This window comes from Ips typographus, linkage group LG2 (assembly GCF_016097725.1).
Source record: "Ips typographus isolate SLU linkage group LG2, UJ_Ityp_2.0, whole genome shotgun sequence".
NCBI classification, from domain to species: Eukaryota; Metazoa; Arthropoda; class Insecta; order Coleoptera; family Curculionidae; genus Ips; species Ips typographus.
The window spans coordinates 22,097,061-22,590,557 of NC_138423.1; the positions used below are offsets into that span (position 1 = coordinate 22,097,061).

Consider the following 493,497-nt stretch of genomic DNA (forward strand, 5'->3'; position numbering starts at 1 on the left):
GATATTATAGAAAATAGCATAACAATTTACTATTATCTGTTTTTCTGACAATAACCTATGAACTTTTTAAAGCCTTGTCTATCTTTCAGTCTGAAATTTTTTAGACATTTACTCTATTTACAGCAAACTAATGGGTATTTTTTTATTAATAACAGTATAAATAAATAAGATAAAACAAAATATTTTTTTCTAAATTGTTCATACAAGGTAATATTTTGTGCATAGTAAAACGAGAAAGCTGCTAATTGTTGACTATCCTGTTCAGCAGTTCTTGTACGCTACGCATATGTCCATCAGAAAGAAGAACAGTATCGTCTGCATAGCGCAAGTTATTAATTGTCATCATTTACTGTGATATCTTGCAAATCGCATACTCTGGTGAATATTTCTTCAGATATTGAGTACAAGTGGCAAGATGTATTGTATTTCTATAGGATCAGCAGTCGTCATTTCTTGTACTTGCACTGTTGTCTTTTGGTAAAAGTAAAGATTTACTGTGTTGCTAGAAATTCAAGAAAAAAACTCTGGTATATTTTCCCACTTTGGCTGAAAAATTTATTATATTTTATTCAATATAGATTTTCTGCTTCTCAATGCTTTGCTTCATCAGAGCTACTTCAAAGCTGTGATGAGCTTCATTTTGCTTTGAAAGGTTGTATGCCTCCTTCAAATGGTATACGCCCATCATATTTGTTTTCTTGATTTTGGTGGTTTACTGTTTTTTGGTTTGCTTTTCTTCAGGTCAGTTTTGAGGTGCTTTTTCATTTATAAAAAAAATTAAACAAGTTTTTTTGGTTACTTAGGGCAGTGTGTTACGTGTTACGTACGAAATACAGTTTGCACTTAAGTGCTCTAACGTTTCCGCTTTTCTTTTGTGTATCAAAATAGATAAAACCAAATTATAAATTAATTTATGTCGTAAAGACGAAAACTCTCTCCGAACAAGTAGAAGTGATCGTATATACATTTAAGCTGCTCGGACCTTGTTCTGCTTCCGGAGGCCAGCCACTTCAGTTCCGATTTAATTAAAAAAGGAAAAAAGTACCTCGAAACATGTGCGCCCCCAAGGTCCCTGGTGATTTTCGTACTCACACATATCGAAGGTACCGACTTAAAAGTTCTTGACAGCGTGAAAAATGATCGTTCGTCAAGGAGTCTGTTATGCTGACCGGTCCGATTTGGGCACAGAAAAAAATAGAAACCGTTCTTACAGGTTGTTTAACAAATTAAAACCGAGCACGAAAGGTGAACAGTTTTGCCTTCAATACTGAAGCCATCATTTCACGTTCACCTTCGTATCGAGATGGTTTTGATGTGCTCGTCAACTTGAAATTGCCAAATCAAGAAGCGTATAATAAGTTTAAAACCCTTCCTATTGAATCCATTTAGATATGCTCAGATTGACCGGAATAAAAAGAGGACAACTGCATTGAAATACAGAATTAGTTTGCCTGATGTGCCACTCTGAGAAGTGCACTGAGCTGCACAATGAGCCTCTATGCGGTGGTATTCTGCTATTCTTGAATAGAGATATTAAAAACTAATATATTTGTATGATGCAAGTAAACTCGCACTGAGTTGACATAATGAGATTATCTCTAAAACTATAATCACGAAACGTTAAGAATAGTTTTAGTATTGAGTTACCGGAAACCTTACAAAACCGTGACATAAGCGTTTTAGGGTCAAACTAAAAAGTGGTGCTGAAAATATTCTGTCCCTGACCGTTACCAACATTGATTCAAATCCAGAATCTATGTATGTTTGGTCTGTGAAGACTTATTGAGATAATAAAAGGTATACTACTTAATCTGCATTTGTTTATTAGTTGGTCGACACGGTGTGCATCCAAGCAAAGAATCAAGTTCGAGGCGAAGCCATTAATAATACACGGTCGTAGCTATTACAACAACAATTAGCGATTGTTGAACTTCCTATAGCATTTATAACCCGGTATTTACCTTTCTATACCTACCGTGACTAGGACAACGCAAAGGGGTTATGGGAATAATTCTGATTGAAGTGGTTTAAATGTGCAGTTTTCAAATAGTTCATCCTGTATCTACAACTCAGAATCTTCTACCCTTTCTCAGATATTTAGTGAAAATCTAATCTCTAAGTAGTAGATCATTTCTCTAACCTTTGTACCATGAAGAAAAATATTTAACATTTCTTCAATATTTAACAGAGTGTAATGTAGTGTAGTGTAATTGATGTGGCCTACAAATTCACCCAACTTGACTCCATTAAATTCCTTTGTTAATTCCAAAAAAATCAGATTATTAATTGTATTTGACAAAATAGTAAACCGACTAAATATCTTGAAATAACTATAAATAAAAAAAACGATTGATTGAACAATGTGGATATTTACCTTGGCTTCTGCGATCACCAGACCTAAATCCTTTGGATTTTTTGTCGGTGAATTCCAGTGAAATTCGTGTTCTTTCCGTACTTTACAATCAGCATGCACGAAAGTTCCTGAACAGTTGACAATTTGACAAAATTTACTTTTTAGATATAAAAATTAACTTGATAATTTGACAAAATAGATAATTTTTATATTTTCTTGTGTCAATCTGCAGATTTGACTTGAAAACTTTATCAAGTTATTTTTCATGTTTTGACATTTAAAACTTGTCAATTTGATAGAATTTACTTTTTAGACATGAAAATTGATTCGGTAATTTGACCAAATAGAAAATTGACTTGAAAGCTGAATCAACAAATTTATTTTTCATATTTTTCTATGCAATATGTTTAATATGTTCTCCGTTCATATAAAAAACAATTTAATTGTTCTTTGTCCATCTGGAACTGCTTTTAAAGGTGATTTATTACATATAATTGTTTTTGGCAACTTTACAAATATAAATTTTTTGCTCTGAAAAGAACAAAAACGTAAACTTTAGACTATGTGTTAACATTTTGCAAAATATGAGGTTTATCTTCCATAAATATGGCGACACGCTATCTTTAAATTTGTAGGTCAAACTGTAAATATAGTCTACATATAAACAAAGTGGTCTTCTATTCTGTTCAATACTGTCACCCATGTTGCAGCTTTAAAACAACATGAATTTCAATTTGTTTTTTCTCACTTTTGTGTCTTTGGTTTCTGTTGCTTTATGTACATTTTATATGTTACCAAAACCAGCAGGTAAATTGGCCACATCAACAACATTAATGTAGAATTTTTAATTTGGTTTGGGCTAGGTAAACCAGGCAACTGTTGGACTCGCTACACTGGACCAATGAGAAATAGAGAAAAGAGAACACAAATAGAAAATGAATGTATAAGCGTAAGCTGCTATCGTTCAGTGGCTGAAATACAACTGTAAGTAAAACCAAAACTTATTACGATCTTTTTATATTTCTTAAAATTTCAGTTGTGGATATTTTATTGGAGGCGATAATAGAACCACAGAAGTTGACTATAGTAAACCGTATCCCGAATGTTGTCCAAAGCCATTAGGAAAGGTAGTGTCAGGAATTCTTTAAAAATATTACTATTCCTAAACCAAATTACAGTCAGTATAATATGACATATCTGTAATGATTTTCTAGTACCTTATAGAGCCCTAATTATGACAATCAACTACATCAGACCAATTCATCAAATCATCATCTAATTTAACTATTTTAATGCGTTTTTTTTGTGTAATTTTACCATGATTATATGACTTCTATTCAGTCTTAAAGTTTTCTAGTAAAAGTTGTTTTTATCATGAATTGAGCGTAGTTTCTATCCTAACAGATTACAAACCAAATCTTTGATTGCTACATATGCTTCTACATGACAGTAAAATATGCCATTAATTGCAGTTTTTGTTCTTTTAGTTAAATATCAAACTTGAATCATCATCAACATTCATTAATGTAAACTGTTTTTTAATGTAGTTCTTTTGCTGCTTAATCCATTAGCCAATTTCTTAGCACTTACTTATTATCAGACTATTATTGTGGATGGCTTTCAGTCAAATAACTAGTCATTTTACACTTTGCAAATTGCGGTAATGATCTACCATTAGCTGTAACTTTCCTTACGTGTCTTCGAGTGATTATTTCAACCCTGATAACTGAAATTTGTCCTAAAAGATCAACGTTTTACAGTTATTCGCTTAATAAATTTAATATTTTGTTGCATTTTTCCATAGTTAATAAAGTACCTATAGTCAATGGGATTCTCACAATTAAAACCAAAGCCATTAATTATACTATAGACATGGCATGGAATAAGATTATTAGTTTGTAATTTATATTATATTGGCATAATTAAATCGAGATAAACCAACGTTGGCACCGCACGCAAGGATTAGATCGTTATTAAATTGTTTATAGGTAGTATTATTGATAATAATGATATTAATCAATACGGGTCATGTTGTTTTATTGCAACATTATAGATAGGGAGTGTTGTTTGAGGAGAAGCTTTAGCCAAGTAGACAAATTGCACACAATTTTCTTGACATAAAAAAAAACGTATCCAATTAGTTAGGAACGTTTATTGGTTATCGTAGCTTTATGGGCATATTTTGATTTCTAATTTATGAATAAAACCTAGATTACAGTTAGTACTATTATACGGTTTTAGAACCTATTTTCATATACTTACATATCCTGTTTCAACTAAAAACAGTCTTAGCATTTACTTGAATTTATTAGATAAGTCTGAAAAACCTACGTGTTTAGTGTGTTTTCAATTTAATTATTGCTAATAAATGAATAATAAACGTTTAATTTAATTACCAGGATCTTATGCAGTAATGGTATGTTTCTTCGTGTATTATCGGTATAAGGGTAAAGAGTTTTCAATTTTTATTTTGCTGATAATTTATGACATTTAATAAAACTATAGATTTTTACACTTTTATCAGAAATAAAAAATATATTTAAAAGAGCGGATGTATGGCAACGTTGCAATCTTCTTCGAAATATGAGTTGTGTTCTCACTAGATCAGGCTGACTTAAAATTGACAATTATTGTCACTCAATTGACTCCATTGTGACTAGTGCAGTCAAGTGTACTTCGGTTTGTGATTTCGGATTCAAATCCAATAGGACATGATCCAAAGGTCACGTGATCTATGTGTGATTTTTGTAATTATGGTGTCATGTGATATTTAGATCAAAACGCGTTTGAATCCGAAATCATGGGTCAAACGAAACGAAAACAGAAATAACTGAACTTATCCACTCACAGTATTTGCGTAAATCACAGCACTGTTCGTAGTTTGTGTAATCACTATCTATGCCCACTGTGTTGAGATTTATGTAAATGCTGCACATATGACTTAATTCCTCTTTTACATTAAAGGTAAAAGTAGAACTAAACACATAAATGTAAACGTAAATAGATAACTTTAGTGATATCTATTTGTTCACAATTAAATGCTGCTTTCTCTGACAGATTCAAATTACTCATAATTTATTCATAACGTTGAGACAAAATTAACTGAAACTTTTTGTTTAAGTCTATTGTGAAAAGGGCATTACATTTTATTATGTACTTTAAGGTTTGGTTAGTTATGATTACTTTCAAATAAGTTAGGAAACTGTCAATAAACAGTTTGGCAGACTAACCTCAAGGATCTACAGGGTGGTCCAGTTTTAAGTGTCAATAATTCATCATTCGATAGCCAATCAAAAAATAAGTTGACTTGCATTATGTCATTTTTCTGAGAAACGTTTCCTAAGGAACATACAGTCCTCCAAATTTCAATTTCAAAAATCGTTTTATAGTGTAAAACTGAACAAGACAAGACTTGTGAGAGTCCAAATTTGTACTGAATAGTCTAAAAACTTGCTATTTACTACTAGGAATAGTCTTATAATTCGTTTTCTCAGACTGCCATCCTGGTCGAGTATCTGAAACTGGATTTCAAAAATTAAAAACAGTCCGAAATCCAGACAAAGATTGTATTGTGCATGAAACCCATTTTTTACTTCTAAAGATAATCTAAAAGTTGACTTTTAAAGCTAGAACTGACTTTACTAGGACTAAAGAGAGTCCAAAAGTCTACTTTCAGGACTTCAATTGGTGTACAACTCAATTTTCGGGACTGGAACAAGTCTAGAAGTAAATTAAATTTTCGGACTATTTCATTTCTAAAAATTAGTTCTCAAGATTAATATCGTAGCATTTGATACCAAAATTGTTTACTTTTATTACTGAAGAAACTTTGGAAATAGTCTTAAACTCGATTTTTCAGTCTTTAAAAGCACTAAGAACAGTCTGAATTTCTTAGAGATGCTACAATTTATTGCACCTATGATGAGTGTAGAAGTCAATTTAATACTGAAGAAGCTTGAAATAACATTTTCAAGACTATGGACAGCGTACAAACTGGCTTTTAGACCTGATAAGTCAAAAAATGTTTAGCAAAGAGGTCTAGAAGTCAATTTAATAGTGACAAAGCTTGGAATGCCATTTTAAGAGAATGAAGAATGTGAAAATTGTTTTTAAGTTTGCTGTGTCAATAACTTGGTAAAGATAGTCTTGAAACTAGATTTTCCAAGCTGAAAGCAGTTTTGAAACACTAAAAATAGTCCAGAATTCTGAGAAAATTAAAAGCAAGAAAAGTTAGTTTTCAAGACAATTTTCATGAATTTAAGGACAGATTGTCTTAGATAAGACAATTTCAATGTCTTATCTAAGACTATTTTCCTCTATCTAAGACTATTTTCAAAACTAAAATATTGAAATTTGTCTTAAAAATTAAAACTTACTTCAAATGCAAATTCTAAGCTTATGATATTACTTATCATTAGTTCATAGTCACTTTTTGGTGTTCAAGTCAATTTTTAAGGTTGAAATGTAAGAATTTGTAGTAAAAAATTCTAGAAAAAGTAGTTTTTTATGTCTACAAGTACAAATCAATTTTCAATATTAAAGTCTCTCAATTTGCATGAAAACTGGTTACAAACACAATTTTTAAGCTTCTGAAATCAATTTTTATCTTTTCTCAGTCAATTTTCAAAACTAAAGTCTTTCAGTTTGTCTGGAAACTATGAAAACTAGCTACAATTAAATTTTTTAAGCTTCTTAAGTGAATTTTCTGTTTCCAAGACAATTTTTAAGTTGGGTTGGGATAGATTTGGGTCTTTGAAAGTAATAATTGAATTATATCGTAAAAGAAGTTTCAAATCAGAATTTTATAAGAGATAATTTCTTTTTCATCGTAAACAATGAAATTAAAAAAAAACACGTAATTTTTGAAAAATATCTAGAGACGTAGAAGGCAAAAACATTATAACCATCTTCCTGTATCTAGGCTACTGGAGAATTTTGGCAAACGTCATTCATAATGAGTATCAATTTCATAATGAGTGTTCTAAATTTGATCAAAATTGCTCCAACGGTTTGACAGTTATGACAAAAAACCGATTTTTTAAACAGAAATTTGAAGGACTGTATTTTCCTTAGGAATCAGTTTTCAGGAAAATTACATAATGCATGTCAACTTATTTTTTAATTGGTTATGGATTGGTGAATTATTGACATTTAAAACTGGACCACCCTGTATACAGATCATCTCATTTGCTAGTTCGCTGTATAAGTAAAGTAAAATAAAATTTTAAATGGTGAACAAGGTCATTGTGGAGATGATCCTGAAACATTTTTTCTTGAAATTTTAATGGTTTTCTGGTTTTGGATTACTAAACGATGACAACGGTATTTCTCACATTATAATAATACCTACGAGATGGATCTTTTTCAGCATCGCTACCGATCACTGAAGGTAATTAATTGTGGTGAGGGTTGGGCACTAGGTCACCTTGATCTGCTTGCAAGGCAATATAGCCAGACTGCGAGGTTTCGATTTTGGTATTGTCACCATGGGAAAGATTTTTCTAACTTAGCGTGGTTAATGTCAAGACACTTTCTCTAATGTGTAATCCAACTTGCTGCATACAATCGGCTGGATTCGAAATTTGTTATCTCACAAATTAATTGCTCCCTTAATTAACTCGTTCCATAAAAAGTACCACGTCTACACAAAACGCGCGGTAAAGGTCAGATCAAAAAGGATTAATGCGTGCATTCGTATTCGTCTTATCGCTTAATTCCCCGAGATTTACAAGACACGTATAGCCAGATGGCTTAACGCGAAAAAAAACCAAGCCTACCGCCTATAACCTTAACCCAGAATCGAATCAAAATAATTTTCGTGTGACATGTGTATGTATACTTTTTAAAAGTTTGCCTTAAATCAGCTTTCAAGGTTTGTGCCTGCCTAGTTTTAGGCGCAGGTTGTTAATAAATCGTCTATGTATCGAATATTAGAGTCAATTCTTATTGTAATTTATCTGCGGAGGTCTAATTTAAATTATTAAATGCCTTTTAATATAATTCACTGCATTCGATTATCATGATTGTAGGTGTGGTCGAAAAATAATAGTCTCTTATAAGATCAAATATTTGATGATTTACAGATTAATGGTAATTAGTTGAAATCCAAGAAAAAAAGGGATTACTTTTAAACACGGTGTAACTCAAAAACGTCACTTTGACAGAAGTTTAACTAAACTGTGATTGATTGACACCACGACTGTAATGTTAACTCCATGTAGGGTTACCAAACCTATTTAACAATATTCATTTACCAAATTTTTACAAATACAGAATGTGCTGAATTTAGATGCAAAAAGTTAACAACATCATCAATCAAGAGTAATATTGGTTTGCTTTGGAAATTTCAAAATTCCTTCGCGAGCAGATTTTTAGTGTTTTTGAGATATTTAATTCAAAGTTTTTTCTCAAATAGAGTGAAACAGGACTGCCTTTTTGTCAAAATATTCAAGCAGAAATTTTCGTCATAATGGAATGTATTAAAGATAATATAATTATTAAGTGTAATTGATTATCTTAAAAAAGTGACAATAACGAAACGAGAGAGAGTAAACTTTGTCAAAGCCTTTTCTTTACTTAAACTATTATTAAAGTGATGATTACTCTTTTTTTGTAAAATAATTGATTACATCCAGCACATTCCATTATGACAAAAAAAATTTGCCTAAAAGACATCTTGTTACAGCATCTTATTATACAGGGTTTATCTTTGGAGATACAGGGTCGGTTAAATGGGGAACATTTTACAGAATTTTATGGCAAACTCATACCCGGTTTCCAAATCGGATTATCTTTGCCAGTTTTCTAAAAAAAAATAGAAAATGTGCAACACTGCATTTTAAAGATTGCCTTTCAGTTTCTAAAAGCCACGTCACTGGCAGTTTTGAAATGAATGAAAGCACATGTGTTAAATACTCTTCTATCTACTGATGATGGTATCTTATAGGCTCGAAAGATGTTCAGTATGCTTTTTTGTTGAAGCTAAATACATTTATTTGTGGAAAAGACAGTGTCCTTTTCAATTTGGTAAATAAATGAATGTCAAAAGTTAACAAAAGTGGTATCATAAAATAGTGTGAGGATGAGAAAAGATGAGAAGAAAAAAACCATTAGGCAACAACGTGTTTGTTAAGAGAGACGATCTCAACGTACCTATTTAAAACCTTTAGGTTGTCTACCCTATGTTACGTACACTGCAGACAAAAGATAGGAACTGCAGCAATATTTACTAAAAACCACATAAACACACATGATTTTGATATTATTTTTTTGCGGAAAATTTAATAACAAAGAAAACAATACAATAAACAGGTTATACGTGGCATCAGCCTTTTAAGTTGATGTATAACCTGATTTATCTTTACCTTGTCTGGCGTAACACGAATAAAAATAAAACAGATAAACATTTTATTTACAAAGTGTATCATTATTGTTTTTACAAAGACAGAAGTTTGTCTTTTTTTCTAGATAAAAAATGATTTTTTTTATTTAAAAAAAAAATGTCACAACATCTAAAAATCGGAAATACCTACGGAATGGCACAAAAGTATAACTATCCCTATATTCAAGACGCCCCCAGACAACTACAGGAGCATAACTCTGCTGAATACAAGCATGAAACTCTTTAACGGCATTTTGAAGGAAAGACTTGAAACACAAATAACAAACAGCGAAAAACAACAAGGCTTCAGACGAAACAGATCTACGACCGACGCCATATTAAGAAAAATTAAGAAAAATTAATCGAATTTAATAGACCAGCATATGTCTGCTTCATCGATTTGACCAAGGCATTTGATAGGGTTCGCCTCTCCGACATCATAAATATACTGATAGCGAAAGAAACGCCAGACATCATCGTAAGAGCAGTCCGCAGTCTCAATATGAACAACATAACTAAAGTAAAGGCAAGAGACACCTATACGGAAGAAATACCGACACCAGGAGGCATCAGACAAGGTGACAGCCTTAGCCCATTTCTGTTCAATCTCTTAATGGACAGAATTATTGAGGAAGTATCATCATTAAATATGGGACATAATAAAAGAATCAGCATGGTATGTTACGCCGATGATGCAGCTATTTTCGCAGAAACGGAGGACGATCTACAGAGACAACTACACAAATTCTGCCAGGCCAGCCAATCGATGAACATGACCGTATCTATGGAAAAAACGAAAAGCATAACCATTGCTAAAGATCCCGTAACATGTAAGCTGGTAGTTCAGAACAAAATCATCGAGCAAGTCTCACAATTCAAATATCTGGGTATGGATCTGTCGAGTTATCACGACCCAGTGAAGGACCTAAAAGCCAGATCAACAAAGCGTCTGTCATGTCGGGCTGCTTAAGGCAGATAATATGGGCGAACAAATACATGCGAAAGGATAGCGAGGTCAGAATCTATAAGACTTGTATCAGGCCAATCATGACATACGGAATAGAAACCAAAGAAGAAACCAACAAAACGAAAAGAATGCTTCGAGTAGCCGAAATGAAAACGCTCAGGACTGTAATGGGAAAAACAAGAATAGACCGAATTCGGAACACTGACATTAGGGAACAATGTGAGGTGCAAGACATCGTAAGATGGGGCAGACAAAGAAACTGCTACGCTCACGTGAGAAGAATGGAAGACGGAAGACTACCACGCATCGCACTTGAAGGGAAACCAATGGGGAAAAGAGCACCCGGAGGACCACCTAAGAGATGGAAGGACAGCTGGCAGTCCACCTGCCAGGAACTGATTCAGAGGAACCTGCAAAACTAACAGATCGCGAGATCTTAATATGAATAAGGAAAAAAAGAAGAAGCTGTCCGAATTCTATTTTATGGATTGTAGAAGCTGACTAGCAAAACCTCAACAATATACAATAAACGGGATTCAAATGTTGATTATCCGATCCGCTTCCTTGATTGGATTATATGTTTTACGAGATAAATGTAATCATTGAGTATGATTAAGACATCGGGCATTGATCAGATAAGTTTCTTGCTCATGAGGATAAGGATTTGGAGTAGCAACATCCCACATTCGTTTACCCCTATTAACACATTTTCACTGTTGATATTTACAACAAATTTTAGGTTTAAATGACGTTGTTCTCACTAACCAATCGTGACGACTAATTAGTAACGAAAGAGTTAAACGATCCGATAATTCTTTCATTTACGAGTGTTTATCCGGCTAGCGGACGATGATCTTGACTTTCGCCTGGTACTATTGCGACACACTGTACAGGTTCACGTTTTCAATTCAGTGAATCGTACGCTCGAGTATTTATCCAACTACCAAATGTAGTTGCATAACTATGAAATAACCAATGACACTTCAAATTCCTAATTGGTTTTCTGTGAACAGGTTCCTTTTACCCAAATTTCGATACCCCAAAAGAGCACCAACCAAAGTTAGTTAGTAGTTAAAGTTTCTCTTGAGTTTTGAGTGTTTCTTTGTTCAACAATAACACTCTGTCACCTTAGTGAGTTTTGGTGAAGGTTTGGAAGAAAGAACAAGTAATGTAATCATTCAATCATAAATCATAAATTACAATGCTAAATTTAATTTGCAAAGCAAAGAAATCTGCCATAATCAAGTAAACTTTCATCGGTGATGAAAGAGCACGCAAACATTCAAGTTCAACGTGCGCTTGACATTGCATCTGTCGCCTCGATTGTTTAAAGGAGAAATCGCCATTGCAGTTTTTTTCCAAAATGCATTTTTCATATTTTCTATTATTTTCCACACGTTGAATCACTATAATTACCGATCCGGCACACATGCAACCGTGTTAACCACGATTTATGGACGTTTGACGTAAATGACGCACATTGCTATTCAATTCGGCGCTTACGGCTTTCGCTCGTTAGACTTTTGAACTGATTTTACCGCTATGGACGTTGAAAGAAGAAGAAGAAGAAGAAGAACAAACTATGAAATTATGATTTACGCAAATCCTGCAGATGTGGACTTATTATTATAAATCTTCTTCATTATTTAAAATTTCGTCTAAACAATGTACATTTTTTAAAGTTGTGCGAGAATTGATTAGTTTAGTGTTTTCTTCATAAAGTGCGACTAGAGCCAACATTTCAGTTAGCAAGGGATATTAAATTCACAAATCAAATATATTTTAAACTACCAATTCCATATTGTTTTCCACCAACTACTAAATTGTAACGTATCATCCCTCTAAATCATAAATTTAAATTTATTACTGCAATTAAAGTACGAATAACCAAAAACTCAACAACATCTAGTTCAGATGCCCGTAAATTCCATTCTAAACGCTCTATTATTAACATTCAGTCCCTACATGCACATTAAAAGATTTGAAATAGCTTTACAAGCAGCAATCATTCGAAACAATTGTAGATATTTTATGGCACCGTTATTTGGGTTACATACGCACACCCATTACATTGGCGGATTTGAACTTTACTTGGACTAGTTTTGCGAGTATTTCGTTCATAAATTAACCGTGGCAAAATTAACATTACAAACTGGTAGTTGAACCATATGAAACACGAAAAAAACGCGTCGTAAACAGTCGCTCCGTTTTTGAAGCGACCGCCCGCAGTAGGCGGTAAAAGATCACGGACTAATTAATTATGATTTCAGGAAAATATGATCTAACAACGGTTGATTTATAATAATGCAAGCAATTAACCGTGTTAATGGGAAAATTCAGTGTTATACGCAAATTTACTAAAAAGATAAATTGCATGAATTTGTTAGCAACAATTATTTGACAGACGGATTTATGTTTGCAACTGGTGGAATCAAGGACCAGTTTAAATAAATGTTATTGGCTATAATTGTTGGTAAATATTTATTATAATTTTATTAGGAAATGTGTGTTTTACTAACGGTTATTCCTACTAATTCATAAATGTTCTTTGCCTATATCTCAAAAACGGTTGAAACATACAGAACTCATCTTTGGTTTTGTGCTCTATTTCTCTAGCTATTTTGACAGATAGGTCAAAATGACACTTATAATATGAACGTTTCTTTTCTGGATTTCCTACTTAAATAACGACCATGAGGCGTCACTGCTACTCACATTTTTCAAAAGTCATTGCTGTGCCAAGTTAAGTAATTATAACGTCTCAGTAAATTTGCTTTTCAAGTGACTTTGCCTAAAATAAGCAAACAACACTTAATTCCACATTGTTCATTGATGGAAAAATCGAAAACAATAACCTACTTAACATAACAGTACATCATACTCAATAACAGATTGTGATAAGATTTTTTTTATGTATTTAAAATGGTGACTCAAACAATATTGTTTACTACGAATTATAATTGTAAAACCAGTCGGGACAAACTGTAACAATAACAAATTATTAATAGGTCAAGTGTTTTTTAACTTAAAATTTGAAAAAACATGCTTTGTGCAAGGTAAATTGTAAATTAACTAATGATGGGTGTAAATTTACCGGTAAGGTAAAGTAAAATTAGAAAGAAAGTGAGTAAAATTCAGAGAATACCAATTTGACTAGTAAATTTGAATGAAATTTGCTTGAACGATATCATTTTCCTGTCATGGCTGTCATTAATTTGAAAAGTCTTAAATCTGAATCACCACACTTTTTTATGCCCCCCCTGTATAGTAGCGGCACTGTGAAACTTCCAGGGATGAGTTTAGGTTCTTTACGATCATTGTTGCCTCTTTAAAATTTTTCGTAACTTTTACTGTTTTTGAGTTTTTTAGCAAAAACTGAATCATCAGTTGAAATTGTGGTTTGAAATTTGAGCACCCTATAACTCGGTTATTTTTGGGAGTTCAGTGTGGTTCAACTTAAAATAACCGTTATGAGGCCTCTTTTCAGTGGAGTAAAAAATTATATCTTAAAAATTGCGTACAGGGTGACCAAATTAGTGAACCACCATACTTCTCTTGCACACCCTATATGCAGGAAAATTAAAACGGTCCTGAAAACTTTTTTGGGTTGATAAGGAGCATTTTTGGTATTTTAATTTTTTTTTGTAATTTTTATCGTTTTCGAGTTATTTAGGAAAAACTGGTTTGGTGTAGCAAATATTTAAATCAGTTGAAATTGTGCTCTAAAATTTGAACGCGGTTTAAAGAACAGTCAGTAACAAAATTGCCTGTACTTGGAGTAAGAAAATGACTGTTTTAAGCACATTTTTGAAATCCTCATTAAATTTCCAATAACCTGGAAAACACTACAAAATTTGGTACAGTCAGCTGTCAAAATTTGAAATGCCAGAAGTATCTCTATTTCATAAGTAATTTACTGGTAATTTGTAAAAAAAAATTCCTGCTAAAGTAAAATATTTAGGTACTTTACCAGTAATTTACCCATCTCTAAAAGTAACAGACAAATTCTAGTTTACTCAACCGCGAGCTCTACAGTTACGCAAACAGGAAATTAGAGAAAAAAAAACGGAAATTTGCCGCTTATTGAGTAAATCACATTCTAATTTGTTTCTTGTTAAAATCACATTGTGCTTTTTTTGTCAAGACAAAAAACCGGTTTTTTCAAGTTTGGTACTTGGCACTTAAAAATTGTTCTTGAACGCTGAAAAGAGTAATCAAACTGAGTGTTTTATATCAAAAATCAATACGTGCGTAACTACTAAATTAAACCAAGTATTATTTGTGCTTAACCTTTAAACAATTCATACTTGAAACTTCCTTATAGAATATCATAAATCCAGCTGTAGGTGATTGAAGTCTAATTAAGTGCTTACAGAGTAATTGGGATATTGGTGATATTTATAGCTGTTGTTGTAATTATCCTTGTCGATGACATTTCTCCTAACATTTGTGTGAGAAATGTTAGTAATTAATTTTTTTACCAAGAATATAGTTTTAGAATGACGTTAGTTATACGTAATTAACAATAATAATAATTAAGGGATAATGAATAAATTTACAGTTAATTTAAGTGTAGTACTGGATAATAATGAAACAAGTAAAGTTTTGTGTCTTTTGTCGTTTTCGAGATATATATACACACATACAGGGTGTTTCAATTTTAATTACAAAAATATCTCAGAATGTTGAACATCAAGATTCTTTACATAAACCTGTTTAAAAAAGTGTGTTGTTTTCATTCTTTGCAATTTTTAGAGTCATCTAAGACCAATTTGTAATTATAGAGTTCTAATTTTTAAAACTATGATTTTTATAGTATCATCTATACAGGTGAGAAAATTTCAAAACTATCTTTTGTAAATCAAAGATAAAAAAAAGAAACTATTGCAAAAAATCTCATAGAAGGCATCTGTCAGTCTGTAGTTATAATAGTTGGTAACAAAATATCAATCAGAATTTCGATGACCAATTGTCAAAGTTTTTCTTCTTTTTTGTCCAGAGAATTAAAAGGTTCTTTCTTCTTACCGTCGATTACTTATATGAGAAGAAGGTACGAAGAATTTTGAAGTTTCTATACCTGAAAATGTCATTCAATTTCTTGGTATTCCAGTTACACTATACCAGCCAACAATATTGGACTTCCTCATACTAAATTATCTATTACGTTAGTGTTTTAACAAGAAAGACAAACAATACCTACTTAATATAGGTCAATATTAAGCCCTGTTTTTGGAATTAGATGATTACAAGGTTGTTGTTAATCTGACATTTTTCTTCTACTAATCTTCGTTGATTACGTATTCCAAACACACGCACGTCAGGCCCAGCTTCACGTAAATCCCATGTAGCCTTGATCTACATTGTAGTGTTCTACAATTTAGTACTTAATTGTAAAATTAGGATAGTACGTACGCACGTACTTAAAATCACGCATACTGCGGTTTTTCTTCTTAATTATTTTTTTGTTTTATTACATGAGGTTCAGCTTTTGCATTAACCTTTAAAATTCCCCAAAGTCATTGTTCGATTTTTGGACAATAAAACTGTGCAAATAATGCAAAACGTTTAAGCCTGGCATTGAATCGGCAAAACAATGCTGATTTTTTTTTATTTTGAAAGTAACACGCCTCAACCGATTTAATGCACAAAAACTGATAGCAAATTTAGGTTAAGTACGCGCGTAAAACATGTTTATGTTAACGCATGAATTTTTACTATGTAGGTTACGTTTTTGACTTCCACGTCATCCTTCTGTTGTCTTGGACGTAAAGTGAAAATCACAAGGTGTGAACGACCGCTCCTAAACCGTTCAAAATGTATAACATATAATAGCTTCTTCATCGTTGTGGTTCTTGACTTTCGCCGACCGTGATTGCTAAACCTCCCTAAGGTGCGATTTTTACTCGAATCGGATGCAAATCGTTGCGTAATCGATTATTAATCATCGGGCGTAGATATTTGAAACGAAAGCACATAGTTGGTGTGTTTCAATTAGCGGTCATTTCCTTCAACTAAACCGGAAGGCCCCATCGTATTTACACAAGTTACATAAATGATCGCTGAGGTTATCTAAGAAATCAACTAGGATGTCAAATTATCTGTTTCCATGCACATAATCTAAAAATAAAAGAGCTTCAATATTCATTACCATTTAGAACACAATAGGATAAACAAACCACTTAAAATCCATAATAAATTGGTAATCTATGTGATCTACTTAATGAGTTATATCGATTATTGGCAACATGTTTTCTGTCTAGATTGAAAAGTAAGGCGCCTTTTCAATAAGATAACAAAAGCATAAGATTGAAAACTTTTGAGTTTCAAGTTAATTACTCTCAACAATGATGTAATTATTAAATTAGTACATTTTAGTGAATGTTGCAGATAATTAATAAACAATAAAAACGTATTAGGATATTAATTTAATGCACCACCTGATGTAAAAGTGTTTGACCCAATTAAACACTCCAACAATGAATAATTTGAAAGAAGATTTCCTCTTCCTATTAATTGAAAAGTAGTTTATATCTAATTTCCTAAATGGTTATTATTTTTAATTGTTGATATATGTTTCTGTTTGATAGTTTAGGTAATGTAGGAGAATTTGGAGTTTTGGAGTATAGATATTTTAGAAAAAATTTAAATTTATTAATATCCTGATTCCCATAGTCGATTAAATGACAATGACACAAGCCGGCAAATAACTTTGCAGAAAATTGACGTTTGAGTTTTCAATTTGACATTCCAAGAAGACATAACCATAAACAATTTTACGGTTATGTCTTGTTGAAATGTCAAGTTTGCAATTAGGCACTCCAATGAAATGTCAAAAACAGCTGATTGAAACTTTTGAAAGGGCAAACACGGTCATTAAAACACTTTCTTATGAATACTGGTAGAGATTTAGCTGAAATTTAGCGATTTTCTGAAGACTTTCAGTTGATATTCCATAAAATGCCTGCCAAATTCATAAGAAAGTGTGTTTTAATGTCCGTGTTTGCCCTTCCAAAAGTTTCAATCAGCTATTTTTGACATTTCATTGGAGTGCCTAATTATAATACAGAAAGTTGTAAATTTGACATTTTAACAATAATAGGTCTGTTCGCAGAAAAAATCACCAACTAGTAACCAGAGAAATAGATAAACGTCATAGTCACGTGACCATTCAACCAATGAAACTCGCCATTTACCGTTTCTGAGTTGGAAACCAGTCAGGGATTGCCTCTACCAACAGACCTAATAGTGTTTATGAAAATTTGTTCTTGAACGCAACGACAGTGATTTTGAAGGTTTAAGTTCAGACTGTGACTTTCTTTGTAGTGCATGCTATTAAACATTCGCAGTCTAAACTCAACTTAATTACTTATACTAACTTTTAATATAACTTAATTACATAATTTGCTATTTACCGCCATTTGAACCAAAAGTGTGATTTAGACTGTGACCTTTTCCATCTCTACTGTCACAGTCTGGACCACAATTAACTTAAACTTGGTTTAAAGAATAACCATGCAATATCCCCTAAAATATTTAAGAGAATTTAAATACAAAGTTTCGAAACTAAAATCACTGGCACTGATTAGGTCACGTGCTTTGAGTTGCGATTGTAAATTACACTGGCACTCAAACAGGAATGTAAAAATTATCTCAGATGTCAAATTTTATCTGTCAAAGTTGTAATTACAACAATTTTGATTTAAAAAATAGTTAAAACATTCACGTGACCCTAATGAATACAGTTTTATAGGTGAAAATTAACTGGGCATCGAATTAATACTGTTCAAATTGATAAAAAGAGAGAATTAGAAAGAGAATAGAAATTATTAGAGCAGCACGTGACACTGTTAAATGGGCAACCAAAGGCAGTCAGGTGACCCTGAGAAAATTTAATTTGAAACTATCAAAGTTGAAATGACAACAGTTTCAAAAAATTAATGTCTAAAAAATAGTTAAAACAGTTACGTGAATCTAATAAATACAGTTTGAACTTGAAAATTGCCTGCAACGTCAAATTGAAGCTGTCAAAATTCAAATGTTAAGAGGATAAAACGATTGATGTTATAAAATAGTTAACCTAAACTCAAGCTGTTAACAAATGATATTTAAATACCTCCTCATTTGACAATTGACAATTGTATACATATTAAATACAATGACTCATAATGTGCTATTAACTTATACAATATCTGTTAAAATATTTTTGACAAATTACAATTTTTTTTAGGATCATTTGACATTCTTGTTTCCAATTTTCTAAGCCACCCTATAAACCGGTTTAATTAAGTATGTCTCTAGTTGTATCTAGTATTTTTCTTTAAATCTTTCGTTTTGATATGTGATTTGCCCCACTATGTATATGTCTCACATAAGTTGAATGTCCTTTGCATAAAGCAGCGCATACAAAACGGTTCGCACTGTATGCTCGCGTATAAAGAAAGGCATTGGAAAGTATTTAGTTATAATGTACAGCAAGTATCACGTGACAGGCGAAAGTCAAGTACGACATGCCGTGGATTAGTTTCTAGCAGATCGATGATCGATATTAAATCAATTATCAGGATATGTCTGAGTGTATCAAGAATAGCGTAACTTACACATATTTCAATGGTGCAATTTTTTCGGAAATCAATACAAAAATAAAAAAAACTGATTGTTTTGAGCCAGCTTGTGTAAAAATTCCTTAAATCATTGTGACGTATAATTTCAGGTAAATAATTCCATTTGAGCATACACTTGGATTTATTGTTCCAACACCGTGTATACTTCCACATCTTTCCTATTGTTTAATAAAGTCAAGGTTAAAATTACCTTATCAACTAGGTTTATGATTACCGGTATTGGTTTCGAAAATTTCCTAATTATTTCAGTAAAATTAGGAGCTTAATTTGTAATCCTGTTGTTTACTGCTTTAGGTTAATTTGGCTCATAATATTAAGCTTTTACATGTTATTTTTGCTGTGAGGGTGCTATAAACAAAATTGATTATTAGTATTATTAGTATTAGTATATTCATAGTTGTAATTCTTAATTATTTATTATTGATTTGAGCTTTATAACGAATTCTATACGAATGCAGTTAAAACTGGTTTTTGTGTTAAACCGCAGTAATTACAACTTAAGATGGGAACAGGGTCAGTGTAACTTTCACTAATCAGTTTTCACTAACGGATTTTGTTTTAGTATTAATTTAATGTATTTCCTGTTTATTGATAAGAAATTGACCAGTATTTCAACAGGACGGAAGTATAGATTCCTGCATTTATATCAGTTGCAGTTTGCAAAACAAAATATAATGGTCAAAGCCAGTGTTAAAATCTTGTGAATATGTAAAAAGAGTACTTTTTATGTGTGGTTATTTGCTCTACTTAACAATTTGCCTGTAAATACACTTTATGAGGAAATGAACTAGAGTGAAAAAGTACTAAATACTTAACTCTCTGGTCAACTTTGAATGATTTTTACTTAAAAAAAAGTTTTGTTCAAACGATGGCCAGCACGACAGTACTCCAACGCATTATACCAAAATGGTTAGGTCTTAATTCAACGACCTCTTGGTCTTCTTGCTGGCCAGACATTGCACCAGTCGACTTTGTTATTTAGAAATATATAAAAAATATTTGGTGAATACTAAGCAATTTTTCAGTTTTTCATAATGAGTTAGCATATCTTGAACACACTGTATTTTATCAAACGTTCACCCTCTTTGATTTTTGTGTGGAGATAAAGAAATAAGTTAACAACCAAAGTAGCAACAATTTAATTGTGAGCTTGACTTTATACAGGGTGTCCCATAAGTAATAGTAAATAATTTAATAGCGGATTTAAGGGACCAAAATAATTCGATTTAGCACAACTTACCTCAGACGACGTCAAAGTTATTTTTTTAAAATGGTCTTTTTTTAATTATTCATGAATAACTTGGAATTTCTTGGTAAAATTAGATATTCGGGGGTTTTTGAAGATAGCAAATTTCGCTTTTTAATTCGCTTTGAAATCGACATAACTTTTTTCTGGTATAGCCAAGTGACAGCTGTAACCCGAATATCTGTTTTCCAATATCTTTTTACCAAAAAAGATATACCTAGTAAGTATTCCAAAAACAAACGGTTTTCGAGTTTTTTGCAATTAAAATATTGACCTCAATGCATTCATAAATTTTTTTTTTAAATTGGTTGAAATAACTTTCCATTATTGTTCCAAAATGTCTCAACAGCATTTTAAGTTGAAATTAATAAATTGCCAGATAATCAAATTTGGCTCCCTCGGAAACCCTCGAATACCTAATTTTAGCAAGAAACTCCCAGGAAAGCGCGTGTTAAGTGAAAAAATGCATTTTAAAATAATAACTTTGACCCTTTGTATTTCTGTTTATGTTGACTTTTTGTCTGAGATAAGTTGTGCTAAATCGATTTATTTTGACCCTATAAATACGTCATTAAATTAATTACCATTACTTATGGGACACCCTGTATAAATATTTTCAAACTATTTACCAAGCTGATTCACTCTGTAATATAAGGCGTCATTATGAATTGTAAGTATCACATCACTGGATTTTTAACTATTATTATGACATTCTTTTTGTGCTCTAAGGTTCAATCTATCGTATCGAAAACTTTTAAAGTGCTTTTTTTGCTCTTATTTCACCTAATTTAAGGTTTTTAGGTGTAAATGTGCCCTTTTCTTGTCATTGAAACCCTCATAAAGCAAAATAAAATATTTCCAAAATTGCACTTTTGACCAAAAATGTCTTTTTTTAAATTTTTGAATGGTTCTAACTTTTTTAGTTGAACTCCAATCAATTCTGCTAAATCGCCATTAGAAAAAGGATAAAAAATACTACAAAATTAACCAAAACTTCCCTCTCTAGCTCTTTATGTTACCGAGATACTGTATCTGAGAAAGAGACCCCTAATACCCCCCAATTCTTTAAATTTTTTTGAAAAATAAAAAATTTTAAAGTGTTTTTTTTTGTACTTATTTCATGTAATTTAAGGTTCTTTGGTATAAATATGCCTATTGCTGTGTATTGGAACCCTCATAAAGCAAAATAAAAACTTGCCAAATTTGCACTTTTGACCAAAAATTTAATTTTTTTAATTTTTGAAAGGTTCCACCTTTTTTATTTGAACTCCAATCAATTTTGCTAAATCGCCATTAGAAAAAGGATAGAAAATACTACAAAATTAACCAAAACTTCCCTCTCTAGCTCTTTATGTTACCGAGATACTGTATCTGAGAAAGAGACCCCTAATACCCCCCAATTCTTTAAATTTTTTTGAAAATTTTTTTTGTGCCAAATTTGCACTTTTGACCAAAAATTTAATTTTTTTAATTTTTGAAAGGTTCCACCTTTTTTATTTGAACTCCAATCAATTTTGCTAAATCGCCATTAGAAAAAGGATAAAAAATACTACAAAATTAACCAAAACTCGCCTTTCTAGCACTTCATGTTACCGAGATACTGTTTTTAAAAAATAGTAAAAAAACCCTGATAACCCCCATTTTTACAAGTTTTTTTGAAAAATTAAAAATTTTAAAGTGCCTGCAATAAAGGTAAAGTAATAAAGGGCCTTGGGTATATGGCTGTGCATTGGCAAATTTTGTTAAAATAAAATCCTAAAAAATAAAAACTGATGAATAATAGGCTGATTTCATTTGTTATTTATTGTTTTAGAGATCATCAGTTTATCAGTAATAAAATAATTGTCAAACCCATTTGATGTAACAAAAATGACAGTTTTAAGCACCCTTCTAAACATTTGGAACCCTTATTAAATTTCCTTTCCAATAACCTAAAAAAACTACAAAATTTGGCACAGTCAAGAAGAAAAACGGTGTCAAACCTTGAACAGTCAGAAACACAGTGGCTTAAAAAATTTACCTTATGGTCATGTCCGAGAAAACTGATGATTGAAATTTCTATATGAGGAAGTGGATTAAGCCTAAAATAATTCGTTACCGGTTAACTTGTTGAATTTGAACATATTTCTCAATATTTTCGAATTCAACAAGTTCAAGTTCAAGCACAATCTTCTTTCAGAACGTTGGACAAAATCATTGTTGCCACACTAGTTTTCAGTGGAATCTCTTAAATTCTAAGCAGGAAGGAAATAAATCAAAACCATCAACTTCACGAAATTATATGTAATTGACATTAAAATAAAAATAAATAGAAGGTAATAATAAATACGAACTTTATGTACAAAGTGGAGCACCTTAAAAAACTAACAGAAAAACAAACTTACAACATAAGAAAAAAACAATCACGCTGAATTAGTAACAGAAAAAAAACTTAATACTCGAAGAAACATATTGAGCCTGTTTTTACAACAAAACAGTACGATTCTAGTGAAAATACAGATGAATGCACAAAAAAAGAAAGGCGATAGTACACTACAAGCGTGGAATACTTTATGCCTAATTTAATACGTCTTGGAAAGCTTTCCCCAGCTGGTATAGAAAGTATACCGGCGTTATTCGGTCGCACAATATAATAGAATGTAGTGCAGCTACATAGTATTACATTCTCTGTTCTTGCTTGAATGACTGATTTTTAGGGGAGATTTGGCAAACCTGCAAAATCCCGTTCAAAAACTCACAAAACCGTGTCTAACTAACTGTATGAAGAATAAGTATACGAGTACAATGACCAACTTAATTGACTAACGTTCGCCTAATTAATAACGCTAGTGGTGAAAGCTGATAGAACCGACAACAATGCGCTTGAAGAGTCGAATGGTAAACGGTGGTCACTTTCTCCAACAAGTAAAAAATAGCACCTTTATTAATTAATTAAAACCAGTAGGCGCAAAACTTGGCAAAACCGAGAAGATGGTAAAAAGAACGGTTTAAAAGCACCCAACAAAACTGTAATTTTTCGATCATGACGGTAGCCGGTTTATGGGTCACCTCTTTCGATCTGATAAATTCATTGAACCGCTTCTCAAGGTCTGGTACCGGCGAGAAATGAATCACATCAGCATTAATTAAAAGTTGATTGACACACCCACCCACTTGGTTTTGTACATACAAAAAAAAAAGAAAATGATATAACCTTGTGGATGGTGCTAATTTTCCGAGCAACCTCTTAATCGATGCTATGACTCTCACCTTGAATTAAAAACGGAACATGAAACTGCGTAAGGTCGACATTACGTCTTGTATTACCCGTTGGCCTATGAATTTATGGTAGTCGTAAAAAGAAAATGTCAAGTTAAGTGCAATTATGCGTAAGATGACCTGCAACTAAGAGAGAAGGTTGTATGCGCTACAATGTCTTCACTAGAATCACAATTTAAGTCCTACTTATCATAAAATTAAACCTACAAACTCCTACAACCTACACACGTGCTTACAAAAACATTCGAAGCCAATCTGGGCGGCACAATGGTAACCTTCTTAGTCTTGCGCCACCCATTACCACACTTGAGCCTAAAAAATCAACAAATCACAACGCTTACTGCACCACAGTGGGCAAACTAGGCCTCTGCCTGCAAAATCCACGACTTCCATCCGGCCCTTTGGGCATCCTAACCACATTCTCGCCATTCTGGAAAGCGGAACTGTTGCTTCTGGATCGATTGGTCGAACTGTCCGACGATTGGCTGGCTGCCGACATTCTTCTGCTGTAGAAACTGTCGCTGCCAATGCTACAAGCGCTCATTCTTCTAGGCAGGAACAAGCTGGAGTCGCTAGAATCTCGGGAACTGTACGAGAGACGTCTAGGCATGTAAAGGAAGTTGGCTTCGGTTGAGGAGGCGGAGAGGCGGCGTTGTAGCCATGCTGCAGGTTCCATGTAACGCGATGGGAAATGGGCTGAGGAACCACGACGTATTTTACCTGAAAAAGAAAAGTTATTGTTATAACAAATGTGAAAATGTGTGTTAATAATTGTTTTTTTGTTATAAACTGGGTCAAAGTCTTGTATTACTTGAGTTACAGTGTAGATCTGATTGCGTATAACTTATCCATACATTAAAATTATTTGGAAAAGTCCTAATTTCAAGATATCTGCGGACAGAATCACTCGAAACCATCATAAACAACAGCAAATATTTTTAAAATCCAGTTCTCCAATAACCATCCAACTTCAAGATAATCAAGATTTGGTACCAATTTCAAATATTATGTTAATTCCAACTCGTTTTAGTTCCCAATTAGATAAATTTTACAAAACTGTTTTGTCAGGTTCTATTAGTTGTTTGTTGATAACAAAACGTATTAAAGACATAATTTTTGATGTAAAAATGGTGAAAAAATACATCAAACCACTCAAACGACCTAACGTTCATCCAAAAAATGTATAACCAAAAGTTGACAACTTAATTTAATTAACTAGGATTTTAAGCGTAATGTTTATGATAATTTCTGCTTCAGGATTCTTGTAAAATTGGTTAATTTGGCTTATAAACTTATTCTGAAATTAATCGCATACAAGAAACAATAGAAACTTAATATCTCTTTAAACATTAGCCAAGGATTATTTTTTGTTTTTTTAAGGGGACATTACAACATACATAAGTAAATAAATATTGGCGCTTAACGTGGAATTTCATATTTTTTTCGAAACAATTTGATATTTTTCTAGGGTTTTACGTATGTGTACACTGTCAGATTTATCAAGCAAACCTGTTACGGTCCTGGTTGTTTTTCATTTTCTTGTTCTATTTCCGAAAAATGACGCTTTTGACTTTCTTTATAACGCCTGTCACAGTATCTCTAAAGTAGACACAAAAATGTTGGTTCACCTTAGTATTTGGACCAAAATTGATCTTCATCAAAGGGATTGCAGTCCCCCATATGACATATACAGGGTTGATATTTTCCAATATATCCATTATGTTTAAATGATTTTAAGAAATAATCAAAAACATATCTCGATCTGGTTTTGGAGCTTAATATCACGTGATGGAAGTATTAAAGAAGTTGACTATTGTCACATGGAATTATGAAACGTCCTGATCGCTGTTACGTCCTTGTCGACATTGTTGGTTTTGTGTCATTGAAATGAACCGAGTGTGTTGTTCCAAACACTTATTTTTGCAGATAACACACACTCCAAGAGACAGATTAGCAAAAAGCAATTAATGAGTGTCTCGTTAAGAGTTACTGACGTCAAAAATGATTCTGCGAAACGAATATCTACCAAATTAGTAGCAAACATGATAAAGTCAGTCTATTTGTTTTCAAAATTTACAACATTTTGTTTGCCTAACCATGAAGATGTTGTGTATAAGTTATCAAGAACTATTTATAGTAGGTAAAAACTACAAACATTCAGTCAGACTTCATAATTTATAAATAGTTAGGTAATAAATTAATTTCTTTTGTACCAGTACCGTATGGTTTTATAGATCTAAATTAGATATTGATAAGATCGTACGTAACTGGTAAACGCATAAGGTCACCACAAACAGCTATTATGTCATAAATGACTGATAACAAAAATGTGGTACTTATTTAAAGTGTCAAAAAAACACGATAATTATTATAAAATGACTTTGTGCAAAAACAAGTAGGTTAATGGTTTTTTCAAAATCGTGCACATTCGGACTGAAATCTAAATTGTGCCCGACCTAAGGTCATGGAACATGATAGAGATTAGACGTTACTCGCTAAAATTGGTGAGGAGAAGTTCAAACGCAAGTGGAGAAATGTCTAGAAACGACCACGCAAGTAATTGTTTTCTTCGTTCCACTTCAGCGACAAAGGTGAACGTTCCCTATTAAGTTTACATGCACGTATCTGTAAAAGTGAGACAACGTGAAAAAGTATGATTGAATTATATCACGCTGTTAACCAGGTTGAGTTGTAATTGCCAACCACCTGTTCAGAGTACAGCTATTGAAGAATTTGTCACCCTTTGGTAACAGAAAGGTTATGACAATTTAGTTTAGAAAGTCCTTGTTTTACTCACTCAAGATTACTTTCCTGATCTAGTGCAGCAAAGTGATCAATAATCAATACTTGTTTTGTCAAGTTTTCTAAACTCTGCCTGCTACTTCTCTGAGAAGCGTCATAATAGTCTTGGTTGATTATAAATTTTTGTAAAATATTTCCTTACTATATACGTTTCCTCCACGAACATGCAAAAACTCAAAATATAGTTACTAAACTAATCCAGTAAAGTAAATTACTAAACTGAGACTTTGACCCATAAATGACACCACAAACATAATCTAGATAAAACTGATGAATCAGTCAAGATGATACATACCTCTGGGATCAAATTTTCTGATATCTTCAGCCTCAGACCCACTCTGACATGAGGAGCTAATATAGTCTGACTCAGAAACGAATCCTTTATTATTCTGAGTATTGGCAACGTTTTTCTTGTTATTGTTGGTCTTCTTCTTCCTCTCCGGATGTGGTACGTTGTTAAGCTCGTACACCTTCATAGGTTCCCCCAGGTCGTGTTGCATCTGGATAGCGTTTCTAGCAGATTCTGAGGCTACAAACTCTACCAGGGCGCAAACCACACCAGCTAGTGAAGGATTCTTGTTGATAAATTGCCTAACGTCAGCAGGGATTGGGTTTCCTGGTCTCAGGATTCGAATCAAGGCAATTTCACCACAATTCTTGAAGAGTTCAGCAACATTCTCTATTGTGGGTTTATCTATGGGCATGTGAACAGCTACCACAGTTCTCGAAGGGGTGGTTTCATCATACTTAGGCAAAGGTTCTAACCTTCTCAGTTTGGTTCCAGCTTCGTTGATCTCCAATTTGTTGGAACGTTTTAAAGCATAGGCAACCACTCTCCAATCTTTTGTTAAGTGTTTCACTCTTTTGAAACTGGAGATCAGTTTCAACGATACATAGCCCTCCTTGTTTCGTTTCACGTGTTTGAGGAGGAAAGCATCCTTGGTGATGTTAGCATCAGAGAAGTAAAACTCCACCTGTTGGCATATCTTATCAGCCATCTCGTCATTAGGAATAGTAAATGGAGGTTCGGTGACTTCAGGAGTAACTTCGCATCCAGAATCTTTGCCTCCACCAGCAGATCCGGTATCTGAGGCACTGTCAGACAAGTCAGCCATATGAGCCCCCTCATCTTCATTCTCAGGAACTTGAGTCTCCACCAGACTATTTTTTCTGTCATAAGACAAACTCACGTCACTGTCTATAGAGGAAATGGAGTCTCTAGGATCCAAAACCTTGGCTGGAAGAATTAGATCCCCCAAACTGTCCTGCTCCAACTCCCCTTGTTCCTGAAGGGTTACTTCTTGAATTGGGGCCGGCATTCTTACAATAAATGATTATTTAAAAATTAGTATCACAAAAACTATCACGTCCTTGAAAGGGGCTTGCTTGATTTTTTTTTGAGTCAGTCTTCTAGTAAGGCACTGATTAACGACAAAAACGCGATCTCGTGGTGCACGTGGTGATCGAGTTTTGCTACTGCCACAACGCGTCGTTGTTAGACCTAGCTAAAGCGTACTGAGCGGCTCGTCGTCGAGACCGTTTTTATAGATGCACCAGGTCGTTGCCCACACCACGTCGATACGGAGCGGTTTCGTAGCGCAGCCCGCGTCCTCCAGGTGAAAATTTTGCGGAAAATGGAGTCGGTGCGAACTTGGCTAAAGCGGCGATGCCGGTTTTTGGGTCAGGGTTTCAGGATGTTGTCGTAGGACAGGCGAGACCGGCCGGCAGGAATTTTAATCGGGGGATTTGTCTTTGATCGTTACTAGAACGTTTAGTTTTTTTTTTCTTATCAATGGTTTTGTTTCCGGACTTGATATTCCCGCCGCAAGTCCATTATACCGATTAAATTAGAACAAAAATTTGTATACAAAAAATTGTATACGCCAAATATCCATAACAACTCCTGCGGAAAGTATGTATGTACCAAAAACACATCATTATGTTTAAAATTTGATATTTAACGTGAATCATACAACACCGGTTACTTTTAGTAATCACTGAAATATTGACATCTCAATGCAAAACACTCTTTATTATAGATAGCAATATTATTCTATTTCACACATCCTGTATAGTTCCATAAAATAAGTTAATAAGTATTACCGAAAGTGCCTATTTTTAGTAGTTATTTACGTATCAAAGGTTGAAAGAAGAAAATTACGCACGCGGCCAAAATGTGAGTGACTTTATTACCAAGTACGATCCATTTCAGTTTACCGCACGTTGTCAACCTCGACCGGGCTTTTTTGTAACTTTACCGCCTGTTAAGTAAATGTTTCCGCCCTAAAAACCTAGAAGTAAACAAACTTTACAGAGCCATTTGTGTGCACAAATCTTTTAGGCTTCTTACCCCTGGTCACTTTAATATCTATCCAATTTGGTCCTAAAATGGTTAGTCAAACATGAAAAAGAGACAATCAAATTATTAGTATTTTACAAAACATGTCTAAAAAAATGTCGATGATTTTTGATATACCAATGTGATGATATTTCCAAATATTTGTCGTCAAATTAATTATAATATTTGTACTTGAAAATGAACCAAAATGTGAAGAAAATCACGAAAATTGTTAACTAGAGCTGTGAAATAGAAGTCTGCTATATATTTTCTTATTTAGAAAAAATAGTATTAAAAAACTGGACTGTTCAAAAAAGTTATTGACCAATGAACGCTAAAAGAAAGTCAACATAACCGAAATTAAAACATCAACGTCGTAAGCAAAAGTCAAAATAAAAGAGATTATTAAATACTACAGTGATGGGTAAATTTCTTACCAAAATTACAAATACTGTGCTTCTGGCAGTTAAAATTTTGACACCGCTTTTCTCCCTGACTGTACCAAATGTTGTAATATTTTTCAGATTATTGGATAGGCAATTTAATGAGGATTCCAAAAATCTGCTTAAAACAGCCATTTTCTCACTCCAAGTAGGTTTCCAGGTGATTTTGTCCCTGACTGTCCTTTCAAACTCTGTTTCTGGCAGTTCAAACTTTGACCCCGCTCTTGTACCAAATTTTGTAGGGTTTTAGTTTTCAGGTTATTAGATAGGAAATTTAATGAAGATTTAGTGATTACGTTACGGTGTAATCGGGGGTAAATCTAATCAAGAAACGCAAAGTTTCGAAAAATGTTGGTTTATGATTGAAATTTGAAAAATATCATTTTTTTGCACTCGTACTTTTTATTCCAAATGATGAAAACTTTGATTTTTTTACTGGTGGGATAGCAAAAAATAAATTTGTATAAACAATTTATAGTCTTATTAGTTATTATTGTACTTGCCTCAATAATATGCAAATAATACATTTACTCAAAAATACCAAATTTCCAGAGAGATCTAGCCAAACATGTTATATTGTTGGTTTTAAGTACATTTCTTAAAAATATCTGAATTGATATCAAAAAGACTTATTCGTGACCGTAAAACCACAAAACTTTAAAAATCAGTGTAATTTCTATAATATAGTTAAAAAATAACGGGAATAAACTTTCCGACTCAAAAACCTTCAAACCAATTAAAAGACCATTATGATGTGGTCCGTTAGTGATGATACTCTACAGCAGAAGTTGCCATTAAATAAATTGTACAAAGTATACGACCAGTTATAAATTTATTGCGGTTTTACCAATGTCATCTAATTAAATTAGATCCCGCAAAGGTACAGTTCAAACGCAGCTTTGTGTAACCGATAATGACCAGAAATGACAACGATATAATGAATTAGCTTGATGTAGCAATAATTTGTATTGACACATTCTGAGAATAAAAAAATAAGCAGAGATCATATTTTGGCAACAATGCAACAGATTTTTGATCAAAAAGAATCATACATAATTTTAGCACAACTTATAATTATATAATAATTATAAGTTGTGATAATAAAACCGGTTATAACAACTAAATGAATCAGGTTGAATAAAACAATAACACCGAAAAAAAATGAAACATTGACAAACTATTGCATCATTGTTTGACCTTAGACAAGGGCGACAAAATCTCAAAGTAACAATTATATGCCTTCGCCTCTATGTATATGAGGTTTATTTTTGAAAATTCTGACGTTAATTTCAAAACAATTGCATGTGATTCAACTTATATGAAGTTATACTTGTTATTTTTTGCGTCACTCAACAATAAATTCCACCTAATAAACATTTATCTTTATTACATTATTTCCCTTTAATTGATCATTACCTAAGAATTCGTATTTTAGGTAGACATTGTAATCTAGATGAATCATGAATTAGGTGTTATGTGGTGCGATTAATATATTCTAGGTAATCATCAATATCTGGATCAATTGAAAGCGCTTTATCGCATCAAAAACCCCAAGAAAACATGTTTGTTTGCACAACTTTAAATTTTCAGTGTATTTTGCACGATAAATTTGGGTAAATAACGAAATTAATCCTAATTGAAACTTTTGTGTTTAAGTCAATAAGCTTTCCGAGCAATTAAAAATTTCCGTAGATACTTTCATTGTCAAAGTATTATGTTTTGAAAGATTCAACAAAATTAAGCAAATAAGAAGTTTTCCATCGATCTTTGAAGAAACACAACACTGTACGAAAGTGGAAGGAGATGCTCAGAAAACTTGTTTCTTTGTGACGAATGATATTCGTGTAATAACTCAATTAATATTTATATCGATCTCCTGATTGATATAATGATATTCATGTTAAATTCCCACTGTTATGACATTATAAGTACCAGACCAAAGGCTATTAGCCAACATATGAGTAAAGTTCAAAACACCAGGTGAGTATATCAAACCTGCATTAAAACTGATAATGAAAGTGTTAATAAACACGTCCAATAATAGAAACTGTCGACGGCATTACCCAGCACTTGTAAAAGGTTTTAAACAATCAATCAAATTACATCAAAAAACCTAAAATGTGTTTATGGTTTCTAGATTCATAAGTGCCAACTCGACTTGTCTGACCTTCTCAAGTTTGGTACACTTAACAAAAAGTAGCCACTCGGTATTTTGCGTCTTATAAAGTAATAATTATCTTTTGGTACTTTGAATTACTTAATAAGTTGAAGTGTTTGTAATAAACAAATATGGGTCCTCCAAACCCGGTAAAATTTGAGACACTCTGTAATGATCAGAATGATCATTCTGCTGATGCAGAAGACAAACATCATCACCAGAAAAAGAACAAAGTCATCATAGAAAACTGGGTTCAAAGTGTCACAAATCTTACAGGGTGCCACAAATAACTGTGAATAACATAAATTGCTACATGCTGCGCCATCTAGCGGTGTAGCTAGGTATTATTAAAATAACTAACTTTCAGACTACAGAAGCCCTCATTGTCAGACTACAGACTGTCACAAGTATGTTTTTGTAAAACTAGCTTGTTTACCTTGTATTGAAATAAAAATGATTGGTTTTAGTGGATTTGGGAATTGAAAGAATACAACCATAACTCATCCTTCCTATTAACAAATACACATTTTATTAACTAATTATTCAACTGAGCACATCTAATGGTGACCAGCTGTAGATTTACCGTACTGCTGCTCCCACAATTTAGCAAACTCCTTTTTGCGCTGTTCCCTGCGAGCAAAATACTCTGGATACTGGGCTTTTTCCAAAGGATGCCAATAGTCCACCACCCAGTCAGGGGGTATAACTTCCCTTTTGTAAGCCACACCACCAGGTGAATGGGGAACTGCAATGCAAATATCACTAGTGTTGAGACTAGTTGTGGTGTGTAACACTTACATTTCTTAGGGTGCCAGTGTAGGTTTTTGAATAGTTCTTGTTCTCCTTGTTCAAGCAAGCTTTTAGCCAGCACCAGGTCTTTAATGTCTTTGTTTTGGTCGAACCGATCCCTCATTAAGACTGCCTGATATCTGAATACATCTCTAGAGGCAGATAAAAATAAATAACATATTAAGTTTGTTCAGGAGCTACCAAACATTTGGGTACAGAAAAGAAACTGCATTTATCAGTTTTAGGGAGTGTTTACCAAATGTTAAACTGATTTAAAATAAACATAGTTGTATTAAAACAATTCAATATAGTTTTTTTGTTATGTAATGGAAAGTGAAAATACTCAGTTACCTTTTGAAATACCATGCCTCTAAGTTTCTGACGGCCCTTTTGTACAGGCTTTGGACCTTTCGTGTGTGTGTTACTATCCCTGAAGGCAGGTTAGCCGCCATGGTGTTAATTTACCTTTTATGTTAATTGTTTTTGAAAATTAAATTTTTACATTTGGTGCAGGCAGACCTGTCAAAATCAGGCCGGAAACTGTCGTTTTCAAACCAGCTGTCACTGTCACTTCCATCTTTTAATGACTTCTTACAGTGTTGTCTAGTCAATTTTTGATAACAAACTTTTCGGAATTTAGGATAATTAGATAAATCTGATAATTCCATGCGCAGAGTAGTAAAACCAGAACTAGAAATTGAATGAATTCAAAATAGATATTATAACTTAAACCTAAGTCTTTATCTAGGCAATTAAAACAGATATCGATAGATTGGATTAAACCGCCCTCTACAAATGGTAATCAATTTTTCAATCTGGCAACTCTGTGTAGAGCAAGGAAGGATAGGCGCTCTTCGCTCTAAATTTTTTACTACAGCAAACTGCAAGTGCAGAAGTGATCAGAAAAGTGTTCAATTTCCTAACTAATTGCAGTTAATTTAACGTATTTTAGTGTAATCGTGCTTGCATTCGTTACCAGCAACATGACCGACAAGAAAGGTAAGAGAATACCCTCTTTGTTCGCCCTACTTTTTACCCCATTGTATTAAACAACAAAAAATCACTGTAATCCTTCTGGAAACTTCCAAAAAATCCGGCTGGAATCGTTCTTGATCTGTATCAGATAGGTGATCAGTGTCAATAAAATTTGCCAGCCGAAAATCTACACAAAAATTGCATAAGACCAAGCAGGATGTTTCCAATCAATACATTATAGGGTTGTCTCTCTCTAGACCAGGTAACCCACATGTCCTGCCTCATTCTGACCCAATGCATTTTACAATAGCCTTGTCCTGCATTGCCACCGCAAGGGACTTTATTAATGTTCTTGTTTAGGGCCGGATTATCAACAAAATATACTAGCAGCCTCTGGTTTTTATACGAGACACAAGGAGGACCTTTGGGGGCCAATAGGGGATGCCGGCGCAAAAACAGTACCTATTTCTTTTCATGTGTTTAATACAGTGGCTGATGCTTGTTGGTTATACCCGCTCAACGATTTACCTTCACTAGATTTTTTGGTTGGAAATTTTACTACAGCCCCACATTTGTTATCCCTCCTTTGGTATTTGTAACTGTTTTCCTATTAGTGAAAGGAACTAACCTTAAAGGGGCCACTTTAGCATTTTTTCCATAACTGGTCTCTATCATTTAACTAGGTAACTGGGTGATGCCTCTAATGGGTTTTGGGTCAAAAACAAAAGGGTGTAAACATTCTCTCTATAATTGTTGAAATTACTAAACTGGTTTTACCATTCTTTACCATTAGAAGTGTTTGAGTCCATGTAAAAGTTTTTTACAAAGGAAAAGCTTAACTTGACTTTGTTTAATATTAGTTGCTTGAGCAGTTTTTAAAATCTTCTTTGCCTGTTTTGAAATGTAAAGGCATTAGATACTCTGATATTATCTCCTGTTTACTTGTCCATGATTATTGGGCATAGATTGAAACTGGTAGAATTAAAAACATAAAAAATTTAATATAAAAAAATACCAAAGGTAAAAGTAACAAATACTTACTGCATTGAGTAGTTGTGTTGTTGATTTTTCTCTAATTAAACTGAACAAATGTGGGGTTTGTATAAAAATTACTTAACTTATTGTAGCTGAAGATGTATAAAAACTCTCAATGGTCCAATATTAGACATTTGTGGTCGATTTATTCACTGCATGATGATCATCAAAAAATATGTAACTAGGCTTTCTCAGCACTCAGTCACACTTAGCAACTTATCCATGTCATTCACGGTCACTTATTGGTCAGGAGTGAAAAGTTACATATTTTTTGTATAGTGTGTGGGTGTAGGGTGTCGATCAAGGTTCCACCCAGTGTTTGCTACAAACATGTTGGCTATACTGCTGAAGCACATCTACGTCGCTAATTTTACCGTAATCCGTAAGGTCTAATTGCCTAAATGTAACATACAGCTTTAGATTTATTTTCACAGTGGGAAAGTAGTAGATTTGGTGTTTTAAGTGTTACCTGAATAATAAAAAACTAAATCTGGATGTTACCTTACGTCCATGAAATGTACTTGAGTGATACCCCAAGGGCATTGCATGGAATTGAACTATATCTGCAACTTAAGTGCGGTCAGAAGGATTTTTCGTGTATTTATAATGTTTGACAGATATTTTATTAATATGTGAATAACCTAGTTTAAGTACATTTTTCACTAGTTATTAGTTATCCACTTTTGTGGTGTTTTGGTCACTCTAATTTAACTTCAAAACTAATGAAACACCAGAAATGTGAACAATTTGCATGCCAGTAGTTTTAGTGTAAAAAATAGGTTATTCATTTTTTTTTTTTCAATTTTTTTTCAGTCCCTTTTGTTCTGGTGTCTTTATTTCAATCTTTCCTAGCATATATTTTATTATAATTATTATCAAATAATTGCATGAAAACATTAAAAAAAAAACTGAAAGGTTAAAATTATGTCCTCATTATCCTGATTTGATGCATGCTTTCCGACTTGAGTTGTTTATTTTATTTTATTTTGCATGTTTCTAATAATAAAAAAGTTTAATTTGCTGTTCACTTGATTATGAAATTTATACATTAAACAGCTGAATTAAACTTTTCTTTGCATGAACAACAAAAATATAAGAGCAACATATTGTATTTCTCTAAAAAGTAAATGATATTATTTATTAAGTGAACTTTTTATAATAAGAGGATTTCTCAGAACAGTAGGATTTTAAATCTGAATGATGATGATCAAGAACAAAACATGTACTCAATTACATGCTTAATGTTGCTATAAATACACCTTTAATGTAGGCGACAGTAGTAGTAATTTATTATTCCTGTTGCTAGTGGCAAAATTACGTCATTTATGGGTAAAAGTAGTGATTAGGTTTCCTTTTTTCGAGTTTTAATAAAAGAGGAACCCTAATACAATCATAGGAACGTATCGGTTAGGTTTTACTCTTACACAACTATTTCTGGAAGGTTTGTTGCATTTTCTCATACCTTATCCATGCTTGCAGGTGAATTTTGTACATAATATGTAAATGGGGCACGTTTCAATTTACAGCTATTGGCGGTGCAGTGCCACCGCCCTCTTCTGGTCCGTCTTTCACGCCGCAACCGCCGCAGCAGGCTAATCCACAGGTTCCTACACCTCAGCCTTATGGCGGTAAGTTATGATTTAAATTCCATAATTTAATTTTCAACCAGTTTTGTTGTCATATTGTAAGTTAGTCCGATGTAAAAAGTAGTAGTGAGGCTTGTTTGCCTGAACTTTAAGCTGACAAACCCGAAACATTTGCTTATACCCTCGATAGAAGCTGGATAGACCAATATCTGTATGAAACAACGCTGTATTGAGATGAATTAGTTATTTAGGTTCACGGAAAAAAATTAGCTTTTAGGGCACAAGTAAAGAACATACTCCTTGACAATAGTTTTTATTCATTTAGTGATTTTTTGTTATATTAATTCCAGAACAGTTCCTAATTTTAATAGTAGATACCTTTAATTTGTAGTTTGCAATTTTTACGTTAATGTCGATTTTTCAGTGGGTGTGATTCTGTTTTCATTTATTTTTTATCTGTTATGAATCCTAACATGAATAAAATATGAGTATGAGTTGTAATATCTAACTGTCCTTTGGTAAAGTTCTGCTTCTTCACTGTACAGGTTTTAACTTAGGTTAGGTTAATTAAATTTATTTCCTTGAATATAAAAACCGCCTCTAGATCAGTTAAGGTTTTCTATTTATTGATGGTCAGTTATATGGTTTAGATTTTTAATTTATATATTTTTTGGGTAGTAATGCCTGGGATGCCTGGGTCGCCCTACGTGCTTCCAGGTCAAACTCAACTGTATCCTCAAGGACCACCACCAGCTTATGATCAAACATTGACTCATCCAGCTCTAGTTGGCCAACATGTAAGTTTTCTAAAATAGCGTAGCAGAAGTGTTTGTTTAAAATTGTTTAGTATTGCTGAAACGTTTAAATCAATATTAATGGAATTGAAAATACTCGAAATTATAAACATATTTAGAATTACTTTCATTGATTTTTAGATCTATCCGCCTGGAACAATGTACACAACCGGGTATCCGACTTACCTAGGTTATCCGACTTACGCTCCGATGCAGTATTACCCATCTCTGGGTGCTTATTCGTACGCAATGCAACCGTCGGCTCAACTGAGACCTACCATAATGATTCCGGTATGTTTGTTTAGTGAAGCATTTGTAACACCATCCCCTGACAAGCCGTTTCCCTTATCCCAAAAAATAGAATCCCCACCTGTTTCAGAACGGGTACGATGCTGGCGCCCGTTTCGATGGCCTGGCGCAACAGGTAATCCCACAACCGCCCCCGGGCGTGCCACCATCGGCCGCCCAGTTGGCCGCTATGGCCGGTCACCAGGTCGCGCTTGGCCAGAAGAAAAACACTTTTTTGGCGGGCGGCACGGAGGGCGGCTACACATTTTGGTAGTCGACTAGTCGATTTATCTAGATGAAAAGTTTTTAAGTTTAATGTTGTGCGCGCGGTGTTGCCGGCGCCGTTACTTTTCTCCGTTTTCGACAGTATTACGAGCTGGTACTTGGCACGACCGTGTTTGTTTTTTGTTTTGTTATACGTAACGGGTTGACAACTGTGTATAGTTCTATTCACAGTTGTCAACAGTTATCACACAGCTCTCTATATTTTACCTTTTGTTGCCGTCGATAAGGCAACGCTGTTTTTCTTATAAACGCGAATCTTTAGATTTTTTTTATACAAATGACGTGCCATATGCTTGCATTTTTTCGTAAGGTTTTAATCAACTTCTTTTACGGAAGTCTCGAAATTTGTACGGCGGTTTTTTTTTTTGTTTATATTCAACAAGGACTTGCGCATTTTGAAACTCGACATATCGATCGTATTTTTTATCGAAACACGTCGAATGTTTTGCGGTGCTGGTCCGATAATCGCGCAGTAAAATTTTATTGATTCGCCACCAGGTAGACTGGCTTATTATTACAGGTAGGGTGAAGATTTGAGGTTGTTACACATTGAAATAGTCAGTAGTTTTAACAGCCAATTATACTGATTAATGTAAATCTAAAACATTGTGGATTCACTAGCAAAATTCGGCTTTTGTGTCCATTCTGTAATAACAATCATTATTTGAAGTAACTTTTTTTGATCACCATGATTTGTGTTTGAATGTCGCATACTGACTAAAACGGAACAATTATGTGGACTTCAAGTCAAGCTGATAGGAAAGAAACACATCCTGACTAAATACCTAGTAACTTCATAGGTACATTTAAAACTAAAGGAAAAGTGATGTGCAGTTCTTCTGAATCAAAAAATGTTGCCAAGTTGGAAATCTCAATTCAATTCATTGCAAATTTAATCTGACAGTGCACACAAACCTATTAACTGACTCTGCCTACTTGCACCAACCAACCATAAGTCTTCTTTCTGTTTATTATTTTTTTACTCCTTTTAATAAGGCAGGCGAAATGCTGTTAAATTTTTCCCAAGCTTTAAGCTGGTTTTATAGATCGACACAACATAGCTTCTGGTCAACGTTATGGCTCTTTCACAATGGACGTTAACATAAGAAACACATAAACGCAAAGTTATTTTTTTCCAACTCTATTTACTTCAGCTTCTATTTATTTTTATTTTAGAATCTCTAAGGAAAAGTGGCATTTTCTTGTAAACAAATATGTAAGTTTCACATAGAAACATCTTTTGTTACGGCCATCTTGTCTTACAGATTACATCTAATCATAACATAAATGAAGTTCTAAAAATTTACTTTATGTTTATGTTTTAATTATCAATACACTACCAAATTGAATAACATTTGAAAAGAAGAAGAAGAAATCGATTTTGCCAAACGCTGGTAAATGTTAATCTATTCTTTGTTAGGTTTTATCAAGACCATAAGGACGCAAGAGCAATTCTTCTAACAGTTACTTAAGTTTGGTGCAAGTGGGCATTAATAAATTAAAAAATACAAAAATTAAAGTAAAAAAAAACAAAATTAAAGTTTTTATAAAAGTATTACAATTTAATCGATAGACAAACCGTTTAAATAGGGTAATTTCAGATACCGTCTGGTATTGCCACCAAATCAGATGACAGTTGGCGCTTTTAACAATCAAAAACTCTCTTATCTTGTAAATGAGATAGTTAAGTTCACTGTCAGTAACGTCATTTATGGCTTCCTTTTTTTTTATTGACTTATCATCGATTTACCACACATTTCGACAATCATAATCATACTTGTCAAACCTCAAATCTTCCCTTCACTGACTTTACCTAGCGGCGTTAAAATCGAATAGATTACAATCGTTAATATTAAAGAAAAACTGAAGTAATACTAGTAAATAATTAACGTTTTACCAGTTGACTTTTTTAGGAAAAAATCCGCGTTAATCAATCAGTAAGTAATTAACCTGCTGTGTGGTTAACGCGCCCTTAAACTCCAGCGCCTGCGTATAGCGGGCGCGTTACCTGTGGTTAGTTTATATTTATTTTTTGGATTGTTGATTTTTCGCGGTTGTTGAGGAGTTTAGCCTGTTTTTTTTTTTGTTAGGAACCATACTGGTGTTTGTGTTTACTCTATGTTTATTGCCTCACTTTCGTCGTTTACGCTCTCATATATATATTTTCTATTTTTTTGATATTAAAAGTATTTTGTGTTTTATCTTGAATCCAATGTGGTTTGTATTGTAGTTACTTGACTTAGTTTAATGTTGAAGTACCTGCATGGTTTTTTTGTGTAATGGAATGGTCAAAACTTTGCCTCATACATCAACAAATCTTATGAGATTATTGTGTAAGTTTAAGACAGTGGCGAGCGGTTTTTTAATTGTAATACTCCGGACTTTCTACGAAATTATAAATAATGTATTATTGCTGCAGTTTAAGGGAGATTTTGTTTTTGAGGTAAAGAACAAAGTAGACGTATAAATAAACTAGTGCAATAAATACTTTATATTATTGAATAATGAATGTTGAACGAACTTGTTACTTCGCTCAAAGTGCGAAATGTCCGATTTATCTCGTTAACTCAATCTTTTGACAACTATTTCATATTTCTAACTTGCCAGCTGATTTGTTGTTATATACCGATTGTAAAAGTGAGACAGATAACAAAATATAATAGCAATCCTTATTAATAAACCAGTGGTTTTATTCATCCAAGACTCAATAAGACGTTAAAAAGCTTCTTATAAACGTCAGCTGATGATTAAGGCAGATCGTAATCAGTTGTAGACTTAACAGATTTTTGTCAAACACTCTAAAGATTCAAGATCCACTTCTGCTCAATATTGTCTCATCAGCAACAAAAATTCTGTTTCTTACGAGTTCCAACATGTATTTATTTGCTAAATTTTACTTGCGCACCCTAAACAAAATTAACCATCTCTCCGTCAAACGGTTAGAAGTTCATCAGGATCATTTAAATTAACGAAAATGTGTCAGTTTTTAAAAAACAACTTTAAATTACAAATAGAATTGTTTATTGTTGTTTGTTTGTTGTTTTTACCTAATTTTTGATTTATGTACGAATACCAAACATTTTTTTTTTCGTTACTGAAATTACACGTTTTAAAACAATTCACTTTTGCTGTTGATGCCTTTCAAAAGTTTTAAGCTTTCGCATATTGTAGTTTCTCAAAAAGGCCCGAATTTAGCAAAACGTTAATCAGGCTCAAAATAGAAAATTATTTCATTTTTCGCAACTCTCAGGTGTAAAAAATATGTGTTTAAGGCAGGGATGTAAAATTTCCGGAAAATTAAATTTATGAAAATTTTTCTAGAAAATTTTCGGTAATTTTCCGGAAAAATTGGAAAATCTGAAAATTCAAAAATACTATTTATTTTTTACATTTTTGTACTATTAACTTGAAGGTATTTAGTCAGTTGAGGTTGATTTTGAAAATAAAAAAATTTACTTGAAATTTCTTGACAATTCTAGTTTTTAATTTTTCAAAAGTCACCCGGTCGTGGTACCATAAAAGTTGCATCCCATCGAGGTGCATTTGTGGTAAAAACTTCAAGATTTCTAACCTGAAACGTTCCTGAGATATTGAGCAAAAACTGCAAAAAACGAGAGTCAACTTTCTCGCCCTCTAGCGGCTAAACGGAGCAACTTAACTGTGCCCGCTTAACGTCACGTGATAGTCCCATTTTAGTTAGCCACAGCTCTCTTTTGTTCGGTGTGTTAATACAGAATACACGGTGTTTCAAATAAGCGAGTTAGGGATGATTTTCTGAAAAAGTGCACCAAAATTTCGCTTAAATTGGGAATTTCTGCTTTCGAGGAGGGTGGTCAAAGTAAGGCAAAAACAATTGAATATCGATACAAACATTTTACATCAAGTAGGCCTAAAATTTGACGTAGATTCCAAAAATTGTATAAAAAAACTTGTTGGTTTATTACTCTCAAATTTGGGACACCCTCTATACTGATGGATTATCTAGGAATAAAGTATATGCAAATATCTACAAGAATCATATTCATTCAATCACCCTGTAAACTACTCCATTGTATTGTCAATAACTCGGTTATTTTGACAATTATATACCAATTTGTAGCCTTTGAAATTATCTTTTACCTAAAACGTCGAATAACCGAGTTATCTACTGTTAAAACTGCGTTGTTTGTTGTAAAGTTTGATTTTGACAGTTTTTACTGTAACAGCCCATAACTCTGTTATTTTGACAGTTACAGGGTGGTTCAATATACCAATTTGGATTCCTTGAAATTGTCTTTTGATCACCCTGTATACCACATATAGTAGAAATGTCACGCTACCGAAAGATTGAAGCTTTTATACCCGGAATGTGTTGTCCAGAAGGGAGAACATATAGAACATCTGTTCAATTAAATCAGATTAGTATACTCCTGCATAAACTTAGAAATAATATTTTTTAAAAGTTCATATTCTTTTGAAAAGTGTTGAGGTTAGGTATACATAATTTTTCAGAAAGCTGCCGAAAAAAATTGGAAAATCTGAAAATTCAAAAGTAATTCGTTTTTTTGATTAATTAATTTAGATGTCTCATTAGAATGCATGATAAGTTTGCCAATAACAATGACAAGTTTGACAGTTGTTTTCTCTATGAATGAAAATTTTTATTTCAGCATAAAGTAATTATCCGATAAATTTTTAATAATGGAAATTTTCGGACTCGAAAATTACCGCTTTTACATCTCTGGTTTTAGGACAATTCAGGATAGTTAACCAATAACGAGTTTCAATCAAGGCAATTCAGGTTAGTAATAAAAAAAAACTTGCTCATAATAAACGTCATGTATAATTTAAACCCTTATTCTACTGCTGCAATATTTCTGATCAATTAACTTTTCTATAAAAAAATAATTAATTATAATAATAATGGAATTCTTGCAAATCATAGAAATTTCCTATCTATTTTCTTCAAACACATGGGGAAACTTATTTATTACTTCTGCGTCTTTTTCAATCTTTATCAAACGCACGTAAGCATTAAAATTACAATCTTTAGATTTGTTCAACTTAGATACTTTACATCCCTGGATGTGCTGATGGGTTTGTTTGATAGAACGAAATTTTTTCTTGCAAATTGAACAGTACATATGTGTTTTTTTATGTGCTCTTAACTCACGCTTATTATACATTGCTTTATCGCACCAGCTGCAAGTAAATACAGGATCTGACTTACCCTCTTGAATTTGCAGGAGGTTGGAACAATTAGAAGAGGATTTCATTTCGTCACTTAAAGGAGGGGTGGAAATCATCAAATGGTCATAAGGGGAAAGTTTCTCTTCTTTAAAATCCATTTTCACATCGCTTGTAGGTGATTTGAAGTCTCTGCCTAGGAAATAATTAGATGCAATGGAATCATCTATGGTGGGATCAACACTCATATCAGTTTGGCATCCCATATCAATATGGTTTTTACTAAGTGGTTCGTGAAATATATTATCTATGACTTCCTCAATACCTGCTTGTTTTGTTTTCATGCCCTTTGTTCCACGTTTTTTTTTTGTTGGCCGGCCCCTGCGCACAACTAGTTCAGCTTCAGTGGTAAAGTCAGTCTGACAACACTTGTCATCAACCTGAACTGTATTTTTTGATAACAGTATACCGTTAATCATACTTTCTGGCGTTTTCACAGTTTGTGAACAGTTGTCTTTGGTATTTTTAATAGACTGTGCTATCTGTTGCTTTAATACGACCAAGTTTTCAGTTTGGATACTTTTTTCACTACATTCTGTAGTCGTTTGAATTGTCTGAGATTGCGATTCAATATTGCAAGTTTGAGATTCTCCATCACACTGGACGGGATAACCATTGTATTCTGATAAGCCTTTTTGTTTCGACAATAACCATTCTAAGATATGTAAAGTTGTATCCATATTAGGAAGAGACAGTTTGTCGACAGAGAGGCTGTCATGTTTTTGTCTTTTCTCAGTAGGTGATGTTAATATTGTCTGGAACAAAAGCCAATTTAATATGAATAACTAAATTCATGATAGTTAAAATGATAGTTATTGCTGGTTATTGTTCAGGTTCAACAGATAGCATAACCAGTGAGTAGCCCAAATTTCATTAATGTAATTTGGCTAAAATTTGTTGTATTAGAGTGACTTAAAGTACCTACATTAATATATTCAGAAGAAAAACTTACCTTAAAGTTACTCTGATTTTGATGGCACTGAAGTCGAAAATAGTAAAAATGGGTGACATCTACCAAACAATTGAAGCAGACAGATAGAACATCTTGGTTTTGTTCAATCTGGAATAAAATGTAAATTATATTCCTCAAACAAGTTAACCAAGTTAAGTTCTGATTTTAATAATGTCAATGTTTGAATCATAAAGAAACTCTAAACAAAAAGATTATCATAGTTTGTACAATAGTCCACTTTTGACAACATTTTCTAATCCTTCAAAATTAGAAACATGTTATCAACCCATGTTCTAAGGCTAATAAATCTGATGCTCAAATAGCTATTATAAATTTAGGAAAATATAAAAATAACCTGATTTGACTGGTAACTTTCAAAAAGTTTTATGCCAGGAAACCCACTGATTTTAAGTTCTATAAATTCAGTTTCTATAAATTTTACATTTTTTCAGAACATTGACAGTTTTAACCAAAACCTACAGGGTACAGGTACTTTAGTTACTATTACAATTATTTTGTTAATTTGAATTTCTTGGCTTAAGTGGCCCTCACACAATCAGTATTACTGACAGTATTTCAAAATGCTGTTAATAATACTGAACTGATCGTTTTAGGTCACATTTTAACTGACGAAAAACATCAGTATTCAACTGATTCAACAAATTAAACTGTGTTTTTCACGGTGATTTTTTGCTTGTTGCATTTATAGATGTGCAGTAGATTAAAATGGCAAAATATGGTAACTCAATACTGACAGTGATACTGATTCTGTGAAGGTCGCATAAAAGCAGGAACTTATCAATTACAATATTAGTTGACTGTTGAGTTATTATGTTTGCTCCACACTTTGTTATCTTTCTTTCTGCAATATTTTGCAGCTACTGCAGTCCAGGTAATTTTCTTTGCATTTGCAACTACTGCTTATAATATAGCATAAGAAGTATTTCAAGATTCAGATTTAGATGGAGTGTAAAATTCAAGCAGCATTAATAAACATTAATGGATAAACCTGCAGAACAGTGGCTAGTTTATGTTTTCTTTTATGTATAATAAACTGCTCAGAAAAAAGATGGATTTACATTGAAAAAACACTGTAAATCAAAATAAATTCCTGGCTCTATCTACAAAAAAAGGGTCTTTTAAACTTTCTTATTCATTAATTTTGGCTAAGGCATTTTAGAGATAGAGTCCATTGAAAATTGCCAAAAATCTATCCATCTTTTCTGTGAGCAGTTTATAGTTTTATAGGCTTAAAACTATTAATAAAAATTGAAAAAAGAACAGAGACAGTTAAAAAAAATTAAAAAGAACAAAATAGTGAAGAAAAACAATTAGTTGTTAAGCAAGTTTAACTTGAATGGCAAACATGCTTTAGTGAAAAAAATGTTGATTTCATAAAAATAGTAAAATACAGATTAGTGGCTCATTGCAGGGAGACCAGCTTAAAATAGAAATTAATCCAACCCGTCCTTAAACTTGTGGATGCAATTGAGTGTAAATGACAACAGGATTAACATTTGTTCAGTATGAATAGTTTTTAGTTTAATTCTTTTGTACTTGATATATTGAATTTATTTTGATAGAGTGCCATGTAAATGTGTATCTTGAAGCTTCAACAGCTTAAAGTGTGTGACCCCCATTTGTGCTGCAGTACTTTAAGCCAACTTAAGTCACAGTCTGAACTAAGTTAACTTAAAGTACAGTGGTGCAAAATGATGGTAAGACATTTGTTGGTCAATTAAGACAGACATCATGTTTTTGATTGGTATATTTACTACAAATTGTGTATTGCGATTTTGTTTGATGGAGCAGGATACAAATACACTAATTGAAGTCATAATTTTAGTACCAAAATTCCTACCTGAATATTAACAGTTTCCTTGATCATTTTACGCAGACTGTTCCGTACATCACGTTGTTTTCCAGTGAACATACAAATCAAATGGTCGGGGGCTGAACACAGTCGGCAAATGTCCAGGCTTTCCTCAGACATTGTTGTTTATGTGTACTGGTTTTATGTTTACTGCTATTAGGTTTTAAGCTGTAAACTTTACTATTAAATTAAGTTGTTGCTAACTTACCATTAACTTCTTACTCTTTTATGTTGAATAAGGAATGAATCCATAAAAGTTTTCAATTCTTTATAAATGAAGGAGAGACTCAAAGAAAAAGCATTAGCCTCTTTTTTTCTTTCAACTCCATAGGCCGAAGATTAGAAATGAATGAAATAACCTCACTTTTTAATTTGACATTTGACGGTCACAAATGAACAGAATTGAGTGAGAACGTAGTCTTCTTTGCTTCTTTTACGTACTAATAAACCAAAATGTCTTTCATAGGCCGTATTTTATTTTTATTATAATTTATTTATTAATTTATTTTAATTACCGTTAAAATACGTTGAACCAAATTTTTGCAACCGAATGGTTTTCACGAAATAGAAACCTTGCGACGAACATTGACAAAAACCATTTTCAGTGGATCAGCTCTGGGATGATAAGAATTATAGTTATTGTTTTGTTAATTGTGTGAAAAATATGTTTTGTAAAAAGATAACGTTCATCTCACATTCATGAAAATTAAAACAAAAAAGCGCCTCCTGTCTTAGGCACTTTCAATTTCATAATAACTCCTGATAACTCCTTTTAAGAAAGGGTCACAAAATGGAAAACTGTAGATTATTTCTGTAGGATATTTCGCTTCCATTCCATTTTTTAAAGTAAAACATAATAAAACTTATACTGTTAATGAACACAACTTTATTATCACAATTTTTCAAAATAAATTATTAACTCAAAACTTACCAAACTAAATATAATAAATCAATTAAATAAAAACAGCACACCTACGAATGATAAATAATATAATTATACAGTCATTATTATAAAGACAGTGTTCCCAGTATCACACCATATTTAAATTGCAAGTTTGCTGGATTAGTTTATTAATTAAATCTTTAAAAAATGTTGTCATTGCCATCTATTGCCACTAGAGAGATCAGGACTATCCCTCAATAAAGAATAACAATATTTTCGCGGATTCTTAAATTGAAACCCCACACTAAATGGACCATTACTGACATTGACAGGTATTGTAAACACGCGCAATTGGTCCCTTAAACCTTTAACTGTGCACGTGTCTTCCATGGCGTTAATGTCGATGTCTTTCTTTGATGGCTGCGTAGTTTGCAGCATCTTTTCCGCCGATCTTGTATTTCCGGTAGAAACAATATTTGATAAGATGCTATGAATTAGTTTGTGTCCTTTGAGGTTATTTGGCAGAAGGTTAATGGTTGTATCGTTTTTAATACGCACTTTTGGTTTAATTACCGTTCTTTTGTCTTTGTATGAAATCAATGTCGGTATAGTTTCATTGTTAGTAATTTGTTCGGTTTTATGTTCTTTCGAAGTATTAAGAATGTTTGTAGAGGCGTCAATAGCTACTGTGTTACTGGTATTTCTAAGAGTGGATTCTGTTGTGTTGTTTTGCTTGGATTTTATAGCTTCATTGCTTGTGCATTGTGAAATTCTGAGGGGTTTTGATATTTGATGCTGCATCTCAGTTAGTGTTCCAGGATCTAATGGCTTTTCAGCAGGTTTACTTTCTTTAGGTTCGTGATCGCGTTTTGCTATTTTTGCAGCAATTTTATATTCTTCCTCTGTTTTTTCAGTACTTTTGTTATTACGTACAGCACTACACACATACGTTCCTTTCTTTTGCTTTTGTAATGTTATTGGAGACACTCTGCGTTCAATCGTCTTTGAAGATTTAAAATTTTCGGTTTGTTTCATTTTCTTACTAAACTCGCTGCTTACTTTTGGGTCATATAAATATTTGGTTAAGTCTAAATTGCGCTGCTGAAAATACTTATCTACTTGGTCGGTTAGCAGTAATACTGTAGGTTCCATATGCAGTTTCTCCACAGACGGAAGTGTTTTCAGTTCCGTTATTTCAGTACATTTCGTGTCTTTTTGAGGTGCTTCTTTAGAAGAACTGCTTCGATTATGGTTGAAGTCGACTAGTCTCTCGGGAATATTGAATCCTTTAAGGAACAGCAATGTGTTGCACTGCTTCTACAATGTAAAATGTTTAGCTCAAATGAGTTATACAATTAAAAACATGTATTTATGTAAATTGTAGTCGTTTATAATAGGATTGTGTGAGAAAGAAAAACTAAAAAAAAATGTCTCCCCCGTGACAGTGTTGAAACACTGCCGTGACCAGGATTCGAACCTGGGTTACTACGGCCACAACGTAGGGTCCTAACCACTAGACGATCACGGCTATTGGAGACTTATCCATCAGTTTAAAATACTTTTACATTTACTGATAATTTGTTATGCTCCAATTAGGCCAACGAGTTAAAGTGTAGACAACAAAAACACGCCCGGTTTTTGTGTCTATTGGGAATTTCCCATTGCTCCATGCATATTAAATTTAGACCTTAAGATATCAGAATTATGCCAATCTACTCTCTGATCCAGGAGTGACAGTGACGTTATATTGAAATTATGAAATTCACATGTCAGAGTAGAGACATGTCAGTTCTCAAGATTTTCTTTGATATTTTGTAGTTGTCTGCTTAAGCGTATTTTTAGGTTTAACGAGTGAAAAAAGTCACAGTCTTGTTTGTTATTAATTTGACATTAAAAAATGTGAACTTAAATAACTTAAAAAAATTATACAGGCACTAATAACTGCTGGATGGATCAGTCACAGAAAAGCCATAAATAAGAAAAACACAAATTTGGTAACTTACTGAAACTGAAAAAAATCTGCAGGGCATTTGATTTGAAAATAAACACAAGTGGGTATCTAATTTTATTGCAACAGAAAGTGACACTATTTTGAAAATATTTTTAACATTACCTTCAATTCTCTGTCGCGTTTCAAAGAATCTTCTTTGAACTGGAGCATTTTCTCCATTATTTTGCAACAGCGTTCACATATTTTCGTGGACACCAAGTCAGTCTCACTGATCTAGAGCGAAACAAAAAAAACGCATTTTTAGAAAGGGAATTAAAACAAGATTTTTTTTTCTAAGGGGATTTTTATCATGTCAAAGAACTAAAGACAATAGATAACATAACCCCCAAAATCGAAACTGATAGTACGCCCTCTTGCGGCCTCACACCTTTCGCCAAAATAGTGAGATACGGCCCTTTAGGAAATAATATGCATAACATAAATTGATCCTTTTTTCTTCTACATTGACAAATCTATTTGAAATAGAGATAAAAGTGCTTTCCAGCGGCAACATTTTTGGAATCAACACCTGTTTCTTCATCAAGGTCATACATCAGACATCAACAAATTCACTGTAATCTCACAGGATGACAACTCAAAATTCCTAAGGCGGTTTTCCACAAGAACGCTACCGCTTTTTTTTGTTCACTCCCTGTATATAAGAAAAACATGACCGTCTTACCTTCACCTCGGTTAAATCCAAGATAACCTGTTTCAAGTTCAACTGCGAAAGCTTTGGATCGAAAATGTTAAGCAATTTTTGGTTAGATCCTGGTTCGGGACACAATCTGCACACATTCTGAACAGATGCGGCTTCCATTTCTCAGAAATTAACTTAAAACTACCTAAAATTAAGTAAACGGCACCTGCCGTGTTGTTTTGTTTATTTACATTCCATGAAAATTTAAGTATTAACATACCGCCGATGCACACTCTATGAAGTAATTTGATAGTTTGTCACGTGACACCGATTCGTTTTTTAAATATGTTGATCAGATGACGCATTGTCGAATTAAATACGTCTTTGGATTTATCCCAAGCCGCTAAACAGGCAAGGCTGCAAATACAGTGCGCGGCACTTTGAAATTTGACAGCGTCACATCGTTTTGTCAATGAATTCAACTAGCAAGCAACCGGATTGGAACCAGACTGACTTGATCTTGATACAAGGCATTTACGAATATTCTACCGGTAGATACCTGTTTAACCTAGAGCGTTTGAAAATTGTTTTTGGTAACTACCATTGCCGTTCTGAAATTTTACCCATATACCGAATATATGTACCCGGTTTATGATTTATGGATCGAGAAGTTACGTCGGTAAATTAAGAAAAAAGTGACTTTTGACAGGTTTATGGAGTATCCAGCCACGATGACAGAAAACACACAGACGGTGAAGTGTGTGACTTTTGGCAGTTGGCGGACGGTAACACGTTTTTCAATGATGAGCAGTTATGAACATTCTGCATTTTTCTGAGTGCAAATCAATATGTGTAGCTTGTACAGATCATAATTTTTATTTTCCAAGTGGAATTTGTTGTGTTATCAATAAACTGTTGTGAAGGAATTAATATCCCTGTGTATCCTTAATCAGAAACAACTCAGCTGGCGATCAAGTTCGTTGAACCCTAGGTACACAACACGTGACAATTAGCACAGAAATCGAACCCTAGTTCAGCAAGACGCCACAATTGGTGCCGAAACCTAAGCTCTCCCAAGTCCTAAATATCATAAGAGACCAGAGACACACAAAATGATGATTAACGAGGATAATTCCGACAACACAAGCATGGTTGAGCCGCCAAATCGTATAATGCAACAACCACTGGACGTCAACAGAGTTTCCCTAAAACTCACCGCCTTTTGGACCTCCAAGCCAGCAGCATGGTTTGGTAGGGCTGAAGCGCAATTCCGTGCAGCCAACATCACCCGATCTATTACAAAATTTGACGCGGTTGTCAGCGTATTAGCAGAGGACCAATGCGACATTGTTTTAGACTTACTTACCAACACCCCTCAGGAAAACGACGATCCTTATCAACAGTTAAAGGAGAGGTTGCTCAAAGAAAACAGCCTAAGCGATACCAAACGTTTTAAGACACTGCTGAATGAAATGTCATTGGGTGACAGGAAACCCTCCACCTTACTTCGGGAAATGAGACTCCTAGCACCTGAAATGGATGAAACCTTCCTAAAAAATGTATGGATGGAGAGACTGCCTAGCCACATGAGGGGCATACTAAGTGCCACCAAAGGCAACTTAATGGAACTTGGGGTAACTGCCGACGCTATTGCTGAACACACCAGTTCGTCCTACCTTAATGAGGCCACTTTACGTCCGCCAGTCAAAGAACAAGGCCCCCAGGTAATTACAATGGAGGATTTCGATAAGCTGGTAAAAAGAATTGAGAAACTGGAGTCCACATCTAGGCGTAGACAGCATTCTCAAACTAGAGAGGAAAAGAAGTATCCCATGTGCAGATTCCATTACAAGTATGGTGAAAAAGCCCGTAAGTGCGAAGAACCTTGTAACTTTACCCCTGGGGTGAGTACCAATCAAAAAAACTAAATACGTTGTCAGATGTCACCTCGGATGCCAGAAACAAATCGGCATCTGACAACCAAACTATTAATAGGCTGTATATACATGATAAACGCAACAACTTGTCATTTCTTATTGATACAGGCGCAGACGTTTCTGTTATTCCAAAAACTTTTGTGTTTAACTACCAAAACTTAAAGCCTACTAATTTCACACTGTACACAGCAACCGGCACACCCATCCACACCTATGGAAAAAAGCCATTGTTTTTAAATTTAGGATTAAGGCGAGAATTTAAGTGGGATTTTTACATTTGCGACGTGACAAAGCCACTCCTGGGTGCAGATTTCCTCAGACATTATCAGTTGTTAGTTGATGTGGCCAACAATGAGCTAATTGACAACACAACTCACATCAGGTCCAGGATTAATCAGATCACAATAAATAAAGATGACCACTCTATTTCTTTATCATGTTTTGTAACTTCACAGGTCAGCACTACTTGGCAAGCAATTCTGCAGCGTTATCAAGAGAAAACCAACACCCCAGAAGCTAACATGCCAACTGTGACCGCAGAACATTTAATCGAGACGTTTCCTGCCATTGTACCAATCACAAGTCGCCCTAGACGATTACCTCCTGAAAAATACTTGTCAGCCAAAAAGGAATTTGAACAGATGGTCGCTGAAGGCATCTGTCAACCGTCCAAATCACCTTGGGCATCACCTTTACATCTTGCCCCTAAAAAGAATGGACAATGGAGGCCATGTGGTGACTACCGGAAACTTAATGCTGTAACTGTGCCAGACAGGTATCCTGTTCCAAACATGTTAGATTGTGTGTACATTCTTAATAAAGCTAATTTTTTTACTACATTGGACATCGTGCGAGCTTATAATCAGATTCCAGTTGCCAGTGAATCCATTCCAAAAACAGCAGTAACAACTCCATTTGGGCTATACGAATTTTTAAAGATGCCATTTGGGTTACGAAATGCCGGACAGACGTTCCAGAGATTCATCGACCAAGTGTTAAGGGGACTGGACTTCATTTTTGTGTACATCGATGACATTCTGATTGCTTCAGAGACCTTCGAACAACATCAGGAACATGTTTCACTCGTATTAAACAAACTAGCTGTTCATCACATAAACATTAACATTCAAAAGTGCCACTTTGGTAAAAAGGAAGTTGATTTTTTGGGTTTCAGAATCACAAATACCGGAATTTCACCACTTCCAGAGAAAACCATTGCCTTACGAGAATACAAGAAACCTACTAATATTCAAGAACTTCGACGTTTCTTAGGACTCATAAACTTTTATAGGCGACACATTCCTAATGCAGCTGAGCTACAAGCTCCTCTTCATGACGTTCTCCACAACAAGACAAAAAAGAACGATAAAACTCCGATAGATTGGACTAATAGTATGGAAAATGCTTTTCAAAGTTGCAAAGAAAGTCTGACTTCAACCGCAAGTTTAGCTTACCCAGACAATTCAGAATTAGCGTTAATTTGCGACGCATCAGAAACCAGTATTGGAGCTGTCTTACAGCAGAGTGATAAGCGACCCTTAGGATTTTTCTCAAAGAAACTCAGCGTTTCAGAAGTCAAATACAGCACATACGACCGCGAACTTCTCGCTATATATGCTGCTGTGATACACTTTAGAATCTACTTAGAGGGCAGAGAAGTAACTATCTATACTGATCATAAACCATTGATTTATGCTTTTCAGACAAAACATAGCAGTAACTCCAGAGAAACAACACGTCGTGCTAGACAGTTAGAGTTCATCAGTCAATTTACTACAACCATTAAGTACTTAAAAGGGGAAGAGAACGAAGCAGCAGACGCACTGTCTCGAGTCCAAGAAATTTCATATACAGCTTCTTTAAACTATGAAGAGATCGCAAAGGCACAGCTTGACGACGTAGAACTTAAACAATACCAACAGCAGCTTGACATGAAATTTGAAAACCTAAAATTTCCAGCGCTAAAACTTAGCCTAACTTGCGAAACATCCACTGGAAAATTTCGACCTTACGTACCGAAAGGATTTCGGAAACAAGTATTCGACTCAATCCATGGGTTGGCACATGCAGGCATCCGGGAAACACGCAGGTTAGTGACAGAAAAGTTTTTTTGGCCATCAATGAACAAGGACGTACATTTGTGGGCTAAAACATGTATATCTTGCCAAAGGTCAAAAGTACATAAACACACAAAAACTGAATTGTTAACAATACCCACACCTAAAGCTAGATTTTCATGTGTACACCTTGACATTGTTGGACCCTTACCAGTATGTGAAAGCTTTAGATACTGCATAACTTTAATTGACCGTTATTCACATTGGCCAGAAGTTATTCCTGTAGCAGACATTCGAACTGAGACAGTTGTTCGATCAATTTTTATGCATTGGATTTCCAGATTTGGTTCACCAGAGATTATCATAACTGACCGTGGAACTCAGTTCGAGAGTGCTTTATTTACCAGTTTTTATACTTTGTTGGGCATCAGAAGAGTTAGGACTACAGCTTACCACCCACAAAGCAATGGAAAAATAGAACGTTTCCATAGAACGTTAAAAACTGCCATCACAGCTCACAACAAACCGGATTGGTTATCAGCACTCCCTGCAGTACTCCTTGGATTAAGGACAGCCTTAAGGGATGACGCCAAATATTCCTCAGCCGAAATTTTGTATGGAGAAGGACTACGATTACCATCTGAGATGTTTTCACCGAATCAAAATTCACCACCTTTAAGCCTATTCATGCAAAACTTGAAGGAGAATTTGAGTTTTATGCAACCAGCTCCTACAAAATGGAACTCAAAACAAAAACCGTTTGTTAGCCCTGACCTAAAGACTGCGACCCACATTTTTCTGCGTGAAGATATGGTGCGTAGACCTCTATCAGCACCTTATACCGGACCACACGAAGTTATTGCACGGAATGACAAAACCATAGACATTCGCGTGAATGGACATGTGACCAAGGTTAGCCTAGACCGAGTCAAGCCAGCATACATCTTGCAAGAAGACCAAGCAGCGGCAGTTCGTCATGACCATGACTATACCTTCCACAATCAGAACATCTTGTCTAGCAAGAAAACCGTCCGTTTCCAGGACAACAGTGACGACGTCACTGGAGGGGGGGTATATGGAGTATCCAGCCACGATGACAGAAAACACACAGACGGTGAAGTGTGTGACTTTTGGCAGTTGGCGGACGGTAACACGTTTTTCAATGATGAGCAGTTATGAACATTCTGCATTTTTCTGAGTGCAAATCAATATGTGTAGCTTGTACAGATCATAATTTTTATTTTCCAAGTGGAATTTGTTGTGTTATCAATAAACTGTTGTGAAGGAATTAATATCCCTGTGTATCCTTAATCAGAAACAACTCAGCTGGCGATCAAGTTCGTTGAACCCTAGGTACACAACACGTGACAATTAGCACAGAAATCGAACCCTAGTTCAGCAAGACGCCACAGGTTTTTCCTTAAAATTTAGAATCATAACCTCAAAAATTAGTTTATGGTTGACAGTTTGGCGGTTTGTTCCACAGTTTAGCAAGCTTATGAGAGTGACCTGTTAAATTAAAATGGATTTTAGAATATGTTCTGTGTGTGAGATGGAGGAAGAGTATGCCGATATTGTGTCAAAGACATATCAGGAATAGGAATACCAATCGCGTTCTAAAATTCATTCGACCGTAATGAACCAGATCCTTAAAAGTTACACCGATTGTGGTGAACAGTGGAATTAGCAGGTAAAATTTTCGTAAATGCCTATAGAAACAGAGACCGGTAAATGTTTGGTCTGGGAACTATCGTTGTTGTTGTTTCTGGGTTTTTATGGCACTACCAGCTAGGGGTATTTTGCCAGCTCGTTACGAGAGAGGCTCAGATAGTCGGGTTAGAGCCCCAGATAGCTACAAAAAGTTTTAAAAAATCGCTCAAAGGCACGATCCGAGCAAAAGATATAGTCATTCCTCCTGGAAACTATAACCGTCACTGTCAAGCCCACGTGGTCTTCTCCTAGGTTTTCACCCTTTCCGCCTCTTGAAAGTGCTCCGCACAAGACAATTCCCCGTAGACTTTTAGGAATCGACGTTTCCACTTAGAGGCCCCACATTTCCACTCGACCGGCTGCGGAATTCGGTCATCAACTTCAAATTTCTCTGAACACCGTTTCAAGAAACGTGGTTTCCTAGTGGCAAAAAATGGCACTCACGAAACTGACGTGTGATACGTTTCAAGTTGAAAACTGAACTGAAACTATCGTTATTTCAGATCATTTGTTGGGTCTCAAATTTTCAGGTAGTAAAGAATTCTAAAACTGCATCTGTGAGTGTTTTCACTCTGTGTGTTTCAATACAAAATCATTTTACGAAGTTCTACAACTTAAAAACTAAAAGAACTGAGCCACAGTGTAGTATTGCTAAAGCTAAAAGGAAAGTTATGGCGTTCTCAGTACTGAGATAGAAGACAAAAGGGGTTATTTAAAAATAAGTTTGTAATATCTGCCTTTTGCAGCATCAACCTCTGCCTTTACCCATACTTTAATGCATTAAGTTTAATTACCGTGGTATTACCATTAAAATTGGTCCTTCAACCACTACAAACTTTTGCTAATGGTTTTATTAGTACACTCAACACTTTTTGTAAATTCTTTATTAGGGTAGAAAACTTGTATACATCTTTTACTTAATTATTAATAAGGCCATCGATAGTCAAAAAGTGACTCAAAGCAATTTACAAAAAATAAATAAAGTCCCATTTGTGTAAGAAGTTTATACACTGGTCAGTCAAATACTAAGAAAACGTTTGATCAGCACCTCTTTGATAAACAGCACAATTATTGTCATAATCTTAAAAACATTATAAACCGAAAAACTTAAATATTCTGAAAACTAAGACACTAAAATACTTCAAACTCAGATCGTAACTATAAACCAATCACGACACTCCAACTTACTTCAACTCCCAAATATTCTTAACTCTCAATTTGGAGCGCCGGGAAGACTTTGGCATTTTACCAATTTTTACCTTTATGAAAGGTCTTTTAGACCTTTTTCGAGTTTCCGCTTTGGAGACTCTACGAGAAGAGCTGGCGCTTGCTTCACTTTGACCTTCTGTCGAACAGCCAGCTTTAGGATCCGCCACATTTGGACTAGTTTTGCTACTAGACGCAGTAGGATTGCTGATAACAGGTAGTGGTCCCATACTAAGAGTGTAGTTTTGCAGTAGGGGTGTGGTTTGGATTGAAGCATTGCCCAGAGGATTAAAGATGGCGTTATTAATAGTTTGGCTAGGTTGAAGTGAGAGGCCGGCTCCTTGGAGAATCGCTGAATGATTGGGAAGAAATATTGACATGGTAGGAGTGGTGGTCATTAGTTGAATTGAAGAGACCGATAATTGAGAGGATTGTACAAAAGTTAAAGGGTAAGTGGTGTTCATTAGGGAAAGCTCCGCTTTAGGGGGTTTCTTAATTCGTTTCTCCACCAACTCTAGGTTATTCCATAAGCCTGATTTGTCTTTGATTTGATTCGTCTCAGATGAAATGTAGGTGACGTTGTAATTTCCATACGAAATTTTGACTGGAACTGAGTAAGATAATAAGTTACTTTTAAAATTTTTTAAGGTGCAAATTCCTTCGGCTTTGATTATAGGTGGATGATTTTCAATTTCAGTTTGAACTCCTGCTTCCAGCCTACATAATTTAGAAACCATACTGACAATACTTTTTACAACTTTTTGCTCAGGTGTTAACTCAGTCGGTGACGATTTCTCCAGTACTGAATCGTTACAAATTCCTATGATAGGTCTCACCACACTTGAAGATGTGGGAGCTACTAAAGTCACAGCATCTTTGCTTTTCACTTCAATAACGTCATTGCTACTCTCTGTAGCTGTTTCTTCGTCATCTTCGATAACAATAACTTTACTGGTTGACGGTTTTTCCAATCCGGGTATGAGATTGAAGTCGACGAATGTTTCTCTGTACCTCTTCCGTATGTTTAAATCTCGCTCAACTTTATCCAAATACACAATAGGTGCGGGATTTTCTAGAATTCTTTTCACTTCGCACTGTTGTACATGGTTGTTCTTCTTTTCTACCGACTTCAGTTTGATTTTGCAAAATTCGCACACTCTATGTCGACTATGGTGCTTTTTCAAAGATGCTACATTGTTCTGCGCAGTGTTGCAAATTTTGCATATCAAAATGCTGGGAAATTTAGCAAGACTCGTTGAGGGAGTGAGTCCTAGTGATTCTATAAACGCCGGTTTAGTGGTGTTAGTGGAAGAACTCGCAACACTGTCGTCATTTTTGGTAGGTCCAGGGTTTAATGACACCACGTGAGACACTTTCAGCATATCATCTCCAACGTCATCCCAATCTTTGAGGATGCTCTCTTTAATTTCATCCACTGCTGATAAGATTTTCACTTCTTTGGCAGCTTTAAAACGAACGGATGTTCTTTTTCGAGCTACCTGCCGTATTTTTAACGCACTTGGTTTGTAAATGTACTTGTACATGTCCAGTTTACGCGTCCTGAAGTAGGATTCCACTTCGTCCATTCCCAGCGAAACTGTTGGGGCAACATCCCTATGAAGACACTTTTTAGGCAGTTTAAATGTAGGGTTGTTCTTGTAAATGTCGATTATAGAAGGGTGTACTCCCTTGTTGTTTTTGCGACATTTGGCTCGATATGCCACTCTTCTGTTGATGTTGGACGTTTTGAGTAACATATCAAATAATTCGCTGCTGGTCGGTTGTGGAGGTGGAGGTTGTTCTTTCTTTTTAATGATGATTCGTGTGTTGGCTAGACGTAGGCCTTTGTCACTTAAATACAACTGGCATTTTTGCTGTAAAAATTGTTATTTATAAAACAATAAAGAAGTACTAATGTGGAGAGTGTACTACCTTTAAATCTTGGTCCTGTTTCATCGCAGTCTGTCGGATTTGTGATATTATTCGGGTGTTTTTGTAACATTTCTTACAGATTTTTTTTGAGATTATGTCTGATTCTGATATCTGAAAAATAAAATTTAGTTTAGTATTATCATAACTTGTACAGCAGTGGTATGTATCATGTGGATCAATTTTACGAGTGCAAAATATGAAACTTGTCAAGTTTCAAGCAAAAATAAAACTTGCCCACGTTTTTACGAAACTGTACGTTTCTTGATTAGATTTAAATTGTTTATTTCGCGGGCAGTATGACGTAGATAACTATAAGCGTTCCTATTGGATGTGGTAATTTCGACCGTTTATTTTGACGTCCCAATTGCGGTTAGGTTGACTTTTGTATTTGTTGGGTTAGGTTTAAAACTAGAGCATTGCTGTACTGTTTCAATGACGTTTGATAGAGAAGGATACGCCAGTTCAAAAAAACGCACATAACTTAGCGGCATGGCTGTGCGCAATAGGTGCTTTGCAACGTTGCCATCAAAAAAGAGTTCTCTTATGATATTGCACTGAAACTAAACTGTATTATTTTATCAAGCCATGTTTTTTGTTTTAAATCTGCTATATTATTTATATGGATATTATCATGGTTTAGTCAGGTCGCATTAAGTGGCAACAGGACAAACTAATGCTTCGTCCTTCCGTACAAGGCAATATTTTACCGTTTATTGGTCAATAACTTACTACGTCATACTAGCTGACTTTTTGAACAATGTTGGTAGTAAGAGCGTATGTTTTTTCAAAAATAAATAAAATACTTGTATTATTTTCTTGGTTGTTCTTCTCAAATGTAAAATACAGAAAATATGGGGGAGACCCTTATTTGTACTCTCATGCGATATTGATTCATTTACTTACATACCCACATGACTCACATGCAAACAAAATACAGAGAAGACTCAATCTTTTTCTGTATATCTACAAGCAGAGATTAACTGCATTTATTAAAAATGTTGTGATGGTTTCTATAAAACAAAAACACGTTTAACAAAAAGACTTTACTTAATTACTTATTTGGTACACTCAGTTTCGTTAATTATCATTTTACACAAGTTTTTCATTATCCCGCTTGTCTATTCTAATCACGTACTCTAAATTTTTCAATTTAAGGTCTCTTATTATTTCCATAACTGTTTTCCAAACTGATAAAGAAATGTTGAATTTTGACAACAATATTTGTCTCGAAATTATAAATGACATGTCTCGATGCACTTATTGAAATGGCACTCAAAATTTAGGTACTTTAGGTTTAGGCCAAAGATCCTGCCTGAGAACAGTATACCAACTTTCATCAGAACCTTATCACTCCAAAATGTTCACCAAGTATCATTGTGGATTTGAATTCATCAGAATTGAATTTCTTCTTCATCTTCATCTTCATTTCTTCGTCATCAATGCAAGAATTTCTATTCATTCCAGTTTTGTCTTGCGTCATTTCTGTTTCGATCGATATACACTGGTCCCAATCGCCTTGGCTGGATCTGAACCACAAAAGCCAATAAGCTCCAGTTCTATTCCGGACTGCCATGCAAGGGTTGAACATTTAAGTGCATCTACACCAAATGTTGACGGTTGGTCACATAATTTTATAAAAGAAACTTTTGTTTTGTGACCCAACTGTCAAAGTAAGTCACATTCGATTCGACATATATTTGGTTAGGTTGGCAATGGTTTTTCCTTATTGCCGTTGATTTCTTACATCGTATAGCACAAATATATGCAACAACCTTCTAAATTTAGTCAACAAAAAATTAAATCACCTCATCCAATCAAAAAAAAAATTTATTACATACATCGTTCTCATCATATATCACATCATTTCCTTGTTGAGAAAAAAACCATTAACAATAAGTATGAGAAGTCGAAGAAATTACCGTTATAAAAAAGGGTTTCTGTAATAAAAAATACAATCAGTGTATGAAGTTTTAACTGTAGTAACAACTAGTAGAGTTTCTGCTAAACAAAAAAAAAATTGTTTTCCTCCGAAGCAAATAATAATTACAACTAGAATAATATTATTATGTAGATATAAATTAATTGATCCAGATAATGTAGTAGTCAGTCGAGATCAATCGATGACGTCAGTAATAACACATACCTACACAGTATGATAAAGTCAGAAAGATGGCCGCTAAGAAATAAGATTGCGTTTATTAAAAAAAAATTAATAGTCTAACCTGCCACCTCTCTTGTATGTACTATAAATCGAAATAATAATCAGTAACAAAAAACCTTAAGTAACATGATACATAAGGAATGGTATTTATACAATTTACAAGTCAAAATGCTTAGAAAATAAACTATGATTTGGATTGGTCTCTTGATATCCAGACCATCTTCCAATAAGTTCTGTCCTACTCGCTGCTAGGCTACGAAACAGCTGGCAGCTCTGCAACTCACGACTTTTAAGACGATATCTTAAATATAGTTTGATTTTAGTAAGTTGATCATCACGTGACTAAAGCAACTTGGTGAGCTCAAACATTCTCTTTTTGGGACTAATGTCAAATGTCATGATAGCAAATAGTACTAGTAATCAGTCTCAGACATACGTGTGGGTGTTAATTTGTAGAAAATGCTTTGTCACGTTATGGTCAACTTTCGCGAATCGGACTGTATGTTAGTTGTATTCGAGTACTTAACGTTACAAACGCACAGTGCGTTAAGTGTTCTGTTTGTTTCAAACATTCTCGGTCACACTTCGAGAGTATTTCCCACTTTTTAACTGTAAAGTCCTCCGAATACACGAAATAAAAAAAAGCTACTACTCAATAATCAAACTACTTCCTAAGAAATTAGACTCGTGTAGAGTGAAACCACTCATCCTACATTGTAGGGTATAAAAATGACAGTAACAAAAAATTCTTCACTGTAACTCTCTGATACTTTTTACCCTAAAAACCGGCTTAGACTGGATAGAATTATCACTACTACATTGATGACTATAACTCACAGAAGTAACATCCTTTTTGTTACCTTTAGTTGGCGCTACCGACGAAACCACTGTTTGTTGGCCAGATTGATTCCCAACAGTTGGCGCCACTTCGCTAGCATTTGACTTCGCAACCACATGCAACGCTGTCTTTTTTACAACCGGGTATTGATTCGGTTTAGACGCTTCGCGTGTTATACTAATGGTAGAATTTTGATACAGTACGTTTGATGACTGATTATTCACGTTAACACCTGGGTTTGGTGTTTTTGCTTGATCTCTGCCAGTATTATAAAGAACCGGTACCAATCTAGTGTTGAAGGTCATTCTATTTGGCGCCATACTTCTAACCAGCTGCATATCCGAAGTAATTGTAGTGTTGCCTGAAAAACTTGCGGGCACTCGGTTTGGAATTACTGCGGAAGTTGTAACAGTACGGTTTGGAGGAGGTGTTGGTGCGACTCTAAATTGACTAGCTCCATTGATTTTTTTTTTGTTAATGGCATTATTGGGGGGCTTCTGTGATGGTGCATTCGGTCGCGCTTTAGATACCGTTGTAACCACTTGTTTGCCATTGCGATTCTGAAGAGCTGTGTTCAAAAACTTTCTTTCGAAGTCCTGAAATCCTAATACTGGCGTAGGCTGTGGTATACTACTCACGTAACTTTGCAGCAAAGGTGTTGCGGACGATAAATTTATCTGTGGAGTCGGTTTTGGTAAAGTGGCGATTGATGGTTGAATTGCTTTACTAACTTGACTGTTCAGAAGTGTTGGTGGCCGGGTTGTAGGGATGGTCTGTGCAAGGACTGAAACTTTTTCTTTGTTATTATCACGACACATTACAATTCTTATTTTACGCGAATATGCCACCGGTAAGGAATCTAAGTCACTGTTTTTCTTTGTCTTGTTATTTTTGTTAGGGTTGCAGTACTTGTATTGGATATGATAAGGACCTTTGGTGATATTGATCGGAATCTTAAACACCAACAATTGGTCTTTCAGACCTTTAAATACGCACCCGCCTGAAGCTGGATTTGTATTGATATTCAAGTTGAGGGGTAGATTAGTTTGAACCATTTTTTCAGTAAATGTTCTTCTAGCATTTGCCTTTTCCTTCGCCCAACGTATAACTTGTTTAAGAAACTGTTCATCATTGATACCTGTCATGTTATATGGGAGAGCACTATTCTTGATGTCGATATCAGGCCTGACAATGGAAACCGAACATGGTGAGATTTCCACTAAGCTTTGTGAAATTTCCTCTGAGCTTTGTGAGATTGCCACTGAACTTTGTGAGTTTGTCACTGAACTTTGTGAGATTGCCACCAAACTTGATGGGATTGCCACACTTAAATTCCTCTGTTCGTTTTCACTATCACGGTTTAACAAATCGACCATCACATTTACTACGTCAGACGTATCCTTAGAAGGAAGAGAAGGAAATCCTTCAAATGACTGAGAGTATTTACTTCTAATACTCGGATTTAAATGAATAGGTTCTAATCTAACAAATGGTTGAGAAGTCAGAATTCTTTTGACCTCGCATAAGTCTTTTAAGTGTAAGTCTTTGGTTGCGATACTTTTAAACGTTATTTTGCAAAACTGACAAACTCTGTGTTTGGAAAGATGCATTTTCAGTGCAAACGATGTGCTGTAAAAAGTTCTACAAACGTGACACTCCAGCAGCGTTTTGGATTTTACTGTTGTAATTTGTTTCAGATCATTACTTTCAAAATTATTGGACGAGTTCTTGCTTTCCTCTTCCGATGCAACTTTTGATACCTTAGAAGGACCAGGTTCACTGCCAGACGTAGACAGCTTTCTCTTAAGCATTGGAGTACACTTGTATTTTTCTTTCTCGTTTCTACTGATTTTAATCGGTGAGACTGTCCTCCTGGCCTCTGTACCTTCTTTATTAGCATCTGAACCTTGTTTCTGAACTGGCTTGTAGATAAACGAATTCATATTTAAACTGCGCTCTTTAAAATACTTTTTGACTTCATTTGCTGCTATTGATACGACAGGGGCCATATTTTGTTGTCCTAATGACTTGGATAGTTTCAATTCGGGATATTTCGTACAAAGTTGCTGAATAGATGGGTGTATTTGATTCTCAATTGCAGAAGATTCACTCTCAGTCGGTTCACTTTCTGGCTCGTCCTTCACTTCAACTTCCCCGTTGGGAACGGAAAATCCATTTTGAACCAGCAATATTTTACATATGGCCTGTAACAACCAGTAGATATTAAGTATTCCAAAGAGACGCTCTGTGGGTGACCTGTTTACCTTTAACGATTTATCCTGCTTCAGAGCGTCCTGACGGAATTGAAGCATTTTCAAAGTAATGTTGCAACAGCGTTGACATATTTTCTGTGACACCAAGTCACTTTTGGACACCTGAAACAAAACGAGCTGATCATGTAAAAGTTTCCACTAATATCGTCATTGTTAGTATAAGTTACAGATCAATTAAACAATACTAAATGAGTTGAAAAGTCTTTATTGCATTTCTAAATACAACAATACTTAACTTATACACTATTCAAATGCACACGACACTCAAACCACTTAAAGCACTGAAACCTCCTTAATAAAACTGCACGGTATTATTTATGGGTCGTCGTGTGTGATTGGAAACGCGTATTATTTGTTTTTGTTTTTAATTTTCATGTAAAGCACAAGTGAAACTTTGGATCAGTTTGTGTACAAAAACTATTGTATTTTGTAAATGTAACTTTATTTTTACATAAACACATCACAAATACGTAAACTGTACTTCTCTAGAAAATTCCTACAGCACCAAGAAAAATTATACAATTTTTCAGCAGTAGTTTATATTTGGCATCAAAAGCCTTCTTCAAGTCTAAAAACATGCCAATACATAATGGATTAGGAGGAGGTAGTAGACGCTAGAAATCGGATAAAATTAAATTAGCACACTATTTTTCAGGCTCAGATGCTCTACCATTGGCGAACAAAATATTGCAATTTTGTCCAATTAGCCGCAAGCTGAATCACATAATAACTTGCTAAGCATAATTAAAAATATATTTTTGTTTTCTACTAATCTCCAAAACACTGAATGTTTAATTTACAAAAAAGGATTACAAAAGGTGTAGAGGTATTACAGTAACTGAGATATAATGGAAGACCACCCTCTGTACGTCTGTCGTATGGAAAAATGTATCACTGACCATACAAAAGTAAAGATAAAGCAACGTTATAAATCACAATTTTTCCATTCTGTTGTTAGTCGGGCAAGTCGTATTTTTTATTTTAGAATTATGTGACACCAAAGCAAAAAAATAAATGTCACTTTTGACGTGTAGGCCAGTGTCAATTAGGTTGTAATATTGGTATGTACTAATGTCATGGATACTTTGAACTATTTTTTTAACAGTTTGTCTTTTCTAATTTATTGTTACACATACATATTCAAAGACACCCTATACTAACTTGTGATTTGACTGTGACAGGTGCAAGATGTCAAGGGCTTTCTTAAATAGAGTTGAGTAACGTACGTCTTAGAAAGTTTCTTTCGTTCCCAAACCGGATACTTTCCGGGAAGAAAATAAACCTTGCTGGGAAAGTTTCCACTTACCACCATTTGTTAATTGTCAATTCTCACGTTTTCCACTGGGAAGTCTAGTACAAAACTAGGAAGGTATAGTTATGCAATATGTTAAGGATGCAAAGGCAACATTGCGTGTTGTGTCCGTGAGGAGACAACATTATTGAATTGAATGACAACATTGACAGTTTGACATGACACCAAATGTCAATATCAAATACCTGGACAGTTTCGAAAGAAATACGAAAATTCCCAGATTTGCCCAAGTGTAGTTCAGACTGTGACTTTTTCAAGTCGTTCTGACACATTCTAAATTAAAATCAACCTAAACTCTGTTTAAAATACGAGGGATAAATACATAACTGTCATTTAAATTAATAATTGGCAACAAATGCGTATTTTCCAACCATTCCACTGTCAAACAATATTGTGTTTTCAAACCAATGAAACAACAAGAAATCCAACATAACAACTGGCAAGTTTCTGTCAAAAATGTATTGTATAAATAAATATGTTGTTTAATTTTAATAATAGTTTATTATAACTGCAATGCTTATAATATATAAAACAAAGCGAAAATATTTGGCAACATTGTACACATCTGTCAACCTTTCCAGGAAACGGGAATGGGGATAAAACCAGTTTATACCCATATTGGTTTAAATGGATGAAAAAACATAAAAAAAACAACAAAAATATGTCATATTTACCCTCTCTTAAGTAGATCTAGGTACAAGAGCACAAACTATTTAATCAATTCACAAATTTAAAAATAAATGTCGACAAAACTTAATTATTATGAGTTGTGTTCAGTTTATTCCTCGCCAGACCAAGCAGACAATAACAGAATCAAAATTTGACAATTGTTGTCACATGACACTCCATTGTGTACGATTACCGCAGTCACGTGATAACTGTCAGATATGTCATAAACGAATATGATATCCAAAATGACATGAAACTGACACATAACCAACAACGGTCGTGTTTACTTCAGTCACGTGACAGTGACATTTCATTTCACGCAGGTCTGACAACCGATCCAACCACGAATAACGAACGAACAAAAAGGAATAATATTAAAAGAAAGTGAGATTGCGCATAGTCTATTAATCAGTCCCAGTACATAAAAATGGCCGACTTACCTCGATGCCCGTAGTAACCAAAATCACGTCCTTAATGTTATTTTCCTCGGCAAACTTGTGATCGAACACGTTTAATAAAGGTCGATTTTCCCCTGTTTCTGGGCATAATCTGCACACGTTTTGTACGTCGGATGCCTCCATTTTTCACTTAAAAATTAGCCTAAACCGATCTAATAACGTGTACTAGCATATACCAAGCCAAAGAGGGAACACGGACGGAACGAAGGTTAGACGGATCCGACCGCCACCGCCGTGGCTGAACTACAACGTTGCCAACTGCTGTGGACATAAAAATAATTGAACTGGCGCAGTGACGCATAAATGTTGATTTTACTAGTTTACTGCGCTTCTGCAGTTTATTTTTAGGTTGGTCCCTGCGTTGGTCTGGTTTGGTTTTTAAAAACCCAGATTTGTATGTATACTGTATAGTGTCAATTGTAAAATTTAATGAGAGGGGTGTTAATGATAAGTCTGGTCTACATGTTCAAATCACACCTAGTTTGTGATTGGTCAAAAAAAGCAGCTTCTTGACCATTCACAAACAACAAACAGTGTTGTGACATACGCAAATACTTCACATGTGGATTTGCCTTAAGAGGATAAAATTCTTAAACCACTTAATTTAGTTATAAAGTTGCCTTGAAGATGAAATCTAGCTGCTTAGAACTTTTAATTGTCTACGTGCTAACGCTTTTATAGATTCTCAATGATTAGCTGCGTTAACGCGTATTTTTAAAGTCAACAGTTTAGGTATTGTTGCCAACACAAGCACCACAATTTTATAAAAAGTGTTCTTAAAGTGCTGATGAATTAATGGTGGATCCAACTGTCACTGTCTTTTAAGTCAACATAAATCTGTGATGAATACAACATAGCCTCAACTTTCCACCAAGCCTCAGAGCTGATTGATTTGTTGATTTCATGTTGGAAGTCAATTTTCACCAATGACAATGTAAGCTTTTTTGACGTTATGTATTAGCCTTTCCGGCATTTGTTATTGTTGGTTGGGTTTGTTGATTAAGGAAAATAGAAAAGGCATAAAATACTCAGCAAAGGTTCTTTAAATGTAAATCCCGTTTTTTAAGTCAACAAGAAAAATGTTGCCAACCAGCTCAACAGTTCCAACACAATCTCAACACTACTTCAACAAAACCATTCTCTGACGTCATTCATCACAACTTAATGTTGACTTTAAAAATACGCGTTTACTAATTAGTCTTAGTTTAAAAACCATCTCTATAATCTTGTAAAAGTAGATACAAATCTAAGTGCGGCAACACTGCCCATTCTAAAGGTTATTTCTTCCCCTACTTTTTCACATAAACCCACCGCCACATACTACTCGTGCTGCATATTTCGATTATTCGCTTAGCGGCGACGCGACGATCCGTTTTATTTTTACTTGTGATTGGTTCACTGACCTTTACTACCTGACCAAATTGCATTAACTCTATAATAAAGTTATAAACAAATGGCTACTTGTAAATGTAATGTTAGCAGAGTAAAACCATTATAAAATGTGATAGAAACTAAACAGCATTTTTAATCTTTCTAAATTTAAGCGCCACCTATGAACAATTGACACGAACCTTTTTAGATTGTACGTCAAATACAGAAACCTGTACACTGCTCTGAATATAAAAGATGGCGCTGTTTACAGTGACTTCTTTAGCGCTGTATACGTGTTTGTTACTTTGCCACTACATACTAGACGGCGCTTTATTAAGCGATTTTAATTTAATAAATATAATTAATAATTAATGTGAAACAAGGGGAAAACAGAACAAATCAAAACATCGATTTGTTATTGGCCGCATTCATAAGTACACATCGATTAGCAATCGACAGTTTTCTTATGAATGCACTGAAAAAAATCGATTGCCAATCGAAAAACCATTACTTATCGATTTCAAAATCCGATTTTTCGATTGCTAATCGATTTGTTATTATACAGGGTGAGTCAGGGTTAAACGGGCAAACCAATACCATGCCTATAGAGCATTAGATTTTAAGCCGAGATACCGAGGTATAGTAATATATATCGGCCGATGCACGTCATTGACGCTTAACGCGCGTCGTTGCCAGATGTTTAGTTTTTTCATTAAAACACGAACTTTACATACATTTTGTTTTTATTTACTTCCTACATAGAAGTTGACGCAGTTTTTTAACAGAGAATTTTGAATAACAATATTATTTAATATTGAGTTTTTTTTTGTCTCTCTCTGTAAGCAGTTTTTAGTTATCAACTACAAAAACAAAAACAGGAAACGGTCAACTAACAATCTGGCAACAACGCACACAACTCGTTAAACGTCGAGATCGAGAAGGTCACGTTTGTATCAGAATTGCGTTCAGTTAATAAGCGCGTGTTCGAAAGAGAGCGCTACAGGTCGCAACTAATCGCTAAGCAATACGAATGCATTTTCAAAACGTCAAACTAACTGATGACGTGCATCGCTCCCATTGCCCAGTGTACCGCCCCCTATACTAGAAAGCCTAAAATGTCACTTTTAATGGCGTCGTTAGCGGTACAACAAACAGAAAACTAGTTTAAACACTGTTCAATACAAGAAAATGTGTAAATCCTTGAAACTAGGTAAGCAAAACTGGTAAATGGTTCTTGTGTTATTACCAAGAACATTCATTCAAAATTATTTTTGTTGCTCTCACATTGAAGGATGCTTTAAAATGTAACTCACATACCTGTGCATGTAACAAGTACCTAATAAGTTTACTGTACTAGAAAGCACTTGTACCTTCCATTGAGTATAGTGTTGGAGTAAAATCATCCCACCTCAAAGTGTTGAACCACTGTTGAGTTAGATCGGGATTTTTGTAATGTAAAAAACTGCCACGGTTGGGCTTTTTCCTGAATTGCTGTTACAATGTGGCTTGGAAAACTTATGAACGGCAGCAAACAAAAATATCTTACGCAAATAACCTCAAGTTTTAATTTTAAACCGTAAAAATTTATCTAATTCTCAAAAAACTCAATTTCCACAATACAAACAAACGCAAACTGTCACCACTATTTCCGCCATATTGGAATTTTTGACAAGCACCTTCTAGGCTTTCTAGTATAGTAGGCGGTGCCCAGAGCCCTGGACCATATACAGGGTGATAAAGTTTCAGATTTTTTAAAGGTTTTATTACATAACTTCATTCATTCTTGACAAAGCAAAATTAATTTTTCTCTTTAGGATCTCCACAACTACAGAGTGTACACATTGTAGCGAAAATGTACAGGGTGATACTTTTTCAGAGGTCAATCCCCATTTTATCCTCTCAAACTTTTTTGTAGTCTTAATTTTGCTAATCTAATTCTTTCTTCAATTTAGAAACTTTTTTGTCTCTTTTGCATTTTTTTCGTATCTGTCGCCGTGTTCTTTATTTGCAAAAAGTATCTAGGAGTGCATGAAATTTCCCATAAAAGATGCATAAGAAATCGTATAAAAGAGTTACAATTACATTTCTATACACTGTAATTGTGGAGATCCTAAAGAGTGCGTAGGTAGAAAAATTAATCTTACTATGTCAAGAGTGAATGAAGTTATCTTATAAAACTGTTAAAAAAAATTAAAACTTTATCACCCTGTATCTCGGTAACAACGCATTTTCGGACACAATTTCTCACACTATATCAATGCGGCCATTATTGAGACTACCTATTTGAGAGTAAATTGCGGTTTATAAACACATTACAGCAGATTAACAGCTATACATGTTTTAAATAATGTTTCTGGTAATCACTGTAATTCGACGATGCTTCAATTTTGTTGTTAACGTTTCAGCCATTTTGAATTGAAGATATGTTGAAGACTTAAGCAAAGAATATAGCTATAAGAGACAGTTGAAAAGAATTGAGAAAGATGGACTTTCCTTACCAAAGTTAAGAGACAATCGACATATCGGCTTTGATCGTTGAATATCAGGAGTTTTATTGATTGATCATTCAGGATGTTGAAGAACCGTTACCATATCTCAGACCACTACAAATATTTGTTTTAAAACATCAGTTTACAGTTAATAAGGATTGATATTTTCCAATCGTTAAAAGGGGATGAACTTAAAACACTCAAAAGAAAGATTATAAATAATTAGTTTATATTTTACTTTGAAAATTAGAAGTAATTTTTGCAAGAGACAACCGGCAACATGTTTCCTACCAAAGGCAAACTGAGGTCAGCCAAAAACATCAAAGGAAGTACCTATGCCGGCTGTCCCTTCTTGTTAAATATAGCTATTCTTTAATTATACTGTCTGTAGTACATTTTATACATATCAGGCCAAACTTCTCACCTGTTCCAGGAAACTAAAATATGTGAAAACCATGTGATTGACAGAGCATGTATTGATAATTGCATGCGTGAGACAAAGACAGAAAACCTAACTAAAAAAAGTCTGTAAGGAAAGTTTTACCTGCGATGTTGTCACACGTTTCTCTAAATTCGTCGCCTAGATTACTTACTTGCAGTGTTAAGTCACATTCCTAATCATTTCCATTTATTTGATAATGTTTGTATTTACTATATCTTTAGTTCGTTTTTCTGTCTATGTACATTTATTTAAAAATTTACGAGCCACCAGGCCAACATAATTATATAACTAATCCAGTGGATGAATTCAGATAAGCTTCTGGCAAAATTGCCCCAGTTTTGCCTAGGCCCGTTGTAGTTTTACCACACCTGTGTATAAGAAATACAACGGTAGAATAAAACAAAAGTATAATACTGGTAGACTTTTTTTCATGACATATTGCAACATACAAACCTACCGTGGTTCGCCGCTTACATTTATATAAAACAGTCAACTTGAGTTTATATATCGAACTTTCAACATATAAGTCTAATAAAAACCATTCAACAGCTTTTTTTTTGTTTTGCGATTGGGCCTAATTTACAAACTCACTCATTTACATATACTTCTAGATTATTGCTTATAATATCTTCATTACTTACATAAAAACGAAAACAGGCATACATATATCTATAATGGGCTTTAAATATTCTAATAAGGAATAACACGTAAAAAAATCTCTTTTCAATCACAATTGAATTCTTTGATCTTTGTGATTTAGGGTAAAAAAGGATTTAAATGCATATAAATGCAATATGGGAGCTTCGGTATGAAAGTCTTCAAATTAAAAAAAAAACTTGAGGTGGTTAGTCCGTTATTTTAGCTGCCATGACACGAAAAAAAACTGTATAAAATTAAAAATTACATTATAATTAGGACATTAAAAATGCTTAGTAATGCTTATACGTGTTCGATGCTCAGTGGTTTGTTAGTTCAAGTTTATTGTTTAGGGTGCATCAAAAATGAGAAAACAAAAAAAAAATAAGAACATGCCTTGATAAATCTTTTGACTACAATAAATATGAAAAAAGTTTGTTGAAAAAAAAAATAGAAAAGGTTTACTATAACTGAATTTTGTCTAGTTTAATACAGGGTCCAAATCTGTTTTCTCAGGGTGTCCCAGATGTATACAGAACATTGTTTTACATTAAATATAGGAAGTTTACAACTGTCAGATGTCTCTTATTACTCATATTTAATTAATATTTACGACAATTTCTCGTGGCCACGTTTATTACAATGATATTTTTCCTGAGGTGCACAGCTTCTTGGGACACCCTGTATAATTAATCTTTTAACAAATTTCAGATCTAAAAATAAAATAGACAAGATTGAATTTTACACTTATTGGTTAATAACGACTAATTTGCTGTTTTATTTAAAATTTCAGTTCACCTGCAATATTAAACCAATTTGTGTAAAAAATATTTTAAATAAATAAAATAATTGTTAAATAACAAAAAACAACAGTAATATTTTTGGTCTAAAAAAAAAAGGAACAACAGTGAAAAAATTTAATTAATTTAAGGTGCTGGCCTGGCACTCCTTGTACTTGTTTAGGGCATTATTCCACAATTATCACTAACCGCAAGTGTTAATAAATTAAAAATGACTAGAATATGAAATAATAACAAATAGCTGCAGCAGCTAAAAATAAATTAACAAATAGAGTTCACATGGGGATGTCAGTATCACCTAAAAATTGCTAGCTCATGAATTATAAGGTAAGTAGGTAATCTATATGATTCTAACTTGACTGCTACTCCTTGTTTCAAATTTGTCCTGAAAATTAGATTAGTAACTTAAAGTCTAGAAAATCAGTACTAAGTAGTTAATAGTAGATTGGGAAATCTAATAGCTTAAGTGCTAAAAATACATTTGTTCAGCTGAATGACAGTTTAGGTAGTTAGGCCTTTGTAGATGACATATTATATAAATATGGTTTCATGACAAAAATTAGAAATGTGATCACTTAACAACAATAGTAGAAAGGTAACACAAACAGATTGTTTGCACTGAAGTTTTCCTTCAGTAATTATGGCATTAACTGACAATATTTCACCACAAATTACGACCCAAACTATGAGACAAGGAATAGCAGTTGTTACGGTCGCATCACAGCAAAAATGCAGGTTAAGTCGTAGTGGAGCGTTTTCGTTTAAAAACCAAAGCAAAAATACTTCTTAAGCGCCACCATTTGCTGTGTCTGCGCAATTTACGCTCGTTGTCCGGTGGCAATCCCATCCGTTGCCGCTCCTTGATGCGAATCTCGCGCACCAAAGTGTGGAATGCGTCGTCCACGTAGGTCCGCAGACAGGCCGATGTTTCGTAGAATGGGCAACCAAACTGACGTGCCAGAGATTTACCTAAATGAAGGAAAAAAGGGAACTAATTTTTGTAGATAAAGTTGTAAAAACATGTTAAGTATACAGATCAAAAAAATAACGACTCAAACTCTAAAAAAAGACACACAAAAGACTTGTGATACTCTTTGTGTTTAAATTCAATTGTTTAGAAAAATAGAAAATTAATCACCTTCCTCAGTAGAAACCTTGCGTTGCATGTGCAGATCGAATTTGTTGCCTATAAGAACAATAGGCGTATCCTCAGAAGCACGAACCTTCTGAATAAGTTTTCGGTATTCGGATGCTTCTTGGAAGCTGTGGCGATCAGTGACACTGTAGCAAATCATAAAACCTTCACCGCACCTCATGTATTGGTCTCGCATTGCTGTAAATTCCACCTAAAATAGATCATAATTTAACTAAAAAAAAAAAATAAGCTTTATGCAGTTTAAACTAAGTAGAAAATCAAACAAAAATACAATGACACATAATAGACAGATTGTTATGCCTTTCTATTTTAGTTTGATATTTTGCATATGTTGTTTTTTTGTTTATTAAATTATCCACAATATGAAAACAATCAATGACAATGAATGGAAATACTAATATAAATTTTTGCATGTTTTACTAATTCCAACTTTTGTAAAAACAATTACCTGTCCAGCAGTATCTAGAATATCCAATAGTGCAGGTTCTCCATCAATAACAGCCTGCTGTTGATAAGAGTCTTCTGCAAAAATAATTAAGCAGTAAATAACCCATAAAAACCAAAGTTTTAATTAGTCACATTTACTATAAAGCAACTGAGAATGTAACATTAATAAAACACATTATATGGTTTATAATTTTATTATTATAATTGACTAATACAGTGACAACTTACCTATGGTAGGATCATGGTAGTCCAAAAAACTGTGGCTGACAAATTGCAAGGTAACAGCTGAAAAAGTAATAAAACTGAATATTTTTTCCAATATTGACTCAAACTTTTGAATGAAAAAAGTGGAAGTTAAAACTGTTAGTTTTCTCACAGGTAAATAATTGATTTTTCAATCATTATTTTCCATGACAGGCAAGTTAAAAAACATTTCTACACAATTTTTATTTTTACAAAACAATAATATTTCAGTTTTTCAGTTTTTTACATCACAGGTTATAGTTAAATAGAAAAAAATAATACTCATATGAATAATATAAGTTTAGTTTTATGTTATTTTTTAATTTGGAATAAGTAAATTTTAATTATTGACTATGGTATTTTATAAAATGATTTAATCATGCCTGGAAAATCCTCACCTACTATGTTATCTATGGATGAGTTGTATTAGTTTGGCTGAAATCTTTCAACTGACAAATTTATTAAAGGTATTATATGGCTACAATAAATAGGCATAATAATTATATGTTTCAGTCATCTGTGTGCAAAACTTCACACATATAATTAATGGTTAGTTACCTGATTTTCCAACACCTCCATCTCCTAAAACTACAATCTTATACACTCGACTTCCAGTCCGAGACTTGGTCTGATTATTGACACTGCTCCCAGTGAGCCCCAATTTACTGTTGTCAATTGCCACATCAATATCAGTTTGATCTTTGGCGGAACGATTAGACTCCTGTCGAGACAACTTTCCCTTTTTCTTGTAATTAGTCTCACCAGCCATGGGGATGTGAAGTTGGTAAAGTTGGATTCCAAGCCGTTTAAGGTCAACAGCCTCAAACTCATAGAGGGGGAGAGGCCATTTATTTTTCGGTTTTTTCGATAAATGGTGCGAAATCGATACCGTTGCCTTTCACGTAATTAACATTATTCCAATAGTCACTTCCGACAGCCATCCCCCTAAAACACTTGACTTTGATTCAAAAATCCAATTATTTTTTTTCTTGTTTTTATTTTAACCCCACATCTGTCTGACTGTCTGTAATGTCACCACCTCCCCCTTACGAATGACAAATGACATTTATGTTTTATATCAGTTCAATGTTTCGTGTTGTACCATGTCTTACTCTTTCTATTACGAGGATTAGACTTAAAAACTGAGAGTGAGAGACAACAACTAAACTGACCAGAGTTGTTCTAGGGCATTGAAATAGAAGCCACTAACTGGATGGTATACACATATTTAAATTTTTAGTCAGTTTATCTTAATATCAGATCAATATTGTTAATGTAATAAGTGCTTTGTCTACTGTTAGTTCATTTTCAATACTCGGTTTATTATTGTACCTTCATAAAGCACCATTTTATGTGTAATTATTATACCTAAATAAATATGATATACAAAGAAGTGATTTACTCTTGAAAACGTTTCCCCCAAAGTTAAAAACTAAATACCTCACATTAAGCTGTGATTAAGACATATTTTAAGCTGTCATAATTTGACAGCTCCTATTTTGGTGACCATGACAGGTAGGAGGTTCGCTCAAAGGTCCAAATATGTTCTGTAATTATGACTTTCTTTTAATTAAACACAATTTTCATTCAAAAACTACAAATAAGCGACATATTTGATCGGAAACAGAGCGGTGCACGAAAACAAGTTTTATTAAAGAGGTCATCATTTAACCATTTTTCATTAAAAACATAACAAATAACCGAGATATTGGACGGTAAATAGAGCAATGCAAGTGAACAAGATGTCACAATTTGACAGCTCCTAACTTGGTTCCTGTGACAGTTAGGAGATTCGTTCCAACGTCAAATTGTAGCCCAAAACATCTGCTTTTTTTGTCAAGAAAGAGTATTTATGAAAAAACACTAATAACTGAGAAAACCGGCCTAGAACATGGTTCATACGAAACTTTAGTATATAGATTTTAAAAGTATAGTGCGTTCCTCATTAACTTAAACCATTGTTTTTGTACTAATAAATAATAGCGCCATCGATGGAGAAAGCCTGATAACCCTAGAACAATCATGTCTTCTAGATTTTTTCTGCAGATGGAGTTACATTACCTACATCTTTCTTCTGGTTTCGTTTTCGTTTCTTCAACATGATATAGTTATTAGCATTAAAATAATCATTCAATTAAATAAAACTCGTTAACTGCTTTCACATCATTTTAATAACATATAGAGAGCTTTTTACTACCGAACACCGAGTGTGATTTTGAAATATCTGAACATATCGCCATTTGTATTTACAGCACAAAAACACCGAAGTACAATATCACATCAATATTCGGTAAAACGTACAATCAATAACTTATTTCGTGATAATTCACTCGATCTCTTAATCTCTAAAGTATGTACAAAGATTTCAATGGCAGTCTTATATAACATCATTCACTTGCTTCATCTGTTTAACTAAATCCGCACAAACCAAGTCCATTTCGTCAGTGTCTTTCAAACTGGAATTACTAATCGTATTCGAGCCTCTGCTGAGTTTTGATTGGTTACCAATATAACCTTGACTCAGTCCCGATTTAAACAATCGAAGAAACCGCGTCTTGATTGAAGCACAAGAACGTTCTTCTTCCATTTGCACCGGCATCAACCGATCGTAGGCTTCTCGATCTAGAAGCGACTGGGACGTTTCAATCTTCGATGAAGAGAAACTAGTTTGACTAGTTTGTGGTGTGAGTCTCGTGGCTGGTTTCATCCACGGTGAACTAGAGGAATTTCTCGCATCGCCCGTCGGGGCTAGATGCAAGACTTCCCCTAAAAAATTCTCCGGGTACTTTTTGGTTGTGTTCATCCGCACTGGAGCTGCTATGTAGTTTCTTCTTCTGTTGCTTCTCGAGCAAAAGTTGTGGAATGTTTTCTGAAAAAAATCAGATGTTTAGATAAATTTTATAGTTGTGGAAATGTATCAAGTATAATATGGAGTATCACTCATAATTTAGTTTATTATTATTGCCAATAACGTGAAGTTAAATGGGTTCCTCTCTGTAAGTGTTCTGAATGTGCCACATGTGACAAAAAAAAATACGTTGTAATTTGAGAGTTGGTCACAAAAATATTAAGTATTTTTGATAAAGTGGTCACGTGACCAACTGTCGTTACAAAAGTTTGAAAATTACATTTAAATGAACGTTGTCAAAGCCAAAACCTTTGATTCATTTTGGCAATGTCGAAAAGCTTTTAATTCGTATGGTTGAAAAAAATAGGCCACTTTGACGAACTGAACTAGCTATGACGTTCAATGACAGGTTTATAGTCTCTTGACAACTGTCAAAACTCATTAAACAGTGCCGTGAAACTGTAGAATGTCAAATAGTTGCGTATCTTTGATGATCACGCAAGCTGTAAACGCAACTTACAGTGCAATTCCTCAAACAAACACCTCTACTTGACATTTTATACTTTCAGGGGACTGGTGAGTGATATTTGTCAGTTATGACAGCTGTCATCTGACGCAAGCAAAACACTAATGTGTTCCTTAACGTCCCAACTGTCAAATTTGGATCTGTGGTGCTGTAAACACAATTTTCAGTGCTATTCCTGAAACACTTCTATTTGACATTGTATACAGTGCGGTCAAAGGTGAGTAAGTTTTGACACTTATGACAGCTGTCACGTGACGCAAGCAAGACATTTAAGTTTTCTTTAACGTCCCAACTGTCAAATTTGGCACCATAAAGCTGTAAACAAAATTTACAGTGCTATTTCTCAAAGAAACTATTCTATACATTTCATATCATATCATTCTATACTTTCCAGTCAGAGGTGAGTGAATTTTGACAGTTATGACAGATGTCACGTGACGCAAGTGTTCCTTTTTTCTAGTATCCTAGAAATATATATTGTACAAGGTGATCCAGCGATAACTGAACAGAACCTTGTTTTTAGACTATTTTATATAAATGACAAACTTTTACCTAACTAAATTTACTGCAACAATACCTACGTAATACAAAATTTAAACTGACAGACGTTGCGTTACGAATTTACTTAAATTTCCCAACATTTGCGACATGTTGAAACTTTATTTCAATATGCAGAGTTGTCCTTTTATTTTAGGAAATTGTACGTTTTGATTGCATTTCATTTTACCGAATGGAAATAATGTCACCAAACAATAAAATGGAACTTGATAGATCTTTGTTTTTATGATTAACATTAAACAGTAGAAAGACTAATTTATTAGTGCTTCCAATAAAGTTTCTACCTTTCAAAATCAATAAAATGGACACGATACCTATACAAATTTCAGGAGAATATAATGGACACTTTTTTGCGTCTATACGGTTGATTTAATTGAAAGTGAATGTTGTAGTTGTATTATTGTCTACAATTCTGTATTTTTTTAATGTTCCAGTTAACTCAAAAAAACACTTAAAATTAGCAGTTTTAGCTTATGAATAACGACGCGCAAAACGCTAATTTTAAAACAGTTTTTAAGGATTAAATGCTTTAAAAGTACAGCATGGAAAAATATAGTTAACTGATTGCAGGAGGTCTACAACATAATTCTTCTTCTTCACATAACATTCAAGATTGATTCTTCTTCAATAATAAATCAGAGATTATATAATAGAAAATAAGGAATTTCAAAATGATATCCAACTGAAACTCTATTTTTAGCGAAAGGGCTTTTTTATACACTGTTGGAGGACATTTAGTAGATAAGAGTGGCAGTAAAACCAATAAGACAAGGACGTGCGTCGGTTTTTCTGTAGCTGTAATGTTTACCTTGGGAATCCATAAATATTTCTTTTGCCCATGTCAGGTTTATATTTCTGACACTTTAATGAAGATATATCTTTAACTTGGAACTTAATATATGCTTTCTGTCACTTTTCTATTTTTTGTAAAGATAATTAATTGATAACATTAATACTAAGTTATTTACAGTTTTCTTAAATTTTATCTAATGATCGTAAAATTGCCAACTATCTGAATGGTTTTTGAAACAGCAGCAAATTTAAAAAAAATTGTTTATGTGAATTGCAACACAAAAGCTGCATTATATGGGCCTAAAACTGATCTTCATTAATCAGCTTACCCCAGCTAATAACTCGCAGCACTGCATTACCTGTAATATTTCACGCAGTAAGAGAAATTCCGGGCATTCGTCCTAAAAATCACTTAGAAATAAATCACTTGTTACCGGGCGCTTTATTTATATGGCTCGAATGGATTCCCGGCAATATTTCTTGACAAATTGGACAGTTTTTATCATAAAAACCCAATTCGGATGCGTTGACGTAAAAATTTACGGAATATCGAGATTCGCAAACGATTTAATGTAAAAATTATCAACTTTCTTGGCGAGGATAGCACAAGTTATTACCTTGAATAAAAATTGAAGATTTCTTGGACGTATTAGTTAAAATGTCGTATCGAAGCCGCCAACATTATAAATACGTATGAAGTCTAAATATAGAAAAGAAGAAAACTTCGATTCGTTCATTTCCGGATGCACTCTAAGAACGGGAAAACAGGAAGCCAAATAGAAAACCTTATATCGCGATGAACGTTTTTATAAAAATCGACTCTTTTACGTCCTATATCCGAGGTTTTACTGCCTAAAGATGCAAAAAACTTTCGACAATTTGCAAGAAATATAGCCTTTTTCCCCGGTTGCGATGACGGGAATCACTTTGTTTTCGACTGGAAAAAGAGAATATGGGATTCCGGTCTTATTTGCCAAACAGGCTACTTTATTTAGGATATTGAAACAAGAACATTCATGATTGTTAGACAAAAAAAAGTTAAATTGAAAAAAGCGGCTAAATTGATGTAATTACCTGAGTTGTCTTTGTCCTAAAATACAACCATTAAGTGTAATGTGAAATGAAAATAAAGAATGGGGATTAATTAAAAAGTAGTAAAAACATTTTTTTTCCGTTTTCTGTTCAGAATAGTTTTTAATGAGCGAATGGAGCGCATGAAGATGGAAATTCCCAGACCTCGGCAACTTTTTTCCTAATTCTCTAAACACACAACTGAAAAATACGTCCCGAGCCATAGGAACTCTTCAAAACAGCCAAAATGAAGTAACTTAAAATAGTACAGATCAATTAATAAATTCTCGAAGTGTAAACGTTTAAATATTGTCACGAATAACATAAGTTGCACCATGTTCCGTTACCGAGTCTGGCCCCGGTCTCCCCCAGTGCACTGCCGAATCAGCGAGACCGGCAAATTGGGGTCATGAGACGAGTATTTAATCAGCGTCTCAAGCCATCGAAGATTACTGGTCTCTGGGTCGGTCTATCGAGCATCAGTCCGAACTTCCTAGTGCCCGGACGGCTCGATACCTTCTTGGAAATCCAGGCTGAACAGACTAGAGTCCTTACGCAACCCAGTGGTGACCGTCGGGACTCTTGACCCTTTCAGTACCTAAAGTAAGTCCTTTAGGGCGTGTCGGTCATAGGGGTTCCCTGCTCGTATCGAGCGGGTTTCGCTTGGCGACACTCCAAGGGGGGCTTGCTGTGCATAAAGTAAATCCTTCGGGCTTGTCGGACATAGGGGTTCCCTGCTCGTATCGAGCGGGTTCCGCTTGGCGGCACATCAGGAGGCCTTACGCACACTCACACACACACACACCCCCACGCACCCCCTCGTAGAGAGAGTCCCATGGGCGTCCCGCCTGTAGCGGTACTAGCGGCCCTCTTAATCTGGGAGTAAGATTTAGTTAGGCATCATCGTCAGTGTACAAATAAAGGAGACATACTTGAGCTACGTTTGTTGTTTCTCTTCCTGCGCTACCCCCAAAACGTGACAATATGATCAAAAAATTAAGTTTTTATTGAATTAGTTAAACTTGCCTTTTCTACAAACAAAATATGAGATATTTCTTAAACGGAATAGAATTATAAAAACACTTAACAACAGCGGAATTTAAATTAGCCATGAAATTTAAACAAATAATTCCTATCTCATTCCGCATTTTAATAATTAACTTTTCATCTTAAACTGTAAACAGAATAATTTTCGTAGAAAATTAATTCTTGGAACAAAATAACATTGTTCACCCGTTTGCAGTGGAAACTATTTAAGTTTTAATTCCTTATAGATTGGCAAATTATGTCGCTAACCTAAAAAACTAGTAAAACTACCAAAACGTGACAAGTACTATAATCTTAGAGCTTAACAACTTTTGCCAAGGAAAATTTAGTTGTCCATAACTGTGATCGTCAATAACATCGTTTCATAGGAGAAATCCATCAATTTTAGGCTGGAGTAGCAGAATTTCTGATCAAAGTTACTCTGACAAACAGAAATCTACGCTTCTCATTGTCAGAATTTCCAGTTCACGCCTATTAGCGAGATTAAAGTTTCCATCCCTCTGCCTCCATACACCTTTCCAGTCAACTAAGCATTTTCTGTCCAGAAACAATTAACTGTCTTATCCTGATCAGCCTTTTATATTTTTTCTATATTTTTTTCTAGTAAATTGGTTCGAAGTCTCATAAAACAATAAGTGCTTCTAAACTGTCTGTTCCCGAGTTCGTGGATGGAATTAATTATTCGGTATGCTGGTCATAAAAAGGCAAAAATGTAAGACAAGTCTGAAGGTTGTTATACGTCTGGATAGAGGTCAGAACTTCCAGAATTTAATAATGTAAGGAGAAATCTACCATTAAATTACTAGAAATTTTGATGTAGTTTTAAATTTAATTTTTAGGCGTTTTTCACTAATTTATAAGTATCTAAAGAAATATCGATTTTTCTTTCTATACTTTTCAGAACAAACAAATTATTTCCATATTCAATTTTATGTGTTAAGAAAAAGATGAAAAGTAATAAAACCAAAGCAATTTAAAACTTCTTTGTGTACTCTATTCCACATAATGTAGAGGTATAGTGTAATCTTCAGAAAGTCCAGTTTTAGTAACTGGCCAGTTGTGGTCGCGTTTACCCTGCTCTAAGTGGGTGTAAACCTACTCCACTGGGTGTAGAAAAGGAAGAAAGGCAAATGTGTGACAATAATGTTTTGCTGATTACAATTCTTCTACAATTGGATGTTAAGTGGTAAAATAAAAACTTTCTTTGCCGCTAACTAAACTAAATACATAAAATAACAATATTCGCTAAAAACATACCTTAAATGCATTTCTGTATTTGTTGGACATAATGTGATACAACAATGGATTAATACACGTAGACAAAAAGTACAGCACGCCACTGGAATAGACCAAGTACATATACATTGGAAAATAGGTGGATTGAGCTTCTTTAGGGGCATCCATCAGATATATTGCCAGAAGCCTTTGGGCGTGGAATGGGGCCCAACATATGAAGAAGGCAGCCACAACAGCAACTGAAATAAGTTGTTACATGTTTTAATATGTGTCAGAATGAGAATTTACATTTGATTAGTTCTACAAAGTGCTCTAAGAAAGTTTTCTTAAAAGGAAATATAATACAAGAGGGAATAAAAATCAATCATGAGTTGTTATGTAGTGCAACTGGATAATCAATTTTTTCTGCAATAACTTGATTACAAGTAAAGCAGGCATAAACTATTGATAACTTTGGTTTCATTATTATGCACATACATGTCAATATAACTGAAATAACCATATAATAGCATTTTATGATTGTACAAATGGATGAATCCAAATAGAAAACCATTATTATTAGCTCACTAATTTTCTAAACTATCGAATTCGTATCAAACAGTTTACCGAAACGTCAGTCTTGATATGAACAAAAAAATCACTAAATGTCCAAACAGATGTGTTGCTTCCAACCTCTAATGTGGAATTTAATTTTCCTCTCTACTGATTTTGTTTTGACTTGGTGTCAATCAACATCGGCTTTTTTTCTTCCTCTAACCTCCATCGCTTTTATGAAATATTTCATTCATGTACTCGGCGAGATTTTTCCGCAAAAAAATTGGTTAATAAAAGTGTCAAAATTTGATTCAGAATATAACAAAATCTGAAATTATAAAGTAATTTTACTGACCTAATCGTGGGTGATAATTAAAAAAAATAATTAAAACTACGTTTCAGTTAAGAACACCAAATGTCTGAAAATATTAGAAATTAAAGGTGCATCATATCTTATTAAATTATGTTAACTGGAAAACATTATTAAAGCAATATTGAGTAAGGAGTGTGGTTTCAAATAAAATGCTCTAAAAATGTATTAAAAATTAGAAGGTTCTTGAGAATACTTGACTTTAAACTCAGACTCTTAAAATTGATATTAAACGGTAATTTAATCAAGCTAAATTTACCCTTTATGGTGGTTTATTAGGTTTAAAAAAACAAAATAAAATATTGTATTAAAATTATAGAGCCAAATTATGTTTTCGACACTTCTGGAGATGACACTAAAGTCCTTTCTACTTAATTGTGTAAACTTCAAAAGTAATTTAACTACCAAGTTACCTTGAAAATTAAAACACAAAACGTCATTTTCAGAATAAATGTAATAATTTTTTCCTGGGCAGGAGCTGGAAAAAAACAATACCTTTTTAAAGGATGCCGCTGGCATAAAATGCTAAACAACTGAAGGTAATTTGATGCCAAAAGATACTCCATTTAAGCTGGAGTTTTATTAGCTTTTTCTGTCGCTGAAAGAGTATATTTGCCATAGCTGTTCTCGTCTAGGTGACGAAAAACCGCTAACCTCATTTTTAAGCGGAAGGAAACCCAATATTTTCTCTGCAAAGTCCAGGGAGCTTTTAATTTATAAAACAGGCAAAAGAGTGGAAGAAATAGCAATAAGTGACATGAATCCAGTTTCAGGTGATAATTTTGGCAATTTAAGGGTTACGGACCTGAAATTTAGAGGACATAGTAAATTCAACCTAAAAGCCAAGACAGTACTAGATATTTTTGAAAAAATCACTGTTTAAGTTAATATTAGAAATTCACTAAAAAGTTGACTAACTTCATCTTGAATGATGTCATGAAACTCAGTTTAGGTGATAATTTCTAAATTTAGGCAGTTACGGACCTAAAATTTGCGTTGTAGACTCAGAATTAAACTGACATTACAGGACGGTAACACACATTTTTCACAAAAATCCTAGACACAGCTATGACAGTAATAACAGGCAAAGAGTGGAAAAAATGCCATAAAAGTGACATGAAACCGTGTATTTATAAATTTAGTATTTTAAGGGTTACGGACCTGAAATTTACAGGATGGACAGTAAATTTAGCCAAAATGGTAATAGATATTTTTGAAAAAAAAATCACTCTTTTAGTGTCAATATTAGAAATTCACGACAAAATTGGACTGACTTGACATGAAACTCACTTTAGGTGATAATTTCCAAATTACTACAGGACCGTAATGTACATTTTTCACAACAAATCGTAAACAGAGTTTTGACAGCAACAACAGACAGGAAATTGGAGAAACCGTGCTGTTTAATTTCTTGAAAATTACATCTTAAATAAATAAGCAGAAAACAAATAAATTTATTTTAAGTTTATTGGGGTTAATCTTGTTTCCTTACTCTTTGCAATTTGCAACCCAATCTAGATAATTGTTTAGTTTCTCAAATTAGCTCTCGGGATTATCATTTTAATTTATTCTTTAGTGGCCACACCAGTTAAAAGATAGGATAAACTTAAACTGTAAAGCGTGGAATTTAATACCTACGTGTTCCTATATCGAGGATGAAGTTTAAATCGTCCGGAAAATCTTATTAAAACGCTGAGAAAGTTCAACTTTAGCGTCCTTGTACTAGTTTCTGTTAATTTGTTAGGTTAACCACTTTGTTGATGCAAAATTTGTACTAGTTTTAGATGGAAAGATTATAGAAACACTTTTAATTAATTTTGCTGAGGAAACTAATTTCCAATTAAAACAAACTCGCATGTTCAAAAAATGTGGTTTTCGTATAACTTTAATTGAAAAAAATTAACATTTCATTTAAATTGATTTTTACGTTAGATTACTTAATTTTGTTTTTCTTAATAAACATCTACCAATTACTGTAATTCATCATTTTTTGTTTGCTTCATAAGTTGATTTTTGCCAAAAAATCAGTTTAGGCCATCGTGACATTACTTTTTTTTATTATAATTCTTAAGTCACCTAAATGTGTTCCATAAAGAATTTCCAGATATTTTATTTTCAATTCAGTGTTAATTGAAAGAAACATGTCATTTTCCTTTTTTTGCTGAATAAATTTAAGGAAAAACTTATGTGAGCCTAAGAAATAAAATCGATTTTTCCAACAGAAAGTCGTTTGTTTCTCCCAAAGGTTTACGTAACCGGTCTCCGTAATCTCCCAAACTTAATCGAACGAAAGACTTAAATGAAGATTGAAATTTCCCAAACCTTTCGGCCGGAAAATTGCCAAAATATGAATATCTTAGCGTTATTATGCAAATTCTATCTTTGAGACCTAAACCCTGTGTAGAAGCCGGATTTGTTTCTTATATTTACACGTGGATATTATCAGCAGCTGTTGGATCAAATTGAGTATAAGAGGCTTAATGGTGTCTACGTGATGAAGAAAATGAGTTGAGGTTTGGGTGCTTTATAGTTTATCAAAAAATCAGGAATTGATTTGTTGAGCTTTTATGTGCTGGTATTTTTGACACAAATTTGCTGCAACTGTAGAAGAAGGTCTTTGAACTCAGGAAATCACAATTTTCGGACGAATTTAGGACCAAATTTAAATTCTAGAACTAATTTACATAGAAACCCATCTAACTGTCAGGATTTTAGCATAGAAAACTCGGCCAAGCGAATCTGAACTTATTACAACAGTCTGTCACAGTCCAAATTAACCGTAAAATACATTTTGTTGGCTAGGGCAATTTGGTCATTTTGTATCGACTGGTTGACTTTGATTATCGCTATTATTATTCATAGTTGAAATTTGCATAATCATAGGCCTGTTTTCCTACAACGTTGTCAGTTCAACTGGAAACTCAATAAATTGCTGCCTCGTGTCTATACCTTTAAATTAGGGAGTTTAACTTACTTAGAATATGCCAGACAGAGATCACTAATTCCCCTAAAATATGCTAAATTAAGACTGAAACCCGTGTAGAGTAAATTAGAAAAACTCAGAAATTAATCCAGTTTCTAACCAATAGACAACCAAGTCTCTAAAGCTTTGAATGAAAACAGTTCTAATGCATACTGTTTTGCCCGATGTTGTTGGGATTTGAATGCGAGATCATACAAATCCTATACACGTAAGTGGCTTTGAATAAACAGCAGGAGCTAAATTATTGAGGTATATAGAAACAAATACAGTTTGCATAAATTACATCGTAGCAGTAAGAGAAAGATAGAAAGTGCTTCTGATTTAATATAAAGGAAAGGATTTGAGCGAGGAAGTTGAAATGTTTCATTATCCTAATTGCTAAAGTAGGATTTAGTTCCGGCAAGACAGTTTGTTTTAACGTGGTTGTAACATGGATTAAACATTTTCCGAAAAGATGATAGAACACATGAATCACTTGAAAACGCTCTGAAAATGCTACGAAACATTCTAAAGAGAGAGATCCTTGTAAAGTTGTTTCAATGAGTTGAAAAAATAAACTTGCTGTGGTGGAAATGTTCTGGACTTTTCAAATAATTGTCAATCTTTAAGGGAAATCAGGAGAATTTGTTTAAAAAATTGTTTGTTTAGTTAAATAAAGTCTAAATCACTCAATAGTTTGAATGAATTGGAAAAAGTAGACACTTTTCGAAGATGACTTAGAAAAGCCTGGAATAGTCGACAGTCTTTGAAGATGACGTTTTCAACGTTTTGCAACTATAGAGCTAAACTGAAAATTTTACTTTCAGTTTAATTCAATGTTTTTATAGTAGATATACAAGGTAATAGGAGGAAAGCAAGTGTAGACATATTTTTTTGGAAGCTTTTAGTAAAAATGTTAAAGTCAGTGTCAGATTTCATGAAAACTACCTTACTGAACCATTTGCAGTCATTCTAGTCAATTTTTCATGTCAAAACAATAAAAAACAGTCATATTTCATGAAAATTCACTTACTGGACCATTTGCAGTCAACCTAGTCAATTTTCAAGGTTAAAGGTTGGAGACTTCCTAAAATCAATTTACGACAGCCATTTTCACTACAAATTAATACAGTACAATTCTGAATTTTTTCACAACTCTTTTCAAATCAAGGTAAAGGTGAAAAACATGATAAATACATATATTTTGTAAAATTTTTAATAATTCAAGTTTAATTTGGCAAAAACCATTTTTACAGCAGTTGGCAAGGTTCTCAAAATAAAATAAATTCAAGTAAATCAACGACATTGAACTAACATAAATTTTCAAAAATAACACCAATTAACTTTTATGCATAACTCACTTACGTATGACACACCTTTCTTTAAAATAATAAAATGTTAAGAAGTACGTTTTTCTTTATTTAAAAGGTTACTTTGTGACTCTGTAAAAGTGGATAAAATAAGGTCAAAAGTTTCTTACTATTAAAATACGTCCTAATGAATTTACAACCTAAGCATGAAAATATTCATAACTCGAATGAATATGATGAGAAATTTGTATTCTAAGAAGGCCATAAAAAATAATATAACAGCTGTTAGTAGTGGATGTTACAAACCGTTAACTAAAATATAAAAGTTGCTTAATAACACACGTTGTACTGAAAACTGTACAGTAATTAGTACGATAGTTTTGAAGTGAAAGTTGAAAATAAAAACCGTCCTCCTAATACTGTACTTAAAGCCAAAGTGTATTTCACTGTTATATAAGGAATCGATTTCTAGACAACTTAAATCACAGACATTATTGGTTTACTAAAAGCAAAGCCTGCATATAGGCAAACATCCAAACCCAGTTTCATTTTACTGTTTTTCTAAGCCAAACACACTCCTTTAATTATAGTACTGTAATTCTTGGACTAGTTGTTTGGTCTGCAAACTTCATAGTAAAACCAACGGAAGGTTTGTACTGTTTTTTTGCTTAAATTTCATATCAGGTTTGAAAATTGCCCCACTCATTAATGCAAGGTAATTTTCACCGAATGTGTTTATCAAATTAGACCGCATTCAGCTAATGAAAACAGCGGAAATATTTAGTCGAGAGCAAATTTTATTTAGTGTTGATTTGTTTAATGCAGTACTTATTGTTTTAAAGTTATTAAATGTTAATTGCACGCAACGGCTGAACTGGTCAAATCAATTCAATCGGTGCATAACAACATACATCGTGTTGACGTTATTTTATATAATTATTGAAAATCAAACAAAATGAGGATTTTCCTTTTTCAAACATTGTATTCCCTGACCAAATTTGCCTAAACTTAACCAATCATCTGTCATTCATAACACACTTTTAAACTTTTAGCACCCTAATAAATCTCATACAAAATGATCCACCCTACAGTGTGAAGCCAATCCTAGCATTTGCTTGTTAAACTGTTGATATTGCAGACATTAAGACAAAAAATACAAATACTTACTCAACATTTTGACTACTCTGTTCTGAGCCTGAGTATTTCTGATCCGTTTCTTTGCCATTTCTGAGTTATTCAAGTGCGTCGAGTATCTGAGTGCTGTGCAGTTGCTGCTGTGTTGCGTCAAAGACGGTCTTTTTGCTGTGGATTTTTTCAGTTGTCTTCCTATCAGAATGTAGAGGACTGTGATCAGAGTCATCGGTGCCACAAAAAATACCATAGTCGACACCTAAAATATTCATTGTTATTTGATTAAAAAAATGGGTTGGTGGTAATAGGTAGTTTAGTTTCAAGGGCAGTAAAATTTGGTAGTTGTCAACAGTAACGGGAGTAAAATGTACAATCTTTGGATTTTGTAGGGAATAAATCTGTCTACAGCAAGCACAACTATTGTAGTGTCAGGGAGGTAGTAAAATCAACTTTTACAGCCTCTATACCGCTTCTATGGCCGTTAATAAATGGATTTTGTTAGGATTTATAAGTAATGAACGTTCATCAGCTCTATTTTCTATATCGGAACGACTGGATTAAAAGAGGGGAAAATTTAATTTCTTCGGATACGATTATCAGATCCCTTCAGTAAAAAAGGAAAAAACGACATTAATTTCTCTGCTGAACGGTTTTTGGTTTTAATTAATTTTGAGCTTTCAAATTAGTTAAAAACCTGAATTTGAAATTAAGTTTGACTATATTCATTCTTCATATTTGCATTACATAAGGATTTTTCGATTACCTACCACGTAATGGTAATATAACTGACTTGGCGATGAGTTTTCCAGTTTTCCACCGTTCGCTTTAAAAAGTCGTCAGGAAAAAATTAGTGGTTCACAAAACGTTCCATAACTTGGTACGTAATATATTCCACAAATTGGGTTTAGTAAAGTTTAAAGACATAATAGGAAGTCCACAATATCCTTGAACTAGGAAATCTTGGTACGTAAGTTTTCCAACTAATAACTAAGTAAATCGTGAGTAACTGAAACTAATTTACCGTCACTCACACACCGTTTCCCACATTAATTTAACTGCGCACCTTTTTTAGGCTTATTGAGTAAATGTTTGCAAAGTTTCAGTCCCGTTTATTAGAAACGGTAAACAAAATATGCTTTTCCCATTAAAATAGGTGCATACGGTCTAGACCAAACAAATTACAACTTTCACGTTAACTCGAATTATTACGAACACTGCAACTACATGTCAGTTTTAATGATTTCGAGTGTTTGTTTATTTAATGTTTTTGTTAAATATCTCAGGATTAAGAATTACAAAAATTATGAAGAAATTACCACTTAATCTATTGCAATAAGGCTGCCTATGAATACTATGATAACTTTTGTATAGGTGTTTCAAAAGTAGAAAATAGTGATGGGTAAATTACCGTAAAATAAATATTTTACTTTTCCAGAAAAATTTGACCGGTAAATTACCAGTAAATTGCTGGTAAATTACAGTTCAAATTTTGACACCGCTTTTGTCACTGACTATACCAAATTTTGTAGTGTTTTTTCAGGTTATTGCATAGGAAATTTGATGGGGATTCCAAAAATGTGCCTAAAACAGTCAATTTTTACTCCAAGTGAGTTTTACAGGCGATTTTGTCGGTGACTGTTCTTTCAAACTGTATTTCTGTCAGTTTAAACTTTAACGCCGCTTTTCTCTCTGACTGTACCAAATTTTGTAGTGTTTTTTCAGGTTATTGCATAGGAAATTTAATGGGGATTCCAAAAATGTGCTTAAAACAGTCAATTTTTACTCCAAGTGAGTTTTACAGGCGATTTTGTCTGTGACTGTTCTTTCAAACTGTATTTCTGTCAGTTTAAACTTTAACACCGCTTTTTTATCTGACTGTACCAAATTTTGTACTAATTTTTTCAGGTTATTGAATAGGAAATTTAATGGGGATTCCAAAAATGTGCTTAAAACAGCAACTTTTCACTCCAAGTGAGTTTTAAAAGAGATTTTGTCTCTGACTGTTCTTTCAAAGTGTGTTTCTGTCATTTCAAACTTTGACACCGCTCTTTTCCCTGACTGTACCAAATTTTGTAGTCATTTTTTCAGGTTATTGGAAAGAAAATTTAATGAGAATTCCATAAAAGTGCTTAAAGGAGTAATTTTCGCACTCCCAGTGGGTTTTACAGGCGATTTTGTCTCTGACTGTTCTTTCAAACTGTGTTTCTGTCAGTTCAAACTTTGACACCGCTCTTTTCCCTGACTGTACCAAATTTTGTAGTCATTTTTTCAGGTTATTGGAAAGAAAATTTAATGAGAATTCCATAAAAGTGCTTAAAAGAGTAATTTTCGCACTCCCAGTGGGTTTTACAGGCAATTTTGTCTCTGACTGTTCAAATTTTGACACCGCTTTTCTTCCTGACTGTACCAAATTTTGTAATATTTTTCATGTTATTGTATAGGAAATGTAATGAGTATTCCAAAAATGTGCTTAAAACTGTAATTTTCTCCCTCCTTGTCGGTTTGATAAGTAATTGTGTTCCTGACTGTCAAACTGTGCTCAAAAGTTGCAAAAATCAGGGTTTAGAGAATTTTCTTGCAGTATTCGATACAAAACGTGTTTCTGAGATTTATGACAGTTGTTTTGACAGTGGTCACGTGACTGCCTAGCTAAATTATCCTCCAAAAACCACGTGATATCTGGAACTAATGTCAAAACTGTCAAAATTTGCCTAGAATTTGCAAGAATTACAGTTTAACATAGTTTTCGAAACAGGGACATGTTTCTGAGATTTATGACAGTTCTTTTCACGATTTTAAATTTACATTCGTGAGTAATGACTCATTACTTTATTTTTTTTATTCTAAAGTCATTCACACATACAAACGGTTTCCGAGATCTTATTATTGGTTCACCCGGTACAGTTTTAACCTGAAATTCTCTTTCTAAATCTAAAAATCACACTTTTTCATTAAACCACCTTCCTAGCAGGGCCAATTAAGTCAAAAAAGCTTGTCCTAGATTTCGAGAAAATTGATTTTACACAAAACCAGGTTTCCCGTTATTGGCACTCTTCAGGAATAGTTGTAAGAACGACAAAATCAACTAAAGAGTGAACATAACCTAATTTGATAAAAATTGACTAAAACGAGCGGAAACTACGTATAGAATTTCACACTTTTTGATGGTTGGTGACATGGTGTTAGGTTAGGTTAACCAGTAAAAGAAAACGGAGCTAAGTGTGTAAATTTGGCAGGCTAATTGGTTACATACTTAATTGGGACTGCACTTGCATTACTGCAGTAATATTAACAGCTCTAAGAACCTCCGAAAAGACTAAAATACAGTAATTTGAATCTATTTGCCATCGGACAGTTTACCTAAATAATAATGAAATCAGCGAACTAATTCGCAATTTACAAGAACTTGGAAAACTCTTTTAAGAAATATCGACGACAATCAGGAAATTAGATTCGCCAAAATGAACAATTTACATACCAATATTCTCTAATTTTGCTCTTTTTAAAGACATTTGCAGTGAATTTCTTTTACTTTGGTTATTTTTACTGGTTAATTATTGTAGGCCAAACTTAACTTTCTGTCGTTAGTAACAACTGACATATGACAATAATTGTCCAAAGTAACCACTCAGTTTATTACCAAATCCAACTAATTTGCTTTATGTACGAAAAAGAAATTTAATCTACACTTTGGTAACTTGCAGGTCTCTACGGATTTTTTTTTAAATAACCAATTTAGCCTATTTTGTCGAATTTATGTTGAAAAGCTTATTAGTTTCAACTTGGTCAGGTGTGTAGCTATTGTAAAAGCGATTGGACCATCATGATTAAGCAGAAAATTGTTTTGGATTTTTGGGGCAAAACCTGCACATTTGATGTGTCAAAATTGAATAAAACGCTTAATTAAAACATTTTCCAAGGTGTTTACATAATTTAAAGGCCGGTCGAAAATCTCAAAAGGACCAAACTTTGTCTTTAAAATAACAAAACTTACCTCAAACGCATGATCGAACATTTTATCGGACATTCCACACGAAGTCACAATTTGACCGACATTGTCCTCCACTTTGATACTGAACTGGATGGATTGTGGCACGGCCAAAGTCAAAGCAACTATCCAGATAATAATGATTATCCTTACACATCTGGACAACTTGGACATGGTGTGCGCCAAAAATGGATGACATATGGCCAGATACCTTTCCACAGTAAAGGCGGTGATTGTCAAAACCTGAAACAAATTGAAACTTTACACGAAGTGTCTCAGCAGTTTTGTTTGTATAGAGTTCATACTCATTTAATTTTGACCTGAAAGCACACTCACAAAGAAAAATATGTTATTATAGACAGTTCAACAACCGAAAGGAAAGAAATCCAAAGCGTCAAAGTTTCACACATGGGAAATTATAACATCCTTCGCAATTCGATATCGGTTAATTTGGAATATCAGAAAGTAGCAAATTCCAATTTTGAATCCTTTAAAAAAAAAGCGGATATCAAAGCCAGATTTGACGTGCTCCTGCTGTGCAAAATCAAGTTGTTTTTTTCCTGCTAACGTAAACACGAAAATGTGTAAAGAATTGCTTTGTGCGGATTTACTACCAACTGTTGTAGTTCCGGTAAGGGAAATTGGATTTTCGCAGTTTTAACCAAAAATACATCAAAGTGAAAACTCAATTTATAGAAAGTTTTTGAATGAGTTGTGCGGAAAGTTTTCAAGTATGCACACTAAACTGCTATAAGTTGTAATCAATCTTTTGATATAAAAAAAAACTTTTCCTGGTTCTCAATCTCTTTTGGAGCAAGTATAAGAGGCGATTATAAACTTGTACAGTTGGACGGTTTTACCTTTAGGGAACTTATTGTCTTCAAAGATTTAGGGAAAAGGTCGATCTGTTTAACCTTTGTTTGAAAGTAGGGCTGTAATTTAACCTGAAATATCTGTACCTATAACAAGAAAATGCTTTTACACAGAGAGTGTATCCCACATTTTTGCAAATGATTTGTGGGATCTCAGTTTTCTATGGATTGATGTAATACATTTTTAATATCGAGCCATCTTTGGTTTTTATTAAATTTGGTTTTGTCCAATAGGGAAGAAGATAAATTTTGAAACATCCTGTATATTATGTTTATCTAACCAAACAGCACCAATTTACACAACACGACAGTGAAAGGAAAAGCATTTGACCTTATAAACGCTTTAGGACCTAATAAATTTAATCAATACCAATGCTAGATTTTTATGTGTGTCATTAATTCGAAACATCCATAAAAACCAATTAATTCGGTCTGTATAATTACGAACTACTATTTATAGATAGAGAGATAATATTGTTGTCAAATTTTTTTTTGGAAAATTTGTTGTATACACGTGGCAGCAAACAAACTCTAAAAAACATTATTCTTTGATTCTGTTATACAAAACTGTCTACATCAATAAAAAAGATTTACTTTGCGGAAAATTTACAAAGTGGAAAAAGGTACAAATGTAGGTAATTTCTTATTAAGTCTTTTTAACAAAAACGTTACGAAAAAGTTAATTACTACTTCAATATAAAAACCTCGCTTTAAGGCAAATTTCCATATCTGTTTTCGTTTCATGTTTCCAATTAGCTGACCTAGATAAAATCAATCCAATTTTACATTGTAAACAAAAATATTACTAAATTTCCAATACTTGGAAAAATCCAAGTTGTTAGTTCTAAATATGTTCTTTTCAAAGTTTGATTTTTTGGTCTCTTAACTACTTTTTTTTCAAAAACAACCTGTTCACCATTTTTTTAGTTGTGTTGTGTCTGCCACAGTATAAATATTTATAAAAACCTTTGTGTGTCGTAAAAATAATTGAATCATTAATTACTAAACCAAACTTTTATATTTTGATTTGTCATCTATGTAAACAAAACACTTAGTTCTTGAATAATAATAATTAATGCGCTTTTATTATACGAGGTCGAAAATCCCCAGAGGGATATTAATCTAGCCTTGTTTTTTTTATAGGCAAAGAGCAATTAATAATACTTGAAACAGTGACACAATAAGCATGAAAATTTGTATAATGGAGTGTTTTTCAGGCCAGGGGAGCTTTATGGTTTTGGACTCACACACAAACCATTTGTTTGCCACTTTTTACGTCACCAAGATGAGGGTTTACGTCATTCTGTCTGGTTTTGTCTGCTGGCTTATATTAATTAATTTGACTGTTTATGAAATTTAGACAACTTTGTTAAAAGCAACATTCACAGTGAGGAAAAAGTCTCAAAAAAAAGTCATTATAGGGTCAAATTAATTTAAAAAGGTACTGTCTGCTTTGACAGCCCATAACTTTGGTTGTATGACAGCTACAGGGTGAGTTTTGGTTCCAGATTGTAGCTAAAATAATGTTTTATTTAACCACCCTGTAAAGCTTAATTACAAAATTATATAATTGTAGAAAGAGCGCCAGACGGCGAAACGTCAAAATAAAACCAAAACATACTTCAAAAAAACACTTTCTGCTTTGACAGCCCAAAACTTTGGTTGTCTGACAGCTACAGAGTGCATTTTTTTACCAAATTGTAGCCGAAACAATGCTTTATTTAACTACCCGGTACAGTTTTACCGGAAAAATTTGTAGTGACAGCGCCAGATTGGGAAATGTGAAACCAACTCAAACTTCACAAAGGTTTGCCTTAACTTTGGTCAGTCCGTAACTTTAGTTCTGAGACAGCTACAGGGTGGGTTTTTGTTCCAGATTGTAGCCAAAACAATGTTTTATTTAACCACCCTGTACAGCTTAACTACAAAAATTGGTAGAAAGAGCGCCAGACGGCGAAACGTTAAAGTGGAACCAAAACATATTTCAAAAAAACACTTTCTGCTTTGACAGCCCAAAACTTTGGTTGTCTGACAGCTACACAGTGCATTTTTTTACCAAATTTTAGCCGAAACAATGCTTTATTTAACTACCCTGTACAGTTTTACCGAAACAATTTGTTGTGACAGCGCCAGACTAGGAAACGTCAAAGTAAAGTCAAGCCAAATTTCAAAAGGCACTAGCTGCTTTGACTGCCTGTAACTTTAATTCTGTGACAGCTACAGGGTGGACTTTTTTACCAGATTGTAGTCAAAACAATGTTTTAGATTATAGAAAGGCATTTAAAGTAAAAAAGTAGATTCACTTCTCGAAAACTATTAATAGGAATAACATCACAATGAGAAGGTTTTAAGTTTAGTTTTCTATATAGCAACAAATATTTAACGTAATTGTAACATACTTTAGAAATAGTCCACAAAATTGTCAAAACTATTGGCTAACTGGATATTTCTGAATCCTGTTTTAATAAACGTCATAACTATGTTTGTTTATGTGTATGTAAATCCAAATACATTATCAAGAAGCAACCTGCAAATATAGTTCAAGTTCATGACATTCAAACATCCATTATATTATCCAAATCAGCACATAAATATTAAAAAATTCATAAATAAATAAGTTTAAATGCCATTTCTGATAAATAAGGAGAATTTTTAATCCATCAACAATTTTACAATTACAATTGTTGCATATTTTAGGTATTTGTTTTGCAACTGAAGTTGAATTTAGTATTTATTACTATTGGGAGGGTCTCATCGGCCATTTCCATTCAAAGTGACAAACATAGGAGTTGAATGTAATGATTACTGAAGATCGACCCTCAATTTTCAAGAAAACTTGTTTATAATAAAAACAAAAATAAAACAATCGATCTGTAATGTATGACAGGCAGAAAAAAATATGCTAAAACAAATTTTTGACAAGAACGTAAAAAAATTCTTCCAAAACACCGTCTGATTCCATCTGATTTAACTTAAGGCTATCTGTTATTGATCTAAATACTCTTGATTACCCAATGAAACGTGTGCAAAAAATTAAAATTGTTCCAGTTTAAGCAATAATATTGTTTTTGTTTTATTTAAAAAAACTTTGGATAATTCTTACATTTTGAACACAGCTAAATTCTAGAATTGATTAAGGCAGAAATACCTTCCTTTTTAATGATTTTTCGTGCCCTTTTTTTCGATAGGCCGCTTATCTTTACCATTATAAGAACGTTAGGTTCGTGGCGCGAATAAAAATAATATTATTATTTCTTCAGGCTTTTTTACGCTGTTGTGGAAAACCATATTTTTCTGTTCAGCTACTCGAACTTTAGTAGTGGTTTTAACTAAAAATTGTACTTCTCAGAAACGCTATTTTATATCATATTACAACATAAAAACAACTGTTTTCGGGGGAGCTTTTACTCGAATACCTGGCTTGAATAAGCGAGATGAAAGTGAGAACTTTATGTTTTCAAGGGGGAATAAAACCATAATTTTGATCTTAAACGCTACACTGCGAACAACGAATTAAGAACCATTTATTCACACAAAATGTATTCTACTTGAGGGTAGGTATATAAGATTCTGAAAGCCTTGTTTTGTCATCTAGAGGCTCTATGTGAGACTGTTGTAAACTCTACTAAAAAAATTAAACTTACAAATATACTTCTTGTAATAATATCCTCAAATTGTTAAGAGCTAGAAATGTGAAAAACCCTTTCAAATCGAGTCGTTGGTTACAAATTAATTTATAGGCTAAGTGTGGAATTTTATCCAATAGAGAAGAGCAAAAAGCTGTTTAATTTAGTCTTTCGAATTAACTTTAAGCAAATAAGTTAAAATTAAACTACTTACGTAAAAGTACTTAAAACTGAAATTACAGCAAAAAACCAAATAGTTAAAAAAACATTTTGAATTGCAAGTTCGACATTTGATGGTTTACAGTTTAGCAGTTGTCCTAAAAAAAGTGCCAATTTTGATTGAAAAAAACTATATTGTCTAAAACAATCTGAAAAATCTTTCTCCCACTATAATTTTATAATCAATAGATGTATAAATTGTTTGTTGCAACTGCTCAAAAAATCCAGAAATAATTTCAATTCATAAATATTTTCCTGTCTCTTCAAATATGGTAAATTTAATTGTTATTTACATCGTAAAAGGTAAATACAAATATTTTTAAACTAATTTTGTCTTTATTTTTTCTTCCTATACAATTCACAACAAAACGTTTTGCCTTTTCATTCTTGTACCTTTACACCCTTCTATCTTGCTTCTTTCTGCTTTTCTAAATATTATGTTAATTAAAGCACTTGTTTATCACAAACAAGCTTTTTAATTAAACTTGTTTGGAGGCTTTATTGTGTCCCCTTCTGGAAAATTGCACTGATTTTCCTCTTATACCTGTTTAATTACGTTGACGTGATATTTAGTACTTTTCTGTTTTTTAACCTCACTAATTATAGCTGATTTAATTGGTTTCTAAACCATCCTAAATAACTTAATGTAATCACGCCACAATCCAAACCTTACAATCATATGTCAGGGCTTAAAGGCTCGCAGAACTTTAGGGAGTTTAAAACTAAATCCAATTTAATTTACATTTTATTCAGGTTTTATACGAAACGCAGGAAACTCGTTTAGGTAAAGTTTTATAGCGAGTATATCCCTTACTAACTTTTTCAAAAAGTACACGTGAGGCCTTCAAAGAGGTTCTAGGGCCGCAAAAAAGCAGTTTAGGAAAAAACGACATTTTCTATAATGCCCTAGGGTGTAGTTTATATTTTGTGCGTGAAAGAGAAAACACTAAACTTGTCACTTATGGTTTAGGCAATTTATGTTGATGTCATTAAGGGTGAATTTTGCTCTTTTTTCTGTTAATTTTGTATGTGTATTGAATAGGATTTATTTAAAAATGTCACACAAATGTAATGGTTAAAAAAATCTTTCGTGCGTGAACCAGCGCGATAAAAGCACAACATTAAAATGTACCCTTTTACATATTTTTTTTCCATTATGAATACAACTGATTTTCACATTGTCAGGAATTGAGGAAAAATAAATTTCCGGGGCACACTATAAAGTTCCGGTCCACGCGTTCCACATCGTTTTATCGTTATTGTTCAAGGGGACTAAAGAAACGTTGTAATACCTCTCGTAAATATTTTATTTTTCCCACACACGAATTTTTTTTCAGATTAGCTACTAGAGCGAAAACCGGGGCAGTTTTATCCGTAAGTAAGAATATGTGAATAGATTTTTCTTTCACGTACGTTTCTAATAAGTTTAATGTTTAATACGCACCCATTTGATTCAAAAAGGTTCTGGATGATCTAAATTTTAGAGAAAAACGTTGTTTTCTTGGTTTTTGTGTTTTGTCGAGTTAAACAAAGTTTGTTCTGAGAGTGGGTGCAGAAAACAGGTGTGAGCTGAAAAAATCAGTTCTAAGAAAGTCTAGTTTTAAAAACAGCTTCATATTCTTATAATTTTCTCTGATTCTCTGTTCAAAATTAAGGTAAGTTTGTATTAGGTCATTTATTTAAAGATTGATTGAAATTGATACACTTGACCTATAAAAATATCCACGTTATTGAAGGTTTGAAGTAGTAGTTATCAAATTCAGTCAAAATTGTCTTTATTGTCAAATAAAGCTTATTTGCAACACTTTTTATAACTTTTATATGTCAATGGATAGAAAATCAATATTTGTGCTAAACCATTTAAAAAATTGCAATATATTTTTTAATATTGTTGGATTGAGTATTCTTGGTTTTTATGGTATTAATGTCAACACAAAAAGTGTCCGTTAGTCCGACCCTGCCATCAATTCAAAGGAATTCCAATTAAATTTTCCGACGTGTCCCTTTTTAAATTAAAAATCTTAAAAAATTAATAAAATAAAGAAGTGATACAAAAAGTTAACACAACAATGCAAAAGAATGTCCGGACCAATATTGAAAAAGTCAGGGTAGTATTTAAAATAATTAGGTTAGGTTAGGTAAGTTTCCTGGATCATTTCTCATACCAAAATTTCATTTAACTGACTGTAATTTGAATGTATTTTTAGTTAGTAGTTATCATAGTGGTACAAAAATAAAAATATATTTTTGTTTAGGTACTGTCAACGTTTCTACTTTTTTTTGAATAATCCTCAGACAAAATGCAAACACATTTAGACTAAAGCGATATTTTATACATATCCTCTCACATGGTAGTATTGATATCATTTCTTCCATCTTTTCCGATAAGCAAATAAGTCATCTGAAATATTTATGTACACTTTTACTGGTAATATGTTTCAAAACAAGCCCATAAATCAGTAAGAAAACAAGCAACCTTAAGCAAAAAACAAAAAAAAAATAGGTTAAGCATGCTGCGTACATCCTTAAATCTTAGTGTTTTTTATGTTGCTAAACCTTCAATTTTCCAGTTTTGCCCTAGTTTTTCCCTTATTTAATAACTAGCAACGTTTCTTGGAAAATACCGATTTTGATGGATTTTATGAGGTTTGAAAGCCCATTTTTATATCCTCTTCAATTGGAAGTGAAACTGTAAAACTCCATGTTGCAAACTTTTTACCTTGTAACACATTCAAAATACAATTTTTTTTTAATTGAGTAATATAAAGTTGTATCTGAATAAACAATTTTATATCCTTTATTAGGCGCAAATTCACAATTTAGATACCCTTTATAATAACTTTTATTTCATTTGTGTTTGTTTAAATAAAACTGGAACTGTTTCTCACCAATTAAACTTTCCTTTATTAATACTAAAATATACAAGACACTTTCATAAGTTTTCTGTATATTATATGTTAGGTTAAAACCTACACACCACTTTTTGAGTGGCATACATCCAAAGTTATGAGAAAATTTTTGCCATGCAATTTTCTCGTTTGAACGTGGACTGTGAAGTTATATTTTCGTTTATTAAATTTTTCGGTAGGGAAGCTTTAAACTTCAATCTTATAATAAGTAACTATAATATCTTATTATGTAAGACTGATAAAATTACAGTTGTACATCATAAATTTGTGTGTATAGTTCAATGAAAAACATCTGAATGCAATTTAATTAGTGAAATATTAAGCTATTTCCGAATAGAATTAACCCTTTACATGGATTTTTTGAAATTGTTAGATTATTAGAGCTATATTATAATAATATATTTTTTTTAACATTTTTGCAGCCATTGACTTTATATAGTCTAGCTGACTTTAATTAACTAGCACTTTTCCATTAAATTCAAAACGACTTTCTTGAAATTTGTAAGAAATTTGAGGAAGTAGAATATTCTAATCAACGCTAAAGGTAAGGTTTAATAAAACTGAATGAGTAATATTTAATATTCGATCTTAAAAGGGTTGTAAACATATTTGATTAAATTTCTAGTTAAATTAAAAACACCTTAATGAAATGAAATCTTAATAAGCTTGATGAAAATCAATCTGGATTTTTCTTAATACTCATTCACCCATTTGGTTGGTGTCGTAGCACCAATTTTTGTTTAAATAAATTGATTGGTACGTGAACCAGAAAGTGGGTGTACGGTAAAACGTTGGTAAGAAAAGAACTGAAAATCGACGTGACAAAAATGTCCAACTATTGCCCTATTTGTAGTTGAAACTTTAAAAGATGCTTTCAAGAAAATCGAACACGTAAACCAAATATTGTATTTATTATCCCAGTAATTTTTTAGGGTTTGCTTACCCTAAACAAAACATAAAACACTTCAACATTCAGTGCCATAAAAGATTATGAGTAGTTTCTCCTGTAAAAACATCATAAGACGAATTTAATAAAGACATATGTCAAATTATGTGAAATATAATTAGTGACATTTCTTGTTCTTCTCAAAAATCTGAATAATTAGTGAACAGGAAAGTTCATGGTTGATTAGTAGAAAAACTCACACACAGAAAATAATGTTATCTGTGTGTATAATGGATAATAACAATTTTTTCCATATTGAATCTAAATTCAATTATCAAGTTTCAAACACTGGCAAAATTCCAATTATTAAATTAGTTTTTTTATGAATTTGACGTCAATTTTCACGAATTTGATGTCAATTTCCAGTTTTCATGTAAATAATAAAGTTTCAAGCATTAAAACTTGTTGAAAAAATTAACTTGACTGGCAAAATTTCAATCACCAAATTAGCTTTCATGAATTTGATGTTAATAACAGATTTGTTTATCAATTTTCATGAATTTGTGGTTAATAGCAGTTTTAAGGAAATTTTCTTGAATTTGATGTTAATCAGTTCTCAAGTCAATTTTCATAATTTTGTCGTCAATTGCCAGTTTTCGAATCAATTTTTATTATTTTGGGGTCAGTTTCCAGTTTTTCAGTCAATTATCCAGATTCAAGCACTGAATTGACTGCCAAAACTTCAATTGGAGGTCAATATTATATTTTTTGACCAATTTTCAGGTTAATTATCAAGTTTAAAGCACTGAAATTTGTATCAAAATTTTGAAAATTGGCTTGATTGATACATCATACTGACAATGTAATATTTACAGAAACTGACATCAGTTACATCATTATGCAACACCTTAGCAAATATGACGCTAATTGTCAAAAAGTCTGATTGAATTTGTTTTTTAACAGTCAAATTGTGTGAGTAGAATTTGTGATTTGTATTGGTAATTGTTAACTTTCCCCATTTGTATGTATGTTCTCTATATTGTAATGAGGCCCAGACTCTGAAGCTCAATATGGTGAAACTCATAAAATCTCAATACTTATTATACAAATTGGATTTTTGGTGATTAAACATTTAATAAATTAAGAAAAAACAACACATTTAATAAATTTAAAAAAAGTTGGTCAATATTGATAGCCTAGATGACCACGTGAAAATTGTCAAAATAACTGTCATAAATGTCAGAAACACGCTTTATACCAAATACTTCAAAAAAACTTTAGAGCATGGTTTGACAGTTTTCACGTTCGTGAGTTGTCACGTGATTGTAGAACAGTATTTAGCTAAACGGTCACGTGACAATGTGACTAACATATTTTTTGCCCTTTTGAGGAAGAATGAATACCATTTCTTTCAATACCGAGAAGAATCACAAAAGAATCGTTTAGTCTAGGTTATGTTGGGTTGATGATTGTTGATTCAATTCAACTGAATATTGATAGGAAATCTTTTTCTTTTATTTAATCAGTGAACATAAAAAAGAAAAAATAGGGTAAACTTAGTCTGAATGAAATACGTTTTATAGAAGTAATCTGGGATTTCATTATCTTTTCGTTTATCAGGAACTGAATGAAACGAGATAATTGCTTTTTGGGCTAAATTATTAATGCGTGCTGAACAAACAAAAAATCATATGTGGAAATCCAAAGACCCTATGTTGAACTGATTCCCGCAAATGATTTACACTCTGAAATGGTTCTCCCAAAGTTCCCAACCAATTGAATTACTTTCGCATAGAATCATAGTCCATAAAACGTCGAAATGGGAACGCTGTAAACATAGCCGGACCGTAATTTTCATGAATTAGTTCATTGGGGGATGTCTGATAGAATTTTGGTTTCGAAACTGAGCGTGTTTCGAATAAATTACAACATCGCTGGTAAATTGGCGATTTGTTGGGTGCAACCGAGTAATTCCGATGCTCAGTAGACAAAATGCTTGTCTGAAACGTAGCAACTCGTTTAAATTTATATTGTAGAGTTAATTTACAAACAAAAATGTGGTAAACATATAAAATATGCTAAAACTTTAATCATTTAAGTTTTGCTAAACAGCCAAAATACTCTTTTGATGATATGATATGAAATGATATTCAATTAAATATTTTTTTGTATTGAAGTCTTCAATAACCATTTTTATAACATAATTACCATCATCAGGACATAAACAAAATACAAAGTTAAAAGGTTTTAAATGTAATAGAGTTCCATTTGGTTTTCTAACAAAACTATCACATCATCTCAACTTGATACTGGATAAAAGATAAAAATGATTTAAATGGTCACGTGTTTTGACAGTACAAATAGACACGTGACCTAACACAAAACAGTTATACAATAATGAGAACTTTTTGATCAGCTTTTTAAAGCTGTGTCCCTAAATTTTTTTTTCAAGGTACGTGTTCTGAAATCCTAATTTTGCACGCACAAAGTAAGTAAACAAAGCCATAAATCACTGAGTACCTTACTAATGAACCAATCAGTGACATGGATACTGCAGTAATTTATATTGAAAGGGCCTTAGATGAAAGGTAATAACGGCTTTTAGGTTAATAGATGTCCAAAATTTCTCTTTATCTTGCTGCAAAAATTTACTAAGAGGACATAATTTTTATGTATCGATTACTTAGACTAACTCATTTCTAAGAGGTTGCCAAGTTTAATGCGAAATGGAAGTTCCTGTTCTTCTTAACATTTGATCTTTTAATACCAACTTCTAGGACAATAGACGTCTAAAACTTTTATAGCATTAGATAGAATGCAGTTGGGGAGTTCAATACAATTTCCACTAGACTGAAGGGTTGTAAATAAATTAAGTGTCTTATAAAGTGCTAATATTTTTAGAACAACAGCAGAGAAGTACTTTGTAAAGTTGTTTGGACAATCACTTGGAAAGCTAATAAGACATTTTACGATCTAGTTCCGTTTTAGCTAAACTTTTCGTCGGATCAAGTTTAATACCAGAAAATTAGCTGACTGTATACAAAACTCAGAAATCTGTCCCACAACATAGTCGTGCTATTTCTTTTATCTCGTTCGGAAGTAATTTTGAAGTTTCCCTACTGTGTTTATGTAATTTAGTTGGCAAAGGAAGTGTCCTACTTTTCCCAGATCTTTATGGTTTCTGGTGTTTCTGACTTAAAATGATAAAAAAGAGAATGTTTGCAAATGACACATTTGATTTACCAAACTGGAATGTGGTCCCTTCCAACATGGAAAATATTACCTTAATAACACTAAAGCTGCAATTTAACTGTGAATGTTTGATGCCTATGTAAAATAACACCCAAAATTTAAATTAAAAAACATTGTACATTGTGTGCTAGAAGCAATTTTTCGGAAATGTGAAAAGTGGCAAACTTTTTTGCAAAATGTCTGAATATATTTTTGACAAAAAAAGTGACATAACTTACCGTGGCATTTGCTGACGTTTCAGCGCTAAATCCTTGCAAAAAACAAATTGTACTCCCAAAAATATAATTGTACGGACTCCATATTCGGTACATTTCTGGTGGTAATGCCGATATCAACAACAACAAATCCGACACGGCCAAACTGAACAAATAATAATTGGTCGCAGTGTGCATAATTTTATTTTTTGCAATCACTATACAAGTACTGATATTACCCACCACTCCCGTTATAAAAATCACCGTGTATACTAGCGTAAAAGGTATAACAATTTCAATTGGATACAAGTCATTTGTCACGGTGTTGTTGTTGGACACGTTTTGAAAATACAACTCGTAGGGTGTTGTACTTGACATTTTTTGGTACATTTTTTAATGGGCATGTCTTCAACGACTACAAGTGTTCATCCTGGTGGTTAGTGGTGTTGGAGATGGTTTGTGACGTTGTCTAGGTCCTGAGGTCATGGTTGACAAACGAAAATAATCTGTAACAAAATACATGACATATTATTCTGTCAGGAAGCATTGCAATAAACGAATTAAAAGTACTAAAAGTAATATTTTGTTGGTCTGTGTCTGAAAGTTTAAATTTTATAAATTGTACATTTTTTTTAATAGAAAAATTATAATTTGTACCCTCCCTAGAATCTTATTAGAGGCATCCAAACAATGTTTTATTAGGACCACGCTCAAATCACATGTCCTGCATAAATAAAAAAATAAAAATTAAAATAGAAATAGTCACGTGACCTCTCTACGTAAACTTCACAGTTGAAAACAATCAAGTGACTTACAATCGTAAAAATAGTCACGTGACCTTCAAAACAACCAGCCTTATTTACATGTGACTGCAAAATAGCTATTTAAACTTTAAGAAAAGTTACAAGAAAAACCACAAAAAAACCTTAAAGATTCTATTTGACCTTCGTAACTGAATTTGATAGTTGAAAACAATCACGTGGCCTTTTTTTTGGGCCCCCTTTTTTAATCGTAAAACTGGTAACGTGGTCTTAAGGATACTATTTTGACACTGAAAACACGTCACTTTCAGAAATACCTTTCAATGGCAAAAATCTTCACGTGATCTTTGAAATTCCATTCGACGTTTGAAAACAATCACGTGACCTTCAGAAATTCCTTTCAATTTTCGTAAAAATGGTCACGTGACCTTCGTAACACTCTTAGAGTCTAGACTAAGTTTTAATTTGACTGCACTCGATTTGAACCCAGTCAAATCACAACTTAATAAGTGAAGCTTAAGGTGATTTTAAAAGAGTATTCAAAAATGTAATAATATACAGGATGTTTCATTTAAAATAAGCATGTTCTAGAGGTGTACTTGATTTTTCTAAAAGTAAACTCATCACAAAAAAATATAGAAAACAAAAACATAAATAAAATATATGGTAGAGTTTATTTATTTAAATCTACAAGTGATTGATAGTTAATAAAAGTGTGCTTGGATTCTAAATGTTTATGGTAAATCCCATTAAGCTACGAATTAGTTTCAAGCTAATTTGATCCAGTTTAACACCAATTTTTTGACAATAAACCATTTCTACGAATCTGGAAAAAACTGATTATGGAAATTTAGTTCAATACTTATTAAAACAATTATTGTTGGTTCTAGATTTTTGTCATCATTCCTTCTTGTTTATTGACAGTTTTTACACTGCAAATTAAGTTATATATAAAACGAATTAAAATATACACCATATTAGTGAATCTGTTAATTAAAAAGCTCACACTAAAACTTGTTTTGCAATTTACACAAAAAAGTATATACATCAACGAGTACATCAATCTATATCTAAACCTTCTATGGAAGGATTTTATATAAGAATACTGGTTTTAACCAACTAATAATTTTTGCCTTGACAACTTCAATGCTTTCATTGTTAAGCATCAGCGCCATATCCATATCGACAACGTATAAAATGTATATTGAGTTTCTTGTGGCAAAAAATTGCTTCTTTGAATTCGCGACAGGAATATTCTTGACAGTCTCACTTTTCTCTCTATAATAATAAAAGCCGAGTTCGATTATATTAAACACATCAAACGTTGTTATACTAAAAAGCTTGAAATATGCGGAAATTGAAAGGAAAGTGGCCCACTGTTTTGAAAACCTATTTTGAATTTATATCTTTGTTCTTAGTTAGAGTTCAAGTTAGCTTGAAATTAGTTTGAATAGGAAATATGACTTTATTGACATCCAATGACAAAATAATATACATTATATTATCATTTTTTACTAATTTGAGAACGGGTAATTCAATGGTTATGTTAGTTTTCTTGTTACTGTTTCAGAGATTAAATTTTTCATTTAAATGTATGACGGGAAATTCGTCATTGGATTAATAAAAAAATTTGCTGAATATCTAGTTTGGAAGAGTTGCATTTTTTGGAAAATTAAACTCTTACAGTGTAAAAAAAAAATAGTATGTATTTAAATGCTACTTCCGCTTTTCTAAAACCCAGACAGTTTCCCTGGCAAAACGTTTTAAGCTTCAAGACAAATGGACGAGTTATTTAAATGCAAGTTTAGTTGCACTATTTCTTTTTATGTGTAGCTATCTCACTATGACATGCCATTATACAGCTCGAATTAAAATTATACAAAAAATATTGCAAGAACGACCTTTCAAAAAGGAATCTGCACAACTTACAATTATTTCTTCTGTATGGAAATTCTCTTGTTTACTGTCTAGACGTTTTTAACACGTGGCATTATTGTTTTTCTTAATGATGATAGAATAATGACAAGCTTCCAGCAGTAATTTGTCTTTTATAGGAATATTTTTACTAGGAATTATACGTGGGAAGAATTATCGGGGGTAATATCCCTAGTGCATTTAATTTTTCCGGAAAAATTCGGAAAAACGAGTTTCTAAGTAATTTGTTTTAACTCGTCTTCGGCTAGGATGATTTTTAAAACCACTCTCGCTCATGCTATTTGTTAAAACAAATTACTTAGAAACGAATATTCAAATTTTTCCACAGGAAAAATTAGATGCACGAGGGATATTTGGTAAGATTATTTCCTGAGTTAAATAAACATTTTATTTTAATGAAAACAATAAGAACAATAACTTTCAAGCTAGAAAGGGTAACACTATTCTTTATGTTGCTGTGAGGAGTGTGAAATTTTTTCGAATTTTTTTTCGGAAAAACTGCTGACAGCTAAGTGGACAGTTGTTAAGTGATTTTCCCACTTAAAATTTACATTTGTTATACTAATTCTTGATAGCGATTGGTCAAAATTGATAGGAAGAAAATAATCAAGGTAATACTTATTGATATGTGTTAATAACTAAAAAGTTGCTCACACTGCTGTTACATCTGTTTTTAAATAAAATTTAAATGCCCTGAGGTTTATGATTTTCTTAACCTCATAACAGAAAAATAACAGTAATTAATACGAACAGCTTAAACTAAAAATCAAACATCGGCTATATTAAACTTGTAAACACTTTTTGACATATGTAATTAGTGGAAGGCAGATGTGGTTTATGTTCTTACATAATAAATAAAATTCGAATTGGCGTGCATCTAAACATCTGGAATGTATTCTAATTTTAGTCGTTTTACAACTGAATTGATATTAATAATAATTATTATAAGATATTACATGGAAATATACCGTGGTTTGTATCATTGCAACATCAAAAAATATTTAGGAATTTTGTTTCTAGGGTTTTTTAAAGTTGAAGCATTCAGATATTTGATTGCCTTGTATTAAAAACATCAAAACTGATTGTTATTGACAATTGACATGGGACAACCTGTATAATAAAACTTCTTCTGGAACATATTAATGTTCACATTTTATTTACTCACACGTAACTTTACAAAACTAACATCGACCTACGGTAAAATAAAATTTTATCAAATGCTTGTCGAATAAAGTTTCAACGCTAAACGCCACGTGGACAGACTTGTAAAGAACTACGAATAAAAGTCAATTTTAAAATATCGTTTATAGTTCAATAAATGTCATTTCCTTTAAAAAAAATGCAACGTGTACTTGAGAAAGTTTAAAACTTCTTCTAGATAAGGGAACCAATTTCCAGTTGGTGTTTAATTGGTATAAACTACAATAATTATATGCATGATCGTGCCAATATTTTCTTTGATCAAAAATTTGCTTCCTAATATAACGTGTTTGTAAATTAGTATGCTACAAGTTTGTTCCAAGTTTATAACCCAGTTTCGTAAAACTTTTTTTGTGTATAACTTGGCAAGATTTTGATCTGGATTGGCGAAACTAAATAGGTTGAAACTTATAATAGTTTTAGAACAGTAATTGACATAGTTGATTAACAGTTGAAATTGAAACTTCTTACTTAAATAGATTGGATACTATATTTATAAGTGCTTTTTCTTGGCATAGCTTTAGGTATGTAAAAATGTTTAACAAATTTACGTGCAGGAAAATTAAATTTTAAAAATGTCGCACAGGGTGATTTTTATTAACAAAGTTTATTAAAATATAGTATAAAAACAATGGTTTTTGAAAACATGAATTAAGAAAAAACTTGATACAAAAGACATCGAAACGATAAGAAGAAAAGTGTCTGAACTCTTGCTTACAGAGTTAAAACAGAAATTTTGGAGCAAAATAAAAAAATTTAAAAATTTTTAATGAATTTTGACGAAATTAAATTTTTCCAATTTTTGACAGATTTAAAGTGCTTATTTTACCTAATTTAAGGTCCTGTGGTGTAAATATGCCTTTTGCTGTGCATTAGAACCCTTCTGGAGCAAAATGTAAAGTTTCCAAAATTTTTTTTGACAAAAAGCTGTTTAAACTGCTTATTTGACCTAATATTTGCAGTTGCAAGATTCACAAAATTGTATTTTGGAAATAGTTGCAGAGAAGTTTCATTCGAAACTAAACTAGAAAAGTATTATTATGTGCCTTATAATCTGCATACGGTTAAATTCTTATAGTAAAATTCTGCATATTTAAAGTTAACAAAGCGAAAACTGCTGTTTCGAACTGGTAGAATTTCAGTTAATTGTTCCCAGCTAAATCTAGGTGGGATTATATTGTTCCTGCAACTTTGAAAATGCGGTTTCCATACAGTTGATTAAAGCGACAGTACGAATTAGGAATTACGGATTTTAGCGACAATTAATTAACTTGTCACCCATTAATTTTATACTTCGAGCTTTTCCACAAAACAGCAACTTTCTGACTGTAAAATATAAGTCTGGTTAATTAGAATATAATATGCTTCAATGTCGATTATCGCCAAAATCTGGCTTGAAGCCAGAATCTAACAGATGGAATGTCCACAGAATATAGCTTTATTAAAATGGTTTTGAGGTCACTACAAGGAAAATAATCAAAATTAACTTTGAACTAACTGTTACTGTAAAATTAGGTCACAATTTAAATGGTTTTTTTAGTATTTAGGAAGGGTAGTAGAAAACTTGTTTTGGATGTTTCTTAACCAGTAGGTTTGGTTATACAACATACAAAAAACTTGAAATTTACCCTATAAATAAATAGTTCTTAACCCGTAAATAACCGCTTTATCTTAGGATTATTGTAATTACATGTTAAAACCTATTTCAAAGGGAAACATTTTATATTTTACGACGTGACTTTCTGGTCATTTTAAATGAGCAATTTGCCCGTAAACATCAATTAAGTTGTCGTAGTAATCAGCGTCAAATTAACGAACCTCATTAGAGCACAATTACACCACCCTGATTAATTAACAATTTTATAGCAAAAAAGCAAAAATCCACAACCGTATATTTATTTTTAAATATCTAGTCAAATTAAGTTTTCAATATTTCATAAACATCTGCGCTAATTGCTTAGCAATTACTCGGTCAAATATTTTAAAAAAACGCAAATTTAGCTCTCTTTTGCCATAATGTTTATTTCATAATGTGATCCAATGAGTTTCTGTTATTATACTCTACCAGTGCAATTTGCCATAACTCACCTTAATTGTCGTTTCTACCCCATCTAAAGGGGTGAGAAATGAAGTTATGAACGTTCAACTCGGAAAAACTCTCTCTCTAAATATTCGTAATTAACCTTTAAAGGCGATAAATTGCAAAAGTTTAGGAAAATTAAATGAACATAAAATAAGTTAGTAACTTAGTCTTTAGTTAGGTTAGGTCAGGAAGGTGAACAAACTTCACATTGTTGACATGTACTGTCACATGCAAAACTAAAAAATAATAAGATTCGAATTAAAGTAAAAATAATATAATATTTTACCATAACTGTTATAATGGCAATTAATACAAAAAAGCGAAAATGTATCTTAATGAAGATTTAACTCATACTAGTTATTAAAAGTAGAGAATATTATTTATCTGTGTAAAAATATTGTCTTCCACTTCTAACAGCAATATTAAAGCTAAAAGACAATGTAAATCTAATTATCTGTCAGAAATAATTAATATCAAATTTCAGCCAAAATTAAAACATTTTTTGTATTTGCTGCAGCAAATGAGGTGTGGATATGTGGAGTCAAAAATAAAATTTCATTTATTCCACTCATTGTATTCGATATTTTTTTTTACCATTACTCACAATGTGAAATAAAAGCTTAATCTCTAGTTCATCGATCATAAATAATGTAATATCAAACAGATTCCCAGTGGTATCTTTGTTGGTATACCTAATTACAGGTGTTTGTGGCAAACTAAATGTTTACATAAGGTCTTTTCATGCTGTCCTGATATTCCTGGTCGTTTACTGTCAGACATTTTGTATGCTGGTAATAGCAAGCATATACTTAACGAGCTTTTTATGATTTGTTATATGCAAAACAGGAGTTAAAAAACGAGCATAATAGTATACTTTGTTCACGATCACTGTTCATTATCTAACAAGTGAAAAAACGTTATTAACGTGGACCAAAAATATTATTAACCTAACCTACAACTTGACTGATTAAATTCTAACCTCTTGGAATTGTGGTTTCTAAAATGTTGTACAAGGGATTTAGGATACCAAATCTAAACACTGTTTAATTATTCCCTTTAACGTTTCCCCTAGTTCACATATTAGACCCGTTAATCCTTTTAATATACCCGCAACGATAGGGTTTATTTACATCCAAATTAAGTTTCTTTGTAACTGGCTGTTGTTGTAATCAGGCCATAAATACAAGATCACGCAAATTTTATGTCACATCAAATAAACAAATTGCTTGCAAATTAATATTGTAAAACTAGATAAACCTGGGGCAGAGTTCTCTGTAGAATTCAAATATGTAGTAGTTATGGACGACATCTGGTAACCTGAAACTATTTCTGTTGTATATCGATCAATGTTTTTCTTCGTGGGACACTCTGTATATTTTCTGAAAAGCAACTCTCGCCCCTATAACTTACACAGCTGAGTTAATATTTAATTGAGCCTTTTAAAAGTAAAATGGAAGCCGCTCCTAAATTCCTTTACCAATTTGTGCTTCCCTTAATTTATCCCTTTAATGAGCAATTTAAGTGTTACCCACACCTATATTTGCCGAACGTTTTCCACAATTCCAAACAAAGAGACTGAAATTAAACGTAGGTACATTCTGCAAATAAGATCTACGTGCTTTACAGCTTCGATTTCACGAAGTAATACACCAAGTAGAAGTTTATTAAATTAGTTATTGACATATTTAAGATTGTAAGTGTGGTTCCTAAAAGTGTTAATTAAATACCAAATTACCTGAAATGGTTACTGAATTATGTTTATTTTTGTTGTGGATTTGTGTGTTGAGAATTTTAAACTAACAGACTTTCTATCTGAAACACTTTTTGAATTTTAACCATAAAGGCGCTTTCAGAATGAAATTGAATTTAATATATTAAGCAGATGTTAGCAGATTCCTTAATTTTGTGAAGTTATCCCGTTATCATTAATTATCGATAAGCATCATTTGCGATGGTAAATTCTGGTTCTGTTGGACGTAGCTGACGTTAATAGGACTTTTCTGAAGTTTTTCCAGGCCAAAAATATAAGGATTCGATTAAATGGAAAATTACGACATAAAGTTCTCGTCGTAACTTCTAGATTAGTAATTTCGTTGAGTAAAGAAGCTCCTAATATTCAAATCCCTATAAGTCACTTTAAGGTGCCTGTTTGTTTAACTCATCCTTAATATGTCTTTTTTTCTGAAAACGCCTATTTCAGTTTTGATGCAAATTATGTACAATAAAAACATCTAACACCTTTAGTTTAAAAAAATATAAAAAATAAATTGGAAATTTGTAGAAATCTAGTAAGTAACTCTCAGAATTCCCATAAAGCGAAATAAAGTTGGAACTTTGCTCACACATAAAAAGTTGATTACAGTCTAAACTTATTATTAGTCAATAAAAAAAACTTCTTTTAAAATTTATGTCTGGTTAATTTTACGGTGATGCATTTCTAAGTAATAAATAATTTTTAAGAAATGATTTTTTGCACTAATTTAACTTAATAAAAGCTAATTAGGTTAAAAGTAATTCTTATTGAAGCACAACTGCTTGTGTATGTCTAATTAATTTTCGGAAGTACGTAGATGTAACTTGATTAAATTTTATGGGACAAAATACAAATAATGAGTTTTAAAAAGTTGTAAATGAATTTTTGCAAATCATTTCTTTAAAATAAACTATAAATCATCCTATTGTTATAAATAAACAATATTTACTTAAAAACCGCTTTGAAAAATTAAATTGCAATTTTCGGTTTTGTTGTAATCGTAACTACAAGAATTTTGTGTATTACGTTTTATTCCTCTCTTCTTTTGCTTTAATACTCATTCTTACTTAACGTTCCTATCTTTCTCATCAACTAAACCATTTTTTCAGCTTTCTTAGTTTTCCCACCTTCTTGCTCTCTATTTAACATCTTTTTTCCTATTTGACTGAAAGAATGGCATAATAATTAAATATTGTAGGTCTTGTTATTGTCTCTTTGACAGAATAGATATTATAATGACAGACAAACCAGTTTCCAGAGAGGTATTTTTGTTTTTCAATATGTCTTCAAGGAATGTACAGTGTTCTATAAATATTTTCCTCATGAAATCTGTCAGGAAAAAAACCTCAAGAATTAAGATTTTGTCCTCAAAATGTAGCAAAAGTCGTTAGAGTTCTTAAAGTACCAAATTATTTTCAAATTGCTAATACATTTTTTTTGTAACATCTTATATGTTCTTAAAAGACACTTTTCAGAAAATGAAACCCTTCGCATATAACTTGAATAAACCTTGACCTAAATTTTCACTAAAATTAGCAAAAAACCTAAAAACTTCGTGATTAACTAATTTCCTTTTTTCAACATTATTACTACAAAATTGCATTTTTTTCAATTGAAAAACACAACGTGTTTCTCTAATTAAACGCTGATTGGCAATTTTATCCAACTGTGTACATGTACTTTGATTGCAACTTGCCAAAAAAAACATCAAATGAAGGTTACGATTCCCTCATATTGGATTTTTGGCTATTGTTTACGTCTCGGACTTTAACCCTAAATTAATAACAAAAAGTTTGCAGACAAAACAAGTGTTTTGGGGCCTTATTAAAACCAGACGGAAAGTTGGGATTTTCGATAGTTTTTTTGTAATTTCAGTGCCACGTGTGTTAACTTTACTCATAGCCATCACGTTAGTCGTTTAGTTTGAGCTTTAATGTAAATAACGAATTCCTGGCAAATCCAGATTAAACCTTTAAATACAGTGAAGGGAGTTTACTTTCACAAAGTGCCCTATAATACGACCAAGAGAAATTAACTATTTTGTATAATTTAAATTGGTAGTAAGTGCAGTTTGGTTTCTAAGCCTATAATCCAAAACAAACTGTTGAATCAAAGTAAGTATTGTAAGAAGTTTTACACAGAAAAGTATAAAGCTTTGATTTTTGCGTGTAATGTCACAGAATTTTTTCACTGAATCAAATTACATATTTCAGAAAAATACCAATTTAAATGTCAACCAGATTTATGCAGTATTTTAGTTCTACTGTAAACTAATTAAGAATGAAGAATGATTTATCGTAAATGTTGTAGGGTTAGTAATGCTTTAAAACAGACCAAAACGCTAAATAGTATAGTATGTAATTTTGAAGAATCTCTAAATGCAAAAATGTTCCTTAAAATACTGTAAAATGAAGCTTTACTGTAAACTCTAGAGGTTTAGAAGATAATATTATATTTCCAATAATTTCTCTGTACGTTTTAAACAAACTACAGCAATCTTCAAATCATCTCGGCACTTAAATTAACTTAAGTGAACAAGTTTCAAGGAGCCAGATTAAATAAATAGTCTGCTTAGCGTGATCAATTCAATTTAGCCCTTTTGAAAGGTTAACAAACCCCTCCAGAGCTTTTATGCTCAACAAAACTCTGTAAAATATAATTGGCAAATAATTTTCCAAAGTTAATTTAAATGATGGAATTAAAACCCAACTATTGAGTTATTCATTTCGCTTGAAATTTAAATTGAATAATTCTGCGGTGGTGATGATAACTGAATGCGAATTGAAAATCTTGGAAACTCATTTCAGTCACGCAGTATCATAATCCACGTGTGTGTTTATGCTAATTTATGGCACGTTTAAAAATTATTCACTTCCGAGTTTCCTATGCAAAATTGGAAATTGTGCTCGAAGTTTCTGTGCTGTAAAGATAATGGAATTTTCATATGATTCACCGACAATGATGTATTATTCTATAGATTTTCTAGTTTAATATGTAGGCAATAGGAGAAGTTACGAAAACGTGCATTTTGCTGACTTTTCACTACGTTAATAACTTACAACTGACATTTAAAAATTGTATGCAAATAAATTGGACATTTATGGAGTTGCAAAAAGATAAGGGATAATACATTCCTTATGTGCTTTTTACTCTTCAATTGACTTCAACAAACGAATAATATAATATTATAATTTTCCCGGAAAGTCAAAGCAACGAAGTTAGTAAAGTTTAGGGAAGTTATTTAGGACATTGTAAAGCCAGATTTCCGGAATTAGCATATTTAATACTACCGGATTTCTAAGACCCATGTAGTCTGTAATTTTAGTCCATAAAATCGACAACCTTAATGCTGGGTTAACAGTAATTGTACGACAAATAGCTTCAAAATTTAAAAAAATTAATTCCTATGTTTGTTTATATTCGTTTGTTTCAAGAACTTAACTGATTGACCTTATAAGATTGAAAAGAAAAATTAATTAAATAAGTCAGGGATGTAAAATTTCCGAAAAATTAATTTTAAAGAAAAATTTTCATTAAAGAATGAAGTAATTTTTCGGTAAATTTCCAAAAATGGAAATTTTCCAACCTGAAAATGACTGATTTTACATTTCTGATTACAGTCAACTGCTCAAGTAAGCTTTTGTATACATATTTATCTAACACATGACAAGAAAGATATTTTAAATGTTTGAACTAAAATTTTATTTTGATATTAATTTATACTTCTCATGATATAAAATGATATTATTTTATAAATGCAGTTCCACGAAAAATCTTAAAGTATATTTCATGTTTAAGTTAAAAAAATAAATACAATTTTTTTAATTATTTCCAAAAATATATATAATTTAAACGTATATCTATTTTGCTGGAACGTAGTCAAGTTTCACTATAGAAACTTTGAAACAGGGAACACAAACACATGAAGCCCGCTCGTAATGGAAAAATAACTGGAAAAGCTGCATTCACTGATGGTAAACACAATTTTTCCTTAGGGTGATTTACCCTTTTTGAGTCTGTGGGGAGTAATAAATGTCAACAGTACGAAAAAATACTAGTTTTCTTCTTTTTTGTCTTAAACTTATTATAACCAAAGTTCAAACGCGTGTGTTCGATGTATACACCAAATTACTCTAATTTTATGCAATTTTGGTTAATAGTATTATAAGTTTAATTTGGAGTTGCCAGTAATCCCGGTTTTACATTAAAGCTTCAGCTATAACGAGTAAAGTGCTAAATAAGGAAAGTTAAAACACACGTGGCATACAAAACAATAAAAAAACTACCCAAAATTCCAGACTTTCCCTCTGATTTCAATTGTCGAAAACACGAGTGTGGTCTGCAAACTTTTTGATTTTAATTTAGGGTTAAAGTCCCTTACCATGGGATTATAAGCTTCGCTTTATGTTTGGCAAGTTGCAAAGTACATTTATGCAGTTCAATAAAATTTCCATTTAGAGTTTAATTTAATTAGAGGAAAACGCTGTGTCTTGTGAATAAACCAATCAAAAAAAAATCCTGTTTTGCTCTTCAATACAAAGAAGACACAACCTGTTTCTTTGGTTGTTAACCAACAAAACGTTGGGCATTGACCAACAAAAATGACATTAAAACACCAAGGACGTTTGGTCTGAACTACAGCAAATCCTTTAGCTCGTTTTCGAGTAATTAAAGTTGCGAAGAAAATAAACCAGAATGGTAATAATTACAAAATACGAGGAAAAAAATGGCTATTAGGAGCAAAGAAACGAAAATTATGATAATGTGAGCCGTTGTCGAGATGTACAAAATGTAAATGCGTTCATTTACGAGTAAAAGCTAGCGGACCTGTTGCGAGTTTTAATTACAATATTATGATAATTAAGCATGAGGATGATGGTTTTACAGGGTTATTGAAGTCTAGAAACGATCTAATATATACAGAAACTATAAAATAATATAAATAAACTGAATATGATTAAAACACTGAAGCCAAGGAAAATTGCTTTCTGGTCTCAAATTAGATTAAAAAATTACATTTTAGAAAACGTTTGACATAAAATATGGAATGTTTCCGAACCCGAGAGAAATACTTGTATGACATTCTACTGGAATTTATCAGAAAAACATTATAGATAATATGGAATTTCATCTCTTATGAAAAATATTTCAACAGTAAATTATGTATGTTTTAGCTTCAGGTTTTGAATTTAATGCCTCAAACATAATAAAGTTTCTGTTTTTCTTTGTGTATCGTTTGTTGAAACCCAAACAAAATCATGATTGTTCACTTGTTTTTCTAATTTTTTGGTGATGCGCAACAAATTTACTTCAATCAATTTAAAATGCTAATATAAAAGTGTTTGCTATTTTTGAAATTTTTTTTATAATTATCAATGCAGGAGTGCTCCTAAAAACTTTATAGGTTACAATGAATATAAATTATCTATTTTTAGGGTTCTTGCTACCATTCTCATTACTATTCGGTTAGCACAATAGTAATCTTTCTTGAAGTAATCATGTATTTAGTGTAATCAGCAACATGCAACTCTAACGACTAAAATGTATAGTTCGCCATTATAAAATAATGAATGTCACTTATCTGCATACAACTTTCTGGAACTAGTACGAATCGTATCATTAGTCAACCAAATCAAGCATGTTTTGCTTAAATTTAAAATGGCGTCATAGAGAGAATAGATAAATTTCATTTATAAAGAATTTTTTATTATGACTATTATCCTAATCAGTTCATTCAATGGGCAAACCAATTGGGGGAAAGATAGAAAAGAGTAAGAAACGTTGTGTGTGTTTTTCATGACGTAAACGCCATCTGCACTGGCTTGCTCTATAGAATTTCTTTTATTAGCCAACTTTCTGTTTCTTTTAATTCTACTCGGCTTACACGAATTGTATTTTAACTTCACTGAATTTATGGCAATTTCTATATGGGAACAGTGTAATACACCATGTTCCCCCAATATTCCATGCAGAATTGCCATTTCGTCCAACTCTCAAATATTATAGTCAGTAGTTACCTCAATATGCAAATTTTTACATTTTTCATTTTATATCTCGATTTAGAAACTTTGATCTGACAGTTCTGACATTTATTCTTAATAATAGTGCATTGATGATAAAATGATCGAACATCTTCGAAAACACAGTTTTTTTATTTTTTTTTTTAATCATTTTTGATCAATTAATGGTATAATTAAACTAAACCTTGAAAAACAACATAGCAAATTTGTAGATATTTTACTTGAGCTAATTTTTAGTTTTTAAGTTGGAAATTTCGAGCTAAATTCTCTCAAAAATTCAACCAGTCAGAAGATTTTAAGAATCACGTGAGTTTTGGGCCTTTTCTGCTGTAATATTTCACAATTTATACTAATTATTAGCAATTTAAGGTGTTTTGTAGGAAGGAAAGAGAAAAGTTTAGTTGTACTTTCAAAGGTTTCCTGCTTAGCCTCTAGCAACTCGTTAACAAATTTAATTAAACCAAGTGTTGAACAACTAATTTTCCACTCTGACACATAAAATATTTATATGAAACACCTAAAAAACTATTATAAGCAATAATTACTGTATTGTATCCAAAAAAATAAGCATCTTTGAACTTCAGACTGAATTTAACCATTTAAATGTATACAGTGTAACCTTGCTATTAAAAATGAAATTTAAAAATGTAGCTTTGTTACATAACAGTATTTTTATATGTGGAAATACGTAACAAACACATGGCTAGTTTTACTTTAAAAATATCGTAATTACAGCTATTAGGCCCAACTAACAATTACAGCAACAAACAGAAAAAATACGTCAATTTTGATGTGGGTAATTAGGAAATTTGGAAAAAAACTTCTAAATGCATGTTTAGCATAAATTACCTACCGTTTTAGGTAAACTGAATACAACTTAATTTAGGGTATTTGCATTGAAGTTGAGAGTGTTTATGCACAGTTATTTACATTACTAGGGCGGTATAAGCACTTTTATAGTCATGGGTAAAGAATTTACCGAGGAGGTCGTAAACCTGGTTAATAGTAATTTTCCATACCACACGAGTAAAGTATGATATCTTACTAGTTGTGAGTAATTTTACCACACTAGTGTGGTACAATTTTGCTCATTACTATGCTAGTCGTTGTTTAAATAATATTATAATTAAGCTTAGCTATAGTAGGGCTTAGAACAAAGAGTTGCGAGGGAATGTTAATTACATTTTACATTTATACCTATAAAAATAGGGTCACGTTATATGAAAATTTAGTACGTGTGTTCTTTCAGAGTGTAAGGGTACAAAATGGATTATAATTGTTGAAGGTGGTTTAAATTCATAACGAGTTTTATAGTCTAGAGTTGTATAAGAAGACAATAATAAAAATACTATTAAATTTTATTGTCACTTTTATGAACAGGGTGTCTCATTAACTGTAATAAATTCAAATTTTGATTGTAATCCTATTATAATTATAAAGTTGGTGAAACTGTCTCACACTCACACACCCTGTACAAAATAAATATCAATAACAGTTGACATGCCCAAAAATTGATACACCCTGTATTCCTGTAAAAACAAAATGGTTATGGTCTCAATTTGAGCTGAATATTTGAAAAATGGTAGAAAGGTTAGAGGATGTTTAAATTTTTCTACTTTTTCTCGCACTGCTATACAATTCATATATTTTTATTTTATATGGTATATTCTGTAAGTATTATTTAATTATAAGGTCTTTCTTATATGATTATTTGTAATATTTTCTCTCTTTGTTTTTTTCCATTTTTTTGTGTTTTTCTCTTTACATTATTATTACATCTCGTCTGTCTCATCACTAGTATCTGTCCCAATAATCTTTTATTTCAGTTCTGCAATTTTTTTGTATTATTAGGTCTCTTCTTCATAATTTTCTCTTTTTCAGTCTAGTCTGTTTTACAAATTAGTTCTTTTTTCAATAGATCTTATACCTATAATTCCATATAACAGTTTTCCTTCTTCATCTTCAGTCATAATTTTAATTTTCTCTATTCCTTTCACAGGATTTCTGCGAATAGTCAATTAGCAACCAATTGAACACACTAATCAAACAGGTCGGCAACACGTCTTTGATACTGATAATAACTCCATAAAGGTGAATTCAATATCTTGAATGCCGTTTTGCCTTTAATGGAATGTAATAAAATTTGAAATGTCCTTTTAAAGGGACTAAAACGAACCGGAAGCAAAAAAGAGAAAGTGGAAAATCGAATCAATATAATTTTCAAGCTCGAAAGACCCATTTAAGACTATATTTGTCAGATGATAAGGGCTGGACGTTCCTTGAAGCGTTAATTAGGGCATGTTAGTGTCAATTTGCTGAACTGTCAAGACTTAACAGGAAAAATATGATTGTGGCTGGTCTTTTCTAGGGTTAAATTAGAGTCAATTATACTTACACTTCCTAAAATTTTACAACAGTTTAGCTTATATTAGCAGCAAATTGCCAGGAATTAAGTTAATTTACGGATCGTTTGATATTAAAGTTTATTTGTAATGACCATGTTTCAAGGTGTTTTGATCCAATAGTTAAAAACTGAACGCATTAAGCACCTCACTAATTATACAGTTTTAGATCAAAACAAAAATGAATTTAGCATTTGCTGCTGCGAAATAAAAGGTAACGCATAATTGTCATAATTTATTGATTAACAATTCAAAATTTCCACGTTTTTGCATTTGCACTTGTAATGACGCAAACCAATGGTTCAGACAGATATTCGAGTCTAAATGGTGATTATGTAATTAAGTTAAGGCAAAGTTCTTTTGTTGATATAAACATAGATCTTACTTTCTTTTATTGAGGGTTAAATTTTAATGATTATTGTCTTTCCAAGTTTTGGCACAAAAAAACTAATTAAATATTAACAAAACTGGCATATCCGATATAAATTTTCACAAAAATAAATTCTTTGAAAAGTCAGTTTTGCATTATATGTGACAGTTTAGGAATAATTGAAACTTTGACCCTAAACTCCACTAGGAAATGTAGTTTAGTCGCATTAATTACCTACATTAATACACATTAGTTGGCATTAAACACATAAAACATATTTTTGCAAATAATTCGAAAACAATTATTGTACATACAAGCCAATTTAGTGAAATTTTAAGTTATATGTCACTAAATAATTAAAATCAGTAAACTTATGTTAATTTTAGTTATATTAAAAATATTTACTTTTAATTTAGATTCATAACCAATTAAATCCTATCATGTAAAGTTCAAATCAAGACAAATGGCAGCTACGTCATCATTTGCGTTTTTAGTAATGAATTCTCCCTGACTGTACCAAATTTTGTAGTGTTTTTTCAGGTTATTGAGTAGGAAATTGGGATTCTAAATATGTATATATGTTGATTTTTCAACAATTTCAACTTGTTCAACCAGTTTTTCCTAAATAACTCAAAAAGGGTGAAAGTTACAAAAAAAATGCAAGAGACCAAAAATGTTCCTAATAAACTGCTTAACCGAACACCGTCAGTTTGCAGGACTGTTTTTGCTTTCAGTATACAGGATGTGAAAGAAAAGTATGGTGGGTCACTATTTTTGTCACCCTATACGCAATTTTTAGGATACAACTTTTTACTCTACACCACTGGAAAGAGAAGCTCAAAACCGTTTTTTTAATTGGTTGATCCATCCTAAACTCTCAAAAATAACTGAGTTTGTTCAAATTTCAAACCACAATTTCAACTGATTTGACACTTTGTTGCATCAAACCAGTTTTTACTAAATAACTCAGAAAGGGTGAATGTTACGTTGTTATTTGAAAGAGAGCTAAAATTTTCGTAAAGAACTGGTAAGCCCATCCTTGGAAGTCTTTACTGGTCAAATTGGAATTTATTGGTAAAATTGGTAAATTTTCCTGTCACACTGAATTTTACTTTACCTTACCGGTAAATTTACGCCCATCATTAGTTTTTAGTCTGTTTATTTCATTAATTTTTAAACAAAAAACAATTTGACCTAAGCAGTCATTTGTATTAATTAATGTAAATACTTAATAATATTATGATCAATTTCATGAAATAATTGGGTCAAAACGTTTTAATTAAATTGTTGAAAACACAATTTAGGTTTTGGGCGTTTTTCTCAGCTGAATAATAAATGAACCTACTCAATAATGTTGGAAAAAATATTGACTGAAAACCACCAATTTCCTTCTCGAATCGCCGATAACTTTGAAAGAGCAAACCATTATTTGTTAAAACTTGATGCTCTGTTTACTGTAATAATTGAATCATTCCCAAACAAACCAAATTAGTTGGAAGGCCTTAAAATGATTAGTTTGGGTTTCCGCCCACTTTTTATCTCTATTAATAATACCCCCATAATATAATATTAGATGGACCAACAGAAACAACTTGTATACTTCACCAATACCATTTGAAATTTTGATTTTTTTTTAGCAAAAAGTAAACCAAGAAATTAAAATCAACTAAAGGAAAATAATCATAACTAAATAATGCTCTTGACAGATAACACAAATCTTCATTAATGACAATTGTCTGTTATGGTAATTTTTCCTTTGTAAATAACCAAAGGTTTGACAAAGATCTTCAAGGAACTACCCTTTACAAGCTTTTTAATGGGTTACAAAAACTTCTGTTTTTTATTGATTACTTTACTTTACTACTGATTTAGCAAAAGTTAAGTATTTTATAAAATATCTACAAACAAAACCAAACAAAAAACACTAAAGAATTATATGTTGTGTGATATAATCAAGATGGATTGCCTTTTATGAGTTCATCGTCTATTTGACCTACTAATCGTTTTAGGGCCAGTTATACCACTTTTTGCTAGGTTTTTTTCCCCTCTAAGGATTTATTCTCCACTTTCAGGCCGGCAACGCAATTAATCTTTAACGGTTGAGGTCCTGCTGAAAACAGCTTTTTCTAAATAAATTAACCTCCCTTCACACTTTTTGTAATGCTTAGTTAACTTATTCGAAAAAAATAAATATAAGAATGAAAATAAATGAAAATTATTTTGGAAGATTTCGATAAGAAGAATTACAGTAAAAACTACTGTTTTTTCCAACTTAAAAGGGGACAGGAAATAAATTAATAGCCGGAATTGAGTAAGTTTTATCTCCACTCACACTTATTGAAAATCTTTTCAAATAGCGTTGAATGGATATTTTGCCGGAAACTTCAACGATTTAATTTTATTTCATATTAATTTTTAAAACCTGGTTTTGACAGTTCATCTTTGACGTTGGATAATAATTTATGAATGAAGTGAAAGGAAGTTCATTAGAGTTTCTGTCATACACGTACTAAAAATGTTCGGTATGAATTAATTAGATTTTTACTTAAATAATTTGTGTGATTACAGTACAGTTTATAATAAAAACACTTGTATAATTGGCAGTAAAAATTGAATTTTGTTTTTCTAAATAAAAAAGGCCTAATTTAATTTTTTTGTTTATATTTTTACTAACCAAATGTTACAGGAACAATGCTACAGGTCAAACGTTAAAAATGTTGTTATTAAATTTGAACATTTTATTAAATATTTATGTTTTCAATCCGAAAAACTGTCTAATCATTGAATCGAAAGCTGCGATCTCAAAGGTTGATAAAGTTAATGGGTTTATTGATTTATTGCAAACGTTTTATAAAAATATATCAAAGTAAACGTAAATGTTTCGCTTTGTTTTGTAAAAATATGCAATATATGATTAAAATAAAGTATGTTGTATAGCAGTTAAAAAAGGACATATTTTTTTAAAACTATTTCAAAATTTACATTTAAAAATCCAACAACTCTTGATTTATTACATTTTTCAAGTTTATATTTGCTATAAAAACTAAAATTTTCCAGGATTTTATAGTAAAAGTGTTTGCGTTAACAGACGATCAATTTATTTAATTTTTCAACTAGTAATCTAAAAATAGTGAACACTTTCGAATTCCCTAGTATTTATCTATAGCCTGTCATCTATCACGTACGTATGTAATTTGTTTTTTTTGTATTGTCACTATGCATTTCAACAATCACTGTATTGTTTCGTAACCTTCCGCATATAGAACATCTAACACAGTCCTAAATACATAAATACGGAAATTTTTCTGGTTGAAAACAATAGATAAGACCATTTTTCGTATTGTGTGTGTTGTTATTAGTTAAATTATTACAGATAAAAATGTATTTAAAACTGTATTAAAAATAAATATGTTATTGAGTAGCAGGTACAAAAAGTTAATTACTATATACACAACATTCATTTTCAGGAAATATTAATCACTTTTATTATAAAACTAGTGTCTGCCAAACTTTTGTAAAAAAAAGTCATAAAAATAAGTGTAGTGTATAGCTGTGGACAAAATTAACGTCAATAAAACCCTTCCAAAGGACTTTTTCGTGTATTTGTTAATTTACACAAAGTTTTAACTGAAAATTGTTTGACAACCACCTTGTTAAAAAGGTAAACTAACCGTTATAAAATAGTAAGAAAAAAACACAAAACCCTGCAGGCTGGATAGCAAAACATTTTGATTAAATGTCATTCTTTATTCTAAATATCCCAAGAAAAAAGGTTTTCCAAATATTAAAGGTTTGGCAATAAAAACGTCGTTATTAAAATTGAGCATATAACATGAGCTTTTATATTATGGCTATATATTCGCATGTGACAGAACCAACGTAAAAAAAAAGTAGACAGGTTAAAATATGCAAAGTGTGCTGAAATAGATCTACAGATTTAATTATCAATAAAATTGATTTTAATGTACTTAATAATTGTTCGCATAAAATTTATTATATTCAGAAGTATTTTGTAATTTACTTAATGTGAGCAAGCAATTAAACTTGCTTGGAAAAAGTTAATTTAGTCAAAAAACGACAATAATTACTAGAAAGCATTTAATTTAAAATTTTGTGGAATTAATTGGCCTTTTCAAGTCAAACTAGCAAAAGTTTCTTGCATTTAACTGATATTCCACTTTATTACATTGAATGTACAGAGTGTCTCAAATTCGATGGTTTTACGGGATATCTCCAAAATTAGTTTCCAAAAATGTGACCTAATGGTAAAACGTTTAAAATGGGTCAACTTTTAAATAGGATATTTTTCCATAAGTTGTATATTTTTGGAAATAATTCATGAAAGATAAAAAATTTGAAAGACAGTGTTTGTCGAAAAGAATGAAACATATTTTGAAAGTTGATCACGAGACATATCCAGAGTTTCCGATAAAGTCATCATGTGACCAAGCTTACAGCTTTAGCTTATTATAGAGGGTGTCAACATTTAAGTCAAATTTGTGTTTTTTCAGAATATATTTTCAACTACTGTCACTGTTAATGCAGAATATTCTGGTTAAAAGGTTTTTGAAGTCAGAAATTCGAATTTTTTTCTAGATGGCGTTAACTGTAATATAATTTTTTCTAATCTAATCTAAATCTTTTGTTTTAGGCGCAGCTAACGTTTCGACTGACATAATTAAGCCATCCTCAAGACAGTTTCAGAGTACGAATCTGTGGTGTTAAAAGTGTTATACAAATATTACAAAACACACTAAAAATACCTTGATGGTAACAGAAAAAAACGAAACGTAGACTTAAATTCCGTCAAAATAATTATTTAACCCATTTAAATATAATTCTGTATTATTTTACTGCAAAATGAAGTTTGCATTGGATAGTCGATAAAAAAGTCCATACTATTATATATTTCTTTTGTACTGTTTTGACTAAAATCTATAACAAAAATAAAGACATTTCACAAAATCAAAAGAACTACTTTTCTAAAATATAAAGCAATTTGAAAGTACTCATGTGACTGAATGTTGAATTAGTCAAACGCATGGTTCAAGGATTTCCTACTTTATGGAATTTTCACGCAGCACTAAGCTGGTTAAGTCCTTTTCGACATCCAGAGACCCACATTCCCATAAACCACAGCTTACACACATCAGCTACAGTAATTCAGTTTCGTTGCTGACAGGATTCAGCTCTTTTTTTCGGTGCTAAAAGAGGCATGAAACTATCAACCAAGTTGGAGTCTGAATGGCCCGTTTTATTTACCTGAATCCCAATTTCAGGCCTATTCAAAGTTTCTCCATAAATCTCACTTAAAAAATGTTTTGCAAGCCGTGCGAAATAAACGGGTACCCAGTCATGTCTGACAACATTATTTGTTGGTTATAACGCGCAAAAAGGTTGTTTAATTTATTTGATAAGTTTCTTGTACAATTTAGACCTTTAGGGTGGTTGTATACAGAGTGATTAAAGTTCAAATTATAGGTATATGACGTAACATTTGTGATTAGATCATTAATTGATAAACCAAGACAGTATTATTGATCAACACTCACTTTCACAACATTGACAACTAATTAATCGAAGCTTTAGATGAAACAACGCCTACTCGCTTTGAAAATATTTAATATATTTACCTTGTATTAATTACTGTTTAACAGAAAGTGTTAATTACGCGAATAATGACAACAAAATTTGGATAATGAGCATCTGGGTGGTTTTTGATGCTGGTTTTACTTGATTCTACATCGTGGTAACAGGAATTTGAATAGATGTTTACGATTTATGCGGAATTAAATACTAAATTAATTGCTAAAATTTTGTAAAAAAAGCCGAATTTTACCTCTTTCCTATTAATATTTAGATATTAACTGGATATTGGCAAATCTTTGGCGTGATCGGCTGTACATGTTTCAGCTACTTTTTTCCAAACTTGGTCAAAACTTATTTTAGTAAATTTAAAGCACTTTCTTAATCTGTATTGAAAAAACTATAAAAATAGAAAAAATACAGTAAAACAGCATTGCAGTACAGGCTGAACATGTCATGTCTTTACATGAATTTGAATGTCCAAATTTGGAACAAAAATCTAAAATCAGAGATACTAAAAAAAGTAGATTGTGGTAGTTTAATTTTGAAACACCCTGTACAACTTTAAAATGAAGACAGTTTAAGAAATTACATATTTACATAAAATATTTAACTACGTTTTTACTTAAAAACAAGTAAATCAATTTACTCTAAAACATTGGAAAGTATTTACATAATTTTTTTGATAATGCTCTCATTTATACAGGGTGTTACTTTTAACGGTAGGTCAATGTAAAATTCTTAATGTGTTTTGTTTTTAAGATACAAAAGGCGTCAAAACGTTAAAAATTATTTTTTCATAAACTCAAATTTTTTCGTCGATTTAGTTAAAAGTTTTGTTCATGAAGGCTTAGTACTAACTAGAACTAGAATATTATTATGAGCTCCAGTGGCATTCTGGGAAACAGTTTTATTAATAATATATTTACAGGGTGTCAAAAAATTTACTTTCTCCTACTTTCAAACAAACACAATAGCCTGAAAGGCTTCATTAAAAGCTTTTTTTAATATTTCAAAATAAACTGGGGAGATAAACCAAAACTGTTAACTTACTAAACTATTTGTGGTAGAAAAACTACTTATTTTAGAACTAAGGTATATTTTTTGTAGTGAAATGACTGTAATATGTGTTGATATTAGTTCTAATACAGTAAGTATCTCAATGATAAACGTTTGTAATTACACCTTTTGAATTGAACGTAGAGCACTAGTTCTTTGACTGTTTTTCTGTACACTAATTCAAAAATTACCTACCTTTTTTTGTCCTGTTTTAAGCTACTTAATAGACTATCAGTTCATACAACACTGATTAACCACACTAACTAATTTTAGCTTCTTAATGAAGGGACGTATCCAAATCCATTAAAACAGTACCCTCGGAATCACCATCACAGTTCTTAAACCAACATGAATAAAAAACTTCCGGCAATTTAAAAGTTTACGCGCTTGATCGGGACGATTTTCCGGGCTTTTCACCGACGAAAACCAGAAAAGCGAATAAGCTCGTCGAGGTTTTCCTTTAGGGAAACTGGCGGTCGAAACGCGTCGATGGATTCGAAAATTTTCGTAGACCGTGTTGCTCGCGTTTCTGCGATGCTTTTTACAACAATACGATGTTTTTCGGTGTTGGTGACATTTCAGACACCCAGTTCCTACCAAAATACTGAATAATTACCTTTTTTTTCCAATTCACTCGGCCATTGGCATTCGTGAGAGTGCGACATTGACGCTTCGAACTTTGCAATATTTACCCATATAATGTATTACGTCAACCACACGATTTTTCTTCTGATAATGTATCAAATATGGATATTCTAGAAAAATAAATCACATTTTTTTAATCTAAAATATCCCCACTTAATTCAATTCTCTTATACCTAGTTTCAAGGAAAAAATAAATTTTGACAAATCCACACAATCTCCTCCTTTCGAATTTTGTCATTTATACAAGAAAGTTTAATTTGGTTTCCATTAAGTTTAATTCAGCATTCAGCTCGTGTTATTTGGTTTTAAAACTTCATTAAGAGTACATTTTATTAGTACATAGCATGAAACTCTTCACTTTTTAAGAGTTTTATGTTGTATTGTTGCAAAAATGTAATATTTTTCAAATTTCAACCAAAAATAAAACTTGATGACGTTTTTACGAAACTTAACGTTTTGTGATTAGATTCAAATTAATTATTTCGCGGGAAGTATGACGTAACTAAGTTTGAGCGTTTCTATTGGATGTAATTAATAATTGTCAACTTTTATTTTGACTTTTGACATGGTTTACTACGTTGACGTCTCAATTGTGATTAGGTTGATGTGGTACTTCAAAACTACAGATTTTTATTGTTTTATCAATTGTCAAAGTTTTGACTTTACTTTAACTAGACAGTCACGTGACAACTGCTAAGATAACGGTCATATATCTTAGAAACACGTTTTATATGAAATACTGCAAGAAAACTTTTTTTGACAGTTTGACAGTTTTGACATTTACTTTTAAGTTTTTTTTAGTAACAGTTGACACGTGATTTTAGAGCACGTCAAAATAAAATAACTGTCATTAATCTCAAAACAGGTGTCGTTTCGAAAACTGTGTTTAACTTTGACAAATTTTGAGAGTTTTGACATTAGTGACGGATATCACGTGGTTTTAAAAGATAATTCATCTAAGCAGTCACATGATTCACTTTGAGTAAGAAAATGACTTTCTGAAAATGAATTTAGAGTCCTTATAAAATTTCCTATTTAATAATCTGAAAAATCACTTTAAAATTTGGTATAGTAAGGGAGAAAAGCAATGTCAAATTTGAACTGCCAGAAATACAGGTTGAGAGACCAGTTAGGGACACTTGGAGTAAGAAAATGAATGTTTTAAGTACATTTTTATAATCCTCATTAAATAACCTATTCAACAACCTGAAAAAACAGTACAAAATTTAGTATAGTCACAGAGAAAATCGATATTAAGTGTGTACTGCCAGAAATACAGGTTGAGAGACCAGTTAGGGACACTTGGAGTAAGAAAATGACTGTTTTAAGTACATTTTTCGAATCCTCATTAAATAACATATTCAATAACCTGAAAAAACAGTACAAAATTAGTATAGTTAGAGAGAAAATCGATATTAAGTGTGTACTGCCAGAAATACAGGTTGAGAGACCAGTTAGGGACACTTGGAGTAAGAAAATGACTGTTTTAAGTACATTTTTCGAATCCTCATTAAATAACATATTCAATAACCTGAAAAAACAGTACAAAATTTAGTATAGTCACAGAGAAAAGCGGTGTCAAATATGATCTAAACTTAAATTTTTCAATACTTTTTTTTTCAGAATTAAAGTGACTATTGTCAAATTTTTTTGTTCTTTAATACTAATTTTCTTATTCAACTTTTTTTCGTGTTAAAAACATTGCATAACTATTAATTATTTAATACTAGATTAATGTAAAAATCTTCAGTTTAATGAGGCAAACGTCCCACAAATGATTATTGATCTTTCGGATCGTAAGACTAGTAATTGTCTTGAAAAATCTGGGTCATAAATAAAGATATTAAAGTGAATCAATTTGAAACCTTTCCCAGTAAAGTTTTATTACTGAGTCTTACTGAAAAAGTGTGAAAGTTTTTCGATTATTAAATTTCGCTGCTAAATGGGAGCGTTTTAATTTTTCAGATATGAACTGGATTTCTCTAATAAATTGCGAATGCAACTGCATTGAATTGCATAAACTAAAAAAAAAAATTAAAATGTAATTAATTTTAAAAACATTTAGCTAGAAAATATTAAAACTTTTGACACCATGTAAATTGTCCACGTGTTTTCATTGTACGTATATGAATATAATTTCTATATAATAGATACATTTAATTGATTTTTGGACGTAGTTACATTATTACACGTTATAATAGATACTGTTAACGTTATAAATAATAATAATTACTCTTATAATGCAGCTTTTGGTTGTATATAAAGACACGTGTTTGTATTAAAAGTTTGTGGATTTATAACTATGTATATTATAAAACTATGAGAATAGTAAGTAGTGTATTAATTGTACTAGCTATATACAACAAATACTAAACACTCATGTAAACTTATTAATTATAAACTAAGGATATTTTCTCCTAAAATCAATTACTGGCCTTATTGCACTTAGTGCTTCTCTGTGTATATATGGCACTTAATCGAGGTAAATTAACTGGTATAATTCACGTAATATACAGCAATTAATCATTTACATAAAACGTTTTTGACCAAACCGAATCCACTGACAGAAATTTATTATTATATTGTTTGGCTGTTTTTTGTCCATAATCATAATCAACAATTAACCTCCATTAAAGTTCATTTTATAAAAACTAGAGCAGAAATATCTAAATGCCGTTAATCTGTTAACAGTTTATATGACATCAACTGAAAATTACTCGTTAATAATAGGTGTTTATTGCAAATACGTAGGTTTGCGTTTTGACGTAGTGTATAAAAACCATGTCATCTATAGTGTTATCCCAATGTACTAATTTACGTAATAGTGAATGTTTGCTATGTTTTAGAAACGTCAATTTAATGATGAATTAAAAAAAAAACGAAATGTTTTTAAATGTTTTTGTATTAAATCAACAGAAGTTGATTTGAACAAAAAATAAAAAAATATTTAATCTGGTTTTAGGCTCTCATTAAATCGTACTTAACAACAAGCTTAACTAATAAGTGATATAAAAAATATCTTTAAACCTGATTTTGTCTAAAATTACGTAATGGATCAGAATGTGTCAACTACAAGGAAGTCAAGTCGTTTTGTAGAGAGACGTGTAGAATGACTAAACAAATGACATTTGTTCTAAAATCTAAACTATACATATTTGTTAAAATGATGTAGAACTGTATGGCTTTTGAGCATTTTTTAAACTTTTATATCTCCATAGAGTGGTAATTGACAGTTTGTAGCATTTTGACATATGAAACTAGCTCCAAAACAGCTTCGTCACATCTGTCAAAATGTCTTGTTTGTGGAGGCTCTAAAAAAATAATACTAAAACATTTTAAACATTTTAACTGATTGTAACATTTTAACAACAAACAAACATTTTAACTGATTGTAACATTTTCATAGCTTCGTGGAGGAGATTTTGACAGTTTATAAGTTTATGACAGATCGAATCACATTATGACTGTCCAATTTCTGTTAAGCATGTTTTGTAATTTTATAGCTTTATAGAGTGGTTTTTAACAGTTTCGACCATTGTGACAGATTTAATGATGTCCAAAATAAACGCGTCACCTGTCAGAACTTAACTTCTGAAACTGTAAAGTACATTAATGTAGTTGAACACTAATTTAAACATTTTTCAAGTGACTGCAAATTTTTCCAGTTGACACGTTTTGTAACGGATTAAATTTGGTCCAAAATATATTATATTTTGCTTGTCAGAGTTGTCAAAGTTGTATTCATATATCTATAAACAATCATTGAATATGATTTGTACTGCCTTTAAAGGAATATATTATAGTTTGATAGCTTCATGGAGTTTTATTTAACAGTTACCACCACACAACAGTACATTGAATAGTTGCACGTCAAAAAGTGCAAAAAACAGCTCATAAAGCTATAAAATGTATAATAATATGATTTACACTGATTGTACAAGTTTTGTAATTTTATAGCTTCATGGAGTGGTATTTGACAGTTTCCAAGTTACTTGCAGATTGAAATATGATCGACTGTTAAATTTATTTTTCTAAACCTGTATTTAAACAAATGGCTTTTACCTAATTTTGACGCTTTGATTTGTACAACTTAAGCTAAGTTGAGGTTTGAATGTGACAGATCATGTTCAAATTAACACAGTCTAAAGTAAATTTATCTAAGCTATCCTTAAGCTCCTTAATAATGTTGGGGAAGCGGACATTAAAAAAACATACAATTTTATTTTTTATAAAGTAATCTTTTTGATTAAAATTTTATACTTTCTTTTCTACTTTAATACAATATTTTTTTTTGATATTGTTCTTCGCGTTTATTAAATTCCAATTGCCCTCACCGAAAAGTAAATATTAACGCACTAAACGTAAACACACCAAAGAATTCAAAATACCACCTCCCACACATCGAATATGTGTATTAAAATCCAAAAGAACATATTCCACCTTTGAATTTAATAAAGTTCTTTCATACACAACAATATGAAAAACAGCCGCAGAAAAACCTGGATCAAAACAATAAACAAGCTCTTTTTAGGAAATAACCACAACACGTATATGTTAATAGAAATTGCGCGATATTTGAGGAAAACGGTACCTTTGATCAAAATGTAATGGTATTACAAAAGCTGGGCTAATCGGCTTTTAAGGGATTAGGTCGAACAACAGCCGAAAGGCAAATATGAAAGTAAACTTGAATGGAACGATTTATGGACAGATTATATTGTTGTAGAAGAATAAAATAAATAGGTCAAAATTTGGATTTAGTCTGAGGCCAGTCGTTAGTAACTTTATATGAATATTTGAATAACTTAACAAGAGTTAAATTAAAATTAGTCTCACAATTTTTAAGAGAAATGTTTGTGTTTGATTCTTTTTAAAATAACTAAAAAACTGGGACGTTTATATTTAAGGGTTGGTAACACTGTCCTATTTCTGTCTTGTAGAAAATTAATTTTGTTTTACCAAAACCAATACCAATCCAAACGTGTTGATAAATACTATAAATTAAGCAGTTGTAGTAATTTAGATTGAGTACTCGTTGTTCCGTGGTTTTGATAATTGCAGAAATCGCCTTTAGCTTCCTGGGATCTTTAAATATACAAATTACAGTGAATAATAATAAGTTCCAAAAAATTCAAAAAAATGCAACAATGATGAATCTTTAAACGTTAATTGACTTGATGATATGCTATTTTATGATTTTGAAAGAATTTGAGATAATCTATAGACAATCACATTCTGTTATTTTATATTATTTCAAAACATTACAAACACAGTTTTCACATGGAGATTTTTACGTTTTGTCATCTAAGAGTATAATTCTAATTCCGCATTTATAATCTTCTCAGATTTTACTTCCAAATATAGAGGGAGAGTGATGAAGTCAAAGATTACATTTTAGGGGAGCCTTAGGCGACCTTTCTGTCACCGAAAACAAACAACTGAAACAAGACTTTCCCAACGTTTGAAATCTTACTCAGTCTTCTGCTGTTTTTATTTTAAATTTTACTTTTAGTTATCGATTACTACTGGGTCTAATTGACCTTAAATCAACCAAAACAAACAATACAGGAGCTGTTAAAGTCAACATCCTTCACTTGGTGTATTACAAGCCGTAACCTTAAAATCGCAACCAGCAGCCAATTTAAAGTTCAGCATTTTCCAACTCTGGGTGTCCTTATATTTCTGTTTCGGACAGAACGATGTTGTTTTTCAATGGAAAACTGAGAAAGTCATAAAAAGGGGGCTGGATCCATTCAACGGCGGAGAATATTGCTTTTGTTATGAAAAGTACAGCGTTTCAGTTCGACTGTTTATATTATGTTGTCATGAGGGAAATCCAGCACTGTGCATTTGTAAGTGTGATGCCACATAAATTATTTATTAGTTATACAGAGTGTGAATGAGTTTCAAATGAAAAAAATTGGATATTAACTGTGGAGCACCAGTTATTCATTGAGCCACCACACACCCTGTATTTATTGTGTTTAAAGCACGATATTTTCCATTATGACCAGTAACCAAAATAAAATATACCGTAAAACTTTGTTTCAAATATTTCAAATAAACCTTTAACTTCGTCTAGACGATTAATGAAAAGATTGATTTTTTTTTCAATCAAACTGTAAGGCGTGTAAATATTGAACGGAGTTCGTATTATTTCAATGTTTGTATTTACAAAATTGTAATTTTTGTTAATTAGTCCCAAACAACGTTAACATACAAAATAAACAGTATAACATTGTTATTATCATTTGCATAGCTGAAAAACTTTTTTTTTTGATATTTCAGTCTTGAAAATTAATCGAAATATGAAATTAAATTGAAACAATGCAGCTATTATACACTGACCAGCAAGTTTACCCAATTTTTCTCTATTAGATTAGTATGTAACATTTTAGAAGTTGGATACTTATCTAGTATGAAAAGTGAAACTTTTCCATATAATCCAAATATACCAAACATACATCTATCCATAGAATTTTCTGCTTACATACACAACTTATTTTCCCAGGCTACAAAATGATAAATAGCTTCCGATAACTTTTTTAAAGCTTAATAAATCCCGAAATGTATAACGGACAACCCATTTTTCTACTGTATAGTACACTTTTACAGCTCTTTTATACACCTTACAACATTCCACAATAAACGTTATGATGGATAGTTCAATTGTTGCGTTTCTTTGACATCACTTAATTTTAGAGAGATAACTGTAATTAATGCCAAAATCATTTATGACGGATGTTGGCAAATCACTTTAAATTACAATAATCACACATAAATGAAATTTAGTGAACAATACATTCATTACACACGAGGCGCTTAAATTATCCCTCAATTTTAATTAAAGAGTATTAATGGAAATTGGACGCTGTCCATTGTAACACCGACACGTGTTTGTAATGTTTGTACTCTAAAATTACAAATCAAACCACTTTCAAGTATTTAAAACCACTTTATTATTCAGTAAAAAAGTACAAAATATCACTTTACTCTTTACGTTTCAAGAGTACTATAATCTGGCGGTGCCACATAGTATTGAATACATTCAAATTGAAGCAATGTGGTGTTGCCCATACAAATTATCATATGAACGATAAGGTAAGCGCAAAATAATATGTAAAAAACACTTATAAAACCAATTAGTCCTAGAATGGACCAGTGTAGCTGGTAGTCTTGGATGGTTCCCACTACTAAGTACATGTTAATGCCGATAATGAACAAACTGAGCAATATTGACATTATTTTGTTTCCCCTGAAAAAAAATGTTTATTTGATGATTATCATTAATTTTGTTGTAATTTTTTTTGAGACATATACTATAAAATTAGCAGGGAGCAGACCTCTTAAGGATGTAAAAATATTGAAATAGTACAAGAGAAAAACAAGAAATGTTTTTGAACGTAATCGTATTTTTTTATTTAGTTTAAAACAGCAGTTTGTTGCACCCTGTCGCTTTTGGCCTTGTAACTCCTTAAGGAGGCCAGTAAGGGCAAAAACATTGTAATACATTCTTGTAGAGGATGAAATCTACTACAACTTTTCTTAATTACACATTTTTGTAACTCCTCAAATGACAGAGCTGGTGCAACCTATCGCTTTTTGCCTAGCTACTCCTTAAAGAAAAAACTGAAACTTAAAATTCAATTTTGAAAGGTCACGTGACTTTTAAATGGCAAAATATTATTTGAAGGATTACGTAACCGTTTTTTAGTTTGAACTGGTGTTTTGAAAATCACGTGACTCTTTTTACAGTGAAAATGGTCATGTGATTGTTTTAAATGGCAAAATATTGATTAAGGGTCACGCAACCGTTTTTCGGTTTCAACTGCAATTTTGAAAATCACGTGACCATTTTTTAATTATCAAGTTTTATTTGAAAAATACTGTTTTTTAACATCAAAAAGGATCCTAAAGATCACGTGACGGTTTCTAAGTTTAAACTGGTGATTTTCAAAGACACGTGACTTCGTTTAAGGTAAAAAATGTCCCGTGACTATTTTTAAGGTTGAAATGTCATTCTTAATATAATGATGTTAAGTACGAATTTTTGCATGCACAAAAATAACAAAAACACGTCAGCATAAGAATATTCTAGTAAAACGTAAACTTATTTTCTCTATTACCTGAGGCAATTTTTACTATTTTTGTCCTTGTGCACTACATAGCCTTAATACTACAGAAGTAACTAAAAATGGGTTTACTTGATACAATAAACACTTTCAATACATAGAGACAATAATTTTGGTAATAAATCTGAGAGAAATAATGATGAATTTAGGATAATTTTAATCACATCGTCACATCGTCTCTATGAATAAATAAGATTATGATATACTTTTTGGTCAAGAAGGTTTAGATGTCATTATTTTGACCCCTGCATAAATTTTAATATCTAACAACATTAACATAAAAAAAACTTACATTCCGTTAACAAACTCCTTCATAATTTTAGGACTGCTGGTAAATGCTATTAATGGAAAACAAGCAAACGGTAACTGGATACTCATCAAGGCGTTTAGAACATCATTAAAGGAAGTTAATTGTTCAATGCTGGTGAAAAATGCCACACAAAAAGTTGGAATGATGGCGATGCTCCTGGTGAACAAAACCCTTTTCCATTTCGCCCAATGTAGGTTCAGGAATCCTTCCATTACAAACTGGCCGGAATAAGTACCTTCAATGTTTCCATTACTACTTTAGTGGTTTATTACGAGTGCTGTCATACCTGTCATTGTGGAGCTTTGACCCGCAGCTAGAAGGCCTACAGCCCAAATATACATAGCTGCCAAACCGTATGTACAGCCCAAAAAAATTCCACCGTTATACATGTCGGCGTCAACTAATTGACCTGCTTCCGGACCGGTACTTGGGAAAACGGAAGCATCAATCGTAGTGTTGTAATTAAGACAGGAATCGTGCTAAAACATGGGTAAAAGTTCCAGAAGACAAAATTCTGACAAGGTCTCAACCATGGCAAATGGCGGATACGTCAACGTTGGAATTTTTTGTTCGTCACCGCCAACTACTTTAGCTTCCTCTATACGGGTGTGGTAAATCCAAAACCGACCATAGAAAAACCATGTAACTGACAGAGAAACGTAGATAATTGCATGCGTGGGACAAAGACAGAAAACGAAAAAAATACCAAGTAGGCCATATTTTCAGTACGCTGTTGCCAAAATCCAATACCGTCGACAAAATGTATTGGATCACCGCCCGCTGTACAAGAAAGCCAAGAAGGTGCATGCCAAAAATTCCAATATGGCCGAAATAGTGGTTGACAGTTTGCGTTTGTTTGTATTGTGGAAATTGAGTTTTTCGATGATTAAATTAATTTTTAAGGTTTAAAATCAAGACTTAGGATTACAATAAGTACAATATGCTTTCTCATTCAGTAAACTTATTGCCTCTTACATACATAAGTATGTGAGTTACATTTTGAGGCATTTTGAGAGCAACAAAGGTTTACTCTGAAGAAACAGGACAGCTTTTAGAAGTTCCATTGGCACATTTACATTTTAAAAGAAAGGTCTTGGTAATAATATAAAACCCATTTTCCAGTTTTGCTTACCTAGCTTCAAGGATTTCCAAATTTTCTTTGATTGAGCAGTTTTCACATTAGTTTGTTGTACTTTCCAGGACAAAGGGTTCTAACCAAACTTGCTTTGGCTGGACTTTATTGGGTATAAAAAGCCATATCTATACATATCTGGATCAGGAATGAAGCGTTCTTTGATTTTTCACTCACAACTTCTAATCAACTACACGAAAAAATAAAAAAAAAACATATTTTCTACTGCATCTGCATAGGTTTGTGTACGAAACAAAAACCGCTAACGCCGCCATTAAAAGTGACATTCTAGGCTTTCTTGTACAGAGGGCGGTGATTGGATTGGTATTGGATTTTGGCAACAGCGTACTGAAAATATGGCCTACTTGGTAATTTTTCGTTTTTGGTCTTTGTCCCACGCATGCAATTATCTACGTTTCTCTGTCAGTTACACGGTTTTCCTATGGTCGGTTTTGGATTTACCACACCTGTATAGTAAAAACAATATGGTTCTTACCACTTCCTTGTTGGTTTTCGAATATAGTCCATGTGCAAACACAGCCAAAACAAAAATATTAATAACCAGACTAACAAAAATAGCCACACAACATTCGATAAAGTAGTAAAAATTGGCCTCTCGTACTTTTTCACTTCGAGTTCTGTCAATTTCTCTAGTTTTGACCAAGGCAGAGTGCAAATAAAAATTGTGGGGCATAATAATAGCACCTAGAAAAAGCACTTGGTTGGATTGTCAGTGCAGTGAAGTGACATTACCAATAATTCCCACTGCTTGCAGTAAAGCCCTGTAGTCGCATTTGGTGCACCAAGGGTAAAACAACCCTTTGACTACTTGCAAAGAGTCAGGTTGACTTGTGCCATATTCGAAACCGAAAGTGACAGTCATAATACTGATTAGCAACACAAAAAATGCTTCCAGTTTCCGTAATCCGTAATTGTCGATAAAAAGAAAGGTGAATGTGTCCAGGATGGTTATTAACACTCCACCCCATAATGGTACTCTAAATTAGATACATGGTATTTTTTAATTATATGACAGAAATGTTAACTATTTGACTTACGAACCTTCTATTTGATAGCAAATAAATTGCAATTGCAGTCCCTATAACTTCTTGCATGTCACTGCCAATTATGGCAATTTCCATCATAATCCACAACAGAATTCGTGGTGTTTTGTGATATTGTCTGTAACATAATTCCGCCAAATGATAACCAGTTACCACACCTAAAAATATGCAATTGCTGTAAAAAATGCATGATTTGTGGGTTTTGTGGATACCTAATCGAGCAGATAACCGTTGCATTAATAGTCCCAAAATGGTGGCCCATAACAGAATCCACAGTAATTTATATTCAACAATTGTACCACACTGTAGATCACTTTCGATATTACCTGGATCCAAAAAGGCAATAGACATTAGAAAGCCAGGACCGCAAAATGCCAATAATTTTTTGAAACTAAATCCAGTCTGAAATAAAGTTCAATTTGGTTTGCTACACAAATTTGTAATATTGTTGTCCCAAATTCAGCTACAATTTTTCTTCCGTTATTCCAATTTTGTTTGATTTTTAGTATAAAACTATGTTTAGTATTTCTGTTGTTAAAAACGAAAATTAGTAAGCTAGTGAGCGGTCAAACTAAATAAAGGCAAAACATCAACTAGGCCTATAATTTTTCCATTGAATCAAAATGATGATTTCGTGAAACGATATTTCCTAGTTTTAACCAATTTTTGTCGCAAATATATGGAAGATTATCTTGGAAACCTTCATAATACAATATTATAGCTACCCTTCTGATAAGCAACGCAATAATATCCCTTGTACTCTGTTAAAATAAATAATAATCCCTTGTGCTCTGTTAGTTAAGTTAGGTTAACTTAGCTAAGCAATTTAAATACTGATAAATTTTAACTCATTTGAACCCCTTTTCCATGTAGAATATTACAAAACAAGCTTTGAAACACTAAATGAACATAGAGAAAGGACTGTAAATTTAATTGGTGGTGTTAAAATTTAATATATGCTTTGAACTTTGACAGATTTGAATCATATAAGGTTTAAAGATTGCATTGAGTAAAAAGTAAAGTAATTTTTCACAAACTCACAAGCGTATATTACTATTTTAAAAGCCTAAGTAGGACTGTCTTGTTCAAAATCACATTTTACTTCAAGCAAAGAATATAAAGTTGAAATTATTTTTGAAGACCAAAGCGTAACATCCACTGTATGTACAGATTAACAAATGTCTTTAAAAGAAGAAAAAGTAAAAAAGTTACAGTATCCTTTTTAGTCAGTGGCAAAGAATTTAAAAAATATGTATTTTAAATTCTAGGCAATTACAATAATTTCAACACATTCTTCTCTTGAAAATGCGGGTTTTAAAACAACAACAAAACGATTTTGAAAAATGTGCTTCTTTGAAACTAATTGTAGAAGTACGGTACCGGTTTTTTTAATTGCAGACTAATTGACGAAAATACAACAAAAAGCACATTTGAACAGTATGTTAGTAATATTTTATTATACCCAGATTTAAATTGTTAGTTTAGAATATGGTACCTCTATACCTTAACTGGCACGTGACATAAGTATAAAGTTTTATTAAATTCATTGTACGAATCTGCGATAAAAAATGTAACTACATTAAGGAAAAATCTTTGTGCAATCAACTTAGTTATTGATAGAAAGAAATTACCTCTTCTGCATCTGGAATTACGATTACTTCGTCCTGAAAATACGTTTGTTCTCCTTCAGTTTGACTGGAGGAAACAGGTTGAGAATCATGCTCTTGTTGTGCTTGATCGTCATTACCACGTGACCTTCTGGTTAAAAATTGTACTTCAGAACTTCCGGAATTTGTGACGTATTGATGGTAGATGTCGTCGTTATCACCATTTTGATAACATTCCACTGGATTTTCCTAAGTGAATTATATGTTATTACAATCAGTTGTGTGACTTTTTTATCTCTTCTCTAACGACAAAAAAAACTAGTAATTTAAGTGTTAAAAATTTTTTTAGAGTCTCACAACACAAACAAGGTTATAAAGTTTAAAAGGTTTTTTTTAGTCTCTTTAACTCTTCATTGTTGAAAGTTATTTGGTAACACATTTCTACTGTCTTTGTAGAGAACATTATTACTAATCTAATTTTGACATTTCCACATCTGAATTTAAAGTAATTGGACTAATACTATACTAGGATTAATTTTATTTTAGTAAATGCAACATTGTAGTTCAGATTAAGGGTGGAACGGACATTTAGAAAATTGTAAGTTTTGATTTTTCAAAAACTCAGTTTTTTGGCTTTTAACCTAGCCAAGAGTATACTTTCATAGTTATGGGATAAGCTCCCATTTTAAATTAAAAATGAATTCTAATTTATATAACTGGCCCTTAAGAAAACACTTTTTTCTACACTCACCATCTTTAATCAACTATTCACAGAGTGTTCATTGTACTAAACCAAAAATGTAAATTGGCAGTTTCTTCTGCTGATTTTACTGGACCAAACTACACTATTATATTACTTTGCTTTGTTTCTGTAACTCAAGTCAGTCTGCTTACTGTGCTTTTAAAACTAAACAAAGTGCAATTCGCACACATTTGCACACTTCGCACAACAATCTGGCCACAGGATGAAATGAATCATCTTAGGTAATTCCCAGTTTAATAAAAGTTCAAACCTATAAAAGGTTGTGGGATTTTTTTTATCATATTACTCAGTATTGTTTAAGTATAACCGCAATGTTGATACAGATACTGACTCGATATCTTTTTTGTTCGTTTTCTTCTTATCTATATTGTGATTAGTAAAACAGTACAATTTTTATCAAAGAGACATTAAATTGGAAGTTTAAATTGAATTAAGATCGTTTTTCCTGTTAAGTCTAGCAAGTAAGGTCGTCCTAAGGGAATAATGACCTGGAGTATTGTTTTCACAGACTGAACTTAAAACAAAGACTATTTCATTAATAGGTGTGGATGTATTATCTTCCTAGACCAATAACGTTAATCTAGATTTGTTACTTTTTTATTTATTTAAAACACTTTAGATAATACATGACATATTAGGTTAGTTAAGCTATGCTCTTAGTAATAAAATATTAAAATATGAAAAGGATTATAATGTTAAATATTATGCATTTTTTTTGTGTATATTAAGTTTTTTGGTGAATTTACATACCTCGGATGGAATTAAATTTTGACTTTCCATAACTTGTTGTACTAAAAAAACAACAGTTTACACTTTTTGATTCACTATGTATAGTAAAACTATGAAGGTTTATTATTATTACTATTTGCTTTTAGTTACCCATCTGAGTATTAGTAAAAAATGAGCACTTTCCCCACTCTGAAATAAATACCAACTGAATCTCAATAAAATTGGGTTTTATTTGCAACCAGCTTCTAATCTTATCTTGCCAGCTAATACTTTGAATTATAAAATAAGGGATAGCATAATAAATGCATCGTTATCACCTATTTAAACGTATTTTATTAAATTTCGTCCTGTTTTTAGTCAATTATTCAACGCTTAGCAGTTGTTTGTATGAAAAAATAAAGAAAAATGTATATCAGTCAGTAGAGACAAGTAAACCTGTTCCTCTACTGAAAGGTTACTTCTTGCTCTTAATAGTAAATCGTTTAATATAAATTTGAAATTTGCAGAATGATTAAAGCTCATTATACAGGCTGTTCCTAAATATCATGTACAAACGAAAGAGGGTGATTCTTTGGCATATTTAATTGCTAAAGTTTCATATAAACATGGGTCCGCCAATGCTTCGTTTTCAAGATACAGGGTGTCAAAGTTTTTTCTAAAAAACTTTTTTTAATAATATCTCAGACAAAATAAAATCGAAATTTGTTAGTGTTTTGAACTATGATAAGATGTCAAGTTATCAGTAATTGTATGATATTTATGTCTTCCAGAAGAAACCAGGGTTGGGTGAACTTTACCATAAAGCTAATTTACTACATTTGACACTGACACTAATGACAGTTAAAGTCTGTGATTAAATGGTACCTGTAAATAGAAGTTGTTGAATTAGTAGAATTCAAAAACAATTATTCTGTCAAGTTTACTCTACTTAACTCTATAAAACGTATTACGTGCATATTTACTACAATTTTCTTGTCAAACTACAAGTTTTATTAAAATTACCAATTAATCTACAATTACAGGCAGATAATATTCCAAGCAAATTAGCAACTATTTCCATTACTCTTTATCTGCGATTTTCTTGTTAAATCCTTATCCAGCTGTGAATTATGGGCAGCTTAACTAACACCAAACTACTGTCTACGAGATTGCTTTCCATTTTCAGGAAAATTGGCGATTCGGGCAATATGCCAACCTTCAAAACTGAAACAATTTTTATAACTGGACAATATGAGTGCTACGATTCCAGAATTTTAGTAGAAAATTTGTACTCTTAAGCACAAATACGATAAAACCAAAAAATTATGATTTAAAAAAAAATCAATTTAACTTTTACAGACCAGACTACACTTGAAAAACTTAGGTCGTTATATGTGTACTATATTCAGTTTCAATAAAATACGAATCTAGGGGATCTGAGTTTTCAAGATAAAACCCATTAGGGCGACTTTGCCCGTGTTCTGTTTGGTAATTTAGAAAATATTTGCTCCAAATCTCCTAGTAATTTAATGGAGAACCACCACTAAGCGTTTATGGTAATTTTTTCGATTGTGTTACTGATTTTTCTCGGTGTAGGTGGTAAATGTATGGTTTACCTACGTGTAAGCCATGAATATCAGTTTTTCATTTCAACGTGTAAAAGAATTTTTAACAACAAAACCAGAATACACAACAATTTAACCAAACTGAAAACTTGCAGAATGCAGTATACCTGCAAATTACCATTACAGGAATAACAGGAAAATACAGTTATACAGTGGCCAAAACTATTGTTTTGCAAAGTTGTAAAATTTAATGCACGAATTATTCTGCTTTATTGTACCCCACGTTTATTGTACTTATATGGACACATTAAAACGTTGTGTCAATTTATTATTAGCTTTATTTATAATTTCTTTGTATATCAATCAAAATTAGATTTATTACTAGATTTTTTCTGGAAATAACCTTGGCGCGTTCTTATTAATCCCCATTTCCTGGGCAGTTCAATTAAGACCGGCTTGAAACGAAATTCTTGTCTCTTGATAAGTATAAAAAGATAAAGGCCCTTAATATCTAAGCTGCTGTTCCATAAATAGCCTTTTATTGCAAAATTTAGATTAAGTTACAGGGAAAAAAGTAATTTGGTAATATGGGTTTGGCTGCGTGACTAAAAATAGTTAAAAACAAGTTAGAAGTAAGTTTTAAAAGTGTTTTGTTTGTTATTTGTATAGTTGAAGTTGTGTGTATTTTATAACACTATAAGTTAAAAAAGATCTGCAATTATGTGGTTTGTAGTGTTATTGGTGCCATAATTTATAGGCCACCTAATTCACCTGACTTGAACATTACAGATTTTATTTTATGAAGAAAACAATGATGATTTTTAAATTAAATCAAAATATTATTATAGTCCCGAAAAATGGGCATTTTTCACATCTATATAAATATAACATTCTGTTTTATTTATTAAGTTACAATACCTACAACAGTTTTTCTGGTATTATTATTTAGTACACTCTGTATAGTTTTCCGCTCCTGTACCAATCTTTCTTCTAATTCAAAAAATATGCAACTTTTACATGTTTGCCATTTCTATGTAAATTTTACATCTTAATGTCCTAACATTTATTTTTACTTCAATCTTTTGATGAGACTGAAGTCTATAACTTAGATAATTTAATATTGCAATTTGGTCACGCTTTATAGCATTTATAGCATAAAATAAAGATAACAAATAATTAAAAATACACTACATTAAAAATGATAAATCAAAAAAGTATTAAACCACTTAATAAATGTTGAAAACATATTGATCACAGTTATTGAAATCTGACAACACTGACTATGCTGTATTTAGCAAATCAACTTGTAAATGAAACCCAAAGTTTTGCTATTACTCCCTCAAATTCCTGAAATTCGAATTACAACTTTAGTTAGAGGGAATTTAATTCGTACGAAGGTTTCCTGTCAACATGTTAGCCCCAGTTATGATGAATGATTAAATTCCTGTGTATGTTTGCAAATTCTTTGTCTGAATAATTTCTCCTAATGGGAATTACGTAGATAACATTTTCTAGTCAAAAAAGTAATGATACCCTTTGGAATATCGGTGCCATTTCTGTAAATTCCAATTAAACAAAAATATAAACATTACTAAGACCGGTATTGGTAAATTCATAACATGTTTAACTTTTATCGCATGTTATTAGAAGCGCAATATGTGTAAAATCCCACATCGTTTAACCATAACCATCTCTGATTTTTAGCAACAACCGGCTTGAAAATAAGCGTCAGTGTGGAATTTCTCGGTATAAATGTAATCTTCAAATCAAGAATAAAACTGGTTCGGGCAGTGGCTTCTTCATATACTAGTATCGTGGAAACAATGGGTTGTAAAAGTTCTTATTTAGTGCTTGTAACAGTTATTAGTGCAATTTCGATCAATGGTCAAGATTTTGAAGTGCCGGATGCCACTGTTGAAGTTTACACACCCAGAGGATTTAGGGTGTCGATTCCAGGTGAAAAAACAACTAAATAATTTAAACTAAAACTGAATTTTAACATTCTATTAAAATACGTGACTGTAGTGGTTAATCAGATTCAGTCAGCAAGGTTAACATAATTATTGTTGTTTTGGATGTAAGGAACTCGCTAAAAATGAACTAAACAGGGTTTTGTACGGCTTGCACTGTGTCTTTGAAATAATTTTTGTAGTAAATAACAGGGTTAACTATGAATAAATCAGAGACAATAGAATTCACAGTAGTTTTTTTGACTGAAATTGATACACAACCGTATTTTTAAGGCAGTTTCAACCACAATGACATCTTTGGGTTTTTGTTTTTTAGGTAATTAAAACTCATTGATAATTGTTAAAACCAGAATTAAAACTATTATTTAAATACTCCTATAAACGTTAAAATATTTTGAAGAATTGTTAAAATAACTTGATTTATTGTTTCTTAAAGTTGCTAACATTATTAAGGTTTATAGTAAATCCAATAATTGTGCAAGCAAAATATTTGGATCTAATTAGAAAACTATAATGACATTTTACTTTCTTTAAAGAACTGGGTGAAGAAAGTATTTGAAACTTTCTGAAAATGACCTTTCCGGACACCGCAGATATTAAAAACATGTTGTAACACATCAATTATCAACACATTTTAGTGAGAGAAGGATTTAGAACTTTGACATTGCCATGACCATGGTAAAATTAGAAAACTGTCATTTTAAGCCAATAGTGTCAAATTATAAAAGTGCAATCGTTATTTATGATACCACATGTGCAAACATTTCAGCACTGTTGGTAACTTGTGACTGCCCAAAAAAGAGCTTAAATCTTGCTCATAGACCGATTTCTACTTCCAAATACTTGATATTAATTTTCTCATTAGAGTTTTCTAAAATGATCTATGTAACAATAACTATTGCAGATCAGGAAGGAATTAAACTTTTTGCATTCCATGGCAAAATTAATGAGGAAATGAACGGCAGAGAAGCCGGAACATTTTCTAGGGACATTACAAAAGCCAAAAACGGTAGATGGACTTTTTACGACTCTCAGGTATATGAACTATACAAATTTTAATAACTAACCTATAGAATCAAACATTCTATCTATTATAAAGGCAAAATTAAATGTGGGAGATGTTTTATACTACTGGACTTATGTGGACTACTTTGATGGAACACGCAAACTTGGATACCCAAAAGATGATCAATTTTTTGAAGTTAAAGGTAAGAAAAAAATATCTCTCTAAATCTTCGTCTACATTTTTTCGTTATTTTTTAGAGTTACTACCAAAACCCGGTGTTAGACCACCAACACAGGTAGTAACAACCAGCACTACTACCACAACCACCACTACACCTCTACCTGATGTTATTAACAAAAATCCTTTCTTTTGCAAACCTTCAACCACCACTGTAAAAGGAACGCAACCTTGTAGAGGCAAACTGATATTTGATAGTGACTTTAAAAACTACTTAAATAATCGAGATAAATTGTGGACAGTGCAGAGAAAATTTGCGTCTGGACCAGTAAGTTTACATTTTTTTAATGAATGTTTTTGAGTCAATTGGGGACATTTTAGGATTATGAGTTTGTTATGTACGAAGACAACCCCCAGACTTTAAGCTTTCAGGATGGTCGACTAGTGGTTAAGCCAATTTTAACAGATTCCGTGTATGGAGAAGGATTCGTAGGTCGTCCTCTAAGTTCGATAAACTTAGGCGAAAAGTGAGTCCACATAGTGATTACTCTTGAAATTCAGATGACTTGTTATATTTTGGTAATTGTAGGTGTACAGGAAAGTCTAGCAGCGAATGTGAGCAAGAAGTCCTAGGATCTCAAATTCTGCCTCCAATTCTCTCAGCGCAATTAACAACAAAAGACAAATTTTCCTTTAAATATGGAAAAATTGAAGTAAGGGCCAAGTTACCAAAAGGAGACTGGTTGTATCCAGGTAAATTAAACAACAATCTAAAATAAAATAATTTACTACCAACTGTCAAATCAAATAATAATTATACAACTCAGGGATAGAATTAGCACTTAGTAAGGGTTGTCTAATGGATATTCCATATACTTAATTTATTTTGTTACTTTGAGACCGAAAAACCAATCTCGATCTTAAAATCGATCAATATTTACTTAGAGCTATTCCTGAATTCGGAAAAAGAAGATTACGGACCCGGATACGCATCTGGCCAAATCAGAATAGCATATCTAGCTGGAAACGCAAATGATAATAAACAATTAAAAGGCGGTCTCATCCTTGGATTTCGACCTGCTGCCAGAAACTACGCCCTCAAAACTATTGAAGATTACCAAGGAACTTGGACGGACAAATACCATAATTTCTCTATACTCTGGAAACCAGGTATAAGTTTGAAACAACAAGAATAACGACGTTAACACTGAAATGTGTGTTTTTTCCAGACAGAGTTTCAGTGAGTGTGGATAATGTGGTTTACGGCACGATTTTTCCACCTGAAGGAGGATTCTCCAGTCTAGCGAGTAATTTACAGTTGGAAAACAGCGATAAGTGGAAACAAGGAAGCAATTTTGCGCCTTTCGACAAAGAGGTATACACTAAATTGTTTTGTTGTTGGTAAATATTTGTTAAAAATATAATTATTTAGATGAACATTGTTGTTGGAGTTGGTGCCGGAGGTCATAATTTCGAAGACCGTTCTGATGGTTCAAAACCTTGGGTAAACAATCAAGTGAGAAGCCAGAAAAACTTTTACAAAGCTAGAAACACTTGGTTACCTACATGGGGAAACGACGCGAAATTGGAAGTCGAGTACGTGCGAGTGTGGGCTTTAGATGAATAGTTTACTCGTTTATTCCAGTGACTGATTTTTATGTTGAACGAATGTGTTATTATAAGTCTGCTTGTGTTGTAACCGTTTTAAATAAAGTGAGGAATACCAGAGACCGCGTATTTTAACTGTGAAACAATAAAAGTACTCGACGTAACATCAGTTTTGAGAAACCTAATGAAATACACCTTCTCACTGACAGGAGCCAATTACTAGCCAAGAACACAAAATTTTTGGGAGTGCAGAATTTCTAGATTGGTCTGATCACATAAATGTTCTGCTAGGCTGGTTAAACTCAATTTGCTATGGAATTCGAATTGCCTCCGGGTATCTGAACCTGGCGGCCCTTAAAATATTGTACTTTGCCAACTTTGAATCGATTATGAAGTATGCAATTGTTTTGGGGTAGAAATACTTCAATACAGAATGTATTTGTAATTCAAAAAAGGGCAATTAGATTAATGTTCAAAATGAAATACAAAGATTCATGTAGATCCATCTTTAAAAAAAAAAAATAATGACAGTTTATGCAATTTATATATATGAGTGTCTCATCTTTCTTAAAAAGAACCAAAACCTATTTAACATCAAAGTCAATCATACATACAACACAAGACAAAAAGATGTAAACTGTCCAAAACATAGATTAACACTCACTGAGAAGAATGCAAAATATATGTGTATTCGCCTATTTAACAACCTACCAGACAGGCTGAAAACATTGACGGACAAAAGTTTTAAAAAAGAAGTAAAAAATTTACTAATTGAATTAGAACCCTACACTATAGAGGATTATTTTGTTAAATAAAGATTGCTTATTCTCTGAAATCTGTATTTAGGAAAAAATCGCTGAAAATGTATATAAGTATCTTTAAGTACTAAAAAGATTAGTTCATAGTTTACCATGACGCATGTACATTGTACTCTATCCTAATCACAATTCGAAATAAATACTGTTATCATTATTATTATTTTACACGGAGGGCAATTCTAAGACAGTGTACTGATTCTATAGATTCTTAGAAAGAGTTTAAATAAAGGAAATTAAAAAACAAAAGATCCAAATTAAAACTTTTATACTGACCTATAACAAATTTGTAAGATATTTTAATATGAAATCAGAAAGTGTGACTTAACTAATCCTTATACATTTATAATAAAAAAAAACACCTAAAACATAAACTACTAATGATCACTTTCCGTGTCGACCTCAGGAGACAATTCGTCCGCTATGCCCACTTCATGGGCGTAGTTAACTCCTTCTAAATAATTGGAATGAAATTCTTGCGCCGCAACCTCGCTGCTAAATGTTGCTTTCAGCGTACGCCAATGCGGATCGTTTGAATCGGCCCACTCAACCGATTTCCAGGTACACTCCTTTCCTTTGATCTGTAAATCAAAATGTATTTTAAAAACAGTTCAATCATAATATTGGATTGGAGTTTTTCGGCATAAGTGGCGTGCAAATCAAAACTTACCTCCAAAACTGTGTTAACTCCAATGATAGTATTACTGACAATTTCTCCATTATCACTAATAATACAAATACGAGCTGTAAATAGTTCTGGATCGTAATAAACTTGCAAATCTCCCATGCAAACTTGTTGCCAGTTTCCTCCAATGTCCTCGCTTAAAGTGCAACGTTTAGTAAACATTACAGTCCTGAAAATCATTAATAATCTAATTTCCGTATTTTAAGTTAATAACAGAAGACAAACCGTTCATCATCGTCATCGTCTTCATCTTCATCATCTTCCTCTTCATCGTTATAATCTTCATTTTCACCATAATCGTCGTGACTGTCCTCGTCATTGACTTGAAGATTCTGAACTGAGGTGGGAACCAAGTCGCTTAATTGACTGCGGTTTGCTTGTATTTCGGCAGCCTAAATTTAAACAAATCAGAACTCTATAATGCTCAGAAATAATTTTACGCACTTTCAGCACAGTTTCATCGATGCATTTCTTAAACGCCTGCGCCAGTTCGGTATTCTTAAACTTCACTGCAAGTTGCTCTAATTTCGTTTCGTCTTCGCTGTAATTCATGCCGGCCCAAACCCAAGCCTTATCAGACGTGTTCATTGGTTGCAACTCCAAATCAGATGTGATTCGTTGATTCAAAACCACTTTGTGTACTTGTTCTCGTCTCAAAAGTAGTCTGAAACAAAATTCACAACAACATACACTTAAGAGCAAACAGATTAACTCACCTGTATGTTTTATTTTCTGGGTGGAATAATACTTTTAGCTCGCCGATTCCACGTTCTTTCCATTCTTTAGTTGAGCTGTCGTACCTAAATAACTTTGCTCTCTCGTTAAATACAACGCTTTCTTCTTCCTCGCCCGTACTGACTACAATCGCGTCTGGCAGAGGAACGATTGGTTCAAAGTGAGGATCGTGATCGGCACCTTCGACTTCTTCATTATCTGAACCTTCTTGGGTTTTGTTCAATTGTTCTTTAGTTTTTGATGGGGTTTTTTCTTTCTTCAACTGAAGAAACACGAAAATTTAGTTACAAGTTGGTTAAGTTTGTTGAAGGGAGAAAAAGTCACGCCATTAGTGAGCGTTCAGAAGTGTTGTTTAGGCCACAGGATTTTTACAAGGATTCTTTAAGTTTAGTAAAATTAGAAAAGTTTTGCATAATCTATTGTTCTAATACGTATTATTAATAATTAACAAAAATCTAAAGTATTAGTTTACTTATTATGCAATTTAATGCTGCCTCGGACATTTTAAGTATGACGTCATTAATCAGCTGTTGTCCATCACTTTTGTCACCACAAACTTTCGGTTAAAACTTACCTCCCAAGAGTGAGTTATGTGTGGTGCCCTGCTTGTGTGATATTAGTTATTTATACAGCAAGTTACTTAAACCATTTTTTATTAACGAAAAGAATAATTAGGCCCACAAGCGAAGTTCTTCGAGTGAATAAACCGGTTTAAGTCACGTGTTTTATTCAATATTTTGTTAAATTTCGACCGCGCCCCGTAGATGTGACATTAAATTGTTGTTTCTATATTATCAGGGTTTAGTTTTTCCTTCTCAATGGAAACCAAAATTCATAGAATAATGTTCTCACCCTAAATTAAACAATGATAAGTTTCTAACCATAGGAAAAAATTGGAAGAAATGAATATTATACTTAACTCATTTAATCATAAAAGCGTAAACATCTGTTTTGTAGGCATTTGACGGCAAAGTAAATCTTTTTGATTGCATTCTAGACAGACAAATTTCATGGGTTTCGATCAAGTTAAAAAAAAATACCTGAGAATGAGTTCAACACTGATTTTGTAAAAAATAGAAAATATATATTTTGAAAACAAGTTGACAGCTGTAAAGGTTTAGAAACAGGCTTCCTTTAGTAAACAAAGAAAACAACGTAGTTATGGCGCTCCCTAAGAAGCAGCTAGACATTTTTTTGGTCAACTTTTCTAGTTATGTCAACAATATTAGTCTGAAATACACCATATATTTTCTGTATTTGACTTATTTTCTGATACTTTGATATGTGTTTTGGTTTATTTACATTTATAATAGGTAGTCTATCCGATTAAACGTTGGTAACATCCGTCGCAAGCAAATTTTCCAATACCATCCAGAAAAACAGTGCTTAAATAGTTTATTAGCACATGTCACACGGATACAGTGACGTCACTGCCAATAACAGTGGTTTGTATTGTTCTATACCATCTTCTGGGAATGCATAAATATGCTTACAAGACAATTTTTTTATTTCCATTTAAATGGCAGTAAAAAAAACACTAATACCAAAAACTATTTAACCCTCAAGTTGTAAAAAATAATGGTATTGTCCACCACAGCAAATTTATTAAAACTTTTTGTTGTTAATAATCATTGTTAAATTACTTACACTTCCAAACACTGGGGCACCTGCTCCTAAGAACGCAAATGGAACTTCAGAATTAACTTTTGGAGTAAACGCAGTTTCAGTTTTTGACGCCTGATATTAAAATGTAACAAATCAGAACAATGCAAAAGTTACAAACAAAAATCATACCTGAGCTAAATTAGCGAAAGATAAATTCGAATCAGCTTTCAATACAACCTCGTCCTTGTCTTTTAAATTGGTTGTCGTAGATCCAAACGTTAAATTGGCATCGGTTACTTTAGGTCCAGCCTTATTTCCAAACACTCCTTGACCGAATATGTTGCCCGTATTAGCTGACGTACCGAAAATATTTAGTTGTGATGAAGCCCCAAACAGTGGAGTAGCCTAAAAAAAACAATATTATTAGTTGTATTGCTGGAAAGAATAAAGAAAACGTGAAATTACCGAAGCTTGAGGTTGGTTAGCGTTTAATCCTGGACTACTTCCAAAAAGGCTGTTATTTGAACTGATATTAGCTGCAGTGCCAAATATACTTCCTGTAGCAGGTGAAGCTTTGTTTAAAGAGAAGAGATTACCACTGCTGCTAAATAAGTTCTCTGCAAAAATAAAGTTTGGTACTAACTATTAACTACAAGTTGATATAACTTACTAGAAGAATCTGAGTCATTTCCGAAAATTGACATTGAGCCGAAGAAATTTGGAGTGGACCCATCTTTAGGGGTACTGAAAATGTTACCGGTCGAATCTCCGAAAATGCTAGGCGATGCACTACCGGAACTAGCAGATCCAGTGATTCTAAAGATATTATCGGATTTCTGGGTAAATAAGCTGAAAAAACGTTCAATTAAAACAAATGTACACAAACAAGGGCAGAAAGACCATTTCGGTCGATAGCCCATTTCGTAATGAAATAAAGATTGTTTATTATTATTATTATTATAAAAAGCGAACTTCCAGCGTTATTCCAGGTGAGCTACTAAGAAACAACATCCATTTACCAACTATTTCAAATTCAGATTTCAGGAAAAAAATTCTTAGGTGAAGTGATCTAGAAATAAGAAATGGATGTTTTTCCCTAAAAATTTAAGTGTGTCTACCAATAAATATGGTTTATCTAACTAACGGCTTTTTTCATTTCTCACATAAACAGAATCGACGTCCTTTTTTGATAGCTCACATGGTACAGTCAGTATTTTCAGGGACACTGTGTACGACACTTACCCAGATGATGATTTTTGTAAAGAACTTCCGACAGGTGTTACTGAAGTTGAGCTAACAGTAGACTCTTCTTTCTTATCATCTTTTTCGCCTTCAGCTTTAGGGGTTACGTTACCAGAGGTTGACGTAGACGATGCCTTACCGAAATTAAGCGAAAACAGATTAGCGGTCTTCTGATCAGTAGATTGTGGTGTTGCTTTTTCAGAGTTAAGTGAAAACAGATTAGTGGTCTTCTGATCAGTAGCTTGTGGTGTTGCTTTTTCAGAGTTAAGTGAAAACAGATTAGTGGTCTTCTGATCAGTAGATTGTGGTATAAATGAAGGTTTTTGTAGTAGTTGTCTCAATGATTCAGATTTTGGTGGCCGCATTCCAAATTGTTCTCCTACAATAAACTATGTTCAAAAAGTGTTCCTGCAATACCTAAACGAAAGTAATACCAGTTGGAGAGCCAAAACTGAACTGTGTGATTGGTGGGGTACCAAACACACTTTCTGCAGTAGAAGGAGTGCTGAAACTCAAAGTACTTGTGGGAGTGAAAAAGACAGATGTGTTGGCACTTGTTATGACTGGCTTTTCGTTTATTGAGCTTTTACCGAACAAATCTTTTAAATACTCGTCGTCTTTTTGACATTGTTCACAAACACAGTCCGGTTTTTGCCTACAAATTTCACGATTCATCAAATTCATTTGATACAAGATTTAAACACAAAACTCTCACCTGTACGCCATAAATTTAGGTGGTAACATAAGTTTAAGAGCTTCCTCTTCTTCTTCAGGTGTCACTTGTGTTTCAGATACAAATTCAACATCCGAATCCGACTCGGTTGTGCTTTCAACTAAAACAATTTTATTATTAACAATGTTTATTTTATACCGAAAACAGTGTTTACCCTTTCCAGGGGTTTCACCCTCAAGAGTGTCCAGTTTTGCCAAAGCATCATCTATGGTTTTCTTGAATTCTACAGCCACTTCGTTACTCTTAAATCGCAAACAAAATTGATCGCGCGATAATTCTCCTTCAGAAAAATCGGCCGCGTGGAACAGCCAAGTTTTCTCATCTTTAGACAAATATTCCACGTCTTTTGTGAGCCAATGATTCAAGCAAATTTTAAAGACTTGTTCGCGTCGCATTACCACTCTATGGTAAGTATAGTATTTTCAAATCCCCCTCCAACAACTATAAATGAATGAACTTACCGTAGTTTACCGGAAACGTTATCTTTGAGAATTTTTACATCCCCAATGCCACGTTCTTTCCATTCACCGCTAACAAAGCGAAACAGCTTAGCTCGATGGGTGTAGAGAACTTCTTCGTTCTCTTCTCCAGTTTTTACTTCAACTATATCGGGAAGAGGGACAACCGGTTTGAATTGCACGTTGGCTTCTTCCTCTTCTACGTAACTGGCTGTAATTTTTGAGATTTAAGATGACAACAAAATTGACATCTACACGTATGTATATCATTGGCATAATAAGTTTCACTCTTGAAAGTCTTGAATTTTTAGTGTGACGTACTTGTCTATTCAAGATGGAGTTTAGTGTAGTGTTATTGATCAGTGTCACAACTGTCAAGAGTGACAATAGAAGCAGGAGTAATTTCCAATGCTCAAACACAACGTAACATGCTATTTTACTACCAAGATACAATACCTTATAAGCCCAACAGAATGAAATGTTCAAATTGTGAGCTCAACCAATAAATTATTAATTATTGAGCGTCGAATAGAATTTATAATTTTGTGTTTTTTAGATAATTTTATAAACAGTGAATACTAGAAGAAATAGTTAAGTTAGGACAGATTTCCAAATTTTCACTTTCATATGATTTACAGAGTAGACAGTTTGGACTTGATCCTGTTTTTAAAATTTATACTTTTCACTCTCAGATGATCAAATTTTTGATAATTATAGCAAGTAACTATCTATTTTTATGACTACCATTTTTTTATATTACATATCTTTTATTCACAATAAAGTTTTTGGCCACAAAAACCAAGAAGACAATGATATAGATAAAATAATGACTCACCATCTGACTCGTCTCCTTGTCCGCTACTTATTCTGCGTGGACTTCGCGGTTTAAATTCAAACTCGGCTTTTTTAGGAGAACTGAACGAAGTTTGTTCTCCAGCCTGGGGGTTACTTTTTTCTTCTGCACCAGACGATGCGCTTTCCACTTTAGGTTTCCATGAAAATGCAGTTTTGGCGGCGTCAGTAGCTCCAAAACCGAAACTTGTCGCAGCTGGCGGTTGAGTGGTCGCAGGCATACCAAAGGAGAATTTCAGTCCAGGTGTTTCTAAATTAACCTGTTAAAAGAAATATATATTTTTATGAATATTATTCAAATAGTACAAAAATTTTATATAATTACAAGAGAAAGTTACAAATTATAGTTATAAAAAGCTAAAGTTAATACTTACTCCTTTAATGTTTGTAGAGTCCTTTTTAGGTATAGTATCATCTTTCGGTGTTTCGCAGCTTAAACAGTACAAACTAGTCGGCTCATTACGAACGTAACAGGCTTTGCAGTCCCACGAACCGGGTTTTGGTTTAAAACTATCACCAAACCCAGATAAAACTGAATTTGCATCCAATTTAGGAGCAGCAGGTGTAGCGCTAAATGTAAACTTAGATGTAGGCTGTTCTTGTTTGGTAGTTTGGGTGACCGGCATCCCAAAAGTAAAGGTTTGACCACCAGTATCCAAAGAAATGCCTTTCAATCCAGTTGATTGAGTTGTACTTTCAGCTCCATCTTTAGGAGTTTCGCAGGAAGTGCATTTGGTTTTGTCACCTGGATTAGAAACCAGACAAGTTTTGCACTCCCACGAGCCTGCAGCTGGTTTGAACTGATTTCCCCATCCACTTGAAACTGGAGTGATTGTCACTTCGGTTTTTGTGGAATCCGTGCTAGGTTTTGCCGTAAATGAAAATGTAGGTTCGGCTTTTTTCGGTGAGCTACCCACTTTAGGAGTGTCGCAAGCCATACAAGTGTTTGTCTTGCTGTCATTGTTGACGTAGCAATTTTTACATTCCCAACTACCCTTGGCGGGTTTGAATTTGTCCCCAAAACCTGTCTTTGGCTGAGCTTCGGCCTTATGGTGCTTGCCACTTATTTGATTACCTTCATCCAAAGAGGTTTGTAATTTCTGCAAAGTAGCCAAGAACCTGTTAGCAATTTCTTCGTTTTTGAATCGAGCTGTAAACATTTCCGCTTTAAGAACTCCTTCAGAATAGTCTTTCGCATGCCATACCACCGCTTTGGCATCTGCGCTATTTTTGTTGAATGGCATATTTTTCAACACTTGATGATTAAGACACACTTTGTGCACTTGTTCACGTCTCATTACTAAACGTATCGTATCTTCTTTGAGAATTTTGATATTTCCTAATCCCCGTTCCTTCCATTCGGGTTTTTCACCACTAGTATCCCATCTGAAGAGCTTGGACCGTTCTTCAAACAATACCTCAGCGTTTTCTTCTCCGGTTTTTACTTCCACCAAGTCCGGAAGCTTCTCAATAACTGGCTTGAATTCTTGCGTTGGAACATATTCATCCACGTCATCGTCATTGGATGTTTTCTGAGGGGTATTGCTTTTCGCAGCAGGTTGTGGCGTCAACTTTGGAGATTCAAACGTCAATGTAGAACCGGAAAACAGGTTTTTAGGGGGTTCAGAATGGGGTTTACTTCCGAACGTAAACGAAGCAAACGGGCTGACTTTCTCAGGTTCTTTCGCCGCCTCCTTAACCAGTTCAACTGGTTTTACTTCTTCTTTTGGCTTGAAAGTTGGGGTAGACATAAATTTGAATCCTCCTAAATTAGTTGGGGTAGATTGTGCTGTAGAAGATGTAGGGGGTTTAACTTCAATACTCGCGGTAGTTTTAACACTTTTAACAGTCTCATTGGTTTTAGATTCCTGAATTTTAGATTTAGCTAACTCAAAAGCTTCAGCAAACTTCCTAGCTTCTTCAGGTGTTTTAAATCTCACGCAAAACTTCTCCAAACTGAGCTGTTCATCAGCAAAGTCTTGAGCTGCCCAGATGTATGCTTTGTCGTTGTTGATCATTGGACTTAAAATCATATCTTTAGTTAAAAAGTGGTTGGCACAGATTTTATGCACTTGATCTCGTCTCATCAAGATACGTACTTTTCCAGTTTCAGGATTAAAAAGGATTTTTATATTGCCAATTCCTCTTTCCTTCCATTCCACAAGGCCGTTAGTTGTGACTAGTCGGAAAAGCTTGGCCCTTTGGCACAACAACTCTGTTTCCTTTTCTTCACCAGTTGTTACAGGAACCTCGTCAGGAAGGGGAATGATTGGTTGAAAGTCGGGCCTGGGGTCGTATTCATCCACAGATCCGCTGGATATATTACTTACATTGCTTCTAATTAAACTTGTATCAGTTTTCTGTGGTGTGGAAAATGTTTTATCCAACGTTTTCTCGATATGGATTCCCAAAGAAACGTTTGGAGATGCAGTTTGGGCAGATGAGACAATTGGACTTGATACGGAGCTGGAAATACTCTGACCACCACTGAAAGGTGATGGTTGATTTAAAATTGATGGAGTTGACGCTATCGTTGTGGTGACAGGCATTGGTATCTGATAATTATGTGGTCCTTGATTTGGCAATGCTTTAGGAATGGTTGCTCCTTTGATGTGTTGAGGTGGAATAGTCACAGACAAAATCGGTTGACTGGTGGTAGTTTTAAAGCTGGGAAGCGGATCAGACGAAGTAATCACCACATTGACAGGAGGAGCCCTTGACACTGGAGCAGTACTGCTACTTGTAGCACTAGCAGCACTGAAACCACCAGTTGATAAGCCTTGACCCAAAAGGCCACTCTGATTATAGCCACTGGAGCTGAATATGGATGTTTTAGGACTATCCTTAATGCTTATTGGTTGTGAAATGGAAGCAACCGCACTAGATCCTAAGCCAGCCTGACCAAAACTAGCATTGTTTGGTGGGAAAGTTTGAGGTTTTGGACTTTCCTTGGCAGGTGATTGAATACTCAGAGCCTGGGACGCTATCTGAGTTAATTGACTCAGATTCGGGTTCAAAGGCTGCGGCAGTCCAGTCAAATGGGACAACTGCTGTTGATCAGCCGGCGGCGGCAAAAATGGTAGACCTGGAAGTCCTGCTTGTAAGCCCAAAGGCAAGTGTGGATATGGTAATCCTGGGTACAGACCAGGATACAACCCTTGACCAGCGTAGGCAGCTAGATTGGCGACAGGCGGAGCTTGTGGAAGACGCGGATAATTCGGATACAAATTGTTGACCAATGAATTCATAGATGACAAGTTTTGGGTCTGATTATTGCTCATATTGGGGCCTAAGTTGTAGTCTAACGAGTTGTAATCCGGATCTAAATCGTACAGATCGTCGACGCTCAATTGTGTGTTTTTATTTTGATCTTTTTTGATCTCGTTCAGTTCTCTACGCATTTCCTGTACCATATCAGTGACACTTTGCAGCCGGTCATCGACGGAGTGAGTAAGATCGTCCACCATTTTTTTAACATCTTCAAAATTACCTGTAAAAGACTGAACTCGTTGTTCAGTCACGGAGGTTAAACTCTTAACGGCATCTTTAAAACCTCTAATTTCATCAGTGAGTGACTGTTGCAACTCAACCATCATTTTATTTTGCTCTACAATATTGCTCATTGCCATGTCTTTGGATGCCATCAGTTGACGAATTTGGGCGTCCAATCTTTCTGGACTGGGTCTGGCTTCGCGTTTTGATACATTGAACCGTAACGGTGTAGAATGTAATTGCAAAGTATCATTTTTCGCGGACGAGTCACGAACGTTAGCAAAACTAGCGTGATGAGTGTAGGAACTAAGATAATGTTCACCGACTGAGTCGTCCGAGACGTTTTCATCCGACATTCCGTCACATTCATTACGATTGGAACAGTCAGGATCAATCCTAGATAGAAGCCTTTCAGTCTTTTCTATTTCAGTACCTAATTGGGCATTTAATGGGTGATTTCGGTCTTGCGACGGTTCCCTTAAACGATCCAAAGTTAAATACAAACAATCACGTGCTCGAGACAACAAAATAATGTTTTGACTTCTCATTTCAGAAGTAACATTTTCCTTTCTTTGGTTTGTCTTTGAGTCGGCCATCGCTTTATAAATTTGCGACTGATAAAAGCTGGCGTAAGGATCCTTGAGGCCCTCAAATAAGGTCATAGCCTTTTCGTATTCCTCTTTTTTCATTAGCTGAACGCCTATAAACAACTTGCCTTTTTCAATATAAGTCAAAATCTCATCTAGATTAAGATCTTTGCCGCCTTTAAACTCAAACATCCTGTTACTTGGATAGATGACTGCGTGCTCATTTTTCAGTTTTTCTAACAAAGGCAAGGCGGTTTTCCAGTATAGTTCGGCCCTTGCGGAATTTGCTTCAATCTCGGTATGTTTAGTTAGTTTACCAACTCGATCTGCAAAGATTGTGGCTAAGTGTACCAAAAGCTTGACGTCAAGTCCATGATTGCCAACGCATCGAACCACCTAAGAGATTACTACATTAATACACACCACATGAGAATAAATTCAACTTGGCTAAAAAAGTATACAAAAGTACTTGAACTAACGACTTACCTCGATCCCTTTAATCAAAATAAGTCTAATTTCTCCCATGTTTAAGGTATATTCGTTTTTATACATTTTGTAGGCAGCACTTAAGAATTTAGCCTGGTTGAGTGTTCCTAAAGTGGCAGTAATTGAAACCGGCAAAACGGAAGGTCTAAAAGAGGAAAGAAACATACAGTGTTCCACGTTTTACCTCATAATAGTCGTAAAAAAAATTTTTTTTTGTTGTAATTAGAAGTAGGCTGAAAAATATTTTACACCTATTTTTCTTTAGAAAAAGATGCCAGTGAAAACCATAATTATTTGGTACATCTCTGACCTCATCTTATTTGGTGTAGCTGTCACATAGAAAGGGAGATGTGCGATATCTCTCTTTAGTTTATAGTGAGTTGGAGTTGAGAGACGGAATGCATGGACGATGGACGTATGTCTAATATCAATTTTAACCAAACGTCAACCGTCGAGAAAGACGAGACTGAAATTGTGATTTTTATATGTTTATTTAGTAGTTTTTAGTTTAAGTTATCTTCCGCTGGAAACAATTTCGTTTAAGCGTTGTGTTGTTCAATGGTGTTCAAACAATAGTAAGAGTTGTCCCAATAAAATATTTTTACGAAAAGAGTAACTTTAGAGTTTCATTTACGTTAAAAATTGAAATGTCTTTTACTCCGTCACAGGAGACCGCTGGATCATTTTAACTTTTTTTTTAAGCTATTTACAAAATTATTAACAAAGCAATATTAAAAAGAAAACGTCATAGCTCAGTTTAATGCATATATCTTAAAAAGTTTATATTTGGAAACTTAAATTCCACTATGGTTTATGACACCATTGAGAAACATCTCTGCAGTTATTCCTTTCAACAAAAATGTATTGAAGAAGGAAGTAAATTAAGCAAGTCAATAAATCCAAAATAAAATATTGGCGTTCCATTTCAGGCCAAACAGAAAATATCCAATTTAACAGGGTGAGTGTGTGTAATTAATAAAATCAAAAATATAATAGGGATACCATTTACCTAAACTCAATGTGCAAACACTGTAATTTTTAGTTATTGATTTTGCTCATTTAGTGAAGCCACTCAAGCCACTCATTTAGAAAAAAGAACACTTAACCACAAACAAAGTTTCAAGCAGTATTGAAACAACTTCAGTAATCCTTGTTTCTTCCACAAAGTGAAGAAAAATGTATAAGATACTTAGATGTGAAAATCTAAACGACGATAAATGTTAATTGCAGTGATTAAAGACACAAACTATATGACGTTAGGTGTTATTAATAATTTGAAAGAAGGTTGATTTAGTATAAGTATGTAATCACAAATTATAGTATTTAATTTAAATAACCAGTTAATACTAAATCTATAAAAACAATAAAACTCACCTGTTTTGATGAAAGTATGTCAAACTATGATCGGCATTTTGCGCTTTTGATTGTGCGCACAACGTGGCACAATAAATAAAGCTTTGCACATCCAAAATATTCAAAGTTTCTGCGGCGCAATTATTCAAATTCTTCACCGAATACTGCAAACCGTCAAACGATTTTAGCGTGAAATCAGCCAAATCTTGATAATTTTTTGCCAGCCAAATGTAATGGTGCAACGATCCCGGATACACCATTTGGGCGACCTGCATATGGCACTATGTAACATAAATCAGTAGGTTAAATAAAATCAAAACAAACCTCATTATAAGTAATCAATTCTCTGACATCGGGAAGCTTTAGGACGGGCTCTAGAGCTGATGAATTGAAAAAGCTTGTTACGGTTTTTAGTTGCTGATCACGCTTCACAAACAACTGAAACAATGACAATAGAACAAACGTAGTTGAAATGCTATAACGGAAAAACCTTTTTGAAAATCTGTTCGCGCCACATTCCAGTTGAATACTGGGATGCTTTTTCAATTACTATGTTTTTCCTATCCTTAGCCAGACCAAGTAAAACGTTACCTGCTTGCGATCGTCTGAAATCACCCAAAACATTTAAATAAACATACAAAAGGCTGGCTTAATGAGAATTACCGGAATGCTGCTTCTTTATGCCATCCAGCAACCAGTAACCGCCTATTTGCCGGCAAATTACTAAACCAAACACCTTGAGTGTCTGGTACTGGAAGATTGTAAGCAGTGAACAAAAGGGGTAAAACAAAATTATCCACCTAAAATCCACAATAACACTGTATACATATAAAAATGTGAAGTAATATAAACTTACCTCTTTGAAATTAATTAGGTCTTTTTTAGCTTGCTTAAATGCTAAAACACTGAAATGAAAATTCACTTGTCCTTCATAGTGATTCAGGAACTCTTTAAGCAAAATTTTATCAGGACAAGAATCCACATTTTGACTGGCTTTCAAAAATGATTGGTCAAAATTAAACACTGTGGTCACATAGTCAGTGGTGGTTTTCACATGTTCAGTATGCTCACTAAGAGATAACAAAGCCAGTTTTTCTAGAACTGACGTGGACAAAAACCAAAACTCCCAAGTAAGTTGAGTGGAAATACTAGCATCTTTTTGATACCTACACACCAAAGTAACACTTCAATTATAAAGAAACAACTTTACTTTTATACTACTAACCTAACTAACACCTCAGCAAAAATTTCATACCAAGAAATATTGTCATCAAACATATCCAATTTTTTCTGTTCAATATCAAAAGCATGCTTGTAGGCTTCTTTCACTTTGTTATTTTCCAACAAGTTTTTCAACAACCTAACCCTCAAATTAACATCTGTTGGCCTAAAAATGTATAACAAAACTTAAAGCAACAATTCTTGAAACCTATCTAGAAAAAATACCTATTTTCCAGTTCCTTGAGCAAAAATTCAGATACTTGATTTGGATCTTGCCCATTACTGGAAATGAGCTTCTCTTTCAAGCTTGTAACAATTGGATTTTTTGGATCTAAAGACTGAGCCAAATCACAAAAATATCTGGCTCCAGAACTGTCAATGTCTAAATCGTCTTGAGCAAGCAGATCACACACTAAAAATTATTTACTGATCAGAATTCTAGAAAGTTAAAATTTGGTCACAAATATAATAACTTTACTGTTTACTTTGTTTTAACAGACTTTAAAAAATGTGATAATTAATCTTGTTGGGCCATCTACCTTTCAAGACCAAGTTGTTCTGATTTGGATCCAGTTGTAAACTGGTTCTGTAAGCCTCAAGAGCAGATTGTTTCCTGCCCAGTTTTTCTAAAGCTTTCCCCAGCAGATTATGTCCTTCTGGCGACTTTGGTTTTACACTTAAATAGGAATTGACGTAGCGCACGGCGTGTTCATAATCTCCCACATTGAAGTAGAGCTTTGCAAAGGCATACCCTCTCAGGCATCTCTGAAAAGTTTAATTTTGTTGTTTGTACATTATTAAAAAAGAATTGTTGCAACAAATGCAATAGCCAAAAAAAAAAAAGGTGTAAAAGCAACCTTTAAAGTCTAACCTCTCCATAACCATAAATAAATAACTAAGAACTAAATACTTGTTGTTGTTGTTGTTGTGTTTGAAAAATGTGCAAGAATTACAACTGAAAGCTTACTTTTTTAATTTTATTATCAAATTGAGATAATGAAGACTAAAAGACAGGGAATAGTTCAAACCATTGTAATAATTAATAAACAGAATACTAGACAGAAAAAAAGCCAAAATCTTTTGTTGAAAACAGGAGCTTAGAAACCCAAACTTGAGCCCAAATCACCAATTATAATATGGGTTAGTAGGAATTGAAGATTAGATGAAAAATTGTTTTGTTTTGAGTTTGTTTGATGCTCTATGTAGACATTTATTTTAATCTATTTCTATGTATAAAATTCTCTATAAATATAAATAATACATACATAATTTTATCAAGAAATCCTTTACAGTGATTTCAACAATAAAAATATTTAGAAGACCAAAAATGTATATTTATGAAAAGGATAAAACTACCCACTTTTTTAATTTTGTCTATATTAGGTTCATTCACATATTTATTTGAACTGAACTCAACCTCAAATTGATAATATTTGATTAGTGTAGGTTAAAGCTCTTTTCCTGAAGTGGGAAATGGGAGAAAGTCAATTTGAAAACCCTCTAAATGAATACAATTTCAGATTAGTTTATAGTGTTCCAACTTTCAAAGAAGACAGTTTTCAATTTTATAAGATAAATAACCATTGAACCTGGCTACAAGGGTAAAGATTTAATTGTAATGCAATGGACACAATGGGGCAAGTTCTGAATGACAAACACTAATACAAAGTAACATCATGGAAAAACCTGATCTTACCCAAACTAAAACCTACTTACCTGGTTTTCTTTAAGAAGTACATTTAAGTAAATAAGTGAAACAAAAACAAAATTTAAAAATTAAATGATAGTCTATTTTGAGCTTTATCACATGTAAAGTTATTGCAGCAGTCTGTAATGTTTGGTATGTTATTGTATTGATAAGGCTTACAAAAGTCAATACATATCAAAGAGAGGGACAAATGTATTCTGCTTAATTCTAGACTGTCTCAAAAATCAAAAATAATTAATGAAACCACCTTGATACACAACAATTCATGGGGCTATTTACAATCAACCCAGCAACTGAACTATTAATAGGCAAGTGCAAATAATGCTCCTAAAATAGTACTTTGCATGTTTCCAAGTTAACAAAATCGTCATATCTAGCATTAACGTATTTAAAAGAGAATGTTCAAGATCATGAGAAATGCCGGCTCAACAGAAAAAACGTTACGCCGATAGGCCTTACCTCCGACTCGTTATTCAAAGATCTCAAGCTGCTATTCACGTGTTTGTCCACTTCTTGCCTGGTTCTAAACATTTTACCTTACGAAGGGATGTCTTAACAATTATTAAACAATCAAAAACATATATTTATGGACTAAATTCAGTTTAAAACACCACCAAACAAAATGCTTTCACATTCACAGAATGCTAAAGATGTCTTGGGCTTTGAAAATGACAAGACTTCAACGAGATATAGGGGAAAGAAATATGGCGCATTTAAAACACTGTTGCCACATTGAACAACCAAAACTCCAAAAAATAATTTAAAACATATTTCTTTTACTCATTTAAATTATAGTTGTTAAACTCAGCATTTGAAATAGCCTATAAACCTTTTAATCCTACGTTAGTTGGTGCATTGCATTTAAATTCATCCCTATTGAATTTTTTGCTTAATAAATAAAACATTGAAATTTCTTCAAAGTCGTAAACCAACCATCTGGCAATGTGGCTGTAATTCTCTGTCATACATGTCACCGCCTCTGCAGTTTGACGATAATTGATGAACTCAATAGTAACGTACTTAGACAAGACACACAACGTTATCTATTATCTGCTATTATAGGAAAATGTAAACAAAAGCACATACAAATTACAGATTTCCAAACTGTTTTTACAAATAACAGTACTATTTACAAGAGTGTTTTAGTTTATAAAAAATTATTTATCACGTTAAAAACATGAAAGCATTCTGTAAAAACCGCATTTTCGAAAAAGTACAAAAAGCTGGACGGGTTGGACACGAATATCGTTTGAGGCACTCAGACAGAACTCGGTCGCATTCGCACAACATAAGAGAGCAGGCTCCAAACGATTTGAATTCCGCCTGGTTCAGGGCTAAAAAATATTTTTTTTAAATTATATTTAAGTGCTTCGACAGAAACTTTTTTGTAATAACATCAGATAACATACCACAAATTGGCCGCTTTTTAACGCATTTCCAGTAGTACGGTACGAAATATTCCAAATACATTGGACAGTTGGCGACTTCATAACAGATATCATGCATTTTACAGCATCTGAAAACAATTTAATCTTCAGACGGTCCTTTCTCGAATTTTATTGGTAGAATCTGTCAGATTGCAGCAATAACACTCTTGGGAGATTTTGCATATGCTACTCACTTGTCTATTCCATCGACTGGATTACCAGAACCCAAAAAGCCGCAGTAACAACCGTAGCCTTTAAACATCATGGGATTACAATCAGTTGCACAGTTCAGCATATTATACAGCTGGAACACTCCTACAAATCAAAGATATTAGTTTAGACTTTAGTAAAACTCTAAATTAATGAAATATTAACAAATGCCATTCTGTACCTCTTTTAAGTCTGTCTTTTCGGTGTTCAGTGTGGTTCAAAAATTTGATGGCGGGCTGTAAAAACTTCTTTCCATATAACTTATTTCGACTTTTTAGTGAAAAGCCCTTCAAATAGTCCTTTTTATCACTAAATCGGCTACAGTAAACACAGAGTGAGAATTAAATCACCCTATAACTAAGACTACTGGTCATGTGATCTTACCTCATATTATGGGATTTGGAGCTTTCGCTGCTTTCCTCAGAAAGGTTTTGATTATGAAGTAGCGTATCTTGTCCATAGAAGATTGATTTGGAATTAATTAGTCGGTCTTTGTTTAATAAGTACAAAGCTAAAACAAAAAAAACAGAATTATTTTAGGACAAGCAGAAAAGTGACTAAAACTTGAAGATAGTAAAACATATCACTTACCAGCAAAACTGCCCAAAAATAACGCAAACATCAATATCATGCTACAGTTTCTGATTACAGTTTTCATGTGTATACTTAAGAAATTAAAAATTGTGTGTGGATTTAACAAAATTTCACTTTCGTAGGTCAATAATCAAGTTAAACATCGCATTTAAGTGCAGTATATTATTGCGGTCAAAATATAGCGAGTACCACACACGAAACTGTTATTATCCTGGGCCATATAAGTACTAATACATTAAAACAAAAATTTAATACGAACCCAAAATAAATTTATTACAGTCGCGATAAAGAAAAATTGCAAGTACATTTCCTTTTTCCATAACAGTTTGGTGATTCAACTTGATATATAAACTGTATTCTCTTAAAACCGGCCGACTTTAAACGATACAATAATGCGCTTCCTACACTGTGTGTAATTACTTTTCTTTAAAGACCGTGTAATAATTTCACTTTTTAATTATCTCATCATTTAATAGATACACCTCTATTGTTAGACTGATTTTGGATGAGATAGTGCTGGTTAACATAATATTTGAATACAGGATGTTTTGCAGTTAAAATGGTGTAATAAGAGCGACTTTCTCTAAAAATGTGTACAATGCAAATTGTGGTAATAAACTATTAGAAGTATTTTTGTTTTGCACATATAAAACTACAATCGACAAAAAGTCCTAATGACTAAACAATGACGTACTACTTTTCAGTTTTTCTGAAAAGTCGTGAAGGTTGAAAAAACAGAAATAAGAACAAGAAATACAACTGGTAATAAAACGTATATTCAATATAATAATATATAGTAAGAATAATAAAGTAAATAAAATATTATATGTCACATATACATAAAAATGACTTTTTATAGAGTATATTAACTTAGTAAATAATCTCTATACATAACTAAAACCTTAACTATTGACTTTGTAAGGCAATCAAATGAAGGCAACTTAAATCTCAAATCATCACATTTCTTAAAATTAAATAAATTCTCTATTCATGGTCCTCTTTAAAAATTTGAAGTTAAACGGTTTTGTAGTTAATTTTATTGATTTTCTTACAAAAACGAAAATAAGTGGTGATTTTAGAACAAAAAACTGCGATTATAACAAACATTTTGACTCCTTTTGAAGATTACAACATACCCTGCCCAGAAACCATTATAACTATAAAAACTCAATATTTTTTTTCAAAATGACTTCTGAAAAATAATTTTTCAATTCTTTACGCCTCTAGGACGATAATCAGATAATCTCCCAACCACAGCTAGATGTTTTTTGGACAATAAATGTCTGGTCAAACACCTTCTCAAGCGAGTGCTATACTTGCACCATTTACATTCAAACACTTTCAGTGCATCACTCTCAACGTGAGTTTTCAAGTGCACCCGTAAATTCCTCCGGTACTTTGTGGAAAAGTGGCAAATTTCACAAATATAGGAGTCTTTCTTTTTATGCTTATCTAAGTGAGCCACTAATAAATCTTTTTTATAGGTACTGTAATCACAGGAAAAACACTGAAATTTCGTTTCAGACACTTTGGACGATTGTCTGCCTTGCGTATTGTTGTGAACAAATTGAATATGTCTTTTAAGTGAACATTTCTGTTTAAAACTGGAACTACAGATGTCGCAAATAAATAGATCTGCACTTTCGGGATCTAAATGGACGTATTCGTGGCGTGTTAAATGACCTTTCTGTCTTGTTTTGTAGCTGCAATGAGCGCAACGATGCCAAACAAGTTGAGAGGGATCTTCGTGCAATGCAATGTGAATTTGTAGGTATGACTTAGAGGATGTTTCATAAGTGCAATATGTACAACGATGTTTCTCTTTTTCGTTGTTATTGCTAAAATTTTCAAGAATACTAGTAGAGTGAAGGATTGTTTTTATAATCTTGATACTCACTTATTATTGCTTCTCCGTTTATTTTTTTTGGAGTGCCGTTGATCGTTGAAGGATTTCAACCTATACATAGAATTGTTTGAAACAGAAAATAAGTTAAGCTAACGTAAAAAGAGTTAAAAATTGAATGGCGTTGATATAATGGGTTCTACAAATGATTCTAAATGACAAATCAATTTAAATTTAACTCTTAGAGGAAAATTGAAATGTTTATTCTTGATTATTTAAATGTTTACAGATCGTGATGTACCATTATCAAATTTAGGTCCAAAGGGGCACACTAGAGGCATTAAATACACAATTATTAATAGAGGATAATATGAGTTGGACAGGATCTATTGGATGGGATAAAATTGAATGTGACAAGCTCCAAAATGTACAATTTCTAATATAAACTATATGTTTGATAATTTTTTGTAATCTCTACTGGTAATCTGATATATTATGTTGTATTTAATTTAAATTTTACTGGTACTTACTGAACAGTTTTAAGTTCCTTCATGGAATCATTATCATAATAATCAGACCCAGTTACATCCACTTCACTATTAAAATCATAGTTGGAATTTTCTGATTCAGATTTGATACTAAAAAATCCAGGCAATTTTAAAATTTAGGTTGGTTATCAACAACCTTTACACACTTAAATTATTCCAATATAATTTTTTCTTGGACTTACTCAGACAAATTGTCTTCAACCTTAACAGGAGAAGCACCAAAGCAATCTTCTTCAACTTTAAACTCCATTACATCTACTTCATCCTGTATAATTTCTGGTTTTATACTGAAAATAATTATTATAATTTGACAGGAAGATGAGCTGTGTCTAGAAGTGTTTCTTCTATAGAATAAATACTTGAACCTTGTAGTTAAAGCTCAGAAGTTATTAAAATTTAAAAGAAATGGCACAACTTATTTATCAATAGAAAATTCCTAATCTATCAAAGAAACAAAACAGCATTTTTCTAATAAGAAAGTTCTTAATATAATTTCATTATTTATCATTTATTGCCAGTATAAACAATGTTCATTATAAACCTATACATATTACAAAATGGTCGAACAATGTGTTATACTTACTGGATGTTTGACTCATCAAATGTTGCCATAATTGAATTATTATTAAAATACCGCTCATCAATGTTATAATTTTTTACATCTGATTGACTATCATCCTCAAGTCCTCTCTTAATCCTGGAACTAAAGTTTTGTTCCAGTAAATTGGTCTGCATGCACTCATGCATGATCAAGTAAATTTTTTAATTTTCTGTATAAAAATAATTTTAAATACTTTCAAATTGAGTTCTAGAAGGGTCTACCAAATAGTTAGAGATGGTTATTGTTTAATAAGATTTATAGTTTAGTTATTACAAATTACCACCAAAATATAATAAACCCACTAGAACTGTAGATTTACTTATTTTAAACTTACATTTTCTCAGTTGTTTCCACAAATTCTACTTTTATAAAATCTTGCTTCCCACAAAAATCAGTTTGTTCAAAATGTTCAACAAATAAATCATCTGCATCTTCATCTGCCTCCTTTTTTATTTCCAAATTTGCACTAATCCCATTTGGTATCTCTTGAAAACAATTCCTGAAATGATGTTTATTAATAGCATATTTAAAGAAAGTTTAAGCCGAAAAATTGTTTTCATTGTATGAACTTACAATAAACATTTAGGTCCTTCTTGCTCAGGTTTTAATTTCACTGTAACATTGCTATGACCACTAATAATATGGTTCAAAAACATTTTTGGTCTAGCCCCTAGATTGGTATATAATTCAGTCTTGTGGTTAATATCATTAGGGCACTTAAGGACTATAAAAGTAATCTCCTAAAGGTAATATTTAATCTCTTCCTTGAATATTTACAAAACTTGTCAATTAAATAATAGAAATTATCAAAACTACTTATACCTTACAGTTTAAAATAATAGCAAATTCTACGTTACTTTTTCGTGTTTTCTATCTGCCACTTGGTCTTCATGGCAAATAAATTTTGATCAACTTTTAAGCTCTACAAATGGTTTAATAATAAACTAATAAATAAAAAATAACAAAAAAAAGTAAACATATCACTTTGTCACCCACAGGTCAATTGTCATGTTATTTTTTTCCATTGTTTTCACGTGCCTCCATTTACTAATTATTGTATGTTTATCACGTGGTAAAAAATCGGTTTAGACTGTAAAATCTGATGGTCACGTGATATCTGGTACGCACCAATCAAAGCACGCAAGTACGACATTTGCCGGTTGCCACTGTTGCCAAATTTACGAAATAAAAAAATATCAAATATCAAATTATCAAAATCGCAGTGCGCTTTGGCTTGGTAGTGAAGGTTGTTTTTGGGTCTGGTCTTGGGTCGGCTGCTCAAATTTCACATAAAAACGGCATAATCAAAGTTGGCGGTTGAAATCATAATTAATGGGCAACTAGTGTTTCTAGAATTCATCCTAATTACGTAATTATTCGTTTATTTTCTTTTTTGTCCCAATAAAAGAACGACGATGTACAACGTTGTGTCCAAAGCGGCCAGCGGAGCCCTAAAATTAGACGTTGGGGCGATGCTTAAGTCGTTTCCGGCCGTTTTTTTCGGTTCAGCAGAACAGGACCTATGCTGAACACGTTATTCCTGATAGGCTAAAGGTAAGATAGTACCTTTTGCATTTTTTAATGCATTCTTTGCATTTTAAGCATGTTGTAGTTTAAATTTAGCTGATTATTGTGTATTTTATCAACTGTGCAAGTTTGGAGATCAGTGAGTAATTTTAAAAGTAATTTATGAAAGTCCCTAACATTCCCCAGAGCAAGCATAATTGGTACTAAAAATGGATTCATAAAACTATTTTGAAATAAAACTAACTAGAAGTTATCTACAGAATTTATTGTTTTTTCAGCTTTAACAATTTTTATGAGTTACATTATTATAAATTATAATAATAATAATAATAATTAAGTTAATAGTTTTGTTGGGGTTATTGATTCTGAAGTCTGAACAGATGGTCAAAATTCAGAGATGGTTCAAATCAGTTTGAGAACAGTTCCTGAACAATTCAGAAATATGAAATGAAAAAAAGCTAATAAATTGTTTTGTTTTCCTGCAACTTAGAAAGCAAAGTTTAAGGGTTTATTAGTAGCACTTAAGTTGATTGAAATTATCCTTTTTTTACCTTAAAAAAGTCCTACATAATGGCTGGACCACATAATGGGTGTGATTAAAATTGTAGTCAGTTGTAAAAAACTTTTATTTTCACCCTTTTAGCTTGAAATTTGTAGAGTTCCAATCAACCATAAATTTTGATTTTTGAACTTAAAAACTTACCAGGAGGGTTAAAATTTGTCTGTTAAGCCAGTTTTCACTTATAAAGTGCAAATTTAGTGGTCAAATCATATACTTTGACTAGGGACAAAAAAGTGTGGTGGTGTAAAATTACACTAAAAGTATTCAAGACCCACAGCTAGAAAACCCAGAATTTAAATTAGACTACAAGGAACACTTATGAAGATTGTAAATCCATTTTGGTATGTCAGTATTGTCAGTAGAGATTGATGGATTACTCAAAATTTGAGTCATCCAGTATAACAGTCTTCAATGTCAACCATTTGAAAGTAATTAACAAGAGAGATGACATAAAGTACAGGGTGTCAAAGTAAACTTTATGTAAAAATTCAACATGACACAGTTATTTTTTCCAATCACTTATATTCCATGTGCCTAATTAACTTTTATTTTTAAGCCAGTTAAAATATCAGCAAGTCCTTTAGGTCAATGGCTCCAAATATTTTATTGTCAGGCCATAAATTTGTCATCATATCTTTTAACAGAAATCTGAGAAAAGTTATTATTATTCATATCACATTCATTATATGTCATGTTCATTTGCTTACACATAATTAGGTCTTCTGAAAAAGACACAGCAAATTATGTGCACAAATACAGAAAACGGCAACAAGCCTTCTAACAAAACTTGCAACCCATGATTTTATTTTGAAATGCCAGGTACTGTTGCCAAGATAAAAATAATTTGTTATACAATATAGGAGACATGTGCTTAAGCCATATGTTAATTTAAGTTCAATTTAAGCTATTGTAGAATATTTTTAAGCCATGACAAAATGACTGATGGTTTATTTTGTTTTACCAGGATATGCCCGACAATCCGAATCCTCGTTTCTTCGACATGGTTGAGTATTTCTTCCATAAAGCTTGCGTTCTGGTTGAGGACAAGCTGGTTGAAGATTTAGCTAAAGTTAAAGGGTCAAAACTAACATTAGAACAGAGGAAAGCTAAAGTTAGGGGAATTCTCACTCATATGGAGCATTGCGATCATATTATTGAAGTTGCCTTCCCAATCAAGAGGGATAATGGAGAATATGAAGTTATTAAAGGATACCGAGCCCAGCATAGCACTCACAGATTACCATGCAAAGGAGGTAAGTCCTCATTATTCTGTTTGCTAAGGTTTATTCTAGATAATTGGATTTTTTAAATTTCTTTGAATGGATTAGGCACTGGCCTTGAGGTTATTGCTAGGTTGTTATCATGGTGATTAATGTGAATCTGATTGGGCAATGTTAAGGCAGGTCTCTGTCGTCATGCACAGATGGGTATTAATTAATTTTTATGGTTTTCCTATTGAGAAAACCCTCAATTTTATTATCCCAATTAGCTGGATATAAATATAAAACAAATCTTATTTCCAGGGTAATGTCCTATGCTTGATCATTTTTTTTTCACTGGCCAAGTTGTTGCTAAGCAGATGTTTTTGATAAATGTACCATAAATTTGCAAACAAATTGATGATGCAGGTGTAATCTCTAAACCTAATAACTGTATAAACTTTAGTTATCATGTGCATCTGTAAATTTGGTATCAAGAAAAACTTATTTATAGTGCAAAGTTGCATTAGCGAAAATGTTTTTATTCACAAAACAAAAAGACAATACCTGTGAACGCATATCTGATAATTCTAATTTTAATCGAAAAACGACTATTAAACAGCATTGTAGTGCCATGTTTTATTAGCTTTGGTACAGTGTTACATATTATAGTTGATTAGGCTGACCTTGACATGTTTAACTCCTGCAAAATATTTAAAAAATGTAACAGCTGCACAGTTTCCAGAATAGCGGCAAGTTCCTGTTATGAACAAATTAATGTTAATTTGTGTGCAGTTTCATAAAAAAAACAGTCCATTTTTCAGTCAGAAGACTAAATTAGGATATAAAAATTTGATGTCAAAGTAGTAATGAAATTAGTAGTTATTTTGATATGATCTGAAAACAAACAGATATGAAATTTGCTAACTCCTGAACATTATTACTAGAAATGTAAAGTTTAAAATTGTGGTTGTGGATTAATATGCATGAATAAACATGTTTTTTTAGTGGAAAGAATACGTTATTAACGTGATGTATTTATTTTGTAATAATGTTGGTTTTTATTAAGTCTATAAACAGGTTGTGCCACTGTTTTCCAGTTTTCTGACTATACTTTAGCTTGGTTATTGTTGATACTGATTGTAGCCATACAAATTCAACTGTAAGATCAAATCAATTTGTAAAATATGTACTGAACGGTCAAAGTTAAAGTTTGATTTTATTGCTTTATTGTCAAGTTTTATATTATATTTTGTTTTTTGTTGCTATACTACCTCCAGGGTGTCAATAATCATCCTATTTTTATTTTATTTCCCCCATCATTATAAATAATCTTGAATTTTATGTAGAGTTACAGTAGACCCCAGTTTTGTAGTTTTTCTTGATATTCATGATATGGATAAAAGGTGAAAACACCAATTAAATAATTTGTCAAACATTTCTAAGTTATTAAACACACAGTACATAATTTTCAGTTAAGTAACATGTAAAAAGGAAACAAATGCAGTAACTTGACTCTTTGATAATACTTTTTGTAATTACATTCCAGTATTTTTGATAATTTGAATTTTTTGTGTTAATTTCAGGTATGCGTTTTTCTCCTGACGTAAACAAGGACGAAGTTAAAGCCCTGGCAGCTTTGATGACCTTCAAGTGCGCCTGCGTGGACGTACCATTCGGAGGTGGCAAAGCCGGTATTAAAATCGATCCCAAAAAATACTCCGAACACGAATTAGAAAAAATTACCCGAAGATTTACTTTGGAATTGGTTAAGAAAGGATTTATTGGTAAGTATTGATTTGATTTATCTGCAGGATTTATTGGCAGCAATCTGGGATTTTTTTATATACTTATAGGATGGGCTAATAAAAATTTAATCCTGGTCGATTTAAATTACTACTATGGTTTCAATTGTGCCTTGTTTATAGTTGTAAACGATTGAGAACAATCTGGCTTTGATATAGTAAATTAAGCTGCTTTAGATGGTTTAAGCTTATCAATGTGAACTTTTATGACCCTGCCATGTTATTTAATAAACAATAAATTGCGGTCACGTGCAAACTTTTTTTTATAGTAAAAGTGTCACAATGAAAATGCTGGTCGGTAAATTTACGTTTTTTTTCTTATACAACTATTTTAGTTTGCTTTAAGCATGGAAAATTTGTTCCAAAATTAACGGGGAGAAAATTTATTATTAGGAAAAGTGCATTTTAAGCACAAGTTTGAATTAAATAGCAATTGTCAAATGCATTTTTAAATCATCTTAAATAAGTAAACTTTATGACTTGTATTAAAAAATATTATGTTCTCAGGGCCTAGTATAGATGTCCCAGCTCCTGACATGGGAACTGGAGAAAGAGAAATGTCTTGGTTGGCTGACACTTACTCCAAAACGATTGGATACCGGGACATCAACAGTCATGCATGCGTGACTGGTAAACCCATCAACCAAGGTGGTATCCACGGTAGAGTTTCAGCCACCGGAAGAGGTACATATTTAAATTTTTGAAAGTTTTAACATAAATATTAATAAAACCATGAATATTTTTACTTAATTGTGTTTTATCTTTTCACAGGTGTTTTCCATGGAATTGAAAATTTCATCAATGAAGAGAGTTACATGCAAATGTGCGGTTTATCGACCGGCTGGAAAGGAAAAACGTTTATTGTCCAAGGCTTTGGTAATGTGGGTTTGCACACCATGAGATACTTGGATAGGGCTGGAGCCAAATGTATAGGCGTCATCGAGTACGACGGTTCGATTTATAATCCTAATGGAATCAATCCTAAGGTAAGTTCTGTTTCAACTTTGATTAAAAAACTGTAGTAAATAGGTTACAGAACATTTTACAATCAAATGTAAACAGAGTGAGTTTTCGTGAATGTGCATTTGAACTACTGAAAGAAGGAGTGAAATTTTTTGTATTGTTAGGTTTTGAAAATGGTCTACAGATATAAACAGAAAAGAACCGTCAATTTATTTATTAATACTTGCCTACTTTAGGATTTGGAAGAATGGAGAGTAAATAACGGAACAATCAACGGATTTCCGGGCGCCGAAAAATACGAAGAAAATCTCTTATACCATCCCGTAGACATTTTAGTGCCCGCCGCCACTGAAAAAGTAATTCATAAGGAAAACGCCCATTTAATCAAAGCAAAAGTGAGATTGCCCGTTAGTTTAGTACTGAAATTTCCACTAACATTTTTTCGTTTAGTTGATCGCTGAAGCGGCTAATGGACCAATCACTCCTGCCGCCGACAAGATCCTTATCAAAAACAACGTTTTAGTCATTCCGGACCTGTACGTTAACGCCGGTGGTGTAACCGTATCCTATTTTGAATGGTTGAAAAATATTAATCACGTTTCTTATGGAAGACTGACCTTTAAGTATGAAAAAGACTCCAACTACCATTTGTTCCGTAAGCATATTGCTTTCAATTTTGGTCTAATAGAAAATAATGTAAATTTCTATCTAGAATCGGTTCAAGAATCTCTAGAACGGAAGTTTGGCGATAATATTCCAATCACCCCTTCGCAGTCCTTTACAAAGAGGATAGCCGGTGCTTCTGAAAAAGATATTGTCCACTCTGGTCTCAACTTTACTATGGAAAGATCTGCAAAGGTAAGTGTTCAGTTTTTTAGGAGAAAGTTAAAATTTTAGTCAAGGCAATAAAACAAAAGTTAAATTTCCGTTTTAAAATCATAGTAAATTATGGTAATTATTGCTTTTGTGCTGCACGTGTTGTTTTTTAAGCTTTTTTACTGAAAGATTTGAAGTTTTAAACAATGATATTTCTTGTGTGTTGCTTCTTTAGCCATTTATGTTGTGTAGCTCTTGGAAAGTCCACATGCCCAAATCTCAGCACAGTGAGAAGTTTGTGATTGGTCAAAAAAAGCAGCTTTCAGCTGGCTGCTTTTCTTGACCCATCACAAATTATTTACACAAATACTGCACATGTGGACTTACAACTCTCAAGTATGTTAACCTATTTTCTGTCAGTATTTAAATAATTCGACATAATTTACACATAATAAGGAAATTAGGAGTGGAAAAACTTTAATTTCAGGCCATGCAAGCGACCACGCAGATGTACGGACTAGGACTGGACTTGAGGTCTGCAGCTTATATTAATTCGGTTCAAAAAATATTCCATACGACCAGCACCGCAGGTTTTGCGTATTAAGTTTGTAATTTGTTGCCTTTTTAGTGTTATTTACATATCCCCTTTATACAGGTTTTATTTCTAAAAAAAAGGTAATATTTAGAACTTATACGTTGCATTTTACTGACAGTAATTTTTATTATAGTAATCCGGATATTGTGTGAAGGGTTGAATGTTTTAAGCTTTACCTGAAATATTAATTTTATACCGAGTGGTTTTAAAGGAGCTGTGTTGATCGATTGTGGAAAAACTAGGTACAAATAAGAAAAATGTACTACAACGTTACGGTGTAACACCGTTTATGAGATCTATTTAATTTTACGATATTTTAATGTCAAAATTGGCATTTGAACTTAAAAACCAAGTGTGTAGGTTTGCAAACAGTGTGTTCCATTTAAGAATATCTTAGATAACCGACTCCTTATCAACTTTGATGGTTTGCCGAATAATCGGTTGATACACTTCCCAGAGGACCACCCTGTATAGAATTGATCTTATGCATTGAACTCTGTGAGGTAATTATAAGCATTAGCTGCCGTATTATTGCTACTAAGGATGATAGTCAAAAGTGACACAGAAACGTATATTATTTAATTAATATGCAGCAAATAAGAGGATCGTTTTGCTATAAGGAAGTCACTCTATTTTTTTTACTAATATCCATGACATATTACGGTATTTTCAAATGTTTATCAATTTACATTAAGTAGTGTATAAAACATTATCTGCACTACATATATTCTTATATCTACTTTGTATTAAGTGCTAATTACGAGGGTAGTCCCAGAAGTAACAACTTAACCAAAAAAAAACGCAAAAACTTAATTGATTTTTTTAAATTCAATTTATCCGATACCACCTACCCTCGTACATGTAGCTTAAAACCATTCATCCCCATTAAAGTAATTTACATTTAAATATTAATTAATGATACTAATTGTTGCTAAGCGTTGGATCATTGAAACATTCCTCATTTATACATTCCTCGGTAAACATTATAGTATTAAATCGAAACGGATATTTTAAACTCACATTGTCATGTTAAGTTTTAAACTAATTTGAACAATTTTTATAGGTATAAGATTAGTTAGATAAGTGTTATTCATTAATTATTATTATTCCATTGAAAGGTATACACACTAGATTTAATAAACTGCCGAAACACAATAAATTATTTACAGATTACTAAGTTTTATTGACAAATTCCGGAGAGTTGTTGATGGGTAATTAAAAAAGTTGAGAAAATAGGTTAATATTTTGAGCTAGTTTTTGGTTTGGTTTGTTGTGCTGTATGTTACTAATAAACACACACAAAAACATACATACACAAAATATTTAAGGTAAGTATGGATATATTTTCCTACATCTGTAAGGTTACATTATCCAAAAAAAATTTGGATATATTATATGGAAACACTGTAATTATTGCATGGTTTATTTTAGCTATTAGCGCTTTGCTGCTTTACGTGCTAATATTTATTTACAGGCAATTATGGGCACTTCTTCCATGTATGGAATGGGACTAGATTTGAGATCGGCCGCTTATATTAATTCCGTACAAAAGATTTTCACTACGACCACGAGTGCTGGCCTTACATTCTAAATTTTGGTAGATAATATGTCGTTTGCCGTATTGTTATCCTCAAGCTTGCCCATTTTTTTATTTTTTAAGATTAAGTTAGCAACATTGCAAACTGTTACTAATGACAGTTTGGAATTTCAGGCAATTACGCGGACGGCACAGCAGTATAATTTGGGCATTGATCTTCGATCGGCGGCATATATAAATTCTGTCGAGAAAATCTTCATTACTACCACCACAGCTGGATTAACTTTTTAATTAATTTTGCCAATTCACTGTTGCAACATTTACAATATTTATTAATAATTCTGTTTTAAGATATAACATTAGCTGGTAAGTACTTCACTTTATACAGTTTTACTATATTGACATGTTAAGATGATAAAGTTGCCTATTGTATTAATTTTATAGCGTAATGGTGGTTTTAATGTGAAGATTTTAGGTCTTTAAGGTTTAACCAATAAACACAAAACATACTGGAATGTACTTGTATTACTTATACAACACTAAAATAAAAACACAGCAACCATTTCTTAAGAATGCCATTTAAAAATGTGTTGTTCACTTTAGTTAAGATGATTTTTAATTATAGAATTGATGACACACGTTTATTTCTGTTTTTCTTTTATTAAAAAATTGCAGTTTCTGGTGACATCGATGTCTTTCCTAGGAACCCAATATTCGTAGAACTGCAACAGCAAAAAGGCCAAAGACACCACCAATAAATAAGGCCAAACTCCGCTATCTAAATGGCTAAAAAAAAGGAAAACAAATGCAGAAATCCAAACAGAACACTGTATTGATTATAAAAATATTGATAAACAGAAGTCTAATCTTCTGTTTAGAATAATTTTTTTCTTATAATTCGTTTGGTTTTAGTGCATCATAATCACAGTTACTTACTTATACAGCATTTGACGTAAAGTTTTTGGTGGTTCCCGAGATACTGACTTGTAAACCACTTCAGTTCTTTGGCAAATATCTTGCCAATTGTAATACTTTTCAATCCGTTTGTTGCATTTGTATGGACATACAAATTGATTGTTTTTTAGGTCGTTTATTGCGGTTACCAGTCCTGGAATTTTTTTTAGTAAGCCATTCATGTATTGGGTAAAAGAAAAATTATCAAAATAACAAACCTTCTAAAAGAGCTGGAACAGTAGGTTCAGTCAATATGATCAAGTCTGGTGGTAAAACCTCTGGAATACCTCCTACTTTGGTTGATACCACTTTAAGCCTACCATAGGAACAATAATCAAAAAAATAAATAAAACAAAGTAACTGGTTTAGTTTTATATTCAGGAAATTTTGAAACATAAAATTTAGTGAAAATCAGATTAAGGATGTTGTTGAAAAAATAATTGGGAGCAGTTTGCAGCATTCTTTTATACTTTTTCTGTTTCCATACAAATAGACAATATTTAATTTCTCAAAAGTTGGTTAAATTAATTTTCTTACCCACATGATGCAGCTTCCACTATTGCCATGCAGTAAGCTTCCGTCAAAGAAGTGTTCAGAAAAATGTCGCCTTTAATTAGAACACTGCGAACTTGAGCGTGTTCTAAGCCACCCAGCAGGACAACACGGTCTTGTAAGCCTTGCTTCTCTCTGATTTCTTCAAGAAGCCTTTAGTATTACAGTTTTAATGTAAGTATATTTAATCAATCCAAGTACAACTCATTAATCCAAATTCTCCAGTTAAATTGGACGGAATATTTTGTTGAATTTAAAAAAAATACAAACAATATTTGTAGATTTCTGCAGTTGTACTGGATAACAGTTTATGACGGTAACTAGTTAGATTCAAATTAATTAAACTACTTTTAGAAAACCAATTAAAAGAAACCTTACGATCTTTTGGGGCCATCACCAGCTATCAAAAATTGTACCTCCTCAAACTTTGAGCAAATATCACCTATAATTTGGGCAGTCAAGTCAAGTCCTTTTCTATAAACTAATCTAGACACCACTACAATGGTAACTGAAACATAAAATTGTTGTATATTATAAACTATCATTTTGAAGGCACAAATCAATTTTTGGGTACTTTGAAGCTGAAACTCAACTAAACAAGTGAAATGCTGATGCAAGTTAGTTATTGAGTTTTTACTATTTATTCTTCAAAAATTTTACCCAAAAACAAGCTTGAGCCCCATTAAATAGTGTAAACAAATATTTACTTTTAGATTTATCTCTTTGGCTTGGATCTGGAGTAAAAGAAAATGTATCAACTGCATTTGGTATAACAGACACCCTGCTATAAGCCACTTGCCCTCTTAAAACTGTATTCTCTTTCCCAGTATGGGACACACAAATGCAATGGTTGCAACTAGCCAATGATATCTGAAGCAACTTATTGGTTATCAAAGCACTAGCATCAGCAAACCCAAATAAACTATGGTCAGTAAAAACTGTCTGTAAATTTCCCTTTTTATTAAACAACAAATACAGGAAAACTATGTTATGTTTATATACCTTTAGTTTTAGTAAATTGCCAATTAACATTGTCTCATGGGCCAAAGCAGAAAAAGCTGAATGGGCATGAATAATTTCAATTTGTTCGCGTAAAAGGATGTATCTTATAAGGGCAATGTTGCAAATCATGGTAGGCAAGACGCATTGATTGTAGAATACCTTAATAGGCAGGTAGTACACTTTTAAACCATTTGTCATGTAGCGTACCCCTGTACGATTCCCATAGCTGTGTGTCATAACAATTACTTTATGCCCGTTAAGAAGTAGGCACTGTGATAAGTTATAAATGTGTTCCTCAACTCCGCCCACGTTTGGAAAGAAAAAATCAGAGACCATACTAGAGGTAAGTGGATATGAAAAATTAAGGATACAAGTTAATATTAACTGGAAAGGCTTACCAAATGTTGTGTTTTCGGTTAGTTGATAATTTAAGGCGTTTCATAATTTATGTAACTTACTAATCTAAATATTTACTAATCTAATCACAAACTAGTTTAATACATACTTTTGTATTTTATGATAATCGATAATCAAAACAAACTACATAACCTTAATAACCTAAAAAAAACTTTGGTTCTTGTAGGCTTCTTCTCTTCTTTTGCCAAGTTCCCACTTCCTGGCTCGAGAACAAAAAGCCGCGATTTGTCGGAGTGGGGGATTTAACTGTTTTATTCTTTAGCTGGCCCGTTCAAAGTCATACCAAATTTTCTAGTGTTCGTTCATTGGATAGGAAATTTAGTGAGGATTCCAAAAATGTGCTTAAAACTGTCATTTTTTCATTCCAAGTGTGTTTTACATGTCAGACCTAAAATTTAATGATTAAAGCTTGATTATCGATATTTATACAAAAGAACTTTAAAAAAATTCAAAATGGCGGACTGAGACGCCATTTTGTCTGTCATTTTACGCAACTACGTTAAATTCCTTTTAAAATGAGGTGCAACTTCGTTTTTTGACTAAAAAATCAAAATCGCCGCCATTTTGGATTGATCTAGGTTAGGGTTGATGGTACTCGTTTTCAAGGAATCCATTTCTGCAGTCAGTTTGTCTGTATATGTTACTCAGTTCGAGAAACTTAACTTTTCGTAAAAATCTGAATTTGGGGGAGAGTTACGCAAAAATTAATGTCATCACTGAATTCCTCATCAAGAGGTCATTTGCAATTTCCGCCATTTTGGATCGAAATTGCATAGGGTTGATGGTACTCGTTTTCGACTAATTCGGGGTCAAGGAATCCATTGCAACTGTCAGTTTCGTCGTTGTAGTATTTTTTATGCTTTTTCAAATGGCATAGGAACGAATTTCCTGCGAATTTATATAAAAGAGCTGCGATTTTTCAAAAAGTCAAAAAATAAAATTTTTGTCAAAAGTGCAATTTTAGCAAATTTTTATTTTGCTCCATAAGGGTTCCAATGCACAGCAAAGGGCATATTTATAACAAAGAACCTTAAATTAGGTAAAATAAGTACAAAAAAAAAACTTTAAAATTTTTTAGTTTTTAAAAAAATTGAAAGGACAGTTCTTAATTGTAAATGGCGTTTCAAGATAAGAGAAACGCCAATTACCTTCGATATCGGTCTTTTAGGTTGAGGTGTTTTCATTGTAAATTTGTATCATTTGCTTTATCATATAATAAAGTAGATAGATTATTATCCTTTAATTGAACACTAATTGAAACTTGAACGGCTTTTTCATTGCCTCAAAACATAAGCCAAAATGCAATATTTTGATGTCAACTGTCAGTGAGGATGACAATCAGAAGAATTATTTTGTTTACGTTCAAGATTAGCTGTAATTGGCCTGTAAGTAAGTAAGATTGCCTGTGATTGGTCTGTTTCATATCGCACAGTTGCGGAAAGTCTTGAATTCTGTATTCATTCAACCGTTGGCAATTGCCTACTTCGTTCTCTAAACTGTTAAGGAATGAACCAATATCCCTGTAGGAGTAGAAAAAAAATAAAACAATATTAGATAATATTTATTTTTAAATAAAGTGAATTCTACCTTTAAAACATGGGTTCATCATAAACGCAGAAAGTTACCTACGAAGGAAAAAATTCCTTCATTATCTCTAAATCAGAATCAAACCTACACGTTATGTACTTTTGTTCAAAATAAAAAGAACTGACTATAACAAACCATAATAATTAAAAAAAACTGCACTTTTAGTGATAATTCTTCAAAGTTGACAGCAAATTCCTGCGTATAACTAGCATTCTCTTATCATATATTACAGTAATTAATCAACAAATCACTTCTCGTTTCACATTCAACGTCCTACCAAACCTTATTCACATCCAAAAAGAAATATTAACTAAAAGACTACTAGTGAATTTACCAATATAATAAGCACTATAGAGTATGTTCTTCTAGTTTAATCTTGCTCGGGTTCAGCAGCAGGTGTAGCTTCACTTGCTGGTTCAGCAGCTTCTTGAACTTGAATTGGTTCGGGTTCTTGTGATTCTTGCACTGGCGGTAAAGCGGCGGCGCAATCTTCACCTGCGCTTTCTGTTGGAGCCTCAAAGTTTAATTGAGTACCGGGATCGTCGATTTCGTCACGCAATGGCGTTCCTCCACCTAAGTTTTTGAAAAGTTTTACAGTTTAAACCATAGATATGTTAAAAATTCCATACTAGTTTAGAAGCGGGTGTGACAGATATTTTTTGAAATGACGTCATTCTTATTATCAATGAAGTTATAATTACCGTCTTCTCCACCACTTGGAATAACTTCATTTCCAGGAGGTCCGTCTGGAGGACCTTCTTCACCGCCCCATCTGGAACGACTCTTTTTCTTCGCTCGTCCTCTGCGTGCGTCAAATTCTTCTCCCGGCGGACAATCCTCAAATGGTGGGGCTCCTGGTGGTCCGTCAAAGAACTCGGGAGGACCATCGAAGAAATCTGGTCGGCCACCTCGTCCACCGCGGAAACCACGGCCTCTACCGCGACCGAAAGGTTCTCCAAAAGAGCGCCCGCGAGGTCCGCCCCTGAAAAAGTCGGGCGGGCCGACATCAAAATCTGGATTGAAACCTGGTGGGCCGTCTCGAAATGGTGGTCCTGTAATAAAACGATTGTTTAATTTTTTTGTATGTCTTATTCATTATCGTTAAATTGAGTTTTTTAAACCCTTACAAAACCTTAAATCACTTTTTTTAACTGTAAGGCCGATGCTTATAATATAAAATACAGATTGAATTTAAAATACAAAACACAGGGATAGAGTATTAATATCTTACCTCCTCTACCTCGAGGTCCACCTCTATTATAGAATCCTCTACCGCGCATACGCATACCCCTATGTCCGAAATCGTCGCCCCTAATTGGCGGCCCGAAATCGTTGCGCATCGGAGCGCCGAAATCTCCAAACTCATCGGACATCGGAGGCCCAAATCCGTCGTCCATTAATGGCGGGCCAAAATCTTCGCGTGGATAAAAGTCTGGCCCGTCTCTGCCTCTCCCGCGGCCTTTACAAAAATTATTATGAGTAAATAATATTTGATTTTGCAGGAGAGTATACAGAGAACGTGTAGATGTATTATAATAAAATAGGCATTGAACCAAGGTTAGTTTTAACCACTTCAATTATTAAATATACTAATTTTACCATAAAATTACTTTACTATTCAACTCCAGCACCTTATCGTAATTAGAGATGGCCGAAGGCAATTTTCTCTACAAAAAAATTATCTACGGCAAAATTATCGCAAATTTTCGTCTAGTCTAGAAATTTTCAATATTTCTCCTTTATTTATTAATTATCCGGAAATATTCTCTTAAGTTTCTTTTATTTGTCGATGATAAACGAAATGCTTGCTTATTAACAAAATAAACTATTAAAAACGATTATTTCCCTCATTGTACTAGCAGCCAATAAAATTCAATGAACCTTTCTAGTTCGAGCAATGAGAGCCGTTATATACTGAATAAATCCCTAGTTGCTAAAATTTTACACTGAATAAACACCTCCTACCTTTTTCGAATACGTTTTTTTGAAGAACATTTGATATTAAACGAAACGGGATTTAGACACATAAAATTTAAGCTATTTTCTTCAATATTAACAATTAATAAATCACTATAACGTAGTTTCCATTAAAAAATTACATAAATTAAAATATTATGACGTCTGATTGTCAATCTGAAATGTAAACAAAAATATACATGGCTGAACGAAAATCTGTGGTCTGCTGGGGTGAGTTCAATATTATCATTAATTTCATCACGTTTAGTTTAGTATTTGTGTTCTAACTAAGGTGTTTTCTTGTTAATAAACTAAAATGTGAGCTTTCAGGAAATAATCTTGACATATACCCCTCGGCGTTCACGTTTTATTACGTAAAATGTGCATTGGTAGGTTTTTTGCAAAATTTTTCTTTTAGGCAAATGGTTTCGACTAAATAATTCTTTGGAAAAAATCCTTTGACCTGCGGTCTCAGGATTTTATCGTCGAATTATTTAGTCTCAATCATTTTCCAAGCAAAATTTGCAAAAAATCACCTATGCACAGTTTACCCGATAAAACTTGAACGTCTCGGGATATAACCTATGAAAAAAATTCTATTCCTTGAGAGTAGTAATCTAATTTTAAAATTCGAAAAAGTTTAGATTGGAAGACATCCTTATTGATCACTTCCACCAAAATTATAGCCATTATAGCCAAATAGGTAAAACATGCTTGCCTTAATTAAAAAATAAATAGAACAAATTTAATTACTAATTAAAATTAACCTGGTGCTGTGGAAGCAAGTTGGTAATTCACTTAAAACTTCATGCAGATTCCAAAAATGAAGTGAAAAGTATAGCTTTGCATTAAAGAAGTCAAATATCGGACATTTTCTTTTGTAACGCGCTGTATATTTCATTTTTTTTTGTCCTAAAGTTGCCTGCATAAAAATTCACAAGCAGCTTCTATTGGATTGTTTTCTCCAAATTTCATTCCCTGAATTTGAAATAAAATTGTTTAAACCTTTTGCTGTGCACTTATTAGCCTTTTCTTCTCCAAAAATAAATTTGATGTTTCTCCATCTCTAATCGTATTAATTACATAAGGAACAAGAACACACTGCTTCTGTCCAGCTGACCAGAGTTACAAAATTTACCAGAAGAAAGTTACTTGTGCATTTAATACGAATTATTTAATTCAATTCTCACCTCGTCCACGTCCTCGCCTTCCTCCCCTTGCAAATCTATCGGGCGGGCCGTCAAAATTTGGTGGACCATCGAATGGTGGTCCATATTCCGATCCAAAACCCAGTGGACCATCCATCATCAGGTCTGGTGGTGGTCTAAAGGCATCGTCGACGTACGGTGGTCCTATATTGATCGTTAAAACATCAGACGCAACAAATCCTCATTTATAACCGTAACAAACTTGTCTAAATAGTGTAACTATTAATAAAATCAAATAACAAGGCTTACCATCTCTGAATGGAGGTGCATCAGGTCCGAATCGCCCTTCAGAACCAAAACGATCATCCGGCCTAAATCCATCAGGGCCGTACGGACCAGAAATATCCCCTTCGAAGCCTGGAGGATTAAATGAGAACTGATCGTGTCCGTATCCTTGATTGCTTCCGAAACGATCGTCCATTATAGGCCTACATATATTACATTCAGCAATATTTTTAAAGGTATTGCAAACAATTTCTCACCCTTGGTCTCCATACATTTCCGCTGGTTCTCTACCGAATTCCCGAGCTATAGCTGGGTTCAAGTCCAACCCACTTTCCTGCACATGAACAGGTTGATCCACGTTCTGCGGTTCTTCCGGTTTTTCCGTACCTGGAGGACTGGGATTTGGTATATCTTCTGAACTTTGATCACCTTTTAATGCTTCTTCTATTAAGGGTAATAAAAATTTGCTAAACTAACTACAAACAAAAAAACAGCAAATATGTTTTACCTGATGCTCCAATTGGCGGTTCAAACGCTAAAGAGTCTTTGGAAGCATCTTCTTTTAAATCAGATGGTTTCATTAACGGCGGTATTGCCTGATCATCTTTTCCATCAAAACTGATTCCTAAAGAATTGCAAAAGTTAATTTATTCAAGTTTTTCCTCTCTTCTAATAAACAGAACATACCGGCCATTTCCTTCAACCGCTCATTCAACGATTTCTCCCGTTCTGATTTGTCTCTAGAATCGTCTCTTCTATCATCTCTCCGGCCATCTTTTCGCTCAAAATTGTCTCTTCCTGGCCGCCTATCAAAACGATCATCTCTACGATCAGGTTGCGGGCGTTCATCTCTACGATCTTGACCCCATCTAAATTTAGGTTAAAAATCACTAAACCAGTGGAATAAAACACTACTGAATATTAGTACACATTAAAGTATTCAGTTATTGCCAATGAACTTCATTAAAAATTAATAAAACATTGGAATTACTGTATTGAGCTACCATACCTATTGCCACGATCTCTGTCACCGCCTCGTCTATTGTCTCTCTCTCTATCGCGGCCTCCGCCACGTCCAAAATCTCTATCTCTGTCACGACGATCTCTGTCTCTACCCATTCGATCGTTTCTATCACGATCTCTGTATTGAAAATCAGAAATATAAGATTGCAATAGCAAGTAATTAACGGTTTTTTCTGTCCATATTAGCCAGTTTGACGGGTTTTAATAAAATAGTATTTTGTTAACCAAATCGTCATAAGTTCAATTATTTTTATTATATTTTCCACCGCTTGTCATAAGTTTAGACATCTGAGGTGTGTATGAGAAAAAAAAAATTGACGTGTCATTTTAGCAAAATAATTTTGCCAAAGTGCATTGATTTTTAAAGGTTCTCCCATCTTATTTTCTTATCGTCGTCGATTTTCTGTGGATACTTTTAAAATTTTCATACCTGTATACAGATAATTGATATTCACAAATGCAGATAACTAATTAAACCTTTCTAGACCCTGTTCTGTATAAAATACAGTGTTGTTTCCTAACTTTGCCTTCATAAGGATGAACCAACCCACTTTTCAAAGATTAGGTTTAACAAAATTTTTCTGTCCGGCATTTGTTTGACTTTTTAGTCATGTTTGTAAAATCCAATCCTGAACTTCAAAGCTTCTTCATAGAATTAACATAATCAAAAAATTATTTCACTCATTTAGAATACCGTAAAACTGAGATTTGCGGTATACCTAATTCAAGTTAAGTTACTGGATTTTGATGGTTGTTGTGTCATGACTTTATTTCTGTAGATATTATAGCAAAACATGACAAACTTCTCACCTGTCCCTGCTGCGGCTTCTCCTGCGTCCTCGCTCGTTACTTCTTTCCCTTCTATCCATCCCACGATCTCTTCTCCCTGGTGGGAAATTGTTATCAGGACCTCTATTGTCTCGCCCAAATAGCATGTTTCCATGTAACTGTTCTCCCATTAATAGACTTGGCGGTGGTTTGTTCATGTCATGGCCAACAACTATAAAAAATAAAATATGGAGTATAAGCACAGTTATACTTTAATTATTAATTTCTAAAGAACAATTACAGTGTTTGTCACGTTTGAAGCTATAAAAATCTTTTTACAACAGAATAATCGATAAAACATACTTGCATCTTCCATCTCGACGTCCATATTATCATCCATATGGTGAGGTGGCGGGTGTGACATGGACATTTGAGGCGGCATCGTTAATGGCGGACCGGCCAAGTTCATTAAAGACTCACGAATTTTTGAATCACCTCCTGGCGGCAAAGCGGGCTTGATTTCAGCTTGCTGCGGGGGCGGCATCGATGGCGGCATAAAACCGGGCGGACCTTTAACAGAATTAACAAAACGTAACTGCGGCGTCACACAGTAAAAAACTACAAACCTTGGAAAGGCGAATTAATTCCCAGACCTAAACTACTCATCATTGAAGGAGGCACATTGGGTGGCGGCCCCATATTGGGCGGAGGCACTCCGAGAGGTAGATTTGCCAAGTTGGGCACGTTCGGTATAACGCCTAAGAATCGGTTGTTCATTTGGAACGGATTTACTAGCGACATCATTGGTTGCATTAGACTGGTAGGCGGCAAAGGTGGTGGCTGACTCGTGTCGATCGTATTTGAATGATTTGATGCATCGCCAACTTTTAAGATAACAATTTTAATACAACGTTTTGTAGTGATAAGTAATAACTACCTGTAAGCATATAAACAGAAGGGTCTATTGGATTTTTGTTATTGAGGCTTTCCACTTTTTTTCTCATCCAATCGGGCATAGTGTCCTCGTCAATCGTACCTAAGGATTTTTTAAGTATATTCAATTCTCATACTCGTAATTCGTAGCAGTATTTAATTAATACAGTCACACAAGGTTACTAAGAAAAGGAAATGCATATCCACTTTGTGTGTATTTCAGTTGGTTGTTTTTTAAATATAATATCCACGCCTGCAGAATCCATAGTCAAACAAATAAAAAAAACTCACTTAAAACGTTTGTTACTCTATTAGCAAAGCCACTAGCACTTCAAATAATGTATAAATGTACAATCAAACCTTACCTCCGTCTTCCAAAGCGTCCAAATCCATATCCTCTTTCAGCTTATTATAAGGAATATAGGAAACTCCCAAATCACCTTCCCAGTAGTCCTTTAAATCTTTGCCTTTCACACCTTTTCCGGGTGCCCACGCCAACTGTAATAATAGTGAATCTTTTAAAACAACAGTTCAAAATTAAAACACAACTTGTCATTTACCGTGATGGCCCTTCCGTGTAAAACGTGATTTTTTAGTTTTGACAAACACCGGGCTGCGTCTTGTCTGCGATGCATCACGATAAAAGCGCAACCTCTCGGAATAATCAAATCGATGCTAACAATATCACCAAACTCGCCAAACGTGTTGGACAAGTCGTCTTGATGACACAGCTTGGATAAATGTCCAACCCAAAGAGTTGTACTGCAAACTAAACAGAAATGTAATTATGACTGTATAAGAGTGCTGTGGCAACATACCACTTAAATGCTTGTCTTTAATAACTGGTAATCCTCTCTTTTTGCGCTCACGATCTTTTTCGCTCTCCTTTTCTTTTTCCTTCTTGTCCTTGTCTTTTCTATCTTTAGATCTGGACCTGTGTCTCCTGCCACTAAAAAAATAATTAAAAATTTTAAGTTTGAAGATTGAAATTTAAGAATAAACTACTTCAATTTTCAATTTATTTAACTTCTTAAACTTACCGTGAACGTGACCTGGATCGTGATCTTGATCTTCTACGTCTATCCTTGTCTCGTCCTCGAGAACGTGACCTAGAGCGACTTCTTTTCCTTTTAGTATTAGTGTACCTATCATCTTCGGAATGAGAGTCGTCATGATCCAACGTAATTACCTAAAACGTGGAAAATCTCTCACTGCGTTTATTATTTTAAATGCAATTTTGATGAGTGAATGTTGTTTCTGGAGAGCTTAACGCGGCAGACACATTTTTTATATTATAATTGAAACATAAGAAATGTCATTCTGCTTGGTTCAAAAAAAAACTATGAATCTGCCGTGCGCATTGTCGAAATTTTAGAATATACAAAGCTGAGCCTGAAATGTATGCGCAACTACAAAATAATTCGCTTTACTTTTGGTTAAAAGATTTATGGTAAACGATGTACAATCATTTCAGGGACATCTTGTATAAAATGTGAAACTTGAGACTTTCATGCAAAATTAAATGATTGGAACTAGTGCAGCTGGACTAAAAAATGAAGTAGTCAAAAACAATGTAAAGCGTGCAATTGCATTTAAGCCAAGTGTCCATAAAAATAGTTTCTTACTTGACCTGTACAGTAAAAATTTAAACTATATTTAAGGTCTGAAGAAATCCATTTTTAAAGATAAACAAGCGTATATTCGATAACGGTACTTGTACACTCCTCGTGAGTAAATTGACAATTTTCAATTTACCTCAACTTCATTCCCGCTATTCTGGTTCCCGAATAAAGCATTATTATTGTGCTGTATATCGAAGTTTGCCCGTAATTGCTCGTCCGGCTGCGGAGGAATGAAATGCAAACCGCCGATCATTGTAGACGATTGGGTTACTTTAAAATCGCACTCCGCAGCGAATGGGAGATTCTATAAAGAACGAGATTGGGTTTTTTCACTCACACGACACTCAAAATTGCGTATTTTCAGTGCATTCAAGCAGTGGTCCAAGGAGTTCTTGACCACCGCTTAATGCTCTAATAATACGCGATTCGTTTTACGATAACTTTTGCACAACTTACAGGAACGGTTTGGGCCAGGTGCTTGTCAAACTCGTCTTCTTGAAGCTTCATCTCCTGTAGCTTTCTTATACGATCAGTTTCCAGTTCTTGGGGTGCTACCGCGCCCGCCAAAGTGCTTTGTAGAGTTTGCAATTGTCGGAGGACTTCTGGGTTAGTTAGTAGACTGAAAACAAATTATTAGCTTTATGTCACAATCCAAAACACCCTACAACAAAATGTGTTTAAAATACAGTTACACAGTTAAAATAATGCTTTTAGATTGTTCTTATTTTCAGAATATATACTTTATATTTCTTTTTGATAGTAGACATCTTATTGTCCAAATATTCTATGAAATAATGTTGAACTCAATTAGCTTTCTGCTTTTATTTTCAACTGCTGTTTAGCACCAATATGTAAAGATATTTATTACCTAGCCACGGGATCGGCCGAAGTAGAACCAGTTTGTGGAGGTCTGGGACTGGGATTGACTTCATCCTCGTCCTCTCCATAGTCGAAATCCAACAACTTTTTGTCGAAGTGAACTTCCGGTCTAGCCGCAATACCCTCGTTGCCTTTGGTAAGCAAACGTTGTAGTTGCTGGAGCTGCTGCAAAACTGGCTCGGTCAAATTCTGTAATAACAAAAAGTGGTTGTCATGGATGTGAATATATTGAAATAATTTTTGGTTGTTTTCCAGTATCTGAATAAGTTGTTCATGGTAATTGTTCGTCTAACCTTAAGTCATAAGTTACAAAACCTATTTGTTAAGAAGTATCTATACTGCGTAGGACATTAAAAGCTACTCAACTTTCACAAAACTTTCGTTCAACTACAGCGCCAATCTAAATTTCTGATGTATACAATATCAGAACATCTTTTGAAGTGCTCAGACTAACTTAGAAGACAGGTTTCCAATACTGAACTGAGTAACATCGCTTAGACTAATACAGTAATAAATGTTTACAACAAAATAACTAATCGAAAATAAAAAAATGTTATACAAGTAGTACCACCCTAATAGTATCAGTTTAATTGTTAAAAGTTTACAAAGTCTATTAAACTTTGCTACAATGCACGTATTTCAATTTTTGACATAGCTAAGACCAAAACAGTTTTGTCAAACTTGGAAGATATTATTTTATAGAGAAGTTAAAAACAGAGGTTGTTAATTTAGAAACAAAAATGAGATATCTCTGCTTTTGTGACAATATGCTCTTAAAGTGTTTAAAAAATCATAAGGACAAGCAGCTTCGGAAAGCTTACTTAGTGCAGATATTAAAAGAAAACAAACAAAAAGGATAATTTTGTCCATTGCATTAAAAATTACAATGTATTGTCATAATCAATAAATCATGACAATGTATACATTAAAAAAACTATTTACTTTAGAAAAGTGTGTTTACGTGATGTCCAAACCAATTGAGTTTTAGTTTTGCAATATTTTTTTTTGTTTTCCTTCTTACTTTGATAATATTGAAGGCTCTATTGTTAAACATTCTTAATTGTCATTGAGTCAATAAAAGTTAAAAATTTTGCTCTATATGTCTCTCAATGTAGAAGAAAAAAAACTAAGATAAGAAAATAAGAGACTAACAATGAATAAGACATTACTGATTGTTAGTTTCAGAATGTGCAGAACAAAAATGAATCGGGCTTTACAAGCTGAAATCATTTGAATTAAATTTCAAGAACAAAAATTAAATCCTGAGGTTGATGCTATAAGATTAATTTAAAGAGGTTTTTGAGATCTATTGTGACCGAGTTATATAGAGAGTAAATTCAGTACAATAAGAGGATAAAAAAGATAGAAAGAGGCATAGATCTCAAATCTCACTCCAATACAGTTGCTTAAGGCAGAAAAAAAAATTGTGAATCATGTGAATTTGTTACTTTGTATGCAATATTTAGTCAGTTGCACCGACCTATTTAGAACCACGTTAGACTTTGTTTTGACTGTGACATTTTCCTCATGATCTGTTACAGTCAAATTATAAATGAGTTTTTATCATCCTTGTGTTGCCACATATTCATAAAATCAGTACATCACATACATCTAAAATTTTCGGTGTTTAAGAGGTTGTATCAGTTAGAAAAAAATAGTTCATGCGGTTTTTAATTTAGAGAGCATTCTAACTTAACAAAATTACCAATTTTGAAAATATTGGTGACAGATCTTAAAACATTAAATTTGAAAACTGTTTTTGTTCTGGCTATAATCTTTTGAATGAGAAAATACTTAGAAAAATGTAATATTGATCAATTTAGTTAGAAAAGTTGTCAAAACTTGATGTTGCAATTGATTTCAAGTAAAACTGGCAACACTACTGTAATTAGAAATTGTACCAATTAAAAATTAATGTTTTAAATTGAATTTCAAAAATCCTTTTGAGTTTTCCAAAATAGCATTGTCTTATTATTTTTTTGTAACAAAGCTGGTAGTTTTGAATATGATAGTTTCAGTTCTTTATCGTATTTTTTATGCAGAACTGATTGGCAGAAGAGGAGTAAAAGACGAATTTTTTTAAAACTGCTTCTTGGTTAAAACCTTAATTTTTCTGCTTTTACCCATATTTACGAAAAATGGTAAAAGAAATTTCTATAATAAATTAAAAATGGTTTTCATTAAATTTTCTAAAACAGTTTCTCCTTTAACCGATCTTTTATATCTCAGAACAATCAAGATTCCCAGATTTGGAAGGTCAATTCAGTTAACAAGATTTGTGATTATTGAATAAAATTTGATAAACCTCTTGATCATCGTAATTGTGTCTTATGCGGCAGCTAAAAAGTAGTGTTGTATTGAAAACTTCCATGCGGCTACAATATTATCAAACCAAAATATTTTTCGAAATAATGAAAACTACTCAAATGCTTTTTGAGCCGCATTGATAAAGCTATCTAATCAAACCCATATGATTTTTTCTTCTCGTACTTACTTTCAAAGTTATATGGAGTGAATCAGTTTATATTATCTGGAGTTTGATAAACCAGCTTACTTGAAAAAAATATGCTAAAATAAAGATATAGGTATAGCCGTTTACGGACATTCCTATAACATATTTATCTTAAAAATTAAGCTGTTCTATCAAATGACAAGTTTAACAACAAAGCTTACACTTCTGCTAGTATAAACTGACTCAACCCATAGAAATTCATAAACAGCTAGAAAATAATGAAGTGTTCTAACCATAACCCTTCAATCTCTTATACCGTAGTTCATTAAGAATAACAGATCCAAGCTAATAGTAATAAAGAACACTGAAAAGTCTACAAGATATTTTAAAAAATCATTGAAGTACAAACACTAACATAAATATTACTATTGGCTTCATCTTTACAATTACAAGTTATAAACATTAATTAACAAATATTGGAAATTAACTTAGTCTTATTATTACATGAAAACTAAATTATAAGGTAATAAAAAGTACTGTTAACTTAACTATTTTCACTCATATCTCAAACAGAAAACGTAAAACAAAATTTAAAATGCTTAATGGTAAATCAAAATCTGCATTTCCCTCGATTTTCAATTACTATATCTTAGTCTATTCAACAGCTTATTTGGAACATAAAAACTTAAATGATAATTATTCACGTTCCTAAATGTATAGAGTAGCTTTTAAGTCCTCGCAGTTGTTGACCTATCTACCGATTAACCCAAACTAACCAAATTAGGGGCGGCAGCCTCGGAAGTTGTCGACTGGTTGACCTTGGTGGGTGTTCTTTGAAGTGCTGGCGAACCTACCATGAACAACTTATTTAGATACTGGCGTGCGCATCGCAATGTGCCAAATATGCGCAAGATTTCTCCGTTTCAAGTCATAATCGTAGATGCAAAAATATAATGCGACAAATAGTTCACAAATTAACCTCATATGTACATTAATGCTTTTTTTCAAATTATGTATCAAATATTGTGTTGTTTCAATCGGCCATTATTGTAGGTATGAAGTTAAGTTGTATTTATGCAGAACTCTAGCAACAAAGAACATATTAACTCAATTTGAAAGCTTAAAGTTGGTTACAATGTGGCTAGTTTCTGACAATCTAATATGACTTACCTTTTAGTTGAACCCCAGTCAAGGTCCGATGTTCCTGACATTTAATCTTACCTTCTTATTTTGACTGGGGTAGTATTGAGGATAAAATTGATGACAATACAAAATAAGCAATTGTTGTCTTCAAACACTTCATTTACTTTAAGCAATCAAATTCATCATAAAACATGCTTATTTTGTATTTAAACGTTGTAACGTAGATTTACTTCGGTTATTAATAAAAACTGGAAAATACTAAAACCTTTTCCCACTTTATATAAACACTGACTAAAATACTTGTCATTTAGAACTTGTAATCTGTATCAAATAGAATATGATATACTTTCATTCCCATTGTAAGATGAGCCACTATAATATCAAAACATTTTATTAAATTTTGAAACACATTTCACCTAACACTGCTTGTTATTTTAATTTGGTTAAATGCTAACAATATAACAGTGGTTTAAGTTGATGATTTAACTTCAAATGCCAAATAGACATAAATGTAAAACTTGATGAATAAATTCGTTAGATATCATAACAGCAAAGTAAATCCACATTGAAATCGCACTACATAAATAACATTGAATCCCAAATTGTTTTCAATAAATATAACAAATTCAGCATACACTTTAAACCATTTCCAAGATTGCATAAAATCAATAGTTAATTGTTTGTCTTGCTGCAAATGAAACAAACTACAAGCTGTTATTTTAACAACTTGTACTTATGGTGTCATGTTTAACCTCATTTTCCTAATTGAAAGTATGATAAATTGTCGCAGTATCAGAAAAAAAAGTCATTTAAAATTCTGAAAACCTTATTTCTCTTTTGGTATTGCTATAACTGATGTTTAGGAATAATTAATATTGAAATACACCTTAATGAAATATTGTTTTAACAAATTCGTTCAGCAGATGATTTCCGTAAATATGCGTTATTTTGAATGTCTCTTGTAATATGATTAATAATCATGCAGATATAATGTTCAGTAAACGATTAGCTTCTTAACCAATCATTGGCACATTGCACAGAAAAACCGTTCTGCCATTAACCACTATTTTACCAACCTTTCACAGCTTGTTGCTGCGCTCCATTCGACTGCATGGGCGTACTCTGTTGTTGGATTTGCTGATGAATTGGATTATTCGGATCGGCAAAATCAAAAAGGGGTTGTATCACTTCTGGAGCAAACACTTGATTCTTCTGCCACAAGTTCAACACTCGGATGATTTTACTCTGCAGAATTCAAATGAAATCAACCAGTGGAAAAATCACATACTAATTTTCAGTTTTAGCTTACATGAAACTGACAATTTGCAAGAAGTTTAAAATGATTATTCTTACCTTGTCTTCTGGTGGACATTTAAACAAATTTATGAAGGTCTGTTGCAGGTTCTTCGAAAATCTTGGTGCAAACACGTCCTTTTCAGCGCCAAATTGGTGTCTGGACTGTCTCACTATCGAATCTATCACGTACAGCCCGGGGACTTTGTATTCCGGCTTACATTTTAAGATAAACTTTTCTACACTTTGTACAACATGTTTGTAAAATTTGATGGCTTTAATGGCTCCCCTGGTGATGGCAGTCATTTTCGCCTTGGATATCGGCGGCTTCACATCGTAGAGCGCCGAGAGCTGAAACAAAAAAATTATTAAATGAATTCATAGGAAAATATTGCAATGTGAAAAATAATGATGTAATAAATATTTTAAAAAAACTTCAAAACTATTAGAATATCTATTATCTATACTATTTAGAATCCAATTATTATTTGAGAAAAAATCGTAAGAATTGGTGTAATAAGGTGTAATATGGCGGAACGCGTCATTTAAAAGTTATTTTTTGATTTTTGACACTTAAAAGTTAAATTATAATTTGGTTTAGCTGTTTTAGGGCAAATTATATTGGAATTAGACATCAAACACTGTTTCCAGTGAGATTTCATCTTGTAAGTGTTCATGTAATAATTCTTTCCTCTCCATAATGTGTTTTGGTCTCAGTTTTGATGCATATGATAACAAGTCAAGCAACCTGAAGAAAATCAAAATACAGTAAAATATTTTTTGACATGAATAAAAGTAGTTAGGTAATTAATAATTGGGTTTTAAGTCTGCAATAAAACAATTATTAGGGCAACTGTTTTCTGTTCAGAATTAGATGTTTAATCGAATTTCTTCAATTTGGCATAACTTTAATAAAAAAAAAAAAAACATAATGTTTGTTCTAACTATAAAAAAATGGTTGTATGAGCAATGGATGGTTCTAGATTCAGTTCCATTAGTTTAATTAACAAATAACCATCCCTAGTTTTAGACCCAATTTGGCACAGTTCAACTAAGAGGTCTTGTACCTATTAAAGGTAATTTTTACTATTACAGATAATTTTATCTAGATTCAGACTTTGAATATCATAAACTCAATATCTTAGAACTGAAAAATGTTAAAGTTAAGAAATTTGAGCTTCCATAAACAGATTTTGTGGAGTGAAAAAGTCATTTTATACTGATTTGAAATTTCTTACTTTTTACTGGGATCAACATTTAAGAACAACTCCATTCTAAGCTAGAAGCTAATCAGTGATTATGAAAATTATGTTAATAATATAAGTATTGTTGATGTAATAACGCTATGCTGGTTATGGACGAAACACCATTTTGATGTTTTACTTTGCAAGTCAAAGCTTTACTCTAGTAAAGCAGAATAAAAATGTTCTGTCAATACATATACTTTTGGAAATTCATCTAAGACCAATAATTCAAGACAGGACAAATTTAATTTGTCAAAGTTCAGTGGAGAATATGATTTTGTGACACTATATGCCACTGCACAATTTTTTTTGCCTTTGCTAAAGCTAGTTTAAATGACCAAAAAGAAGGCTTATAAAATGTAAAATATCACAGGTAAAACATAGCTGCAATGTCATGATACATAGCAAACTAGTCATGATGACAAATACAAAAAGTGCAGTAGCAGTTTGGAACTGATTAAAAATGTATTGTCTAGAATATTTACAAATCAACCAATTTTCATGTGGAAACAACAAATTCTATAGTAAAAAGGTAAATTCTCAGTATGTCTTATTTAGAATAAAATGTATAGAGAATTTCACTTCTCTGTTAAACTTGTTTCAACAATGCAAAACTGGTATTTCTGAATAGAGTAGACCACCCCCAGAGTGGTTTTAATATTAATAACTTGTCTCATATGCTTGTTTATAAAAAAATATAATTTTTGAAAAGTGACTGATATAATTTTATGATTATCTAAGATTATCTTAAAACCAGATTCTAAAAGCATTTTACTTATTTATTTTCTGACTTGGACTTGACACAACAAAAAAAGTGTTGCTTATCATAAAAATTAAACAGTGCTTACAAAGTTTAGAAAAATCGAAAAATCCTCAGATTAAGTTAAATGATAAAAAAAATCAAACAATGAACAATAAACTATGTTGTTGTAGAAAATAAAAAAAAAACAAAATAATTGCAATGACAGACACAAGTCATCAAGTAGTGCCTCAAATAATTTTTATATTTTTTTCCAAAGCAAAATCAATTAAAACAGGTGGAAAACAATGCTCTGCACTCTGAGCAAAGTCTTATGTTTGCACATTGTTAGGTTCCTTGTATAAAGAAAGAAACAAGATAGAAATCACTAGCAGTTTAATTTTTAAGCAGAATTGAAAAATTAAAACAAATTTTGATAACAAAAGAGTATAATCTACCTACATGTAAAAAATAGAAAAAACCTAGACTTTTCTTCAATTCATTCAATTTTCAATCACTAAAAACACTCTAAATGAGTACCTTGAAATTTGTCATTTACACAAACAAATAAGGGTGGGATCAGTCATTACTGGACCACAGTACCTACATAGCAAAAGTATAGTAAAGTAGAAGAAATTTAAACTACAGACCAAAAAAATTGTTACAGAATTTTAATTAGAATTTTATTTCTCCTGGTAGACTAGACTCCAAACATGATTTTATAATAAATACTTAATGAATGATATGTCTAGAACCTTCTGTGGTCCTGAGTTCACTAGTAAATGTACCATAAAAGGGCAAAAAGAAACATGGAAACATTTTAATGGCTTTGAATCTGTGAAAAGTTTTAAGGTAGTTTGAAAGTTTTTTTTAAAGCTGGATTAGCACACTAGCTCAAATTACAAATTAGGTAAGTACATATTTATAATAAATAAAAATTGGCAGAATTCCCACAAGCAGCACAACCAACAAAGACAGACAGACAGACAATAAATAAAAATAAATGTAGTAGAAGTGAGGTTTGAAGCAACTACTTTTAAACTGTGCAGGCCAGATTTGGCTGATATGGATTAGCTGAAGTTCCAAACTTTATTAAATTTAATTTAATCATGATGCAATGAGCCTTATATGAGTTTAATGAAAGCATAGTAATAAACTATTACATAATAGTGGGATAAACAATAAACAGAAAATACTAGAAAAAAAAATATGGTTAGGAAATCCTGGGTTTGGAAATAGTTAGTACTGGACACTCATTTGGTTATTTCAAGTTTTCATTCCAGTTAGTATAGTGAGGTGAAATGACAAGCGTTAATAGGAGATATGAAAAATGGTAAAAGGGGGTTTCCAAATGAAACTGAACCTGTGTGAAATGAAAACTCACCTCCGAATTAAAAGCTTTCACGGCCTCCATTTCCGAAATAATTGCTTTAAACTAAACTCACAAACCACTAAAACACTGCATCAATGCAAATAGGTATTATAAGGTAAAAAGTAATGCAAAATTAGTGATTTTAAAACGAAAATTCATAAAACTATGAAACACTTCTTCCACCGCACCGACGCCATTTTGCGGCTACGCAGAGAAAATCTCTCTCTAACTATTAATCAGAGAAGTATCCATTGGCCACAATTCAGAAAACGTCATAGTCACGTGAGCATACAACCAATGAAACTTGACATTGAGTTGGAAACCGGTCAGGGATTGCCTCTGCGAACAGACCTTACGATTGAACCTTTGAACCCTCTGAACCGATGTGAAGATAGGTCAACCAATTGACAAAGCGTTTTTTGTGCATTAACTAATGGTTAAGAAACTGTAATTTATTAAATTCTGAAGTGTATTCATTTATCTTTTTAAACTGTAGTGGTGTAATATTTCTGTATTTAAGTTAAGGAAAGAAAAAGGTAAAATCTTTAATGACAATTAATAATCAAAAAGAAGAGACCAAATTTACTTAAGGGAATAACCTCAATAGTGTCCCTGTCATTGCAGTGCGGTGTTGCGAAATCTACCTATAAAAAGGTTCATCTTTATCCTATTTTAATTTTAACATCTAATTCTGATAATTCAAACAAAACATGTGACAGTGAAATAAAATGTAAATTTATTAACTCTGGTCATCAGTATTTCCCTCAGCCATCTGTTCACGATACTGCTTTTGCAGTAACTGTAGCTTAAAAAAACTCTGATAGTCATGTTTTTGGGGAGCAGCAGCTGGTAAATAATGCCCACCTGGGTGTCTCACAACTTTAGGATCCTCAAAACATGTAGATAAAGCTTCACTCATTTCTACAATTTCAAATAATTGAGGACATAATCCAAGTTGATGTGTTATGGAATGTGTACCTGTAGGAATGATTTTATCAGTATCCCCAAATATGTGCATTGAAGGCAAAGTTATCTGATCTGAGTAGTACTTCAAATGTGGTAAACTTTGTGACTTAAATCCACCAGCCATTATAGCAAAGTTGAATTTAATGTGTTTGGTTACTAAATCAAGATATGTCTTTTATCAGAAAAAACACAAACTGTTTGTCTTACACTTACTTACATCCCCTTTGCTGTAAATCGCATAAGAGCCCCAAAAAACAAGCACCTTGTGAAAAACCTAAAACTCCATCAAAAGGACCATCCTTTTCAAATACATCTTCTATAAACTGAACAGACTCCTCAAAACCTATAGCAGGTCCTCCCTGGCGGATTCCTCTATAAGTTTTGTCATCACGATTAAAGAACCACCCATACTGTTCTACAAAATATAATTTATTAGAATCAATCAACTGGTTAAAATCCTATTGAAATACCTTCATCTTTTGACTGTCCAATGTCAGGGTCTTCCAAAACATTTACATCATCAACTAGAATAACTTTATGTGGAGCTGTAACATAGTTGAATTGTGCCCATTTGTGTACCATTTTTCGGAACGAGCCAGTTTTGGATTTAAACACTTCGGCATTTTGTCGGTAGCCGTGTAAACAGAGCACTTTTAATTTTGAGTTTATTGTTTCTGGAGTACAGCAATTTTGTTCCACAGTTTTCAACATAATGAAACTTTTGCCCTTCTCTGGTATTTGATTCACGCTTTTGTTTTGTAATACTAAAGTTAATCTATTCCAGTTCTACTGTAGAAGGTCAATTGAAGATTACAAAATTATGCAAACCTTTAAAAAGAGGTCTTTCTTTACTTGACCCTTGTTGATTTTTTTCTTTTTCCTTGAACTATTTGTGGTTATATTGATGTTGTTTTGTATTTCTTCTGTTAAATAAAGCCGTACTTTTTGTTAACTATTAATTATTAATTTTATCGCTATTTATTAGTTCTGCCTGCTGTAAGTAGTGTAAGGTGTAAGCAAACATGTTTTTTTAAATGTTCAAAATTTTAAAAATGTTTAAAAGTTTTAATTTTGTGTATTTCATTTGTAAAAGAAGAGAGGAAGAGGTTAAAAATGATAATGAATGACGTGTCCTGTGTCCTAACCCTACTTATTGTCTATAAACCTATAAACAATTTTTTAATTTTGCTCACCGATTTTAGAAGTCGGTTTATTACTTTTTAATTTACAAACAATACAAAAACTGCATTAAAATGTATAATATTGTTTTGGTTTTTACGTTCCTCTGTTTTTCTCACAGTGTTCTTTCACAAAGAGCTCCGCCAGGGGTAAATCCCCAACATTATCAATCTCAGGTAATGTTGAACATATGGGTCATTTAAGACTAATAATTTTAAATCACTAAAAAGGATCTCTGTTAAGTAGCAATGTTTTAGTTATATGTACTGTAAAGTAATAAATCTAGTGATATAAGAATTATCATAGTATTGTTTCAAAAGGGACTGATTAAAGTAATCAAGTTATAATCTCTATTTATTGCCAATTGGGTCAGTTGTGCTTATAGGATGTTCCCAGATTATCTTTATTATCTCATAGTTTAATCAAAATGTGTTCTAGTATCAACAACCACCTCAATATCAACAAGTGCCACAGCAGCAGTATCAACAACAACAAAACATACCACAACAGCAAGTTCCTGTGCAACAACAGGCACCTGCTCAACCTCAATATCAAAATCAGGTAAAATTTGTTTCAAAATAAATTTTGGGAAACATTAAAATTTTTAGTTTTTATTTATAAGTATTTTATTTCAATCACATTTTTATGGATTCCAAGAGAAACTCAATGTTTTTTAATTGTTACACTACTTAGGCATTCTCAGCATTAATTTAATATAAATTCTACCTAATCAGTCACATATTCAAGGGCAACTACACAAATACAATATTTTAGGTACCAGTACAACAGCAGTACCAACAAGCTCCAGTACAGCAACAGGTCCCTCAGCAACAGGTCCCTCAGCAACAACTCCCTGTTCAGCATCAAGTAATTCAGTTTTCTTTTAATTACTGGGGGTTTAGTGGTTTTTGCATGTTTCCTGGTATTGCATATTTCATTGTACCTTTTTTATATTAATGAAAAGTTTAGTAGCATTTTCAAGAATTTTAGTTTTTATGTGCTTTATAATATTCTGTTTGATATATGGGATACTAATAAAGAACTGAAGCTAGAATTCTAGCTTTAATTATTATAACATTAGATATTATTAGGTGGTGGTTAAGATAATAGTAGTTTTAGAAAGAAAAACTAAAAACTACTCAGTCTGTAGTTTGTTGTGTCATGTTACCTTTATTATCTTTATACCACTTATATTCTTTTATGGTTGGATAATTTCTTAAATTGCATTCTACTAGACTTGAAGAACTGCTTTATTTTACAATTTTAATAGTTTTTTTCTCATATTCAGAAATGTTTATTTTTTATAGCCTTCAGGACATAATCACGGTCATGATCATGGTCAACGTCAGTTATTCAACACAGGAAATATTGCGCATGAGAAAGAGTAAGTTGAACAGTAAAATTTAAATTTTTAAGCCAAAAATGAGAAGATTTATTATTAACATCTCAAAACTCAATGTATGCCAATTTTAGTCAAAACTTAAATATTTGTCTAGATGTTTTAGTAATATTCAGTAGCTTTTTTCCTGTTTAAAATAGTGTTTTTCTTAGAAGACAAAAACACTTGAGTGAATCTGATAAATTAATGTTTTTCTTGGATTAATCGTCTGTTGGAGTAATTATGTTCTATTTTATATTGTTGACACACTTTATTACATAATACCATGTATTTTTTTTTTCTAATGATAGGCATATCCAAGAACATTTAGAAGTGCCAATTGACACCAGCAAAATGACAGAACAAGAATTGCAATTCCATTATTTTAAAATGCACGACGCCGACAACAATAACAAACTTGACGGATGCGAACTGATCAAATCTTTGATTCACTGGCACGGTAAGTTTACCGCATATTTGTAACTAAATCTTTTTTCAATGTTACGCTTTATTTGATTTAATTATTGTCACATTACACATGCAACTCTTAATGTAGCACTGTGTCGTTTTGTCTGCTTTTTTCAATGTTTGTGAAGCGTTTTTCTCCCGCCGCAGAGCAAGGAAGCAAAGAGAAGCAGGGCGACATTGAAGAGAAAATTTTCAGAGACGACGAGTTAGTCAATCTCATCGATCCGATTTTGAACGTCGACGACGCGAATAAAGACGGATACATTGATTATCCAGAATTTATTAGGGCACAGCAGAAAGCGGCGGCTGCTGGTCAAAAACAGGGTCAACATTAAATATACTCATGGAAGACTCTAATCAAAGTGAGTTTGGGCATGCTTGGTGTAATTTTAACATGTAGAAGCTCATTAAAAAGTTCAAGGATACTAAAACCTATAAAAAACTGATATTTGCCTTAAAAAACAGAGTTTGTCATTGATTCTGTTAAAAAAAGCTTTTTTTAAATTAAGTGTTGTTGAAATCTTTATTGCATATTTTATCTTCAGTTTGTCATTTACAACTGGTTCACTCTGTATGTGTGGTGGCGGTAGATTATTTGCTTGAAAGTACTCACACACCTAACAGAATACTAAGACAGATTTTCCAGGCTTGACTATTAGTTTAACACATTCATTCAATAAAATTAAGACACATTTTTAACACATTAACAACTAACAAAATAATACTCAGTACTCGTAATTTTATCCGTCTTTTTTTAGCTGACGAAGGCAAAAACGAGGAAATAAAAATATGGTCAGATGAAGATCTACTTGGTATTGTGGACAGTTATTTATTGTTGCATGATATGAACGTTGACGGTCTTGTCACTTGGGTCGAATATGCTCGAAAAACTTAATTGGCGTGGAAAGGTTTTTTTCAATATTAACTTTGGCTAGTACTCAACCCTCTCTATTTTTTTGACAATTATTTTTCAGTTAATTTAAAGCTATGTTACAAGTGTTGTACCAAAATCTACTTATTAAGTTACTAGGAAGTTAATTATTTTGATGATAACAAACTGCTTAGTCTCAAAACGTTGGCATTGTAATATACAGTGGAACATATAAACCACGTTAAAAAGAAGTGGTTCAAAACGACCAATTTTTTTGTAAACAAATTGTGATTGATTGTCTTTTAATATTTTGTTTTAGTTTATTTCAATCGTTTTGTCAGTACATGAGCCTGATTTTACATATTATTCATCAAAATAAACCACTTTTGGGTATTTTATACTTGAACTATGGGAAAATTGGGCCAATAACCCGTCCTCTTATTAATGTTAAAATTATATAAGTTTTCAGTTAAGATATTTTAATTCTAATATTTTTAGTAATAACGGGGTTGTGATATATTTTGGGTTTTTCATTTATTCTGTAAATATTTGTACGATCATAAATTAAACAGCTTTTAGTATAATATTTTGTTTTTGTATGTTGCTTGCTATTTTGCTTTTTTTAAATTATTAAACAAATTTTTTTCTTTTTTTTTCTGACTGTTTTTTTTTAACCGTAATAATTGAGACTGAAGTGAGGAATTAATTTTGCTTATTTAAGCTTTTGTCATAACTGTCCAGTGTTGATTAGGTTTTAATATTGATTGGTCAGGAAATCGCAGCAAAAAAGATGACAAACAGTAACAGGTATAACTTGATATTTGTTAAATATTAGTTAACCAAGTGATTCTTTTAATTGATACCCACTTTTTAGTGGCAGATGCCAGAACACCTAATGAACGAACTATAGGGTTGTCGTATGAGGATCAGGCCTTAGCTGCAATGGTAGACGACTTTCTCAAGATTACTGACGTTAATAATGATGGATTTGTTGATTGGATTGAATTCAACCACGCGACTTTCAAATAGTTTTTAGAAACTATAACAGAAGAAGTAAAAGAAAATTTAAGTTACTAACAAACAAGTATGGGTAATCTCTCAAAGAAGGAATAACTTCACTCACAAAACTGTTTAATTGAAAAATTATATTTTTTTACAAAATTCGTGTTACAACAATACTATTAAATAAATAAAACAACTTATCATCTAAGTTTTCTTCTTGGGAACGAATCGGTCTAAAACATTATACGTTTTATTCTTTTTACTAGCAGTCTTAGGTTCCGGTAATATATCTTTAGTGGCTTTAATAAATTCCTGAAAAGACCAAATTGTTTAATTTCCAATAAATTAAATTGTCAAGTTTCTCACCTTTTTAGCATTTTCTTGCAAAATTTTCTTATTTCTCGCCAAATTGACTGAACCACCTTTCCCTTTAGCTTTATTCCTAGGTTCGTAGTTTATTTTAGGCGGTTTCAAATACTGCAATTAAATGTTTGATTGAAAAAAATAGCTCAAACTACAACACCAACTTACCAATAGGGATTTTTTAGCTTCAACTTTGTCTCTCAAAGTTGGTACATCCACTTCATTTATCATAGTTGGATCCAAAGTGATCAAGTCCGGTTGAACCTAGAAACACAATTTTAGAGAAAATTGAAGATAATGAACATTTCAAGTCTTACCTTTTCTAGTAAAGCCTTAACCTCAGACTCTTGCCTTTGTTTCTTAGTTTGGAACGGATTGGCTTCGTAAGTGTCAAAGTTGGGTTCTCCTGAACCGGGTACCAGTAAACTGGTAAATCCTCGGGCAGTTGACACTCCCAACACGTCCTCAAAGGGGCAGAAGGTGAAATTTCCTGTTAACAAAAAGTCAAAAGTCTATGAGTAAAGTAAAGTAATTGAATTAATAATCCAGCTATCGCCATCTCTGCTATGCAATGGCGTATACCCTAATTGTCCTGATTATTATAACTTTATGGCGTTTTTGATTGGCAAGTTTAGTGCAAAACTAGTGTATCTGTATCCTGCTCTATCAAATGTCATTGAAATAGTATGGCAATACACTGGTTTTGCACTGAACATGCCAATCGAAAACGCCATTAGTTGCACGTCATCAAGATGAAAATGGGCGGCGTTATCAATGTTATAAAAAACGAACAGAAATTGAAAAGAATATGATTTTACTTTCAAATAATGTGACATCTAATGTCAGAACCGTGTTTGTTTACATTTTGAATGGCATTTACATAAAGGTCTGTGATTTTACTGTTTTAAACTTTTGGGGTATTGGAAGTGAGGAACGCTTAGTTTAAGCGTGTTTAGGAGACCCTAAGTTGAGGGTTTTGAGAACTGATGTGTTTTACGCGGCATTTCTGGATAAACTTTGAGTAATAATGGAGACATGTTTATTTGCGTAGATTTTCAGGTAGAGGCTTAACAATTCAATGTTTTTTACCGGTTGAATAAGCTTACTCATGCTAGTAAATGGTAATACTTAGTTTTAGTACTGCAGACACATTTTTAGATCAAACTATAGATGTCAGCTTCGCACATAAATCTAATAGAATAAAGTTGTTTGGAGCTAGTATTCGACGGTTTTGGCATAACAGACAGCTACTTGTTTGTCCACCAGTAAACCGTTTAATGACCACAGGAACGCAAAATAGGATTACAAGTCACAACAAATTTCAAAATCGCTGATATTTACGTCAAACTTTGACACTTCGAGACGTATAACGATGAGATAATCGGTGATCGGAATAGCTCGATAGCAAGAAAATCGAAAAACAGACGACAACATTGCGCACTAGTGTCAACATATTTTAAGGCGCATAATTTAAATTTCTGTATCTATGCAATGTTATTGTCCAGTAAGTTCGGTTGGCAATAGAATCACCTGTGTTATGACGTGCAACTAAAGTTATAATGATCATTGTATAGTTGCCAGTTGCATTATTGTCTTGATCTGTATCAATCAACTTTTGAACTAAAGAAAACATATTTAAATGGTGCTTTAATCTAATCTCAAGTAGATGTGGTAATGTTTTGCAGAAACCTTTTAGAGACACTTTATATTTAAAAAAATAAATAAAATAGAGTATGAGAGATAATTTTAATGTATTACTATCAAATAACATGTTTAATTCTGACTTACCAATTGGATTATTGAAGCGATGTCTTAGATACGGTCTCTTGGCTGCTTGAGTGCAACAGTCCCTAGAAAAAAAATTATAAATTTTTATTCATTCATTGTATTTTGCAATAAAGAACATTTTTGAGACTTTATACTGCTGCTACTATTATATTTACCTGTATACTTCAACTACATTCCCAGAACCCACTGCAAGCATCTTTTTTTGTGAAAACGCCAAATTCGTAGCAGCATTAACTAGCTTGTACTCCTGCAAAGGACCTTCTAACTTTCTAATATCCCATATCTTCAATTCTCTATTTGTGGCTGCAGTTGCCATATACCTGGAAAAATATAATGTTATATAGATTGCTGAATTTCTGCAAAAAAACAAATAAAATTTACTTACATGCCAGATGGATCTACATGAAGGGCACTAATGGGTGCTTTATGACACAACATTTTGGCTAAAGGAGTTCTACAGTTAGGGCTCCACATTGATACAACTCCTTTAGCGTGGCCTAAACACAAACATGCATTCCATGGATTTTGAGTTAGTATACTCAATCGACCTAAATTGGTATTAAATTGTGCTACCATTTGGCCTATTGAGACATCTAACCAACTTAAATATCCTTCATCACTCTAAAATATCATATCAAAACAGTGAATTAAGAAAAAAAAAAGAAAAATACTTACACAAGATGCTAGTAAAAAATGAAATGGCAAAAATTCCAATCTTGTTACTTTGTTCAATCTCTTCACACAATGAAGCTCAATTCCTTGATTATCATAAATGTACACCCAATCTTTTTGAGCAACAGCAAACATGGTTTCCACATGCAAAAAACTAACATCATGAATACTTTCCATTACATTCACTTCACAATGTAATTTTTTGGTAACCCAATCGAAAGCTGCCACATGACCTTTTTTGCCACCTATAACTAGATGCCGGCCATTTTTTGTGTATTTTGACCTGAAATTTTAGTTTAGTTATAGTCAAAGAAGTGTAGTTAAAAGGAAAACCTGTAAGGTCCAAATTCAAGTTTTAACTCAAATGACTTGGCTGCAGCACTTATGTCCACACTTTCTGCTATTTGTTTTTGTGTGAATTGTGTGGTAGTTTCCCCAGCATCTGCCTCCAAAAATCCTGCCTCTTCTGTGAGTAAAACCTTAAAAAAAAACAAAATTCCAATAAAATCAAAAATAATTAACCTACATTAAACACTTACCTCACTTATAGCAGCAATTTCAGAAGCAAACTTAATTTTTTTCTCCTTCTCTTCCAACTTCTTTTTGTGTATTTTAGTTTCAATCTTTTTTAAATTTACACCTTCTCCTTTTGAGTGTTTTTCCAACCATTTTTTAGGGATTTGAAATTTCTTTTTACCTCCCTTTTTTGGTCGAAGTCCTGCACCTGTATCCAGGATATTTTCTGACTTTTTATGTACCCCATTTTTCGACTTGGAAACTCCTGTTTTCTTCTTATACTTTTGTTCTTTTGCATCTTCTCTTCGTCTGCCCCACTGTTTCAGTTTGTGTTCGCTCACATCAAATTCTATGACTGTGGATGAGTTTTCTGATTTGGTTTTAGCTGATTGTTGCTGGTCTTCTGTTTTAGAAAAGTAACGTTGCACCGGCTAAAATGTGTTGTTTTACAAGTTGTTTCCACTTTAAATTATTGCAGTTTAAGTTTACCTTTCCCATTTTTTAACAGTTGTTTTTCTCTAGTATCTTTAAATTTTTAAATTTAATTTGTTATTTAAAATAAATTAAAGTTTAGTAAAAGCATAGTGTGTTGTGGAACAAGAGACCCACAAAGCACATAACAAAAATTTAAAACCAAAACTTAATTTCTTTTTTAGGTTAGGGAGGCACATAAAAGTAACACGTTTTAAGTCTTCACTTAATTACATTCATATACTATTCAATTTTAAAAAAGAAGAAATATGATATTTTAATTTTTTTGGTTAGGGTTTACGTTTGTTTACAAAATTTTGCTGACAACAAGATAATTGTCAAAATCCTTAACCCAGAATCAAAAATTTATTTTTAAGTTTTAACAAGCAATAAAACTACTAAAGTCCCATAAAAATCAACGCTATGAAAGATTTACGTTTTGTTAGTATAGTTTGTATTTGTTTTAGTTTTTTTGCATTAAATCAATGCCACAATAAATACTCCAAAGATGCAAATAAAAGTAAGTTAAAGCCTTCTGATGAAGCAACCAAACCTGGAGAGGATCTGAGACCGATCACCCTGCGACATTTGGATCGACCATTTAGAATGGCTAAACTTAACTTACTGTGGTCCAAAGCTGTTTATGTAAGTTTGCTTCAAATGTCTGCAAACTAGCCAGTAAACATGTTGATTTCAGCGTTTAACAGATCCGAAACTCACTTCTTTATTTGGTGAGTTGAAGCTTCATGACAAAGAAGAAATAACCTGGAAGCACCTACGAGCTGAAGGAAAAGACAAGGATGGACTGAAAGAAGCTGAGTTGCGTGACAAATTCAAGACTATAATGACCAATTATGATCTGCTAGATCAAATTGATGATGTGAATGACAAGTTGAAAGTATCCCCTTTTAAGGTACTATACTATTCTTAAGATAAAATTGTGTTACTGGAAGGTAGTTGTGTTTTTAGGCCTTGAATAGTGCTTCAGACAAGCACATCAACAAGAGCCTGTTTAAGGATAAAAAACTTAATAAATTGTGGAATAAAGCTGAAATGGCTGGTTTTAGTAAAGATGAGTTGGCAGCTCTTCATGAAGAGTTTCAGCATCACCAAGACAAGATTGAGCAGTATTATTCTTTGTTATATAAAGTTAAAGGTGATCCAAATGAACAAGCTCAGGAGAGGGAACAAAGTATGCAATTTTATTTGAATGTTTTGTGTAAAGAAACTTGTGTGACCAAAGGAGTAAATTGTTAGAGAAGGCTTGGAAATGGTTGCTAGCTTGTTTTTTAAAGATGAAAATTTGATGAAAAAAAAACACTTTTTTAAATCTCAAACTTAATGTTTCAACAAATATTAATTGTCTCTGCAGAAAAAAAAGTACAGTGTAGGTTTGGTATAAGATTCTAATGATTCAAAAATAAGGGAGGGGTAGACTGCAGATATTTTTTTTGTACACCAAAATGCCTTTTTGCATACATGATACCTTGAAATGCCTTAAAAAATACCTCAAAATGCTTCTATTATTGCTCAAAATGCCTTAAAACTGCCTAAAACAGTCAGGTGAACTTCAAAATGCAGTTTAAACTTTAAAAAAATGGTAAATTAAATTTAGACATTTGTAAAAACTTAAATTGCATAATACACGTTACATGACGTTGAAAATGCAATTCTGTTGACATCTGTCAAAATTAGTGACGTGACCTTTAAAATGTGGTTTAAAATTTGGTAAATAAGATTTAGACTATTTTAGACTAGTTGTAAAAGCTGAAATTGCAAGAGACACATCACGTGACTGATTATGTCATTTTAGAGGTTGGAACACTGTCCAAGCCAACTGACACCTGTCACGTGACTTTAAAATATAATTTAAATGTTGATCATTTGGTAAATTAAATTTAGACAGTTGTAAAAGCTGAAATTTTAAAATACACGTTACGTTACGTTAATAATACAATTTTGAACTTGCATCACTGTAAAATCCAGTTGACGCCTGTCAAAAACAGTCACGTGACCTTAAAAATGTAGTTTAAATGTTGAAAAATTGGTAAATTTTTATAATAATTTGTAATGAATATTGTTTCAAGATTTTACCATAATAATTAATTACATTACACGTGTCTGTGCTGTTCTTTTCAATTTTCAGTCAATTTGGTTATATTAATACACTACATTACATTTTGAAATATACAGACAATGCCTCAAAATACTCTCAAATGCCTTATACATTCAGCGATCTACGCCTCGAAAATAAGTTACTAGGCTAATGTAAAAAGAAATTAATGAATATATTGCAATTGAGTAAATTAAAGCTGTACTTAAATAAACATATTATATTGTCTAGATGTTTGTGCTAAATAATCAAACTGTTTCAGATTCTTTAGACGAAACCTTAGACAAATATAACAAAATTGAGATTCTTGAGGAGAAAGAACCTAACAAAGACTATTTAGAAAAGGTAATTTTTCTAATAAAAATAATTCACTCTAAGCTTGATTTATTGTGCATTTTAGGTGAATCTTATTAGAGAACATCACAAAACTATTAAAGAAGGTTTTGACCATTTAGATAAACTATCATCATCTGGCCCTGCTAGTAAAGAATTCCTCGAACCTAAAGTACAAGGTACAGTCACAAAAATACCAGTTTAACGTATTACTACAAAAGGTTTGTACAATTTTAGGCTTGTGGAGAATCGCTTTGGAAAGCAATTTCACAAATTCAGAATTACAGTCTTTAAAGACTGAACTGTTCCATTATGAAAACAGGTAATTCAGTGTACTGCAATATCAAAATTTACTAACAATAATACATATGAAAATTGTAGACTGTTGAAGCTCCGTCATATGCAGATGGAGCACGCGTTAAACGAGGACAAGCACAGTAAAAAGCAGAAATTTTCTGGAGAGAAATCGCACGGACATAAATTGATGGAGGATAATATCAAAAAACAGGCGAGGAAAGTCGATAAAATCCATTTGGATATTGAAACAAAAATCATGCAAAGACATATTGAATTGTAAAGGTAAAGCTGATGAGCTTGTGAATCTCTTGTATTTTTTTTTTGTCTATGAAGAGAAATAAATGAAAGTAGAATTAGTTGGGGTTTAGTGCCAAAAGGATATTTGATGTGAAACTTAGTATCTCAAAGTGATTAATCTACTATTAATAATAACATTAACGATACAATGCATTTAGTTAAAAAAAAGTGTATTTTGGTGTTAAAACGTATAAAATAAAGCCTGTTTGAACTGGATTAATGTTGTTTTTTTTTACTTTCTTCAATAGAAATATAATGCATCAATAAACAATAACAGCTTTTCTAGAGGAGAGACGACTTAATTGACATTTGGTTAATTTTTAAATAGCCTTTGAACGTTTGACAGCCATCAGTCTTTTTGTTTACATTTATCTTGATAGAGACAGAGATTACAAATAGTTATTTGCGCAACTAGGGAGAGAAGTGCAACTTGTGCTCTCTCCGAACAATTTGAGGTTCAAGAAGCAGTTTACTCCAAAGTGGCGTATATAATTTTTTCAATAATCAATGTGATGTTTTATGAAAAAAAAAAGCAGCAGTTAAATGCTATGTTAATAATGTCGTTGGATACCTGGATGATTCAATTTGTCACTTTTAAAAGAGTAAAAATTACATTTTCATCCCTCAAATGAAGGAGAAAAATTGTATTTTCTATAGAGGAGAAGTAGAAAAAAACTGGTTTTATAATGTCGTTGTGTTAGTATCTGCTATAAAAAATCAAAAATAGGAGTTCAGCAACTATTAAATGAATTAAGTTACTACTTACGTGCAATTATCATAGCTAATATTGTCAGGACAGAATGAGAATTAGGATTCAGTTTTAAGTCAGGCATTCAGAATAAATATATTTTTGGAAAGAGCTGGAAACGTATTTTTTTATATCCTTTCCTATTCAATTTTTCTTCATCTGATCTATTTTTAGTAAGTGCATTAATATGGAGATCAAAGACAACAACAGTAATGTGCTATCTTGCATTTGTATTTCCCCCAACATAACTATAGTGCAGGTTAGAGTTGTTTTGGATTGGATTAAAAAGCGTATTTTTTGGGAAAACGGTCCTATCATTTCGAAAATATGTTCTTACATAATAAAATTAAAGCTATAGCTCTCCAAGAACTATTATAATCCATAGTGAATGGTGAAAAAGTCGGGTAAAACAGCTAAAACACCAAATTCACTTTTGAGGCTTGACCCACAAACCCTTTATAACAATCGCGACATTATCACCCCAAACATACGTGAGAGATAATAGAAATTTCATTTCCCTGGTCCACAATTAACATTTTGATTGTGGTCACAATTTCCGGCCTGTTTCGCGTCCTTTCGGGTCTTCTTCATGACCATCTCTCAACGGGTGCAGTCTCCGGCGCCGCCTCCACAGTTCAGTCGCGTCTCGGGCGGATGAGGTGGTGCGCGCGGCCGCATCCCCAGGACCCGGTGCACTACGAGGATGGCCTCGTTGGCCGCGATTTTCTTGTGCGTGCCCGTTTTGATTTTTGGCAATTTTCAACTCGTCGCCTCTAATCCGGACGCAAAAAGACTTTACGACGACTTGCTCAGCAACTATAACAAACTTGTGCGACCAGTTGTGAACACCTCCGACGTGCTTCGCGTGTGCATCAAGCTAAAGTTGTCTCAGCTGATTGATGTGGTAAGTTGTAATTTATGACCTAAATTTCCTGATACAATAGTATTTCCTATAGTAATGTTTATTTTTTTAATTTGTAAGGTTTCATTCATGATTTGTCTGTAAACTAGCCAGTTGAGTAGGGCGTGTTTTAGAGGTTAAAACCAAATTTTCATTTTGTAATCTGAAAAATCTTAACCTTCATCAATTTACATTAAAATGTCATGACTTTTATTCAATTGCATAAATTGGTGCAAATTATCAAAATTGCACTTTTTCACACTTAAATGCAACTCAATTCTCTCTGAGTACATTGTTATACATAAAGCACATAGGATTCCTTTGATGTTGAGTTCTGGGCGTTGTTCCAGGAATTTTTCCTTTGTAAAATCACATTTTTCCACCTTTTTGTTAACAGTGTTCTTTTAAAAAGTTAAAAAAGTGTAATTGTTAGCATGATAGACATTTATCCAAAGGGGACACAAGAAACAATAGGTTATAATAGTAAGGAGTGGGATGTTATTAATTTTAACAAAATGAAGACATATTATAAAACTCTTGACCTTCATCAATGTGAATATTACATACTGTGTGACTCGGTGTGAGACTAAATATTTTTCTAAAAACATCAAATAATGATAAACTAGCGATAATACTTTTTTACATTACTAGTGTTGTATGAGCAGTTTTAAAGTCACAAGTGAAAAATATTTTTTAGCTGTTTCAAGAGTGAACATCCTGTAGTATATTGTACAGCAAGGGTGGATAAGTTGTCCTTATCGCACAAGAATGAAAGTTTGCCCTAAAACGTAAGCCAAAATGCAATGTTTTGATGTCAACTGTCAATAAGGGTAACAATCAAAAAGATTTTCACAAAATTAGCTGCAATTGGTCTAATGTATATCTCACAATGAGGATTAGATTATGATTCTGACTTTTAAACTCTGTTGAGAAACAACAATAAACAAAGCAAGGAATTAACTGATATTCCTGTGGGAATATAAAAAAATCAATCAGAATTTTGATGAAAACCTGAAAAAGTAATCACGTGAACACAAAATAAAAATTTTTGAAATCTCTCTTCCTAACTAATCATCATCAATTATCTTTCATGTAACTTTTGGGCGTTTCAATTTTTTTATAAATTACAACTCGTCGACTCGAATCCTTCAATGCCAAATTTTGATTCACGAACCACCCCACGATAATCTACTAGATCCGGTAAAGGCTCAGAGGAATTGCAAAAAGTAAATCGAGGAAATGGGATTGTCCGGAAAATTCAGAACGGGCCGGTAAAAAGATTTCGGCCGAGTCCGATCCAATTAAGCGAATGAATCTCGGAGCAGGCTTTTTTTTCTTAATTATCGTAAACGCCTACTTTCTACAAACTTTTTGAGGAATTTTCCAGAATGTTCTTACCTCCCAGTATTTCAGGCTGATTGATTTTCTAATAAAAATTATTTCACTTGGTATCTATCAATCCCACGTCAGTTGCAAACCTTGCTTCTATTAATTAAACATTTTTAATACGTTAATGAAATTTCGTTTCACCGAGTCAGGTATAAGTGAAAATGACAAAACCAGATACTGTCTTAGACTAGGATATTATCAATATGCTACCAACGAATTCCTAGACTGATGCTGTAATTTAATTGAAATTTGGGACCGCAGGCTAATAATCCTGTGTTGAAATCTGGATTAATTTAATTTGTAAGTCTTATCAAGTACTTTTTGATTTACATGTTGGTTAGATGTTTTCTATCTAACACAACATCTAGGCTATAATATAATATAAAAAAGGAAAGAAATACAGTTAAACAGTTTTGTTTAATGGATTTTAAGATGTTTTTTATTTTCGTACATGTTTGCATATTACACTTTTTATTATACCATAAAGGTACGTTGCAAAATGCTTTCAACGAAAATGGATGATTTCATCATCAACAAAGTCTAGTACTCAACTAATCAATGGGTACATACCAAATACATCTATGACTAGTATTACTATACTCGATACTATACTAAAATTGAAACAAATTGGTATGACGTCACATTTGCCTCACTAGTCATTGCTGTGTTTCTGTGAAACTAATTTTTTGGAGGCATCTGACACTAAAATATTGGAAGATTTAAGACTCTTGTAAATTGGCATTTGCTAGGAGGTTTTCTTTCTTTCTTCTTGGGTCTGGATATTCCCAAAAATATTCTTGAAAACTTTAGGATACATGTAGAGGCCTCTGGAAATTGAGAGTTTTGCAGTGATAATTAGAGGCCTCCAATACTTGACAATTTTTTGGGAGGTTCTCAGTAGTATTTACTAGAGGCCTCTAGCATTTTTCAAAATGACGTTAGAGACCTCTATTTTAAGAGATTTAGTAGTACATTCTTAGAGGCGTATAACCATTGTTTTGAAAGGTTTTTGGGAGGCTTATGAGGTTTTGTTTTTCTCGTTCTTCTGAGATAATACAAGTAAACGAGTACGTACGTGTGAATTTACTTGATATTACTTCAAACCACGTGCCAGGAGGTTTAGTTTTAACTGCAGCAAACAAACTGTAATAACATAAAAGGGATACGAAAGAAAATCAGACACCAGTCATAAATTGTGCTGTACGACTGAAGGAGAAAGAATGAACGCAAATAGTTGGGGTGTATGGGTACCAAGGGAATTTCCATTTGTTGGAAAATAGCGTGTGTGGTTGGCATTAACTAAAACTTCCAGCTATAGAAATAAATTTTTGATGCAAGTGAAAGTGTTGGTATAAGTCCATATTTCCCATTGATACAAAGTGCAAAGTAAAAATACCCTAGTTTAATACTTTTTTTAAAGCATAAACTGGAAAAACTTACTGTTAATTTCATAAAACGTTCGTATTTAACTGAAATATTAGCAGAGCTAAATAATTTTTCAAGGTGGAAAACGGCAAGCCGTTTCCAAGTTTGGAACGTACCGTCCTTCGGTGTTTTTCCGTCTTTATTGCGGACGAGACAGCTTCTGAAGGAAATAAAATTAAAATCCCCGATCTCTTTGAAGGTTTATCGTTGTTTCACGGTCCAATTTTAAACACGACCGTGGCGTAGATGAAGATTTGATTTTCGCGAAATAAGAATTTACTGAGCGGAAAGATTTGCAATTGTAAACGAAACGCGTTGCATTGCACTTTGAGATTTTCCTCGCATCCAAACTCGTTTCGTTTAATTCGTCGTTTGCTTTTGTGTTTCAAACTTTACTTTAAATTTTCTGAAAAGCAAATAAACAGTTTAATAATTCAGCATACTGGCACCGGTAACTAAACCGACACTTTTCAAAAACAACTCCCCAGTAACATACAAGTTGAATCAAGCCAGTTTGCATGATGTGGCAGAAAACTTTAACTAGCCACAACGTGTACTTCACTACGTTTTAGTTTTATGGAAAGTTCTTCGAGTACTGCGAGAAATTTCCGTATACTGTATATATAACACTTTTCTCTTTGTAAAAGTTTAATCTTCATTTAATGAGCGACCGTAGTCAAGTCGTAGCTTAAGGATGCAAACAAGAGAGTACTTACCAGATTTGTTGTTGAAGGGGTAATTTTAGCTTGTTTGTAGTTTCCAAGTTGATCAGTTTATAAAGAAGTGAATGCAAATTTTATCGAGTAAAACATGTTGAGTTTTAATTGGGTTTTATAATGTTAATTAACCTAAGAGTTACCCATCAAAAAGTATCTATGAAAAATATGAAAAATTCTGAAAACGTGTAAAAGTATTACAACATGTATTCGGTTTATTGAAACAGAAAAAATGTCGTTAATAAGTGTTTGAGGTGACTTTATTTGAACTTTCTTTATTTATTGCAAATATCCAATATCTTTAATTTGGAATTAGTTTTAATGCAATTCTAGATGGTTTAAAACAAAATATTTTGACACTGCAATAAAGGAAAGAGACAGATGATCTGGATATTATTTTATCTCAAAGCAGATAGTATACTCTCATTTAATCTTTAATCTGTTTATTAATAATAGTTAAAACTTTTAAAGCTCAAAAGGACAAAACTGTTGATTTTCTATGGATAATTTTGAAACTTCACTGGATGTTTCTTTATGGTTACTGTTGGACTATAAACTTCTTAGACAAACTCCATCAATCATTCTGTAATTTATTTAAAAATTTATTAAGAACTTGTACAAACTACAAATACAAAAAGAAGCTTCTTAATTTTCCGCAAACGATCTCAAACTTCGTTCTAATTAAATCGATCAAAGGTGGTCACAGACTGAACGCCGGAAATTCCAATTAGCGTATTTTATACAGACTTAGTGATGAAACTTCCATCATAAACTGTTAAAAGAAACTTTGAAGTTGGTTCGAAACTTTCCTCCCTCTGTAAGTGGCGTCTCGTTTTTTTTTGCATAAAGTTTTGCATTTTAAATACAACGGTGTATAATCTGTTCACGACCTTTTTGGATCTATACCCTATCCATGGAATTTTGACATTTTGTCTCTGTCTAGTAGCAAAAAAACGTAATGGCGGCCATTTTGACTTTTTTTCATTTAAAATTTAAAAAATCACGTGACTTTTTTCATTATTTCCCAAGCATTTTAATTATCCAGGTGTTTTGTAGATCATGTGTCACGTTTTGCCAAATTTACGTTTTGTAACACTTTTCATACACTCTTTCATTTAATCGTGAATATCTATCTTATTTGACACGTAATGTATGGACTTTTATATGTCGATGGATAGCTAATGAAATGGGCTTTCCAACGATATGACTGGTTAGTTGATTTATTGGTTGGGCCGTTAGAAGGCGTCAAATTTGATGAATTTATTTTCCACTTTTTTAGTGCAGTGTTTCATGCAATCGTAAACAACTCGCTTATTTGGTCCACTCTATATAAACTTTTCTACGTCAATAGCTAATGAAATGGGATTTTAAAGATATGTCAACACTGGTTGATAGGTTGTTGATTTGGCCGCTAGAGGGCGTCAAACTTAACCAGTTTTTCTTTGAACCTTGAGAACCTACTGAAAACTGTTTTCAAACTTCTGGTGACATTTTTAAGGATCAGACTCCACCAATGCAAAAAAACTGTTTGGAAGATGACTTTTTTAAGGATCAGAAGACAGATTTGGAGTCACCTAATACCAATTTGGTGTTTCTGAGCGGCAAAATACAGCAGATAATGAAAAAACTTGATATTGACCATGCTTTTTCGTCTGGGACGTCATCCTAACTTTGTTTGAATTTTTTTGAAAATTGAATTTTCCTTGTTTATTTTATTTTAATTGGTTTGTCAAGAACAATATCGATATGCAATCCTGTCGCCGACAGCAACCAACAACGGAGAAGATAGAGAAGAGCGCAATCACGTGTAACGATGCATGTAAAGAGACCCGGATCCATCTTTATATTATGCAAGATTTCTTTGAGAAAATAGAAACGAGCAGCAGCGGAACAAGTAATTCGAATGTTATTATTAGCTTTACCCTTCAGAGATTTATCCTAGAACGTTTGGGTGTGAGAGAAACCATTTCGAAACTTTTCTGGTTTTGTTGATTTGAAAATATGTATGGAGGGTGGAAACGAAAGGGAAATAGTCGCATTTGCCTAATGCAAACGAAAGATTTACTAACCCTTGTTAAGGGGCGTTGAGGCGAGGGATTCGTTTATCCTAAAAAGGTTGTGTGTTTCTTTGGCTTCTAAAGAAATATCCCATCACGCATTCATGATAATTCAGGACGGGGATCAAACGGGCTTGAAATTTTACTGCCGCTTCTACCTGGTTTTAATAAAGCAAAACTTTGGTCATACCAAAATGAAAATAGATAATTAAATACTCTAGGAACTTTAGATCCTTTAAGGCTTTTATGTGTAACTAAGTTTAATGTCACCAGATGGTTTTGGAGAATTTAGCTTCCAGTTAAACAATAGCTATTTATGTAACCAGTTACGAAAAGATCGATTTTGTGTAACTAGTTACATAAAGTAAAACGTTTTGTCACTCTAATCAGTTTTGAAAAGTGTCACTTTATATGCCAAAATTAGAAAAAGTTTTTTTTTTAAATTGAGAATTTACTGACACGCCCCTGATTTTACGCGATATTTTATGTCCGTTTTATTTCCCCCCTTCTTGAGATTTGCAACCCGTCAGACTTGATTTGAGAAATGTTGCCCGGGACCTTGACGGATGAGTTTTGGGAGAAATGTCGATTCATCAAACTAACGCTGTTGTTATGAGAGCAGGAAGAGAGATCGTTTGTTACGTTTCTGGCGATGGCAAATGTTGATATTACGTCATAATTAATCTTTCATAATTTCAAAAAATGATTTTTATTTTGAATACTGTCTCATATCAGTAGATAAAATGAAGTGGCATTTATGTTTAGTTAAGTAATGATAGGTTCAAAAAAATATCGAAAATCTACAAGAAATTCAAATACAATGTGACTCAATTTTTCTTGTCAAATATTAACCAGAAGCTTAATAAAATATTAGTAGTGATTGTAATTTATTGACTATACAAAATGTTGTGTATTTTTTTAGGTTATTGGGTTTGGATTTTTGGAATTTAATAAAGATTCCAAAAAATGTGATTAAAACACTTTCTCACTCCAAGTGGAATTTATAAACGATTTTGTCCCTGACTGTGTTTCTGGCAGTTCAAACTTTGTCACCGCTTTTCTCCCTGGCAGTACCAAATTTTGTAGTGTTCGTTCATTGGGTAGGAAATTTAGTGAAGATTCCAAAAATGTGCTTAAAACTGTAATTTTTTCACTCCAATTGTGTTTTACATGTCAGACCTAAAATTTTATGATTAAAGCTTGATTATCGATATTTATACAAAAGAACCTTCAAAAAAATCAAAATGGCGGACTGAGACGCCATTTTGTCTGTTATTTTCCGCAACTACGTTAAATTCCTTTTAAAATGAGGTGCAACATGGTTTTTTGACTAAAAATTCAAAATGGCGGTCTGAGACGCCATTTTGTCTGTCATTTTACGCAACTACGTTAAATTCCTTTTAAAATGAGGTGCAACATCGTTTTTTGACTAAAAAATCAAAATGGCCGCCATTTTGGATTCATCTAGGTTAGGGTTGATGGTACTCGTTTTCGACTAATTCGGGGTCAAGGAATCCATTTTTCGGGTTATTGTATAAGAATTTTAATGAGGATTTCAAAAATGTGCTTAAAACTACTGTCACTTTTTCTAAGTGGACTTGACAAGCAATTTTGTCTGTCAAACTGTGCTCAAAAGTTGCAAAAATCAGAGTTTAGAAAAGTTTTCTGACAGTATTAGATGCAAAACGTGTTTCTCAAATGTATGGCAGTGGTCACGTGACTGCTTAGCTAAATTATTTTACAAAAACCACGTGACAATTGTGTCTAATGTCAAAACTGTCAAAGATTGCCTAGAATTTGCAAGAATTACAGTTTTCCTACAGTTTTCGAAGCAAGACGTGCTTCTGAGATTTATGGCAGTTATTTTGACAATTGTCAGTAAATTACTGGTAAATTACAAATTGTTTAAATATTAATATCTTTAAATTCGCGTCGTTTTTCTCATCTGAAAAACATTTTAATTGTGATATTTTAAACATGAGATAATAAAGAAAAAAGACAAAAAGGCTACTTGTTCATAGAAATATTCTAATATTGGAGCTCGTTTGGTACAAGTCATTTATTTTATTATTGATAAACCATAATCTCTAAAACAATAAATAAAACAGCTTTTTATTCATTTTTCAGGATTTTATTTTGATTGACTTAATGAAATTAATGAGAGCCGTGACAGGAAAATGATATCTTTCAAGCAAAATTCAATAAGAGCCATAAATTTACTGATAAATGTTGTACTGTAATATGAATGTTACATTTATTATCCATTGTCAAACGAATATTTGCAATCCAATATTGTTTCATTTGATTTGAAAAAAATATAGTATTCCAATAGTTCATAATCCAAATAGCTTTCCAAATTATTTTTGTATGGTTTATTCTGTTTACATTATTATTATGTACTGTATTATAAATGTTTCAAATTTGTAAAGTAATTATTTCGAAGCTCACATTAAATCTGATATTTATCCTATAAATAACTTTACTTCTATAAACATATACAGTGTTTCGGTTGCTGTACATTCAAATTATTTTCATATTGAATTGGTTCTAAACCTTTTGTCTCTATAAAGGAAAACTCAAACGTAATAAATATTTCTTTTTCTGACTGGATATCGAATATTCCACCCTTACAAGTATGTGACTGGTATGGTACATTTTCCAATGGGATTTTCTTCGTTGACCTTTTCAGTTTGTTCACTAGTGCATAAGAACACGAATCTTTTCCGTATATTTCTAAGGAAAACACTTCTTAAAAAATATCCTTCACTTTACGAACAGAATTTTGATTGAAGTGTGCATTGTTATTGCTTTTTTCATCTTTAACCCTCCTAACCACTGATATTTTTCTTTTGCTATTTTATTTTATGTGACAGTAATATATTCCAATTACATTCCTTTTCCAATGATCGGTTTTTGCCTAACGTGAGCCTCTTGAAGTTTTCCTGGTAAGTTCACGAGAGCCAGGCCATAAAAAGTCCCATAAATGTCTTTAGCTGTTTCGATTGATAATCGTTAAAAGTCATGTATGGCCTATACGGCCTACTGCCGAATGGAATATACGTTTTCCCCAGTAACAGGTTGCTTTACACTCCATTTCATTTATTTGACTGTTCAGGAAATTTGTAAATGGTTCAATAAAAGCCATTGAAGCTTTTAGGAAATTTATTTTAGCCGTTTTAACTCTGTATCTATATAAAAAAATTATAATAATATAAGGCACAATGTTATTGATGTTGTTAAGTTAAAAATATTGTAACATACTGGGTGATTCATAGACAATGCAGATATTGATTAAATAGAAGCCCTACTTTAGTTTGTTTAAAAATGTAGTCTCCATAAACAGTGTTGCCAAGTCAAAATCAAAAAAACGGTAAATCAACAAATAAACAATTTATTTGAAACTTTATTTTACATTATTATTATACAATGTGTGTTTTTTTATGATTTGTTTTTGTTTGTGTTTTTTTTTTGCAATTTGCTACATAAACTTCAAAAATACAAAAATACAATTTTGTTTATCACAGTTTTTGACAATAGTGACAGATATAACGAGGTTTTAGAGGATAATTCAGCTACACAGTCACGTGACTGCTAAATCTCAGAAACACCTTTCAAATCGTATACTGCGAGAAAACTTTTCTGAATCCTGTTTTTTGCAGTTTTTGACTACAGTTTGACAGTTTTGACGTTAGTGACAGTTGCTGCGTGGTTCTAGAACACTATATTTAGCTAGACGGTCACGTGACAATTGTCAAAATAACTGTCAAAAACATCAGAAACACGTTTTGCTTCGAAAACTGATTTAAACTGTGTTACACTTTAGTTCTTGCAAATTCTAGGCAAATTTTGACAGTTTTGACATAGATGACAGATATCACGTGATTTTAGCAGATAATTTAGCTAAATAGTCACGTGACTACTGTCAAAATAACTGTCAAATCTCAGAAACACGATTTATATCGAATACGGCAAGAAAACTTTTCTAAATATTGATTTTTGCATTTTTTGACTACAGTTTGGCAGTTTTGGCGTTAGTCACAGTTGCTGCGTGGTACTAGAACACTATTTAGCTAGACGGTCACGTGACAATTGTCAAAATAACTGAAATAAATCTCAAAAGCACGTCTTGCTTCGAAAACTCATTTAAATTGTAATTCTTGCAAATTCTAGTCAAATTTTGACAGTTTTGACATTAGTAACATTTATCACGTGGTTTTATAGGATAATTTAGCTAAACAGTCACGTGACTACTATTGAAATAACTGTCATAAATCTCAGAAACACGATTTACATCGAATACTGCAAGAATACTTTTCTAAACCCTGATTTTTGCATTTCTTGAATACCATTTGACAGTTTTGAATTTAGTGACAGTTCTTACGTGGTTCTAGAACATTATTTAGCTAGACTCTCACGTGACAATTGTCAAAATAACTGTCAAAAACATCAGAAACACGTTTTGCTTCGAAAACTGATTTAAACTGTGTTACACTTTAATTCTTGCAAATTCTAGGCAAATTTTGACAGTTTTGACATAGATGACAGATATCACGTGATTTTAGCAAATAATTTAGCTAAATAGTCACGTGACTACTGTCAAAATAACTGTCATAAATCTCAGAAACCAGCTTTATATCGAAAACTGCAAAAAACTTTTCGAAACCCTGATTTTTATACTTTTTGAACATCGTTTGACAGTTTTGACTTTAGTGACAATTGTCACGGGATTGTAGAACACTATTTAGCTAGACGGTCTTGTGACAATTGTCCAAATAACTGTCAAAAACAGCAGAAACACGTTTTGCTTTGAAAACTCATTTAAACTGTGTTACACTTTAATTCACGAAAATTCGAGGCAAATTTTGACAGTTTTGACGTTAGTGACAGATATCACGTTGTTTTAGAGTAGTGTATATAATTAGACTTTTTGTTGAAAAGGTTCCTTCCGAACCACATTATTCCTGAAATTATTTGTTTTTCTGTCATGTCAAGGAGTAAAGTAACCGGAGACGTATCCAGGCTGATATGACAGGTGGATTCCAAGCTAATTGAGCGTTTCCATCTTTTTTAAACATACTGTATATCAGAATCATCCATTTTGGCTATAAACATTCAAAATTAAGACCTTTTGAAATATACTTCAGAAACTTGGACGGAATTACTAACATAACCGAAACGCCTCAGAATTGCCTTCAGCTGTTGCCTCAGGAAACATTTATTAAAATAGAGCAAAACTTTAGTAAGTGCATTACTAAATTATAAAGCTCCCGTTATTTTAGTTTATTAGTTAAGTGAATTTTGCTGTTACTAATTATATGTAATACACAATGTGTTATTTAACCGGAATTGCTGTTAAACAGCTGTTGACAGCTGCCACCACAAAACTCCAACACCATCAGTTTTGCACACGATTTATATTCATAGTTGCGGCCACCAAAATAAACTAAATTCGCGTCAGCGCCACAATTTTATCGATTTGCAAATAAAAATGGCAGTGCTATCTGTTTAGTACAAAACGCCGGAAATCCCAGTTTTTCAGTTTACGTGTAATATACTCTGTAAGATCATATTGTGTTTCGTTGAAAAACCTTTCAGTTTTTCACGTCACGTAATCTCTGCGGACAAATAAAAGTTCCATTAGAGCGTCCACCGTCCATTAGGGCACCCGTATTAAAATCTCAATAAGACCCTTGAATGCTTAATGGATTGTGTATTTTTCATCACAGCAAGCTGTTTTTTTTTAAGATTAATAGATTTTGGATTTGCTGGTTTTTTCTAGTAAAAATAATGATTAGTACAGGTGATCAGTTCAGTTGTCAGTTGTCATTGAGTTAATTAGTTATACAGGATTGAAAAACCGTAATAAAAAATTTCGTCGTATACCGTCAATATTTTCAAAATGGTTATTTTATTAATTATCTGTATTCGTTTTTGAGGTATTTAGTTTTTTTTATGTGATTTGGTATTTTCAATACCTACAAGATATGTAATTTTAGCATAACAGAAAACTTGTTTGTATTGGTTTTTGTGTTTTGTCGTGTTAAACAAGGTTTGTTTTAAAAACATACACAAAAATAAAAATACGGGGTGGTCTAAAATTGACCTCAAAAAAAGATAAACTTTAAAAAGGTGCAAACAGTCAAGTTTTAAATTTTTTTCCTGTTTCCCGTCTAAAACTAGGGCAAGTCGGTATGATAAAAAATTAATACTTTTTGAAATAAACAAAAAAAAATGGATTTCTATGCTAACTGCATACGCGTTTTTTGCTATTTTAGTTTTGCTTGAATAACACCAGCGCATAATATGTTTGACATTTTAAAGAACGCAAATTTGACGTTACGATGACAAAAAATATTGGGTTTGGCGGTAAAAGAGTGGAGAAAAGTCAGTTGTATTTTAGTACAATGTATTTTCTTCTGTTCTGTTGTTAAATAAAGTGGTTATTATCGACCATCAAACCAAATTATGTCACCATGCCGTCAAATTTGCTTTGCACTGGGCGAATTGACGAATTTAACGACACTAATTGCTTTTCGCTCAGTTGTCGTTTTTATTTTCAAGGTGTTTCGATTCTATTTCAATTCCTATACGATCCTAAAACTTGGCGAATTTTAAGATGAAATGGGATTGAAACGCAATTGAAAACGGATTTATTTCTTCTTCTTCTTCTTATTCATATTTACGATCTCGCGATCTGTTAGTTTTGCAGGTTCCCCTGGATCAGTTCCTGGGAGGTGGACTGCCAGCTGTCCTTCCATCTCTTAGGTGGTCTTCCGGGTGCTCTTTTCCCTATTGGTCTCCCTTCAAGTCTTCCCTCTTCCATTCTTCTCATGTGAGCGTACCGATATATTTTTCTTTGTCTCCCCCATCTTACGATATTCATTCTTTTCATTTTGTTGGTTTCTTCTCTGGTTTCTATTCCGTATGTCATGATTGGCTTGATAAAAGTCTTATAGATCTTGACTTCGCTATCCTTTTGCATGTATTCGTTCGCCCATATTATCTGCCTTAAGCAGCCCGACATGGCAGACGCTTTGTTGATCTGGCTTTTAGGTCCTTCACTAGGTCGTGATAACTCGATAGATCCATACCCAGATATTTGAATTGTGAGACTTGCTCGATGATTTTGCCCTGAACTACCAGCTTACATGTTACGGGATCTTTAGCAAAGATTATTCTTTTCGTTTTTTCTATAGATATGGCAGAATTTGTGTAGTCTCTGTAGATTGTCCTCGTTTCGCGCAAAAATAGCTGTATCATCGGCATAGCATACCATGCTGATTCTTGTATTCTGTTCCATTCGGTATCCCATATTTAGTGATGATACTTCCTTTATAATTCTGTCCATTAAGAGATTGAACCATTGTCTGATGCCTCCTGGTATCGGTATCTCTTCCGTATAAGTGTCTCCTGCCTTTACTTTAGTCATGTTGTTCATATTGAGACTGCGGATTGCTCTTACGATGGTGTCTGGCTTTCTTTCGCTATCAGTGTGACTACAGATATCCTGCTGTTTGCTTAACACTGGCAATGGAGATTCTCAGCAAGCCGTTTGATTTTTTTTCTGAAACTGTTGAATCGAATTATTTTATTTGGAAATCTAATAGGCAGCTTAAATTGAGTATTCTAGTAAGAACAAGAGACCGAATAGGTCTCTTTTGATATAAGATGTGTCAGAATGAGTGATTCGACAAAGGGATATGCGAACGATGTGGGGCGACACAAGATAAACAAAATTGCGGAGCAAGAATAAAGGACACTTCAGCAAAGGCTATTGTGGGAATCGCCATCGTGTCTGGTTATTTGTCTGTGTCGTATGGAGAGGTTTGCTTCCTGAATATAATCAAGTTACCGTAATCGGTTGTTATTATTTAGGGTAAACGTGATTTATTTGTAATGTTGTATAGGCGTGACTAAACAATCGATAAATCAAACATTTTCGTTGTGTAGGCATTATCCGCGTGTAACACAACAAAGTTACATGTAATCCAGGCCTTGTAAGCTACCAAATTAACCCCAGGCAGATACAAGACCCCGTGCAGTTCTAGTCATTGCAGTCTAACACGTAACATGCAGGTGGTAGTATTTGGTAACCCAATTTAAACTGATAATCTCATATAGCTGGATTGCAACAATTTAACACTGAATACATAACACCTAAATATTCGTATATCATAATCAGATCTCTAGTACAAGGTAACTAATCTAAATCCTGAATATTTCACCCTCTGATGTGATTTTGTCAAAGTTGCCTGAAACTCAATCCTCTACTCGTTTAGTACCATTTTTTTTTAAGTAAAATAAACCAAACAATATAATCCGGTTACCACACATTTTACGACCTATATACACTTGTTTGTCGTGTTTTACAGCCCGATTGCATTCAAATCAGCCTTGTAAATTGTCGATTCGATCTATTTTGCTGCAAAATTGATAAGCATCAGTTCGTCCCGGAAACACTACATGATTCCGTTAGCCCGTCGAGGTTTTATCTCATATTAAGCCCCCTTCCCCTGCCTCCTAAAATCCATTATTAAATATTTAGGACGCGGAATTCGCGTACAGACAAAATGGCATTATGCAATATGAGCGAAATATGGAAATACCGCTCTGGGATCAAAAATTCAATCAAATCGAATCAGACCGATTATTGTATTGCAAACTATCGGTAAACTGCCAGCATTAGCATATTTTGTACAGCTGATACCAAGAACGACTGACTTTCCGTATGCAATTAGATAATTAGAAAACTTTTGTATTAGAAATATCAAATAGTGAATTAATTGTTTTAATTATGTTGATCTTGGTTTTCGTAATAAGATTATGGTTTTTAGTTGTTGCATTAGGAACATCTGTACGTAAAGAATACGCCCTGTTTTGGCAATGTTCTTCAGACGAATTTAATGAATAAAAAAAGTTTTAAAATACCGTTTTTTGTAGAATTTGAGCAAGGGATTCATTTTGACTCACAGTAATTTCTTTACCGATATACAGGGAAAAGAAAAACGTGCAGGAAATTTTTTGAATTTTAACCCAGTGCATTTGATAGCTGAGATAATTTTAGAAAATTCCTTTTTTTTTTTTAAACTCAAAAACTCGATTTTTCAGTCTTAAAGCACTCAAAACAGTCCAAATTTCTTAGAAATGCTCCAATTTGGAAGAAGCTTGAAATGACAGTTCCAGGACAAACTGGCTTTCGGGTCTGATAAGTCAAAAACTGTGTGAAGATTCTGAAGAACTTTAAAACTCGATTTTTCAGGCTGAAAGCATCTCAGATTTTTAAGAAATACTCGAATTTTGTGTCTAGAAGTCAATTTAAGACTGACAAAGCTTGAAATGGCATTTTTATGCCTATGGAAAATGTAAAAATTGTTTTTTAAGTCTGCTATTTCAAAAACTTGGTGAAGATACCCTTGAAACTTGTTTTTCCAAGCTGAAAGCAGTTCTAAGAAAATGAAAAGTAAAAAAACCTGAAAAGTTAGTCTTCAAGTAAATTTTCATGAATGTAATGTCAATATTCTGTATTTAAGACTATTTTCAAGACTAAATTATTGAAATGTGTTTCCAAATTATGGAAACTTACTTCAAATGCAAATTTTAAGCTTCTGATGTCACTTTTCATTGGTTCAAAGTCACTTTATGGTGTCCAAATCAATTTTCAAGGTTTAATAGTGTGAGTTTGTAGTCAAAAACTTTAGAGAAAGTAATTTTTCATGTCTACAAGTCAATTTTCAATATTAAAGTTTTTCAACTCATCTGAAAAAGTTAAGCCTGTTTTTAAGCCTCTCAAGTCAATTTTCACCGTTTTAAAGTAAATTTACTGAATTCTAACTTACTTCGAAACTAAATTCTTTCGATTTGTCTGGAAACTATGAAAACTGGCTACAAAACTATTTTTTAAGCTTCTTAGTTTGGGGTCTTTTACTCAATTATCTCGTAAAGGCAGTTTCAAATGAGAATCTTATACAAAATACTTATTTTTTCAAATTGAGCTTCTTGCTAAGTAAAAAAACTGTAACTTTTGAAAAATATCCAGGGACGTTGAGAATAAGGCAGAAAAAGTATACAGGGTTACCCAAAAATAAGTTTTTACAAATAGAAAGATTTATTGATTTTATTAAGAAAACCGCAGACAAAAGTATAAATTACTAAACTTTTTGCTTTTAGATTAATTTGTTCCAACCTGCTGCTCACTGTATAGAACTGGAATTCACATTTACGCCCTATTATTAACACAATACTCATCTATTATTCTACACTATTAGAATTCACTTAAGCTGTCTTTGGACACATTGTACTAAATAATTGAGGTCAATTATCTTCGTCAATGAGTTTGTATTGTACGCACTTTATTATGCTAAAACTTACATTAAAAATATTTACCTCTATACCTGAAATGATAACGAACTAAAAGGACCCATCATCCAATTTCAATGAGAAAGCTGTGGTCGACATATGAATGTAGTCTCTGAACGCATGCATGCACATTCTGAGTAATTATTAATCCCAACGAGAATTGTCCAGATGTGTTTAACTATTCCCCTATTGAAATTTTGCCGTGACCTTCTGATTGAAATTACGAGCTTAAATAAAGTGGTATTACTAGTTTTATTACTTAACTGACCCTACATTAGGTACAGAAATAAAAATTTCAAAGTAGCCATATTGTTCACTTTTTACGATTTTCGAAATTCTTACTTTAACAATCGCACTTGGCGCATCCATCAAATCAAGTTTATGTGTATTTTTAGCGTTTTGCTCGTTTTATATCGTGGGAAGATTACGTCAGATTATTTTTCGCGAATGTCCCGGATGCATTAAAGCAATAAACCGTAAATTATTTACGCCCTTCGTATTACACGGCCACCGTTTTTAGTACATATCCGGAGTCATCAAATCGGACGAATGGTCCCACTAAACCTGACCTGGATCCATTAAAATTCGAACGAACCTCCATAACCAGTCCCAGGTTGATGACTGTTTTTATAGTGTACTCGTACACTAAACACATAAACAAAACACTTTTTGCTATCAATTTTGTAAAAAAGTTTTATGTAGTTTTTATTGAAGGAAAAATATGGAAACATGTAAATACATATTTTCTTCAATTAGTTATTTCTTCTTGGTATGTTTCTGTTCTAGAGAAAATAGAAAGCAATTCGGTACTATGTGCCTACTGGAATGAGCTCTTATTATGAAAGTTACGGTCCTAAAAAACGCATTTCTATAGTGCTGTCCTATAAGGAAAAACATAATAAACCTTAGTAGGTTTAAGGCAAATTATTAGATACTTAACAGGTAAAAATGGAACAAATGTTTGCATTTCCAGTCTTTACTTACTAATGGCAAAAATTTAGTACCTGAACACTTCTCTTCGGAATTTTGTTCCCTGCTTTAAAGAATTAGGGCCCAGAAGTCACTGAACAGAGAGTACAATATTAATAAAGTCAAAGGAATAATAAATCTAGATGTTTTGAGTTTTTTCATTATACTCATTTTCATATATGAGTGATTCCAAAGTTGGGGCTTTTCTTTCACCTGCGAATAGGGCTTCAAAAACCAAGGTTCAAGGTTAAATACAATTTTTTCGAAATGTGAACAATAACGAAGATACAGGGTGTCAAAGTTTTACTGAAAAAACGAAAATAAAAAATAACTTTAACTTAATTTTAACTAACTGACAGGTTATTTCATATCAACACACATTAACAAAATTTTTTCTTAATTTTCTAACTTTTTTATCTTTTGAGAAATTTCAATTCGAAAATTGTGTCACTTTTTGTGAGTTTGCAGCGTTGTTGCCAGGTTTGAAGCCTTGTGAAGCTGTAATTTGCACTCCAATCTAGATTTTTTATATATCATTAGAAAGAGGATGAAAAATTTTACAAAATGCCGGTTGAGCGAATTTTCTAACTTTTTTAGTTTTTGAGAAATTTCAATTCGAAAATTGTGTCACTTTTTGTGAGTTTGCAGCGTTATTGCCAGGTTTGAAGCTGTAATTTGCACTCCAATCTAGATTTTTTATACATCATTAGAAAGAGGATAAAAAATGTTACAAAATGACGGTTGAGCGAATTTTCTAACTATTTTAGTTTTTGAGAAATTTTAATTCGAAAATTGTGTCACTTTTTGTGAGTTTGTCGCGTTGTTGCCAGGTTTGAAGCATTGTGAAGCTGTAATTTGCACTCCAATCTAGATTTTTTATATATCATTAGAAAGAGGATGAAAAATGTTACAAAATGACGGTTGAGCAAATTTTCTAACTTTTTTAGTTTTTGAGAAATATCAATTCGAAAATTGTGTCACTTTTTGTGAGTTTGCAGCGTTGTTGCCAGGTTTGAAGCCTTGTGAAGCTGTAATTTGCACTCCAATCTAGATTTTTTATATATCATTAGAAAGAGGATGAAAAATGTTACAAAATGACGGTTGAGCAAATTTTCTAACTTTTTTAGTTTTTGAGAAATATCAATTCGAAAATTGTGTCACTTTTTGTGAGTTTGCAGCGTTGTTGCCAGGTTTGAAGCCTTGTGAAGCTGCAATTTGCACTCCAATCTAGATTTTTTATATATCATTAGAAAGAGGATGAAAAATGTTACAAAATGACGGTTGAGCAAATTTTCTAACTTTTTTAGTTTTTGAGAAATTTTAATTCGAAAATTGTGTCACTTTTTGTGAGTTTGCAGCGTTGTTGCCAGGTTTGAAGCATTGTGAAGCTGTAATTTGCACTCCAATCTAGATTTTTATATATCAATAAAAAGAGGATAAAAAATGTTACAAAATGACGGTTGAGCAAATTTTCTAACTTTTTCAGTTTTTGAGAAATTTCAATTCGAAAATTGTGTCACTTTTTGTGAGTTTTCAGCGTTGTTGCCAGGTTTGAAGCTGTAATTTGCACTCCAATCTAGATTTTTTATACATCATTAGAAAGAGGATAAAAAATGTTACAAAATGACGGTTGAGCGAATTTTCTAACTTTTTTAGTTTTTGAGAAATTTCAATTCGAAAATTGTGTCACTTTTTGTGAGTTTGCAGCGTTGTTGCCAAGTTTGAAGCATTGTGAAGCTGTAATTTGCACTACAATCTAGATTTTTTATATATCAATAGAAAGAGGATAAAAAATGCTACAAAATGACGGTTAAGCAAATTTTCTAACTTTTTCAGTTTTTGAGAAATTTCAATTCGAAAATTGTGTCACTTTTTGTGAGTTTGCAGCGATGTTGCCAGGTTTGAAGCATTGTGGCGCTGTAATTTGTTCTCCAATCTAGATTATCTATATATCGTTGAAAAGATGATAAAAAATGCTATAAAATGTCGATAGTATACACCCTGTATCTTCGTTATTGTTCATATTTCAAAAAAGCTTCAAACGAAAAAAAACCCTATTTTTTGAAGCCCTATTCGCAGGTGAAAGGAAAGCCCCAATTTTGGAATCACCCTGTATAATGCGTTATAAGTTATTTCACAATGCCAATGACAAATTTGACAATCGTATCTTTGACTTTTCTATTTAGTCATGCAGTAATTTTTTGAAAAATTTCCAAGAATATTTTGACTCAAAAATTGATACATATTTTTGACAATACCTGGTACTCAAAAGTAATTTTTTTTACTGTTAAAAAAGTCAGAAGATAAAAACATTCCAACCTTTGTCTGCTAAAGTCGTGGAAATATTAAAAATGTTTAATAAACAAGCCCATTAAATGCCACTACAGAGTGGCCAAAAAACAATTTTTTAAGCTGGGTGTACTTTGAGACACATATTCTTAAATTGGAATTTTTACTGCACGTTATATACAGGGTGATTTAAAAACTTTAAATTTTCAATCCACAATCATTTCCACAATTTTTATGCTTAGTGGCACTGACTATAAAAATAGAGCAAATACCCATTTTTCCAAACTATCAATTGATATAATAAATGTAGTTATATTAAAACATAGTCACTCTGTAGATATCAAAATAACTGAGACACATGCTCACAAACGAAATTTTTTCCTGGTAACATAAATAGCTATTCTTCAACACCTTCGATGAAAAAAACTATTAAAAACGTCGAGAGCAATTGTTTCAAGTTATCAATACGACATTTCTGCGTAGATACGAAGACAGGCAAAGTTTAATGGCTCAATTCCGGGATGAATGACAGTAAACATCCCCCTTTCCCAGTGATTATACTCGAAACAAAATGACAAAACGGCCCTAAAGCAGAAGCGAGCGCGGGCTTTCAAAACGGTGGGAAATAATGAAATCTAATCTTCCATAATTTAGCAAATATAAGTGCTTAACCGCTTTGAAATGTAAAACCGAGTGGGTTTCAAGTCCCTGTATTAATATGGTGAATTGCCCAGGGCACAGGTTTGGAATGGGGATATTTTCTGCATATACCTCAGAATATTTAAGGTAGTTTTATCTTTTCGGATTATTATAGATTTTTGGCTGAAATTCTGTTTAAAAAGGTAGAGTTGGCTCCGTGTTCAGTAAGTAATTATTACGGTCGTTAAAAAAGTACGGGGTGATTAAGGGAGATACAGACAACTCATTAACGTGTAAATTATGAATTAAGGACATTCTGGTAAGCCTGCAGATAAGAATATGGCTTAATTATTATTATGGCGGTAATTTAATTTTTGGTTTTAATTTATAAGTGGGCAGCTGTTAAGAGGGTGAAATAACCAGGTTAACACAGTGCCACTGCGAAACATGAAAAATATCGGACAGTTGACAAGCTGAAAAAAATACTCATTATTCACTTCCTAACTGATTCTTAAGATAGTCAAATTTTTAATCAATTAAGTGCTTCATGTTTGGTTCAGACCCATTAAATGTCAATGAATCTCTACAAGCCATCCGAAGCTTTTCAAGTAAAAAGAATTCCCGTCTTTTGTCCTTAGGGACGCACACAGGAACAATACAGACCGATAATTCCACAATCAAACAAGCGCGAGACTGCGATATCTCCCATCTCTCAATTGCCCTTATACCAAGTTATCGATTTTGGACTGCATCCCGAGGTGTCACTTTTTGAGGGTCCTCGAACAGGAAACGAATTTTTAGTCTTCTGTTTGTCGAAGCCACCTTCTAACATAATCGATCACATATTTTCCCAACTTGGCAAAGTAAATGTTTAGTTACGTAGAGTTAATAAATAATAATAAAAAAAATTCATAAATTTGTAACTAAATTGAGAGGAATTATTATTCGCTAGCCCTTGTCAAGAAGAGCTTTAGTTTTGTGTAAAAAAATTATACCTTTAAATTACTTACTTGTATCATAATTCAACCCGATGAACTCATTGTCACACATCAAAAATCTTCAAAATAGTATCAAAAACAGAAAGAGTGACCATATAAAGGTAGCCTGAATTACAAAAATGTTCAAAATCCCATTTAAGCAGTTATGAAGGCAAAAATTGTAAAATACAAGTCACTCAACCAAAAAATGGTAATTTTTGATCTGGCATCCCTGTACAGGGTGGCCTAATTTGCTTGTTTTTAAAAGGAAATTGCCAGAACCATTAAGAAATTTAAAAATCAAAAAGGCGTTTGTTCTGGCAGTTACCATATAAAAACAAGCAAATTGGACCACCCTGTATAGGCAAAGTTGCACTAGTCAAAAAAACAGTCACGTGACCATAAAAAAGGTAGTTGTGAAAATTTGTTAAATCAAATTTGGACAGTGGTAAAAGTTTAAATTAAAAAATACATGTCACGTGATTTTGAAAATGCAATTTTTGAGCTGATAACACTGTAAAGGCATGGCGATATTAGTCAAAAATAGTCACGTGACCATAAGAATATAAATTAAACTGCAAATATGTGCAAAATTCGATTTTACAAGGCAAAAATTGTAGTAAGTATAGGTCACGTGACCAAAAATTCATTCACTACTGTTGTTTAACTACCAATAGTTCAGAAAATTAGAGACGACCAGTTCGAACCAGTTTATCAGTTTTCTAAAGTGATTTTACTGTTTCTGTTTTACTGTTTTTTTTTGTGCTTATTTAACCTTTGGTATATTTATGAACCTTTTTGTACATTGAAACCCTTTTGAAGGAAAAAAAATTTTAAAATTTTACAAAAAATGGCATTTTTCCAATTTTCGAAGGGTTCAAAGGTTTATTAACTATTTTAAGGTTCTTAGGAATAAATATGTCGTTTGCTGTCTTATGGGGCAAAATAAAAAGTTGCCAAAATCGCACTTTTGACCAAAAATGTAATTTTTCCAATTTTTCAAAGATTGTTGATTTTTTATTTGAACTTTTATCGATTTCCCTTGCCATTAGAAAAGGATATGTTATCGTATATCGTTTTATAGTTTAAAACTGAACATCCAAGACTTGTGAAAGTCCAAATTTGTACTGAATAGTCTAAAAACTTTTTTACTACTAGGAATGGTCTTATGATTCGCTTTTTCAGACTGCCATCCTGGTTGAGTGTCTGAAACTGGCATTCAAGAACTAAAAAAAGTCCGGAAATCAAGACAAAGTGTATTGTGCATGAAACTCATTTTTTACTACTAAAAATAATATAAAAGTTGACTTTTAATGCTAGAACTGACTTTACTAGGACTAAAGAGAGTCCAAAAGTATATTTTCAAGACTTTAATTGGTGTGCAACTCAATTTTCTTCAACTTTCAACAAGTCAAGAAGTAAATTAAATTTTCGGACTATTTTATATCTAAAACTTAGTTCTCAAGACTGTTATTGTAGCATTTGGTACCAAAATTTTTTACTTTTATTACTGAAGAAACATGACTTTTGGAAATAGTCTTAAACTCGATTTTTCAGTCTTAAAAAGCACTAAAAACAGTCTGAATTTCTTAGAGATGCTACAATTTATTGCACCTATGAGTGTAGAAGTCAATTTAATAGTGAAGAAGCTTGAAATAACATTTTTAAAACTATGGTCAGTGGACACACTGGCTTTTAGGCCTGATAAGTCAAAAACTTTGTAAAGATAGTCTTGAAACTCGATTTGAGGCACTGAAAACAGCCTTAAAACACTAAAAACGGTCTAGTTTATTAACAAAAACCCGAATTTTTAGCACTGAGGGGTCTAGAAGTCGATTTAATAGTGACAGAGCTTGAAATGCTATTTTAAGTCTATGAAGAATGTAAAAATTGTTTTTTAAGTTTGCTATGTCAATAACTTGGTGAAGATAGTCTTGAAACTCGATTTTCCAAGCTGAAAGCAGTTTTGAAGCACTAAAAATAGTCCAGAATTCGAAGAAAATGAAAAGCAAAGTAAAAAGCACGAAAAGTTCGTTTTCAAGACAATTTTCATGAATCTAATGTTAATGTCCTGCATCTAAGACTATTTTCAAGACTAAACTATTGAAACTTGTCTTAAAATTATGAAAACTTACTCCAAATGCAAATTTTAAGCTTCTGATGTCACTTTTCATTAGTTCAGTCACATTTTGGGGTTCAAGTCAATTTTTAAGGTTTAAATGTATGAATTTGTTGTAACAAATTCTTGAAAAAGTAGTTTTTATGTCTACGTCAATTTTCAGTATTAAAGTCTCTCGATTTACATGAAAACTGGTTACAAACACAATTTTTAAGCTTCTGTAATTTTTATCTTTTCTAATTCAATTTTCAAAACTAAAGTCTTTTAGTTTGTCTGGAAACTATGAAAACTGGCTACAATAATATTTTTTAAACTTCTTATGTGAATTTTCCGTTTCCAAGACAATTTTTAAGTTGGGTTGGGTTAGTTTTGGTTCTTTGACCGTAATAACGTGTAATAAAGTGCTTGTTCCAAATTTGATCAATATTGCTCCAACGGTCTGACAGTTATGACAAAAAAAAAACGATTTTTGAAACAGAAATTTGAAGGACTGTATTTTCCTTAGGAAGCACTTTTCAGGAAAATGAAATAATGAATGTCAACTTATTTTTTAATTGGCTATGGATTGGTGAATTATTGACATTTAAAACTGGACACCCCACATAAGACGCTCGATCTCGTACCAATTTCGAGATATTTGCACATAAAGTTGTCATTAGACATATTGCTGACAGGTGAACTTTTTTCCTATCTTTTACCGTTTCCGAGAAACCTGTATATTTTCATTAAAATTATAAATTAGCAAAGTTTATCATATTTCGTTTAAAATATTGATATTTTACTGACTTTTTACTAGCTTTGACACACCATTTGAAACTGCAAACAAATTGCCTGCCATATTTTAAGAAAATTTTAAAAAACATTGTATATCAGCAGGTCTGAACAACTCCATATAAATTAGATTAGTATCACAGCCTTAAAACAATTAATTACTGGTTGTAAAACTTAATTACTATCACATCAAAAGCCTTATAATTATTATTATAACATGGACCAATGGCAGCGCAGAAACTTCTTCCTTGATAATCCTTTTGACTGATAGCATCAAACGAAATTTCAATTTAATGATAAGACTGACGAGAAATTGGAGCCCTTCACAAAGCGCGCCATCCGGAATTTAAAAGATGTTGTCTAAGCTTTATCGGAATGAAGTGACGGTAAAATGGAAAAGAAAGTTGCATAATATTAAACCGACTGCATTACTTGAAATTGAAAATTTGAAAATAATTAAAGTGTGTTCAGTAAAAAAGAAATAAGTTGACAGCAACATAGGTTTTCAGTTTGGAAAGCAAAAACTAACGAAAACAAGAATGGTAGTGTGTTTTTAATCGTTTTCCATGCAGAGAAGCGATTCATAAATTTTAAAAGTGCATTGAAACTAGAATTTAGGTCAAAAGAATAAATCAAGGCTTTCCGACCACTGAACACGGCGAATTTTCCTATCAGGAATACAGGGTGAAACTGTCTTATGCGCTTATATTTTTTTACTCGATTTATTCTGGCGTTTATTAAATAGTTGATCGATTAACACTATATAGTCTAAACAGACTTATCAACTTAGATTCACTTCCAAATCCATTAAAAAAAACCCGGTTTTAATCTGGTACAAGTGTCACCCTGTAAAAAAGCATAATTTCTCTCCAGGATGAAAACAAATGAATCTAAGGGCCTGTTTACGATTTGTAACGAGTTGCTCGTGGATGGCGCTGTAAATCATTGACAGTTCCGTGCAAAGTGCGATCGACCCTAAAGTAAGCTGCACATTCGGAAGTTGTTTGCACCGACTCATTAATTGTGTGTTACAATGCGAAGTTGAATTCGAAATGCTTTTGTTTCAGCTCGGAAAAATGAAAAAACAAAATGGTCAAATTGAAAACTGAAAGCTTTCTATTTACAAAGTACTTAAAATGATTGTTTGATTTAAGGGTTAGGATGCTGAGGATTTTTGTTGAAAAAGTATTTTATAATTAAATTATGCAAAGCAAAAACAATGGGATTTTTTTAGTATAATTGTATTTTTACTTAGAAATTCATATTTGTTTGGTTATGTTGTCCCATGTACAAGTACAGGTGCCCCACAACATGTACAAGGTACCGACAGTCTGTTTTTAACACAAGAGAAAATTAATAAATATCACTTTTTAGGTATCCTCCGTATCTCAGATATATTTAAACTTTTTGAAAACGTTAAAACGGATTCTTATATTTTTCCACAGTGTTGTAGTCAGTTTTTTCTAGTCTAGTTTGTTTTTTTATTACGATACACACATATGTGTTTTTCTAATGGAAAACCCTGTACATTTTTATTTTTATTAGGCTTATTGTGGATTTTTCAAAAATATATATTTGTATGTAATTTTTGTTTCATACAAGAAAATGTTGTTTGATTTTCGCGCTTTTTTGGAAATACCACCTTACCTGCAAGTAAATTTTATAAAACAAAAATGTTTAATTATTCTAAATTCAGAGTAATTTTAAAGTTGTAACAGTTTAAGTTATAATTTTCTTATATTTTGATTTCGGGTGTTATTCATTACTCTATTTTGAAATAATTGTCTAAAAACTATTAGATTTTTACTCGGTTTACTGAACAAAACTAAAATTCATATTTAAAATTGAAAAAAAAGTGAAAATTTTAAATAAATTAATCAAAATACAAGCATTGTTTTTAAGTTTTAAATTCTACTAATATATATTTTTGAAGTCTACATTAAACGTAATGAAAATAAATACATAATATACTGGATATTCTATTAAAAATATAAATAAAATATGTACTCACAAATATTTAAAAATATTTATAAGAATCCATCCAAATATTTCAGATAACTCAAAATTAATTTTTCTTAATTCTATCTTAAAAACAAAAATAGTCATGAAAATTATGCTGACATCATTCTTAATATCTCGAAAAAGTAGCAAACTGTCGCGAAACCCGCAAACCTGTGATGACAAATTTGTTTTCAAAATTTGAATTCTACGTCAAATTCTAGGCCTATTTCATATACAAAATTTGGTTTGTTGCTCAAATTTAGGACACACTGTATACTAATAGATTATATAGAAATATTCAACTGTTTCCGTTCCAGCAGGCTTTTTTGATTGATTGAATTTTGCCCTTATTTTTCAATTTGTCAAATTATCGCAGATTTGATTTCTACAAGATTTTGGACAGTTTAAGAGGATTTGCCAAAATTCAGTCAATAAAAAAAGCTGCTGAAGTGGAAACACTTGAATATCGATATAGATATTTGACATCAAGTAGACCTAGATTTTGATATAGAATCCAAATATCGAATAAAAAATGTTATACTCATGTTTAACAAACTTCACAAAATATTGGTTTGTTACTCAAATTTGGGACACCCGGTATACTATTAGACTACCTAGAGATAAAACAGACACAACTTCTATAGGTTTTTGAGATAATTTAATAAAATATTACTTATAAATTATACAGGACTAGCATCTGAAATTTTGGGAATAGGTTGGTAAAAGTTGTAATTTTTTAAGTTGAACACCCGGTATTTTATAGAATTTTGGAATCGTTCCAATGAGTCTAAAAAATATTTGTTATAATAATGACTAATCTTACGTAGGCAGTTTTCATGAAAATGACGACTAAAAATAGAAATTTTCTTCATTTAGAAATTTGTAAATCTTTAAATACCGAGCAAAATGAGTTGCACATTCCTTTCTTAGTTTTTCAAAAAGCTATTTGAAAATACTAATTTAAAGTAGAATAAGTAATTTTTTTTAAATAATTTAAAATTAAGAAACTACCTAACTAAAATTTTCACTTTTTTTTTGCTCGAAGAAAATCAGAAAAGGAATTTTGACTTTGACTATCTTACTAAGATAGGTATGTGTAAGTCATTTTCCTCAAAGTTACATTTTACGGATACATTTTTTAAATTTTAGACCGACATTTTTTTGAAAATGGTGCACGCTAGATGTGTTATTCATTTAACAAATCTTTCCTATAAACAACAGAATTTCAAATGGATAACAAATAAATTTGTAAGCTTTCAAGGGAGTTTAAATGCATAGTAGTAGCAGAAAAGGTAAAACAGTGATTTTTTTTGTAAATCTGAAACAATTTTATATTATAATTTGCACTGAAACAACCAGATTTCCTTACTAATAAGGTAAACAAACAAAGCAAAATGCTACAATTTCAGTATATTAGAAGTACAGAAAAGCTTTTTGGCATCAAAATCTTAATGTTATATTAATGGCGTAAGTTTGGTATCATTACAGCAAATTTTGCTTACGATAGCATCTTCATTTATGCGTAAGTAAGGTTTTAACAGCATACAAACTAAGCTTAATACTTAGAAGTGCATCAAGATTGAGCTAGATAATCTGGATTAGAGTCGAACGTTTTAACTAGTTAATCGAGTTGGAAGTGTAAAGAAAATATAAGGGAGAGAGTAGCTAGTTTATGCAGATTTAATAATTAGTGACTGACAGACTGCCAGCCTCTGTTTACATTATTCGTTAGCGGATGAATAACATTAAAATGTATATTTGATACCCCGCATAGGTGGGATTAGGTACGTATACGTAATCTCTAAAGCGAAACCGCATACCGGAACTGTTCGTTATAAATTTCGAGCGTAAATCTCTGAGATTATAAAGACTATACGGAAACGCGATCCGCCGAACGAAACTTAAAACGGCCCATCAAAAATGCTCAGTTAATCAACTTCAGCCGCGACTAAAATCAAAAGTTTCCGCAAGACGAAACTTTGTACGCTAATACGGACGTCCGATAGTGTTAAAACACCTGAAGATAAAAGCTTTAAATGAAAATAAAGTACCAGGCAATTTAATGAAACTTGCACCATTGTATAGATAGTTTACACGGTGATGCATGCACGTATGTGCCCTGTTTGAAAATTGCATGCTGTATCGATTCGATGTTTAGCGAATATTAAATGGTCACGTTCACTTCTAAGTCGAGTGCTTTAGAAACCGACAGATACTTAACTCTGAATTGAATCGATTTAATTAGTACGAATAAAACAAATCACAAATATACACTCTAAACAGTATGAACCAACTGCTACTACAATGGTTTTTTGAAGTGGGGGCTTTATTCTTAAAACGTGTCGTCAAGACAAATTAATAAAAAATATGACAGAACTTGTCATTGTCACTTAGGTCAGTCACATCAATTTTTACACTCCAGATGTTTTTTAGGAAGCAATTTAACAATTTAAATCTTTAAACAAATATCGGTGTGTCATACACCTTCCAATTATGGTGAACGAGGAGAGCGAAAACTGTTACTGAAGTTATGCTTGATATTTATTAGTTTTAAATAGATAATAACACGCATTACCTATCCAGCAGTAAGAAAACCTTCTATTTTGACAGACTGAATGAATCATTACTCACGGGTTCAGTCCACCCGCGCGTACCACCGATATTATATAGTAAAAATCAAAGTAAAATGGAGTGACGTAAAAGTCTAATAGAAACATAAATGCTTTGAATGTAACGTTTGTGAACGTTTGCTTGTTTATTTGTCAAATTAAAAATAATCTTGATTTAATTTTTTATTACATCGTTACGTACATTTACTTTGATTTTTGGAATAGCTGTCAAATTGTCGACTATGGTCACGTTGACAGCAGATGATATTTTAATTCATGTGTCAACAATACCATAGAGAGTCGTAGAAAAAGTGTGTACTCGCATGTAATGGCTATTACTCATTTGATAACTTGCCCGAAAGTTCATCTTCGTGAGTAATAGCTATCATTACTTGCTTGTTGAATAATATACTATTATCTACTAACTTGATATTAATTCACAAAAGCTACCGAATAAGGGAGGTTATAAAAAACTTTGTAAAAAAATTATATTCTGTTTAAAAATTGTTTCTTTTCGTTGATTTGTTACAATGTGGAACTGGTTTTATTCAGTCGATAGATGTTAAAACTATTATTGGAAAAGTATTAACGTACGATGAATTTCAAAGAAACTTTGGGTTATTACTTGATTTCATGTTATCACGTCAGGTATAAGGTTGAAAACATTTTTTACTCCTAGACAGTCAATCTGTTGCTCATTTTCAGGTTGTTGATACGAAGTATGCACTTTTCAAGTAAAGCCTGCTAAGTTGATGCTAAAATCAGGTTTAGTACAAAAAAACATCATCAGTTGTTCCCACACAATATAAATAATGTAAAACGTAACCAATTTTGGCTTTCTTTTGATAAAAAAAAAGGAAATGGACGGTGGTGTAACAAATGATGGATACTCGCCTAACAACTTCAAGATAAATGGTAACCAGGAGCCTTACTTGAGGCAAACACGGCCTAGCATAAATCACTGTGTGCGTAATTTAAATAAATTATTAACGGGTGCCTGTTTTCATAATTACGCCACTTCTCTCACCTCTACATCTTATCACCAGAACATAAATCACGAAGGAATTTGGAATGAAAAGGGTGTGGGGAAATAAGATCGATGTCAAATTGGTTTATGCACTTTTGCTCTTTGATGATTTAGTTGTGACTGTTCTAGAATTATTATTTCAATGAATTTTTTGTTTGAATTGGCTAATGAAGGAATGTCAGATACCAGAGTGACCTAATCCGCTTGTCACGTTTCTGTGTTGTTTCAAAATCCATCAACATAAACAATTACTTTATGGAACAGCTATAAAGCAATTAGTGTAACCAGAATGGCGTGCGCGTTTTGCATATCCGCCTAGTTTCTAACCGCTCAGTTGCATGATTGACGGCCCACCTTCCGCCCTTACTTACAACCTATTAATAATATCCGACATTGTTTTTGAATTAATGTTTCATACATAATCTCCAGTGATAAAATGTATGGTTATGCCTAATCTTGCATACACAAATTCTATATCACTGAAAAATGCAGAATGCTTATAAGTTTTTACTTGCAATAAATTGAGTACATTTTTCTATAAGAATCAAATATAACAAACTTTCATTGACATTTGTACGAAGGCGTAGAAGGGCCACAGACGTTATTTTTCTTAAATTTTTACTTCAAACTCAGAAATTAACTAAATTCCGTCTTCAAACTCGGAATTTAGTTGCAATGTTGTCAAACTGACAAATTCTACTATTTTGGTTCGAAGAGTATTTTTGCAATGTTGACAAATTAACAAATTCTACTAATTAAGATCAAAGAGTGTTTGCAATGTTGCCAAACTGACTAATTTTACTAATTTGGGTTGAAGAGTATATGCAATGTTATCAAACTGACAAATTCTACAATTTTGGTTTGAAGAGTGTTTCCAATTTGTCCAAACTGACAAGTTCAACTAATTTCTTTGAAGTGTGTTTGCTTGCAATGTTTCCAAATTAACAAACTCTCCTAATTTAGATCGAAAACTGTTTGCAATGTTGCCTAACTGACTAAATTTGGTAATTTGGTTCAAAAGTGTCATTGCAATGTTATCAAACTAACAAATTCTACAATTTTGGTTCGAAGAGTGTTTGTAATGTAACCGAACTGACAAGTCCGGCTAATTTCTTTGAAGTGTGTTTGCAATGTAGCCAAAGTTAACAAATTTTTCTAATTTGCTTCGAAGAATGTTTGCAATGTTGCCAAACTGAAAAATTTTGTCTAATTTGGTTTGAAGAGCTTTTGCAATGTGACAATGTAAATTCTGAGTTGGAAGTCGGAATTTAACTAAATTCCGAGGAATTTAAGAATAAAAAATGTTTGTGGCTTTTCTACGCCTTCGTACATTTGGGTATAAACCAAAGTACTATTGCACTAGTTTGTAACCAACTAAAACCTTAAAATTGATTTCTGACACGATAATATTAAATTAACATTTAAAAAACGCATTACTCTCATAAAAGAGCAAATTAAGACCCTTCTAAAGTTTCAAAAGCAATAATTCCTACAAAAGTATTATTTTATGAAGGATAATTCCCTGATTAGGATGGCTGAATTCGTATTTATGACCCTATTAAAGTTTTATTGGTTTAGACCTTTTAAGTTTAATTATGAATTGTGCTGAAAAAAGTTACTAAAATACTGTATTTTGTGTTAATATTAAAATTTAAATTAGTTGATTTACCAATATCTCTTCCTGTTGATGCCAGGGTTGACGCGCAAGTGATATTTGACAGTTTGTCACGTGATACTGTTGCGTACAATAAATACTGGGTGTCTCACGACAAAAGACAACGATTGATGATCATAACCTAACTTAACCTATCGGTAGTTTTTCTTACTTAGGAAACGTTATTTGAAATCGGAAAGTCGATTATTAAAAAATACAATAATAAACAGGATGTTTTTTTTTTCACATCGATTGATATTGGAAAAAGTATAAATAGGAGAGTTTTGAAAATTTGGCAGAATACTGATGTGGGCATGCCCATACTAACTAAAATATTTTCAAGATGGTTGCACTTCCGTTTATACCGGAAGTCGATCACAACTTTCTTATTTTAAATAGAACACCCTATATATTATTACATATTTGGATTCCTCACAAAATTTTGACCAACTTTTGTGTACAATGCCCTATGCCTATCTCTAGCCGTTTTCGAAATATTTGATGTTTTTTCAAAAAAGTGACAGTTGCAACGCTCAACATATTTTTATACTCTGTCAAAACCGTATTTCATTTTGCAATGAAACTTTGGGTTATTGTAAATAAAGGATCATTTTATTAAACTGAGGGTGCGTAATGACTCATTTGTATACAGGGTCGTCAAAAAAAATCAAAAACTCGCCACTAAAAAAAATTAAAAATTTCAAGTTTTTTAAATAGAAACACACATTTTTTATGACGGAATTATTTTGAGCATTAAAAATTACTATACGTTTTAATTTACTTGCCTATACCTAAATCCAACCCATTTCGTTTTATTGAGAATAAACATTTTTTATTATTAAAACTCCAGATTTCTTGAAAATTTCTCTCTCTAATTACGTCTGAATTTATGTCTATTGAACATTCCATTTTTAGTGAATTTGGCCTCGTCGCTCTAAATAATATTATTCAAAAACAATTCTTCTCCATAGTGACTAGTCAGCAAAAACTCAATAAAAACCACTCTCTTTGGAAAGTCAAACTTTTTTAAGTGTTGCACTAATTTAAATGAAAAAGGGTGAAATTTATGTTTCTTCAGGATCTTCTGAATTGAGTTATTAGATATGCCTGATTCTACGGAAACTTGTCTTATTGACGAAGTTGGATTTGCAACAAAATAGCCCAAAATTTCAATTTCTACATTTGTATTATTAAGGATTGGTTTTGTTTTAATAGCTTTTCTCTTCACAGATCCCGCATTTTCAAAACTCTCCTATTTATACTTTTTCCAATATCAATCGATGTCTTTCGTCGTGGGACACCCTGTAGACACTTGTTTACAAATTATCCCTAGTTAACTTATACAAGTTGGCCAGGAGATTAACAATTAACAACACAGTAAAAGTTAATTATAATTTATTTGAATGAAAATTTAACAGCAAACTGTATATTGGTCAAAAGGATGAAGGAAACCACTATTGATTGACTCTCATTAGGTTAATAATTAAACAAACCGCAAAAACAAATAGCGGTGTGTCATACACTTTGCAATTATGCGCAACCAGGAAAGCGAAAACTGTCACTGCAGGAATAGGTATTTTTTTTGTGTTGGTATAGTCATACTTTGCCGACAGCACGATAAACGGTCCGACATGTTGCTAATGCCCATGTTTGCGGTTTGTCCTCTTTGTAGGTTAAATTATTTTGTGAGCGAATTTAGTAAATGTTAATGTACCCCGTCAAAATTTGATGAATGATGCTGCTAAAAAGGTAAATTATGTTAAACTCAGGTTGGTTCCTGTCCTTACATTAACAAATATTGTTTTGCTTGTTGGTCCAACTGAAACATTCAAAGTTTCGGTTCTAAACTAATTTCCAGTTTGTGTAACTATTTACAAAGAGTGGTATTGCCATCGACCAGAACTTGGAATTCAATTAGGCAACTTTCCGTTTTCTCCTAGAGTGCGTATATACACGTTCCAAATGTCTTTCGGAGCCATTTCACCGGAGAAAGAGGGATTGTGTCGAGTTCAAACGAAACGCTGCTCACAATCAGTCTTACGGACCAACCAGTAAAAATATTTCCTATTTTCTTGCCTTCGGCAACATCCGAATTCATTTTACCGATATAGATAAAATTGGCGTGCATCGTATGTCGGTCGAGAATTTATCGTGAAGAAAACGAATAAATTCTTTCCTCAGGCTTCGTCAATCGCTTTTAATATACTTAAAAGAACGTATACATTTTCATTATTGTTGATCGACGTGGTTATTGATCTGATTGTTTCAACCTTGTTTTATTCAGCTTTGATTCAGAATTCAGAGAGAAAAGCACCCGGCGGTAAATTTTTGAAGGCGGTTTGAAGCGGAACAACAAGAAATATACTTTAAATCATCAGGAAACAGATATACGAAAATGCAATAAGTCATTTAAATAAGATTTTTTATTAGGCCTCTTGAGGATGTAGAAATATTGAAAGAATACAAGAAAAAATAAACAAGATTCACATTTTAACTTTATTACATTGAAAGTGAAGTTATATAAGCCTATTTATAAAAAAAAACATTCTGATACACCCTGTCACTTTTTGCCATGTAACTCTTTATAGAGGCCCTTAAGGGAAAAAACATTTTAATACAATCTTGTAGAAGATGAAATTTCCTACCAACTTTGTTTAATTGCATTTTTTGGTAGCTTCTTAAATAACGGAGTTAGGTTCAGACGAAATAAAGTTACTTTAAAAAAGTGTGACCGTTTTAAATGTCCAAATATTATATGAAGAAAGTCCATGAAATTTAACCAGACTAGTAATTTAGCCACAGGACTTTGAAAGGGTTGATTTTACAAATCCATTTGAAAGCTGGTTTGAAATGTGTTTATTATAAAGCCTTTGTACAGAGTTATTATCAGTCAACCCATTTAAATCACAGTGGTAGTTAATTAAAGTCACATACAGGGTGGACAAGCTCAAACGATATTCTACCTTTGTGAGGGTTGAACTTTTTTAACTCTTACAGCTTTCAAGATATTTATCTCACACTAAGACCACCTTCTGCCTCAAATTGTTTCACATGTTTATAGAATCAATCAAATCAAAGTTTCGACAACATTTCAAGATACGAAAACTTAAATTTTAGTGATGCATCAAGTTAGTAGACTATTCTGGTTTTCTCCATTATTCTAGAAACTGTTCTCTACGAAGTGCGCGGTTATATCGTAAAGCAAACAAAAACTCGCTTCGCAAATAGTCGAAACTAATTTAAAGTATCTTCATTCCAGAAATGAACGGGAAATTAAAGTTCATCTACGAACAATGTGTTTATTTCGAAGTGAATAAACCGCCTCTAACAGGCTGAATCTATTGTTTCGATTTATGGAAGGAGTGTCAGTGTATTAACGCTGAGAGTGGGATATTTCTGATGTTCATACATGACTAGGTTTGCGATAAGCTAAATTTACCGGAAAGCGATAATACACGGTGGCAGCAGCTCAAATACCTGTTTAATTAAACATCGTCAGAGCTTACCTCAATTTATTTGCAAATTTATTTTAAATTATTAACCCTACACTACAGTATTAATTTGGCTTTTAAATATCCTGCTATTTTCTAAATAATATATTTTTTTGTTTCAGAATTTGAAAAACCAGATAATGACAACGAATCTATGGGTGGAGCAGGTAAGTTTATTTTCCTTAAAACATAAGACTTCTTCTCCTTTGTGTTTTGCCAATATCGACTTTTCAAATGAGTTTTTTATTATTAATACAATATAAAAAAAACCTTAATGAATTATCATGTAGACAATTCTCAATTTACATAACTTTTAGCTAGTGTAAATAGAGCAAACATTTTGCTCATTAAGTTTGGGATAGGCAAAGTCGCAAAATCTCATTAAAATTGTACGCACTGCTCATTTTCTCTGTCCCAGTTTCAATTAAAAATACAATCCTCACACGTTTGTTAAGTACGAACCATAATTGTTTGTACAGTTACCTCGCACTTAGTGCCTTTTGTAGTAAACTGCAAAAAGGGGCACATCCATTACACTCAATGTGTCTATTGAGCACGGTTCAATAATATTTTTGAATTTCAAATAAAAGTCGACAACGTGTTTATGTCAGTTACTTTACATAAAAGTAATAAATAACGTTGATATTTGGTACATTGTTGCAGGGTTCGGTTTAAAATAATATTACTTTTTGCGTTTGAAATGAAAAAAGTTTTGTTTCATGTTTATTTTAATAGTGACTCTTTGTCAGTAGTAACTTGGTCAATTTTTGTTATGAATCATTATTATTGTCAGTTGTTATGTTACATTAAGGGTTTTTGGTTTTTGGATCACACTTATTAAGATCACTGATCTAAGATTTTGAAAAATATTCCAAAATTTGATTGGTAACGTTCGAAACTGATTCAATCAGATGCTCTAATCTTATTAACTCTGCCTCCTTTGTAAGTGGATAATTTATTAATCAGCTGATATCATCTAGTCAAATACTCGAATTTTTAGTTATTGCCAAAGACCTCTAAATACTACTAAAAACTTTCTGAAGTTCCAGAGCTCTTTACACCTGTCTTAAACCTTCCCAGAGTTATTTTAAATTGTCAGATGCCTCTAGAACCATCTTGAAAGTGCCTAAGACTTGCTTGATTAAAATTGCCAAAATCCTCTAGGGCACAAGTGTCATGGACCTCTAAATGCTATTGAGAACCTTCTAAAAGTGCCAGAGGGATCTAAAACTGTCTTAAACCTTCCCAGAATTGTTTTAAAATGCCATATTCCTCTTAAACTATATTGAAAGTTTCATAGACCTCTAAATGCTATTGAGAACCTTATAAAAAGTGCCAGAGGCCTCTAAAATTATCTTATCTTCCCAGACATGTTTTAAATTGTTAGAGTCCTCTAGGACCGTTTTGCATGTGCCAATAACCTCTAAATGCTACTGAATACTTTATGAAAAGTTTCAGAATCTTTTACAACTGTCTTTAAACCTTTCCAGAGTTGTTTCAAATTGTCAGAGGCCTCTAGGACCATTTTGAAAGTTTTGTAGACCTCCAACTACTGTTCAGAATCTTCTAACCAGTTCCAGAGCCCTCTACCACTGTCGTAAACCTTTCCAGACTTGTTATAAATTATTAGAGTCCTCTAGGAGTGTTGTGATATACCAAAGGCCCCTAAATGCTACTGAAAAATTTCTGAACAGTTCCAGAGCTCTCTACAACTGTCTTAAACCTTCTCAGAGTTGTTTTAAATTGTCAGATGCCTCTAGAACCATTTTGAAAGTGCCTAAGACTTGCTTGATTAAAATTGCCAAAATCCTCTAGGGCACAAGTGTCATGGACCTCTAAATGCTACTGAAAACCTTCTAAAAAGTGCCAGATGCCTCTAAAACTGTCTTAAACCTTCCCAGAATTGTTTAAAAATGCCAGATTCCTCTAAAACTATATTGAAAGTTTCATAGACCTCTAAATGCTATTGAGAACCTTATAAAAAGTGCCAGAGACCTCTAAAATTATCTTAAATCTTCCCAGACTTGTTTTAAATTGTTAGAGTCCTCTAGAACCGTTTTGCATGTGCCAAATACCTCTAAATCCTACTGAATACTTTATGAAAAGTTCCAGAATCTTCTACAACTGTCTTTAAACCTTTCCAGAGTTGTTTCAAATTGTCAGAGGCCTCTGGGACCATTTTGAAAGTTTTGTAGACCTCCAAATGCTGTTCAGAATCCTTTAACCAGTTCCAGAGCCCTCTACCACTGTCTTAAACCTTTCCAGACTTCTTTTAAATTATTAGAGTCCTCTAGGAGTGTTGTGAATATACCAAAGCCCCTAAATGCTACTGAAAAATTTCTGAAAAGTTCCAGAGCTCTCTACAACTGTCTTAAACCTTCGCAGAGTTGTTTTAAATTGTCAGATGCCTCTAGAACCATTTTGAAAGTGCCTAAGACTTGCTTGATTAAAATTGCCAAAATCCTCTAGGGCACAAGTGTCATAGACCTCTAAATGCTACTGAAACCTTCTAAAAAGTACCAGAGGCCTCTAAAACTGTCTTAAACCTTCCCAGAACTTTTTTAAAATGCCAGAAAGTTTCATAAACCTCTAAATGCTATTGAGAACCTTCTAAAAGGTTCCTAACCTAACCTAACCTTCCCAGAGTTTTTTTAAGTTGTCAGAAGCCTCTGCAAGTGTTTTACACCTTCTAGAGTTGTTTAAATGTTGGTATATAAACATTGCTTGGGTGCTCATATAAAATATAATTTATGACAGACAGACAGACTGACACATGTCACTCAAGTTTTATTCATCTTTGTCGGGGGCATTGATTTCCAATGGTTCTCTCTCATGATCATTAAGTTCCTATACGTACAATTTTGAACTTTCTATACTATAAATTCCTCTTAGCCTGTGTCAAAATCCAAAATTATGTCTTTGAAGCCACAGATTAATATGAGTTCTGTTTAAGATTTGATAGAAATTAGACTAAAAATTCTCATGGAAACTAAAAACTGAACTGACAGATAAATGGGGCAAATTGAAAATGCATGCAGAAGAAGTTTACAAGCTTCTATACAAAAGTCCTAACATGCTTATAAAACAGCTTCCTTACTTGACAAAATGTAAAATCGATACTCATTAGCCTTGGAATGCGTCGTTTCATCTCCTGGTGTATTACAACGCCAGTCAGGATTACATCCCAACTTTTTTGGTTGCTGTGTTGTTTCTAACATGTCGCCGAACAAATTGAACTACACAACTCACAAGAAAACGTGCACTGAATATGGGATACCATAATTGAATACACGTATTCAACAATCTTATCTTTAGGTTTTCTATTTAAATTAAAGTGTCTATTCTAAGCTGAAATAATTGAATTTTATACAGACACAGTTGTTTACAGTATTCTTATTTTCAGTCCTGGTATGACTACAAACTACGATGGGAACCAAAAGAATATGGAGGTGTTCATATGCTCCATGTTCCTTCCGATCACATTTGGCGGCCGGACATCGTACTTTACAATAAGTAAGTAGTCCCAAACATTTATTTATTTGTAATTTTTAATAAATTTATTGTATTTCACCTTTAATAACCAGGCAGTGTGTTCATAATATTCTCTCGATGAGAAGATTTCTTTTATTTTCAGTCAGCTCTTCGTCGCTTTTCATGACGCAGCGAATATTACCATCTCACCCAATTGTAATGCGCTCTCTTAAGGTTTAATTCACGCTTAGCTATTCACTTAGCTCTTCTCGTCTTTGCGACAGGTATTTGAAATGCTGCGATATTGAATTGAGCTTAAATACAAAACGGAATATTTAGTCACGCTATGTGGAAATACACAGCTAAAAAAACTGACAAAAATGTCATTGTTAAATATCAATAAATATAAAGGTAAATTAGCTAAAAATAATAGCTATTTATGTAACCAGTTACGAAAAGTTTGATTTTGTGTAACGAATGAATGTTTGTAGGGCGAGCGCAGCGAGGTCCTACAATTTGAATGAGTTACATAATAAGACATTTTCAAAACGTGTTGCATACATATTTTTTTCTAATTTTGACCAAAAAGCTGTGAAAACTATCTTTTAAGTGATTTAACACAAATATTCACTTTCATAGCACCTTGTATAAACAGTGACAACGACATGTTATGATGGATGTCGCCCATATGTTTCTACGGAAATGCATAAAAACAGGGAGTGATGAAATGAACTTTTCATAACTAGTTACATAAAGTGATACTTTTCGTAACTAGTTACTAAAAGTAAAACGTTTTGTCACTCTAATCAGTTTTGAAAAGTGTCACTTTATATGCCAAAATTAGAAAAATTAAAAAAATGCTAAAATTTAACAGTGATTAAACACCACCTACCTTTTTCGAATACGTTTTTTTGAAGAACATTTGATATTAAACGAAACGGGATTTAGACACATATAAAATTTAAGCTATTTTCTTCAATATTAACAATTAATAAATCACTATAACGTAGTTTCCATTAAAAAATTACATAAATTAAAATATTATGACGTCTGATTGTCAATCTGAAATGTAAACAAAAATATACATGGCTGAACGAAAATCTGTCGTCTGCTGGGGTGAGTTCAATATTATCATTAATTTCATCACGTTTAGTTTAGTATTTGTGTTCTAACTAAGGTGTTTTCTTGTTAATAAACTAAAATGTGAGTTTTCAGGAAATAATCTTGACATATACCCCTCGACGTTCACGTTTTATCACGTAAAATGTGCATTGGTAGGTTTTTTGCAAAATTTTTCTTTTAGGCAAATGGTTTCGACTAAATAATTCTTTGGAAAAAATCCTTCGACCTGCGGTCTCAGGATTTTATCGTCGAATTATTTAGTCTCAATCATTTTCCAAGCAAAATTTTGCAAAAAATCACCTATGCACAGTTTACCCGACAAAACTTGAACGTCTCGGGATATAACCTATGATTAAACAGTTTTTTATCTTAGATAATTAAAAAAAAGTATACAAAAGATTGAAAATAAAATATAAATTTTTGTTTGGCCTTAACTGATGTTCAGTACTAATTCTGGGAAGAAACCAATTCGTTAGGTAACCTCTCATAAAACTCCCAACGTAAGAATGATGAATGGTTGTCAACTGGTAGACATTGATGCCTGAGGTTGATTAATTATCTTGGCGAAATATCAGATAAAGTTTCTATTTTGGCTTTTTCTGCTAAACAAGTTTCTATGGGTACCGTTATATGGGATCCCTTACTGGACAAAGAGGTCGTAATACTGGAATTTCGTTGAGTCATTGTGAATTAATTTTTTCCGGGAGAACTGTATATCTGAAAATTAATTGGTACAAAGGAATATCTTTATTGAACCCTCCAAATATTTTGCCGTATGCGACCGTTGAAAAATGCAGTAGGTCATTAGTGCATGCGAAAAGTGTATATTTTTCTGTAAAACAGCGGTTTTTGCGGTATGAATATTAAAAATTCCTGGGAAAGCAAGAGCCAAATATGATTTCGTATGCGAATTTTGAATAGGGCTTTTAATTTATGTATGGAGCCGCAATTTTGAAAGCCTTTCGTTGTCGTGTTACTGTTCTGTACCTATTATTTGCTATTTCCATTATGTCGTTTAAAGCGACGATTAGGTTGAGCTATTACTAGCGTCGTGAAAAAGCTACATTAGTCTTTAATGGCTAGTTAAGTGAATCATAATAGATTTTTCTAGTCACGTTTTTAATTTCGACGCACATTTACCTAGAAAAGTACAGTAGTTACACTAAAAAGAACACACCAATTATGTGTAACTTTTTTTAGTTTTTGCTAATTTTAAAACCTTAGAATTTTCATGCAGAATATAATTACATAACGACAAAATGTTTTTTTTATGGGAATATGTTGAGAAAACTTAAAATTGCAACATTTAGTTAAAAATAACAAATTTATTCGAGGCATACTACATGATTGGATGATATACATAAAATGGAAAAGAAGTTTAATATAATGATGCAATAAAGACGGCTACAACTTTCCATAATATGTATATAACAGAGAAAAGGTAAGTGTTGGTTTAGCCCTACGTTTTATGTCCAATAAAACCTTATTACCAATGCAATGCATAAAACTTCGTTTTATGTCATGTCTTATTCTAAACGGTATAGTAAAAGTTTATTTTAAAAATAACAAGTTGTGAATTTATGACTCGTGTAACTTATTCTGTTAGTAGTAAAATGGCGTATTCAAAAAGTACTGTTCTACTCAAGTTTTGACTTAAAACAGCTGTAAACTGGATAAGTATATCTCACACAAATTAAGTACATAAAACAAAACTTTGTTCAATGCAACTTTCTAAAAATTTATTAATCTTAAGGTTTTATTGCCGTTCTATGACAAACTTGATAGAAACTGTCTGAAACTGTCAAAAGTCGATGACAAAAATATAGACCACACCTGATAAACATGAAATCAAAATTTAAAATAAAACGACTTAACCTAACCTAATAAAAAAACACAATTTGAACTATTTTTTTTGTAATCTGCCCATTTTTTTGTTTTCCGAATATAAGAGAAGTTTTCTTAGATGGGTATAGTCAAATTTTCATATTTTGGCTGCTAAAATGAAAAAAAAAAACCTAAAATCACATATGTTCCGGGAATTTATTTCATCTTTTTTGTTTTGTCTTTGTTCTACTTTTTTATTTTTAATGGCGTCGTATTGCTTGTTGAAAAGTCCTTTGATTGTTTGTCACGTGACACCGGTTCGTGTTTTAAATATGTTGATCATATGACACATTGTCAAATTACGAACGTGCAGCCTTGAACTTAAACTTACTTATTTAAATTACATACTTTAATGACGTCAGTTTTTCCTCTCGCTCAGTTTACATGTAATAGGAAAGGAACGACATATGACGTATGACTGCCACTAGTCCTGGGACGGACTGTATTTTGGCAATCTTTTCTCGTAAACTTTTTATACAGGTGTGGTAAATCCAAAAGCGACCATAGGAAAACCGTGTAACGGACAGAGAAACGTAGGTAATTGCATGCGCGGGAGAAAGACAGAAAACGAAGGAAATATCAAGTAGGCCATATTTTTAGCGCGCTGTTGCCAAACGCGGTAAGTAAGTTTGTCGAGGGTATTGAATACTTACGGCGTTTGGCAACAGCGCGCTAAAAATATGGCCTACTTGATATTTTTTTCGTTTTCTGTCTTTCTCCCGCGTATGCAATTACCTACGTTTCTCTGTCCGTTACACGGTTTTCCTATGGTCGCTTTTGGATTTACCACATCTGTATACCTTTTTTTCGATTTTCTTCAGTTTCTTGTTGTTTTTGTCTACTTTAATTCTTTTTTTTAGTTTAAAAGTTTTCCTCGTACTGTCTTTTTTTTAACGTTTCTGTTATTGCTAGATATATACAAGCTTTCTCCTAATATTGTTTTGTACATTTTCTTGAAAATGTGCGTTTTTTGTATTACACTGTAAAAATTGTTCACATATAGCTGATATGCAAAATTTAAGAATTTTACAAAAAAAATAACAATCGTTTAGACACAGAAGATATGATCACAAATAAGAAAAAATATTAAGAATTTTTTTGTTTACCTTGCCTTTATCTTTTCTTGTTTTTATTAATATTTTTATTCCTTAGTTAATTTTATATACTGGTTTATTTTACTTCTTCTCTTTCTCTTAGTTTTCTAAATACGAGTAAAGTTTTTTTATGCAAACCTGGTAAAGTTTTTCACATTTTTGTTGCTAAAACGTAACCCTCTATTATGACGTTTATTTCATTTTCTCACTTCTTCCTTTCATATGGTTCATATAATTTTTGTCTTTGTTTTACTAACTGATGTTTTGTTATGTAGGTTTTGACATAATTTTTCATTTGTGTTATTCCGTATTTTATACTTTTTACTGTTTTCCTTATTTTCTGTGTCTAACGTTTGTTACTTTTATTGTAAAATTGCATTGGAAATATAACCCCTTGTTATGGTTTTCATCATTATTTTTTTACATTTAGCCTTTTCTTTGTTATTTAAAAATTAGTAATTTTTAATTTTAAGTCTTCTGTTTTTTCTTTGTATTAACCACTCTCTAACTAATAAAGTAGACGAGTTTGAAATTCTGTCATTTTCTTTTCGCACTTTATAATATTAATAAATAATCACTATGGCATTTACAGTATTTACACATACTCTATCCCAAGATAACAAATAAAGTTTTCGGAAAGATACAGACAATACAATTTTCTAATAATAATTTAACTTCAGTTGCAGTGGCCATAAATTTACGTACAAATAATTATCGAACAAAATGGTGGTTAGTTATAGTTTCAGCTTTACTTTATATGCATTAAAACTTTATAACCAATCTAATGCTGAAAATTCAAGTGTTAACGAAACGACTGAACAGGAAGTTTATGCATTTTGGACTAGGAATATGAATCAATTATAACTTAATAAAAGAAGTGCCATTTAATTAACAAGGAAATTTCTCCCTTGTGATAATCACATTAATCATGTAAGGGAATTTTCAGTTGTAAAGTTTCAGATAATTTTCGTTTGTATACTAAACCTGTCATTTACATATTATATGGCAATCTTGTATACGTAAGTGAAACAAAATCTTCCGTATCAAAGGTAATCCTAAAATCTTATCCTGGCACTAGATGCGGTTTATAGCATCATCAATTTTATGGATACAAAAGGTCCAGAGAAAACGTTAACTGCCAGATTTACTTCGCAATGAATATAGTAAGGTCTTTCAGACAATGTATCGAACTATTTCGCGAAACTGCTTCGATTTATTCGGTTGTAGAAAGTCGTTGGCAACGAAAGTAGCACGAGGGAAAAATTTTAAATTAGGTTTTAAATCAGGAAAAGTTGTTGATGTGCAGTTTGTGCCATCTTGCAACGAATCTTATAGTTTGCTGTGTAATGCCACCTGGACATAAATTAATCGGACAGTGTTTGTCCCACAGAGGACAAGGGTTAAGTGAAATAATAGTCACGTTGTTTTACGTCGCCTTTACGGTGTCTAATTAGTTCCCTGGTGGTAGTGGTAAATACTAGTTTATCCTGCTATTAACTATGGCTTCTATAGAGATAGATTATGCCAAAGCCAGAGTTCATACCGGTTCCCCATCGTGCTATGAATATAAATATCCGGCAAGAACTTAATGGACTTTCTCCACTTTTCCTATTTAACAGGCAAAAAACACAAAAAACCAATATCTTGGCAACTCCTTCGAGACGTAAAAGAAGATAAGGCCGCCCAGTATAAAAACTGGCCGCGACAAAGAACAGATAACCGTAAAAATGGTGGCTCATTCCCCAAATGTGACTTTCTTTGAGTAATTTGAATATATGGATAAGTGCCCATCTTTCTGTCACTTTACGCCCTTTCTCTAGATGCCGAGAGAAAATTTTTATGTACTTTCATGTCAGTTGACGGAGAAGAAGGTTTTTGGATGTGGGTTGTCATTAGGTTAATGCAATGAAACAGGATATTTGGGGTTATGGCCAAAAAGGGATGAATGGCATCTGTTTTATTTTTATGTCAATATTTTCCCATATACGAGGTATTTTATCATACAAGGGTCAACTTATACTACCAAATCAAATTCATTTTTTTTCAGCTGTACAGGGTGTTCAGATATGATTATAATACATTACATTACTATAATAAGATATTTCTATTGTGGTTGAAGTGTTTTTCTGTAGTACTGTATTGAAATTTATATCTCGAACCGTGGATAATCATTATTTTATTCAATTGCTTCAAAAAGAAACAGTAATGGTGGATTAGACCGACGCACAGCGGGTCATTGGGCAATTATTCTATGCTAATAATGACTTAGTATTAGTTATAGAAGATGTCCAGGAAGCACATGATCAAGAGTACTGTGACATTCTTTAAATTAAAAGATGACGATTTGACGTAAACATCATTGAGTAAAACTATCTGGTTCCGTTTCGGTTAAGTAGTCAAAAACCTTCCAAAATAGTCTATAAGCTTCCAAATGCTGCTAAAACAGCCTAGATGCTTTGAAAAACTCTTAGAACAGTCTACAAGCTTCCAAATACTCTTCAACTACTCTAGAAGCCCTCAAAAGGTTTCAAAATAGTCTAAAAGCTTCCGTATGTGTCTAGAGCGGTTTAAAGCTTCCAACAATTCCACAAAAATCGTTTGAGTTTCCAAATGCCTCTAAAGCAGTCCAAAACATTCAATATACTCTTCAAACTCTCAAAAAATCTTCCAAATGTTCCTCAAATAGTCTAAAAAGATTTCAAAACAGACTCTAGAAGTTTCCAAATGCTCTCGAATCAGCTAAGAAGCTTTCAAAACAGTCTAAAAACATCCATGTGATTCTAGAGCAGTTTGAAAACTTTGAACAGCTTCCAAATGCTCTTCATCTAGTCTAAAAGATTCTTATTTTCCTAAAGTAGTTTACAAGCTTCTAAAACGGTCTAAGAGTTTACAAATGCTTCTAAAGCAGTCCAAAACATGCTCTTCAACTATGCTAGAAGCTTTCAAAATATTCTAAAAACATCGGTATGATTCTAGAGTAGTTTAAAAACTTTCAACAGTTTCTAGAACCGTCTAAGATTTTCAAATGTTTCTAAAGCAGTTCAAAATCTTGAATTTGCTCTGCCAACTGTCCAAAAGTTGTTGAAATAATCTAAAAAGATTTCAAAACCTCCCAAGACAGTGTCTAGAAGTTTCCAAATTCTCTCTAATCAGCTAAGAAGCTTTCAAAACTTTGAACTGCTTCCAAATGCTCTTCAACTAGTCTAAAAGATTCTTATTCTCCTAGAGTAGTTTACAAGCTTCTAAAAATTTCTAGAAGAGTCAAAGAGTTTACAAATGCTTCTAAAGCAGTCCAAAACATGCTCTTCAACTATGTTAGAAGCTTTCAAAACATTCTAAAAACATCGGTATGATTCTAATGTAGTTTAAAAACTTTCAACAGCTTCTAGAACCGTCTAAGATTTTCAAATGTTTCTAAAGCAGTCCAAAATCTTGAGTATTCTCTACCAACTGTCCAAAAGTTTCTGAAATAGTCTAAAAAGATTTCAAAACCTCCCAAGACAGTGTCTAGAAGTTTCCAAATGCTCTCGAATGAGCTAAGAAGCTTTCAAAACTTTGAACTGCTTCCAAATGCTCTTCATCTAGTCTAAAAGATTCTTATTCTCCTAGAGTAGTTTACAAGCTTCTAAAAATTTCTAGAACGGTCTAAGAGTTTACAAATGCTTCTAAAGCAGTCCAAAACATGATCTTCAACTATGCTAGAAGCTTTCAAAACATTCTAAAACATCGGTATGATTCTAGAGCAGTTTAAAAACTTTCAACAGTTTCTAGAACCGTCTAAGATTTTCAAATGTTTCTAAAGCAGTCCAAAATCTTGAATTTGCTCTGGCAACTGTCCAAAAGTTGTTGAAATAATCTAAGAAGATTTAAAAATTTTCCAAGACAGTGTCTAGAAGTTTCCAAATGCTCTCGAATCAGCTAAGAAGCTTTCAAAACTTTGAACTGCTTCCAAATGCTCTTCATCTAGTCTAAAAGATTCTTATTCTCCTAGAGTAGTTTACAAGCTTCTAAAAATTGCTAGAACGGTCTAAGAGCTTACAAATGCTTCTAAAGCAGTCCAAAACATGATCTTCAACTATGCTAGAAGCTTTCAAAACATTCTAAAAACATCGGTATGATTCTAGAGCAGTTTAAAAACTTTCAACAGTTTCTAGAACCGTCTAAAATTTTCAAATGTTTCTAAAGCAGTCCAAAATCTTGAATTTGCTCTGGCAACTGTCCAAAACTTGTTGAAATAATCTAAAAAGATTTCAAAACCTCCCAAGACAGTGTCTAGAAGTTTCCAAATGCTCTCGAATCAGCTAAGAAGCTTTCAAAACTTTGAACTGCTTCCAAATGCTCTTCATCTAGTCTAAAAGATTCTTATTTTCCTAAAGTAGTTTACAAGCTTCTAAAAATTTCTAAAACGGTCTAAGAGTTTACAAATGCTTCTAAAGCAGTCCAAAACATCCTCTTCAACTATGCTAGAAGCTTTCAAAATATTCTAAAAACATCGGTATGATTCTAGAGCAGTTTAAAAACTTTCAACAGTTTCTAGAACCGTCTAAGATTTTCAAATGTTTCTAAAGCAGTTCAAAATCTTGAATTTGCTCTGGCAACTGTCCAAAACTTGTTGAAATAATCTAAAAAGATTTCAAAACCTCCCAAGACAGTGTCTAGAAGTTTCCAAATGCTCTCGAATCAGCTAAGAAGCTTTCAAAACTTTGAACTGCTTCCAAATGCTCTTCATCTAGTCTAAAAGATTCTTATTCTCCTAGAGTAGTTTACAAGCTTCTAAAAATTTCTAGAACGGTCTAAGAGTTTACAAAAGCAGTCCAAAACATGCTCTTCAACTATGTTAGAAGCTTTCAAAACATTCTAAAAACATCGGTATGATTCTAGAGTAGTTTAAAAACTTTCAACAGTTTCTAGAACCGTCTAAGATTTTCAAATGTTTCTAAAGCAGTTCAAAATCTTGAATTTGCTCTGCCAACTGTCCAAAAGTTGTTGAAATAATCTAAAAAGATTTCAAAACCTCCCAAGACAGTGTCTAGAAGTTTCCAAATGCTCTTGAAACAGCTAAAAAACACAGTCTAAAAGCTTGCAAATGCTGTTGAACTAGTCTAGAAGCTTTCAAAACAGTCTGAATATATCCGTATGATTCTAGAGATGTTTAAAAAAGTCTAAGGTTTTCAAATGCCTCTAAAGCAGTTTAAAACCTTTAATATGATCTTAAAACTGTCGAAAAACATTCCAGATGTTATTTAAGTAGTCTAAAAAGATTTTCAAAACACTTTAGAAACTCAAAAATGCTTCTAAAGCAGTCGAAAGCCTTCGAAAGCAATCTAGAAGCTTCTAAAGGGTTTTATAACAACCTAGAGGGTTTTTTTCAAGTCTAAAAAATTCTAGATCCGTATAAAAGTTTCCATATACCTGTAAAGCAGTCAAGAATGTTCAATATGCTCTTTAACCAGTTTCAAAAGATTCTAAAACACTATAGAAATTCCAAAATGCTTATTCAGCAGTTGAACGCTTTCAAAAGGAGTTTAATTATAGTTGTATATTATAACCTAAAAGAGTTATAAATAACAATTTCTTTAAATTTATTTTTCAAAAATTAAAATCTTCTCTAAAATCTCACTTTGCATTATGGTTGTTACTACAAGCTGTTGTGATTTGAGTGCAATCCACCATAAACTAATCTACAAGTTTTTAGCCCTAGAAGCGCTAATAGAACAAACAACAAATCACTTTGATTTCCGAAAATGCATAAATCGTAATTTACTTCATAGCGACTATCTCTCTAGGTAAAGTTTCGCTAAATATGTCGGGCAAGCAACACTTAACCTGGAAAGTTGGCAAACTTTTGCGATATATATAAGTTCTACGACAAAGTAAGGTGGAACATATAATCGATAGTGACATTACAGAATCCCCAGGCTTTAAATAGGTGTTACAAAACTTTAGCAGGGGCACTTTGGATAGAATTGGGTAAAGGCCGTGATTTTATTGGGGTTTGCTTTTCCTACTCTGCGAGATGGACGAACGTTTATTTAAAATGAAGTTTACACCAGAATTTACGATGAGGGTTTCGGAGATATAAAGCGATGGAGATGAATGTTTGTTAGGGTTGTTTTTTTTATTAAGAGTATAATATAAATTTAAAATTTTGGGAGGTCAGCACTATTCTGTTATACATTAACTTACAGTCCGATTAATTAGATAAAGACACTTTAACAGCAACAAAAATTTGTATTAACTAACTTTTTAGATAAAACAAGTAAAAAACTCTTTTTTTTAATAAACTGAAATTTAACAAATGACAAAATATATCGCGTTCGTTAACTAAATTTCCGCGAACAAACTTTTATTTAAAATCAGTCGTCAAGACAAATAAACTTTTTGAACGTGCATTTTTTGCACGTATTTTTCTTGTTCAGGATGACAGGCAGTTTTAACTAAATTATTTTTTTTCCGGCAGTCTAAAGTTGCTGATTATCGCTCAAAATGTCACGGATTTTAACGTACACGTGGGTGAAGAAAAATGCGAATTTGGAAAGGGATTGAGTTCACGTCAGATTTTATATAAGCATTGTGGTTTTAAACATTTTCTTCCTAATTGAGCCCACAAAAGGGTTCCTGCACCTCTTTAGTATAGAGAGTGAACTCTTTTGAGTGCGGCGCGAACAAACAACCTCAAAACAAAGGGAAAATCGCAGACGTTAATATTTCAAGAACAGCAAACATCCGTAAATTAATGGGGTCTTGGTAAATTGTGTGTTTTTGGTGTCAAGACAATATTTCTCATTTAGCAGATAAAAACGGATGAGTACGCTGGCGCATAAACAACTAAGCGGATGTTTCTTTCAAATAAATTTTATACTATAGTCGCTTTTATACTGGCTAATCTACCGATAATTTTAATTTATTCCTATAACGTTAGTGTGACAATAATGCTGAAAATTTAGTAGTACACCGAAGCCCTGAAGTATGGATTATACCGAAAGTAGATACAAATTTGCGTATTTTAAATGAAACACTTTTTATACTGTTTTTTCTGGAAAATTCTAGACCTATTTCATGTATAATGTAACATATACTTTCTGGATCCGTTTCGGAGATATTTACCATTTTTTGAAAAAAGTTTGACATTTCCAATTCTTAAAGCAATTGTAATTTTCGTATACCGGAAAATGTCTTTTACTTGGTTTTTGTATTTTGTCGTGTTAAACAGTGTTCGTTCGAAGAGTGGGTGCGAATACTGATCTGAAAAACGACTTTTAAAAAGTGCAAAAAGTCAAGTTTTTTAAATGGGAAAATGTTCTTACGCTTCTAAATTCTACTGAAAATCGTCTGAAAAGGGCCAAAGTCCTTTACAAGTGTCTTAAACATTCCCATAACTGTTTTAAAATGCCAGAGGCCTCTAGGACCATTTTAAATGTATCAGAGACCTCTAAATGCTACTGAGAACTTTCTAAAAAATGCCAGAGCCTACAAGTATTAAACCTTTCCATAACTGTTTTAAGTTATCAAAGGCCTCTATAACCATTTTGAAAGATCCATAGACCTCTAAATGGTATTGAAAGCCTTCTAAAAAGTGCCATGACCCTCTACAAGTGTTTTAAAATGTTCGATAACTGTTTTAAATTGATAGAGGCCTCTAGGAACATTTTCAAAGTTCCATAGACCTCTAAATGCTATTGAGAACCTTCTAAAAGGTGTCAGAACTCTGTACAAGTGTATTAAACCTTTCCATAACTGTTTTAAGTTATCAAAAGCCTCTATAACCATTTTGAAAGTTCCATAGACCTCTAAATGCTACTGAGGACTTTCTAAAAGGTGTCAGAAATCTCTACAAGTGTATTAAACCTTTCCATAACTGTTTTAAATTGATAGAGGCCTCTAAGACCATTTTCAAAGTTCCATAGACCTCTAAATGCTACTGAGGACCTTCTAAAAGGTGTCAGAACTCTCTACAAGTGTATTAAACCTTTCCATAACTGTTTTAAGTTATCAAAGGCCTCTATAACCATTTTGAAAGTTCCATAGACCTCTAAATGCTACTGAGGACTTTCTAAAAGGTGTCAGAAATCTCTACAAGTGTATTAAACCTTTCCATAACTGTTTTAAATTGATAGAGGCCTCTAGGATCATTTTCAAAGTTCCATAGACCTCTAAATGCTACTGAGGACCTTCTAAAAGGTGTCAGAACTCTCTACAAGTGTATTAAACCTTTCCATAACTGTTTTAAATTGATAGAGGCCTCTAGGACCATTTTCAAAGTTCCATAGACCTCTAAATGCTACTGAGGACCTTCTAAAAGGTGTCAGAACTCTCTACAAGTGTATTAAACATTTCCATAACTGTTTTAAATTGATAGAGGCCTCTAGGACCATTTTCAAAGTTCCATAGACCTCTAAATGCTACTGAGGACCTTCTAAAAGGTGTCAGAACTCTCTACAAGTGTATTAAACCTTTCCATAACTGTTTTAAATTGATAGAGGCCTCTAGGACCATTTTAAAAGTTCCATAGACCTCTAAATGCTACTGAGGACCTTCTAAAAGGTGTCAGAACTCTCTACAAGTGTATTAAACATTTCCATAACTGTTTTAAATTGATAGAGGCCTCTAGGACCATTTTCGAAGTTCCATAGACCTCTAAATGCTACTGAGGACCTTCTAAAAGGTGTCAGAACTCTCTACAAGTGTATTAAACATTTCCATAACTGTTTTAAATTGATAGAGGCCTCTAGGACCATTTTAAAGGTTCCATAGACCTCTAAATGCTACTGAGGACCTTCTAAAAGGTGTCAGAACTCTCTACAAGTGTATTAAACCTTTCCATAACTGTTTTAAATTGATAGAGGCCTCTAGGACCATTTTAAAAGTTCCATAGACCTCTAAATGCTACTGAGGACCTTCTAAAAGGTGTCAGAACTCTCTACAAGTGTATTAAACCTTTCCATAACTGTTTTAAATTGATAGAGGCCTCTAGGACCATTTTCAAAGTTCCATAGACCTCTAAATGCTACTGAGGACCTTCTAAAAGGTGTCAGAACTCTCTACAAGTGTATTAAACATTTCCATAACTGTTTTAAATTGATAGAGGCCTCTAGGACCATTTTCAAAGTTCCACAGACCTCTAAATGCTACTGAGGACCTTCTAAAAGGTGTCAGAACTCTCTACAAGTGTATTAAACATTTCCATAACTGTTTTAAATTGATAGAGGCATCTAGGACCATTTTCAAAGTTCCATAGACCTCTAAATGCTACTGAGGACCTTCTAAAAGGTGTCAGAACTCTCTACAAGTGTATTAAACCTTTCCATAACTGTTTTAAATTAATAGAGGCCTCTAGGACCATTTTCAAAGTTCCATAGACCTCTAAATGCTACTGAGGACCTTCTAAAAGGTGTCAGAACTCTCTACAAGTGTATTAAACCTTTCCATAACTGTTTTAAATTGATAGAGGCCTCTAGGACCATTTTCAAAGTTCCATAGACCTCTAAATGCTACTGAGGACCTTCTAAAAGGTGTCAGAACTCTCTACAAGTGTATTAAACCTTTCCATAACTGTTTTAAATTGATAGAGTCCTCTAGGACTATTTTGAAAATTCTATAGACCTCAAAATGATATTGAAAACCTTTGTAAAAGTGCCAGAGCCCTCTACAAGTGTTTTAAACCTGTTGAGAACCTTCTAAAAAGTGCTAGAGTCCTCTTCAAAATTGCCAGAGACCTCTAGGACCGTTTTAAAAGTTCCATAGACCTCTAAATGCTGAACTAAAAACTGTATTAAATTGTCAGAGGCCTATAAATGTTCTAAGTCTTCCGAGATTAAGTTTAAATTAACTTTAACTCCTACACAGTGCATCACAATGATAAATAAAGTAAGTGAACCAGGAGTAAAGATCTTTAATATAGATAGATAGATAGATAACAGCTTTTATTTAAAACAAATAATTACAGGGTTTATATTTATTTTTAAGCGACATATAGTGATCTTTCAACTTTTAATTTCGATTTGTTAATACATAATATAAATCTAGCTGTTCTTTACATTTTTGTATTTCTTGTGATGGGTAATAGTCCTTCTTGTTTCTTGAAGGGTAAAATTTTTGAGTGGGAAGTTTTTATAAAAATAATGTAAAAAGATATTTTTGAAATCACGCAATTTAGAGTTTACAGTTGTGGCATTAAAAGTAGACAGCCTGATTGTTATATTTTGAATGAGATGTTATAATTTGAATCTCTCACTCTCCTTACGCAGTTCGAGTTCGAAACAAATTCTTAAATATTTTGTACCACTTTTAAAAGTAAAGAATTATTTCCACCTGGTGCTTTTCCCATTTCGTCTCGAAAGCTCTCAAACTTTATCCGGCACTTTATGACGCCGCGCTTATAAGAGACGATCTCACAATTTTTCTCTAAAATATTTCGTTGATGCAGCATATGCTTTAGTTGGATTTCGTGGCTCTTTATAGTTTCATATGGAATCCACTTTTCCGGACAGGTGAAGCGCTGAATTAGTGACCTGAAATGCTTTGGGTAAATCAAAGATAAAAAATATCTGACTGAGCAATTAAAGCTGGAATATGCAGAGTAAGAGGCAATTTTACCCTCCGAGAACAAAGGTAAACAGTCGGAATACTACGTGACTTAGAAATTTGTTTATTTATGAGCCTGGTGGGAAAAGTTAATCGCCGTATTGATTAAACAGGCACGGATGATACGTTAAGCGAGATTTCATAAGGTTAATGGATTATTTTACACTTTGAAGTAAAGTTATTTAAAAAGGTAACAAAAAATCCAACCAAAGCTGTTTATTTCCCTGAAGGGCTATTAAGGAAATAGAGAGTCTTTTACAGTCCTTTGTGTTCAATGCCTTTATTAAATCAGATTTAGTACCTTTGAGATTGAGTTTACTTTGGGAAAGCTTGTTGTAAGTTGAGAGAAATTTTCATACCTGTGAAATACTATGTTACACTGTCAATACTCTTTTATTAATAGTTTAATAAAAACGAAATCAACTTTTGATATTTTTTGCTTGTCTGACATTACCCGGAGAAATTTCTCGTATGGGAAATTGAAAAAATCCAAATCGTTCTACGATTAAAAATTGGAATTTGTCCGATATTCGACATGTGTTCAAATAGTTGCCCCAAATTGCATCTGCCACGGAATTTTCTTCTATAGACACTTTCTTTTAGGAATAAAATGGAGAATTTACTAAAAAACGTACAATGCAATTAAAAACGTCTTTAATGAACCAAAACACATAATAAAATAAACACTTAACACAGGGTGCTATCGACGTAAAACACTTTTCCCCTCGCGTATTGCTTTGGAATGTGAATGTAAGACGGTTTGGGCATAATCTTTTTCGATCCTCTATTTATTCCGGAATTGTAGCTGTCAGCTTCCCTGACCTTAATCCTGAAGAAAATATGAAAATAAACTAGCTTTTGAATAATGTAAGTATAGCAGTACATTGCTCCAATTTCCAAATGTTTTGTTTGCTCAAAAAGTTTAATTTTGAGAGTTGCATTATATTAGTTTAATCGCTAAATAAAAACGAATTCTTACCACGTATCTCTGAGTTTATTCACACTGCTTATGTATTCTTTAAGTTTGTCAAGTTCCTTTTCGCATTTTGTTTCGATATCCTTCAAATATGATTTATTTAAGGATATAGTTAATTGTGATTGAGTTCTTCTAGGTTTCGAAGCGTTCATCCAGTTAATCTGTAATTTACATAACAACTAAAAATTGCCATAAGAAAAAACTGACAAAACCACATTAATGATGTTTCAAAAATACTATAAAGAATTGTATTATTATTAGTATTTTTAAATTACAAAAAAAATGTGCATTTTTGCCTTAATTTCACAAATTCTGTAATTGTTACAGTTTCCGTTTAAATAAACATGTCTAAGAATTATTAGATTGTTTTGAAAGCTCTGAATAATGTTCTAAACGGTCTAAATATGTTCTAAATGGTCTAAACAAACTGAAAAAGCTTCGGTTTAAATAAACATATCTAAAAATGAGTTAGGTTGTTCTAAAAGCTATGAATAATGTTCTAAAATGTATAAATATGTTATTAAAAGTCGAAAATAAACCCCAGATAAAAAGCATTTACTAAAATTAGTGTTGTTTAGTAAAATATTGGGATTAATCCTCAATCATTATTAAAAATATGTGTTTCTGTTTGGTTTTCTAAACATTCAACTTGGCAATACAGTTTATCATTCACTTGACTAGTTCAGAATATTGCTTATTCTTCCAACATCATTTAAATTCTTATCAGAAACACATATTTAGAGGATGCGTCTGCTAATGCATCCGCCATAGAAAAATATTCGTCTGAATGCCAAATTACCATTTTCAGAAAGCGATAAGGCAAACGTGCTGTGTATCTGTTATTAACGCTGTAATATTCTGTTTGCATATCGCACAGCTTAGAGAGGATTTTGCCCATCCCTTTCAGTTAGAAACTTTGCTATCGATTCGTTAAATCGGCACTTTCAAACTAGTTTTGCATACGTCATGTTTTTTTTTAAACGGATTAGGACTTTATTAACTCATTCAGTGGCAAAACTGAGGGGTATTAAACTGAAAAAGCGTTACTAAACATTGCAGGTGAAACCTTTTTTTTTGTCATAATTCATCCAGCAGAGCACATTTGTTTGTGTAGATTAGTTAGTTGCCACCTCAAAGTCCGCTCAAAAGCAAATTTAAAATCGAATTTCCGAACATTGAAAATGCTTATTTGTTCTATAAAGCACTCATCTTCGATAAAGGCGGTTTTCCAACGCTGACGCAAGATTTATCCTGCTAATTTGTTACGGAATTGCCTAGCGTTTGTTCAGGACGCACATCAAGTGGTACATTACGTTAATGGGGTATTAGTTATGAGAAGCACTCTTAGAAATTCCCCATCGATTTTCAGTTTTAATTGCAAAAACTTAACCAATTTATTATCAAAGTAATCAACTCAATTACTGTAGAGTCTTGCCGGCAATAAGTGACGGAAAAAACATAGTTATTAAACAAAATTTGAAGTCAACATGGATCAATATCTAATAATAATTCCTAAAAATGCATACCTCCGCATTTTCCATTGTTTGAACTGCGTCTTCACCGTATAATTCACCTTTTTGCCGTCTTAAGAGCGACTTCTCCAGAGATAGTTTTCTGCTAAGAATTTTCAATTCGAGTCTCATTTGATGCAATCTATCCTGGAGGTTTTTGTTTGTAGGATCATCTCCGCAAGCGTAGGGATTATTTGTTGAGTCCATCCTTTGAAGTACTCACAGAAATTTGGATTGAAACTTATCTAAATTGATGATTTGATGCAAGATGACGTTTTGCCTGACTGTTAAACATTAACAGGTAACAATAAAGGTAGTACCTAACAAATAAATCAGAATATAAGGTGATAAAATTTATCATAAAATCGTTTATCGAAAAATAGCTTATTTAATTGCAAAACTCATGGCCAAAATCAGTCTGATATATAAAAATGTTTACGTGTTACAAATTCTTTTAGTGTAATTCAAACATAATTTTATAAACAAACCATTTGTATTAAACTAAATTTGATTAACCAAATCTTGAAATTTTTGTGCAACTGTGCAAATACCGTTATCGTTCACTTTGATTAGGCTCTTTATCACCCCAGTTGACTAATTAGTATTCAGCAAATAATGAAATTGCTTCCAGGTCAGTGATGCCAGTGACCTAAAACGTAATAGCCGTTTTATACCGCTTGCTGTTAAGGTAATTAAAAAAGGAGCAAAAAGAAGTTTCATGGGTTTCAACGGGTTAATTTAACTTGATAATGTTTGTGCCTGCTGTCAAATACTAGATGCAAGAAAATGTTTGTTTAGTCTTAAAACAACTTTCATCTGAAGAGAAAAATTTCAGACTTTCCGAAATTTTATGTAAAATAAACACCTAACCAAACCTAACAGGCAAGAACTGTAGTCTACTTTGTTGGGGCTCCATTAATCTATCACTTGTCAATTAGCGAGGGTAAAAGGGCTTAGAGCGTAACCTTGGTAAAGTTTGCCGGAAAGTCCCGTGTCTCGTTTCGCTCGGTATAACTTATTTTCTCCGTTCCCTTTTATGTATAATCAGGCCTAAATATTGATCAAGCGCCCAAACAAGGTTTAGAGGACCGTTTTTAGCCGTTTCAACAATCTTCAGGTAACTTCAAATTCCTTTTGTTCCTGTTGTTTGGATTGTTATTTTAGTTAAACTTGTTTATTCTAGTGAATTAATGTTTACTTTAGGGTATCATAAAATTAAATTTTACGGCCGCCAATTTTGTAAGTAACGGTAGAAAATTTCTGGACACTTAATGTCATTAGGAGTCAGAAATATGGGTTGTCGGTGCTAGTATGACAAATTCTCGTGTGAGGTAAAGCCGATGTGATTTCCAAATTCTATTTTACGGCCGTTATTATTGACATTTACAACATTACAGAAAATATACAGGGTGCTACAAATTTGTGTTAAAGATATCCGAAAAACGAAATTTTAGAAATAATTTTGTATTTTTTTGTCGATTTATTTTAGGTTAGAATTTGAAAAATACTTTGATTGTTACTTAAATTATTGTAACAAAATTAACATTATTAAACGACAATTGATTTTTGGAATATTTAGAGTGATATAAAATCAATTTGTAAATATTGTCTTTTTGTCCAATTTGTATTTAGAAGCTTCTGAGATTGATTCTAGAAAGCTTTAGTAATTCCAATAGTTTTTCTAAAATTTAGCACAGTTTTAGAAGCTTCCAGTAACTTTTTGGAAGTTTTTAGCAATGCTTTGTGAAGATTTTCAAAATGATTCTAGAAGTCTTTGGTAGTTTTAGAAATATTTAGACTTCCTTACAGCTAAATAGCAATTTTAAAAGATGTTTTGGGGGTTTATGGAAAGTAATGTATTTCTTTCACGAAAATTGATTCTCTAGTTGCTGTTGACTGATTTTATAGTTGCCATTTTCACCCAGGTTTTCAATATCAAAATTTTTAAAAAAGTGTGTTTTTTTCATAAAAGTTATTTCTCTGGAATTTTACAAATTTTAAGTAATATCTCAAAAACCATAAAGACTGTAGACTTGTAATGCTATTTGTTTCATTTTATTATTTTAAAACTAAAAGTATTATTGAATATTTACGATAAACCTTTGTATACATACATGGAATATAAATTATATTATGCTGCTGGATTCCTACTTTGAGGTTTCTAAATTGAAAATTACAGCCGCACGTGCCTGCCGTGCTTTTCCCATTTTTTCGCGCAGAATGCATTGCGTAAACCCTAATGAAATTAAATACTTTCCATTAGTCCTGACCCTGTAGCTGCTGGGGATTGAAACAGCAACCTCTGGAATTGAAATTTAGGATTCCATTAGTGTCAATTACGCAATGTAAATATATTTTGTTAGGACCGGATTTCCTTTTGCAATGAAGATGGATTTTAATGATATCATGTTTACACAGTAAGGCCTGAAGGATTTTTTTCTCAGAATTTTTAATGTTCTAGTTTGTATTGTAATATTATGTTATCCAAGTTTGCTTCTGAATAAAGAATATGAAAAAATATTTAAAACTAATCCCAAACAAACATTACTGTATATTTCTGAATTTTAATGAATCTTCAATCTAGTTACGATTAATAACACATTTTGAGGTACTTCTTACTTCGTTATTGTGCATTTGACAGATCTTCCACTTATTAAACAATTTCCTAGAACTTCTGATTTTCTTTTAATACTCTCATCCTTAAAAGAAAACTCATTTTAACGGATCGCAGGATGGTAGAGGCGCCTGAAAATTTGAGGTAATTTATACTTGAGAACAAAATGAAAATTTCCAGTGAACAGTCAATAATCGAATAGGACTGAAACTTTTTCTTTTTCCTCGCGTTAATTTCACCCTGCTTTTGTTCCTCTCTCTGAATTATGTAAATGTGTTTTTTATGGTAGTTTGAAAAGTAATTAATCTTGAACTAACCATTTCACCGCCATTGTTCTAATACTATCCAACTCCCGCAAGACCTGCACCAGTCACGTCTTAAAACCTTTTATGACCCATTTAACAACCCCTGTATCGTATTTGCGAGATGTTTTAAACGACATTATCGACAAAGTCGTAAAATTTCCGCATAAAATCGCACTGAAATTATCATATCGAACAGGTATACGCATAATACTTTTATCGTCGCCGAAAACGACTTTATTATTCCAGAAAATAACCACTTAAAATTTGATTTAGATGGCAATTTGGCAACTAGATTCTGAATAAAAACATTTTAGAAATTTTTAAGACTTAGGAAATATTAATTTTATACTTAAAACCAATATGACATCAAATGAAATCTGTCAAAGTTCAAATTGAAAACTGTGTAAATGAGTATAAATAAACTGAACGGCACTTAAAAAGTTATGAATATGATTTTGACGGTTATTAAAGTAATGACAATATCAAACTAACCACCATATTTCAGAACTGTCAGAATCGCAACCATAAACGTATAAAATGATTCTAGTATACTTTGTACAGGGTTAATCAAATTTTTGGGTTTTTTTATAGATTTATCGTCACTTTGGGTTGGATTTTGACAGATATGACATGTAGCTGTCAATTTGTATCTTAAGTTGATCTGTGATTAATGTGGCAACTGTCAAAAATCATGGACATAGAGCTATAAATGTATAAAACATACTTGAAAACAATGCAAATTAGTTGAATGACGCTTTCTAGTTTCATGAATGAAGTTTTGACAGTTTTAAGTGAGATAATACATCAAATGACAATGTCAAACTAATAATCATACTTCAGACATGTCAAAATCACAACCAGAAACGTATAAAATTATTTTAATATACTTTCTATAAGGTAGGGTTAGGTTAGGTTAGGTTTGGACTCAGATTGATCCGTGATTAATGTGGCAACTGTCAGAAATCATAGTCATAGAGCTATAAATGTATAAAACATACTTGAAAGCAATGCAAACAAGAACAAATTAGCTTCATCATCATTACAGCAGCTTCATAAATGCAATTTTGACAGTTTTTAGTGAGAGGATGATTCTAATATAACTACTTTCTAGAGAGTTAATCAACTTTTTATAGTTTGGGCTGGATTTTAGATGTGATATGTAGCTGCCAATTATCACAAACGTGGCAACTGTCCAAATTCTGTTCATTTTGATTAAAACAGTCTGGTGACACTGATAAATACAATTTTAAATGTGAAAATGTTCCGGAACGTCATTATTAAAGTGAAAATGTATAAATAAAGTTTTAAACTTGAAATTTATTTGAGACGTCCAATTGAAGGTGTCAAAATTGAAATTGAAAAAAATTGAGTTTTCAAAATGTTTCGGAACAGCAAATTTCAAAATTCAAATTAAATAAAACACGTCACGTGACCTTCAAAAAATTAATTTGCAACTGTCAGTTTAAATTTGAAATTTTAACAGGATAAAAGAATTGATTTTAGAAAATAGCATTTATGTTACAATAATATTAATTATTATTTATTTGATGTTTTTACATTTTAAAATTACTATTGTTTTTTCTCACTATTGTCATGTGATTTGTATAATTTAGCTTGTTTTGGATTCATTTTATGGGTTTTCTATGACAATAAAGTTGACAAGACCTGGACAATACAAATTCAAATTAAATAAATAAACTTTTTATTGAATTCAAACGAAATCTGTAGCAAAAGAATTGTCTTTGATTCGTTTACGAAATCGACAAAAACTTTTTTTTTGTCCTTAATATATGTTCGGAACCACAAACGATAAGCAAAAAACTTTTGTATTTCAGCTCATGCTATAATATTATTGGTTTGATAGTTGTTGTCAATGATGCTGAAAGTTTTTTTTTTTTCAAGTTTATTACTGCATTTTGTTTGTCTTTGTAGACCAATCACTACTGCAAACAATTCTTTAGTGTGATTGATCGTTTCGGTTACGAAACTGGCCGACTTTTCAGTTCCAGTGAAATAAGCAATGAGGGCATCAACGAGAAATCGAATGCATTCAGGACAAATCTAATCAATTTATTTTCCTCGAAACCACTTGGGCCTTTTTCCTCAATTGGGCTATGTGGGATGTGGAGAAAACGCAAATACTGACATACTTTGTTTCAAGGGCATTGAATACAAAAATATTACACTATCCTATTGACTTATTTGTTTCCGGTTATACAATTGCATTTTTCAAACAATGCACAGAATTTCTGGTCTTCGAACTGCGACGTTTCCACTTCCAATTTCCGTGTAAATCGAACCACATTGCCCAGGGAATAATGATAAATCCCACAAGCGTCTGTAAAATAACATTTTAACCTTTATCGAATGTGCGACGGATAAAACTAGTTATCGTCACTGGCTCCTTCGAATCTGGGATAAGATGGAATTACAATGGATGTGAGTCATTCAATTCCCCCTCACTATCACCGATTTAAGTTTATCACTACTGGGCATGCTGAGGTTTTGTTTTCGTTGCTCTTTTTAGGAGACAATGTCTTTTAGTTCAACAGTTCTTAATTACCACTCAGTTAAACCAATTATTTTTAAAACAGTGTTATTAAAATGTTAATTCAATGCTATTATGTTACGTAGCTATCAACATTATTTGTGCGAATCAGCAGTCAGAATTGCATTATGAAAGAGAAAATAAAAAGGATGATAACCCGATTTAAGTCAGCTAGAAAAGGGATAATATACAATACATAATGGTAAATTGGACTCAGTTATGCTACATAAAACATATAATATTTTTGAAAAAATTATGTTTATTTCTTGTTGCATAATTGGGTCCAAATACTGATTTCTTTGACAAAGTTTTGATTAAAACAGTAAACCCACTCAAAACGAAGCAAATACGCTGTAAAAAATAATCTTGTATTAGCAGAAGTATACGGAAAATCAAAGTAAACTAACATGACGTCACAACCAAAAATATGACATGGTTGCTACAGTGTAAAAATAAGCGTTGACTGTGGATTTGGAATGTTATACATCATTACTCTTTGAGAATGAATTGCTGCTCCTTAATATAAGCATAAATACACGTCAATAGTAAAATCATCGAATAATCAGTTTGACAGAATAGTTATTTATTTATCAAGTGCGAAAAGTGGTACTTTTCCACACGAGACTCAACAGTACCCTACAAATCTATTTCGCATCGTTGGGGCAAGCAGTTAAAGACAGGAATAGTTATTTACCTAACTAGTGTGGAAAGTGCTTCTTTTTCCCACAAGACTGTAGTTAAAAGGCGGGAAAGACGCTTTCCGCATGTGTTAGGTACAATTTTCTACGAGTATCAATTTTCATTAAATTGCACGAAAATGTATAATGAAACTACTAAAATGAAAGTCCTGGTTTGGAAAGGTGATGAAAAGTATATTCTTAATTAAGAAATTAAATATGCAGTTAATATACAGGGTGATTCCAAAGTTGGGGCTTTCCTTTCACCTGCGAATAGGGCTTCAAAAAATAGGGTTTTTTTTCGTTTGAAGCTTTTTTGAAATATTAACAATAACGAAGATACAGGGTGTATACTATCGACATTTTATAGCATTTTCTATCATCTTTTCAACGATATATAGAAAATCCAGATTGGAGAACAAATTACAGCGTCACAAGGCTTCAAACCTGGCAACATCGCTGCAAACTCACAAAAAGTGACACAATTTTTGAATTGAAATATCTGAAAAACTGTAAAAGTTAAAAAATTATCTCAAACACCATTTTGAAGCATTATGCATCTTTTTTCCATTTGAGTGCAAATTACAGCGTCACAAGGGTTTGATCTCGGCAACAACTCTTTCAACTCACAAGAAGTGACACAATTTTTTAATTAAAATATCTCAAAAACTGAAAAAGCTAGACAGTTTCTTCAAACGCCATATTGTGGCATTTTCTATCTTCTTCCCAATGACATATAGAAAACGTAGATTGGAGTGAAAATTACAGCTTCACCAGGCTTCTAACCTAGCAATAACGCTACAAACTCACAAAAAGTGACACAATTTTCGAATTAAAATTTCTCAAAAACTGAAAAAGTTAGAAAATTTGCTCAACCGTCATTTTGTAACATTTTTTTATCCTCTTTCTATTGATATATAAAAAACCTAGATTGGAGTGCAAATTACAGCTTCACAAGGCTTCAAACTTGGCAACAACGCTGCAAACTCACAAAAAGTGACACAATTTTCGAATTGAAATTTCTCAAAAACTGAAAAAGTTAGAAAATTCGCTCAACCGAAATTTTGTAACATTTTTCATCCTCTTTCTAATGATATATAAAAAATCTAGATTGGAGTGCAAATTACAGCTTCACAAGGCTTCAAACCTGGCAACAACGCTGCAAACTCACAAAAAGTGACACAATTTTCGAATTGAAATTTCTCAAAAACTGAAAAAGTTAGAAAATTCGCTTAACCGACGTTTTGTAACATTTTTCATCCTCTTTCTAATGATATATAAAAAATCTAGATTGGAGTGCAAATTACAGCTTCACAATGCTTTAAACTTGGCAACAACGCTGCAAACTCACAAAAAGTGACACAATTTTCGAATTGAAATTTCTCAAAAACTGAAAAAGTTAGAAAATTCGCTCAACCGTCATTTGGTAACATTTTTCATCCTCTTTCTAATGATATATAAAAAATCTAGATTGGAGTGCAAATTACAGCTTCACAAGGCTTCAAACCTAACAATAACGCTACAAACTCACAAAAAGTGACACAATTTTCGAATTAAAATTTCTCAAAAACTGAAAAAGTTAGAAAATTCGCTCAACCGTCATTTTGTAATATTTTTCATCCTCTTTCTAATGATATATAAAAAATCTAGATTGGAGTGCAAATTACAGCTTCACAAGGCTTCAAACTTAGCAACAACGCTGCAAACTCACAGAAAGTGACACAATTTTCGAGTTGAAATATCTCAAAAATTAAAAAAGTTAGAAAATTAAAAAAAAAATTGTTAATGTGTGTTGATATGAAATAACCTGTCAGTTAGTTAAAATTAAGTTAAAGTTATTTTTTATTTTCATTTTTTCAGTAAAACTTTGACACCTTGTATCTTCGTTATTGTTCACATTTCGAAAAAATTGTATTTAACCTTGAACCTTGTTTTTTGAAGCCCTATTCGCAGGTGAAAGGAAAGCCCCAACTTTGGAATCACCCTGTATAATATGTAGTAATTAAATATAAATATGCAGTAAAATAATAATATTTTTTTTATTTAAAAGTATATTTTTGAAACATAAAATGATTGAGTAGTGTATTTTTAAATCAATTTTCTTCAGCATTAGAACAGTTAGTTTTTGGCCGATCTTAAAACTGTGCGTTTTTTTACAGCTTTATAATATAGATCCAATAGCAAACCACAACTGTGCGTAAAGAGGGTCATTACGTAACGAAAAACTATGCCTAATTAGCTAGTTACATTGAGGTTGTAGGCAAACAAATGAATTTACGAGAAAGTATGAGGCGAACGTGCGTGAAAAAAGTAATATAATCGAGATCAATAAGATAACAATTGATGGGTTAAACCCAGCTAGTACTGAAATGAAAAATGAATCTTTTTACAGTCATAACCAAAAAAAAAAACACAGCTTAGAGCAGTTCAATTCGATAATCAGATAGTTATTGAACTAAAAGCTATAGGCAGGCATTCAACAATTATATCTGCAATGAATTCTTTACTACAACTAATAACAAGAATATAACTCATAAATCGATTCATTAAAGTGGAATGAATCCAAAAAAGTAAAGTTTACCTCCAAATGATGGATGACGTGTCGGATGTGCGGGATTTATGTATTTACACCGCGTTTTGCTCGGTTACAATTGTCTGGCAACTGTGCAATCAACTATAAGAACGAACAACCTATTTTTCTTTGGGCACAACAAATTTGTTACCCTGGAAACTTCAATTAGAGCGTCACAAAATAAATTCCTTGTTAAAAAAAAGTGTATTGTTAGGTATAATTGGTGTCAGGGTAATAAATTTTAAGACATTTCAGCACAGAAAGATTATAACTGTGAGGGAACTAATTAAATTCCGTCAAATTAAAAAATGCGTCGTTTGATTAACGGCTTAATTAATTGTTTGCTGATGGAGACAGAACAAAGGGATAAAGGGAGGATCGAACAATTTACTCTCACGCAAAATACCCGAAAGTGTTATCGTTCGGCGCCCAAATTGTTTGAAAAACATAACAAACGGGAAGAAAAAAATAAACGCGCTCCAATCACAATTTCAGTTATTATTATTCAAATTTTGACCGAGAATGGCCCATCTATCAATTTCCAGAATGAATATGGCAATTTTCAAACACTTATATGACGAAGTACACATAAGTGGTGAAAACCGCAGTACTTATGTCTACGAATAGTAATAGAACATTACTGTCGTATTAAAGCATTTCCAAGACTATAAATTCTGTATTTAATGCATGACCATAATATCTATGGTGTGCTATAATGGCCGTCATTTACCGTTAAGTATCCATCGGTAAGTTTGAAACTGTGGAAATATAAATTTCTCTAGTTTCTTGAAAAATGCCTTTAAAACTTCTTAAACGGAAATATAATAGCGAATGAATGGCGTACTGCTATTGATAGTTTAAATTATAGAAATATATTGTGAGAGAAGAGACTATTTGTTAGCTGAGTCGTAAATTTTGCACTCCAAATTGTTCAACTTTACCGTATTAAACCGTTTTTAAGATCTTCATACAATAAAATATATCGTTATTCTTATTTGTTTACATAAGTATAAATAAAAATTGTTAGGAAAGTACTAACCAAACAATAAAAGCACAACATGCATTGACAAAGCAACAAAATTAGAATGGCAAAATAATTTGCATTGTATCGAATATGTAGGAAAAAATTATTTAAATAATTGTTATGTATGCTAAACTGTCAAACTAAGTTACAGGGCTTATTGTCTTCTACCAAAGAATTAAATGAAGAAAAATTAGAAGAATTAGAAAGTGTGCCAACTTTAGAGGATTTTATTTTTGCGTCAAAAATTGTATTGCACTAGACTAAAAGAGGAAGAATAAAGCGAAGAAAAAAAAGAGCCAAAATTAGTGGATTTAATTTTTTGCGCCAAAAATTGATTTTTAAAAGGTTAGTTAATGTTAGTCTTGAAAGAAGAAAAGATTTTTGCGAAAAAATTGTACTATTCTATACTAAAAGAAGAAGTGGAGAGAGCGAAGAAAAGAAGAAAATGCGGAGAAATACTTTATTAGTTGAAAATATAAAGTATTAAAAAAAGAAGGACGCCAAAATGTTATCATACTAGATTAGAAGAAAGTCATTGAAAACGGCGAAGAAAATACGAAAAAAATAGAGCATATAATTTTTGCCCTCAAAATTGTAGTCTACTAGATGAAAAGAAGAAGAATTGAAAGGAGAAATGGTAAGAGAAGTCTTAAAAATGAGTGGAAGTAATTTTTGCATCAAAGACTGAATTCTAAAAAGTTAAAAGGAGAAATGAAGAAAAAAGTTTTAATAATTTCCTATTTTTAATGGAAAAATAGCAACCTATTTGTAGTTGAAACCTATGTGACAAAAATCTCTTCTTGTGCTCATTCAAATTGCTCATCTCAACGACTTATTGAGCATTAAAAAACTGGTTTTTACATTTTACTTTGTTATAGAAATGTAAATCTGTAGTGACTGTAAAAAATTCGTAAAATTACACATAATTTACATGAGCTAACAACGATAGTTAAAAATCAAAATTAGACAGATTTGCATAAACTGATTATTTTGGTTTTGTGTTCAAAATCCTTAACAAACAAACTTTAACAACAAGTTTTAAACCAACTATGACAACTTGACTAAAAATGACATAATATGCCCTGCTTGGTAATTATTGTCTGCCTCAAAATGCATTACCAAAACGCAAATTCGATCGTTCTAAGATGATTACGTTAACGCTAAATTGCAATCCGAGCAAATGGAAGCATTATACGGCTTAACACTTATGAACATTTAGATCGAAATTAAATTCCGTTTGACAAAACCCATCTTGGGCTGCATGACGATATCTCGAGCTAAATGCAAATTTCTTGCGACCCATACGTCGTCCTTTATTAGAATCCAAACTGTTTAAAGGGAGTACGAGTTATTATTATGTTTTTGCTTGTGTTTTGTTACAGTTTCTTGATAGTATAACTCGTATCAAATTTAGTTCTAAATATCTAATATCTAATTCGTTTTAAAAAATAAAATTTGTTGTCACATTTTAAAGTTACCAAAAGTTCGGACCGCCTGCTTTAACGCAATACTGTGAATTTGTAACTTTCTGGTAAAGTTGGAGAAACTTCTCTCTCTAGTTTCTAGATGCGGTAATAATTAGTTTTTATAAATGTAGTGATGCAAGATATTGGATTTCGCAAGAAAGTTAAACCGTAACTCTAACAGGAAAGTTTCAAGAATTTTGTCTATCTGCACAGATACCGGGTAATAGAAAAGAAGCCAGTGGTTATTACTAGGAATGTAAATAATAGCTCTTTTTTCATTTAATTTAGAAAGTGAGATTTTCTAGGTGAAATCGTTTCAATAACACAGTAAAGTAAACTGGCACAAAAGATAAACACGGATTTATCATTGTGCTAGAATAGAGACGAAATTGCACGCCCAATTTCGTCAGGTAGCTACTAAATTCAGCTAAATGTCTTGAATCTTACATGCAAAACCCTACAAATGTTACGGGATTTGAACGTGTCAGGTTTACCGTCCAATTTTCAAGAAAGTGAATAAATCAGCTAGAATCAAGTTTATTTTGCCAATGACTTTCCATTAACTGAATAATTGAACCCACATTTAGTACTTTGTTATCCTTTATAGGTTGCTTGGAAATTGGTCCGTGTTTCCATCTGTTTTATTGCGGCCTTAATGGTCAGAATCACAGCAGGTCACCGAAGGGCTGTTCTTTGGACACTATTATGGAGCTATTAAGATGAAAGTAAAACAAGTTTGAAGCAATTCACATAGAACTATTAAAATACACATTGTTTTTGTCCGTTAAAAAAATGGCTAAGCAATTTAGTTCACATTGCTAAAAATTTTAATCATTGATGATTCTACATCAAAAAATAATGCCAGTTTGCTGTTATACAAAAATACAGATTTTTATTTTTTCATCATTTGTTTTTTTAAAGTTTTGTCACGTGGTTTTAAAGGATAATTTAGCCAAACAGTCACGTGACAACTGTCAAAATATCTCTCATAAATCTCAGAAAAACGTTTTTTATCAAATACCTAGTGAAAGACTTTTGAGCACAGTTTCACAGTTTTGTCATGTGATTTTAGAACACTATTTAGTTAGACGAACACGTTACAAATGTCAAAATAACTGTCATAAATTTCAAAACACGTTTCGTTTCGAAAACTGTACGAAGACTGCCTTAAACTTTAATTCTTGCAGATTCTAGGCAAATTTTGACAGTTTTGACATTAGTAAGATATCACGTGATTTTAGAGGATAATTTAGTTTTGCATTCACGTGACTCACTTAGGAGTAAGAAAATTACTGTTTTAAGCACATTTTTAGAACCCTCATTAAATATCCTATGCTATATTTTGAAGTGCTAAAAACACAGTTTAAAAAACAGTCAGGGCCAAAATCGTCTATAAAATCCACTTGGAGGAAGAAAATTACTGTTTTAAGTACATTTTTAGAATCCTCATTAAATATATATATATATATAAACCATCTTTATTTCCGAGGAAAAAGGCTATCGACCTACCGGTCTTTCTGCCAATGTTACAGAAACAAAACTTATGTACTAAATATTTGTTAAAAAAAAAGAAAAAAAAAAAAAATATAATGTTTTACAAAGAAAAGGTTAAAATTAATAGTTCGTTTTTTTAGGTAAAATGTTCCAACAGAGTATATTGAGGAAAGGCGTAGCGAGATTGTCTATTTGGTCTTGTGAGGGAGATGGGGTTTATAATTGTCCAGTTGTGGGGGTTGCCTTTCCATTTTGCCTCTAGTTTCGTTAATCGTTCTGTTATTTTTGTCATTTGTGTCCGTTCGTAGAGTAATTCGTTGGTTGGGTTATGTAGCGGGTTTTGAGGATGTCTAATCTTGGTTACTAGTCTAAGTGCAATTTGTTCTGTAGTTTGTATGTGTTTTTTTGTTTTGCTGGTCGCATTAACTCTTAGTATGTGTCCGTAGTCGAGTAGAGGTCTGCAAATAGATTTGTATATTTTAGTTGCAGTTTTTGTGCTTATACCTCTGCTCATTAAATATTCTATCCAATAATCTAAAAAACACACTAAAAAAATTTGCTACAGTTAGGGAGAAAAGTGGTGTTAAAGTTTGAATTGCCAGAAACAGTAGGAATAGACAGTCAGGGACAAAATCGCTTGTAAAACCCACTTGGAGAAAGAAAAAAAATTGTACTTAAGTAAATTTTTGGAATCCTCATTAAATTTCCTGTCCAATAACCTGAAAAAACACTACAAGATTTGGTACAGTCAGGAAAAAGAACCGTGTCAAAATTTGAACTGCCACAAACATAGTTTGAAAGGACAGTCAGGGACAAAATCGCCTGTAAAACCCACTTGGAGCAAAAAAATGACTGCTTTAAGCACATTTTTAGAATCCACATTAAATTTCCTATCCAGTAACATAAAAAAACACTACACAATTTGCTACAGTCAGGAAGAAGAGCTGTGTCAAAATTTGAACTGCCAGAAACACAGTTTGAAAGGATAGTCAAGTATAAAATCGCGTGTAAAACCCACTTGGAGTGAGAAAATGACTGTTTTAAGCACATTTTTAGAATCCACATTAAATTTTCTATTCAAGAACCTGGAAAAACAATAATTTGCAAAACCAGTAATTTATTGGTAATTTACCGGCCAAATTTTCCTTGTAAAGGCTAGTACCAGAAGAAAACAGACATACTGAAAACAAAAAACAAAGATGAGCGACCACATTTATTTGTGTTGTGTTATTTTAATTTATACGCTAAATTTTGGTTTAATTTTAACAAATATGTTGTTTATCACTATCAATACATAAAAAAAACAAAAAATGGCGGGTCTTTCGAAACCTTTATAAGGTATCTTTATCCAACCAATATTACCCAATTTGTTTTGAATATTACCTGTATAAACTGATGGCTTATCAGAAGTTATTAGTTCGATTTTTCCGGACTATTTTCCTTGATAAAAACAAAATTTATACGAATTTAAAAACAGCAATTTTAGGTTATTACGTAATATTTCTTTACTGTAGTTTGGATAAAATAAATCTGGTGTTTCCTAACCATATACCAAAAATAAACAGAACAAATTTTAAATGAAATTAACAGGCAGTGACTTATCGACATAATGAAGCGAATACTTGGTGAAATATACAATGCAGAAACAGATGAGTTTGGTACAAAATTCTAATAATTGATAAATTTGATATGTTTCAAAATCTAATTTAAATTTAATTCCATTGATAAAACTGTCACACATTAAAAGCGATATGTTAATTATCGGCTGTTGAAAGTGTCCAATTTATCACTAGTAAATTGTTTATTTTATTTATTAATTAATTAAAAGGAAAATTGTAATATTTGCACTAAGTAGAGCATCATACATTCCTGTTGATTTTTATTGATTGTTTTTCTACAGAAAATGGTTGTAAAGAATAACCTCAAAGTATTTTTTGGATGAGACATGCACCGTAAAAAACAAAGGATTCCCAAATTTATCTGACACGTTTTGGTGTCTAAAAGCTACTGTGTAAACAAAATAAACTTCTGGAAACAAAAACCACAATAAAAACAGAAAAAAATTCGGACAAAGAACCGCTTTGCTCTCGCGCAAATCTAGAGTTTCTCTTCTCAATTTCTAAAGGGGTTATCAAGATTTTCCACCGCCTCGTACAGTTTCCCAATTCAGATATATTTCCTTTCTGTTTAAGCGGAGGAGGAGAAACTGGCTTGCCTAGAAACACTTAATGTTATCTGAAAATTCCAGGAAATTGAGCTTTAAATTGTGCTCCCGCTAATTGCATACGTAATGTCGCGTTTCCCGGTTATGAAATCTGAGATTCGGAAAATTTATCAGACGCTATCATATGTTTGAAGAGTATCCGAGGTATAATATTGATTAAATTAAATTCAGGAAAAATGTCATGGTAAGTAAAAGTAAACTTAAAAACCAGTAAAAGTAAAAACCTTTAGTGACTATCCAAAAGTTACGTGTGTTTTGTTGGGAGGAGTTTAATCCTAATTTAGATCCGGTGAATGTGTTGGAATTGTTGAACGATTTGTTTTGTTAAATATTGTTCGATAGTGAAATTTGAACGTAATTACTTCCCAGAACGCTATTTTTGCGTGCGTTTATCATCCGACAGGAATACTAAAATCAAATAAATCAGAACGGGGAGGGAAAAAATCCGGAAAACGCGACTGAAATTTAGAATTTGAATAACGGGCGCTTGCATGTTCGAAAATTAATTGGAAGCACAAAAATGTGATAAAGTAGTAAAGGCTGACTATAATTTTTAAAACCCCCTCAACTTAATTACGACCGCTCGATTTGCTTTGCTAATCAAACTGTATACAAGTGGCTAAGCTGAAAATTTTTAGGTTGTACTCGAATTTTATTAATTTAAGGTTATTAGTCAAGTAATACTTAAAAATAATCATTTTTTTTACATTATTACCAGCAAAAAATCCAATAAAATATTAATATCAAACACGAAAAAGTCAGACTAGATTTAATGGAAATTTATGCTCTGATTGCTCTGTCTAGAAGAATCCAGACTTTTCTCTTATAAAAGAAAAAGGTTTGAAGTTTAAAGGCAAACTTTTATTAAGAAATCTTAAAAGGAAATTATATATCACATTTTTTTTATTAAAGAAACAAAAGAAATCATTTATTGGAAACTTCAAAATCATATTAGTTCTTAATAAAGAATTCTAGAAAAAACTAGTAATTCTGTGTCTGAAAATAGATCAGAGGTGTTTCTGATATGTGAAAAAAACTGTAATTTAAAGTATTATAGTTATTTACCTAACCCATGCGGAATGTGGTACTTTGTCGCAGGGTGGGAAAGCGCTTTTTGTAAGAAAGTTTAAAACACTTGTAGACAGCAACATTTAGAAATCTATGGAATAGTCCTAGTAGTCTCTGGCAATTTAAAATAATTGTACGAAGGTTTAACACTTGTAGGAGCCTCTGGCACTAACTTCATTTTCAAAATGGTTCTAAGGATATCTGGCACTTTTAAGAAGGTTGTGGTAGCATTTGGAGGTCTATGAATCCAAGTAGGAAAAATTATTATTATAACACATAATAGAATAATTATAATAGGTTATAATAATACGCAATGTGTTTTTGTGAATATGTAATTCGTTAAAAGTATGCTTTCTGTTCCATGTTTTACTATTTTTTGCAGTTTTCTTTCAATTGTTTTTCAACTTTTTTTAACACACCGAAAAGCTATTAGACACAAAATATGTATTTATTATGTTTTAATCATTAATCACTTTTTCCATACTTTGCGACATTATTTTTAATTATTGTAAACCTTTTCAGGATGTCCAAATTTTATTCCATTAATCAAGCCCTGCTTATCTTCAGCACTACGTAGACTACAGTCTGAATAATTAGTTAGGTTTACTGCACCGCTTAACCAGGCTTGAGAAAAATAACTGCAATCATTATTTGTGCCTCTGTAATAGTCTTGTTGAACTGAATCATCGGTCAAGTAAATAATTAAGTTAAAAAGTTCAACACAAAAACATGTTGCAACAAGGTATTTGTGCATATTTTTGAGAGAAATTGAACGTCGTGACTGCTCATAACTTTTCTCTAAACTGTCGAAAACTCAAAACAGAAAACATAACGTAATTTGCATGCCGTTTTGTGTGAAATATTTCCAGGAAATACGGGTGGAAGTTTGAGAAAACTGAGTTCCTAATTTTGTAACTTGGACGAAAATATCGCTGCCAATATTGTAAATTTGTAAACAAAAGTCGGGCAAACAACAGGACTCTTACAGTTTTTCTTTTTATTCCATAAAGTTAAGAAAATTGTTTTGAAAATTGCGAAATATTATTTTTTGTCATAAATTATTCTAGTGGCTCAGTCAAAACGCAAAATTCAATTTCCCTTTAGCCACCCTAATTAAAATTGATGAACTGATGATGGAAAGGGATGAGTTAATACGATCGAATAGGATATCAGGTTATCAAAGGGGAAATTTCCAAGCTTCGATCAGAAACAAATCTAAATCTCATAATATTCCGGGAATGTCCCACCCAAATAGTCATTAATTTAAGCCCTTAGGTTGGCCCAATTATATGAAGTCCTGGTTGAGGGATGTTTGCCCTTGATTGCGTTAGTTAGGGCCATAGAGCACCTAACAGTGCCGATTTTATTCCTACTGTCCTTCATGACAGTGTACCAGCTAATTTGTGATTTATTGTCAGTAAAACTAATTAGAGAACTCTTTTGTGGTATCACAGCACAAAAAAAAAATTTGAATCAGAAATATATTTACAGATTCTGTTGCATAACTTTAAAACAACTATTGCTTTATGTCTACAACACATTTAAAGTGGCCATTGAGATTACCTGATCTGTCTCCACTTGTGACTATTAATTTTTTAATGAGAATTCATGAAGGGATTCAGAATGAGAAAAGAGAGTAAAATATAACAAATCAGCCTGAACAATGACATTGAAAAAATTCCTATTAAATTATTTTAAGCTAAATATAGTGCTCTACACCATTTACACATGTAGTTTAGAAAATATCACTTGGATTTTAAAAATATAAGTTGGATTTCAGAATTTATAACTTGTATTTCATTATCGTAAATTTGGTTTTAGAAAACGTAAGTTGTATTTCAGAAAAGGTCACTTGTATTTTAGAACGCGTTATTTCAATTTCAGATTTTTTTGTGTTTCTATGTGGTTATTAGTTCATTGTTTTTTTTTAATATCACTTTAAGCAAAAAAACCCGTCCATCGGGAGTATTCATTTATATAAAATATACAGGGTGTCCCATAACTATATGACAATCTCTCAGGGGCATACAGGGGTCAAAATAATACGATTTGTTCATATAATTAATTTTTTTTAAAGTAACTCCTAAGGGAAATATCGAGCCCCAAAGAACTATATTTTATCGAAAGAGACCTTCTATTTGACATGAAAACCAGGTATCTCGTCTTCGAAAGGCTGGAACTAATTGGACCTAAGACACAATTTGCTTAAACTTTGACAGCTGTCATTATTTTTATCTGCAAACGTCATTAATGGATACTCTTAACATTTTTATCGAAAAATTGTACTCTTCTTTTATTTCAATAAAATAAACGGTTTTCGAAATAAATCGATTTTTCATAGAACTGCTTAAACCACAATGTTATTAAAAATATTCGTTAAACTATTTACTTTTTTTATTAACTTTTTTTGCTCCACTTACTACAAATGACCATGTCTAAAATCCAACTGCTCTTTTCTATACTACAAGTGACTAATCTGAAATACAAATTGCAATTTCGAAAATCAAAGTTAGTATTCTAAAATTGAAAGTACCTTTTCTGAAATACAAATGATATTTTTCAAATCCATCTTATGATTTCTAAAATTCAACTGACGCTTTCTAAACTACATGTGTAAATGGTGTAGTTTATAATTTTAAATTCTTGTACTAAAACAAAACTAAGATAAATTTCAAAAAATAACTTAATATTTAAGTAAATTAAATCACACTTTTACAAAAAATTATACAATTTAAAATATCTAAGTAACTTATTCTTAAGCATTATCAAACTGCAAAAAATTATGTTGCATTCTATTTGAAATTTTATTAAAGTCATAAACCTGTCTGGCTGTTGCTGACATTTTATTATTCTAGAAAAGTTGCATAAATGATTAATGGAGAAAGTAACTGTTTTAGCTTACCTAGTGGAGTTTCATGGAAAGTTTATTCCGAAACGTCAAAGGAGATGCGGTAACTCTCGTCTTGTTAATCTTTACTAAACTTTTGTTCTCCATTTTCCACTTTAATTATGCTAACAGTGCCGGATAAAGTTTTATTAAAAAAAAGCATTTCAAATACCTGACAACCAGAGAGCGGCTCACCGTCATCATCTTCACCGCACTTATCTCTCTTCACGCTTCAACCTCCAGTTAGCTACTTTTATCCCTCAGTTAAACTAAACCGGGAGGTTACAGTCTGCCACTTTTAGCGCTGACGGAAATTTCGAGGTCACCCTAGCGACGAAAGCGACAATTTATCATCAGGGATTGGTGGAATGGAAACCTCCAGCAATCTACAAATCCTCCTGTGAAATAGATGTGGAGTATTTTCCATTCGACGAGCAGACATGCGTCCTCAAGTTTGGCAGTTGGACGTATGATGGGTTTAAGGTAAGACTGCGGCGCCCTCTGTGTCGATATTACTTGGATGATGATGGTATTTTACCCGTTTCAGAAAATGTTACTTTATCCCATGACATTTTATACTTACTTTTGCAGTTTAATTGAAACTTGACCTGAATTATTAGAATGTGTACCATATAATGTAGCTCAAAGAACCAATAATGTAGTATAAATTTGACTAAAATTGTTCTGACACTACATTTTGACACTTTAGATGTAATAAGTACATACATTACCTAAAAATGTACTGGCTAATTAAGCATCATAATTTTGCTCTCTCATACTCAATTGATTTAACCAAAACTATAAAAAAAAATTGATACTGAATAAGCGTGAGGACATCATATTTATTACCGCCAATTAGCTTAACACCTACATAAAATAACAATAAACAGTAAATAAATGTCGTATTGCCACTCCATTTAATTTAAATTTTACTTGCCCGTACTAATTATTATAAATCACATGAACGTGCGTTCTAGTGAGTGCTCTAATTAGTTGCACTGGTTAATTTATATTAAAAAAAAACCTGGACAGTATTATATGTAAATATTATTATGATACGGGCGTGCAGTTGAAACAAAGCTTGATTTTACATTTTATAGAAACGAAATTATTACCATTTGTACCGCCAATCACGTGAATAAATATGTTGTGCTGTACTAGTATGAAAGCCTGTTTAATGGATTATTCTAGTTAAATTCTATTAGGTTTAAATTAGCTTTTCAAGTCGAATTCACTAAATTGAGTAGTGTAGAGACAGTAGATTAAATTAGATCAATGTTAGGCAATTTAGAGCTCAATGAAATGGTGCATTTCAGGTTGAAAAAAAAAAAAAAAGTATTTTATTTTTTTCCAGTTTTTTACCATATTTAATATCCGACGTTTCGGTTTTTTGAAATCATTGATTTGTCCTATGGGTGTTATATTCAATTTTGACATTTTTTAATCGTATTTTATGTTATGGTTTTATCTTAAAAATATGTTTCAACATTTTTCTGTTTTACGACGTAGAAATCCATAGTGTTATTCTTAAACCTTGATTTTTCTTTCTATTAAATTATTACGTCATATTTTGACAGTTGACATTTGGCTGTCAGTTACAGCTCTGCCTTTTGTTCAGTTCTAAACCTAAAATCTGTCAAATTCAATTAAATAGAGGCACAAAACAACGACACATACTTAAAAAAGTAACAAAATCAGTGTGGAGTTTGGTTGAATGCATTTTATACCTTCATCAGTTCATTTTTGGCATTTGGTTGTCAGTTTCAGCCTTAATTTTAGTCTATTTTTAATATATCAACCGTCAAAATCTTCTCCATAAAGCTGACAAACCACAACACACTCTTAAAATCCAGTAAAATCAATATGAACAGTATAAAAGGTATTTTATAGCTTTATGAGTGGAATTTTGACAGTTATGACATTTGGCCGTCAGTTAAAGTTCCGTCCTAAACCTGGAAACTGTCAAATTTGATCTTATGAAGATACAAAACAACGAAACATACTTGTCCGATACGAAACCTACCCGTCACATTGACAGCAGATTATATTTGTGTTGTTGGTGTGTTATTTTCTTTTGTGAATACTTACTTGATAGCTGGTCACGTGATACTTGATGCAGTTTTGAAAAAACACAGTCAACATTTGACAGTGTGTCACATGATCATTGTGTTTGCAAATGGCAACGATTTCACGTGCACTAGTGTCAAATTACCTGACGTACATTTGCTAAATGTTATTTTAAAGGTACTCCATGTAAAATAATTTTTTGTTATTTTAAGTTTACTTGAATTTTTTTCAAATTAATGCGGCATTCTTTGAGCTCTTCTTTGCTCTAATTTAATCTACTTGTGTGTTGGTGTAGCTTGAATATAGCACACCCTGTATATTTATCAAAGACAGAAAACATAGAATTCAAATTAACGAATTGAATTTCAAAATGATTTGATTTTACCATTTTTTTCAATATAAATCAATGTTGACACATTTTTGCTAGTTTCTCTATATCTACCTCTATTTCAAAAACGATGTAGGTATAATGTAAAATCGGTTTGTAGTAACAACGTTGCATATGAATTCTAGAGCTCGTTCTACGATGAAATAATCAAAATTTGTATGTATTTTTTGCAATTGAATTATTTATAGAATTTATAAAACAGACGTAAAACAGAAGTTAGTTTTTGTGATATTAAACCACTTTCAGCCATAATTCTGTATAATGCAGTTATGCGCAACCAAAAAAAATTACGTGGAAAAATCTCTTTGAAGAAAATATTCGAAAAAAATAGTTATCGAGCAATTGATTAGTTTCACGGTATTGCCCACGGGCAATTGAAATCGGATCAAGCATTGAAAACACAGTTACTTTTGGGGTCGAATGCAAATTGAATTTTTGTGTTTTTCCAGTTGAGTCACCGAACACTGACCAACTGAATTGATTTTGAAAGTTGATGCTAAAAATTCTATTAAAACTTTACAAACAAAAACGCGGTTTTACCAATAAATTCTTATGTTTTTTCCAGAATTTGAAAAATATTTGGCTATTATTTCGATTAGGGCCTTTTACTTCTCTTAATTTGAAAAAAAAAATTACTACATTTTGTTAAACTGAAATTAAACTAAAATCACATAAATTGCAGTTTTAGTCAACATTATCTTAGCAGTTCTTCCATTATGAAAGTTTTCCGTTAAAATAAATATTAACCTCATAAGTTTCCATTATAAGTACGTACTCAACCGAAACGTATTTCGGATCGTAGTTTCTAATGGAGGCAGAAAACAAAAACACATCAATTTGAACGAGTCATTCCTTTATTGCGGACATACTTCGGCTACCGCAGTATTTTCTAATATTCCGAGACTCTAAACCGGCAAACGTAAATTTCAATGGAAAGAAGTTTCGAGGAGTCCGTTCTACTCCGTACCGAAAGATTTGCGAACTAACTTCTTTAGTTTCGTTATAGAGAACGGGAGTTGTATGCGAATAAAGAAAAATTGCATAAAGTGAAGGGATGCACGGTAAAATAAGCAAACAGCACCTCTGTCTTTGATTTAGTACCGTGAAAAAGGTTTTTTAGATAATGTATGGTATTTTAGAGAGTTTTTTTATTAAGCACATTTGTTGAGTTTACCCATAAAATAAGATGTTGTTTGTTGATTTATAGGTAGAAGTTGTATTTATTTACGAGAAACACCACAATTATTTTAAGGAGAATCAGTCAAGGAATCAAAGTTACTTCTCTTGTTACCGTTCCAGATATTCCAATATTCTGTCCAAAGACTGCATACCAAGATCACTGGATTAACATCGAGTTTGTGGGGTTGATTTAGTTTAGTTTAGTCATTGCAAAAGAAGGTTTTCATTCTGGTTTTGTACTATTTAAAAGGTCTGAAACCTGTAATATCAAATTAAGCTGATTAATTTTGCTAGAAGTTTCACTCAGTCAAGTTTAGTTTTTAACCCCCAGATTTCGAAAATACTAACTGAAATGGCATTTCATTGCATTTCTGACTTTCCTTCATTTTCAAAAGAATTTATCACAGTTTGAGTGAAGTAAGAGATGTTTTTGGGAAAAACATAATACGTTCCTGGATTTTATGGTCACTTTACTGACTACACAGCAAATTTCAGGACCGTAACCACCAGATTTCAAAAATACTGACTGAAATTATTGTGTTTAATAGCATTCTAACTAACTGAAATTCTTTCATTTTTGATGGCAAAGGTCACAGTTTTTGTAAAGTAAGGTCCGTTTATAGAAAAAATACAGTACTTCTCTGAATTTTAGGGTCAATGTATTGGAAAAATAGCAAACTTCAGTGCCGTAACCCCCAGATTTTGAAAATACTGACTGAATTGACCTTTCATAGCATTTCTGACTTTCCTTTATTTTGAAAAGGATTTATCACAATTTGAAAAGTAAGAATTGTTTATGGAAAAAAAATTCTATACGTTCATGGATTTTATGGTCACTTTACTGACTACACAACAAATTTCAGGGCTGTAACCCTCAGATTTCGAAAATACTGACTGAAATTTTGTTTCGTGGCCTTCTAACTGACATTCATTCATTTCTAATGGTAATGATCACATTTTCAGTAAATTAAGGCTTGTTTATGAAACAATACAGTACGTCTCTGAATTTTAAGGCCAATTTACTGATTACACTGCAAATTTCAGTGCCGTAACCCCCAGATTTTGAAAATACTGACTGAAATGGCATTTCTGACTTTCCTTAATTTTCAAAAGAATTTATCACAATTTGAGTTAAGTAAGAGTTAACAATTCTATACGTCCCTGGATTTTATGGTCAATTAACTGGCTACACAGCAAATTTCAGGACCATAACCGTCAGATTTTGAAAATATTGACTGAAATTATATTTCATAGCATTCTAACTGACATTCTTTTATTTTTTATGGTAATGGTCACAGTTTTCGTAAAGTAAGGTCCGTTTATAGAAAAAATAGAGTACTTCTCTGGATTTTAGGGTCAATTTACTAGAAAAACAGCAAATTTCAGTGCCAAAACCCCCAGATTTTGAAAATGCTGACTGAAATGGCATTTCTGACTTTTCTTCATTTTCAAAAGATTTTATCACAATTTGAGTTAAGTAAAAGTTGTTTATGGAAATTCTATACGTCCCTGGATTTTATGGTCAATTGACTGGCTACACATCAAATTTCAGGACCATAACCGCCACATTTTGAAAATACTGACTGAAATTATGTTTCATAGCATTCTAACTGACATTCTTTTATTTTTGATGGTGATGGTCACAGTTTTCGTAAAGTAAGGTCCGTTTATAGAAAAAATAGAGTACTTCTCTGGATTTTAGGGTCAATTTACTAGAAAAACAGCAAATTTCCGTGCCGAAACCCCCAGATTTCGAAAGTACTGACTGAAATGGCTTTTCATTGAATTTCTAATCTAATAATTGAAAAATTCAGGCAAACACAGCACAATTTTTTTCAAATTTCAGTAAGATTTGATTACTTGATTGACTCTTTTCATCAGTTTATTCTGTCACCAAAATTACTTAGAAAACAGAACACAAAAATTGCAATTTACATTTTAGCTGTGACATATTTTTAGATATTCTTGGTTCGTAACTTGAAACATTTTCCTTTTGACACTTTGGATCAACTATAATATCATTATTGATTGGTTTTCAAGACTTATGAATAACCGCATAAATTATTGAGTGTGCTCGGTTAAATTAGGTTAATTCTACGGACGTGTTTTGATTGCATTACTAAAGTAAATAATGACCTAAAATCGGATTAGGTGAACTACATTTATTTAACGTCCGGCTAAGTCGTAGCCCGAGAAAACGTTCAGAATTCAAGACAGAATTTCAATAAACGCCAGTTCCTCTAAGGCCTCAAAGTCGAAACGTTATACGTGAAATCCAGGCAAGCATTACAACGGGTATAAAGTTCTGTCAGGAAAGTTTTATGAAATAAAACGATAAGACCATTAATCTCGCAATATAAACGCACGTTTTGCAGGCATTAAACCCATCGATATTAGTAAATAATAAACGGAAAAGCCAAGGAAAAGAATCGTTTCTAATAACGAACCTAAAACTTTTTATTTTTACTCTCTCCAACTCGAGCAGTAAACCTAGAAACCACAATGAAATTTTAATACAAAACATTCTTTTTATTTTAACTTTATTTCGCAAACTTTAGCAATAAATGTAGATCTTACATGTGAAGTTGAACTGACTGAATTAATTTCTTGAATTCAAAAATAAAGTAGCTATCGTACTGCAAATCTGTCTTTTTCTGAACTCGAACACATTACTGATTCAATTTAAAGGGTATTCAATTACGAGTGAAGGGAATGAAATTTTTAAAGTTTCCAAACTTGTGCCTTGAATTAATAATGATCGTTTGAGATAAGTTTAAGATCTGATTGGAGATATTTTTGCTAGTTACAAATAGAGTTCTATTAGACATGCTGGGTGTTTACTTCTGATTTTATATACATAGATGTGGCAATATGTAACCTAGTCGATTCCTCGTGGAAAGGTTTTATTGAACCCATCAACCGTTCAGCATTATTTCCAAATGGTATTCTTTCCAGCGCTGACGGTAACTATGAAGTGACGTTGATGACCAAGGCGACCGTCTACAACAGCGGTTTGGTAGTTTGGCAACCACCAGCCGTCTACAAGAGTTCTTGCGCCATTGACGTGGAATTTTTCCCTTATGACGTACAGACTTGCGTCCTAAAACTGGGCAGTTGGACATACGATGGGTTCAAGGTTCGGATATTTACCTACCACAGACTGGTGTATTTTGTTTATTAAATATTGAAACATGTCGTTGTCGTTATTTTAATGCTGTAATATCTAGCAAGTTGATTAATAATATAGGTTTACCCGTGGCTGAGCAAGTGGGACATGCCAGCGTTTCCAAACCGCATTCAATGCGTTAATTTAATTAACTCTAGCATGTTTCAACTCGCAACAAAATTTGTAAATTATTATACATACATAAAATTACTATATGTTTAGAACAGTTAATTAAGCTATTTACTCCCTGTATATACAGACTGTACACAATTTTGGAAAAGGTATAAAATTGCTGAAACTATCTCACCAAAAATATACCAAAAACAAACTGAATCAAGCCTTTATTTTTTCATTCATTGCATGTTTTTGTTTCCATGGCATGAAATGAATTAAGTTACATGTTAGCTGTAGTTTATTGTGTGTGGAGCTTCTAGGATGTTGATTTAGTGCATTGCCAACATTGCAACACTACTTTCTGCTAAATAAAGTAAACATCTGTGCTATTCGAAAGCCTGACAAAAATATTAATTATTAGTATAAACTTTCAAGAATGCTAGAGGATGTCAGAACAAATACATTTGTTGTGTACACATTTGTTCGAAATAGTTTTGTTTTTAAGCTGAAATGTTAGAGAAGAAAATGTCTAATTCTTCAGACATTTCTCTATTCATATCTTTTCTTCTCGGTAACGGAGCAAGATACTCTAATAATCCAAGAAACAAAACTGTCTTTAGTGGTTTTATTCTGAGAAAAAAGCAACTAAGTAATTAAGTAGTTTGTTATTTCAGTTTTTTACCCTAAAACTGAAAAAAATAACCAAATTACAATTTTTCAAAAAAAATACGGTTTTCTCGAAAACCTTTAGAGTTATAGATATTTTGTAAGAGACCAAATTACATCCACTTAGAACAGGGTAAACGAGACTGGTAGAGCGTTAGTTTCAAATTTAAGTGTTTTTTGGACACTGTGTGTATTTTCAATCATATTGCCGTTAGTACGAGGTGAAAAACGAACAAACATTTTGAGCTTTGTACAGTCTCTGAAACTCTAAAAATAGCGGGAATACACCCATTTAGAATCGGGTAAACGAGTTAACAACTCAAAGAACGTTAGTTTTAAATTTGACTGTTTTTCTTTTTTTGAACACACTGTATGTTCAACCAGTGTTACGGTTGTCAGCTTCTTACAGTCGCTCAAACTCTCAAAATCTTGATCAATTTCCAAAAAAAAGTTAAGAAAGTTGAAATTCTTGGGAACGGTTAGAGTTACGGACATTTTTTGAAGATAAAAAAAATGTTTGGAATGATATTTTGCATTTAATGGACTAGGTTTACATCCACTTAGAACCGGGTAAACGCGACCACGGTCACAACTGGCAGAACGTTAATTTCAAATTGGACTGTGTTTTTCTTGACACCCTGTATATGATAAACCGTGTTCCGGTTAGCACGATGTAAAAGAGCGATTTAAGATGATCATTTTGAGCATTATACAGTCGCTAAAACCCCAAAAATGACGAAGAAATAGAATTTTCATAATTTTGATGCAGTGTATAAAAATAGTCGAATATCTCGGAAACGGTTAAAGTTGCGGAAATTTTACAGGAGACTAGACATGTTCAAATGCAGCTGCTATATTCGGGAATTTAAAGAAACTTTCTTTTTGTAGTCAGAAGAACTGTATTACTTCAGCCTTTTATTTGACAGACATTTCTTTGATATCCTGCTTATCTGTACAGAATATTGTCCACTCATTTTTTATGTTTCCTACTTCTTTCTAAATTTGGTTATAAACTTTTGTTATAAACTATACTCACCTCCATTGAATCCTTCTGTATCTAGGAAAAAACTAGCAAATTAATACTAATTTTTTTAACTTGTTTTTATTTGACATTAATTTATCAATACACGTTTTCCTAGTAACAGTCCTCAAATACGTTGCCTTCAAGGCAAAATCATCAAAATCTTCAAAACAAATAAAGCGTTATTCAGCTCGAATAATTATTAATAAAAAACCCACTTCCAATGTGGTATAATTATTTATTATTGTATTAATGCATATTCCATAATCAATAATTTAAGTTTGCATTTAGATTGACATATTCTAATTAGTATTTATCGCATTTTTAAGTTTAATAAAATACAGTAATTTAGACTAATGTAGACTTAATTTTACTCCTTTTTCACAACATTTAAGTGGACCGAAATAAATTATAAAAATGGAGTAATTATTTGCAGAAAGTTTGATGGTTTGCTTTAACTATCCGCCCTTTGACATCAGCAGGAAAATCGTTGTTCCGGTCGGACATTCCCCCCAGATTCCCGTCGAAAACAGACGTTTCCCGGAATGTTTAGCCGAGATTTTGATGCCGACGAAAGGCAGAATATGTCCTCGTTGAATTATTTCAGTTTCCGTGCAAGTTATATATCGCAATGACAATAGAAACCTGAGAAAGAAATCTGTCAGAGACACATTTTTTTTTTGTTTAAACAAACGTAAAATATGTTTTTCTAGGAAAACTATTCACAGAATATCAAATTAATAAAGTTAAAATGATGTAAACATTAAACCTTGCTACCTAATTACTTTGTGCCTACAACAAAGACAAATGAGTAGCTAGTACAGAAATAAACCAGTTCAGTAAACGATCATTAATAAAGCGAATCAGTGGTACATAAACTCACACTGATTCAGTTTATACCTAATCCAGGATCAAACAAACAGCTTTCATCCATCCATTAGAATCGTTCCTCGAAACTGTCTTCATTATTACCGCAATGAATCGATAAATATTACAAACTTGGCTGGGACAAAATGGAGTGTTTAATGGACTTGGTAAGGAAACAATTCCACTCCGATGGAATTAAAACGACGCAACGCGATTAATTGTCTTGATTGTTAACATTAATATTCGAAGCGAAGAAGCTTTCCACTAACTAAATAAAAGTCAATATTAACTACACTAATTACTTATTCATTTTAATAGACACCTTTTCTAATTTTCAGGTATTTTTCCATTTTAATTGACACTGAACCAATTGATCTGTTGCAGTAACACAAAATATCTAATGAAATTCATAACTGAGGGGTATATGACACACACTTTATTGCTGATTTTGATTTTAGTTCAAATTATCATTAAATCCATTTTTGGAGCAAATCACGTAGACTAGACATCTCTTACTGAATCATTCTTTATCCAAATGTTGAAATAATTTTAGTAGCTATGACAATTTTTTATTGGTTTATTCAATCAAAGTTAACTTAGCCTAAATTAGAAATCTTCGCTGAAAAACCAAAATTGATAATATCAGGTAAACTCTTAGAACGCTTCTGCTTTTGTTCAATCTGTAGCTTTAATTCCATCATATTTTGTTTAATGTAGATGTTTATGTGCATGCCCTGATACTGTAAGATCACTCTTTATTAAAAAAACGCACTTTCCTCATCAAATATATTTTATACCTTTTCCATATGGGAGTTTAAAAATTGTAGCTGTAACGTCGCTTAAATGAATGGCTGTATATACAAGCAAAGCGTAATGAATCTTCCTAGTGTGCCAGTAAATTAGAACATAATGTAAATATAGTAGGTATTTAAAACCCTTAGTTAAATTTGTTAAAATTTAATAATCATTTAAACACTTAACCCTAAACTGATTAGTTTTGCGTTCCTGTGTATATAACATGTATATAATAGTAGGTATATTATTTACGTTGTAGTGGTTTTGTTATAATTTTGCATAAAACCCTCTCCTTTCATTTTATCTATATTTGACATCATTTACATAAAAGTTAAATAAAAGACACCCAACACAAGGATATTGTGATAGCAAAGGGTCAACCATCCACTCAAACTAATGTCTGAAAACATGTACGTGACCGCCTTTACAGCATAATCTATCCCATGTTCATCCCTTTTTTTGTATTGAAAGTTAATGCACCCTATCAAAGTAAAAGACGGTTTGGAGTGGCTTTTCTGCGAACCTTTGTCCGAAATTTAACGGTATTTTACTTGCCGGTGTAACAAAGAACAATTTGTTAAGTTAATTTGCTTTCTTAGCTGCTGAATTTCCCGTTGCTGATTACTCTAAATTCATTAAATACACAATACCTTAATGTAACTGCTGTTATGTGCACAATAAATGACTTTCTAACGTTTCCAAATAAATTAGACATGTAGATACGATGTACAGGATGATTACCTATATTTTACTCAATTGGTATCTTTTGCTCTTTTGTACAACATTAGAAATTCTTCGTTTGGTTGCAACAATCCAAGGACGGTAAACAGTAAAGGATTGCTGGAACGCCATTTTGTCTGTCATTTCTTGAAACTACGTAAAATTTCCTTTAAAATGAAGTGCAAGTCAATATTTTGGCAGAAAATTCAAAATGGCGGCCTGTGGCACCATTTTGTCTGTCATTTCTTGAAACTACGTGAAATTTCCTTTAAAATGAGGTGCAAGTCAATATTTTGGCAGAAAATTTAAAATGGCGGCCTGCGACGCCATTTTGTCTGTCATTTCTTGAAACTACGTAAAATTTCCTTTAAAATGTGGTGCAAGTCAATATTTTGGCAGAAAATTCAAAATGGCGGCATGGGACGCCATTTTGTCTGTCATTTCTTGAAACTACGTGAAATTTCCTTTACAATGAGGTGCAAGTCAATATTTTGACAGGAAAATAAAAATGGCGAAAATTCAAAATGGCGGCCTGGAACCGTCAAAAAATAAAACTTTTTTATTTGTCAAGTTACAGTTGTCATTTTATGTTAAAATTTCCCGGAAAAGACGCTGGTGCAGTCGGTTTTTTGATATCTCAAAAACTAACAGAGTTAGACCTAAAATTGAATATTTTAATCATTTCTTTGCCAGGAACTCGGCCGGATTAAGAGATACATGAAATCTGACTAAACAATATTTACAATATAATATGTGGTGTTATGGTAAAGGAAATTTGACGCCCTCTAGCGGCCAAACGGTGTTATCAATCAACTCATGTGGGGATATTTTTGGAAACCTTGAAATCTGATCTATCTTTTGTTTTCTATGACATTTTGACGTAACTTGTCAAAAAAAGGAGTAATTTAGGGTCAAAGCAACGAGTGTCACAAAATATGTGATTTTATGGTGAATGAACTTAACAAGTCAAGTAAGGCAGTAATTTAGGGTCAAAGCAGCGTGTGTCAAAAAATATGTAATTTTTACAAAAAGTGCAATTTTTTATTTTTCTCCAGGACGGTTCCAATGCACAGCAAAGGGCATATTTATACCAAAGGACCTTAAATTAGGTGAATTAAGTACAAAAAAAGCACTTTATATTTTTTCATTTTACAAAAAAATTGAAAGGATGGGGGGGTATTAGGAGACTTTTTTTACTACTTTTTGAAATTCAATATCTCGGTAACATGAAGAGCTAGAGAGGCCAGTTTTTGCTCATTTTGTAGTATTTTTTATCCTCTTTCTAATGGCGTTTTAGTGAAATCTATAAGATTTTAAATAAAAAAGTTACAATCATTTAAAAATAGAAAAAAATTTCATTTTTGCAAAAAGTGCAATAAAAATACTTGTTACTAATTACTACTACTTCTAATTGATAGAACAGTATTGAGTAAAATATAGTTGATCACCCTGTACGGATTGACCAATTTTCGCTTTTTGTAATAGTGTGTATCGCTTTTGTTTTAAAATATTTACGATTTTTGCAATATTTTGTTACTTTTTGTAAAATTATCTTGACGATTATTCAGATACAGGATAAAATAGGAAAATGACACTTTTGAAACATCTTCCGTAACACAGCTAAATAAACTTATTGAAGAATGTAAAATAGATCTTTGAAGATATTTTTCTCTAAGATCCAGTGACGCAGTTAGTTTTTTTAGCTTGTCCACACAAAAATAATTTTTTTAGGAAACACTCTGTTTCTTAAAAAAAAAACTAATTACGCCACTGAAGACTATACGAATAAGTTATAAGTTTAATAATTATTTTTTCCTGTATTTCAAAAATCAAAAGAGATAAAAAAAATTGAAACACCCTGTACAAAAATAATCAAAATAACCTATTTTGCTTCATTAATATATTTTTTAATATTTTACATTAATGCCTGCAGTAGATGCTATAGTGATATTCTGCATTTTTTTATTTTATTAACAACTGCATACTTTCAAGTAAATCGTAACACTTAATTAATAATTTAACAACATTGCAAGTATACTTTTTCCAAATTTGAGTACAATATTTAGTGTTAACTTCATCATGAATTATTTTATAGAATATTGTAAAATCAACATTTTTTTGGAATTATTTACTAAAATTATGGTGTTTTTATCCAATCGCTACTGAATGTTCGTGAAGCTTTTTAATACAACATCCAAAAATAATTTTATAAACTCAATCAGTGTGAGAATATACAAAGTGAACTGGAATGACGTAACAATATTAAGTCATCTCAATTTTCTTTGATTTTAGCGATACTAAACAGATTAAACAGTATGTAATATTTTTGGATGTGCTTTAATGCTGTCGTTAATAAAGTTTTAAATTTTCTTTACGTTTTAGTATGACTTAGAACAAACTGTACATATAATGTGTAAAAATTGTACATAGGCTACCCCAAATGATGTTCTTTATGTTTATGTGTGCGTTTTTGAACAGTATTAGTAATTTGCTAGCAAACGTTTATTACTGTTCGAATTTCATTCTAAATGTTGTTTTACCATATTTTATTATGATTGGTTGTCTCATATCTGGTTTATTTTAGGTAGATCTACGGCATATGGATGAAAAGGCGGGCAGCAATATCGTTGATGTTGGTGTAGACTTGTCGGAATTTTATATGTCAGTAGAATGGGATATTTTGGAAGTTCCAGCAGTAAGGTAAATATTTGTTTCTATAAAATTTTTATTGTAGAAAAAATTAAAATGATTCTTTCTAGAAATGAAAAATTCTACACGTGTTGCGACGAACCATACTTAGACATCACATTCAACATCACGATGAGAAGAAAAACGTTATTCTACACGGTCAATATCATCATTCCGTGCATGGGAATCTCATTCCTCACGGTCTTAACCTTCTACTTACCATCGGATAGTGGAGAAAAGGTAAGCGGCTGTCGAGTTTGCTAATAGATACTGACACAAAAATGCCGGACGTACTTCCTAAAATACGTAGTATTTATTATCATAGAGAAAAATAAATCTTTCATGAACGGGCAAAACCCTTCTCTGACGGGTTTGGGGATTTATATTTATACGAATTCGAAAATGATGTATCGCAGTGGTTGGAATCGTTGACAGCATTTGGACGTATTAGTCGGCCAAGATTTATGGATAGGCTCAATTTTTTTGTTCAGGTTTTTTGTGTTTACCGAACCAGTCATTTAAGACTAAATTTGTATTGATTATAAGTAATAGAATGAAATATTTTTTTACTACTAAAAAACTGACTCACATTTTTTTTAAAACGTCTAAGCAGAAAAGCTTTTAGTTTTATATTGTAGGCAGGTAAAAAATATTAAACAAAAAAACAATGCAAAGTGGTTTTACCCTAGGCGATATTTTATTCAAGATGTGCCCTCCATCAGCATTTATAATGAAACCGTAGCTGGATTATGGTGAAGCATAGCTTAAAAACGTAGGGGAAAGTAAATGTAAAAATGATGTTTGAATGTTAAGTTTTGAAAGAAATCACACACATGCGGAAGCCACTTTCTCGTATAAATCTAAAAAAATTAAACTCTGCAAGTAATCTACATTTGCATAAAACTCAAGTGCACAAATTTTACACAAGTTGGAAAATTCTTAATCTTTGTCACTGTGATTCATACAATATTTTGTCATATTCTTGACAATTTGAACAGAAGAGGCTGATTGTTCAAACTTATTTGCATATGCGAGAATTTTTTGATTTTTAGAAGTGTTTACATTAATTTATCAAAATTAAATAAGGAAAATAACTATATAAAGTTTTTCAAAATTAACGGTTTCTTTTAATTTTCTTGTTCAAGTTGAAACAGAAAGTATTTCTTATAAAATTCTGATTTGAACCTTCGTTTACGAGATAATTGAGTAATTACGTTCAAACCAACCCAACAACTTAAAAATTCTCTCAAAAACGGTGAAAAAGCTTAAAAAATAGCTTTGTAGCCAGTTTTCATAGCTTCCGGACAAATTGATATACTTTAGTCTTGAAAATTGACTTAGAAACCAGTGAAAATTAACTTGAGAAGCTTAAAAATTGTCTTTATAACCAGTTTTCATAATTTTCATACAAATTGAAAAACTTACTACTAAACAACTACTTTTTCTAGAATTTTTCACTACAAATTCACACATTTAAACCTTGAAAATTGACTTGGACATTAAAAAGTGACTCTGAACCAATGAAAAGTGACATCAGAAGCTTAAAATTTGCATTTGAAGTAAGTTATCATAATTTGTAGACAAATTTCAATATTTTAGTCTTAAAAATAGTCTTAAATACAGGATACTGATATTAGGTTCATGAAAATTGACTTGAAGGCTAACTTTTCAAGTTTTTTTCATTTTCTTAGAACTCTGGACTAATTTTAGAGCTTTAAAACTGCTTTCAGTCTGAAAATCTAGTTTTAAGACTTCACAAAGTTTTTGATAAAGTAGACTTAAAAAAACGAATTTTATATTTTCCATAGACTTAAAAATGTCATTCCAAGCTTTGTTACTATTAAATTGACTTCTAGACAAGTCAGTTCTAAAAATTCGAGCATTTCTTAAAAATGTAGACTGTTTTTCGTGCTTTAAAGCTGTGTTCAGCCTGAAAAATCTAATTTCAAGACTATCTTTACAAAGTTTTTGACTTCTCAGGCCTGGAAGCCAGTTTGTACACTGTCCTTAGTCTTAAAAATGTCACTTGAAGCTTCTTCCCTATTGAATTGACTTCTACACTAATCAGTTCAAAAAATTGGAGCAATTCTAAACAATTCAGGCTATTTTTAATGCTTTAAGACTGAAAAATCAAGTTTAAGTCAGATTTCAAACTCTTCAGTAATGAAATTTTCATATCTTAAATTGGTATTTTCCAATAAATATCTATTTCCAGAAACCAATTTTAAACAGTACATGGACGTTCCTTTGTGTGTCTTACTAAACTTTACACTCCCCTATTACTTCATGAGATCACCCCATTTGGAGAGCAATTTAAGGATACATTCTGTATAGACATAAGGATAATGCTTTAACTGAATAATCAAAATAAACCATTGATTGTTATTCAAAGTTTAACCTTAGCAAATATTCAGAATGTATCCTTCGAGCAAGCCATTTCCACCCACATGTTTATACTGGGAGCCGGATGTTCGCACATAATGGACGGTGCCAAAAACCCTTGAACCCTATTAAAGAGTCCCTTTGCCGATTTGCCAATTAGAAACCTCAATGGCGATGCAAAGTTCTGGAACGTGTTACATGTTCCTTGTCGAGGTGTCAGAATTGCAGTTGGGTCTTGTGAATATCGTAGTTTAATACCTTTTGATTTAACTGGGAAGTTTGCGGTCATTGTGGATAATGGCGATTGTTGGAAAATTTGATCAGCCAGCGAAAATTACTTTCCGTAGAAATTACATTTCCGACTCTATGAATTTAAATGGAAAAAATATCACCTCCAGTGAAATTATTCCATTAACTTTTCAACTATTCACTTTTATCAGGTGTTCTTTTAGGTTGTTTTAAATTTTTTCTTTTGTGCTCAATTTATTGATCGAGTTAGCTGCACGACTGTATGATTGCATGAAATTTGCGTTTATGACGAAAATCTCGTTAACGAAGATGTAACGGATGCCGACTGAACTGTCAGCAAATCACGTTCTCAATTTGCTCCTGGAAACGAGTTTATTTCCACTAACAAAGCATCCGATAAAAAGCCAATTTCCGGTTGCTCTATCATCTCAAGTCCTAAAATCAATTTTTGACTAGTGAAACATGTTGCAATGAAAAATTTAGTTTAATTAGTGAAATTAAGCTTTCAAATTTAGATGAAGTCATCTGATCGCCAGCTGGCTTTTCAAAGAAGCATTAGCAAAATCCGTTCTGCAGATAAAAGTTCTTAATAACAAACTCATAAGAAAATTCCCCCTGCTGCAAAACTGGATTTATGAAAATATTAAGTTAAGAGAGGAATTTCTTATTATGAAAAATATATTGGGGATGATAAGAAAGAGTCTTTATACTATTTATTACAGTAAAATTTATGGAGAAATTAATGTTATTTATTTTAAGAGAATATGCAACATGTATTATAAATTTAGTTGTAAGTGATAACTCAGGTGATTGGATCAGAATTTAAATTAAGCATTGTCAAATTTGTTGGTCATATGTTACGATGTTGTCATGTCTTCACGGTATTCCAAATTGTGAGATTATTTCCAACAATGGACAAGACATAAGAGTGATGGATAAAGAGACAATGGAGAGACATAATTAATTCAATTGACTTTTTTGAAAGTGTTTTTAGTATTCCAACTTGAGCCTATTCAAATCACAATTTTCTTCAATTCATCCACACCAACCTTTGTGAAATTAATTGGGAAAAATTGGGAACAAAGGAAAATCCAAGACAAATATTTCACGAGGATTAAAGTATGATAGGGTAACTGATTAATTAAAATATCTATCATTCATAATATTATACCATTAAAATTTAATGTAAGATTTAACACAAACAACAAGTAAAAGGGCACGGATTATTTTCAAATTGTCTTTTGTGGTGATTAATAAATTTTAATTAAGACAGCCAATATTGGCTAATTACGATTTATTACTCCATAAACCGGAAATAAAAATTTATGAGCAACAATTTTTTTTTTGATTGTAAGAAATTCGTTTCCTTCAATCAAAAGTTTAGCATTTTTTAACTAAACACTGTTGTCATATCTTTCAAGGTAGAATGTAATAATTTTTCAAGGTTTTGGTGTTTTTCGTTTAAGAGCCACCATATCATATTATATTGCTTTCAAAAATGATATACAGCAGAATGAATGATACTCTCCGGAGTGTCATCCCTTAAATGATATATTGGATAATTTTTTTCTTAAGACTCGGTTGTATATTCTCGTTCATTCTCATTCAATTTATTAGAAAGCGACAGCGGGTTTTATGGATACGGTTATAAACACATTCAACTTTTCCCAGTCCTACGAAATTCGATACTAAATTGGATTGGTCAGTAATGTATTTCTTGCTGCGAAGCAGACTGTAACACAAGCTACCAGAGAGAGAGATAATTTATTACCGAAAAAGTTTATTTTTGTATTTATAATGTAAGAAATAGTTATAAATATCTGTCCAAAGTTTAACTCAGAAAAATGATTACAACACAAGGTATTATATATTTATATTGTACTATAAATGTGGTTTCAAAGTTATTTGTTTAAAAATGATTTCATAAAATTCGTGGTGAACTGCACATTTTTGAGGAGTTTTCTTCTTTCTTTTCTATTTATTAAAACTTGGGACACCTTGTATTGATTGAAATAAATAATCATGGTGGATATGCTTTTAAGGACCTTACTAAAACTTTTACTTTTTGCATGAAATATATATACTATACAGGGTGCCTAAAATACTATAAAAAAATAAAAGAGTTGTCAAATAGTTTTCAAGCATGATGACCACATTCATTTTTGTGAGTTAATTTGGACCTGAATTTTCTTTATCACCATAGAAAATGCAGTTTAATATGCAATTCAATGATAGACTTTTCTATATCTAACCGATTCCAATACAGTGTGTCCAAAATAAGGAGGGCCATTATGGAGATCTTTAAAACGGTTAGAGGTACAGATTTGGTTAAATGGGAAAAAGTTTCCTTATATAAATGACTTTAAGGAAACATCATTTGCGTTTTCGGTTTTTGAGATATTTTGATATAAACTGATTTTTTATTTTACAAAAACACATATATATTTATTTTATAAAGACACTTTACTATAGCCACTTTAAATGCTCTCAGTTTTTAAAGTTACTTCAAACCGCGCTGTAGTTTTAAATAATTCTTGAAATGTTTAGAAGACGTAGAACTTTCTGCCAATTTAGTGAAATAACTAACTTCTAGTGAAAGAACTTTTCAAACCTTCCAGGAATTTTCTGGAAAGTCTTCAGTAATATAAAATGATAACTGTTCTGCCAAAATGGACTCTAGAAGCCTCTGGTAAATTTTAGAATATCTATGAAATTTTAGAACACTTGGAAAATCCTCTGGAAATTTAAGAAAATTATTGGAAGGTTTGAACAAATTATTGGAACACTTAATGTACAGAAAATCGTTTTGGAACCATTTGGCCAGAAAAATCTTGAAGGTTTGAAGCACTTTAGCAAGTTTCAGGAAGTCTTCAGTAATATTTAAAGACCTGGCAATTTCAGAAAATTCTTGGAATGTATAGAACATTTGTAGAGGCATCTGGAAATTAAAAAAATATTGCAAGGTTTAAAGAGATTATTGGAACACTTATGGTATAGAAAGTAGTTTCAGAACTGTTCGGTTACAAATTCTTGGAAGGAATTTTTCGGCAGTATTTAGAGACATTTCTGGCATTTACAATATGGCCAAGCACCTCTGGAATCATTGATGTCTCTTTCTTTAGTAATTAAACATTCTTGGAAGCTCTAGGAGCTTCTGGCAATCCTAAAAAAAGCGTTTACGACACTTCTAGACCCCAACTATTACGTATTTTCAATTGACAGCGTCGAACATTACCTTCCACGTTTGTGCGAAGCTTGGTTGGTAATTTGAACTCTCGCGAATCGTTGTGGGAAAATATTTTCCCCAGGTTGATTGCATTATAAATTTTCTCGGCGAATGTCTATGTTTTTTACGTGCCGTTGCTTTTCGCAATGCCAGCGTCATTTCCGCTTAATTTACTACAGTACAAGGAATAAAAAAGTACTCATGGGCTACACTTTCCAACCGAGTTTCAGCAGTCTGAGCAAATTTATATTTAAAAACCAGTCTCCAGTGACACACTCCTCAACCGTTGCTTTAATGAAAGCAGACATTCCTTGATGGGGCCCCATCGTGAGGTTCATTTATTTTTATTAAGGCCGAAGTTTTTTCCAAATGTCTGTCGCCCTTTTATAAGAACTTTCGCCTTTCAAAAAGGGATAATAATGTTATTTTGTTTAAAGATGGAATCAGTTGGCGACGTATTCATAACTTGTGTGGTTTTCAAAAGGATCTAAGGAAACAGTCTTCAGGGAAATTCCTTTATTTACATTTTAACTGCGCTCCCTGTTTATGTTGTTGTCCCCGAAATTGAGTTCCCAAGTCGAATTAGGTATGGAGAAACCTAATTGTTCCGTCCGGTTTTGCATATAACGTGTGCAATGTGTGTGAGCTTTGCTTTTCACTGTCCTTCCTTTCTCCTTTATCTCCCTTCTTCATTAATTTCGGCGTTCGTAAATTATGTAGCGTAGGAGATACTCCGGTCTTTGGCTACAAATTCAGAAACTGTCACAAACACGCAAAACTGTCGGCCCTGGAACACAATGAATAAATTAGGACGTTGGGGGGTGAAAAAATAAAAAAATAGACCGTTATTTAATTTTATTCGAATATGATTATACACAGACACTGTACAATATCAAATTTTGAAATTTTCTGACCGAAAAAAAACCAATATATACAAATATGAAAACTGCAAATAACCCAAATTTTATTAAAGTTTATTTGAAGTTTTTCTAGAAATTTGAATAAAACTGGAGGATGGATAGATCTTTAGAGAGACAGGGTCAGTTAAATGGGGAAAGTTGTAGAGTGACAAGGGAATATGCATGATCTTTTAAAATTTCCTATTAGAAAGCAAAAGACATAGTATTTACTCACTGTCAAAGTTAAAAAAATAACAAGTTTTTGTTAAATAAAATTACTTAACAAAACTGTCTTCTTAATTATAAATTTCTCTTATTTTGTTAGAAAACGGAAAAGATAATTTAATTTGGTAACCGGGTATGAGTTTGTCATAAAAATCCTCTATAATTTTCTCCATTTAACCGACACTGACATTCATAAATCTCCAATTTGGCTCACCATGTATAATATTCATTTGACTGCATTTTTATCCCCTATTAAACCCATACAGGGTGAGTCAGTCTATACTAGCACAATTCTGGCATTTTTGACATAGAAGCATTCTGCTGTGCTTTCGGTATTCAGATACAGTTTTGTTAGACAGTAAGTTCTTCTGTAACTATGATAATGTTATAATAGTGTATTCTATGTAAATCATTATACAGAAAGGGCTTTATGATAATTTTTTCCATTTGATTTTTGATTCCTCAATATTGGTCAATATGGCGAATATGGTTGATTCTTTTCTTCAAAAAAGTTATCTGTTAATCTATCTCTTCTTTTTCTATTTATATTTTTTGTTAAAATTTAAAGTAGCCTCCATTATGCCTGTACTATTTATAATATAATTATGCAATTAGTAAAATGACTAAAAATTAACTTGTAATGATCTAAAGGACTTAACAACCTTGTAGAATTTTTTCCATTGAACTATAAATACATGAAGAAATACGAAAATTGTGGGTGTATTTTTAATACACAAGGTGTAACAAAAATGGTGGCTCTTCAGTACGTCGTGGATAACAAAACTCCACAAAAATATTAATAATAGAATATTATGACCTTTAACAGAGTTATTAACAAAGAAGTGTTTTGGAAAATTGGCAACATCCTTGATGAGGTGAAAAGGTGTGCTAACTCCTACTTGAAAAGTGTGAGACATGACAAATTGGCTTTCTGATGGTAACGTACTGAAGAGCTTTTTCGATACGCCCTGTATATTGAAAATTTTTTGGACTACCATAAAAACAGCAAAAATATCTTAGAAATGTTAGGCTTTAACACTTGGAGAATTTGGCAAATGTGATCTTGTTAACTTTGACACAGCATGAAGAAAGCGTAAAAATCTGGAGAATCATTTAGAACATTGAGGCATTTCTAAAAAGTTCCTGCAATGACATCTAAAACAATAAACAATTCTTAAAAAAAATGATCTTTAGGTATTAAGTCCTCTCGGAAACTGTTTTTTTTTTGTTTGGTTTTTTTTCTAGATAACTTTCCAAAGATATCTAGAAAATTTGTTATTGTGTGAAATGAAGTAAAATGTACGTCTTAGAAATCTGGATGATCTTTTAAGGATTCAATTATTGGACAATTTAAAGATAATTGGGTAAATATTTGCTTTATGACGACTTGAAAGACTCCTACAGAAAGATTCGGTTTTGTATACGAACCACGTATGAAGCTTCATTTTGATTGCCTGAAAATACTTTTTTTTGGTGTTTTCAGGCAAATAATAACTATTTTTGGTATTTTCAGGCAAATAGATAATAATTTTCCTCCTTTATCTGTCTCTAATAAATTGTCGTCTTAAACTTCAAGAGTTACAATTCCACGATCCTTCACATTTTTACGTTCCACTACAATTTACCATTTTCTTAAATGTTTGAGCAAAAGATTTAATTTAAGTAATTTGACGCGGAAAAATTCTTGACAGTATCCACTTTTTCTTGTTAGTATTTTCATTAAAATGACGTAAACCATATTCTGTTACGGCTATTTTTAGCCTACATCGACCTACATTATGCTTTCCCCACTGAATTTTAAAAATCTTTTGAAACTTTTCCATTTAAAAGTTGTCCCGAGTTATACAAACAGGTCGGAAAGCTTTCACTTTTTTTCTGGTAAATATTACGAAACTGAAACTCGCTAAGTTTCACTTGACCTTCTGCCGGTGGTGTAAAAACATCGTTCTCAAAACAAACCGCTAATGGAATACTTAAAGGAGGCCATTATCAGCGAAACCAGCTTTATATAGTTTTGCTTCAGGGCATTTTCATTTATCTTTTTCCATAAGGAAGCTGCAGAGGGAAACGGGGAAATAGTGCGGAATCCTGGTTTTTCGTGGCATGAATAATTTGGGGGAAAAATTGCGCACGTAATTACTTTTTTTGTTAATGGACCGTCCTGGCGGAAATTGATGTTTTTGGTTGATATTTTAATGCTGATAGTTAATAACAAAACATTTTATCTCGCAAGTATTAATTATAGCGGATTTTGCGGGAAACGTTTGCATAAAATTGGAAAAAATTTGTATTTAAAAAACAGTTAATATGAAACTCAATTTTTTACTGGTTTTAAGCTTAAAATTGTTGATGACAGCTATGACTACTTCCAGTGACTTATCAAACAAAAACTATATCCAATTTAAATAACAATTAAATTAAGGCTTTGTAACAAAACCACAAAACCTTTTAATTAGATTCTGCAAAAACACCATAAATTAGGTTCTTCCCTGAGATAATAAAATTATAATTAATTTAGACGATTCGCGATATAAATCAATGAAAAGCAATTGCAAAATTCCTCTATTATACCAGACCCCAAAATCTAATTTGCATCCCGTTAACTTGAGGAAGGCTCCCCCCCAAAATGTGTAAATTCCAAAATGGAATCAAACGATAATCAACGGCATTTGTGGAATCCGTTTCCATCAATTCAACGCCCCTTCGCACAATCCATTTTGGATTACCTAGCATTATCCAATTTCAAGTTAAATTGTTCGCAAAAATTTGCCGCTTTTTTCTATGTCAACGTTTTTTTTTCGTGATGGAAAAACGTCAAACGTGATTAAATGTAGTCGTGACGCTTCAATAATGGTAAAAGGGTGCAATTTTGTTTCAGGTGACGCTATCCATTTCCATATTGATTAGTCTCCACGTGTTCTTCCTGCTAGTAGTGGAAATTATTCCACCTACCTCACTGGTTGTTCCATTATTAGGAAAGTACTTAATATTTGCCATGATTCTCGTGTCAATAAGGTAAGTTTGTGTTTTTACAGTGAACTTAAAATATGGAGTTTTTCCTGTTTAACCATCTCGCTTATTTTTAATGAAACACCCCGTATTTTATGACATTTTTGTAATGGACTTGTTCGTACATTTTGTGTATAAGTTCATACACCTACAACTACAGCCGTTTTTGCAGTCTCTAAAACCACATTTATCACTGGTGCCAAAACTGTCAAAATTGTCTAACTAAATAGTATTTTAAAATCACGTGACAACTGTCACTAGCGTCAATACTGTCAAACTGTGATCAAAAGTTGCAAAAATCAGGGTTTAGAAAGGTCTTTGTAGTTTAAAAAATGTATGATGCAGTATTTGAAATGAAACGTGCTTCTGAGATGACAGATATTTTAATAGTTGACACGTGACTGCCTAGCTTAATTATTTTCTAAAATCACGTGATATATGTCACTAATGGCAAGGCTGCCAAAATTTGACTAGAACTTACGAGAATTACAGTTTAACACAGTTTTCGAAACAAGACGTGTTAATCCCAGATTTATAACAGTTATTTTGACAATTGTCAAGTGATCTTCTAACTAAATAGGGTTCTAAAATCACGTGACAACTGTCACTAGCGTCAATACTGTCAAACTGTGATCAAAAGTTGAAAAAATCAGGGTTTAGAAAGGTCTTTGTAGTTTAAAAAATGTATGATGCAGTATTTGAAATGAAACGTGTTTCTGAGATGACAGATATTTTAATAGTTGACACGTGACTGCCTAGCTAAATTATTTTCTAAAATCACGTGATATATGTCACTAATGACAAGGCTGCCAAAATTTGACTAGAACTTACGAGAATTACAGTTTAACACAGTTTTCGAAACAAGACGTGTTAATCCCAGATTTATAACAGTTATTTTGACAATTGTCAAGTGACCTTTTAACTAAATAGTGTTCTAAAATCACGTGACAACTGTCACTAGCGTCAATACTGTCAAACTGTGATCAAAAGTTGCTAAAAATCAGGGTTTAGAAAGGTTTTTGTAGTTTAAAAAATGTATGACGCAGTATTTGAAATGAAACGTGTTTCTGAGATGACAGATATTTTAATAGTTGACACGTGACTGCCTAGCTTAATTATTTTCTAAAATCACGTGATATATGTCACTAATGGCAAGGCTGCCAAAATTTGACTAGAATTTACGAGAATTACAGTTTAACACAGTTTTCGAAACAAGACGTGTTAATCCCAGATTTATAACAGTTATTTTGACAATTGTCACGTGACCGCCTAGCTAAAGATTGTTCTAAAATCACGTGACAACTGTCACTAACGTCAAAACTGTCAAACTGTGCTTAAAAGTTGCAAAATCAGGATTTAGAAAACTTTTCTTGTAGTATTTGATATGACGTGTTTCTGAGATTTTCGGCAGTTATTTTAACAGTTGTCACGTGACTGCCTGGCTAAATTATCTTCGACAAATTTTAGCTATATAGTGTTCTAAAATCACGTGACAACTGTCACTAAAAACTGTCAGGAACAATACAGTAGAACTTTTATCACTGTGAAAAATTTAACTATTCTTAATAAGTGTGGTCGTGATGTTAAATGACTACTTTTAGTTAATTATCACTATATCCATTATTTTTAATTATTTAGTACTAATTATCTTATTTTTTGTACCAGTTGAAATTGTATGTTGCTGTTTTCGAATTTATATAAACCGACCTTCACACATTGTGAAAGAAAAGTTGAAACTAATTTTTTTAAAACTTTGTTTAACAATTTCCTTTAAAAAAATAGGTCAAGTAAACCTTATTAAAAATACGTATTTTATTAGATAAAAAATATATTAAAACTGCTAAAATTTGACAAAATGAACTATTAGAAGTAAATACAGTATACAGAAATGGTATAATATACTGGATGTCTCATTTGAAATAAGCAAGATATTAAATAATTAAAATTTTTATAGAATTTTTAAAACTCGATCTACATTATAAGTTATAAAGAGTTTAATAACTTGCATTTAGAGCAGTAAAGTAAATTTTTACGATACGAAATGTGAAGGAAATTATAAAAGTGCACTTGACTTAGCTAAAATATAATGTCGTACAATTTTAAAGTGGTGAAACTGCCAAACTTTCAAAACTCCATTAAGCGAGATTTGTGTCAGAACTAATGTCCTCCACGTTAAAATTTTAAGCTTTCGTTCGAGTTCCGTTTAAGAATGAGTCAAGATAGCGACAAAAGTATTTTAGAGTAATTATTTTTACAAATTGCGTTTGCCGGATATAAACGAAACACATAAAATGGTTTTAAGATTCTTCGCGCTTTTGTACACTTTTTAGTATTCTGAATTTGCAGACCCTTATTTTTTTAATTAGTGACTTTCTTTTGCTGTTCTTGAGTGTGTTAATTTTGTAAAATGGAGAACATATGGACAAAAATCTTTATTCTTCCAATTAAACTTAGTGCAAGTTAAATGGGGGTGAGAAAGAAAAAAAAAATAACAAGAATTTGGTTTTAATAAACTTCTAGCGCAAACAAAGTTCAAGTGTTAGGACTGCAGATTATCTTTGCCGGCGTTCTTAATTGAATGTTGCGCTGAAAACGTCTCCCTCTGGGTTTTCTTTAAAATCCATTATCACGACATGTCTACATTTGGAACAATTGCCAGTTTTTGCGGAACAGACTTCCTAGATAGGACAAACAAACTACTTGCGATGCTTTGCACGCTCGTTTTATCGAATACTCAAGCGGTCAAAGGATTGTCTCCACTATTTTGTACTAAATTATATCCATTCAAAATTGTAATTGGAAGAAGGAATAAAAAGTTACAATTTTCACTTATGGGAAAGTGTAAACCTTGCTTAAAGAGGGTGTGGAAGTTTCAGACAAACCTCTAAAACCTATCTTTTTGTTAAGTTGAAAGTTTTAGAGACATTTTTTTCATATTATTGAAGTTAAGTAGTAGAGTAGTGATGAAGAATGAGTAATAGTTATATATTTTATTATATTATTAACATTAAATGGTCTATGGGAATGACAAAGTTTTAACTTAATGACAAGCTTTGAAAGGGCATAAAACAGGCTTTCGCAACAATGGTCTATCCCACTTAGTAAAAAATTTGTATTTTTTTTAGAATACAGACGTCTTTTGGCGTTAGTGTTTACTAGTATATCAATATTAATTAATTATTATTTACAGTGTATATCAATTACAAGAACAAGCTGAATCATTTTTAGACATGTTTATTTAAAGGATTTTTCTTAAAGATTATTAGAATGCTTTCTAAAATGGGTTGGACAATTACTTTTGACATTAAAACTCTCTGAAGAAGGTAGTTTTAGGAATTCTTAAAGAGTTTTAGCGTCAAAAATCCACTAAACATTTCCTGGAAATTAGTTTCTTGGGTAGTAAACCTTTAGTGTATATTATCAGTGATAATATACGCTCGTAGTCAAGAGAAACTAGAATTTTATATGTAACATACAGAACTCATTTAAAAAAAAATTTTTACAATTTTTTTTAGGATTTAAAGTGCTTATTTCACCTAATTTGAGGTCCTTTGGTATAAATATGCCCTTTGCTGTGCTTTGGAACCCTTCTAGGGCAAAATAAAAATTGCACTTTTTACCAAAACTGTTTTTTTTTTCCAATTTTTGAAAGCTTGTAACTTTTTTATTTAAACTCCTATCAAATTCACTAAACCGCCATTAGAAAAAGGATAACAAATAGTACAAATTTAGTCAAAACTCGTCTCTTTACCTCATCATGTTACCAAGATACTGAATCTCAAAAATAGTTAAAAAAGACCCCTAATACCTAATGTAAATCAATTCAACCGAAACTTGACTGTTTAGTTTATTCCTATTATAGGTACTATGAGTTAAATTAATTGGATGTTCAGTCTGAAAAAGCAAAAATATAAAACAAAAACTGCTTTTTGAAATTGTATTATTTGAAATAATTTCTACGGAATTGTAGTAACAGTTAATTAAATTGTTAGGCTGTTCGTAATTGTTTTCTAGGCGCCATTTAGCAGCTTAAAAATATCAAACAAGTTTAGAATGTCAAAACAGTTTTAGTGTTTAATTATTTTTTCCACTCTCTTGACAGTTAATTAAATGGTGAAAATTAAAAGTTTGACTGCTTGAACAGGTCGTTGCATCAAAATTAAATTTGTTTAGCTAAAAATCTGTTTGTAAAACTTAAGTTATTGGTTCGTTTTCCAACAAATTAGAATTTAAATTGCCTGTGGGAAGTCTTGTAAAAACAAACTGCCGTATTGCTTAAAATAACACGATCAAAGTTTCATATCAGACTCGAGAACAGGGGGACAGCAAAGCTCTAATAAAAATGAGCATACATAATTAGAGTCCGGACTCTACAATAGATTTAAAAACGGTTAAACGGGAAAAGTTTTACAAAACTGAGCTTCATTAACCACTATTAAACGAGTCTCCAAACAAAAAGCAATTTGAAAGCTTTCAGGAACTGGAATACTGAAGGGATGGCTTTTCTTCCTTGTTTGAATAGATTTCCAAAAGTAAATGGATGTGCGGCTGACCATTTTGCTTTTACATGGTTTTTCACGTTAATTTTTGATTTAACCGAGTATTTTACCGTAAAACCCAAATATTAGAGTTAGTTAATTACATTTAAAAGGAAAGAATTTTTCATGTAGTATAGTAAGTTCATAAGACACACTGGAGAGTTTTACTAAATTGTCCTAACAAAAGTATGTTTCATTAATATCAAGCATTTGTCAATAACATACTATTCAAAGTTTCTTTACTTAGAAAATAGAGACTAATAATTGTTCAATTTCTTTTCAGTATATGTGTGACAGTTGTTGTTTTAAACGTCCACTTTAGATCGCCCCAAACTCATCGAATGTCTCCTTGGGTCAAACGGGTTTTTATCCATATTTTACCAAGATTACTGGTAATGAAACGTCCCCAATACATGTTTGATACACATAGGTAAGTGTAGTTTATGAACCAATTTCAATATTAATATTAATTATTTTCAAAAAGAAAGTTAAAAAATTAAAACATTGTTTTGCTTAACTAAATGGAAAAAAAATAATATTTTTTGTGTTCTGTTTTAGTCGGTTCATGACCAACAGACTGCTGACAACAAGTGGAACCAATATATCCACATCTTGTATCTATCCTTATCACACAACAATGAGAAGACCTAGTACGAGTCCAAAAAGAAGAATGCACCCGCCATCGAGTAGAACTCCATCAAGGGAAAATATCCCACATAGGTAAGATTCTATTTGACAACCAAATAAAATACACCAAGTTATCTTTTGATAGGGAAATTAATTTTTTGCTTACATAAGTTTTGCGAAGATAATCAGATAATAAAATATAATAATAAATAACATCAACAATAGATTTGTTGGTTTGTAAGACAATATGTCAATTTAACTATTTGTGACAGTATTTTCAACTTTCAAAGTGTTTTTACTAACCAAAAATGTGGATACAAATATAGAATTTTAAAACATAAAGAACCTCTATCTCTGAAATTGACATTTAAGTATTATACAGTTTTCTTTTTATAGTTAACATTAATTAATTTCTATTGTGCTTTATAAAAGTAAATAAAACAGTATGGCAATTCACTAGTTTTGCCCTAAACTTTGCAAAGGTAAACGCCGTTAGGCTATTTTGAAGTAAAAAACTTGCTTTACTGTCGAATTTCAAATAAAATATGTATAATTTTTTGACCGGTGGCACTATCAAACTGTCAAATGACTCCATGACTTGTCCCTTTATTAATTTTGACATTTAAAAGGAGAGTCCCTGGCAACTTTCAATTTTTACACACAAAAAGACCAAACTACTCAGTAGTAGAACTTTCCAGAAATTACATAACAACTAAAAATCAACAATCTGTGTTGATGACATATTCTCTTTTAGCTTTTTTAACCACTCTGTATAGGTCTATGATTGCATTGTAAAAAACCTTAACCAAGCCCCTAACTAAGGCTATTATAGCTACAGAATGATTTTTTCAGATTGATTTAGAGCTCTAAAAACCTGTTTTTTGGCCACCTTGTACTAAACAAGTACAGAGTGACCTGTTTTATACGAATGTTCCAAATTCAGAGAGTTGCGATGGTCTATTGTTTCGTGATGTTATTCAAAAATATACCTAAAATTTGTTTCTATGGGTTGCTATTTTTCAAAAATAATTTTCTTACTTCAATTTGGTTTTACAGAGTCCTTTTAAACAGTGTTTCTGGCAGTTCAAACTTCAACACCGCTTTTCTCCTTGACTGTACCAAATTTTGTAGTGTTTTTCAGGTTATTGGATAGGAAATTAAATGATAATTCCAAAAATGTGCTTAAAACCGTTATTTTCTTACTCCAATTTGGTTTTACAGACTGCCCTTTTAAACTGTGTTTTTGGCAAGTCAAACTTTAACACCGCATTTCTCCCTGACTGTACCAAATTTTGTAGTATTTTTCAGGTTATTGGATATTAAATTAAATGAGAATTCAAAAAATGTGCTTAAAACAGTAATTATCTTACTACAATTTGGTTTTACAGACTGACTTTTAAACTGTGTTTTTGGCAAGTCAAACTTTAACACCGCTTTTCTCGCTGACTGTACCAAATTTTGTAGTATTTTTCAGGTTATTGGATAGGAAATTAAATGAGAATTCCAAAAATGTGTTTAAAACAGTAATTTTCTTACTCCAATTTGGTTTTACAGACTGACTACTGTCCTTTCAAACTGTGTTTTTGGCAAGTCAAACTATAACACCGCTTTTCTCCTTGACTGTACCAAATTTTGTGCTGTTTTTTTTCGGTTATTGGATCTAAATTTTAGCTAGGATTCCAAAAATGTGATTTAAACAGTTATTTATTCTCACTTCAAGTGGGTTTGATAAACAATTTTGTCTCTCTGCAAAACTGTGCTCAAAAATTGCAAAAATCAGGGCATAGAAAAGATTTCTTAGTGTATTCGACAAAAAACGTGTTTCTGAGATTTATGACAGTGGTCACGTGACTGCCTAGCTAAATTATCCTCTAATAACCACGTGATATCTGTCACTAATATCAAAACTGTAAAAATGTGCAAAAATTTCATAGTTTTCAAAACAAGACTTGTTTCTGAGATTTATGACAATTAGGTACTTTGACAATTGCCAGTTTGTAAAAGAAAATTGCAAATGAGTCTGTGTCTGTGTATTCTAAAAAAAAATCAATTTGCTCTGGAATATTATCGGTTTAGCTTGACCTAAAAATACCCAAAGCGTTTTACATTCTGAATCTGACTGTTTGATTTTCAAAATGAAAACAGTCACCGCTAATTCAAACAACAAATATTTTACTTAGCCAGTAACACCGATCCTTTTAAAAATATGAAATTTAAAGGGAGGCTGGAATGTCCCAGTTAAACGAAAAGGTTTGAACTTTGGAACATTCGTGACCCGAACGAATGTGACAAAAGACGGAAACATTTCTCCCGAGTGCTAAGGGCTGTTTTCTTTGCCAATAAGTCAAGTTAAAACTTTCAGGTTCGCCAGTATATATTTTAGGAGTTTTTCTATTGTGTTGTGGCACCGACTCTCTGAGGATTTTCCGCTTGTTTACTCGTTTCTTGAACTGTATAAATTTTGCAATAACCATCTACGTCTTTCAAATGGAAGGGTTTTTTGTCACGAAAAATGCCATTCAATGTTCTAAATTTTCACAAAACATGTCTGACCCTTCCATTATGTATGTGTTCTTTAAAAGAACTTTTATTGTTTGACTTATTTCTTAGTTGTTTTATTAAAACTACTAAAATTGAATGCCTTTGTAGCATCTGTCAGTCAGTGGTTAACTGAAATTAACTATTTATCACTGCAGATTGTTGTAAACTTTTTTACTTTTAATTACCTCTATTTTAGAAACAGTATGTTTGTGTAATCTAAAACCCACTCTAAGTAATAGTTAATTTAGCAATACAAAGGAAAAAGTCAAAAAATTTACAAACGTACAGTATCATCAATTATTATGATCTTTAAAACCATAAGGAGGACCTAAACACTAAATTCTTTTGGTTGGTAAAGCTGTTTTTGTTGATAGCTTTTACTTAAAAGTGTATTAGATATAAAATGAAATTACATTATGCTTCAAGAAGTTTATGAATTTATTTAAGGCATAAACTTTGATAAAATAATTTTGTCCAATCACTTTGATTTGATACTTAATGTAACACTCGTTAAGAGCTATTTCTCAACTATTTATGTTTTATGCAAGTAGTAATATTTTAATTACTATTTCATTACTGTTTAATATAATATGCATTTTGGAAAATTGCTTTATGTAGGAATAACACAAAAACACTGTCAATATTTTCATTCTATTTATTACGTTGAGGCTCGGTTGTCTCAAAGGAGTTTTGACAATAAGCTCCAACTTTTAAGGTAAAAGGCTTTCCTTGAGGCAACTCTCTATAGAGCGCTCTATCTTGGCGTTTCACGTTTTTACACGGAAACATCTTTACGACATTATTGCAGATGCATCCGAGACGAATATTCATAAAATTTCGATGACAAAATTTGGTTATTAAGTGTAATATTTTAGTGCCAAAACCATGTGTTTTTTACTGTTTACAACAAACCGGAGCAATTTTTCAGCTAATAGGCATTATTTCATAAAGTATTCAGCTTAGTGACAAACCCTACGGGCACGCGAGAACATTAAACTTTTTATTACGCAAATTCTCTGGAAAACTGTATATTCTTTAAATTTTAATGATGGAAATTATGGTACTTTGTATGACATTGCGAATAAAACATGTTGCGGATAGGGGATTTAAACGTTTCTGTGTTGAAAGAAGCGTAGAGAGGTTGTTTTATGTTGTAGTCTTTTAATACAACTTCTTAAAGTGTGCCACATCCTGCACGTTTTAAATTTACATCCGACGTGTCCATTCATCGTCCATTTCGTCCGGCATCGGCATATGAAAGCTACAATTTCCATTGATTATTTGCGAGTTACAATTCCTTCAATCTGCCATTGTTCGGGTGAAAACTACTTGCAAAATACGGCCCCGATACTCCGTCCCCATATTGTATTGCGAGTGGCACTATTGCAAAAGCTTTTTTGTTCGATTTTACTTTGTGTCGATGCTTTATCGATTGTGGAATCAAAAGAGACAGAAATGTTTGACAATATCATTGATTTTGTCAATAGTGGATATAAAAGAGTTCAGTTTATAGAAATATGACATGATGCCAATAAACTTTGATATTTTCACTTAACTCATCAAAATATCACTATCGTTTATTGGAAAAAAAATTTATATACCAAAACTGCAAACAAAAACAACATTTTAGCACAAACTTAATTTACCCTATTTACATTATTTATTCTATCTATTTAATCAACCCTAAACATCCATTTTTGGATATGGGTCTTCTCTTCTTTCCTCCATGCCTCTTATGGTTGTGGGTTTGTGTCCATTTTAGTCCAGCGTGTTTTTTCCAGTCCTCTGACCATCGCATTTGTGGTCTTCCTATTTTACGTTTGTTACTCCATCGTCTCCACTGTGGAACAATTTAATTTTATCGGTCGTTTATTTGCCTTATTCTATGTCCCTCGAATTTCCATTTCAGTTTTGCCACTTCTGTTAAGACAAATCTTACTTTTGTTTTTCTTTCTGTCTGTCATCCTTACGTTCTGCATTTGCTTTTTCATGGATATTTCTATTTTAGCTATTTTTTTCATATTTTCTTTGTGAACGTCCAAGTTTGAGCGCCATATATGAAAAGAAGGAGGGGATATTTTTTGTTTTTTAATATGTAGGAAAGTTTTCCGAATTATTCCCAAGCCAACCTTATCTTTCTTTTCATTTCTTCAGTTTGATTTTCTTTATTTGGTTTGATTATTGTTTGTCCCAAGTATATGTATTATTTTACCTGTTCTATACTGTCAAGCGCCACTATAATTATTAGTTCTGCCTTTTGGTTGGTCATTCTTTTTCAGTCCTACCTTTGTCGATTCTCGATCTAGTTCTTCTAAGATTCTTTGTAACTCTTCTGGATCGTCCGTTATAACTATGATATCGTCTGCGTATCGCAAGTGATTCAGATACTGGCCATTTATCTTAATGCCCCTATTATTCCAGTATAGATTTTTTAACGCGTCTTGTTACACGCATTATTATTACCAGCCAAAAATTTAACAAGATTTCCAAACTTAGACAAGATAATTTTTATACCAAAAATGGTATTTCTGCCAGGCTAAAGCAAGAATAATTGAGAGGAGAAAAAAAATAAGAAGAAAAGTATATCAGATTAAAGAAAGGACAATTAAATGGAGAGGAGACAAAATTGTCTAAATTTTTGTCGAAAAAATAGTTTTTCTGCTGGACTAGAAGATTGAAAAAACGTGATAAGAAGAAGTAGTAAATCTATCAGGCTAAAAGATGAATAATCGAAAAATAAGAAGAAAATGCGACAAAATTGAAGTGTCTAATTTTTCCTATAAAAATTGTTTCTGTCAGTCTGGAAGAAGAGAATTGAAAGAAAAAAATAAAAAAAAAACGCCAAAATTTGATAATGTAATTTTTGTGTTAGAAATAGTTTTTGTACTAGATTAATAGCAGAATTAATAAAAGAGAAGTAAGGAAGAAAAATAGTCGTCAAAATTGAGTCATAATATACTTTCTGAGCCAAAAAAAATATATTGTATTCTATGAGACAAAACCCAAAAGAATTAAGTTTATTAAGTACCAATATTAGATGACCTAATTTTTGCGATAAAAATTGTATTCTGTGTCAGATTGAAAGAAGTATTGAATGCCAGAGATAGTTTTTCTACTCGATTAATAGATGAATTGAAAAAAGAGGACTAGACGTCAAAATTAGAAGATATACTATATTCCCGGCAAATAAATATTGTATTCTACCAGACAAAACACAGAATAACTTAAAGGAGATTAAAAAGAAGTTAAAAAGGGCCAGAATTAGAATTTTTGATTCAAAATGGCATTTCTGTCAGGTTAAAATAAGAAAAATCGACCGGAGAGAAGAAAATGCTCCAAAATTAGATGATCTAGTTTTAGCGCCGAAAATTGTATCTCTGCGAGACTAAAAAAAAAGAATTTGAATAGAATATTAATTGAAAAAGAGAAAGAAAAGATGAAGAATAATTGTCAATATTTGAGGATATACTTATCGCGCCAAACATGTTGAATTTTACCACCCAAAATGTAGAAGAAACTCCAAAATTAGGTAGTTTACATTTTAGCGCTAGAAATTCTGTTTTAGCGGAATGAAAGACAAAAAATTGGAAACTGAAGAAAAGCCGAAAAAAGAAGACAAAATTGCACCAAAGTTAAAGGATATAATTTTTGCCTCACAAATTGTATTTATTGCTAAAACTAGGGCACACATAATTTTGTTGATCAAGTCACGTGACAGCCTATACAATAAAAAAATGACATGATAACATTATTTTTTTCTATTTTCTAAAAATTCAATTTCCTATAATTTAAAATAATGTTTGCTTTTTGAAACATCAGAACTAACCCTAGTTGAAAGCAAAATTCACAAACCTGTTGAATTTCAATAAGACATTCGTCATTATACGACCTCTACAATCTTTGGTTAGTGGTTTTACGTAATTAAAAAAATGGCTAAACATAACTAGTCCGTAGAGATTAACACAGATTCCTTTTTGTTTCTCCACGCTAATTTGGCAAGTTCCCCGGGATGTCGTTAGGGAGTAATTATTTTCGCAACCCCTGAGGTACGCAATTAGTTAGACGACCTTCTCTTCAAATTAGGGTCAATTACAGTGATCCTTCGAAATGCCTGACTGACATTCTTTACATATCTCGATTAATCAAATGGAGAAAATGCGTAGAATTTGACAAATGTCACAAACATAAAATTAGGAATATTATTTTATTTAGGAATAACCCAAATTGCACTAAACCTCAAAGCACTTGCATTCCGAAATTTGCAAAAGCTCGTTGAAATATTCAGTGACTTGAGACCGCGGCACCTCATGTCAAGCAGAAGCTTGTCGGGATATTTGATGCGAATAAACGATGAAATAAGCCCGGATTTACCTTGTCTGTCTATTTTCTGCCGGATTATTTTATTCCAGTGAGAATGATACGTATAAGTGGTGTTTCATACCGTGAGGCACGTTGATATATCGCTCCGTTTCCGCCCAATATGAGACAAATTCGTTTAGTGGCTTTTTAACAATTTTCTCAAGCCAGGAACAGTTTTTCGAAACTTGACGCGTTCAATGCAAAAGAGGCTTTTCCTGAATACAAAAGCTATTAAAAATACTTCAACGTTCCACCCTTACTGGCTTACAATACAGTATTGTGTTTCATCTATATTGATCTGAAAAATATAAAGTGATGCAGCAGAAACAATATTTATTGCAGAAGAGATTATTACTTTGTTTCGCTGTTTTAGTACAACGTAACCAAACAGCTAAAAGTCCAATAAATTAAGAAAGAAAATTTATTTGTAGCGAAACAAGGGCAAAGTCCACACTCAAGTATTGAATATTCCCCAAAGGACACTAAAGCCTAGTGAGTACGGCCCTTAGTTCCCATTTTCTACACAAACTAGAAACTTTCCACACAAGTTCTATCAAAATTTATACCTCTGATTTCTAAGGGACGGTAAATTATCGACGTGTAACATACGAATTTTCATAAAACGTTTCAATTCCAACAGTAATTTAAATTCAAGTGTTAATTTATTACTGAACAGATAATGCATTTACACAGCAAAACCAAGAGTTAAATTGTATTTAGTTGCAGGTTGTTAAATTATTCATTTTATTTACAGTTCTCGGAATTTAGCTGACGTTGGTTAGAGCTGCATTAAAATTATTAGCGTATTTAATTTTGTATTAGAGTAAGTTTACATGTGCAGCATTTGCTTAAATCGCAGCAGTGTTCGTAGTTTGTGATTGGTCAAGAAAAAGCAGCAACCTGAAAGCTGCTTTTCTTGATCAATCACAAACTAGTTTAACACCGTTAAATCATTAGTCAAGTTTAAAAGACATTACTTAAGATACCTATCATTGCATATTTTCCAAAATAGTCTTTGACATTTTTTAAATAAATTTTTAAAAAGTGCTTTTGATTCACTTTTTTTAAAATGTATAATGTATGTAAATTTAGATTTGAATAGTAATTTAGACATCTTTAAATTGCAGTTTAACGGACGGAGGACCTTTTGGCAGTACCTGTCAAATTCACGGTCCGATGGCGTCAACGCCAGCAACAGGATCAGAAGATATAACGGAGTCCCTAGACAATGGCGGTACCGAAGAAACGCCCGGTGGCATTAAAAGCCCTTTACTGCTCAAAAATCCAGCATTTAGTCATTCAAGATGTCCGCTAGAAGTTCACAAAACATGTTTTTGCGTTCGATTTATAGCCGAACACACAAAAATGGTGGAAGACTCCACCAAGGTGAGTTATGACGAAAAAAACTAAATAGGAATAAATTTGTACACAGTGTATCTTTCAAATTTTGACCTTAATTTAAAGCTGTCGAATTGAAAATGACAGATTTGAATATGTACCTTCAAATAAATACAACATACAGTGTGTACCAGATTCTGCAAAGGATAAATCTGGAATCCTTTAGAAAATTTAATGGGCAATTACACACCGTTTTACCAACATTAAATAATCCTTCGTTCTTAAGTTATTTTCAAAAAAGCAAAAACGAGCATTATCAAATTATGCTGTATTATCTTTAATTAGAAATATTGTTACATTTGACTTTACGAACACTTTTTTTTCCTTATGGACGTCAATTTGTTTTTTATCTAGTTAAAGAGTGCACGTTTTTTGCTTAAAAATTGTACGTTACATGTTATAAAAACAATTGTTTTTTATGTTCAAAAAGTAAAAAAAAAAAATGTCTTTCTAGTTTGGCTTTGACGTCGGAAATTTGCAGTAAAGACCAAACTGGACATTTTCCTCCCTCTCCAAAATTATGTATAAATATTATCTAAACAAATATTAATTTTATGATTTAAAATATGCAGTTTTGGTTCATATGAAAATCATCATTATTATTAACCACTGAAAATAAACAACTCTCATTCCTTTTTTTGAAAATTGAATTGATTGCACTATTTTGCTATTTACTTCAAATTACCATCAAAGTCAAGGCAAACTTAGAAAAAAATTATTTTACAAGGAAAAAAGAAGTTGATGATGGTATCTCAAAATCGAAAAGTCAAATTTAGAAATAAAATACACAGGAAGATAGCCCTCATTAAAAAGTTGCTCTAACAATTTTCAAGTCAAAATTGAAAAATTTCCAAGTTGCTCGTTTTTGGTTTTTACAAAATAATTCAAAAACAAAACAAAAATTTAATTTAAAAAGCTTTTGGATAGCCCATCAAACTCTCTAAAGCATTTCAAATTTATCTTTTGCATTAACTCTTAGGAGAAGCAAACTCACTGTATCTTGGACACACTGTATATCAACTTGGCAATCTAGCTGAAGTAATCCTCGAAAAATTAACCCTTTTAAGCAAAAATTAAGTAAGAAAAGATATAATTGATGAATTGAGCCTAAAACTTGCAATCCTCCAGAACTGAATTACGCAAATCCGATTAAAATCCTCTCTAATCCGATTTTTAATTCTAATAACCCAGAGCAGAATTTCTCTATTTTACTAACGTCGGCACTTATTTTAAATGAGCCCTTGACTCTATATTATCTAGCAGCAAAATGAAAATGGAGCCGGATAAAAATCCTTGGGAAAATTTATTTTCGTTTAAATAGAGCCGAAGTTTTAAAGGATTAGAAAAGCGGCGAAACAGTGAGAATTCTCCATTTTCCGATTGTAAGTTTCGTTGGCAAATAACATCCGTTATTATAGCTTTTTTATAATGTCATACATTTACTGATATATTCAAGATTAAAATGTGCTTTCATCAAATCAAATAATATTCAAGAAGCTCTTTATGTTAGTCATTATTCCTTAAGAAGAATGTTTGAATAGTCAAATAAGCGATAATAATATTTGTATACATTGTTCACGACCACTGTTTGTTACTACTAATTCTATGGTTTAGTATTGTGATTTTTTTGCCGAAAATTGGGTTTATAAATTCCTCTCATTACTTCTTCAGATACAAGAGGAAGCAGCTGCATGATCGTCAAAGATAGTATTCAACAGTTCAAGTAAATAAAGACAAAGAGTGAAAACATTGACCTGGCGTTCCTCAATCACAAAAGCAAACAAACATTTGAATCTAAACAAGGATACGTTTGGATAAGAAAGAGTAAATCAAGAAGTAGACAACATCAAGAGAGGAGAAATATAGATATCAGCGAGAAACAATAGGCAAAAACATTTTACCAATCTGTATGGGGGGAATAGAGGAAAATTACAGAGAAAACAGAACGGAAATTACACAAGAAGAAGTAAATACAAGAATAAAAAGGCTAAAGAACAGAAAATCGCCGCGGGTCTTGATGAAACTCATAATGAGCTTATAAAATCTGGGAGACCAACATTACATCCTTGCTTACTAAAATTATTTAAGAACGTAATAACAAGGGGAAAATCCCAGAAGAAGTGCCTAAAAAAACATTCTCCAAGTTTGAAAAGACATTTTTAGCTCTTTCAATCTGACCTACTCTGAATGTAATCCAATCCAGGCCGAAATCAGGTTGGCATCATTTAAATGGAGCACTTAACACAAAACTGTGTCATCAGGCCGGAAATAAAACAATCCCCTCCGGACGTTTGGCAAGATTGCGTTTGAGATAGAGCGGCCAGGGGTGATTTTTACCCCCGAGGGCATTACGAGATATTATTTTTGCTCAACGATAAAAAGCGACGGAGGATTCTTGTTACAAAGATGAAGGATTGCAAGGGGCTTTGCGTTAAGTAAACGAGCTTCGAGGAAAGAGCCCAGTTTTATTGTTGAACACGTTACTTTATGGCTCTAACCCATAAAAAACTGCCTGCTAAGCGTTTAAGCTAAAGTAGTATTCGTTTAAATTTTTTCACATCTAAATGTAGTACATAGTAGGCCTGTATGGTGATTGATCATAAGCCAGAATCTTTACTACAAACTTAATTTTTACGAAAAGCGGTAATCAAGCAAAAGAATGTGTGCGGGTTTCATAAAGGAAGATGAAATGTTAGTTACATGGCTTCCCTGGAAAATGAAATACTCATCATAACGTGGGTTTTTAATCAATCATAATGCTTCATTAAGAAGGTTTTTGGAGAAAAATGTTAGGTAAAAGCCATTTGTCGTTAAAACTTTTTTTCATCTACTTTACGTAATTGGAAAAAAAATTAATATCCAGAATAATAAAGCTTCCCGATAGAATTGGCAGGAAGTCAATTAAATGTTTTCATCGATATGCTTCGTGATTAAATAGCTTCGGCGACTGAAAATTATTGCATTTTAAACTGGCACTTGCATTTTTGCCTGCCCAGTCGCTTTAATTAAAACAATAAAATATTAACTCTGTCAGTTGTTTGCTGTTTATTATTTTTTGTTAACGTATTATTTATACGACTATTACTATTTGAAGGTTCTCAATTTTATGTTGATGTTTAAAAATGTTTGAACACAAAACAGGGTCAAAAACAGTGTATACTTCAATTTAACAGTATTATTTTAAAAAAGAATACCATTTTCAGGTAAAAGAAGATTGGAAATATGTGGCTATGGTTCTCGATAGGCTATTTTTATGGATATTCACTTTAGCTGTCCTAGTTGGTAAGTATACAAAAAATTAACTGACATTAAGGTGACACAAAACTTCTAGTTTTCCCTAACTGGAGATAAAATCGTATATTCTATGTTAAGAGCAGAAATAACATCTTTTGAACTTAATAGCTAACTTTGTTAATTTTGATCTAATAGCAAAGTTCTGTTGAATCGCCAGACACGGTCAAAATTGACTTTTCAAAATTTTTACACATGTTTTGATTACTTAAAATGGAACAGGCTGTATTTTATTTGCTCAATCGGAAGCTCCTTTTTACTAATTTCAAACATAGTTATTTTATTGAGGTTATGGCTGGGTACTTCCCGAAAAATATAGGATTTCCAAATGTTAAAATGAACATTGGCTCAACTAACCGTGTTCAGTCTATTTTCAAGGTCGAAATCGTTTTAAAATAGTCAAACTTTATTACAATTGTGGATTTGCGGTTGTTTTAGTCGATTTTTAAGATCAAAATGTTAAAAAACAGTCAAATATCCTGAAAATTGAATTGGCTTACTGTTGTCAGACAATTTTCAAGACCAAAACATTGGAAAATGGTCAAACTTCACCAAGTTTGAATTACTTGAGTATTTGAAGTCATTCTAATCAATTTTTAAGGTCAAAAAGTTGAAAAACAATTAAACTTTATAAAAATTGACTTACCGGAGTATTTACAGTCAGTTTAGCCAATTTTCAACTGCCGACAATCCTGGTTTGGCAACGCTGCCAAATTGTCTTGTTCGACGATAAAAAAAAATTGGCAAAATCTGTCATTCCTTCTGTCAAAAGGGTTATTCTGACGCTGAAGCTGTGAATTGTCAGAATTGCAGCAAAAGAAAATGATTAAGAACGTCAAAACATCAAATTTAAACACAGAAAACTGTCAATACTGACAATATTTACATTTTATTAAAAATGTAACGCAAAATTTGTTAAATTGACGGTAAAAGTTAAAGCGACTATGTTGGTGTAACTGTCAGTTCTCATAGATCAATAAACAAGTCAGAAAAAAAAAATAAATCCGTATCCTATGCTATATTTTTCTAAAATGGGAAAAGTAACTTTAAAAAAATATATCCGGTATCTGTTCTAAATAATCGAAACATGTCTCGAGCGTTTGACAAGTGATTGACGTATGTCAATTTTGACATTAGAGTCTGTAGCCGCATTCGTTTTCAAGCTCCATGAAGCGAGCAGAGCGTTTTTGACGTCACGATGACGTAATTTAGCAAAACCATTATTTGACCAACTGTCAAATTACGTCATTCTGACGTCAAAAACGCTCTGCTCGCTCCATGAAGCGTGAAAACAAATGCGGCCTGTTTATCTGCAGATTCTATATGCTGTCAGATCAAAATTAACAGAGTTAGCTATCGAGTAAAATAATCACTTTAGAGCGGGTTTTACTTTCTGCGCTAGAGCGGTAATAGAGCATTTTCAGCTCTAATCAAAGCTTGAATAAGCTACTTTCAACTTTCAATATTAATCGTCGAAAAAGTTGATTTCACTGAACTTGAACATGCACCATATATTACTTTTAGTAAAAATTTGAAAAAAATATTGTAAAAAACACTTTTCCAAAATCTTTTCTATTTTGTAACTTACTCAAATTGCAAAACTTCACTGCGATGCTGGTCAAAATCGCTACCTACACAAAATAGTACTTTAGACAACAGATTGCAAACATTTAATCTAATCCTAATGAAATTTTAGGGACTGCTGGAATAATCCTACAGGCTCCATCGTTGTACGATGACAGGACGCCAATCGATAAGAAATTTAACGAATTTGCCACAACAGTTGTTAGATGTCCACCACCGTAGTCATGTTACCAAAATTGCCAAGATTCTCAATGCGATCTACATACCTTTATATCGAAAATGTTAGTTTTTAAGGAGTTTAGTTACACGTTTCTAAGCATTCATTGGTTTACAGAGTTAAGATATAAGTGAACATAATCATGTGCGAATCAAAAGTTCTTTATGTGACGAAAGAGCGAGAATGAAAGCAATACAAAAGTAATTTTAATTTAACTACTAATTTGTATAACAATTTTTTACACTCAATATGCTTGTATTGTGGTAGTATCCCGTTGAGATGTAAGTTATGACGTGGAAAAATATATTTTAGAAAGTTTTATACCAGCAACGACCCGTGGTTTTATCACTGCATAAGTTAAGTTTAAAGTGTTATACCAATAAATGTGGTAAAACTGATTTTGTTACTATACATAGATGTTTCACAAAATCATAAAATGTAGTCCAAAATTTACCTAAAAATATTCTAGAATCTGTTTTTTGAATTTGTAAAAGTTTTACCACTGTTATTCGGTATTTAAAGCATTTTAACCCAAGCAAAAAAAAACTTTTAGAACTTACTATCTATTACTATTTAAATTCGATCTTTATGTAAAACGTTTTAAGTTTATATTTTGCTTTTAAATGAAAAAAAAATTGGTTGTGCCAATGTAAGATAGAAAAAGTGTAGATTTCCTTAGTGTTTGTTATCCAAGGTGTCTAAATAATTGATCTTTTACCACAAACTTTCTGTGTTTTACATCCATTTCACAACACAAAAAAATAATTTGATAATGTACTAGGGATACACACTTCTTGACATTTAATTATTGACATTAATTTATCATAATCATTAATTTATTTTTTTCCTAAAAGAGATTTATGTTATAACAAATTAATACAACAACACAAAAAAATACCCAAGCAACCCTAAAATCAGCATCTTTCAAATCAAGTAATTTTCACTGTATGGAAAAAATTGAAACGTTTGCAAACCCATATTAAAGAAAATATTATGTTTAGTAAGTTAAGTTATTCATTAAAACCTTTCATTTGCTAATATTTTCAAACATCCTGTATTTGATGTTTTAGATGTATATTTTTAAATAAAATGTCAAGTTATTTTCTTGCGAATACTATGAAAAACAAAATATTAACTTTTTTCAACGTGGAAACATATCATGGAAATGTGTGATCATCTGATAAATAAGGGAAAAATACTGCTAAAGTAACATTAACATGTAATTTTTCTTACTTATTAAAAATGTACATAAATATCCATAAATTCGAGTGACAGACAGAATAAAACTAAACCCTCAGACACTTTGTATTATAAAAACTAAGGATTTTTCACATTATATTAGTTTCACATTATGTTAGTTAACATTCTGTTGAGATATTTTAGTGTTGTATGTCAATTTTATGGTTAGGTTAGATTAGGTTGTTGCAAATTCTTTTATAATCAAATGAGTATTTGAATTATTTGCTTTTACAGCATTTTCAATTTACTAACCTCATTAAGAGGCAAACAAGACTCAAAAAATGTGTACTAAACTTGTAAGCTTTTTGATCAAGTTTCTTACATCAAATTAAGTTTTCTTTAAAATGCTGTTGCACCAAAACACTATAAAAAATCCAAGGAACTATTTTACTTATAAAATACTATAACATCAATAAATCATTGCCCACAAACTAGTATCGGAATATAGTATTACTCAAGTCATCTGTCGTAAGGTTTTAGCCATTACCAAATAGTGCCGTGTACCTTAATTTTTAACCGTAAGACGTATAGGTGTTACTAATTGATGGGTTACAGTTTAAACACTAAAAGCTTCAATGTTATAAGAAATAACATTTTTATAAAAGCACAACACACGATATACTAGATTAAAAAAAAATATTATAGATTAAATAGACTGCCTAAAAATAACTTAATAACGAAAATGGGAACACGTTTTCCAGAGTAGGAGTTTTCCAGATAACTTTTATGTTGTGTGTGTTTTTTCGTGAATTATGGTTTCATATACATTTTGGTTGTGAGTTATCTGAAATATCGTCTATTCTGATTATTGTAAATAATAGAAAATTATACTGGGTGTTAGAGAAATTTAAATGGTTTGTAGATAAATATTATAAAAGCCCGTTGTTTCGAAAAATATAAGTATGACCTGTTTAGAGTTAAGGTAAATTGTTATACCCAAAAAATTGTTGCATGAGGTTTTTTAATCCTGCTTATACAACAAAATAAATAAACCACTTTCAAAAAATTGTTTTTTTCTTTTTAACAATTATCTTCAATTTAATTTTAATGTAAAAAAACTTGTGCCATAACAGTAACAATGTCATAGACAATTAAGATTAAATTATTTATGGATAGTTAGCAAATTTAAAAATTACTAAGTAGACTAATATTCAAATGGAGCGATAATTTTATGGCCCATTAACGCTAATGAAAAGTTTCTAATTATTTTGTAGGCATAGTTTTTAGGGCAAAACATGAATTATTTAATATAATATGCAGTGAAAATAGATACCATATCATTTAGTGAACATTAAGAATTGAACAAATTTGATGATTTCTAAAACATAATAGTAATTAAGATACTAAGGGCATTATTTCCTATAATGCCTGTCTGTGGTGTCTTCAATGTTTAATTTCCCACTTTTATTCTTTAATTTTTTATTTTCTTTGAAAAAAAAAAGGTGTTCAAGTCCGAATCTTATAATTAATGCAAAAAATGCTAGATAAACCGTTTCATAAATAGCTACTTGCGATACCGTCCCATTATTTATTTCAGCTATTTTTGTCTATTTGGTATATAATGCTGTCGTTTTGCACTTTGTTTCATTCTTCTGAAATCACATCACAATGACAGTAAAAAATAAGTTGGTGTTCGTGCTATTATTTAGTGTTTTGGGGTGGAGCTCAGTTATAAGCCAAGTAAGTTGATTTTAATCAAACTTCCTGTATTACTTTCTAATTTTAATTACAAAGAACACAGCTCCCATTATCACAATATCTGACGGACAACTACAGGGTGCAACAAACCATACGGTGAGAGAAAATATAACTTACTATGCCTACAGAGGAATCCCATTTGCTAAACCACCAATTGGGAATTTGAGGTTTGCGGTAAGATGTCTTCAGTCGTTATTAATCAGAAACAATTAAACTCCTGAATAATCCAGGCTCCAGTACAAAATGATCCCTGGAAAAGTACTTTAGATGCCACTAAAGATAAGGATCAATGTGTTCAAATATCGGGTTTAAGTTCTTCTGATGCTCTGGTAACAGGTTCCGAGGATTGTCTGCATATTAATGTCTACACTACAGACGCAAGTTATTTAAACATTACTTTACACTAATCATTATTGTAATCTATTTGTTAAAACTTAGGTAAATGGAAATCTGCCTGTGATGGTGTGGATATATGGTGGAGGTTTTATCAGCGGAACCTCAGCCTACGATGTTTATGCTCCAGACTACTTTCTGGAAAAAGGGGTGGTTTACGTTTCCTTCAACTATAGATTGGGAGTTTTTGGATTTTTAAGGTAGTTGACTGCGAACTTACTATATTACTTGCTAAATGATGATTTCTAGTACTGAAGATATGGAAGCACCTGGAAATTGGGGTTTAAAAGACCAAATTCTAGCCCTGAAATGGGTAAAAAAGAATATTAAGAATTTTGGTGGTGATCCGAGTAAGGTGACCATCTTTGGCGAGAGTGCCGGAGCAGCTTCGGTTTCGTATTTGGTAAATAGTAAATTGGCCCAAGGTAAGAACGAAAATTTAAATTATTTATTATAATTGATTGAAATTATGAAAATTTTGCCTGTCATAGAATAACTAAAGTGAAAAATTAACCAAACTGAATTGCGTTTCCAATTAAACTCTATTTAAGCAGTTAAAAAACAATATTATGTTTTTATTTTATTTATTTATTAATATTACAGGATTGTTCGAAGGAGCTATAATGGAAAGTGGTAACAGTTTATGTAATTGGGCATTAACTAGAAACGCCAGATCAAAAGCATTCAAAGTGGGGCTACGATTACCTTTTATAACTTTCAGCAGTAAACACCTAATACAACATTTAAAAACAGTTGACTACAAAAAGTTAAAACTAGCTGAACAAAATGTCACATTAACAGTAAGCTTTTTCACCTTTTCCTATAGTAAATTATTATTTCAATCTTTACATTTTAGGAAACCTCTTTGGGGAATATTTTAGCAGGCTTACCATTTGGAGTAGTCAAAGAGCCGGATCATCCAGGAGCAGTATTTTCATCCAAAAGTTGGGAATTGGTGAAAAATGGAGAATTCCAAAAAGTCCCTTTAATCGTAGGATTTAATTCGAATGAGGCTGCAGGTCTTGCTGAACTACTTAGTAAAAATACTACAAAATAACACCACTTACGTAGAGTTAATTATAATTGTTGCAGATTTCTTTAAGACATTGTTAGTTAAATATGATGTTGATAGGTCTCTGTTATCGCCATATGATTTAACTTCGAATGTACTCTATAGGACTGTGGCTGGGTATGATATTTCAAACTATTTCTTTGGTACTAGTTCGATTTCAAGTAACATAACAGCTTTCAGACGTGTAAGTACAATATGGATTTGAGTTTAAAAAACTTATTTACCATTTGAATGTCATTTCAGTTTTTCAATATAGAATTCTTTTTGAGGCCAAGCAGAGAATTGGTTACGTTAGCATCGAAATATACCAAAGCGTATTTATATGAATTTAGCTATAAAGGTCTTTACGGTGATCCTAATAGGAATTTTACAGGTAAAAATCTGTTTTATGAGTTACATATGTATATATTAATAAAATAATTTTTAGGAGTTGGTCATGCTGAAGAATTGAATTATTTATTTGTCTCCAAAAATAAAGGTAGTGCCAAGGACGCTGAAACCGTTCAGAAATTCGTTACTTTATGGACAAACTTTGCAAAAACAGGGTAAGATTACTGTAAAAGTATCTCTTATTGAGCTGGGATTCACATTTTTCAATATTTAATAATACTCAACTACTTCGACATTTTCAGGAATCCGACTCCACAATCGACCACTTCAAATGGTACAGTTTTAGGTCAACTCAACTGGATTCCCAATAATTTGGTTGAGAACACTGGCGATAATACTTCCAATGTAAAATTCTTGCAAATAAATGACACTCTGTCAATGGAAATCAATCCATTCCAAGACGACTGGGCATTTTACCAAAAGATCTATGGCAGATATGGTGACCCTCCTTATGGTACATATTAAATCAAGAGGAGAAATATTAATGTATTAGAATTGATATGTTATTGAAAATAAAATGAAAAACTTCAAATGACTAATGTTTTATTGGGTGGTAGTTTTAAGTAAACAGGCTGCCTCAACGTATTTGTGTCAATCATTTACAGCTAAATTAAAAAGAAAATAATCTGCTAGGAGCACAAAACTAAAATTATTGGAAAAAAGAATAAATTTGATAAACTGTAGTTATGTTTTTTATACAGTGTGACCCATTTAGAATGGAAACACCCCTATAAAATTTTAGGTTATTAACCGATTTCAATGATTTTTTTTTTGAAATAATTAGGAATGAAATGTCTATTACGGGAGAAAATTTTAAATATTTATTTCAGTTTTCAGGTCATATTACGATACTTTTTCTTGATAGAAAATGGAGAATTTTTATTAGCGATTTTTTTTATTGAAAAAATTACTACGCCACTGGATCTATAGTGCTTTCAAATAGCTGTGACCAAAATTTCATGAAAATCCATTCATTAATAACAAAGTTATGACAAATTAAAATTCAAAAATCCTCTAAGCTAACGGTCACAAAAGAACACCCTGCATCAACTTTTGCCATAGAAATGGTGTTACTATTTACTTGTTTATTATTAATTATTAATTGATTAATTTCTAAAAAAAAAAAAATCAAAAAAAAAAATCAAAAAAAAAATAAAAAAAAAAAAATTTTGGTCACAGCTATTTGAAAGCACTATAGATCCAGTGGCGTAGTAATTTTTTCAATAAAGAAATCGCTAATAAAAATTCTCCATTTTCTATCAAGAAAAAGTATCGTAATATGACCTGAAAACTGAAATAAATATTTAAAATTTTCTCCCGTAATAGACATTTCATTCCTAATTATTTCAAAAAAAAAATCATTGAAATCGGTTAATAACCTAAAATTTTATAGGGGTATTTCCATTCTAAATGGGCCACACTGTATATAAATGAAACTCTATATCAGGGTGTACCAGTTATGATGCCCAAAAACGATAGGGTAAATAAAAGTTGCTAAAATATGAGTATTAAATCAAAAAATATTGTACTTGTATAGGGTAGTCCTTTGTAAGTGAACTCTTTCTGGCATATTTGAATATTTATCACGTGACCTGATGTTAGCAGCATTACCTGCCTACTGTTATAACTAAATACGTGTATATCAAATTTACTTCATATTCAACTTGTTATTTTTGTTTAATACCAAACAACATGATAATTAAATGTTATCTGAAAGTACACTAATTTCTCTCTTAATCTATGGTTAGGTAAATTATCTACAATAGTTTTATTTAAAAAAACCTTTCTAGGAAAACATAATAAATAAAAAAAATATTTTTTTTGTACTTGCAATTATATCGTTATTCGTGACGCACCCCGGAATTTCTTCTAAATGATGATAATTTCTCTTTGAGTTACTGAGACACTCTGTATTACTTATTCTAAGCTTAATTATGTAAAAAGTTGCTAGTATTTTCTAAAAAAAACTTAAATAACTCTAATTTTGGCTTGATTTTTGTTAAAAGTGTTCTAATGCGTAACTTATTAAAGCTAGATAAAATGCTACAAAAATAGCTACTTACGATTACCGCCCCATTATTTATTTTAGCTATTTTTGTTTGTTTGGTATATAATGCTGTCGTTTTGCACTTTGTTTCATTCTTTTGAAATCACACCACAATGACAGTAAAAAATAAGTTGATGTTCGTGCTATTGTTTAGTGTTTTGGGGTGGAGCTCAGTTATCAGTCAAGTAAGTTGATTTTAATCAAACTTCCTCTATTACTTACTAAGTTTAATTAAAAAGAACACAGCTCCTATTATTACAATATCTGACGGACAACTACAGGGTGCAAGAAACCATACGGTGAGAGAAAATATAAGTTACTATGCCTACAGAGGAATTCCATTTGCTAAACCACCAATTGGGAATTTGAGGTTTGCGGTAAGATGTCTTCAGTCGTTATTAATCAGAAACAATTAAACTCCTGAATAATCCAGGCTCCAGTACAAAATGATCCCTGGAAAAGTACTTTAGATGCCACTAAAGATAAGGATCAATGTGTTCAAATATCCGGTTCTTCTGATGCTGTGGTAACAGGTTCCGAGGATTGTCTGCATATTAATGTCTACACTACAAACGCAAGTTATTTAAACATTACTTTACACTAATCATTATTGTAATCTATTTGTTAAAACTTAGGTAAATGGTAGTCTGCCTGTGATGGTGTGGATATATGGTGGAGGTTTTATCACCGGAACCTCAGCCTACGATGTTTATGCTCCAGACTACTTTCTGGAAAAAGGGGTGGTTTACGTCTCCTTCAACTATAGATTGGGAGTTTTTGGATTTTTAAGGTAGATGACTTCGAACTTACTATATTACTTGCTAAATGATGATTTCTAGTACTGAAGATATTGAAGCACCTGGAAATTGGGGTTTAAAAGACCAAATTCTAGCCCTGAAATGGGTAAAAAAGAATATTAAGAATTTTGGTGGTGATCCGAGTAAGGTGACCATTTTTGGTGAGAGTGCCGGAGCAGCTTCGGTTTCGTATTTGGTAAATAGTAAATTGACCCAAGGTAAGAACAAAATTTGAAATTATTTATTATAATTGATGGGAAATTATGAAAATTTTGCCTTGTATTAGAATGACTAAAGTACAAAATAAAGCAAACTGAACTGCGTTTCCAATTAAACTCTTCTAAACTATTTAATTTATTTTAATCAAGAAGTTAAAAAAAGTATTACTATTTTATGTGATTTATTTAAGTCTTTATTTGCGTCGTTGACTTTAAGCTGGGTTTGAACTAAGTTTAAGTTAAGTGTGGTTCAGACTGTGTTTTTCTTTTCTTCTTGACAGTGGAGAGAACATAGTAAGTTGAGTTTGGTTTTGAATGTGTTAGAACGGGCAAAAAAAGTCACAGTCTTTTAAATTAGGAAATATACTCTAATAACAAATAAATCTTAACTGCTTTCCTAGTTGAAATTTAACGACAAACCACGTATTAAAAAATACTACTTCTTACATATTACTAATTTTAAAATAACAGGCGGCAGGGCTACTACAACATAAATGAATACTATTTAGTACAAAAAAATGATATTCTACTAATTTGTCTCAATAATATTACAGGATTGTTCGAAGGAGCTATAATGGAAAGTGGTAACAGTTTATGTAATTGGGCATTAACTAGAAATGCCAAATTAAAAGCATTCGAGGTGGGGCTACTATTATCTTCTATAACTCCGAACAGCAAACACCTAATACAACATTTAAGAACGGTTGACTACAAAAAGTTAAAATTAGCTGAACAAAATGTCACATTAAAAGTAAGCTTTTTCACCGTGTCCTATTGTAAATTATTATTTCAATCTTTACATTTTAGGAAATCATTATCGGGAATGTTTTAGCAGGCTTACCATTTGGAGTAGTCAAAGAGCCGGATCATCCAGGAGCAGTATTTTCATCCAAAAGTTGGGAATTAGTGAAAAATGGGGAATTCCAGAAAGTGCCTTTAATCGTAGGATTTAACTCGGATGAAGCTGCAAGTGTTACTGAACTACTTAGTAAAAATACTACAAATAACACCATTTACGTAGAGTTAATTATAATTGTTGCAGGTTACTTAAAGATTTTGTTACTTAAATATGATATTGATAGGTCTCTGTTACCGCCATATGATTTAACTCCGAATAAAATTAATAAGATTTTGGCTGGGTTTGATATTTCAAACTATTTCTTTGGTACTAGTTCGATATCAAGTAATGTAACAGCTTTCAAACGTGTAAGTACAGTAGATTTGAGTTTAAAAAAACTTATTTAACATTTGAATGTCATTTCAGTTTTTCAATTTGGACTTTTTTTTGAGGCCAAGCAGAGAATTGGTTACGCTAGCATCGAAATATACCAAAGCGTATTTATATGAATTTAGCTATAAAGGTCTTTACGGTGATCCTAATAGGAATTTTACAGGTAAAAATCTGTTTTATGAGTTACATATGTATATATTAATAAAATAATTTTCAGGAGTTGGTCATGCTGAAGAACTGAATTATTTATTTGTCTCCAAAAATAACGGTAGTGCCAAGGACGCTGAAACCGTTCAGAAATTCGTTACTTTATGGACAAACTTTGCAAAAACAGGGTAAGATTACTGTAAAAGTATCTCTTATTGAGCTGGCATTCACATTTTTCAACATTTAATAATACTCAACTACTTCGACATTTTCAGGAATCCGACTCCACAATCGACCACTTCAAATGGTACAGTTTTAGGTCAACTCAACTGGATTCCCAATAATTTGATCGGGAACACTGGCGATAATACTACCAATATAAAATTCTTGCAAATAAATGACACTCTGTCAATGGAAATCAATCCATTCCAAGACGACTGGGCATTTTACCAAAAGATCTATGGCAAATATGGTGAACCTCCTTATGGTACATATTAAATCAAGAGGAGAAATATAAATGTATTAGAATTGGTGTGCTGTTGACAATAAAATGAAAAACTATCAATCATTAGTGTTTTATTGGGCGGTAGTGTTCCTCAATATATTTGCCTCAGTCATTTACAGCGAAACTAAAAAGAAATAGATCCGCTAAACCGCTAACTTAGAAACTCAGTTCAATATTGAACAATTCGACACTGACATCCTGGTCCAAAACTAGAAAAACTTCAAACAAAAAAGTTAAAACTTATCGAAACAAAATTTGGACTTACAAAATAGAAAAAGAGGACATCTGAATTAAAATTTTAACTGTTTTGCAGATGTAACAAATTATAATTTCATAAATTACCAGCCTCAATTAACTACAGGTGCTAAAAACCAGAAACAAAAAGATGTAACAGAATTATGGCTTCACCAAATAGTCAGCAAGTTATCGCTTTTTGAAATAATTCTCCTTACATTTACTACACACACGCTACACAGATGATGACTTTCTTTGGCATCACCCTGTATAAAAACAAGATTCTTCTCAAAACTCAAATTGCAACTTAAAAAAAAAACAAGTTAATTATATACTTTAATGAATAAATTAATCTCGTTAAAATTAATAAGACTTTACTAAAATTAGCGTCAAAATTATTGCAAATAAGGTAGTATTAGTATTGGTTATGGAAAAAGCAGCGTTTATAGTGTAGTTTGAGTTGTCTGCTACCCATTTGGCCAATGAGGCCACATTGGTGTATACCCCTGGATAAGAAGGCCGTCCACACCCCATTCCAAAACTCACCACGCCTATTAAAGTACCATTTAGCACCAAAGGTCCACCACTGTCTCCCTAATAAAATAGATTCAATCATTACCTAAAGTGATCTAAAATCCATTTCGAGAAAAAAACTAATCCATAAATAGAAAATCTCCAATTTTTTTAATAAAGTTAACAATCAACTTACCTGACAGGAATCTTTCAATCCCTCAGGATAACCAGCGCAAATCATGTGATTTGTTATATTAATAGCATCTTTGTAATACGTGGAGCAATTTTGTGGCGACACTAAAGGTACTACCACTTTTCTCAGTAATGGAGAAATAGTCGTTGCGTTCTCCTACAATTCAAACTGGTTTAGGTATTCCTTCCATGAATTACAACAAACCTGTTCATATCCCCAACCGCTAACAGCTGCCAAACTTCCCCATACGTAATTGTTACTCTCTGAAATGTTAATGGTTTTTACTGTATCCGATAAATTAACGCTGGATTTTAACTGTAAAATAATTCAGAAATTAGTTCCGTTGGTACAATTTGTCATCAACATGCTTACTATTATCAATGACAGATCGTAATCGAGCGTTGTAGTGTTGTAGCTAGGATGGACTATTACTGATTCAATGTTTGCCTTTAGGGAACTGTTGGTTGTATTGCTGCCATATTTGACGGAATAAAGACTGAGAGATGATGCTGAATAACTGAAATTATATATGTATTCAATTGTTTGATTATAAAATGTTCAGGAAATTTTTCTAAAAGATATGAACGTAACTAATTATTTGGTAGTCAATGATCGACAGTACCTAAACTTTTCTGAATCAGTAGAAAGAAAAATTTCTAGAATGACCAACCAACTTCAGAATTACCTGAGATTACACTACTAGAAGATGAAGTAAATGATATGCAACGGTTTCACCTTCTGGTATATTTTTTATAGGAAATGGTAGAAAAGTGTTTTGCTGTATTTTAAATTTGTCATAAATGGCTATATTACCTTTTACCGAAGCAATGGGCGGCAGAAAGAACTGTATTTGGTGTTATCAAGGATCCTCCGCAGAAATGACTATTCCCCCATTGGATTGATACTTGATAGGGTATGTTCTTAATATCTTCCACATATCCGCCAACAATTCTGGTGTCTACAGTTACGTTTAGCTGAGAAGCTAAAATTAAAGATAATTTTATTATAAATTGAAACGAGGTGTAAAAAAAGTCTAAATTAAGTAATAGATAACTATTACAGATTTTCAAAATTTATTAAAGCAATATTGATTTACAGATTAACAAATTTTAAAAATTCACAATTTTTTTGAAAAAATCGGTGAAGCCTCTTCAAAAAACTTAGAAATGGTAAACGTTGCACTACATCGAGATACATTTTCACAAAAAAATTTCAGGTTTCTACAAAAAACTACCAAAAAAATGGTCAACTTTGAAGCCCTCTAGCGGCCAAACGGTAAGGCTAAGCCATGTTAGCTCAACGTCACGTGATAGCGTAATTCATTAGCATTTTTTTTGTCATACGTTGTGTTTATAAAGAAGGTTTCAAAAAAGGGAGTTATCTGGGATTAAACCAAAAAATGCACCCAAATTTGCCTAAATTACAGTTTTTTAGCCCTTTGACTGTGGTACTTTTCTTATCCATTGGTACCCACTAATTCTGACCTTGGGAATCTATTTTTATTGTCAAAATGGCCAAAAATGGTACTGTTTTTACTCTAACTTTGGAAATTTTCCATTTTTTGCAGCTTAGAAAAATTTGAAATTTAATTTTTTTTTAATTTTGGGTTACGGGCCTGCAATTAACAGCCAAATCAGTGGATTTGTTGCAGAATACAGGGCGTACTCAAAAAAGTTGTGGAAAAATTTGAAAAATAAATACAGCGTGAGTTAAATAGCAACATTTTTTCGTTTTTCTCACCCGTGACTCATTACTCACGGGGTAGTACTGTGTGTTTTTACCTATTCAAAACTAGTGAGTAATAAGTATATTATTAAGAGTCGAAGAAAAACAATTTTAAGTGTGTCATTTATTTCTAAGACAAATTGTTTTCAGTTAAAACAAAAATCTAAAAAAAGTAAAAACAAACAGTCAATTATTTGATTTGTTTTCTGGTGTACCACCGTGTATTAACTTTGTCACACAGGTACAGCTTTTTTATTGATTGATTTCTCTGCGGCTGATGTAAGCAGCACGTGGCCTTAATTACAGGGTGTCACAACGGGAAATAGCCATTTATCTCATCAAAATCAGAGAGTACGTTATTAAAAAATGCTTCCTTTGTGGACCAAAAATTGAAAAAACATGTCCTAAAACGGCAATCAAACTCTAATGTTAAAAACATTATTTATTAAATTTACTGCACTGTTATAGCATGTATTTTGAAATTTAATGTTTTAGCACCTGAATTCAAGAGAAGTGAAGCGACTCAGTAGCAAATTGTATGCAAATAATTCTAGACAAATTTCATCTGATAATCGTTAAGTCGCAGTGTCAAATATAATCCACTTTATCTTCAATTCAAACATATTATCCGTGTTAACCCGCAGATATCCAAAATTGTATCAACAAATCTGTAAGTCGCAATTATTACGGTCTCAACAAATTTAAGGACATTACTCTATTAATATACGTGTGTAGAAACAGAAAAAAACAACTGCTCTTATGAAAAAACTCACAGACAAAGTCTCACAATTTATATTACGTATAAAATCAATATGTAGTTTTCTGTGTGTTTTTGCCATATGTTTGATTATGATGTTGTTAGGAGTAACTCGAGTAACATAGTTACTCAATACTTTTTTTTTATAGTAAAGTGTCTTTAAAAATCACGATATGAGAAAAACTTTTTATAGAATACTACTACTATAAATTACTACTACTACAAGTACTACACGTAAACTAAGCCATTATCATATGACTAATCAAAATCCATCACGAACGTTGCATATTGTTCTATAACATGTTATTTTATTGAGTGTGTGATATTAATTTGACAAAATTGGCGAGAAGCAAATATTGCAATCCCAGACTACTGTGTTTCGGCTCATACTAGCTCATACTGAACCTCCATCAGCTTAACAGATTAAAGACACAATAGTAGTATTAATGTACTATTTTAGCCTACTAAAACTGTATTTAAAGCAGAGAACTAACCTAAAAATTAACAGTGGAAAATAACGATTTCACCATTTCACATGATCCCATCGTTGTGTCTACTTACTTAATGATTTCTCCACATTTAACAACAATTAAAATCTTGTTTGCTTCCTTTTTTTATGACACTTACCAAAACATCGTTGAATCACCATCAGAACCAAAACTGTATTGGAAAATATGGGAGACATTTTTTCTACCCTAACCACAGACCGATTTATCTAGAGTACTGAGTGTGCTTCAGTTTGAATTATATTTTGATGCTGGCTACTGATAACGATAATCATATTATTTATTCTAATTAGATAATAAACTAATATTTATTCAAACTTTCATTCAAAAACATTATTGTTATTATTAATGACAAAAAGTTAAGACAGCTTGGGACACCCTGTAAGTAGTTTATTTTACCATATTTATTACACGTGTCAAGAACCAGAACAAACATTACTAGTAAAATGTGAAAAATGCATAAATTACAGAAACTGTCATTAACTAGTAAACATGAAAATTGCATATTTCCCATATCAAATTATCTAATTAAATGACTTGAAGTAAAAGTTATAACATTGAATATACAATGCTTTTTATTTATTGTGGTGCAATGTTATAACATGTGATTTTTCAGGAATCTAAACCCTGTTAATACAATAAGCTTTATACAGCCTCTTTAGATTATATAAGTAATCCCATTGTAGATTAAATCAGTTATCAAAAGAAGTACAATATCCTGTTAAACTAATTTATCATCAGAATTTTATTGATATTAATCGCAACAGACATTTTAGAACAATCTGCTAATTTATTAATTAGTAATTGTGTAAACTGGTTATCTTAATGGCTAAAGTAGACCAGATAATACACTGTTTTCATACAAATTGATTTTTTGTTTAAATTTCATCTTCGAGATGCAAAAAGGTATTAAAAGTTTTAAAAAAAGTTTTGTTAAATTTTATATATTATTTTTTTCTGAAGTTTAATTTGTCAATAATTTTTTGACAAAATAATTCAATTTTGCAGTGATTTTGTATACCATATAGGTGTGAGTGGTGTCTTATTATAATAATGGAAAAAGTTGTCAATAAAGTTGCTTTACATGATAAAAATATTATCATGTAAATAGAGACATGTGTAAAATAAAAAGTATGGGTTTCTTTTTATTATTTGTCTACGATACTATTATAATTAAGAACAAACGAATTTTGATTTATGTTTGTTGTTAAAATTCTTGACGTTTTGTTATTGGTCTTGATTGAATTTTTGTGAAATTCGCACTTTTGACGCATATGAACGTGAATTAATTATAATTTATAGCGCAACGGATTCTAAATATAATCCCTAAGCAATAAGAATTATCTTTTCGGGTCAATTAATGTCAATGAAGCCTATTATACGTCAAGGGATCAATCACGTTCATACTCACGCTATTCAAAGATATCAGCTTATGATGTCGCCAGACTCGCATATTTCATAAGATTAAGTTATTTTCCATTGAAACTGATGGTTTTTAACACTTTTCAAACCAATTTTTTTGCATAAAAATTATTATCGTAACTGTTTTTTTCTTACGTAAAAATTATAGCAAGTAAATAGTTTACTTAAAAATACTGATTAAAGCTGTTTTACACTGTATAAAGTAAATATCTAAAAAATAAATAAAAAATTTGGTCCGAAAGTTCATGATGAGATTGTTTGTTTTTGAGATATGGCAAAAAAACACAAAATGGCCGATTCTCTTTGTGGTCATTAAATACTCAATTAGGCACCTGTCAAAATTTGACGCAATTAAGACACTTTTGTAGGACAAACCAAACATACATATTATTAATGTGCTATTGTATTTTGTATTTTCGAAAACACCTTTGAATTTTTCCTGTCAACCATGTATGATATTCAATTTTCAGGTAAAACAAAACATACTCCAGACATAAAATGACATTTTTCAATTTTTAAAATTAGCTTTCTTCCACTGCTGCCACAGTAGAAAATCAAAATTTGGGACACTTTGTATATGTAGATGTGTGTGGGTTTAGGCAATATAACAATAATTCTTTGTATGAGTTCCATTGAACCAAGTAATTAAAATTTTTTCATTGGTTTTGGGAAAAAAAATACACAATTATTTTGGGTTTGTTTGAATGAGAAGTCGCACATTATAGGGATTTTCCAGAAATTATGTACAGACTGATAAAACTAATTAATTCTTTTACAGGGTGTCCCTAGTATCTTGCACAAGTAATCTCTAACAAACGTTCTGTAAAAGCTCAGAAAAACATAATACAGAGTGTCTCTTAAAAAGTTGAATTAACGTCGTAATTATTACATTTTTACTTTTATATTTTAAAAGTTAACAATTAACAATTTTCTAAAAAAGCTGATATAACTACTTATCTTGTGTCAACTTCACTCTCTATACAAAACAAATACAATATTTTAAATTATGCAGCTTAATGTGTCCCAATATTTTGTTTTTAACATTTTTATGTAATCCTTAAAGCTCTCTCTAAAGCGCACTTTACTTAATTACTGCACTTCTTGTACACATTTTATATGAAGTATCTGATCTGTAAACTTAATTAAAAGTAAATTAAAATGCTAATTACTGTCACTTTCTTTTTGCCAATTATTTAACAGTATGTTATTATGTAATGTAAGTCTTTACGTAAAACCATATCAATGGGTTATATTTTGCTCTCTTTTGGAAAATGTCATATAAACGTACGCTAACGAATAATTTCAAAGATACGTGTCAGAATAAACACCATGTATATAAAAATAAGCTGGATCTGTTGTACTTTGAATCAAATTTTACAGTATAGCCGACGTTTCGCAAAATTTATCTTTACATCTTCAGAGCAAGCTGTTTTTTTGATTCTGTGTTGCATTGTTTTCACTAACATTTTGGAGACACACTCATTGGTGTAACTAAGGATATTTTAAATTATTTAACTTAACATTTTTCACTAATTTGTTTTTAATATTTTTAACTCTCTCTAAAACGTAAAGAAATATCTAGAGAACGACTTAATATTTTTTGTTGAGATTTTGATCAAATTTCTTTCTAAAATATTTTGGATTTTGTGGTGTTATCAGATCAGTTGAAAAAAACACCAACATATTTAAAATGATCTTATTTTTGACTGACTATACCTATATGTTTCTGACTTATAAACAGTTTTTCCTTAAAGGGCGCTTAAAATCGTAATCCATACTAATCTGAATGAACACCTTGTACTTAATTAATGACTAGTTGTCGTTTCTGTAACCACAAAATGCTCTGACAGTGCTAAATTTGACAAATTGTATGGCTACTATAGGTCAATGTGTGCACACTTCTTTTAGTGTTGTGCTCCACTGAAAAACAAGATAAAGGATATTACTAAATCCAGTCTACGTACTTTACATGATTGGAAACTATCAATTTGACGTAATTATTCATAGGAGGGGAAGCCCGCGAAACTTAATTAAAAACTGCATTATCTATATGGAAGTATCCAAAACAATGTCTTCAAGGTAATTCATTTGAATTTTAAACTAATTTTTTCGGTTATTAACAGTACATTTGTCTAGCATGAAAAGTAACTGTTCATTGCATTGTCTCACAATGTGAAATTAAGCATAACAGGATTTTCCTATACAGAAATTGACAATATTTTGCGCTGCCTTCCCCTCTTTGCAAATAACAAAATCCATATAAATTCATGTCGAAATTTGAATCAACACAGTCCGGTACTGGCGGTACGGTTAATCAGCTTTTATAATTCAATTTAAAACCCCTTTTATCAACTTAACTACTAGACCAGACCAGATAAAATTATTCCATCTATTCTTCAGTATTGTTTAACCATCCCTACAATAATCACGAAAATGGGGTCCTTAAGATAAAATAGTTAATGATACTATTTCCGGTTCTTGTAGTTTTTCTAGTTTTTTTGATTATTTTTTATCATTTGTATTTCAACATGAATTTATTGATCTCTCTCGGTTTAGTTTGTGTCACTATTGTTTCTAGTCAACCAATTAATGACGATAATAGTCTTAGGCTTGTCAGTGTGGTAAGTTTTTTTGTCAATTATTTTGGTTTTTCTTAGTTTAAGTCTAGAAATTACCGAAGATTTATAAACCAGTTTTGTTATCAACATACTTTTAATTATCATTTTTAAGAGTTGTATACTTTGCTTTGCTTGGATAAGATTAAATTTTCCAATTTCAGATTTCACTTTATTATGTTGGACACCTTATACACAGTTTCTGTATTGAGTTTTTTTTATCAAATGCAGAGGGTGATTCTAAAAGAAACTACTTGATTTTGTTACTTCGTTTTTAAATCATCTGTTTGTTGTACTGTTTTGCTTTATTGCTAATGAAAAGTCACACAAGAAGAAAGTAGAGTCATTTTGCATTTATGCAAGTGTATTTATTAAATTGGACACCCTATATGGATATTTAGACAGTTTAATTGCACTAATTTTTTTCAAGAACTCAGGATGTTTAAATAAATGCCACAACAGACAACTATAAGTTATTGATAGACATTTTTCTCTCATAGGGCTCCAATTTTTGAAATACCTACACTATCAACACACTCTTGTAATGCTTTTTTATATAACCTAGGTTTAAGTTAAAATCTATTGTTAAATTTTATTAAAAAGGGTTTGATGGTAATTATCTACTGTGTTTTTGATTTATAAAAATATTTGATAACGGATAGCTATTTTTCTAAAAAACGACAAACTTTAAATCAATCAAATTAACCTTTGTTGTGTTAATTTATTGATATTCCAATGAGTTTGTACACTGCTTTAAGGTTTTACAATAAAATTTCCATCGAAAAGAAATATGGTTTTTTGTTGGTGATTTAAAATACAGAATGTTTATAATTTGTGTTGCTTTAACTTAGAACTCATTAACCAACTACGTCACCGCCTTTTAAATAGGTATTAAGGTGTCTCAAAAACAATATAAAATTCCAAATAGTATTTTTTTAATATCCATTTACTTATAGTGAAGTGTTGCAATAACACGTTTTTCGCATATTTCAAACCGTTTTTGAGATCTCATTATATTAACTTTTTAACACTGACTGAAAATAATTTAAAATACAGAGTGTGTTCTGTAGATATTTTAGTTTACATACATAAGGTTAATAAAAGCAAAACAATAAAATGCAACAGGACAAACAATAATTCAATGAATATAAAACTGAAATTGACAGGAAGCTCACTAGCAATTTCAAATAGTATACAGAGTGTTTGATAAGTTTTACTAAAAAATAATACTAATTGAAAACTGTTTAAAAGTAGTTCCTTTAAGTTCATTTAACTTTTTGCATGCAAAAACAATTTTCAAAATGAATATTGTCTTATCATTTGCTAATTTATAGGTTCAACATTAGTTAAAATTATAATATAAACGCTAATCGCAAATTTAAATATCTTGGCAATTTAGGTTACTTTCACCTAATTTCAAATCTTAATAAAAGTTATCTAAATGGAGCAAGGCAAATGATAATTTGATTTGCTTACATTGCATTAAAATTAAACTTAATTTCAGTTTTTTCGACATGGAGCTAGAACTCCAGAACTGAAGGACACCTATCCAAATGACCCATACGACCGCAAAACCTTTCAACCCATGGGATATGGACAACTTACAAATGTAAGTGCTATTAAAAACGAATTTTTAATTATTGTTAAACAAATACCATCCGGTTTAATGACTGGGATATGGCTCACTGGACAACTAATTTAAATAAACCAACTTTTTTTTGTCACATCCACCTAAACACACGACTTTGACATTGGAAAACTACATACCATGACCATATCGAGAATGATTGATACTTGAACCTTTTTATAATAACTATTGAAATGTGTAATTCCATTATACAAACACGTGATAATGCGACCTGATTATATGTTTATAGTAGCATGCCATTTTCGACGTTGAATATTAAGTAAAAACCTTCCGACAAGGCTTTTTAGGTGGAATTTTTATTGTTTTTATTGAATAGGCTTTGTATATGTGACAGACACGAAAACGTGATGAACATTTAAAAAAAAAGTGATATGAATGAAGTGTATTTTGTTTTGTATACCAGGTGGTTCAAGCCACAAATGTCAACTAGGTTTTAACAGAATTATGAAGTCAAACCTAACAAAACATTTTAAATTATTTTAAACGCCCTGTAGCATTGATTTAAGTTAAAGTAAAATCCAAAAAAAAGTAATTTTTAGCTGTGCATTTGAACACATGTGTTGGCTCACACTGTATAGTTTTTTGTGTTTTTTTTGCTACTTCTGTTTTAGTCACATTGTTTTACAGATTGACTTTTTCGTATCCGGATTTAGTTGAATATAACTTCTCTTCGTCTATTGAAACAAAACCAAATTTCTTAATTTTTGTTTCACTAAATCTCTACTAAAAAAGGGAAAATAAATACTAGTGTGGAGCACTCATTAAGGAGGCCCCTGGGAACAAGCAGCTCTGTAGCTCGTCAAATAACGGAGTTAGTTTAAAAAAAGCAGTCTGGTGCACCCTGTCTCTTTTTGCCTTGTAACTCCTTAAAAAGTCCCCTGAGTGCAAAAATAGCTTAATACAATCTTGTAGAGGATGAAATTTCCTACAGCTTTCATTATTTACACTTTTTTGTAGCTTGTCAAATAACGAAGTATGGTGCACCCTGTCACTTATTACCGTGCAACACCTTAAGGACGCTCAATTTTAAAAATTTCATTTAATTTTGTTTAGATTGCAAACAACCGTGTATTAAATTATTATCAAATTACTTCTTTGTAGTAAACTTATAATAACAATCTTTTACCCCTACTACAATGATCAAAGTTTAATAAATTTTAAAGAAAATAACAGTTTATTTTCCGCAGTAGAGTGCCATCATGAAGAGGAAAAGTTAAAATGCGCAGGAAAATGACATCTTTCATTCAGTCATTTTCAAAGTTTTTATATTGCAATGATAAAACCTTTTGACATTTTGTTTAACAGAAAAATTGATTTTAGCATGGAAAAGAAATGGCCTTCACTCTTGGTAAAGCCCTTCGCGACCAATACAAAAAATTCATCGGAGAAGTTTACATTCCAGAAGCAGTATTAGCTCAAAGCACCGACTTTGATCGAACCAAAATGTCTCTTTTACTAGTTTTGGCCGGTTTGTATCCCCCAACCGAAATCCAGAAATGGAATCCACAACTTAACTGGATGCCCATACCTTTTGAGTACGAAAAGGACAAACTCGATCATGTAAAACATTCACATTAACTTTGTATGATTAAATGTATTTAGTGAGTATTTTGCAGATGTTGAAACGACCAAACACGTATTGCCCAGCATATCTGAAAGAACTGGAGGAAGTCCTTCAGTCGGAAGAAACTTTGGCCTACCTGAAAGCGAATAGAAACGTTTTCCAGTACATTGCTAATCATACTGGAAGACCTATAAACAAATTGAGTATGTTTTTTAGTAGATTTGTAGTTTTTAAATTATTAAAGTGTAATTTTTCAGGTGATGTTTTTCAAATTTACCAAACACTCACAGCTGAAAAAACCATGAACCTAACATTGCCTGAATGGACCAAATCAGTATATCCAGAAAAAATTACGGAGATCGCTGCCAAGCAATGTGAAGTGGAAAATCACAGTTCTTTGCTTAAAAGACTGAATGGAGGTTAGGTCATTTGGTTAACCAATCTGCTGGATAATAATAATTTCTGCTTTCAGGACGTAGTCTCTCTAGAGTTATCAAAAATATGGTGGCTAAAACTGAAGGTAGTTTATCGCCACACGAAAGAAAGATCTTTCTGTATTCCGGACATGAAAACAATGTAATCAATGTTTTAGCTGCTATGAATCTATATAAAACCCATTTTCCAAACTATAGTTCAGCAGTATTAATTGAACTTCATTATTTACGTTCCAGACAGGATTATGCCGTTAAAGTACGATGATATACTTCACTCTTACTTCTTAGCTAAAATGACTGATTTTTAACAGGTATTATATATAAGAGATGTTTACCAACCACCTGAAGAGCTGCCTCTTGAGGGATGTGACGTTTTATGCCCTTTGAATACCTTCATAAAACTGACCGAACATCACATCCCGAAAAACTACACAGCTGAATGTGACTCCAACATTAATTTGGATTAATCTAGATAGTATTCGCATTATTGGCCATCAAAAAAGCCAGTTAAACCCTGTATTGCACGGTTATTTATTTAAATTATTATGAATTGTTAGAGCGGTAGTCTTGTTTTGAATTAAATAATTGGTCACTTATTTGTAATTGACTTGTTTGTGTTAGTTACCTTAGATGATCATGAAAATAGTAATTATTATTGTTGACATGTTTGTTAAATTCTCTTAGAAAAAAAATCATTAAAGAAAGAAACAAAAAATTTTGAAATGTCGAGTAACGTTTATGTTGTATTTTTTAATTTGACTTTCAAAGCTTTCAAGTTGAGGAGTTATAAATTGTGTAACAATGTAATATAATAAAAAAACGGTTCAAGTTTAGCTCTAGAAATAAATTTAGTCTTAAATTTATGAAGGAGTTTATAAAACTCCTAAATTAGTCCTACAGTTGTCTGAAAACTAATCTATTTTTTTCACGTTTTGCCGCATATTGTCACTTTACTGCATTAAATCAGTGGTAAAAGAATATTTAATTTCTGCTTAGTTTTTACATAAAAAAGCACAAACTCAATTATAAACCCAATGTTCAACAAAGTTAAAGTGATAAATGAAAGTTCTATTTTTACTGCTGCTAATGCTAAAGTTAAAGTTGCTTTTATTATCCAGGTTTAAGGGTTTTGAAAAAGACATTCTTCTTATTTTTTACATCAAAACACCCTACATACCACAAACCAGAAAAAGACTTCCAGAGAGAGAATTTTTTGACATTTGACATTATTATTATATTCTTGCAGTCGAAGTAATGCATTTTGTAAATGCAACCAACAATACACAAACAAAACATAGTTTCCTTGTCAATCTGGCTCTAAAATAGGATCAACGTTGCCAAATGGTGAAATAAAACAAAAGCAAAAGCACAACAAAAAAATTGTTTCACAAAAACGTGGTTCAGTGTTTAAAACTCAAAAACGGTCACAAGACTTCTCAAATACGATTCCGCCCTTTTAAAACAGTCACATGACCCTTAGAATAACGTTTTTACGTTAAAAAAAGTCACTAAACCTTTTTAAAAAAAAATGATGATTGGAAATCGTCACGTGACCATTTACACTGTACTGTGTTACGTGACTTAAAAATATCAGTTTTGAAACTGAAAAACGGTCACGTGATTTTCAAAATAGGCTTTGACGTAAAAAAAAAGTCAAGTGATTTTTTAAATCAAATTTGATGATTGAAAATAGTCACGTGACAGTTTGCACCTTAAAAGGAGTCACGTGATTTTTAAAGTATCAGTTCAAGCTGAAAAACGGTCACGTGACCTTTTAAAACAAATTTGATGATTGGATATCGTCTCGTGATCATTTTCATTATAACAAGAGTCACGCAACTTAAAAAAAGCTCATCAATTTCAAATAATATTTTTACATTTAAAAAAGATTGAAAATTGTCACGTGGCTATTTGCACTCTAAAGAGAGTCACGGGTCTTTAAAATTATCAGTTTAAACTGGAAAACGGGCACGTGACTCTTCAAAGAACATATTGACATTTAAAACTGCCACGTGACATTATTAATTCCATTTTTAATCTTAAAACAGTCAAGTGACCTTCAAGATTTTGACGTTAAAAAAAAGACACGTAAACTTTAAAATTAAATTTGATAATTGAAAATAGTCACGTGACCGTTTGCACCTTAAAAGGAGTCACGTGATTTTCAAAGTATCAGTTCAAGCTGAAAAACGGTCACGTGACCTTTTAAAACAAATTTGATGATTGAATATCGTCTCGCGAGTATTTTCATTATAACCAGAGTCACGCAACTTAAGAAAATCTCTCAAAAGGTTTACATTATAATATTTTGACATTTAAAAAGTCACGTGACCTTTAGGATTCCGTTTTGAGGTTAGAAAGAGTCACTGGACCTTTAAAAATAAATTTGATGATTGAAATTTGTCACGTGGACATTTTCACTGTAAAAAGAGTCACGTTATTCTAAAAATATCAATTTAAACATAATATTTTGACATTTAAAACGGTCACACTTTTTTAAACTAACTCTATTTCGACTGAGCGTAGCTCCGTTATTTAAAGAGCTACAAAATCATCTTCTACAAGATTATATTAAAGTGTTTCTGCATTTAAAGATCTCTTTATGAAGTTACAAGACGAAAAGTGACAGGGTATACCAAACTGCTTGTTTTAACTCAATTTTGACTGAAAAATAGGGTTATATTACCACTTTTAATGTAATATAGTTGTGACATGTCTTGTTTTTCTCTTGTACTATTTCAATACTTTTTCATCCTCATAAGGCTGTATGAGAAATATTATTCATATGACTTATTGCATTTTCGTATTCTTGTTTCCTGATGATTTATAGTATACATATTCCTGTTTTTCCGCTTTATACCGCCGGGTACTTTTAGCACTACTAGCGCCCCCTTAAATCCGACACTCAGTATCTCAAAACTCCCAGAAAACTAATTTGCTGTTATTTTTCACATTTTTCTGCACAATCATCTTTTCATAATGACATATTTATCATATCATATTATTATTTCTAATCAATTCGAAAGGTCAAATAAAAAGCACGTGGCTATCTTTTGCCTCGCGTGATCACGCGATTATCATCACCAGACTAAAACGTTTCCATAAAATAATTGACTGCTTTCAGTGAATAATAACGTATTCTTTATGTTTTATAGGTCAACTGACGTTATTTTAATTACACTAATTTGTGAAAATCATTCGGACCCGGAATACAGTAGAATTATTAGTCTTAAAAGTCACGAGTAGTAGTATAAAACTAAATACATAATAACTAACATACATTTAAGTCAAAAAAAAAATAAAACGCGTTGTAACTTGAAAGGAAAATTGAAAAAACATTGGACTTGTTTTCAAGTACCAAACAAGAAACAGAAATAGAATTTAAAAAAAAAACATAAAAAGCTCGAACAAAAATAAGAATTAAAAACAGTTTTATTCTCTACTTTGCAGTGAATCTTCCATTCTTTCCTTGAAGAACGAAAACTACTTAATCGTTAAAATGCAGACAAATTTTACTGGTAATTACAACAGTCACAATTAACATATTCTAACTAAAAAATGTTCTACAGAGTAATTTAAGTTAATAGAGTTGGAATATAGTTTAGTTGCTACTAACTCTGTACTTTATTTAAGTACTTGTTCTAGTTAAAGTTCTTTTTTTTTGTTTCCCTTTCTGTATGTTACTTGTGTTGTTCGATCAAATTTAGTCAATTATTGTTAGGCTTGAATGTTTAAACTAAAAACAAACACACAAATAAGTCAAATGAATCTCTAATAATATTCCATACTAAATTACATTGACAATTACATCTGACCAGTAGATTCAAAGCATTCCTTCTCAGAATGTGGTAACATATGCCGGAACACCCTCATAAAAGTACTGATTTTACAAAAGTGCTTCCCACATCCAGGAATTTTCAGTCTCTTCAATTCATCAGTGGAGTAGTCTTGGTAGTAAAACTGAAAAATTGTGATGATAAAGTGCATGTCCAAAGTAAATACAAAGTCGTACTTTAAAGCCTCTAATGTCTTTATGATTGTGTACTTCAATGATTATGTAGCTACCATAAGGGGGAATGTGGGAATGAAATACATCCAGAAATCTCAAAAAAATTGCAATGTTGTATTCATGAGCTGAATAGAGGTAAATTTTGGTGCCTTTATGATACTCGCCCTTGTTTTTTGCGTATGAGTCTGTGATGATTTTGTTGACCAAAAAACCTACAAAATTTTGTTATGTACAGGGTGTATTTCTGAAATATTTCTAGATACTTACCAACTGCAAGTTTTTTCAACTCCGGAGTAGCAGTAGACACATTATAGTCTTTAATAGCCAAATCACGTATTTGATCATAGACAGAAAGTGACCATTCAGGATTTTCATACCCATTTTCTCTCTAAAATTAACTAAATTTAAACGAACGAAAATAAAGGCTAAATAGAGTGAAACCTCCGTAGTCAAAGTGAAATAAAGATCTGCCAGTGACTTGCTATTCATTGAGTCTCCAGTGTAAAACTCCAAGTACTTGATGATGTCTGTATAGTTTTCGTATAATTTTTTGCCTTCACTCGAATTGAGGTAATTCCAGTACAAGTCACGAAACTTTGGACAGTTTTGTAAAGGATCGGCCAGTACCTAAAATTGCTTTTATAACTTTAAGTACGAGAAAGAGTTTTGCAAAAGTTTACATGGTCTTCTCGTATTGGCCAGTAATTAAAAGGTATGGGTTGCCACTCCAGATTGTTTTCCTCCCAAACTGCATGACCTCTTGGAGGAAATAAGGAGGCAAGCACTAATTGCAATGACATTTTGGTTCTATTATAGTCAGTACAACGAGCATCAACAGTATCAAGAGTAAACTTGTCCTCGGCCAAAAATTTACGATAGCGTGTTCGTAAGGCTTTACCTATGCTGTATTCTTTTCTTTTTCCAGCCTAAAAAGTTAGGTTTTTCTAAGATAAAAATACTGAAGACAGAAGTGTTTATATTTTTGGTTAAAGTCGTTAGGTTCATTGATCTAAAGGTGACAAACATTAAAAATGCATTTAGTGGTTAATTTACTAAATGGGGAATTTGGTAATAATTGAATACCAGGTGAGATTTTAATAGTTTTAAAATGAGTTACATGTGTTGTTACTTGAAAATTTAAAAACTATTGAAATAATGTCAAATGTCATTTTCAATTAGCCTAAAAGCACAAAAAAATTGTAAAATCGCAAAACAAAAGTGTGTCAAAAAAATATAAAAAAATCTGTTTTTTATTTTCAAATGCTGCTTCAAATAACTACGACTAACTAACTTTTAAAAAATGTGATTTTTACGATATCTCAGAAAACCAATGATATTTATTTACCTCAGCCATTTTGGCAGCCATATGAGATCGGGTATATCGACAAATTACAGAACATTGGATTGTACTAATATTTGTGCAAATTAAAAAAAAAAATGACAGAACAACGCTTTGAATCTCAAAACTACATTTTATCAGCAAGGGAGAATCAAAGGGTCCTAATAAATTTTATGTCAAAAAATAACACTAATTCGTTGCATGAATACACATTTTTGTAACTATACAGGCTGTTTACTATTCTTTTAAACAATATCAAAACTATGTCATTGAGTAACAATTTACTTACATTGGTAAGCTGTCCATTTCCAACAGGATAATAACTGACGTTGATATAAGGATCATTTGTGTAAATTGCACTCAGATCTGGTGTTCGATCTCCATGCCTAAAAAGCTACCACAAAATACTTTTTTTTTGAACATTTTCAATTTAAAATCAAAAAATACTTACGACATGCACTAATTCCAATGTGTCAGTGTTTACATCGTCTAATACTGTTCGCCCTTTTACAAGATCAGGCAAACAACCTAAAACGAAAGCCCAAAAAGCTAACGTGACAGACCTGTTCATCTCTAGATGTTGATGGAGACTGTTTCGTTCACTTTTAGTGTTCTATTTGTAAATGAGTATATTCATTATTGTTATCACTATCGCAAAGATATAGTGCGTTTGTTGAGCTGTCTTAACATTAATATACCTTCCTGTCTGAAAAGTATAAGAAGTCATTACAGTTTAGTTTTAGAGTTATTTTTTGTTTTTTGGATAAATAGATAATTAAATTTGATAATAAATCTTGTATACGCATATAAAAATTCATAAATGTGTTAGCTTTTTGAAAAAATGTTAGCTTTAGCGCAGTCTTAATAAATTCGAATTGGTGTTAGTGCAGGAATAACAAAAAACATTGAACAGATATATCACAGTTTAATAACTAGGTTTCATCTAACCTGTACAAAAAATTATACAAAAACAATTATTACAAGAAGTAAATACAAAGCCCCTTACAAGACATATTTACATACAACATATTTTAAATTAATTGAACGAGTATTTTTATAACAACGGTTTAATAACAACTATGCATGATGTGGTATTTAATACAGTTTTAGTTATTTTATACTAATAATAATTACATAATTTTTACAGACAAATATCTGTTCTACATTTTGTTCAAACTTCAAATGGATTATTTATATTAAATTATGTACAACTTTGAAATGAATGTGGATTAAACATAAAAGTATTCATAATACAATATTTAAACCAATAAAAAAGTGACATTTATTTATATTACAATTTTATTAGCACCATAAAATACAAAATATAACATAAATACTAATCCCATTCTCCTATGTAAACTGTTCCAGGTGGTACTGGAATGTATCCTCTTGATGGTTGAGCTTGAAATCTGTACAGCATGGTATAGTGGTTGTAAGGGGATTGAGACGATCCTGCAGTATCTAAATTACCAAAAAATTTTGTTATTTACACACTCTAACCCTTTTAGACTATAAATTATTCTGTTACAAAAAATGGTACTTTTCATAACTAGTTACATTAAAATCTATCGTTTACCTAATCCACTATCCAAACTTCTGGCACTCCACATACTACTGGGCATCAAACTGGGATATTTAACTTGGGAAACTCGTCTCACGTGTTGTTCCATCGCTGAAGGATGATGATAGTGTTGATGGTGTCCGTAGATTTGTTGATTTTGTATTTGAGCTCTTTGTTGATGTTGATCCGCTTTGCTCGATTTACAGTTGGATTGATTGAATTTCTTTCCCGTCAGTTTGGCCACGAAATTTGGAATCCGCGCTTTCATACCACAATAATATGGATCATCTAGAGTATAAGAATAAAATAATTCATTTAAAATTAGGTACTAAAAATAAATAAGTCTTAGAGTAAACGCATTAAAAAAATAAAACACTTTGAAAAGTGTGCTTACCTGGTTGTTTCTTTATCTTCTTAATTTTATTTTTGTTTTTGGTCGAAGGTATTCGTCTAATTGAGCTTGGCAGTGGTTCCTCTCGAGAACTGTCATAGTCCGGCTACAAATTGTTATTCTTAAAATTATTTTTACATTCTAAAAGTTCTTAAAAAAACATCTTAGAAATGTTCAGTTCATCTGGTTTTCTATTTATAATTTTCCAACACCCTGTGCAGGATTTATCAAAGTAAATTAACAAAATTAAGGAATTCATTCCAGAAGCTTAAAAACTAGCTTACTGCAATTTTTTGCTGAGTTACCTCGTTATACAGGGTGTTACAAATTCGATGCATTATTAGCATTGCTATCTCAGAAACAAAAAGTTGATAGAGCTTTAGTTAAATGGACGCAAAGTTCCGCATTTTATGGATAAATAACTTGGTAAAAACAAACAACATTTTTTATTAAATCCTGAGATATCCGACAAAAACCGAAAAAGTCTAATTTATTTTTTTATTATTTAATTTTTTATTTATTATTGATTTTTTTGGAAAATCAATGCTCAATAGTTTTAAGCTCCGACGTTTCGTTTTTTAGATACCATCATCAACTTCAAATATTCAAATACGAACCTGAACTTTTTATTTTGTTTTTTAGTAGCTACAGACATTAATAATTCTAAAATTTCAAATTTCTATTGATATGGGATCCTAATAAACTTTTAATGAACGGTTTGGGTGGCTAATGTATATACACAGAAAAAAAACCTGAAAAAATGTAGACTTAGTTAAAATCAACGATTATAGAAATTTTAAGTATTCAGATTGCAATGTTAAATAAGACAATGATATCAAAAGTGAGGTTAGACGTCAGCTAAGTTGAAAGGTTAAAAAATATAGAAAACTTTGACAAAAGGACACGTGTTTCTGCTTTTGGCATCACCAAGATTGCAACTACATGTGGGTTCAGTTCAAAAATTTAAAGTTCCAGAAACATCCAGTATAGTATTGATTTAAATGCTTGTAGATTATTAAATATAATCAAATTTAGCTTTAAGAAATTACCTCAAAAATACAAAATTGTCTATTACTCATCATCATCATCATTTCCTGAACGAGGTGTCCCAAACAAGTTTTTATTTTGATTTGCGAGAAAGTAAAAATTATTAAAATAGCGTTGATACAACGGAGTGTAACTGTTTTCACTTTCAACACACTGTATTGAAGTCTTAAATTGGTCAAGAAACAAATCTCATTATCTTTCAAATTGGCTGCAAACCAATCGCTTGCTTAATAAAATTTGTCATAAACACTGAAAGTGTTAGTAAGCAAAAATGAAGTTTTAAGAGATTTTTATAATATTGGTCAGTGCAAGTTATTTTTAAAAGTTGCAAGTATTTTATTACTCCAGATCACACCTTTAAATGATTAAAATTTACTATAAACAAATTGCTTGCTTATACCATTTGCAGTAAATATTCAAAGTAGCAAGCAAAAATGGATCATAACAACATCAATTATGCAATAAAACACTTTCTTATCCACCTTATCCAAACCTTAAAAACTGTATGATCAACATTTTCAATTTCCTCTAAAGCAAACACTTTATCGAACTAACTATGAATAAGGCTAACATTTCCATATTGCTTGTTTTTTCATGCAGACCCAGTACACAATTCAGAACACAAATATCAATACTAACCTGAGGTATATTACAGGGTTCCATTATCTTTCTGGGTGGAAGTTCAGGAGGATGATTTTCCTTCTTCAAAACCTCTTTATTGCTACCACTACTGTAACTGTCAGTGCCTATTGAGCTGTTGGTGTATTGCTGACCATCCAAACTGGGTTTCCCATTAGAGTTTGAATTTTTTCCATTATTACACACCGAGTAGTTTCCATCTTCAATAGGAGTGGGAACTGGTCCTCTTATTTGCGACTCTAAATAATTATAACATCTTTATAAATTAGTTCATAATTGTTGGGGTTTCATTATACCCATGGGAATTTGTGATTTAAGCATATCAATGGCCACTAAATTGACGACCAACATCCACAAAGGACATTTAAGCAGGTCTTGTTCGTTTTTCACGAAAGCTATGGCGCTAAGGCATTGATTTTCTAGTCGTCTTCTGTTCGGATAAGCACGTTTCAATTCGTCAGTTACATTTACCTGAATTATTAACAAATTAGAATTTTTTTTTAACCAACAGATTAAGGTTTTAGTACCTGAAATTTCTTCATATCAAACAATGTAAAAGCTTTATTGGGTGGTAGGGCTCCGTGTGGCAGTTTCAAAAGTTCGGTCGATATGGCACTTTCCTCGTCTAACGTGGTATGTCTAATGAAAATGTTTGAGCGAGACAGTCTTTTAATCAGTATGTTGCCATTTTCGTCCATTTTGATTTTCACACCCTTGCAATTTAAATATTATTACTTTAAAAGCTTTAATCCAGTTAAAGGATACTTACGTGCCCTATATGGCGTCTACATTCCTCCGTGCGTTTATCTCTTAAAGGATTCTCGAATCCTGACAAACCAATCCTAAAATTTATCAATTTTTAATTTTTTTCTTGTATTAGAAGCATGAGTTTCTGACCTGAACCCATCAAATCCAGCATCCGATCCGTTAACTGTCAAAACAGGAGCTCGAGCATAGGCTTTGGCAACTCTACGATTTCTTTCCAAAACTATAACTTTCGACCAGATTTCATCATCAATTTGAGTCCACTTATTTAACACTTCCTGGATATGATCCTAGAAAAAATATTGGTTCAAATGTCAAAGGAGTTATTTGCGGACAAAAACGACCAAACTAACTTAAGAAAAGAAGGTAATAAGAAAAGGTAACGAACGAGGTACTTTATTACTGTCAATTCTTTTATAGAAAATAGAATTTTGTACGAAAACACATCACAGAATTTTGTTTACACACAAATACAACAACTATGTTTAATAAACAAGTTTAAATTAAATTTGAAGTAACTTTTAACACACTTAACGATTATGCAAAGTTACACAACAAAACCGAAACGCTTCGTATGTGAAACTGAAAAATTTTAATTAATTCTTTAAAAGGATGTTACAATTACTCTGTATAAATAAAGTGAAAATTTCACATGGACGGTCAGTGAAATCTTCGGCTATATAAAAGGTCTTGTTTTGCAATTCAGGAATTTTTATGTGATTTCTATGAGACTATCCTTCTGTTGTGTTGTCAACCATTCTAGTTTCAGTGGATGCTGGTAAATACATTAAAACGCGATGATGAAACAACCGTAGCAATGTTGAACAATAATCGATTGAAAGAGTCATCGTATAGTACAGTTTGACATTAAAAGCTATTAAATTCAAATTAACCGGACTTTACTCAGTGTGTTTTTTACTGCGATGAGTTTACTATTCGCATATAAAAGAAATGCAAATAGTTACTGGATAGGTCAAGGCAAATGTTTATTTACTTTTTTTTAACAATCAAAAGTGAAACTAATGCAATATAACTCTTAAAGAAGGATTATAATATTATTGTGCTACTATAATAATTATTATTATTACTAATCATGCAAAAGTCGTTAATTATGTAATCAAGTGATGATCCTTGTTTATGGAAGAATCCACTTAGTCTACATAATAAAGCAGTTAATTTACACACCCTGTACATAACTTAAAGTTGTTGCTTAACGGTACGTACCCAGTACCGCCGCTCTTTTAACATGCAAAATTATTAGCAAGGTTGTTTTATATGTGTAGCAAAACGTTACTGGGTTATGCAATGCATCATTTTGATCCGTTCTTTGTTTGGCGGTTCAGCTATTAAAGATTAGTATCTAGATTGTTTATTTGGTATTTAGATCTCTATACACTTAAATGCCATTATCTGACGATTAATTCCTGAACCTGTTTTTTCTACTCCAATTCATTTCACACGGGTGAATGCAATTTAAAGCTTTTGAGTTTTGGTTCTTTGTGTTTTAAATTATTGGTATTCTTGAGTTTCAAAGAACTAAATGTGGTTCAGAGTGTGAAAAAGTTTGATTTCTTTGATGTGTGTCAATCAAAAATTTAAATAACACAACACTCAAAATCAACTGCATTCCTGCTATTATATTATGTTTTGCAACTTTTTTTTTAATAACTCTTATAAAAAATTGATTGGATGTACCGGGTGATCAATAATTAAAAGAGCTGTATTTAGGAAACGGTACAGGGAAATATTGTATATTATTCCTTTAGGGCAAAAGTACCTTAATGCAATCTTGTAGAACATAAAATTCCATACAACTTTAGTCTGTAACACTTTCTTGATATTTTTCCAAAGAATCGAGTTACGTTTGGTTGAACTTGTTTAAGATCATTTACAGCTCATTTTTGTGCTTTGACATAGTGTTTAAGGGAATATCTCCCTAAAGAAGCCCTTTAGGGCAAAAGTGCCCTAACTGAATTTTGTAGAAAGGGAAATTCCCTACAATTTTTTCACACTTTTTTGACACTTTTCCAAATAACCGAGTTACGCTTAGCTGAACTTGGAAATCTCCCATAATTTTTCTTAATTCATATTTTTTGAAGAATTTTTTTCCCGGCTATTTTGATTTAGTATTTTTCTAAAAATTTTTTACATTTCTGTTCTGTCAAAATCACGTGACACACGCACACAGAATTCCGCCATTTTGTCCTTTTTTTTTTCATTTAAAATATAAATAATCACGTGACTTTTTCATAACTACCAAACCATTTTTTGGGTCAAGTGTTTTCTAGATCACGTGACACGTTTGGCCTAATTTACAAATTTTAAAACCCTTCATGCACTCCTTCATTCAATCCTGAATAACTATCTTATTTGACACATAATATATGGACTTTGTCGATGGACAACCACTGATTTGTTAGTTGGACCGGTAGAGAGCGGAAGATTTCCACTTTTTTGTGTTTTACCGCAATGAAATCACAATTCTTCTTGTTAATTACATTAAATTGTTTATCATTACGATTTTGGCTTCTAAAGCATTATTAGACCTTAAGGTCTGATCAATAGAAATTACATGAAAACATTTTTTCCTCTTTTGCCCAAGTGTGATAAATTATCCAATTGAAATAGTTCTCATAGTAGCACATGTTCTAACCATATTCACGGAATTCGTTACCATAAATTACAAGATTTATTTGTTTAATAAAATAATTCATTACGAAACAAGTCAAACGAATAAATAACAATTACCATAATATTCTATTGTTTACTTTTTTTTTAACTATTTTATTATATTGTGTCTGTGCACAGGCAATTTAGCAGTAATGTGATATTTTTAGAGAATTTTAAAGCCACTGCAATAATTTCAGAAAATTTCTAATTAATGGGTTAGTCTCCTAAAACTCTTAAAAATCACGTTTACAAATCGTCAGAGCTTGTTTAAGAACAAACACATTATAAATAACATGCATTTCAAGAATTGTACCACAATTTCTTTGAATTTGCAATTAGCACTTAAACTAAACCACAAATTTACATAAATCATTTTTTCTACTGCAATTTTCGAGTAATTGGTAAAATTAGCAATGTTAATAAATCATTAGAAAGCATGCATATAAGGAATTAGTTTATTTGAATAATCGTAATTCAATTATTAATGAATTGATCTGAAAACATAATGTGAATTATGGCTAAACCACTATTAGACAAATTAATAGTTATTATGATATTCAATAAGTTAGCAATTATACCTCAAAGTGGGAAAAACAAGGGAATATTGATGAGTCTATTACACATCATACACTAAAATACCTATACAGGGTGGTCCAAATAGATTGTAAGATAATTCAAGAGTGGAAAGTACATAAAAAATAAACTCCAAAGTGTCATATAAACTATAGTCTAAAAGTGCCCTCTAGCGGAGCTAGCGAACTGTAAAAGTGAGGCACCAAGACAATTTTTTAAATTTTAATTCCTAACAAAAAAAGTTACTCAAATGAAATTTGGAATGTATGTTTGCTATATTGTGTATGTTTATTTGGAAATTTTTTCAAATTTTGAATATAATCCGGACAGCTACGGAAGCCGTACAAAAAGTTTGACAGCTTCAAATTTCTATAAGCTATAATTTTAGGACATTCTAATGTGGCACATGTGATAGCCCATACTTTTTCCCAAGAAAAGTTTGTCTTGGCATTACTTTTTATTTTGCATAGTTTTCAGGTACAGTCATTTTTATAAACTTTCCAAATTGTTACTTCAAAATGGTGACAAATTTGCCAAATTTCATTTGGGTTTTTATTGATTAGGAATTAAAATAAAAATACCTGTTTTTTGGGGTACATATTTTAGGGTTTGCTAGCTCTGCTAGGGGGCGCTTTTCGACCATAGTTTATATGACACTTTCGAGTTTATTTTTTATGTACTTTCCACCCTTTAAATATGTTACAATCAATTTGGACCACCCTGTATTTTTTGCAATACAATTCTTACAAAAATTTGTGGTTTGTTCTCTCTAACTTAGATAATACCTCCAAAGATAGAAAAAGTTATGCAGAATAAACACTTATTTTAGTAAATTCCAGTCATTTTGAAATGTTGACAAACCAGTCGGTTATTGAATCCTTTAATAATTAAAAACGTGACAAACCCAATTTAATATCTGAAAACCGTTTGGCAGTAACCATATAAACACTACTAAACCAGCGAGGTATTAATCAAAAAACAGATTGTCTAAAAAAAAAACAATTTTATCGCTACAGTGACAAGCAAACACCAAATGTACTTCACAGAAACAATTTAGTGATTCCAAACCCGAGCGTGTCAAATAAATTTTTTTACAATAGTACCAACCTTAAATAATTTTTCTTTCTGGTACCATACGTCTTCGGAATCGTCCGGTTGTCCGTTTGACAACACGTTGATGTCGTCCCTCGACTTCGACAATATTTTCCTCCTAGACACCATTATAAGCACCTGCAAAGCAAAAAAGTTTCTAAATATTGCGTGAAACATTAACTTTCATGGGTAAATACAAATTACACGATACCAAAATCGTAAGCATGTTTTTACACTTTTAAAGTCCAAATGAAGCTTGAAAAGAAGAATCTTTTTGTAGTCTGTTCACTTCAGGGTTAAAGAACGAAAAAACAAATTTTGCTCTGTCATTTCATATTAATTATAAACTGTCGCCTAAAAGTGTTTCAGTCTAATTGTAATGTACTTTGTTCTCCAGGTCAAGATTTCCGAGATTCTACGCATATTAAAACCATAATGGCAGCCATATAGTGGCTTGAGAATTAATAGTTGAACCTTCGCATATTAACAGAAGTGGCATTTATTAAAAGTGAAGAAATCCGTAAAATTAATTACACGTCTATTAATTCAATTTTTACATAATGACCCTTAAATATACAATTGTAAGCTAATACCGCTGTTAATTTGCCATTTTTTCTTGTTTTGCCTAATTAATTCGTTTGTACCATAATTGGACAGGAGAAAATCGAATTTTTTTCGTTCCGGGATTAAAAGTAAGACGTGTTCTCGATAGACCGTAAGATTAGTAGAAATCACTGATGATGGTAGTAATTTTCGAGAAATTTAAGGAAGTTGTGGTATTTAATTTCATTGTAATTGAAATTGGGTTGCAGTACTGGGTAAAGTCGCAAACATATAATTAACATTACTTAGTATCTAAAATAGTCTAGATATAAGAATATTAATAATGTCAATGTTAACTTCCTACTCTAAAATTTAGTAAAATAATTAAAAAAACAATAATAATAATTACGAAGTTAAAGGACTGAATTGATTACCGAAAATTTTATTACATTATGGAAATTAAGTTTCCTGTAAATCCATATTTTAGGTACTTAAAGTAAATTAATTTTTCAAATTCACGTTAGATCTTGAAAGTGCGTTTTTTGCTGGTGCAAACCTAGTCATGTGTTGAGTCTTTGACTTTTAGTTGTTGAGCGCTTTTACCAGAACTAATAGGTGTAAATTATTTACTTTTTTTAGTGATGGGTAAATTACCAGTAAATTTTCTGGCAGTTCAAATTTTGACGTCGCTTTTTTCCGTGACTCTACCAAATTTTTAAGTGTTTTTTCAGGTTATTGAATAGGAAATTTAATGAGGATTCTAAAAATGTGCTTAAAACAGACATTTTCTTACTCCAAGTGGGTTTTACAGGCGATTTTGTCCCTGACTGTCTGTCCGAGTTCAAAAACTTCAGACCACAATTTCAACTGATTTAAATATTTTGTTCCACCAAACCAGTTTTTCCTAAGTAATTCAAAAACGGTAAAAGTTTAGACAAAAAATGTTCCTAATCACTCCTTAACCCAATACTGTAAGTTTGGACCACCGTTTATGTTTCCAGTTTACAGCGTGTGCAAGAAAAGTATGATGGTTCACTATTTTTGTCACCCTGTACGAAATTTTTTAGATAGATTTTTTTGCTCTACACCACTGGAAAGAGGAGCTCAAAACGGTTAACTTGAGTGGTTCAACCTCCCCAAACTCCCAAAAATAACCGAGTTACAGGGTGATCCAATTTCATTTTATCAAACCAGTTTCTGCGAAATAACTTAGAGATTCTGGAAGTTTCACAGTCCGTTAGTGCCGCTACTATACAGGGGGTGCATGGAAAATGTAGTGATTCAGATTTATTAGACTTTTCAAATTATTAATGATAGCCATGACAAGAAAATTCCAATTTCAATTAGACCCATAAATTTACTGGTAAATTTTCCTGTGACACTGAATTTTACGTTTTCAATTTTACTTTACCATACCGGTAAATAACTGGTTACGGTAAGTTTACGCCCATCATTATGTAAATCGCAGTTTTGGCTAAATTTACTTCAAAAGTTGCGTTAAAACCATTTTTTTTTAAATTTCAACTTGATGTGACCAAATTTCAACCAAAATGTGATATTTTTAGATGGCATAAAGGAAGTTCTGGTGTGGCTCCTTGTGGAGCAATACAATTTTAGATAAACAACATTTGATGGTGTCAACATAGTTATTTGACTGGCTCATACGACTATATTTACTCTAACTTGGTTCTGCTGCTGTAAATGACTAGATTTACACCAAAATCACCAAGCTGACAAAAACATACTAATTACTATTCTCCATAACAATCATGTTAACTGGTAGACAGATATATTTCACTCTAGTGTTACATGAACTACCGCATTATTACTTATTCCAAATCCACTACATATTCAACACCGATACCACGTAGACTTTCACTCTTGCACAGTTGCGCTTTTAAAATAATCATTACAGAGTGGATTTTAATTTACATAACCGATAAACAGGTTTTGGCGTATTTTAGCATTTCAATCCCACGTTAAAACGTTCAAAATTGTAAATAAAGAGGTACTATAATTTTATGAAAAATTTAGGATTAAGGTCGTGGAGGCCGACAACAAAATTGTTGCGTAAAATGCTTTTAAATGGGTGATTTTTTTGTATATTAAGTAATAATTGGTTAAACAAGAATTTGCATAAATTTGTTAAATAGGTGATGTATTTTACGAGGTCCGATTATTTTGTTGTAAAAGCCATAGTTCGGGGATTATTTAATATAATAATTATTCGTAGTTTATTAGTTGTATTAGTAGTTTTACACAATGCCTTCTGCATTTTGTACTTCACAAGATTTTCTTAGAATATGTTTTTCCAGATTGTTAATAAATATGTCACAAATCTTCAGAGACAACTTTTTCCGACTATTCTAACCCTTGAAATGTTCACTTTGTTGCAAAAATGTTAACCAGCAATTTTTTGGTCTCCAGTTAGTGTATTCATTGAATTATGGAAGAAATACATTAAAAAATTTTTAGCTCGGGACGTAAAGATTAAGAAAAGTATTCAGAAAAATAGTTTAGAAATACTTGGAGGCTGTACATTCTGTAGGAGTAAGAAAGAAGATTATGGAAGAATTTTAATCACAGTTTGACAGTCAGTGTACTTTCCGCTCTTAATATAGAATATACTATTTTACATTTACTCAGATTTGTATCAAGGGAATTAACCACATTTTCTTCATTAAAGTAAAGTTAAAATCATCTATTTGCTAATTTTTTACCAAAGCCTGGCAAAAAAACTACTAATTTTCAATATTTTTTTAAGCACCTTTTGCACTAAAACGCAATACTGCTACTGTATTATTTACAATGTTAAACCTGTTTTGTAAGGTAAAAACTAGAAAAATTTTGCAAAAAAAAGCAAGTTTTATGTCCGCTTGCAAATACTTTCAAATACAATTTTTTTTTTAAACTGCAACTACTCTAAACAGTTTTAAAAGTAAAAAGCCTAGACATGAAAATCTGAGTCAATATTAATTTGCTTTTAAATGGCAATTAACCAACCACGGCAATAACGAAATCACCTGGCCGAAACCAAAATCAAAATAAATTTAATTTTACTTGCGGCTTGGCGGCAATTCAATTTTAAACCGATTTCAAAAGAAAAACCTCCAGATTACCAAATAACTTGTTGATTTTCCATTAATAATGTGTATGTGTGTGTGTTTTGATTTTGCTTTATAGTGTTCCGTAATCGAAACGAGATCACTTTCTTTACAGCCCGAAGCAATCTTTTTACATACATACGGCAAATCTTAACAGGTTGGAGATATACGAGGGAGAAAAATCTGGCGTGGCGTGGCCAATTCTTTAGGTAGGTACTTGCAAAGAGAAAATACACTTGATTCACAAAATGATGAACTTTCCTTTCTCTCATTTAAATTTTCTACTGGTTACGTGAAGATTTATTTGCTTTTCAAGAATTACACTCGAATTTAGTATAATTGTCCACGGTTAATTGATTTCAACTTGCAGGATGCTACTCAATGTATCAGTGAGGTTAACGGAAGTTACCCAATCAGTGCATATGTATTTAATATGCGTGGATTATGAAATATTAGCTAAATTAGTATGGATTGGATTTTAGAAGTAGTCCTTGGTTGTTGAATGGTGTATCAATTAATTATCAAGTTTTTTGACTACATGTACTTCCTGTGCAAGTTGAAAAAAACAAACTTACCTCCTTTCATTTCATCAACAATAAATCCAAAAATGGCGATTTCTCTTACTGCTCACAAACTGTTTGCAATTAAACTAATAAAACAATTATCAAAGTGGTAAGAAAATAATGAAACAGATCGCGAATGAAGAACGACAAAAAACTAACGCGGAGAAACAGACGGTCGCGCGACTAACGCCAGCGTAATCTGGTGTCTTAATTGGCATTCACTTCTTCAACGACGGCGGTACTTTCACAGTAAATGCCACCCAACCTAACTAAGGTCACCTGAAAAGGTAACATGAAATCAAAGATCAAACTGAACGATATAGAACCGAATTTGCACTAGATACTGCGCTTTTGCCTTTCATATTCCTGCATGTAAGAAACTACTAGTTGTTGCAACACCACCCTGTATAGTATATTATTGGCTTTGATTTTATAATTTATAAAGAGTAATTTGTCATGAACATACTGATAGTTTTGTTCACAGTGTTGCTTATTGTCAACAAAAGTATCAATATTCACACTTTCTCTTGTAAAAGATCTAAAGAAGTTGCATAATTCAGAAGATGTAATGTAAACAAAACGGTAATCCAGAGAGAGAGGTCTTCAAAAGATGATAATTGTATAAAGTTTTCCAAATTTTAGGATGGGGATCTTCTAAACTGCAAATACAAGACACAGTGTCCTGTGTCTGATCCATACAAATGCAGAATGTTGCGTTATAAAAATAGAGCAGTTTAAAAAAAAAAATTTAAAAATATGTTATCCAGCAGTTTAAACTCAAACTTTCATATCTTGATGGTAAGTTCACATATGCAACATTTGCGTAAATCAGAGTCCTGTTCCTAGTTTGTGATTGGTCAAAAAAAAAAGCAGGAAGCTGAAAGCTGCTTTTTTTGACCAATCACAAACTATCCACTTTGCTGAGATCTAATGATCACTGTACCTGTAATTGACCATCTAACCAAAATGTTCACTTTACCAAAGTATATCAGTATTTCAATCTGTAAATTAACATGAAAAACATTAACTACTCAATGAATTAATAGTGTTAGTAAAATGGGTAGCTATTTCAAACATTGTAAATTCTAACTTTTGCATTAACAAATACTATATTCTAGTAAAATTGTAGTTTTTTCCAATAGTTGACCATGACGTGTTGATCTTTGTTTTACTATTAAACAGCCATTGAAAAAGTGAAGAATATCACAGACCTTTAATTATTTCTATGGATATCAATAGACTACTTCAATTTCTGGTTTTGAATTAATATGTGTGCAACTAACATAGATGAAAAATCTAGCGAGAAAATAAGTGGTATTTTTTAAATTAATTTGATGCCCGCAAAAGGATTTCCAACAACAAACACAATTTAATACACCCTGTAGAACTGAAGAAAGAATAGGGGCTAAATTATACAGGGTGGTCCAGTTTTAAGTGTCAATTCACCATTTGATAGCCAATCAAAAAATAAGTTGACTTGCATTATGTCATTTTTCTGAAAAACGTTTCTTAAGGAAGATACATCAACTGAACATCCAAGACTTGTGAAAGTCCAAATTTGTACTGAATAGTCTATAGTTGGATTTTTACCTTTTGAGAATGACGTCATCTTTTTACATCTTTGTTTCTCGCATATCAAACATGTGAAATAAACAATTTTACCAAAAAAAGGCACGTTGTTAATTTTGTCGTCCTGTCAAATTGAAAACGTTGACATTTACTGTCACTTTGATTTAAATGCGAGCTACAATGAGAAGGCCCAAATGCTAATTCTAAATGTGCTGCTTTTTTTCGAGTACGAAAAGAAACAGTTTCCAGATGTCAACTGAAACTCTCATGATCACTCATTTTTCATAGCATTTGTAGGTTAAAATTTGTGATCTAATTCCAGACATGCGTGTTTTTTCACCTGCTTGACGTCATTCTCAAAGGGTAAAAATTTGACTATAAAAACCTTTTTACTACTAGGAATGGTCTTATGATTCGCTTTCTCAGACTGCCATCCTCTTTGAGTGTCTGAAACTGGCATTCAAGAACTAAAAAAGTCCGGAAATCAAGACAAAGATTGTATTGTGCATGAAACTCATTTTTTACTACTAAAAATAATATAAAAGTTGACTTTTAATGCTAGAACTGACTTTACTAGGACTAAAGAGAGTCCAAAAGTATATTTTCAAGACTTTAATTGGTGTACAACTCAATTTTCTGGACTGAACAAGTCTAGAAGTAAATTAAATTTTCGGACTAATTTATTTCTAAAAATTAGTTCTCAAGACGTATTATTGTAGCATTTGGTACCAACATTTTTTACTTTTATTACTGAAGAAACTTGACTTTTGGAAATAGTCTTAAACTCGATTTTTCAGTCTTAAAAAGCACTAAAAACAGTCTGAATTTCTTAGAGATGCTACAATTTATTGCACCTATGAGTGTAGAAGTCAATTTAATAGTGAAGAAGCTTGAAATAACATTTTCAAGATTATGGTCAGTGGACAAACTAGCTTTTCGGGCTGATAAGTCAAAAACTTTGTAAAGATAGTCTTGAAACTCGATTTGAGGCACTTTGAGGCCTTAAAACACTAAAAACAGTCTAGTTTATTAAGAAATACCCGAATTTTTAGCACTGAGGTGTCTAGAAGTCGATTTAATAGTGACAAAGCTTGGAATGCCATTTTAAGTCTATGAAGAATGTAAAAATTGTTTTTTAAGTTTGCTATGTCAATAACTTGGTGAAGATCTTCTTGAAACTCGATTTTCCAAGCTGAAAGCAGTTTTGAAGCACTAAAAATAGTCCAGAATTCAAAGAAAATGAAAAGCAAAGTAAAAAGCACGAAAAGATCGTTTTCAAGACAATTTTCATGAATCTAATGTCAATGTCCTGCATCTAAGACTATTTTCAAGACTAAAGTATTAAAATTTGTCTTCAAATTATGAAAACTTACTTCAAATGCAAATTTTAAGCTTCTGATGTCACTTTTCATTAGTTCAGTCACATTTTGGGGTTCAAGTCAATTTTTAAGGTTTAAATGTATGAATTTGTTGTAACAAATTCTTGAAAAAGTAGTTTTTATGTCTACAAGTCAATTTTTAGTATTAAAGTCTCTCGATTTGCATGAAAACTGGTTAGAACACAACTTTTATGCTTCTGACATTTTTAGCTTTTCTAATTCAATTTTCAAAACTAAAGTCTTTTAGTTTGTCTGGAAACTATGAAAACTGGCTACAATAATATTTTTTAAACTTCTTAAGTGAAGTTTCCGTTTCCAAGACAATTTTTAAGTTGGGTTAGGTTAGTTTTGGGTCTTTGACCGTAATAACGTGTAATAAAGTGCTTGTTCCAAATTTGATCAATATTGCTCCAACGGTCTGACAGTTATGACAAAAAAAAACGATTTTTTAAACAGAAATTTGAAGGACTGTATTTTCATTAAGAAGCACTTTTCAGGAAAATGACATAATGAATGTCAACTTATTTTTTAATTGGCTATGGATTGGTGAATTATTGACATTTAAAACTGGACCACCCTGTATAACTAATACGCTTAGTTTGATATACAAGGTACCACAAACTCGTGTGTGTTGGTTTAGTTAAATTAAGGCAAACCAATGAAGTTTTACTGTTTAAAGTTACTCCAGCTTCTTAAGTTTCAACAAATATTTCTCTCATATGCCTTCTAAAATTTAAGTAACAAAAATGGCTTACCTAAATACAATCACATTTCTTTTACAAATCCAATAGTGTTCACAAAACTACTACACACTGCTAACCACAGAACTGACTTACTACAAACGTAAAGAAGAACCGAATGATGTTATAAATTTAATGGGATATCTAATTAAGAAGAAATATCGGTTTAGAGACGTCACGGCTTGAATGGTTGGAATCTCCAAATAAATATGATTCAACGCTAAAAAGATGCTTTTCATTCTTCAGGTATTTGGTTGAGGGTTCAAAAGTTATTCATGCAGAAAAATGTCGTCTTAATGTAGTGTGACTAACAGGATAAATGATCAAACATCCCTAGCCGTAAAGGTCAAAATGTTTTCAAAGGAACATTAAAATGATTGCAACTGTTGACCTTTAGGCGGTCATCAGTTGGGTTTATGTGTGACTTCCGGTTGGAATTTCTTGAACAATCAAAAAATTGACTCAAGAAGATCATTGGATAATTGGGAATTGCAAAAGTCATGGTAGTTGTTTGACCATGGCCCGGTCTTTACGTCCGCCTTACTGACTCAATATATGTAACAATAATGTTCCTCTATGTCATAACTAAAATGTCAACCTTCGTTCTCACATACCCTACTAATTTCCGAAGAATTCCTGGGCAATAATCGTCTGAACGAACGACATTGAGCACGTAGGTGGGTCTTTGTTGCAATTAGGTATAAATAATCATTCCCACGAGTTAAAAATATCATGTATATGTCATCATCTGTAATAAATTCACATTAATTTGAAACGAAAACTACCTGAAGGAACGATCATTGGCTACTATCACAGACTATATAAGAGTGATTCAGAGCCGTAATGGAGCAATTCGACCTTCAGATATGACGTCATATTAGGCAATGTCATCTAATTAAGGTGGGCGTCGGTTCTGTTGGGAAACACACGCCTTTTTATCGTACTTTTACTATTCGCAAAAGCAATATCCGTTTATTCGCGACGTATCGGTATTGTTTATTAATTCAATAAACCGTAAAAGTGTATCCTTGATCCTTGTAGACAGGTGTAACCCATGGACGTCTTCTGTTCACATCGTTCACACACTAAAAATTAAGGTCGTACCACAAAAATTTAAATTAATGCAATAGTAAGGCCTAATGATATCATCAACAGGATTTCGTAATGTAGTACAAACAATTAGATAGGATTTAATATTATTGAATTTTCGGAGAATTTTAAGACAGTGGTAGAAAATTTAAATTTATCTTTCTTTTCAAGCGGTCTAAAATAAGCTTATTGTGTACCTGTACTGCCGGCGTAGAAAGGCTATTTCATATCCTAGGAGGTAAAAAAATAATGTCCAGAACTTGATCCAGACTAAAAGCGTTGCATTTAGAAAAAAGCAGATGAAATTAATGCAACACTTACTTTGCTTTGATTGGCTTGTCAGGCTTGGCTCTGCAATACAATCCTTTCATGTTCTTATTCTGAAATACAGTTTTCCTGAAGGTGTCAGGGCTAAATTTGTGATCAAATTCAAAATCAACAAACGGACTGACACAAAAAGACAAAAACTGATTGACACAACACGGCTAATACGATAACAACACGAAGCTATTTCCAAAGTTGTCTAACAGAGGGCGTATCATGGCTGTCTAGCGTCATCTGTCGATTACGGTTACGCGCTCCGAATTTACACGGAACGCGGTTCTTGAAAATAGGCTTTCAAAAATGTTATCGGCCATTTGCTTTGGTTTTCTGGCTTCAAATCTCCGTTGTTCTATGAGAAAGATATTTTTTCAGTAACCGTTCTATATGTATATTTACCAGTCCGAATTAATCGGTTAACCTGGCTAGGAAACGATACACATCCTATGTTTACCTTATTACGCTTTCACTGTGTCATCTGTCAAAAATCGTGATGTCCATGGCACACTAATTCAAAATTCAAACACCTTGTACTAATCTAATTGCGTTGTTGTATTGTCAAATAAAGTTTCAGTGAAGCCGTAAAGCGACCTAAATCGCCGAAATGAGTGATAGTGATAAAATAAGTTGTACACCACCTGCTTTAGCAGCAATAGCGTCAAATACGCTAAATAATTTGATTCCTGGCAGATCCCGCAAAATGTATGAACGAGCGTACAATAAATTCACCACTTGGGCCAGAGAACACCAAGCGGTCAATTTTACCGAAAATGTTGTATTGGCCTATTTTGCCCATTTAAGTAAATCATTGAAGAGTTCGACAATGTGGGCGCAATATTCCATGCTTAAAGCTGAGCTAAATATTAAAGACAGTAAATAGTAAATATTCTATCGTATAAAAGGGTGCAAGCATTTTTAAAGCGAAAAAGTGAAAACTATGCAGCTAAAAAGTCTAAAACTTTCACCAAGACACTTTTTTAACAGAAGCACCTGACAAAAAGTATTTAGCCATGAAGGTAAGATCCGAAACAAAAATTAATTTATATTCAACATTTTTAGGTTGTTTTAATATACGGCATGTGAAGTGAGTACTTCACGTCCGTTTGAACAAAAAATTGATTTTCAGCACGATCTATGGAATTTTCAAAATGGTCCTAGAAGCCTCTGACGATTTAAAACAACTCTGGGAAGGTTTAAAACACTAATAGAAGCCTCTGGCACTTGTTAAAAAGTTTTCAATAGCATTTGCAGGTCTATGGAACTTTCAAAATGGTTCTAGAGGCCTCTGGCAATTTAAATCAAGCAAGTTTTACAAGTCGCTTTTCAAAAATGAAAAAATCCAATTAAAATGTATTATTGTTTTCTAAAATAACATTGTACATTTTTTCCTAAAATGTCTTAATATTACAGTGACCTTTGAAAATTTTCTCTAATATTTATTCTCTAAAAATAATAGTTTTTGAGGAAAATCTCTAAAACGAGGGAAAAATTTTCCTCAAAGCAAATGTATTTAATCATTAACAAAACTGGCTTGTAACTTGTAAGTCACTCGTGTGTTTCTCTTTTAAATCATTATCAAAACATCAAAAATAAACTCAAAAATACTTTAATTGCTGCTTGCGCCATCTATTGTTGTACTAGAATAAGTCTAGCAATACACTAATATCAGGTTTCCAATCAATCAATTCGGTTTACAGTTATTCTTGTTAAGAATTGCTGAGTTACCTAAAAGCAACAACAGAGGACAGCACCGTAATTTTTTTGACAACATTTTACCGTAAAACTTTTCCAAAATACTGTCTACAGTATCTACTCATGATATGATATAAACTTTCTCTAAAAACTGATATTTTTTAGTAACTTTACTCTTAAGAACATTTTGGTCAATAATAATGGTTTCCTTTATATGGCAAAAATAAAGTTGGATGAAGTAACTTGTCTATTATATTGTTTTATTATATAGAATATTGCCATATAATCTTTTTTTACTTTAAAATTAATGACAGTTTTACGTGTACGCTTTTTTCATAACAGAGGCTTCCAAAATTAGCTCATTTATTCAACGTGATCAGGTATTTTTGTAATTACTGTATTCTCACAACAAAACAAAACTATTTTGAGGTTTTTATTTTAATGGAACCAGTTAAGTCAACCATGGCAAAATTTCTGTTAAAATTAATCCTAATTTGAGTCAATTCAGATAATTTGAACAATCAAATGGAAATCGAGGTAAGTACTAACACTATTCAAAATTCGAACATTATTTTGCATGCACATTAACAAAAGATTAGCCAAAACACGAAATCACTGTTCTGATCACTGTATCGTACATGCCGAAATAATGCTATTAGAGCTAAAAATGGTCATTTATTTTTCAGATCTGATAATGATTTGATGTAGGAAATTTATTACCAATTTCCGATAACAACCAGCAATTCGTTTTTGATATTATTTGCTGACGCTACAAATTTGTGGAATATTGCATTTATTGCACAATAATGTTGATTGTTTATAAATGGCGGTAGCGTGTAAAGTGTATAGAATTTTCCCTCAATTTTCCGTTGGGGCTTCGTCTTAATTTATAATTTCCATTAAAAGCGGAGCGTCTCATAATTCAAAACGCTGTCACCGGATAACTCACCCCCTTATTAAACAATTCGTCATTCCTTCAGGAGGTAATTTATGCAATCCCGGTAAAAACAACCCGGTGCCGTCGACAAAAATGATGAAAAGAAAATTATAAAATATGGGCTAATAAATAAATTTTCCGTAAGACGACGCTGCCAGACAAGACGTTTCGCCGGTTTTTAATAACCATTGCGCTTCATCGGTGACGTTTATATTTATTATCCTACAGGGGAGGAAGAAAACAGAATAGAGATTTTTAATGACTACTATTATCTAATTCATTTTAAATTTTTTTACCAGGTGGTTAGATATAAGAACTCTTTACCTAGAAAAAAACTTAAAAGTCTACGAGTGTGTAACCTAAATTTGCCCAATTTATTGCGCAAACAATAAAATGCATGAATTGCATTTATTTCAGTAAATTAGCCAAAACTAGCGTAATGTAAGATATTAAAACAAGTAGAATTGGTAAAATAGCAGTATCTAAATCGTAATACTACTCAGTATCAAGAATAATAGTAAAGAAGTACTGATCATTGAAAAAGTTTGGAGGCTGGAGTTGTGGCTCCAAATTTGTCTAAAACTAAATGCTCTTACTGTTCGTGATACTTAATTCTAGTTACTTTAAAAAAATGATTAGTATTAACTTTTCCGTCAATTTGACAACTTTTGCGTTACATTTTTAATAAAATCAAAAATGACGGGAAAAATTATGGTTTTATTTTATCTTAAATCAGTGAAAAATAGGTCTTATTTGGATTTTTATTTATTTAATTAGACTTGACAATCTTTGACCTAAAATGAGAGATATGTAAATTTTAATTTAACCTAACAATAGTTTTGACCGGTTGAGTCAATGTTAAAATCGTCAGTTTAGCTTTAAGTCAAAACATCAATATTTATTTTTTTTTTATTTGACTCGTTCCGACGTTCTCAACCATTATTTTTAACTGTAATTCTGCCAACTTTTGACAGTTTGAACGTCAGAATGATACTTTCGACAGACAGAATAACGGATTTTGGCAATTCATTTATTGGCGAACCATTTTTGGCAGCGTTACCAAACCGTTTGCACTCACCTCCAACAGATTAAAATGACAGAATAGTCCGGTTGGTCAATTTTTATGATATTTGACTGTTTTTCAACGTTTTGTTATTGAAAATTGAGTAGGACGACTGCAAGTAATCCGGTAAGTCAGTTTTCATAAAATCGTTGACTATTTTTCACCATTTTCATTTTGAAAATTGACTAGAATGACTGCAAATGGTTCAGAGAGTCAAATTTTACCATTACAATATTATGAACTTAATAACTCGACTAAAATGACTGGAACCAGCAGCATTGATCGCAAATAGTCCAGTAAATCGATGTTCACAAAATTTTACTGTTTTTAAATATTTTGCCGTTGAAAATTGACTCGCACTATTGAAAACTGTAAATCAAGTAAATTTTTATGATATTTGACTATTTTTTATTGTTTTGGTACGTCAATTTTTACGTTATATGATAATTTTTCAATGTTTCGACATAAAATGTCTGAAAATTGCTGGCTAAATCTATTATTCCTGAAAAAAACACAGTTTGTGACACCAATTCAGAGACACCCTACCCTGTTTATTATACAAAAATTACAAAAAGACTTGACAACTTTGAGAGTTTGCCGGTCAAATACCAACATATATCCCAGAAGTCAATGGTTTAATCAACTTTAATTAAAATATTTCGCAGGTAAGACCAATTTGATAGTGCAAGCGTTGAATACAGCAAAAATTTGTAATTTACATTGATCTTGTAAAAGTCGCTTACACACAAGCCCTCATCCACACAAACACTGGACTATTTGCAAAAGTCCGGTTTAATTAAACCGCAGCCGCGCCACAGTGAAACCGATCCGGCCAGGGACAAAAACAATAATATTAAAGCTCAAAGAGCCGGAAAAAGCGCTTTTGAATCCATCCATATTTTTAATGGAAACTCGACCACAAAGCCCCGTTCGATGGGCCGTTATTTGCTCTCATGCATATTCAGATTCCCACTGAATTCATCAACGTGTGCAGAATTATCTAAGTCGGGCTAAACCTTTTCCTATGGCTTTAAAGAGATGCGGTTCATAGGGAGGCTTCATTATTTTTTAATCACATTTTGATGGATTATTTCCAGTTTGTTCTCACACTTTTAGGAGTCTGGAGTTATTTGGACGAGTGTGTAATTACCTAGGAAAAATTTCAATCGTCAAGAATCAAAGGAATTACGTTGAACCACCAGACAATTGTAGAAAACCATTATTTCCGGGATAATACCACTAGACAACAGGCAAAGCAATTTCTATCCTTTGTGAATATGTACTTGTGAACCAATCATACACTCTAAAAGAACTTTTTTTTGAAGTAAAATTCAGATATGGAATCTCATTCAAGTAGTCTATAATATACAGAAATTAACTTGCGCTAATTTCGACTAAACGGAATATGAAATGACCGCCCCGAGGGGCCATTCCATTTCACATGCAAATCAATGTTGGCCCAGGTTGTAAAATACGCGTAAATATTCACACATTCCCTCATCCACTTTTATGAATATGGATTAACCCGTTGTTAGGGAGATTTAGCATATCGCCATTTAGGTTTGTTTAGTAAGATACTCGTTTACAATAAAATAAATTGATACACATACAGAGTGTTCCAACAAGAGAGCAAAAGATTTGTTCACTTTTGATTATTTCTTGAATTATTCTTAGATATACAAAAATTATTACAAATGCATCAAGGTTGTAATGATTTTCTAAATAATGTTTACAAATTCAGAAATTACAGTCAAAGTTTTCAATCTTGTTTTAGAATTTTAAAGTAAACTGCTCACGGAAATTTTTGATCATTTTTAAGTTCCTGCATCTCTAAAATGTCTAAGCCGAATTTATTAAACAAAAAAAAGATATTAAAGGCCGTTTTTCTTGAATCAGGACCGTTATTCTTTTTGCCTCTAAGGTGGTTTCTTCACAGATATACAGGGTAAAGAAAAATGGGCTGCAAATTTCTTGAACATTCTCTCTTCTCTTCGGGACATGTTTGGGGGTTTTTCAATTTTCGGTCTACACCAGAAATGACGTATTGTTTATGAAAAAGCCATTCAGTAACACATACGCTATTCTACTAATCTTAATCTATCCACTGTTGCTTCACTCATCCATTTACTTTCATTGAAAAATTGAAACATATGTTTTTTAGATGTCGAAATTGGTATCCAGGGTCCTAATTCTTGAAACTAGGTATTGAAATTCTCAAGAGAAGTGCTGATAAAATGTAACAGGAACAACCGCATTATACAGGGTGTCCCATAAGTGACACGTCACAGTGACACCGCAGGTAGGTCAGCCAAAGAGGCACCGAACCAGCCTAACAAAAAAAAATAAAAATAAAAATTCTTATTTTGCTGAAAATTTAAATCAAGATTTATCCAGTATTTTTCGGAACTTTACATTACTTTTTGACAAAAACATGCTCATGGCATCTTAAGTAACTATTTAGGATTCCATACAATAAAAAAAAATTCCAATTTCAGAGCTTTCCAACAGAATTCTGGCACTGACAATGTTAAAAAATGTGAAAATTCATGAAAAATCGTAATTTGCTAATAACTCGAAAACCATGCAACTTTTACTAGGGTCATGTTAGGCTGGTTCGGTGCCTCTTTGGCTGACCTACCTGCGGTGTCACTGTGACGTGTCACTTATGGGACACCCTGTATAAGAGCGTTATCATAACGCCCGCTTATAACTCCCTGAAACCTTTTTTAATATTAGCAATGACATTTTTATTCTTTTATGCCATAAAAACTACGTATTCCCTACCTTAGAATGCTCTTGACTTTTTAGGTAATTCGTTATTTTTCGTTAATTTTTGCTGCATTTTCTAAAATTTCGTCCAACTTGTGCCATTTTCACTGACTTACAAGACTATCAAAATCACATCATTCAGGTAAAATAAACACTAAAATACCGGTAAAGGTATACCCTACTTTTGAATGTCAAAAACAGTAAATAGTTGCTGAGTTAGGTGAAACATAAAACATGTCAGGCCAAACAGCTCGAGTGCCCTTCAGGGCATTTCGTTCTTTCAAAACGCCCTTGGTACATAAATAACTACAAAAAACGTAGTACTAAGTACCAAGTACGAATACACTAGGTATATTTTTGACAACCTTATTAGTTTCAGAGGATCTGTAGCTACTAAAAAACAAAATAAAAAGTTCAGGTCAGTATTTGAAATATTGAAGTTAATGATGGTAACTAAAAAACAAAACGTCGGAGCTGAACTCTAAAACTATATTCTTGAAAATAATAAAGTAATAAAATAGAAATTTGATTTTTATATATGCGTTGATATGCATTTCCACTGCCAAAACCATTCTCCCACCATTAATGTCACTGTGACACTACACTTGCTCCACGTATTAATTTTTCCTATAAGTACCTTACCCTAATATTACACGGAAAATAAAAATAAATAACAAAAATATGTTGGGTGGTGTTTCATTTGACAAACTAGACTTTCTTCCGTTTTGTTCGATTTTTTTATTCCAATTTTTGACCACCCCGTATCATTGTTTTCGACGTTTTTCTGTACCCACTTTTACAACCAACCTTGTTTAACAATACACACTAAGGAAAAAAGGTATAACCGGAAATGCCATTTTAAAAATATTTTAGATAAACTGCTTCAGTGTACTTCCAAATTGTCAGAATTATGGTCATTCGCGTTCATGGTGAATCACTCTGTATAACCAACATTAAATTTTGAAAAAGTTATTTACAAAACTTAGTTGTTCTGTAAAAAACTAGTAAATTAAATGTTTTTTATTTTACATTGTTTCGCTGACTAAAAATGTGTCACAAAATTTGAATACCTACACACAGTTGTAGAAAAAAAACCTACTATACACACTAATTTTACAATAATTAAACATTTTTATTTTGAATTTTTTAACACTTCTAAATAACTAAAAAAGTTACTTTTTAAACTTCAGCAATAAAAAAAACGCAATTTTGTCCCTATAAACAAAAAAAAATAAACCGGCGTGTCCCGTCACCTGTGGCTATTCCCGCCCCTTATCTAGCCCCGCCTCGGGGGTTTATAATGCCATTTGGGCACTTCGAAACCCACGTGGCTGATCAAAACAGCGCCCCGACGCCGTCAACGTCGAGATTAACAGTATATCGCGTTCCAGACCACGACGCATTCCAGACGCATCCAGACGCTGATAGTTTAAAAGCGGTTTTAACAGTTCTTTAACACTAGTGACAATACGGATACTTAAGGTAAGTCGTTTTTTAACAAAACTTTAAGTTAAGCAGTTTTAAAACAAAACTTTATTCATAGCACAACCTTAAGTACTTCATTTTGTTGTCACAACAGAATTTTAATAAAAATGGTCCAAAATCCAAAATTTGTACTTTTAAAAGTAGTAGCTGGGGTTTTAAAAAAATATAGCATACAGGATGTGTTGAAAAACTCTGCACATATAATATTAATTAACACTTGTGTCTGTATAATTATTGGTTTAACTAAATAGTTTTTAAATGAAAATTGTAATGCTATCACTGTGTATTTTTTAAATGCTCTAATTTTGATATTTTGCACGCAAAATGAATCAAAAAAGTTTGTAATGTAGTCGTGAACAAGTAGCGGATGTGACAACGACTTAATTTTTTCTCTTTCCTTTCCTGAGTAAAAAACATGGGCCACTTTGAGGATTGGAACAACTTTATCTTAATTATTTTATAATTTTTATTATTAATAAAACTACAGTATTTAATAAAGCAAGTAAGGTTTATAAACAAACATTTTTTTATACATTTTCTGTAAAGCTAAAAATGAGGTTATTTTCGGCCAATGTACTCATAGAGTTATTAACTAGCGTTTACATACAATTTGATGGTAAACTTCTACATAGTTTCTAACCAGAAAGCTAACATATTATTAGACAAATTATACATAACTTTTATTACATTTAAAAGCAGGATTTAAAATGCAGATAAAAAATCTAGTAACCCAAGGTGGTTTTTCCAATTATTTTTCACCATTCCAGACTTAAAAAAAAATTCTGGACAGTTCATTAAATGAAATTCATTTTAAGCCATGTTTTCACAAATGAAGCACACTGAGTTTAAGTTTTGATAATTTTTCGAAAATAGGTCTTTGTTACCAGTCTTTGAGTTAATGTTAGTTATGTACAAGGTGTCCAAATAAAAATAACTCTTGACTTTTTTTACTAAACGGTTGATCGTAGAGCTTCGACTCATACTTGGACACTCTGTACAAATAATTTAAACAGCAATAACCAAAAGCGACCAAAGTTATAGTAAACAAATTAAAAAAAGAAAAAAAGTACAGAAGAAAAGTAGCAAACTTTTAAGATATTATAACACTTTTATTTTATATTGATTGATATTTGATAAACTTTTCTGTGGTTTTATTTGTATTCGGTTTCTGTGTAGTTCACCTGACGAGTAACTCGGCACCCCGCATTGACCTTTGAGGGTAAGTTTTAGGGTGGCACCCTCTTTCTATGTGCACTTCCGTCGATGACCGATGTCATTTCCGGTAAATGTCTGTCTCTTTTTGACGGTTTACAGCCCTCCGTATTGTCGGATTGATTGATTTATATCAGGCAGTAACGAACGGGGTGAACATGCTATTGCGTGTTTAGTTTCTCCAAACTATTTAAATATAGGCATATACGCAATATGTTATAATCAATGTCAATAATAATACAAAACACAAATCTTTTTATAGAGTAATAATTATGTTTAACGTGTAATTAAAAATATTATTACTTGTTATTCGACTTTTTGTCTATTACATTAAAAAACTATTGATTTATTATATTATGACCCTGTAATTTTTTTACGCACAACTCATACATAGATAACAATTACCATTAACATTTTCATAGGAAAAAGTTTGGTTTGGTTATTATCAAAAAAAAATCCTATTTTCTAGATAAACATTTTTCAACAACACATTTTTTTTTTCGAACTTACAACCAATTTAAAATGAGGCATTAATTTCTAATTCAAACTCGTAATTTCAATTTAAAGAGTAAGCCGGTAAAAAAAACAATTTTCGAAACTTTTTGTCGTCTAAAAATTTCCGACGGAGATGTTGCCAATTTCCATAATACGAAGCACCATCTGAATTTCAAATTGTCTTTTATTCATCTTTAATTTCCCGTGTCGCACTCCATATTTCTTTGTTTTTTGGGAGGAAAGTTTGCTGCTTGCCGGGATTTTAAGACCGGACGCGTAATTAGCATGATTGTTTTCGCAGATGCTTTTTAAGTATTCTTTCGATATTGCTGCTATGTAGGTTGTTGATTATTTACACAACAGTTCAGTATGATAATTGTGAGTAAAGAAACTAAAGTTAAGTGGAAACCAACGCAGTTTTATTTTTAAAATAATTATTTGAATGAATGTAATTGATCAGTACATTTTTTGGATACTATAGTCTATCCGGCGAACCTACGGAGTAATAAAATTCGATGGGCGGCAACTTTGGTCAGCCCGCATTACACTGTAAAACAGGTACGTAAAAGAAGAAGATATTATATTGTAAAACGGACCGAATATAGACCAATACTAATGGACGGGGCGGGTCAACCCCTCCTAATTTTCGCTTTTATTACTCCGTAGGTTCGCCGGATAGACTATAGTAGCAAATTTTTTTGTGATTACATTACAAAAACTGACAGATGACAATTCCCAAAATGTATCAATGTTTGAAACTTAACTTAGTTAAATGTATTGATTTCACCATTACTAAATTTTAAAAGTAAAGAAAGTCATTCTAAACATTTTTGTTCTCTCGCTAAATTTCCTTAACAGTTTCCGAGATATTTGAACGTATTTTTGGAAATTGAATCAAAATTTTGTATCTCCGCCATGTTTGAGGCTTCAGCTACTGTAAAAAGCTATTTTACCTTGTGCTAATAGCAACACGATTGAACATAAACCAGCTGTTGCAAAAACAAATAGAAAAACAGTTCAATTTTAAACTTAAGGCTGTACCAGTTGTGACCGCGTTTACCCGGTTTTAAATACTGAATCCAGTGAGTAGAGAAAGTAACTCCCAACATTTTTGCTCTCTTGTAAAATTTCCGGAACTGTAACCGTTTTCGAGATAATCGACTTTTTTACTTCTTTTTGGAAATTGTAGAAAAACATAAACATTTTGAAAACTTCGTATCTACACGACTGTAAAATGCTCAAAATGTTTGTTTTGAACTGCTATTTCTCCTAGTAATATCCGCAACATAATTGAATACAGGGTGTTCAACAAACAGCTAACTTGAAACTAACGCTCTGTCAGTTCTAACCGCGTTTACCCCGTTCTCAGTGGGTGTAAACCTAATCCACTGAATAGAGAAAGTCATTAAGAACATTTTTGGTCTCTTTAAAAATTCCCGTAACTCTCACTGCCTCCGAGAAATTCGACTTTTTTGGCAATTGCATCAAGTTTTTGAAAACTTTATATCTCCGCTATTTTTGGGGTTTTAGCAAGTGTCAATAGCTCAAAATGTTCGTCTTGAACTGCTCTTTCATCTCGTGCTAACCACAAAATTATTGAAAATATACAGGGAGTCCAAAAAACAAAAAGAGAAACTGTTAACTAAAGCTCGGGGTGCGGAATGAATGCTTTTTAGGCACGGAAAACTCCTTGTCGTTCGCATGTGACGAGTAAAACAGCTGCGGAATGGTTGACGGAATAGTGTTCTAACTGACTATACTCGATTTTTTAGTGTTTTTTTAGACTATTGGATAGGAAATTTAATGAGGATTCCAAAAATGTGCTTAAAACTGTCATTTTCACACCACAAATGGGTTTTACAGGCGATTTTGTCCTTGACTGTCCTTTCAAACTGTGTTTCTGTTAGTTCAAACTTTGACACTGTTTTTCTCTCTGAATGTACTCAATTTGGTAGTTTTTTTTTAGGTTAGTAGATAGGAAATTTAATGAGGATTTCAAAAATGTGCTTAAAACTGTCATTTTCACACCACAAATGGGTTTTACAGGCGATTTTGTCCTTGACTGTCCTTTCAAACTGTGTTTCTAACAATTCAAACTTTGACACCATTTTTCACCATGACTGTACCGATATGTTTTTTGTTTTTTTTGGCTATTGAATAGGAAATTTACTGAGAATTCCAAAAATGTACTTAAATCAAACATTTTCTGACTAGAAGTGCGATTTTGTCCCTGACTGTTCTTCCGAACTGTGTTTCTTTTAGTTCAAAATTTGACACTGCTTTTCTCCCAGACTGTACCACATTTTATACAATTTTTCCAAGTAACTGAATAGGAAATTTAACGAGGATTCCAAAAATGTGCTTAAAACTGTTATTTTCTCATTCCAAGTGGGTTTTACAGGCGATTTTGTCTCTGACTGTCCTTTCAAGCTGTGTTTCTGGCAGTTCAAACTTTGACACTGTTTTTCCAACTGACTATACTCGATTTTTTACTTTTTTTTATGTTAGTAGATAGGAAACTTAATGAGGATTCCAAAAATGTGGATAAAACTGTCATTTTCTCACTCCAAGTGAGTTTAACAGACGATTTTGTCGCTGACTGTCTTTTCAAACTGTGTTTCTGGCAGTTCAAACTTTGGCAGCACTTTTCTCCCTGACTGTACCGATTTTTTTGATTTTTTTTAGGTTATTGGATAAGAAATTTAATGAGGATTCCAAAAATGTGCTTAAAACTGTCATTTTCTCATTCCAAGTGAGTTTAACAGTCGATTTTGTCGCTGACTGTCTTTTCAAACTGTGTTTCTGCCAGTTCAAATTTTGGCAGCACTTTTCTCCCTGACTGTACCGAATTTTGTGATTTTTTTTTTAGGTTATTGGATAAGAAATTTAATGAGGATTCCAAAAATGTGCTTAAAACTGTCATTTTCTCACTCCAAGTGAGTTTAACAGACGATTTTGTCGCTGACTGTCTTTTCAAACTGTGTTTCTGGCAGTTCAAACTTTGACAGCGCTTTTCTCTCTGACTGTACCGATTTTTTTGATTTTTTTTTAGGTTATTGGATAAGAAATTTAATGAGGATTCCAAAAATGTGCTTAAAACTGTCATTTTCTCATTCCAAGTGAGTTTAACAGACGATTTTGTCGCTGACTGTCTTTTCAAACTGTGTTTCTGGCAGTTCAAACTTTGGCAGCACTTTTCTCCCTGACTGTACCGATTTTTTTGATTTTTTTTAGGTTATTGGATAAGAAATTTAATGAGGATTCCAAAAATGTGCTTAAAACTGTCATTTTCTCATTCCAAGTGAGTTTAACAGTCGATTTTGTCGCTGACTGTCTTTTCAAACTGTGTTTCTGCCAGTTCAAATTTTGGCAGCACTTTTCTCCCTGACTGTACCGAATTTTGTGATTTTTTTTTTAGGTTATTGGATAAGAAATTTAATGAGGATTCCAAAAATGTGCTTAAAACTGTCATTTTCTCACTCCAAGTGAGTTTAACAGACGATTTTGTCGCTGACTGTCTTTTCAAACTGTGTTTCTGGCAGTTCAAACTTTGACAGCGCTTTTCTCTCTGACTGTACCGAATACCTATTGTTTTCATTCGATTGGCAATCTGAAGCCAAGCTTTCTTTAAGGCATTATTATCCTTGTGTTGAGGGTGCTTAGAATCCCACAAAATAGGGAACTTTGGACAAAATCAATTAGCGTAGTGTTAAAATCGTTTTCGTTCATCTCCACGGACATATTTGCTTTGCTGTTTCTGTTTTGTTTTCTGTCCCTGTCATGAATGTCATGATTACGACGTTTACGCGCGGAAAATATCAAAATATGCAATCCGGTCCGGATAGACGGACAGAACGCTTACGGAAGAACGCTGATTGGCTGAACGATTTTCCGCTGTCCGCATTCCGGATTCATGTGACCGGGATTGCCAGGTTCTAAGTGACTGTAAACCTAGACCAAAAAAATCAGTAAAAGCTCAAAAAAGAGCGGTACAGGAACCAGGTGATTGATACTGATACTTCTTTGGTGTTATTTTGTATGAAACTAGAGTATATCACTTTAACTCCTTTTCTACATTGTGACAACAATGCAATTTTTTTTTGGATGAGTCGTCATTTTTGTTTACTTTGATTTCCCGTATAGATACGGCTCATAAATATGAAATACGCACTAATTGGATATACTGGAATAACGAAAGGAGAACTGGAGACGATCCTGGATTTAGTGATTCGCATCCGCGATCCGACACAATTAAAGCCGCAGACAGAGACGGTAGATTTCCAGGATATTCTAATACTGTAACCGCGCTGAAATTTACTCGTCAAACTTAATAATCTTTTGTTGGGCGAATCTTTTATGTGGAGAACCGCGGGCGGGCATTGTCAGTCTGGATCAGAAGTGGGACATAATCCGCTTCTGAAAGAGTTTCTACTTAACTGGATGGAAACGATTCGGTTGCGTCTATTGCGAATAATTGTGCCATGAACGAGCGGATGTTATTATGACTGGAATTTACTCTGTTTTATTGAAATATGGGATAATCGGTTTAGTAGTCATTCCAGCATCAGTAACTTGACTGTTATTTGATTAAAACACCAAAATTCGGGGCAAAACTACTTGTGAGTTTTCCCAATCCAATTTCACACGGTTGTGTCTACCTTCAAAACTTTTGCCGTTTCGAAAAGTCGAAACACTAGAGATAATGAAGCGGTCAACGTTGAATAGTCAAAATGGCCAGTATTGTCAACTGGGTGTCGGATACGACGACTGACACACTTTGTTCGGAAGGGTCTGCAGTTTGTTGTCAAGTTGTTTCCTATTATTCCTTTTACCGTTGGCCTAACTAAGAGACTTCTTTTGAATCTGATACGATTTACAAAAATAAATCTAATTTAAAAACCTTGTCAATATATTTTTTTCTTCTCTGAATAAATTCTATCCTCTTTTTGTCATTTTTTACAACTGCCCAATAACTAAGTAAACCTAAGTAAATGCTGTAAGGAATCTTTTCCGCTCGTCACCAGTTGCTGTACTTAATTATGTTAAGTTATATTATGTCAGTTATTTTCGAATTTTGAACAGTTTTGCACAACTATTAAGTTACTAATTCTGCAGTATACAACAGTACATTAGTTTATAATGTAAAGGGTGGGCCAAATTGGACGTATTTAAAAGTGCTCTTATTAATAGAGATAGGCAAAGGCAGTACCTAGTTTTTTTTCCATTGGACACGATTCTTACGAACGTAAAATTGTTTTTTTTTTTTTAAATGGAACACCCTGAATATTATTTTACTTTTGAAAAGATCTTAAAATTACCATTCATTCTAATGACATATAACAATTGATATTTTAAAATTTTTTTACGATTTTTTTGTGCGTATCTTAAAAACCGTGTATAATAGAAATTAATCTAATATACAGGGTGATCCAGTTTTAAATGTCAATAATTCACCAATCCATAGCTAATTAAAAAATAAGTTAACATTCATTATGTCATTTTCTTGAAAAGTGCTTCCTAAGGAAAATACAGTCCTTCAAATTTCTGTTTAAAAAATGGTTTTTTTTTTGTCATAACTGTCAGACCGTTGGAGCAAGCACTTTATTACACGTTATTACGGTCAAAGACCCAAAACTAACTTAACCCAACTTAAAAATTGTCTTGGAAACGGAAAATTCACTTAGGAAGTTTAAAAAATATTATTGTAGCCAGTTTTCATAGTTTCCAGACACACTAAAAGACTTTAGTTTTGAAAATTGAATTAGAAAAGATAAACATTTCAGAAGCTTAAAAATTGTGTTTTTAATTGACTTGTAGACATAAAAACTACTTTTTCAAGAACTTGTTACTACAAATTCATACATTTAAACCTTAAAAATTGACTTGAACGCTTGAACCCCAAAATGTGATTGAACTAATGAAAAGTGACATCAGAAGCTTAAAATTTGCATTTGAAGTAAGTTTTCATAATTTGAAGACAAATTTCAATATTTTAGTCTTGAAAATAGTCTTAGATGCAGGTTGAATTACATTAGATTCATGAAAATTGTCTTGAAAACGAACTTTTCGTGCTTTTTACTTTGCTTTTTATTTTCTTCGAATTCTGGACTATTTTTAGGCTTCAAAACTGCTTTCAGCTTGGAAAATCGAGTTTCTAGACTCTCTTCACCAAGTTATTGACATAGCAAACTTAAAAAACAAGTTTTACATTCTTCATAGACTTAAAATGGTATTCCAAGCTTTGTCACTATTAAATCGACTTCTAGACACCTCAGTGCTAAAAATTCGGGTATTTCTTAATAAACTAGACTGTTTTTAGTGTTTTAAGGCTGTTTTCAGTGCCTCAAATCGAGTTTCAAGACTATCTTTACAAAGTTTTTGACTTATCAGGCCTAAAAGCCAGTTTGTCCACTGACCATAATCTTGAAAATGTTATTTCAAGCTTCTTCACTATTAAATTGACTTCTACACTCATAGGTGCAATAAATTGTAGCATCTCTAAGAAATTCAGACTGTTTTTAGTGCTTTTTAAGACTGAAAAATCGAGTTTAAGACTATTTCCAAAAGTCAAGTTTCTTCAATAATAAAAATAAAAAATTTTGGTACCAAATGCTACAATAATAGTCTTGAGAACTAATTTTTAGAAATAAAATAGCCCGAAAATTTAATTTACTTCTAGACTTGTCCAGTCCAGAAAATTGAGTTGTACACCAATTAAAGTCTTGAAAATATACTTTTGGACTCTCTTTAGTCCTAGTAAAGTCAGTTCTAGCATTAAAAGTCAACTTTTATATTATTTTTAGTAGTAAAAAATGAGTTTCATGCACAATACAATCTTTGTCTTGATTTCCGGACTTTTTTAGTTCTTGAATGCCAGTTTCAGACACTCAACCAGGATGGCAGTCTGAGAAAGCGAATCATAAGACCATTCCTAGTAGTAAAAAAGTTTTTAGACTATTCAGTACAAATTGGGACTTTCACAAGTCTTAGATGTTGAGTTTTAAGCTATAAATGGATTTTTTAAATTGAAATTTGGAGGACTGTATCTTCCTTACGAAACCTTTTTCAGAAAAATGACATAATGCAAGTCAACTTATTTTTTAATTAGCTATCAAATGGTGAATTATTGACACTTAAAACTGGACCACCCTGTATGTACTTTCTTTTATTTTACGTCTTTTTGAAAAAGTTTCTTTGTCTATGATACTACATCCATTCCATTTGACTACGTGATCATTATCAAACGCGTGTAAAAAAACATGACCATGACTCCTGTGTTGCGACATCCTCTATTAATATTGAGCAAACTTGGTTAAATATTCTAGAGGAGATAACACTTAGTCATATTAAACGAAACTGAAATTTCTTGTAATTTTATTATAAAACGCACCTTTCACTACAACAATAGATAACCTTTCCTATTGGAATGACAAAAGTAAAAATTATAATGTCAATTTTTATTGACAAAAAACGCTTCTCGGAGTTCCATATTGAACATTATTAGGTTTAATATTATAAGTTGTTGTTTTCTGTGTTCTGTCGTTGTGTTCTTTTATAGATTCTCTGAAGACGATGGTAGATTTTCCACCGAAACCACAGCGTTTTAGGTATCAAGACCGAGCTTAAGTCAGTGGTCATTTTCAACTCATAACAAACCTTTTTTGTGTTGTGATACAGTAAACCCAACTAGCAACGAAGAAATGAGTAACTCTAGTGTCAACAAACATATCAACACCACAATCATTTTCAAAAGTACTTTTGGCTTAGTTGAGCCACAGGAAATAAAAATCCAGTCTCTGCAGTCTATCAAAATTTTTAGATTGAGTTGTTATTAATTTAGGGAAGAAATTCACTAAATACATTCCTGAGTTTCTGCTAAGCGGCTTAACATTAACTGATTCCGCGTGGAAATTGCATTTTGCACAAGTGGCTCCATTGTATCCTGATTCTCTTTAAAGATCCTTTACACCTGGCCTTCTCATTACATTATACTTTTCCGCAAGTTGTCACTATTAAAATTAAACGGATTATTAAACTTTTTCCGTAATAATTAATATCACATTAATACGAAGGCGTAGAAGGACCACTAAAAAAAAATAAAATATACTATACCAAAACTGTTTTCATGTCAAGAAATGAACAAAATGGCGTCCACATCCGCTATTTTGAATTTTCTGTCAAAAATAAATATTTAAAATTTTACCCACAAAATGGCGTCCACGTCTGCCATTTTGAATTTTCCGTCAATAATCGATGTTGCATCTCATTTTTGAGGGGAAGTGATCACGTGGTATTTTCCTTGATATACTTGGCCAACAGAAACATGGCAACACTGGCGCGAATCGTAGTGACATCGGGCGTTTTCAAGGTGACGATGACGTCATCCAGCGCTGTGGCAACGTCGCTTTCACTAAAAATCACCTGGTTTAGGTTTCCAAAAAATCGGCCACCAACTGAGCTTTTCCAAGTCGTGGCTGCCCTCCATACCGATTGCAAACCGCCGATTTTTTGGAAACCAAAACCAGGTGATTTTCAGTGAAGGCGACGTTGCCACAGCGCTGAATGACGTCATCGTCACCCTGGAAACGCCCGATGTCACTACGATTCGCGCCAGTGTTGCCATGTTTCTGTTGGCCAAGTATATCAAGCAAAATACCGATTCCACTGTGATTTTCAGTGATGAGCGCGCTGACGAAATTGCCCAGTGGTGAGTACCACGTGATCACTTCCCTTCAAAAATGGGAGACGTCGACGCCATTTTGTGGGTCAAATTTTAAATATACGCGAAATTCCCTTTAAAATAAGGTGCAACGTCGTTTTTTGACAGAAAATTCAAAATAGCGGATGTGGACGCCATTTTGTTAATTTCTTGAATTACCGGAAATTTTCTTTAAAATGAGGTGCAATGTCCGACATGTAATTGCTCCTCCGACATGCAATTGTAGGTTAAAATTGCACCAAACAAAAACAGTTTTGGTATATATTTTATTTTTTTTAGTGTCCCTTCTACGCCTTCGTAGCATACATTATTTCTGCTGTAATGTACTGTACATACTATTGTCCAGAAACCCCATCAAAAACGACCGATAAACCTAGGTTAGGTCATAATACCGGACTTGGAACAATGAGATCGACAAGGCGTGCACACAGGAAATCTGCATGACATCGTCGAACAATGAAAACAAACTGGAAACGCGAACTCTTCCAAAAGGTGGAAAGTCGGATTTTCCGAATGGGCTTCCATGGAACGGTCAGAGAGATTAGGTCGAACAAACGCGAACAGTACCTGGAAATGTAATTCAAACGTTTTAATTCTGTTTTGGTCTATTTTGGAGGCTCGTAATTCGGTATTGTCAATAAGGACTAATATCGTAACATATATGGATATTTAGATTCAGTGTTCATTTATTTCCTATTCTAAAAGAACTACTTTCGATATAATCAGAGAGAGTAGCGTGGCGTTGATCACTTTAAAAATAGCCCTATTAATTCCAATTCCCATTTTAACTTTGAACCCCAAAAAAAAATAAACAAGGGGGATATTAGGTTACGGTTCGTGTGTTAAACCTCATTAACTTTTTAGATTCCCTGAATTCTTCACTTTGTTTTAAAAATACAGTTTGGGTTGATCTACCACCAGGCGTTTGATCTCTTAGCTTTACAGGGTGATTTAAAAAAAATACATGAATTTTACTGTTTAACTGGAAACTGATAAGAATCCTCAATACCGTCTCAAATAGGCATTTCGGGGGGAGTCACAAATAATACGAAAACCGCAAACGTGTACGACACATTTGCGCAGTTTACTTGACAAAACGTTTAAAATCCCGTCTTTCATTCTCGCAGCATCCGCTAAAAAAGGAATAAACGTCAGCGGGTGTAACACGACCCCCGATCCACCCCAGATTTTATGCAAATGTACGTTTTCTCCCCCTTCCAAATTATTTTAAAGTCGATCCAACAGATTTGTAGCGCTCTATTGTGCTCGAAGTGGATTCCCTTGTACGTTATCCACACCTATCTCGGGAATATACATATGTATACGTCTTATCTGTTTCTCCTGTTGTTGACATATCTGTTTTTATCCTGGCTTTCAGATCCTGGAAGCGTTTTATCGATAAAATAGTGAAGATTTCCATTATCCATTTGCATTTAAAAGTTTTCTTGTTAATTGAAAAATGTTACTAAAAAATTAAGACTTTTTTTAAAGTAACAAAGTTACCTAATAACTTTCTAATTTTTTAAAGTGGCTAAAATGTAAAAGTAACGCAACGAAATAAAAGTTATATTTATAAATTATAAGTAATGCACTACTGAAAAAGTTACATGTATAATATCTTGCACATGCAGCAAAACAATTTAGTTTCAGAGTATCAGTATTACTTGTAAAATTTTTTTTAAATTCTAAATCATCAACATGGTAAGTTTATTATTTTCTTATCTGTGCAACTGAAACTATTAAAAGTAAATTTTGTTTTATAAACGTAATGTTTCCTTAAAAATGCTAGAAGAATACTACTAATTACTACAAATGCCAACCCAAATGGTAATGTCTTAATACTTTTCTAATAAAATGAGTGGATATCATAGAAGAATTATTGTAACTTGTTCTTTTTTTATTTTTATTTAGTATTTCCGTATTTCAAAAGAACGAATTTCATATAAATAGTAAATCCGTAAAGATAAGCTTACTACAAAGTATTACTATACAGAGTGTCTCAGTTATTAGAAGAGATATAAGGAAGGCTAAATTTACAGTTCAACAAAAGGCAGATATTTTCACAATTTTCGAAATTTGTTTTTGTGTTTATGTTAATTTATCTGATGAAATAACTGAACATCAATGACACTTCTCTATTTTCACGTTGTAGTATCATTTTGGATATCCGTCGTTTCGGTTTTCAGTTAACATCCCCTTTTATTGATTCACATTAGATTTTTGCATATTTAAAATGAGCCTTTTTCTCTAATTACGATAATGTTCTGTCTTGCAATTTCGTAAAAATAACTATGTTATGTGTTTACAAAGAACGCCTTGAAAATAGCATCTCAACAATTCGTCGATATGACACTAGCCCACGTGATATGGTAATGTAACGTTCTTGGTCACGTGACACCTGTTAGACTCTAGTACTCAGTAAAAAACTGAAATTTTATAGAGGATGAAAATCATTTGTCATATTGTCATTTATTTTCAGTTATTTCTTCAAATACATCAGGAAAATGTCAGAAGAGTGCCATAAACTAACATCAATCAAGTCAAGTCAGTACAGGCTCCGTGACGTTGTTTGACAGCAAGCTCATCGGTGTGGAATTAGCATTGAAATCACGTGATTAAGTGTCATAGTGTATGGGAAAAATTAAAGTTGATGGTCGTAACTAAAAACAGAAACGTCGACGTCGGATCTAAAATATGATATTTCCAAGTTGTAAACAAGGAAAAGTGACAATAGTTTTCAGTAAGGAAATCAAAACTAATTTTCAAAATATCCGCAAGTATACTCGGAATTTTTAAAATTTTTAAACGGCATTTTATTCAACTCCTAATTGTGCAATTTTGTCCCAATTTAAACTATTTTGTATTTCTGAATAAGCGAGATACCCCATGGTAGAGACATCCTGTATGGTTAGTAAGTAACGAAGTTATTCTGTAAGTAACGAAATAACGCGATATTCTAAGAATAACGACCTTACGCTAAAATAATCGCAGCAAATCAAAGTAACTTTTTATTTAAAAATAACGCAAAAGTAATCGTTACTTTTTCCGATTAAAGGTGACTGCTCTGTCAAAAATTAAAAATAGAAAAAGAGGATAATAGAAAAAGCAAAACTGAAGTAGAGAATCAAAGACTGTTTAAGTCTAATTAAACATTCCAAGTGAATATAAAAATTCTATTTCAATTAATTCGTTAGGTTATGTTTAATGTTAAGACTATTTGGCAAATAAAAACAATCTGACAACCTTGTGTTAACCCCAAGTTTGAAATCAAGTAAATTGTAAAATATGATGAAAATGTAGAGATTTGGCGCTGTTTAGCATAACGAAAAAGGCATTACAGTAATAATCCTTAAAATTAGTCTTTTATCCCAAGACACTTTGATGTAACAGGTTTAAAAGACATCACGAATAATAGGCATCATTAATTTTAATAAGTTTCCGGCTTCATCAGTTTTGAAAGCTTTCTCATGCCTTAAACTTGCATAGCTTCCGAAAGCTCATTTAAACTTGAAAGGTAATAAATATGTGAAAAACTATATAAAGATACAGAGTTAACAAAATTTAATTCGAATCATGAATGAACAATATTTTATTTTTAATAATGAATCACCCTGTATGAAGGATAGCAATTTAATAATTGATGATTGCAGACGATTGTTCACTTTCCTGATAACCAAATTTATCATAGTTTGCAAAAGGACGTCTCGCACAGCAAAGACAAGGGATATTCCAAGACATACCCCAGGAAATCTTGGCCAAACAGTCTTAAATTAATTGATCTACCTTGGAAGTGGTTTGTTTTAGGGCTTTGCTCGCGAATTCACGGTTGAAACGTTACTTCTATTGTAGTTCAGAAAATTACATTATACAGTTTGTTCGTACTAGGAAAATATCCAGTTACTTTTACACTTTTTTGTGATTATGATTGTTGGGTTCTTAGTGAAGACAATTTGCAATGTTAAAATAATAAAAATTTAGGAACGTAGCTAGTGTTAAGGCTCATCTTAAATCCATTAAGCAAAACGATTGTGCCAGAAAGACGGAGTAGAGCGCTATTGAATTGAGGCATATTAGAGAAATTAAAGGTATATCCTCCACTCGTCAAATTAATAAATCATTTCCATTCCCCCTATTATAAGAGACGTCTGCCTTGTTTGATTTCCCTTTAAGCTTGACTAACGACTGGATTTCCGCCCTGTCCTAATTGGTAATGAGTTTTTCGTAATTTTGACATATTTGAAAATTACTATTTTATGAGGCTTAAATAATAATCGACTTTCAGAATCAATCAAGAATGTCGACAGCACCAGAAGCACACCTTTTGCCACCACCAAAACCCAAATTGTCACCATTGGAACTAAGGAATACCGATTTGGTGTCCAGACTTTTGGCCGCCACCCCTCCCTATTTGTACAACATGTCCCTATTGCCCAATACGTATTTTTTCTCCGAAATGCTCAGAAGTTTGGTGCAGGCGAAGAACGAACAACGAGCCAACATGGCAGCAAATGGATTTCCTGGTAAGATGGACATGTCTAAATTTTGACAGTAGTTGTTATTTGGTACAGACTGGAATAAGTAGTCGACTAAACTTTTCACCAGTAAACTGAAAATAACTTTAATAATTTATGCTGATTTCAAAATGCATTTTCTATTTGTGTAGTGAAAATTTGCGATGTTGCAGCTAAGTCACATTTTTTCATTAAAGTAAAAGTCCATGTTTTTACAGTGGAGGTGTAAACATAGCAATATTAGAAACAATACAGTCTTTGGGACAATAATATAGTTGGAATACCTTACCTTCCTTAAATGACGTCATTTTTAAGCACATTTTTGCTCGCATATAAAAAACAAAACAAGTTAATTGGTGATTCTTTCTTTTTGTTTTATGTCCTATGCTAAATTTAAAAAAAACTGGAATTCAAGCAGACCTGACCTAAATTCTTTATATTCCTAAGAAAATGTCGGTTATGAAAACCAAATAAACTACATTTATGAAGAACATAATGAGGGATCAAACTCAATGTATGCTGAAACAAACTACTAACTGAAATTTGGCAAAAACATATAACTGGACCAAATATTGGTTTTAAATGGAAATAATCCAGTAACTGTAAATCTTCAATTGGAAAATTAATCATTTTAGTGAAACCTGGTCAAATGTTGTTAATTATCAAGCTGTAATTTATGTTGATACGTATAGTTTTTAAAATCTAAAACTAGAGACAAAGGCAAACGATTTTTTAGTATAAATAAACGAATAGTGAACATTGCGATCTAATTCAAAACATGCGTGTTTTTGATCTGCGTCGTCATTTAAACTAGGTAAAGTTTTGACTATACTACGCAATGTTATAAGTAATCGGATTATTAAATAATTACACAAAATTACTTATTTAACTTTTGTAACATTTTTTCAGACATATTAACTCCTAATAACACAAGTTTTACAGTCCTGCATTGAAGCTAATGTATGTTATTAAATAGCAATTTTCAGCTTATGGTTGATACAAAATTCATAAAATTGCGTTATTATTTTCTAAACTTTTTTTTCTTATTTATATTACTTTTTAACCTCTAAACCAATAATAATGTCTGTCACGTGTTTTGAATCAGGAAGATGTATGAAAAATTAAAAGAAGAAGAAATTGATTGATCCTACCATCAAGCTTAAATTAGTAAAATGGAGTCTAAACCATAATAGAAATTACCGTTTAATTAACTTTTTAAAATGTATCCATTAGAACGAGCTATTTTGTCTTACATTTCAATATTATATTGTTAGTAATTTTATGAAACGCTTAAAAAGAAAGTTAAAATGAGCCGGGCACGGTCCCCTGTGACGTAGTAAGAGACATTTCAATTTTATAACGTACGTGGTCTAAAGAGTAGAGGAATTGTCTCTTTTTTAGAAATTTGCATATACTTTCAGTCCTATTTGGGACACATACAAAATTCACTGATCTTTTGGTTTTCAGGTAGCAACTTGTTCTATGGACCACAAATGCGTAGAGCAAGGAAAAGGGGATGGAGTGGCGCCAACAGGGAAATGTATCATCATCAAAACAGTGCACCTTTAGTGGAAGCAAAACCTGAAAAACACGAGGAAAAAAATGAAAATGAATCGTGGATGATTAAGAGCTCTAGAAGAAGTGATGATGCACCAGTTGAGCTAGTGGCTAATCCGGGCAATTCATTGTCACACCAAAAAGTAAAAATTCAATTTTAATTTGATATTAGTTTATTAAAAATGGTACTATTTCTATTTCAGGCAGATGAACATCATAAATCTTTAAAATTGGACGATCATTCAGTACCACCGTTTGTACCGTCACAACAAGAAAACGCATCTAATCTAGTTCTGCCGCCACCGCCTCCAATTTGGTATCCACCAATTTATCCCACCCCACCATACGGGATAGATCCACTGCATTTTTTCATCGATCTACGAGTTTCCGGCCACATCTACGATCGACAAAATGGCGAACAACCAAAAGAAACTACAACACAAGAAGGCGGTAATAGCACCATAGTAAGTCCAAAAGAAGATTCTAGTGTGGAGAAAAAGGAGGTTAAAATAGAAGAAGTGCACGAGAATCCTTTCGCTCAAAAGCGACATTGCTCGGCATTTTCCGTTCCAAACGCGAGTAAAGTGCGTACTGCCAATGACAGGTGTCAAACCAAGTTTGACGTCAAATCGATGGGGTTTGACAAAAGCAGCAGCAAAACCAGCACCAGTTATATCATGGGTAATATAGCCAGCATTTATCGAAATTTTGATGATAGAAAAAAACAATCTTCCGAAAGAGTTGAAGACAAACCAAATGAAGATAGTGAGGAATCTGAAGCGGAAAAACAGAAAAAAGTCAAAGACCTGCGTGCTCTAATTGGTCTAGAACTAGTCGTAGACTATATGAGCCATAAAAAGGGTTTGGTGAAAAGCGACGAGTCGTCTGTCATATCAGACGATGGAGAAATCAGTTCTGAAATGGAATCTTGTGAAAGTCCTCCTTTGGAAGTTGTAGCAGTGCACGATGAGGTTTGAAATAACTTGAAACACACTCAAAATTTTTGGTTTCCTTTATTAAAAATGTAGTGCAATTAAATTGATAATAACCTAGTCAATGTAAATGTAGATGTAAGAATATTGCTAATAAAGTTTATGGTACGAAACAAAATTGATTCTCAATTAGAGTGATGTTGTAAACGAAACTAAAGTACAAGGGCAATTTGTGGCCACATCTAAACAGTGTCAATGTATTCCCCTATTTATTAAAAAGGGGGCAAATGTAACAATGGGGCGGACACGTCATGTCAGAGAATAAAATAATAAGGGAATAATGGAAAGCGTGACGTTGGCCCTCCAAATTGATTGGCATTGGGAACATGCGAAGGGGAAGGTTAATTCTCAAAGATATTCGGTTACACATGCTAAACTAGAGACACCATAGTGGTAAATGTCAACGCCATTACGGTTATAGGCTTGATTGACCAAGTGACAGTCACTTATGCAGTTCTCCTGCATATATTTTGGATCTTAGTAAACCAAAGTTTAAATAAGGAGTTTTTAAAGAATTTTATGTGTAATTTCCGGTATGTATAAATTTTTTTTCTCATAAAACATTATTACAAAATGTTTTTTGACACATCAATCAAGCTTTCTGATAAATAGCCAAGCAGAGAGCAATAAAAACTAAATGAAAATGAAAGAGAAATATAACAAATAAAGACTGTAACAACATGAAAAAAGCTTGTAACATAACGAAGCAACAGAAACAATGGGAAAAATAAAAGTAAAAATCATATTATCCTTTTATGTAGTGTTGTAGTAGACGTACAACAAAATAATTTGGAAAATATTAAGAAAAGACAAAGAAACAAGCCACAAATAATAAAACAATGTTTACAAAAAACATATTCTAAACAGAACAAACTTCAAATAAAAATTGGGTGTGAACAAAAATCAACAATTTTTAAATAAGTGACAAATAGAAAGGATAAGCTATCTATAGTGTGAGATACAGAGTTAGCAAATTGGAATTTATTAATATGCCGTCCTAAAATTTAAATTTTTTTATTACATCTAGAGATATCCAAAGAAAACCTAAATTTTTTAAATTAGTATTTATATTTTTGTTGATTTACTTGATGAGATATTTAAAAATACATACAGCTCCAAGTACCTATTGTAGAAAGTAATTGAAGATATTTCCAGAGAGTATTTCTAACTATCGATACGGAAAACACACCTTTTTCCGATTCTATCGTAATTTTCAAACAAATAAACAAGTGTTGAATTTCAATTAATACAATGACACTAGTCTTTTAAAGTCGGTCTATATTTATTGTAATTTAACCTTCTTGAGAATATACCAGACGTTTTTGGGTAGAGATTTGGCTTTAAAAGTCTAACTTCAGTAGTCTACCATTTTAAAAATGTCGATTTAGTTGCCTAAGTTTACTAAAATTACCTTCATGAAAATATTCCAAAAGTAGTTTACGTACTTAAAATTAATTTTAAAAAACGAATACCTAAATGAGAAATTTGAGCAAAATGACAAATGTCAATTTTGTGGTCTAAATTTACTAAAATAACCTTCCTGAGAATATACTAAAAGTGCCGTAAAAACATTATAAAATATCCGTAGGAGATTAATCTGTAAATTACTAAAATGTATCTTTAAAGGCCAAATTTCAAACAAAAAACTTCTAGAAAATGATCAGCAGGGATATTCCAAAGAAATTTAACCAACAAAAGCGTCATTGGTAAAAATGTTAGAATGTTGAATTTGGGCAAATTTTAAATGATAACTTCTGTAATATTTCTAGTAAAAAAAATCGTATTTAAAAGAATAAATAAAGTTGACTGAAAAATAATAAAGCCTTAATTGTTGTTAACTAAATATAAAATTAATTTGTCTAATATGTACAGATCGTAGTACCAAAGTAATAAATAAAATGATAAATAACACAATTGTATCAACAAGGTTATAAGTATGTATGAGAATAATCAGCCAAAAATTAACAAAAACATTTGGAGTAAAGTAGTAAATTAAGAATTAATTAATTAGATTAAAACAATTTATCTCTAAAGTATAACAAGTTAGTCAAACCTTTTGGTACAAACTGTGTAATACATTGAAATAATCCAATATTAACAAACATATTTTATTACCAAAGCCTGCAAATCCGAAAATGCGTGCCTAATAAATGCATCCCTACTGTAAGATTAACACCCTGACACCAACGTTATATATTAATGAAGGATTTCGATTCTAAAGGGCGCAATTTGCGCCCTTGACATGTGTCAACTGCATCCAGTGTACCTTATTAGTTTTTCGTTAGGGTTGTGCGAGATACTACCATTGCGTATTACGTTACGAATTATTTGATAACCTTTCTGACCGCGTCTGGCATTTAAATGCGCAAAATTTGATTATCAAGACTTCATTGTAATGGTTTCTTTACATGCATTATTAATATACGATAACAAGGACGATTCATCAACTTAAATGGGAAATTGGGACAAAAGTGTATTTTTGTTTACATTAAAAGTAATATAAGTACTACAAACATGTTCATGAGATTTTGTGTTATGGAATAAACAATAGAAATAATCTTAATAAAACACACCTTGAGAACATTTATTTAAGTGCCTTCTCTTCAGAACTACTTTATTGGCCCACCCTGTATTATTCAATATCAATCAAAAACAAAATATTATTAAACGCCAAATGGCGACAAATTAAATAATCTTTAGTTATAGTTTAATCTGGGTTGAATCAGTTTTTACCTCATAAAACCAATTGAAAGAAAAAATTAACGTAAAAATATTTCTTTACCTTGAGTCAAAGCATTACGTTTCGCAGATAAACCTTATCAATAAATTGTATGCTTTAAATTGTAATTTTACACTGGATCTTTTAGTGTTCGAATAGATTTTAAACGTGAAACAACAACACATATGTAGGTCCGTCTACTATAGTCGAATAAAAAAATGTGTTTAGCTATTGACTTTTACGATTTGTGTGCAGTGTTTATTTACTAGGATTTGCTATATTGTATAGTATAATTTAGTATACATAGTGTTACTACAATGGAATTATCACAAGCAAAAATTATTGCTTTAGTTGCCTTAGGAATTGGAAGTATGCTGGCAGGTAAGTGTTATTGAGGAAACAAATCAAAAGTTAAATACATAATAATGAGATCAGAATTCTTGATAAAAAATAGACTAGAAAGAGAAAAATCAGAGAGAATTTTTATTGACAAATATTTCATATCATATTCTACTTCTTCTAGGTCTATTGCCAGCATGTCTTATCAAACAATCCAGAATGCAATGGCCCTTACTACTCAGTTGTTTGCTTTGTATTGGTGGGGGTGTCCTTCTATCCACATCTATAGTACATATATTGCCCGAAGCCAAGGAAGAAGTGCGACAAAGCTTCAAACCCTACATAGAATTATTTTTCTGCACAGGTTTCTTTCTTTTGTATTTAATGGATGAAATTGTGCATTTCTTTTACGGAGAAGTGTCAAGTCATCAGTCACCTTCTCAAAATGGACATGAACATTATCATAATAATACGGAAAGAAGAATTGATTTTATTGAAAGGTTTTATATTGTCGTTCTTTTTGAACTTCTATATTGATTGGATTATTGTTGCAGACATATTAGTACCAGATTTGTGCGTAGACATTCCAGTAACTTTCCGCGAACTAGGTATGATGCTACTAACCATCAAGAGGAAACTAGTACTTTACTGGACAGGCAATTACCATATAATCCAATCTTTTTCCGGTACTTAATTACTTTACAAAAACACCAATTAGTGGTTAAGTTTTCATTTTAGGGCCAAGTCAGATAGCGCATTATTCTGTGAAGAATTACCTTCACAATTATGTCACGTGATGCACCAAGAACCTTGTCAAGCAACCACTCCAATGACAAATTTGGGTCTTCTAGTAGCTCTTTCCATACACAGTTTACTGGAAGGGTTAGCCGTAGGTCTGGAAGGTTTGACGTCAAAAGTAAGTAAGGGTGAGTCAAAAATTGACCAGAAATTCCTAATACTTGTGTAAAGCATTTTGCACCCTCGGGCGGAAAAGTATTGCTTTTCCCACCTGTTAGGAAAATAACTATTTCCGAGTCTGCTTAGAACTTACTTTTAGTCGGCATACAGAAAGGTTCTAATTTTGCATTTGTGAAAACAACTATTACCTATCATTACGCTCAGTAATATAGTCTTATTTCAGGTTTTGTTGCTGTTAGGTGCAATTGCATCCCATAAACTAGTGGTCGGTTTCTGTTTGGGCATGGAACTGGCTTCGAACCAGTACATCACCTTTTGCAAACACTTTATTTGCATTCTGGTGTTTTCCGCTGCTTCAGTTGGTGGAATTTTTATCGGAATGTTAATTTCTGATATTCCTAATAACGTTATGGACGTTGTAATTCCAATACTTCAGGTACTTTCTTGCAAATTACCGGTGTAATTTACCATTTTGTTGAATTTTTAGGCTTTAGCTGGTGGTACCCTGTTGTACGTCACAGTTAGCGAAGTACTGCCGCGTGAAAGAGCTAGATGGCACCAACAGCACTCCAAAAGACTGGCAGGTGTAGCCCAGTTAGTATCGGTACTAGTTGGGTTTATCATAATGACAGGTGTAGGAAAATATCTAGGTAATTAAAACCAATTATGTACACCAGAAGTCAAGCAATTTTGAGATGACGTCAGACGTCAAGTCAGTGCTAACCGAAACAACCACAAAATTGTTGATTTGACAGTTCTTGGGTCTGTAGTATGTCCCTGACAAGTTTTTTGTACTTCCTTGCCAGTAGACGTTAATTTTTGGTTTGTCTGCGTTTCAATATAAGATAAATTGGTTTCAAAATACCTGACCTGTCAATGCATATTTTTGTGGAATTAACGTCAACATAATTTTGTTTGACTATTGGTATACCTTTTTTCACTAAATATAGTGTTTTGTTTTTTCAGAGCACTGATGATAACGAGTAGGTAATACTCGCGACTGAAACGAACTTAAAGTTAATTTAGGACATAAGCGTTGTGTTGTAAATATGTAATTAGATTTTCTTGACAGTGCCTAGAATGCTCTGTAAGTGAAAAGTTATATTTAGTGACATTTTCTTTGTTTTTTTTTTTAATCTATAGACTTAACGACCTTAAAGGTATACTTAAGAGATACAGTAACTGAAATTAATAACAATAAATGTAAAATAAGCAGGGTTTGGGTTGTAACCAAAATATTGTTAGTACCTACTAGTTTTTTCCTACTAAAATATTTTCAAACCTGTGAACCCAATTCTAAAGCCCAAACGTTTCCATATAGTTTAAACGTTTTGTTTTCAATGCTACATTCAATGTAAAAAGTAGTTTGGACGTAATCACTAATACTGTAGTTAAGGATAATAATCTTCAAAAAGACCATAACACTGTACTTAAGTACTGATATTGCTAAACTGATCTCGAATGGAAATATATTGCTATTTTACTGTAGGGTTTCTATGAAATGATTGCCGACCGATATCAGAAACTGGAATATTAATCTGAAAAATTTGTCTGTAACTTTGAAAATAATTTAGATGGTTTTTTTGAACATTTTGAAATGAATAAACCAAAAAGTAAAAGGACGTCGAAATTTTTTTAACATAATATGTTGACAAGTCGAATAAAAGCTGTCAAATTTTGCAAATGCCTTTAATTAGTACTGTTTGAAAAGCCATCAAAAATATAATTATGCAGAGATATTCAACAAACGCGGTGTGGTTGTCAGTGAAAGCAGAAGCCTCAAGTGACGATTTAAGCGAAGAAATCAACTACGATCTACCTGGATGTGCGTGTAAACATTGCATAAGGTAATAAGACGTTGGCAAAAAAATAGCATAGAAAATAGTTTTAAACCGTTATTTTCAGGCATCCAAAAGCTTACAGTTTAATTATCTTAACTGTTTGCCTTATTATTTTCACATCTTTAATAGTGAGCATGTTTGTTTTCAAAGCTGATATTCCAGCGGAGGATACGACTAGTCACGAACTACATGACAGACATAATGATATTCCTTCCGATGTTAATCATGGAAATACCAGTTTGTTAAAGTTGTCAGGAATTGATCAGTATAGTTACAATTAAAAGTTAACTTATAAAAATTAAAAGTGAAACAACCATATGAGTTTGAAGATTTAAATTTAATTTTCGGTTTTGTAAATTATGTGATAACAAAACTTTGAGTTTTTAGGTTTTTATTTTACAAACTCATAATACCTGACCAGAATAAATAAGACACTACTAACATTATTGCAAAAAATACTAATGTATACAATTACCAACAACTTTACCTGTACGTTAAGGTGAAGCCTCTCTGCTGTACAACATCAAAAACAAACTTAGAAAAATGTTTTAATTAGCATACAAGTTGATTTATTAATTTGAACCACTTGAAAGTTTGATTTACATTTTGAAAATATTTATGCCAGTAGGTGAAATCATGTATAATTGAAAAAATAGCAAATTTCTAAACAAAATGATCAGAAGAGCTCGGTAGATCACCAGGAGATTTTATGTTACCAGATTTTTTGGGAAAAAATACGTCTATAAAAAAGATTCTTCTTATATTTGTAATTTGTGAAATGTTGAACTAGTTTAGTTCTCTCTTTTTACCTACTTTTAAAAGCTAAAGGGTAGATTTGTAAATCACAAAATTGACTTTTTGTTAGAAAGTTGGAAGCACATTTCACCTAACACTCCTTACAATAGATTTATAAAACACAAAGTTGGGAAAAATTAACTTTTTGAGCTTCACTTTGATAATTAAATAATGCTTTCATTAAACAGTGGAACCAATCTTCTATTAAAAAATCTTTCATTCAATCATAATACTTTTTTAACATTTATTTCACATAACACACACAAACTCACTATTCTTATTCTGCTTTCTCTTCACTAAAATAACCTTTCACTACCCCATATAATTTGATTGAAGGTCCAAGCACAGCCCACGCTAACGGATATCCAACCGAAATCAGTCCAAAATAAAACACAGCAGTATTTTGGCTGGATTTTTTGCCGTACCAATTCGAGTAAAGACTTAAGATTAGAGCAATAGCTCCGAAGGTAAAAACGACAGTTCCGCTGGTCACGTGCACGAACTTCAACCAACGAGGCGACTGTACTTTCAGTTCTTTTTTGTACCAAAGCCCCAATCCGTTTATCACAGGACTGAAAGTGCCTATCAGGGCTATCAGGCCCATAAGTCCGTGCCAGCTTACGAAATGACTTTTGCCATTATTTGACTTGTTAATGTAGGCTACAGCAAATCCGATGACGGACATAATGTAGCCGATTGACAGGATGGTAACGTGCACCTTTACTCGAAAACCACCAGTCGTTTTGAGCCTCCAGTATGTGTTGTATTTGTTAATTGCAAAGAATCCTTCAGTCATCAACAGCATCCACTGAAACACACATACAAATTTTAAATTATTTCGTTTAGATCAGTGTTATTAATAGGAAAAAAGGCTTTAAATGAATTTAAAAAGTGTAGAAAGTGATACACTACTGCACGCTGAATTAGAGTTATTATCTGATTATTTACCCGATAATATAAGATTTACTAGCTATATTATTTAATAATATCTGGTGTTTTAGATAATATACACTGGTGCAGTTTTCACAGCACGATAAAATATTAAATTGTTTACAACTTTACATAAAACTATATGCATCTATTTTTTGAGATATTTTGTAATACTCTTTAAAATGTCGCAAAGTTTTTAATTTGAAAAAGTAAAAAAAATGTAATTTATAGAAAACATGACACAAATATTTATGCTATACTCACTACAGGTTTCTTTCTAATTATATTTGCAACTATTTCCGTTAATGTATGCGTACTACGATAATTCCATCCTAGTTTTCAGAAATACCAGCAAAAGTAGCATTGAAAAATACTAAATTTGAAACATCATCATTATTCATTGGAAAATACGTTACAGTCGAGTTTAGTTTATGTATTTCTTTTCCGCTTACATGACACCATTAACAGTTTGAAATAATTTACTTAGTCAAATTTAAAGAAAAATCCTATTAATTTACTATTGAATACCCAATATTTCGACCTTAATAAAAACATAAGTGACCAAAAAAATTATGAATTTTAAACGTTTAAAACAATTATATGGTATTTGAAAAAACTTTTGGTAAAAAAATAGTTTTTAAAGCATCAATACTTGTAGTCCGTATACAATTCATTACTTCCTCATAAATTGTACTATCAACAAACAGGTAATTATTTTCAAAAAAAAAAAAAATAGTGTAAAATACTTGATAAATAAATGATTTAATACTACTTATAATAAATTAATGCTGGTATCAACCAAGTGACTGGCAATTATGTCTACTATTTGTTTTGTTCTAATTGTGATGGTGTAACCTTGAAGATATATCAGATTTTGTTAGCGTTGCATACTTGGAAAAGTAATCTGACTGGGAAAAACTGATTACTGATTAATAAAAAATGTGTATAAGATGCTAATGTTTTCACAGATATGGTTTAAAACGCATTTTCTTCTTTATTTAAAAATGATAACTACTCTCGTATGTATATTAATTGTTTTCCTAAATCATAATTGTAAAAAAAATAATGGTTATAGTAAAAGATGGCCTAGGCACTATAACGACTAGCCACCAAATAGTCCTGATCTAATGCCTCTAGATTTTGTATGGGGTTAATTATTTGGTAATAAAAAAATATAAATAATAATCACTTCAGTACCTTTGTTTATTTATAGAAATTCAATTTTTTATGATCAGTCTGTCTGTGCAATAAACATGAAAAAATCTTTTATCTACTCCTAGCATGGTAATCATTCATTACATAGCTCATTTTGAGTTACGTAATGAGCGATTTTACCGCACTAGTGCGATAATAATCGATTTTATCGCACTAGTGCGATAAAACAACTTTAAATGAAAATTTCTGCTGTAATTGTTTATTGAATTTAAACATAACTTTGATAATACCATGAACAGACCTATCTTAAATAATAACTATATTTTACTTTTTATAAATATTAAAAGTGAAATGAATTCCTGAATTAGAAAGTTCTTGGATCGAATTTACACAAAAAAAAAAAAAGGCTGGATGAACTATAGGTTGCTGCCAAGGTTTCAAAGTACACGAGTAACACTTTTTCTTGAAAGGGACTCTTTATGTTCTTGGTCTCGCACCAGGTGACAAAACGTTGATACATTTTTTCATATTTCTCCTTTGACTTGGCAGGCAACAAGCCAGATACCACGTTTGCGGCAGCTTCTTCAATATCTGACGGAAGTTCTTCAGACATGTTCATAACGAAATGCACTTTTAAAAATTTGTGACTGACACTTTTAAATTGTCGCTTAAGTGATATGTGGAAACAAATGGCCACCATAGCAACAACACCAAAACAGTACAGCGTAGATGACAAGATTTAAGGGTAACAAATAACTACCCGTAGCAAGCATATACGAGACGTTCCTAAATAGTTCACATTGCACAAAATATTAATTTTTTTCTTACTTTACGCTGCTTCTGATGGTCGTAGATAAAATGTTGTACATCACCCGTGGGGTATGGCAAATTAACGTACTCGTGTGATCACCACAACTCGGTCTACAACCTCGTCGTGGCAACACTCCCACTCGTGACTATAAAAATGCTCATACCCCACTAGTAATGTAAATAACTATTATTTTAATAATTCAAGCTGCAAAGGTTACATGTTTAGACAAAACAATTTATCTTTTTTCAAACTTATAGTGAATTCACCCATGCATCAGCTCAATGATTTAATATAAAAAAATCTTGCAAAAAATATATAAGAAATAATAAGCGTGACAAGAACCAATTTGAGTACACACAAGATTTCTAATTAATGAAAGTAATTAATATACGCCATTTTGTTAATAATAAAGAATAACTGGTAAATTATTAATTGTTATACACTTTTTTGGTTTAGCCTTGACCCGCTATTTTTGCAATAATTAATATTGTTGTTTCCTAATAAACCTATAACTAATTTAGGAAGGTGTGTTCCTATAATATGACACAATAATAAATGGTCTAGTTTTTTCCCAACCCTCAAATGTAACAAATTTTTGATTATATTTTTCTTAGCTATATTTTTTTTAAAATAACTGCATTTTGTTTTATGGTATTATTATACATAAACTTAAGTTAAGTCTTTAAACAAGACCATTACATCAGTTACTGAATTTTGAGGATGTCCGATTATTTGATAATAATATTTCACAAGCAATCATGCAAAAATTGGTATACTAGTGCACTTAAAAGTACGTTTTTACAAAACCGTGCAAAAGCATTTCTTTTTGAATAACTTTTTCCTTTTGTTTAGATTAAGTCAGGCATTTGATCTCGCACTATAAAATAATGCAACAACCTTGATTCGCAGATATCTAAACACCAAATTAAACACGCGCAGTGAACAATAAACAGAAACCAGACGATTTTGTAATAATAATCAAAAAGTGTGTAAAACAATACTGATAATTTAAATGTGTTATATAAATAGTGTATACTTACACCGATTGACATCAAAAGCGGATGCCAAGTAAAAAAATCAAACTCGGTCCTGGTGGCCAATTTGAAAATGAGATAAACAAAGAGGATAACACTGATATGCGCTAAAGAAGTTAAATGAGTCCGAAAAGTCACTTCGTCTTTTGGTTTTTTCTTATGCGGTGGCGGTCTTTCTTTCTTGTTCGGGACATTCGTTTGATCGGTTGAGTCGACCAGCTGCTGTTCCTCCGGATTGGGCGACATATCTAAACCGACTAAAAGTAAAAGCTAAAGCTATTAAAACGTTGGTTTTCAACTACGTCGACACGCTTCAGACTTTTGCTAATGTTTGTAGGGCTCCATCCTCTCATATTACGTGATTGACGCTTTTATGAATGATATTAGTACTGGAATTTTCATTGTTTAAATTATATCGCTTTAATACTTCAGATTGTGCTTGTGATTAGATAAATCGCATTTATAATTACTCCATATACATACAGAAAAAGCTGAATGTTTTAGAAAATCTAGTTCTGATTTCAGATTTGACTTTAAATTAATAAAAGTATGTTTTTGAGATTTGCAATATAAACTAACAAAAAAAATTGATCTATGTCATTTCAGAAGATATGGCCGTTCCAAGTCAATTAGGCAATTTCAATGATCAACCCTTATTACAAACGTCAAATGTCAGATGTCACTCAAACCGTTTTTTTGATTAATACTTGTCACCTTAGATTAACCGTAAATTTAAATTGATTTGATTCCACCGAATGCATTGTAATTAATTAGAAAAAAAACAGTCATGGAATCCAAAAATTACGAAGAACTTGTAAAAATCTACGCTGAACAGGAGGAAACCCTTATACAGCTTGACTTGAAGCTGGATGGTGCGAACGAGGAATACGGCGAAACGCTCGGCGAATTGGAAAACGTACAAAAAGAAGCGGATGAATACCGTTTGCTTCTGGATCAAAACAAAGCAAATCTAATCGAAGAAACGGAATCAGTATTCTATGCTATTAAACAGTACGACCCAATTACAAATCAAATAAAAGAAACGCAGAACCACATAAAGGAATCCGATGAAACATTGAAGGAAATTCACACCACGCTTTCGGAGGTAATGCAAGACCAAATCAAAAGTATTGAAAAGGTGCACGAAACTATGAAACCGGAAAATGTGCCGAAAATTAAGGCAGAGTACTTGAAGAGACTGGAGGAGATTACTGTTGCTTTGGAAAAGACTGAGGAAGAGTTAAAAACCATAAAATACGAACCTGACTCAAAGTATGAAGCTCGGCAATACAAAATTTTTATGACTAGTGAAGTTCCTTTGAAACGAGAGGATATCAATATTAAACTGAAGAAAAGTCAAGAAATTATGACGGCCCGTGAAGCTGAATATAAAGAGATAAAAAGTCGATTAGCCCAGTACGATCAGGAAACACTTAAGTTAAAAAATTGGTTTAATGTGTGAAGAGTTGAAGTGTAGAGCTTATTTTAGTCTAGTTTCAAGTTTAATTCTAATCTGTGTTTATTAGTAAAAAAATATTAAAATGGGTCTGTTTTGTAAATGTTAATTATAAAGTCTTGCTTTGAAGAATTGTGATTTTATCCATTTCACTTTTAAAGCATTGGACTGTGGAGGCAGAGGTGGAGGGCATTTTATTTCGGTCTCCCTTTCATGTTTTTGTGTTATTTTCCAATTTGGCAACAGAGGCAAATAATTGACACTTGGCCATAGAAACGTCAGAGATTTGACGTTTGACCGATTATAGATTTGAGGTTAGAAATTTGTTGTTTTGCCGCGAAAATTAACAATACAATACAATAAACAATCAGAATAAACTGCTAGGTCTTGTAAACAATTTTTACTTGGGTGGTTGATTGTTAATACCGGCTTTTTGTGTCATTCTATTGTTTTAATCTACTATTGTTTCTGTTGATTTCAGTTTACTGTATTGTCCTAAGTACTACTACTTTACATCATGTCCAGTAAGAAACCAGTGCAAACAAACACCCTGTTTAAATATTTTTCTTCTCCTAAAACACCAAAGAATTATTCAGGACCAACATTACAAAGTAAAGAAGATTCACAAAATGACACCCCTATTAAAGGCTCCCTAGTCAATAAAGTTGTTTCAAAAGAAGGTAAGTGAATACTTTACTAAAATTACATGTCTTTAATCAGTTTACATTAGACAGCCAAAGTATGATAATGCATTGGTGTAAGGTGTAATAGAATTTCATAATTTCAAGCCTATCTAATGCTTTCCTTTTACTAATCTAGTATCCTGTCATCAATTACCTACCTATAGCTAGTTAAGGATTTGTGTTTTTTTTTCTTTAGCTAACTGTACTGTATAAATATTAATAATAAAGAAAGTGTTCTCTCATAATGTTTTACTTATGGCAGAACTCAGGGCTTAACCTAAGCTAATACTATTACTGAGAAGCATCTCAATCTGATCCCACTATAACTGTACTAAGCAGGGTGGCAAAGAATTTAAATTTCCAAATAGAATAACCCAATAAACCAGTAATTTTTTTAACATGGTGTTGGGTTCAAATTGTTCAACAGATAATTTTGGATTCACACCCAACTAAAATGACAAATATACAGCTGCTGTCATAACAACTCGAGGTTGAGCCCTGCAATGTTGTTTTTTTAGATAAAATAAATCAATACTTCCTGACACAGGGGACATAAATTGAGAAACACCCAAAAAAGCATCCCAAAATTTAAAAATAGCCAGGTTTTAAAAATAATCCAAAAAATTACTGTCCCAGTTGATGTGGCGTGCAGTTTATATGATAATTAAGTTAAATAATATATAGAATAAATTCATATTATCATTATTATTAATATTTTATGAGATATTATATTATATTTTTGTAAAATTTGTTAAGAACACTTTTCATGCTTAAATGCTGCAAGCAATTTTACATAAATCCAAATTTTAAATAATATTTATCATTTGAGAACAAACAGAGTTGGTGTTAAATTAAGATTCTAATTATTTTTTCTTCTAATTATAAAGCAAGGAAAATGAAAGCATTATTACAACTTACTTATGACTTTCTTTCATTTAATTTAACCTACCTGACTCAAAGCAGTGTAAAATAGCCATTACAAAATTAATGCCTATATTGAATAGCAATTGTCTATTGGTGTAGATAGTGATGATGAAATTCCACCAACTGCAAAACGTCGCCGAACTGCTCTTATTGAGAGCGACTCAGAATCCGAAAATGAATCTCCCAATAAACGAAAGTCCCCAAAACGAGTTGATCCGCCAGCCAAACGGTCGAAAATCAAACGACAGTCTTTTTCGGATGAAGACGACTCAGATGCAGAGACTTCAGATGTGAAGAAAGTTGATTCACAAAAATCACTGATTGAATCATTTGGATATTCTAAAAGCGAGGAAGCTGTCGATGTTACCAATGGAAATGATGGGCTGTTTGACAAAAAGGCAAAGAAGAAATCTGGCGAGGATGGTGATCTTGACTCGGGATGGTTGCATGAGACCTTGGAGTTTTTGAAACCATCCAAAATAAGAGATGCGCACAAGCGGTAAGTGTTTTATGATGTGATTAAAAAGGCGGAGTACTATTTTGCATATTAATAGACGGTCTTCTGATCCCGAATACGATTCACGAACACTTCATGTACCAGAAGATTATTTGAATTCTTTAACTCCAGCTATGAGACAATGGTGGGTGTTAAAAAGTCAAAACATGGACACTGTTCTTTTTTTTAAAGTGGGGAAATTTTATGAGCTTTATCACATGGATGCAGTGGTTGGTGTTCAACAGTTAGGTTTTTCTTACATGAAGGTTTGCCATTCTAAATCACTTTTTTGACATTGCATGAGTGACATATGAATGTTTTAGGGAAATTTTGCTCATTCTGGATTTCCTGAGAGCGCTTACGGAAAAATGGCCACAATGCTGATCGACAAAGGATTCAAAGTGGCTAGAATTGAACAAACTGAAACGCCAGAAATGATGGCGGATAGGTATTTTATTTAAGACTAATGGCGGATTGCACCAACATATTGAAGAGCACCCTAAGTGCTACCTAAGTTAAGTTCTGATGTGACTGTGACATTTTGAACTTGACCTATCACAGTCAAATCACAACTTAGCCGACGGTGCAAACCGCCATAAACTGAGTGCATTACTGTGACTGTGTTTTTAGATGTAAACAATTGAAAAGAGCTACCAAATTTGATAAGGTTGTTGCCCGTGAAATATGCCAAGTAACAACCAAAGCATCCTGCGTTTATGGGGCACAAATGCCAGAAGCCAGATCTGAAATAGGAACTTACTTATATGCTATTGCGGCTAAGGTACTGATTTTTTGTTAAACTTAGAAAAATCTGTCAGAAGTTTTTTTTTAGGTTAATAAGGACAATACCAGCCGACTTGGGGTTTGCTTTATTGAAACCTCAATTGGCACGTTTTACTTGTCGGAGTTTGATGATGACAAACACTGTTCCAAGTTATTGGCAATGTTTGCCGAATATCCGCCAGGTTTGGTAAGTACCGTAATTTCTGAAGTTCAAGTATAAGTAACTTTTGTTTTCAGATATTATTGGAACGAGGCGTAAACTACGGAGCATTAAAACATTTATTAGCGTCTCAATTAAAAGATATCAAGCAGGAAACTCTTGCATCTAAATCGCAATTTTGCAGCGCTGCTTCATTGTTGGAGAGTTTGTTTGGGGGATGTTACTTTAAAGACAAAGATGGCAAATTTCATTGGCCTAAATTATTTCAAGAAGTCGCAGATGAATGTAAGTTTTTAAAAGTATTATTTTGGTCCTGTGTATGTTCTGTTTATTTAGGGTAGTCAAAATTACTTTATTGTATAATATGGAACAGTAAATGGAAAAATTCTCGTGTGTGACAGTATTAATACTACGAAAAGTTTTTCTAAACTACCAAATGGTATAAAAATTCACTCTGTAACTATCTAAACTAAAGTCTATTCAGTGACTTCTAGCAGTTGCGTCACACTGATTAGTACAAAACGTATGTCGGTGCTTAAATTATATAACCAACCAATCAGTGTTCAACCAACAATTCCATAATTCTAAGAAGGTTTAGAACATTTGTAAAGGATTCTGACACTTGTTAAAAGGTTTCCAATAGCATCTAGAGGTCTATGGATGTTTCAAAATGGTTCTAGAGGTCTCTTGTCCTCTGGCAATTTAAAACAGTTATGGAAAGGTTTAAGACACTTGTAGCAGGTTCTGTTTATTTACGAAACTGATAAAAACGTTTTAATAACTGAACATTTATTGAACCGCCAACTGACTGTCTGACTTTAACTGGTACTATCATGTTAAACACATATTCTTATTCATCTTTGTCTAATGAAATTAGATAAGGAATATGACGTAATAGTCAGAACGTACTGAACCACAACCTTTCCAAGTGGTAAGAGTATGTTTTTGATGAACTAATCAGGAGTTTTATAGGTACTTTATATCAGTTAATTTCACTAATGTGATGCTAAAAAATTATTTAAAATGAACTGATTCACTTAGAAATGGTTGTTTTCAATAGGTAATCCAAAACCAGAGTACGAGCTGTCGCTAAAAGCGTTAGGAGCAGTTCATTGGTTTCTTAAACACTCCTACCTGGACATCCAGTTGTTTTCAATGGGTCTGTTCGAGAAATACGAACCGGTCGAACTAAGCACAAAACCTAATGTTAAACAATCCAGAGACTACATGGTACTGGACTCTACCGCCATCCAAAATCTCAGTTTGTTGGGCGGTAAAGGAACTTTACAAAAAACTTTAGACTTCTGCAAAACCCCATTTGGAAAAAGGTATACTGTTCACTATGATACTCGAAGTTAGGTACATATTTTTTGTTTAAGGTTATTGCCCCTGCTGATTTGTAGACCATTCTGTAATATCGAAAAAATTAAGCTGAGACAAGATGCAGTGAATGAACTGTATCAGAACCCACAAATGCTGAATTCGTGTCAGGAAATCCTGAAAAAACTACCCGATTTAGAACGTCAGGTGGCCAAGTAAGTGCCATTTTTTGCAATTCTGTCAGTATTGCAATTTTCTTCATTACTAGGATTCACACGTATGGTAATAAGTTTTGTGTGATCAATCATCCGGACGGTAGAGCCGTTTTGTACGAATCCAAAACCTACTCAAAACGGAAAATTATTGACCTGCTTAAGACCCTAAGGGGTTTTGAAACCAGTCAAGAAATCAACTCCATTTTTAAAGGTTACTTGTTCTATTATCACTTTTCACTTCAGTTGTAATAAAATAACTTTTTCTAGACTGTACTTCACGTTTACTACGTAAACTTACCCAATTTGAACCAGACGGAATGTTTGTCAATCTGAAGGAAACGCTCACTTTCTTTAAGGTGTGTAACATTTTGAAGTCACTATTTTATTGTAGTTAACGTTATTTGATCTATTAGCAAGCGTTTAACCACGAAGCAGCTGAAAAGGATGGCACTATTATTCCAAAGAAAGGCGTAGATCAGGATTACGACGATGCTGAAGATAAAATTCAGGAGATTAATGAGGATTTACAACAGTATTTAAAGGAACAATGTCGTTTCTTTGGGTGTCAGGTCACTTATCACGGCACTGACAAGAAAAGGTTTGTAATTGTCGTTAACAAGTTTTTTTTACAAAACTTTTCGAGTTTGTCGTCTCGAAAGTAGTGCAATCTTTAACAGAGTATTTTAAAGATGAAAATAAAACAGAAAGCTCATAAATCAAATCAAAGTTTAATAGCAACTTTATTGTTTTAAAACGTTTCAGATTCCAGTTGGAAGTTCCAGAGCACAGAGCTGGCAAAGCGAATGGTGACTATCAGCTGGAAGGTCATAAAAAAGGAGCTAAACCGGCAAAAAGATACTCAACGCCTGAATCAAGAGTGAGTAACATAAATACCCTTTAAGGTTTTAAAAACTAAATGAAATTGATTACAGGAATTATTGCAAAGAATGCTGAAGGCTGAAAATGAGCGAAATAAAATTATTTTGGATTTAAATAGGAGGATTTTTGAGAAATTCAGCCAAAAGTGAGTTTTTTCAGCTTTTTCGCTGCAAAAATGTTAACGTGCGATTTTAGGTACGACCAATGGCAGCAAGTTACTCATTGTCTAGCTTTACTGGATGTGCTTTGTTCGTTGGCGGAATACGCGAGCACTTTTTCAGGAGATATTTGCAAACCGGAATTACTTCTTTTTTCTGAACAGGTACTTTTTTGTACTAAAATTAAATTAAGATGTTGTTAGTTTTAATCTTTGTAGCCCTTTATTTCAATCGAAAATGGTAAACACCCGTGCGTGTCTAATATTGAGAATTTTGTACCCAACGACACCTTTATGGGTTCGAATGATCAGTCTCCCTTGTTGCTCTTAACTGGTCCAAACATGGGCGGAAAATCCACATTGATGAGACAGGTGTCTGTTATATGTATTATGGCTCAAATGGTAAGTTGATTTTTTAATTTTCTCCACTATTCTGTAATGGTTGTATTTTATTTTCATTGGTTTTGTATGGACAGTTTTAATATTTTTGTATCTGTATAACTATAGTATAATATGGTAGAAAACACAACAAAGTCATTGTGGAATCATAATTTGTATAAGGCAAAACATTGTTTAACGTTTCCTAACCCAACTCAAAAGTTTGGGTATATTTACAAAACAACGTGTAGAGCTGACGTTTTCTCAAAAATCTTGAATTTCTCCTTATTGAAATCACTTTAAGGGCAATATATTGATGCCACGAGGTTCCAGACAATAAAATAATACAACATATAAAATGCAAAATTTGTACTATACATACTGAGTTGTCGCAATCACTCAACAAAAAGTAATTAAATTACAATTATTAGCAACTACTCTAAAATGTATGCATAGTTGAATTACTTACGATTTGATATACTAGGTACTTGAAAACAAGTACATAATTTCCAAATGATAGTAATAAATGGGATTTCAGTTTGTGCAGGAAAACTTATTTGCATTGTCAAATACATAATTAAAATATATTCTCTTGGCATTGGTTAATTGGCAGAGATATACATATTCTAACTACCAAGATTTTAGATAAATTTGGTAAACTGTGTTTACGTATGTTCCTAGATATTTACCAAAAATGTTTATAGGGATTAAAGTTCTCTAGGTGGACATGTTCAGGGCACTTTACCTCATTAAACAGTCCTAAGCAACTATCTCCCTTATCCGGCCCTTAACGTCAAAATATTTCCAAGATTTTGGTAGAGAATTAGAATTCTGTCAAGGGTAAAAAATGTAAAAGTTTGAAACTATTTTACAGACACTCACAGATCTTTTTTTAGTCTTCGGAAAATAACTCTCTTCTGACGCATTTGAGGGCAAAAGGGCTCTCAAAGTTTTGGCAGAGAGAGTTTTGGAGATTAATTCGCCATTACACTACTTTTTATGACTTATGTTCTACAAAATGGGTGTAAATACGTAAAGCACTTTACATTAAAAAAAGCAAAACTTACATGCTAATGCAAAATATTCTTATTTTTACCTTAATTAAATTTTTTAGGGAAGTTTTGTTCCTGCTACTCAATGTTCTTTAAGTTTAATAGACCGTGTATTTACACGACTAGGAGCGTTTGACGACATAGTCAGAGGTCATTCTACGTTTTTCGTTGAACTTAGCGAAGCCTCCTCAATCTTAAAGCACGCTACTAAACAATCACTGTTGATTATTGATGAACTGGGACGGGGCACTTCCACACATGATGGTACAAAACCATGATTAATTGAAGTAGTAGTTTATTTTACGTTTTAACTTTTTAGGGAACGCTATAGCTACTGCTTATGTTTCAAAACTAATGGACATGCAATGCAGGACATTGTTTTCCACTCACTATCATTCTCTAGTTGATTATTTTGCTGCAAATCCCCGAGTGCAATTAGGCCATATGGTAACAAACGTTCAAATTAATTCAAGCTTGATTTTACTAGTAGTTTTTTAGGCTTGCATGGTGGAGAACGAGGATGACGCATCCGAAGAGTCTGTCACTTTGTTGTACAAATTGTCTAAAGGTCGCTGTCCTAAATCGTTCGGTTTTAATGCGGCCAAATTGGCCGGTTTACCGGCTAAAATAGTGGCCAGAGCTCGGGAACTTTCCAAACAAGTCGAAATGGAGGATAAGTCTCTACAAGTATTTGATAAAGTTTTCCGGCAAAATGCCATAATCTCTCAAGTGATCGAATTGGTAAGAGAGTTGGACATTTAGACCTGGTAAGCTTGTTTTTATTAATTAGTGAAGTAAGATGATTCAGGGGTTCTTTTTAAATGTTTCCTGTATAATGTAAGTATTATTTTTATAACTTTTGTTGGTTTTCATATAAGCGTTTTTTGCCCATTTAATTTATGCCAGGTTGTTTGTTATACTACTTTAAGCGTTAAAAATACCCGGTAAAGTTTTGTCGATGTTTCGTGAAGGATCGTCAAAAAATAGCACAATTACAAAGTCAGTTTAACAATAAGGAGACTAAATTCTAACCAACCTATAACAAATTCCACTGTAAAACGCATTAGGAACTCAAAAAAACCATTTGATCAAACTGCTAGGGGTCAGCAAAATAAACAATCTTTTCATTTGATGGTTTGTTTATATTTACATTATTTACATATTGCAGTAATGGACATAAATACTTACAAATCCGCAAAAAATACATCAAAGAACAACAACTTCCTGTCTTACTTTTCCCGTACCATCGTCCTTGTAACTTGGGAATGCTAAACAGACAGTTAAATTACAATAAAATTATAACAGACACTGTCAAAATTATCGGTTTTGATTGGAGAAAAACCGTTGGAAGCACATTACAAACTAATTTTGTTTTAAAAAAATGTTTAATTTGAAGAACACATTGATTTGGTCCGATAGTAAGGCGTGTCGCTTTACTGATAAGGCCCAACTGTTGGGAAGGGGGATTGTTAATTTTGGAGTACCACAAAGTATTTAAGTCAGGTCTAATCGCGTAAGTGTTAATTAAATGCTATTTTGCAATTTTTACCTAACTTGCTGGTGAAATTGAATATTATTATTAGTTGAGTTTAAAGATTGAGCTATTTGCATTATGTAATTAAGTCTGAAAATCAAGTTTTAAATTGAATTATCACTGATTGGCTATCGTACACACTCTCAACCATGATTCACACTTTTCTCGGTCATTCATTTTTCGTTTCTTTGAACTAACTCTGTTTTGGATGGTGCGGTACTAATTGCGTATTTTGAGGTTTAAAACATTGAAGTAAAAACGCTGTGTAGATGACAAAAGCGACACCGATTGCCAAGAGAGCGTACATGAATATGTTGAGTTCTGGTTGTCTATATCTGCAAGAAAACATTGGAAATTATATTTAATTGAGGAAAATATGAGTGATATACCTATTCTTTCTGAGCCATTCGAGAACGTCTTTTTCGGAATGTAGATCTCCGCGGTAAATGCTGGGAAACCTGCGTCGGAAGTAAACTATCGCAGGTAAATTCGTCACTCCCCATTTGCGAGCGTATCTCGCATCTGCCATCTTTACAAATGTAATGTCAAAGTTGTCAGTTTCGCTGTCGATATTCTCCAATCTTTCCATTATGCTACGTGATTCCTCTGAATTGATTTCATCTAAAAACTCATCCATTTCTAGATACAGTTTTGTTTAACCTTAAAATTTTGCTTACAGAAAAATACAGTGACAAACTCATTTTCTTCTAAAAGTTTCTCCAACATCTTCTTGTTCACTTCCTCGATTTCGTTTTTGATTTCAAAAACGTCCTGAGACGTTAACCAATCAAGAACCATATCGGCTTGCGTTAAGTCTCCTTCGTACACCTATTATTGTAAAAGTAATAACATAGTTTTTACAAATTATTATAACAAACCATTGGTTTTTTCTTCCTGAAATACATCAAGGCGGGTAGAGAATGTAAACCTTGATCAGCCGCAGCTTTGGCGCTGCATATTTTCACAAAATCGATTCCGAATAAATCTGCTTCTCCGTCGATTTGTTCCAGATTTTCTAAAATTTCGTCGCATTCTGGACAGTCTTCGTCATCTAGTAATTTATAAAGTGACAATCATTTTCTTCAGATAAAAACTATTTGTGAGAGACGGTTTGAAGTAAAATGAATAAACCCAAAGTTTTTTTCAGTGTGTTCATTTGGAAGGTTTCTATTAAGCTTGTCAAAAAACTCCTGGAATAGCCCAGAACTCCAAAGATTTCAGTGATAAAATTTGAAGAACAATATAATTTTAATATTTTCCTTCAGAACTAGCTCTTTTGACTAACTTACAGAAAAATACAGCTAAGAATGGTGACTCATTTAGCAGTCTAGCCAACATTCGTTCATTAACAGCCTCAATTTCATCTGCCAACTCTCGATTATCGTCGTCCGTCAGCCATTCCAATACACTTTGTTCGTTTTGCAGATCGCCTTCGAATAACAATGGATTTCCGTTTCTAAAGTAGACTAAAGCTGGGAATGTTTTAATACTGTATCTGTAATCAAATCTCTTTTATGTAAGCAAAATTAGTTAAAAAAAAAAATTTTTATTACCTTTTAGCTAGTTGTGGATCCTGTATTCGAACTAAATGAATCCCGTAGACGTCCAGTTCATCATCGATTTGTTCCAGTTCCTCCAAAATCTGTTCGCATATGTGGCAATTTTGTTTGTAAAAATACACCGCCAAGTACTGCGTACTGTCTACCATCCTCTCCAACATTACTCGCGTTATCAACTCGATTCTGTCTTCAGTTTTTTGTTGTATGAGCCATTGAAGAACTTCCTCTTCTTCCGCCAAGTCTCCTAAATTTGATAAGTGATTTTATTGATTCCAGTATAAGTGAACTGCACTAAGCACCTTCAAAAACGCCCCCAACCCCATTCTCGAAATACATTAGAACTGGAAAGTCCGTAGCGCCGTATTGTTCTGCTATCCTTAAGTCGTTGGTTTTTACAAACTTAATTCCGTGTCTTTCGCAGTCATCATCAATGTTTTCAAGTTCTTCCAGAATACCCGAACATTGCTCACAATCTTCACCATCTAAAGGAGTTTAACTATACTACTACACTGTGTCAAATGAGGCTTAAAACGAAGCGAGTGCGGATAAAAGACTAATTAGTACATTATTAAATCGTTAGAAGCGTTGGCAATAATATTAATTACTAAAAAGCTTCGAAAGGTAAAAGTCTCGTCATACTTTTTGAAATTAAGCTTCAGTTTTGTAATAAAGAAATATCTGAAGAAACATTTAGTACCGTGTAATTCCGAAGATTCTTCCGATACTGGCTGCTTTTTGTTAGCTTTCTTAGATTTATGCAGCTCCGCTTCAGCGTCACACAAATCGCACAAAGTCCTGTTCCCTGTAAGTTTATTACGAGCGTACAAAGCTAAGCGTTCACATTCTAATGGAAATGTGTATAGAATGCTGTCAGCTACGTGTGTTAATAATGTAAATAAACGGCTGTTTTCTTAATAATCTTATTCTAGTTGTGCTGTGTGCTGCTTAAGAGTTTGTTTAGTTGGAAATATTATAAACAGTAAAACTAATTTCTGGTAAAATTACCAAATTGACTGATATTGTTCACGTTGATTTATTCTTGGAAAGAGTCTCCTTACTGCTCTCAATTCTTGTTTGGTGTGTTATTACCTAAGTTATATTTTTGTTGAATACTCGAAATTGCCATGTACTTAATAATACATTTTTTGAACAAATCAACGGATATTGAAATATCAGCAATAGGATTTTACCTTAGATTTTACCACAAATTGATATAATAAATGCGTTAAACAACTCTTATTACTTACAGAAATAAACAGCTAAGGCGTCTTCATTGTCGATTAATGTGATTAGTTCACTACCTTCGGCCGCCTCGATAATTTCACCGGAAGGATCTTTTTGAGTTAGAAGCCATTGCAATATTTGATTTTCGTCGTAAAGGTCGCCCGCATAGATTACTGGCTCTTTGGAACCACTTTTGAAGAATAGGATGGCTGGTAATGCAAACACCCCTAAAATTCGGTTTATTTTCATCATTCAGGTTGTCAGTTCTTTGTTTGAATTTCTACTGTATTGCCTTACCGTATTCTTTAGCCAATGATTTGTCAACAATCTTTACAAAATTAATACCGGCTGCGTCAGCCTCATCATCGATATGTTCAACTTCTGTTAGTACTCTAGGACACTGCTTGCATTCAGGGCTATCTAAAAATTCATTGAAGAAATATAAATTACAACAAAAAAATTCTATAAATTTGTTCTAATTATGTTAGGATAGATTGTTTGGATAGTTTTAACTACAAGTAAACTTGTTATTTCCCATTAAAACACGGACTCACATAAAAACACTGCAACGTAATCAGACCGTTGCCTAATTTTGTCGAACATTTTTCGGTTAACCCTTTCAATATGATCCGTCAATTCCATATTTTCCGGATCTGTCAACCAGTCCAGCAGTTCTTCTTCATCGTCAATATCGCCATCGTAATTTATGTGTTTTCCTAAGATACTTTGTTGTTGACTTGATATTTTATAACTGAACAACTAACCTTTTCTAAAGTAAGTTACACCTGGGGGATTTCTAAAACCGTATTTTTTTGCCATCAGGCGGTCTTTCATTTTAACAACTTTAATTCCGTATTCACTCGCTTCATCGTCAATTAACTCAATGTGTCTGAGTACTCTAGGGCTGTCAGGGTCATTTTCTTTGTCTGAAAAGTGCTCTTACATTTATTGGGATGGACAGTTGGATTTGTTTGGTTAAAAGGATCATTCAGTTAGCTCTAGTTGCTTTAGAGCGTTTGTTGAAATATAAAATATGCTTTTTGTACTTACAAAACACGACTGCCAAAAACTCCTTAGTGTCTATATATTTAAAAAGTGTTTGTCTGTCAATTTCTTCAATGCTGTGATCGTTTTTCTGGTCGATCATCCAGTCCAAAACTTCATTTGTATCCATTATGTTCCCTGTATAAATAAGTCAGTTTAGGTTTTGGTATAAAATGATGAAAGCACGTAAAAAGCATTGAGCAGAATAGTAAGAACTTACCGCAAATACAATATGACTTCTATCAGGAAATTCCAGTGTTTTCAACCCAAGAAGACTGATCTAAAGTACTGATTATTCTGTATGTATGTCAAAAAATACAAAGTTTAGGTTGGTTTGAACCTAGAATAGTATTATCTCACGTTGTAAAGTTAAGATTTTCAGGGACGCAACTTTTAACTTGCCACATAGTGTCTCGCAACGTTGGAAGTACAGTAGTAACCTATTTTAACGTTTACTAGGTGTCCCAGAAATGTGTGATGTGGTACAAAAAGAATTGGGAGACATTGATTTTTTTTAGGCAAATAGTTACATGACCCCTCTTTACCAGGTAGTCTGATTAATCAGGTCAAATTACGTTACATTGAGCCAAACTCATGAAAATTTATCTATCTTAAGTTATTTGTTTTTTTCGTTACGATACCGGTTTCATATGAATATTTTGATTGATTACTAAAGTCGAAAGAGGTACTTCAGCTAAAATACTGTCCAAATTTGTTTTATCAGAAGTAAAACCAACTTGCTCATTTTAAATTGAAGGCCCTGTAGATTTCTTCTTGATGCTCTTTCAGTCATAAGCTATTTTTGTGAAATGAATTTAAGTTCAATATTTTAGGTTTACCACAATTTATCAACGTTTCTACCGCTTTATTAGGGTCATTCTCAAGACTAAGTGTATATGAAGTAATAAATGATTGTTTTTAAAATCGTAGTTTTCATAGTATTGAATGCTAAAAAATACAAAAAAACATTGTCCAGTCCAGAAAGTGGTCGAAACGTTGAAAAAAAAAGGCTAAAACTTTCCTCCGACTCAAATTAAAAATGATTTCATCAGCACTTTACGCTGATGTCTCTAGTTGGAAGCAACTGAACCTGAACACTTTAAAACCAATTACAGATTAGAAATGAACATGTTAAACAGTTCAGGTAAAAAAAATCAAAGACCAGAATAACAACAGAAAATAATTTATTCTCCATTTAATTTTTTTTTATAAATTGAATTGATGTTAAAACATGCGAGGTGCGCTCTTAGCGGCAGTGACGTGGCGCTGATGATGACGTTCTTAACATACTTACAACGTAACGAAAAAAACGTAATATTTTCTACACTACAGTTGGTTTTTGCAAACTGTATTGCCGGAAAGATTTTGTCTAGAAAAATAACCCTTTATGGAGGTTTCCAGATGTTATTTCATTTTGAAGCCATTTGAGAGTGGGAGAACTACATGAAGGGTCATTTTTGTTTTTTTTTTTAAAGTTTTTTTTTGTTTTATCAAAACAAAAAATGTTAAATTCACTCAGTTAAACCTAAAGTATACAGTAACATTAACAAACGCAGTAATAATTGTATACACGTCCTCATCCTGATCATTTAAGTTGTTCTCTCGGACTTAATGGAAAATGCAAAAAAAAACAGTTGGTATTTGCTTTTTGAGTACGTTGGGAAATGTTTAAGCTCTGGTTTTTTTGCATTCTCCTTAAACGAGGGGATAAAAAAATGTCAGCCGGGGAGAATGTTCGTCGGTGAAGTAAATTAATTGTATATTATGAAAAAGTCAAATTAAGGTGATTTATAGTTTTTCAAATTATTAGATTATTAATAGTCGAGAGTATAGGTATATAATAATTTTTGTTTATACATTTTATACGGCTTGGTTAATGAGTTAGAAGGCTATACTTAGTAGATTATAGTCACCGAACTAAGAGCCAAAAGTGTCACACTGTTTGTAGATAAATAGTGTGTCTTTGGGCTATCCAGAACCATGCCATGCTCTACGACAGATCAAACAGTTAAAATAATAAATAAAACTAAAACTAAAAAAAAAAGAAAACAAGGAAAATTAGATCTAACTACTATAGTGACCGAGAGGGAGATAACAGTGTGCGTATTATTAAACTGAGAATAAAGCAGCGTTTTGGATATAACATAATAGAGCAATTATTTGTAGGTCAGCGAAAAATATTCATATCAGGTCAGTCGGCGGTTGTATGTCAATTATCTATCATCCAATTCTCAGGCTGCGTTACCATGAAAAAAGACGTTGGACAATGATTAGAGTGCTACCACCACCATATATATTTACCAGTGCCGAAAAATCCCTTTTTAGGTTTTCCCGCATTAGTTTTTTCCTTAACGGACGGTTGAACTGGTTTAGACTGTTTTTCTCGTCCTTTCACCTCGTGATTCGCTTTTGACACCTTTGTCAGAGGTTTTTGAGGGACCGGTTCGGGTTTTTTTTGCTTGCACTGGTGGTTTATTCGCCACTTTCTTTGGCACGCTCTTTGGACTGGGCAATTTCGGTTGAATTTTCGCTACTTTGCTGCTTTTTGCCGGCTTGCTGGGACAACATTGGAAAGGTTCATAGCTGGAGGATGATGGGTGTTTGCTTGGTCTGCCTCCCATGCCGATGTAGAAACAGCCATCCCCTGTGAGCAGAACATAATGTCAGAATTCTGAGCCAATACACGACTGTTACTAATAGTAGGGATAGCATGCTGAAGTATCCCCAAGCACGTTAAAAAAAGATTGATATGTGTGAGTGAATGTTTTTTTTTTCTCTAACAAACGTTCGGGTGTGTTACAGGAAAGATTTTGAAGCTACTATGAACACGAACTGTTTGACTATTCTTCAAAATCCCACCTTCTGTGTTAGTAATAACGTATTAGTGGGAGTAAGTGAGAGAGAAATTTGACAATTTGGAAAAAACCAACGAAACTCGTCTGACACTATGCCTGCTTGCAGAGCGGCCGCGCTTGGGCATTTTTTTTCGTTAATAATTTTATCAGGGGCTTTACTATACCAGGTGGTTTTTCACCCCCACTACTCCAGAGCGTAAGCGGCAAGTTAATATTCATTATACAATAATTTGTCTTCTTTAGTCTTCTAATAAATTTTATCTACGGTGGGTCTGTGGTATCTACAGTTGGGTCCATTGCGGGTTGGCCATATTGGAAAATCCGTAAATGGTTGATGCACTCAGATACTTCTTAAAATCCTTAAAAGTACAGTTAATTATTTGAAATGAGCTACGGTAAATATGGGGTATAGAAACCGTAAAAAATATTGATTAAATTAAATAAAAAAGTAAATCAGTTATGCCCTTGGAATAATCAGAGTATACAACTTTTAAGTCAACACAAATGTATAACAGACTTCTGGTGCTCTTTTTTTAGAATCTGAGCCACCCAACCATTCACGTCTTTAAACCAACAAGTAATAACCAAATCGTAACCTCAAAAAATCCGACGACGTTCGTCCGGCTCTTCTCCTTTACCTGAAAAGCTCTTAATCAGTTCTGAGAAAGTTTGCGAGTCATCGTCGGCAGAATCGTCGTCGTCATCATCGTCGTTATCGTTCGAATCGTCATCGTCGTCATCGCTATCTTCATCGTCATCATCATCACTATCATTACCTAGTAAAACGATACAGCACATGCAACCTCAAAATAATTGGACCTGTAGGACTGCTCAATTCCTAATTTAGTGACGGTTTGAGCGGTCCTAGTTTGGATTTACCTAAGTACATCATGCATAAGAACGCACCTCGCATTTTATTAGCTTTTAGTACAGCTGTTAAGCCGATTTTGTTGGAAACGTTCAAGATAATATTTAAAAACACACTGAAAAGGTTGTTCTTCAAGGTCTTTGAATGTTATAACGCCACGAAATGAAAATGTTATGATGGATGATTTATTAAAGAAAAATATCGGAACAACCAAAAATTTTCTAATCATCAATCAATATGTTTGGTAAAGTTCTTACTTTTCTGCTCAACGAGCCAATCCAACACCTTGTCCTCATTTTTAAGATTTCCTATAAAATAAAAGTACGCATATCAATACAGATTTATACTACCAAATCTTGTTGCTGCAGAATATAATGAACTTTTTTTTTCAGTTTATATTACCGCGTTTTCAAATAAATGTTGCTGTAGAGTTTCTTACCGTCATACATTATGGGAACTCCAGTTTCGTAGTAGACTAACGCTGGGAAGCGGAATATGCCAATTTCAGAAGCCAACTTGGAGTCTTTGGATTTTACAAATTGAATACCTGAAAATTATCATATTTTTCGTCACATTTTTTGTATTTGCAGGGTGCTTGTTACCTTGTTTATCAGTGTCATCATCAATGGTTTCCAATTCTTCAAGGATTTCATCGCATTCATCGCAATCGTCGGTGTAGAACAGAACAGCAAGGTGTTCCACGTCATTGATCAAAATCTGAACACAATTTTTATGAAAATATGGAAATGTTACGTAGAAGGTCCGTACCTGTAGGGTTTTTCTGTCAACATTTTCGATAACATCAGGAGCTGCCTCCTTCAAATTGAGGATCCACTCCAATAGAGCTTCTTCGTGCATCAGGTCACCTGTGTAGATTTCTCTAAAACGGTTCCTAGAACAGAAAAGTTATCTTTTTTCATCTAAGATTACATTTTAACGTTATCAAAGATTTTGAAAGATTGCCGTTGCTGGTGTGACGATAACGTAACTTCATTAAAGTTAAATTGAATGGAATGACATTAGTTCACGAAAAAATAAAGAAAATTAGAATTACGTCTCAAATTTTGACAGTTTTTGCTAACATAAACGATAACAAAAATCATCACTTGACGGTTATAATTAGACGGTTTTTTTGTATATTAGAATGAGCGATCAGACATTGTGTCTGAATTATTAAAACACCGTTTTAAACGCCTTGCATTCCTGATTGGGATTTTTGAACGTTTGAAAGTTGTTTCCAGTTTCCAGAAGAATTTATGCTACTCTGTATATTTTCCAAATGACAGTGTCAATCAATTTAGGTCAGTATTGGAAAATTATGGAGCAAGTTTGCATTCTCCAACATTTGGGGGTTACATTTCTAACTTAATTTTAACCCACGATTATCTTAATTTTGGATAATCAGCAGGATATCTTTCCCAAAAAATTAGCTTAGACTTACCTGTAAAACACTACAGCTGGTAAGCTAGGTAGGTCGTATTCTCTCTGTATACCGTCATCAGATATTTTCACGAAATCAATGTCTTTGTCCTCACACTCATCATCTATATTTTCCAGTTCTTGCAAAATTTTCTGAGACCTTTTATCGCCTTCTTTGTCTGGAAATTTAAAATTATTAATAGAAATACTAGCTATACTCGTAAGCGTAACTTACAGAAGTACACAACAACATATTCATTCTCTGACAAAATTTTGTCCAACATTTTACTGTTGACCTCCTCGATCCTGTCAGGGATTTCCAAAGTGTTCTCGTCAGTCAACCAAGCCAAAACTTCGTCTTCATCTTCAATGTCTCCCTAAAATGGTGCTTGCAATTATTGTTGCAAGGTTTACGAAACTAATTTAGTCAACCTGGTAAACAAGAGGTTCTTTATTCCTAAAGAACACCAGTTTCGGGAAACTTTTAATATTGTACTTCTTAGCGAGCACCAGGTCCTCGGTCGTAACGAAGATGATGCCGTTCTCGTCCAGTTCATCGTCGATGTTTTCCAGTTCGTCCAAGATGGAGTCGCATTTGTCGCCCTCGTCACATTTACCGCTGAAATAGACCACCACGTATTCGTGTTCGTTGATCAGGTCTTCCAGAATTTCGTCAGTTACTTCCTCTATTGTGGCCGTGTTTTTTTGTTCAATTAACCATTGAAGGACCTTTTGTTTTATTGTAAGATTAATGTTACAGGTCAAAACAATTTAGTATTAATACCTCATCTTCGTTCATTAAGTCACCTTCATAAATGGAAGGAATTTTTTCTTCAAAGTACACCAAAGTGGGAAGATGGTCGATTCCAAATTCTTTAGCCTCGGCATCGTTATCAATCCTAACTATTGTAATACCTTCTTTTTCTAGATCGTCATCGATGTTTTCCAGTTCGTTCAGAACCCTTATATCTTCTTTGTCATCTTTATCATCTGAAATATTTTTTCTTATAATATTTTGTTGTTGTAGGAGTTGTGTTGTGACTTACAGAAGAGAACAGCCAAGTATTTTTGAGATTCAATCAACAAGTCCATCATTTCGTCAGTGATATCGGGAATTTCGCTGTGTTTCTTTTGATGGATTAGCCAGCCCAATAATTCTTCTTCCTTCATTAAATCTCCTGTAAAAGTTGAGTTTAGTTTTTAGTCAGGTAAAGAATGATTTAAAGCAAATGCTGTAAATTTGTAGTTATGTTTGGAATAATTGGAATTAACTATGTTTGCCTAATAAGATTTGTTAATAATCATAAGATTCTTGTTACTTTACCTTCGTATAAGTGGGGAATCTTCTTTTCGAATAACACCAGGCTAGGAATAACATCAATTCCGTACTCTTTAGCTTCTTCATCATTGTCAATTTTAACAAACACGATGTTGTTTTGATCGCACTCGTCGTCAATGTTTTCAAGTTCTGCCAACACTTTCTGGGACTTTTTCTGATCTCTATCATCTGAAAATTAATTATTGTTTCTCTCTGTTTTAGGTTGGGCTTTGCTGCTTACAGAAAAGGACTGCAACGTATTGTCTCTTAGACAATAGTATGTCCAACATTTCGTCCGTAACATCTTCGATCTCGTCATTTTTCACTTGATATTCGAACCATTTGAGCACTTTGTCTTCATCCTCTAAATTGCCTTCGTACAATGTGGGAATACCTCCTTCGAAGTAGACTAGCGATGGAATCTTTTCAATACCTAAAATCAATCAATAAGCTGGTGGTGTTGCTCACTGGTTTATGTAATATTACCGTATTCTTTGGCCTCATCAGGGTTGTCGATCTTAACAAACACTACGCCCAACTTGTCGCATTCGTCATCAATGTTTTCGAGTTCGTTCAATACTTTCTGAGACTTTCTGTCATCGTCGTCATCTGAAAATTTAATACATGAGCTTTAACCATCATGCTACTTACTTTGAAATTAAAGTTTATATTATTATTACGAGTGTCATACAAAATAAAACGGCCAAAGTTTTTCCTTCTGCGATCAGTTTGTCAAGCATTTCATCAGTGACATCTTCGATTTCGTCTTTTTCTAGTTGGTCGACCAGCCACTGCAAAAACTCATCTTCCTCCTCTAGATCCCCATCGTACACGTTTGGTATGCCTTTTTCAAAGTATACAACTGCAGGCAGAGTATCCAATCCTACAATCCGTATACATAAAAAAGAGTTTGTGAACTAGATCAGTTAACACTACCATATTCATCAGCAGCTGCGGGATCGTCAATTTTCACAAATTGAATTCCGTATTTGTCGCAATCATCGTCGATGTGTTCTAATTCTTCTAATGCTTGTAACGACTCATCATCTCCATGGTCGTCTATACATATTAATTATTAAATAATGCCTGAAGCAAAGTGAGGAAAACATACAAAATAAGACTGCAAGATGGTCCACGCTACTAATCAATGTTCCCAGGGTCTTCAAAGTAACATCCTCAATAACATCCTCCTCATCACCAGTACTTTTATGTTGAACTAGCCATTCAAGTACATCATCTTCCTTGGTTAGGTCACCTGCATTTTTGAGTTAATTTTACTGATTGTTGTGTAAGATAAATAGTTCACCTGAATAGATTATGGGTATTTGATGTCGATAATAAACCAAAGCTGGTAAAGGTCCAAGGTTGTATTCTTCAGCCAAATCCTCGTCGTTAATCTTGACAAAACCTATACCCAATTGGTCTGCTTCGTCATCGATGTTTTCCAGTTCCATAAGAACTTTAGAGCATTTTTTGCATTCCGGTTTGTCTAAATAAAAAAGTTTGGTTTAGTTAAGTATGTGATTATCCAAATTTGACTAAAATGTTTATGAAAAATAAATAACTAAGCTGTCAAAATATCAAGTTTCAAATGTAAAAAATTACCGAAGAAGAATGTTAAACAATTCCGGCAAATATAAACCTTTTTGTTTTTTTACTTGTGTTTTTCGAATTTATAAACTTATAGTCGTAAAACACTTTATATCTTGGCACTAGAATTTAAACACATTTTCAGTTATTAACCAAACGTTTTAAAACTTTTATATTCTGGTATTGAGATCTAGGTGCATCCAACAAATTCTGCTGTTATCACTGAGTCTCAAAGTGCTTTGAGGCTAGTCAAAGTACCTCATAAGTTATTTATGATGATGATGTCTTAGTTCAACTCGTGAAACGTTTTTTAGAGTCTCCTGAAGGTTTGTAGTGCATATTTATCATACAAGAGTTTCCAAAATAGGTCACAAATAAAATGGGATTTTGCCAGTCCTGGATTTTTTGTGTTCAGGCCAGAACAATGACAACAGCTGATTTGTTTTTCACTCTCACAAACTTTCTAGAGGATTTCTTCATATCTGTCTAGAGACAATCCATATTTTGTATTCTTGTATCTTAATAGAAGGAAGATATAAAGTTCTAATAGTACCTACTTATTTTACAGTAATGATTTTGTCAACTGTCAGGAAAAACAACTTTACATGCATTGCCAATATTCCAGGATGATTGAAAATTTAACATGCCTTTTATGAGCTCCATGCTGCGCTACTAAAGTGACACTTTTTTGCATGCATATAAATAATTATGATGGACAAATAGATTCGAATACTTATTTAAATGTAATCACTGTTAAAATTTACTCGAATCTATGGCCCAGTTTATATAATAGCAGTGCTCGAAGTCAATACTTGTGCAGCAAAAGAATACTTCTTAAGAAAGTCATGCTAGTGGTGAAATTGATTCATACAAAAGTCATTTTGGTCAACTGATACTTACTAGCTCCTAATTTTTGGCATTTATCAGCGTCTGGACCTAAACGCAGAAAGGTTACAACAAGTATTAGCAACTGTCAATTAATGGCGAATTACTATATTAGGGGCGTTAATTACAGTTTTACTGAACTTTTCAAAAATTTATAAATACATTTCGTATCGTTTTTAGTGAAAACTCTACTTACAGAATAAAACTGCTACAAAATCCGTTTCCTGCACGATTCTTTCGAGAATTTTAGCGTTGACTTCTTCAATTCTGTCAGGTAAATCCATAGCTTCCAGGCTGGTGAGGAAGTCGAGAACGTTTTCTTCGTCCATCAAGTCTCCTGTAATTAACGTAGATCAAATACAGTTTTAACTAGCAATAAAATCTGTTTTATGGTCTTAGTTGAATGAAGGTCACTGGGTGGTTAAATTTTATAGGTCTGACTTGTTAATCGACATTGAAAAGACCTGGAAAATTACGTAATAAAATCAGAAAGAAACTAATGTTAACAAGTGGCATGTTGTACAAGTGTATTTTTAGCGTAGCCTCGAAATCCCGATGGTGGATGTTTTAAAAATAACCTGAAAATCTTGAGCTATATTTCTATATATTTCGCTCGTGGTGACCCACATCCAGGTTATAGTCTGGAAATTAAATTAATGAAGTAACATTTAACGATTAAGATTGGTCATCAAATGTTTTCTAGTGGTTGTAACTTGATTGTTGTGTAATTTTCAACATGTGTCAGGAAAAAACTACTTAACAGTAGTGTAAGAAGACTATAAAAGTTAGTTGTTTTAGACAAATATGTATTATTGTTTCTTGGTCTTCAATCTAGAAAACTGTATTACAAATGTCCAGCTGTGATTTAAGACCCAACTCGGATTTCAATAATTATCATTTTTAATATCACGACTATTTCAAAAATATTAAAATTTTGAATTTTCTCACTTTCTAAAGCTTAGAAATTAATTTTCAGTGTCAAGTGACTGTAGTACAATTTGCATTTAAATTTTAATTTGACGATTAAAACTCTCAATATTCATTTGAAAATTTTCGCAATTTTGAACTTTTATAGTCACGTGATTGTTTCAAAATGTCACAATTTTAAACATTGCGACACTTTCTAAAGCTAAAATTGAATTTTTATGGCCATGTGACCGTATTACAATTTCTAGGTACGATTTAGACTTTTTAAATATTTAAGTTTTAAATTGTAGGACAATTTTGAAGTTTTAACCTTTTAACTCTAGTTTTTAATGTCACGTGACTTTAGAAATATCAAAATTTTAAATTTTCTGACTTCCCAAAGTAAAAAATTGAAATTTATGATCACATGACCTTATTACAATGTTTAACGAGAATTTTAAATACTTTTGAAACTCCAGACCATCAAAGGTATAAATTTCAATTGTGGGACATTTTTATATTTTTTTTTAAGGTCACGTGATCGTACTGCAATTTCCAGGTACGATTTCGGGCTCCAACCCTGCAAAGCTAACATTTTCAATTGTAGTACAATTTCCAAGCTTGAATTATAATTTTTAATATCACGTGACTGTTTCAAAATGCCACAATTTTGAACTTTATGATTTTCTAAAAACTTAAAATTAAATGTATGGTCACGTGACGATATTACGACTTTTAACAAAATTTTTTTATATTTCTTTGGGATCAAAACCATCAAAAATGCCAATTTTTATTGTGGGACATTCTCTGAATTTAAAATTTTTAATGTCACGTGACTTTATAAATGTCTAAATTTTCTGACTTCCCAAGGTTAAAAATTGAAATTTATGATCACATGACCTTATTACAATGTTGAACAAAAATTTTAAATACTTTTGAATCTCCAGACCATCAAAGGTATAAAATTCAATTGTGGGACATTTTCATAATTTTTAGGGTCACGTGACTCTGTTAAAACTGTGTTTTTTGTCTCTCTGAGATTTGAAATTTCGCTTTTAAGGTCACGTGACCGTATTGCAATTTCCAGGTACAATTTCGGACTCCAACCCTGCAAAGCTAAAATTTTCAATTGTAGTACAATTCCCAAGTTTGAATTATAATTTTTAATATCACGTGACTGTTTCAAAATGCCACAATTTTGAACTTTATGATTTTCTAAAACTTAAAATTGAATGTATGGTCACGTGACGATATTACAACTTTTAACAATTTTTTTTTATATTTGTTTGGGTATCAAAACCATCAAAAATGCCAATTTTTATTGTGGGACATTCTCTAACCTGAATTTACAATTTTTTATGTCACGTGACTTTATAAATGTCTAAATTTTCTGACTTCCCAAGGTTAAAAATTGAAATTTATGATCATCATCAATTTTAAATACTTTTGAATCTCCAGACCATCAAAGGTATAAAATTCAATTGTGGGACATTTTCATAATTTTTAGGGTCACGTGACTCTGTTAAAACTGTGTTTTTTGTCTCTCTGAGATTTGAAATTTCGCTTTTAAGGTCACGTGACCGTATTGCAATTTCCAGGTACGATTTCGGGCTCCAACCCTGTAAAGCTAAAATTTTCAATTATAGTACAATTTTGAACTTTATGATTTTATAAAGCTTTAAAACATTCAATTTTAATGTATGGCCACGTGACGATATTACAAATTTTAACAATAATTTTTAATATTTTTTCGGGGATTAAAACCATCAAAAATGCAATTTTTCATTGAGGGACGTTCTCTAACCTGAATTTATAATTTTTAGGTCAGGTTACTCTGGTGAAACTGATATTTTTGTCTCTGCAGACATGCAAAAGTAAAATTTTCAAATGTGAATACTATAATTTTTAATGTAATGTGACTTTCAAAACATCAAAATTTTGAAATTTCTTTCTAACGACTTGAATTTTGATTTCCTAAAATTGATTTATCGACATTTTGAACTATGATGATAAGTCTACATAGATTTACCGTAAAGGTAAACTCTCAGCTGTTTAGAACTTCGTGTGCAGCATAGTTTGTGATTGGTCAAAAAACAGCTGCCTTTAAATTTCTGCTGTTTTTTGGCCAATCAGAAACCAACAGCAGTGTTATAATTTCCGCAAATGCTGCACATGTAGACTGGCAAAATTTAAATTAATTATGTACATACCGTCATAAATGATAGGTTGTTTATTTCTAAAATAGGTGAGTGCCGGAAACTTAGTAATGCCATATTGTTTGGCAAGTCGTTTGTCGTTAATCTTCACGAAATCCACCCCGAAGGAGTCCGTGTCATCGTCGATCTGCTCCAATTCTTCTAACACTTTGTCGCATGACGTACAACTTCTCGTATCTGAAACCAGAAAAACCCATAAATAATTGTTTTAGAAGCTGGTCAGCTAATAAACTATTTACGTATGATTTATGATTAAATAATACAATCGTAAATTCTAAGTGTTTTGAAAAGGTGTGTTATTTATTTCGAATAGAATCGCCAATGTGGAGGTTAATACGTTATTTAAGTAATACAAAATGTTCAGAGCCGTTGAAATAGATATATGAAAAATAACACAAAATTTGTTGGCCCCTGTCCAAGAATATGATAGAAAATTTTAACACTGCTTTTTTTCATTTGTCCAATACTTTGTCTATAGTTCAATGTCCTGTGTCAGACAGATTCGTTATGTAATTTGTTGGCTGTGTGATTATATTAAAGCATAATATCTTCTAAGTAAGTAATTATTATATCTGTACGACTGTCAACTTATTTCAGGTGATTTTTAAATTGATTAATTATTGTATATTTTCTTTTTGGTCAATCAAATTCCAACTAATCTAATGAATGTAGTATCATGCTAGTTGGTCAAAAATGCAGCTTTTAACTTGCTGCTTTTTTGACCAGTCACAGACTACCATCATCAGTGTTCATAACACACGTTTTTGCTAAACCGCTAAATAGTTTTTGTCATTATCTTCTGTTAAGTCTACATACATATATGACTGAACTACAAATTATTCGACTGAGTACATAGTAGTCCCTGTTTGGTTAAAAAAAGCAGCAATCAAAAAGATGCTTTAGCAACAGTGTTGCGACTCATAATACTGCACATTAGACGACTTTTTGCGTATAATATGGATGGATTATACCCTTGCCGAAGAATGGTAGACTATTTTCACGTGTGCACAGGCTTTTTTTAGTTTTGCGCTGGAAAACGTTACCGAATAATTGAGTAATAATGAAAACAATTACATGTTGAATCCCAATGAAAATCCCGTTTCGGTGTTTCGCGTAGGTTTCTCGTATGTTATCCGTTTGTTGGAATAGACCCAAAGTTGAACGGTTATAAACGAGAATGAATTCGTAACGGCAGAAAACTAGTCACAGACCCACGTATTTACCATTGAATTTTTCTGTAATTCAGTCAGAATTTTAATACAATAAGTCTGCAAATCAGTAAATAATGTTTTTAAGTGGTTAGTAATGAATCATGGTTAATTAGATTATACAGGTGTGGTAAATCCAAAACCGACCATAGGAAAACCGTGTAACTGACAGAGAAACGTAGATAATTGCATGCGCGGGACAAAGACAGAAAACGAAAAAAATATCAAGTAGGCCATATTTTCAGCGCGCTGTTAAATAATTAATTTTAATTTTGTCGACGGGGTGAATTTTGGCAACAGCGCGCTGAAAATATGGCCTACTTGATATTTTTTTCGTTTTCTGTCTTTGTCCCGCGCATGCAATTATCTACGTTTCTCTGTCAGTTACACGGTTTTTCTATGGTCGGTTTTGGATTTACCACACCTGTATATCATATTTTTACAATCCACTATGGTGAAGGCGCGATCTGAAGAGGTATAAAACGTTCTGCAAATATTATGACATTAAAAGCTTAACCGTGCCTGTGATAGTTATTTTTAAAGACTCAATTATGCTTGTGTAAAACGGGAGCAACCAGATATCTCTGAATTTATTTTTAAACCCAAAAATTCGACGATGTTGCCGCCGTTACGCTGAACGTGTCAACCGGGCACATATTGTTTACGTTTCAACAGGTGTTCCTATATTTTATGCTTTTTACGTACTCAAACGATTAGGTCCATCGTTTTAATTGATCCGATATTAAGTCTAAAGAAAATCAATCACATTTTGATTATCCCTGATTTTTGTAGTGGGTTGTTACAATTTCAAAAAGGTCTAATCAAGAAAAATTGTTTTCATTCCCAAAAAATATATGGTGAGAATTGAAATTCAGTATTTTAGTAGATATTACAAAGATTAACTTACAGTTTAGAAAAAATTAATAAATATGTTTGATAACATTTTAAACAGCTATAACTTTTTTTGTTTTAAAGATAACAAATCTAAGCAAAAACCATATTGTGTAGTTGACTAGCACGTTTTCTCTTATTTGGCGAAAAAAAAAAACAAATGACCAATTATATTGAGAGATCTTAACCTAACTTTTATTTTTTTATTGGATATTTGGACTTTACTCAAAATCTCTATTCATCTGAAGGTAGATACTTCAACTGTTTCTGAGAAAATGGTGTCTATACATATAAGTTAGTCATGTGTGTTAATATAAAATAATAAGTAAAAAGACAAAGAAAATTTGAGTAGTAGTATAAAACAAATAGTTTTATAAACATGTTAAATTATTAGAATATAATACATACGACTTATTTATTTTTTCAGAAACAGAGTATGCTTGGAATTTTGTGTAGAATCCTAATATTATATAAAAAAATATACAGGTGTGGTAAATCCAAAACCGACTATAGGAAAACCGCGTAACGGACAGAGAAACGTACATTACTGCATGCGCGGGACTAAGACAGAAAACGAAAAAAATATCAAGTAGGCCATATTTTCAGCGCGCTGTTGCCAAACGCCAAATATCACTCAAATACCGTCGACAAAATAACTTGGCGTTTGGCAACAGCACGCTGAAAATATGGCCTACTTGATATTTTTTTCGTTTTCTGTCTTAGTCCCGCGCATGCTATAATGTACGTTTCTCTGTCCGTTACACGGTTTTCCTATGGTCGGTTTTGGATTTACCACATCTGTATAAGAAAATTATTGAAATGCACTAGTAAAGCTGAATTTTTTGTCATATTCGACACACTCAACAATCACCTGTCGATTGAAGTTCAAGTGTTCTGGTGACGGCACATTGTCCGGCCAATGAAAATGCATTTGTACAGTCACGTGAACTTCAATCATTGCTGGCTAACCGTGAACCAACAGGTCTGTTCGTAGAGAAAATCTCCAACTAGTAAGCAGAGAAATAGTTACATCCATTGACCACCAAGTCAGAAAACGTCATAGTCACGTGAGAATTCAACCAATGAAACTTGACATTTACTGTTTCTGAGTTGGAAACCAGTCAAGGATTGCCTCCGCGAACAGACCTAGTAAGGTTGTTTTTAATATTAGACAAGCAGATATTACCCTCAATGGTACTCAAACTGTCTTGTAAGCTATTTGTGCCCAATTACTTATAAAATCTGCTAGTCTTCATCAGTTCAGTGCGTCGAGTATAACATGTAACACAGTTAAAATCGTATTTTATTATTATTGCAAATAAATTTAATAAAACATTAGTTGGCAGAAAATCTATTTTGTTAAGATAATTCAATTCCGGGATTATTTCTGCCGCAAAATTCTATGAGAATTTAATTCAACATTTGATTAGTCGTTAACCCAGAACGCTATGTTGTATGGCAGGAAAAGAATTTATTTTAGACTTTTTTAACAGATAAATATGTTCATTTCAAGCAAAACAGTAAGCAGTCAGAAATAAAAAGCTTGTGAGATACGCTACACAAAGTTAATGATTAGCTAAAACATAAATTATCTAATATCTACAAAATGTCAAACGTGTGTGTATGAGAATATTGGAAATCATAAAATACACAAGGTTTCGCAGTTTTCAGTTTAATAAGGAAAAACTGGAAAAATATTTGATAAAATACGATTTTTGGAAAAATCTTAGACTTCAACAGTTCAACGGGAAAAATAAGCTAGTTCAAAGTTATATTTACAAAATTTATTTTCTTGTAGGATGTCTATTATATTATATACATTTTGTAGAGATATTTTACTTAAATTATGAATCTAGACTGTTTGTTCGAAATGCCAACTGTGAAAATATACAAAATGTAATTTTTGAACCTTTATGCATCTTCATTATTGATAAATCCAGCATATTAGGGTCGAAACGTTTATAACTCTACCCTAGCCCCTTAAATATCAAATGAGGCAGTCCACATTGTATATTTTAAAAAGAAAGATTAAGTAGAAGTGTTTACTGTTAAAAAATTGCAAAAATACAAAAGAACTCATCAAGTGACAGTATAATTTCAATTTTGACTGATCGTATCTCCTTAGTTTATACAGTTGGAAAAAATAAATAAAAAAGAAATTTGATTCTCAAGTATTGAAGTGTGGGCGTTTATTTACTCATAGACGTATATGAGCAACACCGCTTTGTCAAAGTCAAGTGCGGTTTTCAAGTCTTTCTTTAAAAACTTTACCTGTCTTTTTGTCTATTTTGTGGTTTGTGAGATATGAATTTTTGCGATGATTAAAGTGGTTGTATTTACTATAAAATATAGTTTATGAGCTGTTTGCTAGAACCACACATAGATACTGAACACCAAAATAAATGCCTACTTTAGATGTTAACATTCGCATAGACAACATTAAGCACGATTATTTGGTTAGATCTTTTGAATGAACGGCAACACTGTAAAGGAAAATTTGCACGCCGCGTATCTCAAATCCCAGCTTTCACAGTCCTTTGGCAATGAAAACCGATTTCCCCGTTGCATCACTCAAAACTCAGAGAGAGGACACACAATACGACAACCAAATGCGGCTATGCGTAACGGAGCAATTGTTTTCTCGCCACGGACAATGTCGAAAGCCTTTCAAGGATCCGAAAATGAATTTTCCGGTTGGGAAATCGCTATTGAGCTTGTGTTTTATCAAATCTATTTCGAGTTATTGTGGGCCTTTTGAGCGGTTGGAGAATGTGTGTAATCGGTTGTTGTTGTAAATATGGCAGGTGGGCCAAAAATATCTCTTGATGACTAAACGCTATAAATATTTTTATTTTTTCTCGCAGATTTGTTTTCGCAATAAGTTAGTTTATTGATTTAATAAGAGATGAAATTGAAACCGTTTGATTTTGGTTTTATAGTTTCCAGTCAATTGGTCAGACGTTTCCCAACGAAAAATTCGAAAGGTGGCGCTCATTCCACCGTGCGAATTGTCACTGTGAGTTCTATTTCCGTTCCACACATCTGTTATTTATCAGACTTACTAGTGTTGGACAACAATATTCAAGAATGGATATGGAACAGAAACGGAACTAACAGGAACAATGAGTATCGTAGGTTATGAAATGCTGCGCTCTGCCATAATATAGGTATCGGCCGCGAAACACTGCACTACCACTCAGATTCTCGCACCACCGGTTCACATTCTAGCGTGATCCGCGAAAGGCTTTCCGTTTGTTTCACTGATGGGCAGCACTTAGGCAGAGACTCTACTTACACCAGAAAACCGCGACGTAGCCCTTATCTTGGAGCACCCGGTCCAGTTGCTTGGCATTGACCTCTTCGATGACGGCGGAGTCCTGGTGCTGCGTAGGGCTGCGTTTGGCCGCCACCAGCGCCACTAGCAGCAGCCACCTCAGCATGCTGCAACCTATCACGACTACGTCGTCCGCTGATGCTGACTGAGCTGGAAAGGACCGCGTCCAGACGTGGGAGACCCCTCGCGAACATTTCGTTTTTGGCAAAATCCAGAGTCGGATTCTGCTTCTTTTTATTTTGTCATTCTTGAGTCAATTAGGCTTTTAGGGCAAAATTGCTGTTAAAATCTGATGAGGACAAATTGAGTATCCATAGAATAAATGAAAAAGTCTTCAATACCTGTACCTTTTCGAAAATGGTTCTAATGTTACCATTATCTCTGGTTTCTGTCAGAAAAACAATAAGAGTAAAAGTTTCCAGTTTTGACGTTATTTTAAAATTTTGAAATAAGGTTATAGTGACTAACTAACTAACAGATAAGTGGATCATACATTTTTCAGCTAATTACCCTGTTCAAGCACTGTCAACTAGTCAAAATAACCGTAGGGAATTATTTTGATACACCATAAAATCAAAGGTACAAGAAAATTATTCGAATTTGACTTGACACCTACTTTTAGAGAAAAGCGCAGTTAACACGTGACAATCGGTTCCCAACCACTGAATTGAATACACTGAATTGAATGTGTCAGACATCACAAAAAATACCATTTTTGTACAATCATTGAGAATTACAGTATGGTATTTTTATAATTTTGGACAATGTTAAAATGCTACTTAGTTATAAACTGTCGTGCTTTTTAGTACTGGTATTTCAATAACATTTACATATTAGTTCTGACTTTTTAAATCCGGCCCTGGACAAGAACAATTTTAAAATATTTTGAGATTATTTCTAGGCACCAGCCATCTCATTCTGACAAATGTGTATTTTTCGCACTCAATGACTAAAGATATTAGAAAATCACTACACACACGATACTCATTTGCTCGTCTACGTAATTATTGACGATCAGAAAGCATTACCCCTAACATGCAGCCATTGTCAGGCAAATGAGCCAGTTTCTTTTTAATCTTGGCTACAAATTGCTTTTCATTTTGTGTGAGTCTAGTTTATGTAACAAAAAACATTAATTGTTAAACAAATTAGATTTTTCCGTTAATGTCCAATATTATATTTATTTTTAATCTCTTAAGAACATGTAAAAGAAATCAAGATATTAGTAGGTATTACTTTTACATGAACATTGTCTTGAAAAAACCCGCATTTTTGTACTTACTTAAAACGATTAATACATCGAAAATGAATGTTCAAATATTTTTCTTTAGTAGTTGTAACTTGGAACTTGGAGTAAACTCAAAAACTAAGTTAACGAACATAATTAAAGTGATTTATCTGATTGGCTTATTGTCATCGACGTAACAAGCAAGAACCAATCGAAAATTGTAGGAATTGGCAACCGTGCGAAATACAAACAAACAAGAAGGACTTGGCAACATTGAAAAATTTAAAAATGTACGTCACTTCTGTCAATAAAAAAATATTAAACAGAAAAAACATAACTTGTCATTTGAAACGAAATTTCGAATTATTGCCAGTTTTTACTATCGTGCATCAAGAAAGTGGTTACTAAGAACAGTGGAAGAATGTGTTAAAAGTGGTTAAAGCAAAGTTAAAAATTATGCCAGGATTCTATTCTCGTTACGAGCTGGCAAATGCCCTAATACCAACTACAAAAAATATAATGTCAACTGTCAAATTTGAACTAAACACCATACATAACCTCATTTTTTATAAGTATTTATTTTGATTTCCCCTATTCCGGTTTTATTTCAAAAAGCTAGTTTTTCTGAATAGTCCTTTAAAATTGTTCGTTTTTTGAATATTGTATCAAATTTACACATCGAACATAATTTGCCATGGCTAGACCAGACTGGTCTTCAGATAGTGAAGACAGTCTTTTTGCTGATGATGGGGATTATATGGAATTTAAGGTAATATTTTTTTAACTCAATGTGTTAATAGCTTTTTTAAAGTTTCTAATTCTGCAAGAAGTAAGTGGAATGCAGCAAGCAGTAGGAGTAAAAAGTATCTGTTTCAATTTATAGTTCAACTTTAGTCTGTAAAACATCATAATTGTGTTTTCCCCTGCCATTTATAGGTGAAAATAAAAGACAAATTTATCAAATGATGTTCCAAAAAGCCTTAAATGGGGGTAAAGGCCAGTAGACTATGCACAAAGCAGTAAGGAATGCAAATGATTCATTTCTTGCTGCTTATTGCTTGTGGTTTATGGTTTATGTGGCTTGCACTTATTTGTCAAACTATGAATAGATATATACTGATTACTTCTTGCTTCTTGAGGAATTAGGACTATGAATTCAGATTCCAAAAGAAGATTGTTTTGCAAATGTTGCTAGCACAGTAAATTGTTTAAAATTTGAGTTTTATTATAGCAAAAAATACGGCAAAACCATGTTATTATCCAACCTAAAGATGTTTCTGAAGAGCAGAAAAAGCAACAGGAAAGACTCAATTTTATGTTTGCTATTAATTCGGGAACAGTAGAAGAAGTATCAGGTTTTATTTCTTCAGGTAAATATAGTAGAGACCTAACACTGGTTTACATTATTTTTAAGGGTTTAGTGAGTTTGTTTTGTAACTTATTGCATCTTTAAGTGGACTGTTAGATTATTTTAGTATACCATAAATCAATTAGATTGCAGAGCAGATAATGCTGCTGCACATTGAATGAATACATAGTTAATATAAAACTAAATCAACTAAAATCAAATAGAATTTCAGCATCAAAAGTTAATTTTACTGCACTTTCTGTCAACAATCTGTTTAATAGATAGACTAACTAAATTATAATATAATAATAAACCTTTATTCTTATAGGTATAGACATACAAGCAGACCTAAAAGATGGTTGGAAACCTATAATGTTAGCTTCTAGTTCCGGGAGGCCTGAAATTGTTGACATTCTTATTAAAGCAGGAGCTAATGTAAATCAGGATCATGGTTAGTATACTGACATTTAAATCCATTTCTCATGTGACCTATTTGGAATTATTTTTTTTTTTTTTGATAACTGATAATAATTGAAAACACTTGCTAAGTCTACAAGTGCCAAGGGGTAAACCACTGGGGCATTAAAGTGTACACTGTAGGAATTAGTGGGCATTACTTGGGAATTGGCAAAATTACTAAGAATAGCAAATAATAAGCTAGTTATTAATGATTGAACAAAAAAATGCACCAAAAAAGTGATAAAAAATGGATCAAATTTGACGCCCTCTAGCGGGCAAACGGCTAACCAATCGATTTTTATACGTCAATGGGAAGCTCATTTCATTGGCGCTATTGACATAAAAGTATATACAAAGTGCTACAAATACACGTGTTATTTACGGTTTAGTGACAGGATGCACCACAAACATTTTTTGACTGGTTAAAGGCTAATTTGACTATAGAAAATTAGGAATACACGGTCATGTGACTTACTAGATCTACCACGACGTAATGCTTGGAAATTTTTTGAAAAACTGTTTTTGCAAATGATAATTTTCGTAAGGGTCAAATTTGTCTGAAACACCGCCACTATCCTAATGGGTTTTGCGCGTTATTTTGACCAGTTAGTGCAAGCGAAAATAGACCTTAATGAATGTATTCCTACAGTTTTGCTACTACTCTAGGCAATCATTGTGCTAGGTTTGTGCCAAATATCAGGGCCGTATCTGCCCGATTTAAAGAATTCGCTTAAAGATAGAGCAGTAATAGTCAAGGAAAATATTTAGTTAGCTTTGGAGCCATCTGGCGGCCAAATGTGACGATTTTTTAAATAAGTGGCGTAATACAAACTTCTTTAATTTTGAACAGAGAATCAGACAGAATTATAAGAATGTGTTCCGTTTGAAAAACTAGACTTTCTGTCTTTTTTTAGAACTGATTTTTTGACCACACTGTATTATATGTATATTTTGACGTTTTTCTGCACCCATTCCTAGAACAAATCTTGTCTAACATAACAAAACACAAAAACAAAAACACTTTTCCTCATATGTATATGTAAAAAATGTTTTGGGAGACAAAAAATATCAAATTTCACATAAAAATAATGGTAAATATCTCAGAAACCGATCATTATGACATTATGCACGCATATTTTCTTATTTTTACTTTTTTCTAATTGAAAAATGTTTTTTTAGACTCTCTTGTTGTGATAATTCAGGATAAAGTTTTTGGGTATTGTTAGGTTAGGTTAATTATTAAGAATTACTGGGCATTACAAGAAATTAGTGGGCATTACTCGCATATTAGGAATTAGTGTACAAAATTTTACTCAGCGGTTTACCCCTCAACAGGTGCAGCATTTTGTAAATCTCAGCACAGTGGGTAGTTTATTGTGATTGGTAAAAAAAACAGCTGTTACATCACAAACTCCAAACAGTGCTGCAATTTATGCAAATGCTGCACTTGCGGACTACCATCACGATTCATAGATTTGAAAGCAGGAAGTGCTTAATTGCTGCTCTAGAGCAAATTCTTGGCGTTTTCCTAAAAAACCTTGATGTCTTTGAAATAAAGGTATCAAAAGAGAACAAAGATTCATGGGTCTTCAAAAATACTTTTGCTACTTTTATATAATGCAGTTTTTATGAGATTTACTTTCTGCACTTGACATATTATAGATGGAGTTACTCCTTTAATGATGGCATGTAATTCTCCTTCCTATACTGTTCCATTTAATAAATCACTTGAAGTTGTGAAACTTTTGGTAAACAACGGTACAAATGTCAAAGCTATCAACAGAAAACGAATGGATGCTTTGATGCACGCAGCTTGCAATGGTTAAACAGAATGTTTGAAATATTATCCAAATGAAGTTAATTAAGGTTTTTGTAGGAAATTTATTAGTTGTGGAATATCTTTTGCCTCTATCAAATAAAGAGGCTGTAGATAATCAAAGGTGGAATGTAAGTATTGTGGATTTGTAAAGTATGTTGCTCAGTTGTTTGTAGAATGCTCTGTTTGGTAATTACTAATTACTAAACAGATCAAACTGCAAACAACAATTAAGGTTTCGTGTTTGACTTTAGGCTTTAACTTGGGCTGTGAGTAATAATCAACCAGAAACTGTGAAGTTCTTGTATGAGAAGGGATTTTCTGTTGATTTAATTGACGTGCGAGGCAACACAGCCCTGGACATAGCTAAAGAGAATGGTTTGGACAAAATTGTTAGTATTTTTCCTAAAGGGGGAGATGATTTGGTTGAGGAGATTCTAATACAACAAAAACATTTAACATTTGAGCAAAACTTTGCACACCTTCAGAAAAACGAGATGTGAGTCCAAAGTGATATACGTAAAATTATGTGACTGAGTGTTGAGTTTCCAGCCCACTATTTTTTGAAGATGTGTGTGACTTTCTGTTATCAGTAAAGTGCAGCCAGCTAATACCACTTTTTCGGGGCAACAATATTAGTTTAGAGCAATTACTATCCATGGACGACAATGATCTGAAAACTGTAGGAGTTCGTTTACCTTACCAAAGAAACCGGATACTATCGGGATTGCACCGTTTTCACAAACAACCTTTTCTTCCCAAGTCCTTACACGTTTGCATCAGGAACGACACATACAGGTTGGTATTCTTGTTTCTGGACCTTCAGACTAGTGAATTTGCGATTTTATAGCAACGTTGACGTTGCCACTCAACTAATGTCTGCCATAAAACAAATCATTGCCATGGAAGCTAGTTTAAAGTATTTATTAAAACACTTGAAAGGTGAAAAACTGACCAGTCAAGAAAAAGTGATGGTGTACAATAACATTGAAGATATCAAGTTGAAAATCCAACGATTGAAGACTGTTCTGAATAAGCTGAACAAACGATTTGAAACGGTAAGTTTAATTTTTTAATATAAAATTAGAAGGCTTCTAGCCATATTAAGAAATTTTTGTATTCTTGACATTTTCAGTGGGATGCTTTAGCAAATCCGGCTGATGCGATAACAAATAACTCAGTTAAGGTTTTAAATGGACGGCAATGTCTTGTTTCATGGAAAAAACTTGGTATTGGTTTTAGTGTTGGTTTGTTTTGTTACCTCGTGATTATTAAGTTAAAAACTAGTTCTGTAAAGTAGAGACCAAAGTGATCAAAGAAATATTTTTTTATAAAGAAGTCTATTTTAATTACTACATAAATCAATAAGGCAATATTACTATTGTTGATCGGTTGGTAACGTGTCAATTAACTGACATATCTTTATATAAACTGATTTTTTGGGTCATTTTTAAAACTTCTAGTCATTTCGAAACGAATTTGAATGCGATGTTGACTGTCATTGTGCCTGATTTATTGGCTTTTTGCTGACGTGAAAAACTTTTACTGTTATGCACTGTAATTGCCCTATACAGGGTAGAAAAAAAGCGCGTGCAAAAAAGTGAAATTTTCCAAATTCACTAATATGTTTTTTGGTTTTGTGTTAACATAAGGAAGTGTTGCTTATCACATATCAGGTTTTCAATGTAAGGGTCTTTCACTGGGGACTGACCAACCCCCCGTTTTGGGCTTCCGTGTATGTAATTAAAGAAACTGAAATAGTCACTTGATGTAGTTTAAAAAGTTGAATCCAAAAATTAGTAAACCTTCAAATAGAAGAGCTACAGCCAATAATGGTGTTTTTTCTAATGGATCAACCGGTAAATATAACTATTTTCGGAATGTGCCCAAAATTCTGCAACTATTTTTACAAAAAAAAATAAAATTTTTATAATCTTTCGAAATTTGTTTTTTGACGAACCTTGTATATTGATAAAATAAATTATAGAGAGGACCATTCATTAATTATAACTCTGGAATCATAGCCATAAACAAATGAGGGTAGGATATAAGACATGTTTTACAATTTTACGACAAACTAAAATAAAATTTTGTGGTTCCCAGTGAAAGACCCTGTACAAGTGTCTAACAAATTAAATTTGATGTCCTGTTCAGTTCTTGAATATTAGAGTATGTTCCAATATATTTTATTTGTGAAAATTTGTGTGAGATAATCGGATTTTGGAAGAGCTCAGTAGCAAGATAAAGATTGTAATCTGTTAGATGACTGCTAAAAAAAACTGAAAATGTTTGCTTAAAAAGACATTTATTATTTACGGATAACTTAGAAAAAAGATAAATACATATAATTAAAAAAAAAGTAAGTTACTACCTCTACGCTTTGAAGCTTGAGAATTTCCAAAAATATTTAATATCATGTAGTTTATTAGCACATCTATTTTACCTAGAACAGAAAAAAGAAACTGTTTTACAGAATTTTTATTGGTTAACTGAAAATTGAATAAGATTAATAAACCATTTTTTTAAACTGAATACATTATAATAATTCTCCGGAATAGAACTAACTATACCTACTAACAGAAACTTGAATAAATAAAACAAATGAAACCCAATCGTCCAGTCGTAAACTAAAAAACAAAATTTTTAACAAATAATCTGATTAAGGCCCGTCAATGTGAACTGAACAAAAAAAAAACATAAAAACTAAACAATGCTATTTTTTAAGCCGTCGAACTTTACATCAATATTTTAATAATAACTTTAAATTATTAATGTTGAATGGGAATCAATTTTTCGCCGGACGCGATGGCAGGTAACGGGGCCTCCACGGTCAAAACGCCGTCTTTGCTCAAAGACGATTTGATCAGCTCCGGATTGGTTCCTTTCGGCAACAGGAATTCCCGGTTGTATTCCCTATAGACGGATTTCGATTCTGTTTTCTCTTCGTGTTTAGCGTGAACCTGAGAAATAACAACCAATGAGTCAAAGTCACGATTAAACAAGTAGAAATTTACAAAAATTGGTTTGTTTGCATCAATTATCGTACAAATAAAAACTTGTACACAACCCTAAGTATAAATATTTACGTGTGATAATATCTTGGCTATTTGCTCTTTAAGCATGATGATAGTTGTGCTTGTCTCTGGTACATTTTCATATCAGCCATGTTAATATTTATTTTCAGTGATTGTTTAGTTAGTTACGGGGTCAAACTTTATTTAAATTGCTTGAAGGACAAGGGATGCTTTAATCCTAAGATGTTTAATGAATGTTTACCTGAAATGTTTTTTTTGTCTCATTTACTCTATTCGTCTAGCAGGTGGATGAGAGAGTTATTGAAAATGGTGCAAAAATGTTGATAAAAATAGTAGAGGCATATTGTTCAAAACAGTATAATTACCAATAATTTGTTGTCAACGGTTTTGACGACTATTTCTTCAGGGGCGTACTGGCTGACGTCGAATCTAAGTTTGAGACTTTTGTCGTTTCCGTCGCTCTGGATGAGGGGCGAATTCAGGTCGTCGTACCAAGTGCGAAGTTCAGCTGGTGGTCCGGCTCTGTGAGCGAGATCTGAGCTTGCGTTCGATGACTGAGTGGTGGTACTGAAATCCATCAAAGTAATATTAGATAAGTGGCACATTAACAAGAAAATGTTTACTAAAATGTTGGATGCGCTCCTGGTAAATCCATAACATAGTTGACAAAACGAATGTTTTTAACCTTCAAATACTTAGTGACAATGAAAGCAAAAAAATCAAATTAACCACATCCGCTTGATCATTGGTGCAGAAGTTCCAAAGAGCAAATTTTTTTATGGTTCATCGTATTTTTATTGGCAGATGCTCAGTCCGCTCATATTTCTTTCTCAATTCTTTGATTTAAGAAGTTGTGTCCCTTATTTCTTGTATTTTTCAACTTTACCAGATATTTGCAAAATGGTTAGAGATAATATTTCTATTTTGACTTGGATTTACAGTAACTTTAAAGAACTGTATGTGTGAATTGTTTCCGTTAAGTTTTGCAGAAACCAAGTAACTACGAAATCAAAAACTTCAACCCGATGCATCTTCAAGTGTGCAAGTTGATTATAGGTAAGAAGGAGGTTGAATTATAAGAGGAAAACAGCTGTATTAATCTTATTTCCAAAAAAAAAAAATAATTGATTTACCTAGAAGAATCATTGTTGCATTTATTTTTTTAGTATAATTTGAGTGGCATTTTTTAAGCTTTAACCCTCATCACTTTAAAAACAGTATAAAACTGGCTTAGGGTAGGTTACAAATGGAAAAGGTCTCGAATTTTGAACAATATACATAGGTAACCAGTTTGCGAAACAGATGTGACGTAATTTAAAGAGTTATTAGCCACAAGATGAGAGCAGTCTTTCTGATCAGAAGTTTGCGCCATCTTTTTACTTCGTACGATGTATTATTTTGAAATTTCCCTGTTTACAAAAAAGTATTTCTTAAAAATTTGGAAATTTCAATTAACAGTAGAAAAAAAAATTTGTGATAGGTTCTACCACCCTAAAATTAGACCAGAAAACTGATTTCAGTTCAAGTCTAGTAGATAATAATTATTATCGTTTCTTAATGACTACTAGAAAATTTATATACAATAAGTGGTTTATAACTCGGTAAATATTCATCTCACATAGTTGTGACGAGTAAAGCAAGTTAATTTAAAGCAAGCCAGATTATCTTAATTATTGCATCGCAAACATCATCAATAGACCTGATTGATTAACGTAGGGCCATTTTAATGACATTTAAGGAAGTTGCAATGGCGTAACTGATCGAAATCGAATTTAAAATGGGAAATTAACGTTAAGGTCGAATAGATGCATAAAATAGACTACTGTTCATGCGTGACTCGTCCAAGCTAATTGCGTAATTACTGAGCATTTAAATAACAAAGTAGACATTTAAATAATTGTTTATAATACAGGAGGCTGTAAATAAAATTTCAAAGAAATACATATTGACGTCCACTTTATCGGTTATAAGTTCGGGGTACATTTTGACCAAATGTTTAATGCAGAAAAGTGGACGTCAATTAATCAAAATCTACTGTAACCATAAGGACGTTTTGTCCCCTAAAATGATAAATTACCTGGAAGATGACTTGCTTGAAGACAATTTTTCATTCCTGCCTTCCTTAAATACTTCCGACTCGTAAGACATGCAAGGAAAAAAGCATTAGGTTAGATTGGTTATGTTAGAGCAGCCCCAAGTACCTGCAGAGCCTTAGTACTACTGTTAATTATGCCAAGGGTTAATCGTATTAAAGCTTACCTAGAAAAAAATACATTAGTTAATATAAACGTGTAATCACTCAATATACATCATTTTGACTGTGGTAAATGACAAAAGATAAAAACTTCCAGTGATTATACTGATCAAGTCACGCAACGTTATAGTTTATAATAAAGTGGAGGAAACGGGATCTTTCCTTGGACTGTCTTAAATTATGTTATGCCCATAATTGATAGTGGTTTTATTTATGATCTTGCCGAGATCTGCTTGGGTGTAGCGATTGCAAAATCGCATAATTAAGTTAAAAAATGTATAGCATTCACTTCCATGTTTGGGAGTGAAAACTGCACAAGTCTGATCTGGGTGGCCAACTAAACGATATATCCATTTTCTCAAAAATTTCTTAATAAGGACACAATAATATGCCAAATCCACATTAACACTGCCAGGTCATATTATACACATTAAAATTATGTGCAACGCAACAGTCTTGCATTCATTATTACTAGTTGTTTGGTAATGATTAAAGTAAACTTCATTAAGAGCTCCAACATAATGGGAAAAGGAAGTTCCAACAAACGAGCGTTTCAAATTACATTCCATCATTCAGTTTAGACCAGGGACGTATTTTACGGTCTTTTTTGCAGTTAAGCACCCAGAAATAAATTTCGACAGAAAATAACCTTAATAACCAAAGTATGAGTGCACCCAACTACCCACGACCGCATAACTAAACGGGATTTCTGACCGAGAAAAAAGTGAACATTTATACTTGTATAGTTTAGCATTCTCGAATGGCTATTTTTAGGACTATTCAACATTCCACCAAAGATTTATATCCATCACTGAAGTCGGATTGATGCCAAAAATATGACACTTTTGCGGTGTGTTGTGAATTTTGGATTTAGGAGTTTGAACGTATGGAATTTATTATGTGGATCTGTATTTGGTTAATTTTTACCTTACAACATATTTAAAAAAAAATATACAAAATTTGGTCTAGAATAAAAGCTGACCATTATTTCAGTTTTTCAAACAAATTAATAAATGGAAGTAGAAGTCCATAATTTCTCAGTGGAGGTGTAAAAAATACAAAATGAAAAAATACACACAACAAATTCTGTTCAACTTTTAGCAGGCCAAAGGCGCGCTAAACATGTTTCGGGCCTGTAAAGAACCCATCTTCAGGAAATTACATTAGATGGTAAATTGTAGGTAAATGTTTTTCTTAAAACGGGATCCATATTAAGGCATTAATAACTAGGTGACTCATTCTGGAGAAAAAATTAAAGTGACTTAAATTAGATCAGACTAAAGTGTCCTAATAAGCTACATACTTAAAGAAAGTTCGGTTAGTCCTATTTTCTCCAACCAGATGATGATTTGACAGTTATCACGTGACTGTCCTAATCGTACACAATGGAGTGTCACGTGACAATTGTCAAATTGAATTCTGGTGGAGTGGTCTGGCGAGGAATAACAGAACACAACTCATAATCATATGGATGGATTTGGATTAGTCAAAATCCAGGTCCTTAACAATTTGACAGTTTCGTTGCTTTTCCGTGAAAATTTTAGTTTATCCTAACTTTTTAACGGAAACGTGAGAAAAAGGATGCCAAAATGTGGAAAAAATGTATTGTTTTAAAACCGTAAAAATGCGTTTATAAGGTCACACGGATTTGATTATCACTTTTTGGAAAAAATAATTGTCCCATTTTGTTTCGTAAAGCATAACATCTACGTGCTGCGTGTTTGAGTAGAGATTTTAAAGCGCATTTTGTGACGTCATTTGACAGTAGATTTACAAAAAAGTCACATGATAAGCTGTCAAAATGTCTGGATTTTATCTTGAAATAAAAATGTGCGTAAAGGCTAAAAATTCATTTTTTTTTTAAATATCAAGTTATCAAATAAACGTTCCTGTTACCAACTCCAAAAATTACGGTAACGATCGCCAGATTTTTTTAGTATTTATTGTACGAAACTACTACTACGCTTTCTATTTCGGTCTGTTGACATCACCATTCATTACGTATGCGGCGTCTTAAAATGGACAGTTTTGTACCAACTGTTTGCTCAAGTCATAAAAACTTGCTGAGCCACCAAGGCGTGAATGTTCATATTAACACGTACCGGTTGGTCACGGAATTTATTTCAATTGTCCTTTACAAGTGGGTTTTACTTTTAATATGCCTTATACGTGCATTTAAATGTTGGTTCTTATGTGTAATCACTTCCTAAGCACGTTACTAATCTAAGAAATGTTGTCTACATAAAAACATACAATGATCTCTACTGTTTGTTTCTTTTGAAGATAGATAATCACCTATCCTAATGACACATTATGTACACTTGTGGATGTTTACTAAGCAGATCTGTGGTAGAAAACTGCTTTGCATATTTTACAGTTGCACATTGTTTACGTTTTAAAAAGAGATAAAGTGTAACCCCATTAAATTTTAAATACTTATTCTGGGTAGAATATAAATAAATTAGTGTTGCTAACCGACTAACGATATACTGTGTATACCGTTTTAATTAGTATCCAAAGCAAACTAACGAGATTTGAAATTAGTCAAATATGGCGAAATAATTTTGAAAAAATGATTACCATTTTTGATATTATAATACACTGCTCATAGTGAATTTGATGTAATGATAAGATTGTTTAGATCATCTAGTTCTTTAAAGAAACTTTTCAAATGTGTGATCAAATGATTGTTGAAATTGATAGAGCAACTTCCTATAGTTATTCCATACATTGTTAGCTATGCAAATTGCAGATATTGTGCGAAACAGGACGTAACCTTCACTGCCTACAACAATAAACAATTACCTTATATGGCGATGGAAGCTGCTGGTAATGCTCCCACCTACACACGTGTGTTTTAAATGCTTTTATACACGTTTCAAATGTTCTCAACAGTAGGTATCATTAAGCAATCCACCATTCCAATTTTAGCAGAATTTGTTTCGTTTAGATCGTTCATTAAACGTGTGCGATGACAGGAAGTTGAGAAGGGAGATAGTTTCCGTTTCCTAGGGCTGAAGACACAAACATCGACAAACGTGCCCATATAGAGTTACAATTTGAAGAACGTCTCGGCTAAATTTAGAACGTCCGCCCAGCCATTTTTAGTACCGTTGATGTAAGAGTACATTGAACTTGTACACATTTTACTGACTGCTTAAAGTCTATATTTAGTGGTTGCAAGAAACGTGAAGGAACTTAGAATAAAAAGCCTGCGAAGAAAGATCAGAATCGCATAAAACCCAGCTCGCCAATTATCATATTTAAAATATTGCTCTGCATTTTCATTATTATTTGTTAAGAGTATTCTTTAATTATCAATCAAGTTTTTTTTTTGCGCCAATCAACAGTTTTTGTACCAAAATGCCTTTTTGCATATAAAATACCTTGAACTGCCTTTAAAACACCTCACAATGCTTCATTATTGCTCAAAATGCCTTCAAACCCTAAAATGCCCCATATTGAATGAAAAATACCTCGAAATGGCTTTAAATTATTTAAGCTGCCTCAGAATGCCTTCAAATGTTTACCTACACATTTGTGGCATTCTTCAATTTAGTTATAATGACCCTGGTATTGAAAACCTTGATGAAATAGACCATTTTCTGCTCACGTGGCATTTATATGTCAGATTAATTAAGTAGCATGTCTGCTTTTACAATTTGTAAAACATAAGGATTAAGGATTCCAAAAAAATGACTTCCTCAGGTTACCTGATTGCTTTTCCAAATTTTGAAGACCCAAAAGCTTAAAATTCATTTTTTTTAAAGTCACGTGACAGTTTTTAGGTTAGGTTAGGTGACAACGTAAAGGGTTTTTCCAAATTTTTGACACTTGTGCCGAAAGCTTAAAATTGAGCTTAAAATTTCAGGTGACGTCTGAAATTACGGGTTATATTTTGACGTTTGCACGAATCTTCTAACTGTCGTAGTAACCAAGTTAGCACGTGTCAAATAAAGACACCTATCATTTAAAAGAGACAGTTGAAAAATTGGTAATTTAAATTTAGACAGTAGTAAAATTGTAAGAACTACGTCACGTGACTTTGTTAATTCAATTTTTGAGCTTCCAACACTGTAAAGACCAGTTGACATTGTCAAAAACACGTCAAATCACGTGACCTTCAAAACGCAGTAAAAACTTTGAAAAGATGTTAAATAAAATTTAGACAGTTGTAAAAAGTTAAATTGCATAATACACGTCACGTGACTTGGATAATTTAATTTTTGAGCTTGCAACACTGTAAAGACCAGTTGACATTGTCAAAAACACGTCAAATCACGTGACCTTCAAAACGCAGTAAAAACTTTGAAAAGGTGTTAAATAAAATTTAGATAGTTGTAAAAAGTTAAATTGCATAATACACGTCACGTGACTTGGATAATTTAATTTTTGAGCTTGCAACACTGTAAAGACCAGTTGACATTGTCAAAAACACGTCAAATCACGTGACCTTCAAAACGCAGTAAAAACTTTGAAAAGGTGTTAAATAAAATTTAGATAGTTGTAAAAAGTTAAATTGCATAATACACGTCACGTGACTTGGATAATTCAATTTTTGAGCTTGCAACACTGTAAATACTAGTTGACATTGTCAAAAACAATCACGTGACCTTCACAACGCAGCATAAACTTTGGAAAATTGATAAATAAAATTTAGACAGTTGTAAAAAGTTAAATTGCATAATACACGTCACGTGACTTGGATAATTCAATTTTTGAGCTTGCAACACTATAAAGACCAGTTGACATTGTCAAAACGCAGTATAAACTTTGGAAAATTGATAAATAAAATTTAGACAGGTGTAAAAACGTAAATTGCAAAGTATACGTTACTTGACGTTGATATAATGCAATTCTGAGCATGCACCACTGTAAAGGCCAGTTAATATCTGTCAAAATTAATCACGTGACCGTTATAATGTGGTTGAAACTTTATAAAAACTTGGTAAATTAAATCTAGACTATTTTAGCAGTTGTAAAAGCTGAAATTGCAAGAGACACATCACGTGACTTTGATTATGCAATTTTAGAGCTTGCAACACTGTAAAGTCCAGTTGACACCTGTCAAAAACAGTCACGTGACCTTAAAAATGAAGTTTAAATGTTTAATAATTAGTAATGAATATTGTTTCAACTTAAACTTTTATTTACACCAATAACAGTGACTTGATTTTCAATATGTAGTAGACAAATGGTCATATGATGTGAATTCTTCTCAGAATTGTCATAACTGTTAATCAACTGATGTGAGTCCAATTCATAAATTAAATTATGTACTTTTAGTCAGCACACAGAATAAAAACACCAAAAACGCAGTTGTAATAGCTTTATAGCATATGGTTGACTTTTTGGCGAACTATAGCGTCAGTTTGTGTCACATGAAAGTCAAAATGTACCCAACAAAACTGACCTATTTGATTTGTTAACTTTCCTATAATTTTGCAATAAACCATTTTACAAATGACAATGAGAGTCATCAGCTTAAACGATTCTCTACTATATGACGATGACGCAATCGCTATTTACCCTGGTTTAGACCCTACTACAATTATTTCCTTATAACTGTCAAGGAAACTAAAATTAAAATAACTCCCTGCTTAATGTCCAATATTCCTGGCTTTTATTATCCTCTCATCAGCAAAGGGGAGGGTTGCAGGATTGGTCGCCATAAAATGCAGTTTGAATTACTATTATTATGGGGGGTGCAGGAAGCTATTATAAAGTCAGGGTCGGGAAAATGTTAAATGATTTAATTCTGTTTCGACTATCCCAAAAATTTGAACTAAAAATTTGCTCAGTAATGGTTTCATCTTGATAGTAAATTATAAGGAATTAGGTACATTGGTCTTATCTTAGTTTGAGTTTTTCTTAGTCATAATTACTGATCTTCCGTAAATATTTCAGAATTTTCAGTAGTTAGATAATTTGTTTGCTATTGATTTCGTCTGTGTTTGTATTGGCCGTTCTATAGAGACGACCTGAATCCTGTAAAGTGGATTTAGATCGAATTAGGGGTCAGGAATTAGGTCAAAGAACTTCGCTCAGACGTCTACGATAATTTTAAAACAACAATTAAATATTCAGTAATTGGCTATTTTAAGCTGTATTTACAAATATGTGAATCACTTTTAAAAATAAACGCTTCTTACTGCTTTAAAGCTAAGACATTTTGCCTTGTCCACCTTCAGACATCTTTTTAGTACATAGTAGAAAATGATCCGCCCAAGCAGAAAGCTATGAATCATATTTGACAAGCTTGGGCGGTCAACCGGTGGTACATCATTTATTTGAAACGCCAGTATTTTATACTTTGCAATCTTTTATCATACATATAATGAATTAATATATTAAGTCTTCTTCTATATAAGTATCTGTGCTAGATCTGCCAATCAAACGAGTTGTAGAAGTGGAAAGATACAGGATGTTCTGAATAAAACAGGTAAGTTGTAAGAAAAATTAGCATAAAAGATATGTGCACATATGTCTGGTAATATTTGGTTCTTGAATGAATGCCGCTTTGTTAACCATACATTTTACATATTGAAGAAATTTATTTATAATTCGAAATAGTTTACACCCTGAGGTATAGTAAAGTCAACAAATTTTAACGTTTTTTTTTATTAATTTTTGCAAATCTATTGATCAAACCCCTATTGAAAGAACAGTCTGCGACAAAATCGACCGTAATACCCACTTGTAGTGACCGGATCACATTTTTAAGCACATTTTTGAAATCCTCATTAAATTTCCTATCTGATAACCTAAAAAAAACAGTAAAATACGGTACTGTTTGGGAGTAGAGTGGTGTCAAAGTTTAAACTGTAAAAATGTCTGTTGAAAGAACAGTCTGCGACAAAATCGACCGTAATACACACTTTTAGTAACCGGATCACATTTTTAAGCAGATTTTTGAAATCCTCATTAAATTTCCTATCTGATAACCTAAAAAAAAAACAGTAAAATACGGTACTGTTTGGGAGTAGAGTGGTGTCAAAGTTTAAACTGTAAAAATGTCTGTTGAAAGAACAGTCTGCGACAAAATCGACCGTAATACACACTTGTAGTAACCGGATCACAATTTTAAGCACATTTTTTGAATCCTCATTAAATTTTCTATCCGATAACCTCAAAGTCCTGTCAAAGTTTAAACTGTACAAATGACGATGAAAAGAACAGTCTGCGACCAAATCGACCGTAATACCCACTTGTAGTGATCGGATCACATTTTTAAGCACATTTTTGAAATCCTCATTAAATTTCCTATCTGTTAACCTTAAAAAACACTTAAAAATTCGATACAGTCCCGGAGAAAAGTCCTGTCAAAGTTTAAACTGTACAAATGACGATTAAAAGGACAGTCTGCGATAAGATCGAACGATCTTATCGACTTTTCAAAGCTAAAGATGCCCTTTTTCGGGTCACATGACTGTTGTCGACAGGTGTCAATTTAAATTGTCACGTCATCACGTGACCTGCTTTTAGAATTTCAGCTTTTCCTGAACTGTTTAAATGTCATTTACACACTTTTCTACATAAAAGACATTTTCCGGGTCACGTGACTATTATTGATAAGCTTCAACTTAACTTTACAGTGTTGCCAGCTGTCAATTGAATTTGTCACTATTACGTGACGTGTATTTTACAATTTCAGCCTTTACAACTGTCTAAATTTGATTTAACAAATTTTCAACGTTTAAACTACATTTTAAGAGTCACGTGACTAATGTTAAAGTGGAATAAAAGGACCCTGGCTAAATTAACCACAGGCCAAACAATGCTAAGCAGATTAAGGGAAAGATATAGGACAGTTGGCGTTTTTCACCCTATGCAATTAAACATCAAGGGCAGGGGTATAAATCGTACCCTTAAAATTGAAACTGTCAAAGGGCAAACTGTTGGAGGGTGAGGTGTAATAGCATATACTTGGAAAAATTTAAATAACTTTGGTTTCAAGATTTTTTAGGAAAACGGTTTTTAGTTGTTAACTTGGTTTAAGTCAGAATCGTCACTTTGGCAACAATGTTTTCTATATGAGAGATTTTAACCAGGTAAGTCCTAGGCAGGTAATCAGCTTCTTTCAACCCTTGATACATTAATAACTATATTAGATTAGAGCATTTCATCTAATTTAAACACAATTAAAATTCAATGTCCAAGGTAAAAATGATAATTTCTCGTCAACAGTCAGAATACCTACTCTCTTTAGACCAGGTAAATCTAATCTTGATTGGCAACTAAACTCTTTACAATAGCTGTAAGAACTGCTGGTACTTTAGATACGCGTTATAATGATAATTATTACTGTAATTAGTTAATTTAAAAAATTTGGTCAACTAAAATACACATAGGAAAATCATCTACCTGGTTGTACTCCTGAAGAAGTTATTGCTTTCTCTGTTCATCAATTCGGAACGAAACTTGGACATTTCCTCTTCCATTTTACGCATTTCCGCGTCGAATCTTTCCCTAATGCTGGAAAATTCCGTGTCGATGACGCTAAAGTCGCTATGTTTGATGGGGATGTTCCTGTTTTCAGCCATTTTTTCTCGACTAATCCTCGCAAGTCACAACAGAAAGCACTCAAAAACCGCACACTAGCAAAATTATTTAACCGGCTTTGGGTGAAAATTAACGTGGATACGGAATAACAACGCAATCGTTCGACGTTCGGAATCGGTATGCGCAACGTTCTGAAACTGTATTCGATGTCATGCGACGATTTTAAATAGAAACGCGTTCTTTTGGGGGGCCCCATCGAAACTTGCGCGTTTTTTACTTGACTCGTTTTTCCGGTTTTCCTCCGGTCAGATCAGTTGCCGTCTCGCTCTAACTTAACGACAGTAATAAGGATTTTGTCGCACGAGTGCGATTCGAAAATGGTTAGCCAAGAGCGGAAGCAAAAATAAACCGAGTGTGCATTGCTTTTTTTTACGAATTTTGTGAACCTTCTATACAATCTGCTCGACCGGAAACTTTTAAAAATTACGGCAAATTAAAGTGAGATTTTTCTCGAAAAAACCTGGAAAATAATTTGCATTGATGCAACGTCACAGTAAAGTGAGTCACATGTTTGGCAATTTGACATATGTTATTTTACGAACACTAATGACGTTTTCTTTTCGTATTCTCTAGTACAAAAACTAGTCAATCAAATGTATTTAAAACAGAACAGAAACCAAAATACAGGTGTGGTAAATCCAAAACCGACCATAGGAAAACCGCGTAACGGACAGAGAAACGTACATTATTGCATGCGCGGGACTAAGATAGAAAACGAAAAAAATATCAAGTAGGCCATATTTTCAGCGCGCTGTTGCCAAACGCCAAGTTATTTTGTCGACGGTATTTGAGTGATACTTGGCGTTTGGCAACAGCGCGCTGAAAATATGGCCTACTTGATATTTTGTTCGTTTTCTGTCTTAGTCCCGCGCATGCAATTACCTACGTTTCTCTGTCCGTTACACGGTTTTCCTATGGTCGGTTTTGGATTTACCACACCTGTATATCATCTTAAAGCAATAACATACAGGGTGTCCGTTTTACGAGCCTTATCATTGGAAACTCAGAAACCGTTAAAGATATGAGGGAGGCTAAATTGTGGCAAAATTGCGCATTTGAATGCTGTGTCAAATGTCATTTTAAAACTTTTCAGAAAATAAACCAAATTTCGCGAAAACGTTTTAAATATTTTCTAAGCTTACTTGAGGAGATATTCGACTACAGAATGGGCGGTACTCAGAGATGTAAAAGCGGTAATTTTCGGGTCGGAAAATTCCTATTTTTGGAAATTTACCGGAAACATTTTCCTTGATCTGGAAAATAACTGTCAAACTTGTTATTGTTATTGTCAAACTTATCATGCATTCTAATGAGATAATTTAAGACCTCTAAGCGCCATTTGCACCGTCGTACTTTAGGCATATAGCTTAAGTTAAGTGTGGTGTGTGGTTTAGAGTGTGACTTTTTTCACCTGTACTGTCACAGTCTGACCCACACTTAAATTAAGCTCGGCTTACTAAACGACGGTGCAAACGGCTTTAAATGATTAAAAGTACATTAAACTTTATTTGAATTGATATTGGATTGTTGTACAATTAATTAAAAAACGTATTATTTTTGAATTTTCAGATTTTTCAAAATAATATGAATTTAAAAAAATATATTATTTATAAATTTATCCCTTTGAACTACACATTCCCGGTATATCTTTCGGTAGCGTGACATAACTACTATATATGGTATACAGGGTGATGAAAAGACAATTTCAAGGTTTGGTTTTCACAAATTGGTATATTGAACCACCCTGTAACTGTCAAAATAACAGAGTTATGGGCTGTCACAGTCAAAAATTGTCAAAATCAAACCTCAGTTTTAACAGTAAATAACTCACTTATTCGACGTTTTAGGTAAAAAGCCCCGCTATACAGGGTGGTCGAAAGAGAATATCAAGGGCTACAAATTGGTATATAGGACCACCCTATAATTGTCAAAATAACCGAGTTATTGACAATACAATGGAGTAGTTTACAGGGTAATTCAATGAATTTTTAACATCCTTGTAACTTGTTTAATTTTCATTTTATAAAAAAAATACGAAATATGAATCTTGTAGATATTTGCAAATACTTTATTCCTAGATAATCCATCAGTATACAGGGTGTCCCAAATTTGAGTAACAAACCACACGATTTTTGGAATCTACGTCAAACTCTAGGCCTACTTGATGTAAAATGTTTGTATCGATATTCAATTGATTTTGCTCTAGTAGCCTTACTTTGACCATCCTCCTTGAAAGCAGAAATTTCCAATTTGAGCGAAATTTTGGTGCACTTTTCCAAAAAATGGTGCATAACTCACTTATTTGAAACACCGTGTATAAACACACCGTATAACAAAAGAAAGCTATTGAACGGGGCTATCACGTGACGTTGAGCGGGCATGGCTAAGTTGCCCCGTTTAGCCGGTAGAGGGCGTCAAAGTTGACTCTCGTTTTTTGCAGCTTTTGCTCAATATCTCAGGAACGTTTCACACATTTATTCGTCTGAAATTTTGCGTTTACCTTTAATACACTTTTTTGGTACCATGCCCCGTTTTGCTTTGAAAAATTTAAAACTAGAATTGTCAAGAATTTTCAAGTAAAAATTTTTATATTTTCAAAATTAACTTCAACTGACTAAATATCTTCAAGTTAATAGTACAACACTGTAAAAAACGAATTATTTTAGAATTTTCAGATTTTCCAATTTTTTCGCAAAATTACCGAAAATTTTCTGGAAAAATGTCTATAAATTTAATTTTCCTGAAATTTTACATCTCTGACGGTACTATTATTCTAACGCGCACTCAAAAGTGGTTGGCCAATATGGCGACTTCCCCGTCGCTTTTAATAGTGTTTGTCTATTGTTACCTACTTGTTCTTTTTACTTAATGGTCATAAAGTGTTTGTGTTTGTATTTTACTTTTAATCACAAAATGAATCAACTAAATAAACTATTATTCCGGCCTGTATCTCCCATTAGTACGTTTTTTTCGCTACGTTCTAGAATAAACTAGTAAAGAATGTAAGTCCTTTTAATCGTACTTGACTAAGACCATGACACCTCACCATCGATGCACCTACATACATTTCCTCGATTTATTTTTCACCAACTTTGGCAATGGCAAGTACTACCCGTCCAAGTGATTCGACTACTCCCCCACAAATCTACACGAGAGAAACGCACATACGTAAACAAATCGTAGAAAACATGTTTTCAATTCTCGTTAATAAAAGTGACGTGTTGCAAGGAAAAGTCTTTGTGAAAACGGTGGGCGGAAAAGCGTTCTAGATGATTATGGAACATTGCCATTATAAATTCTGATATTCTTAATATGGTGTGCATGGTTGATGAATGGGAATTGTATTAGTACATGACTTGGTTAGGTGAGGTATTTAGGCAAAGAATTTGATTTGTGTTGGTGTCCACTAGATTTTCAGTCTTGTATATAAAAAATCAAACAAAATTAGGATGACGTCACCAGATTGCTGATTTTAGATCAAGAACACTTTAAAAATGACGGTTTTGGAACTGAAATTTGTTTTATTTTACAATGCAAAAAAGTCTTATGAACACCATACATTTACTATAGGACATATACCTACTTAGTTAATAATTTAGTTTCAGGTGTAAACTATGTTTTTTTGAAGATATTTGTATAACAAATTGTGTTTTCTTTCTAAAAATACTATTTACTTTGGAACCCAAACTAAAGCGTTGTCATTTTTATTTAATTCTACGTTCACATTATTTGAATAACATCAAAAAGATTTATTATAGGGTCCGGATTAAATATATGCAAAAAACGTGTAGTGACAGCTGGCAATGTTGCAAAACAAGTGGGCCAATTTAATGATAAAATAATGCATGCAGCCAATTAATAAAAAAATATTTCTAAATTATATTTAAAAAAAGACTCTAGTTTAAGCAGTTGTACAGACTGAATGTTACTTAATAAGGGTAAACAATTTCTAAACCGTATGAGTGTATCAATAAAACGTGTGAGTCACGCAAATTATGACTGACCAAACCTTATAAATAGCGTTTCAAACGGAATTTTCGTGAAACTCTATGCCCCCGACCTGCCTTAATTTTCAGGATGACTCAAACGTATCAGAAAGATTTTTTTTTTTTTAGGTTGGCGATCATACAACTGCAACGATCATTTTTATATTTGGCTCACTTGTATGTCGTTTGTTACTTGTTTGCTATTTGGAAAGGAAATCGCATGTTTGTCCGAGCGTAAATTCTTAAAAATAGCTTTTTAATTGTTTACACTGACGAATCCAATATAACTAAAAAGAAAGTTATTTGTACTTCATCTCTATTTGATTATTTTGATGTTATACGTCCAGGGTGCGTATTCTTGAAACGAAAGAAGGGAATTATCAAGAGAAAGACCTGTAGAATGTGACAGGAACGCGCCATTGTCAGCTTCTTCTGTCAGATTCTATCAACACTTCTCTTGAGAATTATGTTCCCTGCTTTCAAGAATAGGCCCCCAGGAAGACCGGGGACATACAAGATTATCATGAAAAATTAGTTCTTATTCTAAAACTTTTTATATTAAATTGTAGTTTTGCACTTTGTTGCTGATCATCAATGATAATTTTGATTTTTTAATTTAATATAACTGCTAAGCAGTTTCAATATTGTTGTGGGTATCTTCAAAATTGTTAAGAAACGTCGTCTTTTGCACTTTGAGACTTACTTTCATGTTTACGTTTGGTAAGTAAGTGATACTGAGAAATCATGGCGGCATTCGTTTTCAAGCTCCATGGAGCAAGTAGAGCGTTTTTGACGCCACGATAACGTAATTTGGGAAAACCAATGAGGAAAAAGAACAAGTATCAGGAGGTAACAATAATACAAATTATAACTCGTTTGTGTATTAAGCGAGGGGGACGGAAGTTGATAGCGTATTCGCCTACTGCGCTGTTGAATTGACGCAAAGGTATTGTCAGTTTGGAGTTTCAAACCCGCAAAAATTTGTTGTTTGTATTTAGTGTTAATTTGTTTTGTTTGTTTGTGGTTCTTTAACAGTTGAGTTTTGCAAATTTAAATTAAGTTGTACAGTGGACAATAATAATAGTGTTTTATAGTGCCAACCGAAAGTTGACGGCCGCCATATTACTCCCCCTCTCCCCCTTGTTTCTGTCACCCCCTTTGTTTGCTATTGCTCCTTCCTGCTATATTTTTTTTATTCATTGGGGAAAACCATAATTTGAGCAACTGTCAAATTACGTCAAAAACGCTCTGCTCACTACAGGGAGCGTGAAAACGAATGCGGCCACCGCCCTCTATACTAGAAAGCCTAAAATGTCACTTTTAATGGCGGCGTTAGCGGTTTTCGTTTTATACACAAACGTAGGGAGATGTAGTAAGAAATATGATTTTTTTTATTATTTCGTGTAGTTTATTGCAAGTTGTGAGTAAAAAATCAAAGAAAAGTTCATTCCTGATCCAGATATGTATTAGATAGAGCTTTTTCTACACAATCAAGTCCAGTCTAAACAAATTGCTTAAAACATTTGTCCTGGAAAGTACAACAAACAGCAAACTAACTTAAACACTGTTCAGTATGAGAAAATCTGTAAATTCTTGAAACTAAGTAAGCAAAACTGGTAAATGGTTCTTATCTCACCAAGAACATTAATTCAAAATTATTTTTGTTGCTCTCACTATGAAGGATGCTTTAAAATAAAACTCACATACCTGCGCATGTAACAAGTACCTAATAAGTCTACTGTACAAGAAAGCACTTGTACCTACCATTGAGTAAAGTGTTGAGGTAAAATCATCCCACTTCAAAGTGTTCAACACGTTAGATCTGGTTTTTTGTAAAGTAAAAAACTGACACGGTTGGGCTTTTTCCTGAATTGCTGTTACAATGTGACTTGGAAATCTTATGAACGGCAGCAAACAAAAATATCTTACGCAAATAACCTCAAGTTTTGATTTTAAACCGTAAAAATTCATCTAATCCTCAAAAAACTCAATTTTCACAATACAAACAAACGCAAACTGTCACCACTATTTCCGCCATATTGGAATTTTTGACAAGCACCTTCTAGGCTTTCTAGTATAGTAGGCAATGATGCGACCCATGATAATAAACAAGTAAATATCTATGAATGCAACACTTTACTTGACAAATGTCATATCCGTTATTTGTCAAAATTACATTATAAATTTTTGTATTTGCTGCTGATGATGTTTTGCGTGAAAAATACTAAGGTTTCATACACATTTCATAGTGTCGTCGTCAATATGGCCGATTCTCACTAAAAAAAAGTTAAAGTCTTTGTTAAAGTCTTTATCCGTATTTTCAAATACAAACGGATATGCAGTGAGTAAGTGAGTGTATTGTGAGTTTTTGTCTTTCAACCTTAAATAGAATGACTTTGCTTGACTTTAGGCGTATTTTGGCAAAAGTATTAACCTGAGTTTTAAGCTGTAGTAACGTAAGCCATCTTGTTTTAACAGAACGAGTTAAAATGAGATAGACATTGTAAACACTCTAATCACTCTTTAATTATTTTCAATCATATGTGAAAGCACAGTTAAATTAACAGTTGCAAATTCACTTTTTGTTTAGGGTCACGTGACTGTTGTATGTATTTTGAATTTTGACCGCAAAGTTCCGCAACATTTTTAAGTTCAAATTGCTTTACTTGGGGTCACGTGGCTGCTTTAATAATTTTAAAACTAAATTTTTTTCAATTTGTACTTTTACATTTTCAATTTGTCGTCCCAGACAATTTTCAAGTTTAAAACTGTATTTATTAGGGTCACGTAACTGTTTTTTTAAACTTTGACTTGAACTTTGACAGTTTTAAATTACATTTTTTCAGTTTCACTTGACAATGAGATTCTCTACTGGTCTGAATTGTGTGTGAATCTGTCTTATTTAAAAAGTTTTTCAATTAAATCAACCGTACATGAGCAAAAAGTCCTGGACACTGGACAGACTGTTCGGCTGTATATGACAGTTTTCATTACCGTTAATTGGACTGTATATTTAATTCGTATGATAGTTAGAGTTAAATCCCAGCCAGACACCCATTTTGGCACCAAACCAGTTGATGTGTTTATCATTTACAGTTTTAGAACAATAACAGATTAAAACAATTCGATTTTTCGTGTATTTTTTTTGGCAGGTTTTTCTTTTTGATTTATTTAAGTCCACCGACTGAAATATGAATATTGAACACATAAAATATTATGAAAACACTGATAATTCGATACCTTAATGTGGCAAGCATACATAAGGGCCATTTTGAGTCAAATTGACAGTTACTATGAAGTGATAACAGTGATGACAACTTTCGTTTTAGACCTGCAGAGTGTGTTAGCACTTTATTGGGATAGAACAATGTTTTACACACCTTAAAACCGTAACGCTATAAGTAGTTTTGGCTACCAATCCTGATCCATTACCAATAGGGTAAAACAAATTTTTTTTTTATATCAAACTAGTTTGGCAACATTGCATATTCTAAAAACTGACGTCACTACCCAACAGAGTGTACGTTTTTAGGCGGGCATTTAAATCAGTTTCTATTTTTTGTTATTGGAAAATATGCAATAGATGAGCTTCTCATTGTTGTTTCTGTTAATATTTGACACTTCGCTAGTCTAAAGGATAAAAAAATCCATGTCAAACCAGGTTTGGAATACAAAACTGATTAGTTTCACCTATCATTAGGACCGTCACGATTGATTTTCTTCTCGTTAGTTGCGCTTAATTGCTAATTAAAACGTGCTTGACGCCACGCAGTGTGTTTCACGCCAATTTGTATAGATTATCCTAACATTCCTGAAACCCATACGGAATTCTCAACTGTAAAATTTCAGCGTTTTATATTGATTTACGAAATTTTACGTAAAAACTATAATTGGTGACAGTAAAACCAAAAGAACAGTTGTTTTTTGTGTGATCAAAGTGGATGATTAACAGCTATAAAAATTGACTATCCAATGAAAGGCCCACTTTGAGATTCTAAATTTACATACCACTTTAATCTAGTTGCACTGAACCTAAATTTAGAAATCATGGCAAATTTGAAATCGTTTGCTTTAATAATAATCACTTTCGCATTTTCACGGTCTTAAAAATGTCGAAAACGGTCTTGCAGGTATATACCAAATGTAAAAATCGAATTATACCCACAAGTCGTCGAGTAACCATGGCGCTTCCATAAATGGTCACGCGCCAAGCACCTTGAGTGGGTTCGACACCTGTTACGTCACGAAACAAGTCCTGACCAAATTCTGATTTTCTGCTGCAATATCGATTAATAAATAGCTAAAAGTGGTTACCTTCAGCTTTTGGGAAAGCTATACAAACAACCAAAATACTTATTATCAAAAAAGTATAGTTATAGTAATATTATCCAATAAATTCAAAAGGATTCCAACCATTTTTCAATATTTTTGACAGAATTATCAGTGATTTGGTCCATTATCAAAGGGGCAATCAAAAAGGTTCATATCCAAACCGCGTTACGTTTTCTTCAGAAATTTTCAGAAGTGTTTTAAAGATGCAGTTGTTTTATTTTTTTTTAGATAAAACGCTGTTTATTGTTTACGTCAGTTAAATTGAAAATGTTGTAATAATAGTAGAAAGACTTTTATGAGCAATTCAAACACTATAATAAGGATTTTAGTCATAAGACAGTTTGTCATAACCTTCTACTCAAAAAAGTGTTCTTATAACAACTAAGTTCGGTTATTCCTCTTTTCACCAATCAGACGATAATTTGACAGTTATCACGTGACTGCGTTAACCGTACACAATGGAATGTCACGTGACTATTGTCAAACTTGAAGCGAGGAATAACCGAACACAGCTAATATTATGTTTTGAAAATTGAAGATGCTCTCAGTTCAGAGTTGCATTTGCTCTATTCGCTCCATACGTAATCTGACGTAATTTGACAAAACCAGAGTCTAGCTACGTCATCGTGACGTTATGTTTTTGAGTTTTAAAGTTTGTAGTAAAATGTATTTTATTGCTGTACTAGCAACTAGCAACGTCGCACTATATCACTAAACTTATAAAAAATAATTGTTTTTACTTATAAAATCGAGTTTAAATGTAAAAACCTTGCAATTCACTACATATTTTTTTGATTGCCTGCCATTAGGTGGTTATTGGGTAAGCCAAGTCAAATTCCCTTTCATTAAAATAATCTAAAAATACCGGCACGTTAGTAATAAGAAACGTTTTGACTTTAAGCTACGAATATAAGAAAGTGTTCTCATCAAAGCGATGATGATTGCTTGGATTAGGACGGTTATAAAAGTGAATATTTAATAAATTACAAAAATACATCTGCTTAATGTATGTCTGGAAAGGCCCAATAACGTTCAGTGCCAAGAGCACCATTTTCAACAATTCTAGCCAAACATTTCAGCTTGGACAGAAGTTATATTAGTGTTACGCGGACTATTAAAACCGCTAGAAGATTTTATACTTTTTCTGTTAAAAATACAAAAAAAATCTAATCTTGAACATCCAGTATCTCAAAAGAGTAGTGTTTGATAGTATAAAAGTTTATGGGTGTGGAAATTGTAAAGTTATTCTTACAAAAATAACAGAGAAAGTTAGAATCATTGCAAACCAATGCCCAAAAAAGATGAAAAACACTATATTACTTAAATGTCATTCTGCTGAACTGTTGATCATGTGACCAGTTATTCAAAATGCTTGATTGATCCATGGTCTAAGTTTTTTGAACGTGTAAATTTTCCTCTACAGGGTGTCCTCAAAATATCTAATCAATCATACAGATCAACTCACTAACTTCACTCTTGAATATTTCAATAACTAAATGTGGTTTAAAAACAGTGTTACGGATGTTTTGAATGCAGCCCCTTCGTCTAATTTCAACCAAGAGGGTGCATTAAAAATAGACTCACGTTATCCATTAGTCTACATATTTGATCAGGACCGAAAGCAATATCATAGGCCTGCACAATCATTAATCAAATCAATTATTAACATTTTTAAAATATGGGCGTTAGAGGCAAGCCAATAAATTGATCAAAGTCACGGTGTGTTGAATCGCAAACAGTGGAAAGTAATAGTCCCATATCTATGGGGTTTAATACTCCTAATTCACTTTTAAATTCGTTTTTCGTTTACATTTCGTAAGCTGGCGTCTAGAAAGATCTATTTTGAGATGGAAAAGCTCTCGTGTATGCCTACCCGAAATAACTCTGGACAGCAAAGTTATGCCGGTTCGAAATTTCATGAGCTGGTGTACTTCAAATACACACACAATATTGATTCTAAAATGCTGGATAGGTCTATAAATATTTCATTATATATTTAGTGTAGGTTGAAAACTCGGAGATTTTATAGGCGTGGTCGGTGTCAAGTAACGCTTGTTAAATTCAATTAGACGAAATATAAAATTTGTTAAAATTACATTACTGAACAGGAAAGTTTCCAAATAACTTTTAAATGATTTGACCATTGGATTTTAGATCCCACTTTTTAGACCACAGATTTTAAATCGTTTAGTAACGTTTTGAATGTAACAAACGTTTACAATATTATATTTCCTATCAGAACTTCAACAAAGCTTTTGTAGTGATTGTTTTAATTTGGGTTTCGCGCAACTGATCATCCTGAGTATTACAATCATAATTTAAATTTGTATTAATTTATGTAGTAATTTGCTTTTTATAATTATGTTGAAGGAGACGGCATTTAAAATGAGTAAGCTCTAGCAACACAAATATTAATGAGGTAGGCAACCACATATACAACAATACATGCAATGCATACAACAAATTTCAATAATTACTAAAAGAAGAGGAGAAGCCAATGCCGACTTTCACGTAACTAATTGACAACTGACACTTTCCCTGCAAGAGTTTGAGGTTATAGGTAACAAATAATATCATAAAATTTAAAAAATAATTCAAAAAATAGATTACTTTCTCTAATTATTGTTGCAAACAACTTCAAAGACTTAAAAGCATCGTTTCTCTGTTCTAAATTTAAGAAATAATGAACACTTTAAAAGCTGTCAGTCGAAAAGTAAGTTAAACCTTATGTAATCCAGTCAGTTGGCTACAAAACTTTTTCTGTGTAATTCTATTTTGATTATAATTACAGGCAAATTTACTGACCAACATTAAGAATGTCGGCTTTGCCACCAGACTCAGTTCTGACGCAGTAATTCATCCACCTGAAGATCCACTTATTACAATTCCCAGACCGACCTCTCGAGAAAATGAAAGTGAAACTCAAAGAAAGGCCAGGTAAACTCTTAAATTAGCCATATGATTGTAACTTATGTTTCTCTGAATTTTAGATTGGTTTACCAGTCTAGAAAAAGGGGAATGCTGGAAAATGATTTGCTGTTAAGCACATTTGTAGCAAAACACCTTAACCAGTTTACACCACAACAAGTTGATACCTATGACAAGTAAACAAGATAGCTCTATTATTGCTCTCAGTTAATCTTGTATGTTGCAGATTAATAAATGGGCCGTCAAATGACTGGGACATTTACTACTGGGCTTCAGATGTCAAGGAAATACCAGAAGAGTTTAATACAGATGTGATGCAAATGTTGAGGCTGCACTGTAAAAATCTGAACAAAGAATCACGAATTAGGCAACCTGACCTTTAGTTTAAAGAAAAAAGTCTTGCAGTATTTGTTTAAAGGACTGATTTGTTATTTATTGTTTTATTATCTATATTATATTTATTCAGAATGAGGTTTATTGAGACTACAAAAGTAGAAACTTAAAATTCTAGACTTAAATTGGTAGTTTCTGGAATTGACATGGGAATTTAAATTACTGTTTATAGGCTAATGCATTTCATAATAAAGTAGTGTTCTGTATACAGTTATGTTTAAGTATTCTTGACATATTAGAGAAAACCGAAAATTGTGATTGTGACACCTTGTCACAAAAATGTAAAAAAAATCCTGGATAATTATCAAAAACTGTCAAATTTATATTACAAAACATCACTAAGCAATGAGTATTTTGTAGTAAATTTTATGGTGGTTTGCATTAATCATCAAATAATAGATTGATTTTAAAATAACGGATTTTTGTTTTTTTCTTGTACCCAAATGGCTTCCATTTTTCATTTAGTTGGCATAGACATAAAAACTGAATTATAGAAATATTAGAAATAATGAAAGTACTTTTTCAGGTAGGTAGTCAAATTAAATTTGCGTAATCCACCTTCAGAAGAGATTTTATTTCAGGAGGTTTTGATATTAAAATGTAAATCGAATATTACAAAAATAAGATAGCATATCCCTTCTGAAGTATTTGCATTTGGCAAAGAATATAAATATGCATGACAAATCAGAAGTTTTCAGAGGTAATCCGTATAGACAAGAAATTGGGAATCTTTCGACGCGTAAAAATTTTTCTCCTTTGGTAATTCTTGTCCATCTAAACTTCTAATATGATCCGACATAAAAAGCAAATCGCGGGCATCCTTTGGTCTTATATAAGAACGTTTTCCTTGCAAACTCCTTACAGTTTCAAACCAGCTTTACTGTAGATTCCATCACCAGTATTTATACAGAGCAGGGTTATAAAAAGCAACAATGGCAAAACATTTGAGGTAAGTTGTGTGTCTTGTAATATTGTATTTTTGGTTTTAAAATTTGATTTGTAGTACATTTTTGGCTCTGTTCTCCATTGTCGTTATTCTGGTGTCGCACTGCTGCTCACAAGTGACGTTTTCGAGAAACTGGGAAGGAGCGGGAGGGAAGCGTAGTCCACATGCAGTTCCAGTCCCGGAAATTTACTTTCGTTTGTCCGCTAACAGCATTTGCCAATACCTTTTGGTAAGTTATTTTTACCATAATTTTCAAAATGCACGTTTGTCAAATAATTTGTATAGTAAAGTAAAGTTCGGCTGGCTCTCATAAGAAACGAATAAAGAAAAATTACGACTAAAAATTAATATGTTTAATAAGTGTTTTTCTTTTTTAGTCTGAAATAAAGCAAATAACGCCGTGTGATGCCCGAAACGAAGAAGGAACCTCGGTATTCTCGACAAATTAAAAAAAATGTTATTAATAATTACGCTTTGTTGTTTCATCATTGATTCATCAGTCGCTTGTAGGATATCTTAGGCAAGTTATTATTTACAATTTTTAAGGACAAATAAATCGAAATAATATATTAAAGCCAGTTTTATTATTAGATTTTAAGTTTTTTAAACCATTTCGTCCACACACTGTCAGCTTTGAAAATGGACTATTCTTTAAAGCAATCTTATCGATTTTCTTCTAACATTACTATCTCACTAATGTAGTTTTTCTGTAATCGGGATTTGTCTATTAAGTACATTTATTAAATTGAAAATGAAATCAAAAACTTGTAATAAATGCAAAATGTTTATTACAATGTTGGTGTTCTACATAATTTTGGTCTTGAATCAAATGCGCATTCGCATCTTTTCTCACCACAAACTTTGCATCCGCTCCCAGCTCTACCACCTATTAAAAAAAGATTGTATCAAATAGTATTGCAACCAAACAGTCAGATATGATTAATATTAGTCATATATTATACATCAGTGTGTAACAAAAGTATGAAAACCTTACAGTATCTCCAAAACTGTTTGTCGAAATTTTGTACGGATCGGGAAGATTTGAAATTATGGTTGAGCAAATTGTATTTTCTCGTTGAATATACTCTAAATTTTATAATTTTTTAGCATATTGGGCTGTGGAAATAATAATGGGAACACAAAAGAGGTTTTATCAAGAAGGAATCTCAAAACAAACACGGTTTTCGAGATTCAAAAAAATATGCATGCAGGAATTCGTGAATAAATTGCAAAACTAGTGAATACGTGCAAAAATATTTTACAACAAACCATTAGAATTTTTTTCATTTTGCTGCCCATCACAATTTGACGTGTTTGGCTCGTCGTCATTTTTGTCCCTATAAAGTTCGTAGGCTGTAAACACTAAAGTTTACTTTTCTGCATAAAACTAATATATTAAATAATTTAAAATTTGAATTTTACAACAATTAAAAATAATTTCTGTTTAGTTTAGTTTAGTTTAGATTAGGCCCGGTTGTACAAAACTGAATTTTTAAACCCGGTTTAAATAAAAAAACGTCACTTTAACAGTAATGAATTTCATATGACAAAGTTCCAATTACTAGTGGTGGTTTAACAAACTAGTGGTGGTTAAACTCTATGGAATGTTGTCATTATCTGGATATTCTTACCTTATTTTGGCGTCTTCACTATTATATTTCTTGATAACACTTAGTTCTTCATTATTGTGCCCAACTTCTTTCCTAATCGCCTCATAACAGCCGCAAGAATATTTACTTCTGCCAGGTACGCATTTACTGCAACTACACGGAGCACTGCTCCCTAAATATTGTTTATTATTATATTCTGTCCAGGGTTAACTATAATATGGTGAGCCTATACCGTTTTCGAGCTTTTGGCAACTTTCCATATAACACAATGGAGTGGCAGGATACCTGCCTATACTACCCTGACGGTTTACAGTTTTTGTCCTCATTGAATTCCTCAGTAAATTTTGTGAACAAGTCGTAAACCTGTAAAACGCTTGACAAGTTTTAGTTTTTTCCACATGTTGAGATTTATGTGATTGATAAAACAATCAACTTTCAGCTGGTTGCTTTTCCTTGACCAATCACAAACTGTGCTACAATTTGTTGAGCTCAAATTGAACGCAAATAATGACATAACCGCCAATTGTCCTGGTTTGAACCTTACCTACCTTCTAGGTTTCGCGGTTTCGAATATAGCCTCCGATGTCGGTTTGTGTGTAAACTCTTTCCGTTCTTCGGAAAAAGACCTGGTGGAATTTGGTGGGTCTCTTCCTATGCCGCAATAAGATAGTGAGCTTTTAGGTTTCTCTAAAAATGATACAATTGCCCATATTTTATTAAAAAAACACATAACTACCAACCTGCTGTTAAATATTCCACTAGTAACGCTTCTCCCGAGGGCAATTGAGTAATAAAGTCGTCTTGGTCTAATTCAGCTTCTAAAAGATCAAACTCCTCCTTATGGTCGTCGTCATCATCTCGAATGCTTGGATCATTTTTCCCTAAGAGTCGTGATTGAAGGATGAAATCTAGTTGCTTTTTAACATTCTCATCTTTAGTAACCTAAAGAAGAGTAAAGTTACTGACAGTAAGTTTTTCTTTATGTAAAAGTTACTGGAATGAGTTTGGTGATAATTTTATCTAATTCCTGATTTTTGGCCTCTTGAATTAGTTCCTTCTTCTCAAACAAACTAAACATAATTCCATTAATATACGGAAGGTAAATCTCGTTTTCACTTGCCAGAAATTTTCGTATCAGACCCACTACTTTGCTTGGTTCTTTAATTGATCGATTTTTGGCTTCATCTACCTAAAAAAAGATCATTACGACAACAAATCTTTGGCTTTAACCTTGAACAGTACTAGACACAAATTCATTAGCAGTGCTGAGCAGTACTCCAAGCAATATTTAGACAATTTTTCATAGAATTCATCCATGTAATCAATGATAACTTCTAAAAGTCCTTCTTTAACTAATTGATTCCTGCACTGCTTTCTTATAGACAGTTTTTGTACACTGGCTATCTAAAATAATTTTTTTTGGGGATAACATTAAATTGTATTAATGAAATTAATAAAAACCAGCATATTTCTTGTTACAGCTCCTGATAAGGTTCTAACATCTTTGACTTTTTTAACCAGCACTCGTTTTAAAAGTCTTTCATCCAGGGTCAGGTAGTCTCTTCCTTGTTTTAGTGATGCCAGAGTGTTAATTAGTCTGCAAATTGACTCCTAAAACCAAGTTTATTGTTTTGAAGTTTTGAAAATTTTAGTTTGGGTACCTGAACGTAGTGATCTGTACCGTAACCAAGAAGCAATCTTTCGGGAATACTTAAATTAGCAAAAAGATCCAACAAATCATTATTGACATAAGACTCCAGGACTTTTTCCCTTGTAGGACCGTCACTTTTAGTCACTTTCTAAAACACGACTGTCTATTATTTTCGTTGTGGAAATTGTGTTGCAACTTACCCATCTAAGTGCCTGTAAAATTCTAATTTTCCTGTCATTATCACCGTGAATTAAATCCGTTTTTAATTTATCATAGTCAATATAGAGAGCATTATTTTTGGTTCTAAATTAAATGGGTGTTATTGCAATTTCTGGTTAACTTAAAAGGTAAAAACTCACCTTAAATTTTCACAATCAAAATATTCACCCTCGCCAGCACCACAATTAGAAGGTGATTTTACGGCCTCGTTCAGGACTTCGCCAACGATTTTTTCTACGTCTTCTTTGTTAAGATGCTGGGTAAAACCTTTTTCTGGATTTTTATCCCTGTAATTCAAGTCAGTCTGTTAGTCTGAGTTCTCAGAAGACTCAAAATATGACTATTTTACACAAAATTCAATTCTAAACTGATTACACTACACTTTTCATGCACCCCCTGTATAGTAGCGACACTAACGAACTGTAAAACTTCCAGGAATTAGTTTAGCAGTTCTTTACGAACATTTCTCTCTATCAAATTTTTCGAAACTTAGTTCCACACCGTTTCTGAGTTATTTAGCAAAAACTGATTTAATGTAACAAATTTTCAAATCAGTTAAAGTTGTGATTTGAAATTCGAACACCCTGTAACTTGGTTGTTTTTAGGAGTTCAGGGAGGCTGAACCACTCAAACTAACCGTCTTGAGCTCCGCTTTCCAGTGGTGTTGAGCAAAAAATCTTAACTGAAAATTTGCGTGCAGGGTGACCAAGAACAGTCAATCACCATACTTTTCATGCACACCATGAATACTGGAAGCAAAAACGGTCCTGTAAATTTACGGTATTGGATTAAGGAGTTGATTAAAAACATTTTTGGTTTCCTGCAGTTTTTTCTAACTTTCACCGTTTTTGAGTTATTTAGGAAAGACTAGTTTAGTGCAACCATTTTTAAATCTTAAAACTGTTAAGGACAGTCTGGGACAAAATCGTCTGTAAAACTCACTTGGAGTAACCGAATCATGTTTTTAAGCACATTTTTGGAATTCTCATTAAGTTGCCTATCTACTGACATAAAAAACATTACAAAATCAGTTAAAGTATTGGAGCAAAATGGTGTCAAAGTATCAACTGTCAGAAAGACGGGTTGAAGGGACAGTTAAGGACCAAATCGCCTGTAAAACCCACTTAGGGTGAGAAAATGTTTTACACATTTTTGAAATCCTTATTAAATTTCCTATCCAATAACCCGAAAAAACCATACAAATTTTGGTACAGTCAGGGAGAAAAGCGGTGAACTTCGAGAAATACAGTATTCGTAATTTACAGGTAATTTACCGGTCAAATTTTCCTGGTAAAGTAAATATTTACTTTACTGGTAAATTATCCATCACTCATTTTTTAATAAAAAAAGTTATTTAAAAACAACATTTTTTAATCTATTAAGATGGATGTGTTATGAAAACCTTCTGTAAGGACAATAAATGTAAAAAAAATTAATAATTTGATTTTTTTAAGGCATTTTCAAAATAGTACTGAAATTCATGAAAATTGGTTCAAAACTAAAAAATGAGCAAAATTATGAAAATTGATAAAAATCATGAAAATTGGTTTAAATACTAAAAAATTAGCAAAATCATGAAAATTGATCAAAATCATGAAAATTGGTTCAAAAACTAAAAAATGAGCAAAATGATGAAAATTGATAAAAATCATGAAAATTGGTTCAAAAACTAAAAAATTAGCAAAATCATGAAAATTGATCAAAATCATGAAAATTGGTTCAAAAACTAAAAAATGAGCAAATTGATGAAAATTGATAAAAATTATGAAAATTGGTTCAAAAACTAAAAAATGAGCAAAATTATGAAAATTGATCAAAATCATGAAAATTGGTTCAAAAACTAAAAAATGAGCAAAATTATGAAAATTGATCAAAATCATGAAAATTGGTTTAAAAACTAAAAAATGAGCAAAATTATGAAAATTGATCAAAATCATGAAAATTGGTTCAAAACTAAAAAATTTACAAAATTTTGAAAATTGATCAAAATCATGAAAATTGGTTCAAAAACTAAAATTCCAATCCAAAAACATTCATTTTTTGGATTTTTACACATCTTTCAAAATTATATGTCAAATCAATGAATGGAGTAGCGGGTTTCTGACAGTCTCCCCTTTAGAGAAAGAGCCAACGTTTCGACGTTATTGCAAGCCATCATTAAGGAAATTTTCCTGTAGGTGCTTGTGGTGTTATAGGGTTTTAGGAGGCAAAACTCACAAAAGTGCAAAATTGTATAGGTACACATTATTTAACAATAAATATTAAAAATTTTTGAACAAAGATCGAAATTTTATAAATCCAAAAAGATCAGAAAGTTTCTCACTTTTACTGACTTATTTGCCTAAACAAAATTGAACCAATAATATGCTTGTATACTCACTTTTCCAACTCAAATATCCTTTCAAAAACAGATTCTAGAATGATTCGTACTGTGTCTGGTGTTAACGGAGGGCTTAGAGGAGTGTTGCGATTCAACCTCTCCAAATCCAAACTCAAAAATTCGGTTCGTTGAACCGGCGTTTTCCTACCCTCTGGTGTTCTTTGACAGAAGTTCATAAAATGGTACCTACTTTAGATTAAAAAACTACCTTGGAGTACTCGGTCTGAGATCTCTTGGCTCCCGAATCTCCTCGATACGATACACGTCAACCTCATTGCTGCACTCAACTCTTTTTTTGCTAGTTTTCGATTGGGGCGAGGGTGAACGGGTTCGAGAATATGATCGGGTACTCGGCGGACTTCTGGAACGATTCGAAGAGGGTCGTTCTTCGCTAAACAGCGTGGGGTAGATGTTTTTGCACTGTTCTAGAACCGAGTTGATGTTTTTGGTTTGACAGAGAATGTTCATTTGAAGGGCTGTGGTAAGTTCGCTGGTAACTTCTAAAAAAAAAAAATTTGTTTAAAGGTACCTCTCTTAAGATTATGAAACCTGCTTTTTATGTTTGATAATGTCGTTTAGTATACATTTGCGATGGATCAATTGACAATTAATATTATATTACCCAACAAGTGTACTTCAATATGGCTAATGCTCTTAAAACGGAATTTATTGTTTTTTTTTTTTAATTTTTAAGTGGTGGTTGAAACATAACAAACTGAACACCCATGTGTATCCGGTAATTTTTTCTTTGTTGCATAAGGAAGTTTAAAAGTGCTTCTTTTTGAGTTATGCAATTTCAATTTTAAAAGCTGTTTGACTTATATGTAAACCTCTGGGCCGCTACATTTTGGTAAGAGTAAATACAGGGTGGTCCAGTTTTAAGTGTCAATAATTCACCATTTGATAGCTAATCAAAAAATAAGTTGACTTGCATTATGTCATTTTTCTGAAAAAGGTTTCCTAAGGAAGATACAGTCCTCCAAATTTCAATTCAAAAAATCGTTTTATATTTTAAAACTGAACATCCAAGACTTGTGAAAGTCCAAATTTGTACTGAATAGTCTAGAAACTTTTTTACTACTAGGAATGGTCTTATGATTCGCTTTCTCAGACTGCCATTCTGGTTGAGTATCTGAAACTGGCATTCAAGAACTAAAAAAAGTCCGGAAATCAAGACAAAGATTGTATTGAGCATGAAACTCATTTTTTACTACTAAAAATAATATAAAAGTTGACTTTTAATGCTAGAACTGACTTTACTAGGAGTAAAGAGAGTCCAAAAGTATATTTTCAAGACTTTAATTGGTGTACAACTCAATTTTCTGGACTGGACAACAAGTCTAGAAGTAAATTAAATTTTCGGACTATTTTATTTCTAAAAATTAGTTCTCAAGACTATTATTGTAGCATTTGGTACCAAAATTTTTTACTTTTATTACTGAAGAAACTTGACTTTTGGAAATAGTCTTAAACTCGATTTTTCAGTCTTAAAAAGCACTAAAAACAGTCTGAATTTCTTACAGGTGCTACAATTTATTGCACCTATGAGTGTAGAAGTCAATTTAATAGTGAAGAAGCTTGAAATAACATTTTCAAGACTGTGGTCAGTGGACAAACTGGCTTTTAGGCCTGATAAGTCAAAAACTTTGTAAAGATAGTCTTGAAACTCGATTTGAGGCACTGAAAACAGCCTTAAAACACTAAAAACAGTCTAGTTTATTAAGAAATACCCGAATTTTTAGCACTGAGGTGTCTAGAAGTCGATTTAATAGTGACAAAGCTTGGAATGCCATTCTAAGTCTATGAAGAATGTAAAAATTGTTTTTTAAGTTTGCTATGTCAATAACTTGGTGAAGATAGTCTTGAAACTCGATTTTCCAAGCTGAAAGCAGTTTTAAAGCACTAAAAATAGTCCAGAATTCGAAGAAAACGAAAAGCAAAGTAAAAAGCACGAAAAGTTTGTTTTCAAGACAATTTTCATGAATCTAATGTCAATGTCTTGCATCTAAGACTATTTTCAAGACTAAAACATTGAAATTTGTCTTCAAATTATGAAAACTTACTTCAAATGCAAGTTTTAAGCTTCTGATGTCACTTTTCATTAGTTCAGTCACATTTTGGGGTTTAAGTCAATTTTTAAGGTTTAAAAGTATGAATTTGTAGTAACAAATTCTTGAAAAAGTAGTTTTTATGTCTACTAGTCAATTTTTAGTATTAAAGTCTCTCGATTTGCATGAAAACTGGTTACAAACACAATTTTTAAGTTTCTGAAATTTTTATCTTTTCTAATTCAATTTTCAAAACTAAACTCCTTTAGTTTATCTGGAAACTATGAAAACTGGCTACAATAATATTTTTTAAACTTCTTAAGTGAATTTTCCATTTCCAAGACAATTTTTAAGTTGGGTTGGGTTAGTTTTGGGTCTTTGACCGTAATAACGTGTAATAAAGTGCTTGTTCCAAATTTGATCAATATTGCTCCAACGGTCTGACAGTTATGACAAAAAAAAAACGATTTTTTAAACAGAAATTTGAAGGACTGTATTTTCCTTAGGAAGCACTTTTCAGGAAAATGACATAATGAATGTCAACTTATTTTTTAATTGGCTATGGATTGGTGAATTATTGACATTTAAAACTGGACCAACCTGTATACTGTCTTGTTTTAAGCAGACATTTTTGAAGAATGCTAGTATTCACTAGATTTCAAAAAACACTTTAAAAGCCACTAATAAAGTTATTGCTTTTATATAAAAAAGCTTTATGAATTCAAAAAATGGTGTAATATTTATTTACCTAACAAATGCGGAAAGTGGTACTTTGAAAGGACCCTTTTCGCATGTGTTAGGTTAGGTTGGGGTTTTTTATTGGGAGTGACGTTTTCAATAATGTGAGTGGTAAAGTAACACTTTTCAATCTTCAATTACTCACCAATTAATTTATGATGCTCACCCTGTAACTGATCAAATTTTGATTTAAGTTCCTTGACTTCATATGTGGATACAGCATTATTATCTCCTACAACTTCCCTAAAAGTTGTACGTCCATGAGATTCGTTATAAATTAAAACAGTAAAACAAACTTACTTTTGGGTGTTTTTATTTGTATGGTCACACACGTAAAACACCGTAGTTTCGGCTGGTTTCAGCTTAAAAGTTTCACCGTGAAACGTCCCTTCCAAACAGTGGTTTTTCATTTTTTCACAACATTTCCCTTCAGTTTGCAGACACTGATTCCGCGAACATCTACATTTAGTCAAAAGTATCGGTATCGTGTGAATTTTATCCAGATCCAGTTGTCGGTCCATTTCCCATTCGTGCATCAGCGTTTCTGCCGTCTTGGAAAACTTGTGGTGCGATAAAAACTTATTTACGAAGAAGAAGTTAATTGCTTTTATGGTGTAAAGTTACTCATACTCACCAGGTAAAGAGTTTTGAATATCCCATACGAATTTGGTTCGCTAAAACAATTCAAATTTAACTTTTCAGGAAGTTTACACGTGCCCACTTTAGCAATTTAAAACTACTACTCAAAGGTGGAAATGGTTACTTACTCCTTGAGGCAGGATTTCTTATAGTCCATTTGCATGTACGATTTACGAAATAAAATGTGAAATGTAAAAATGGAAGACGCTATAGGGCATTTTATGTCCGATAGGAACGCAAAATTTGAACTGATGTAAAACCGGGAATCTGACAGTACGAATCGATAAAGAACGTCAAAATTGCATGTCAGATGTGCGGAACGCTCTATTATGAATCCAGAAAGTTTTTTCTTGACCTGCTATAATGATCATCGTCCAGAATTTTGCCTATAAATTCGTTGCTTTTGCGGCCTGATGTTGGCATCGTAGGTTACTTAGGTTGCGTGTCTCTGGATGCGACCTACTTTTAAAATCTACCATACTGTGGTTATGATGGTAGAAATTTAGGTCGTTTTAGCACACAATGCAAATTCCACCATTAAGTTATCATTTTGTGTCTTCGCATTTTTTTTTTTAATAAGTGGATGTCGGTTGCTTCATTAGCTTTTAGCACTGGATTGAAAAAACTTTTGGTTATTTTGAGTTGCTATCAAGCTGTGCTAATACTCCACAGAACAACCGATCCGTAATTCAAATTAGAACAATTTCAACATGTCACGACATCTAAATCCCGTAACTGTTTCTTACACTGTCGTGATTAATGCGATTTTTTCTGTGTCACAATATAATGTCGGCTAATTTTTTCACCAGTAATCGCCGACCCGATTTTGATCTTTGCAAAAATAGCATTAATGACACAGCAATTAAATCAGTATAATAGTAAAAAGGCGAGATTTGTGCCTTTTAAGACAAACAAAAGCTGAAATATAAACCTCTTATAACGTTTACGGTTACTTTTTATTTATAAAAAACAGTCAACAACATAAGTATAAAATTAGGCAACAAGAATCTTATGTACAAAACCAGTCTGCAGTTCATAAACACTAAAAAATAATGGCTTTAGTGTAGGTCGTGGCCGATGGAACCGGATAGAAGATGTTCATATCCTCCAGATCCTCCTGATGAGTCTTCACTAGCTCCTGCAATGTTTTAGAGTGTTTTTTCTAATTCAATTAAGGCTAGGTAAAGTGAAAGTAATACCCAAAACGTCACTGTAATGTTCGGCAAAGCCCCCACCTTCATGGACACCATAACCACCGTCAGAGCCTCCTCCTCCATGTCCTCCAGATGAATATTTACTGGAAGCTACGAAACTACCTCCGAAAGGTCCATGATGACCATCACCTGAATCACCAAATAAGTAAAATTTGTATATGGACAAAGCAAAAGTGTTTTAAAGAAAGTTCTTTGACATTTCAACACTTTCTTCTTGAAAATGTTATCTTCAGTGGTCCAGTAGGCAGAAACTTACAAAAACCCATTGGAAGCTTAACACAAATGCTCCAGGAACCAATTTATGGAAACGAAAATGATGTGAAAGTTAAACTGAGACAAGCACGGTCTCCTGTGACGTAGTAGAGACATATTATTAATTATAACCTTTTCTACGTCACATTTGGAATACCAAAATGGTTTTCGACCTCATTAGAAATAAAATAAGTTACCTTGATTGGTCAGATCGATAGTCTGTCCTTGTTGTCCACCACCTCCGCCAACAATGCTAACGCCATGATGGTAGTCACCATCACTGGACGCTCCACCTCCAGATCCGCCGCCTCCACCGCTAGACCAGCCGCTGCCGCCTCCGCTAGACCATCCGCCGCCACCTCCACCTCCAAGTGAAAGAGTTTCACCTCCTGATCCCAGATCGCTGTCGCTAAGGCCGTGGCTTGCTCCACTTAATGAAATACTGGCCAGGCTAAGGCCATGGTCGTCTCCTCCACTTCCATAAGCTGAAAAGTCCGGTAATTTAAAATAGAGTAGTAGCTCAAATCTGCCGTTAGATGGCGTAATATATTATTTATTCTTCTCAGTAAGAAGCAACAAGGAAAAAATTAATTCTCATTAGTAAATTGAGAGTAAAAAATAATCATGGTTGATCAGCTATACAATTCGTTGAACCTTTCGAATGAAAGGCGTTGTTAGAAGGAATTCCCATCAAAAGTGATAGTAAATTAGAACATTCCGCTGGAGAATGTTCATATACAAACAACAACTGAAAATGAAATGGAAGTGAAATCGCTCATCTACGCAGTTAAAAAAAATAAATCGATATTTTAAATGAGTGATCTTGTAAAAGGCATTCACTTTTCCGGTATTATTACTTCTTATGTAAGTCAGATTACCGGTTTTATGTCACAAACGATTTAATTATTTAATGATTCCAAACATATGTTATGATATAATTTCAAACTTTCTTAATGGCTTGTAGATATGCAAATTTTGATAATTATGATTAGAATTTATGATTTATGAATAGTGAAATCAAGATTAAATAGATATGAAACTAAAACTAGTAGGGAAAAAAAATTTCTTATTTGAAAAATAAAAAACGTTGATAGTTAGAAATATAAAAATAAATAAAAAATGTTTATCAGTTTTTATGGTTTTATCCAAATATATCTGAAGAGCATGCTACCCTGAATATCACGTAGGTACATAACAAAAATTCTGGAAATTTTGGACACTTTCTGAACCTGTTTAAACTGAAAAAAAGTCCTTTTTCTGAAAAATGCAGTTTCATAAATCTGAATGTACATAAAGTTGAGTACAGATGTCACCAGTTGTGGCACACTGTAAGGTTATGTTTAGGGACTGAACTAGGTATATTTTATATGTCGCTAACAAAACCTCTAGGACGCTATTCTGTTCTATGAACTTTTGTGAATTTTGCTCCAAACTCTCTGAGCAAAACGCAGCTTGGAAAATAGAAAATAGAAACCTTCTGATTCTCAAAAATACGTAAAGAAAATTCGATCTGCACGAAAGGTCTTAAAAAAATTAATACCTCAAGAAGATATTTCTGAAAAAAAATGTATGGAAAATGTAAAATGTAAGGGACTTTTGGCGTAGTTTCTGTCAACTTATTGCAAAGTTGATAAAAGACATCTTCAGAAAATATACAATAAATTGCACTCTTTTCCACATATCCTCAATTATACAAAGCATGCCAAATTATTTAAATTATAAATTTATTAAATCAAGTAATACTTACAGCTAGAAACTATTCCAGGCCTACAGATTCCTTGGCCAATTAAAGCACCAAGAACCACAAACTGAAATTGAACCACGATGTTTGTGTGAAATGAAACTTAAGATGTACATAATACTCACCCTAAGCATGGTTTAGCGTCTAGAAAAATTGAACCGAATCAAAATGGAAGTATGTAAACTAGTCATTTACTTCCTGACCACCATCTTTTATATATGGCAAGTGATTGTAACGAAAACAGATTGGCGAGAAGGGGATTGGATAGGTGTGGGTCCCGAAGAAAGCCTTTCTCTCCGCCACGGATTATGGAATTCAAGACCAATGTTAATAAACTGTTGAAGATGTGATATCTTGACAATCTCTTCGCCGTAACACGATGTAACAGTTATCGCTTTTGAGGCATTTTTTCATGTAATCGATTATACTTTAAGAACTTTTATTAGATCATTCACATATCTTAATTAGTATCTCTGTAACAATTCAGATTTTGTTACGTGTCAAAAATCTAGGAAGAATCAGACTTTTCGATTGTTATTGATTTAAATAGATTGTAACAGGAAGTGCTTTCTTATTAATAAAAACGAGCAGCTTCATTACGCTCGCATGAGAACACGAACTTTTTTGTGTCCTAAATTAGCAGGTACAGGTACAAGAAGAACGGAATTCCGGTAGGTATAAGAAAAACAAGTCAGTAGAATTAGAATATCCTATACTTTTTTAATAAGCATTTTAACTGACAAGCAAAATGTATCAAATTCAATGCGTAACATGTTTTAGGAAACATATCCCTACTTACAAAAAACCAACAATTCTGAGTTTGCTAAATTAGATGTTGCCCTCTAATAATTATATAGAGGCCGCATTTGTTTTCACGCTCCATAGAGCGATCAGAGCTTTTTCGACGTCACAATGACGTAATTTGACAATTGGTCAAATTATGGTGTTACCAAATTACGTCATCGTGACGTCAAAAGCGCTCTGCTCGCTCCATGGAGCTTAAAACGAATGCTGCCAGAATCTAATATCACGTGACAATTGCTAATCTGGTTTAAAAAAACGCTCAAACATGTCAACTTTTTCTCACATCGTTACCTGTAATACGTCATTATACAGGGAAAAGGAAATAAGCGTTGAAAACTTATTTTTAAAAGATATTACCTAAACGCGCCTTTAATAGGTCTGTCTGCACTTTGCAGAGAGATTCCCAAACTAGCAGTCAGAAAAATATGTACAGCCATTGGTCAGAAGTCAAGAAATGTCATAGTCACGTGAGCGTTGGACCAATGAAAGTCAACATTATTTGATTTTCTTCAACTTTGTTTCCTATGGTCGTAAAATCATACATAAGAACAAATTGATTGATTTGGACAAAATAAAGTTTAAGTAATAGGTTTTCAATTAGTAATCGATTTACATCTCTGTTTTATGTTCTGATCTCGTCTTATTCTCTCATTTATATTTCTTATGAATGCAGCCGAACTGAAGCTGAATAGTGAAATAATAGTAAAAACTAGATATCTCTGCTAGAGATTAAAAAAAGAAGAGATGATTGATGAAGCTTGTTTTTGACAGTTGAGACTTCACGTTGACGGAACACTCACAGCTGTCATAAGTCACTTTGTCCGTGTTCCGTCAGCCATTCGCCGTTGACGTTTCTTTTTACACAGCGATCCTTGGCAAGAGGTCGACTGTGTGTTTTGAAAATAGTTTACCGTGATTATTTGACTAATCCTAAAGGATTTTTCAGTTAAAAATGGTTCAAAAGAAAGTGAGTTTCTTGTATGTTTACTGTTTATAAGTATTTTTAGGTTTTTTCGTAGTTTATTTGAAATGTTTGTGTATTGAAGATGGAGCACCATTCTAAACACAAGTGTGGAAACAACATGTATAAACTTTTAGTTTTTGTCTTTTTAATGTTGTTTGAAACTAGTTAAAATCGTTAATCAAGTCGAGTATAAGTTAGTACTGCTTTATTGCCAATTTGCAATTATCTGTTTGTTTACATTTGGTTCTATGTTAAGTTATTGAAATGATGACCGTATTTGCTATCTGAAAGATGCTGCAGACACCCTAACTACCACCAATAGTTTGTGACTGATGTTTTCTACGCATAAACTACACCTTACAGTAGTAAAATTGATGGTTTTTTAAGTCACATTTGTTTGTTTTAGCCTAAGAAGAAGGTTGGAAAGAAAGTAGCAGCGGCTCCACTTGCTGTAAAGAAAGTAGAGTTGAAAAAGGAGGTAAATCCTTTATTTGAAAAGAGACCTCGCAATTTTGGTATTGGTAAGTGTCTGTTATAATTAGTTAGTACATTTAAAGTCTCAACCATATTTTATATCAAAGCTCTGTTGTAATGAAGCACTTGTTTCATTGCAGTAAGAAGTTTCTATAAAAAAAGGTATGGTTGAGGCTAAACTGGACAAAAATGATGATAAACTTGAAAACAGATTTTTTTGTGATGATATTACAAAAATACGAGCTTTTTAACCCTGATTTGTTTCCTACACCACTCATTATATGTGACATTCACTGGGATTTTTTTATGAATGATATGGTATTTTTTAGGACAGGATGTTCAACCCCCTCGTGACCTTTCCAGGTTTGTCAAGTGGCCTAAATACATTAGGATCCAAAGGCAGAAGGCGGTGCTCCAGAAAAGATTGAAGGTGCCCCCACCAATCAACCAATTCACCCAGACTCTGGATAAGCAAACAGGTTAGTAAAATGTAAGTTACTTAACCATTGAATATACCATTTACCATTAGTTTAGAGAGGCAAAATGTTTATTATTGGTGTTAATGTTTATTTTACAAAAGAGCTGCAGGATATTCCCATTTTGATTTTCTCCTTTGTTAATGGGAAAATTGAAAGAAAATATCCAAGATTGACCACATGCTCATAGTGCTACTTGTGCTGACTATAGCACATGTTAGTTTCTCATGCATGGGACAGTGTTATTATTTTAAAATACATATTGTTTGATAAAACCTAATACCTAAAATATGTGAAGTTGATATGAAAATTTAAAATAACCATTTAATTTCAGCCACTCAGCTTTTCAAAGTTTTGGAAAAGTACCGACCAGAGACTGCCCTTCAGAAGAAAAATAGGTAGGTAAATAGCATGTGTTTTAAATCTAAACTTGTCAGTTTTACCCTAAATTGTCCTTTTTTGCTGTAGTAGTATGAATGTTGAGCTTTTCTACAGTTAAAACTTAAATAATTGGTCATCATAATCAAGCAGAAATTGCAGGATGTTCCCATTCTAGTTTTCCTCATTTTAATGGGAAAGCTGAAAAAAAATATCCAAGATTAATTACATGCTCATAGTGCTACTTGTGCTGACCATAGCATAATTAGTTTCTCAGTCATGTGACACTCTTTCTGACTAAATTGGTTAAGTTTTTTGTAAGTTAATTTATAGACTACCTTCAAGTTGAAGTTTTAAATTAAAAGTAATCTTTTTGTCATAATTAATCACTTTACCCTGATTTAATGTAATTGATTGATTGTTAATGGTTAATTTTTCAGGCTAAAGGCTAAGGCAGAAGCAAAGGTAGCCAAGAAAGAGGAGACTCCCTCAAAAAAGCCCAACACTCTTAGGGCTGGCACCAACACTGTAACTAAATTGGTGGAACAGAAGAAAGCCCAGTTGGTGGTTATCGCCCATGATGTTGACCCTATTGAGGTATGTAGTTTTTGAACAGTTTGGTTAATATTTAACAAAACATTTTCTGTGATGCTATTTATTTGAATTTCTTCACCTGAGGCTGTTTCATTAAATGGACAGTTGCATGAAGAGCCTTGACTCTGAGATTTTAGTTTAACTTTTTTTCTAATAAGGATGAATAATATTCAGTGATTCAGTAAATATTTTTTTCCAGCTGGTTCTCTTCCTTCCTGCTTTGTGCAGAAAAATGGGTGTCCCATACTGTATTGTTAAGGGAAAGGCTCGTTTGGGTAAGTTTTCTAAGCAAAATCCTATTCAGAGGCTAAATTTATTTATACATGATGATTCAACTAAATTTTTGTCTTCTTTTCCCGTCTGACGACTTCTGAAGAGACACAAGTGTTCTGACAATTGTCTAATCAAATTTAATTAATTTATGTTCTTCTTATTTGTGCTATAAAACCGTCTTTTTTTACTTTGACAGGACTTCTTGTAAGGCGCAAAACATGCACCGCCGTTGCCTTGACCCAAGTCGATTCTGGTGACAGGTCCAACTTCAACAAGATCGTGGAGGCAATCAAAACTAACTTCAACGATCGCGGTGACGAACTCCGGAGGCATTGGGGCGGTGGCTTGCTCGGATCCAAATCCGCAGCTCGCATTGCCAAGATCGAAAGGGCCAAGCAAAAGGAGTTGGCACAAAAACAAGGTTAAGTCACCTCGTTTTTTGTAATAAATAATAAGTTTTAAGTTAGTGGAAGTTTTCTTAACCCTCTTCATTATGCTACCAAACCATTTTTGAAACACAGATTAAGACAAGAAGTAGCCTAAGTTAGGCTTAAACAAACTAAGTACATATAGCTGCTGGAAAGGTTATGCTCATGCAAAACAACAGAAAATTGGAAAAATTGAGTCCTTGGTACCTTAATAACTGTTCGTTAGGTAAAAATATCTCATTGCAAGCGCCGAAAATAGACAATTTCTCAGTAATGAAACGACCGAAAAATTGGTAGTTTTCAAAGTACTATAATGAAATAGTATATTCTATATTAAGAGTGGAAAGTAGTTATTTGCCGCTTGCACATGAAAATTGCAGCTTGAATCGAAGCCGAACGCTGCAATCATGTAAAAGCGGCAAAAGTACTTTCGGCTCGAAATATAGACGATATTTTTTCGACGACTGCTGTGGGGTGGAGTAGAAGGACAATTCACATCATTTCCGTAGCTCAAACTCATTGTCACCGATAAATCACTTTGACGGAATGGCTTTATTTCAAACAGGTATGTCAAGCGTTGTTATGAAAACGCCGAAAAAGTTGGCGGGTAGATTGTTAGTAGAAAGCGAAAACGCTCTAGGACAGAAAATGATTCACTTTCTGTACACGTGCGGCAAATAACCACTTTCTGTTTTGAAATGGAAGCGTACATGAGGTACTTTCAAAGTCAGTAGTCGAAAAAGTTATTTGAAATTCTGTTCTATTTTTAATAATAATTATAGTTTTAGGGATGAAAAAGTACCATTCAAACTATCAAACATTGTACTAACCCAAAGATGGCGCTGCTTTTGAGACGGTAGCTACGAGCCTAAATCTCAACCAGCCTACTGTGCATTGGGCATAAATCTCATCGAACCTACTGTTCGCTTGATGCAACGTTGCCAATTGTAATAATAAAAAGTCTTTGTGATGGTTATTTTTATAATAATGTGTAATTAATCTAGTATTAATCTTATATTTAGACTTATATTGACAATAACTATTAATATTATTAATAACTATATTGACTTAAATAAGCCATTCTTTGAATATTATTGACGTATTCACATGCAGGGACTTAAAACCAATAAGGATCATGGGAGAGGCTAACTTGGTTAGCAACTTTACTATGATTATTTGGTAACATAAGTTATGTTTCAAAGTTCTATTTTCATTTTATTTATTTGATAATATGCAATGTATATATTTACTTTCTGAAATGATCGATTAACAAACATTAATGAGTTATTTATTATCAAGAATCCGAACGATACTTACCCCCATTTGCATCGCCGTATTGTAAGCCGAGCTTAAGTTAAGTGTGGGTCAGACTGTGACAGTTTAGGTGAAAAAAGTCACACTCTGAACCACACTTAACTTAAGCTTAACTTAAAGTACGACGGTGCAAATGGCGGTTATTGAAGTATCTAACTAAGTAATTAAATAAAATGATTTTATAAGTTATAGGTTAGGTTAGTTACGAGCAATATAGTAGATATTGGTATTGGGCTGTTCGGGTTAAGTCTAAATTTTTTAAAAATGTTAGTGCATTTTCTTGAGTATATCATTTGCACTCTCAAGTTATAGGTACATAGTTGACAAAGTGGCATCGTCGCAAACATCCAAGCGCGATCGATATACATAAAAATTTTCGAAGTACACGTTTAATCGGGGAGATGGCGCTTGGCCAACAGGGGACCTACGCAATGGGGGCGCCATCTTTAACTTAAGTGATAAACTAAATTTACTATACGCGATCTCAGAGACACGTTTTACTATTAATTTACTACCATTTACTATTATATTACGTTTGGCCATGACCTAGTAGTGGCGGACTCTCGGGTAAAATCAATATTTTATAAAGGCTTCCACAGAAGTTCTTGAACCGACACAGATCAGAATGGTGTAACGCCCTGAAAATAATTTTTTCAGCAAAGAAAATTAGTTTTTACCAAAAAACACACGTCAATTTAGTTATCGAAGGGATATTTAAAATCAGTGGGCATGATATTTTAGGTTTTGCCCCCGGTTGCCCCCACTTGAAATTTTTAAATGGCACTTTTAGCTTGTAGCACATTATTTTAAAGGTCTTAAAAACCCCGATTCGTTACTGTTTAACAAATTTGAAAATCAAAATTGAAAAAACTAACAAAGTTTGTTGATTTTGTGTTTTAGTAAAAATTGTGTCATCTTGACCCTATTTCGAGAACGGATTAACCGATTTCAGTTTTTTAAACGGTGATGAATCGGGGTTTTTAAGGGTTTTAAAATAATGTGCTACAAGCTAGGGATGCCATTTAAAAATTTTATCCACTATATAGTTTTAAACTTCCCCCTCGATATCTAAGTTGATGTGTTTTTTTTGGTCACAAGTAATTTTGCTTGCTGAAAAAGGTAGTGAGGGTGTTCATGTGATATATACGAGGTAAGGGACAAAATTTTACTACGAGTTCTTTAGGTAAATTCTAATCGAAAATGTCCTATGAACATGGGTCCGCCAATGCTTCCTTACCAAGATATGATTTTTTTAAATTTAATTTTATTTATTTAAGTATTATCCTGTGATATTGGGAAAGCTATCAGCCACATCATTAAAAGAGCTAGACTATGCTTACAATGTGAAGGTGGACACTTTGAGCAATTATTGTAAACAGTTATTTTCACAGTAATATACATTTTTTTTTCTTAAATAAAATTATTTTCCGGCATTATTGTAGTTTTTGGCACAATAACACTATTAAATTAAAAAAATCATATCTTGGTAAGGAAGCATTTGCGGACCCATGTTCATAGGACATTTTCGACTCGAATTTACCTAAAGAACTCATAGTAAAATTTTGTCCCTTACCTCGCGGGACACCCTGTATTTACTAAGTAGTTTTATACCCTTTTTGATTATAATTCTTACAAAATTTTATTACAAACAACAAACAATAAATAATCATGCATTTTTAATTCAAGTATAAAGTAGAAAAATGTATTATATTTATAGACATGCCAATTTATAGTTATTTCGTAATATCATCGATTTTAAAACCTAACCTAACCTAACCTAACCTAACCTAACCTAACCTAACCTAACCTAACCTAACCTAGCCTAACCTAACCTAACCTAACCTAACCTAACCTAACCTAACCTAACCTAACCTAACCTAACCTAACCTAAACTAACCTAACCTAACCTAACCTAACCTAACGTAGATAGAAGTTAAATAAAACAATAAGTTTATTTTTTATTGATATGTATGTTGTATATTATTAGGAGATTAACATGGGAAAACGGTTTTGATTTTTTTGCGCCTGTACGGTTCATTTAATTATAAAACTTCCTTAATAAAAGTTGTAGAGTGCAACTTCGGCTATCAACCTGTAATTTTTTCAGTACTGTGGGTTTAGTCGTTTAGTCGCAAAACGCCTCTAAAAATCCGAAAATTTGAATGTCCCGCCGCACGGTAACTATGGCCCGTAAACAAATTTCCGCGCTGCCAACATTTTAAAATCATAACAAAGAAATGTCATTTTATCTCTTTGCCAAACTTGTTAATCGAGTTAATTTTTACATACATTTTAACTATTACATACATAAAGCAAAGAAAATGAAACGGAAAGCCGATAAAGATACTTTATTAGAAGCTAGTGGGAATAAATCTACAAAATGTCGTAAGTAAGTTGCAGAGTTGCACCATAACCTCAAATCAGTATCCCTTCAATAGGTAAATTTGTTTTGCAGCTCATTCCAGGTTGAATGGTTACGTTTTTCAAACAAACGTGGTTTCTAGTTGTTGATAAAAACCACCAATGAATCATCTTCAGGCCCGCAGGTAAAACTTGAACACATTTGAAGTGTATATAAG

At 32.5% G+C, this 493,497-nt stretch overlaps 40 protein-coding genes, 9 long non-coding RNA genes and 2 other non-coding genes across 76 annotated transcripts; 22 read left to right on the forward strand and 29 right to left on the reverse strand.

The window, feature by feature from the left end:
* The first annotated feature begins 2,997 nt into the window (after positions 1–2,997).
* LOC145724313 (uncharacterized) lies at positions 2,998–3,732 on the forward strand. The gene is made up of 3 exons (XM_081972481.1): positions 2,998–3,160; positions 3,217–3,337; positions 3,390–3,732. The coding sequence occupies exons 1-3, from the start codon at positions 3,076–3,078 to the stop codon at positions 3,499–3,501; spliced, it is 318 nt and encodes a 105-aa protein (XP_081828607.1). The 5' UTR covers positions 2,998–3,075; the 3' UTR covers positions 3,502–3,732.
* A 19,104-nt stretch (positions 3,733–22,836) lies between these two features.
* On the reverse strand, positions 22,837–28,178 carry Achl (La ribonucleoprotein translational regulator Achilles). Its single transcript, XM_081972478.1, has 2 exons — positions 26,924–28,178; positions 22,837–24,546 (listed from the first exon to the last, which is right to left on the reverse strand). The coding sequence occupies exons 1-2, from the start codon at positions 27,945–27,947 to the stop codon at positions 24,164–24,166; spliced, it is 1,407 nt and encodes a 468-aa protein (XP_081828604.1). The 5' UTR covers positions 27,948–28,178; the 3' UTR covers positions 22,837–24,163.
* Positions 28,179–32,073: 3,895 nt separating this feature from the next.
* ND-B22 (NADH dehydrogenase (ubiquinone) B22 subunit) lies at positions 32,074–32,900 on the reverse strand. Its single transcript, XM_081972116.1, has 3 exons — positions 32,708–32,900; positions 32,366–32,508; positions 32,074–32,312 (listed from the first exon to the last, which is right to left on the reverse strand). The coding sequence occupies exons 1-3, from the start codon at positions 32,806–32,808 to the stop codon at positions 32,125–32,127; spliced, it is 432 nt and encodes a 143-aa protein (XP_081828242.1). The 5' UTR covers positions 32,809–32,900; the 3' UTR covers positions 32,074–32,124.
* A 238-nt stretch (positions 32,901–33,138) lies between these two features.
* LOC145724043 (DAZ-associated protein 2) lies at positions 33,139–39,999 on the forward strand. Its single transcript, XM_081972115.1, has 5 exons — positions 33,139–33,355; positions 35,893–35,994; positions 36,631–36,749; positions 36,888–37,037; positions 37,108–39,999. Exons 1-5 carry the CDS (start codon positions 33,340–33,342, stop codon positions 37,306–37,308), a joined length of 588 nt encoding a protein of 195 aa, XP_081828241.1. The 5' UTR covers positions 33,139–33,339; the 3' UTR covers positions 37,309–39,999.
* Positions 36,557–37,075, reverse strand: LOC145724045 (uncharacterized). The gene is made up of 2 exons (XR_014176914.1): positions 36,933–37,075; positions 36,557–36,804 (listed from the first exon to the last, which is right to left on the reverse strand). It is a non-coding gene; the product is annotated as an uncharacterized LOC145724045 (long non-coding RNA).
* Positions 40,000–42,122: 2,123 nt separating the features above from the next.
* On the reverse strand, positions 42,123–45,740 carry LOC145724042 (uncharacterized). 5 transcript variants are annotated; one of them, XM_081972113.1, is made up of 5 exons: positions 45,593–45,740; positions 45,359–45,538; positions 43,498–43,605; positions 42,811–43,300; positions 42,123–42,681 (listed from the first exon to the last, which is right to left on the reverse strand). In XM_081972113.1, the coding sequence occupies exons 2-5, from the start codon at positions 45,488–45,490 to the stop codon at positions 42,251–42,253; spliced, it is 1,161 nt and encodes a 386-aa protein (XP_081828239.1). In that variant the 5' UTR covers positions 45,491–45,538; positions 45,593–45,740; the 3' UTR covers positions 42,123–42,250. The 5 variants fall into 5 exon arrangements, with proteins under 5 accessions (XP_081828239.1, XP_081828235.1, XP_081828236.1 ...); XM_081972109.1 differs by having other exon boundaries at positions 42,123–43,300; XM_081972110.1 differs by having other exon boundaries at positions 42,123–43,300; positions 45,359–45,545; positions 45,593–45,738.
* Positions 45,741–46,241: 501 nt separating this feature from the next.
* On the reverse strand, positions 46,242–65,697 carry LOC145724643 (uncharacterized). Its single transcript, XM_081972998.1, has 7 exons — positions 65,419–65,697; positions 57,726–57,836; positions 55,776–57,667; positions 50,100–50,176; positions 48,926–49,065; positions 48,367–48,477; positions 46,242–47,570 (listed from the first exon to the last, which is right to left on the reverse strand). The coding sequence occupies exons 1-7, from the start codon at positions 65,557–65,559 to the stop codon at positions 46,467–46,469; spliced, it is 3,576 nt and encodes a 1,191-aa protein (XP_081829124.1). The 5' UTR covers positions 65,560–65,697; the 3' UTR covers positions 46,242–46,466.
* Positions 47,710–47,781, reverse strand: TRNAH-GUG (transfer RNA histidin (anticodon GUG)). Its single transcript has one exon. It is a non-coding gene; the product is annotated as a tRNA-His (tRNA).
* LOC145725612 (uncharacterized) lies at positions 49,167–55,570 on the forward strand. The gene is made up of 2 exons (XR_014177357.1): positions 49,167–49,592; positions 54,290–55,570. It is a non-coding gene; the product is annotated as an uncharacterized LOC145725612 (long non-coding RNA).
* Positions 63,418–64,291, reverse strand: LOC145725611 (uncharacterized). Its single transcript, XR_014177356.1, has 2 exons — positions 63,668–64,291; positions 63,418–63,611 (listed from the first exon to the last, which is right to left on the reverse strand). It is a non-coding gene; the product is annotated as an uncharacterized LOC145725611 (long non-coding RNA).
* Positions 65,698–70,146: 4,449 nt separating the features above from the next.
* On the reverse strand, positions 70,147–74,067 carry Ric (Ras-related protein interacting with calmodulin). Its single transcript, XM_081972935.1, has 5 exons — positions 73,579–74,067; positions 73,006–73,062; positions 72,779–72,852; positions 72,313–72,520; positions 70,147–72,143 (listed from the first exon to the last, which is right to left on the reverse strand). The coding sequence occupies exons 1-5, from the start codon at positions 73,787–73,789 to the stop codon at positions 71,911–71,913; spliced, it is 783 nt and encodes a 260-aa protein (XP_081829061.1). The 5' UTR covers positions 73,790–74,067; the 3' UTR covers positions 70,147–71,910.
* A 1,106-nt stretch (positions 74,068–75,173) lies between these two features.
* On the reverse strand, positions 75,174–127,113 carry LOC145724503 (pyrokinin-1 receptor-like). The gene is made up of 6 exons (XM_081972819.1): positions 126,716–127,113; positions 103,376–103,857; positions 91,400–91,636; positions 87,442–87,664; positions 81,120–81,337; positions 75,174–75,889 (listed from the first exon to the last, which is right to left on the reverse strand). The coding sequence occupies exons 2-6, from the start codon at positions 103,739–103,741 to the stop codon at positions 75,398–75,400; spliced, it is 1,536 nt and encodes a 511-aa protein (XP_081828945.1). The 5' UTR covers positions 103,742–103,857; positions 126,716–127,113; the 3' UTR covers positions 75,174–75,397.
* Positions 124,765–125,408, reverse strand: LOC145725565 (uncharacterized). The gene is made up of 2 exons (XR_014177351.1): positions 125,138–125,408; positions 124,765–125,079 (listed from the first exon to the last, which is right to left on the reverse strand). It is a non-coding gene; the product is annotated as an uncharacterized LOC145725565 (long non-coding RNA).
* Positions 127,114–134,100: 6,987 nt separating the features above from the next.
* LOC145725498 (protein Malvolio-like) lies at positions 134,101–141,100 on the reverse strand. Of its 2 annotated transcripts, none has more exons than XM_081974283.1 (9): positions 140,924–141,100; positions 139,435–139,659; positions 138,016–138,205; positions 137,802–137,961; positions 137,493–137,737; positions 137,236–137,444; positions 135,894–136,086; positions 135,590–135,842; positions 134,101–134,420 (listed from the first exon to the last, which is right to left on the reverse strand). In XM_081974283.1, the coding sequence occupies exons 1-9, from the start codon at positions 140,951–140,953 to the stop codon at positions 134,162–134,164; spliced, it is 1,764 nt and encodes a 587-aa protein (XP_081830409.1). In that variant the 5' UTR covers positions 140,954–141,100; the 3' UTR covers positions 134,101–134,161. The 2 variants fall into 2 exon arrangements, with proteins under 2 accessions (XP_081830409.1, XP_081830410.1); XM_081974284.1 differs by lacking the exon at positions 140,924–141,100 and adding an exon at positions 140,162–140,302.
* Positions 139,553–140,873, forward strand: LOC145725502 (uncharacterized). The gene is made up of 2 exons (XR_014177298.1): positions 139,553–139,687; positions 140,187–140,873. It is a non-coding gene; the product is annotated as an uncharacterized LOC145725502 (long non-coding RNA).
* A 3,024-nt stretch (positions 141,101–144,124) lies between the features above and the next one.
* GNBP3 (Gram-negative bacteria binding protein 3) lies at positions 144,125–147,329 on the forward strand. Its single transcript, XM_081974285.1, has 9 exons — positions 144,125–144,402; positions 145,321–145,451; positions 145,516–145,624; positions 145,680–145,927; positions 145,981–146,126; positions 146,189–146,352; positions 146,545–146,769; positions 146,829–146,974; positions 147,032–147,329. Exons 1-9 carry the CDS (start codon positions 144,270–144,272, stop codon positions 147,224–147,226), a joined length of 1,497 nt encoding a protein of 498 aa, XP_081830411.1. The 5' UTR covers positions 144,125–144,269; the 3' UTR covers positions 147,227–147,329.
* A 944-nt stretch (positions 147,330–148,273) lies between these two features.
* On the reverse strand, positions 148,274–163,863 carry Nup358 (nucleoporin 358). 3 transcript variants are annotated; one of them, XM_081974281.1, is made up of 26 exons: positions 163,639–163,862; positions 162,011–162,236; positions 161,697–161,883; positions 161,476–161,637; positions 161,107–161,416; positions 160,914–161,050; positions 160,741–160,855; positions 160,575–160,688; positions 160,272–160,519; positions 158,898–159,042; positions 154,707–158,807; positions 154,316–154,592; positions 153,484–153,691; positions 153,177–153,424; positions 153,005–153,122; positions 152,724–152,944; positions 152,290–152,668; positions 151,718–151,896; positions 151,513–151,664; positions 151,237–151,452; positions 151,090–151,179; positions 149,424–149,704; positions 149,152–149,371; positions 148,933–149,099; positions 148,693–148,876; positions 148,274–148,603 (listed from the first exon to the last, which is right to left on the reverse strand). In XM_081974281.1, exons 1-26 carry the CDS (start codon positions 163,708–163,710, stop codon positions 148,400–148,402), a joined length of 8,961 nt encoding a protein of 2,986 aa, XP_081830407.1. In that variant the 5' UTR covers positions 163,711–163,862; the 3' UTR covers positions 148,274–148,399. The 3 variants fall into 3 exon arrangements, with proteins under 3 accessions (XP_081830407.1, XP_081830406.1, XP_081830408.1); XM_081974280.1 differs by having other exon boundaries at positions 153,005–153,424; XM_081974282.1 differs by lacking the exon at positions 151,090–151,179 and having other exon boundaries at positions 153,005–153,424; positions 163,639–163,863.
* Positions 163,864–164,204: 341 nt separating this feature from the next.
* Positions 164,205–166,079, reverse strand: LOC145725501 (uncharacterized). The gene is made up of 6 exons (XM_081974291.1): positions 165,408–166,079; positions 165,201–165,327; positions 164,998–165,134; positions 164,801–164,921; positions 164,589–164,695; positions 164,205–164,513 (listed from the first exon to the last, which is right to left on the reverse strand). The coding sequence occupies exons 1-6, from the start codon at positions 165,472–165,474 to the stop codon at positions 164,344–164,346; spliced, it is 729 nt and encodes a 242-aa protein (XP_081830417.1). The 5' UTR covers positions 165,475–166,079; the 3' UTR covers positions 164,205–164,343.
* An 87-nt stretch (positions 166,080–166,166) lies between these two features.
* Positions 166,167–169,388, reverse strand: LOC145725500 (uncharacterized). Of its 4 annotated transcripts, none has more exons than XM_081974286.1 (8): positions 169,230–169,388; positions 168,976–169,166; positions 168,737–168,901; positions 168,385–168,504; positions 167,984–168,088; positions 167,784–167,891; positions 167,308–167,367; positions 166,167–167,248 (listed from the first exon to the last, which is right to left on the reverse strand). In XM_081974286.1, the coding sequence occupies exons 2-8, from the start codon at positions 169,056–169,058 to the stop codon at positions 166,618–166,620; spliced, it is 1,272 nt and encodes a 423-aa protein (XP_081830412.1). In that variant the 5' UTR covers positions 169,059–169,166; positions 169,230–169,388; the 3' UTR covers positions 166,167–166,617. The 4 variants fall into 4 exon arrangements, with proteins under 4 accessions (XP_081830412.1, XP_081830413.1, XP_081830415.1 ...); XM_081974287.1 differs by having other exon boundaries at positions 169,225–169,379; XM_081974289.1 differs by having other exon boundaries at positions 168,385–168,498; positions 168,976–169,371.
* Positions 169,389–169,601: 213 nt separating this feature from the next.
* LOC145723980 (glutamate dehydrogenase, mitochondrial-like) lies at positions 169,602–177,921 on the forward strand. Its single transcript, XM_081972034.1, is given in 10 exon segments — positions 169,602–169,906; positions 169,908–169,956; positions 171,456–171,744; positions 173,277–173,477; positions 174,003–174,179; positions 174,267–174,481; positions 174,695–174,853; positions 174,909–175,113; positions 175,171–175,316; positions 177,581–177,921. Coding segments are annotated over 10 exon segments (1,647 nt in total). The 5' UTR covers positions 169,602–169,817; the 3' UTR covers positions 177,698–177,921.
* PIG-A (phosphatidylinositol glycan anchor biosynthesis class A) lies at positions 177,914–180,486 on the reverse strand. Of its 2 annotated transcripts, none has more exons than XM_081972036.1 (8): positions 180,313–180,486; positions 179,915–180,251; positions 179,620–179,854; positions 179,291–179,420; positions 178,898–179,065; positions 178,579–178,676; positions 178,343–178,514; positions 177,914–178,192 (listed from the first exon to the last, which is right to left on the reverse strand). In XM_081972036.1, the coding sequence occupies exons 1-8, from the start codon at positions 180,354–180,356 to the stop codon at positions 178,048–178,050; spliced, it is 1,329 nt and encodes a 442-aa protein (XP_081828162.1). In that variant the 5' UTR covers positions 180,357–180,486; the 3' UTR covers positions 177,914–178,047. The 2 variants fall into 2 exon arrangements, with proteins under 2 accessions (XP_081828162.1, XP_081828161.1); XM_081972035.1 differs by having other exon boundaries at positions 179,620–179,866.
* Positions 180,487–181,876: 1,390 nt separating this feature from the next.
* Isha (Insulator su(Hw) mRNA adaptor) lies at positions 181,877–198,994 on the reverse strand. 3 transcript variants are annotated; one of them, XM_081973798.1, is made up of 24 exons: positions 198,788–198,993; positions 195,481–195,771; positions 195,204–195,372; positions 193,761–193,834; positions 190,522–190,721; positions 190,110–190,272; positions 189,787–189,957; positions 189,072–189,220; positions 188,850–188,980; positions 188,592–188,800; positions 188,397–188,529; positions 188,036–188,134; positions 187,725–187,982; positions 187,462–187,668; positions 187,141–187,330; positions 186,317–186,448; positions 185,995–186,176; positions 185,816–185,932; positions 185,565–185,751; positions 185,332–185,510; positions 185,065–185,226; positions 183,150–183,377; positions 182,620–182,970; positions 181,877–182,491 (listed from the first exon to the last, which is right to left on the reverse strand). In XM_081973798.1, the coding sequence occupies exons 1-24, from the start codon at positions 198,815–198,817 to the stop codon at positions 182,289–182,291; spliced, it is 4,215 nt and encodes a 1,404-aa protein (XP_081829924.1). In that variant the 5' UTR covers positions 198,818–198,993; the 3' UTR covers positions 181,877–182,288. The 3 variants fall into 3 exon arrangements, with proteins under 3 accessions (XP_081829924.1, XP_081829927.1, XP_081829926.1); XM_081973801.1 differs by lacking the exon at positions 183,150–183,377 and having other exon boundaries at positions 198,788–198,994; XM_081973800.1 differs by lacking the exon at positions 189,787–189,957.
* Positions 198,995–199,488: 494 nt separating this feature from the next.
* Positions 199,489–200,651, reverse strand: LOC145725174 (esterase AGAP003155). Its single transcript, XM_081973808.1, has 4 exons — positions 200,212–200,651; positions 199,959–200,156; positions 199,754–199,897; positions 199,489–199,696 (listed from the first exon to the last, which is right to left on the reverse strand). Exons 1-4 carry the CDS (start codon positions 200,450–200,452, stop codon positions 199,515–199,517), a joined length of 765 nt encoding a protein of 254 aa, XP_081829934.1. The 5' UTR covers positions 200,453–200,651; the 3' UTR covers positions 199,489–199,514.
* Positions 200,652–200,879: 228 nt separating this feature from the next.
* On the forward strand, positions 200,880–204,965 carry LOC145725175 (lymphotoxin beta receptor inhibitor-like). 4 transcript variants are annotated; one of them, XM_081973809.1, is made up of 7 exons: positions 200,881–201,096; positions 201,359–201,481; positions 201,695–201,787; positions 202,228–202,304; positions 202,610–202,758; positions 202,914–203,128; positions 203,525–203,708. In XM_081973809.1, the coding sequence occupies exons 1-6, from the start codon at positions 200,995–200,997 to the stop codon at positions 203,099–203,101; spliced, it is 732 nt and encodes a 243-aa protein (XP_081829935.1). In that variant the 5' UTR covers positions 200,881–200,994; the 3' UTR covers positions 203,102–203,128; positions 203,525–203,708. The 4 variants fall into 4 exon arrangements, with proteins under 4 accessions (XP_081829936.1, XP_081829939.1, XP_081829935.1 ...); XM_081973810.1 differs by lacking the exons at positions 202,914–203,128; positions 203,525–203,708 and adding an exon at positions 204,512–204,965 and having other exon boundaries at positions 200,880–201,096; XM_081973813.1 differs by lacking the exon at positions 201,695–201,787 and having other exon boundaries at positions 200,880–201,096.
* Positions 204,752–208,635, reverse strand: LOC145725168 (WD repeat-containing protein 46). The gene is made up of 11 exons (XM_081973802.1): positions 208,468–208,635; positions 208,002–208,409; positions 207,796–207,941; positions 207,466–207,745; positions 207,176–207,411; positions 206,946–207,110; positions 206,791–206,852; positions 205,320–205,492; positions 205,171–205,266; positions 205,006–205,116; positions 204,752–204,951 (listed from the first exon to the last, which is right to left on the reverse strand). Exons 1-11 carry the CDS (start codon positions 208,474–208,476, stop codon positions 204,844–204,846), a joined length of 1,794 nt encoding a protein of 597 aa, XP_081829928.1. The 5' UTR covers positions 208,477–208,635; the 3' UTR covers positions 204,752–204,843.
* A 118-nt stretch (positions 208,636–208,753) lies between these two features.
* On the forward strand, positions 208,754–211,705 carry LOC145725171 (alpha-2-macroglobulin receptor-associated protein). Its single transcript, XM_081973806.1, has 7 exons — positions 208,754–209,094; positions 209,147–209,362; positions 209,419–209,641; positions 210,825–210,907; positions 210,963–211,074; positions 211,133–211,217; positions 211,277–211,705. Exons 1-7 carry the CDS (start codon positions 208,873–208,875, stop codon positions 211,470–211,472), a joined length of 1,137 nt encoding a protein of 378 aa, XP_081829932.1. The 5' UTR covers positions 208,754–208,872; the 3' UTR covers positions 211,473–211,705.
* A 923-nt stretch (positions 211,706–212,628) lies between these two features.
* On the forward strand, positions 212,629–331,174 carry nAChRalpha4 (nicotinic acetylcholine receptor alpha4). Of its 2 annotated transcripts, none has more exons than XM_081973804.1 (12): positions 212,629–213,141; positions 247,750–247,794; positions 251,031–251,140; positions 293,738–293,918; positions 300,716–300,831; positions 300,891–301,059; positions 310,679–310,815; positions 315,631–315,777; positions 315,906–316,067; positions 324,002–324,260; positions 327,476–327,554; positions 329,260–331,174. In XM_081973804.1, exons 1-12 carry the CDS (start codon positions 212,941–212,943, stop codon positions 329,367–329,369), a joined length of 1,716 nt encoding a protein of 571 aa, XP_081829930.1. In that variant the 5' UTR covers positions 212,629–212,940; the 3' UTR covers positions 329,370–331,174. The 2 variants fall into 2 exon arrangements, with proteins under 2 accessions (XP_081829930.1, XP_081829929.1); XM_081973803.1 differs by lacking the exon at positions 293,738–293,918 and adding an exon at positions 287,451–287,631 and having other exon boundaries at positions 212,633–213,141.
* LOC145725176 (uncharacterized) lies at positions 266,420–268,573 on the reverse strand. Its single transcript, XM_081973814.1, has 3 exons — positions 268,285–268,573; positions 266,762–266,919; positions 266,420–266,611 (listed from the first exon to the last, which is right to left on the reverse strand). Exons 1-3 carry the CDS (start codon positions 268,474–268,476, stop codon positions 266,470–266,472), a joined length of 492 nt encoding a protein of 163 aa, XP_081829940.1. The 5' UTR covers positions 268,477–268,573; the 3' UTR covers positions 266,420–266,469.
* LOC145725178 (uncharacterized) lies at positions 270,323–271,482 on the reverse strand. The gene is made up of 3 exons (XR_014177186.1): positions 271,201–271,482; positions 270,889–271,014; positions 270,323–270,571 (listed from the first exon to the last, which is right to left on the reverse strand). It is a non-coding gene; the product is annotated as an uncharacterized LOC145725178 (long non-coding RNA).
* On the reverse strand, positions 307,178–328,288 carry LOC145725179 (uncharacterized). The gene is made up of 2 exons (XR_014177187.1): positions 328,210–328,288; positions 307,178–307,463 (listed from the first exon to the last, which is right to left on the reverse strand). It is a non-coding gene; the product is annotated as an uncharacterized LOC145725179 (long non-coding RNA).
* A 998-nt stretch (positions 331,175–332,172) lies between the features above and the next one.
* LOC145725177 (juvenile hormone esterase-like) lies at positions 332,173–334,688 on the forward strand. Its single transcript, XM_081973815.1, has 11 exons — positions 332,173–332,283; positions 332,338–332,475; positions 332,532–332,678; positions 332,740–332,894; positions 332,944–333,119; positions 333,298–333,494; positions 333,551–333,731; positions 333,787–333,950; positions 334,010–334,139; positions 334,194–334,311; positions 334,399–334,688. The coding sequence occupies exons 1-11, from the start codon at positions 332,212–332,214 to the stop codon at positions 334,619–334,621; spliced, it is 1,701 nt and encodes a 566-aa protein (XP_081829941.1). The 5' UTR covers positions 332,173–332,211; the 3' UTR covers positions 334,622–334,688.
* Positions 334,689–336,233: 1,545 nt separating this feature from the next.
* On the forward strand, positions 336,234–339,162 carry LOC145725170 (juvenile hormone esterase-like). Its single transcript, XM_081973805.1, has 11 exons — positions 336,234–336,388; positions 336,443–336,580; positions 336,637–336,777; positions 336,839–336,993; positions 337,043–337,218; positions 337,773–337,969; positions 338,026–338,206; positions 338,261–338,424; positions 338,483–338,612; positions 338,667–338,784; positions 338,872–339,162. The coding sequence occupies exons 1-11, from the start codon at positions 336,317–336,319 to the stop codon at positions 339,092–339,094; spliced, it is 1,695 nt and encodes a 564-aa protein (XP_081829931.1). The 5' UTR covers positions 336,234–336,316; the 3' UTR covers positions 339,095–339,162.
* A 496-nt stretch (positions 339,163–339,658) lies between these two features.
* LOC145725172 (trypsin 3A1-like) lies at positions 339,659–343,304 on the reverse strand. The gene is made up of 6 exons (XM_081973807.1): positions 343,151–343,304; positions 340,855–341,023; positions 340,414–340,558; positions 340,246–340,356; positions 340,045–340,197; positions 339,659–339,929 (listed from the first exon to the last, which is right to left on the reverse strand). Exons 1-6 carry the CDS (start codon positions 343,206–343,208, stop codon positions 339,699–339,701), a joined length of 867 nt encoding a protein of 288 aa, XP_081829933.1. The 5' UTR covers positions 343,209–343,304; the 3' UTR covers positions 339,659–339,698.
* A 3,425-nt stretch (positions 343,305–346,729) lies between these two features.
* Positions 346,730–351,315, forward strand: LOC145724587 (venom acid phosphatase Acph-1-like). Its single transcript, XM_081972938.1, has 7 exons — positions 346,730–347,072; positions 348,571–348,675; positions 350,035–350,274; positions 350,331–350,481; positions 350,536–350,697; positions 350,751–350,968; positions 351,024–351,315. The coding sequence occupies exons 1-7, from the start codon at positions 346,911–346,913 to the stop codon at positions 351,177–351,179; spliced, it is 1,194 nt and encodes a 397-aa protein (XP_081829064.1). The 5' UTR covers positions 346,730–346,910; the 3' UTR covers positions 351,180–351,315.
* Positions 351,316–354,206: 2,891 nt separating this feature from the next.
* LOC145724608 (venom acid phosphatase Acph-1-like) lies at positions 354,207–356,670 on the reverse strand. Its single transcript, XM_081972956.1, has 8 exons — positions 356,512–356,670; positions 356,350–356,454; positions 355,402–355,647; positions 355,163–355,348; positions 354,989–355,109; positions 354,725–354,933; positions 354,509–354,672; positions 354,207–354,448 (listed from the first exon to the last, which is right to left on the reverse strand). The coding sequence occupies exons 1-7, from the start codon at positions 356,629–356,631 to the stop codon at positions 354,517–354,519; spliced, it is 1,143 nt and encodes a 380-aa protein (XP_081829082.1). The 5' UTR covers positions 356,632–356,670; the 3' UTR covers positions 354,207–354,448; positions 354,509–354,516.
* Positions 356,671–356,970: 300 nt separating this feature from the next.
* LOC145724607 (uncharacterized) lies at positions 356,971–374,247 on the reverse strand. The gene is made up of 13 exons (XM_081972955.1): positions 374,107–374,247; positions 373,983–374,055; positions 373,515–373,781; positions 373,311–373,444; positions 364,814–364,936; positions 360,596–360,753; positions 360,468–360,540; positions 360,226–360,411; positions 359,995–360,169; positions 359,699–359,937; positions 358,016–358,118; positions 357,637–357,909; positions 356,971–357,521 (listed from the first exon to the last, which is right to left on the reverse strand). The coding sequence occupies exons 3-13, from the start codon at positions 373,585–373,587 to the stop codon at positions 357,397–357,399; spliced, it is 1,662 nt and encodes a 553-aa protein (XP_081829081.1). The 5' UTR covers positions 373,588–373,781; positions 373,983–374,055; positions 374,107–374,247; the 3' UTR covers positions 356,971–357,396.
* Positions 374,248–377,690: 3,443 nt separating this feature from the next.
* LOC145725490 (uncharacterized) lies at positions 377,691–378,192 on the forward strand. The gene is made up of 2 exons (XR_014177294.1): positions 377,691–377,924; positions 377,988–378,192. It is a non-coding gene; the product is annotated as an uncharacterized LOC145725490 (long non-coding RNA).
* A 3,696-nt stretch (positions 378,193–381,888) lies between these two features.
* LOC145724762 (uncharacterized) lies at positions 381,889–399,656 on the forward strand. Of its 2 annotated transcripts, XM_081973189.1 has the most exons (5): positions 381,889–382,049; positions 383,229–383,271; positions 396,761–396,998; positions 398,457–398,689; positions 398,750–399,656. In XM_081973189.1, exons 3-5 carry the CDS (start codon positions 396,773–396,775, stop codon positions 399,521–399,523), a joined length of 1,233 nt encoding a protein of 410 aa, XP_081829315.1. In that variant the 5' UTR covers positions 381,889–382,049; positions 383,229–383,271; positions 396,761–396,772; the 3' UTR covers positions 399,524–399,656. The 2 variants fall into 2 exon arrangements, with proteins under 2 accessions (XP_081829315.1, XP_081829314.1); XM_081973188.1 differs by lacking the exon at positions 383,229–383,271 and having other exon boundaries at positions 381,890–382,049.
* Positions 399,657–402,413: 2,757 nt separating this feature from the next.
* Zip88E (Zinc/iron regulated transporter-related protein 88E) lies at positions 402,414–405,198 on the forward strand. The gene is made up of 7 exons (XM_081974019.1): positions 402,414–402,638; positions 402,781–403,096; positions 403,151–403,282; positions 403,335–403,512; positions 403,738–403,950; positions 404,002–404,164; positions 404,481–405,198. Exons 1-7 carry the CDS (start codon positions 402,575–402,577, stop codon positions 404,486–404,488), a joined length of 1,074 nt encoding a protein of 357 aa, XP_081830145.1. The 5' UTR covers positions 402,414–402,574; the 3' UTR covers positions 404,489–405,198.
* Positions 405,199–405,226: 28 nt separating this feature from the next.
* On the forward strand, positions 405,227–405,671 carry LOC145725314 (uncharacterized). Its single transcript, XM_081974023.1, has 2 exons — positions 405,227–405,361; positions 405,420–405,671. The coding sequence occupies exons 1-2, from the start codon at positions 405,243–405,245 to the stop codon at positions 405,634–405,636; spliced, it is 336 nt and encodes a 111-aa protein (XP_081830149.1). The 5' UTR covers positions 405,227–405,242; the 3' UTR covers positions 405,637–405,671.
* A 654-nt stretch (positions 405,672–406,325) lies between these two features.
* On the reverse strand, positions 406,326–410,451 carry LOC145725312 (transmembrane reductase CYB561D2). The gene is made up of 2 exons (XM_081974020.1): positions 410,087–410,451; positions 406,326–406,958 (listed from the first exon to the last, which is right to left on the reverse strand). Exons 1-2 carry the CDS (start codon positions 410,324–410,326, stop codon positions 406,428–406,430), a joined length of 771 nt encoding a protein of 256 aa, XP_081830146.1. The 5' UTR covers positions 410,327–410,451; the 3' UTR covers positions 406,326–406,427.
* Positions 410,452–411,842: 1,391 nt separating this feature from the next.
* Positions 411,843–419,715, forward strand: Msh6 (DNA mismatch repair protein Msh6). Its single transcript, XM_081974016.1, has 19 exons — positions 411,843–412,216; positions 413,243–413,642; positions 413,698–413,905; positions 413,963–414,087; positions 414,270–414,420; positions 414,472–414,609; positions 414,660–414,867; positions 415,643–415,910; positions 415,962–416,117; positions 416,171–416,328; positions 416,385–416,473; positions 416,531–416,715; positions 416,880–416,994; positions 417,050–417,141; positions 417,192–417,318; positions 417,373–417,555; positions 418,646–418,847; positions 418,903–419,030; positions 419,082–419,715. The coding sequence occupies exons 1-19, from the start codon at positions 412,054–412,056 to the stop codon at positions 419,343–419,345; spliced, it is 3,360 nt and encodes a 1,119-aa protein (XP_081830142.1). The 5' UTR covers positions 411,843–412,053; the 3' UTR covers positions 419,346–419,715.
* Positions 419,705–441,576, reverse strand: hlk (hulk). Of its 5 annotated transcripts, XM_081974011.1 has the most exons (32): positions 441,396–441,576; positions 435,996–436,178; positions 433,076–433,216; positions 432,895–432,930; positions 431,711–431,893; positions 431,516–431,659; positions 431,341–431,463; positions 431,096–431,287; positions 430,891–431,013; positions 430,646–430,837; positions 430,411–430,593; positions 430,133–430,264; positions 429,871–430,076; positions 429,519–429,815; positions 429,322–429,463; positions 429,109–429,265; positions 428,436–428,559; positions 428,270–428,384; positions 428,107–428,214; positions 423,951–424,082; positions 423,665–423,826; positions 423,455–423,616; positions 423,198–423,320; positions 422,924–423,127; positions 422,374–422,478; positions 421,976–422,158; positions 421,671–421,920; positions 421,407–421,612; positions 420,996–421,168; positions 420,795–420,945; positions 420,507–420,738; positions 419,705–420,452 (listed from the first exon to the last, which is right to left on the reverse strand). In XM_081974011.1, exons 1-32 carry the CDS (start codon positions 441,538–441,540, stop codon positions 420,311–420,313), a joined length of 5,151 nt encoding a protein of 1,716 aa, XP_081830137.1. In that variant the 5' UTR covers positions 441,541–441,576; the 3' UTR covers positions 419,705–420,310. The 5 variants fall into 5 exon arrangements, with proteins under 5 accessions (XP_081830137.1, XP_081830138.1, XP_081830139.1 ...); XM_081974012.1 differs by lacking the exon at positions 432,895–432,930; XM_081974013.1 differs by lacking the exon at positions 422,374–422,478.
* Positions 441,577–442,989: 1,413 nt separating this feature from the next.
* LOC145725310 (ankyrin repeat, SAM and basic leucine zipper domain-containing protein 1-like) lies at positions 442,990–447,623 on the forward strand. The gene is made up of 9 exons (XM_081974017.1): positions 442,990–443,431; positions 443,894–444,032; positions 444,339–444,461; positions 446,132–446,290; positions 446,346–446,416; positions 446,540–446,784; positions 446,838–447,083; positions 447,136–447,343; positions 447,421–447,623. Exons 1-9 carry the CDS (start codon positions 443,357–443,359, stop codon positions 447,583–447,585), a joined length of 1,431 nt encoding a protein of 476 aa, XP_081830143.1. The 5' UTR covers positions 442,990–443,356; the 3' UTR covers positions 447,586–447,623.
* A 950-nt stretch (positions 447,624–448,573) lies between these two features.
* On the reverse strand, positions 448,574–460,285 carry LOC145725313 (heat shock protein beta-1). Of its 2 annotated transcripts, XM_081974021.1 has the most exons (4): positions 459,937–460,285; positions 451,398–451,464; positions 449,686–449,887; positions 448,574–449,245 (listed from the first exon to the last, which is right to left on the reverse strand). In XM_081974021.1, the coding sequence occupies exons 1-4, from the start codon at positions 460,115–460,117 to the stop codon at positions 449,054–449,056; spliced, it is 642 nt and encodes a 213-aa protein (XP_081830147.1). In that variant the 5' UTR covers positions 460,118–460,285; the 3' UTR covers positions 448,574–449,053. The 2 variants fall into 2 exon arrangements, with proteins under 2 accessions (XP_081830147.1, XP_081830148.1); XM_081974022.1 differs by lacking the exon at positions 451,398–451,464 and having other exon boundaries at positions 459,939–460,278.
* A 10,695-nt stretch (positions 460,286–470,980) lies between these two features.
* Positions 470,981–472,190, forward strand: LOC145724477 (succinate dehydrogenase assembly factor 2-A, mitochondrial-like). Its single transcript, XM_081972773.1, has 4 exons — positions 470,981–471,167; positions 471,246–471,391; positions 471,445–471,558; positions 471,609–472,190. Exons 1-4 carry the CDS (start codon positions 471,138–471,140, stop codon positions 471,763–471,765), a joined length of 447 nt encoding a protein of 148 aa, XP_081828899.1. The 5' UTR covers positions 470,981–471,137; the 3' UTR covers positions 471,766–472,190.
* A 156-nt stretch (positions 472,191–472,346) lies between these two features.
* LOC145724478 (uncharacterized) lies at positions 472,347–473,295 on the forward strand. Its single transcript, XR_014177010.1, has 3 exons — positions 472,347–472,724; positions 472,779–472,950; positions 473,099–473,295. It is a non-coding gene; the product is annotated as an uncharacterized LOC145724478 (long non-coding RNA).
* Positions 473,296–473,964: 669 nt separating this feature from the next.
* LOC145724475 (uncharacterized) lies at positions 473,965–482,294 on the reverse strand. Of its 3 annotated transcripts, none has more exons than XM_081972771.1 (17): positions 482,135–482,294; positions 482,002–482,041; positions 481,668–481,945; positions 481,534–481,610; positions 478,790–479,081; positions 478,582–478,740; positions 476,342–476,488; positions 476,183–476,285; positions 475,993–476,130; positions 475,793–475,942; positions 475,574–475,735; positions 475,326–475,520; positions 475,072–475,273; positions 474,880–475,018; positions 474,564–474,694; positions 474,353–474,503; positions 473,965–474,058 (listed from the first exon to the last, which is right to left on the reverse strand). In XM_081972771.1, exons 1-17 carry the CDS (start codon positions 482,167–482,169, stop codon positions 473,980–473,982), a joined length of 2,478 nt encoding a protein of 825 aa, XP_081828897.1. In that variant the 5' UTR covers positions 482,170–482,294; the 3' UTR covers positions 473,965–473,979. The 3 variants fall into 3 exon arrangements, with proteins under 3 accessions (XP_081828897.1, XP_081828896.1, XP_081828898.1); XM_081972770.1 differs by having other exon boundaries at positions 481,513–481,610; XM_081972772.1 differs by having other exon boundaries at positions 481,513–481,610; positions 482,002–482,061; positions 482,135–482,292.
* A 646-nt stretch (positions 482,295–482,940) lies between these two features.
* Positions 482,941–485,436, reverse strand: LOC145724601 (uncharacterized). The gene is made up of 5 exons (XM_081972950.1): positions 485,339–485,436; positions 485,220–485,280; positions 483,670–483,957; positions 483,206–483,349; positions 482,941–483,144 (listed from the first exon to the last, which is right to left on the reverse strand). The coding sequence occupies exons 1-5, from the start codon at positions 485,345–485,347 to the stop codon at positions 483,065–483,067; spliced, it is 582 nt and encodes a 193-aa protein (XP_081829076.1). The 5' UTR covers positions 485,348–485,436; the 3' UTR covers positions 482,941–483,064.
* Positions 485,437–486,824: 1,388 nt separating this feature from the next.
* RpL7A (ribosomal protein L7A) lies at positions 486,825–489,642 on the forward strand. The gene is made up of 7 exons (XM_081971980.1): positions 486,825–486,984; positions 487,388–487,502; positions 487,785–487,934; positions 488,266–488,329; positions 488,750–488,906; positions 489,103–489,178; positions 489,373–489,642. Exons 1-7 carry the CDS (start codon positions 486,970–486,972, stop codon positions 489,600–489,602), a joined length of 807 nt encoding a protein of 268 aa, XP_081828106.1. The 5' UTR covers positions 486,825–486,969; the 3' UTR covers positions 489,603–489,642.
* LOC145725731 (small nucleolar RNA SNORD36) lies at positions 487,640–487,717 on the forward strand. Its single transcript, XR_014177382.1, has one exon. It is a non-coding gene; the product is annotated as a small nucleolar RNA SNORD36 (small nucleolar RNA).
* Positions 489,643–493,497: the final 3,855 nt, after the last annotated feature.

What these genes read in the sequence shown, in the direction of transcription:
- Nup358 (XM_081974280.1), bottom strand. Translation starts at nt 163,710, where the DNA reads ATGTTTAGAACCAGGCAAGAAGTGGACAAACACGTGAATAGCAGCTTG. An exon ending in CTCAAGGAACTGGAAAATAG is followed by an intron (nt 161,638 to 161,696) that starts GTATTTTTTCTA and finishes ATACATTTTTAG; the next exon opens with GCCAACAGATGTTAATTTGA. An exon ending in CCTAAATTTATGGCGTACAG is followed by an intron (nt 152,945 to 153,004) that starts GTGAGAGTTTTG and finishes TGAAATTTGTAG; the next exon opens with GCAAAAACCGGACTGTGTTT.
- Isha (XM_081973798.1), bottom strand. Translation starts at nt 198,817, where the DNA reads ATGGAGGCCGTGAAAGCTTTTAATTCGGAG. An exon ending in CGTCGAGATGGAAGATGCAA is followed by an intron (nt 187,331 to 187,461) that starts GTATGTTTTATC and finishes TATTTTTTATAG; the next exon opens with TTGTTGGCCATGACATGAAC. An exon ending in TGCACCTCCATTCAGAGATG is followed by an intron (nt 185,227 to 185,331) that starts GTAAGCCTTGTT and finishes CGATCAATATAG; the next exon opens with GACCACCGTACGTCGACGAT.
- LOC145725312 (XM_081974020.1), bottom strand. Translation starts at nt 410,326, where the DNA reads ATGTCGCCCAATCCGGAGGAACAGCAGCTGGTCGACTCAACCGATCAA. An exon ending in CGCTTTTGATGTCAATCGGT is followed by an intron (nt 406,959 to 410,086) that starts GTAAGTATACAC and finishes TGTGTGTTTCAG; the next exon opens with TGGATGCTGTTGATGACTGA.
- LOC145724042 (XM_081972109.1), bottom strand. Translation starts at nt 45,490, where the DNA reads ATGTCTGAGGAAAGCCTGGACATTTGCCGACTGTGTTCAGCCCCCGAC. An exon ending in AGGAAACTGTTAATATTCAG is followed by an intron (nt 43,606 to 45,358) that starts GTAGGAATTTTG and finishes ATTTTATTCCAG; the next exon opens with ATTGAACAAAACCAAGATGT. An exon ending in AAAATCAGAGTAACTTTAAG is followed by an intron (nt 43,301 to 43,497) that starts GTAAGTTTTTCT and finishes CTTTTGTTCCAG; the next exon opens with ACAATATTAACATCACCTAC.
- LOC145725500 (XM_081974286.1), bottom strand. Translation starts at nt 169,058, where the DNA reads ATGTTTTTGAACCATATTATTAGTGGTCATAGCAATGTTACAGTGAAA. An exon ending in TTTGATGAGTCAAACATCCA is followed by an intron (nt 168,089 to 168,384) that starts GTAAGTATAACA and finishes AATTATTTTCAG; the next exon opens with TATAAAACCAGAAATTATAC. An exon ending in GTTGAAGACAATTTGTCTGA is followed by an intron (nt 167,892 to 167,983) that starts GTAAGTCCAAGA and finishes TGGATTTTTTAG; the next exon opens with TATCAAATCTGAATCAGAAA.
- LOC145724608 (XM_081972956.1), bottom strand. Translation starts at nt 356,631, where the DNA reads ATGAACAGGTCTGTCACGTTAGCTTTTTGGGCTTTCGTTTTAGGTTGT. An exon ending in GGCCAATACGAGAAGACCAT is followed by an intron (nt 355,349 to 355,401) that starts GTAAACTTTTGC and finishes AAGCAATTTTAG; the next exon opens with GTACTGGCCGATCCTTTACA. An exon ending in AAGACATTAGAGGCTTTAAA is followed by an intron (nt 354,673 to 354,724) that starts GTACGACTTTGT and finishes ACAATTTTTCAG; the next exon opens with TTTTACTACCAAGACTACTC.
- Zip88E (XM_081974019.1), top strand. Translation starts at nt 402,575, where the DNA reads ATGGAATTATCACAAGCAAAAATTATTGCTTTAGTTGCCTTAGGAATT. An exon ending in TGGAAGGTTTGACGTCAAAA is followed by an intron (nt 403,513 to 403,737) that starts GTAAGTAAGGGT and finishes GTCTTATTTCAG; the next exon opens with GTTTTGTTGCTGTTAGGTGC. An exon ending in TTGTAATTCCAATACTTCAG is followed by an intron (nt 403,951 to 404,001) that starts GTACTTTCTTGC and finishes TTGAATTTTTAG; the next exon opens with GCTTTAGCTGGTGGTACCCT.
- PIG-A (XM_081972035.1), bottom strand. Translation starts at nt 180,356, where the DNA reads ATGAAACGCCTTAAATTATCAACTAACCGAAAACACAACATTTG. An exon ending in CCAAAGAGATAAATCTAAAA is followed by an intron (nt 179,421 to 179,619) that starts GTAAATATTTGT and finishes TTTATGTTTCAG; the next exon opens with TTACCATTGTAGTGGTGTCT. An exon ending in GGTGATGGCCCCAAAAGATC is followed by an intron (nt 179,066 to 179,290) that starts GTAAGGTTTCTT and finishes GTAATACTAAAG; the next exon opens with GCTTCTTGAAGAAATCAGAG.
- ND-B22 (XM_081972116.1), bottom strand. Translation starts at nt 32,808, where the DNA reads ATGGCGGCTAACCTGCCTTCAGGGATAGTAACACACACACGAAAGGTC. An exon ending in GAGGCATGGTATTTCAAAAG is followed by an intron (nt 32,509 to 32,707) that starts GTAACTGAGTAT and finishes ATCTGCCTCTAG; the next exon opens with AGATGTATTCAGATATCAGG. An exon ending in ACACTGGCACCCTAAGAAAT is followed by an intron (nt 32,313 to 32,365) that starts GTAAGTGTTACA and finishes TTTGCATTGCAG; the next exon opens with TTCCCCATTCACCTGGTGGT.
- LOC145725176 (XM_081973814.1), bottom strand. Translation starts at nt 268,476, where the DNA reads ATGGACTCAACAAATAATCCCTACGCTTGCGGAGATGATCCTACAAAC. An exon ending in AAACAATGGAAAATGCGGAG is followed by an intron (nt 266,920 to 268,284) that starts GTATGCATTTTT and finishes TGTAAATTACAG; the next exon opens with ATTAACTGGATGAACGCTTC. An exon ending in AATAAACTCAGAGATACGTG is followed by an intron (nt 266,612 to 266,761) that starts GTAAGAATTCGT and finishes TATTTTCTTCAG; the next exon opens with GATTAAGGTCAGGGAAGCTG.
- LOC145724601 (XM_081972950.1), bottom strand. An exon ending in GCCTGGAATAGTTTCTAGCT is followed by an intron (nt 483,958 to 485,219) that starts GTAAGTATTACT and finishes CGGACTTTTCAG; the next exon opens with CTTATGGAAGTGGAGGAGAC. An exon ending in TATCGATCTGACCAATCAAG is followed by an intron (nt 483,350 to 483,669) that starts GTAACTTATTTT and finishes TTGGTGATTCAG; the next exon opens with GTGATGGTCATCATGGACCT.
- LOC145724587 (XM_081972938.1), top strand. Translation starts at nt 346,911, where the DNA reads ATGATACTATTTCCGGTTCTTGTAGTTTTTCTAGTTTTTTTGATTATT. An exon ending in GCTTAAAAGACTGAATGGAG is followed by an intron (nt 350,698 to 350,750) that starts GTTAGGTCATTT and finishes TTCTGCTTTCAG; the next exon opens with GACGTAGTCTCTCTAGAGTT. An exon ending in GACAGGATTATGCCGTTAAA is followed by an intron (nt 350,969 to 351,023) that starts GTACGATGATAT and finishes GATTTTTAACAG; the next exon opens with GTATTATATATAAGAGATGT.
- RpL7A (XM_081971980.1), top strand. An exon ending in GACTCTGGATAAGCAAACAG is followed by an intron (nt 487,935 to 488,265) that starts GTTAGTAAAATG and finishes ATTTAATTTCAG; the next exon opens with CCACTCAGCTTTTCAAAGTT. An exon ending in ATGATGTTGACCCTATTGAG is followed by an intron (nt 488,907 to 489,102) that starts GTATGTAGTTTT and finishes ATTTTTTTCCAG; the next exon opens with CTGGTTCTCTTCCTTCCTGC.
- LOC145725170 (XM_081973805.1), top strand. Translation starts at nt 336,317, where the DNA reads ATGACAGTAAAAAATAAGTTGATGTTCGTGCTATTGTTTAGTGTTTTG. An exon ending in AAATAGTAAATTGACCCAAG is followed by an intron (nt 337,219 to 337,772) that starts GTAAGAACAAAA and finishes ATAATATTACAG; the next exon opens with GATTGTTCGAAGGAGCTATA. An exon ending in ATGTAACAGCTTTCAAACGT is followed by an intron (nt 338,425 to 338,482) that starts GTAAGTACAGTA and finishes ATGTCATTTCAG; the next exon opens with TTTTTCAATTTGGACTTTTT.
- Msh6 (XM_081974016.1), top strand. Translation starts at nt 412,054, where the DNA reads ATGTCCAGTAAGAAACCAGTGCAAACAAACACCCTGTTTAAATATTTT. An exon ending in AATCAACTCCATTTTTAAAG is followed by an intron (nt 416,329 to 416,384) that starts GTTACTTGTTCT and finishes AACTTTTTCTAG; the next exon opens with ACTGTACTTCACGTTTACTA. An exon ending in ACTCAACGCCTGAATCAAGA is followed by an intron (nt 416,995 to 417,049) that starts GTGAGTAACATA and finishes AATTGATTACAG; the next exon opens with GAATTATTGCAAAGAATGCT.
- LOC145724477 (XM_081972773.1), top strand. Translation starts at nt 471,138, where the DNA reads ATGAACACTTTAAAAGCTGTCAGTCGAAAA. An exon ending in GAAACTCAAAGAAAGGCCAG is followed by an intron (nt 471,392 to 471,444) that starts GTAAACTCTTAA and finishes TCTGAATTTTAG; the next exon opens with ATTGGTTTACCAGTCTAGAA. An exon ending in CAAGTTGATACCTATGACAA is followed by an intron (nt 471,559 to 471,608) that starts GTAAACAAGATA and finishes TGTATGTTGCAG; the next exon opens with ATTAATAAATGGGCCGTCAA.
- LOC145724313 (XM_081972481.1), top strand. Translation starts at nt 3,076, where the DNA reads ATGAATTTCAATTTGTTTTTTCTCACTTTTGTGTCTTTGGTTTCTGTT. An exon ending in TATGTTACCAAAACCAGCAG is followed by an intron (nt 3,161 to 3,216) that starts GTAAATTGGCCA and finishes GGTTTGGGCTAG; the next exon opens with GTAAACCAGGCAACTGTTGG. An exon ending in TCAGTGGCTGAAATACAACT is followed by an intron (nt 3,338 to 3,389) that starts GTAAGTAAAACC and finishes TTAAAATTTCAG; the next exon opens with TTGTGGATATTTTATTGGAG.
- LOC145725313 (XM_081974021.1), bottom strand. Translation starts at nt 460,117, where the DNA reads ATGGCTGAAAACAGGAACATCCCCATCAAACATAGCGACTTTAGCGTC. An exon ending in TCAAGCAAGTCATCTTCCAG is followed by an intron (nt 449,888 to 451,397) that starts GTAATTTATCAT and finishes GATGGATTTCAG; the next exon opens with TACCACCACTCAGTCATCGA. An exon ending in CCGTTGACAACAAATTATTG is followed by an intron (nt 449,246 to 449,685) that starts GTAATTATACTG and finishes GTTATTTCTCAG; the next exon opens with GTTCACGCTAAACACGAAGA.
- nAChRalpha4 (XM_081973804.1), top strand. Translation starts at nt 212,941, where the DNA reads ATGGCCTCGTTGGCCGCGATTTTCTTGTGCGTGCCCGTTTTGATTTTT. An exon ending in GACATCGTACTTTACAATAA is followed by an intron (nt 251,141 to 293,737) that starts GTAAGTAGTCCC and finishes TATTCTTTCCAG; the next exon opens with CGCTGACGGTAACTATGAAG. An exon ending in TGGTGGAAGACTCCACCAAG is followed by an intron (nt 324,261 to 327,475) that starts GTGAGTTATGAC and finishes TACCATTTTCAG; the next exon opens with GTAAAAGAAGATTGGAAATA.
- LOC145725177 (XM_081973815.1), top strand. Translation starts at nt 332,212, where the DNA reads ATGACAGTAAAAAATAAGTTGGTGTTCGTGCTATTATTTAGTGTTTTG. An exon ending in TTAATGTCTACACTACAGAC is followed by an intron (nt 332,679 to 332,739) that starts GCAAGTTATTTA and finishes GTTAAAACTTAG; the next exon opens with GTAAATGGAAATCTGCCTGT. An exon ending in TCCTAATAGGAATTTTACAG is followed by an intron (nt 334,140 to 334,193) that starts GTAAAAATCTGT and finishes AATAATTTTTAG; the next exon opens with GAGTTGGTCATGCTGAAGAA.
- LOC145725310 (XM_081974017.1), top strand. Translation starts at nt 443,357, where the DNA reads ATGGCTAGACCAGACTGGTCTTCAGATAGTGAAGACAGTCTTTTTGCT. An exon ending in ATCAGGTTTTATTTCTTCAG is followed by an intron (nt 444,033 to 444,338) that starts GTAAATATAGTA and finishes TTATTCTTATAG; the next exon opens with GTATAGACATACAAGCAGAC. An exon ending in CACCTTCAGAAAAACGAGAT is followed by an intron (nt 446,785 to 446,837) that starts GTGAGTCCAAAG and finishes TTGAGTTTCCAG; the next exon opens with CCCACTATTTTTTGAAGATG.
- LOC145724643 (XM_081972998.1), bottom strand. Translation starts at nt 65,559, where the DNA reads ATGGAGGCATCCGACGTACAAAACGTGTGCAGATTATGCCCAGAAACA. An exon ending in AAGAATATTTGGGAGTTGAA is followed by an intron (nt 50,177 to 55,775) that starts GTAAGTTGGAGT and finishes ATTTTGTAATAG; the next exon opens with ATCGGGTGATGTTGGCTGCA. An exon ending in TGGATTTAACCGAGGTGAAG is followed by an intron (nt 48,478 to 48,925) that starts GTAAGACGGTCA and finishes GTTTCGCTCTAG; the next exon opens with ATCAGTGAGACTGACTTGGT.
- LOC145725314 (XM_081974023.1), top strand. Translation starts at nt 405,243, where the DNA reads ATGCAGAGATATTCAACAAACGCGGTGTGGTTGTCAGTGAAAGCAGAA. An exon ending in GCGTGTAAACATTGCATAAG is followed by an intron (nt 405,362 to 405,419) that starts GTAATAAGACGT and finishes CGTTATTTTCAG; the next exon opens with GCATCCAAAAGCTTACAGTT.
- LOC145725168 (XM_081973802.1), bottom strand. An exon ending in AAATTGCTGCTATAAGTGAG is followed by an intron (nt 207,942 to 208,001) that starts GTAAGTGTTTAA and finishes TTTTTTTTTAAG; the next exon opens with GTTTTACTCACAGAAGAGGC. An exon ending in ATTTTTTACTAGCATCTTGT is followed by an intron (nt 207,412 to 207,465) that starts GTAAGTATTTTT and finishes ATGATATTTTAG; the next exon opens with AGTGATGAAGGATATTTAAG.
- hlk (XM_081974011.1), bottom strand. Translation starts at nt 441,540, where the DNA reads ATGCTGAGGTGGCTGCTGCTAGTGGCGCTGGTGGCGGCCAAACGCAGC. An exon ending in CCAGCTGTAGTGTTTTACAG is followed by an intron (nt 428,560 to 429,108) that starts GTAAGTCTAAGC and finishes TTTCTGTTCTAG; the next exon opens with GAACCGTTTTAGAGAAATCT. An exon ending in TTGACAGAAAAACCCTACAG is followed by an intron (nt 428,385 to 428,435) that starts GTACGGACCTTC and finishes AATTGTGTTCAG; the next exon opens with ATTTTGATCAATGACGTGGA.
- LOC145725174 (XM_081973808.1), bottom strand. Translation starts at nt 200,452, where the DNA reads ATGTTGAAAACTGTGGAACAAAATTGCTGTACTCCAGAAACAATAAAC. An exon ending in CGATTTACAGCAAAGGGGAT is followed by an intron (nt 199,898 to 199,958) that starts GTAAGTAAGTGT and finishes ATCTTGATTTAG; the next exon opens with TAACCAAACACATTAAATTC. An exon ending in TGATAAAATCATTCCTACAG is followed by an intron (nt 199,697 to 199,753) that starts GTACACATTCCA and finishes TTGAAATTGTAG; the next exon opens with AAATGAGTGAAGCTTTATCT.
- LOC145724043 (XM_081972115.1), top strand. An exon ending in CAGCTCTAGTTGGCCAACAT is followed by an intron (nt 36,750 to 36,887) that starts GTAAGTTTTCTA and finishes ATTGATTTTTAG; the next exon opens with ATCTATCCGCCTGGAACAAT. An exon ending in GACCTACCATAATGATTCCG is followed by an intron (nt 37,038 to 37,107) that starts GTATGTTTGTTT and finishes CCCAAAAAATAG; the next exon opens with AATCCCCACCTGTTTCAGAA.
- LOC145725175 (XM_081973809.1), top strand. Translation starts at nt 200,995, where the DNA reads ATGTATAATATTGTTTTGGTTTTTACGTTCCTCTGTTTTTCTCACAGT. An exon ending in AACTCCCTGTTCAGCATCAA is followed by an intron (nt 201,788 to 202,227) that starts GTAATTCAGTTT and finishes TATTTTTTATAG; the next exon opens with CCTTCAGGACATAATCACGG. An exon ending in AATATTGCGCATGAGAAAGA is followed by an intron (nt 202,305 to 202,609) that starts GTAAGTTGAACA and finishes TTCTAATGATAG; the next exon opens with GCATATCCAAGAACATTTAG.
- GNBP3 (XM_081974285.1), top strand. Translation starts at nt 144,270, where the DNA reads ATGGGTTGTAAAAGTTCTTATTTAGTGCTTGTAACAGTTATTAGTGCA. An exon ending in ATTTAGGGTGTCGATTCCAG is followed by an intron (nt 144,403 to 145,320) that starts GTGAAAAAACAA and finishes TAACTATTGCAG; the next exon opens with ATCAGGAAGGAATTAAACTT. An exon ending in GAAAATTTGCGTCTGGACCA is followed by an intron (nt 145,928 to 145,980) that starts GTAAGTTTACAT and finishes GGGACATTTTAG; the next exon opens with GATTATGAGTTTGTTATGTA.
- LOC145724503 (XM_081972819.1), bottom strand. Translation starts at nt 103,741, where the DNA reads ATGTACCAAAAAATGTCAAGTACAACACCCTACGAGTTGTATTTTCAA. An exon ending in TGTTCGATCATGCGTTTGAG is followed by an intron (nt 87,665 to 91,399) that starts GTAAGTTTTGTT and finishes TGAATATTTTAG; the next exon opens with GTGTCGACTATGGTATTTTT. An exon ending in AATACAGAAATGCATTTAAG is followed by an intron (nt 75,890 to 81,119) that starts GTATGTTTTTAG and finishes GATTTTTTTCAG; the next exon opens with AAAACATTCCACAACTTTTG.
- LOC145724762 (XM_081973189.1), top strand. Translation starts at nt 396,773, where the DNA reads ATGTCGACAGCACCAGAAGCACACCTTTTGCCACCACCAAAACCCAAA. An exon ending in GGCAGCAAATGGATTTCCTG is followed by an intron (nt 396,999 to 398,456) that starts GTAAGATGGACA and finishes TTTGGTTTTCAG; the next exon opens with GTAGCAACTTGTTCTATGGA. An exon ending in ATTCATTGTCACACCAAAAA is followed by an intron (nt 398,690 to 398,749) that starts GTAAAAATTCAA and finishes TTTCTATTTCAG; the next exon opens with GCAGATGAACATCATAAATC.
- LOC145725171 (XM_081973806.1), top strand. Translation starts at nt 208,873, where the DNA reads ATGAAAGATTTACGTTTTGTTAGTATAGTTTGTATTTGTTTTAGTTTT. An exon ending in TGAAAGTATCCCCTTTTAAG is followed by an intron (nt 209,363 to 209,418) that starts GTACTATACTAT and finishes TTGTGTTTTTAG; the next exon opens with GCCTTGAATAGTGCTTCAGA. An exon ending in CTGTTCCATTATGAAAACAG is followed by an intron (nt 211,218 to 211,276) that starts GTAATTCAGTGT and finishes TGAAAATTGTAG; the next exon opens with ACTGTTGAAGCTCCGTCATA.
- LOC145725498 (XM_081974283.1), bottom strand. Translation starts at nt 140,953, where the DNA reads ATGGAAAGTCAAAATTTAATTCCATCCGAG. An exon ending in TATTTGCTATCAAATAGAAG is followed by an intron (nt 137,738 to 137,801) that starts GTTCGTAAGTCA and finishes TATCTAATTTAG; the next exon opens with AGTACCATTATGGGGTGGAG. An exon ending in AAGGAGTTTGTTAACGGAAT is followed by an intron (nt 134,421 to 135,589) that starts GTAAGTTTTTTT and finishes ATTTTTTTTCAG; the next exon opens with GGGAAACAAAATAATGTCAA.
- LOC145725501 (XM_081974291.1), bottom strand. Translation starts at nt 165,474, where the DNA reads ATGAAAACTGTAATCAGAAACTGTAGCATGATATTGATGTTTGCGTTA. An exon ending in ATTTTTGGGCAGTTTTGCTG is followed by an intron (nt 165,328 to 165,407) that starts GTAAGTGATATG and finishes TTTTTGTTTTAG; the next exon opens with CTTTGTACTTATTAAACAAA. An exon ending in CCAGTCGATGGAATAGACAA is followed by an intron (nt 164,696 to 164,800) that starts GTGAGTAGCATA and finishes AATTGTTTTCAG; the next exon opens with ATGCTGTAAAATGCATGATA.
- LOC145725172 (XM_081973807.1), bottom strand. Translation starts at nt 343,208, where the DNA reads ATGTCTCCCATATTTTCCAATACAGTTTTGGTTCTGATGGTGATTCAA. An exon ending in GGTGATTCAACGATGTTTTG is followed by an intron (nt 341,024 to 343,150) that starts GTAAGTGTCATA and finishes CTTTAATTTTAG; the next exon opens with CTTCTCAGCTAAACGTAACT. An exon ending in ACGATCTGTCATTGATAATA is followed by an intron (nt 340,357 to 340,413) that starts GTAAGCATGTTG and finishes ATTATTTTACAG; the next exon opens with TTAAAATCCAGCGTTAATTT.
- LOC145724475 (XM_081972770.1), bottom strand. Translation starts at nt 482,169, where the DNA reads ATGCAAATGGACTATAAGAAATCCTGCCTCAAGGA. An exon ending in TATTCAAAACTCTTTACCTG is followed by an intron (nt 481,946 to 482,001) that starts GTGAGTATGAGT and finishes TTCGTAAATAAG; the next exon opens with TTTTTATCGCACCACAAGTT. An exon ending in TTTGATTGTGAAAATTTAAG is followed by an intron (nt 476,286 to 476,341) that starts GTGAGTTTTTAC and finishes CATTTAATTTAG; the next exon opens with AACCAAAAATAATGCTCTCT.
- LOC145724607 (XM_081972955.1), bottom strand. Translation starts at nt 373,587, where the DNA reads ATGACATTGCCTAATATGACGTCATATCTGAAGGTCGAATTGCTCCAT. An exon ending in CTCTGAATCACTCTTATATA is followed by an intron (nt 373,445 to 373,514) that starts GTCTGTGATAGT and finishes AATTTATTACAG; the next exon opens with ATGATGACATATACATGATA. An exon ending in AGAAAGAAAAATTATTTAAG is followed by an intron (nt 360,754 to 364,813) that starts GTTGGTACTATT and finishes TATTTTTTCTAG; the next exon opens with GATCATATCCAGGAAGTGTT.
- Ric (XM_081972935.1), bottom strand. Translation starts at nt 73,789, where the DNA reads ATGGCTGGTGAGACTAATTACAAGAAAAAGGGAAAGTTGTCTCGACAG. An exon ending in CTACCATGATCCTACCATAG is followed by an intron (nt 72,853 to 73,005) that starts GTAAGTTGTCAC and finishes TTATTTTTGCAG; the next exon opens with AAGACTCTTATCAACAGCAG. An exon ending in CAAGGTTTCTACTGAGGAAG is followed by an intron (nt 72,144 to 72,312) that starts GTGATTAATTTT and finishes TCCTTCATTTAG; the next exon opens with GTAAATCTCTGGCACGTCAG.
- Achl (XM_081972478.1), bottom strand. Translation starts at nt 27,947, where the DNA reads ATGCCGGCCCCAATTCAAGAAGTAACCCTTCAGGAACAAGGGGAGTTG. An exon ending in CAGAAAATTTGATCCCAGAG is followed by an intron (nt 24,547 to 26,923) that starts GTATGTATCATC and finishes TTTCTTTTTCAG; the next exon opens with GTAAAATACGTCGTGGTTCC.